Here is a 527912-nt window from a genome sequence, read left to right as displayed (position 1 = left end):
CGTATAAGCATTTCACTACATTTCGTACTGTGTATGTTTGTGTATGTGACAAATAAAATTTGAATTTGAATTTGAATTTGAATATCTCTGTTTATTATCAGCAAAGAGAGCATATTTAAGCTTTTAGTCAGGTTTCTTAAAAGAACCAATCATTAACATGGAAGTCATAGAGAGACATCGAGACAGACAGACGATAAGAAACACATTTGCATTTCCTGGTTAAATAAACACAGTTTTAGCAGACGCAAGCTGTTTCATATTTGTCTTCATATACAGGCTATAGGATGTATTATCACATAAGGAGTCAGGAAGCTCAATAAGTGGTTGTTTTATGGGCATAGAGGCATAGGAAGCTTCACATCATATTATAAAACCTTATGATTAAATTCCTGTCAGATTTTTTTTTTTTTTACTGTTTGCATAGCCATGACACATGCAATGAAAAAAAAACTGTTTTACAATTGGAGGAAATATCTGACGTGGGTCACTTTTGCCTGCTGTGTGAACACAGTCTGTGTAAGTCAGGGTTGTGGTGGGTAGGAATCAGGGGGCCTGGTTATGTGGACACAGACTAAATTCACAGAGAGACCTTGAGATAAAAAGAAACAAACCCAAGAGGTAACCCTGCCTTGTCTTGGAGACATCAAACAGTGGAATAATAAACCATTACTCTTATACAACTGAATACTATGAAGTCAAACACCATTAAACGTGTTCAAAGGATGTTTGGTGTGAGCAGTAGGTGCAAGTCTACGGTATCCAGGTGTATTCAGTATCCACTGTAGCAGGGATGGCTCTTGGGTATAAACTGATCTTATGAAGTAGAGATCTTTAGGGTATCCATGCGGGACCACCCACAGCAGCAGAATGTGAGTCACAACTGCAGAAATCTCCAAACTAAAGTAGAGCATCAGGATGAATCAGGCAGATCCGGAGGGGAAAAGAAGTCACAGCAGTAGAAGTGTATTTTGATCATGCAACAGCATCACAGCACCCACCAGGAGTACATTCGAAGCTTGATTAAAAAAAAAAAAAAATAGAGAACAGAGTATTAGAAATTATATTACTGTAGGTATATACTGTATAGGCTATTTTTTTTTCCCACAAAACCATTGACTTATTTATCACGTACTCTTACCACAAAGACACACACATTGTGGATCACAATGTGCAATCTGCAATCTGCAATTGTTGTTGTCCACGCATGAATCATATTCTGGATACGAGTAGTGACACTGATATGGTACTAGAATGGCAGTGGGACAAGTTTATTCGCACAAGTTTAGGTGTGAACCTACACATTGGTACCATTGCAAAGCCCATCAATTTGCCACTAAAAGTTCATTGGCGCTGTTGGCCTCAGAATAGTACAACATTTTCTTATGTCTTTATCAGCAGTCCAATGATGGTCCTTTTTCAAGAACAATCTGTTCATAGCAACAAATGTTCTACAGGCAGTAATTGTACACATACAAAGTGGAAGGGTTTGGAAATGTACAAATGGTTGATATTTACATGCACATGTTAAACATCAATATTTCTTCTGGAAGTTATCTATTTAGACTTTGACGCTGGTCAATCTCTAACTCTCTCTCTCTCTCTCTCTCTCTCTCTCTCACACACACACACACACACACACACACATACACGCACACACACACACACAACAGGCCAGGGACTGGTGATGCGTGCTGATTTGCAACACTGTCTGTCGTCCAGTTTCTGGTGTAACCCATCACAGAGCTAAAAAGCCTGCACTGTGCTTAATGAGTGCTGCTGAAGCATTGCTATGGAGACTGCAGAGGGCCTTTCATCACCATGGAGACTATGGAGGAGTGTGTGAACACTAGGATTGTCTTATTCAGAAACGAATTGGGAGAGCTGAACTTAAGGCCTGGAGCTCTTCAAGAGACGCATTTCAGAAAGCATGACAGGTCTGACATTGTGTTAGAGTCAACTTCGATTCAAACATTGTAATTTATATTGAAGTGAAATGGGAAAGATGTGATGCAGTGCAAATGATGTCAAATGTAAAAAAAAAAAAAAAAAACAGGAAACCAAAACAAGTGAAGAAAGGAACTGCAGTCTGAACTGCAATGTGAAATTTATCACACAGTTTATGTACTGTATACATTACATACATACATACATACATACATACATACATACATACATGCATATATACACAAGGGCAATCAAGTCAAACCAGGACTTCATGAAATTCTAAAATTGACCCAGAATGAATCCCTGACACACTTCAAGCACAGTACTGTATATTGATGAGCCTCATAGCCCACTGCAGTCGTTCCAGTGAGTGCCTCACCCTTGGTAATTAACAGATTTGTCATTAACATGCAGAAAACATGCATCTGTCTGTGGAAACTGTACACACAATTATTCACAAACACCACTCGCACATTACTCAAGAACTCGGCTAACAAGATAGGACCTAAAGTTCTCGCTCCGGAGCTCCTGGGAGGCCAGAGTTTCAGATATGAAGCAGAGACAGTCCGATCCTGGCTCAAGCATACTGAGAAACCTTTCTACTTTGATAGTGTCCAAGTGCTAGTAAAATGATTGGATAACAACATTAGTGCATTACTGGAACAGCAACTCTCATAATGATACTAGTTTTAGCAACTCTTTCTCATTCTGTGCCTCGTGAGGAGACTCACTCATTCATTCTTCATCTATACTGCTTATCCTGTGTACAGGTGGCAGGTCGCCGGGAACCCATCCCAGGAGACAGAGGCAGAATATACAATCACACAGTCACACATCAGGCAATGTTTGTTCCCAAGTCAGCTAAGTCAAAGTTTTTATGTAAGCCTTATGTAAGAAGCAATGCAAAAGTAATTCATGGTCACAGTAACAATTAAAGATTACAGCAATAATAATAATAATAAAAACATAAAAATTAAGGACATTAACTGTTAATCTTAGTTTAAATGAGTTATTGCTTTTATGATCAGGATCTTGTTCCTATAAACATCACAGTAAACATTATTGCATTGATCTGTTTTACATCACTCTTAATGTACTAAAATGTGATCAACATTAAAATACCCTTGACAGTTATAGAGACGTATTGAGAAAAGAAAGACTTGTTGCAGCATCAGTTCTCAGTGCCAAGCAGAGTCAAATTTCAAACTTAGAAAGTTTGAAATGAAAGTAAAAAAAAAGATTTCTGAAAGCAATATTCGAACAGGTCCATATTAGTCCAAACCAGTAACATTATACTTCTTTTACTTTCAGTTACCGCTTTCTCCTAGTTAGGACATGAACACACCCTGGATGTGATGCTAGTTCTTCCCAGCACACCATGCATCCACAGTGCCAATTTATCTAAGTCAATCCGCCTAATAAGAAAACCAGACTGCTTAGGGGAACTCCACACAGATACAGTGGGAACATGGACAGTAATGTGATCTCAGGATCCCAGGACCCAGGACCCTGGAACTGTGGGGCAGAAATGCACATCATTCACATCAAATCATTGCACAACCACACCACTAGACACCTCTAGTGTTTTTTTTAATTTATAAAAACAAGGATTCTATCTTCGTCTGGAAAAGTGCACAGTAGCAAAACGACTACTTGGCAAACACTAGACATTTTATTTAAATGATTTTATACAAATTTATACTCTTTTAAAACTCATTAGCACTGATATTACTTACATAATAAGGTCTCATTTTTTCTTGAAAATATTCCAGAGTAGTTTTGAATTGTTATGAATAATGCAAGAACAGTATTTAATATGACGTTTATCTCTGTCTTCCATCCACTCTTTGGCCCTTGAACAAGGCACTCAACCCTTTCTGTCCCAGAGGCACCATACCATAGTTGACCTGTACCCTAAACCATACTTCCTAGTTTGGAAACACACACATACTCACTCACTCACTCACTCACTCATTCTTCATCTACTGTATACTGCTTATCCTGTGTACAGGTGGCAGGGGGCTGGGAACCCATCCCAGGAGACAGAGGCGGAATATACAATAACACAGTCACACAACAGGCAACTTGTGAACGGCAGTTAACCTAACCTGCATGTCTTTGGACTGTGGGAGGAAACTGGAGTACCCGGAGGAACCCACCAAGCATGGCTGCAATCAAACCTTAACCCTGGAAAGTACCACTAGTGCTAATCAATAAACCACTGTGGCACCGCAAAGTATACAATTTCCTTGTATTGTAATGTATATGTGACAAATAAAGCTTTATATTAAAATTATTTAATGCTACAATTAAGTGTTAATTTTAATGTTGCATAAAAGTAAAGTTGAATATTTGTGTATAAGGACCATGGTTATGATTTACCATGGTACATGATTTATATTAACATAGCATACTAAAGTTTATCTAATAAATGTTCTATGAATAAGCTAACGGTGGCATAGTGGTTAGCACAGTGGCCTTCCACCTTCAGGATCCAGGCTTTGAGTCCTGCATGTTTGTGTTTGTTGGGTTTCCTCCCATAGTCCAAGGACATGCAGATTAGGCTAACCAGTATTCCTAAATTGCCCTGTAGTGGGTCTATGTGCATATGTGCCTTGCAATGGGTTGGCAACTGCTTGAAATGTTTTTATGCTAAACTTTTTTTTTTAAACGTGAGTTAAAGTAAACATAACGCCAAATCTCTTTATGCAATTCAATTCAGTTCAATTCAATTCAATTCAATTTTATTTATATAGCGCTTTTAACAATAGTCATTGTTTCAAAGCAGCTTCATAAAAAAAGAAAAGAGTGTATATGTAAGAAAAAAATGTGTTTAGATAACAATGAGATTGTGAGATTGTCCCTGATGCGCAAGCCGAGGGCGACGTTGGCAACGGAAAATTCCCTGAGATAGCAATAGGAAGATACCTAGAGAGGAACCAGACTCAACAGGGAAATCATCCTCATTCGGGTTATAACGGATAACAGAAATTATATAACGACATTATGTGTTAGGCTGCTGGAAGTTCAGTATAACAAAAGTTGTCCTAGTTATGATGGAGTCCAGTTCAGCACATGAATGAGTCAGCAGGTGCAGAGGACAGGGGGGGGTGGATGGAGGGGGGGGGTCTGGATCACTGGAAGCTAAGGAGTAGCATGTGTAGATCCAAACCATCATAAGGCAGAGTCCAGCTGGAGGTGGTCCTTCTCTGGATGCCTCAAGACCCTCGCCTCTGCCTACTGGAGGTGGCACAATCTCTACTTGCCTCGGAATGGGTAGAGAAAGGAAAAACAGGTGGAAAAGAAAAGATTTAGCGTAGATGCCGTTCAGGATCTTAGCAGCACTAGATAGTAGTGTGCATTTAGTTCTACTGGAATACAAGGTTATGTGATGAATTAGCTATGTGTATGCTAGGTGTGTCTTGAGGCTACTTTTAAACTGATAGACTGTGTCTGAGCCCCGAACACTGTCTGGGTGGCTATTCCAAAGCTTAGGAGCTAAACATGAAAACTACTCATACATAGCTCAATTATACATGCATATACTTTGTTTTACTAACATTAGCTTAATTTACAGTATATTACCGATAATAAAAGTATTTTTTTTCTTTTGATATTGTTCAAAGCCTGTTTCCACATTATCAAATCTAGTAAAGAGGAATTACAAGAATCAGTATGCCTCATTTTTATCATGCTTCCTCATGCAATATAAAATAAGGTAATGAGCCATAAATATAACTTATAATATACAAGAAAATATGAGGGTGAGTCGAATATTATCCACACTCTAGCTGTAGAATTCATTTTTTACCTTTTAACTTTTAGAAAAGTATTTAGAAAAGAAACATGGGAAAATTCAAGCCCCAAGTCCAATAGAGCAGGATCAGGACTATAGGGAGAATGATTTAACACCTCAAAATGAAGTTTTTGCAGAGTGTCGATAGTGTGGGCAGATGTGTGCAGACGTGCATTGGCATGCAAGATCACAACACACTCTTGAAAAGCAGTCATCGCGTTTAATTCGAAGTTAGGCTTTTTGTTTTTTTTAGCTCTTTAAGAATCAATTTTCCAATTTTTTAATGGTTGACTTTCAACCTTTTTTTGGTCTGCGATTGATGATGTTTCCATTCAATGCTTTGAGATTTGCTCTCAGAAACACTGTCACATCACCAGTAACGATTTTTTAAAAGAACCTTTCACATTTCTTAGAGTATTGTTCCCAATTTTGTTTGCAGATATTCATACTCTTTCTCCATACTGTGCACAAAATAACGGCAGCTCACAAAAAAAATTAATAAATAAATAATTGCATGGTGATCTTCTTTTGCGCACGGGGACTTCCATTTTTGCTCAAACCGCAGTAACAAATGAACTGATGTAATACATTTGCACCTGTACAGCGGTGACTGGGGAGTAGCCTTGAATAAAAGAAAGCCTGATAAGACAGTTTGGCCAACAGAAGTCTTAATATAACCAGCAGATAATTTTCAAGATCACTTATTCTTGTAAGTATACTGTACCACTCCTCACACAATGTAATGATTAAATACACTCATTCATTTATTTATTCATTGCCAGTCCATCATGCGAAACCATACACACAGTACTGAATATAAAGAATCCATCTTAACAAGATGGAAGGTAGAGTATGTCCCATAAGAAACAGGAGAATTTCTGCACAGAGCCATATACTAACACTCACTCACTCAGTCCCATTTACTCTCTGTACAGGGTTACAGGAAAGCCTGGAGCCTGTCCCAGGGGACTCACAGTACTAGACGGGGTACACCCTGGATGGAATGTCAGTCTATCGCAAGGTACAGTACATAGGCACACACTGTCCCAGCAAGTTGGAAACACCAATTAGCTTGTCTTAGGACTGTGTCAGAAGATACCAAATACAAGAAGAACAGGCACACAGACCTGAGGCAGAAATTAAACCCTTAACCCTGGAGGTGTGAGGTCACAGTGCTAGCCACTACACCACAGTGCCACCCAACATACTAACAATAGTACCAAGTTAATATACTTATTTTAAATGTTATAACATTTTAAATCTAAGTATCTTCATACTTATCTATAGTGGTACAGTAAACTATTAGTTGTCTCATAGCCTCAACATTAAAGTATTTTGTAACAAGAACTAAAGACACACAAAATAATATAGATAAGCGTGTCCATAATAAAGTTATTGACAGCCCTGTAGAAGGATGCTGCCGTCACCATGCTTCAGCTTCTTTGGGTAAAACTCTCTTGTTTTTGTACCAAACATATATTTTAGAATTATGCCTATTGTGTTTTTAAGTATTATGCCTAGGAAGGGTAGAATTTATAAAAATGATCCTAGAGGTTATGTGCAGAATTTCTAACTAAAATTGTGTTGCTGACATCATGTTTCATGGCAAAAAAAAAATAATTAACTGAAACAAACGTGAAAATACAAAAATATGAAAGGTTTTGTTTTTGGCCAGAGCTCGCCCTTTCTATGTTTCGTGCATTGGAGAAGCCAAAACCAGTTTCAGAAAATTGTCTGTCTGTCTGTCTGTCGTTCTATCCACTCAGATTACACAAAACTTGCTGGACAGATTTTAATGAAACTTTGGCAGTACTTTGACATTTGCCTGGAGTTTAATTTGCACCATAAATGAAATCTAAATGCTGAATAAAAGCGATGTACCGAACAGTTATGTGCTAGATTTAATAATCTACTTTAAAATAAGCTATTTATAAGTTACTTTCTTAAACACCTGCACCAATAGATATTAATTAGAAAATCAAAACTATAATATTTTTAATTAAAATGTTCACTGCTGGAGTAACAATGCTGACAAAGTGGCATAAGTGAATTTTTAGTCCATGATAAGTCCTTTTAAGAAAAAACAATCCTTATCTGATCTAATTTTTCGATTTCTCATCTGTGATTCACTCTCCGCTTCCTGAACAGAAAGTGTATTTGGCTGACTTCGACAGAAGTACAACTTAACGTAAACAAGGTGTAGGATACTCAATCTTTTTATGTTATTTCTTTTTATTAGTACGTTAGGTAGAGAGTTCTGCCGTACAGTCAATCATACAGGTACACATGTATGTGGACTTCAACTATAATAATAATAATAATGATAATAATAATAATGATAATAATAATAATAATAATAATAATAATAATAATATCACTGATTACATTAAAGCTTATCAGCTTATTTTTAGCTTTAACATTTTAAATATTTCTACAAAAACTCTTTTATCATCAACAACAGGTACTTATGCTAGAATGAAAAAATATTATTTATTTTTATATTGCAAACTTTTTTTGCTAACTAGCTAGATATTAACTTTTATTATTACTATTATCACAGGAAGCAAACTGACACTTTCAGAATTAGCCACATTACAGCGATATTGTCTGAAGAGCCAACATTTAAGGGCAACAGAATTTCAACCATTTTTACATGCAGATGAGATTTACATTGTTATATAAAATGACATCATGGGATACTGTTGAATTAAAAGAAAAAGAGAACAAATGCAGTAGATCTGGGCCAGTGTCAGTTTGGTACATCATGAGATGGTGGGTAAGTTTTTTTTAAAAATAAACACTGGCATGAATGTATGTAAAAAGATAAAACAAACAATAAATGATAACAAGGTACACCAAGACAAACCTGGAATCTGACAAGCAAACTGACACATGGACAGACTGGGACACTGAGATGCATTTTTTGAATCATAGCAGCACCACCTAGTGGCTAATGACTGCCTTAAATGAAGATAATCTCTGGGACCTACTGCTGAACAAGTCCCTTAAATATGGTCCTCATGAGGTCAGTGACAGTCTGTGTTTAATTATTATTATTTTCCAGTGCTGACAATTTATCAAACTTATATCATCTTTATTACTGGGATTTTATGGTTATTAGTCTGATTGGTCAGTTCATATAGTAAATTTAAAACATAATGTGGATAATATTTCAATAGTTTCTCTGGTCCAGTAGTCTAGCCATAATATCTGTCCCTTTTCACACACATACTGTAGACATAGCTACAATATCTCATTATATATTTGTCAGAAAGTGAACCTTTTTTCCTGAAGTTGATGCGTTAGAAGTAAGCTAAAAGAAGCCCCTTATGTTAAGAGGTGCATGATTTTCTCTACTTAAACTTTTGGTTGTGGCTAAAATATTAGCCTTATCTAATAAGCATTGCCTCTGTGTCCTCTGTGTCCTCCATCTTTAGAGCTCTGCTTAGAGGGAGGACACCTGGAAGAACTCATTTAACAGAAACACACAAAGAATTATTCTTCAGTCAAGCTAATAGTTCTTTTCCTCTATGTATTCTATGATGTAGGTATTTTCGGTGGATTTAAAAAAGTCTAAAATAGCAGTTTTTTGTGGTCAGAAAAATAAAATCAAGATAAGTTAAAAAATAAAATCAAAGTAGGACGCAACCCTGTAGAAGGATGCTGCCGTCACCATGCTTCAGCTTCTTTGGGTAAAACTTCTTGTTTTTGAACCAAACATATATTTTAGAATTATGCCTACCCTGTTCTTAAGTATTATGCCTAGGAAGGGTAGAATTTATGTTAGGGAATTGTACCCTCACCCAAAAAGACCATAAAATACTTAGTATGCACGATTTAAGGTGATTAAGGCCAACTTGGATTTTTCCCCTTGTGTCTAGCCATCGTATCCCTTTAGCCATATATGAGAAATACAAGAGATTCCGGTCACATGCCAGGAGTGAGCAATACTTGCCAGACATTACTGCAGCTCCTTCAGTGTTACAGTATGTCTCCTGGCAGTCCCCCTGACACCAGGGACACCCTGTTCTTCACTGTGGTGCCCTATTTTCTCCCCTTGCTGATGATGTTCTAATGTTTAGGAATTTATTTTGTACCCCTCCTTTTGAGTGATAACTTTCAAAATTGAGAACCTGTATGTACCTTGTAAAGGTTTTTCCAGCCTATGACTTCAGCGGTCAGATGAAATCAAGAAGATGTCAAAATCTAGGCAGCTGATCAGAATTACCTCACTGATGACAGATTTATGATGAATACTTTTAAACATGCATTCGAATGGGATTGGTTTATTCTGAGCACAGTCACATCCCCTAGGTACTTGATGTTGTTGTTTCTTTTTCTGCTTAAGTGTTTCTATTTCTTATTCAATCAGATTTGTTGGTTGCTATGTCACATTAAAGGTGAACAAAAAGCTCAGCTTAAGTGTTTTTTTTAAATCACAAAACCTGCAATATTAAGAGGGATGTGGAAACGTTTTAATATCCACTGTATTAAATAGCCATGCTTTAACTGTGGCAAACACCAGTGTACAGACAAACATCGTAGCTGTTTAGATTGCTAATATACTATACTTGCTAAAAAAGCGTTCAAGTCAAACCAGGACTTTTGCTTGTGCAGAATAAAAGAACACAGTTATACCTCTATATAACCCCCTGCTACACTAATGCACTTATCCTAATGCTTTAATACCATCAATATAGAACGTTTTGTCAGTACATTGGAGCCGTGATTGGAGCGCCTGCTTGACAGCTGAAATGCTGACCTTCCAGGCACTGTTGGATGTCTTGGAGCAAGGCACTACCTCCGAGCTGAATTACTGTAATGTGCAAGTGGTGTTAATAAATAATTACGTGAACAGTTCCCACAGACAGATGCGTCTCTCACACAAGTAGGGGAAAAGTTATCTGTCAATTTTTCAGAATCAGCATTATCCATTTTATCAACATTTTACAGTTTAGTTATTAAGTTATTAAGCTAAAGTTATTTTATGGATCTAAAGACAATTCAATCTTATTAGACACTAATTTATATCTACAAACCCATCTTGCATTTTTCTGATATGCATCATTTTGAATTAGGCAAAACATTTATTCTTACCCCTCTGCAGTTGTCATGTTGGAGACTTTAGGTTGAAGACTGCAGTACGAATGCATTACCATAATGTCTATATAGCACTTAAATGGGTTAGTAAGGATGGCTTTTAAATTAATTATATAGTCCATGGTGTGACCTCTAGCATTTCCTTTAGAGAGAGAGAGTTTTATTGTGTGTGTGTGTGTGTGTGTGTGTGTGTGTGTGTGTGTGTGTGTGTGTGTGTGTGTGTGTGTGTTTATGCATGTGTTCATGTTCCTATATATGCATATGTCATTTAAATGTTCACTCATGCAATATCACCTGGCACACATAGATACTGTAAATGAGCTTTTGAGTGAAAAAAAAGGTCCAGTACATTTTACTTTATGAAGTTTTGACAGCAGAACTGTCCATTTAATTTGACGTTTTTCTGAAAAAGAAAAATTAAAAAGCCTGGGTCCTATTTGAATATATGAATTTGGAATACACTGATGCAGTAATTCTGAAATGATGAGTTCTTTATTCCACTAGTACAATTGTGTATATTGTGTTTGCCTCAAATTAGTTTCTCTGTGGGTGTGTTAATAAAGCCTGGCATTTTATCAACCTCCTTATAAACCCCAGTATTTAACTACTTTATATACCTTAACATTTATATAATTCATTTACTTACTCAATGTAAATAGATACTAATAAAAAAATAAAAACTGAAAGGTTCATATTTTTTCACTGCTGAAATAACAGCGCTGAAATGGTGTAAGTAAAGTTTTCACGCGCTGGAGTCATTTTAAGACAAAACTTAATCTGTATCAAATCTACTTTTTCGATTTCTCATCTGTGATTCCTGGACATAGAGGGTATTTGGCTAATGATGAAAGAAGCACAAATTAGTGTAAACAAGGTATAAGATACTCAAAAGTACCAAATGTAATTTTTTTGTATTAAGAAGTTAGGCAGAGAGTCTTGACTGTAGACTCTGACAATGACACGACTACCATGCACATGATTCTGCAGTCATCCACTTTAGTTGTTTTTTGTGAGCTTTAAGGCCTTTTACTGTTTGCTGAACTTTCCAGTTAATTCCATTTAATTTTAAGAATGATCTGAACAGTTGGTTCTTGCTTGGTTGATCTTGAGAGTTCGAATCACCTACTCAGAACCACCTGTTAGCGCTCAAGAGTTTGGGATCACTTTTGGGATCACTTAGAAAGTTTTTCAAGGAAACACACACAATATTAGTCTGAATAGAAAATACAGACATGCTGACCTTGTTAGAGTTAGAAATAATGATTTTGATGGAAATGATGAAAGTGTTCAGCAAACTCTACCTTAACAGAAAAAAAAAACAACAACAAAAACTTTTACAGCAATTACAGCCTGGCAGGCATTCTAGCTGTATTTTTTGAAAAAAATTATCTGATGAGATTTTACCTCATGCTTCTTCGAGCATCTTCCACAAGATGTATTGGCTTGATGGAGTCTTCCTCCATACTGTGTGGTCAAGCTGCTCCCACAACAGCTCAATAGGGTTGAGATACAGAGACTTGTGAAATTGTTTGTGAATTGCAGTAAAATGTGTTTTTCTTTGAAAAACAAAGACATTTGCAAATGATCCCTAACTTTTATATACATACGTATGTCCCAGACATATATATATATATATATATATATATATATATATATATATATATATATATATATAAATAACTTAGGGCTATGTTTTGGACAGATTTTTTCCCGAAATAATAAAGTCATAAATTTAAAAATCACATTTTATATTCACTTGGGTTCTCTACAGCTCTGGAAAAACATAATAGAACACTGCAATTTACTCCAGAAAACCTCTGGAATGTCATCAAGAGCGAGATGAAGGGTCCCAAACCATCAAGCAAAGCTGAGTTGTTTGCTTTTGTGCAAACAAACAGCAATGTAAAAAACTGGCATAGAGCTTGCCAAAACGCATGAAAGCTATAGTTGCAAATTGGAGTTACTGTATTTCACCAATTACAATACTGATTTCTTAATGTTATTTAGCCAAAGCATTACACAATCTCTTTACAAAATATTTGCATTTTGTTTTTTTTTTACTCATTAAAGCTTTGCACATACTGCATAATCTTGGGTTATTTTGATGTGTTGTAGTGGTGTTATTTCCTATAAATATACACTCTAAATTACAGTTATATTTTACATTCATGAGATATATTGTCAGCAGTTTACAAAAAAATGTAAGAAAACTGTTCATCTCACCAATACATGCACCTGTATAAAAACTGTTTTTTTTCTCTGTAATATTAAAATTAGTTTAATGATCCAAATCATTAAAGTGTAACAAATATTAAAAAACATATTATATATACTTCTGGAAGACGCTATATATAAACACTCCTGGAAGAATGGTAGAAAGTTCCCATAAACACACTCATAAACTTTGTAGAAAACCATCCCAGAAGAGTTGAAGCTGTTATAGCTTGGGTGAGCAAACATCATATTAAACACTATAGATTAAGAATTGAATATCCTTCTCTCAGTCAGAGCATTAAAGATGGGTCGTGGCTGGGTCTTCCAACATGACAATGACCCAAAGCACACAGCCAGGAAAACCAAGGAGTGGCTCCATGAGAAGCATATGGACTATTTAAAAGCAAAATAACTGGCCTTTAAGGGTCAGAAATCTGGCTGAAAAGCTGGTGATCAAATACTTATTTGACACAGTAATTCACAAATAAATTGTTTAAAAAATCATACAATGTGATTTCCGGATTTTTCTTTTTAGATTCTGTCTCTCACAGTGGAAATGCACCTATGCTGAAAATTGTAGACCCCTCCATGATTTCCACAGTAAGGAAGAGAACTTGCAAAATCACAGGCTGATCAAATACTTATTGACCTCACTGTATATAAATATATAAATCATGTCCATAGAGGTCTCATGTCTCATGCCATTGGTTATGTGATTTAACATTAGCTGACAGGAAGGTTGGGGGCGCGCTCTCTGGGGTCCTGAGGCCGGGAGCACTCTATGCTACATTACAGCAGAACTGTCCCCTTGTCCTGCTGAGCTAACAATTAGACACATTCCAGTCTGTGGGGGATTTGTGTTTGTATGTGGGTGTGATTGGGATTATATATATTTATAAATTATTATAAATTAATACAAATATTACTTTGAAGTGATGTCACAAAATAATTAATTTCCATTATGTATATTTATCATGGTAAGACTGTCAATATGTAACAGATGCTTTGGGATGGATTGGATGGACGGTCAGAGCTTTCAGGAAAGGTTCTGGATCACAACTCTGATTAGGATAAAGCACTAACCAAAGTGCTTTCTCCTGCTTTATATATAAATAAATAAACAAATTTTAAAATTTGAATGTCTTTACATTTGATTTATGTTACAAACAGTGTATATATAGTGTTATAACCTATTTTAACTGTCCATCTTTGCTCATGTGTTAAAATGTTAATGTGTGTGTACATGTGTAAGTCCTGGGTGAGCTGGGCTGGTAGTTTTGATCTGTTAGTGCTTTTACATTTAACATGAGGCCAGTTTTGATTTATTCATCCAGCTTTGCCACTGGCTAGTGCTAACCTGAGCCGACAGCTGTGCATCTGTTAAAGGTCTCTCTCTCTCTCTCTCTCTCTCTCTCTCTCTCTCTTTCACATCCTCTCTTTATTGACAGTGATAAATTATCCCCATTTTTTTTTTTACCATCCTCCCACATTTGGTTTTTATTTATAATTTATGTGGAAGAGATACTGGTGACCTTTCATAATATAAAAAAGGCTTTTATATGGGGAATTATCTATAAACAATCTATTGTTTCTTGTAATATATCAAGCTATTGTAGTAAATACAGTACAAGGTGAGTTCAAATCAATACTTTTGATTGTGCAGAATAACAAAATACAGTTATGACAGTCAAAACGCCATTCATTTCTCTATATAATTCCCTATTACACTAATGCGCTCATCCCAGTGTTTCACAAATGCTTGGATACCATCTGGATAGAAAGTTTTCTCAGTAGATCAAAGCTGTAATCAGACTGCCTGCTTCACATCTAAAACACTGGCCTCCCAGGAACTCCTTTAATGGCCCAAACATGTGGAAATGGCTTGGAGCATGATCAGGACTATACAGGTATGTGGCAATAGCAGCTGAGTTCCTGTAATGTGCATGTGGTGTTCTTAATTGATTGTGTGTACATTCACATGTGTGTAAAGTTGCATTGTAAACAATTGTCAGGAGAAATGACAGCTATAAAACATTTGAATAAAACATATGAATGGGGCAATTTTTTTAAAGAAGGCAGTACGATTCAGGTATTTTACTGCGGCTAAGAGTTTCATCATTGTACTGTGCTTAAAGTCTTTTGTAAATCAGTTTTACACATTCATTCATAAAACAAAAACAAAACCTATATACATATGTACAAAAATAGTACATATATACATATTTATATATACACTCACCTAAAGGATTATTAGAAACACCATATAATACGGTGTTTGACCCCCTTTCACCTTCAGAACTGCCTTAATTCTACGTGGCATTGATTCAACGAGGTGCTGAAAGCATTCTTTAGAAATGTTGGCCCATATTGATAGGATAGCATCTTGCAGTTGATGGAGATTGGTGGGATGCACATCCAGGGCACGAAGCTCCCGTTCCACCACATCCCAAAGATGCTCTATTGGGTTGAGATCTGGTGACTGTGGGGGCCATTTTAGTACAGTGAACTCATTGTCATGTTCAAGAAACCAATTTGAAATGATTCAAGCTTTGTGACATGCTGCATTATCCTGCTGAAAGTAGCCATCAGAGGATGGGTACAAGGTAGTCATAAAGGGATGGACATGGTCAAAAACAACTCTCAGGTAGCCGGTGGCATTTAAACAATGCCCAATTGGCACTAAGGGGCCTAAAGTGTGCCAAGAAAACATCCCCCACACCATTACACCACCACCACCAGCCTGCACAGTGGTAACAAGACATGATGGATCCATGTTCTCATTCTGTTTACACTAAATTTGGATTCTACCATTTGAATGTCTCAACAGAATCGAGACTCATCAGACCAGGGAACATTTTTCCAGTCTTCAACTGTCCAATTTTGGTGAGCTCGTGCAAATTGTAGCCTCTTTTTCCTATTTGTAGTGGAGAGGAGTGATACCCGGTGGGGTCTTCTGCTGTTGTACCCCATCCGCCTCAAGGTTGTGCGTGTTGTGGCTTCACAAATGCTTTGCTACATACCTCGGTTGTAACGAGTGGTTATTTCAGTCAAAGTTGCTCTTCTATCAGCTTGAATCAGTCGGCCCATTCTCCTCTGACCTCTAGCATCAACAAGGCATTTTCGCCCACAGGACTGCCGCATACTGGGTGTTTTTCCCTTTTCACACCATTCTTTGTAAGCCCTAGAAATGGTTGTGCGTGAAAATCCCAGTAACTGAGCAGATTGTGAAATACCCAGACCGGCCCGTCTGGCACTGACAACAATGCCACGCTCAAAATTGCTTAAATCACCTTTCTTTCCCATTCTGACATTCAGTTTGGAGTTCAGGAGTCTTGACCAGGACCACACCCCTAAATGCATTGAAGCAACTGCAATGTGATTGGTTGATTAGATAATTGCATTAATGAGAAATTGAACCAGTGTTCCTAATAATCGTTTAGGTGAGTGTATTTATTTTTTATATACATATTTCCTTATTTTCCTGTACACTCAGGGGTTCACTCGTGAGACGAAGTTAGTAAAATGTGTGTGTCTTTCAGTATTTTTGAGAAGATCATTGTATGATCACTTGAGAAGACGTCCAATTATCAATAGACATAGAATTAAATCATAAAAAAATAAGGAATGTCTGTAATCAAAACGCTTAAATACTTGGTGAGGTTGCGTTGTAAACAATTGTCAGGACAAATCACAGCTATGTTTAAAAGTGAAAGTAAGAGCATATCTACACATAATAATGTAGCTGATTGAGCTTCAAGGAAGAGGGAGGGTGATGTCTAGCATATGAGCCTAAAACAACATGATGGCTTTCTCCTCCCCCAGCAAGTCCTGACTGACAGCTTCATATCACGCAGCGTCAGTTACTGCTCTATGACCAGCCAGGGGCTATGAAAACACACCAGCGCGAAGGAGAGACAGTAAACTGCAAGCAGACTGGACAGACAGATCTGGAGATGCACTGGGAACCAAAGGGCAGGTGGCTTATGAGACAGCTGTCCACTGTCATGGCTAAGATGCTTGCACCCCAGGGTTAGGGGATTGCTGTGACAAATGGATGAGTGTGAAAGGTAGGAAATGAAAGAGAGGAGGGCTGATGAAGTTTGAGAGATTCCTCAAGGGAAGCTCAGGAAGAGATGGAGAGTGACTCACCTTGGCAGAATTGTAGGTCAACATAGTGAGTTTGGGCCGGGAGCAAGTTCATAAAACAAAAGTAAATCTTTTCCATACTGCAGATGAATGAAAGTAAACTATGGACAAGACTGAGATGAACGGAAGCCGACAGCTGGGAGGGTCGTGAAGAATATTTGGGCGAATAATGAAAGAATGGGGATGAAGTGTTTGACTCTGGGGCAATCACTCAATTCGCTTTAAAGAGGAGGATCATACAACACTGCTCCCTAAAAATTGAGAGACGCCCCACTACGAGCATTAAAAAAAAACTTCCCATCCCTATGAGACGCCACTGAAATGCCTCTGGCTACGTTTTTACAACACAGGAACGCAGCAGCAGCGTGGCAGTAATCTCCCTCCCTCAGGAAAGACAGACGGTGATAAGTGCCGGGGAGCGAGGGGAATTGCCTCCGACAGCTGACATTACACTCTGCTACCAATATTGTAGGGGATCAAAGTTAAGAATTGCTTGCTTGCTTTAGTTGATTATCTCATCCGGATTCTCTTTTATGGCTGAAAAATATCTGAAATATTTTATGTCACCCAGAAAGGGGCGTCTCACCTTCTGGGTTTTGTTCCCCATAGGCTTTCTTTGTTTCTCAAGTTTTCCCTACTGTTATCACATTTTTAATGTTTATTAGGGATGTATCTCAATCTTTATCTATCTCACTTACTGACACACTGTCTATACCGCTTTATCCTGTATTCAGGGTCGCGGGGGATCTGGAGCCTAAGACAGGAGACTTAGGGCGCAAGGCGGGGTACACCCTGGACAGGGTGCCAATCCATTGCAGGGAACACACACATACACACACTCATACACACACTACGGGCAATTTGGAAATGCTAATTATCCTAATCTGCATGTCTTTGGACTGTGGGAGGAAACCGGGGTACCCAGAGGAAATCCACAAAGCACAGGGAGAACATGCAAACTCCATGCACACAGAGACAGGAATCGAGCCTGGCTGGAAAAATCGCAAAAAAAGGCTAAAAAAAGACTAAACGTGCGAGCTCTTCGCCTTGAACACTAAAATCAGGGAACTTTGTCATTTCCAACAAGCGGGGACAGAGGGGCCACAGTGCTATAGGCCACACTGGAGAGAGAAAAAGGTCAGGTCAGATTGCAGTCTCCTCACCTTATTGTGCGATTTCCAGCATTTGAAAGTCGGCGAGACAAAGCCTGTCCCCCGCCCGCCCCCCAAAAAAAGGACACCGGAAGAAAATCGAAAAAGACATTTTGAAAATGTCATAAAGCTTAAGGCGGTTAAGATCAGAGGGGAGAGGAGTGCTGAACCTTTCATGAGCACTCTTGGTGAGTGGGTGTGATAGAGGGAGAGAGACAGGGTGTGAGGGGAAGGTGATGACGCTGAGCATGGTTATAAAATCAAGGTCAAGGTTGCAGCAAATGTTCTGCTCTGTTTTAAGTATCCTTCATTATATACCATCTATTTAGTTTGGCTGAAATGAATGATGAAGACCATATTCATTAAACTGACAGAGTGCCTAAAAACATCATTGTACAGGCGCACTTAAAAATCTGTTGTCATGTTTAAGATAGTGAAGTCAACAGACAGTTTAGAAATAATGCTGGTGGTTACTCTTCCACTCTCACATGCTGTTCTTCCCTGTCAACACCTTGATGCATACAGCTGCTCGGCCTAGCTTTACTCCATTTTCAAAAACATTGTAGTATTCAACAGCAGTACATTATACTAAGGCAAAGACAATATACAGTAAATGATATAATGAGAAAAAGCAATAATGATTTTCATCTAATACACAATGACTTCCTAGTAGTGAATAAGTCAAAAGATCTCATAATACAATTAAGTACAAAGTTACTTCTGCATGAACAAGAATCCCGTATGCTGTCACCTGGACAGATGTCTAGCAATGTGGGCTCCAGGGTGTATCCTGCCTCGTGCCCTAAGTCTCCTGGGATAGTACACAGAATAAGCAGTACAGAAGATGAATGAATGGATGAATGAATGAAGGAGTGTGTTTGTGTGCACGCTCTATAACCCTGTGCTACCATCATCATTCTTTGCTGCGTAGATGGTCTCAGTGCTGGCTCAGTGCAAAAGTTTAAAATTAGTCTCTCCACACTGGATTTCATATGTTTCCATACAGCTTTGTAAAGTGTCTGAGTTATAGTTAAGTGTCTGTGTTGTGGCTCTCTCAATCTTCTTCACAGGGGCTGTTTTAGACCAGAAGTGGTAATATTATTTGTTAGCATTAAATGGATTTACACCATAAGGAATAATGTGTTATTTAAAATGGCAGGCAAAGACATACCTTGCATAGCTGAGTTCATTATGTGCATGTCCATGTGTTATGTCCTCACCCAGTCAGAGCTAAAACATGGATATCCTAACAGCCATCCATATTGCAGATTGTTCTTAGCACGTATGTCACAACATCTGAAGAGTCTATGGACCTCCAGCTCTGTTGTCATGCTTGGAAAGGCCTAAACAGGAATCCAGCCATGAAGCTTACTCGTTCTGTAGGGCTGATGAGAGAGGACATGAGAGAGGGCTGAAGCATGAAGAGCTTCCAGTAATGATAATGGAATGATGCTGCTAAGGACACAGGAATCGAAGTGTAAGTCACGGTTCTGTCACGTTTACTGGATTGTTATCATTATCTCTGGTTGCACAGTCACATCCTAGGATGTAGCACTTTTGTGAGCACTAGAAGTGGGATTGAATCTGGCATCAGAGACCACCACAACAGACATCTTGAACGGTCTACAGCAAGGTTGTCTTAAAGAAAAACAGTACTGTAAAAAAATTAGTTGTTGTCATGCTGTAGATCTGCATTCATGTGTTCTTCATTGGAATATGAGAAAGCTTCGATCTGGGTCAGTGCACAGACTGTAAGCTCACTTTTGTCCAGTGAGTATTTTTTTCTTTGTTGCTTTCTTTGGTTTAGGTCAGATCAGACCCTGAGGGGGGTGGGGGGTGGGGGGGTGTCTTGTTATGTCTGCAGTGTCAATTCTTGCCACCTGTCCTGACACTTTGGTTCACAGGGATCTCTGACAAACAACACTCATCTCACTAGGGAGAATATTTCTCCTATCAACAAATTCACACTCTCACACTTCTTCAAGTGCCTAGACATGGACAAATCTTCTGGGCCCTGTCCACATGTATATGGAGATTTAGATTTTTTTTTTCTCTTAAAATTCTTTTAGTTTCTAATCTACATAAAACTGCTTTTAAGGTCAAGAAAAAAAAACAAGGCATTTTAAAATGCCCTTCAAACTCACTCACTCATCGTCTATACCACTTTATCCTGTATACAGAGTCACAGGGACCTGAAGCCTATCCCAGAAGACTTGGGCTGGAGGCAGGGTAAACCCAGGATGGGGTGCCAATTCATTGCAGGGCACACACAGGCACACACACACACACACGCACTTATTTACAGTATACACTATAGGCACTTTGAGAACGCCTATTAACTTAATCTGCATGTTTTTAAACTCTTAGAGGAAACCGGAGCACCCAGAGGAAACCCACCAAGCACAGGGAGAGCATGCAAACTCCATTTTATCCTGGACGGCATGTTAGGTTGGTGGTTAGCCACTAGGGGTTCAATTCCCGCTTTAGGTCTGTGTGCATGGAATTTGCATGTTCTCACATTGCTTGGTGGTTTTCCTTCGGGTACTTTGATTTCCTCCCACAGTCCAAAGACATGCAGATTAGGCTAATTGGTTTTCCCAAATAGCTGTAGTGTGTGAATAAGTGCGTGGTGTGTGTGTGGCCACTGCAATGAATTGGCACCCTGTCCAGTGCACCATGCCTCATGCGTGAAGTTTCCTGAAATAGAGTCCAGGATTCTTCCAACCCTGTATAGGATAAGCAATGCAGAGAAGATGAATAAATAAATACATTTTATCTAGATTAGAGAAGCCTGGAGGAATATTATGTAAATATGACACTAAATCAGTTGTTAGGAATAGAAATTGCAATTACTGTAAGTTAAAGCTGGGTGACAGAGGAGCAACTTGTCTTTATTTTTATGTCTTAAACGAATATTAAAAATAAAGAGATGGTAAATTCGTTTATTTTCAATGAGATGTTGCTGTGATTGCTCAAGTTGTAATCTGCAGTAATCTGGTCAGTTGGATTTGAACATAAAGCCTTGCAGCAGCTGAATTATTCTTCACATTTCCTTCCAGCAATTTAAAAAATGAACACGGTAACAGTGTATGACATGGTTTTCATTTAGAGCACAAGAAATAAAAACGTCCAGCAAAAACCTTAAGTAGAGAAGTGGATTTAATCAGTAAATAATAGATTAGCTGATAAATAAAATATTGCTAACAAATGCAGCCATGCTGTACAAAAAAAGTCCTGGCGTTTCATTCAGCAAAGAAAAGGTAGGAAAGAATGAGCTTCCGTGCTCAGCTCACCTTCTCTTCTCTCCTTTATAATTTAGTGACCTTGAGATGTTTCCTCCCTTGAGCTCTTGTGGATGAGAAAAAGCACACACTTCCGACAGAGTGCAGATGAGAAGAACACTCCAACAGACAGATTCAATAGTTACTAGCCATTCAGATTTCATAGGATCCTGGATACAGTATGTATGTTGTGTGAAGTTATTTTCATGTGCATTTGGTAGAACAAAAACATTCCTTCAATTGGTGTTATAGGATAATGTCATCTAAAGACTTTTTGTCTTTAATGCAGTTTGGTCGCAATGACATTCTCAGTGGCATTAGGAAAAATAGCCAATGATTTACCACTGATAAGCTAGTGTTTAAATAACAGGTACTAATATTCAAAAAGTATTGTATAGGTTGTCTGGCCAAAAGTATGTGGAGACCTGACTTTTGAATATCCCATCCAGCTCTGGGTTTTAATGTAGAATAGCTTCCCTTAGCTTATAAAAAATAACCTCCTCACTTCTGGGAACCCTTTTACCAAATTTTAAAGTATATATGTGGAGATTTGTGCTTATTCTACCACAAGATGTTGGGCACTGATGATGGGTGAGGAGCAAGGGGCTCCTCTGGTTCTGAAGAATGAGTGGCAGAACATACAGATCCTCGAATGGGTGCTAATCGTTCACGAAGTGAGTCAATCTCTAGAAAGCCCTATGTTAAAATTTACTTTACAATAGGAATAAACATGTTTACAGCATGGTACAAAAAACAGTTTGGGCCGCCATAGCCAGATTTAATGGAGTTTAATCAAATGCAAAGTAACATTAGCATTTGATTTAACATTAGCCACCCTAACAATTTATCAAAGATAAAGCTACGCTAGCTAGCTTGTGGTAACTGAGATAAGTAGCTATTGTTCTGTACAATAGATAAGGCTGTTTGTTCTGTACATTTTCCCATTTATTGATGCCAAAATGTTGATGACCAGTTTCACAGTTTCTTATCATTTTTCAGAAAACCTATGGGTTTATCTAGTTCGTTTACACAGTCCTGGACCAAGGCCAGGAAAATGGTGAAAGACCTCAGCCACCTCAGCTCTGACTCTTCTTTGCGTTGCTGTTAGTAAAGAGCTTCCGCTCCCTGAAGGCCAACACAGAGAGACTTCTTCGTTCCTCCTGCAGGCTGTTCAGTTGCTCAACCAGAACACCACATAGGACTCATAGATTTGACTTGCTTTGTTTCCTTCACACCTGTGTTGGAGAACACCACACTACTAAACACAGTGCACATTTGCACATGACGCATACCGCTGGAAAATCCACATATGGGTGCTTTGTTCAGGTATCCATATACAGCACTTGAGTGTATTTTCCGTAATCGATCAGTGGTAAACATTATAATTAATTGACTAAATTCAATGAATAACTGCATGTAGCAGTGTCTCAGAAGCAGCCGTGTCATTTTGTTTTATTTTAGTTATCTTGGTGCTGACATTGGACTATTTAAGTACAGTATTTCTCACTACAGATAAGTCAATCAGGTGGAGCCAGACCTGGACAATTCAGGCTGGATAGATTTAGTGTTAATTGTGTTGTGTGGAAAATGACTAGAAGTTCAGGTTAAAATGAAGTTTATATGCGGCAATATTGTGGCAATATTGGGAATATCTCGCATATTAAATTTAACATATTGTGCAGGATCAATGATAATGTCTTTATCACCACATACTGTAAACACTAGTCATGAAAATGCTTTTATTTAGTTATGCAATGATTGTCATTACAAATTACTGTGCAGACAACAACTTGATCAAAAATTATAATCTTTAAAATATGCACTCGAGCTGCCATGGACTCCACAAGTTTGTACAAAACCTGATGATCCATTTTAGATCACATCTATCAATTGTCATCTGAACACAGGCATTAATACAGGACATTAGACACGCGCTACCAAGCAAAACAAAAAAGATTTTCCATATGGTCTTAGCCTTTTGGAATCTTATGTATGTAGTTCAGATGCAATTATTAATAAAATTATATTTCTGTAGTATTTTGTTGTTCTATTTTTGTTCATACACGATAATGCTTCTTTAGAAGATTTGGTCTCAGAACAACCTGCTCCGAGTCCAGCAGTCGTGATGGACGAGGGTCTGACAGACAGAGGCAGTCTGGGGCAGCGGGTGACTTGCTCAGTAGGAGCCAGACAAATCTGCCTGGCAGGCAATGCCTGTTCCATGTCGCCTGTCTGCTGGCTGCTGCTGTGCTGTATGCATGTGTTCTTGGTGTCCACTTTGAAAACGAGTGCAGCCTGCAATTGTCAGACATGATGGAGCCCCCTGGCCATAATGCCCGGCAAGAGACTCAGTGACCTGGTGGGCATCAGTCTAGGCCTGGCAACACCCCACCTGCCTGACCTTTTCAGATTTGACCACAGATTGGGCAAATTAGCTTGATGTGTGAACACTGTACACGTCATATGTCTAAATAAGCACGATGCATTTCCAAAAACACCAGAAATTCAAGTAGGCCTACAGTACTTCAATGTCTGACATGGCATATACTGTAGGAATTCCTTTTAGACTGTTATTGTGGAAATTTACAGTTTGGTAAAGATAACATATAAAAAAAAGTTTAGAAAGTATGAGAATCTGAAAATACACTGCATACAAAAATTTTTTTTTTTTATAGCATTGATCAACTGGTAAAAAACGTGAAAAAAGATTGCTGTAGACAAGAAAAAACTTTCACAAAACAAAGTACAGTTTAGTTCTTTATAATTAGGGCCAAATAAACAATGTGATTAAATTTTTTAAGTCAAGAAAAGAAAGAGGATACTGTATAATCAATTCCTGGGATATCCTGAAAAAAAAAAAATAAACAAGGGGTGTTTAAATCAAACTGGGATTTGTAGAGTGTGTAAAGTTTCTCATGAATGAAGGCGTGAAACTGGTTACAAAACATTTACAAAAGATCCCAAGCTAGCACAGCACGATGGTTTGACTCTGTAAAACATCTGAACGGTGCAAATGTTTTTAAAAAGGCTACACATCTGTGAATGATGATCCAGCCAAGGTGGCTTGGAGCTCACTGGAGACATTCCAATGAATGTTAAAAAGGCAAAGAGGGAACTTTATCTGGAATGAGATTTTCAGCAAGAACATATTGTTGTATTAGTCAGGTGGTTATAAAACTTAAGCCATATATTTTCTATATATAATAAAAGTACTATACTATTGACTGGTGTACATACATAATATTTTGAGACCCTATTTAATATAGTAGTGTGTGATTATTATTTTTCCCTTTAGTCCCATGTCATTTCCTCTACACTTAATTGCTGTTAGTTACTAAATATGAAATTGTACAGACACAAAGAATATTTGTAGTATTATACAGTACGAACAATATGGGATATGTACAGTAATACGATTCTAGGATGAGACCTTTATGGGGCTCAGCCCCTTTAGAAAATGTAATGTATAGTGTCCTGCTATTATATCATGTCCTGTGTATTATAATAATAGTAATTATATTTTGTCATAATACTGACACAATACTGTAAGTAATAGATTTTTCTGCCACAATCTTTTAAGAAACCCCAAAACTGAATAGGCTGGGGATCAGACCTATAACGATGTGGTCTTCAAAACATCACACCATAGTTCTTTCAACCGATACTGATGCTGTTTTCCAGCCAAAAAAATAAATATAAATAAAATAAAATGAGTCAGGGTTTGTTCGTTTGTCCATATAGCTATTGTAAATATTGCATAAAGCCTATAAGAATAAGAAACTGATATCCGTATACAGTATTAGACCTGTTAATCGATTAAAAAATTTAATCTAGCTAATCACAGTTAATAATGATTAATCACATTCAGTGGAACCTCAGCATATAAATTCCCTTCCAAATTTTAATTTGGCAAGAAATTTGCGTCGGCCTACAAAGCATTTTCAGCATATGAATTTAACTGAAAAGCAGCTAAGTTGTGTGTATGTCCGGGAGACGTTCAAAACTTCCTTGCAGCAGTGACCTTAAACCCTCCAACATGGCTGAATCAAAACAATTCTGCATAAAAGAGGGGGCCAAAATTTTCCACAGTCATGTGAAAGACTTATTGCTAGTTATTGCAAACGCTTGATTGCAGTTGTTGCCTCCCCAGTGTGATCCTGTGTACAGGATAAAGTGGTATAGACGATGATCTGAATAATTTAAGTTGACAATATACAAAAAAAAAAAAAAAACAGGCACTGTATGTGGGATAGGTAGAACGTTCATTCAAATGTGCTTGCTAAACAAACAAACAAACAAACAAACAACAAATAAATGCGCTTGCAGGGCAAAGCCAAAAAAAAAAGAAAATACATTTTTATTTATTTATTTACTTATTTATTTACAATATGAGAGATATGAAAGTACAAAATTCAGGTATAAAAGACTGAATTCCACAAATAATTATACACAGATAAACAGAAGTTAACAAAACTTAATAAAATATATAAATAAGTAATAACAGGAGACAGAGTAGATCAACAAATAAACAGACAAATAAATTACTAAAAAAGGGGAGAGGGAATTAAGTAAATAGCACAAATAAAAAAAATAATAATAAAGAAAGAAGGAAAAATCTAGAAAGGAAGATTAAAGAACAGTAATGACGTCAGAGACTTGAGAAATTTGAGATTTTTTAAACGTTCCTATTTGCAAATTTTATTTACACCACCAGGGTAAATATATACATAAATAAGCATTAAAGATGTGAAAAAAAAAACGATACACGATTAATAAATCCCAATATCAACGAAACACTCATAATTATTCAAAAAGTAAACGATAAGATAAAAAAAAAAAAACCGTCATTACAGAAGCAGATCTCCCCCCGTGTCTCTGCGTCTAATGGACTCGTCCGGTGCCCTCCGACCTGTCACGTGGTACGGATGTCCTTCTCCCACTCTGTCGCAGGTTAAACATGGCCGCGCTCTTAAGATCTACCCGGCTGCTGAAGCTCTCACCTTCTCCTTTGCTCCGAGTGAAGATAAACAGTCATGGGCCGCAGATTCATCGCTTATACAGCGGCGCGGTCTGCGGGAGAGGAGCTCGAGCATGTGCGCACGAGCTCGCTGTGAGGTCTCTGAGTGTGAGCAGGTGAGTGAGGTTAGCACGCCGGCTAGCCATGCCTGTTAGGGAGCACGCAGTTGTCATTGAGCTTCGGGGACAAAACCGTGTAGGCATGAGTGATGAGGAAATCATAATACATGTCAACGTGGATCGTTTTAAACATCCTGCTCGGTTTAGAATTTAAGGTTTAGGAGTTTAATTTATTGCCAAGATAAATAAAAATGAAAACATGGGATGAGTCTCTCACATGTAGTCATGATGTAAGGGTTAAAAAATATATACCTTTAGTGTATTATTATTGTTGTTATTATTTTTATTATTATTATTGTTATTATTATAAAAGGGAGCATGTGGGGTTAAACTCATGCCACCTGTACATACTCTGTGTGTGAGTAAATGGTGTCTGCCCTGTATGTACTGCATTCACACTGAGAGTTACTGAGATTGTGCCAAGGCCTAACTTCTCAAGCAGAAGCATCTTCAACAACACAGAGTCTAGGAAGGACAAAAGAAACGTCTCTCAATTGTCTGATTATAACTTGACACCACTCATCTGCATCACTTTGCTGAAAATTAGAATTTCAGTGTGTCTGATTAAGGTTTATGTTTTGATTTATTTGATTTGTTTTTTTAAATTGGTCTTGAAGACAAATCAGTTTCTCTCACAGAAATCATAAGTGATGTTTGTTGCTGTGTTTTTACCAGGGCATACGATCAAGGTCATTCATTCATTCATTCATCACATGCACTTCTGTTTAAAGTATTTAACTAAATACCTTACCAGTCCAAAGTTTGGACACACCTTGTTTAATTCCATGTTTTTTGTTCTTTAATATATTTTCTACATTCTAGAACAAGCCTGGATTTTTTTCCAAACTATGAAAGCACATTGAATTATATAATTAAGTAAGAATAACAATAGTTAGTTATTTTAACACATGAAGATCAGCTTTTCAGAAATTCTTGCAAGAACAGTATTGTCGAGTGCATTTGCAAAACCCAACAAGCACCATGATGAACCTGGCTCTCATAAAGACCATCCCAGGAAGACAAGACGGAAACCTACCTCTGCTGCAGAGGAGAGGTTTATTTAGTTACCAGCCTAAAAAAATCACCGATTAACAGCACTTCAGATTAGAGCCGTTATGAAGGTATAAGGGAATAAGGAGTTAGGAGGTGTGTCCAAACTTTTGATTGGCACTGTATATTAAATATTGATTTTAATTTTTAGCGTGATACTAATAGTGCAGCTCTCACTGTCCAATGAAAATGGATTCAGTTTTGATACAGAGCTGACACTAATATATTTTATATACAATATTACATATTCTGTATTGATAATATCCTTTAACAAACAACAATAAATAAAAAAGTCATTTAAAGTATGCAAGTATTACGGCATAAAACACCCCAGTCTTATGAGTAGGACAACATCAAGACTACAGTAGATCCCACTGGGAAGCAAATCCCACTAGATACAGATGCATAAAACGGGTTTTTCCATACTTTAAGGATGTGGCTGTAAGAAACAAAACTTAAATACTCCTCTGATTACTCACTAAATGTACATATTTATTTTTCACTTTGGTAAATAATATTTTGCAATCAAAAAAAGAAATATGTTGATAAATGTTTAGTTGTGCGTTTCTATAAAGCTGCTTATTGACATAGTCCACTGGGCTATACAAATAAAATTGGATTTACTGTATCACATTAAAGTATGCCTTCTTCTTATTTTTCTACTACTACTTCAGGTCTGCTTGGTCCTCTCAGGGTCTGCGGTGCTTCAGTGCAGCTGCTGAGAGGAAAGGTGTGGTGAAAGATGAACCTAGTATTGCATTACGCACCAAGCAGGCCCAGCAGTTCGACTGGGCTCTCGCTAAGCTAGACAGCTCGGTCAGACGCACCGGTCGAGTCACCAAAACATTGATTCAGCGCATCTTTCATGACATCTGCCGAACAGGTACGGAGAGATTGTACACGCCTCTAGTAAGCACCGTAATAGTGCTATATCTTGGGGCTTCCATTATGTGCAATATCACAAATTATTTTACCTTTTTTGTTCAGTTAGATGAGGTCAGGACTAAATGCTATCACTCTTCTTATAGTCTGAGATTTCTTTATTCACTATCAGCTAAATTAGATTTCTGTCTTTAGGATATCCCAGTAGCAATCAGGCCCTGCTGTTGCTGAGGAGCTGTGGTTCACTCTTGCCTGAGATGCCCCTTGAAGAGCGCAATCAGCTGGCACACCGGATCTGGGAGAAGCTGCAGGAGTTGGGTAAGAGGCTCTCTGCTCTGCTTTATTTCCACTTAGTTACTGGCCTGGCCAATAGTATTCATCAAAATACGCTAAGCTGGCATAGAGAAGATTTGTCAGAAAAATTCTTCAATTCTGATGGTTAACTTTTGTTTGTGGAACCGAAATGGAGGAAATCAGGCTGGCTTTTTGAGTTATCTTGCTTTGTGGTATACCAGTCAGGTTCTGAGTATTGGAAAATAAGGCAATAAAAAAAAGAAGTGAACACCTAGGTAGAGCGCCGTTCAAATTAAACTGGGACTGTAAAAAATTGGCACATCTACTTAAGAAAATTTATTTTGTTGTCCTTCTTAAGTTCTATCTTAATTTCATATTTTACGTATTAATTTTATTTTGTGCAAATCATGTGTGTTGCTCTAGAAAATGGTTGCGATGGCCTTAGTCATTGGCTTATTGTCTCTTATAATAAAACATAATCTTCCAGCCTTACTTATTTTTTGTTTTCAAATCCACCTATAGTAGAAAATGTCAACATTGCACTATATGAACTTATTTCCCAACCATCTTAATTCAGATCAGAGGTAAAATCCGATCATTTGAAGAAAAAAGTGTTTCTGGAAAAGTCTGCCCCCTGTCGGTCTGTATGAGTGTAATCTCCTGTTAGTTCCAAAGCTCTTTGTAACTGTATGCGTTTTGTTTTCCAGGTGCCACGTACGATGTAAGCCATTACAATGCGCTGCTTAAAGTCTACCTGCAGAATGAGTTCAAATTCTCGCCCACTGATTTTCTTGCCAAGATGGAAGCGGCCAATGTGCAGCCCAACAGAGTGAGTGAAGTTTCTGCACATTAGATTTGTAAACTTACTGAGGAGTAAAGTCTCAGAAGGATGTAATGTTAATTAAGTAACGGTTCTGCTTTTTCTTTTTAGTAGTGGTTGCAGTAGCGTGTTTTTGGTTTGTAACATCTCAAACTTTGAGTTAAAGTGGCTAAACTAATAAAACGATTCTCTCTTGTCAGGTGACGTATCAGAGACTGATTGCAGCATACTGTCAAAACGGTGACATTGAAGGCGCAAGGTGAGAGGATTTGCATCTCACATTAGATTTTATTTATTAATATTTAATTTTTAAGAAAGCTACAGTGGTGGCCAAAAGTAGTGAGACAAAAGTAATGCCAAAAAAAGGCTTTATTTTTTAATAAGGAAAATATATATATTTGTAAATGACATTGCTATATAGCAGTTGATATTTAATATAAAGCCCTTTATAGGCGACAGGGTGGCATAGTGGTTAGCAACGTGGTCTCGCACCTCCAGGGTTGTGGGTTTGATTCCCACCACTTGTCTATGTGCGTGGAGTTTGCATGTTCTCCCCGTGCTTGGTGGTGCACGCTCCACCTGTGATGAATTGGCAGCCTGTCCATGGTGTACCCTGCCTGGTGCCCAAAGTCTCCTGGGATAGGCTCTAGGCCCCCCTTGACCCTTTACAGGATAAATGGTATAGAAGTCAGAGTTGGAGAACTCTCGAATACCCCGAACAGAACTCTGACCTCAATGCCAATAATCACCTTTGGATTTCTAATCAAGCATAAATGGCAGTGGTGATATGGTGTCCACATACTTTTAGTCATGTAGAATATCAAATAAATAATTTATAGAATAGAAATTGAAGTTGGTAGTCAGCTTGTTGTATCGTTTAAGAATTGTAGTGTTTGCAGTTAGATGTCGGTCATGACCAGAACTCTTTGTCTACAGTAAAATCTTGGGCTTTATGAAGAGCAAAGACTTACCCATCACGGAGGCCGTGTTCAACTCTCTGGTGACGGGGCACAGCCGAGCTGGGTGAGTCTCCTTCGGTGACTATTGGGGTTGTGTCTTTTGTATATTCGCCGCCTGTCTGTAATGTAAACGCTGCTTCCTTCTTCTTTTTTTTTGTCCTGCACAGAGACATGGAGAGTGCGGAAAACATCCTGTCGGTCATGAGAGGGGCGGGTATCGAGCCAGGCCCAGACACTTACCTTGCTTTACTTGTGGCTTATGCCGAAGTGGGGGACATGACCAAAATCAAAGAGGTGAGAAAATAAGCTGGTTCAGTACGGTAATTAAGGAGAGGATTTTAACTTGACACTGGTGTGAACATTTGATTGGTTTTCACAGACTCTGAACACGGTGCAGAGCAAAGAGGTCAACCTTATGGACAGAGACCTGATGCAGGTGGTGTTCAGTCTGGCTAGAGCTGGCCATCAGCAGTATGTCCCTGAAATAGTGGAGAGCATGCGGCATGAGAGAGGCTACGTGCCAGGTACGGCCCAGTTAGCCTGTAATGTTGTACACCTTTCTGATTTCTTTTAATTTTAATCCGAAATTAATAGCAGAACAATATGCTGCTAATACCCTGACATGCATGCATGTATTTACAGCTTGTTGCATAGTTTCTAAGAGTTTTTTTCCCCCCTATATTTTCACCACACAGATGCAATGAACCTGTGCCTGAGTCTTATCACGCAGGGCTTTGAGGACACTGCGTTTACTGTGCTGAAAACCTTCCCCGGTTTACAGACAGAGCTGCAGGACGGGGAAACTCTAAACATGGGCAACTTTTTCCTCCGGCATTGTGTCAACATGAATAAGGTGAGGACATACGTGTCTTAGAATGGCAGAACTTTAAGCCGTATTGAGTCCAAAATAAAATTTAACGTAATTATGATATTTCTTCTTTTTATAGAATTGTATAAAAGTAATGTCAGCAGAGCTTGTTTTGAGGGAGGGGGTGGCATCCTCCTGTTAAAAAAAACAAAAAAAAAGACAACCATTCCCTCTGTACCCCCCCCCCCCCCTTACCATCCGCTTTAGATTAATAATGCTGTGTATTATGTATAATTTGTCATGAAAATGTATAATTATTAAAAGTCTCTACGCAAGATCATCTATGAACTATAAATAACAGCGGTTGTAACGCGGAAAAAAAAATTCAATCAAGTTTGCGTCACTTTTCACGCTGTTCACATTTTCTCAACGGCCAAGAGAACAGCTTAAGCACAGCTTTTTGCATATTTCTAAAAGAAGAGAACTGAATGTATGATGTACATGTGGACAAATCCTCTTTAAATTCTGTTTAATATGGGAGTTTTCGAAATGACCGACAGCTTTAATGACTATAAAGACGTGTACTTTACCCAATGTGTGTAATTTCATTCTCAGTTTAAAGAAGATGCTTTGGGTTTTCATTAGACTTTATGGCTTCACCTGCATGCTTGGGGACAAAAGGGTCAAAATTTTATTTTTAAATGCCCTAATAGTAATTTGATGTGTGTGTGTGTGTACTGTACAGTACTATTAAATATACAATTTTCATTACTAATGTTTATGTAGATTTTTATTCTACTTTTATGATCCTCCCCAGATGAAAGCCATGGAAAGGATCAAATGACACTTTTGACAGTAGCATGTTTAAGTGCATGTGTTTTGTTTTGATGGTTCCAAGTTGATTTAATTAAGCTTATATTTTGTTAATAAAACTGTTCTTAAAACTTGACCACACCACCCACTTAAATCTTTAGTTATTTTTCTTTTACAATTCTACCACTGAACATGAGACGTTTATACTGAATATCAGCACAGCATGCCGTGATCACCTCCCTCACTCAGCATGGTGTGCTCGTTCCTACATCTAAATCGCAGCTGTGCCCACACTCACTGTAATTGTACCAAGAATTAGTTCACAACACAACTGATTTACTGTGAATGACTTCATTTGGGCAGGAGCTTAAAATAAAAATCCCCTTGCTCCCACAGACACATGCTGATCAGTCAGGGTTAACATTAGTGAGTCTCTTCACACCGGTTAAGATGCACATGTAGGATCTAAACTTTTTCCCGCCTACTACCTATATTTGACTATATTACAGATTGATTTGTTCCTTTACAGTTTAATAACCGAGGCCCACTGTGTGATGACTGTGAAGGAAACATGTTGATGTATACCCATGTCTGATGTAGAGCAAATAGCGAACAAACCGTCCTGCTTTCTTCAAATAGCATGACGGCATTTTCACTATATTATCTCAGAAGATATTAGCAGAGGAAAGGAGTTCTCAAATGTCAAGACTAACATCATATTTTTCATGCCACATGTTGAGGCTGTATCTAATAACACAGGACTTTTCATGAAACAGTGGCTTTAGTGAAACTCCAGTCTGACCTGATTAATAAATAGGTTCATATTTTTGTTAATCAAATGCAGAATATATGAAATAATATAATGCACTTCTGTTTTAACAACTCCTTCTGTTTTTAAATAATACATCCATTAAAATGTGTGTAAATATGTTACAGTCTCCTGAAAAGTTGGTCAGTTTCTGCACACAGCTGAAGGATTCCAACCTGCACTCTTCACCACTGCAGTTTACACTGTACTGCGCTCTGGAGTCCAAGAACACAGGTGTGTGTGCGTGTGTGTGTGTGCATGCATGTGAGTGTGTGTGTGTGTGTGCATGCATGTGCCTAGTGTCAACTAATTCCAAAAACAATATTTCTTTTATATACAGCCATGGCAGTAGAGGTGATGAAGAAGATGAAGGAAGAAAGTCTTCCCATCAGGCCTCACTACTTCTGGCCCCTTTTAATCAAGCACCAGAAAGACAAGAACATATCAGGTAAGTCCTGATTGTTAATAATCTGAGCAGAATAACAGACTCAGTGTTTGGATGTTTGCAACTCCGTATAAAAATTATTGATTATTATTTCTGATGGTCTGTTTATTTTTTTTTCTTTAGCAAGAATAAATGCTTGTATAGCAAAACATGGACGGTATGAAAAGTGTTTATATGAAACAGACACTTGCCAGTGCGACAAATACATTGACTGACTGCAGTGTTACATCTTTAGATCATATTTGAAAGTATTAATCATTCATTCGTCATCTATACCACTTATTCTTTGTACAGGGTTTATTTGGGGCATGAGGCGGGGATAAGTTCCCATGCATGAAAACACACGCACACAATGGGGTCAATTTGGGAACGCCAGTTAGCCTAATCTGCATGTCTTTGGACTGTGGGAGGAAATCCCCCAAGAATGGGGAGAACATGCAAACTTCACGCATGCAGACATGATTTGGGAATCGAACCCGGACCCTTGTGGTGCGAGGCGACAGTACTAACCACTACATGACCGTGCAACCTTGAGAGTGTTAATATTTATTTATTTATTTTGGTGAATAGAGATTATTGGGCCACTCAGCAAGGACAAGTTTGTTCACACCCATTTGCTGGTAGTTTACCTCCAGAAAGATGCAGTCTTTGAACACCATTCCATTTTATATATATATATATATATATATATATATAATATATATATATATATATAATTATACACGTGTGTGTGTGTGAGAGAGAGAGAAAGGGTGCCATGGTAAAGCTCATATGATGGAATGCAGACTGACTGAGTCTCATGTAAATGTGAGCGCTCTGAGGGAATTCACTTTGGATTACGCGCACCGCTGTGCACGGCCATGAAATATTAAGCATCACGTCACTTTACGTCCACAGGTGTCACTGCCGGGCAGCCGCCAAACTAAATCATCCCCCAACCCCCCCCCCCCCTCCCCCCCCCGTCCTTCCTCTTTACAAAAACGAAAAGAGGAGGGGAAAAGTTTGCATTTTGATGAGGTGTGGATTTGTCCAGGCGGCTTTGCCAAAGCATATGCTAGCTCCATCTCGCCGGCCGCAAGCAAGCGAGCTTGTCACTGTGGATCAGCGGAGGTGGCACACATGCCCCTGACGCCTGTGTGAGAAGCACACACAGGCCTTTCTCTTCACTTACAGACAGCTTTTAGCTCCGTGTTAGAAACCTTGCGTCGCCTGTCAGGGAGTCACCGGCCATCCTCGTTTTGACTCCTGCCTGTTCTCTCCAACTCTACATTCGTTTCTATGCATAATTTAAATCCTGTCTGGAGTCTGATGAGGAGCGGTCGTAGGCCATCAGCAGTGATTGCAGTGAGGGCACGGTGAAGGACAAAAGAAGCGCATGGTCTGCTTTACTGATCTGTCACACCTTTTGTGTGTTTTAATAGTTAGACCTTTTATAATATGACAGCTGGATGTATTAAATAGTCAACGCACTGCTGCACTATTAATGAATCAAGGGCTCGAAAAATCACCAGAGAGTGGTGTTTAACACTGCCTTTCTCGTAGCATTGCTCAGTGCATTTAGGGTTACTTTATAGATAGGAATATTTACATCCCCACTCTGCTTTTGAGTCAGACCGATTATATTTACTGACTACATCTTATTTTTGCCGGCTAAACACGAGCTCTTTGTGTATTCTCCAGTGGAGGAGCCTCTTTACTATCTTGGTCCCATCCTCCATTTGCAGTTCAGTCATGAAACCTGACGAACAGAAACCTGAGAGTCATCTGAGAATTTACTGAACTCCTAATGCTGTAAAAAGCCCACTTGTATGCTCTCCTGAGATCTGAAGGGGAAAAAAAAAAAAAAAAAGAAAATCTGCTGATTCGGGTAGCTTGGCTACACGCCTGCGTTTCCGTTTTTTTTTTTCAGCTCCATTCAGATGTTCCTGTTCGCTTGGTGGTCTCTGAGCCACGTTTATGGATGAGAAATGGGGTTATGGATTATTAATAAGGAAAGCAGGTGTGCTTTTTTGAGAAACCTGGAATGAATTGATGGCAGGCTCTCAGGTTCCATTGAGGAAGAAATGACTGACTGACTCTTGGCTTTTTCTTGTAAGTGGAGAAGCACCGTGCTGTGAAGGAGCATGAATGGAAGCAGTCGAATGGAGGGATGGATATCCCGAATCATTTATGTTTACCAGATGTGGGGTTTAATGGCAGATAAAAGCACCTCTTATATTTTATTCAGCTGTGCGGCGAGAGGGAGAAAGTGCGAGGCCCGGCCAGGTAAATGCATTTCCCCCAGGGTGTTGAGATACAGCGCAACGAAGCCCAGGTCCGAGAGTGTAAACAACAGGAATTGCTAGTTCATGCACTTATAACCCCTCTCATGGACATATCTGCACACTCGCTTATCTCACACATGCCTGCCCTGCACTCTTCCATATGTATGAGGCGCTGCTTGAGCCTGGAGCAAAAGGCACTGCTGGAGATCCTGGTGAATAACTGCAGAACGCAGAGTATTCTTATTAACATGTGCGTTTAACCAGAGTGTGTGAGCTGCTTTAGGCGAAGTGGACGTAGTAGCAGTCCTCATGCACCGTGTGTAATCTCTTTCCTTTTCCATGAAGCACAATGAATCTCTGAACGGTGTTTCATAGTAACAACTTGCTCTTTGATGAGCGAGATGCTAATGATGTATTTAATTTTTTATGATGTATCTGTCTCAGGTACTCTGGAGGTCCTGAAGGCGATGCAAGAGCTGAACGTTCATCTCGACGTTGACACTTACTCTACATACGTGCTACCTACTTTCAACTCAGTCGACAGCGCCCGCGTTGCTCTTAAGGTAATGGCTTGTGTGTACGTACCTGTTTTAGGTCTCTGAGAATGAAACAGGTTTTGAATACATACACGGTTTTCAACCGTTTGGATCCGACAAAAATCAGCAACATAGAACCCTTAGCATCCTGAGTCACCACTCCCACATCTTATCTTCTAAACTGTAAAGTTGGCGTGTCTGTACATGTGTCTGTAAAAAAAAATAGTTTGGCAGGAGATGTAAGAAGAGAAATGCACAAAATTGTCCCAAAAATATCTTGTGTTCTGTTTGTGCATGCATCACGTAAAAACTATTTTAGTGGGGGTTTCACAGGAGGGGTAAATTTGGCTGAGCTTGAGATAACAAATAGGATTGTTTTATTGCAATCAGCCCACGGGAAGAGAAGACACGATAATCAGAATTTTAAATGGAAAGTGTCCCCGAAAAATCTTTTTTTATTTTTTAATGATAAATCACAGTAACCATAAAAACTTAAGTTAATTTCAAGATTCAACAGATGGCGTTTTTTCAAACATGTTTTTGTTTGAGTGTGCAGTTGAATTCCATGCGAACAAAGTCCTGGACACGTCTATTATTTAATATATTCTTGTAAAAATAGTTCCCTTGAATGTACTTGAGCTCACAACTTTGGTTTTATCCAATACTTCCATCTAGAAGCTTTTTATAGAAGGCCTTATCACACACAGCTGACTAACTGCGCTGCGATTATGGGAAAATTAATCCCATAGTCAAGCGTATAAGATTGAAACCATATGATTAATTTGCATTTATAAAATAGTAATGCGTTTAAATTTCTTGATTAATCACATGCGTTAATATTAACAGCCCTATTAAATAACATTCATAGATTTTCATACGGATACAGATGGTGGCATTGCATTACATCACATACTGTATGTGTGTCTATAAGCTTGTTTTTAGAAGCTTTGCAAATGTTAGTCATTTTTTCAGGTTAAGGAATATCTACATCAGCGTTTGTTCATGCATATGTAATAACATTGGAATAAACCATATGAATGACTGACTACGTCATTTCCAACTTTTAAAAATTGCAACTGCTGATGCTGTTCATTTTAATATTTACTAGACCTGTGAACATTTTTTTTTTTTTCACCACCGTGTCATACCCCAGTCATTAATGGATTTAATACTCTATAAGATTCATCTCCCACAAATTTAATGTGTGTTATTAAAAGTAAACAGATGCGAAGTTTGAATATTTGAGTAACCACATGAGATATGAATGTGTGGGTATAGCAATCTGTAAACAGGGTGTAAACTTTCTTTCTCCCCGTATGTGGCTGTTCTCTGGTGCAGGACGCTGGTTGTGCAGTCGACACTGACGACTTCGTTGCAGCAGAAGTGCGAACTGTGGCAGCGAGTGGAAGACTTTCCGAGCTTTATTCTCTGTGTGAGTATTAAAGGCTTACAGGCTTACTTTCTCTCTTTCTCTCTCTCCGTCTTTTACCAATATAGACACGTTAATGTCTGTGTTCAGTTCTAGTTCTACGGCTTGCCTGAGATGCCCGTCTCTCTGTGCTGCCTGAGCACAGCATGTTCCCACACACATGCCAGGATCTAGCTGACATTTCACCTGCAGGCTAATTGCCCTCATAAGTATGAGACAGACGTCCCCCCAGATACACAATCACGCTCATGGTTTTGTCCCAACCCTCATCGGGCATTCATCAGGCCTTTTAAGTGATTAGTAAATGACTGCCAGTCAGTCTGGATGCTAAAGAGTAGAATGAATGCTGTTTAATTATTTATTTATTTGCTCTTATCACAGATGTGTACTTCTGTTTCTTTTTACTCATCTCTTCATTTTGCTGTGACTTTTATCCTGAGATGTATGTACACTAAGATTTTATTCACTCATCTTTAGCTTTAATTACAGTTTAATGTGTCAAAGTGAAAACTCATAAACAACTTAAGTCTGGGCCATCAGGGGTGAATCAAAAAGTGAATAAAAAAGTAATAACATGGTAATTTGGTACATTCAGGTCAGCAGCTGACTTTATTTTATTGCCTCGTAACCTTGCTGAGTCTAAATCTGACCAACGGAAGCAACCCCAGATCATAACACTGAGTCCAGCGACTTGTACAGTGGACACTATGCATGTTAGGTACATCGCTTTATGCACTTCACTTCTTCTTACCCTGATGCACACATCACCTTGGAGTACGGTCAATCTGGATTCATCAGATCACATGACCCTTTTTCCCATTGCTCCATCTTTATGCTATGTAACAAATTGAAGCCTTTTTTTCTGTTTAGTCTCACCGACAGCTATAGATTTCAGCTATCAATTTTTTACCATGCATCTTTACTAAGCAATTAAGTAATCACCAAAAGAGCAAGAACTTGCTAAGAGCGATTAATAAAGATATACATTTATTTCTAACTACATTTCATCATCAAAGTTCAGCACAGTCCTTACAGGGTTTCATAACATGTTGAAGGTTTCTTTAACCCAGTTCAAGTAATTTAAATCTCCTTAGTTGTTCTCTTTGCTTTTTGCAGCCTAATAATTTGACCCTTCTGAAATGTTCTCTTTTTATTTTATTTATTTTATTTTTTTGGCCAGGCAATATATGAACAGCTCAGATGTAGTTTTATTTCTCTTATACTGCTACTTGGTTGTTGATATACATCTAATACAGAGGGCCCCCCCCCAAAAAAAAAAAAAAACTATACACACTTCAATAGTTTATGGCAGCTCCATTCTCACAGCAGTGTGTAGTATCATATTTTCTCTAAAGATGTAGTCACACGCCATCATGTGACCGTCAGATAAGAGGCATATATTTTTCATGAAGTTATTCATTTGTTTATCAGCACCTTTGTACAATATTATACAGTTGTTAATTTAATTTAATTTATTCCGTTATGCTAAAGTCTCTACACAGAGAACTGTTATCTATTTATTTATTTATTTATTTTTATTAATCCAATTCTACCAGGCTCCTGTCATTTAAATTCTTGTTACCATAGAAACAATAATGTATTAGAACAAGAGTAGTAATATAAATCTGTGATTTGATTTACAACCAGAACTACTACTGAATAAGAGCTGCTGTTCCAGGAAAGTAATCAACAACGTTTGGGCATTCAGAGCTGAGATTTCGACCTCTTTGTAGGTTAGGTGCTAGGTCAGAAGCAGACTTATATGCTCATGGACTGTTTTTGACCACTTTTTCCTTTCCTGTCTCCGCAGTGTCTTCAGCCACCTTTCCAGGCACTTCTCTTAGTTCTTTCAGAGGAAGCCTGATCAGTGGCTTTAGGGGGTAAGTGCAAGAGCATGTGCATTTGTGTTTCAGCCCAAGGCCAGACACACACCAACACTTCCTTTGCTTCATGCATATGTATGATACCTCCGGTCATGCTGTAATGATTTAAACGCCTAAGTGCAGTATTCAAAGAAACGTATTCTCATAACCATAAATTGGATAGAGAGAGATGGAGAGATTGATGGAGTTTACTTTATAAATTCCTTTAGGGATTAATAATAAAGAGCAGCTAGTTAACTAATTATATAAAACAAGATGCAAGCAAACAAGGTCTGCAAAAGTATTGCAGGGCAAATATACTAATAATAATAAATATACTAAGTTTATGTTTTTCATAGCTCTGTGTTAAGGTGCATCAGTGAGACGTATGATAAGTTGGAAAGTTGGAATATTAACAAAGCCCTTTTTATTTATTTATTTATTTATTTTTAAAACCTGTATCTTGATGTTATCTTAAGGCATTAAAGACATTCATATTTGTGCAAAATAAAAATCAGTACTGATTTTTAAGAGTTTCAAAATACAACTGTGCTGTGTGTTGGAGAGAGGGAGAGGGAGCGTGGTGTTCGCCTGGTAATTGTACATGTCAGGAGATTAGAAGGAGAAGTTAAGGCCCTGTCGCGGTGGTGACCGGTTCCTGTCATAGCCAAGTAGGATGGAATAGCGCAGTCGCCATTGAACACTGCATGACACATGCGTTACACATACACACAGAATAATAATTTATTACATTGCTGTGCTGACTGTCTTTTTAAACTGATATTAAATATAAGTATATGTAAAATATCTGTAGTCTTCGGTTGAGGCATTTCATTTGCTAAAAAATTAACACTGGCCATTGATTTAATTATATTTTTAAATATATATATATATTTAAAAATAATATTTTCAATAAACGTGTTTGTACTTTGTACAAGAGGTTAGTTTATATACGCGCGCGCACACAGCATGTATGATAACGCTATTATTCCTAACATCTGTGATCCTCTGCTGCCCCCTGCAGGTCTAAAGATGTGCAGAGCATGGCTAAGGTATGCATTCATCTTATCTAATCTCATTTAATCTAATCTAATGTAATTATTTTTAGTTCTCTGCACTTCTTTACATGCACAGAGTGTTTCCTGATCATGCGTACCTGATGCAGATTATTAGCTTCCTGTAGCAGGTTTATATTCCAAGAAATGTTAGAGCAGAGTTGATGTCATGTTGTTGTCACCAATGCAGGAATGTGCAGCTTTGGGTTGATGCAAGTGTGAATGAGCAGCATTTTGTTCTTGAGAAGTGACCCGATTGATTGATTGATTATTTCTTGTTTTAGATCACAGAGCTGCTTTATAAAGATAGCCGCTTTGGTGAGGCTGAGACAGACCGAGCAGGTACACTAATGTTCTGTTTCTCACACACACACCTGTCGTATGCCTGTCAGATTAAACTAAATGATCTATTTAAAAGTTCAGGATGTTTTCAATATAAGGTTTATTCTCTTTAACCTAAAATATGCAATGTTAAGCTTGCAGACATCAGAGTTAATCTGCTGAAGCACACACTTCTGAAAAGTTTTCGTCGAATCAATTGTTCGACGATTTCCTCAAGAAGCCACACCACTTCTGCAGCAGAAATTAGCCTCTGCTTAATGACCATGAATCTACAAGGCGTCAGATTGTAGCTCGCATATCGAGATTATTTGCTGAATCTGAATCCTATATAATCATATAATGCTTTAAACTCTATTATGGACAAATTTCATGAATCCCACATCAGGAAAACATGTAAATAATAAGAATCCAGTTTATCCAAACAAGTCTAATATGTCACAGTAAACGATGAAGTTTAGGAGCACGTGCTATTGTCCTGTTGCTCATTTGCATTTTCTATATAACTGTAAAGAACTTTGCTTGTGAATATTCCCAAAAGAATAATTTGAATGAATTTTAATTCATACACACACAAGTCGTTTCATCTGTAGAACCAGACTCTTTGATTGATCAAATGTCATCGCGTATGTGTGTGTGTGCGCATGTATGTGCACAATGGAGACAGAGTCTGTATCTCGAGGCTCATTTATGGTTTCTGACAGCCTCAGTTTGTGTTAAGTGTGTGCGCTTGACACAGTCTGCAAGTGTGTGTGAAAGGGCTGTCAGGCTGCTGACTTTATGCTGACTAAACTGTGTGTCTGTCTGGATGGGACTCCAGTACTGGTGTGTGAGCAGGTGGGAGAGATGGAGATGGTCTTTCTGTCTCATTTTGTTCTGCTGTACCGTGTGTGTGTGTAAGGGACAGAGAGACTGTCAGCTGCCTAACACACATCATACGCTTCAGTTGAGACTGTAGCAAAGCTGCCTCTGTTAGCCATACACACTAATACACACATTACCCTTTGCTGCTTCATTTGTTTATTTTTATTTTTTTGAATATAATGTGTTTTTTTTTAATTATTATTTACAATTTGACTGTGTAGAGGAAATCAGAAATCACATTTCACCTTTTCTATCCCAACCCAGAAGACACAGCCTACTTTCTCTTTAACCTTTTTGATGGAATGACTGAGACTGATGTGCAGGCCAAAGAGGAGATGTTGAGAGAATACCTCAATCAGCTCAGCAGTATGGTGTGTCCTCATTCTCTAATAGCAGCGCTGCTCTTTTTCTAAACGTTGTTGACATTGTGATAATTAGTGCATTAATTATGGTGGACAAAAGTGTTTAGTTCTGTCTGCATCTTGTGTTTGCAGAACATTATCATTCACGTTAACATCTACAGAGGAATCAGGAACATCCTAAACTCCTACCATGTGCCAGAGTTAATTAAGGTACAGCTTACTAGGGAAAACTGCAGTCGATGAAGTAATCGCTCTTAGCAAGTTAATAAACCGTGATTTTTTTTTCTGCAGGACGTTCTTGCTCTTGTGGACAAACAAAGCCGGGAAGACACCGAGTCTAAGGTAAGCTCGCACAGTGGTTTGTGTGAAAGCCATTTGCTTATGTGGCTGGAATGTTTCACATGAATGAGACGCAATGTCGTCTTGCAATCTATTCCTAATTAATTTTGATTATGGCTATGGGTTTTGATTGAAGTGTGAATTAGTTATGTTTTATTTCTTTTGGTTTCAGGTTCTTGAAGGGAAGCTAGGCATTCAGGAAAGAAAGCTGGAGGAGCTGAAATCCAAAGGGAAGCCGTTTGGAAGTGTGTTCAGGCAGCTGATCGCTTCTCTGTGTGCTGAGGAGGTGAGCGTGATCGTTTTCACTTAGCCTGTCCACATCTCCTATTTCGGTTTTTGCTTCAAGTTTTGAATCTGTATCTTTTGGCTCATCAGAACCTGTCCCATGCTCTGGAGCTAAAAGCTCAGTATGAGGATGAAATGACTGCCAGTTGCTATGCCCAGCTCATCAACCTGTGCTGTCGGCACGACAACCCGGAGGAAGCACTGAACCTCAAGAGAGAGCTGTGAGTTTAACATGGACCCAAGTACATATAACACTTCCAGGGTGGATGAGATCTTTAACAGAAGCCCACGTGATTCATTTCCACTGGTGTTTGAGAAAGAGAGAGAGAGACCCCAATAAACACTTTAACCAAATTATACAGTTAAACACAATTTTTTTTTAATGGTATAAGTTTTACCTCACATATTTGTACTTTGCTTCTGTCTAGTGCCCGTAAGGATTCCGAGGTCACGCTGGATGCCAACAAATACATGAGCTTGGTCAGGGTGCTCACCAAACATGGCAGGGTTGAAGGTAAGTTTATCACATAGTATACAATCTGCCTCAGTACTACTGTCCTCTGAGCCTCTAATTAACACACACGCATTGTTATAGAAAAAGATCTTGCTTAATATTCATACTTAATTCTTCTAGAATTATTATTTTTTTTAATTATTATTGTTTCTTCATTTTATGGCGGGATAAAAAAAATGGACATGTCCATCACCCTCTCATTGGAGGACAATTGTGAGACTATTGCTAGTTATGTCTTTTTCAAGGGAAAACTTACAGTATATAAATCACCAAATTATATACAAACAGACAAATGACTTATTTACTACATACTTAATATTTTAGTTTCAGTCCATCTGAGTGATCCTGAGCAGTCATCCATGACATCCTGTGTCATCGGTGTAGAGATATAAATGACATTGCAAAAACGCAGCGTTTCCTTACCCTTTTATCAGTTTGGGGAAAATTGGCAAATACACAAATAAAATAAGAAATCAGTCAACAGCTATAAAAAAAAATGTCTACATGCCAAATGAAAATGGTCTGTATTTACTGCTATGCTTCGATGATTAGGAAGATTTAAATAATCTTGCCTGGAAATCGATTGAAGTGCATTTTAGACTAGAAAGGCTTCGCTTTTATTTAATTACAAATAAGTTTAATAGACGCTACTGAATCTGTGACTTTATCTATAAACTGTGTTATTGACAAATGAGGCCATAAGAGAAATCTTTGGCGTTGAGCAACTGAAAGGTTTTGGAATGAAAAGAAGTACGGTTATACAGAGGGTGAAGAGGAAAATCTAATATCTGCTGTTACGTTTCTGCCAAACTCTTTGGGGAAACTTGGAAGGAGGAATGGGTGGCACCATGGATTTAAGTACCCAGAGATTTTAAATGAGAAATCTGCCTGCGTCACCCACGAAGTTACCACTGGGTGGTTGTTGTACCTTTCTTCATGGCATTGATATGGAACATGTCATCACTAAATCAAGCTTTTCACATCTATCTCAGTCCCTTGACCTACGTAAATATAAACACGGGGTGAGCTGAACTGGAACGTCTATATGGGATCAATTAACTCAACGTAGCAAAGGTGCCAATCAACCAAGCACCTGCAAACTAGTGACGCCTGACAATCCTTTGCACCACAGCGTAAACACATCGACCCTTCCAGAGGTGCCCAGTGGTCTTGAACGATCCTGAAATTTTAGAGCTACACGTTGTTCTAAATCATTTGTCTCTGACAAGTATGCCGTCACATTTAGAGCTCCAATTGAAGATCATCTGAGGATAATTGTAACTTTCTTAAGGCTAGAAAAATCGTCACATCTGTCTCTGAAATGATTTCTAGCTCTGTGCTTTCATGTGGAGATGAATTTCTTTTTTTTTTTTCCTCTTTCAGTTCAGGATTCATTAAAAAAGGCACAGATGGATACACTTGACGCTCTACTTAGAGAGGGCAGATATTGCGTGAAAGTTTTACATTACACAATGGTTTTTATTGCTTTACTTAATGAATTGCTTTATTGGCAAAATTCTGTTTCAACCTGTACGCTTTGGTGCAGTTGGCTCTGAAGTCTCTCTCTCTCTCTCTCTCTCTCTCTCTCTCTCTCTGGACGGCCTTGTTAATCAGCCATTATCTGAATTCTATGGTGGATTTCTTCATGCCCATATACAACACAATTACAATAAAAGTGTTTCCACTTTGCGTTTGTGTATGCGGTGATGGGGAAAATATATCCTTGCACTTCCTTTTCACCAAGTGTGTCACTCTGGACCCCCCTTACAGACGACTCCTGTCATAGAGCATAGGAAAATTACAGGACTGGCGCCACTTTAAAGGAATTACAGAAATCCGTCCTGATACTAATGGCGTATCATGCTGGGGGTGGGGTGGGGTGAATGAAGGAATTGAGCATTACACACACATTCGCAAATTTACATGTGAATTCAGGCGGAGGCGGGTAATGAGGGACGCGTGTGCGTGCGCCCACCGGCTAGTGTGTGCATTTGTCAGCGTGAGCAAGCGGCCATTAGCACGCCGCTATACGACTGAAGCTCGTCTTCTGCATAAACACACCTCATTGCTCTGGTCCAACAACCAGCTCTGCTTCTGACTCGTTGCACCAGTTCACAGTGACATCCTTGTCGATTGACAGCTCTGCTGTCTGTGCCTGTCTCTATTCAGCACCACCTTCACCTTTCCCATTCCACTTGTGCCACGATTTGACTCTTAAAGTCGTGGGATTGAACGGAGCAAAGTACTGGTGTGTGCATTGTTGTTTTTTGGGGGTGGGTTTTTGTTCCCCACTCAAAAAGGATATAAATTTGCAACCCAGCTAATTAGCATTTGTGGCTGCGCTCTGGATCGCCAGATGAGTTGATGGTGGTGGGATTTTTGTTGTACCTCATGTCTATTGAATAAAAAAAACAAGAAGTTCAATGTTTGGAGATGCATGGAAATGTTCAATTCTGGAACTACTGACAATGTTGATGATTAACTTAAGTTTATTCCACATCACCACACACATTGTAAAGTGTGTTTTTGCATTCACTTGAAACAGATATTCTTTCATATTCAGGAATTTCATATTAATTCACAGTGATTCGCAAGAATATATGTCTTGCTTCATTTCCACAATCTCTTTTTTTTGCAGCCGCAGCATACGTTATATAAAATCAATGGAGATATTTGCAATTTATAAAATTGCTGGCAACAATGTGACAACTGTTTAAAATCAGTGTTTGTTGGGTAGTGATGCGTTGTCTTAAGCCTCTTTTCTGAACTCCTGAGCGGTTTGAGAGGGGCGCATTGGATTGTCACGAATGAAAGAATTTTTGACAATTCTTCTTCAGGGTAAAGTTAAAAGCCATAATTACAACAAAAAAAAGAAAATGGCTACACATTAGCTATGAAACTGTATGTACTGTATGCGTTATAATGGAATCATTTGCAACTCAGCTTTGATCTTTGCCAAAGACACTGTCTATGAACTGACTTGATTGTCTTCAACTTGCCTACAAAGTACTTACGATTTGCTAAGAACTGCTGAATTTTCAAGAACTGCTATGATTTCTCATCTTCCTTGTTTCAGCTATACGAACCTGCCATGTGTTTTCATACGAAGTGTTGTCCTGTTCAGGATGGTATCAAAGTAAACGCTCAGGATTGTAATTGGCCGTATTAGTTGAATTTTCTCCACCCTTCTGTAGAAATGTTTTTTATGAATGAATGATCCAGTAGTGCAGTCCACATCAACAGTTCACCAAGGACTGTGCCATATTTTGACGTTTTATGATCCATTACGAAGAGACGCAACTACTGTCTCTGTCCACCTTTAGTTAGCCATGTTAAAAAAAAAGAGCCTTCTTCTTGAGGAAAGAATAAGGCACATTGTCATGTCTTTTGTAAATTTTGTATATTTGGTTTGCATTGAATAGATGGTCGCTACTTCATGTTGCTTCAGAGTTCATGATTAGAGTGACGGCCTGATGGGATATCAGTGAGTAGTGTGTGTCTGACGAGCCACTTAAACCTTTATTACATGAATTTATATCCAGTTGTTAACTTACACCGCATCAACCGCTCTGGATCAGACCGGCCGACCACTGGGTTCTTGATACAACACCACTTCTCTCCCGAGATCCATAATTGTAGAGTGGTGTTGAATGAGCGCAATGTAATCCTACTAAAGCACCCTCTTAAACACAGCATGACCCCTCCTGTTACCGCTGTCTCCTGCTACTGGTCCTCTATTTTAGCCCAACCCAATCTTCTTTTGCCCCATCAATTTCCCCTCGACAGCTGAGAGAACGGGGATTTGCATAACAACAGGAGCAAAATTAGGGGTGATGAAGAGACGCACAAGAATGTGTGTGTGTGTGTGCTGGTAGCTCAGAACAGCAACGTTCCATCCAATTTATGTACAGCCCACAATCTAAGCAAAACCTGTTATGAAAATAGATTGTTAAAGTGTAGATTATGCAAAACTCCAGTGAAATTTACTTGCCAGTAGCACTTCGGTTTCAATTCTTGCCGTCACTGGAGGCATGTTCCAGCATTTCATAAGGCTCTTTCACATAACTTGGATTAAATGTTTTTTTTTTAGCCCTCTAGTGCTTTCAGAATATGCCACCTTCTGAACAGAGTCTGTAGAGCAAATAGACAGCAACTGGCAGGTGAAAGCAAGAAAACATTTTGAGTTTTAAAGGGTTTGCATGGAACAGGACGGCACATCTGTTGCTGCCTCTTTTCATGTGCGGTTGCTGCTCAAATCTGATGGCAACACGTGTCCGTTATCGAGCATTTGCAGAAAACGAAAGGCGAACAGCGCATTTCCTTCATCAACACAGTGACAGGATGTTTAAGGTAAAAATCTGGTGAGAGTAGGGACATTTTGCAGACCGTGTGCTTTGAAAGCAGTCTGACAGACTTGGACATAAAAATGGTGTTTTGGAGAAAAAAACAGTTACTTTCAAAAAGCAAAGGCTGCCGTAGAGTCTCTCTTGTCTGCAATCCAGCTTTGGATGATTAGTATCGTCTGTGCAAACAGGCCCTATCGGTATCAACCCATTAGCGAGCCTCTAAACAGTGCGTAAACACATCTTAATTATCTGGCTTGGTGACAAAGCAGATGTTGAGGTGGAAAGAGAGGTTTGTGGAGCTGGTGAGCGGCAGACCCTTGCCCTCTGCCAGATGGGATCGTCTCCCACTAAAAAAAGCCTCCATTACGCCGTGTGATCAGCAGCGGGCCTGTGACCGCGGCCCACCAGGTTCACGCCGGGCACTCGCCGCACACCTATAATTTTCCGGGATGCTTTCACAGAGAGACGCGAATAAAAGCAAGCCACCATTGTGGGGGCCCGGTAATTGGAGTCTCGTTTAGAAATGCAAGTAGCAATTGGCATTATACGCCAGCATTTGCATTCCCGCTGGGTGTAAAATGTTGTTTTAATAGCGGTTTGTTTTCCCCACATGAAATTATCTAAGGGGCCTTTTATCATCTCCTCCCCTCCCTTGTTCTCTCCCTGGCGCTGAAGCATGCATCAGCAGCGGGCTCATCAGGGGACAGCCCAGTTTCCTGTCACAGATGTGAACTTGTTGAGGAAGAGCCGTTTAAGCATCTTGAGCTGGTTGTTACCGACCCTAAGCCTTCAGAAACTATTCATTACTTAATTTGTCTTCCAGACTCCCAGCCCACCTCTTCAGCCAATTAACAAGCCCTCCATAAAGTTTCAGTGATGAAGCAAGGATGATGTTTTAGCGTGTAATGAAGTAAGGACCGGAACAGAAAAATGCTGTTTTTGTGGAATTTAGACATTGAGATTTAGAGTACAGTTATTTGTTGTTTATCTAATTGTGCTAAATTTTGTTTGTCATCTGCAAAAACTACAGCTGCTGGTCGATTTAATCTGCGATTTTTGTGCTTTAACACCCTCGTTTGTTTCTTCCATTTTCAGCCGTTAACGTGAACAAATGCGCACACCAGTCTCCATCGATCAAGTTTACTGTTGTACCCAAGTATTTACTGACGCCAGCGTGTCTGGGTCTCTAGTAGCTCTGTACTTCCTCAAACGTAATACGACGCGTGCAAATTGACAAATTCTAGAACCATAAGCAAAAAATGCACCAGTTCTGAGTACAGTTTAAAATCTCAGACTGTTTTAATCTCATAGGTCCCGATTCTAGAACTGTTTTCAGGACTGTTTTCATTTTCTCATCTGCAACTTGTAAAATTCTTTCTATCATACTGTCAGATCATGGTGGTAGGAAGACTTTAAATTAAATAATTACATAAATGGAATGAATCGCAAGCTTTTATGCCAACAGACCTAGTGAAAACCACATTTATACACGAGGACAACTGGAAACAGTACTGTGTTTTCTGGAGTCTGATGGGGAATTTGTAAAACACTTTTGCAACGTGTTTGCATTTATTGTAAAAGATCTTCTTTTGCAGTATACACTCTCGCATTTTAAAACAAACAATTTTTTTAAATGCACTTGTGTCTTTATGCGATTATCCTATGAGCTATAGCAATGCTGTCCATACACTCGTGCAGATGCAGGTCAAAAGCTTCAGTTAATGTTCACATCAAACACAAGATTGATGGAAAAATGTGATCTTAGTGACTTTTAAGTGTGGCTTGATTGGTTGTACTAGACAGGCTGACTTTTTTTTTTTTTTTTTTTTTTTTTAATATGTTTCAGAAACATCTGATCATTTGGGAATTTCTCTCACAATAGTTCAGTTAGTTGACACGGAATTGTTGTTTGTCTCTCTTTCAGAGGCTGTGGACATCCTGAAAGAGATGAAGGAGAAGAATGTGAGGATGTTGGACACCACGACCACCAGGTTGTTCCACGTTCTCAACGCAGCCGCTCTGAAGGGCGACGTCGCCACCATACGCCGCCTGCAGGACGCGGTGTTCACCTTAGGCCTGGTCAAGCCCACCAGCAACCTCTGCTCACCTCTGGTTTCCGCTTACCTGGAGAGGTGAGTGGAAATAAATCCTGCTTTTTCTTTAGGCAGCTAGAATCTATCACAGCCCCGGTAAGGTTTCAGAGTCACTCAGATCTCTATGTTACCAAAGCGGACAGTTGTTTATCCTCGCATCAACACGACTGCTATCATTTGTCTTGGAGCAAAATTGCAAATTTCACCAAGGGGGGGGAAACCCGCACTACTTCTCCAGGCTGGCCCCTCAGCCCCGCCCCAGTCTCCTTTGAGGTCTATTCATGAGAGCTGCTTTTAAGAAGATCAGCTCATTTGCATGTTAATTATGCGCCCTGTGCTAATTGCTGGATTTGTCGGGGACATGCAGAGCAGCGCGTAAGTGCCTCCCTCCTCCCTACTGGGGAATACATGGGTTTACACGGTGTTAGTAAATAGACGTGCGTGCGTGCGCACACACGCGCACGTGCACAGGCTCACTCGGTTCCCCTTCCAAGACTGTTTGTTTTCCTGTCACTCGAGTGGCGCAAACACACCAGCACGGTGCGAGGTTTAATTGCTGCCTCGTGTACGATAAGCTTTCTAATTTAACTCTGGTTCATTAACGAGAAGAAACACGGGGAAACCGGGCGCCTCTCGGCACGGAAGCAGATAAGCTCGCTTAGGTTTGGGCAGATACACACACACACACACACACACACACACACACATAGCAGTTGGCAACCAGACACTCAGGTACACAAGTCTGGAATGAGTATACACACCTGAACTAAATCTGGCAATGGGGCGATCTATTATGTTGCAGTGGTTAGAGAGGCATACAGTGATTGAGTGTAACATGTAAACGTACTGTATTTTACGATTGTTTTGATATTTAGTTTTACAGAATGGACGATTGTATTTCTATGTCTATTTCCTAAATACAAGCATTTTCAAATCATATCATATACGAGAGATTTTTTTTTTTTGTCTTGGCGTGAAGCGATGATATTGTCTCCTCTTCAGCCCTCCCTCGTCCCCTAAAGTCTCTAACATTTTCCCCACCCCATCTTTGTCCTCTTCTGATTCCCCATCAACCCTCCCTCACTCTATCGCTGTCTTCCCTTCTCTGTCATCCCTCTCTCCTCTCTGTCTTAGAAAGCTATGCGGAGGGGAACAAAGCCGCGCATGTCAGTATGTCAGCTATAATGACTTAATGAACGCTTCTCTATGGGATTAACTCTGACAGCCATCAGCGCGTCGCCACGCCGACCACAAGCGCCGCTCCTGATCCATCCGTCTCTATCTCTCTTTCTCTCCCCCCCCCCCCATACTTTCACTTGAGTCGAACAAAGGGATGTGGCAGGAACTTTTTTTTTTGTACAAGGGGGCTGGGTGGGATGTAGTAACAGTAACAGGAAGGGAGGAGAACAGTGCTGTCAACTGGGCACGAAAAGTCTGGCACTTTTTTTTTTTTTATTTTTTTTTTTATAATTATAAAGAGCTTCTTCCACACATCTGACAAAGGTGTGTGTGTGTGTGCATGTCAAAGGAGTGTTTTTAGGATGTGGCAGTTGGAACATTTGAAGAACAGGGATGCAGGAGGACATGACAATCTTGTCACACAACTAGACAACCATCATGTTGCTTTGTGACTGAAACTTAACTGTGGATCACAAATCTTGGTGTTGGTCCTCTGACAAGCGTGCACGTTCATGCACACACACGCTCATGCAAGCAGAACTGTGTGCGTTTTTAACAATACAAAAAAGGCCTTTTTTATTTTACATTTTTTTTTAGTGGTCTCCTCTTTCAGGATTGTGGAATGGATGATAACATGGGTGCCAGTCTGTGGAACAAAAGAGGAGGTGGGCATGAGCGAGGGATAGAGGAGAGGAGCTGGGAAGAGGAGGAGGAGGAATGAGATGAGCTTTCTTGTCTAATTCTTCAGGTTCTCTGCGCAAAGCACTCACTCATGCTTTTTTCTTTTTTCTTCTCCTGCGACTTAATTGGCTGGAAAGTGCTTGACATGCAAAGTTGGTGACATTAACGGGTACATGTTGCAGTAAAGGCTGAACGCCACTGACAGCTAAATTGTATCCAGGGAAATTATGAAGCCTTCAACATGGTTAAGTCTTGTTTCTCTCTTTCCATCTCTCTCTCTCTCTCTCTCTCTCTCTCTCTCTCTCTCTCTCTCTCTGCGTAGTCAGAAGCAGGGGTGGTTAGAAATGGTAGAGGGGGGTAATTGCAGTTTGGTGGGCTTCATATCTCGTTGATGGCTCTGAAGGTTTCTTGGAAAAGTTGGTTTTTAGCCGTTAGATTGGGGAATGGATGTTCGTTGAGGAACGGAACGAGCGTTGGAAAAAGAGAGGGTTTTTTTAAAGCTCCTTTAAACTACTCTGGTACCTTTTAGCGCCAACTAAAAAGTAACTTCTTCAACTTTTTTTAAAATATTGGCTTAGATTATTGTTATATTGTAATAGGCATCTCTGCGGCACTTTTTCTTTCTCTCACACACTCCCGCTTCTCTCTCCCTCTCTCTCTTTCTCTCTCTCTCTCTCTCTCTCTCTCTCTCTCTCTCTGTCGAGTACGTTGCTCAATCAGCGGCCGTGTGTTTTGAATTGGCTCTTGACTCGCGCTCGATGAATAATATTGCCGCTCTTCATTTCAATTAAGCACGATTGCCTAAAAGGAGTTGTCCTGGGCCAGGCTCAATCACCGCTCTTGTTTTGTCCATCCTCGCCAATCCTCTCCTCTTATTTAGCCCACTAGCAAGGTCACCCCTGTCCGAGACGCGTCCTCGTGCCCTGCTGTATAATCTCAAGGGTCGTGCCCCGTGCAGAAATTATACCTGTTAAAACCCCCGGTGGTTCACTTTCCCATCCCGCGTGCCCCCTCCCTGCCGGTGCCCTCTCTGCTTTGACCTCCACGTGATTGGCATGGTAATTACCCAATCACTCGACGGCTGCCATTGCAGTCACAATAGAGTGATCGGAGTAGTGTTTCCTCCGTCAGTCCTCTGTCAGGAAAGCGCCGAGTTCTTTGTTAGGCACTAGGAGAACGAGGGAGGTGGAGAGAGAGGTAAAGGGAGGGAGAGAAATGTAGCACATGGAGTAGATCTAATTTTATTGCCTTGTCCTGTCAAACAGCCCAGTAGGGGGTGAGGGCTGTAAGAGGAAGGTGGGGTCTGAGAGAGAGAGAGAGAGAGAGAGAGAGCTGGGAAAGGCTGCTGACCTTCGCCTGTGTCCTTACTGAGAAAATCGCTTTTGTTCTCCAGTTTAGCTCACCAATCCTGCAGCATCAGATCTCTGCTCTACAAGACACGTGGCCATGTTTTGGTAGTAAAGACTAAGTTTAACCCGGACTAACAGTGAAAAATCAATGTGTGTGTGTGTGTGTTGCTGCAGTGGGGACGTGACTGGAGCTCTGGAGGCGAGCATGGATTGCCAGAAACAGTACAACCAAATGCCCCGCATTCATGACATCATCTGCTGTCTGGTGGAGAAAGGAGAGACTGAGCCACTACAAAAAGGTTACACACGCACACACACACCTGAAAAACAGTACTGTGAAGAATTATCGTATTTTTTTTCTGTTGGATGAACTTTAACTTATAACACAGTATGCAAAAACACACAAACACACATACACTCACTATCCAATGTTGTCTAGCTCAAATCAGACTACAGCTATTTAAATAAAAAAATAATAATTGAATTGCCTTTCTAGTTCTGTTACCTGGTGTGTGTGACACCCATAGACAGCACTCAGTCCTCGAGTGTGTGTGGTTTGAAAATCCTATACAGTCATGTTTTGAATGATCTGTGCGCTCGTACAGGCCGTGGAGAGGGTTTAATGTTTTTGTTCGGAGCCGAGTGTGTTTGGAGTGTTAAGGACGCGAGACCTCTAGGCAGGGGTGGAGGACCACTTTATCCATCCGCATACCGCTCCCCCGCTCCCCCCCGGTACCCACCTTAACCTTTCCCTGATTTTCCCCAAACACACGCTGACGTGATTTCTCTTAAAGCGAACCGCCCGAAATGTGCACGGTGTGAATAGGGAAATCAATTCGGCTGGAATTAGCTCCTTGCTCTATTCAACCTATTGAGATGCAAAAACCCTGTCAGGCTATGACAGCGTGTGTGTGTGTGTGTGTGAGTGAGTGTTTGAGTGTGGGGTAAGAGTGAAGTGCACCAGTGGATGTGCAGAAGTCCTTAAGTGAATGAGTTGAGAAAGTGGAGACAGGAGAAGACGCTGACTGTGTGTACAGGCGAAAGCACCCACTGACCCGTTCTGGTTGAATGTGATTGCATGCTTAGTCTTAGTCTTGAGTCTAAGCTGCTGGTTAGCACACAGCAACAATATCCATTAAATAAAAGCATTCTCAAAATGTATGTACAGACTCATATTGCATATATATTTATATTTTTTATCCCCCCTTCCCTTTCTCCGTCTCTCTCTCTGGACAGCTATGGACTTTGTGAGCCAGGAGCGCGGCGAGATGATGATGCTCTACGACCTTTACTTCGCGTTCTTGCAGACGGGCCGCTACAAGGAGGCACGCAAAATCCTTGAGGTGAGCTCGCCAGCGTTGTACTCCAAGCACACGGCTATTTAATCTACAGCCACAAAGCCGTTTCCGATTTTTTTAAAGACTCTGGCCGCAAAGCTGAAATTAAGCTATTCTTTGGACGCAGTAAGCAAAGCAGGAGACGAGCGTACATAACAGTACAGGTGTGATTATGAAAAGGGCAGCTTTGATTAGCAGTCTGAGCTCAAGTGCTCTTTACTGAAATTTCCCCCTAAGTGCTCAGGTGTTGAGCCTTTTTTCTTAAGTGGCCATGAATGTGGTTCACTCTTCTTTTCACACACACACACACACACCATACAGGATCCTACCCAGGTTAATGTCTCTAGACTCCAGAGATATGAGCATTGCAAATGGATTTTTCTTGCACATTGTAGTTGTATTTAATTGTCTGCTGAGGATTTCCTCTCTGAATCATTCAGTGCGTCTGCGAGCACCACTGATTTCAAGTCTCCTGACGTGTTTTAAATGGTTTCGGGTCCGTCTTTACACTTCACTTTCCATAAGCTGTAAGGTCTCATGAGACTCCTCTTCCTTTTAAACACAGCCCTGACCAAACTATGATGATACTCACCTCTGTCTATACTCGGCATGCTTGTTACGATGTGGCAAAAATGAGTCTTCACAAATTTAAAGATACACCGATCAGCGAACTATACATGTATCCTGGTGACAGAATCATGTGCATCCTAGCAGGCAAACCCTAGCAGGCAAAAAGTCCAAGCTTCCCAGATTTTAATCCGCTCGAGCACTAGGCGGATGTACCGCACAAACAAGTCTGATCCGTGGAGGCCCCACACCACAACCCAAAGGATCCACTGCCAACATTCTGGTACCAGGCAACACAGCACACCCCCAGAGGTCCCGAGGGGCCAGAGACATCCCGGTGGCACAAGAGAAACTCAAAACCTAGGTAGTTTTTACTGTAAATTGTTTCAATGCTATGGCTGATCAGTGTGTATTGCCATATACAGGAGGTGAGAATTTCAGTGTGGACACTCTGTACAGTACATATGCTGATGCTGAAAGAGATGTGTTAATATGTTGTTATGCAGAAGTTCTTTCATTATCATGCAGAAGTAACAAAATGGCCCAATAGCATGTTCAGAATTAACAGTGGAACGTCAAAATATCAGTCCTGCCTCTAGTCGAACTGCCTTTAACCTCTTATGTGTTTTCACAGTAGTTTTTGGTATCCCCTACCTGGTACTTCCCCACATGTTTTTGTTGTAACTTCTGCATGCTTGATTAAACGTCCTATTTTGTACTATTTATTTATCATATGTTGGGCTTAACTTAACTGGGCTTGTTTAAACTGCAAAAATGAAGAAAAAAAAAGGACAAAAAGCTGAAATGTTTTTTTTTTTTTTGGTTTGTGTCTGCACCCTAGAGACCCACCTGAATGTCTATAAAAAAATTTAATTTGTCTAATAGGTCCCTTTTTTAATGTTGATTTTGCATGATGGTTTGAATTTTGAGATGCACCTGCATTACCTTTTCATTAATTATATATGTAGGGAATTTTTAATGCTTAATGATTTTCTTTCTTCCCCCACACATGCAGACTTTTACACTTAGTTATTATAACTTCGTGACTTTTCTCCCGTCTCCAAAGCTATCAGACAATTCCAGGACCCTTCTAACCTTTCTTTACCATATTATTTAGTGTTAAAGTTTCAAGTGTTCAATCTGCTAAATAGCCTTCATGTATAGAGAGAAGGTAAAAGATTGACCACATGACATATCTTGGTCTTTACCCCCCTTCTTTCTAGGTGTTGACAAGGCAGTGCAGAATGTTTTTTTTTTTAATTTATTTTTAAAAAGGTTCTTACTCCATTTTGTTTCTCCTACTCAAATATTGTCTACTTGATTGTGATGTGGGAGAGTCAGTGAACATCATACCATAGGGAAGATGATAATTCTTAAGGAAGGTGCTGAGGTATTAATGCCTAACATTTACATTAAGGCATTTGGGAGACGCCCTTATCCAGAGCACATTATTATCTGCACATCTGAGCATTTGAGGGTTATGGGCCCAACAGTGGCAGCTCGGTTGTTGTGGGGTTTGAACCTGCGATCTTTCAAATCATAGTCCAATGCCTCAACCAATGAGCTTCCCCTACCTTAAGGTATTAGATTGACGGAAGTATGGAATGTCATCCTGTCAAAAGAGCAAAGCTAAATATTCTCACCGATAGCCGTCATTAGGTCTAATTTGAACGTGTTTTGGAATTCCCTGGAGTAAAAAAATTAAGTAAACATGCAAGCGTAGGCTTTAGCATATTAATGCTTTTTATTCTAATGAAACTACTCCATGTACTGAAAGCTAGTTTTCCCATGGCAGGAGAGTTTCCATTCTTAAGTGTTTAATCAGTCTCTTATAGCCTACTCAAAAATGTATTTGGTAATGGCTCCTCATAGCTAGCCGCAGGGTTAAAAGCCCCTCTTGCTTAACCAGTCTGTGTGATTTAGTACAGGGCCACTCCTCAAGCCTTCACTGAGTAATTAAAAACAACGATATCTGTGTGGCACAGCCAGATACTGGCATCAGTTGTGACCCAGATAGGGGCTGTAAGTGCTGCAATTGAGTGTTCGGCAGGTGATTTTCTTGCCTGTAATTGTGAGATTATTAATAATAGTGTGTAATTATGTGAAATGAATGTAAACGATTTGATGTAATTAAGACGGTTAGGAAGCAGCGCTGAAGAAGCGCTAGGTGTGAGCGCTTGCTAGAGAATGTGACCTGCGTTTTAGAGAGAAGCGTTTGTGTGTAACTATTTTAAAAGGCTGATTACTGAATGTACGCCCGTGTCATTCATGTCTTGCACTTGGAGCAGTCGCTTTACAACTAAAGGCAGCAGATAGAGTTTTGACATTACAACTAATTAGAGGTAATGCCAGTTTATATACAATGTCTGACAACAATTAAAAAGGAATGAGTAAATAAATATTGCCGTGCATGTAGTGTTGTGGTACTGTATGAAGACGCCATATCGACTGTTTAAGATCAAGCATGCATGAGTGTATAAACTAAAGAAGGTAATTCACAAGTTCAAATCTTTAATATTAATATAATGACATTTATAGAGGGATCTCTAAATCCTGTGACAAGTATCTTCAAACACTTTAAAAATTGTAAGAGTAGATGCAGGGCAATTATTTGAAATGTGTTCTGTAGAAATAAAACATAAAAAAAAATAATTGAAAAGATCATTTGTTAAGCTCCGTAGTTAAACTCTCAAAATTAGGATTTCAGAGCTTTTGAGTCTCTTGGTATTGTATACAAAAAATAAGGCATTCAAAAATGTTTATTAAAAATATATAGGTACAGGTCCTTGAGTAATATTCGTTGACCATGTTTTTTCCTGTTACTAAGACGTCACGCATATCAATGAACAGCAATGTTTGGTATAACGCGTTACAAAGTACTAGAGTACTTTGATTACTATTAATCTAACACGTTAGGTTCGCCATTTAAGTACTCGTTTACTTAGTTATGTTTAAAAAAATTTAATCCGTGTTCCAGACAGTTTATGTAATCCGTGAGCAGTGATTCCGATAGTGTGTGTGTGTGAGAGAGAGAGAGAAAGTCGTCCTACAAGCCCCGCCCCAATAACCCGCCCCCTTCTGTTATTCCTGCTGGTAAACCCTTATCTCACATATGCAGTTTGACTCGGTGTTAGGCATTATGAGCCCGCGAGTGACCGCCCGACGTTCCGCGAAGTTCTACAAGATCTGAGAGCTTTCATGATGGAATTGTAATCAAGTGCCAAAACTCGCGGTGATTCATGATGAACCGTACTTACGGCCACCGCGCGAATCCGTGTAGGTGAGATAGGAGTATTAGTAGGCACAGATTATGGGCCAAACGTCGCTGAATAATGACCGTAGAATAATTTTAAAGGTCTTGACTAAAACAACATGCATGAGGAATCACAAAGGAGTTTTAATTTTCTGCAGTGGAAAAGTAGTCTAACTAGTTACTTTTACTTTTCATAAAATAACGCTGTAATGTAACTGATTACTTTTTAATGACCATAATTTTGTAATGTAATTTGTTTATTTAAAAAGTAACGTCCCCCAACACTGATGAACAGTGATGGTGACGAAATCAGCTTGCAATATTGTTGACTAATAAAGACTAAAATGTGTTTAAAAATAATTAAAAACCTATAAAACTTCTGTCTTTATTTTAGTCAACATATAATCATGTTATCCGCTGTGATACGGTGTTCATTCATTATGGCATGAGCAGCAGTATTTCCTGGGTCACGGCGCGCAGCATATCAGGAGTAGTCTGCGCTCAAAGTGACAGGGTGTTACAAGCTCAGTCATCTTCAACTCTTCGTCATCACAACAGTATTACTCGGGCCAAAGAGAACAGTCGATGTTTGAGCCCACTTTCTTTATATTGAACCAAAGAAAAAAAGCCAATTTGTTGTAATATCAGAGGGGAAACAGTGGGGCACACAATTGCTGGGAAAAATACCACAAACCTAAAAAGACTTAAGGCACACCATAAAAATTACCCAGTTTTACAGTATTTAAACTGTAGACTAAATCTGATAAAAACTAACAGGGACATTTATAAAAATAGCTGACAAAATTATGTAATGTGACTTGTTGCGTCAGAAATACAGTGGAGGCCACTGCTTTTAAAACAAGGATGTGTGAGGCGCTTAACTTGCAGGGAAAGGCGCTTACCTGCACTGCGTTTAAGTCACGTCTTCCCACTTCTTCTTTTTTTTTTTTTTTGGCAAACTAACCAATTATAGACGATGTCAAGTTATACAGCAGTACAATATTCCTGTGTGAATGCGGTTTGTAAAAATTTAATCCAACTAAAAATCAAAAGCTACCAAGGAAAGCAATGGCTGTCACATGTTTTTTTTTTTTTTTTTTCTAATAGATGCTAGCTAAACTGCTGTTTAGTGCATCATTATTGTACACAGTTTGCATTATGTGTGCATGGAGTTTTCATATTCTCCCTGTGCTGGTGGGTTCCCTCCAGGTACTCTGGTTTCCTCCGACAGTTCAAAGACATGCAGATTAGGCCAATTGGCGTTTCCAAATTGTGTGAATCTGCATGTGTGTTGGCATCCCATCCAGGATGTACCCGGCCTCGTGCCCTCTGTCTCCTGAGACAGGCCTAGGTCTCCTCATGACCGGATAAAGCGATATAGACAGTGAGCGAGTTAACAAATATACTTAGGTTGTTGCCTGCTATGCGAATGCATGCTATAACAGCAAGTATGTTCTTGCGCTTATTATGCTTTTAAACTATCCCTTGTGCGTCAAAAATGTGTTTTGTGTTAGCTCTCATTTCCGTCAGAAAACAATAAAAAAAATAAAAAATTGCTTGAATTTGCATGCTTAAATGTGTAAGACCACAGTATCACTCAGTATAATATACATTTAACGTGCATGTGTCAAACCTGCTGTGGTCCAGAAATAACTGGTCGACAGCTTGGTGACTGTGCAGTAGTTTGATGACTGTGTTCTAGAATGCTGAGTGTGAGATGTTACAATGCACAAAAGTACAATGATAAAAAGCTGACTGTTTGCTCAGGTTTGCTAAGCCATTACACACGTGTTTGCTGAGCTACTTTACATTAGGAGTGATGTTGAGGCATATCTTGAATATATTAATGTCTGTGTAAAAACTGATCGAGCCCTTCGACTACACTTTTCTTGTCTTCCTGTTTCTAAAGCAAGTACATCAATATACAGCACCAAATCATGGCTCACATACGCCATAATGGGTGCTTTAAGCTGAAAAAAATAGCAATAATTAGTTTCTGTTCTAACGTGTTTATAGAAAATCAAATTTTCCGATGCTGTGTTTGACGTTTTTATTTATTTCTTCCAGACCCCTGGTTTGAGGGCGAGAGCTGGTCGGCTACAGTGGTTTGCTGAGAAGTGCATTGCATCTCAGCAGGTCAGAATCGCACATAAATGTGTGCTGGTACTTGTACGCATCCTTGTTCATGCACAAATCCGTGCATATAATCATACACATACTCATGCTCAAGTACATACTCATACGTGTACCCCTATGTTTTTCGCTTGACTAGATGGAGCCTCTTGAAAACATGGTGGATATGACCGCAAAGCTGTTTGAATGCGACCGAGACGAGATGTACCACTACTTGCTGCGCCTCTGCAGTAAGTTCTGTGCGAACATAAAAAAAAAAAACATATGTTTATGAAGCTGCACAGCTGGTGTGAAGGTCAGTGGATGATTTCGATAGCGCATCGGCAGTACATTTGCTCAGTACGTTGGTCATTTACCCTGGAGAAGCACTGCACATCTGCTCTGTGTGTGTGTCTCTACAACAGAGCTGCAGTCTCAGAGGCCCATAGACACACACTTAGTCTCACAGCACTTGATTGTTCTCACAGCATGGAGCTGAGTGTCGCCAATAGCTTCCAGCAGAGAGAGAAAATGTGTGCGCACTATGCACGTCTGTAAGTGTGTGTGTGTGCGCGCAGATAGAGAAAACCAGATGACTGGTAGTACAATGAGTTATTGTTCTATCTTCATCACACTTCCAAATCTTCAGAAATTGGGAAAAGCCAGAGGAGCTCATGGGCTTATTTGAAGGAAATTTCAGAATTCATTGTCTAGTTAGGAAGCTGATAAAGCTGCGCTTTCACATCTAGTAGGGCTTGCGGTTTGGAGTCTTATCTTTCAGTGCATTCAGTGCTGTCACATTGTGGACAGAAATCACATGAGATTTAATACACAACCCTAAAAAGGGCTTTGATCAATCATGCACAAATAAGCCACTAGGGGAAAAAAAACAAACCAGCATGATCATTTGGAAATTCCAGTTAATGAGTGGACTTCAGCCAACAAGCGAGCTGATTTGCATTGTAAAATCAGGCTAATTAAAACCTATGCAATGCGATCGAATGCTATGAAAGTCTGTAACGCTGTGCAGAAGCATTAAACAGCGGTGTAAAAGCCACAAGGAAATCTGGCTGTTTTCACTGTGCAATTGCAGCATTTTCATAGATTTTATGGCCGTGTGCCGACATGGCAAGTTAAGTTCGTTGACCTGCGTTCTGAATCTCATTGCTTCATAATGAAGCTGAGAAAAATATCGCATAAATCAAAGCCAGTTTGCAGTTAAAAAGCTCCAGTAGTTCCCCTTTACTAGCCAATGCTAGTCCCCTACAATCCTGGGCAGGATTTTGAAGCCGCAATACAAAATACAGACGGCGTTCATGGTTAGATGGTGCACACCTGCGAGTTGTGTTTTGTAATTGATTTGAGTTGTACAGTACATGATGTAAGGTGATTTGTGCATGCACGGTATGGATTTATTTATAAACCTTTGCTCTTGCCATCATTTTGTGTTCGACAGAGGACACCAACGACTGGCAAAAGGCAGAAGCAGTCTGGACTAAAATGCAGGAGGAGAATGTGATTCCCAGAGAAAGAACTCTGCGCCTGCTTGCTGATATCCTCAAGAGCAACGACCAGGAAGTGCCCTTTGACATGCCCGAGGTAAAACTGAAGGAGGCAAAACGAAATCCGTTCGATCAGTTGATGTCAAATTGAACGCTTTTTTTAACGTTAATAATAGGAGTTTAAGGTGATCTTAAAAGTCTTAGAGTTAATTCACATTAGCATCTACAAATGGATAAAGTCCAGTAGCTAACAGATAATGGACCCCTACTGTACCTTCGATGAAATCCTTTCTATAGATGCATGCAGTCTTCATATGCTCACTTGTGATTTCTGTTTATGAAGCCATAAACCCTCCCACCATAACATTAATTCACCCACATGGCAAATTATTCTCCTCCACCAACAGCAGTGCCTTATTGTACAATGTCAGTAGGTTGAACACTTGAATGAATGTAATTTTCTATAAAAGCAGGATGGTTTTGAGGTTGTTGCCCAGAGTCTGAGGCCTACATTTTGTGCTTCATGCACACACGCACACACACACGCGCACACACACACACACACACCTGTTAAAGGACGATGAATGTGGGTGGTGATGAGCATGATGCAACACATGAACTCTTTTTATAGCTTGCAGAATCACTGGATCTCATAAAAAAAAATTGACATTGGGGTCGTAACAGTGTTCAATAGCTAAAAATACTAGTGGATAATATCTGTAGCTACACTATTTTTATGATAATTTGTATTTATTAATATTTGTTTCAAACAAGATGTGGCACCAGGTATGTATCTTTACATTTAATTCTTTACTTGCCGTCAACATTAGAGTCGTGTCTGATTGACTGTACGTTTGAAGTAGAAATTGGTTTAAATTAGATTTTTTTTAATATTAATTTAACGCCCTACAAGTACATACAACGCTGTGAAAAGGTGTTTTATTTTTTACATTTGTCACACATGAATGATTCAAATCAAACTAATTTTAATGTTCCACAAAGATACCCCAAGTAAATATAAAATGGAGTTTTTAAGTTATGATTTCATTTGTTTCAACCTGCCTTGACCCTATATTAAAAAGTAATTGCCCCTAAACCTAGTAACTTGTAGCACCACTCTTGGCGGCCACAACTACAGTTAAGCATTTGCGATAACTGCCAATGAGTCTTTTCATATCTCTGTGGAGGAATTCTGGCCAACTTATCTTCTCAGAATTGTTTTAATTCAGCCACATTGGAGGGTTTTTGAGCATGAACTGCCTGTTTAGAGCATTTTAGATTTAAGTCCGGACTTTGAACTCCTTAAATTAGCATTTTTTTTTTTTTTTTTTTTTTTTTTTTTTACCTGAAGCTCGTGTGCTTGGGTTATGCAGCTGAAGAATAATCTGAAACACAGACATGATTTCCTCCAGGATTTTTTTATATAGCGCAGAATTCATGGTTACATTAATTAAAGAAAGTTGTCATGGTCTTGGGATGGCCAAGCAGCACCAGACCATCACACTACCACAGTTGTTTTTATGAAATGCTGGGTTATTTTCGTATAGGATCAGGCAGGTTTGGACAGCCTTTTTTTTTTTTTTCCTTAATAAATGAAATCATCATTTAAAAGCTGCGTTTTGTATTTGCTCAGGTATGCTTTTACACAGCAATGTCTATTGTCCATATTCTCCTTCTGTCTCTATCTTCCTCTTTTGGCTGATAGAACGAAAATAATTCTTAAAATGTAATTAGATTTTTTTTTTATAGTAATTTAATTTTCATGATGATTGTAAATGCCATATCAGACCTGAGTTTATATTTGTTGTTCAAAAAATTGAAGAACTGATGACGCTGCAAAACTGTGATGGTTTTTGTGTCTGTCACGCACACACACACACACTTGTATTCTCTTAGACAACTCAAATGTATTTATGACTATTTAAATTCTGGTGCATTTGAATGCAGATGTTGTTTTTCCACCCACAGCTGTGGTATGAACAACCTGAAGGCGAGGAACACTCTGAGGACATCCATCAAGAGAGCTTAAAAGTGGAAGAAAGTAATGGCTTCGCAGTGTCCCCTGCAAAAGAGACTAAACCCCATGATTATCACCTAACTGTTATGGCTCTGAGCAAAAAAGGAAAAGTTGAAGGTATGCTTTTATATACCTTAATTTGTAACATTGTGTTTCTTTTATTATTATTTATTATTATGGCCTCTGACTTTTGACAGTTGATGTAGAAACGCTCTATCCCTCTCCTAGTCGCTTAATAAGTAAATTCTCCTTTTGTGATTTTTGCAATAGGTTTGATTTAGCCAGTCATTAATTACTAATACAGTACCTTAAGACCTTCAATTTTTAGATCTTCTCTGTATTTCCTCCTCACACAGAGGCCTTCAAGGTGGTAAAAGAGACCCACAGGAAGGGTGTGGCTCTTGGAGCTGGTTCATATGACATCCTGATCAAGGCCCTGCTGGCCAGAGGAAACCTGAAGGGTGCCATGGAAGTCAAAGACATGTGAGTCTGCTTGTATCGGTCGTCCTTTCGCCCTCAATCTGACTTGTAATTTGCATTACATTATTTTCTCACACAGTTGCAGATGATCTCTGAAAAGCTTGGCTTTTCACGGGGGCGTTCAAATCAAACTGGGACTTTTGATCACGCAACATAACATAGTTATGAGGGTAAAAAAAATATTTCTGTATATCATCCCCTGCTACAGTTATGCACTTATCTTAGTGTTTCACTAGGGCTTGCATATCATCAAGGTAAAAAGTTTTCTCAGTATGCTGGAGCTATGATTAGACTTTATTCTAAAACGCTGCCCAACCAAGTTCCTGTAACGTGCAAGTAATGTTGGTGAATGATTTGTTAAAATTCCCTCAGTCAGGCGCGTCTCTTCTGCAAGTTGAATATCGTTATCTGTAGGTGGAGGGTTTGATTCCCAATATTCACACTAACCTAAAATTATGTATGCATGTTATTTAGGGAAAGCCAGTAAAAGGTAAAATTATTATTTTTATAATCGAACCGCTGATTTTCCGATCAGTAACTCAGTGGCTTAACCCTTTGAGCTACCACTGCCCAGATCTTCTATCTTATGCACATAAAAACAATCAGTAATTTTGTGTAATTTGGAGAAATAAATGCCTGACAAGAGTCAAGGATTTTAAATATATATATATTTTTTGTATAAGTGTTTTACCAGCAATGCAGAATCCTCTCTGAATGTTAAGTTTACTGCTGTGGAGTTTTGCATTGCTTTTATAATATAAAAATAAAATGAGTTCCATTACTTTAGATCCTCAGAGATCTAAACACTATAAAGATGATTTGGTCATGCTAAATCTTTCCATTCCTCTTTCCATGCACTCTCTCCCTGGTTTGGTTCATGTCTACTAGCAACAGTATAGCTACAATGCCTTCAATTCTCCAGTTTTAGAAATGTGTGACAAGCAAGTAGAACACACTTGTACAAAGACAGAACAGCCAGAAGGCCTAATATACAATGCTTGTCTCCCTGTAGCTGAGCATCAAACACTCCTGCCGGTGTACAGAGCCCCTGCTGCTGATAACACAAATGTGCGTGCACACACTCACAAAACGGTTATGTCGATGGCCTTTTAGTCTCGAGTGGAGTCGAGGGCTTAGCAGCCAGATTAAGATTGGTAATAGAGGAGAGCAGAGAGAAATAGATGGCTTGGATTGTGAACTTGGAAGGGAGGAATGAGGGACAGAGGGATTTCTTCCAAACTCGATAAGGAGTGTGACCCCTGAAACAGCGGCAATCTGCTGAGTGGACTGCTCTAGGCACATCGCCACGGCGATAAGGTTCTGCAGCAGCTGCTCAATTGGGCGACAGAGCTAATCTGGGCAGGGAATGTAATAAGAAAAATATTTGATTGAGGTTGTAGGGAGCTAAAGGACAGCGGAGAGGGCATCAGGAACCTGGGATAGTATACAGAGGAGCACGCACGCGCACACACTTTTGCTCCCTCAAATGTTTTCCTTCTTAGTGTTTATTTTTGAAAGAACTTGGATCATAAAAAAAAAAAATTTGCACACAGACCCTGATAATGTCCTCTCTTTCCCACAGCGCTTCCAAACATATCGCAGGATTCAAGCTGAGCGAAATGGCCAACAATCTCCATATAGTCACACTGCTAAAGCAAGGAGACATTAAAGGTTGGTCAATGGAACAATACAGCGCAATTGTCCTCTGTCTAGACAATAATTTAATTATTATTATTATTATTATTATTATTATTATTATGATTGCTCTTTTGCACCATAATTATGTTAAAAAAAATCAACATTAAAGTCTGTTTCACTTGTCTGTCTTTTTGTGTGAAGGGGCGTCGGCTAGTTTTAAGGACATGCTGAAGTCTGAACAGGTGCCTTCACAACTGGCTATTACCCGATTGGTCCAGGGCCTGGGTAGCCAAGGAGACATAGCGGGCATCGACGAAGTGGAAAGCTTGGTTAATACTTTGGGATCCACCATCAACCTGTCCTACATGCTGTTTGTGAACAACAAGGCTATTGCTCATATCAAAAAGTGAGCCGTGCTTCTCTGTCTGACAGTGTGTTTGTATGTGTGTGTGCGCGCAAGTGTGTGTCTTTTCATAAGTTGGTTTCCAGTGCACTGATTTTTCACTCCCTATAGCCCCAAATCCACTACAGCCAGCTGTCCTCGTATGCCTCGGCCTGTTCCCGCCCCAACACCCACCTTTCATTATTCCAGTCCCAGATCAGCTGTGATGGCTGGAGCGACGCAGTCTGAATAATTTACAACGGGCCTCACTAATGCGGTGGCCTGTTTGCGGAACCTTCCGTCTCCCCTCTTAACCAGTCATTTTGGCTCAGCTGTGCTCACCGCACGTGTCACTGTGGTTTAGGCCCCAGGCGGAGGTCAGAGTTCACTCTGACAGCAGTGTCCACTGAGTCGTGAGGAAATGCAGTGCTCTAGCTTTGTCCTCTGCTGTCGATTGCTGACAGCACACGAGCGACATATGCGACTGGGCCAGTGCGGACTGCGAATATTAATGTAGCCGATGAAAGTTTTAGATCCTTATTATTCCGAGTTGCCATCACTTAAGTCCATTCAGGTGTGTACAGTCGCTGTGACATTGTCTCAACCATGAGTGTCTAGTGACGTGCAAATAATCACATTCCCTTACTTGGAAAGCTGTATACTATGTAACGCTAAGTTTTACAAATCTTTAATATTCTCACCCAAAAACCTTTATCTTTTATTTTATTCTCACTTTTATGATTTTTTTTTTCTATTGATGTCCAAGCACTTTCATACCTTACCTGTATGAAGTTGTACCAAAAGTAATTGCATATAGCAGTAGTGTAACTCTTCCTTTATACAAAGGTACTCCTCAACCTAGTCTCCATCACAAGTAATGCATTTGCGCCGTCTTTTAACTCAACTCTTGAAAATCCGCTTTGTTGTAGTTGGAGGTCTCCAACTGTGCGGTTTGTCTTCGCTGCCTGTTTCCCTTTCTTTAATCTTTTTCATCCATCTCTGCACATTGCTCTCATCAATGGTGTCATCTCTGTAAAGATTCTGTAGCGCAGCGGGAGACCGTCAACTACGACAAAGGGGATTTTAAACAGGATTTGAGAGTGGGCTTCAACGATGGCACAAATTGTTATGGAGACTATGTTGAGTAGTACCTTTATATAGAGGAAGAGTTGCTTTACTAGCATGTGCAATTTTAACAGCCTGTGTCAGTTAATAATTAAAAAAAAGTTTTGCCCACTTTTGCTTTACTTTCAGTACAGCATTTACAAAGTTTCTAAATATATTTTAACAAAGTTCCAAAATGTAAAAATATCTTTTCTGTAGCTCAGTTAAAGGACAATTTCCTTTAGTTTATCAATTTATTTATTTTTTGGAGTTGAGGGTTATGGCTTTTTTTTTTTTTTTTTTTTTTTTTGATTTATTGATTTATTTTACATATTACTGTATTCATTTAATTCTGATACTTTCGTGACATTCATTATCTGAACGAGTTATTAAATTCCTGTTTTCTTGATCCATTTTCATATTGCATATTCTTTTCTTGTTTCATTGATCCAGACTCAGCCTTTTAAAACTATATTAATATTCATTATAAATATATAATGTCTCTTAATTTACTCTTTTAAAATTCTTCATAAAAATTAGATTTATTGCTGTTCTGACATCAGTGTATGGTTTTATTCTTTCTCTCTCTCACAGCGGAGACCTTAACAGTGCAGTGGAAGGGCTCGAGACGTTATACACCCAAAACCCAGATGGTCCACAAAAAAGTATTGCCTTTGTCTACCGTAAAGTCCTTGAAGCCTACAACAGGGATGCACTTGATAAATGTAAGAATTGTAACCTTCTCACGTAGAAGCTGTGAGCTTTGAAATTGAAGATCAGTTCAATTAATCAAGCTATGTGCTATTAACTGTGTAGAATGTACATGCCTGAAATATTTATGCTGCTACAAATATTGCTACCTACAGTACTGTGCAGAAGTCTTAAGCTACTTTCATTTCTTCACATTTTTCCTTCCAAAGAGCCAGACGCCCCCCCCCCCCCTTCTTAAAAAAAAAAAAAGTAGTCTCGAGGAATAGTTCTCCAGTCTACCTGAAGGTCTTTTTGTCTCTCATTTTCAATTGGAATGTTTTTTATTTGTTAAGCCACACAGTGACCTATAAATGCATCTAACTTGAGCCAATAACCGGTGAGAAACATGCATGGTGCGGTGATGACGGATGTTCAGACCAGTGATTCAGTGAGATTAGTATACTGGTAAACAGATGAGTGGGCTTGTTACATTAACGACCAGTTTTTAAATGATATCTTTAGGCACTTTGCAGCCTGTAGCAGTAAAATGTTTCTTCCAGTTTTGTATATAATGCAGGCATGATGATAAACATGTATAAGAAATCTGAACTAAAAATATGATGTCTAAGACTTTTGCACAATCTACTGTACATTCAGTCGATTACTATGATGGCAAAAATTATGCCATCAGTTCATAATACAAAAATTATTCTTTGATGCGTTTCACTAACCTTGCCCCTCTCTTTCAGTAAGTGCCATGGCGGAGCGGCTGTGTAATCACTTTGCCATCTACAGACCTGCCACAGACCTCTTTCTGCAGTACATAGACGCAGGCAAAGTAGAGGATGCCAGGTTTCTGTTACAGGTAAATATTTGCTTGTTATTAGATATTCTGCCTTTTTTCCCTTGTTCTTTATGAAGCAGTTCCTCAAGTCCTGTTCAGTTGTCATTTTAGGGCAGTTTATATAGTTATGAAGAACAGTGTGATCTTAGGTTCACCTTAAAATGAAACAAGTTTTCCTGTCCCATGATAAGCGTGCATGAGTGCTTGGCTGGTGTTTCAATTGCTCTGATTTTAGTGAAAGCTTTCCGGGCGATGAGCTCCTTCTGGTTCATGTTAATCGGGTCTCGGGGCTCTTTTATTCGCAGACGGCAAAAGTAGCAGCAGGGCGAAGTGCACATCCGTCATGACTGGCTGGGTGCAGACGTTTTTCAGCATACACATTATCCCTGAAAATACTCAGACATCCGTTATTATAAATATTTTTTATTTATTATTTTTTTAGCTGTCTCAATGGTTAACTGAGAATTGAGCTGTACTTACCACCTACTGCACAGCTTCCCAGTCACACAAAATGCTAAAGTCTGATGCAGCTTGTCAGTATGCTCTCCTCTATGCACTTGTTAAGGAGTCTAGGATCAGAGGATGTACAGTAGATTGGTCCTTTCTAGCCTCATAGGCTTCCTTGATAAGGGTGGAGTCATGGATGATTTTAAAAAGGTCTCCAGTTATGTAGAATTGTTATTTAAACAGGTTGAGCTCCACCTCCTTGATGTAGGTTGTTTTATCATTATTAGTGTTGTCCATGTATTTCATGATGGTGTTAGTGTTATGCCTGGTGAGACAGTTGTGGATGAGCAGGGAATACAGAAGTGAGCTGAGTACACAGCTCACCCTGTGGGACACCAATGCTCAGGATGAATGAGGTGGACCATCCTGACAGCCCAGAGGAAGTCCAGGACCCATTTACATGTCGAGTTTGTTGTCCAGCTACAGTACTGTGCAAACGTCTTAAGCACCATATTATATGCTGTACCAATTTTGTTATACATGCTTATCATGTCCGCATAATTATGTACAAAATCATTCAGTATTTCCATATATAACCTGAAAATAAATAAATAAATAACATTACAGGAGAATATATGCATGGCTGTAAAGACAAAAAATATATAGACAGATCAGTTTTCAGATGGAAACATAAATCCTAATGTACACTTCTAGGATATGCATAAAAATAGAAAGGAGAGAGTGCGACAAAGTTACAAGAAGAACTCATATTCTCCAGCAAGCTTAGTCAAGCAGTTAGTCAGTGACTAACACACTATCATGGGTATTGCAATGATAAGGGTTGTTGTTGTTGTTGTTTTTTTTTGTTTTTTGAGGGGGGGGGGGGGTTCTTTTTTTTTGGTCTAGATACGTTTGTGAAGATGGTCTGCTGTGTCTTTGTTATCTGGGCTGTCTGTGATGTTCATCTCGATGTGTGCCACATAACTCGCCTATCAAAGCACTCTGATGACATATGACTGAGTGGAGTTAGGTGACTGCTAATTTTTCTTCTAGGACAGGATTGATCAGCAAGGATGCGTCAGCAGTTTGTCAGCAGTTTGTTTTGCTGTTCTAATCCATGTTTGTAGATGTTGCATCAATGATCAGTCGAAATAATCTTCGATCCTTGGTCTGTTGTCACTTTTTAAGTTGTTTCTTGCCACTATGAGTTCACTCCTGTTGCCAGTTGTGAATGCAGCACCATGGGTTCAAATAAGGACCAGAACCTTGCTGTTGTTCATTTATGGCTTTTCATGGACTTCAGGTTCTTTAAGGGTTTTTTCCCCCCCTTTCTTTTAACAACACTATTTGCCTGTGGCATATTAATCTAATAACAGAGTGCACAAATTATACACTGGGGTCTGAAAGCCTAACAGGTGTACAGACTCAAATCAAAGCCTTTATATGCCTAAGTGAACGTAATTATACTTCAGATTGGGCTGGAACAGTACGTTTTAATTTCCATTAAGAATAAAGTGGTTATCCTTCTGACTCCCTATTAGCTGTGTAATTAACGTTCAACGGTGGAGCACAGTTTGAGACCCAGAAGAGGACGGAAACTATTCAGCACTTGAAGTACACACACACTGCGCTTATACAAATACCTACATGCCGCTTATTGATTTTCTAGATGCCTCGCACACAAACAGTTCTCCCTGATGGTAATCTTGCAATCAGTCTTAGGGCATGTTGTGCCTGTTTTCTTACAGCGATGTGCAGCAGTGGCTGAGCAGAAGGAAAATATGGTGGCCTACATGACCAACGTTTCTCAGAGTCCAGGGCAGGTAAAGTAACAATCATTAACTGCTGCACTTTATAGTCTCCCTACTTTAAATTCCAGGCAAAAAGAGCAATATCTGTTTCATTCCCTAATTCTTGCCTTACCACTGTGTTAACTTGGTGTACTATGACATCGTCGCTGTCTTTCATTACTCTGAAGTTATTCTTTCTGCTCTCTTTTGTAGATTGCCAAAATAAAGAACCTGCTCGAACTTATCCCAGACATTGACAAAGAAAAAGCCTGCACCTTCCTGTTGAAATGCTATAGTAAGTGCGACTTGTCCACAGCTTTCCATCGGGTCATGCGTTTAAAAGTGAATAGCTTTATCTCATATGTTTTATATATATTTCCAAGTTTGGTCATTTGAGGAGATCATTAGTATTTAGGACACACTGTGCTGCTATACAAATGCACTTTTGAGATAAAACATTTACAGCCATGTTATCTGGACCTGAGAGTGCGTGCACCATTGTTCTTGTCCTCTGTGCTTATGAGTGTGTGGCTCAGCTCATGCATGCGGCTAAGCAGTTATTATCTAGCTAATTAAAAATGCAACAATCCTGGCATGCACGCTGGAAGCAGAGAGCACATTTCGCTAATGCAGACATGTGTTTTCTAATGCGGTCCTGCTTTAGCCAGCCTGCCGTGAGAGCTTTGACATGTTAAAGTACTTACAGAACTCTTCTGTGGCTCTCCATCCTGCAGTAACACATGGCCTGTTTAACAAGTCCAGTGGCAGCTACCCAAGAGCGGAGCAGAATGAACGATGAGATATTAAACACTGCTGTCTCTTTTTGAAAAAGCCTTTAAAACACATTATTCATAAATGCCCTTTCTTTTTTCTTTCCCCCCCACACACACATTTGTCTGCTCCTTCTTTTCATTTTTTCTCTCTTTGTTTCTATTTCTGTCTTTTCGTGTCAGGTGTGGATAAGGACCTGACTTCAGCCAAGGCTCTTTATCAGCAGATGCAAGATGAAGGGCTGCATGTGAACGAGTTGTCTCTGAAGAGACTGGCCATGCTGTACAAGAATGCCGGCGAGGCCGTGCCCTTCGAAGAGCCACCAGTAAATACCACTTACTTCTCCATGATGATTTTTTTTTTTTTAGATTAATAATTGCATACAGTAAAGTATATAGACAAAAGACATTTATACTTATTTTATAAATGCAATCGAGAGTGAGGGGTCCAGTCATCACATTTATGATTTGTTTGATTGTTTAAACAAATTATAAATGTGTTAATATAATTTGTTTGATTGTTTGTTTATTCATTGTTCTTTCTTCAGCTTCATTTCCAAAAATGTTCTCACACATCTCTCAATAGTATGAGTAAATTGTATTTAAAGGAGGCGTGAGGAATTGCAGTCAAGCGTTGATGCATCATTATAATGTGTTGAACATTCAGAGACGTACGGGGGATCGATTCAGTTATGCGTCTTTATTATTTTGTGTGGCAATACATCCCCACGATATATTTTTAAAATAAGATGTAAATTTATGTGCTTGCATTTGTGGTGGTAAAATTGTGCAGTTCTTCTTGTATCCTACTATCCCAGAGGTGTTGCACTCTAAACTATTCATAAATAGGCATGTAATATACCTTCCTGTGGTGTAGAATCAAGTAATATGTCAATGGAATTAGGATAATTATAAAATGACGATACTTGCAGAATCACGGTGTATTTTATCAGGTGGTCCCTGGTGATTCCTCTCTCTTTTACTAACTCACTTTCACCTTTTTTTTTCTTTACCATAAACATTTCTCACAATATCCAATATCAATATTTGTGCGGCATGAAATGCTAGATCGTTTGGATAAGCATCTGGTAAATGTTATTCAGAAACCTGTTTATTCTCTGCCTTTAAGTGCTCTACAGAATCTATGCTTCTCTGCCCCAATCCCCCCACCTCACCCGAGGTGAATGTTCCTGTGTATGAACATCTACACTTCGTCATTACTTTTCAGCCCTACATTACCATCAGCACTACTCTGGGTTAAGTTAGCCCTCCTTTTCTTTTAAATTATTTAGGCACTATTGCTGTGTTTTGGAAATCTCCTAGAGAAAGGCTGTGTCAAACTATTATTTGTACACCTCCCCAGTGCTCTTACTTTGAAGTTTGCACAAAGCAATCTCAGGTAGCACCCTCTCTCTCCCACTTTTCTTTCACTCCATTCCCTCTGTCTCTCCCTTTTCTTTTTTCTCACTTTCCCACAGGACTGGCCTAACCTTTCCTGAGAGCTCCGATAAGGAAAGGATTTGATGTGCTGTTTGCATCTGGTCCTGCTATTGGGCTCCTCATACTTATTGACTTTAATTACAACATTAATAGCGAGAAAGAAACGTCAGAGGCATGGTAATCTTCAGAAAGTACTTACCTTTGACAAAAATAGGCCTGCTTTTTGAAACGGTCGCCGTTTAATTAGACGGATTTGAAGGAGGGCAGGGTGTAAAGATGTTTACACGTTTAATCTGCAAAATGCAGCCACAGAGAGGAGCTGATTTATTCTTATTCCTCTGTATTATTTTGGTTTAAGATTTGGATGGCGAACCGATAGGCCTTTCAGAAATGGGAAATGTGTAACAATTACAAATTTCTTTTTAGAGAGAGTTTGCAGGCTGTTTGTGAAATTGTGGATTTCTCTCCCTCTACTGTATCTGTGCAAAACTTCATATATGTATGTATTTGTAATTTTCTTTCTTCTGCCCACAGGAGACCTTCAAATTCTACGCAGACAAACTGAAGGGCGCACAGACCCAGAGTTCTACAGATAACTAGATTCATTTTGTTCTTCCTTTGTCTCTCTTTTTTTTATATATATGTAAACCCAGATCCTCTACTGCTGTGAAGTCAGTGATGCTTGTTAAACTCTCGCTCATTACAACTGCATTGAAAACAATGTCGTGTACAGAAGTATTTATGCTAATAAATGTGTTACCAATGTTTGTCTGCTTTGAGGTTCAGTTCTTTTTATTTAAATTTTTTCCTCTTGCTAATCAATTCCACACGTTTCAACACCAATTTGGGCATTTTTAAGGAGTTGTGTAGTGATTGCTATTTTGAATTCTTACTGTGCCAAATACAGCACGCCTCTGGCCAAGAGTCCAAGAGAGCATCTGGGTGTAAAGCATGGCATTGGTCTTTGTTCTGTTAATCAGAATGACACAAGAGCATATGGCACTTTGTTCTCTTGAACAAGGCGCACTGAATTAAAACCCTGTGCACCAGCCCTCACGTTTCTACAGTTGAGGTCTGACATTTACATACACTCATCATAGCCATGAATGTCAAAAAAGGTATTGGGCTTTCGATAATTACGATAATTAATTTTCGATAATTCTTTTCGATAACTGGTCTTTTTCCATAGCAGAATTGATTGTTCAACATCCCTTTTTAAAAATGTTGCACAGGTTTTCTTTTAATTTTCTGAAATGAGAGTTATTCACACCTTATATTTGCTTGAATGTCCCTTAGCAAGTTACACCTTTAGCAGATGCTTTTGGTAGCTCTCAACAGTGTCTGGCAAAATTCTGATTGGGCATTATAGACCACAGTTTTTGGCAGAATGCCTAGTTTTCAATTAATTTTGTTGGTTTCTTGGCAAAAACAAACTTTTATATAGTGTTGAGGCTCAAAATGCTTAATGTTAGTCTGCTTTATCCATTCCACAACCAACTTTTGTTACATATTCGTGGTCATTGTCTTGGAATACTCCATGTTACCAAATACCAAATTCTAACCCTTTAGTTGGTTATTTAAAGTTGTTAAATGTATCAGTTCCACTAGCAGCAAAACTGCCCCAAAGTATGCTGCTACCACCACCATTATATTTAGATTTGTGGCATTTGCCAGACATTCCTATCGAGACCAACTTGCATACAGTATATCCTTACACTGGTTCCCTGTGTTACTAATTAGAAATATCATCAAACACTGTTAAAAAGGATTTTTGTTTTATTTAGTGAGGGTGGTGGTGGTGGACAGACGGATGGATAGAGGAACCAAAAACTTAAACAGACTGGTCCTTAGACATTGTTTAAAGATTGCCAGTGACTCGGGGTATACAGAGGAAGTTTATTCCACCACATAGGTGCCAGATAATAGTCTAGAAGCATCTGTTCCTCAGTCCTGGGGAGATGGTTAAAGTTATTGACCAGTTGAGCAGATACTGTATAGGGAGGGAGTGGAGAAGTGGGTTGGTGTGGGAAAATTTAGAGCTGGCTCAGCTGCAAAGGATAAATGGTGCAAAGATGGAATGGAAGGTCCCAGGTTCAAATCACACGACCACCAGGTTGTTGCTGTTGGTCCCTTGAGCAAGGCTCTTAACTGCTCAGATGTATAATGAGATATAAATGTAGGTCCCTTTGGATAATGGCGTCTGCCAAATACCTAAATGTAAATAAGGACAGTTGATTGTCTAGGGTAACCACAAGGTTGCAAGCAGTAACTGGAAGTGTGATCAGAGTGTTTTCCAAGAAGTTAATAAGATCCTGACATTGGGAATGAATCACTTGGGATTAATTGCAGTTGGGTTTTGCTGAGATTAAGTTTCAATTGATGACCTACGGTATCATCTAAAATGAGACTTCACATTTACACCTGTAAACATACAGGGGTTGGACAATAAAACTGAAATGCCTGGTTTTAGACCACAATAATTCATTAGTATGGTGTAGGGCCTCCTTGTGGGGCCAATACAGCACCAATTCGTCTTGGAAATGACAGATACAAGTCCGGCACAGTGGCCAGAGGGATTTTGGGCCATTCATCTTGCAGAATAGTGGCCAGGTCACTATGTGATGCTGGTGGAGGAAAACGCTTCCTGACTCACTTCTCCAAAACACCCCAAAGTGGCTCAATAATATTTAGATCTGGTGACGGTGCAGGCCATAGGAGATGTTCAAGTTTACTTTCATGTGTGTATTGGTGCATTTTTATCCTGATACACGGCCCGCCTTCAGGATACAATATTTGAACCACTGGGTGCACATGGTGCTCCAGAATGATTTGGTAGTCCTTGGCAGTGACGCACCCATCTAGCACAAGTATTGGGCCTAGGGAATGCCATGATATTGCAGCCCAAACCATCACTCTCGTCATGCAACAGTCTAGGTGGTGGGCTTTTTTGGGGTTTCTCCACACCGTAACTCTTCTGGATGTGGGAAAGAAAGTGAAGGTGAACTCATCAGAGGCCAATACATAAAAAGACTTGCTGTCTTGGTCACTGATGTGCCAGTGAGACACGCACCAACAATTTTTTCTCCTTTGAACTCTGATATGTCACCCATAATGTTGTGTGCATTGCAATATTCTAAGCAAAACTGTGCTATTACTCTGATTATTAAATCTTTACACTCTGCTCTTATTGGTGGAATATGCAATCAATGTAGATCGACCACCAGGCTGGTCAAATTTAACCCCATGACCCATGAAACCTCCAACACTAAATTGGCCAGTGTTTCAGTTTCATTGTTCAACCCCTGTACCTTCATACACTTTTCTTTATCCATGTGGTCACCTGCAAACTTTAGTCAAACTGTAAGGTGTCAGCTTTGGAGAAGGGGCACCTTTACTAAAAGGTAGCATTTTCAGTGCATGGAATAAACTCACTTGACTGTAGATGGTGACACTGGTGTTCCACAAGCTTGTTGCTGGTTTCTGAGATGTTCCTGACCATCTGAACCAAGTGGAGGGTGACGCTTTGGTTCTTCTTCCAGACAAAAGTGGCTAAACCTCAAAATAGGTTGTACCTACAGTATGTAGAATAGTTTGACTTGAACTTGGAATGTAGAGATATGATATGGCTGCAGGAGATGTTCCTCTGAGCTCCTTGCACTTTTCTATACTCGTCGGTTGGTCAGTCCAATTAGTGCTGTGAAACTCTTTATGCTAGCACAGAAAAGCTACCAGCTTCATATCATGGACTGGAAGTAAAGTGGCCTTGACCTTTACAAATGAAATGACATTTCAAGCACCACTGAATTAATAATCTTAGTGGATGTGAGTATATTTTTGACCCTGTATGCAGGTATTCTTCTATTAAATGTACAATTTCTTTTTTTTTCCTAGAAAAGTTCTAGATCAGGGAAACCATTAAAAGCCAAATATTGTCATGACATTCATGTTCATGATGAGTGTGTATACGTCTGACTAAAGGGCAATGTATATTGGTCAATTTGTACAATATTGGTGTAAAAAAATTGGTGTATATTGGTAGCTGTCATGTCTAATGGTTTTAGTGGGACTGTTCAGTGGGTGTAAATTGGCTATATAAAAAACTTACACTAACAAGGTTTCGTTTGTGCACACAGATACACCACAGATTTATTCCTTATTGGCAACAGATATCCAAATAATTCTCTATCACCAAATAAACCATATAATCATCAGTTTGAACAGGTATAAAATCTAGTCAAAAAGATGCATAACAAACACGCCACTCTGTATTTTACTGTAGATAATTGGTTGTATATTTCTAAAAGGTTTGCACCAGTGCAAAACTTAGATCAAGATTTTTAAATCCTTTAAATATGCCTTTACATTTCTAACTAATTAAGCTTAAAAATTATAGTATACAAAATAAACATGCATTAAAATATAGGACCAAATGCTATAGATCTGCGTTTGTAAAAAAAAAAAAAAAAAAGAAAGAAAAGCTGAGTGTGCATGGTGCTTTGCTGCCATCCAGTGACAGACAGTTGTAGCCTATTAAACAACTTTAACACTCATAAATATGAATATAATCTGTTTATGGAATTCGGGCCTGTTTTTCAATAACCTCACACCTGTTGTCACCTCTCCCTCTCAGTGTTCCCTTATGCAGGGTCCCAGCTGTTATCCTAATGTCATTGAGTCATCAATTTCTTAGAGGCCAGGGATTTCTTTTCTCGTCCACCACTCTCTTCTTGAAACTCTTGCACCAATCTCTCTTTTTCGGCTTCCTTTCAAATGCAGTTGCTCTCCTAAACAAATGACCTGTAATCAGCCTACACATCATACCCTGATCAGCCATAACATTAACACCACAGCCAGGTGAATTTACGTTTATTACTATATACCAGTAAACTGTTGACAGGGTTATGGGCACCCAAGGCACCAACCTCTTCGATGCTTATGGGGACCAAAGCCCAGCCCATCTGATCTAATCCCACACAAAAGCCAATGCAGGCCATGACAGAAAGGCATCAGAGCACCTGCTGCGCATGGGGCCTGGCAGACAAAGACCCAAAGACCTTCAATTCCCTAGACCCCAATCTGTTCAAACATTTGTGCTATGCACAGGATAAGGAAGTCCTATCTACAGACCTCCATCATGCAGCCCAAAGTCCCCGACACCAACTTCCTGGTGCCAGCACATCTTCAAAGGCCATGTGGAGTCAAAGCTGCCCTGGTGGAATAAGGAGAACCCAAAACCTAGGTGGTTTTAATGTTATTGGTTTTTAGTGTTATGGCTGATCTGTGTATATATTTTATACTACCTTTCATGACATTAATCTTTGCACATGCAGATTTTATATATTACATTTATGTTAATTTCCAGGTCTTGAACTTAATTTAACTTTATTTATTTTATTACTTATTTTTCTTTCTCTCCTTCCTATTTGTCTTTGGAGAAAATACCAAATCACCTTATTTTTCTTGCATATTTGGTTATTAAAAAGTGAAATTTGAGTGAATTCTAATTCTAAAGGTATGACTTGGACATCTCTCCATTCTTTAACTAGGCTAGTCTTTGGTAAGAGCGTAACATGATTGACAAATGAACACTTAATCCAAGCTCCACAGCCATCCACCTTTTTCTTCATAACAGTGTCTTCTGCCACATACATGGTCATATGCTGTTTATGTCAACCTCCAATTGAGAATGTAAAGAGCTTGACCTAGATATTAATGAATCAATAGGACAAACATCAATCTGTCCAGACCTTAAATGATTTGGACAGGTAATAATGCCATTATTTAAAAAGAATGGCCCTTATGTGTCATAAAGCCACTTACGATAAACTTCTAAATACCGCATTTTGATCTTTGCCCTTTGTGTCCATCACAAGCAGTGAATTGTTGGATTGTAAATGTTCATTAATGACCATGCACACAAATTGGGGTTTGTTAGTATATGCAAAACTTTTCTTCAGAGTTTTCCCACATCACCTCAATGTGGACTGAGAAAATGCAGGTGCTGCGATCTTTCTGCAAGGGGCCACTGTAGCTTTTCCTTTACCAATCCTGACTGGACTTCTGCTTTATGAACTTAAGCGACAGATAGTAGAGCAACATAAAGACCAGCACTACAGCTATCAGGACTAAATAACAGGAGAACAGTGGAAACTGGTTCATATGCATCACCTCCACCATCTGCCAGGGGGCAAAAAAACAAAAAATTTAATTAAAGCGCATAAGTATTTAATAATTCCTATTGGCATTTGCGGAAAAAAAAAATAAACCTGTAAATAAAATGTGCATTCTTACTTTAATGCCGTCTACATTGAAGGTCAGGTTTCCCAGGTTGACGGAATATGAGAGGCCACGGAACTGAACCTGCAGCATCCCTTCAAAACCCCACCGCATGAAGGAAATATAGGAGAACCAGGAAGCGACTGAGGGAGGGAGGAATTTGATTAGATGATCAGCAGTGCTGAGTAAATTTCCTATCAATAAGCTGTTTGATGTTTGATGTCAGAGGATAATGTTTTTTGTGACTGAGCATGACATGTTCTTACCCAGCCACATATTGTCTAGGCTGATGACAAAACCACCAGTCAGATAGAAAACAGTAAAAAGGGCATTTCCCATGAAGGATGAAGTCTGGAGGGTGGGTAGGATAGCTGCCGTGAACAAAGCCATGGAGCGGCTGCAGTACACCATCAGCCACGCCAGCATGAAGTTGAGCAGGAAGCGGTCTGGTGAGTCATTCAAGCCGGCTAGCCAATAGATAGGCAGGCTGTATACCAGCGTGAAAACACAGTGCTCTGGTAACTCACCTAGGACCTGAAAGGGAGGTGATGTCACTGCAGGTTTTAGGCCTTAACTCTCAAGAAAATGAAATAACACACACTATGACATTATACATTTCATCCAAGGATGGTGTCACAAGTTTCATGGAGCTTTGCTGCCTCCCTGTGGTTGTTGAGGTTTTCTTGGTGTAGTAATGTACTGTTCATTATACCTTGGCATACGTACCTTGGCGAAAAAATAGGGGGTGACTGAATACATTCCATCCTCCAGTTCATGATACAGCATGGCTCTCTCTGAATGACCTGTAAATGCCACAACAACCTTTATCATCAGTGGCTAGGTACAATAAAGGAATACACTTCTGCTCAAGTTGAAATGAGACTCACACTTGGCAATGACATCCAGTACCACCGCAAATGGCGTGAGCGCTCCTATCATGTAGAGCAAAGCCACAGTGTCCTGAATTGGCAGCTTCTTTTCACCTGCCCCAAAGTACAGGAAGCCCACGAGCAGTGACATTAGCAGGGCCTCTAGGCCATGCACCACCAGTGTAACCAGGTCACGGAAATCATTAAATACCTGCCGCCTGGTGGCACAGACATAATGACAGAGAAATGAAAAACAACATGAGACAAAATATTGTTATAAAGTTCCCATGTCGATAGAATGGCTAATGTACAGCTGAATCTTTAAAGTGTACATATTGATTCGAGAATTAGGAATAAACAACACAGGTAAGTTCTAAGAATTGCGTAAGACAGTACACTAACTCCAAAAATTTTTTAATTTATTAATTTTTTGTTATTTAGAATGTACACAGATCGGCCACAACACTAACCCTAATCACCGCCAGGTGGATTGGATTACATAGCAATTATGTACCAAGAAACTAGGGACAGGATCATGGACACCCAAGGGTCTTCTATGCAAATGCCATTACAAATGGACATTACATTTCACATCATGCATTTTGATATTACATTTAATTTAATTTAATATCCAGTGTTTCAAGCTTTCTCACCTAATGAGAATGGAGAACTGGTGCAGTCGACCTGGTGGATGGTCCTTCCTTCGGGACACTGTGATGCTTGTTTCAGCTATTGGGCTAGCAAAAAAAAAAAGATTACACAGATGTGAGCTTCTACTCAACTACTTCTCTCTATGAAAAGTCATGACCTGCCTTGCCTGTAATCTGCTACTTAATAAAAAAAAAACCTACAGAGTGAGCCAGGAACTGAAAGATCTACCTTTGGATATTATTATTATCTGGAACATTGTGCTCCTCAGACTTCCACATGAAATCATCAGTGTCCTTCACCTTCTCAGCAAACTGGGCTGCCAGGATTCTTGTTCTCTCTAGACACTCGGCTTCTTTTTCCTGGCTACGGCGGTCAATGCTGATCAAGTCCACTGCAGTGAACAAGACCAATTCAAGCATATTGAACACACCCTGGCATTTATTTAGTATTCATTGAGATGTGTTTCAGTCACTCAGGGCTCACTCACCATAGAAATCAGATGGATTGCAGTAGCGTGGACATGGATGCCCCAGAGACGTGAAGTAGGGAACCATGTCTTTGGCAGGGCCACAGTACACGGCTGAACCAGAGGAGAGCAACACCACCAGGTCAAAGAGCTGGAAGATGTCTGAGCGTGGCTGGTGCACTGAGAGCAGGACCAGACGGTTCCCTCGCGCCAGACGAGACAGGGTGATCACCAGGTTGTGAGCAGTGAAGCTGTCTAAACCTGAAGTAGGCTCATCCAGGATGAGAATACCTTAAAACAAATATGTGTTTTTCAGAGACAGGGACATTTCTGGTAGCTTTTATAGATAACAATTACCTAAATTCTACACATTTATTGTTTGGAAAAAATCACGACTCACCTGGGTTCCACAGTAGTTGAACAGCAATGCTGACCCTCCTCCTCTCTCCACCTGATACACCCCGCACATAGTTGTTTCCCACTCGTGTGTTGGCGCACTGTCTCAGCCGCAGCTCAGCAATGACGTCATCCACCTGCACAAACTGCTTCGTCAATCCAAACTACAGTAACTAAACAAGAGTGTACTATTAATATAGTCTAAGCCAATATGTTCTTCAAAATATACCTTGTAATTGGTTTCTACCCTTTCCATTATTATCAAGTGCTGCAATTGAGAATGAAAAGCCACTTAAACCGCAGCATAAATTAATCAGCCATAATATTGTGTGGGTCCCACCATTGTTGCTCAAACAGCTCTAACACACAAAAGCATGGACTCTGAAGGCCTCATGTGTTATTTGCATGACAAGATGTTACCATCAATACTGTAGGTTATGGGGTGGGGCCACCATCGATTGGTCTTCAGGTTTCAGGGATCAGATTGAGATCTGGGAAAGTTGGAGATCAAGTCAACATATTGACCTCCTCATGTTACTCAGTTAATTCCTTTACTGTTTTTTGCAGTGTGGCAGAAGCATTATCCTCCTGAAAGAGGCCACTACCCTTGCCAGAAAAGGGTGTACTTGGGCTGCATCTAGATTTAGGTAGCTTGTACTTGTTAACATAACATTCACATACAGTAAATGCCAGGGCCCAAGGTTTCCCAGCGGAAACGACAAGTAGCCCAGTACATCGGACTGTCTCTGCTGGCTTCCCACAATGCATCCTGTTGTCATTTCTAACTCAGATACAGTAAGTGATGCACATGCACCTGGCTGTCCCAATGATATAAAAAAAAATCATGATTGTGCTGTGTCTTATAGCCAGACGGACCTTTTTCAGCAACTTGTGCTTCAGTAGCTGTTCTGTGTGATCAAACAAGACAGGTTAGCCTTTGCTCTCCATGCAAATGAATGAGTCTTGGGCTCCCATGACCCCGTCGCCAGTTCACCGGTTTTTAACCCTTGGACTACTTTTGATAGATTAAAAAGAACATGCCACAAGACCTTGAAGTTCCTGAGATGCTCTGACCCAGTCAGCTTATCATAAATGTTTCTTCCACTTAACCTTCCACTTGCCATTTTTTCCCTTGCTTTGAGCTTGCTGTTCATTTGCCTGCCTATTATAACCCACAACTTGATAGGTGTCACTGCAAAGAGATAATGTTATTCATTTTACATGTCCGTCCCAAACTTACAGTGAAACAACATGAATGAGGTACCTTGCCACTTGATTTGCTAAAAAAAAAAATTATCACACAAACATTTTTTAGGATGCGCCTGAAGGAAAAAAATTGTTGCATGTTACTTTTTCAAAGTAGAAAAATTACTAGTAAATCACTGGTTTTATTAGCTCCTAATTACTGCGATGTTTTAACCCACTTTTTGCCATCTTCTAGCCTCTGGATTCAGTTTATTACTTTGCACTTAGAGGTATCTCTAGTATCACGTTTGATTGTATATTGTATGATAAATAGTCTTTATGATCGCGTGGCTGTTTTATCAGTGAAATGGACATACATTGGCTTCTGTTTAATTGTTTTTATTGCTATACTGTACATCACATGGATTTTATCCTTGAACAGTGAACTCCAAACTGCTTTAATATTGGTAACTGGATGATAAGCATGACATCTCGCCTCCGTGAACTGCACTGTATCACTATTAGGGGATAACATCATTAGAATGACATCCAGATCACTAAAGTAACCTTGTACAAAGTGAACTGGGGGAAAAAAGGGAAAAAAGCAGATGCCAGTGCAACAGAAACCAATTGATATGAAAGTGATTCATCATTTAGTATATTTATATATATAATATAAGAATAAAAAAAAAGTAGGTTGAAGGTTAGTGCTCAGTTATATCATATACACACTCAGTTATATATATATATATATATATATATATATATATATATATATATACACACACACAGACACACACTGTATACAGGAGCCTATCCCTGGAGACTTAAGGCGGGGTACACCCTGGATGGGGTTCCAATCAATCACACACTCCAGGCAATTTAGCTTTAGTCTCTGGACGGTCGGAGGAAACCCACCAAGCACGGAGAGAGCAAGCAAGCTCCATGCCCACAGACCGTAGGCAGGAATTGAACCCAGACCCAGGCGGTGCAAGGCGACAGTGCCAACCACTACATCACTGTGGCGCTGACCTTCAGTGTTTATTTTACAATAAAATATTAGCTAATCACTTACAGTACATAGTCACTTTTCTTTCTCTGCACTGCAATTTGTTTTGCTTGAAAAATCCTGAGTTTTAAAATAATCACTACATTAACTTTATTGACGCGAATGATTGCTTACCCTTTCCCTCAGGTCATGGACAAAGATTTCAAGGACATTTGGAAGAATTTATGAGTGCTGCATGTCTTACCCTTTGATCTCTCTGTGCCTGTGTAAAATGTGTTGGTAGGCGCAGCTTGGCCACGAAGGTGAGAGTCTCCCGTACCGTCAGATGGGGTAACAATCGGTCATCTTGTCGGACGTGAGCGATGCTTTTCTTCACTAGCGAGGGCATGCAGGGCTTGCCATTGATCAGGATCTCTCCAGATTTCTTGGTGCCTCCTTCATCTCGACAGGTTATGATGTCCAACAGGGAGGTCTTTCCACAGCCTAAAGAAAACAAGTTCACACCAGTCTAATTAAAAAACACTTTTTTTACAGTGTTATTACAGTGCTATTTATATTCGTCTGATTTCTAAACTGCTATTAGTTGACCTTGTTAACAAAGTAATGTATGAGGGGCGTTCAAGTCAAACCAGGACTTGTGATGTTGGCGTAAAACTGTTTGACATTTTCCAAAGCCTTTAAGCATAGTATGATGATGAGACTTTTAGCTGTATTAAAACATGTGAACAATGAACAATGAACAATGAACAAACTCATACACTATCACTTGCACATTAGGTGAACTCAGCTGGAAGTTATTCCCACAACCCCTGTTCAGTACTGACCTCGCTCCAAGCCATTTCCATATGTTTGGGCCACCAAAGGAGTTCCTTAGAGGCCAACATTTTAGAAGTGATATACTAAGAAAACGTTCTACCTTGATGGTTTTCGAGCACTAGTGAAACGCTGGGATAAGTACGTTAGTGTAACAGAAGACTCTAATACCTGATTTCTGTTATTCTGCACAATCAAAAGCTTGACATGAATGTTCCTCATATTTTATTTCCTGGTCTTGAGAATCAATTAAGTGAAACTGTAACTTGGATGCAATTGCAGTTAAAACTATGCCATGTGTTTACTTCTTTTGTTAAACTATATTTCCAGAACACAAAAAAACAAAAGTAAGTAAAAGCTTTAAATGCTAACTTAATTGCTTAGAGACAATTTTCATTCATCCTACATTTATATGTCTGGACTGTTGGATACCCAGAGCCAATCCTTGAAAAATGACAAGAAAGGGGAATAAAACTGGTCTCATCACAGGAGAACATCACATTTAGGCATTTGGCAGACACCCTTATCCAGAGCAACTTTTTTTTTAATCTCGTTATACATTTGGAGGTTAAGGGCCTTGCTCAAGGGCCCAACAGTGGTGGTATGCAGGAAGCCAAGCTCAAAAATCCCCAAAACTGTGAAATGACAACATTACTGTACCATCAGCACCCCCATGTTGTCTGCATAGCAGAAGTGTATTGTATATAACTTTGAAATAATATACAGTAATGATGTAATAATTTTGCCATACTGTACAAAAGTCTAATGTAAAGCTCTTACATGTACATACAGTGTCTATATACGTGCTGTGTAGAAGGAAAATAATGAAATAAAAGCAAGTTGTTGTTTTTTTGCATTAAAGCATGCTACAGTATAAAGAGGAGTAATTAGTAACAAATTAACATATTTTGTATTTGGCAGTGTTTTAGTTATTATCTGTCTTTAAAATGCATTAGTATTTTTGATGATTTAGTGAATCTAAAGTGTTTAATATTCTTATTATTATTATTATTGCATCAATGCCTTAATAAAGATATCACATAAATATTAAGACAAAATGTGTTGTGTGTGTGTGTGTGTGTGATGCCTTTCCCATAGCTTGACCTTTAAGGTCCACACACATGTTGTTATCATTAGCCCTAATTAAGTTGATGGAGCGTTTTCCTGGTTTGTCCGAGACTCATTCCTACCTGAGCTGCCGATAACAGCCAGCATCTGGCCACTGTGCACTCTCAGGTTCAGGTCTTTGATGGCAGTCTGCTTGCTGCCCCGCATCTCCCAGGGCATTTTCAGCTCTGACAGTTTCTCATACCAGGGGATCTGTGCTGCTGTGTCCACCTAAGGTACACACCCAGAGCAAAACTGTGCACTCGTGCTTAAACGTGCCAGAATCAATGATCATTGTGTCTTATTATCTGTTGTTCTTTTTCCTCTCATGTAAGCATGACACAATTCATTCAAGAAAATGCATTACTGTTTTACAATAAATACCTGATAGTGTAGATTTCTAACCTCCAGTTCATTACAACCCCCACTGTAGGTAAAGTAGAGACTGCTATCCTCATCTCCTGAGGAAAACAGCCTGATATCTCTTCCCTGTGTGCAGGAATGAGGAGTTAATATACACCTTTGTTCAAATACCACACATTCAACTTGTGTTAGACATTAATGCATTAAAAAATTCTAAAGCAAAAGCAACAAGAGTCATTGCTTTAATTTCTGCCATAAACGTGTACTTTAAGAGAAATATTTTAGAGTAAATAATAGTTCTACTGTCAGTCTAAACTAAACAGAGACACTTCTGAAAGAATTGAACATCTTATCCTTTCAATCAGATTTGTCCTGTGCCATTGTTGGATATCTGCCTAGTTCAGAGTCCATTTAAATAGAGGCACACATTCTCATTGCATAATGCACGGTTTTAATAATGCTTCCTGCTGCATGAAGTCCAATAATAGATACGGTCACCAATAGACATGAAGATGGACATTAAAAAGGAATCTCCTTGTTGATTTGTCTTTTTACAGAAGGTCTGCTTGATCTTGATCGTCTGCTGTCACTCACCTCACCGTTTGCAGGCAGTGCCGGGATGCTGAAGCTGCTTTCCGAATCGAACACAGTGTCATCAGTCATGGCGCTTAGTTAGAGAGCAGAAGAGGTGCTAAATTGGGGTCAGGGACCCCTTGGTCTGGCCTGAAAACCTGGAGAAGTGGCTGCTTGTGTCTCCACTGGGAGAGTGTGTTGTAGAGAGGAGGCACTCTCAGAGCTCTCTCTATATACAGCACTGAGCAAAGGTCCACTGATAAGCATTGCTTTTTAGGTTGCCAGCTTCTCTGGTGTAATGTACACTGGAATGGCCCAGCTGTGGACTTGAAGCTTCACGCCGTAACAAAAGTGGATCTGGGAAAAAGGAACAGAAAGGCTGATTGTCCATGAAAAATTGCACGAGGTAGCATGAGGAACTCGTACTCCGTGCAGGCCGACGGCCAGAAAAATGTCTCTAGTGAATCTTTCAAGTTTGTTCCGGAGAAGAGGACAGATGTCCAGAGCTTAGCGCCTTCGAACCAAAGAGCGCCGTCCTGCTGTCTCAGTGTGAGCAGCGTGTCCTACACAGTCAGGTGAGAAAGAAACAGGACATAAATATGAACTTTAGAGATTTCTTTACATGTTTTTGTTGTGTAAAATCAATGTAAAATAAGAGCATGTTTACATGTCAGAATCATATACACGTCAAAGACAAAAACTGTCTAGAAAAAACATAAACAAAAAATAATAGCTGTTTTTACAATAACTATACTGTATAGGACTGGCTTAAACTATATGTACTGTAGATCTGCAACATAATTGTAATATTAATGTAAAAATCTAACCAATGAAGGCCAGAGAGAAACAGTTATATTTTTTCCCAATAATAGTCATGATTTTAACCAGATTTTGAAAGAACCACCAAACAGATAATAATTATTACTGTGATTTAATACATTAATAAATTCCTTTATCATGTTAGAAATTCATTTTAATTTTGTCTATGGTGGTACAGTGGTGTAGTGGTTAGCGACCCTGTACAGGTTAAGAGATATAAAAGATGAATGAATTTTATTTATTAACAATAATTATTAAAATTGATATTTTTATAGTACTTTATTTAGCCAGAAATGGAACAAAATGTCTCTCACTGTTTAATAATACATATAATATTCTACTGCATAGGACACATATTCAGTTTATAATTGCTTTAAATATACCACAGTTTATTAATGCCATACATTTAATCAGTATGACATTATGAAAAAAAATCACATTTATTTGTGAAGATTAATTTAAAGTGGTTTGAATTTGGTACACAAAAATAGTTATATCAGCTATACATTTAATTGCATGAAACATTGATTTGAGGAAAGTGTTGTGTTTATCAGTGAGCGCGTAGGGCCCTGGTGGGATCTCCCATCCTGCAGAAAGAAGTGGACGAGGCAGATCCTGAACGATGTGTCGTTTCACATGGATAGTGGTCAGATAATGGGCATCCTGGGGAACTCAGGTAAGGTTTATGTCTTGTGTGTGGTACCTGTATACAAAGCTGTAGATGTTTAGAATAATAAGTCTAATTCATTAAAAGTCTAATGTGACTAATGTTTTTTTTTTTTTTTTACTATGTTTATGGTCAACTAACCAACATTAAAATTAAAGTTATAACCACAACACCATGCATGAACAATCCTGTTGGGATCCTAATTATCAGCATTCGTTTTCAGGCTCTGGGAAGACCACACTTTTAGACACTATTGCCGGTCGTATTGGAAACACTGGCACCCTGATTGGGGAAGTGTTTGTGAACGGAAGGAAAGTGAAACAAGCACAGTTTCAGGACTGTTTCTCCTATGTTCTTCAGGTTAGTTTGTGTGTTTTGAGTCACCATGTATGTGCATGTACAGTGTAATTGTGTAGACTGTAAACTTATCATAGCCTGACCTCTGTATACACAGCAATAAAATTAAGCCGCTGAGGAGTATACTGTAGGTCTGGGTTACTAGAGGTTATGTCTGTAGAGCAGACCTGTACATTTTCTGCACAACAAAGGACCAGGCTGAGTGTGCTTAAGAGCACTTGAATTATCTTCCTTTGACCTATTCATGTGTATCCACTGTGAAATTAAATAATAATGAAGAGCCTGGTGTTATTTAATCGCATGTTATTACAGATAAAATTCTCAAGACTCTTGGGTGCTTTAGGTCAATCATTAATTTAATTCTCTCGCAAGTACACAGCTGGTGATATTAGAGCATGGAGTCATTAAAAACAGAAAGGAAATCAAATGACCTGTCAAACTTATGAACGAATACAAGGGACTGTGTGAATAGGGTCATAGTGACTTTTTGGTGTATATTTATTATTATTATTATTATTATTATTATTATTAATAATAATAATAATAATAATAATAATAATAATAAATAATAATGCAGTGTGCAAATTATATTAATTTATAGCTGCTCAGGATTATAGCATCAATAATTTATATCACAAGAAAGAAAGAAAAAAAGAAAGAAAGAAAGAGAGAAAGAGAGAAAGGAAGAGAGAAAAAACAGAGGATGGAAAAACCTTATAATAATCAGAACTTCAGTATGCACTAATGTAAAAATAATTTTGAAATTTATGATGTATGGTTATTTATCTGGTAGATTATTTATAACACTACATGAATAATGTCCAGACTAGTAAATAAGTGAGTGTTTAAAGCTGAAAGACTTTAAACAATATTTAAACAATTCAGTTGGTTTTCATAGATGTCTATAAATTTAAAAAGTTGACAATAGTCACACATTCCATGTTGCATGCTAAACATTAAAATTATCTACATCTTATTAATGACTCAAGAGCTATTTTCTTCCCAGATTTTACTTCACTTATGCCATCTACATACTACATCTACATCTACATCTACTAAAATTTGTCAAACATTGTTCCTTTTAATACTTTTGCCAGTGCTAAAGATTTAAGATTAAAAATTTTTTTTTTGTCACATACAGTACATGGTTTTACAAGTACAGATGTCTATATAAAAATTTTCTGTTGTCTCCAGATGTCTATAGTGAAATGCGATTGCGACAAACTCCAGACTGTGCAGAGTAAAAACAAAAGAAAAAATGGAAAAGAATGAATTTTGAAATGTACAGTTTAAAAAAACTTTAATAAAAATAAGAATAAAAGAATAAAGATGTACAACAGGATAGGAGATAAGTTATATAGAATAAAAGTTAGGGGCGACACGATGGTTTGTACCTCCAGGGTCTGGGCCAGGTTTGATTCCCGCCTCTGTGCGCATGGAGTTTGCATGCTCTCCCCATGCTTGGTGGGTTTCCTCCAGGTACTGTACCCGACGTTTCCAAAGCGTTTCCGTAGTGTATGTGAATGAGTATGTGAGTGTGTATGTGTGTGCCCCGTGATGGATTCTCACCCTGTCCAGGATGTACCCTGCCTTGTGCCCTAAGTCCCCTGGGATAGCCGATGAGTGAGTGAGTGAGAAGTTATATTATTTGATATAGGTGCAAAGATATGTAATAAAGTGACTGTGTGTCTCTGCAACTGTGTGCAAAATGTTATCAGTTATTGTTAAGATTGTGTTTTTAATGCCATTATAGTCCTAATGCTTATAAAGTCCCTTTGTCCTGGGAGCTGCTGTTCCCATATAAGACGGTAATATTCCCAGAGACTATAGATTGAATGATAGAGGTATAGAAGGTTTTGCAAAGACCCAATATGAACTTCCTCAGCTCTCTGAGCTCAAATATAACATATACAATTTATTTTTTGATTGACTAAAATAACAAGAAACACTACAAACAGTAGATCTTATAGGGGTTAGATACAAAGTGTCTAAAATAACTGTCTATAGGTGCAGGTAAGAGTTAAATCAAATATCATTTTGGGTTGTAATATTTACAACCATTTAACTCAAAACCCTGCTTACTGTTATGTATCATACTGTAACACATGTCAAATAAGAAAAAAAGATTACATGTTTTACATTGCTAGGAGTGTAAATGACAGACATGGAAATGGCTTTCCAAAGCCCTTCACTATGCTGTTAAGTGAATCAGGCTGTTGTGGCGTACTATATTCTCAGGTGTTTGTGTCAAAGCATTTCGCTGCCATTCTTCTCTAATGGCCACTATCCCTTTCTCGCTGCTTCTCAGAGTGACAATCTCCTGAGCTATCTGACAGTAGAGGAGACGCTCACATTCACGGCTCAGCTGGCTCTGAGGCAGCACTCTGCCAGTGCCATCCGCAAAAAGGTGATCCCCTACCTGTCGCCATCGAGACGCTTAATATAGTTACAGACTCAGCAGTGCACGAACCTTAATCTTTCGATCTTTCGAAGGTGGCTGCTGTAATGGCTGAACTAAGTCTGAGCCACGTGGCTAACACTGTGATCGGAGGCCGGGTGTTTCCGGGTATCTCAGGAGGAGAGAGGAGGAGGGTGTCGATCGCTAGCCAGTTGCTCCAAGACCCCAGTGAGTATGCATCCGTTGACCTGCCTACAGTCTTAAATATAGATTTGACTGACTAATCCTTAATACTTGAGACCAGAATACAGGAGGTGGAAAAATACTTAACCTCTGACCCCACATAACTAAGAGTCAGAGAGAGGGAAAGAGAATATTAAAAGAGTGAAACACAGGGTTATCCTACAGCATTTACGGAATTAAGCCATGCTCTTCAAGGGTTTCTCTGGGGTATTTTATCTAGCTCTTCAGACCTGAGTGGTATCCTGGGACTCTGCATCAGGTATTAGCGAACCATGTTTAATTAGAAAGGCTTTCCCTCTGCTGCTTTCTTCAATCAAGCAGGAATTAGATTAATTGTGCAATTAATTAAGCTCCAACTGCAAGCAAATTGGATGGACTAATGAGTTTAGGTGAAACTAAACTTCAAGTTTCTCAACAATGAAACAAAGTGGACTTCTTAAAAGTCTTTTATGAGTTTATTCTGACTCTATGACCCACATTATAGAGGTTATCCTCCTGGATGAACCAACCACAGGCCTGGACAGCATGACAGCCAATCAGATTGTAGTGCTGCTGGCCGAGCTGGCTAGGAGGGACCGTATAGTCATAGTGACCATCCATCAGCCCCGCTCAGAGCTGTTCAGAGTAAGTGCAAAGACCTTTCATTATTAAATGACTCTTGACGTCTCAAGTTTTAAATATAATTTTTTTTACAAAAAGAAGTAATGGTTATTACTAATATGCAAAATCCTTATGTAGAATTATGCAAATTTACAAGGATCATTTATTACAGTAAAATAACCATAATATCACTATGTAAAAGCTACATGAGGACAAACATTTGGACGCAAGGTTATTATCGTATATCTTTTATATCTTTATGTCAGTTTAACATAAATGACAGTCATAAATGTAAATGTGTTATCAGTTTATATGACTCGATAATGAACTCACAAGATTATGATGTGGCAATTAGTAAAACTGTGGTCTCAGTGTATCTCTCTGTCTGCAGGTCTTCAGCAGGATAGCTATCATGAGTTGTGGAGAGTTAGTGTTTTGTGGCGATCCAGGCGAAATGGTGGATTTCTTCAGCAGCTGTGGCTATGAGTGTCCTGAGTATTGCAACCCATTTGACATATATGGTAAAATATTAAAGTCATCACACAATCTTAAATAAAGAAATAAATAAACAAATAAACAATGAATAAAAATAAAAATGAATCAAAAGAACTTTTTTTTGGATGGATAGCAGTTCTACTGTAGGTTGTCCTCTCAACAGGACAAAAACAACCCCGAAAAGGGACAGACTGAAGATATATTTATGATAGATGAAACATTTTTATACAGTTATAGCATATAAATAAAATTCGAGCAACAAGCATTATCAATTACATGAATAGATAACATTAAAGTAAAAGATTGTTTATCTAGGAACTGTATAACAATAACATACTGTATGGCCTCAGTCACATCATGCATAAGGTGAATGAACTCCGGTAGGACTAACTACAGTATGGCAGCAACAGGGAGTGCTAGAAGGAAACACACACATGAGGGCTTCCTAGGAAGGTATAAATTCTTTGACTGTGATAACATTTACAGTTAATTCACAAGTTAATATCATAAGTTAAAAGATGCATCCAGGATACTAATTACCATAATCACATAATACACAATCACAACTGTACCATAATTACAGACACAAAGGAGTGTCTGTAAGTAAGCTGACTGATCTGATAGACAAAATAAAAATCTGAGTAACTGAGTTACTTCTTTCTATATGCCAGTGGATCTGACTTCAGTGGATACACGTTCCAGTGAGAGAGAAGCTGCCACCTACAGACGCATGCATGACATAACCTCAGCATACCGCAAATCAGACATCTATCAGAGAATGATGTGGAAAATTCGTCAGAGCTGTCAGCGTGCTAATAAACCTATGATCCCCTTCAAGAGCAAAGAGTCCCCCAGCGGTATGTCCAAACTGGGTGTCCTCCTTAGGTGAGAATCTTATATCATTGAGAGAAATCATTTGATCGAGAGGATTTCTCCTAGACTAAATTCTCTCTGATAAAATAATTCTACAGGAGGACAGTACGGAATTTGTCTCGGGACAGGATGGGCGTCATCATGCGACTCTCTCAAAATCTCATCTATGGCATGTTTGTTGCCTTCTTCGTCATGAATCTTGATAATGATGTCGTCAAGGGTGCAGTGCAAGACCGGATTGGGATTATCTACCAAGCCATGGGTGCTTCGCCATACACAGGCATGCTGAATGCTGTGGCTCTGTGTGAGTTTATTCCTTTACCCAACAAAGTATTCAAAGTAACTTTGTGTCCTGTGGTTACATGTAGGTCAAAACTAATCAATCACAGAATGATCTGAGCAGCATGAAAAAGCAGATAAAATAATTGGATCTTCAGAACCAAGTGAAGAAAGCATCCTTAGATCATACTCCTCTAGCTTAAACTGTGCTTAAATAGTCAAAACTGATCAAAATACAGAATTGGACAAATACAGCACATTTGCTTCTAGTTCATCCTCTCTTGCAAAGCAAGCATGAGAAGTTGACGTCATGATGCATGGGGCTGCTCATATTCATTGGATAGATTAAAAGCCCAAGCCATCGAGCTAACCTCAAAGCAAGGATATAAAATCCAGTCCAATTCATTTTAATGTATCAAGTATACTGTACTGTGTGCTATTTCCAATGCAGTCCCTGCTGTGAGAGCTGTAGCTGATCAGGAGAGTAAAGATGGATTATACCAGAAGTGGCAGCTATTCCTGGCCTACATCATTCACATCTTCCCCTTCAGTATCATCAGTGTATTTATTTTCACGTCTTTCCTTTACTGGTATGTGTTTCTTTTTCCATGTGTGTATGTACTGTATGCGTCCCGGTGAATATGATCAAGCTTAGGTGGAGTTAAACAGTGGTCTGATAAGTTTTGATAAGGAAAATCAAGGTGAAGAAGGATGACATGAAGAGAAAGCAGGGGTAACTAAAGGACAGGTTACTAAAGGGCATTTGTACAGACCGAGTGAAAAGATTTTTTTTCCCTATTAAAAGGCAAGTTACTTCACACTTTTCCAGGATCTATAAATCTAGTACCTTTCTTTAGTTGGTCCCTAAGGGAACCTTTATGTAGAATCTTTATGAAATGGATTTAAATTCAATCTACTTTCGGAAAATTTGAATATATACCTACAGTATATAAATAATTAATGAATAAGTTTCAATAATAAATTGTGTCTTTGGAGTGTGTGTTGCTGTATAGTTACTGTGATCCTACTCTGACTGTATTGTAGTAAAAAAAAGTAAACCATGCAGAATTATTACATTTTCCTTTGTCAGACAAGATTTAAACAACATCAAAACACACATACATGTATCTGTAATTTCTCCTTAGCAAAGCAATGTTATAAGTACTGTACATCAAGTTTTATGCTAGTCAATGACAGTTAATACTAGTTACTGTACTCTGTTAATACTAGATAATGGTATAATGCTGCCAGTAAGTTATTAAAAATTTACCAGGTGTTTTTTATATTTTTTTTTATGTGCACCCAAGGGTTGTAGGGTTGTACCCAGATCCTTGGCGCTTCCTTTGTTTTACAGCTGTGATCATGGTTCCCCACATCACTGGTGAGCTTCTGACACTGGTACTGCTTGGAGTGGTTCAAGACCCCAACATGGTTAACAGTGGAATGGCGTTGCTCAACATAGCTGGGATCATGGTCGGCTCTGGATTTCTCAGGTAATATCTTTATTAAGATCGTTTTATCTCTGTTCCAGATCAAAGCTAGCTTCAGTTTGAGTTGGTGATCAATGGGCTAGCACTGACCCACTGCATTACGGTTTCTCTGCAGGAGCACTCAGCAGATGCCTTTGGTGTTCCAGTGGCTAAGTTACCTGACCTTCCAGAAATATGGCTGTGAGCTCCTCATCGTCACTGAGTTCTATGGCTTAAACTTCACATGCAGTAAGAAGTATCACCTTCCTCTTAGATCAAATACAATCTATATATAATTGCCACTGTCGCCCTATGAGCAAAGTTCTTGGACCGCAAAGTAACTTTTGTATAGTCATTTTGTGAAAGCGTCAGTAAAATCAAGAATTTTTTTTCGTCTTTTAATACTCATATCGTTTTCCACAGATCCACCTGTGGGTTTTCCAGCAGGATGTATAATAAAAGATGGCAATATAATTATAGACCAACTTTACCCAGGAGCCCTCTCACGTTACACCCTGGACTTTCTTATGCTTTATGCCTTCCTGCCTGCCCTAGTACTGCTCGGGGTCATCAGCTTCAAGATCCGAGATCGCCTTGTGAGACGCTGAGATGCCATGCGTATAAAAGAGATGAATATCCACAGTAATAACCAATTTGTAAATACTGTGTTTTTGTCAGATTAGATATTCTGTAAAACCTGATCTTTATCAATACAACAACAAGACACTGCTTTAATGGTCTGGAGGTTATTCACCTTTTTGTGTTGCATGACAGGTAAACTTTGTTGTTGCTGTTAATAGATAAAATATTAAATGATGATTGCACGTGTAAGTGTTGCTATTGCTATTGTATGTTTATAATAAATGTGCAGGAAAATGTAAATGTGAAATGTTTATGATAATTTTTTTTTATAGAAAACTGAATGTCTAAGAGCCTGTAATGTGTTAAAGCTTCAGTCATAGTCAGTGTAACACTTTCACATGTGGTCTTGTTTAAACTAGCATAAGCATAAACACAGTACAGAGCTATTTGCTAGTTTTTGGATTTGTTTCAATTCCATATATTAGAATTATTGAGAGCACAGTGCTTTTGAGTTCTTGAATCTGATTGCCAGCATATATTTTTTTTATGACAGCAGAGCCAGCTGTAATTTAAATTAAAGGTTTTATATGAATGCAGAGACTTTTTATGGTGGATGATCTACAAAAACATTTTGAATTTTTTTTATTTGTTGATATAGTAATATGGTTTAACGGTATGACTTCTTTAAGGAGATGTAATTTAATGGAATTAGTCTCCAGCATTTTGTAACACTCACGGGTAAACACTAAAAGCTATTTCTTTTACTGCTTTAACACAAGAAAACTTTTGGAATGGAAACCTTTAGAAAACATTAAGAGAGTCATTTACATCAAAAGTAATTCTAATTAGATAAGTATGTATACCGTATCATTTTGTAATAAACATATTGTTATGAGGTGGCACAGTGGCGTAGTGGTCAAGAATTTGATTCTCGCCTTAGACCTGTGTGCGTGGGGTTTGTATGTTCTCCTTGTGCTTGATGGGTTTCCTCACACAGTCCTAACAACACAATTTTTTTCTTTAATTTGCTTGTTGCACTACGACTGTGTTGCTACTAAACAACCGGAATGACAATGACAGTGCAGGATTTTAATCAGAAACTCTAATCACTGTCCTGCAACTACTAGGAAACCCATCAAGCACAGGACTACTATCAATAAATAAATGAATAAATAATAAAAATTGAATAAATTAAAAATCTAATTAATCGACTATTCAAGAATATTTTAATTTAGTTGTATTCAGTATTTGAATATTTACCGGCAACATCCCGTTGATAAGAACATTTGTGCAATTATTTGTTGTTAGGTTAATATGTTTAAATACTAAATGGTTTGCTGAATAGGTTAAAAATCTGTGTCAGCACAATGTGATTTTTTTTTATTAATTTTTTTGGTGCAGCCCCACTTATCAGTTATCATTTAGTTATAATGTTTATCTTATATAATGCTGAACCCACAAAAAAAAAAAAAAAAAAAATATATATATATATATATATATATATATATATATAAAATGCTGAAAGTCGTCGAGTTCAGGTTTTACATTTCTCCCAGTCAGAAAGTGCGATACCACAAGTCCAGGGATCCCACAGGGCGCGTGGAAAACACGTCATCAAACTGCGCTGTTGCCCCTCGCAACAGTCTGCTGAGGAAACGCTGGCTAGCAAACTTGTAAACATCGATTAAATGTAGCGAGAAAAAGAAGCAAGAGGAAATAATGCGCAAAACAAGGTGAGAAGGAGACAATGAGGGAAGAGTCGTGCGTTTTCCCGAGTTTATATTTTTTATCTAAAAGATTATAGTTCTGCTATTGTATTGTTGCTAGGTAGCTGGACAGTGTTAACGAGCTGCCTTTAGCTAAAAGATTTCCATGCATTAATAATTCAGAAATATTATTCAGATTATTCTTAAAATGACTTATAAATCTGAAAATGTATTGTTAATGTGTAAAAGCACCATGAGTAAAAAAAGGGGGGATTCAATTTTACACACACAAAAAAAAATTCCAATGTATTTGTGTAAGATTTAAAGGACTTTTAACATTATTTCCATATTAAAGGCCAGAATTATAGAAAATGACGTTTTTAAACAAAATATAGGAATATTCTTGTCATTCAATGGAGTGTGATTTAAATAAAACATACATAATCTGTTTACAATATGGTAAACCACTGGTGTAGCGCATACATTTATTTTTTCTTTAATTTCGTGATTTTATAAGAAAAAGATTTTAAAGACATGCAGGAGATATTAGCAACAGCAAAGAGAACAGCCAAAGTCTGCAACAAGACGTATAGTGATTTGTAACTTAATAAAAACAGTTGTAAATCAACTGTCTGTAAATACACCAGAAAGAGTTTAATAACAACAAAACAAACAAATCCCCTGCACCTACTGTGATAGAAAGACAAAAGTAGAAGCTGCTAGAGGCTGTTGTGAGCAAAGATGATTTGTCTTGTAGTACCGACACACTGTGGGATCTGGCTGCAGATGAGGTTCAGGCCAGAGAGAGAAGAACTGGACGTGATCAGGACATTGATAATGATGATATTGAAGAAGATAGCCATGCTCCCTGTGAGAGGACTGTTTTCTTTATGGGCAGTAAAACTGGGGTAAAACATGATTACATAAACAATTAATTAATAAATCATTTATAACTATATACCTGTAAGATTGTGGATAACCTATATTTATCTCATTTATGCTTTTTATTATGATTTAGGGTAAAACAACAATACTGTTCAGGTGTATTGACAGGTGAGAGAAAGCGCCTTGAATCATTCTCATTATTTTGCTTTTATTTTTTTTTTATATTTAAAGATACTTAATGCTTATTTGTTTTAAACCTCAATTTAGAGATGAAGTCCCCAAACCAACCCTGGCTTTGGAGTACACATTTGGTAGGCGAGCGAGAGCGCACAACACTGTAAGTATAAATTGCTCTCAAAATAGATAAAAAATCCAGGCAAGTTTTTAAATGCTTAGATTAATTTAGCTTTTTGTTTTCCAAAATGTTTCCTAGCTCAAAGATGTAGCTCATCTGTGGGAATTGGGAGGAGGCACATCTTTATCAGATCTTGTGCAGATACCCATCACTCCTCAGAATCTCAGGTCTATTACAGTTTGTCCACACTTATATTTTTGTGCATGTGGTGTTAGCGAACTGACTAATTAGCCTAGCTGATTGCATGAATATTCGAGCAGCGCTCAAGTGAAACCGGGACTTTTGATGTTGTTTAGAATATCAGAACACAGTTATGAGAGTAAAAACTAGCTTTATTTCTATATATATTCCCCTGCTACACTAATACACTTATCCCAGTGTTTCACTAGTGTTTAAAAATTCTCTCAGTATGAATGAGCCATGATTTGACTGCCTGCTTCATGTCTGAAACACTGGCCTCCCAGAAACACCTTTAATGGCCCAGCATGTGGAAATGTCTTAGAGTGAGTTCAGGACGGTATAGAGGATACGGCAATAACTTCCTGTTACGGGAACAACTGCACTTGGTTCCGAGCGACCTCAGGAATTGTCATTTATGGATGTATGGCCCTATTTAAAACGTGTGCACCATTCTTATCACCGTACTGTAGTAGACTCTACTGCCAGTTTGCCTTAAACGTCCCTTGTGCAAGAAAAATGACGCTGACTCTTGTGTTGATGTAAATGGCTGCATTTTTAGTAATAATAGTCTATTGTTAGTGTTAATTAAGGTTTTGCCAAAAACATTTGAAATATGTCATTTTAAAATAATTGCACATATTCATGCAGCACGTTGTCTGTGGTTTTGGTACTGGACCTGTCTAAGCCCAATGCACTCTGGGCTACCATGGAGAAACTCCTTCAAGCAGCTCTAAACCAAGTGGAAAAGGCATTTGCTATTACCAAAAGGCCAGGGGAGTCCAGACCCAGCAAACAGCTAAGCCAGAGCAAAGCATTGCACATTCTCCCCAAAGACCATCCAGTGAGAAATCAGTTTACATTCATTATTAATGATGATAAGTATTTTATTTTTACGACTCTAACATAAGACGGTGTATTCGCAATAGGACAGAGAGCTCCTCAGCCCCTTTCCGCTGCCTCTTCTTATCATCGGTAGCAAGTTTGACATCTTTCAGGTAGGAATCTCTTTGCATGTTTAATAACATGACATATTTGCTTAAATATTAAATAGGCTTTATTTAATTCATAGTTCAATGTGAACACTTTTAAATCAAAAGCATTTGTAAGGTTGGACATCACCTTTACAAAGGACCTTACTGTCTGTGTCTAGGACTTTGAATCAGAGAAGAGGAAGGTGGTTTGTAAGACCCTGCGCTTTCTGGCTCATTACTATGGTGCATCCCTTCTAGTAAGTTTCATTACATTGTCCTTGTTCTTGTGCATTTTTATGTAAGCACACTCACTTGCAAACAGTCTCACATACACTGTCAGTCACATGCAACAGTCAGAGTTTGCTCATATGACTTACTTTCTATTAGGACTGCAAATGTAGCACATTGTTCTTACCTGACAACTGCCCACTTTAACAATCAACAATAAATTAATTATGGACAGTTAATGAAAACATAACTGTCTTTTTACTCAGTTTAAGCTTTATTTAAAACAGGTCTAGTAGTGGCACACTCCTGACATATTAGTTATGTGAGATGTAATAGGCATCCTGCAACATTTCCTTTTGTTTCCCCATTCTGCACATTGACACTTTCAAAATAAATTTCTTGTCCATCAAAATAATTTTGACAACAGAATGATCAAATCTTTTCTTTAAAACACTTTTATCACTGCTCTTATGATTAAGTACTTGTTTTCCTACTTTTTAAATTTTAATACAAGTGTCTGCTATTTGAGTAAATATCTTAAAAGGAATTTAACTAAAGCAAACATGTTTTCAGTTTTTTATTATTTTTGACAAAATAATCTTTAGAATGTTAAATAAAATAAATATAAAATACCACACGCACATCTTACGTAAGGCTGTTTTACTGTAAAGCACATTTATGCCGGATACCTTTTATTTACTCTTTGGCTCACCGAAACCCACCCAGATCTCAGACAAATATCTATCTTTTCTGGTGGACCGAAATTGAGCCAGGACTGATACAATTTTCTTTTTCAGTCTTTTGGTTGGCCAGACTCCAGCCAGAACTCAGCCTAATGCTGTTTAACACGAGACTGTGAAAAAAGCCATTCCAAAATTAAGCCAGAAGTGCGAATCTAAGCCAGATTCAGCCCAGACTATCTGGGAATGTAGTGAAACTGTTAGGTATAATGACTACAGGCCATATCATTATTACTTTTCCTCAAGGTCATACAAATAAAATAAAGACCTTTTATACCATCAGATTTTTGATCACTAAGGCATTTAAAAATCCCAGTGATGCTGCTACTAAAACACTCACATCATGTTACCATTGAGTATGTTGTTCCTTTTTTATTTATAAAAAGGATAATGAGAGTCTGGCAAACTGGGGATACTATATATGTAGCATATGCACCGCCTCTCAAAAAGTAAAATATAATGGAAAAGTTAAAGGTCAATACACATATCAGCAGCTGCTAACATTCATGGTAGTGGAAATAAACAGTGGTATTTTTGTTAAGGTTAATTGATTTTTCAGTTTCTTCCTTTTTTTTAAAATACTAGTATAGTTACAGTACATTACATTTAAACAAGCCGCAGTGGCTGGTGAAGGAGAAAGTTTTAAACCACACATGTTAGGCAGATAACTGATGCTGATGTCACATGTCATTTTACTTGCCATTATCTGTTAATTTGCTATTTTTGAATGTGTGTTTCATAGTTCACTAGCACTAGATCAGAGACTACGATGTCTAAAGTCAAGAATTTCTTCAATCATGTAGCTTTTGGAACTGAGAAAGGGTGAGTGGCTGAATGTTCCTGAAATGGTTGTTATAAAAAAAGGACTATATATCTATTCAAATTTTTTCACTAGTGATCCATCCTTTTGTGTCAACACCAATAATGTTGGAAACCTAGTAAACCAGTGTTATGATATATTTATTCATGGAAGCTTAGAAACACTTATGTCAGTCTGGATAAAGGTGCCTGTGAAATGCCGTGAATGTAAAATAATATGAACTATTTGCACATTTGTCATCAGGAAGTACTTGTCTACAGACCACAGCAAACCTCTGATAATTCCAGCAGGCATGGACTCTCTCAGTCAGATCGGTAAGTGCTTACAGCACCACCTGCTGTTTACCGAAGCCCGTGATCATTGTATTAATGATATTCCAAGAATCAAAGGTTTAAACTGCAGTACAAACATTCACGTATATTTAAACTGAAGCTTTTGAATATTTAACAGTAACACAGAGGCATATACTGTATGCATAATTATAAGTAATTCGTCTGATTCAGGAACTGTCGATGTTGATCTTGGAACACTGCACGCTAAAACTCCACTGGACCTGTGGAAAAAGGTTTTTGAAAGGTTTTTTCCTCCAGAGGTATCACAGCACACTGATCGCAGATTTAAGCATAAAAGAACTGGCACCTTTTAGACACAAAGTGTTAAAATCTTGTGCTTCTTGCACGTCTTCTCTCAGAGCACAAACGAACGCAAAGAAGTGAAAGATCCTGCCAAAGACCCACAGTACAGTGAACTTCTTATAGATGCCATAAGAGCACAGAAAGACCAGGTACGGGCAATCCACATACACTTATACAGTATTCATGCTTTATAAACATTTAAGGAGTCCAGTTTGATCATGATAGTATTTGTATTAGTATTAGTCTTCCCTAGTCTGTTGTGGCAATTTAATGCTTGCTTGCTTTAATTTAGGTATCCCTCTTTAGGATTGAGTTCGAAGGAATGTCAAACTAAAACTTGTTAAGATGTGCAGAATAACAGAACATGATTGTGAGAGTAAAGCTATCTTATTTATTTCTCTATAAAAGTGGTTCCCAATTCTGGGCCTGGATCAGGAAAAACATAGAAATATGCCCTACAAAAGAAAACATTAAAATATGCTGTAGAGGGGGCCACCAGTATTATTGTTGTGTGCATCACAGCTTGTTGTGTATGTTGTGTGTACGGCCTTCTTTAAAATGTTTGCAGTATTCAGATGTTTTACTTCAGCTTAGAGATTCATCACATTCTCATTCATGAGAAATCTCTGCACAAGTCCCGGTTTGACTTGAACAGCCCTTGTAGATAGGAGTAGGTTAACCCAATGCAGTGCTTTCATTAATAACATACAATAGTTTTCTTATTACCCCTATAGACTCATTGGCCTAAACCTATCATGTTCCTTTATTACAGGATGATGTGGTATCTAAAGATTTTGCTTAGATAATTAGCATGCTTATACAGTATACAGTATCTTTTTATGTTACACTAACTTAATTATGTTCAGTGCTTTTACACTTCATCTTTTGATAAAGCTTATAACTACAGCAGTAGTTCAAGGATAACCAGTGATCAGTTGTCCAAAATGATAGTGATGACTGTGTGACCTTTCAGAATTTACCCCATCACCTGATTTATTTATTTATTTTTTTTCACTGGCTTGTGTAATGGCTGAGTGCCTGGGGTACTGAGTGCAAATAGCAGCCAGATAGGAGCAACGGTTAGTGTGTCAAAGTGCGCAGTGTGTGTATGATTCATGAAATGCCACAATCAGTTTCTATTTATGGTTTTCATTAGTTTATTTGAATCCCTTTCATGAGATTAATGATCAACAAATACGAGGTGGGAAAAGAAGTTCTATAGTGAATTGTGATGCATAGTGAAGAATTTTGGTTGTGTGTATCAAACAAGTCATTTTACGCTCTGTGTTGACTTTAAAGGAGCTGGAGCAGTATAAGCGAGAACAGGCAAAGTCATGGAAAGGCCTGAGCCTGAAGTCCTAGAGCTGCAGGAACTCATCCCAAATCTCTACATGAATGTATGCTGTTTATACACTCCCTATTTTCTGTATCTTATAAACATGTAATGTATAGCTGAAGTTTATCATACCATGTCTTTGTATTATTTTCTGAAAGATGTCATTAATTGTATAAAATGGTTATTCTGAGGTCTTACTATGTAGTAAATGACATATTTTATAAAATCTCCAGTATTTTATAAGTTTGATCAGAATTATAATAAGTTATATAAGTTTACAGAATTATTGGCATTCACACATTCTATTTAAGCCTAAATGTTCTGGGGACAAAATGTCTATTGCAAGGTTGCAGTTACCTGTAGAGTTCATGTGCCAAATCTGACCCTAAGCCTTATTTCCTTTTGGCCCACATGAACTTTAAAAAATGAATGTGTGAAAACGTTGAGCAGCATAGTACACTGCTGCTTAACGTTTTCACACTATCCGCAGAGCCTTATTTAAGTTAATTTAAGTTTATGGCAACCTCTATCATACAGCGCACTTGCACATATACAAGTGCTTAATGAGTATCAACTGCACTGGTGGCTCAGTGGTAGATGTTTCGCCTGCCATGCGGAAGGCCTGGGTTTAATTCCCAGTCAGTGCCTAAACCCCCCAGCCACTGGATGCAGTGCCAGTCCCAAGCCTGGATAAAATGGGAGGGTTGCGTCAGGAAGGGCACACAACGTAAAGCCTGTGCGAAAAGTTGGAAAGTCCACTGTGGCGTCCACCTTGCCGGGAGCAGCCGAAAGAGAACATATTACAGTGGCAGGAAATCAGGGGAAATGGGCGAGCGTAAGGATCTCAGCAGCTTTCACAAAATGGCAGGTCTTGTTTGGTGTCATGGTATGCAGTGGTTAGTACCTACCTAAAGTAGTCCCAAGAAGTACAATTGTTGAATCAGTGACCACTAAAAGTTAACACTGACTTTGATAAAAATGTGTCACAACACACAGTGTATCACAGCTTGTTGTGTATAAGGCTGACTGAACTGAGTGCCCATGCTGAGACCCCCTGGTTAGAATCATGCTTTCTTTTATGTCATGTAGCAGCAGCAGAATGCATAACATCATAAAGATACAGGTCAAGAACTTCAGTTATTGTTTAAATCAACCATGAAAAAAATAAAGAAAACGTGTCAGTGACTTTATTCGTAGCAGGGTGGGTAGAACCAGATGGGTTGGTTTAGGTATTTCAGAAATTGCTGATCTCCTGGGATTCACACACCATTCAATGAATTGTATGGAAAGATAAAAAAAGGGGGTAGACAGTCTGCAGGGCAAAAGAAACAGTTTCCAAAAATTCAGAGCAGTAAAAAAAAGTAGGTTTGCACTTTCTGTATCCACTAACAGAAAACAATGAATAATAAAGGAGGGGGAAAAGTTGACTTTGCAAAAGAAAAAGTTTGGGGAGTTTATGCAATGATCTTTGCCGAATGACCACAACACTCGTATGTTTATATACTTTGGTGGGGTGTTAAAGCGGATGTCAACTGATTATGAAAGTCTTTCCTGTGAAAAATTTTCAGTCATGATTTAGATCAAGCACTTTATTGAAATGCAGGATATACACAGACAACTATTTTTAACTAGGGTCCAGGAATATTTTCGGCTTTATTGAAAACATGGAAAAGGTTTAATAAAAAACAAACAAACAAACAAAAACAAAACAAAACATGAACGAAATTGAAATTCTAACATGTGCTGCAAAGAAAGTCAAGGCATTTAACAAAAATTAAACAAAATAAATAAACACATTTCTCAAAAACAATGAAAAAGAATGAAAAATTTATTTTACAATTTATGTCACTGTAAACTGAAACAAAACAAAAATAAAAACAAAACAAAACTGTACCAAGCTTGTTTTCTGTTCCCCATCATGTAAAACATGTAGAATAATATTACAAATGATACTATTATAAAAAAGAAGAAGATAGGTGTGTTTTAGGGGCAGGACGATCGTCCCATATCCTGTTTTGAGAGCAGTATGATGCACAGATATGATTTTGGTGTTATTTCCTTTTATACCCTGGATAGCCTTTAACACACATAACATTAACTTACAGGAGTCCAGGAACTTTAAAATGTCACTTGTGCACGCTACATTATATTTTTCATTCCTAAAACTGCCCAAGAACTAGATTTGCCACAGTGGGTACTTTACGGAAACATTTATTAATTAGAAAAATAAAATAATAATAACAATAATAATAATAGTAATAAAAACCCTCCTGTACCTATCTTTACTATTGTTTCAGTTCCTAACAACAGTCACACTACCCTCTCTACGACATGTAGATTCACAATGAAAGGCTGGTTAAGCTCATCCCCGACCCGTCCCCATGAACATAAAGTCAGTCAAGCAGCAAGCGGTGACAGGAGAGTAAGACAATACAGTACATACACAATATGCTGGAATACCGTCATGACAATGTGACTAACGAGCTTTTGGAGATTTCTCACAAGGCTGATGAACTGCCCAACTCTCACCACTGCGTATCTAATTCCCTCTAATTGGATCCTCTGATTACAGAGCGTTAGTGTATTGAGATTAAAAATTCGTAACGTGTTTGATTGACCCTAACATATTCCAAATGTGGATACGCCTTGTGTTAAAGGCGGTTTGTTTTAAGGCTCAGGTCACAGTAGCACAAAGCACAAAGATCCTAGCGACTGAGAGATGATCAACACATAACCATGTTGGATTTCACTAATACCTTGTGTTTAATACTGCATATCTTCCAAACACCTCCTTCGAATGTGAGGAAAAATGAAACCAATGTCAGACATTTGCTGATAATTCACTGATATTTAACCTTTACTAAGTTTTACTACCTACACTTTAGTCTAACAGGCTGCAAAAAAAAAAAAATCAGTGCATGAAGACTGAAGTCTTTTTTTTTTTTTTTTTAGTGGAGCCAAAATCACTGAGTTGACCTATGCTCATTTTAATAGCATAAATGCACTTTGTGTAATCACCAGAAAAGAAAAAAAAAACAGATAAAAAAAACCCGGGTGAAGTTTTACACCTGTTGAGTGCACGCATAGAATTTGACTTACTTTGGTAAGCTGGTTCATGTTTCGCTTCGTAATCTTTAACACTTCTTGAAAAAAAGGTTTCCCTTCAACGCTACATTTCCGTCAAGTCTTTTAAACCAACAGCATCTTTGACTCTCACACACTTTTGACACTTTATAAGAAGCTGCTGTTTGCAGAAGAGAATGCTTATACAGGAGAGAAGACAGGCACTCGAGTCATGTTTTTGTTTTCTGTCGAAGTTGAATTGCACAGTCCACTCGCTTCATGCCTGGATGAGAACGTACACACTTGCAGCACACACAAGCAGTTGGTTCTAACATCAGACACACAGCCATGAGCAAGAAGTCCAGCATAACAAGCCTCACATCACCGGCCCTTCACCTCTTCTTCACACAGCTGTGTGTGCTTGAGTAGCTGCACTGTGTAGCACTGTCCAAATCCACAGGTGTGACTTACAACAACTTCACTTGGGGAAAGATGGACATTCCGTTGGAGTGCAGGTAGGACGGGGTACAGACAAGATCAGTTCAGAGAGGTTTAACTATTAGAGGTCCAGTTTGTTCAATTCTAAGGGTTCCTGTCCTTCACTTGTTAGTAATGGCGCTCGCCTCGCCACTGGCTTGGGGACGGCTCAGTCCGGGGCTGGGGAGCTCTCGGTTAGGGGACGCTGTGGACGAGGGTTTGGAGGCTCCGTTGCTGGTCTTGGGTTTAGGTGTGGTAGGACTCACCAGGGCGAGACTGGCAAGAGCGTCGAGGGTTCCATCCGGGTCCACCATGATGTTTATGGCTACAAAACAGAAGGGAAGATTTTTGTCTCAAATATATACCCAGATACATTTTAATGAATATCAATACCATAGTGAAAACTGCGCTGCTGTGAATCTCAGAGCTAATCACGTTGAACATCAAGTCAGAGCTTGCACAGGGGAGAGGGAAGACTGTGTCTCTGTCTCATCTCCAACCACACTCATTATGGACATGTTTTAAGAATGTAAATACTACATATTAATGGTCAAAAAAGAAGGGCTTTGTGTTCAAGCATGATCTTGCAGAACATTACATTGTTAAAGCAATTACAGAGCTTTAAGACGAATGATAAGTTATTTTACTCTGATAAGCTGACGAAAAACAGTCATATGAGACTTATGTTGAAACCACTGACTAGGAATACAAAATGTACACCAATAAGTCATAACATTAAAACCATTAACCTTAAAACCCACATAGGTTTCCTTTGTGCCACCAGAACAGCTCTGTGCCCTCAGGGCATGACTCTACAGAGTGCTATTTGGCATCAAGATGTTAATAGCAGATCACTTAAGTGCTTTAAGTTGCAAGGTGGCGCCTTCATGGATCAGACTTGTTTGTCTGGTACTGTACATCCCATGGACGCTTGGTTGGACTGAGATCTGGGGCCGGAACAACAATCTTTACTGTGTGCTTGCTAAGCCCCATGCATGGCAGACTGTGATGCCCTGCGTGTTCTGATACCTTTCTACCACAGTGGCCATGCCCATGACTCTGTCAGCAGTTTTCTGGTATATAATTGCTAATCAATGTTATACAAGTCACTTGACAGTGGTGTTTGTGTTGTAGCTTATTGGTGCATAGAAGAATAATGGGTGGATAAAAACATGAATGGTCATCAAGCTGGATTAGTCAAACCCTGTACACTTCACCTCCAAACTTTATTTATATTATAGGACACACTATCAAATAATAGTGCAGCCGGTTGTGCTGTCACAACTAAACTATACCTGATCAAAACACCCAACCTCTATGAAAATCATTCATTTATTCATTCATTCATTTATTCATTTATAATAACTAGTTATCAGAGACAGGGTGACAGCTGATCTTGGATCACACGGTAATCTATTTCAGGCCACACACATAATGTACATATTTACAAGCTTATTCACACCTAGGGTCAATGTAGAGTCATCAGTTCACCTACTGGCATGTTCCTATGAGCGGGTTGGATAACCGCATGGACACAAAGAGAACGCACACAAACATCTCAGGATCAAACTGGGGATCCTAAAGCTCTGAATTTATAAAACACGTACCACGACTCTGACATCTTAAATCAATAAAGCACAATTAAACGTTACTTGAAATGACTGAGACTTCATACTCGTTTCTATAGTTTTGGGTGGGGTTGATGCTTGTACTGCAGCCAGCCACTAGAGGGCATCAGAGACACTTGGCACCTCTAACCTTTATGCCATTTCCAGTCATAATAAGACATATTCACTTTAGGCTTAATGTTAAAGTCTCACCAGCGCCAATGTTATCGATGAGCGGACACTGCTTAACTCTCATTTGAGAGAAGAGAAACGTTAAGAGAAAAGAAAGAGAGCTTTGAGAGAAATCAATGAAGTAGATGAAACGTTTCTAATTAGCATTACTTTCACCCTTACCTTGAATCTGCTTTTCCACCCTCTTCAGCTCTGTTAGAATTGTTGAGATGTCCTATGAAAAGTAACAGCACAATTAATACTACTGATATAATAATATTATTAAAACATGTGCCGTGACATGCTTGTAAGATGATTATATTGTGTGATTGCGTTATTGGACGCACCTTGTTAGTGGTTTTGAGAAGTGGTATATCACTCTCCGAGCTCAGTTTGCTCTCGATGTCGTCCCAGTTCCTGTCTTTGTCCTTGAACAGAATCCTGGATGACAGAACACAAGCGTTACCAACATTGTGCTTAGGGGAAAATAATCAAATATATTTCTGCATTGAGTTTGCATTTGGTAATGATGAGTGTGAATACTTGAAATACTGACTTGATTTTGCCTGCGGTTTTGTCCACAGACTGGCGGATTTTGGAGGACAGTTGAGAGACTGATGTCAGCAGCAAGCTGTCTAGCACCGCCTACATGATCACATGACAGGACGGTAAGCATTTCCAACATACAAGCTGAAGAATAATTTAAGGCAGTATGTGTTTGTCCATGCACAAATTACACATTTAAATTGCATTTAAAGAAAAAAAAAAAAACATATTAATTGCATGAATGGGACTAGCATTGTGATGGACTAATATGGTACAGTGCAAAGAAAAAAATGAAAAAAAAGCATTACGAAAGCATTTCACCAGTGCTGATAATAGACGGTAACAGCACTGGGACTACAGTATATGTATCACTCTACGTCATGAGTGTTCTAATACAGTAACTGTTAAATACACTAACTGTTGTTCGGCATCATAGATGAAAGTGGGTCAGTACAGTCCACAGTACTGAGGACACAGCAGCTGCCCGCCAAGTCCCACATTCAAAAAACTACAACAACTCACTGAAGCACGTTATCAAGGGCACTACTTAGCGTGTGGAACAAGGGATTGTACACCCTAGTGCACTAGCTTTACCTCTATTTAGGATTTAAATAGACCCCAGAATGAGGAAGTTAACGGATCTGATATTCTAAAGTGAAATACGTGAAAATATAAGGAGCGAGGTTCCAGGTCTGTAAACGATCTCCTTTGTTTATTGTCTGCTACAGTACATACAGTACAGTAGTACCGCTAAGAATTTAAACCTATGTTCTCTAAAGGCCAGTCGCAGCTCCGCCAGTTGCGGTTAGTTAGTTCTGGTGGAAAGGCTTGGGGGATATGTGTTAGCGGAGCAAAATCTGCAGCAGAATCCTACTTGTTAAAATTTTTTTATAGTTATATAGAAAATGGTTATTAAATAACAAAATATTTTGTATTTCGTATCAATTTTTTTTTTTTTTACTTCATTGGTGTGTCATTTGGCGCAGACTGCACACCACGCCCAATCCAAAACACACATCATGTTTGGTTCACTTCCTGCAGTCGGGTCGATTCAGGATCAGGGTGCTTTATTCGCTGTGACTGAACCATGTTTAGTTGGAACCAGACTTAATACTTCTTCTTTTTTTATTATTTTTTTTTTAGATTTTTTTAAATTAGAGGCCTGAAGACTATCACGTGTTTCCTCTGAACCACGTGACGCCAGCCGACCGCATCTTTTCCATGCTGCTCGCTCATGCACCGTTAGGGGCGGCGTAACACACTCGGAGGACAGAACTATCCGCTCCTTCTGGTTGCGTGAGCTCATAGACGCCCCTGATTGGCTGTAGAGCCATGATTAATGCGGGGGGGGGGGTTGGGGCGTAACCTCTCATCCCTCCCCTCTGAGAGAGCTCGGCCAATCAGCTCTCTCTAAACCTCCGGCTGTGAGAGGTTACAGCATCACCCAGGAATCGAATTCGCGATCTCCGGATGATAAGGGAGCACTTTACCGCTGCGCCACTCATAAGCCCATAGACTTATACTTCTACGCACAGACAGTCATGAACAAGTTGTTTTGATCTAAACCCAAGTGTGATTGATGTGTTTTCACTCCGCCTGTCTGTAAATCAACTGAACAGGACGACTAATTGCTGCATGTGTAAAGCACCTGTTACGGCACTTACGTACAGTATCTCTAAAAGTGATGCAGATTATTATGTTCATACCGGTCTGACCTCATCTCGGTTCCATGTGCGTCTGCGCAGTGCACTCTGGGGATCCAGACTATCCGGGGCTCGAGGCCGCAGCTCCACCGGCCGGCCGTTCATCTCCGGAGTCTTGGTCTGCACCACAGGGGGGATCTTCCGAAAGTTCAAACTTTCATCAAAAACTCGCTCTACCAACTACAAGTAATGAAATGAGAGGGTGAAGTGATGAAGAATGGAGGTCAGTGTTACTCCTGCGCTGCTCTATAAGGTTATAGTGTATAATATCAAACACTCCTGATCGCTATTCTGATCGTGGGTGGGATAGATTGGGAATGAAAGCTAAATGTTTACAGGTTTTTATTAGAGTTATTAACACGTTAGTAAAAAAGCCCATATTTTAGTCAATTAGCTGCTGGTGTTGGTGTAAGATCTCTAGGGAATTAGTCTGTACCTCCTCTCGGGTGTCGATGGCAGAGCCGGGCGTGGTGGCCGCTGTGCTCACCGTGGTGCTTGGTGCTGTGCCGGAGGAGCTGACCGAGTCGATCTCTCCGGCCACGTCGTGGATCTCCCGCGCCAGAATGGCCAGATCTTTGGCCAGGTCCTGACTGATCCTGCGCACACAGGGGAATAACCTGTTAACCATCAGAGGGGTGCTCAAAACTAGGGGAGGTCAGAAACATGCAAAACAAGGCACAAAACTCACACAAGGTGGGCCCTGCACAACATGCACACAAAAACAGTGAAAAACCGAAATACATAAAAATAATGAGATAAATAAACATACATTCAAACAAACATGCATTACAGTTACACATTATTCTTAAACTCTATGCACAGTTTTCTCTAGTAATGGTCATACAGAACTGCTGAAGTGATTTCAAATAAAGTAGGACTAATGAAAATGTATTAGAACCACTTGTTAGTGAGACTAATCAGAAGATTAGGCTTGACTTTGCTAGCGAGTATAAAGATTAGACTTTGGAACATAGATAAAGGGCCATGTGATCTGATGAGGTCAGACTGACCCTATTCCAGAGCGATGTGTGCATCAGGGTAAGGAGGGAAGTGGATAAAGCGTCATGCATAGTGGCCACTGTACGAGACTCTGGAGGCAGTGTTATGATCTGGGGTTGCTTCCGTTGGTCAGGTCTAGACTCAGCAACGTTACGTGGCAATAAAATGAAGTCAGCTGATGACCTGATCAAGTCATCACATCAGTGGGGTATTTGGGGCTAATATGGGAAAACCAATTAACCTAATCTTTGGGGGGAAACCAGAGTATCCGGAGGAAACCCACCAAGCACGGGGAGAACATGCAAACTCCATGCACACCAACCCAAGATGGGAATCGAACCCTTGACTCTGGAGGTGTGAGGTTACAGTGCTAACCACTACGCCACTCTGACGCCTGGACAGGTTACATGTGCTTTTATTAAAGCGATAGGTAGTCTAGATAGTCTTTATCATATTTCTCTTTTGAGAGGTTCAGAAAAGTTACACCGGCTGAACATCTGTGTTTTAGTCTTATCTAAGGCATGATTAGCAGTATGAGATGCTGCAGGCATAAACTTGAGAGAGCAAAAGGATAAGAATAAACTACTCTGTGGTCATATTGTACAGCAAGCCAATGTGTCTCAGTTCTTTTATTCCTTAGTAGGTGGCTAATAAATTGCAAATGTCACATGTGAGTGTTAGTGAGTCTGAGGAACATGGAGTTGATCAGTACCTGGCGATCTCTTCGCTGTGAGCTGTCCAGTCTCTAATGTACTCCTCCTGCTCTCTCATCCTGTGTTTGATGGTGATGGTGCCCGGGTTTGCTGTCACCGTGCCCGTGCTGCTGCTCATTCTACTGGTGCGTAGTGCAGTGCCTGGCCTCAGACGCCCTGCTTTCGGGGAGTTCCTGTTCGAGCCAAACTCGTCCTCGGAGGTGGAGCCGTATTCCGTATTGAGTCGCCGCCACCTGCTGCTGGCTACGGGCACACAGGAACTTGTGGTTATTGTGTGGACCAGGGGCAATACCAGTTGGCCATATTTTAGACTTTTAGATATGCTACAGCATCAGCAAATCATAGTTCATCTACTGCGAGAAGCTGAATGAAATATTACTGTCTGGACATTAGTCTACTAATGCTATATACTGCAAAAAATAAATAGGAGGGGGGAGGGAGAGAGGGGGAATTCAATAATCTCGTCATTATTGAGATTAAAATTCTTGTCAGTATTAGACACAGCAGCAGTGAGACCTGAGTTGTTAGAAGAACAATAAAAGCACAAATGGTTCATATGCATCATCTCCATTCCCGCTGACACAAGGTTTAATCACATGACCACTTGTTTTGCTGATATCAACACATGGACATGTTTTTTTCACCATTTTCATTAATATACTCTTTTTACTACAATGAAATAGATCTCTGCAATAGAAAAAATATATAATAATAATAATAATAATCACTACTAACAACCATCCATCATGATGTTAATAATTGTATTATACAGGGTGGCCCAAAGGTCTGGATACACAGGTTAAAAAAATATATTTAAAAGTAGAAATTACAGCAAATGCTCAAATAGACAGCTTATGATTTTAACACATTCATGTACACGCTGAATACTAAAAGGTTGAACATTGCTTAATCCATCAGGACCAATGTTGGTATAGGCTGAGAGATTTCCTCCTTTAGTGCAATTATTATTCTGGGCCAATTCTGATAAGACCACTCACTTCAGATGACCTTGATTTATTCTATCTTCTATTGTACAGTAAGTTTCAATGCCGTCCTTGGTCTAAAATATATATTTTTAAAAAGGTATAACATTTTTATAAAAGAAAAAAAATCCTGATTCTCAATCCAGACCATAGCCCCACCCTGTATGTGTAAAACCTTGTTTTATTTGGGATTGGAGATTTTTTTTTTTAATCATATTTCAAAAATCAAGTGCACATGAACCTAAAAACAAGCAAAAAAAAATTTAATATCCATATATCCAATGCACTTTAGTATCCCCCAGCAAAAAAAACTAAGTCTAAAAAATAAATAAATGCTTTGACATTGTGCTTGCTCAACAAATGCCTGTGAATTATGAATGCTTGCCATTAGGGGGCGCCTGTCCAACACAAGCTGTATTTAAAGCCTTTTATTCCCATTGCTCAAAGCTTGCATCAGCAAAATCTACACCTAACCTCTACTTTCCAGTTATGAAACATATTTTTATAAATAAAACAAACAAACAAAAAAACATCGAAGGTCAAAAAAAACAACAACACAGTTTCAGGATGACTGAATAGTTGGACTGCAACAAAAAAAGAGACTTGTCCATAGCATTATTAAAACCATGAAAACTAAATCTATATTACTTAGCGAAGTTGCACGCTAAAAAAAATTATAGATAATAAAAATCACAAGTATGTTTAATAGTGAAAGTAAGTATTATTTTCACATCCACAAAAATTCACAAGATTGGGATTAAATAGATGCATGAGCATAAGATAACTACTAGCTAGTGAGATTTACAGTTTGATAGAAAACACAATAAAAAAAAAACTTTACTAAACTAAGTTAATAAATTTTTTTAATTTTCGGCTTGTTTTTCACACAATGTTTGAACTGTTTCCTTGATTGTGTAGACTTTGCATTCTTCTAAATGTACTATTTAAATTTTTTTTTCATTTACATTTTGATGTTATCTATTGAGATCAAAATGCATAATTAAATAAACTGAAATGGAAGAAAAGTCATACTACAAATACATTAATGCCGTTTCACTATAACCACCCAGAGGTGGTCCAGTCATCCAACATGATGATCTTCTCCATGGTCCATCCTCCACAAACATTGGACTGAAAATATGCAGCTTACAGTATGTATGCACATGAATTTAAAATATTTGAATTCGTTGTGGAACTTCTACATCTACGAATTGATAAAAACCACACAGACAGAATGCAAGGCTCTATTCAAGGGCTCGTAAGGAAGCACTGTACTGGTAGGTATTTGCATGTTTTCATTATGCCATTAGATTGATATTTGACCAAGGTCTGACATGCACAGACGCTGGCACAAATACACAAAAGCACACACACACACACACACACACACACACACACACACACACACACACAAAGCACGCACAGCCCAGAGGTGGTACAGTACCCATGGGCTCCTCGTTGACAAGGTCATCCTCCGGCTCTGGTTGAGACGTCTCTGTGTGAATGTGCTCTTATGAATAACAAATGCATGCAAGGACAACAAAAGATGACAGACAACAACAATCAGGCTTAAAGAGAAAGAAATGTCTGTGTCTGTGGGGGGAAAAATTGCCAAATAACATGGGTATGGGGACTCAGCATGGGTACGTCTATTTGAGTAGAACTCACGAACTGTAAATTTTTAGACCTACAGTACGCCCAGGCAATTTTATTATATGTGTGGAGGTAAAATTACTCAATCCAATGGAGTTCAAGTAAGGAAGCGTAGAATTGCCTGACCAGTAAATGACGGTGATTTAATTAAAATAATAATACCCAGAAGCCTGAGAGATGGCTGGAAAGACATCCTTCCCCCTAGTGCAGTTGTAAGGGGAAAGTGAAAAACATGTCTAATCCTTCTAGACATTAGAAGCCTCAATAAAGCTGAATCCTGGGTTAGCTCGATATACTGTACTGTACAGTACATGACTGGTTTAAACCACTCTTGACGTCTTGACACAAAAACCTCGATCTCTTGATATGCTCCAGTGACTCCTGTCGTGGTTGAGTAGCTAAAGTTGTCTGTAAATGTACCCTGTGGCCACTTTGGTGCATTTTTTTATTTTGGTGCAAGAATTAAATGTCAAGGATATTTTAAATCTTGTAGCTTTTTTATAGATAGTGTGGTTATTAATATTTAATTTTTCCTTGTTAAAATATTTAACTCCACGATGCGAGCTTACCTGCTGGAGTACTGGAGATGGATGGTGCTGTCTTGGGTTTGGTCTCTGTCAGCTTGGAGACGCTGTTTGCCCGAAGGCGAGGGTGCAGCTTGCTGTCTGCTGGGTTGGTGGGGCGCAAGCCTAGTCTCAGTGCTGTCTCGGATGATATCCTCGAAGTAGTGCTGCGGGACATTGTGGCTTCCGAGTCGCTGCGTGCTGACATGGACCCAAGCCTGGTGCGCCTGGGCTGCGCCAGCATGTCGATGCGAGAAGGAGCCTTCCGACCTGATGGTGGCCTGGATGTGGAGCTGGTTGTGGACACTTCGGATGCAACTGACACCCGGTCTGCATCTGCCAGGTCTGTATCAGACGTGTCTCCAAGTCTAGCACGTCTCAGAAGAGACGCCCTCGTGGGCCGAGGCTGAGGCAACTGGGGCTTACCCATAGTGGCAGAGCTGGCCTGGGGCATCCTGCTGGATTTACTAGCTCTAGTAACTTTAGTGGAGTCCAGTTTGGACTGCAGCAAGTCATCAGTAAAGGTGAAGGGGTTACGCCCGTTGTCCTGGTCATCTGAGAGTACATCGGAAATGGGCAATGAGGATGTCTGCTCATCATCTGTCAGGTCCATGGAGGGCTGGCGGGCCCGCTGACTCGTATGAGCAGAGCGCCTGGTGTCCAGACGCCCATCTGAGGTCTTGGGCTTGGCTTTCCTCTCCAGTCTCTCCCGCGCATTGGTTGTGCCCTTTCCAGCTGAGCTCATGTTGCTTTTCTCTCTGTGCAGGCTGCTAAGAGAACGGCGCTTCTGCGGCGCTTCAGCGCGCCCCGCTGCTTTAGTTGCATCGGCCTCCAACTCTGGGGAAAAAGAGCGTCCTGAAGGGTAGCCAGGGGGTGGCGACGGGTCCAGCTTTTTCTCATCTCGTAGCTTGGCTTCTAGAAAGGCCATAACAGCCTCAGTATCCTTGAGTAGGGTGGTTGTGTCCATGCTGCCAGCAGAGTCACTGCGTTCTCGGCCCCCAGACTGCCGTTGGTTAATGCGTGGGATAAGCTCGAGTGGAACATTGGTGCTTGGCTTGTCGATGGTGAAGCTGCCCTGCCGCACCAGGGGCTTTCCGCCACGCTCGCCATCACTCCCCTTGCTTCTGTCCTCAGCACGCCTCCTGCGAGACTCCTCACTCTGCTTCTCTACACCTTCCATAGGAGGCACAAGAGGCTTGGGAGAGGCTGTCTGAACTTGGATTGTTTTTCCACTTGTAGCGTCCTTCTTTTTGGTGGTGGAAACACATTCACCATCTCCTTTGTGTTGCTTTTCTTGGAGTTCGGTGTCTTGCTTCTCGCCGATCTCTGAGTGTAGGCCTGTGGTGGTGGTGGAGGACTTTCCCAGCCTGCTCTTCTCGTCGGTGGGGAGTTGAGGCAACGTCCTCCTTTTCCGTTCAGCCTGGCTGGAGGTGGCAGAGCCGGTGCTCCTCAAAGACACACCTGACTCAAATGCATCAGCGTCTGAAAGACAAACATTATGACATGCTTATAGATTTGAAGATAGTAGCGGCACTGCTTTATGTTACATATCACGGTCAGGGAAGTGCCTGTTTAGGTAATACTTTTTCCAAAAGGTCTATATATAGAAACATTTAAATACATATACATTCAATTATTTTCTCCAAATATGTATCATTTTGTGTACTGATACTGGTAGTTGTAAGTTACCAGATGTGTTTTTTTTAACCAATTAAGGGTTAATGCCAGTTATATTTAGTCGTACAAGGCCGAGGACCTTATCTTCTTGAATGGAGAGAAACTGATGATGATGGTTCAAACTAATTTTGAGAGAACCGAATGTACGCTACAATTTTCCAAAACTGCCATAAAGATTCATTTAAAACCAAAAAGTAAATGTCTATTTCAATTAGGAAGAAATTTGACTTTATCTTTTCATGAATGATTTAAAATCCAGGTGTTTTCTTGAACCGACAATTGATTGGCTCTTGATAATGAGCGGAGGGACTTACAGAAATACAGCTGTCAGTGAGCACAAATATCATTTATATTTAAATCAGTAGGCTCTACACAAACTGTCTTTAACACCAATAAGAAAATAAAAAGGCAAAAGTTCAGTTTGTGCTGTATCTCGTATCAAGGAGTCAGAAATCACCATGCTATGGCTAAACCATCAGTGAGACATCAGTGAGTGTATCTTTGAGACAAAGACATATACCTCTCTCTTGATGGACAAAGTGTGTGGGTTCTGCCCCGGAACCTTCGGGATCAGTTCTTGTGTGGTTAGCAGCTAAAGTGGCCCATTGGGAAACCCAGTGTGGACTGCCAACTGCAACGGATTCCTCCAGGAGGCCCTATTAATAAAGTACACATATATTTAATAGGTACACCACTGCTGTTAATTAATCAAAACCCCTTCTTGAGATCTAGAAATACAATTTACTGTTCTGTAAATGATGTGTCCTGTGTACGGCATTGTCCAGTATACTAAAATATTCCAGTGTATACTGGTGTACGGATAGGATTACTATATAATCCACTTACTGTAGCGATGTATTAATCAGCTATAAGTTAATATTTAAAATTAACTAGAGCAAGAGGCTTCTTATATGATCACTGTAACATTAATCAGCCTATTTCCTATATTTACAGTATGCTTTACCCCTTACCTTCAATACATACCAAAACATATCTCTAGTATTGTAAAGTTATTGTTCCATTCCTAAGGAAAATTTCTCCTCCTTGGTAAGAATGCAAGAGTAATTTTGAAGCAGATTAGAAACCCTCCCCAGACCAACTCCACTCCTGCACAGTGTGATGATTTAACTAACAAGTTAATTATGAGTTTTAGAGAAGGGAAATCACAAACTGTGTTGAAGTCTGTCTCTCCGGCACTGGAAATAGGCACTGTGATCTAGTGTCTATTGTCTTTAAATACAAAGCCACTAGGATGGCTGGATATGTTGACTGCATGGCTCCATTATTCTTGGCTGTGTGTATGTGCCTTGAGGGGAAGGGAGCACTGTTCCTGCTTTTTTTTCCTCTTAACTGGGTCAGTGAATGAGTGGCCTACTCTGTTTAACCAAAAAGTGGTCAAATAAGGGGACGTCTGATACAGAAGAAAGCCAGTTGTTTGCCTTCTTCTGCGGCAGTCTGAGAATCTAAAGATTTAACATTAGAGTGCTTCTTCAAGGACAGATTTAAGTCTTCACAGTGTTTTTGTGCTGAATTTCAAATAGGGGTGAGAAATTCTAGATTTCTTTGATCAGCAAATTAAGTATAGAGTAGAAATATACACAGTATATATATATACTAAAAATCCAATAAAATATTGTCCAAATTTCATAAGAAATTGTTTGTAAAATCAGACTGTATGCTGAAATATCTTTTTATTTTATTTTATTACTTTGGGTCAGTCCGGACTCATCAGACCACATGACCTTTTTCCTTTGAAGTCCAATCGTTATTCTCCCCAGCAAACTCAAGCTTTTTTTTCTCTGATTAGTGCCACTAGCAAGTGGTTTTCCTTTAGTCAAACAGCTGTTTATTCCCAATTCTGTAAGCTCTCATCACATTGTGAATGTGGAAACTGGTGTTTTTTTTACCATGCATCTTTACTTTAGCATTAGCATTTAGGTTATCTTCATTTATTCCTTCCATGAAGTTGAAGGTTCATCACAATCCTCACAGGTTTTAATAATGTCTTGGAAAATTCGAAACCCAATTCCAATAATTACAGTCCGATAACTTTCCTTGCTTTTCGCCTTCTAGTAAGAAGACCTGAAGTCATGTCCACTTAGATGCAACCTCCCATGCTATACAAATCGGTGGTAGACCTTCCCGCTTCGCCTCCTGCCTCAATTACAAGCTGGAATATGGGTGCCAACGCGGTTTGTTGATCTACGCAGTGACAAAATATTGCGTGCAAACGATCACGCAAATGTTCTTAGCATTCAGAATTTTTTTTCTTTACTCACCGCACACTCTGTAAATCCACAGTTACTACTACTACTAATAATAATAATACTGTTTACGCTGATTAAATGCAGCCCTAATCTAAATGCCCTTCAACAGCTATAAAAACCAGGCACACTGAGCATGTGGTACAGTACACAACCACACAATAAATAATTGACGTGTCACCCCCAGGACTTCAGAGTTACCTCAGCTTTCGTGCTGCTGGTCTTCTTACTGTCCTTAGTTTTCTGTTGCAGTGAGCTGGGATCCTGAGGCTTCTCCACCCCGAACACCTACACAAGAGACGACATAAGAGCGAAAGGAACAAGGGTTCCTTCATTCAGCACGAATCCATAGCAACTGTGCAAAAAAAAGTCCTGAAACATCTGAGGCAAGTAGAAGAAGGTGTTAATTAGTAAAGCTGCTCAAAGCGCTCACCCTGTAAACTGAACAAAGGCCTGTGGATACTGTAACATTATCAACATTCCTATACAATTTGTTTACTCATTTATTCATCCTGTTGCTTACACTTATTATTTAATCAGCAGAAAAAGCCTTGAAGACACAATTTCTTTTTTTTTTTTTGGGTTTGTACTGTGTTTTTTTTTTCTGTTAAAAAAAAGTAAATGTGCCGCTTTAAGACTAGCATGCTGATTCTGCAAAAAAAAAAAATTGAGAGCTTAATAGCTCCCTCAAGGTAAAAAGAATAATGGAAGAACGCACGGGTTAACTACAGAAGAGCGTAACGATCACATTAGATATAACTTTACGAAATCTCAACATCATAATATAATAAGAGAACTACTAACCCGTCCACCGGGATCGGCCTTTACATCAAGTGTAATATGCTGTAATGATGAACGCCTGTACATGTGCATTTTCACTTTACGTTTGTATAAATATAAATAAACCAAATAGAAGCTTTAACGATTTACCCCAGGGGAGGTTAGATTACCAGTTCAATCTGTGTGAGCAAAACACTGGATTAGTTCACGCGGTTCACCAACATACCAACATTTTCAGATCACCTTATCAATCATGCGGCGGGCCTCCTCCTCCTCAGGGTTGTGGTTCTCCAGCTCGATGGTGTAGGTGCCCTTGTCGCTCTGCTCATCGTCCTGCTTCTGTGTCTCATCTCCTGGGGTCGTCGTCGCCTTGTCCTCTGACCTTTTCTTCTGCAGCAGCCGCGCTGCTGTCGGTGCCACTGTTGCCAGAGCGGACGAAGTGCCCTTAGGATGGGAGGGTGGTGCCGGACACAGTCCCTCTCCTGGTATCCCTCCCAAAAGTGGTGCAGTCTGGGAGAAGGAGTAGGAGCGGCGTTTGCGCGGGTTCTCCTCATCAAAGAACTCAATGGTAAAGGCGGTGCGGCTGGTGGAGCCCGAGCCGTCTGCCCCAGTCACTTTGGCACGTGTGAGGCCAGCTGCCTTCAAGCGCTCCTCCAGAGCGGCGTGGCGTCGGCTACCGAAACGCAGGCCGAGGCCGTTCTCCGAGTCGCTTTGGGTGCCGTCCTCGTGCTTGCTGCCTGTAAAGGAAGAAGAAACCTGTATATTAGCCCAATTTACCTATATTTACTTAGGAAACGTTGAGCAGAACATGAACCAGTGAATTAATTTAGCTGTGCAGCTACGTGACCCCTGTTTATATGATAAATAAGGATGGTACCTGAGGTTCTAGATGGACTACACAGCGAGTGTGATGGAACGTAGAGTGCTGTGATAGTAATAAAAGCAGGGTGGACAAAAACGTGGACGAGGCGGACTATGAAATGCTTCAGGCTATTCTATGCAGTGAGAGTTGACAGGCAGTCAGAGCCACACACACTACACACTGGCCTCTCATGCAGCAGTCGAATGACAGAGAAGAGAATGAGCTCTTCTGTTTCACACAGGCTGCTTTTTGTATCAGCACAGATTACCACACACACTCTAAACAAATCATCTGGACATGATCACACACAGAGACACACATCTCGATCACTCCTAAAATGATTTAAGATCATCGACCTCATCTGAGGCACGCTCTCTACTGTATGTACGCACACCCACCTGAGATCATGAATATTAACGTCCTTGTCTTTCCATTCAGATTTCAATCCTTACAATCCTCTCAGCATCCTGCACAGAGCATGCTCGTCACACACGAGCACATTTCCCACATACTCCAAACGCCCCAAGGATCATATCTAAAGAATCAGCAACGCTCATGCCAGTGCTAATATTCTGAGTGAGAGCACTGTGGCGACTAAAACACATCTGCAAAAGGAAAGAGGTCCACCTCCGGAGATCCTTGAGCCACGCCCTTAAAGAGGATTGACTGCAGAGCGCGGCATGCATAATCAATCACCTGCACACACAGCTCACGTGTCTCTGTTCACATCTGTTTCGTCAGCGCTTCACTAGCCCCAAAAGCACACGGTCATCATAAATTAGCACCCATTTCATTACCGAAAGCCAACAGCGCTAAGATGAGAGGGCGTTGCTTTTACAAAGCACCAGGCTGCAGTGTTTCAGTAGAACGAGAGGGAAAAAAAGCGCTATCCCAGCAGGATATAGCATCTTAAGCTCCTCTCTGTATGGATTCATTCACATCCTGCATGAACTGAACCCTGTTCCCTGCAAAGATGATGATGATTATCTGCATAACCCGAATGCCTGTGGTGAGAAAAAGTATGGAAGCGGAGTGTTAAAATAAGTGTCATCTGCAGTGTTAAGCTCAAAGGGGAAGGAGAAGTCTGTTTAAAGATTGATGGGTAGTTTGTGCTGTGATAATGACCGTATCTTTCCAGGAACAATTGCAGAACACTCAAGCGTACTCATAGTCCCATTACACATCTTTATTACGTATCTCATTCTTATTCAATGATAAACCAATCAATTTGTTTTCATCATTTAATTAAAAATCTATTTGTTATATATTTTTTTGTCTTTGTTAAATAGGATTCCAGAACTAAGCAGTACAACCCCATTTTAGCATTGGACACACATGGTGAGCAGACTGTATGGGCAAGTCTTGAGCCATCCCACATTTCTTTAAATTTAATTTAATTACGTAGGTTAAATGAAAGAAATTAAAAAAAAAAAAAAAACAGTTTTCAAAGTGCCTAAGGATACAATTAAAAAATCAGTTGTTTATGTAAAAACCCCAGCAACAACCTCATTTCCCCTCTTGTCTGTTCCAACCACTCATCATGCTGAACCACTCATCTGCACCTGTTTCTCACTGGTTCAAGTCTTAAGTTTTTTCATGTTAGTTTGTTCTACAATACACCACTGCTAAACCCACCACTAGACCCATCACCCTACTGGGAAATCAACAGAACAGTTCATATATGATAGTGGAGAACACAGGATTATAAAACACATGTAAGGGCTACAGAGCCCCCAACCTTCGCCATGCCACCCGGAGACACACCAATAAAACCTGGGCGAGACAGATAATCTTTACATACCATCCTGCTCAAGTTAGTTACAGTCTAGTGAACAGCTTTTTTTTTTTTTTAATCATGTTGAATGTTTTAATTAGTAAATTATAATAATATATATTTTTAATACATATCCAGGCAATGCTCATTTATGCTGTACCAACAGTGTATCATATCACAACACCATTATACTGTATTGAAGCCTACAACAACATCATACCCATGCTGATATTCAGCACAACAGCACAATGAAAGATTTCATAAATACGGCTTCCACTCATCATCATTCAAGTCCACCTAACATTACAAAACCTCTTTCAAAATCTCCACCTCCAGACTCTCCCTCATCCCATATTAGTGAGGAAACAAAAACTCGCCTAACCTATACTTGGCTGTTCATTTCATTTTTTAACATTATTTTATCATATTAGTGTGTTAGGTGTAGTGCAGGTGGTTATATTACCATTCTTTTACCATATATTACCATTACAATTTTATTTATTGATATAAACTGACAACTTGTGGCATAATGGGTTATTTTTATGTTGTAAAACCGCTTAATTAAAGCAGCTTATGTAGAACATAAAACTAAAGAGTTAAAAAAGACAAGTTAAACCTTGTGGTTAAAAGGGTTATATTTCATATGGTATTAAAAATGTTTAAATGTGTTAATATGCCAAGGAGCTGAAAAATAAATTTAAATGTAACCTAATATCGTTGGGTTATACTATAATTATTTGTTTATTTTATTTCTTTTCGTTAATATAGATCCTACAAAGTATAATATATATATATATATATATATATATATATATATATATATATATATATATAAAGAATTTTTCAGGAACATCAGTATCCAAGTTAAGGTATTGTTACTGGTGCAGGCATAAAAATTGTTTAAATGATACTCAGCCGTGAAAAATTATACCGTCATATCTTTCTATTTATTTTTATTTGCTAATAATCACTATACAGTAAAACCATATGCGCTTTCGCTCTCACTTTAATGTTATAAGATCTTTAGTGTAGATTCCTGACATATACTGTAGTACTAGTACAGTATAATCCACTTCCATATTGCTAAGCCACCCGCTAAAGCACAGTACAGATATTTCCCCCAGAGAAACCGGACATTTTGGGCAGAAGTCCATCATCAGCCGTATAAGCAAAGTACACTGTAGCTACATTTATATATAGTTCAGGAGCAGGATCACTTACTGCTTTACGCCACTCACTGCTTTTCAGTATCATGTTTCAGTATAAAACCAAGGGGCAAAATATTAGACACACATCATGTAATCATACTGGAGTGAATCTAAAATATTCACAAGGTTTCTCGAAAAATTTCTGCACAATAGTTTCATACATAGACAGATTAGTCTCGATCTACTTAAATACAGCAACAAGAACAGCAACCTAAAACTCGGGGAAACCTTTTATACCTCATGCAACTTTGGCCTTTGGACGTGTCCTTTATATGCTTTATGCTGGGAATCAACGTTGACAACGCAACCTAGACCTTCTATGTACAACCAGGACCCAAAAAGTCTTGTCATCTTCATGCTTTTATTGCTTTACATAGCTTTATTTATTAATTTTTTGCTTCATTGCTTATTTATTACATAACTGATTAATATTGGGTAACTATTGATGGGATCAACTACTGATGGCATTTTGTTCTTATTTACATAGACACTGAAACAGTGCGTTTGGCCAAGGAGTGAAATAAAGGGGATCTGAGGTAGGAAAAAAGACCTTATCTGAGGGCTGTTTCACCTGGAGCAGTAACAGACACACTTTAGGGGAGCTCGAAAACCTTTGTGAACTTGTTAAAGAAATAACTAAATATGGGACCTTTAGGTGTTTTAAGGGTTGTTTTTGAATCTGTCGCCTATCTGATGGCTATCCTTATTGGTTAATGCTTAAGGTTTCGGTATTAGTATCAGAAAAAAAAATGCATCATTATAAGTCAATATATTGAAACATTTGGTGCTCCTCACCTTTCAGCCTCTTGAGGTGAACAGGAACATCACTCTTTATGCTTTTGCTGTCTTCCTCTGTAGACTCGCGCCTCACTATGGGAGGATTGTTGTGTGCGAGCCAGTCAGCCACTTTGCTCTCCGAGGCCATGATGGCTGCCTGCAGGCAGCTGAGCTCTTTACTCCCGGGCTGAGATTTTTTAGATCTTGGACGTGACACGTGATCCTTAATGGTCACCTTCCCCGGAGAGGTGTTATCAAATTCGATGGTAAAGGAGGTGTTAGCTTGGGCGGCTTTGGCTGCTGCGCTGCTCTCCGTATCCTTGGTCGGTACCTCGTGAATGGCGTTCTCTGCCATCTGGCCTTCTTTACTTGGGATCTCAAAGTAGCTGGGCTCGGGTCCTGCAGCGCTCAGACCATTCTCCTTAGCTTTCTCTGTTCGTTTGGTGTCCTTGGTGTCTGTGAGGGAGATTAGCATCATGGGTCAGGGGTCATGAGCTTGTGCAGGAGAATCAACAAGGCCAGCTTTAAGCACAGCGCCATTTATCTGGATAAGTGTCTGAAGGTTACACTGAACAAAAACCATTCTGCTGCTGTGAAGTCATGATTCAGTTTAGTGCATCTGACATGAAACAGCTAATGACGGACAATTCAGAAATTATAGTATTAATGATTATGTAACTTCATTTGTTGATTACAGCTGCCATGTGGTAAACTGTAATGTTTTTTACTTCAATATATTAAAAACAGTATTAATTTAGATTAGCACATATTTCAGTGGAACTATATCATAAAGGAAGTTACGATGAATCATCCTGCTGAAGTCCTGATTTATCACATGTAGAGGTGGACGTTTCTACAAAACCGCAGTTTCTGACATCATTGCGAAAAAAATAAACGAAACAAGAAGTAGGACAAGCCCAAAGTTTCCTTCAATACGAGAATATTCCTCTGTATTCTGCATAGAAAGAGACCGTTACAAACAAGAAAAACTCACAAATTCTACACAAACACAATTGGTTTGACTACCCTCCCCAATTTTACACCCAGGCAGAGCAGTGGTGAAACTTCCTGTCTGAAAAAGGGTTCAGTTCCCCACACTCCAGGCTCACGTTTTCGGCTTAAAAACCGAATCGCTGCTCCTCTACACTGATCTAATTTCTAACATTGTATGTTCGCGAACAGCAGTTGTGTTCCGAATGCGCAGCTCCGTTAAAGTGACAGAAAACTTCTAAAAGGTTTAGAAGCGAACGCCCCCAACAACATGACCACACTCACTAGAACACAATCTTTCTGATACCCGACACTACTGTATATACATCACAATTATATATTCATTGTACAACAGATAACTTACGAATGAGGCATGCGAGGTTATAGTGGTGAGAGTCAAAGCGGTGTGGCTTTACAGAGCTGAGTGTGAAAAGCCCTTCGGTGACAATCTCCAGCGAGGGGGGCTGGGCTTGGCTACAAACAAGCCTATTCACAGTTCCTTTGCATGCTGCAGCTCTTCCCCTACTTGCAGTTCTAACTCTACTACCTTTTACCGAGGAAGAACAGCCGTCACCACAGCACAAAAATAGCAGTGGCAGAGTGCACTTTGATGTGGGGCACAGTTACACAGTGTCTTTCTTACTCTCACTCTGCCTAAGGCACAAAAAGAAGATGCTCCGGTTGCTTTCGTAATTGAAAGGCGTAGCTCAACAATGGCATTTGGTATCCCTGAAAAGTGCATTTGCCTGGTTTCTACCTCGGAGAGCACAGCATCATCATCAAATGAGTATAGCGATACAGCTTTCTTCAACAAAGAGGCTGTTGTCTGAGGACGAATTGAATTAAGAAGCACTCAGGGACATGAATGCTGTCAAACCCGCATTCATTCATTTAAGAATACACACACCTTTTGATCGACCTGCAATAGACCGCCATCAACCCACGCACAAAACACACCCGGGTGTCACATGAATCGCAGGGATCTAATTCTCAAGACAAGTGTCATGGGGGATCGGATCACAAGCCCCATCACTTATAACACATTCGGAGGTTGAATGGGATGGTAACGGTGCCATCAGCTTCATGGTGTAAACATGGATTCATTTCAAAGCATCCCAGACTGCAACGAAGGACCACCTGATTGACTGAGTCGCTGCCCAACTCGGAAAATACCTGATCATTATCAGACTGATAGTGGTCGAGATATTCACTTATTCATTTATCATCTCATCGTTCATTCATTTCATCAGTGTTGTTAACAAGTGATGCCATTAAAACTTTTGAAAGATAGAAGATAAAGATTTTTTTTTTTTTATTTCAATTTTGGTTGCAAATAAATGCAGCACATAAATGAGTTAATAATTACTTTGGCATGACATCTGATCACAGATGCTGAAGTTGGAATCGAAATGCCAGGTGTAAGTAGCGTTGCGTCTGGTCTGTCTACTTGTGAATGATGGTTGGTACTGAGGGGAGAGCAGCTACTTGGCAAAATCAGGTGTTCAAACCAAAACCACATTTAAAACCAGTCATGGAAGCACTTTCAGCAAGAAAACACATCTGACAACGTCAACACTACTTACAGTACAAAGCTAATTGGCTTCTAACACAGTGCTGAATCCCAAATCCCTCTCTATCCCCTGATCAAGGGTACTACTTGGTGTGCGGATTAAGGGATTCTAACTTGAACCCTACAGGACATAGTGCACTAACTTTCCATTTTAACGCTATTTGGAATTCAACCACTAGAAACCTTAAACACCTCTATGGTTGACTCTTCTCAACTTTTGGCTACATAGTATCGCCAGTTCAGCCAGTTGTAGAAGGACACTGTATGTGTTCGTGGACCGAAATAATTGGTTACATTTACAAACAAATCATAATCAGTTGATGGAGTTTAAAGAACGGTTGTGTAAAAACAACATCATACTCGAGGTTGTGCTGTTGTGCTAAATATCAGCACGGCTGTCAGAAAGGGTCGATTAATTTCTGTAGCAGCATCTCTGACTTTCTGTGCTTGCTCTCGATTTGACATTTTTCGATTTTATAATGTCAATACATTTCCAGTTACTTGTACGAAGGATAAGCTATTAAATCTAAGCCTAATAATAAACAGATGTGAAAAGCATGTTAACATTTCCATCCATCCATCTAGGAACCCCTGTAGTCCAACTAGAGACCGTGGAGGCAATGGGAACCATGGGAGGCCAATTTCGACCATTGTATTTATTCCTATCTTGTTCGACGTGGTAGGACCTCGGGTCAACATGCACACACTCATTTACACACTACTGGCAATTTGGGAACACCAATTAGCCTAATCAGCATGTCTTTGGACTGTGGGAGAAAACCGGAGAACCCAGAGGAAACCCACCACACGGGACCCGGGACCTGGAGGTGCAAGGTGACAGAAATTAACATTTAACACCTGCTAACTTCATGGTAGTTTTCCTTTTTAAACATTAATAGAGGACCTTTAGTTTTCTTGAGTGTTTAGACATGTAAGATGATTTTTTTTTTTTTACTGTTTCTCTCAACATTACAGTCTTTTCAACTTTAAGAGATAAAAATATTAAAAGGAAGTAATTTCTATCTCAGACGAGTAACTATTAGTGATTAAAAAGCTCAACGTGTGTCGCTAATTAAATAAAATTCCCGGCCAAGTTAATGTGGTATAAAAAGAAATCAAATAAACGCCAGGACGGGCTGTTTCAGGAAAATAATCCACTTTGCCATGTTAACACCACCCCATTAGACATATGATAGAATTCCCTTTTCTCAAGTGTCATGATACAAAATACTGGTGAGATGAATTTTGCTTCTCTGAAGTGTAAGGCAATATGTCTTAACATTTATTACGTCGCTGTACCTTTTTACACACCTAGTATACAGAGCACAACATTTAATGCACCAAAGCAGAAAGTTACGCTAATCAACAGATCGGCACATGTGTCGAGGCCCATAGGCTAAATCCAGTTTGCAGGCTTGTTTCATTTGGCCCGTGTGAACTTGAAAACTGAAACCAGTCTTATGCTACTGGTCAATATTTCCAGACTATCCAGAATTCACAGCAAACTCTGAAGGAAGTTACTGTAAACCACCACATACTGTATACTGTACGTGTACTTTAGATTGTATTGCAGCTGGCTTTGACTGCGGTCGGACATGCAGGATAAATTACCTGTATTCTGTGCTTGAATAAGTTACATTTGGGCCTAAAGCAAGTTAGAAGGACTAAATAAAGTGTTGTACTGGCAGTGGCATAACCGGAAATTAATTCTAGATGCATGATGAAATACACAAAGTAAACTCAGGATTGTTTTTTGATTTTTTTATCTGTTCTATAAATTGTGAACTAGAATTTAACATGCTCGTGCATTTCAGGCGTACAGTATGTCAGACACCACTGATGAATTTGTTATTTAGCATAATCATTTAAAACACAATATAAATAACAGTGTCACATTTTTTTCTTAGGTGATGCATAAAATTCTTAGAATATCTTATTACTTGTGGAAAAAAAATATGTGCATAAGTCACAGCAAGCATTCTATGTCTTAAAGGACCATTATTCTGAAATATCTCAGTAATTTCAACACAATTTAATCCCTATTATTAGACTCATGATTGGTTTCACTTCCATATTTAAGTGTTTATTTCACACGCAGTGGAACATCCTGCTGTGATGAAGCCTTTGCAATTTTTGCAATCTGCAATGTTTTACTCCCGGATGGCGAAAAAAACTAAAAAATAAAAAACAGGATCAGACCCCAAAGCAAAAAACAAATCTAAGCACAAAACAGAAAAGGCTGTTTGGTGTCTGTATTTAATATTTCTGCACCCTTGCTGGATGTAGCTAGCAGCGGTAAAATACTCACTAGTGAAGTATGTACTGTACAAGAACGCTGCACAAAACATGCACTTGAATTTTCACACAAATGACATGGCAAAGGCCAGTGAGGGAGGCAATAACCATGCACTGCAGAGATGGCTATTAAGCAGCTACTTTCCAGACTATTTTGGGGATGATGACTCACAGTTTCTTGTTTACTATGTCTACAGAAACATGTATTCACTTCATATGCAGGTCATAGGGCTGAAAGGCATAATAAAGCAATATAAGTTATTACTTACGTATATAAATTGATAGAGTGGCATATTTGTTAGCACTGTTGCCTATTAACTCTAGGGTTTGGTGTTAGAATCTCTTTTTGTTTGCATGTTCTCCCAGTGCATTGTGGGTTTCCCTCTACGTACTCTGGCTTCCTCCCACAGTCCAAAGACATGTGGTGTAGGCTAACTGGCATTGCCCATACCGTACCGACTATAGACAGGGTGAGCAGTCTAGATAGATGGAAAGATATATTTTTATCCAGGGAAAAAAGTTGCCTTAAGGAACAGTAAAAATCTGTAATCATACTGTATATAGACATTTTATATATAAACATAGTTTGGTTACTGATTGAAAGGTCAAGGGTTCAAGCCCTTAAGCAAGGTCTTTACACCATCTTTTCCAGGGGTGCTGTATCCTGGCTGACCCTGTGCTATGACCCTAGATTCTTAACTGGGATACTAGAATCAATTTTTATTACATATAGTTTATTGCACAAATAGTTCATTTATTTCCATATAACCTTCCATACCAGAGGTAAACAATGATTCGATTTCTAGAATATCAGATTTCTTTTGAACATCCCATTAATTACCTCATTACTGTTATTATAACCTCTAATCTTCTAGGAAGGATTTCAACTAAGTAGAAGAGTATTAGGCAGTGATTTAGAGCCAGGAAGCCTGGGGCACAGCTGGCTTTCCAGTTCTACCACAAACCTGTTCATTAGGGTTGGTGACTTGGTTTTGTGTAGACCATTTAAATGGACACTCTTATATATTCATTGATCTTCTTGTAACGGATTAATCCTGGCCAGGATCCAAAGCCTATACACACCCTGGAAAACCCAGTTCCTGTTTTTGGAGTGTGACAGAAAGCTGGAGACCCCTAGGGAAACCCACATAGACACACACATAACTTCTCACGCTATGCCCAGGATCAAACCAAGGAACCCGGAGCTGTAAGGTGGCATTTCTATTTGCCGTGCCACTGTGCCACCTCGTGTTATAATGTCTGTGTAAAATCAATCATTCTGCAACTTGTATACAGTGGAGTTGCACTACAGCTTCATTTTCTTCTGCAGGACAAACCACTGCTATTCCATTAGCAGTGTAGAAAGAAGAGGCCTCACCTGTCCCATGAGTCTCCTGTTTTTTCCCCGCTGCTTTATTCTCCTGCTTAAATGAGTTCTCATCATCGGCATCGCCATCACCCCACCAGGACGGCTGTCCATACAGAGGCGTTCCCCTGTGCAGTGCTGCAGTATCACCTACAACATGAAAACATCACTTAATTCTCATTCTCAGTCAATACACGTTCCTTTCATCACTTTTCATTAACATCCTATTTAAAACTTAGAAGTGAAACATGATTGGGCTAGTATTTTATACTTGGGAGAAAAGTAGGCCATATATTATAGTGTGATTTTTAATTACATAAACCTCAGCAAGGTTATAAGTGTAAATTGAATGGAGCCTGTAGCAAATTATGAGAAGTTCCACAATTTGTATTAAATTCAATTTGCTGAATTCATGTGCTCTTCCTGTGTTTGACTCTTTAACCTTTTCCATCTCAGTGATTCATGTATGGGAGGAATCTTTGAAAAGGTTTCAGTCTTCGCATTATAGTTGAAGAATGGTGTCAGTCCCACAGTGCAGAAACAGACCAGACCCCTCCTTTTTAAGCACAATTTGTGTATTGAATTAGAATGAGAAATTTGTCCTGCGTTCAGATATCAAATATAAATAAACATATATTTTTAGCATAGTTAAAGTAGTAAAGGAGACTTGTAATGTATATACACAGATCATCTATAACACTCATCTTCTAGACCGCTTTATCCTGCGGGCCTGGAGCCTATCCCAGGAGACTTAGGGCACGAGGCCGGGTTTATAACATTACAGGGCAAAACACTATGCCCAGTATGGCGTAGGTTCCCACTGCATGGCTCTGTCCCCTCAGGGCATGACTCCACAAGACCTCTGGGTGTCTGCCGTGTCAGCCGTCTTGTCGTCAATATTATGTGGATGGTCATAAGGTTATGGCTGATGGGGGTATATAAGCAATAGAATACTACTGACAGACCATACTTTTTGGCGCCGTGCATGTGTGAAGCACCACACTGACAATTATCTGTGAAAAATAACCAGGTGGCAAAAACAGATGGAAAAACGCTACCCGCCTCTTCCCTTTTTTTTCCGAAAAACAAAAAAGCTGTGTCTAATAGTGTGGGTCTGTCCATACCCTACAATTATACTGTGAACACTGAACTTCAGCTTTGTTCCATAATTACCCAGGGTTATATATATAAAATGTTAGTTAATGAAGCTAAACGGGGAGGGCATGACAAACTAAACTTCACTTTTACGAGATAAACAGTTAAACTGTTTCAAAATACTCTGTTTAAATTGAAATTGAAATTTATACGTTGTTTCCATGGAATCAGTCATTTAACTATATTTAATAAAAAATAAGATTTTTTTACATTTCTTTTATAAATTCATGTGCAAACTGATCTAAGGCAGACAACAAACACTTTGAATGGTAAAAAGGAGCTTTTAAAATTTTTTTTATATTGCATGTACAAAAAAATGATGAGCTCTTCAGCTCTTAAGTAAGTGCTCTTAAATAGACCTCTCTGACTGAAAAGACAGGACCGAATGAATGACAAAATAACTAATTTTATCAAATACTAGCTCAATGAATGAGTGAAAAGTGAATCTAGATGGTGATTCACTGATTCCTGGTGTTTGGATCAGATTAGACACACACATCCGCAAATACAACCTACACTATAATCACCAAGTCTGTAATGGATATGTATAGAAATGGTCTAGCTGGACCGAAATAAACCCGAAGCGCTCATTAACCCTATGAGGGCATCTGAACAGAAATGAAGCCTGGCATGAACAACTGAACAACAAGGAACAAACCTTTTTATTATTCTGTAAACAGTAGCATTTTATTGTTACATGGTACAAACAGGCCTCTGCAAATTCATCACATCCTCCCCAGGCATTCTTTTGTACAGGCAAATGCTGAGTTCTTAGGTTTATACTGAAGGTTCAAAATGAATCAATTTGCTTTGACTCCATTGAATCCCCCATAATTCCTGAGAATAACGAGACTTGCGTATTTAAATCTTTAGTTTTGAGTATGTGGTGTAAATCAAGCTTCATTTTTATTAAGAACTTTTCATTTGAAGTAACACCCACAACACCGGCCCTAAAAAGATTCAAATGTCATCGCTATATTTCCTGCTCTGTTCCGGCAAGTTCAAAGCAAGACAGAGAGTCAAGCTACTATATCCAATCCTTTAAATAAAAAAAAGATAATTAAACCACATCCTGTTACACACTTGACATCACAGTACCATCTTCTGGATGATTGTTTGTGTCCAGTAGTGTCTGTAATTTGTGTATCAGTGTTGATGGTAATTCAGTATTCTACTAAGTGTTAGTTGAGCTCTGAATAATGCCTCACACTGGATACTGAATGTATACCACCATTCATAATCAAACCCTCGTCATCTATCTCACTGGCCCTGTTCAAAGTCTACTGAAATGCATTACTCTTTAAAGGACACATATTAGAAACAGAACCATAACAATTACATCACACACATGTATGTAAGAATTCCACCTACTGTATATCTGTCAAGTTTATTTAACCTGGTCATTTTGCTGTACAGTATACACTATACTCTACAGGTATACTGTACAAGTACTTCCACAGTGTTATCCCCAGATTCATTACAAGGGGCGTAAGCACCTGATAAACACTCTAAATCGGAAAATAAAAAATACTCTTACCATCTACTTCAATAGAACAATCTGTCCACCTGCACATTCATACAATTGTTCAAGCATTCAGCCTCTGGTGTGGCAGGAGATCAGTAGTTTTTACGAAATACTCCAAAACAGCCCTTACAGTATATTACCCACAACCAAGCCATGAGTAAGGACACAGTGATCGCACTTCATTCTTCATTCTGATGTTTGAGGTGAACATTAACTGAAGCTCTTGACCTGTATCTGCATGATTCATGCATTGTGCTGCTGCCACATGATTGGCTATTTCTATTAAAGAGACCAGTGTGTGTATATGATAAATGGATCATTATTAAAAAAGACAGACTAATGATGTGGTATAAATACTATTTGTACAGCTTTTAAAGTTAAAAAAAGTATATTTTATATTTTGTTCTTATCTTCTATTTCTTTTTCTTCTACAGCTAAGTTTTTCTATATTTTACTCTTATTTTATTCCAAAATTTATTTCTTATTGGTAATCTTGCTTTTAAGGTCACGGGCAGCCACAGCATATCGTACTGTGTATGACTGTGTAAGTGACAAATACCAATTTGAATTGAATTGTATTACTTTTTACTGATTTAGTGGTATGCCTGTAGGTCGTACTTAAATCAGCCCTTCTCTACATCATCAACATTTACTAGTCATTATACAATAGATTTACATCTCTAGTCCTTAGACTGTATACCTTATACTGTAGGCTGCTAAGGTTTTTACAAAAAAACAAACACATGTTTAAACTGTATCTTTAGGCACTTGTCACAGCCTGTCACAGTAAAACATTTGTTCCAATTTCTTCAGTTTAATTTATGTAATTTTATTTAATTTTATATAAAGGAATGTGGGGTGGCTTAAATCCTTGCTCCAGTGCACATATAGCTAATTTATTTAAAATTGTTTTAAGAGAAAAAAAGAACCACTTTAAACACTGTTTTATATTAACACACAAACACCGTATTTCTATGATTAGAGGTAAAATTTTGTTTAATCCAGTGTTACAGAAAGAGTCTGCTACTAAAACCAGCTACTAAAACCGACCACTTTAACAATCTGAGAAAGAAAAAAAGGAAATAAATATAAGTAAAGCGAACCCGTCTGCTTAAATCACCGCAGGTAGGAGCTAAGCTGAACTAAACTACTACTGATGATTAACCGATATCACAAGAGAGCTGTAGCGTGGCGTAGATACGAGGGTGCAGCCAGAGCGCTAAAGACATCACAGCCGTGCTGATATTCACTACAACAGCATGATATCGCTTTTATACTACGAGTACACAAACATTATTTATGATCAACAAATGATGTTTTGTTTGTTTATATCCAGTGACTTTTCTCCAGCAACACATATCCTTGTGGGACTCGTTAGCCACTGACAGCTTGTGTAATTAACAGGGATGAAAGTAGTTATCGGTACTATATAGTCAAAAGGTGAGGAGGTGAAAATAAACCATGGATGTGTTGGACAGACTTGAGAAACGTACAAGATTTACTTTATATTTCCACTTATTCCGCTTTAAAATATCTGAATAACTTCTGAGTTGCTTGGGGTTGAATCCCAAATAGCATTAAATGGGAAGCTACTGCACTAGCATGTACAATCCCTTGGTCCACACACCAAGTAGTGCCTTTAATCAGAGGTTAGAAAGGGATTTGGGATTATCTCTCTTCAACATAAATAAAACAACATGGAGGCAATTCAAAATAACTTAGAAGCAATTATTAAGAGGACAATGTGTTGTTTAAAATGACATAACATTATCAGATGTGTTTTCTTGCTGAAAGTGAACCCGTGACTGGTTCAGCAGACAGGTGCTCTTTCCTCAGTACTGCAGACCAAATTCAAATTTCAAATTCAAATTCAAATTTTATTTGTCACATACACAAACATACACAGTACGAAATGTAGTGAAATGCATTATACGACTGCCATTGACCCTAAAAGAGAATTAAAGTTTACAAATGAGAAATAAATATAAATAAAAGAATACGATAGAAATTAAATAGAAAAATTAAATGAAACTAGGAAAATATAGAACTAAAAATAAAAATAGAAATGTGCTAGGAAAAATAGAACTAAAAATAAAAATAGAAACATGATGTGCATAAAAATAGAAATATACTGTACATAGAAATATGATGTGCATTTGGGTGTGCAAATATGCAAAGAACAAAGTGTCTTTGTGCAGAGGTTATTAAAGTGACTTTGTGCACTGGTCCAGGATGCCATACTGATAGTCATATACTGTATGCTGGCAACCAACAGTAAGAGTAATTCACAACTGTTAGAACACCTGGGACGTGGAGTGAGACATATAGTTAAACGTCCCGATGCGGTTACCATCTGTTATCAGCAGGTTGTGAAATGCCTATCATCTAATCAGATTGCTTGGTCTGTTGAACTGTTGTAACATTAAACAATGTGATCTAAGATACAATTTCTTCATTGAAAGGTGCAAAAAATGTCATGAAATTGACCTTATTGTAACAAAGTCTAGTTTAGTTACCTAATGATCATGTGAATGCTTTTATAATGTGAACAGATTTATTGTACACATCACTCCCACAGAGAGAGAGAGAGAGAGAGAGAGAGAGAGAGAGAGAGAGACCTGTAGGTGCACAAGTTTCAGTTTCACTAGCACTATTACATTTTCTAAAGTCTAGCGTGGTACAAATAAGTGTGACATGGAGTAAGCAGATATGTATTTAAACGTTGGAAAAAATAATTAATCATCTAAAGAAAGAGATTATACACGTATTAAGTATCAAAAATTAGAGGAAATGCAGAGAGTGCAGAGGAAGTGCCTGGTAATTCTATAGACACTCTTTCTTCAGTACATTATCATAAGCGTGCTCTAGTACTACACAGGTTAAAACACAATGGGGTGAAAATCATAAATGACAGAACGTCGCGATAAAGTTACTGTGTTAAAATGTATTATAATCCGATAACAACATGTTATCAATTACATTCTATCAGTTAAAAACCAGCTTCTCTTTTTTCCCTCTCAAAATGCAACTTGTCATATTACTAAGAGCTACAGCTGTGAATCATACCGTAGGTACAGGAGGCTGTCAATCTGATTTGATGAATTTTTGGGCATTGCGATTTTTTAAATTAGATTCAATTCCAGCAATCATTTCTGTCAGATTTGTCACTAGTCGAATTATTGCTTACAGTTTCCTTTTAGTTTTTCACTAACAGATTGTGTATGTTTCACACCAAGATATTTGTCCTGCCAGTTTTCTTCCACCACACTCCAGCCCACTAGGTGGCGGTATAGCCTCTACTGCTTATGAACTCAGGGTCATAAGACATGTTACCATTCGCAGGTTTATAATATTTTTATTAAAAAAAGAATATTAAATTGCATCGCTTTATCTACAGAGAAACAAAAGCAAAGAACTAAAGTTACAATATAAAAAACTTTCACGTTTAAAAATGTTTTTTTGTTTGTTTTTCCTCTAACACAGGAGGCCTTTTTCAAAAACAGAAAACATAACAAAAAAAGTTTTTGTTGAGCATCCGTCATACAAGACCCTGTGAAATTTCTGTTACTATGGAAATGCTAACATATCAGTACAAGAGCATTACTATAAAACTGGGATTTTTATTACAGCCAGCGTCATTATTATAGTCGATTAAATTAATCAGCTAATTTTAACCAGGCAAAATGGAGGATGGTGTAGCAGTGTTATGATTTTAGGTATGCGTGTGTGTGTGTGTGTTTTATGTTAAAAATGTATGTCTGTACCTGACATCTTTTCATCAGCCTTGCAGGTTTCGGCGGCTTTGGCAGGAGGTTCAGGGACAGGCTCGGCTGCTTTGCTCTCTGCACCTCTGGCTGTAGGAGACTTGGTTGTTTTGGGCGACTCGGTACAGACTGGCTTCTTCCCAAGCTGAAGCTGACTAGTAAATTTCTCATGCTAAAATCAAAAATATTATTGTAAATATCAACAATTATTTGGAGTCCCTACTTGACTTAACTCTCCCAGGATTAAAGAACGGTCAGGATCACTTTGTGATTGTGCAGAATAACAGAACACACTCGTGAGAGTAAAAACACCACTGCACTGCTATACTAATGTACTCATCAGAGTGTTTCACCAGCGCTTGGAAACCACCAAGGTAGAACGGTTTCTCAGTATGCCGCGGAGATTATTGGACTGCCTACTTCATGTCCTAAAGTTTGCCTCCCAGGAACTCCTTTAATGGACCAAACTTGGTCGAAATGGCTTGGAGAGGTCAGGACTGTACGTGGATGTAACAATAACTTCTAACCAAGTTCCTGTAATGTGCCAGTGGTGTTTGTGAAAGATACCTGTGTATACAGTTCTCACAAGAGAAGAGTCTCATCACCATACTGTGCTTTAAGTCTTCTGTACATGTCAACTGCTTTTACGCCTTCATTACCAAGAAATTTCTTCGCAAGTCCCAATTTGACTTGAACGCCCCTTATATACTACAGACAACCTCATAGCATGCTTACATATTTAGCATTATTTACTGTTAAATAAAAGTAAATGTCATTTACGGTACCTTTAAAGCCTCCTCTGGAACATGCAGCTCTCCTCGGACTACCGTGAACAAGTTGGTATGTGCAACAGGTTAAGGAAGAAGAAGACCTTTTTACTGAGTGCTGTAGATACATGGACAAACACACACACACACACACACACACACAAAAGGTCCCGAGACAACAAAAGACACAGAGAAAGAACTGTGACCTACATTAAACTCCTGTTTCAGATGTTCGACAGGGAGTGACAGGGAGCAGCTGTTTTGAAAAGGATATCATATCCAAACCGTAACTTATCATCGATCTTCAGAGTGATGTACATCTGCTCCTGGATTCGAACATCGTTCACAAATGTCTGAAAGGAGACGAAAACGTTAACAAACGGAAAAGTTCATTCTGATCTCTTTTTTCTGCGGTGAGAATCTCGAACTAGCAGCACTAGCAGAAACTCACACTGCACAGAAGTTTTAAAGTAGAACACGATGAAAGTGTCTTTCACTGAGGTCTTATAAAACCAGGCATGTCTAAGAAATGCTGTGGGTTCTGCCATAAAAAAAATAAGCTTTTCCTCTCCTACAGAAGAGGAAATGATTATGCTACTCTTGTTAATTGGATCAAGTAGGATTATGTTGCTTTTTAATCGAAGGTCAGACCAAATCCGCTATTGAACTACAACACAGAAGTAATCCGTAGATGAGATTGAAAATGAAAATTGAAAACGCTAAAGTTTGTTAAAAAATTAACTCCACACTGCAACTCATTGAACGAGACAAACTCAATCTGAAATATCGATTCTCATTAGCTGGACCTTATGAACTCTTTAGCACTTCTGTGTGCCTGCATGTGCCTCTCTGTGTGTGTGTGTGTCTAAATCCTGCTCAGTGTCAAATATCAGATGTTTCCTACAGAGCTTAAGAGGTGACAGAGCTAATTTCACTGACAAAGCACTTCAACACTTTAAGACTTAGAATTCTTCTTATGAAAAAAATAATAATAATAATTTAAAAAAAATCAAGGGATGAAATCATTGTGTGATAATATAATAGATGGCCATTGTGTGGGGGATGTGTGCAGGATCTTGTCCTGCTGATTCATGTCATGACTCTTTCTCCGTCCACAGTTCTTTACTAACCATCAAATGACCCCGAAAAGGAGCAAGAAACATTTAAGAAACAGTCACTTTACATTAATACCCAGGCAGAACCCTTAGGGAGAGAGAGCATGAACCGGTGAGACGGTCTAAAAAAGGTTGTTATGGAGTCATAAATTCATTAGACCAGCAGCGTTTCCTGTCACAAACACTGGACAGGAAGAGGAATTCCAGAACTGAGCAGTGAGTCACACTTCCTGTTTGAGGAACCGGGTAACACCAAAGTGCCTGTGCTGACCTCAGACAGAGGCGTGTCCGCACTTACAATAACACATTACCCATGACATATACCACACGATTACACATGCAGACCTTGATTTATCAAAACTAATAAGCAATCAGAATAAAAATCCTTTTGTGTGATGAGATAAAACATATTGTAATGGAAATTAGTCGGGATTTACTCAGTAGCTTGAATATACAGCATGGCCAAAAAAAAAATATAAAAAAGTCACATCTGGATTTAAAGAAGCGAATACCTAAGAGTCTTAGATGGTATAAATACTGCAGTGATTAAGATGATGAAGCTGGTAGAATATCGATTAACCCTAACTGATCCAGTGAGTAGCTTCTCATTCCATAACCTTTCATGTGTTAGTGTGTTTGAGACGGGTCAGTTTACTGTAATCACTAGAATTGGGTTAAGAACTGTCTAACACATGGTTAAAAGCTGGAGGTCTAGTGCTGAACTGTCAGCTTCAGTGAAGAAATGTGGTCAGAAAAAATGTATGAATGACCATGATCAGAAGTCACTTAAACATTTGGGAAAATTGCATCGTAAAAAAAAAACTGACAGTAGAAATCAGAGTTATGTTTAACAGTGAAAGTAAAGGCATTTTAATTTAATGTGATGAGAACGTACAGGACTGGGACAATCAGCTTTGTGGTCATAAGAAAACCACTTATTAGTGAGACTAATCATAAAAACGTGCTATAATTTGCCTGGGAGTCGGGGCGATAGAAAAAGGTCATGCGGTCTGACGAGTCCAGATTGACCCTGTTCCTGTGATGTTCACCTACATTAGAAACTCTTAAATTCAGACTAAGATGCTCACTTCTTTTCAATGCTGTTTCAAATGCTGTGACAGGCGAATGTGTGCTGTAATCAAAGCTAAAGTCGATCCAGTGAAATTTTAAACTGTGCGACTGTGTAGATTAAATACGTACTCAGTATCACTTATCATTGTTTAGTGGCATCTTACTCACCCCATTAAGGCTCCCCAAATCCTTCACTTTGTGTTCATCACTTGCTGGCTCGTAGTTGATCACAGCGTGCTGCTTGTCTACACTACGAGACTGCAAACATTAAAACACATTAAAAAAAATGTTTTATCTGAAGTTAGGTTTATCTAAAAGCACAAAATTGTTTATGTTTTCTGGGTATGATGATTTATGTAACTAATTATAATAACTTTTGTTTGGAAATTGGCACACAATCAAATTTGGCAGAAAAACAAACACAAAGTCAAGATAAAAGTATTCCTTATTTTGCAAGGAAAGATCATTTACATACTTTATCTGATTAGCATATTCTGAATTAACCACTTGAAGGGAAAAAAGCTCCAGGCAAACATAATTCTGGATTGATTACACAGGTGAGTCAAATATGTGTCTGCACTCCGTTCATATTAAAGCTCCTGAGTACCTGGTGCCCTTATTTTTCGAAGAAGGAGAAAAAGAAGTGTGACGAAACGCGGTGCGTTTGTGGCTTACAGCTCAGCCTAAAACATTTTTAATGAGGAAATACGAAAGCATGTTGACAGATGGACAAAGTGTTTTGAAAAGCAAACAAATTACGTTGGTCAAAAGAATGTATTCGTCTTGTCTAAAAGTTAACTAAAGTTTATTCTACAGCCAGTGTGCGGATAATTTTTGACTCTCCCTCGTGATTCAAAAATGCAAAAATCGCCCATTTTGATTGGACCATGTGACAAGTATATTAAGCATCCTATAAGAATAATCACATGAGTGGGCCATTGAGTTTTTTCACTGAATATCCTCAGGTCATTAAAAGGAGAAAAAAAACATTGCTTATGACCTTCCTAAAAAATTCAGAATGCTAGATTTATGCTAGAAAGGACTCCTAAGATATAGAGTATCAGAGATACCGGAGTACTTCTAGACTGATTATTTCAACCGAATAGAATTCCCCATGTTGCTCTGTGTTAATATCGCTGATTTCGGATGCAGCGCTGCACTGTTTGGTTTATTTCAGCGTCTCCATCAGTGTGCTGTGATGTGTCATCTGCCAGATTGTGAATTTGGATTCCGCTGCATCGTCCACATGACAGCACTGGCACCCGTCTCTGCTGTGTTTGACAGTGTAGCAGTTTATCTGCTTGTATTAGAGGGCGTTGAAAACGATCTAAAAGTATCCCATGAGCTGTTTGTCCCACTTTCTATTAATACAGCTCTGTGACGCCCCACACATGATCTCTGACAGTGTCACGCTGATCCAGTCATGTTACTCAGCAGGAATAACTCTCTTTCCATTCCAACTGTCATATATAAAAAAAATTGTATCAAAATACAACACGGGCCCTGGGTCACATGACCTAGCCGCTGGAATTGATTAATTTAGTCGCAAACGCCTTTGAGTAATAAGACAAAATAACAGTGTTTGATGTTCTTATCAACCAGGAATTGTGAATTACAAATATATATTAAGCAATATGAAAAGGCAGAAGGCATCAACTGACCTGCAGCATGAGCTCGCAGTCATCACGGCCCACAAAAATCATCTCACGGGGCAGCCGGTGGCGTGTGCCCCCGCTGCTCACCAGGAACCACGATGTCAGGCTCATCTCTGCTCTCTGTCTCCAGCCTGAGCCCCTACGTCATCCTGAGAGAGAGAGAGAGATTAGAAAGTGCTGAGATCTGGAGTAGAAAGTCACGAAATTCATATCCAGGAACAATAATTGCTTGTTCCTGGATCCAAAGCATACCCCAGAAACAGAAACAGTAGAAAGTGCATCCTAGATTGATGTCACCAAGTGGCATAGAAACACCATACAAAAAGGAAAAAGAAAAAAACAGTGTAATTGGCAGCGGTGGCTCATTCTATTAAGGCTCTGGGTTACTGATCAGAGGGTCAGGGGGTTCAAGTCCCAGCACCGCCAAAGCTGTCACTGTTAAACCCTTGAGCAAAGGACTGTTAACCCTGTCTGCTCCAGGGCCGCTGGATACTGGCTGCCTCTGCGCTCGGACTCCAGCTTCTAGAGCATAACTGGAATATGTGAAAATATCATTTCACTTCTTTAACTGAATCTTAATCTTAATCATTCTAAGCCCCACACTAAACAGTTCTGTTCTTGCAAAGCATCACACTAGTAACTGCATGTAGAAGCCTGTTAAAAAATCTCATTCTCCATTTGCTTTAAATTCATCTCCAGTGGTTTTGTAGGAAGAGAGTGAATATGATTAAAGCAGCTCTGTATTAACAGCTCATCACTGGTGCGCTGGAGAAGTCTGTTTAAGTTTGAAATTTCAAACAGGCCGAGTGGGCGGGCTGGAGATCGGTTAGATTCATAACATTCCTGGGTTTTCTCTGGCAGCAAAGCCAGAGAGAGAGAGAGAGAGAAAGAGAGAGAAAGTTGAGCACCGTCATTCACCCTCGCTCTGATCACTAGCAGATGCTGCCGGAAGTGATGCACGCTTCTTCTTCGCCCACCCATTTTTTTTTTTTTTTTTTTTTGCTCAAGCTCTGAAAAAGCATTCACAATGAACTGCCCAAGCTGTGCAATGGAAAATATGTACGCACAGATTCTTGACCCACAACCTAAAACGCGTCCAGCTGAATGACCTCATGCAACCTCCTCAACTCCTCCTGCAATTAAACCACTGAACGAAAATCATTACGAAGAGCTGCGATTTCACACAAAACAAACCTGTTTAGGCAAAGATCAGAATGGAAATACAGAAATGTGTGTGTAAACGCCTAAGTACCACTTGCTTGTCGTTGTTCAGAATATTGGATAATTAAGGCCATAACAGTATGAGCAGTATTTCGGCTCAGCTCTGAAACAGTAGCTTTCTCTATATCTCGAATCATGAGAGGCTACAGGGCTTTTAAAAAACAAGCTGTTTATCACAAGGCAGTGTTAATACCAAATACAATCTCTCTGTCCCTCTCTCACACTCTGCTGCTTTAAAACAGCTGGCGGGCTGATTTCATGGGTGACCTCAAGAGGGTTAGAAATCAGCTTTGTGAATAGAAAGTTCGTACTTGCTAATGAAGCATACAGAAGACACAGAGATCTTGCATTATTTTACAGCAAACTTATTAATAGTCGAATGTGAAATAATGCAGCATGTGCTTTAGACACGCCCCCTTGTGATGTTCACCGGAAGGGAGTCGGGTTTGATGCCGAATTCGGTTAATTTTAAACAAATTAGGTGAAACAATTGCCAATGCACATGAAAATGCCTGAATTTTCAGGGTGCAATTTTTTTTCACAGGATTTTCCTGAGACATGGTAACCTTGAACACCTGTGCCCACTTTTTCCCCTGGCATGAGAGACAATTTAGAGAGAGAGAGAGACAAAGCAAAACAGTTTTGCTGTTTTAAAAATGCATCATGTTAATAAAAATTCTACGCAATCAATGTAATGTAATGTAAATGTAGTTGTTAAGTTACACCCCTACACATAATTTAAGGCTTATAAGACTTGGATAGAAGGCTCCTGAAGAAAATGGCACACACAGGATTCCAAGCAATTCCAGTATACCCAGTATCATTCCCCGAGGCTGTCCATGCAGGATCAGAGCTCCTCAGCACCCCCACACCACCCGAACCCCTTTCTACACTGCGGCACAACGAGGCAGCCACGACTGATGAACATTATTTCAAAAGCTTAATAGAGCATTTCTATGACAACATTTGATTCATGTGCCTTAGATCTGCGCCTCTGCAAAACCCGACCTCCAATTATGCTGCTGCTTTAACGATATATATGTGTGAGTGTAATTGTGAGTCACATAATGCAGAGGTGGATAAATCACTAGTGGCCTGGGACGAGCAAATTACATATCCGTTTTTCATTCACAGTTGTCCAGCAGACAGACAGGTTCAGTGGGCTGTTGTAGAACTGTCACCGGGGTTTCCAGACTTAATTAATGTCTTTACACATCGTTTCATACAGTAGCTAAAACTTAGCCAAAGGCTATGTTTTTTTTTTTTGTTTTTTTTTTTGCCATCACAATGTGCTTCACCAGCTGGGACAGGATCATGAGATGATAAAGGCTATGGAGATACATAAAATTGCTCACTCCCAAGAATTCAAATTTTTTTCATGGTCATGTATTAATGCAGAGTCATGGGTCAGTAAATCATCACAATGTTGAGTTAAACTATGTTTTTTAACCAAGGACGCATAGTATCGGTTTGGGAAATTGAATATAAATTTCCACTTCAGTTAAGAAACTCATACATCTGTAAAGCTAAGTGGCCTTTCAGGGTGTTTTTGTTGTTATTTATGTACTATATCTGGTTACCCTTGATGCCTGGAAACCCTGAAGTGAAAAGTATGGGTGGAGCTTGATCGTCACACGCAATCATGACAGAATTGTTACACACTACACCGGTCAACCATAAAATTCTGATCATTAACAAGTGACGTGAGTCACGTGACCAACATTGATCACCAACTATTAACCAGTAAACTGGTGACAGGATCATGGGCACCCAAGGCTCACCCATTCCTGCCAAAGAAACCAAGACAAAACTTCCCACATGCTAATCCAAATGAGCACCCATGGGGAGGAACTGGACAAACAAGTCTGAAGTGAAGGCAAACGGAAAGGGTCGCTCCTTATTGAACACCAAATACTGGTTGGCCATAGCGCACAAAACAAGCATGTGATGTTCAGTAGGGACCCACGTTCCCCATTTTTTGTTAACGTCATTGTGATTTCACTTTTGCTGTGGTGTTTTTCATTTTTGTTGTTGTTAAATCGTTTTGCACCTTATCGCCAGGTCACAAGCTAGCTACCTACTTAAGTACCATATTGCAGCGTTTGAAAAAAAGTTTCTTGCCAGAATTCCAGTTCATACTGTAATCAATCACTCACTCTTTAACTCCTTGACCTTAAAAGAATGTGCTCTGCATGTCCAAAAGACCAGAAATCTGATGCCTGAGCATATGAGGACTAGGAGTTTGGCAGGTCGATATCCCTCGCCGTATATATTTCAAAAAGAGCCAGCAAGTAAGAGCCGGATAATGATGACTGGGTCTCGAGCCCAAGCTTCAGCTGCCGAACCGCAGGGAAGTCATTAGAGGCGGCAAACGCCTGCAGGAGTCTGGGAACAAACGCAACGTGGCAGAGGACTCATGGTGCTGTACCACACCAACGAACGCCTTAAACACACATGAAAGAGCTTCAGGCACAGCGACTGTTGGAATGAACTACCTCTGCTGTAGAACACATGCATTTCTAACACATTTCAAACAGCAGATCATTTGCTTTTATTATTCCTGGCAGGCTTATCAGGAGGGCTGGTTTCGAAGGTTTAGGAGAAAACTTGATAGTTTTACATGTTATATTCAGAGGCACATCATGAAAGAGATGTTTGACTGGATTTTTTTTGTTGTTGTTGCCAATGCTTTCCATCTTCTTGCCAGCGAAACAACATGCTTTGTCCGTGAGTGAAAGGGTGATTCGTCCATGCTGGCTCAGAGTGCATCCTCCCCCTCTCCCGGCCTGAACAGTCGGATTGTTTTAGACCGCCTGCATTCTGTGGAGGAACAGGAAGTGTGGCTAAGGCTTCCTTCCATCTGCTCTGACTCCTCTGTTGGCCTCTATTGACTTTTCAAAGACAACGAAACACTGACTCACCTGTCCTGCGGAATGATATGACCGGACGCTGTGAGATTAATGGACTGGAATCACTTTTATAGACGGCAGAATAGACTATATGCGTAACTTTTTTCAAAAGTTGCCAACATGGAAACCTTAAAAAATTCCCACATAAATGAAATCACTTTAGATGCTGTAAGAGTCGTCAGATTGTCCACATCACTATTACATCATACCGTGATGCATGCGTACAGGAACTATCCAGCTCTGCAAAGCTCAGCTAACATCCCATCATTACCAGCATGTCTCAACCCTCAAAGGCTCAGCCATCCCTAGGGGAGACATTCTGCACATTACAATAAATACATTGTTATGTTACATAATATACTGCATATTACATGAATACATGCAGCCGGATAAAACCTTCAAAAGCATTTGAAGAATAAGATGTACTTAGATTTTAGAATATGATTCTACTAGAAAGACACTTTCTTTTCTGTAACTGAAAATATCCCTAAAATTCTGCCCTAGATTTGCAAGAAGAGATCAATATCACACAGACTAAGGTTTAGCATATTACAGCAAGCGTTCTTAGATGAAACCAAAAGCTCAAAGGTGAAGACTGGAGCGATGACAAAAATACAGAAAACAACTTATACCAACAATTTTCTTTAATGTTTTTTTTAAATGGGTCTCCAGTGTGCATGTACAAACAAAACATTTGAAGGAAAAAGAAAGAAAAATACTTTCTGTCCATTTCACATTTCTGTATTGGCCAGAGCTTAAACAAGCCAGCTGGATTTTCCCCCTATTGTGACCTCATATAAGAATTCCCTGGCGTGCTCCTCAGCTCTGCTGTCCTCCGGAAGGGTGTGACTCACAAATGAGCAGTATCTCATTTAGAGACTGAAACAGCACATTTGAAACATGGGTGAAACAGATGTTTTTGAAATAGATTTTTTGTTTTTCTTGGGCTTTGTCTCTTTCATTTTCTATTATACACTGGTTGCCATTGTGTCCCATTTTCTAACTGGGTTTGGGACTGAAACAGAATGAATGCATGGGGCGCTGGGTTGAGGGTCTTGCCAAGGACCCAACAGGGGGTGACCCAGTGGTCTGAGCCACTTCTGTCCCAGTATGAATAAATGCATCTAAGGGGTATGTCAGCTTTAGCATTAACACACACATTGGAGAGCTCTGAGACCTGTCTGTTCTAAAGAAATTGTAAAATACGAGACCTTTCGATGAATCAAAATAACCACACAAACCCTCATAACCTAAAGCTGCACCAGGACTTTTTCTTCAAACATTTGTTGGAAGCTGAACTCTGACTTTTCAGGCAAGAGTGAGGCCAGACAGTGGTGCTGTGGTGTTAAAAGGTGTTTAAGCAGAGACAAAGTAACAGAAGCACTAAAGACCATCTGCCTATCTGACTGTAAATGAAGATTTTTTTATTTGAACTAGCTACTTTAAAATAAAAAGAAGTAAATAATTTGTATTTCAAATGTGCAAAGACAGCCTCGACACTATTGTTCGAAACCCCTTCTAAATGTCATGAGATGGCATAATGTGTTGAAAAACATTATTGGCTCTGTGGTCACATCTGCATTTGTAAGTTGAGGACCACATGCAGGATACAGCCTGCATGTGGGCATAGATGTACAATAGACACCCCCACCCCAAACCACCTTCTGCTAAATGAGAGGCTCTGGCCTCAGGACCTCCTGCCTCATTGTGTCTCCAGGTTTTATGGCTGTTCAGTAATCTGTTCTTGTCTCGAATGTCTCAAATTCCCCTCGCTGTGCAAGTCTCAGTCTGTTTGTTGGGCCATGCGCCTTTATTTTGGTTCTGAGATCAGCTGATTAACTGGTTATTTATGCTCGGTTGTTTATGTTCATATTACGAAGTCTTCTCAACTGTCATCGGGGTACTTCCAAACCTTGCGTTCCCCCAAAGTATTTTCCGGTGTTGTTCAAGTATTCATGCTTAATATGGATTATTCTTGTGTCTTGGCCTTGTGTTTAGACATCAACCTGCTTCATGCTTACTGATTTATCCTTTGTCTAGATTATGCTTGTTTGATCAACCTGATCAGCCTTGCATTTCTGAATGTTTGCTCATTTCTTTGGTTTGCTTCCTATATTCGTTTTTATTTAAATAATATTAATAATATGAAAACGAAATCAGTCAGCACTATCACCTTGCACCTCCAGGTTCTGGGTTCCATTCTCGCCTCGGGGTCTGTGTACATGGAGTTTGTGTGTTCTCTCCGTGCTTAGGGGGTTTCCTTCGGATACTGTGATTTCTTCCCACAGTCCAAAGACACACTGTTTAAGTTAAATGCCGTTTTCAAATTGCCCGTAGTGTGTGCCCTGCGAAGGATAGGGTCCATCCCCTAACCCTCGACTCAGGCATCCCCTGGGAGAGAGTCCAGGCCACCCGCAACCCTGTATGGAGGTTAACCTTATACACTTTTTATTTGAATTAAATAATTCATTAATTTTTTGGAGATTGCCTAATTTTTGTTCCAAAAGTAAATAACTAACTGATCTTCAAAGAAAAGCAAACACAATTTCTTTATTTTTATGCTGGCTTTTGTGCTTACAGTCTCCTCCGGGATATTGTTGTGTTACTAGTTAACAATGGCCGACCTGTTCAAGGACTTCTGTCTTTGACCCTATGCAAAGGACCAGAAAATTCATTAAAACATCACACATCTTGAAACAACACAGATTTCTCCAGCGAAAACTCTTTAATATACACATATTAATGTTACCTTAATAAAAGTATAATTGTAATGGACCTTTTACAGAGCTGACCTTTTTTCAAACATTATTTTTTGTATTTCCTATCCAAACGTGTTACGAAACCACACACCATTTGAAGGTTTCTCAAATCGAAATGATCCACTGCAGCTCGGAAAAAATAAATAAATAAATGGAGCTGATGCAGAAACACAACATGGCCCTAAAAACAGCACAGCACATCCACCGGCATGCCAGGTCTCCGACGATAGATGTATAGCAGCACTACTTCTGCAAGGTTTAAAACAAATAAAAATAAGTGAATCTGGCATATTTCAGCAAGAACTGTAACATTAAATACTATCTACTAAGTAATCGTAATACTGAATTGACCAGTTAAAATTGCTAGACAACCAGAAAATTATCCAATCAGGAAACTACCAAAGAAAGTTCCAATGCATAGACTACACTACATGTACACAAGGCAAGCTCAATGAAGACATGGCTTGTCGAGGGTTAGAGTGGTCTGCACACTGAACGTCTTTGAGATGAACAAGAATGCTGACTCTGTACCAGGCGCCCTCACCTAACATCATTGTCTAACTTCACTGATGCTCTCATAGCTGAATGAACTTGAATCCTCACAGCAACACTCCAACATCTAGTCTTCCCAGAAGGGGAGGGGTTACGATAACATCAGAAGGACTACTAAATGTGGATTGGATTGTTCAACAAGCACATATGGAGAGATGACATTAAACTTTGTACTCTCCATGCTAGTTTTCTACTCATTTGTATACCGGTAGCTTTGTTTTTCTCTGTGTACTTAATTTCTATGTAAAACTCACCACTAGAAATGCGGAAGAAATGTACAAATTTAGCAGGAGACAAAACGTTCACTCCTCTTCCAAACAAACCATTTCATTGTCTATGCAAATGAGATTGGGGGAGGGGCTCTTCATATATGAGGTCACAATAATGAAAAAGTCTTCTTCTTCTTTGTTGCTTAACACTGGCTGGCATCCAGTAGGTTTTTACCACCAACGTTACCATGCATTACCACCAACTGTGGGTCTTATTCCGCCTCATCTTCTCAACCCTTTTAAACCGATTTCCCGTCCATCTGCTTTCATCCAGCACTTCCACATCTCATCTATACGTTCCATTCCCTCTTAATACTGCGCCTTTGGTTGGAGTCCGGTAAGCTGCATCACCCCCCTATAGAGCTGTCTTTTACATTCATACAGACTTTCGGGTCCAGTCTTTCTCAAAAAAACATTAAATATTATCTTCCCTAATTGGTGAATCCCCATTCCAAAGAACTTTTAACATTGCTTTCTGTTCTCAATAGTTCTTGGAGCGATGCCAACATATCTAGCCTCTTCTGCATATATTTCCTTCACGACAGCAGTACACACTGGACAGTCTGACTTTCATGGCATCACAGAGTCCCGTCGGGAGCTTATCCGCTATAAGTAGAGTGCTATTAATATTAGTTTGTGGAAAAAATCTAATAGATATGTTTAAACACCCCGGCCAATACAGGAATTTCAGAAAGACAAAAAACTGATTTCTTTTCGATTTTTTTTTGCAAATGGACACTGGAGACCTAAATGTCTACAAATTATTTAAAATTTTAATTTTGCATAATAGGACCCCTTTTCATTTTGTGTCGTGGGAGTCAATCTGTCAGTTAGACTAGGCTTACACCTCTCACTTTTGTTGCTATAAACTTTCTTCATTAGCCAAATTGTAAAGTACTTTTAGCTTAAAATACAGCCTTAATGATAATAAGCTGGACGTCTTCTTTTATAACAGGAAATGCACAGAGACACATCTCATCAAACTACAGAGGAAGTGATGCAACTCCAGAATTATGAATCACATAGCGGTCAGTGGACAGTGAGGATATCTGCTGCTTTATAAAAAGCAGACGGCTGAGCAGGACACTGAGAGTAAAATGGAAAAAAAAAAGCCGATCTGAATACAGGATGGCTTTTTCAAAATCCATGTTAGTACAATCAAACTGGAATATAACAGTAAGTAGTATAGTAGTATAGTATATAGTAGTAAACACTAACAATTTGGGAACTGTGTGACTCATTAGGCTTTTTTAAAAGTGTTTCAGTTATTTCGTTTAGTGATAAAATCTTTATAAGCAAAGCTTTGTAAAACAAAGTGTGATGGAATAATCCACTGGAGCAAACATTCAGACTAATAGCTGCAACACCCAGACCAGACGGGATGGGACAAAAATTGGACGCACCCATGGTCTATTATTTTTACATTATCCAGGCCGTGTCACTTTTTAACAGCTGGTCTCTTCTTGGCCTGAAGCTTAAACCAACGAAACATCATCTTCATTTGATTACTATATAGGAGATAATTCAATAAAATTGATTTGATTTTATCCTGAATTGAATGTATGGAGCAAATGGGATGGGCCTGTATCAACAGCATCTTTGTCTTTATATTGTATGATAATAGGATCACAAGTGACTTATATGATACGTACAACATAGTTAAAGTTAGATAGGGGAGTTTTATGTATTTATTTATTTTTAATCAAAGCGTTTAGCCCTAGAATACTACAGTACACACAGGTAACACAGGAAACCCTGATTGTGCTAACATGCTAAATGCTAACATTTGTGCCACAAGTTGATGGCATGTCAGGGTGTTTTTGCGTGCCCTTGTCTATTTTCAACAACACACACAAAAAAAATTATTTAAAATAACATTCTTTATAATGCCGCTCTTTATCTGTCCTTTAAATGTAATGTTAATTATTAAGTAATGCATCTAATGCAGCTCGTGCTTCTAGAATTCAATGTGTTTAGAGTGGTCGAAGAGACATGGATTGTGTTTAATAATACAGAACACACACCCACAACTGTCTGACTACCACCAGGCTGCCTTTTAACCAACAAACCACTTCCCGAATTATTCCGATTTTCACTTTCCACTTCGCCCTGTGTCTTCAAAAGGCCTATTTGAGTGGACTTTGTTTCACTTCCTGACATTCGTGATTAACATGAATTAAAATAGGATGTTTTAGAGTCCACAAACCTGGATTTTATTAATTAATTGATTGATTGATTGATTGATTGATTGATTAACTGATTGAACTTCACATTTCATTATAATCCCATTACCAATTCACAGACCAATTTACTATGCATCCATTACTTTCTATTTTAACATTGAAATCATCTGCAAAAGCTGAATACTGTATTATGTTTGTGAGAGATTCATATATTTTCCAACTAAAAAAAGCAATGTTTGCTTGTAAATTCTCAAACTAGTTACAAACTAGTAAATTCGAGTCTAGTTAAAAAGGGCAAGTTATCATACAGTCATTAGGACTGATTAAGAAAATACTAAATTTACTAAATATGAGTGGCAAACTTATGCGATTCAGTGAACTTCAAAACCTAAAATGTGTAAAATTATTCACATTTTTATTAGTTATAAAATCTCTGTATTCAGACCTCTCATGTGTGTATACAGGTTCATAAAACCAATTTAGATAATAAAAACAAAACGTGAAAACTTCATCCTATGTCCTATGACAGTGCTGGTCTCAAATCTGACTGGCCAGACAGGTGTTTCTGACCAGACAACACTTCCCATTGTAACTCCAATCACAAGTTTATATGAATTCACTCATTACTGTTTTTACATGAATGGCTTACTCACAGGAAGTCGCCTGGCAGACATGCCACTTAGTCTGATAAAAACAGGCTAATGATAAATAGGGGATATACAGTAAGACTGGATGGAAATGGAATATATGCATAAAGCTTGCATATTCTCCCCGTGCTTGGTGGGTTTCCTCCAGGTTCTTCAGTTTCCTCCCACAGTCCAAATACATACAGGTTAGGCTAAATCATGTTCCCAGATTGCTTATAGGGTGTGAATGCATGTGAGAATGAACCAGAGGTCCTACCACGGTCTTAAAAAATGGGATTAACTCCAATGGTAATCACCATTGGCCTCCACGGTCCATAGATGGACTACAAAGGTTGCTAGATTGATGGATTGAATATTATGTGATACAGAATCTCACTTCATTTCATGGACATTTGCATTACAGCATTTGGCAGACGCCTTTATCTAGAGCGTTATTATACATCTGAGCAGTTGAGCGGTAAGGGACTTGCTCACTGGCCCAATAGTGGCAACTTGGTGGTGCTGGGATGCAATGCCTTAATCACTAAGCTACCCCCTGCCTTTTCATTGCAATGCAAGTATAACAATAAATAGGCTATCTTATTGTATTAAATATAATACATTGTTAAAAGGTATGGTAAAATAAATTGTAATTGTTAGAGGAGATTCTGTAGTATAAGGGGAATAAAACACTTAAAGGAAAATAATCAGCTTCCAGTGGTTGTATATATAGATTTACCTGGAATTCCCAGAAATTCCAGGTAGCCTTGTGGGAGTAAAAAAAAATAATGTAGAGGAAAAAAGTCATAGCCTGTTTGTCAGCAGAGGTGAGTGTAAATAAGAGGTAATAACACTTCATGGCATGTGAATGTAGCGTTAATAAGCAGTGCGAGGTGTAACTACCAGATGTGAACAGTGAATCAAAACAAAGAGACAGACTCGCTACTGTATCACTGAGTCCAGATACAGAGAGATGCAGAGATTTCTCTACACATATCAAAGCTTAATCCAGAAATAAAGCAGCATCGATGTTATTAATGAATACAGGACATGATCCAGCTGCATGGAGTCACTGAGCCGCTCGGGCTGCTCACGAGCGTCCTTCTGCAACAGAAATAACGGAAATCCACTGCACTGGCCGGGGAGATGATACAGGCCTGAATGTGGACAGATCCCTCAGTGATCGCTCAGACCTGGGGGTTCTAATAGACAACATCGTCCACGCAGCAAACAAAAACGACGGATCATGATGTTAGAGAACGATATTGATGCTCTTAAAAAAAACAAAAAAAAAACCCCACACACATCATGGTTCGCCGAGTGCACGCGCACCCACGCACACGCGCGCGCGCTGGGATGCTACGCCGGTGGAAACGTGTTTTTTTTTAACGACCGTCAGCTCTCTCAAGAAGCACAATTCCAGCCTGCAGCTTCGCCAGATCGTGATCTCATTCCAGGGAAAAGATCATATAGCGGCGCTGGCTCGGTCACGGGGGAAACGGCCACGGGAAAACATTTAGATGCCAACAATAAGCTAGGCTCGCTTTCTGCAAATATCTTCTAGATACTAATAGATGCATCGCTCAGTGTTATCCCAAAAAAATATCACGGTGTATATATATTTGGATCATAAACGTTATGACTTACCCCTTTTCTATTCTGCACTGGGTTTTTTTCTCCTATGTAGCAGCTAAACGGGTCTTCAGAGCCCTGCCCAATGCGTGGCTCCTGCGGATCTGCTTGCTCAGGAATAACGTTATTCCTAACAAACAGCAGCGACACTCGGCGGGCTGAGCGAGTGAGAGAGAGAATGAGAGAGAGGGAGTGAGAGGAGGCGGACATCATCCAGAGCGCCAGCGTCTGCACTGCCAGCGCAACCAGGGGCGGAGCTTAAGAACTCCCGGAAGTACACTCGCACACTAGAATAACGTCCCATTACATTACTACAGTCATAAATAATACCTTCAATATGTTAGAAATTCTATGGTGTTTCATCTCTAAGACGATTTTTAGTTTAGATTCATCACATTCTTGTTAAAGATGTATTCAAGAATATATGTTGGATATTGGAAGTGAAGAGTATTTTAGAATCTCTAGAGGAATAAATTTGTTATTAAATATACATATTATATATGGAAGCTGGTGTTGATTTATCCTTAATAATTTAATTATTACAAAGTTCATAGAAATTAATTTGTAATTATTTTACACATTTTTAATTGGAATAAATCACAGTTTCTTCAATACATTGCAGGTCATGTGACCCTTTTGCCCCAAACTACTCACTCACTCATCATCCGTAGCATTTTATCCTGCATTCAGGGTCGCAGAGGGCCTGGAGCCTATTCCAGAAGACTTAGGGCATGAGGCGGGGTACACCCTGGCACCAAGGTGTACCCCTGTATCCATCATAGGGCACACGCATATGCACTCACATTCACGCACTACAGGAAATTTGGGAACACCAATCAACCTAATACACATCTTTGGGCTGTGAGAGGGAACCGGAGCACACAGACGAAATACGCTAAGCACGGGGAGAACATGCACACAGACCTGAGGCAAAAATCAAACCACGACCCTGGAGATGCAAGGTGAAAGTGCTAACCACGTATAAATACCTAAATGTTTATCTGAACAGCAAACTGGACTGGACAGTCAACACAGACTCTATCCATAAAAAAGGACAGAACAGACTCTTTCTGTTAAGGAGACTAAGGTCTTTTGGAGTTCAGGGAGCACTACTGAAGACATTTTTTGACTCAGTGGTTCTATGGTTCTATGGAGTAGTCTGTAGGTGGGAGAAGGAAGGATGGTAGCTAAGCTATCATCATTACTGGAGAATAAGTCTCACCCCCTGTATGAAACAGTTACATCTCTGAGCAGCTCCTTCAGTGACAGACTGTTACATCCCAAGTGTCTGAACCAGCGAAATCGAAGGTGAATCAGTCTTCATATTCCACACAGTTGTATACCGCTATATAATGTTACAATATCTAAAAAATTTTTTTTACAATAATTACAATATCTTAAATGTGACATTACAATACTATCTTACAATATGTTACCTTATCTTAGATTTAGGTGCAATAGCAACTGTGCAATAACACCATTTGAAACTGCAACATTATCCTAGTGCTATTCATTGCAACAGAACTGTGCAATAACATTTTAAACTGTCCAGAATTTGCAATAATCACTTATTAAACTGTGCAAGATTATGCCTGTGCAATTTTTTTTTCAATAGTAGAATTTTTTTGTTTAAAAGTGCAATTATTGTTTTGTCTTGTACTGTCCCTATTTTTTATTTGCACAATCTTTTATTCGCTGCTGTAACAAAGAAATTTCCCCGCTGTGGGACGAATAAAGAGATATCTCATCTTATGATTATAAATATAATATATAATTTACCATATCATATAACTATCATAAATGGGCAGTGGGCTACTGGGTTAATAATCAGAAGGTTGTGGGTTCAAGCCCCAGCACCACCAAGTTGCCACTGTTAAACTCTTGAGCAAGCCCTTAACCCTATCTGCTCCAGGGGAGTTGTATCCTGGCTGACCCTGTGTGTTGGCTGCAGCATTCTAACTCAGTTATGTAAAAAAAATATTTCACAATGCTAAGGTACATGTGACAAATAATTGAATATATAATTTTTTTTGTAGTAAAAACTTACATAAAAATCAGCAAATGTTGTAAAGTCTTAATATTTAATCTATGACAATAATATTTAATATTTAATAATTTAGTTTAAAGAATTTGAATTAAAAAAATAAATCCCTTTAAAGTAAAGGCGCTAAAGTAAAAAAAAACTTTTCAAGTTTTTTTTTCAATATGCAAATTTTCGACCGTTTCTAACCGGCGGACTTTAGTCACGTGATCAGGGATCGTTATATTTGTGGCGGAATCATGACAAAGAGTTGAATAGAAAGAGACAAAAGCAAACAACATATTGTGCAAAGGGACACATGAAGTGGCACAAAGCATTCATATTCATGACTCCAGTTTGTGATGGAGATCACGTGATTTTTGTAATATAAATAAACCCTCTTCGCAACACTTCCGGGTTTTTGCGCTGCTGCTGCAAGTCATGCGCATTTTCGAAACACATTTCTTTCACCCATATTTACAGAATGGAACGTATTTGTATTATATTACCTATGCTCGAACATCTTTGAAAAATAAAGTGAAAAATAACCAAGTGAAAACGTCTTTTAATATTCGCCAAGTTGTAGGTTGTAGTTCTTTAGCCTGTCCACCGTCGTTCAGTGAACGCGAGGACGCCGTCTCGGAAGGACTACATATCCCAGTGGCCTTCACTACGTTTACGGAAGTCAGTCCTTCAGTTCGACCGTTACCGGTTGCCCAGTTTAACAACATAACATCGAGGGGGAAACTGTAAGGGCTACCAGGGAGGTAACGAGTAAACCGGGTTGGTTCTTTATTGGCGCTTGACATAAATGTCAAAATGAAACCTTCACTGGACTCGGACTCGGACGAAGAGATCGGAACATATCAGAAGAAGTTAAGAGGTGAGGAATAATTTGTTAGCTAGCCAAGATCACTGCAGCATCTCTGCGTCAGTGTTATGAGGTTTTAACACTAAGTTTTAGCTGCATAGATTTTCCTCCAAAACAACAACACAAGCTTAGTGAAATCAACATAAAAACTAGTCCCAGCTTATTCATTACTCAGGCAGATCCAGGTTAGTTTGCTAGCATGATCAGCTTCCATAGAGAATATGAGAATGTTTCATAAACCATTGAAATGGGTCATTTTGGAAAAGTAATTATTAGTAATGTGGGTGATATGGCAAAAAAAAAAAAAAAAAAAAAGCATTATTCCACTGAGGCTGCACCGCAATAAGAACCACTTACTCACTCACCTATACTGCTTTACCCCATATACAGGGTCGGAGACTCAGGGCTCTAGGCGGGGTACACACTGGACAGGGTGCCAGTCTATCTCAGAGCACACACAGACACACACTTATTCACACATTATGGGCAATTTAGAAACGCCAATTAGCCTAATCTGCAGGTTTTTGGACTGTGAGAGGAAACTGGAGTACCCAGAGGAAACCCACCAAGCACAGGGAGAACATGCAAACTCCATGCACACAGAGACGGGAATCGAACCTGGACCGTGGAGGTGCAAGGCGACAGTGTTAACCACAACACTCCCATGCCACCCTATAAATAGGATTTATTTTTTTCCTTATAGCATTATTCATTCATTCATCTTCTATACTGCTCTATCTTGTATACAGGGTTGTGGGGGCTTGGAGCTTATCCCAGGAGACTTAGGGCACGAGGCGGGGTACACCCTGAACAGGGTGCTAATCTATCGCAAGGCGCACATGCATATTTATATTCAAAGACTCATTCACTCTTTGGAAACACCAGTTAACCTTACCTGCATGTCTTTGGGCCAGAGTACCTGTAGGAAAGACACCAAGCACAAGGAGAACATACATCACACACTACTGTATATTAACTATATTTACATATATCATATCTTCATATATTGACCAGCAAATAAACATTACTTAACTTAACATTACTAGATTTTATAAGAAAAATAATCCAATACTTTTTTAAATATCGGTCCACCAAGGTGGATAAGATAAGTAGAAGACATTCATTTAAGTGGAACTAGTGGAACTGTGGGCGGCAGTATGCTGGCGTAGTGGTTAGCACTGTGGCCTTATGGCTTCAGGATTGAAGGGTTGATCCCCACCTCAGGTCTGTGTGCATGGAGTTTGCACAGTGGGATAGGCTTCAGGCTTCCCATAACCCTGTACGGTGAGTGAGGTTCACCTGTCAATTGCACACATCAGTTTTTTCAATTTCAATTCAATTCAATTCAATTTTATTTATATAGTGCTTTTAACAATGGTCATTGTCTCAAAGCAGCTTCACAAAAAAAATTAAAGAATTATTTTTTTTTTTTTCTAGAAAAGAAAAGAAAATTTTACATTTTTACATTTTTCAATGTATGTTCCCCTGAAATCGCTTTAGAGAGGGCTAACAGGAGTATTCAGCAGCTGAGCAACATGCTGGTGACGCAAAACTCTGATGCTGAGGCGCTGGAGCAATCGAGCAGTCGGCACAGTTCGCCGGAGAGCTCGAGACAACCAACACAGCAAAGTGAAGCAGGTACAGTATAAATCCGCCCACTTTTGTCCATATGGAGTTATCATAAAAAGGAAGGCGGTTATGCTCATCATTTGTGTTTTTATGTTTCAGTAAGTCAGCTCCGATCATTGCTTCAAAAGCAGCCTAAAGAAATCAGCTCTCCTTCACCTTCAAAAAGGAAACCCATTCTGAAGGTGAGGTGTTTGAATGTGTGGGTTGTGAATAAACATTAGATAAGATCAAGCCCAGTCAACAAAAAACAAAGACAGGTAGATGAGATGTGGTTTGGTCTAAAGCAACAGGAATTATTCAGTGCTTAATAAAAAAAAGGTATTCATACCCCTTAAACATTTCCACATTTTTTCACGTTGCAACCACAAACAAATGTATTTTTCAACCAAACATGAAATGTATTTTGGGGGGATTTTATATAGACCAACACAAGGTGGCACAAGGTGGAAGGAAAATGAAAAATGGTCAATACTTTATAGTAAAACCACCTTTTGCTGCAATTACAGCTGCAAGTCTTTTGGGGTCTCTACCAGCTTTGAACATCTAGAGAGGGAAAGGTCTGCTCATTCTTCTTTGCAAAATTGTTAAATCGCAGTCTGATTGGATGGAGAGTGTCAACAGCTACTTTCAGGTCTTGCCACAGATTCTCAATTAGATTTAGGATTTATTATCCATCTTCACCTCAATTCTGACCAGCTGTCTTACCCTTACACTGGTCTTATCTGACCAGAGCACCTTCCTCCATACATTTCTTGTGTCCCCCAAATGGCTTGTTTCAAACTGCAAAAAGGACGTCTTATTACTTTCTTTTAACTTCCTTTTTCATAAAGGGCAGATTTGTGGAATGCATAGTTGTTTTGTGGACTGATATTCCCACCTGACCTGTGGATCTCTTCTATTTGTCCACTAATGTTCTCATATAAACCTCTGAGGTTCTCGTAGAACAGCCGTATCTATACTGAGATTACATTACACACAGATGGACAAATTAGGTAACTTCTGAAGGCAATTGGTTCCACTGTGTGAAGGCAATTGGTTCCACTGTATATTAGAGTGATATGGGGATATCAGAGTAAAGGGGGCTGAATTCAAATGCACGTGACACTTTTCAGATATTTGGAAAACCGTTTATCATTTTCCTTCCGCTTCACAACTATGTGCCACTTTGTCTTGGTCTATCACGTAAAATCCCAATAAAATTCATTTACGTTTGTGGTGGTAACTTTAAGGGGTATGAATAATTTTGCAAGGCACTGTAGAACGGTCTAATAATACATTATCATGGCTCACTTTGTACTATTGTGACTTTTAGATGTCTTACATTTGTGTGTAGAGTTAGCAGAAGTATTCTGCACAGCTACTGTGAAATTGCGTTTATTAAATAAAAACAAAACTTTGCATTAGCGTTCAAGATATCAAAAAAGTTAAAAACTCAGGAGGAATATCTAAAAATATTGATTGAGCTGATGCTTATGGTTTTGTAAATTCTAGACAGTTTTGCTGATGTGACATACGCGAGCCATCTTGTCTCTAGATGTGCCACTGCATTTTGATAGTTTTCTAATTATTCCTAAATAGTTTTCTAACATTTCAATGGCTTATATGAACTATTTCTATGAATAGTTTAGAAGTGTATCCAGAGTGTATGCTTTTAGTTATGAGTTCCATAAAAGTGGAACATTTATTATTGGTATGGTTTTGATTTTGCCATGTACCAGGAATTACATGGAGTTCAAATAAGGGTCATTATTGAGATTATTGGGGCAGTGGTGACTCAGGCAGTTGTGTCTCTGTGTTGCTAATCGGAGGGTTGGTGGTTCGAGTCACCCAATTTTTGAGCCCGTGGTAAAACACTTAACCCAATGTCCATGTAAGCTTCGAATGGTTGCACCGCTAGGTCCTTGGTTCAATTCCTGTAGGCTTTTGAGCTTCAGTCATCCGCTGCTTTTTGATGACTAAAGCACATGCCACAGAAGGATGTGCACCCACACATGTGGACATCCAGCATATCCCACAGACACTCAGTTTGTGGCAAAACAAGTTTTGCTGTCTGGTGCTTTTCTATGTACTATGTACTTTTCTCACTCCGTGTATGCAATGTACACTCAGCTGGTCTTTTTGAATTTCCTAATAAGTTTGGCAGAAGACTCCTGCTTGATACGCTTGCCATGTTGCCTGGTAAAATCTATGGCAACCTTGCAATAGCTTCCTGATCAGGATTTGACTTGTATGATTTTCCCAATCTTGTACGATTTCAATACCTTTGTCAAATGTATTTTTATTCTGTTTGAAATTTTTTTATAATAATTTTATTAATTTAATAAAGTATACATACAAAAAATACAAAAAAGACATTTGGGACACACTGTATATATTAATTTTTTTTTTTCCCTAGTCTTGTTTGATCCCAAACAGAAATGTGATGCACGGACATATACAGAAATCAGCCATAACATTACGACCACCTGCCTAATATTGACCAGGTCCAACTTTTGCCACAAACAGCACTTAGCCATTTAGGCATAGACTCCACTAGCACTCTGAAGGTCTTTAAGAACAGATCCTTTAAGTCCTACAAGTAACATCGGACATGTATTTCCAGCACAGCGCACTGCACGTGTCAAATTTGTGTGTGTTGCGTACAACATTTTTAACTGCTTTCAGGAAATATTATTTTTATTGGTCAGCTACAATGTTAACACAGGTGTAACGTGTCAAAGCAACATCCACATGAATGACAGGAACCAATGTTTCCCACCAGTCTATCACATCTGCCTCCTTCAGCTCACCTTCTTTCCCTAGTACATTCTGGTGCCATCTCTTCCCCTGGTAAGGGATGCACAGGGACCCAGCCAACCACATGATGTAAAAGAAAAGGTGATTTATCAGACCAGGCCACCTCCGTGGTACAGTTCTAATAAACTGCAATACCAGTGGCTTCTATCTGAACCAGAATTTAACTTTTTTAGCTATTTGAGAAGGAAATTAGAAATTTCTAAATTTAAACAAATTATATCAGTTATGCCCAGCTTTGCATTACATTTGTTATAGGGCTCGTACATACATGCCAATAAATCACATTTTTTTCTATTGTGATTTATAGTGTGCTGTTTGTGAGTTAAGGTGCCATTTTGAATTGATAAGTTTTCACAAGTGTGAAAGCTGCATGCATAAATTATTGACTCTGACTCTGCCTTCTGATTGTTATCAATGTGCTTTTCTGGATTTTTTTTTTTCTTATTTTGTCTCTTATAGTTAAGGTATACCTATGATGAAAATTACAGGCCTCTCTCATCTTTTTATGAGGGAGAACATGCACAACTGGTCGCTGACTAAATACTTTTTTGCCCCACTGTAGGTTTGGTTAATTGATGTTCCCAAATTGCCCGTAGTGTGTGAATAAGTGTGAGTATGTGTGTGTGCCCTGCGATGGATTGGCACCCTGTCCAGGGTGTACCCCACCTTGTGCACTAAGTCTCCTGGGATAGGCTCCAGGCCCCCGACGACCCTGTACACAGGATAAAGCGGTATAGAAGATGAGTGAGTGAGTGAGTAATTCACTTTAATCTGTTTTGTCTTTCAGCGACAGGTAGATGAAGATGGTGGAAGTTTAACTCCAGTCCAGGACCTGGTTCCCATCATTCACAACCAGTCTGAGTACATCCAACACCTTGAGGCTGAGGTCAAGTTCTGCAAGGTCAGTTGTTTTACCCGATGAATTCTGTTTTTCCTTTACAGGATATGTTCTTGTTAAAATGCCAGTGTAAATATTATTGCTATATGTACAATGGAGAAACATATGGAATGTTTTGTGAAATAAATATGTAATTTTACTTGCATTATTAATGAAATATTACTTAGTTTATGTGCATTATTTAGATTTTGTTTTTCCTTTTAAAGGAAGAGCTGCTCACGATAAAGCAGCGAATTAGAGTAGTGGTTGTAGAGAATGAAAAACTGCATGAAGAGCTTAAGGCAAAGATGGTCGAAGACACTCTGAGGGAATATACGCTCATGGATGGCACGGTATTTTTCTTTTTGAGAATGGTTTTAAATTCCTGACCAGAACTAATAAATAATAATAAAGTACACAAGCATTTTAAATATTAACTTAATTTTTCCATGTGATTATTTTCAGGTAAATGCTGAAACATCAGTAGATAAAATGACCTCAACACCAGCAGCAAAACCAAGACGGGATTTAATTCAAAAAACAGAAGACAGGAAATGGGAAAAAGAGCTGGTATGTTGCTGATGCTTAAGAAAATTAATATAACACTGATAGTAAACATACTATATTTTAAGAATAGAACATCTAAAGACCCCATATTTCTCTAAATATTTGCATTAATCCATATTGCGTTACTCTTACTGTTTCAGGAGCAGCTAAAATGTTTGTACCAAGCACAGACTGAGACGCTAGAAGCTCAGGTAGTTTCACTGAAGTAAGTGCTTTAATGCTCGAGTCAGTCATGATCCTGTCCACTACAAAATCCAAATGGTATTATTCTGCTATAAAGCAGCTCTGACTTGTGTGTTTAGGAAGGAGCTGGTGGGTTCCCAGACAGAATGTGAGGACCTGAAGGGCCGTCTGAGGCATAAGGAAGCAATGGCAAGTGTATCGGGGGCTGGTCAGCGCGTCGGAGGTTTGTGTCTAAAATGCGCTCAGCATGAAGCTGTACTAGCAGAAACACACTCCAACATTCACGTCCAGGCCATCGAACGACTTACCAAGTGAGTGGGATGCTTTCCTTGTACAGAGTATTCTACTGTCCTTAATCTCAAATTAAACATGCTCCCAAAATTCTAAATGAAAAATTTGTCTGCAGATAAAAAAAAAATTATTAAAAGCTGAAAATTTCTGCTCCTTCAGATGACTAATGGCTTTGCATGCTGTTTGCGAGACAATTCCATCCATTCTTCCTTGCAGACTTGCTCCAGGTTCTTCAGATAGGTTGGATTTAGGGATGGGAATCTCCAGGGACCAGCTGATATGATATTGTCACAATACATACAGGGGTTGGACAATAAAACTGAAATGCCTGGTTTTAGACCACAATAATTCATTAGTATGGTGTAGGGCCTCCTTTTGCAGCCAATACAACATCAATTCATCTTAGAAATGACAGATACAACTCCGGGACAGTGGCCAGAAGGATTTTGAGCCATTCTTCTTGCAGAATGGTGGCCAGGTCACTACGTTATGCTGGTGGAGAAATACGTTCCCTCACTCACCCCTCCAAAGCACCCCAAAGTGGCTTAATAATATTTAGATTTGGTGACTGCGCCGGCCATGAGAGTTGTTCAACTTTACTTTCAAGTTTATCAAACCAGTCTTGCTGTGTGTATTGGTGCATTATCATCCTAATACACGGCACCGCCTTCAGGATACAATGTTTGAACCATTGGGTGCACATGGTCCTCCAGAATGGTTCGATAGTCCTTGGCAGTGACGCACCCATCTAGCTCCATACAAGTATTGGGCCTAGGGAATGCCATGATATTGCAGCCCAAACCATCATTGATCCACCCCCATGCTTCACTCTGGGCATGCAGCAGTTTCTTTGGGGTTTCTCCACACCGTAACTCTCCTGGATGTGGGAAAGACAGTGAAGGTGGACTCATCAAAGAACAATACATGTTTCCCATTGTCCACAGCCCAAAATTTTTGCTGCTGGCGCCATTAAACACGAGTGACCAAAGGTTTGGCTATAGCAGCCCCGCCATGTACTGTACATTGACCCATTAGAGCTTCCGACGAACAGTTTTGGTGGAAGCAGGAGAGTTGAGGTGCACATTTAATCCTGCTGGTCAAATTTAACCATGAGACCTCCAACACTAAATAGGCCAGTGTTTCAGTTTTATTGTCCAACCCCTCTAGGTGCCGATTCGATTTGTATTGTGATTTTGTAAATATCACGTTTTTACAAACATCCCGATTCGATATTCATTTTTTTTCCAGATTTTTTTACAATTCTAAACAAACTTCAGTATATACTGTCCTGCCTGCGAATGTGTGAATAGTTTAGAGTGCACCACCTGGAGGATAAGTGAATGGCACCGTTTTGCCACTTCAAATGCAAACATAAGTCAATAAAAAATGTATATATATTAAAAAAATCGATTCTGGCATCACTATGGAGATATAGACCTAATAATTCTCATGCTTTTAAAACAGCTCTTCATGGGCTGTGGTTTCTTTCTAGTCATTCTCAGTTATGCAGAGCTATTAAAATGGTTGTCTGGTGCACTTTCACTCCAAGCTCACACACTGCAGTCTGTTGGTCTCACTGTGGCTCGTTCCACAAGGTTCCATCTTGTATTTGAGGGACTTGTCTGGGTAGTGCTTTGGTGGTGTCATGATCCTTCCTCTTTTTTTTTTTTTACTATCAATCTACAGTAGTAATGCTTACTGTGTTGTCCAGCTACTTGAATATTACATAAAACTCTATATGCAAGTTATATAATCTTACAATTTATGAAATGTGTTATCTTTAACTCTTTTAAAATGCTCTTTAGTCTTTATTTTATCACTTTGACCATCTCGCCAATGGAAATATACTGTAGTGTTGTTTGTTTGGAGAATGTAAGCTGATTTAATATTTAACAGGTGAAGGTCTTTGGAATTATATTGTGCCCATGTTAAGACGCAGATGCTGCAAGCAGCATTTTTTCTTACTGACCAATAATTGAGTATGACTTTCACAATGTACTGTAAAAGAACATGAGCTTGCAATAAAAATACTGGCAGAAGAATTATACGTTTATAAAAGGGGTGTTCATATCAAACCCAGACTTCTGGTTGTGCAGAATAATAGAAAACTATTGTGAGTGTAAAACCGTTCCTTTATTCCTCTGTATAATCCATTGCTCCACTCCAGCATTTCACTAGTGCATGAATACCATTAAGATAGAAAGTTTTCTCATTATGCCAGAGCCATGATTAGACTGCATGCTTCATGTTAAAAATCCTGGCCTCCCAGGAATTCCTTTAATGGTCCAAACGTGTGGAAATGGCTTGGAGCGCGATGTCAGGACTGTGTGGAGAATGTGGCAATAACTCCCAACTGAGTTCCTGTAATGTGTCAGTGGTGTCCGTGAATGATTGTGTGTACAGTTCCCACAGACAGATGCATCTTTCCTATGAGTTATCTGTTGATTTTTAAGGATCATGCTTTCCACTCACAGAATGTTTACGACTGCAGTGGGCTCTGAGCCACCCCGGCCGGGATCATTCATCATTCACGGATGCACGGCCTTCTTTAAAATGTTTGCACCATCCAAATTTTTTACTCATCCCACCGTACTGTGCTTAAAATCTTTTGCGAATTTCAGTCGGGTTTACACCTTCTTTCACAAGGAATTCCATCAGTCCAACCAGTACTGGTTTGACTTGGACACCCCTAGAAATGAGTTATTCCGATAAATCTGATAAAGCAAATCCAAGAGGCTTTAATACTTTTGCTAACCACAGTAGATCAGTGCAAGTTCACATAGGAATAATTACTATAGCAATGCCCTGTAGATTTAATGACTGCCAGCTGCTCTGAAGTTAATAGAAAGTGCATTAACAGCAGTATCATATGGTTGATTATCTATTGCTTGTTTTGGTTCTTCCTAATCAATTATTTAAGCTCACAGTAGGGTTAAAGAAAGGGCTGATATTGATTTTCTTTATGCAGTAGATGAGTTGATCTATTGATTATATGACACAGTAGAGCCGTCTGTCTCTAAATGGACATTATAAATACCGGAGTCAAACTAAGAACGCTTAGCAGTTTTCTGTTTAGTGAACAAACAGATTGCCCTTATTTAGTCTGAATGAAAATGACTGCTAACCCAGATGTTCTTTATTTAACATACTTGAAAATTCTCCTTTGTTGGGTCTGTGTGTTTATGCACGCTCGTGGATAGAGAGCGAGACGAGCTGATGATGGCACTGTGCTCTCTGAGGACCAGTCAGAGCGAGGCGCAGCAGAGGGAGTGGGCTGCCTATCATCAGGTCAAACAGGCTGTGGAGATGGCAGAGGAGGCTAACCTGGAGAAGACCAAGGTGAGAACACACCTTCACCTAATATCATGTGTAAAATGTATTGGGAGATTAAAACATGATAGTGTGGTCGTCTATACCGCTTTATCCTGCATACAGGCTCATGGGGGGCCTGGAGTCTATCCCAGGAGACTTAGGGCACGAGCCGTGGTACACCCTGGATGGAATGCCAATCCATTGCAGGACACATACAGTATGCACACACTCATTCACACACTACAGGCAATTTGGGAATGGCAGTCAGCCTAAATGGCAGGTCTTTGGACTGTAATAGGAAACCGGAGTACCCGGAGGAAACCCACCAAGCGCAGGGAGAACATGCAAACTCCATGAATCGAACCCAGACTCTGGAGGTGCAAGGTGACAGTGCTAACCACTAAGTCACAGTGCCACCTACTGTACATGATAGTGTGTTTTATAAAAATCTGAAATGATCTCTATAATATCCACTACTGAAGGGGCACGGTGGCTCAGCAGTCAGCACTCTTGCCTTGTACCTGCAGAGTCGGAGGTCCAATGTTCAATGTTCAAGTTTGCTTGGTGGGTTTCCCCAGGGTTCTCCCACAGTTCAGAGCTATGTGCTGTAGGCTGATATCTAGATATCTAGAATACCCAAAACTTAACATTGCACAACACCCAACATTATACCCCTAAACTTTAACTTCTGGTGTTCTAAATGTTAAATGCGTATAATATTTCTTTAAATATCTCCTTTTTTTCCCCCCCGTGTTTCCTCAGGCACTAGTACAGTGCGAGCATGTCCTGGCTGAGCTTGCTAGGCAGAGGGAAAGACTGGAGAAGGAACTTGCTTCAGAGCAGGAGAAGATCTCTCAGGCACGGAATGCAGCCCGCTCCGAGAGCAAAAAGGAGAAAGAGGAACTCGCTCAGATGGTCAGTACTCACAGCACAGTGGATCATTCTTGCAAATGTAGTCCTGGGTTTTTTCACACACACCTCCATCAAAACTTTACCCCTCCTGAATATGCCAAGAGTTTTTTTATTTTCCCCCAACAATGAAAATGATAGACATGATTATGTTCTGTTGTTGGCCTTTCGGCTGCTCCCAGCAAGGGGTCGCCACAGCAGACCATCTGGTCCGCACATACAAGCTTGGTACAGGTTTTATGCTGAATGCTCTTCCTGATGCAACACCCCCATTTTATCCGGGCTTGGGACTGGCACTGCATCTTCTGGCTGGGCACTGGGTGGAAATCGAACCCGGGTCTTCTGCATGGCAGGTGAAACACCTACCACAGAGCCACCAGTGCCTTAGTTATCTTTGTTAGTAATGCCTTGACTGAACTAAAGTTTCCTGCTTTCCCGAAATTATTGTTAAGGTTGGTTAAAAAAGGTTTTTTTATTTATTTATTTTCCGATAATTCCAATTTATTGGGGATGCCTTTGTAAATTTCCTAAAAATGATAAAAAAAGATTAAACAAGTCCACAGGCTAAATCTAACACTTCAAAGATTATTTAAAGAGTCATTAGAATTACAAAGTAATTAAAACACTTTACTTTACATCTATATTTTCTATATTTGTACAGCAAAATGTTTAGATTTGTACAACAAGTTTTTTTGGTTATATTTTGTTCTTATCTTCTCTTGCTATATTTTCTATAGCTAAAGTTTTCTATATTTTATTTCTTATTTTATTCCATAATAATATTTAAGGTCACAGGCAGTTATATAAGCATTTCACTGCATATCGTACTGTTTATGTATGCGACGTGCTTTGTATGTGACAAAAAAATTCTAATTAGAATTTGCATTGAAAACATTGTTCTACATGGGACTACAATGAGACTACATGGGTTTAATTATTCACTATCCCTGTTTGGAGTTGAATTGTTCTGGAATTTGTTTTGTATGCATACATATAAACAATGTTAATCTCTAAATGTTAGAACCATAGAAACTATTTATTTTAACATAAGGATACATAAAAACAGGTAAATGGAAATTATGTTTTGAAGAGAACAAAAAGCTATATTTGGTGCCCTCTAGTGGCTAGAAAAATATGCATAATAATGCATAAGAAATCAGAATAAAATGTCTAGTAAATTGTTCTGTTAAAAAAATGCTTTTTTCTTTTTTCATTTTTACGTTATTATTTATTTTGGCAAAATATCTGGAGTTCTATGAATTTGGTATTTCTCCCCCCTCCTTCCTTTTCTCAGCAGTACTGGTAAAGCATTTTTTCTGTTCTAGGTGACCTCCTTGACATGCAGAGTGGCCGAGCTAGAGGGACTTCTGGATCGAGGAGACCGAGAAAGGAACTCTCTCAACACTCATCTAGAGGAGGCTTTTAAGAAACTCACCGCCCAGGAGACTGACAACAGCAGGGTACAGAAAGCATTCAAAATTGCTGTTTTTTTCCTGCTGTACCACATCTGTTCTAGTTTATACAGAATGTTGTAATTCTTAAATGATCGTAAACGGAACAGTCAAATTAAATTATATATATAATTTTTTTCATATTTTTTTTAATTGCAGGTGAAAATGTACTGTAATAGAAATAAATGCCCACCAGATGGCAGTAGAGCTATGTAAATGGCAAAATTTCTTTTCTACACTTATTGAGTGGGATTGTGTAGAGCAGTGAGAGTGTCCTCTTACTCATTTGATATTTGGACTTGATCTTATGAATTTAACCCTGGAGATCTGACAACTTTACCGGAATAAGAATGTTGCAGGTCTGACAGCATGGGTGTAACAGTGCTGTCATAAAGCTTGTGGCACTCTGTGATAGGTGTGTGGGGAGCTGCGCTACCAGGTGAGCCAGGCCCAGCTTAAGAGAGAAGAGGCTGAGAGGGAATTACGGGACTCCTGCTCTAAACTGGGCCGGCAGCTCGAGTTAGCACAACAGGTAAGAGATTGCCTGGGTTCAGAGTTTACCTTAAATGTGAATACGAATCTGGGAATTTGTGCTATTATTTTGGCACATTTATAACACGGGACAGGCTTACTAAAAACAAACAATCCGTGTTGAATAAAATGATAGAGTAGTAACAAATACATAAATGTATTAATATCTACTTGTTACCCATTCCCCCCTCTCTCTCTCTCTCTCTGTTTCTCTCTCTCTCTCGGGTTTCAGGAAGTGCAGAAGCTGGGTGCAGAGCTGAGTGGCAGCCAGCAGCGTTTGGAGGAGGCCCAGAGGGCAGAGGGCCGAGCTCGGACGGAGGCAGCCGGCCTGGCAGAGGGGCTGAACCGCGCCCAGCGCCAACTGCACCTCACCAGGTAACCCCCTTAATCCTATTACATGCCACAACACTGCGCCCGTCCGCACGCTGTGCTCAGTGCAGTGCCAGCGGCCCAGCTGGAAGGCACCCGCACTTTATTAAAACGCCACAGTACACCGTGTGCCAGGGGAACAGGTCTGGAGAGAGCGGGCACACGCTGACCCTCCCTATAACGTCACCCCGCAGTGCTGCGCTCCGCGTTAGTCGGTTTTAAAAGTCATCAGCAACGATCAAGAGACTTTGAGGGTTGTTTCCGAATCAGGCTTAGCGCTGATCCTCAAAACTCTTTAGAGGAGCCGTAAGGATTTGAGCGCAGCGTTCCAGTAACGGCTGTGTTTGGAGAAAGGCTGTTTATTAGAGAAATCTGTTTCACTATTTACTCCGAAATGATCCCGATATGGTTTCCCTTTAGGGAAAAAAAAGGAAGTATTAACTCATGTTAAAGAAGTTTGATTTTACACCACCGCTTTCGCACCCCACAATTCACAACAGCTAGTGTAAGCAAAGCATCAATTTACACATTTACTAAATTACATTAACATTAATGGGTGTGCCAAGCTCATAAGGGCATGTTCTATCACCAGACATGGTACTTTTTTTTTTTTCCTTTAAACATGTGGCATGACGGTAAGTGTTCCTGCAATTTTTGCCAAGCTGTGTTGGTAGTTTTTACCTGATGAACCTGTGCATCACTTTGCCCTCTGAGGGATGAATCTGTAATACAGATAGGTATGAGTGATACTTCTCCTTGACACTGTCACTTATGTCTCTCTCTCTCTGGTTATAAAGGTCATGAGTTTGGAGCAATTTAGTGCAGACATTCGCCTGTTAAATCCCACGCGTGTTGTGCTACTGATGGATCGAGCATTTGTGTGAAACCTGTCTGTAGGTTCCCTCACCCACCACCTTGATTATTGTATCGGCCAACAGTGACGCAAGGCAGCAAAGCATCCTCAGTGGGAGTGGATAAATTTCCAACCTCTGTTTCTCCAGAGGTAGAATGTGAGACAGCTGCACAGCTGCAGAGGAGGGTCGGCATCTGTTCAGCAGAGGAATGACCAAGTATTACGACGCGCTCGTATATTGTTTATGAGGTACTGTAGGAAAACATGCTGTGCAGGGAAGGTTATAATTTGCACCATTTGTTTACATTTGGTGAGGTCGACTTGGGAGACAACGTGATTCATCTTGTACTGTACATCGATTAGCTATAACATTAAAACCATTAACAATATAATGACTTACTGTAGGTTTTGAGTTCTCCTAGTGCCACCGGGGTTGCCCTGACCACTTAGGTCCATGGTGTCTGACACCGAGTGTTTGGTAGCGCGTCCTTTGGGTGCTCCGGGTTGTGAGGTGGGGCCTTTGTGGATTGGACTTGTTTGTCTGGTTCATCCCAATCAGAATGTGTGCTCAATCAGAATGGGATTTGGCGAGTTTGGCGGCCAGGTCGGCAACCTCTGGCTTTTTGCCTGATGGATCCCATGCGCAGCAGGCTTTGGTGCTGTGGGTGTTCTGGTGCCTTTGTATCATGGCCAGCATTGACTTTTTATTTTCAAAGCTGCATTGGCTTTTCTGTGGGATCGGACCAGATGGGCTGGCCTTTGGTCCCCGCAGGTATGCATGAACCTGGGGTGCCCATGGTCCTATCACCAGTTTACTGGTGATCAGAGTTGATCAGTTGTCCTGATGGTGGTCATAAGATAAAATAAAATAAAATAAGATAAAACCTTTAAAAAGTAATAATCAGTCAACGTAAAAAAAAATATATCTATGACCATACATGTATAAATTTTTTTTGTATTCTTTATTATTACAGATAAAAACATATATACTCACTTATTTCTGTACATTTCTGAGACATTGCCAGATCCAAATCTTCAACAGAGAAGTTATCAGTGCAAAATATTTCTAGTTTCAACAACTTCTTGCATTCAATTTATTCCAATTTTTATGTTTAGATCCAAAGTATATCATCTGCTTTCTATTAGTGTTATTAGTAATATTATCTGATAACTAATGTTGCTATTACAGAAGGCTGAAATATGCAAATGACTCCTTTAACACGTCACTAAATCTTCAATTTTTTTAGATGAGTATTTTGAACCTGGGGAGAATCAGACCATCACATAGAATTCGTTTAACATAATTCAGGCCACATTAATGGCACAGTTCTCTTAATACATCCAAATCCTAACTTAAACAATTCAGTCAAATGGTATTTAAATAATAATAATAGTGATACTGATAATAATAATAATAATAAAAATACATTTTCACTGCTGCAATATAATTCAAACAGTGTACGTTGTTCAAATCGTGGAATCATTTCATTGTTAAACAAATTTAGGAAATACACCAGTTTTGTCTTATAAACTTGTTGGTTTTTACCCAGCGCAGTGCTCGGTTTGAATTATTTATCAGTGCTAAACTGAGGCTTGTTCGCCCAGTGGGTAGCCTGTGCAGGAGCAGGAGTGAAGCAGGCGACTCTGTCCTTTAAATGCTCTTTACTTGCTCTCACACCGGTGACAAAATGGCCTGTTGAAGATCACAGAGGTTAAGCCGCTGACCATCCTGGCTGTTGGCAGAACAGAGGTTTTTTAGCTTTTGCGTGTGTGTGTGTGTGTGTGTGTGTGTGTGTGTGTGTGTGGATGTGCACTGCTGGAGCAGGTTCTCTGGACCTGCCACAGTGCACAGATGCATCAGACATCTGTCCATTCTTTTTGTCTTCCTCGGGGCTAAGACTTGTCTTTCACGGCTCTGTCTCGCTTTGTACCAACTCCACACAGACGGATCAGCTGTAGCCCCTGTGAGGGAGCGGGCACGTCAGGCGCCCCGCTGGGCGGCCGTGTGAACGAGGCCTCTGAAGCTGCCCTTTGATTCTCCTCTTTTCTTGTTCTCATCTCAGCCTGAGTGATCACAGCTCCCACCAAACGGACGCAAATGAAGCAGTTGTCTTTTGTTTGTTTTCTCTCTCTCTCTCTCTCTCTCTCTCTCTCATTTTCTCTCTCTCATTTTCTTGATGCATTTTTAGGGCCCTCTCCCGGGCTTCCCAGCCCCCCGGCACATGTCTGCTAGACAGACAGGGCCGGCGGCTCCAGCATCGGATCATCAGCCAGCTGTGCGGTGTGCAGCAGAGGATCTGTCCTAATCCCCCCGCTCTGTTCTCTGCCTTCTGACGGCTTTGAGCCCAGACTTTATTCCATTTGTTTGTTTGTTTCTTGTTTGCTTATGCCTTTTTGTCCCCCCCACCCCCCAACTTTTCACCACCACACCCCCTCATTACTTACACACACCCCCAATTCTCACAATGTTCAGGAGTTAAAGAGATTCTACATATCAAACTAATCAGAAACCTGTGCATAAGAAAATGCTGTAGTGGAAAGGACACTAATTGGTCCTGGACTCTTCTTTTTCTGTCGGAAAGTGTCTAACATCACACAGGGACACGTCATGCATCTTTATTAACTTTGCACAGCATAGCTCAACCTTTCCACAAGATCTCAAGCTTAGTTTGAACATGACCACACTGGAACGTGCTTCTGTCTGAATTCCAGATTATCTATTAAGTCAAAGCTTTTGTGCCTGCTTTGGACAAGATTTCAAAGAGAAATTTTTTTTTTTTTTTTATTCCTTTCATTTGTTTGTGCTAAAGCTTTGTAAAACATTTATTTTTAGCAAATCTCTCATTTCAAAGGTCTAATTGAAATTATGCTTGCAGCGCGAGATGACACATGGCCTTAGAAGTGAATGTGTTTGTGGTTCATCACACTTCAGAAATAGACATGATGGCATGAAAGTGTTTAAAGCCTTTAGAATTAATTGGGAGTGTTTGGTGTGTAGTATGTGCAGAACTGTCGCACAGAGGTCTGGAGAGGGGGCAGTACACAAGTTCTTTACGGCCTTTTGAGAAACTGTATTTCGCTAACTCTCATACTGATGATCACGTGGCCTCTTGCGCTTTGCTGACAGTGTCATTGACTTGTCCTCTGAAAAAGTTCTTGTTCTAAAGCCCATAAAGCATCGAAGACCCACTGCAGCGTTGGCGTTAAGCACTTTCTCATCCCACCCCAGAATTCCATTAAACTTTACACGCCTCTCTGCCTTCCTTCAACCTCTCACGAGTGTGTGTGTGTGTCTGTGTGTGTGTGGGAGGGCAGAGCACAATCCCCCGAATAGGCGAGAATGGGAAAATGAATAAAAGAGCGAGCAGATGCAGCTCCATGCCAGAGGGAGGCTGCCACTGTGCGTGAAGTCTGCCGCTCCACCAAACTGCTGCAAGACCAAGTCAGTGGGAGGTGCGTGTACCATCCGACAGGCAACAAAAGAACGAAGCCTGTGCCCTTCGTCTAAAGTAGTAAGGGAAAAAGGAAAAGAGGCTGCCGCCAGCCGCGAGAAGCCATGTTCGCGCTTTGGGGCGAGGGCGGGCGCGGGCACTGGCAGGTAGGAGGGCGGTGTGCGAGGTGCTGGGCGGCAGCCATCTTGTTGGGGGGAGCAGATGGCAGCAGGGCTGTGAGAGGAGGGGCTGCTTAGCAGAACTAATCAGACAGTAACGGATGGGGCAGCTGGGACCGCTGCCGGCCAGGCGGGAGAGCTCCATGATGTTGACAGTGGTGTGCCCGTTGGCCTGGCATGAGACCCTGCCACGTCTTCACGCCTCGCCTACAGGGCTGCAGGCCCCTTGCTCCTCCTCTTCGTGTGGCACAGGGCAGGACCACAGCTTTTGTCTCCTGTCATTCTCGACCTCTCGGAACATGACATCTCGTGGTCTTTTGTTTAAACGAGATAAAGTTTGTCACAAAGTCTGGCAAGCATAGAGATGTAGTGTTTTGTGAATGGGCATGCTGCACAATCTAATGAAATGTTTGTACAGTATGTTCTTGTAGGCTAGAAGTCATCCAGGTTGTTACATCTTAGTAGAAAGAAAGTCAAGGTTATGGTGATTGCCCTTGGAATTTTATTAGTTATAGAATTAATTCCAACATTTAGTCAAAAAGTATGATGCTGTGCCAACTGTACAATAATCTGGCATGTCTGTGATGCTGATGTCATCACACCAGGTAGAAACAAAAACATTCTGTGGTTTTTAGCTCTCAGGACTGGCCAATATGACTATATCGTAATATAATATAATACCATATACAGTATAATATAATAATGTAATACAATAAAATTGTAATAGGTTATGAAGTATTACAGGTGTTATTGGGTGTCATTAATAAAGCCATAGTTGTCAGTGATATTGAATTGACCCTTTAAACTACCATAACTTACTGAGCATGCCATAGCAGAATATACTGTACTTATACCTACAATAAGATTAACATAAAAATAATACTCTGCAGATTCTGTATTTACATCTGTAATTTACAGAGTGTTTTTAAGACATTGTGTGGCTCCACTGTGTTGTTGCTTTGTCAACACAACAAAATATCAGGTCATGAGCTTTGATTTAAACATTAGTCTCAGAAACAGTGGTCATGACTCCTACCTCGTATCCCTCCATCCTTCAGAAAGCACAGATATTCACTTAGAAATGAATAGTATATACTGCAATGTGAGCATAGTGTATAAATGTTTTATGGTACACAGCTGTACTGATCCAGCGGTGGTGGTTTCTCTTACCTGACTTGAGACATACTGATTATTTATCTGCTGCACAGCCATCTATGGTAAAAACAACACCATCATTTGTGTGTGTGTGTGTGTTTTGTTTTTTCTGGATCCCTACTGTGTGAGTTTAATGTTGTTGTGCATTTATTCAATTTAGTTTTATTTAACAAAGGACATTGTTGCAAAGCCGCTTTACAGAATAAAAATATATATAGAAATGAGTTTTTAAAGTGTAAGGAAATTATCCGATTGTTCCTTAAGAGCAAACAGAGGGCGACGGTGCCAAGGAAAAACTCCCTAAGATGGCAAAAAGAAGAAACCTTGAGAGGAACCATACTTAACACGGGACCCATCCTCACTTGTGTTAAATGTCACAAGTATGAAATTTACATAGAAATGGTGGTGACTTTACTCTATGACTATTACGAACTTCAAAAGGTTGCTTTTTGGCAAAGATGTGTTCGTATGAAAAATAAGTCATTAGTGTTACTTTTTTCAATTCACACAATATACATAAGACCGTTTACACAATTAATATTGACGAAGATGTAGAAACACAAAAAACGTTGACATCAGAATTTTAGCGTTATCCTAAAATCACAGAAACGTATACTTGATTTGTCAGTCAGATGTCTCACTTTGTGATGCTGCCATGTACCACTGGTAATTTCCTTTTTTTCTATCTTCCATTCAGCATGCTTCTGCCCTGGCCTGTAAGACCAGATGCCATGCCAGAGGCTATGTCCCTCAATTGAGCAAGACCTCAACTCGTTTGCCAGTCGTTTACTCCATTATTTAATGCCCTAACCAAGTTCAAGGCAGTTACATGTGTGCCATTCATTTGCAACTCTGTACTGGGAGCCTGTCTATACCCCGGAGAGCATGGTCTCTGAACCTGATTATCCTCACACAGGGCCAGAGCTTCCCTCATCTGTCAACAGCAGAATGCATCCCGTTATAGTAGCTGTAGGGCAGATATGTAGTCATAACCGCAATGTGCTTGTGGTTAACAGTGTGCTAATACTACTAATTATTGTTAATAAATGTTTCATTGCTTATATTGTTTTTACTTCATAAAAGGTAAAGAAATAACAAGTGAGGTCTGTTATTACAGGGTAAAAAAAAAGGTGACTATTTTCCAGTAACATCAAGTGTTATTCCTCTTACACTATAGCAATTTAAGAACTTTTATAACTTTTTCAGTTCATTTAGGAATGACTGGAAAACTTACCAACTCTTACAAAGCACCAACAATCATGACTCCATCCAAACGTCTCCTAACAGAAAACTTCACCAGTGATATCAAATCCATTCATCATGAGGATCATTAATAGATCAGGCATACTGTACACACCACTTAAAAAGACTTATTTGTTTCGAAATGGTCTTGTATTAGAAAGAGTGCAGAAGTATAAATCTGTGATCTAAATTAAAGTACTGGTCAAAAATTTGCACACACTAGTCAAATATTTGGAGCTTCCATACAGTATGTATGCATGTATCTATGTAAGTATCCATCCATCCATCCATCCATCCATCCATCCATCCATCTTATTACGTTCTATAACACCAGCCCTGTCGGTGGTTCCAAAGGTTTAGACACACCTTCTAATTCCATAACCTTTCCTAAATTTTTATTTCTCTCTATATTCTAAAACAATGCCAAAGGCATCCACAATTTACAATAATCTACTTAAACAGTTGTAAAGCCTTCATCCATACTTACTGTACATACTTTCTTGCTTGCTTACTTACTTACTTTATTGATCACAAAGGAAATTCCAGTAATTGATTACTCCAAATCAATTCAGCATTCCTGTGGTATAAAACTTTTTTTTTTTTTTTTTTTAATAATTGCATAGAACTTTTTTTTTTATCTAGGATTATTTCCATAGACAAACCTTACCAAACCTGAGCAGTATTTGGTTTATATATAATATTAAGCTAAGTGATTGATTGATATGTTTAATTGATCGCGTGTTCATTGCGAACAGTTGTTACCAAGGCGTGTATTTGTTCTATGTAATCATAGCAATTAATAAGTATCTGGATTGAAAATTAATTGATTTGATTTAACTCTAGTTTATGTCAATTGTATACATTTTTCATTCACTTGATTCTTTAGTTATACTTCTACCCTGTCCTGTTGCATCTTTAGGTTTCTATTTAACTTCAAACACAGTGAAATACTTTAATTTCAAGTGCTGTTGTTGGGTTAAACAGTCCTAGTAATGACTTTGAGAGGAAGGAAAGCCATGGAGCAGTGTTGGAGTGCCGTGGCCTAGCTCTCAATCAGGCACGCTGGCGTAGGACAGAATGTTATGAGTCCCCCAGGCAAAGTGAAGGCAAATCTGTTGGGTGCAACTGTTCTCACTTGGGCCAGCTCTGCCCAGAGAAAGTGCCCTACTTACTGTTTCTGGAAGATGGCTTGATTTTCTTCCTGCTCTTTGTCCATGACACCCTTTTCTTTGGGATATAAGTTTTGCTTCTATACAGTATTTATGTGTATGAGTGTTTCGGAACACTGATACAGTCAGAAGAGGGCGAGGTACATTAAAGGAATTTGGATTTGTTGTATTTGTCAGATTAAAAAAAATATATATATTATTATTAGTGGATATCGCAATCACTTCAGCACAGCCCAAATTGCACAGCAAAAAATCTTTCCTTGCAGCATGATGGGGCTGCAGGTAGCCTTGCCTCCTTATATCTCCCCGATCCTCGGTTTGAAGTTTTATACATTCCCCTCATGGACACATGGGTTTCCTTTGGATTCTCCAGTTTTCTGACCCTAACCAAAAATATGCATGTATGCAGATTGGCTTGTCTAAATTGCCCCTAGGTGTGAATGATTGTGTGCATGATGCCCTGTGATGGACTGGCATCACATCTGAGGTAATTCTCCCCCTTGCACGCGGTGTTCCTGGGGTAGGCTCCAATCCAACACAACCGACCAGGATAAAGCAATTACTGCAGACAAATAAGGCAATTAAAGCATTGCTATACATTTCCAGTTTCACATGTGAAGCAAGTTTCACATGCATTCTCCTCACACTTACTCACACACACACACACACACACACACATGCAGTACTTTAAATGATTCTCATTATGGAGTATGGTTGTACTTCTGGTCCTCTCCATCTGGCAGATAAAGTTCATCACAAAGCTCATGAGGGAGAGTAGCGGAAGGGCTGGATGCTGACTACAGACCCACCCATTCCTATACTCTTTTAGCTTAAAAGCAAGCGTTTGTTTGTTTTTTTGCTTAGTTTTGATTTCTTACCACAAACACATGGGCTTTTGGAAGGCAAATTTGGTTAGAGGTGGTACAGGTGGGGAGTCTGGCATGGACACCCTGCAGGTCGGCCCTGAGCTCCGGCCATGTGTCCCCTGCTTAGAGCATGGGCATTGACACCATCACTGGCACACGTCGTTTTATCCAGGGAAACACTCTGTCCTTAATTTTCTCACTCACTCATCCTCCTTCTCGCACATTCAGTCCTGTGCTCGCTACCAGCTCTGCTTCTGTTTCAAAGGTTTTGGACAAACACCATTCAGATTAAAAAAAAAAAAAAAAAAGGACTTCTTACAAAGTTTTTTCCTGCCAGCTTTTGCGGCTACTTGCATTAGAGCAAATGTTATTGATGCACTTATTTGAACATCTTATGTTCTGTAAGTGATAACTGATATGACTTTCTGAAAGAGACATATTGGTAAAAAAAAAAAAACAGGAAGTTAGTTACAGCAGGTTTGCTGCTCCAGAATGTGTCGGTTTGCTGCCGGAGGGAGTGCGAGCGAGAGGGTTGTTTGTAAATCGGTGGCAACTGCAATTCATTTTGCCGCTGACCTTGAGGGGGCTTCGCATTTCTTGAAGAAGAAAGCAGAAGCTGGTGGTAAACAAAGTTCACTTCTGACAGATGGATTGAATGACAGAGAGGTTGCGGGTGCCAGAATAGCCCTGGCAGCGGAGAAAATGTTCAATGCGGTCCAACAGGAGAGGAGGTGTGAACAGGTGCGGGGCTGCTGAAGGAAAGGGGACCAGATGGAGGAAGCCAGAGCCAGTTTAGTTAAAGGAAAAAGGGTGGGAGGGAGCAGCAAACAGGGGGGAGAGCATGCAGAGAGAGAGAGAGAGAGAGGATAGATGAAGGAGGGGGATGGAGAGATAGAGGGGGTAGTGGGGATGATAGGAGCGGCATTAGGAGCAGTTAGGATGGAGAGTAAATAGTTGTGTGTGGGAAGCAGATGTGACTTGGGGTGGCAGGTTGGAATCTTTCTTCTCTGTGGTTTTTCAGAGGGTTGGTGTGTGTGTGTGTGTGTGTCAGTGTCAGTGTGATAACCATGGCTCAATAAAGGCAGCAAAACACCTGAGATTTGATGTGTGTGTGTGTTGTAGCGTTTTTTCACATATTACTTTATGCTCCATAAGACACATAGAACGACTACAGAAAATACACACCAAAAAAAAAAAAATAATAATAATAAACACGTACTTGGCTCTGGGACGATGTGCTAAATTAGATATGAACTACGTATGAAATTAATTAACAGATTCCATTTATCAGTGCTTTGCGTTTGCCCATCTGTTCTATGGTAGACTAATTTAAGTCCATTTGCTATCACTAGTTAAAAATAATATGTGCTCCTGTTTACCATGCAGTCGACGGTTGTGTATGGATTGGCGGCATAACGATCGGAGTATCTCTCTTAATTGTATTCCGTTCAGTGAGAATATAAGCAATAATTGAAATATTTTGTGTAATTCCACATCTGCTTCATACCTTTTACCTCATTATCCATATAATACGCTGTAACCAATTTTCTTTTTTAATTTCGAAAAAAAAAAAACATAAAGGTAAAATCACCAGAGTATAATGCAAATAAGGCAAGGTAACTTGGAGCTTACACTTTAAGCAGTCAACCCTTACACTGTGCTAAAAGCATTGTTGTAGCACAAACTCATTAGTTTAGAAACCTCCTTCACCACTTCTACTTCTTGATTGTTCGGTTTCACTGTTTATCTTGCACTGAAGGATAATCAACACTTGATTATGTTAAATCATGCAGCATTATAATCAGATTGAGATTGTTTTTCTGTCATTTTAACATTTGCCCGGTGCAGGTGTCTCCGGCTAAGTTTTCCTCCTGTCGTGCAGTACGAGTGTACTTTGTAAAGTTTCCCCTTGCACATGTGTTACCATACAAATGGTGGCAAAGTCTCTTCATGTACTGTCGAGCGGTGATGAAGCCAACCGGCTGCCTCCAATTTGCGCACATTTTAGGAACGGTAGCATTTGGTCATTCCTGGCGTAGGATCACGGTGCACCGCGGGGTGCTGCAAACTCTGCGCACGAGCAGTCTGTGGTATTCCAAATCAAATGGGCAACAGCTTGAATAGTGCCCACTTAGGCAGCTCGCAGCCCTCTCCCCTCACCAGCACCCAGCCACCGAGCCTCCTACCACCCAGAGCCGCCTCGCGGCCGCAAGACATTAGGCCTCGCTCACATTATTACCGCCAGTGAGCAAACACACTCCGCAAACACACCCTGACCTGGCAGGGGAGACACGGCTTCTGACTGCCCCCAGCAGACCACAGAACTGCACCTCCCGTAGCGGGGCAGCTATTGTGCCGACATAGCAGAAAGCCCTAGTGTGTCCACTTTACTTTTATTTAGACTGTTTCTCTTTTTGTGCGAGTTTAAAACACAACAATAAGAGTATAGAAGATTTGCATTTACCAAATCACATGTAGTTTTGCAAAACGCTGTTAAATTTTGTTACATTATACGCTACAACATATGTGTTTGTGCCATGAAAGAATCCCTCGTTCTGATCGATGAAAGGAAATACATTTAAAATGAGAGGTATATTTAAAAAAATATTCATAATAATATTCATAATAATAATTTTATATCACCTTAATTCTATAATTTAATAGATATAAAATTACATTAGTGAGCGTCCACCCATTCTGGACGTACAGTAGAAAGGTGTCACCATTCTATCATATATGTATATTAATATATCTGACCTACCCATATATTTATACCGGACCTTTGCGAAATCAGACAAACATATATATATATATATAAAAGAGACTGAATTCATATGTATTTCACATATGATATCATTTATAATTGTATTTATTTTAGGATGATTGCCAACATAACCAGAGGTGCAAGGTGGTCGGTCTACATACTGACAGATTGTTGTCACTGGTATTTAGCATGCACCCACAGCTTAATTAAAAATTCTATGATGATAAGATAAGATGGCTATGATTAGTAGGGGTTTAAAAACTTTTTGAAACCAGGGACTTCTATATTTATTAAATATATTCCATGAACCGTCATAGGGAAAATGAGCTTATGCATAATAAAAGTGTATTGAGTATTCATGAACACTTCATTGACGGAGCATATCAGGTTCAGGTTGACATTCTTTATCGGTCTTGTGTGAGATATTTATGTTCCTGATTCAAGTCTGGGTTGTAATTCCCCCCACTGTAACTGCTTTTAAAACTCATTCCCCACCGGTTATGCCTCACTGCCCCTTGGGTGTCTCCGGACCACTCTTATAGAACCACTGTCTTAGAATACACTGACAGACGATTCTTACAATAAATAGCCGGCATGGGATCTATAAATCTTTGAATACCATGCAGGAAGGTCACTTCAGGTAGTCGTTATATTCTATCATGCATAACCTCTAAATCACATGCTCCATCTCACCTGCTTAGTCAAGCACTCAGAGCCATTAGCAGAACAATGGTGTACCTCTCCCTCTTGCCGGTGTCCAGACACTCGACTGTAAGCCAACTTTTCTCGTTGGAACTTTCTGGCGGTCTGTCTCATGCTAATTGGTCGACAAACACCACCCCTTGCCGGCCGCCCCCGCACCCACGCCTGCCTGGGCCCCCTGGAAAGGCGTGCTAACAAATGGCTGGCTGCGAGGCCTTTGCGAGCCCCCTGCTGAGCGCTGGTGTGGATGGTGTTTTAGGCCGCTGTTCAAGCCCAGCGGGGGTTTGCCGTTCTCTCTCTCTCTCACAGCTCTCGCGGGCGGAGCGCCTTCACACTCCAGACGACAGCAGGCCTGCAGAGATGGTCACTTCTCCAGCTACGTTCCAAACCCAGTGTGTGAGAAAAGTTTTGGGCTTTGCTGTTAATTAATGCACTTTGACTTTGTGCAGTTTCTTTCTGTTTTTTTTTTTTTTTTTTTTTTTTCAGTCTGGCTCTTTTTGGCCACAGTTATGTTTTAAAGAGAGAAACTGTTTTTGGTAACAGGATTTGGTGACAGTTCAACAGTTCATGGTGGAATTTGTTTTGATTTTGTCTTAGTTTTAAAATTGGCTTCGTTTTAACACTTAAGTGTAAATGAAGTAACTCGAGCACAAATTAGCTGATGTGTGTTTGGTGTTATTGTAGCTTATTTATGTTGAGTACCTTTAAGAACCTGCTACAGTCCCGTGTCTCTGTCTCGCTCTGTATCTCTGCAGGAAGGAGAAGGAGGCGCTGGAGCGCCGTTGTGCGGAGGACACAGCTGCTCTGACCTTCCAGGCTCAACGGCGCGAGTATGAGCTGACACAGACGCTCCAGCAAATGGAAGCGCAGCACGAGAGGAATGGTGGGTGTCCACTGGTGTGCTTTCCCTTGCCAAAACAACCTCCTCCCGTCATCCCTCTCTCCTCCCTCTTCTACTCCGCATCAGGAACACCTGTAACCTTTGGCTGGCCGAAGGGAGCAGATGCTCGGCTCCGCAGAGCCGCGGCGCTACATATTAGTTAGCGTTTAAAAATGGAGGGGAAGCGGGCAGCACTGCCCACTGTCTGTTGATTTCAGAGTGCTGCTCTCACATCTGTTGCACCATCTGGATCGACGAGTTTATTTACCTGTGTTTCGAGAAATTTGAGGCATGCTGATCGCGAGAACAAAGCACAAGAAAAACAAAGGGTTTCTTTTTGGCGCGGCTGCACGGCACACATGTTGTCTAAAGAGAAATGGCATCAGAGAATCAGCAGGAAACTCTGTGGGCTTATAGATTTATCCTTTAATACCACAGACCACTTCCCTCTCTAAGCATATAATGGCCACTCACACAAGCTAATTATTTTTCCCTTCCCGTGTGCTCTCTCCCATATTCCACTTTCAAAAATGATTGACTCTTAGTAGTTGGTTGAGACAGAATAAACAGGGCGGCCTGGATAAGAACAGGCTTTTTGTCTTAATGACAGGCAGTCCATTGTGCACATGTGTCTCCACTTATGTTGCTTAGTCGTCTGCATGTATAGTCGCATGATCGTGTTTGTACACTATAGTGGAAGTATACGGGTGCTACCATCATTCTTCTCAAAGATTAACAATATACATTAACGGCAGTGGCTAGTCACATACTGTATTGTTGTCGGGCGAGTATAAGGGAAATTAATTTGATTGACAGTTGCAAATGAAATGAAATGTACTTGATGAGAGTAAATAAGTGATGTGTGACAGAAAAATTGTGCACACCACTTCCCCCTACACATCACACCTGCTCCATGCATTCACATCTAATGTGTGAAAGAGAAAAGGTCAACTTCTTATATGGTCACTGTTCAGTTCTCTCTCTCTCTCTCTCTCTCTCTCTCTCTCTTATTAAATTTGCTATACTTTTTTTCCTTTTCTCACTCTCACTTTATTTTCTTCCTTAGTTACATTCTATCGGTCTGTCTATTTGTCTCTGTAAATCTTTTTGTACATGCTACTAGATCTACAACACAAAATGTAAATTCAAGAGCAAAAACCGCTTGGAGACATTTACATGCATTCTGTATGTTCTGTCTATTCTGTAATTCCATCACGCTTCTTATTAGTTATGATTTATTAACAAGGCTTTCAACAGCATTTGATGATGTGAAAAGTGAAGGAAGTGGCCCGGGGGATCCAAATATAATTCATGTAAATATCCAGAAGATGCTGCTGTGTATTACATGTACTAAATAATCTAGTAACTGAAAAAGTCCTTGGCAATAATTAATTGACATACATTTACAGTAGGTGCTTAGATAATCTGCTTAGGTATTCTGATATATCGTATTTAGTAACTAAACCGAAATTAACTAAAACATTTTTTTTATTGTAGTTTTGCCATACGTTTCATTTATTTATATATGTAACTGCATTTCAACTTTTTATATTCCCCCAACTGTAGGTAGGCAAACAATTTTATTTTGGCAAAGTATTGGAGAAACATTCATTAACTTAAAAAATTGACAATTTATTTTTGGTTGATAATGTTGGACTTAATGCTAATGCTTTATTCTATTTACACTAGTCCTGACATTGACATTATTAAACGGACAGTATGTATTAAGATAAAAGCGGAGGTGTCTGTACTAAGCCACTAAGACACCAGCTGTGTACATGGGCAACTCAAGTCAGGAAATGATAACACTATTCATTGTGTGAATATAAATGCATGCATGGTAATTGTCTCTTTAAATGTATTTGAAGATATAGGTTACTGTAAGAAATAACGCTTAATGTACAGTATATATTATAGTCAAACTATTAACACAAAAACACCCACAAATCCAGTTCTGTTCGCTCGATTTATTTATTTATTTATTTATTTCCACAATATATATTTTTAATTACAGTAAAAGATTAATCACACATAGTTATGGTTAGTTCATGTAGCCAGCTTAGTAAGATCAGTGCACAAATGTGAGATTGAATATCAGTTACTTCTTTTAAAAGCCAGAAATAAAACTGTATGCTTGCAGACCACAATCTTAACTCTCTAATTGCTATCTTAAAACTATATAACTAATGTTTTTTTTTAAAGGTAAATATGCTGAATTTTCCTGTATCATTTTTCTTTCATTCTAAACTTAATTCTTGTTATTGAATTACGATTTATTCTTTGCCTTTTCTTATGCTGTTATGTTGCTAAGTCAGACGGCTTATGCAAAAGTCTGCTAAAGCGTGCATGACTGACACCTTACGTTTGCAAACAAATAAGAAGCATTGCGGGAAGAGTAACACATGACATTTACTCTTGTGATGCCATTACATACCCAAAGTTGATTTTCCCTAGAAAAGCGCATTGTGTAGTATTTTATTTAATGCTGCATAAATAATTGTACAAAAATGACTGAAAACCTGATATGGACCTGTGCAATTATTTACCCACAGAAGACTGCAGTTTATTACAGGTACAATCAATAGATATTTGTAAATAGAATAGAATTTTTTTTTATTTAGAAATTTATGTAGAGTTTGGTAATATTTAAGTATTTGTTTATTTTTGAAAATAATTATAAGCTGAAAAATAAATATTGGCAAACATCCTCTTTATTACAATAATTTCTGTTAGCCTAGAGATAATTGGTTTAAATACACGTAGTACATTTAATAGTTAAATATCACAGTGTAAATCGCAATCACAATATAATTTATTTATTTATTTATTATTATTAGTTTTTTTAATCAAATCATGCAGCCCAAATTTTTATACCTCTTGTAATCATCGTGATCTAGCAGCATTACAGTTTTAATGTATTAATTAACAACATCCTACTTTTACCAGTGTATAGTTGTATTTAATGTTGTGCAGTGTCGGTGAAGCAAGTTATTACCTTATATCACATATACTGTACACAGTTTTATTTTAGCAGTTTCTCTGTTTGTCCTCCTTTCTTAAAGTTAATAAGACATAAAAATGCAGCTTGTCATGCTACTCAAGAAACCCTGGAACTGCCATCGTACACCATACAGCTCATGCTGTGATGAGCTGTTACGATGGAAAGCTATAGTATTAGAGTGAATTCATAATATCAAACTGTAAAATTTTTAAATTACAGCTGGAACAATAATCAGTGCTGTTCCGTCATAGAAAATGAAGCAGCACCTTTTGGCCTATAAGATTTGAGAAGTCAACATTAACGTGGTGTCATTGATGTGGTCTGATCTTTTTGGGATTTATAACACGTACAGAGTGTGTGTTGTTCTGTTTGTGACCTTTTATGAACCTGCCAAATAACAGAAATGCTTCATGATTTGCACAGGGATAAAACCACAGACTATCATTCAGCTATAACAGTTATAGCATTCAAGGTTTAAAAGCCTTATCATGGACGTAAATGCATGAATAAGTAATTCTAAATAAATGACATAAAGTTCTGATTTGTCATTATACACAATATTCATTTGCTCTGTCGTTGTGTCACAGTTGCAGACATGGATGCCTTGTTGAGCTTGCAGAATGGCCTCATAGGGAAGCTGAAGGAGAAGTGTCACACACTTTGTTCAAAAATGGAAGAGCTAACCCACTCTAACAGGCAAGTAGTCCTTAAAGCTAAATGCACAGATTTATGACGCACATGCTTAAGGCAGTATCCTTTCCTTTCACGAGGGTGTTTATGTTCTCGAAGACCTATTGAGCTGAAGGTCTGAGTTAAAATATTGTAGAACATGCGGCTCTGTCCCTGTTAGGGATGCTCTGATATTCTGGGCTAAGTTTCAAGGTTTATTTATCACATGTAAACAGTGCATGTGGAAATCATCCAGAGCCTGGGTTAATGAAATACTCCGTCATAACTAAATATATATATATATAGAAAAGAAATACCAGAATATCCCTTCTATCCAATCAGACTGACACCAGTGTGGTTGCTTTAAGCTCATATCAATCATTCACAAATGCTAAATGAAATCTACCACTCATCGTTTGCCAGAGAAGTGACTTCCTATCCTGTTTACAATTGTGCCCTGGCTTCATACGACGTGACATGGTTTGAGGGTGATATATAGCGCGGAGCCGTGTGCGCTGTTATCCAGAGCGTCGCATCCTGTCCATGCTCATGCCCCAGTCAGGGATCTGTTGCTGTACTCTGGCACATGACAGTCTGTCCTGGGTCCTGGCTCTGTTCTGCGCCTATCACATGCGCCTCTCACCTCAGGCCTCTGGGGTAGTCAGCTGTTAAAACAGCGTAAAGCGCATTACTCACATTGCAGCCTGCAATCTGCCACGGTCAGCCATCCCAGCTTGGGAAGGTACACACAGCTTCTGCCCTGTTTTCTCTCCTCCCATCCCCCTCTTCTACTGAAAAATGAAGGAGATAAACAGATTTGTGCTGTTTTGTTGCACAGTGTTATGATGTCGTATGTGCAAACAGCACCAATTCTGCCAAGCGAACTTTATAGTAGACAAGATAATATACTTTACGGGAGGTGGGTTATGGTGAACAAAGAAAGACCTGAAATCATCTCAAGTAACTTTAACTTTATATATATATATATATATATATATATATATATATATATTTATATATATATATATATATATATATATATATATGTATATATGCACACCTTCAGCAACAGAAAAACATGTATAAATGTTTTAATACTCAATTTATTGCTATGTGTTATCTATTGATATACATGTACTGTATATGATAATATTATGATAATAATATGGTAATACTATTAATACTAATAATACAGTGTGTGTATATAATTTTTTTGGCTGACTCTGTAATGTATTGTTCAGCGACTCCATTTATTTTTTACCATCACTGCTTTTTTATCAATTATTAGTTATTTGTTTTATAAAAATCTAATACTCCACATATCTGCAAAATATGCTTATTCTTTAGTTGAATAATTTGTAGAACAAATGTCTCATATAGTGCTATTCAAAAGTGATCAAATGAAGCACCACTGTGAAACACAACTTTAAAATGAATAACTACTTTAAAATGTATTTATTTATTTCTTCATTTATTTATTAGTGTCATGGTCTACAGTAGTTATTAATACCATTAAAAGGTAATAATAATTTTATTGCTGCTGTGACTACACAAATTTTAGGTAAAACATCCCTAAGGTAGCATAGAAGTAACCTCCATCGCTAAACCCGTCATCACACAAATATATACAGTAGGCGATGTGATCTACTCTGTTCATGCACATGCTAGTATCGGTCTATTGACATGTTTGTTTTTCCTCAGTTTAGCCTGGCTGTAGAAATTCCCCCAAAAAGATTGAAATGTTTTTAAATGATTTATGGAACTTGGTTTAATGTCTATAGCGTAGTGGTTCATTCTGTGACCTGGCCCCTCCAGAGCGTTCGAGTCCCACCTTCGGGTCTATATGTGTGGAGTTTGCATGTTCTCCCTGTGCTTGGTGGATTTTCTCCCACAGTTTAAAAACACGCAGATTAGGCTAATTGGCGTTTCCAAATTGACCGTTGTGTGTGTGTGTGTGTGTGTGCGCTTGCATTAAAGCACATAAGTCATTTGGCAATGGAAACGTATTAATGACCGCTAACCTATAAGCAAAGTCCACCAAATTTACTAGTTAGTATGTTTACATGTGCGACCTGTTATAATTATTACATGAAATGTGATTTGCACTGACCTGATCAATGTGTGTACAAGCACTTCAGTGATCTTCTTTATGAGAATTTTTTCTAACGTTCCTGTGGGTATTGGTAGAATAGGCAGAAATAAAACACTCAATAAACCTATTCATGTCAACATCATTTTTTACAGCTTAAAAATAATAACTCATAGCCATCAAAATGATGGTTTATAAATCCTGTCTGGAAAAACTAGTAGTGTGTTATTTTGTTATGTTTAAAAAAAAATGAAACAGATAAGGATTAGTATAAATTAGTCCCAAAACTCATTGTAATTAAACACAAGTATTAAATCCTGCATCTATCATTCTATTAAATAATATTTTGTATTAAGTTTGATCTGGGTTAATATATGTATTAACATTATTTCTTAGAGGCAAGAGGTGTCCAGGTAGTTTAATTACTAAAATGCTAAATATTTAAACTTCCAAATACTAGATAAAAAAAAATAAGCAGCAGTGTGAGTATGTTCATAAACTTTTGAACATCTTTTTTCTTAACACAAAACATCGCAATGTTTTAGGATTTTAATGTAGTAATTATTCTGTAATCTTACCCAGAAATCATGTTTATTGTATATGCTGTTTTTATTCATTTATACTATTCTGTACCATTTTAACATTGTTACAGTTTTTTCCAAAATGTCTCTCTATTTATTATACATGCATACAAATGTTATAACGGAATACAAATCTTTAACATCTGTAGTGCAACCACAGGAATAGCAAACATACACTTACCAATAGGTATTTAGCTATGAAACTGAAGAACATCTGATTAACCATATACATGCAGTGAATAACCCAGTTATCTGTCACAATTATAATGTATAAAGACATAATGTAATAAAATATATTGGCATGTACTGCTTATATGTCTATTTGGATAAGCTGTTACTGCCCAAATCTGATAATGTTTGGACTACGTTATTGTGATGCAGTGATGCAGAATCTATCTGCACACAGGTTGATAAATGATGATGCGAGCAGTTATAAACCAGGACCTTATAATGTTGTCAGTTTTATTGTTCTGTACACTGGGACAGTAAACCATGCATGAAGAGTTTTCTACTCTGCTGTAATGTTAAAATGACAGGCAACATATATCTAAGTTATTGTACTTATTACTATATTACTATGTCCTTATTCCTTCCAGCCTATTTAACCGCTAACATAAATTAAATCTGTTTCATTTCAATTTTTTAACAAATCAGGAGTGTTCAAGTCAAACCGGGACTTGTGATGACCTTTATTGTTAATGAAGGCGTAAAAGCGATTGACATTTACAGAAGACTGTAAGCACAGTACAGCGATGAGAATCATAGCTGCAGTAAAACATTTGAATGGTGCAAACGTTTTAAAGACCATACGTCCGTGAGTGAAGATCCTGGCCGAGGAGCCCACTGCCTCTGTCTGTGGAGACTGTACACACGTTCAATCAATCACCAACTCCACTTGCACATTACAGGAACTCGGATGGGCGCCATATCCCTTATACAGTCCTGATATTGTTCCAAGCCATCTCTGCATGTTTGTGCGTTTTAAAATGTGAAGCAGGCAGTCCGATCATGGCTCTGAGAAAACTTTCTACCCTGAGGATATCCCAAGCACTTGTGCATTAGTGTAGAGACATAAAGGTCGTTTTTACTCTCATATTGATGTTCTGTTATTCTGCACTATGCTAAGTTCCGGTTTGACTTGAATGTCTCTCAGATATTTATAAAATTAGAGAAACCCTGATGAGATGTACATGACTGGACACGGCATGAGGTCATTGTGTAACCTGCAGGACACTGCTCGCTTAAAGTCTCATGTTCAGGCTGCCCACTTGTGTCGTTTCTGATTCCTACTGTTAAGTCTGGCCGAAAAACCACATCATATAAGACTGACTGTACAGAATAGACCAACATTTCCCAAAGCTCTTGGACAGAGCAGTTGAAACATAGCTTATCACCAATTATCTCTTAGCATCCATTGGCATTCATCAGCCTTTACCCAATGCTGAAATCATGCTGTGAATCTTTCGTCTTTCAGTATGCTTGGCAGTTATTCTTCATTGTATCTCTTTTTGCACATTAATGGTTTTCAACCCAAATGTAAAATTAAACCGATCTCTCCCTGCCAAATACAATATACTGTCTAACTGCCCAAGATCTCCAAACAGCAATTCAGTTTGCTGTAACTCTCAATTTGCTGGTCACATAATTCAATTTAAACGAAGGCAACATAAAAGTGACCTCGGCACTCTCATGCACTGCTCGTACAAGAGGTAATGTTGTGTGTGTTTGTGTGTGTGTCGGATGTGGGTGTACAGGGCTGAGGTGGAACAGCTTTCTTTAGAGAAGGAGCACCTGCAGGAGAGCGTGGAGAAGCTACGAGGTCGCTGTCATGAGATGGAGGAACAGTGTGTACAGCATGGGAGAATGCATCAGCGCATGAAACACAGGTATCTATGTATGCACACACAAACACAAAGAAGCATCGCACTCACCTCGTTTTTAAAGCTCGGGGCTTGTGCTTATTTTTATCTTAGAAAGAAAACAAGTCAGTCCTAGAATGATCACGTTCAGTCCATTCTAAATATAGTATGTGCAATATTCCTGGATATGACTATAAATATTTTGGGCCTTAGAAGCAGCAAAAAGGCATAAAATGGACATAAACTGTACACCTGGATTTCTCTGTGCATGACAACGGGTCTCACATACTGTACTGTATATGTAACCTTTAGGTATACCACGTAAAAATAAAATTTTGTGCATAGAGGTAGAAAGTCCTGAAATTGAAAGCAAAAATCTTTCTCTAAAAAAAAAAATCTCTTTTCACTGTGAGTTCAGACATTTTCAAAGTAGATAAGAGAACTGCTGTAACACATCACTCCTACATCATCTAACACTCTCTATACCATGAAGGCTTCGTCGTAGCCTTACTGACCAGTGGACCGTGTGTGAAGTGCCATCTGAGAGAGTGGCGTGTCTATGACAGCAGAGTACAGCAATGTGTGTGTGTGTGTGTAAGTGTGTGTGGATGTGTGTGTGTCAGGCCCGTGTGTTGAGCCACACGTGGCCGCTCGATGCAGGCCTTTAGGGGCGTCTGGCACGCGGCCCAAGTCCGTGCGTGGGCGAGAGAACGAGTGTGGGTGTATCTGCAGCAACTCCAGCCCGAGCCGAGCTTCTGCTGGGAGCACAACATCCGTCTGCTCACGGCACAACCCTCCATATTGTTCAACACCCACTGCCTTAACCCAGCAGCCAGCCAAACAGGAACAAATAAACAGATAGAGCAAGGAGAGAGCTGGGAAAACAAGTTTATAGATACTCACACCTGTTTCACATAAATATTCGAGGTTATATTATAAATAAATTGCATTGGCGGTACTCATCCAGCTTTGAAGGAAGACTCGAATAATGCTGCGTCGAGCCATAAGGAAAACACCCGCACAGGAAATTTCCCCTCCAGGACATGATATCATGTTGACATTTAACTACAGCTTTTACATTGAAATGAACAGCTTTGTATTTTCTTAATTGCTTGCCTTTATATATAGCGAACAGATTGCTGTGCATTTAACCCACACTTTTTTCCCTTTAAGGGGTTTTAGAGGGGAAAGGAATATTAAGTGAGTATGGAAAAAGAATATGCTATAAAAGGCGATAAATTGCTATAAAGTATTTAATAATAATAATAATAATAATAATAAAGAAGCACATTTTCAGTATTTAGGATTTAGTTCATCATTTAGGATGTGCATTAGTGTAAATGATGGTGCTCCGAATGTCACCACCAGAGGGCAGGGTCAATATTTACAGCTTCTACTTGTAGATAGAGATTTTTATTTCTATTTTTTTAGGATTTTTTGGATCGCCCATGTATTCTTTATATACACCACATGTCAGTTATATTAATGAACAAGAATCATTTTTGTGTCTCTCGTTGTACAGGAAACAGAACATGCTCAATTAATGAGAGAAATGTACAGGCTGTAACTCGATTAAAAGAGGATAAAAACACGATGCTATGTAAATGATAAAATGATAAATATTTTATAGAACTTATATAAATGATGATACATGCTTTACATCAGTGTGTATTGCCACAAATATCATCCATATTTTATATGAGGTGGGATAAAAGTTGTGATTGGATGCGTTATTATTTACTATAGTAGAGGATTTTTGTAAACAGTATACAATTAGCATGTATTAAATTATAATCATCACACATTAACATGATCAGCTCAAAAAAAATAAAAAACATGAATTAACCAAGCTAATCAGGACGCCTTTTGTCATATGTTAAATATACTATGATTGTGGAATAAAATCATTTCTAAAATCTGTAGCTAAGATTTTCTCGATCAGCCTGCTCATCACGGAGCAGTAACGAAAGCCTCTCGCACTGATGCCGTAGTAGGAAATGTCATTCCATGTGTAGAAGTGAAACCGCGGGCCTTGTGAATGAGAGGTCTGGTGCTACATGCGTGCTTGCCGCAACGGGTGTCTCCTCCCCGTAGGAGACTTCTTCCTGCTGCCCGTGGGTTAAGGTGTTCGTGTTAATAAGCTGGTGCAAATGGCATCGGCATACATGCAAATAGCCAGGGCCCCACCTCAGATATTCTTGATCGGGCTCGCAATCTGTGCTGCGAAGAGCCGCAACAGCGTGGCACGCATGCAGCATTTGGAAAATCAGCTTGATTTATTTTTACCATTCGAGAGCCAACGCCAAGCAACACAGGGGTTTTCAGCACACAATGTTTCACTCCTGCACATAATTTATTTATTTTTTCTCGCGGTATTAACATATTTTTTTTGCCCGGAGATTGGGGTGAGATATCATAGAAACCCAGCCAGTGAAATATGAATGGATTGGTGTGTTGGCTAGAATTTTTCCTTTTTTTTTGCTTTTCTTTTTTTTTTCCCCTTCTCTGTAATAGCAGTGTTTTTAGGCACATATGCATTTTAATGCTATTTATTTCCTAAATGCTTCCGGAGCACGAGTTCACTGTCCTGTCTGATGGTTGGCGATTACTGAGTAGAAAGTCGTCTTCGCCATCTGAATCAAAACACAGCAGCCAGGACGGAACCATCACTGTCATTATATTATAATAATTATCACCATTTTTTTCAGTTTATTAGTGACTTGTAGGAAAAAATTCTGTTTTATAGAATATTTACATAATACAACACAACAGCAACAATACCGACAGATGGTTATGGTGCTTGTACAGTAAGAGTGCAGTTGTGTAATGATTGTAGTAATTGTTTTTAGGTCTTTTTGAACAGCAGTGAGGACTTATTGCTAAGGAGACATTTCTTTTTATTCGAGATCATAATGCATGTTTTATAATGCCGGAATAAAGTTTTCTCACGTTCTAAGCTCTGTTCGTATGAGTGTTATTTTCATATTTAGCAATTTCCATACAAGCTACATTTCAACAAGTCTTTTTAAATCATCCTCTTTGCTTTAAGAATGATTTGCTTGGATTATTTTTTTTTTTACGCCTAAGCTTAAAGCATCTCTGCATAGTTGCGAAGCAGTAAATGAGAGTTTGGATGGATGAAAACGATCAGGTTTTTGGCAGTTTACCATTTCACATATCTCGCCCGTGTAGATTTCAATCCCAGTGCACATAAGAGTCACAATCTACCATCACTCACTCTCTCACACACACACACACACACACACGCGTGCGCGCATGCGAAGACACACACCACATCTGCTAGCGTGCCCCTCCACCAATTATCACCCTGCCTCATCAACATACCATATACACACGCATACAAACACACACTCATAGATGCAAACACACTTGTGCTTTAAAGCAGTGCGGTAATGTATACGCAGATGTGTGGCTAAATCTACAGGCTTCTGCCAGCCAAATGGTGACATAAAGAAAGATGGTTGTGGCGTCTGGACGTGCATCGAGTGTAGCTAGGATCGGGGGCCGTGTGTGTGTGTGTCTGTGTGTGTGTGTGTGTGTGTGTGTGCATGTGCGTGTGGCTTTAGCACTCCTCACTAGACTGAGGGAGACGGTGTAAGGGAACAAATGGGCGCGTGCAGCAGGGCCGGGAACAGCCGTGCTGCTGCCGGGGAGATGACTGAGCCCCGGGCGAGAGCTGCTTCATCTGGTTCCCTGCCACCCCCCTTTTACCCTCTTATTGCAAATGTGTGCGTGTGTGTCTACGAGAGAGACACAGGACGCACACACATAACCGCTCTCCTAACATTCCGCCAAGAGCAAGGAGCCTCAGTAAACTTTTCACTTGCAAATGAAGTTGGCAAGGAGAGGATAAGCTGCAGCATGTGTGATGCGGCTTACACTCGTCAGTGATTATTTAGCATCCTTCTGTATGATGTTTGTGGTCTTAACTATGTAAAATCTTTTTATGCTAATGATTGCGTTTTTGGCCGAAGATCGCTCCAGAATAACATGCATTACAAAAGGTACCTTCTTGTAACTAAATTACTTATAAGGCGTATAAAGCTGTCATTAATTTGCAGCTCTTTTAGGTGTAGGTTTTTTAGTGTCGGATACAAATTTTTTATGTTTCTGCTTGTGTTGCTCATACGGACTGGTTTAATTAATAATTCATTTCTTATGCTTTATCAGGCTTTGTTGTATTAATATATGTGTATGTAATGTATATTAAAGGGATAGTTTTTTTTTTTCCTCCCTAAAGTCTGACTTGAGGTGCAATAAGTTCGATGAAGTCGGTCACCCGGAAAGCGAGGACTATGTAAGTAATCGGGGCCAGGTTCCACAACCCTAGTAGGTCTGTGCAGAAATGATGGAGTTGGTATCTTTCAAAGTTTCAGTGTATTTAGTACAGATTTAACTCTTTTATTTTACCCGACATAGACATGCAGCTATTTCCGGTGAAAAAAAAAAAAGTAACATTTTATACTAAATACAGCATAACTTTGAAATATACCGACATGATTTAGCTCAGTGGGACTGCAAAAACTTTGTATGCATGGAACGAGAGCTGTGGAATTTGACCACCATGACTTACACTGTAATCTCGTTCCGGCTGACAGACTTCACAGAGCAGGAAAACTAATAACGACTAATGTGCTTATGTTCACCTCAAATCAGACTTCAGAAAATCGATACTATCCCTTTAAAATAATTAAAGACGTTTATGTTAAATATTAAAGTACTCAGAAAAAACATTTATTTATTGAAAGAAACATGAATAAAATGTAGTGGACTTAATCTTAATGATTCTTGCTGTGTTGATATCCTGCGTTAAATGTTACAGTTACATCTAAGGCTCATCCTTTTCTGTCTAATAGAATGAGTAGCTCCAAACTTTTCCTTGTTTAAACAAAAAGTTTTACTAAACTCCCTCATTCTGTGGCCCAACATATGCCACCTTACGCCTGCCTGTTATCCCCTCACCCTCACTCTGCACTTGACTTCACAGATTCTATTTTCAGAGATCAAGAATGACAGGTGGTGTAAAACATCAACCTACTTTGGTGTGGCATCGAAACTGCACAGTTGCAGTGCTCCATACTGAAACTAGGGGGCAGCAGTGTGCCTCTCCACCCTCCTCCCACACTTGAGCCCCTCCATGACCAGCTGTCCCATGATGCCCGCGGCTCGGTGGCCTGCTGGAGGAGAGGTGTGGCGTTCTGGCTCCGCTCGTGTACCGAGCGCATCCCAAGGCAAGCTGTAAAATGTTCCACAGTGCATCCATGCGCTTCTTGTCTAGCACAAGGGTCTTGTTTATGACACCAAAAAGTGCTCACTGTGCTCCTTTAAAAGGCCCTCGGTGCAAGCTTTCAGGAAAATAACAGCTGACAGTGGTTAAATGGTCTAACTCGGCCCGAGGTGCAGGTGTTGGTGAACGTACAGATGCACGCATGCACACAGAGCGCTGCTGCTAAATGGAAATGAGGTTTTTAGTTGCAGGATGTGTTAAGAGCCGCACACATGATGGTGCATCCTGCAAGGAAGCGTTTGCTTGTTTAGATCTTAGCAGAACAGAAGTTTAGAAGAAGCATTAAGTTTGTGGAAAATTAATATAGATAAAAAAAAAAAGACAAAATAAAACAACAGTTTATTAAAAAAAAAAAAAAAAAAAAAAGGTTAACTGATACCTGACTCTTCTCCTAAAGGTGCGAATAGGTGAGCCTGGTGTGTTAAGCAGACCTGCTATTTAAAAATTCTTTTTTTTTGTCTTAGACATTCCAACAACAAACATGAGGGGGAAAAAAACATTCTGTATGTTTTTTAATAATAATAAAATAAACTGCTAGAATTTTCCCTGATGTGACCTCATATCAGGAGGTACCTCCCCCCCAGTTTGTTGCTTTGCTCTGGTGGGTAATGTCTCAGCAATTACATGGACACCTTGGACATAGACAGTCCGTTCAGAGGAGGAGTTAAATAAAGAGGTCTAAAAATATTCTTGTCTCAGGTATATTTCAGCTGGAGCACAGAACTTTTTAAAGAAATTGCGAAATATGGGACCTTTAAATAAGAAATTAAAGCTGATTTTTAAAAACAAACTCTTATAAAAAAGTTTCAGGAAAGTACATTTCCTCAGGTATAAAGGATATTCTGTGATTAGACGATAACATTTTGCTACATATATTTTTTGATTAGGTAATCATTTGTTATACTTTTGTTTGTAAGCATTTACTAGATGCAGAGTTTTGATAGGTCTCCTTACTATTAAACTTACTGTCAGTGTTTTACCCCAGTATATCTGAATAAGTAAATATGTGAAGATCAGCCCAGGATTTATAGATCAATATAGCCAGACTGTTGCAGCTTCTATTGTTTCGGGTCACCCTCTGGCTTCGGACAGGTGGGCTTCACGACATTCCCTACGACTCATAAGGAGGAAACTGGCTGCCATTTCGGGTCAAATCATCTGGTTCTAGCGCCTCCGGATTCCTTTTTTTCCATCCTGGTGAGCTTCTGTTTGAGCTGCCTCTGGATTCCAGTTTTCCTCCAATCTCGAACCGCTCTCGCCCACTCTGAGCGGAGGAGAAGCCAATTCTCATAAATACAGATGGAGCGGTAAACACTAAGGATATCTTTAGACTTATGTAAATTCAGTGTTCTGGAGCATTAGCCTAGTGTTAAATTGTGAAATTCAAAAAGCACGAGCTTCAGTTAGAGGACTGAGGTGCTTAGTACCATCACGAAGCACTTTATATTCATACAGACACAAGAGAATTGAAACTTTTTTCGCTATTTTTTTGTGTCTGGTCACGAAACCTACTTTTCTGATCTGTCTACTGCTGTAATGAAATGAAAATTAAAAAAACGAATCACCAACATCCAACCAATCGGGGCGAGAAAGCACCTGTCCCTGTCACGTTGCATGCCTAGACCCGCACTAGCAGACTAAGTTGAGACTGCATGCCTATATATTTTGGTGTCACTGCGCTGTGGGGACGCTGAAGGCTGTGGCTGGATTTGTTTGGATTTTTTTTTCTTTAATTCGTGCAAATGAAAACAACAATGCTGTTTATCAGTAGAATTAAAGAGTTTTTAGTAAACTTATGATGTTTCCCCCTCCCACTCTGTGACTCCTTGGTATCAGAAACCCCTTCTTGTGTGTGCATGTGATCTGGGCATCATTAAATGTGGATACTTATGTTAGCCGAGAGGAAGCCATGCTTTATTCTCGTTCCTATCTGCATGCTAGCGCTCGAGTAGGCACGTCGCCAGCCCCTTTTTTTATCACATTAATTTTTTTCTGAATTCCTGGGAACTCTGATCGCAGTAGAACGGCCTCATGGGAGAAGGAGGAAAGCGGAGGCAGCAGTAGCAGCAGTTCAGCGCGGGTTACAGAGGCACGCCGTGTGTGTGTGTTTGAGAACTAGAGAGAGAGAGCTGTGCTGGCTTCAGTTAGTCTGGGAGCCAGCAGATGGTGTCCTTTCACCAGGGCCAGCAGGGAAGCAGAGAATGGGGGGACAGTCTGCCCCCTGTCCACCCTCACACTCTCTGTCTTTCTCTCTCTTTCACATGCAGGCCCAGCAGTGGGCAGAGGCAGCAGTGGCCAGGCTGCTCCAGCTCAGGCCAGCCCCATGCGCTAAGCTGTATTAAAACCTAATTAAGTTGCGTGCCAGTAAATAGGGGGAGGTTATTGGATTTGCTGCCTTAGCTGCTGGATGGCCTTCTAATTTAATCAGACCCCTGTCGCTCGTCCAGCTTCAACCAGAGCTGAGGAGTTCGCCCTCTTTTTTCACCCTGTCTTTCTTTTGATTTGGACGAGTCAAGCACACACTAATGCACTAATCCTGGGCTGTGTGTGTGTGTATGTGTGTGTTTGAGAAGCAAGAGGTCAACCCCCTCAATGGATCAGACACTCACATGTGAGAGTGTGCAGGGTTTGTTGGTGCAGCTTCAGAGCACTGGGATTGTGTAATAGGTTAATTCGCTGCATATGCCTGCAGTGGTGAAGAGGTAAAGGTGATGCGGATTGTGTTTGGGTATACGAGGGAATTAACTACCTAATTACACAACATTCTTAACTGCTTTAACACACTTGACCCTGGGTTGTGCCTTTGGCTGCTGTTCCTGACTGCATTTGTACAAAAAAAAAAAAAAAGGACTTGATAATGGCCAGAATGATCTTAATGAATGATTTTATTCAGCATCGAAATCACAATTATTTCAGCAAATCGCAATTCTTCAGCTGATTTAGGGATATTTTTTCCCATTGCACTTTATTTTAATGAATTGTGGGCATTGTGCATTTAATGCCTGTAATTGTTTTAAAATGAATAAATATTAAATTAATTTAAATATTCAAAATAAGATACTGAATGTAAAACACCTACAATTATTCAGTGCAATGGATTCAGTATAATTATTCAATATAACTTGACATATAAAAAAATATTAACTTTGTTTAAAAGTGTAATATTAAATTCCTTGAATTTTTAGTTAATTTTGCAGCAAGAAAAAAATTACCTTTTTAACCTGGTAATCCGTATATGTTTATAAAATATGTGTAGCAGTTATGGAATATATTGCTTACACACCCAGTGACTGTACATCACCTGTGTCAATCCTTCTGCTCGGTACTCTACATGAATAGAAAAGGTACCAGAATTATTTGAGAATAATCCCAGCTTGAATCAGTGCGAGTGAGTCAGGTATAGCTGTTACGGGAAAAATAATAAAAGCAGAGTGGTATAATAATAACAGCACATCTGGAAGGGTTTTATTGCTTTTTTTCCATGACAGACTTCCAGCAATTTTGTATTTTTATGAAACTTAATGAAGAACATTTTACAGATATTTATTGTTTGGAATCTTTAATATTGAAGAAATTCCAAGTTTCTGTTATCTATTTAGTTATGACAATTCAAGCCTCCATTGTAGCATCTCAAACCTCTCTTCTTTACTCTTTCATAAATTTGATGGAAAAAAAGGCAAAAAAAAACCTGCTCTATTCTAAAGACTGAAGTCCATCCATAAATAATATAAGCATCTACTTACGAAACTCTTCACCTTATGCGCTGTTATAGGTAAGAATATTTATTTATTTTAATTCATAAAATGATTTTAATTAAATGAAGATTATCATGATAATTGGTTAATCAACAAAAACCTGTGATTTGCCCTGAAGCCAGCACTTCTGCCAGACCTGTGCTAATATATACTCATGTAAGTCCGCACCTTCTGACCAATCAGATTAGAGAATTTAACAGGTGTTTAGTACAACTTTAAATAATTGTAACTGCATTGCCATTAATATAATCATAATAAGTTAATGAACAATTAGAAAAGGATGAAACGGTATTTTTATATGTTTAAGATACGTTTCCACAGACTTTACAACTTGAGAATCTTTTGGGGATGCTAGCTGTGTTCCCTGTGTATATTGGGCGTATTTATCAAACCGTGGGTGTCGTATCTGTCAACAATTGACACCACATGCATTGCGCATCTTCTTTGGCCATTTTGATTCACCACCCTCTTTAACTAAAACAGATACTGTACTCTACATGAGTCTGTAGACAGAGATGGGGACAATAGCAGGGAGTTGAGTGAGAGCCAGGCTCTGGAGGTGGGCAGCAGCAGTGGCGCCAGTCTCCCACAAAGCAGGGCCTTAGCCTGGCACAAACTGCCCTCCATCCAGTCAGTGAGGGGATGATGGGAAAAGAAAGAAGATCAGAAGAAGAAACGGAGGCCTGTGCATCAGACTCGCTGCCCATTGAAGCTCAGACTAAGCAGCTTCTTCCAGCTCTAGCGCACAGTGAAAAATAAGAGAGGGGGGCAAAAAGAAAGAGCAAAGAATGACATTGAAAGACAGATTATTGTTAAGCGTGAGGGACCAAATCTAGGAGCATTTGCCCACCACAGCCTAAGCAGCCTGCTCCAGTTCCCACAGGAGGGAGCAAGGGATAAGTGGGGGTGTAGGGGTAGAGAGAGAGAGAGAGAAAGAGAGAGACAGAGAAGAGGGCCTGCACAGACGGCAGTAGCCCCAGCCAGCAGGAGCAGGGCATCTGTCTTCCCCCTAAGCAACGGCTAGAGGCCTTCCCTCTCCTCGCTCTGTCCTCCGGAGCTGGAGAAGCAGCTCTGTGTGTGTCTCTCTCTTGGCTCTGACATGCTGCTACGCAGAGAGAGAGATCTGGGACATGCTCACAGTGGAACCAAAGAGCAGGCTGCAGGGAAAAACGAGGATTTCCCAACCACATCTACATATTTACTTAAAACAGCCCTCTAGCTCCACTGCACCAGACTTGATTTCTTTATTCAGGTGTATAGGGAACTGGATCGAACAAACGTGAAACACTGATGGAACGTTTTCACACTTGCTCTAGTTCCCTAATTTGAGCCTGTATGCGTGGAGAGGAACGGATCTCATGTCCATGTGAGACACTAGTCTAGTCTCGCTTTGCGTGACCTCAGGTGCAGACTGTACTATGAATGAAAACAAATTATGTAAATTTGGTCAAACTTGTCACATGCATGCCCCATAATGGTCCACCGAGAAGACCAAATGTCTTAACACCACACCTTGAATTCCGTACTCATTTGTGTGTATTATTAGTGAATCTTCACTTTTCAGAGCTGCAGTTAATTTTATTTATCTTTATTATCAGCCTTAAAATAAAAAGGTTTTTTTTGCATTTATAGTCACATATTATGTGGTGGGATGTCCACAGGACATTTAACCTATACTGTAGCTACTTGATCAATGGTAGCCAGGCCTGGTTACAATTCATGTGAAGTCTTGATCAGATTGTTTCTCTCATGTTGGAATAAATATATTATCTCTGCATGTTTTCCCCATGTAAGGGTGACATTAGGTGGCATGACAAGTTTTAAGAAAGAAAAATTTTGTTCCCGTTCCCAATCGGTAAACTCCATAAGAACACCTCTCTCAACTCTCTGATTACTTTGGATTTTTATCCACTCTGCTTTTGGCTGAGTAAAAAGCACGGGTTGGTTCACTACTTCACATCTAACCAATCATTGATGAGGCTGAAATCATAGGCAAGGATTACTGAGAAGTTGTGAAGTCTAACCTAACCTAAAATAATACAAATACTACTTTCACTTCTTCTGTTATAGTTCTGCCAGATTAAATGCTTTACAGCCAGCAGAACCACTTTGCACATGTGAAAAAAAGTTCTATTCTAATGAAATGTTTTGTGCATGTAAACACATCTTATCAGATCAAGTCCATACGGTTAAGTTCAAATCTCTAACTGTAATGCTTTCATTCGGTCCATGTAAAAGTATTTTTTTTTTCAAGATTCAAGATTTTTATTGTCATATATACCTAGGTACAATGAAATTCTTATTTTGTCTTAGCCTCTTAAGAACAAAGAGGTAGAAGGGCAGTGAAGAATAAAATTACAGTAAGAGATGAATATAAATAAGAAGCAACAACAAAAAAAGTAGAATAGAATTTTAAATTTACAGTGTAAAGATCCCATAATACAGTATGGTTTAACAACCATTTCCTAGTACACTGTGGTACAAGTAAACAAATAAAATGACAAAGTGGAGGTAAAGTGACGAGTGGAGGCAACGTGATTCAATGTATAATACTGTATGTAAACTGTCGCAGTTTCCTAATCCAGATAACATGGAGTTGTGCAAGATAGTCCACTGGAAAGTTCAGGGTACATTTGAGCATGAGTACCCTAAACTTTACATTTTATTTGAGTCCTGCAATGTGCCCATGGCATCAGGAAAGAAAAAAATCCTTTGGTGGGATAACCTGGTCATTCAGTACATTCAGGTAGTTAGCTGACTATGCATCACTATGCTGATGGCAGTCTGCTTTATGTGGACTGTCTCTTTTAGGGATGCCTTTTAGATATTAATCCCTGGATGTCACAAAACCTTTGACACATTCAATTCAGTTCAATTTAATTTTATTTGTATAGGGCTCTTAACAATTGTCATTGTCGCAAAGGAGCTATACACAATCAAAAGAAATCACGGAAGTTTGTTTGAAATGTAAATGTGTATGAATCAAAATGATCGGATTGTCCCTGATGAGCAAGTCGAGGGCGGCAGTGGCAAGGAAAAACTCCCTGAGGAAGAACCCTTGGAATGAATCAGACTCAACAGGGAACCCAGCCTCATTTGGGTGATAATGGATAGCATGGATTGATCTGCATTCATACAGTGTGTTAGGTGGCTGGCAAGTCCTCAGAGAACACATAAACAGGATAAAATCGAGATCACATTCTGGGGTCAACGGCCTAAAGAGAAATACTGGTCCTAAAATTAAATTCTTTAGGACTTATCCCAAGTCAACATGTCAATGCCAGAAGCTTAGACTCAGATTTAAATTTTAAGCTTCATGTAGGGTTTGGTACCAAATCAACGATCATCTCAAAAATAACACTAAAGTGCACTCAAGACACAGAGGGTCAGCCTATTGTAATGCTCTTCTAACCGGTCTAATAAAAATGTTACACACATACTGTACAAACGTGTTATATATACATACATGTATAACTTTTTTAACTTTTCTGGCACTGGTTTGATTGAAAAGAACGATGTAAAAAACGACCATGTATTCCACAAAGTACAAATAATATTTCTTAAAAAACTTGATAAGGGTATGTTTGATTAGTGCATCTCCCTGCAGCTTTAAATGTGTTTTTAAATTCTGCAAATCTTTTGTAATGACTATGAACCTTTGAGTCCTTGTGCAGATTTCTCTAGCCTTGATTCAGTCTGTGAGGAAACACTGTGTGAATGCAGCATAGAGTTAGTTTATTTGGCTTATTTTTGGTTGTGGGTCTGTATACATTAATTAGCCACACCACCATGGCAAGGTGAATTGAGTAACATTAATAATTATATACAGTACCAGTAAAGTGGTGACAGGATCATTTGCACTCAAGGCTCATTTATGTCTGTGAAGACCAGTCAGGTCAAGTCAGGTTAATTACACTAGTCCATTAGGTCCAATCCCACAAAAAAAAGTCAACATATCACAAACTGCTGAAAAAGTCAATGCTCGTTATGATAGAATGCCACCAGACCACCCAGTGCACCACAGCCCACCATGCACAAGGCCCAGCAGGCAAAGGGCCAAATCTGGCCTCTAAATTCCAATCCAGTTGAGCACCTATGGGATGCTCAGGACAAACGAGTCCAGTCCATGGAGGGGCCAGACACTACAGCACATCCCTACTGGTCGTGTGGAGGCATGCCCCAAGAGCCCAGAGCCACCCAGGCAGCACAAGGGGAACCTACACAATATTGAGCTTAATGTTTTGCTTTGGAGTGTTATGGCTGATCGGCATTGTATTTGTTCTTTAAGGCATAATTTGGCAACAATTTTTGCAACTAGAGTAAGGAAACCACTTGATATAAGCTGAGACCAAATGCTACATTTTGTAAAGATACATCTAATTCCCATTCCTGGTGTTTTTGCGTCAGGGCGAAAGAGTTGATGTTTTTTTTACCAAAAAATAAATAAATATATATATATATATATATATATATATATATATATATATATATATATATATATTTTATTATATATATATATATATATATATATATATATATTTTATTATATATATATATATATATATATATATATTTTTTTTTTACAGATTTTTAAAATTTTTTAGTCGTGGGCAATTCCTTCCCGTCACTAGGGGGCTCCCACATTAGGGCTACTACTACGGGAGGCCTCAAAGATTATCACGTGTTTCCTCCGAACCGTGTGATGCCATCCTACCGCATCTTTTCGAACTGCTTGCTCACGCACCGTTAGGGGCGGAGTAACACACTCGGAGGAAAGCGCTAGCCGCTCATTCCGCGTACGTGAGCTCACAGATGCCCTGATTGCCTGTAGAGCCGTGATTAATGTGGGAGCACAAAGTACCTCTCATCCCTCCCCTCTGAGAGAGCTCGGCCAATCAGCTCTCTCTAGACCTTCTGCTGTGAGAGGTAACGGCATCACCCGGGAATCGAACAAGTGATCTCCGGATGATAGGGCGAGCACTTTACCACTGCGCCACTCGGAGGCCTGAAAGAGTTGATGTTTTAAATAGTAAATTAAACTTAGCTTTTAATTTGGCTTTTGATTAGAACTGTCATATTATTTTGTGTTATTCCTTCTCATACATTCCATGAGTGCTGATAGAGTACAGCAGCACTGGGACATTTAGCTACATGTGTCACTCTACGTCACAGGTGTTCTAATAATCATCAATTACACTGCAGTTGACCAGCTTAACGCTAGTTCTGCCAGTTGCGAAAGCATATGTGATGGCAGAGCCAAATAGCTGGGTAAATAAAGAAACAAATCATAATCTGTTAATGATAAATGTTGTTTGTCAGACCTGTTGTATAAAAGCAACATTGAGGGTTGCTGTTGTGCTGGATATCAGCACGGCTGTAATATTTTCAGCAGTCAGGCTAAAAGATGAATAATGAATAATATTTATTGTCTCACAATTTACTAGCAGATGTGAATATATTTTCACCATTGATCTGCTGCTTGGAAGGGTAGATTTTTTTTTTTTTGTGAAACAAACATTGTAATGAAACCATTTAGAAGGTAAAACTAAGTGTGTGCTGGAGTGTTTGGGCCAAGTGATAAAAAGCCCTGAGGAATTGGGTTAGCAGGTGGAGCTGGTGAAAACTCGTGTCCCTTTACATCGACCCATTCTGGGTATGAAGTTGTGTTTACGCTGTCTCTTGTGCAAGACTTGTTATACTGTAATTAGGGTTGCACTGAATGTTTTCACCCCAAATAGCAAAAATAGCACATTCACTGTTTGGCTGAATGAGGAAGGATGCTAATGAGGGAATGATGCAGAATATTTGGTCTGATTACGCCTCGCTCTTCAGTTACAACAACACTACAGACAAGTAAGTAAACACAATGAACATACGTAGAAAGTTCATTGCTTCATAACACTTTTGTTGTTATTGTTGCAAAAGGTTTTGCTTAAAAAAGCTGTGCAATTTATTAGACAATTTAATTGCTCTTTTATTGGTTGATTATAGTAATTAATTTAATTCATTGATTTTTTGATTTAGAATCTTTTAAAAAAATTATTTAGGTAAGCTGAATATTTGTCTGAATATCTAAATTTGATGACTTCTTTTAAAAATATACTACAGCTTTTGCATAAAACTGCTTCCAATTTATGTGTATTGCTTCTTCTTTTCTTGACTTTATGGGCGGTTGGTGCAATACTGACCTTTACTGGAGTGGAGTGTGGGGCAGAAGATTAGCAGGGGAAAAGATACAGCTTTGTATGTACAGTATCCAGTCCATTTCGTAGCTGTTCAGTGGGGTTGTGCTCAGAGCTCTGTGAGGACGTCAAGTGGTGTTTTTGACCAGCCTTAATTGGCAAAGCATGCCTTGATGAAGCTGGCTTTGTGCACAGAAACATTGTTACGCTGGAACAGTTTCAGGCCACTTGGTTAAATGAAGGGAAATTGTAATTCTACAGCATTCAGAAACATCCTGTGTAATTGTTTACTTTGATCCCTGAGGCACTATTTCGAGGAAGACCCACCATATATGTACTGTAGAGTGAAGTTCAAATCCCGATAGTTACAAATTTAACGGAAAGCTTTACAATGTAAACTATTACTTTACAATGTAAAGTCTTTATTTTTTTTTTTTTATTAATGGAAAAAAAACTAAATAATTGACATGAGCAAGACTGTCAGTTTTATAAATGTTTAAGTAATTGTTCATCCCTAATTTAAACTATTCAAATTTACAGATTCTGCACAATGTCTAAATCACTAAGTGTGTGATATTGATCGTGTGAACTGCTTTGTGTAAAAGCGCTACCTGTCCTGGCCTACTGTTCAGATGACCCTCTCATGGATTTGATCTCAAATACATCAAAAGGTTTTGTCATTAAATCTAAAAACGGAACAAATCCTGAGAAACCTTGAAATGCATGTGAATGTTTCATGGAATCCATTTTTTCACTCATGTTGTTGCTGATGTGATCATTTGTACTAAAACATTTGGGTTAAATTGAAAAAGAGTGCCAGACATCTGGGCCCCGCCGCAGTGTAACATGATGAGGATCGTGTATCAGCAACATGCTATAAATCATTTGTGTAGCTTTCATCTCTAATTACAGTACGCAGAGGATGGAATTGATGTTAACTGATAAACGTTAATCAAAGCATCAGTGCGATTATTAATTAATGACGAGCCCTTAGTTACTAGCGCATGGTTACCTAATAGATTTATTCCTTTGGGAGACTAAATATTAGTGCTTGTAATAAAAAAAAAAAAGAATCCATTCTTAATTGATCTGTTCCTGTAAAAATTAAAACCTTGGAGAGCAGCCAAGTGGTGAGAATGATAAAGAAACACTGGTTTGTTTTCAGTTTTAATGTTACTCCAGTGGACTTTATGGACGCATCCATACAGCGAATCAAACTGTGTAAGGTTGTGTGTGTAGCAGGTTTGTGCTGTGCATGATGAGCGCTAATGCCAGTTGTTGTTGTTGTTGTTGTTGTTGTGCGCAGATTGCAGCAGCTGGACCAGCACTGTCAGTCCAGCGCTCAGCAGGTGATGGAGCTGCTCAACAGACAGGACCAGCTCGTGCACGAGAGGCAGCGTCTCATGGAAGAGATGCACAACCTGCGCGTACAGGTGAGGCCTCAACACACTGCCACTCAGAAACCAGGCAGTCCCGCCGCGGTCTGTAGCACAAACAAGGGTTGCCAGTATCGCATGAGTAATGAAATCAGAGTAACTGTTTGTTACTCGAACCTGCGTTTCCTGCTCTATATCCTCACAGTGCGTTTTCTTGCTCTGGATTTTAGCGAGTGCGAGAGCGGAAATGATGAAAGTTACCCGCAAGTTTGCGATCACAAATGGCATCGCTTAAATTCCAACTGCGCTGATAGCACATTTAGTCTACTTCTATGTCAGCTGAAAGAGAGAGAGAAAGAGCGAGCGAGCACAAGTAGCACAGCAGCTGGTAGCCATGGCTGCACATCACGCAAGACTAGGCGTCCACAGATGCTCATCCAGATTGCTGCTAGAGGCGCGTCAGCAACAGACAGTGACTATCCGCGTGCTGACATCTGTAGGAGATTATGGCAAACAGAGCGCCACTCTGCAAAGCGCCGTCGCTCGCAGCTCTGTTAATACTGCCATGCTGTTGTTTTGTTAGGAGAGAGGTGAGAGTTAACAGCTCGCTCTCTCCCTCAGAGAAACCGAATCAACACGCGGCTCTGCGCGGCCTCGCGCGAAAACTTCACAGCATTTTAGCAGAACAACCAGCACAAGTTTAGAGCCGGTGCTTAAGACACGACCGGAGCAGGTGCTGGAGTTCAGTGATTAACATTTGCTTATTTCCCCTCAGCTTCATCACTTTTCTTCTATTCATTCAAATCAGTTTCTTTCTTTCTTTCTCCTTTCTACATCCTTCACCTCCATTATTTTCCTTCTTTCTGCATTTTCCCCTTAACTTTTCCTTTTCCTCCTTCTTTTTTGTTTCTTTGTTTTATCTATCCTTTCTTTTACATATTGTCACCTGCCTTTTCCTTCCATCCTCATTTTCCTTTCCCCTCCTTTATTCTCTCCTTTTCCTTCCTTTATCCACTTTTTCCAATTTCCAACTTAATTTTTGTTCTATTTTCCTCCTTCTGTCGGTCAGCTATCCTTTATTTTTCCATTTTCTTCCTTTTCACTTCCTTTATTCATTACCTCCCAATATCCTTTAGTTTTTCTTTTCTTTCTTTTCCGCTCATCTTCTTTTCCGTATGTCATTCTTTTCATTAATACATTTATCTGTTCTTTCTCTTCAGCATTTTTTTCCTTCCTTCCTTTGACTTCTCTTTTTATTCTCCCTCTATCCATTTAACCATCATGCATTTTACTTCCCTTTCTTCTCACTTTTTTTTCCATACTTCCTTTCCTACATTCTGTCCCCTTATTCTTTCTTTTCTACAGTCCTTTGTTTTTTTTTTTTGTTTTTTTTTTTACACTTTCTTGCTGCAAATCCTTATTTATATCTCCTCCACTGAGTGATGGAGTGATTAATAATGATTAAATGAGTAATTATGAGTGATTAATAATGAGTACGAGTGAGTGATGATGTAATCACGTGTGTGATTAGGTTTGCAGGTGAGTTATGGTTAGTGAGATGTCCCAGGAACATGCGTTCGAGTGTGTGTAGAATTTTTATGGTGCCGTCATTAGAACCAGCAGATGAACTGATCAGAATTTAGAGGGAAACACAGTAAGGTCAGATGTCTCAAACAGCAGCTTCTTCATTCGTGTCACTGCTAGTTTTTCCACACGTTAATCCAAATGTTTTCCCCTTTGCTTATCCTCACACTTTCTTTTTTCTTTACTTTTTTTTACTATTATCTGTTCATCACCTCCCTCCAGATGTGATTATTCTAACTTCAGCAGTGACGAAGCTGGAACAGTCCTAATGCACGACTATTATATGAAGTTATATAAAGGCTCCTCTTCTGTGATCAGTAACACCCTGAACCAAGACGCCTTGTAACTCAGAGAAACATGAATATGTTTGGATGGACGGATACGACGATGGGTCGTGATAATAGGAATAAAGGACACACACAGTTGTGTAATCAGAATTCGACAAGTTTGTGTTTATCAGATGATAAGATCCTCAAACTTTGATACAACCAGTAATTCTTTACTGAACTGCAGTTCTAACAGTTACCTTTACCTGCCTTTTTTTTTTTAAAGGCTCTCTATTCAAGTGCTTTGTGTAGCAGACGTAGGAATGACGCTAGAAGTAACTGCGTTTTTCTTGTGTTTCCTCCCTCAGTTACCAGCAGAGAGGAGAGAAACCATCAGAACAGCGTGAGGACGCCTATTTCCTTCGCTCTCGACGGAGTTAATCCGATCACACCAACAGAGCGGCATCGCCGTGGCTTTACTCAGAAACCATGAGGGATTTTGCTACAAGTAAGAAGTGGGTGAGTGGGTGCGAGTTTGTGCGTGTGATGGCTGCAGGGGGTCGTGTGACATCACAGTCCATACTGCACACACAGCAGCAGTGCTGGCTCTCAGGCACTAACACTCTCTCTCTCTCACTTACACACACACACACACCGTCTCCTTCTCTTGCTCTCTCTCTCTCACTCACACACACACAAACACACCCTGTATACACATGGATTTGGTAAAGTATGTTCATGATCACTGCTCAGGACTTCTTAGTGCATTAAATGTATTTTAAACATAGATTTTTCTTCTCCTTTTTAAATTTTTTTATTTCAAGATGGAAACAACTAATTTATTTGCCGTTTTTACACTTTTTGATGTGTTTGTACATGTCTGGATCTTTGTTTTGTAAACAAGCTTTGTTAATAAATGATGAAATCTGACTCAAGTGGAATATGAATTATACATCCGAACACAAGAATCTCCCAGGTCCACGCCCGAGTCGAGAGGAAAGGAAGCTGGGAAGGAAGCAAGAGAGGCATACTGAGCGCAGATTGACAGTGTTTTATTTAAGCAGTCTGTAAGAAGGAAAATAATGTGCATCCCTATCATATACATTTACATGTAAAAATACTAAGGATGTTCATCGTACAAAAAAGGTTTTCTCGTAGATCGGCGTTTTCACATCCTTATGGGCCATTTAGTCATGAAATAAGCATTCTCTTTTAGTTCATTAAATATCACAACCAGTAATACAGTTGTTCTTTCGTTTGCATTGTTTCTTTTTTCTGTTGTTGTTTTTTTTTTATCAAGTCCCTTTTGCGTAAAAAAACAACAAACTAAACAAAAAATCCTAACCATGTGTCCAGATCTTCACATGGATCTAATGACAGAGCTAGCAAGGGCAAGAAGTGTCACAAACTCTAAAGCTACATGGCCGTAAAATCAATTACAACTCGTTTTATTTAATCATTTATTTATTTATTTGCTCTTTTTTTTTCAGTTTTTCTCTTTTCTGTTTTTAAATAAATACTTTACAATTCATGCTTGTTCATAGTACACTACCAGGAGCAAGAGAACAAGAAATTATGTTGTAGACGATACAAACAGTAGCAGCAAAGTGTGTACGTTGAGGTGTAAAAGATTTCTTCGAGACCCTGCAGTAAGTAAGGATGGAACCCATCAGCTCATACGGCCAGCACTGTGCGGATTCGTCCCTCGCGCTAACCTCACTCTCCTCCTCCGTTTCTCCTTCTCCCGCGAGAGAGGGAGCAGGCCGCTGTACCTGCACTGGAGGTTCGTTCTGGCACAGACAGCGTGCGAATCGAAGACCATGAGACGTTTTTTTACCGGGTTTCTGTGTTTAAGCACGGCTCCTTGCATTTCTGATCATCGCCAAGTTGAGCGTCGACAGTAATTCTTGAGGCGGTGTCACCGGTCAGGTCCGACTTTTCCCAGAAAAGCTCCAGGAGACGCTCAGGAGTGGGGAGGACGAGGGACAACCGGAAAAGTCAGCCTGTCTAAATGTCACCAAAGCAAAACTCCTGGCAGTGTCTTACCACATTCACAGCGTAATGCTTTACAAAGCAAAAGTACATTTACTCTTTAAAAAAAAAAAAAAAATTGTATGAAGGGAATGTGTGCTTTCAAGTCCTTTTTTTTCTTCTTCTTCTTCAAGCAGGGACCTTTATTTCATTTTTATCTGAACTATAGAAAAAGAGGAATGGACATGAAAGTGCCGTCATACATAATTTAAAGCCAAGTTTTGCGACTATGGATTATTAAAAAGTGTATGGTGTTTTTGACCTGCAGTGCCAAAGGCCCTTTTTCAATAGAGTGCAGTTTTAACTGGATCAACACTTAGGTCTCTTACATGCAACGTACCAACACACACAGCGTCACACCTCTTTCTCTCTCTCACTATACAGAAATAGTATCTTCACACGTGCACATTCTTAAAGACAACACAAGCCATCCAATTCAACATTGAAAAACAGCTACATCATACAAATAATAATAATTATAATAATAAAAAAGAAAAAAAGAAAGCTTAATTTAGATTATTTCAAAATTGAAAACGTACCTAACAAGGAAACAAAACCAAAAAAGGCAAAAAAACAAAAAAAAAACACTGACATGAGCCAAAAAAACGTTGAACAGTTTTCAAGTTGATAAATTAAATGTGTACAACAGCATGAGCCTACCGTTCGCCTCGCACTAGGTAGTTTCATCGGTGAACAGAAAGGATAACTAAACAGAATGTTGGAAGACAGAAGCTCTTGTGATTTGCAGTAGCACAGTCCTGTCAGCTTCTCATCGATGCGAGTTTATCATCACAGTAACCCGAGAGCCGGAAGGCTTCCTCAACATTAACTGCAACCGGGAAGAAACAAGGCAACTCTAGAGTTCGTGTTCGTTATCAGTGCAGCCGGGTCGTTTATTTGCATTTTTCATTTCTATGGACTTTCTTTATCCTTCAAAGTACCGTGACATCTCTAAACCCAGTCCGTCAAACCTCTGAGACACACACAGTGCAGTGTAAACCTGCATCGACCTGCATGTCCTAGTCCTCTAATACAGTAGAGCGACAGTCAAGGCCATCACAGCGACTTCCTCTTAATCGTAACGAACACCTTCCATCCCTTACACCACTTTCATCATCATCAGAACCAAATTCACTTCTCTCTAAACCTACAACACTGCTGGGCTTCTTTATCTTTCTGGTCAGCGTTGCATCTGTGGTCATACACACACATTTACACAGAGGGTTAATTTAGAGTTTATGATACACACGCTCAGAGGGACCCCAGGAGATTGTGATGGAGATTAACCCTGGACTCTGGAGCTGTGACTGCTGCACTTCAAGTTACATACAGTATATATCACCTGATCCATCTGTTAAAGTTTCAAAACTGAAACATCATGCACGTGTCAGGGGTGCAAGCTAAACGTAAAAACCAATACCACTCCCAAATTCTTTTGAAATATAAAGACAGACAGACAGACGAACACTATTAAGGATCCAGGAATGTACCGTACGTTTTAAAGACAAAACATTCATTAAAGACAAAACACTTAGATTTGGTCTGACCAACTCAGGTTCTTCCTTACGCCTGTCCGGCGTCCATCATTGGCAATGCATTTCATCTGCAGCATTACTCATCTGAACCGCTCACACATCACACCGCGCTGTACATAAAGCTCATAACTGCTGCTCAGAACTCCTGATGCTCGTGCTAAGTCCGTCACGCTCAATGCCAACACTGCAGTAGGAATGTGAGCATGAACTAGCTATAAGATTCGATCTATACGTGGCTTAGCATGAAGCACTAACGCTCTAATAAGATTCCTGGTACAGTATACGCTTGCTTATTTAAAAAAAAAAAAAAAAAAAAAAGAAATAAATAACAAAAACAAAAACAAAAAATCAATGACTGATGGGCGCTAAGAGCTAGAATGAGAAGTGTACTGGCCACGGGTGCGAGGTAAGCAGACGGCTAAGTGGCACAAGCTAGGAAGCCTACATGTCGCGTTATTTATAATCTGAAGCACTTTTGCGGTCACCGGTGAGAGAATCTGGTTATGAAGCAGTTCACCCCAAAACATCTGTAGATATGAATAGGCTCCTGCATGCCGTCCTCATATAGTAATTTGTAACCAAAAAAAGGAAACCAAACCTGTGCGTTGCTTGATTTACATTCCAAAGCCATTTTAGTCCTGTATAAAAGCGGACAATGCTTGGTAGGACGAATCAGAATAAAATAAATACAGAAATACAAGCGCTTTCTTTATCTACTGTACATTCCCTAATGTGATCCAAGACTAGTCAGGTGATGTGAGCTTCACTGAGTCACTCTACAGCGACTGCACTAATCTCAATAGATTTAGTGGAAGAGAACTCCCGTGGTCAAGCTACCATAAATTACAGTTCACTCAATCAGTCACGTGACCATCAGACAGAAATGGGAACGGCCTGTATAGAGGAAAAAAATGAAGAAAAAAAAAAAAAACGGGGGAAAAAATAAATATATGTAAGCAATTGACACCATACAGACTGGATCAGATTGTTCTGACAACTTGAGGCTTTTCTGACCCAAATAGATAAGCGTACCGAAAGTTTTAGGAGGTACAGTGCTGTATGGCTCAGATTCACAGGACTATTCAGCTCATAACATCCAAAACGTAAAGGACGCTGACCCCACCAACCCCCCCCCCCCCCAACATCCTGTTTCTTCTCTCAACCCGTTTGCTAAGTAGGTAAAGGAAAGAAAAGTACTGCAGTGCCACAGTGAGACAGAACGGCTAGCTGAGGAACACCACGGAACCTGACACACATTCCTGCCATACCCACAGACAGGGTGTGTGTGTGTGTGTGTGTGTGTGTGTGTGTGTGTGTTTTGCAGTGCTGTTTGCGCACTAGTGATGCGAGTGGCCTTGTGTGGATAAGTGAGGAATATTAGTGAAGTGTGTTGACTGAACTCAGCACCTATGCAGCCTGAGTATACCGTTATGGCAGTTTTGGACACCAAAAAAAAAAAAAAAAAAAAGGAGGCATTCGGTTGTACTTCATATCAGACATCACACAACACTTAAACGTTGTTAATGCTCATGTCAATCTCGAGCCACACAGGAATGGACCAAGACAGAAAGGTGCTCTGCAGCTTCAGTGCGTTTTTGCGCCCAGTGAAGGAGTCATGTGAAGATATTTAAGCATCTCAATGCAGAAAAAAAAATTTAAATATCACACACACACACACGCGCGCGCACACACAAAAAACAGAAACTAAACACACAAAAGTAAACAAAACAACACAGTTCTTCTCCCCAGCAGCCTGGGGCGTTTAGGCGGACTGGACTTCAGCTCAGCCCGACGTGCAAAATTCCCATTACCATTAAAAGCCAAGCGTGTCCTGGAGCTCTTGGCCTGCGTACAGCATGATGAAGAGAGTCCCAGTGGAGAAGGGGAGCTTCGTTTGGGCTAAGTCTGACTGGGTAAAAGCTGAAGGACTAGTCTGTTCCAGTGGTAAGCGTGATGATGATGAGGCAGTGCTGGCTGTGTGGGACTCACTCTCTCCCACTGGCCGAGTAGGAGAACTGAGGGAAATGCGGCCGCCGCTCGTTATCCATGCAGTCCATCCCGTCTTCATCAACTGCAAGCACACACACACACACGCACACACACGAGACATGGCAGAGCTGATAATGAGTCTGTAGTGCAATAAACATTGTATATAGCCATATGCTCTCTTTCTTGTAATCCGTATATAACTTTCTCCAACATGCCGTCACTTTTCTCGTCAACAGACACCTTAACAGAATCAAGTGCTAATAAATGTGACAGCCACATATTTATAAGGGATTGTTTAAACGTAAACGCCGCACAGAACAGGTAAACAGTCTGAGTCTCGCCGACAGGGAGGCAGCCAATATTCTCCTTGGCAGAGAACTTGAGCAAAACTGTCAATGTTGGGCGCTGAACCTTTCTCGCGTTTAAGTCACTACCTTAACTGTTCAATGAAAATCTTTTACCAAAAAAAATTTAAATAAAAATAAATAAATAATAATAAAAAAAAAAAATATATATATATATATATATATATATATATATATATATATATATATATATATATATTATTTTTTGGTAAAAGACTTTCATTTTATATACCTTGTGGAAAAAGAATTGTATGTATTTTTTAAGATTTTTTAACCGTACAAACTTTCTATTTTTAGGTTTCTTAACAGTTTTAAAGGCCAGTAAGTGGTGTTATGAAAAGCTAAAACATTAGTATTACATAAGCATGCAGAAAATAAGGGAATAAAAAAAAAACAACAGATTTAGAACTTAGTCTCCTGGCACTTACAGAATATCAATACTCTAATAACAGTTTCCAGACTCACATAAAAGACTTATACACATGACACTCTCATGCCTGGACACACACAAAAAGCCTGAAATTACTGACACGGGTATAAGAACCATCCAATACATTATTATAACCGGTGCTAAGCCATCAACTGCATAGAATAAATGTATTTAGGAATAATTAATGGAGATCACTTGAACACTTGATGTTGCCTTGTTAAAAATAATATGGACCATATTATTATCAAAGATAAAAAGTTTTTCTTTCAACAACCACATTCATACGGTACTGTGCTAAAGTCTCGAGACACCGTTCATTTCTTTATATTTTAACTCCATAGAGCCAGACTTTCTTGTATTTAAATGTAGTCTTGGGGAATATATTGTTCCAGGCGTCCTGAAGGACTTTTCGTCTCTCATGTTCAGTCCAGTCCCTGTACCTGCAGTTTCTGAGGAATGTTTTTTGTCCGTTAAGCCACACAGTAACCTATGAATCATTCAAGCATAAAAAACATCTAATCAACCAGGTGATGATGATCAGTCGGTTGATTAGCATACGGGTAGCGATAAATGCTGAGTGGTTGGAACAGACGAGAGGTTAAACGAGGTTACATTTTTAAATTGTATCTTTATGCATTTTGCAGCCTGTCAGTATTTTAATGTAATTTTTCTTATTTAATTTTAAATAGCTTAAGACTTTTGCGCAGTACTGTATGTCCCCAAAACAATGCGATTTTTTGTTTGTTTGTTTACTTTCCAATTTTTCCTAGAATCGCTACAATTATTGTTTTGAGCGGTTTAACAGATATTAAGTTTTTTTTTTAATTACCTTTTGTGCACAGCAGATAAGTTGGTCAACATTCCATCATAAGTACTTACATTTAAACAGGGAACTAAGAATACAGCAGAATGAATCACTCACTCAGTCATTGTCTATATCGCCTTATCCTGTGTTCAGGGTCGTAGGGCACGAGGCGATCGGGAACACCAATTAACTTAATTCGCATATCTTTGGAATGTGGGAGAAAACCAGAGTACCTGAAGCAAACCCATTAAGCACGGGGAGGACATGCAAACTCCATGCACACTAAGACGGGAATCGAACCCGACCCTGGAGCTGCAAGGCGACAGTGCTAACCACTACACCACCGTGCCACCTACAGCAGAATCTCAAATATTAAACAATAAAAACATTTACTTTTTTCCCCCAGATTTTTTATTTGGACTCCACTGTATATGACGAGTGCAGTATATAGCATCCATATCTTGCATCCCTTTGGCGTCACGTGAAAGTTCAGTGTGGGCAAAAACAGCCATGCTGGGGTGTGTGTTCATGTGCTAGAGAAGGATAACAATAGACACGGCAGCACACTTACATTTTTCAGGGGGAGTTATTGTAATCGTCTGTGCCGTGAACTCCTCATCAAAATATCTGGTATCCGTCTCTGATGACACCTGAGGCTTAAAGGGAGGTATCAGCTGAGGAAGGAAGTGTGAGAAAAAGTGGTGAAAAAAAAACAAAACACAAAACACAATAAACACACACCGAGCACCTGTTTGTGCAGGTGTAACACTGCGTGGTGTGCGGTAGCTGCAGGGCCCAATCTTACACCTCAGAGTTTTACACAGCACCTCCTCTACACTCGCCGTATTCGCTCTGGCTTCGGGGGATATTTCTGGCTCTGAACAGACAGCGTATCTGACTAATCTAGCAATATTAACTATTAATAAACAATTCTTGTAGTAATCATATAAATGGTAAACAGGATACGTTCATAATGAAGTTCAGTGAAACATCAGCTGACTTTTACCTTTTTATCATAAACATCTTGCCAGTCGACTGCAGCAAAAAAACTGTGTCGCATTATTTCTTTAGCATCGTCTGGACCTCCGCCGAGTCTGAGGATGAAAAGTGAAAAACTGAAATTATAAAGGCATACCTATTCATCAAAAAGCTAAATACATGTATGTACTACTAATATAAAAGTAATAAAAAACCTTCCTGTTTCAAACACCACCATGTTTCTTTTGCAACACAAGGTTAGTGATACAAACTTAGAAGTTAAAAATCTCTCCACTGTGGGATAAATAAAGCTGTATCTTATCTTAAACATGATTATGAAATGATACGGGCATTCTGACATTTTAAAACAATGAAACCAGGCTTTGATGAAAAAAAAAATTGGATTTAACTTTGTGGAAACAAGCAGAGAAATATTGTGTTTAATGTAAAATATTATAAAAAAAAGTATTGAATCATTAAAACGTGAATGTGACATTTGGACTCTTTGGTAAAAAAAAGAACTTTTGATGTCCTAAAAAAATATACAGCAGTCTATCAGTTATGTGATATTAAACAAAGTTTTACAATCTTTTTTTTTACAAACTCTGTAATTTTTTAAGACAGCTGCAGAAAGCAATACACTTGTACCATGATTGAATAAACAAAAAATAATTATATATGTATACACACACACACACACATTTATATATAATATAAGTGTTGATGCATGTGACATTTTTACTGTATGCGATCTGTCTGAATCAGCCCTCTACTAACTATATAAAGAACATCTCTGAATATAAAATAGTGAATACAAAAAAAATTAAAACAGTTATTTTAAATTATTAAACCAGCTATTATTTCTAATAATATTATTGTCTGTTCCACTCTCTTTTTCTTTGTAGTTTTCATCATTTTTCTGCTTCTTTTGCCTTTTGACACTCAGCACTGGACTTTTCTGTTTTTACTAAAAAAAATCAGTACAAGATAGGAACCCTATGTATTACACTTACTTTTTCTCCCCAGGGTATGGCTGAATTTTGCATGGAATTGTATGTATTTATGTTACTGTATTTATCGTCAGATGTTTTTATTTTATGGGCTAATGCATATATTATATTTAGTATATTTTGTAGTTATTATTTGCAAGTCATAACTTTCTTATTAACCACAGAACATTGCACTTTTGTCACATTATATAAAACAGCAATGACTTTTAAATAAGATAAACAAGCATAAACTGGGGAGACGTTATTCAGGTGATTCCAAGAGTAAAAACCAGCTGACTTCACATATGGATTTTCATGAGACATCTATTATATAAATGTAACAGAGACATTCCTGTAAACATTTGTTAAGCAGAACACCTGACCTTTGAAAATTGACGGATAATTGGTCACAAAGAGATGCATCTGTCTGTGGGAACTCTACACACAATCATTCACCAACACCACGTGCACATTACAGGGAGCAATAGTTTTTTTTATTGTACAGTCCTGACCAGGGTTTCAGACGTGAATCATGGCTCTGGCATACTGAGAAAACTTTCTACCTTGATGGTATCTAAGCACTACTGAAAGTCAGGGATAAGTGTAATACTGTGTTTTGCCATTCTGTACAATCAAAAGTCCTGGTTTGACTTGAACACACTTTGTGCAAAACAATTTTAAAGCACCAACCCAGTCGCACAAAATAAAAGAATAAATAAACTTATTTGATCTGTTTTTCTATATGATAATTTTTGCTGTCATGTCACAAGAATATTTTACATAGTGTAGTAAAATGTAGATGCTCTGTACACCATATTCTGCACCAATGGAACACAACCAAGCACATCTACACCACTTTCCTATTTGATTATTACTATGTATAAAATAAGGGATAGTAATATATATTACACATCAATTAGCCTCGGTCATAGAGAGTTATAAATATTTTTTTTTTTGTTTCATGGAGGCTTTAGTTAAGGTTTTTTATATTCACATGAACATTTTCCTGATATAAACACTGAATAAATCCATACAGCTGGATAAACAAGACCTATACTGTACTGTAGACCACAGACCACTTCATACACAATTTCATACACCACTTCATACAAATTTTTAAAGATTTCTGTGTTTTTGTACCACATGAGCATGTAACAGGGAATCCTGATTGTGTGTGGAATAAAGAGAAGTTAGGCACATTTCAGAAACCCGGGTGAGTGAAATCATATTTACACAAAAAGCGGACAGAGCGTGAAAGTCAAAGTCTAATACCCTGATATGCATTTTTGTGACAGAATGCTGATATTCATCCTATAGAAAGTGCATTGTTCATAGTTTTAATTCCTATAAAGGTTCCACTATGCAAAAATTATTAAGTGTAAGAAAAGCTATTCAGTGTAAGGAAAATGATCTACATGTAATTTTAAATTGAGTCAGTACCTCTTGTTAGGGTCTTTGATGAGCAGGCCTGACAGCAGAGACTTGGCATCGGCCGACAGCGTCCTGGGGAACTTGATGTCCTCCATAAGGATGAGCTCAAAAAGCTTCTCATGGTCCTGATTGTAAAAGGGCAGCCTGCCACACATCATTTCATACATCACCACACCCAAACCCCACCAGTCTACTGCCCGGCCATAGTCATTATCCTCCAGCACCTGATGAGACACAGACACACACACACTTTATACTGTTTTGCTTTTTTCAGAAATGAGATACACAACATTCCTGGCTTCAGCAATTTTTTTAAATTATGGATTCCTGTCTGATTTTCCATGCATGGGATGCGTGACACTGGTCACTTCTACATTACTGTTCCTCACACCCTTGTGCATTAATTAATTGCAAACAAAAAAAACAAATTCAAAACAAAACAACTGAGCAATCCTCACCCAGTGTAAGAAAATCCCAGGAAAGTGGGAAATACTGTAGTTTTTCTTTAACACAGTTAAGCCAACACTCGGTCATGAAGATTTATTATTAAATCTCAGTCAGTCTCAGTGTTGGTCTAAAAAAAAAAATGTACATACCATTTACAGATATTTTTTATATAAGATTGTTGGTCGTCAGTCCCACGTCAGCAGGTCATATGTTTGAGCATTCATGTCTGTCTGCTAATGCAACTGCATCCAGATCAGACTTGTGCCGGGTGATCCATAAGCGTTACTACAGTAGGTCCGACCTAGTAAGATTGCAGTCATGACTTTTATGGATCAGGGTGTTCATTAAGACATAAAGCAAAGACTTTCAAAATTTGTTTAATTAATAGAAAGGAGTGCATGCCTGAAAAGGCTAATAACACTAATGAAACTCCAGAAGCTGGGACATACATGCATATGGCATCCCAAGGAGTAGAACTGTTCTATAGCACAGTCAGACAAGCTTCAGTAAGCTGCTGATTAGCATCATTCTGTCTTATTCACCAACCAGAGAAAGAAAAACCTTCAGTTCCTCCTGACCATCGATTATTAGCCGAGTCGCATCTGGCTGTGAATACAATTTATTTTACTAGACATATTAATCAGCAATCACAGGTGACGGATGATTCTTAGTGGGAAAACACTAAGGAAACTAAGCAATGGATGAATTGGTGGACAGACAGACAGACGTTCTGTGTAAAGGCATCAAATACTGTAACACCCCTTACTTTTTACTAACAGTAAAACAAAACACAGCAGTCTCTTCTGTGGGAATTCATGTGCACTTTTGTTTTAATTTATTAAACTAGTCTGCAGTTTGCCATCACATTATATTACTTCACACTTATTAGCCTAGTCAATTAGTTTCTTGGCAACAAAAAAACAACAACATACAAGTAGGCGACATACTGGAGCTTTTCCTTGTCTCATGTGCTCACTGACGAGTTTAAACTGCAGGTTCTCAACTCAATTCGATTAATATGGGCCTTAGACAATGGTCATTGTTGCAAAGCAGCTATACACAATTAAAATGGAAATGTGTAAGAAACACAAAAAACATGCACCAATCAAAATGATCAGATTGTCTCTGATAAGTAAGCTAAGGGCAACAGTGGCAAGAAAAAACTCCCTGGCAGTAGGAAGAAACCTTGAGAGGAAATCGATTCAACAGGGAGCCCATCCCCATGTGGGTGATATCAGATAGCAGGGATTGTAGTGCAGACATACTGTGTGTTAAGCAGCTGGTAGTTTGATATAACAAATGATGTGTGAAGTTAATATGGAGTCCAGTTTGTTATTGCAGGTTCATGTAGAATGTAGGAAACTGGATTACACCGGATTACAGCAATGTCATGTACAAGGGCTGTCCAAGTCATACTAGGACTTTTAGTAGGACTAGGAAGTCGCAGTAAAACATCTGAATGATGCAAAGCTTTTTAACAAGCCCGTACGTCCGTGAATGACCAAGCGGCTCGGAGTGCACTCCAGTCATTCCTGTGAACAGTTAGCAAGTGGAACACCTGATTTTTAAAAATCAATGGATAACTTGTCACTCACATGGGGATGAGGCGTGCACTGTACATACAATCACTCTTAAACACCACTTGAACTTGGCTGGGAGTTAATACAGTACTACATCCCCCAGGCGGTCCTGCCCTCGCTTCAAGCAATTTCAACATGTTTAGGCTATTAAAGGAGTTCCTGGGAGGCCAGTGGTTCAAATGTGATGCAGGCAGTCCAATGCTATACAAGGACTAGTGAAATTCCGATAAGAGCATTAGTATAGCAGGGGATTATATGGAAAAATAAATGCATTTTATACTCTCATAACTGTGAAAAAAGTCCTGATTTGACACTAAATGTCACTCATAGTTCGATAAGTTTATTTATTTAAAAATATATATTTCTCCTTTCAAGTCAACCATGCTGCAACACACAGTGCAAGACTACTGTACATACAGTAAACTGCTAATATACAGTACAAGAGTGTGGTGGAACAATGTGGGACGGTGGCGGCATTACACCTTATATTAAATTACACTTTATATACACATTATATTATTATTATTATACATTATGTTCAACCTGGGTAAGATTTTACAACACAGATATAGATGAATTATAGTTACCCATTAAACAGTCACGATCTAGTACTAAAACTAAAGTGGGTATACTGTATGTGTATATAGATAAGATCTAGTCCCTTATCAACCTGTCAAACACAAACACACCCAATCTATGACCTACACCAAACTCACAGAGCAAAGAGAGGACATGCAAACTCCACACACACACACACACACACACACACACACACACACAGTAGACGAGACTCAAGCCCCCAGCCGCTAACCACTAAGCCATGCCATCTTTACTAATCCCAAGGGGAACTGCGAGTGTTCCAGCAGCATACATAATAGACAAGGTACAAAATACACAAGTAAGGAGACAGCTCTCCAGAGGAAGTTTCCTACATAATGAATGTGTATTTATAAAAAGTAATCCATCTGTAACGGTGCACACTTCCTCCGTGGTTACAGTATGTTATACTTGTGTGTATACTGTAGTTTACGTGTAATTAATTAAGTGGCACCAAAAAGGCTGTTATGTTGTAAAAAGCCATAATCAAGATTTGTATTTCTGCAAAGGCCATCATTTGGCTGTCAGAACAAACCTATTCAATGCACACACAGCTCAATAATTACCCATAATGACTAGAGAGTGGCAAGGCTTCAGAGAATCACACTGAAACACAAAGTGTTCGCATGGACAAGCTCACTTCCTACAATTTAAAAATCACCCATTGGTTGGATGAACAAACAAACAAATAAATAAAATGGCACTGCAGCCTGCGTGTGAACCAGAGGTCACTCCACCCGAACCACCCGACTGCTTGGAACTCCGTCACGGGATCAAAGCTTGGCGATGGGCTCGGCAGTAGTCACTTTCTCACTAACACACCTGACACACACCTCGCTCGTGGGGGTGGGGTTGGGTGAAGGGGGGTGCAGTAGCTGGAGGAGTACGAGTGAGAGGCAGCTCTTCAGAGGGAGCGTCCTGATTAATATGTCTGACTAATGACAAGGCTGGCTGGCCGCGAGCCAGTTAAGCATATGCTGGGAGTCGAGTGATAACGATGTCTCCTCTCTGATCTTTAAGAGCAGGTAGAGCTGTGCGAGTTCGCACTGAGGCCCGGCGCTGGCTGCCTGATTAAGCGAGGATGACAAGCTCACGTGCAGAAGAGGAACAGGCTTTCTAACAAAAACAGACTTTAATATTCAGACCGCATCAAAATCAGACGCTTCGCCTCGGTGAAAGCAAGATTCGTAATCGAGTTGAAATGTATACAACCAGATATGAGTACAAATACTGTACATGTTTCAATAATTACATTTAACACAATACCATTACTGTATTAATATACATAAATAAATAGAGCACGAACACAAGTAGCCTCCATCTGGTTTCTACATTTGATGCTTTCGGAAATGCTGTTGGGTTTCGCATGTGTCCAACATGTAACATGATAAAAATAGAAACGGCAAAAGCGGCACAGACTGCACAGAGCTACTGTAGTGCCCGTTATTAATGCCATCACTTCCTTACTCATTATTACCTCCAGATATACTTTAAACAAAAATCAAGCAAGCGCTCATAGACATGCTGTGTGTGTGTATGTGTGTGTGTGTGTGTGTGTGTGTGGCTTTAAATAGTCACACTTCACAGCTCTGGCATATTTTGTGAAAGATGGGCAAGTTGTTACTTTCCTTGTCCACAAGAAAAGTGCACTTGTCTCTGGGCATGTGTGAATAGAAGCTGTAAAACAGGGTCCTCAAACTCCTTAACACATTTATTTTAAGTCAATAATTCAACTACGCATATACAGTATTAGGCTTATTTTTATTATTCCAATAAGCAGTGTACAGTAGTATTTTATTAGCACCATAGAGCACTGCATGGCTGGACTTTTATCAATGGAAGACGTTTTTTATATATTTTTTATTTTAAAAGTTGTTTTTCGGATTAATCTCCATTAATTCAGGTGAAAATGACTGGAACTGAATAAATAAATAAATTGAAACCTCATAAAGGCAGGTTATGATTTTCATTACTGTAAAATAATTTTTTAAAACTACAGTCACTTTTACTAAACTTCACCCCACTTTGAGAACCACGCAAAGAATACGAACGCTATTCTGCGTGTGCGTGTGTGTGTGGAGAAAGCGAGAGAGAGAGAGAGCAGGCTGTTTGTCCTGTGATCGGGTGTGAGCAGCTCGGCTGCAGGCAGGGATGCGATTAACACACACGGGGCCGGTTGGGGTCCCCCTGTTCCAGAACAGGCCCCTGCTCCCACTGCCATGTGGCACTGCTGCTGCTCCCATCACTCGCCCATGGGCAAGGCTGGCAGAGGAGCGAGTGGCACAGAGAGCCTGCCGCTCCACCAGCAGGGCAGTGGAACAAGCAGCCTCCATCAGCTTAGCCCATCTTGGCTGGGGAACATGGATGATCTCTCTCACATACAGACACACACACACGTTTATATACACACAGGGAGTTTAGGAAAGGACCAGAGGATCTACCTGTGTATATATATATATATATATATATATATATATATGTATATGAGTATGAATATGCTCCAGGCACTAATCATACGCTCAGAAAGCGTGAGCTGGTCCTTATTGTAATTGTCGAACCACTCACTTATACATGTATTGCACGATCATCTATTATGGAAATAATTGATCTAATTTTCATGCAGTAGATTGGCACCGGTTCTATACCTTGAGAAAGCGATCATTAATATCATATTGATTATGCATATATGTGATTTGCGTTCATATATATTTTTAAAAAATTGTAAAAAAAAAAAAAAAAAAAAGCTTTTTAAAACTATTCGGGTTTCATGCTCATATCAAGAAAAAAAAAAAAAAAAAAGGAAATCATCTTCCACCCATCCTCCAATCTCTCTCTTTCTCTCTTTAATCCCCCTCTACTTTGCATCTCTGGAACTTGGCTCACTGGCTCAGGCTGTGCTCTGTTATTTTTACACCAGTACGGCAGTATAGATTTCCAGGTTTCCCAGCCACCTTCTTCCAACCTCCCCCATCTGCCACCATCTGCCTCTGTTTAGCATCTACTTTTTTGTGCAATCACATACTCTTGTGAAAAATAACCAACACTCAAATCATCTCCTGGCACAGTGGCCAGGCTGAGCAAAACAAAATGCTGCGCCAAATTGTCTTCTGTACTTTCTTTTTTTTTTTTTTCCTGAGCAGAATCTATACTTCAACCCCCTTCCTCACCCGCTGCCGCCTCCGCCCCAAGCCCGCTCTCCCTCTCCTCTTCGTCAATGTGGACTTAGCCACTGCACTCTGGGCAAACCTGAGCACGCCTGGATGAGGAGAATGAGGAGGATGACCTGCAAGCTCAGAGTACGGCTTCATGACGGAGTAGCAACAGATCACATTTACTGCTGCAGCCACAGTGTGAGAACTGAACCGAGGATGGTCCGTTTATACGATTCTTTCATAAACTCTCGTAGCCCAGCGTGCGCATGTAGGGGGGGACAAAAATGATATCCATTACCCATAAATAAAGACTAATGACTGACTATAATTCAGCATTGTGGATAATTTGGAAACATTAAGAATGCCTGATCGTTAGAGTACAACTAGAGTCCATATGGCTGTTGGGCGTGTGTGTGTTCGTGCGTGTGTGTGTTCGTGTGTGTGTGTGTGTGTTCATTCGAATGGACTCTTGAGGTGTGAACGGACAGGCGTGGACCACATACGTACACTGACTCACAACACTGTCATGAAGGAGACGCTTTGTTGTGAGAGCGTAGCATCGTTGTTGTCAAATTGCACACCTCCGGATTTTACCATGAAAGCAAACAGCCAGAGCAGCCATTCTTTACCGTGTTATCTACAATACCTTTAATTCACCACTAACCAGTGAAGAAAAGGCGCAATGACTGTGAGGCCGCTTCAGAAACCCATTTAACTGTGTTCTGATCTGGTCCACGGACCCCAGCGGGATATTTCAATTCATTCCTTCCCATCAACAGCACCAGCTATCATTTTTGCCTCAGCACTCTGATGAATGTGACTTTAATATAAAAGCAGAAGGTCAGTTTATTGAGCAGGCTCATGCTTCCTGTCGAATCCGAACAACACTGACACTCCTACGTTCCAGGGTGATAACTGGAGGAGGCGCAGGGCCAGATCTGTCTTCTGCGACTTCTTCAACAAGCATGATGGAACACTGGGATCCAAAGCACAAGAGTTGAGTTCTTCGGAACAGCTGGCAAAACAGCCATTCAGTCGGACGTCTTTTTGAACTGTGCAGCCGGGCCACACCACTGAACTCACCTGACACTAATGGCATCCTTGCCAGAACATAAGTATTAATTATTTATGAAGATACAAAAAAAAATGTACGTTTGTGGATATTGATCATTTGGGTTAATATTTGAACTCTAAAACAGATTGTCTGTTCCAGAATCTAAAGTCCCCGGGGCTGTTTTACAGTATATACAGTGTACAGCACTCTGGGCACGGCCCTTTCGAATAAATCCAGGACTAAGCATAGAAACTGCAACAAAAAAAAAAACAATATATTACAAAAATATAACATATCAGCATGATGCATACTGTCCGGGCTCACAGACTAGTTAATACTGTACAATCAAAGCAAACCGTTATGATGTCACCTGAATAAAATGGAAAAAAATTCTGCAATGTGCTATTACGGTTGTAATGGTTCGCTGGAGGCTACAGACATTATCGCGTGTGAAATTATATATACTTGTTACATAAGCTAGTAACAAAATAAATAAAGGATATTAAACATAATTAAAAACATACTCACCTATTTCGTTACATGTATAATGTTATGCTTATTGAAAAAAATAAATAAATAAAAAACAATGTAGCTGCTGCATACCTTTATCTTATGACAGTTTCTCCTTTTCTGTTTTTGGTTTCTAAACTGGGCTTTACCTTTTCTAACCCTTTTTTTATTTATTTAGTGAGCACCAGTACGTTACCCATCTCAGACTAAATCTGTTCCCCTTGGGGTTCTGCAGTCTGGTTTTATATTATTAATTCTGATTTTACATAAACCAGAAGAAAAATGAAATAAAAATGCAACATGTCTATGGAATTATCTATGACATGACCATGCCTGGCCAAAATATAAATATCATGCACTCGAATATTTCTTTGGACCACATTTAGTTTTGATGACAGCATACGTACATCTGCCATAGTATTTATTTAACAACCTTATGCAACATCATAACATCTATTTCAGTCCCCAGCTAAATTCTTTTCTCGTTTTAGGCGAGAGAGTTGAACCACTCCATGAAGTCTTCTCCAGCACATTCCAAAAGACTTTCAGCAGGGTTAAGGTCTGGACTCTGTTGTGGCCAGGTCATGTGTGACAGTGACACCTCGTACTCCCAGAACCATTCTTCCGTAACGTGAGCCAGATTAATCTGTTCCAGCCTTAAATATGATCAAGCCATCGGAGAAGAATTCACCCAAAAATCCTCTGATGGGATAGGCTGCTCTTAGCTGTGATTTCTACTAGTGAGTTTTTAATAGTGCAACTACACCAGGCGTTTCAGTGATCTCTGATCGAGGTCATTCATGATTCCGTTTATGGTTCAGCACTATACTGTATGTCCAGGTTTTAAAAATATGTTGGACACTGAGTTCCACTCATTTCAGCAGTCACCTTAGTTGTTTTCTTTGCTTGATCCAGGTCAATATTCTGAGCCTTCTGAATAACAGTAGCATCTTTTCGAGGACTATGAGATACAATTTGTTGACATGAAAGTCTAAGAAATAAGAAGCTCCTCACTGGATCAATTAGGGTTAAAAGAATTGTTGCCACCTGAAACTTCTTAAAAACCGCAGTCAAAGACTATTACGTACTTGCTTCTTTAAATCCAAGTGGTGTTTTTTTGTTTTTTCGTTTTTTTCGGCTGGCTGGTGTATTACTGCATATATGCATAAAATGATGCATGAACTGTGGCATTCTGTATCATGATTGATTTTACTGATTGCATTGTTGTAAAACAGTCAGGCTCTCTGTGGTGAGATATGTGTGCATGTAACAGGTTTACATACTTTTAACAACTGTAACTGACCACTGTTAGACTTTATGAAAAGTTTTTATCATGTTAAGAATATTACATGGCAATAAGTCTCTACTACTAATAACTCTACTACTGGCAACTTTAAGGTGGACCATTATCTTGCATTTTACTCAGTGCATGAGTTGCATAAAGACTTGCACAGCCCACAAAGTCACCATCGTTCATTTTTTAAGAAATGGGGCTGTCTATGTCACCCATACCTAAATCTAAAAGAAATAAAGCACCTTTATATTGTAATCATGATCTTGGAACAGCCACCATATGTTGTGACCTCAAGGGTATTTACCGGGTTAAACGTGATACGGTAAAAAGGTTGCCAGACCATTAAGAGCTTTAAAAATATATAAATTGTGCTGTTACTATTAAACAGTTAGTAAATGACATGCAACTCATTTTTGTCTTCACAGAGGACAGGGGTAGGGGGCAGGGAAGCTCAGTGGTTAAGCCATTGGACTACTGATCAGAAGGTCCCAGGTTCTGTCCCCACCGCCAAGTTGGGCCCTTGACCAAGGCTCTTAACCCTTAACTGCTCAGATGTATAATGAGATAAAAAACTGTAAAGTCGCTCCGGTTAAGGGCGTCTGCCAAATGCCATGCCATAAATGTAAATATCATCAGACATTACTGAACAGCACACCCTCCCCATGTCCACCGTAACTGGTGGCGGAGTGAAGAAAGACCATTCTTACAGATTCTTCATTAACTCGCCATGACATTACAGCATGGAGTGATAGCAGCTACGCTGTGCCTGCAGTAATTAGCTCTGGAGCAGTGTGATGCTTCTTACCTCTGGTGCCAGGTACTCTGGTGTTCCACAGAACGTCTTCATAGTAGCAGCATCTGTGATTCCTTCTTTACAGAGGCCGAAGTCTGTGATTTTAATGTGTCCGTCTTTATCAAGCATAAGGTTCTCCAACTAAGGAAAAGAACAAAAGTCATAAGCACTTATTCCCTTTTTCACAGTACAGGACACTCCTTTGTTCAGCTCAAACTGGCTGTTTAAATGCATCACAGAACATGTCGATGTTTTGTATGAATAAACCATTCACTCCATCTACATTTTATACACCATGGAAGGGAAAAGATACTTCCAGCTATTCAGTCTTTTTTTCTTTTTAGATTTCTTGGCATCACCGATACTGGCGCAGCCCAAGGCTGCTAGCAAAACACCGTGTCATTTTCCACAGGCGCCAGAGTTTGATATCAATCCTCTCCAAAAAAATAAAAAAGCAAAAAAAAAAAGGGAACCCAGCTTCAAACTCCACAGCTTTTAATTACATTTTCCATGTCCCGTGCCACACGCCAAAATAAAAGCAGTACACAGGAACTCAACAGGCGTTCCAAAATCTGTGATTGCTTCCCTCCCTGTTTTTTTTAATTTATTAATTCATTTTTGTTTACCTTGAGATCCCGGTACACTATCTTGGTGGAGTGCAGGTAGTCGAGGGCAGAGACAATCTCGGCACCGTAGAAGCGCGTGCGGTCCTCTGAGAACACCCGTTCTCTCGACAAATGGAAAAACAGCTGCAAGATAAACAGCAGGGACAGGATTGCAATAATTACTGATTTATTGAAGGAAATTAACACAACACAAACTGCCTCCCATCGCCATATTGAGATGATAGATGGCAGGGCCCTCGGAGGACGCCTGGCGAACCCAGACAGCAGCTGGCGCATCATCCCTGGCTTTCCAGAGAGAGGCCGGCGAGGCCTGTTAAATCAGCATTTTAATCAATACACCAATCTTGTTAAAGGCAGCGCAAGTGCGCTCGCGGGCTAACGTCCCATCAAAGTGGCAGGAGCACCCCTTCCCCCGCAATCATCGCCCTCATTTTTTTTATACGGAGTATTCCCGACTCATCTGTCTCTCCCAGTCAGATGTCAAGGGTTTCTTTCAAACTGCCTGCCCTCCTCTACGCTCGAGCTCATCTTCTACAAATTACCCAGGAGCCCGGCAGGGAGGCTCTACCGTTTAATTGCTATGGGAGGGAGTTGAACGCGGCTGTCCGGGGAGCGACTAACGGGTTTGCCGATCAGTCTGAGAACCAAAGTACGCGAGGGCAGGTGTGCTTTCATCAATATACTGGCAGCTGTGAATGCGGCACGGCTGAAAGGGGCAGCAGCGCCTGCAGAGGGCCGGCCGAGTGTGCGGAGGTGAGCGGGGCTGGCTGGACCGGGCCTCGGGGAGCAGGTGACACAACAGGCTGAAGGACAATGAGAGCAAGATTGTTGCCTCCGTGATTAAACAGCACCATTGGTGGTGGAATTTCATTTATCAAAACCGGAGGCCTCGAAGTAATAAAGTCACGCGCTGGAAACTTTCTGGAAGGGCTGCAGGCTTTGTAAGAAGACAGATTCCACATAAATTAATTCACCTTAAAACAGAGATGATATAATAATGTCGATCATATGGTGGGAAAAGAAAGTGTTTTGGTGTTTATGTAGGCTACGATAGAGCTTTATATGTCATCATTTGTAGCACGCCTGGGATGAAAATCAGTTTGAACAATAGCGCAGTCGACATAGCAGGACTCTCAGGAGCAGTGAAGCCACTCCAACTTATTCACACATGGCCAAATAAGCTCTTTCGCTATAGAAACAGGCATGTACTCCAAGCACAAGCTACATACATACATACATACATACATACATACCTCTCCTCCATTGACGTACTCCATCACGAAGCAGAGGCGGTCTTTTGTCTGGAATGAGTACTTCAAAGACTAAAACAGCAGGCAGATACACACCATTAAAAAGAAGAAGAAAAAACTCGCCAAAAAAAAAAAGCCAACAACTTAGCATATGTCTTTGCAAACACAAACGTATGTTGAGAAGCATCTTTTCAAAACATATGCTGATAAACTTCTCCCGAATGCAAATTAAAAGGGACAGCGCTTGAGAGTAAAGGCTCTGCAGCTTCACTCTGGCCTTGATGCTAACTTTAAAATCAGGCGAAGGTGAAGAGGCCCGGCCTCTTGAGTTGGTGCCAGGTAAATTGTTTTCTTATTAATGGTTCGTTTTTTTTGTTTCGTTTGCCTGAAACCTGCTGTGTATCAAACGTGGCATACAACAGCATCTGGAGTGTCAGTGAAATGATCTCTCGCTGGCGACTTCTCAGCAGATGTACAGCTACATTTGTGCTGCTAATTTATAACAGTTTATTCTCTGCATTATAATTAGACCCTGGGGAGAGCGCTATCATATACGTAGTAGACGGGCATTGTGAAGCTTTACGCTTGTAGACATCTTCTGTACACGTGGCTGCGGTACAGTAAGTCATTAAGGAGGTGTGTGTGTACTCACAGTTAAGAAGGGGTGTCGGGTGTTTTTCAGCACTCGGCTCTCGGTGAGCGTGTGAGCCACTTCGTCCTGCGGCGGAGGAAAGAGGAGCGAGTGAACAATCTTGTCTTATGACTGATAAACAAAAACGACTCAATAAATTGTGCAAAGTGCTTTTGGAACAGCAGTGATGTCAGGATTATCAGCACTAGATTATTGCAATCAATTCAGCACTTGAATCTGGTCTTTGAAAGAGTTAGGTGTGGCTTCCGTTTGGCTGGAGCTAAAATGAAACAAACCTCTGATGTTCTTTAATATCGTCATCTTGGTATTGTGTGAATTCGACAATTTATTATGCAAAAAAAAATATATACAATTGTTTTAACAAAGAGACACAGGCACGGAACAGTATTACAGAATAAAAAACAGCGAGGTCAACTTGAGATGAATTTCATCTGAACCAAAATTTTAAAGAGAACCTTAAAGAGTGTTCTCCTGAGTGACAGCAGAAAATGGGATTATTATTATTATTATTATAAAGTCAAACATGACTTGTTTTAAATATAAACATGTTGTTAATATAACTACGAGTTAAATATTTATGATTACAGCAGCAGTTTTTACACACAAGTCTACCATTATCCAGGTGAGATTATCCTGTAAACTGTTTCTTACATTTCATGTAAGCTATGATAGATGTGTTCTCAGTGGTTAAGTCAGATACTCAGCCAAAGTAAAGCAGCATACCTTTGCAATAATAACTTCTTTCTTCAAAATCTTCATTGCGTAATACTTCCCACTGGCCTTCTCCCTTACGAGAATGACTTTTCCAAAAGTGCCTTTTCCCAGAAGCTTTAAATAGTCAAAGTCATTCATTGTCTGCAGAAAAAAAAGCAATAACATCCATATGCAAAGAAATAAAATGCATTAAGTTTTTCTACAAATGTCATTGACAAAAATAACTCGCATTATTCACTACATTAATTAAGACACGACAATATACAGTACTGTGCAAAAAAAGCCACCCATCATTTCCTCATATTTTGCTTCCAAAGAGCCAGACGTGGAAGTGTTTAATTTCAGAAGTGTGTGGATGTTCTTCCCATGTCCTAATGGGTTTCTTCAGGGTTCTCCAGTTTCCTCAGACATCCCCAAAACAAGCCAGCGACTTAGGTCACTCAAACAGCCCCAAGGTGTAAATGTTTGTGTGTGTTTGTGTGTATGCATGGTGCATGATATGGGCCCACCATAACCCTGATCACAATACAGCAGGTACTAAAGACAACTAGATGATGTAATGCGACACGTGCAAATCATTTATCCTAATTCAGAATTTCAAAAGATAATCAAGCAACCTCAGAGGGTTACAGGGTTACTCATTTTACTCTTTAAATGTTATGGATGTTAAATGATAAATGCAGCTGTTTATTAGTTGTAATAAAATTGTTCCATTAATAAGATAAAATATACCTTCATTCGCAACACAGTGAGGAAATTTCCAATCCTGAGATTTATGATAAATAATGATATATTTAGCCCCGTCCAAGGCACATTTGTGTTTGGTCACAGAGTGTGAGCAGATGGTGTGGTGGTACCTTGCGTTTGTGGTGGCTGATCGAGATGTCCATCTCCTCCTCTCCGATGTTGTCTATCTGTGAGGTGGGACTACACTGGATCCGCTCCTCTTCCTGTCTTTGGAGTTTATCAGCCACCATCTGGATCGCTTCTGTCCACTCATCCCTTAGATAAAAACATGCACACATGCTTACAGAAACCTAAAACATACAAGATGTGCCTAATACCTTGTGCGAAAACTACAGTCTGGGGATTTCTTATTCATTTAGTTTATCATTTCTCTCTAACTAATTTCCAAGCCTAAAAAGAAAATCTCTTCTCGTGGATGCCTGAGCAGGTGACCTGGATATGTTGAGAATCAACAGCACGCACAGCGGACGAACAGAAATCTGATCATTTAACAATCACAGAGAAGTCACCGAGATGTCTTTGCAAACATTTTGGCTCCACTGAGTTTTCATTTGTTGTGCAATACAACATCTGTTGTGTAGAATCAGTCATGCATTCATGTTTCTGAGCATGTGTGTGTTTAATAATGATGAATTCATCTCAGGGAGGCATGCTGTATGTCATTGTTTCAACAGACGGTTGCGTCATTTTACATCGGATTCAGGATATTTAGGAATACTAACCGGGGCTTGTCTGAAAACTTTTAGGTTTTAACGTTTAAATCTAAACAAAAAAAGGTTATGCTGGCATTATGGCACCCGCGGTCTGTGTTTATTAACTACAACCTTAGAAACAGACTGAATTATTACATTTGTGGGTAGAAACAAGTGTGTCATCCTCATCCAGTTTTTCCCTGTCACCCAGCTCGAAATAAGCCCACAGAATCAAACCAACAAGGGACGATTGGTCTAGTCTAGTCTAGTTTAGTCTAGCAATAAATACAAGAAAGGCAAGCAATGACATAAGCAGAGAAATGAATGTATTTCCTCACATCATCAACTTGATTTTAACACAGATGGATGGATGGATGGATGAATTTATTAATCCCAAAAGAAATTTTAAACATCCAGATTTAGTAAAAAAACAACAACACATATCTTAAAAATTATAAAGTGTCAATTGTGTAGAGTCTGGGGGAAAAATAATCAAAAAGGACACATGTGGAAGATGATCCATGCTTCCACGGAAATGTTTAAAGAAAGAAATTAAAATTAATATATACAATTAATGTATAATAAAAAAAAAAGAAAGCGGAAAAAAAAGTGATTTACGTATGCGGTACATATACACTTACCTAAAGGATTATTAGGAACACCATACTAATACGGTGTTTGACCCCCTTTAACCTTCAGAACTGCCTTAATTCTATGTGGCATTGATTCAACAAGGTGCTGAAAGCATTCTTTAGAAATGTTGGCCCATATTGATAGGATAGCATCTTGCAGTTGATGGAGATTTGTGGGATGCACATCCAGGGCATGAAGCTCCCGTTCCACCACATCCCAAAGATGCTCTATTGGGTTGAGATCTGGTGACTGTGGGGGCCATTTTAGTACAGTGAACTCATCGTCATGTTCAAGAAACCAATTTGAAATGATTCGAGCTTTGTGAAATGGTGCATTATCCTGCTGGAAGTAGCCATCAGAGGATGGACATAAACACATAAATCACATGGTGGTCATAAAGGGATGCACATGGTCAGAAACAATGCTCAGGTAGCCTGTGGCATTTAAACGATGCCCAATTGGCACTAAGGGGCCTAAAGTGTGCCAAGAAAACATCCTCCACACCATTACACCACCACCACCAGCCTGCACAGTGGTAACAAGGCATGATGGATCCATGTTCTCATTCTGTTTACACTAAATTCTGACTCTACCATTTGAATGTCTCAGCAGAATCGAGACTCATCAGACCAGGGAACATTTTTCCAGCCTTCAACTGTCCAATTTTGGTGAGCTCGTGCAAATTGTAGCCTCTTTTTCCTATTTGTAGTGAAGATGAGTAATACCCGGTGGGGTCTTCTGCTGTTGTACCCCATCCGCCTCAAGGTTGTGCGTGTTGTGGCTTCACAAATGCTTTGCTGCATACCTCGCTTGTAACGAGTGGTTATTTCAGTCAAAGTTGCTCTTCTATCAGCTTGAATCAGTCGGCCCGTTCTCCTCTGACCTCTAGCATCAACAAGGAATTTTCGCCCACAGGACTGCCGCATACTGGGTGTTTTTCCCTTTTCACACCATTCTTTGTAAACCCTAGAAATGGTTGTGCGTGAAAATCCCAGTAACTGAGCAGATTGTGAAATACTCAGACCGCCCGTCTGGCACCAACAACAATGACACGCTGAAAATTGCTTACATCACCTTTCTTTCCCATTCTGACATTCAGTTTGGAGTTCAGGAGTCTTGACCAGGACCACACCCCTAAATGCACTGAAGCAACTGCCATGTGATTGGTTGATTAGATAATTGCATTAATGAGAAATTGAACAGGTGTTCCTAATAATCCTTAAGGTGAGTGTACAGTATGTTATATATATATATACATATATGTACCACATTCATAAATAACTATTCATTTAAAACAGAACTGGAGAAATGAGAACTTCTCTTGCTAAAAAAAAACACTTAAATAATTCTTGATGATGATGATGATGATTGATGTCTACTCCGATAGATGTTCAACTGGCCTGAGATCTGGTCACTTCCAAAACCACAACATAAAATTACACCCCTCTCTATACTAATACTCATCAAAAGTATTCACGCTGCGCCGTCATGCCATGTCGTGCAAGAACTCCCGTCAGGACGAAAATGTTACACCAAATGATGAAGATCAGTCGGAATAGTTTTGCACTGCTTTTGCCCTCTGAGGGGACGACTGAACCCGATGAAAAGCCTACAGGGCAAATTATATTCATATAATGTGTTGCTTATATATAGAGATAATGACTCTGATTGGGCAGCTATCACTTCTCTCCATCATCATCATCATCATCATCATCATCATTTTCTAGCTTGCCTTCCACCAAGGAACAGGGACTCAACACTTGCTACCAAGTGTGTATAAAACCATGTGTTTATGTGTGTCAGCTAGTCAATGTCCTGATTGAAGAAAGTCCTGGACATGTACACAGTAATCTCGCTCCTTCAGTGTTATGTTACCTGCATTACAATTTTATTTACAACCCCCCCGAAACACAAATCTCGTTTTCTTTCCATACTGTAGTTACTTTCATTCTGCTAAAGCCGGTGTTTCTTAGAAAACGTCAAGAAATCGTATTCCGAGTGAGACAATTACTGCAGTGATTCGTTTTTCACAGTGAATGACCAACACTCAGCGTGCGTCTCTCCTTCTCTCAGCCAGCGAGCATACAGTGCTTTTCTCTTTGTGTTTGTATTTCTAAACACTCGTCCTTCCTGCTGAGAAACTAACAGCTGGAGGATACAGGCCAGTGCTTTTTTAACAGCTCACTTTTTAAGTGATGATGGAATAATTATGCTACTTTTTTTTTTTTTTTTTTAATATAAACGTCTTCTTTGTGCCAAAGAAGCTGGCATGCTATGCGGATCAGAACTATTTTTCTCTACTAGAAACAGGACTCACCTTTCCTCTGGAGTGTCCACGTGGAAAGTCCTTTCAATGACTGTGGTCCACTGGAGACATCTGATGATAAACGTGTTGGGCTTTGGCCGTTCGGTTTTCATCAGCTGGCATTCTATAACGGAGGGAATCGAGAAGAGGAGTGAGAAAAGAGGTGTGATTTGACGCTTAAATCCTATACACAGGAGGTTACCGGAGAAAGAAAAAAAAAAATCTAATTAAGGAAAATCTGACCTACAACCAAGAGCATATTTGGTGTATGTAGTGAGGTCAGGCTGGCCAGCTGCTGGGAGCTGTTAGTGTTTGATAAACAGGCCAGTGCAGGTTGAAACAAATGGTTGTTAGCAGAGGAAAGGCTAAGAGAGCAGGAGAAGGCAACACGACACCACGGCGAGAAAAATGAGAAAGAGAGAGACGAACTGAACAGGGACAGCTTTCCTATAAACAGCACGCAGGTCGGAGACACCAGATGTTTCTCTATATGAAAAGGGACTTGACTATTTTTGACCGTGTCTCTGCTCGTAGGGAGTGGAGGTGATCTCTGAGCCTGGCTCATTGTCACAGCGGACATCGGAGGAAAATATCTGGACGACAGGTGAAACGCTCAGCCTTCGGCTCATCACGAGGGTTCTCAGCCGGCCAGTTCCAGCCGCCAGCTAACAGCACCGCGGCCTACATTTGGTCCCGAAGGTTAATGGCAACGGCGCAGATGTCATGGGGTGCGCGCTCTACCTGGGCAGTAGATGAAAATTAGAGGCGCCCGCTGTGAGCAGAAAAACAAGGTCACAGCAGCCGGAATGTGACACCTCAGGAGGAGCAGAAGCTGAGCCGACAGCATTGTTTGCTTTGCCACGTAGGATCACAGATGACGAGCTTTGCTTGAAGCAAGAGCTGCTAAGCAGAGCGATCATGCCAATTAAACAACCCAGAAGCTGCAAATTCCGCCGCTCGTGCCGTGCTTTAGCTTTCTCGGGTCCAAAATAAGGTTGAGGGGGTGCCAAGCGCGGAAAACATCAGGAGACAAACATGGCGATTGCTTCACTGCAAATTAGGAATGAGAAGCATCAAAAGATTTGGAAGGAACATACTTGCATGTGAGCATTCTAAATATTGCATTTGTACTATGAAGAAATAAAATGAAAATAAAATTAAACACATTAGCCAAGGGGTAAAAAAAATTAAAATAAAAACATTTCGAAGGGAAAAACACAAACACGGCAGTAGGCATGACATTACTTCTGATTAAATTATTATAGTGGAATAATACATGTAATAATAACAAAAACAAATAAGTTACAAAATTGTAACATATTGATGGGATTCGTCATATGTTGCAATCATTGTTAGAACGGACTAATTGGGAATATTGATTGCACTGCCTGGTGGGCAGATGTAGATCTGGTCAGAATGTGCGTGCGTGTGAGTGTGAGTGTGTGAGTACGTGTGTCCGAACGGTCCGGAGGCGGATGGGCAGGGTGTGGAGAGACAGCGCATTAGACTATGAGCCTCCCACAACCACCTGGCCTCCCAGCTTTCTGCAACAGATGTGGCAATCGGCTCCCCTGCCAAGCAGCCTGGGCCGCATGTATGGCCACTCCTCTCTCTTCCAGGCTTTAGATTAAAACCTGGCCGCGCCTCTTGACGGATGGGAGGATGAGGGACAGAGGATCACTCGATGTGTCCTGGAGCCAGTTCTCTGGGCCCATTACCCAGCATGCCATGGAAGATCATGTGCACGTTTGCTGTGCGCGATTCTAGAGGTTACCGATGAGTTTACTTCACCAGATGCTCACTATTGCACCATGAAAGCAACCGAAAACTGAAACTAATAAATATTAATCATTATGCATATTTATCTTTTTTAACGGAAAAAGATTTGACACACAACTGTTATCGCTACGAATTAAATTAATATGTATACACTGCAGTAAGTTACATCATTTTTTTGCACAGGTGTGTGGAGTGCAATATCACAGTAAACGATTCACATTAGCAGACTAACATGATGGAAGCAGGCCTGCTGTACGGATGACTGAATCTCCAGATTCAACATACTACTGTGTTTGTTTTAGCCATGGGTGAGGGAAGCTAGAACACACAACACACCTGATCACATGCTAAGGCAAGTGCAACACCACATGATGTTTACTCACTAGCAACAGAGAAGTTATTGAGCGGGTAGGGGAGATCTGCGTCCTGCGGCTTCTCCTTGTACCCAATGAAGGATCCATCAGTTTTGAGCAGAAAGTAGCGTGGTCTCCAATTCTTGATATATTCACCTGTGTAGAGATGAGAAATAAAACAGAAAGAAAATTTGGGGATTTTTTTTTATTTTAGTATAGAAAGTGCTGAAAGAAGAACAGCGAAACTGTGGCTGATGCATAAAAGCACTTTCCTAATGCACCATATAAGGGGCGTTCAAGTCAAACCAGGATTTGTGCTGAAATTTCTCATGAATAAAGGTGTAAAATAGATTGACATTTACAATCAGACTTCAAGCCCACTATGGAGATGAGACTTTCAGGTACTCTGCAGTTTAACTTCTGAATGGTGTAGACGTTTAAAAAAAAATTCCAGAGAACATTCACGGAGCAGATCGTCTGATGGATAACTTGTCACCAGCATGCAGAAGAGACACATCGTCTGTGGGAACTGGACACACAATCATTCATCCTCATCCTCAATCATCCTCACTCCAAGCCATTCCTACATATTTGAGCCCTTAAAGGAGTTCCTGGGAGGCCAGAGATCCAGACATGGAGCAAGCAGTTTGATCAAGTTTCTGGCATACTGAGAAAACTTTCTACCATGATAGTATACAAGCAGTAACAAAATACTCGGATAAATGCATTAGTGTAGAAGAGGACAAGATACTAATGGTTTTACTTTCATGAGATTCCAAAGTCCTGGTTTCACTTGAATGCCCCATGTTATTTAAAAAAATGTTTCGACTTTATCAACTACAGTACAATACCTGAGCAGCACACATTAAAAATAAACAAGGTAAGCTAGATGAGATGAGAGGCTGCTTTCAACTCACTGGCCTGACACTGGGATTATATCATTAACACGGCTGAATTCAGGGGCAGATGTTAGAGTGGACCACGTCCACACTGGAGTGACACAGGGTATATGTAGGGTGGGGAATGTCGGGCAGGGGGGGGGCCTGTAAGATCAGCTCGTTGCCACAGAGGGTGATTGTAAAACCTTTAACCCCTCTAGGTTAAAGCGCAAAACACAACATCTGCTGAGCAGCTGCTCTCATTGTATTATCGTATAAAACTTCTGGTGCAACAGCCTGCACTATCTAATAATCAGCAGCAGGATTACAAGAGTGTCAACATCAGCATGTAGGGAGGCAGGCCTATTGAATGTGCACACACACACACACACACACACACACACACACACACATTTTCCCAGGCACTGACACTTTAACACACATTAAATAGATCTGTTATGAGGCATGTGGCATTTAGAATAATGTGTTAGGGCTAATTTATCCGAAGCATCTCTTACGTTAACACCTTATCAGACTACGAGTTGCCTCACAAGTTCAGGTTAAGATTTAAAGCCAGAACAGATGTTACATAACTATAACTCAAATAAAAATATCTAGAACATTTGACTACAGCACATCATGGTTGAGGTTTGTGGAATAAACTCTAGTAAGAATACCTGAGGTGTTGTGTAATACACAAAGACCTGGTCAGTCAGCAAACGGTTAATTAGGGAGTGATTCATGGTTCCATCCTGCGTGTAGGAGTGAAGGCTGGACATCACCATTACATGTATTCCACATTCTCAGCCGGGTTATTACAACAGGTCATGTTGGGACAAAGAGCAAGGCAGTCTTTCTCCCCATGTGACAAAACCAGCCAATAAGGCATCTGGTAACAAGGCAGGGTCACATAACAGAGTCAAACTGAGCCATTTTAAACGTGGTGCATCAGATAAGGGTTTGCGATGGCGTTCTCTTACTTCCCTGTCAATCATAGCAACACTAGGCGATCAGGGGCATGTGTGAACTCAGATAAGCATCTCCTCTGTATTACATTGCCTTGTGACACAGTCTGAGCAGCAGATCGAAAAAACATAGTGGCTAGCTTCACCTGTCTCTGAGGAGACACGTGATGATGTCTTCTCCCCTCCTGGTTGGTAGCTACCGTATAAAAAAAACGTTCCGAGTCAAACCAGGCCTTGTGATTTGGAGAAGACTTTGGAGGAGACTCTTACCCAACATACAAGTACACACCATACGCTACAATCAAAAGTCCCAGTTTGATTTGAACACCCTGTGTTTGATAGAAGAGCGGTGGGTGGGTGGACTGTGGGGAATTCAAGGTGCTGAACTAATGATCCGTTGGAAACAGATTTTCTTTGTCTCAAGTTGAACCTGGCTAGACTAACCAAAGACTACCTAGACTATAAACTACACCTAAGCTAATAATCACTTACATTAGCAGATCCTTGGGTAGATTATTGTGTACTACATTCTTTGAACTATAAAATACAATAGTACAGAGTACCTTTATCAGAGACAGGGTGCAAATTGTTTTTTAAGCTGCGCTCTTTATTCTTTTTTTCAGCTATGAACTGTGGGGTTTGCTTGTCATGTCTAAAAGACACTATTCTATAAAGATTGGCCAGCAGCCATTAAAGCTCATTAGGAGGAATAGGGGAAAAAAAATACGTCCATGTGCCTGGTTCATACAAGATTTAGAAAAATAGCGGTGAGCGCTGTCTAAAATTGTCTTTTAAAAAAACAAAACCAAAAAAAAAATGATAGAAAAACACAAAACCTACTGTTACGTCAGATATGCAGAAATGATTCGTTTTAATCACGTAAAATTATATGAAGAAAAAAATGGATTAATTAAGTGATAGCCTTCATCATCCTGAAGGGAAATGTGCAAGTATAGATGAAGGGAAAAAAAACACAAGGCATGCATCTTATCATAGCAGGATACTGCTGCTGTCCTGGCGAAAGGCCCGCTGCATTCTCAAGTAATTCTGACTCACGACGACCTGCAAAGCTCCAGCAATAATATACAGATAAAGTGTCTGTTACTTATGTAATATAATTACATGTAGTCACTGCACAGTATCCTAACTCCGGCTACACACGGCAGACGTTGTGCAATATACAGTATTTGGCCGTCCTTTCCCCATCACCACACCTCCAAAAGAAATGCGAGTTTCCTGTTTTAATGTTAAACTAATCTAAAGTCAAAAATCCATTAAATCTGCAGAATCTAACCTCGAAACTGCACCGGAGGAGTTTTATGGCCTCGAATCTTATCTATTAAGACAGACAATCTGGAAGCCACGTGAGCGCAGGAGCCGGAGAATCCCCAGACGTGTGCTTTCTGATTCTAAACTCCTGGTAATTAGGCGCTATCTCCAGCAAGTGACACACAGGCCTCTGTGACAGCTCTGATCACTTTTTTTTCCATCAGAAGAGGAAATAAACAACATGTTCTATTTGTAACATCCACTTAAAGCATAATGACACCAGCTTCTCTTAATTAACACATCAGAGAAAAACACCTGCTCATGTTAATTTGAGGAGACGGAGGTCTTCGCCGCTATGCCTCCATCAGGCGGTGGAGTCGATGGGTAGGAGGGAGCAGCTGAACAGAGGCAGCCGCCTTTCCACGAAAAAAAAAAGAGAAGGAATGAGGGGGGAAAGAGAGAGAGACAGAGAGAGAGAGAGACAGACGGACAGAGAGAGGTAGAACTGTGTAGATGGTAGAACAAAATGTCTCTGTCTAGCAGCTTGTCACACAAACCTTCTCTAAAATAACAGAAATAAGTTAATCGGCAAAAGAAAATCGATGTACAGTAGGATGATTGAGAATGTATACTGCGATGTGTAGCAAGTACAGCTTCTTCACGTTTGCAAAATTAATTTATATGAATTTATGTCTTCAAACACTTGCTTTTTGCAGGGAGAATTAAAAAAGCAACAAAAAAAAGCTTTTTGCAAAAGCTACACCTACAAAGTTGTAACTTTATTATTATTATTTTTTTTATTATATTTAAATTCTATGTATTATCATTTAGACAAATTAAGACTTTTTTCAAGTATAATGCGTAACTCTGTACATGATATCTACTAACAGCTAATATAGAGACGATATCTATAATAGCTAGATTTAATATATTTCGTGACATATTTAATGTATTTATATTTAATAACTATAAAGTAAATATACTGTAAGGTAGTACGATAACTACTGTGATGTATTACAGGGAATATACACATAGCTAGAAATTCATGTAAAGTTTGTGAAGTCAACAACTTAAATAATTGTTTATTTTTATATATTTTATATCATTTTTATACTTTCGAGGAGATAAATAATATCCAAAAGTGATTATTTGTTCCATTATTTGATAATAAAAAAAAAAGGTTTATCGCAGTTTAAATCGCAATCACAATACGAGTCAAAACAATCTAAATGTGAATTTTTGATCAAATCTGGCAGCCTAAATTTTGTCCCCCTTGTGCCATGGACCACAGAAGTCCTCTGTAGGTATGCTGTGGTATCTGTGCCACATTTTTTAGGTCTTTCTTCCATGCCTCGATGGGTCGGAGCTGTTTTAGTGGCACAATGGGGATCTACAATTAGTTGTGTAAGCTGTGGGGTGAGACCTCCATGTATCAGACTTGTTTGTCAAGACCCACGATCCTGTCCCCGGTTCGCCGGTTGTCCTTCCTCTGGCCACATATGTGTGTACTACAACCACTGCACACCAGAGACGCACCACACGCCTTGATGTTTGGAGATGCTCTGACCCAGTCGTCTCATCATCATAATTCAGCCTTTACCTGCTTCAATCCTTACTCTTTAAAAGTAACCGCACCCTTAGAAATGATTGTTCACTTGCCGCGGAATATATCCGACCCATAACAGTGCCACTGTTATTGGTGACTACGGGCACATAAAATTACCCAGGGATAGGGTTAACGCCTTAAATACCTATATGGCGAACCTTGTATAAACATTACATTATTATGCATTCTGAATAACCTATCTGTACCTGGAGACAGGAAACAGCATGAGTGTCTTGAGGTGTTGGCTCATCAAAGCATCGACCATGTTAACGGGTTTAGTTGGAAATCACTGAGGTACTGAAGTGGATAAAGAGGCAACAGAAGGGCGCACAAAGTGTAGACTGAGCTCTACCCAGTTACTCACGCTGACTCGTACAGCCTGGTGTCCTTCAAATCCAAATCAGTAGAAGAGTTAGTCTGGCACGCAGCAGAGCGGCTCGCATGCACAAGGTTTTCAGACACCTGCACAAATTGACCGGCTAGATTTTCTTGTTACCGAAGGCGCCTGGAAGATTCGAGTTGAGAAGCTCTCTCAATACGAGGAGCACCAATGATTTGCGATCTGTAAATATGCAGTGAAAAATTCTCATTTCCTGCCACCATTCTCCCATTAAGTTCTGCGATCTAGACAGCTCCAACTGCACAATTAAAATATCATACTGGGCGCCATTCAATTACAAGCCTAGATTAATTGTTCATTTGTCTGTGGTCTGTGACAGCCGGACGCCTGTGGGACAGGGAGTTGGACGGGCCGCTTCCAGACAGACGCGTTCTTGAGCAAACTCCCCCCCCCCACCACACAACATCGCCACCCGTTCGGCAAACTTGCGCGAAACTCTGAAAACTCGCTCGTTACTTCCATGATGTTTTCTGCACGACGGCGTATCAGGCAGGCGGGAGGAAAAGAATGAGCGCGCGAGTGAGCGGAGGGGGCGCGGTGGAAAGCGGGGGGGGACAAAAGAGAGAAAAAGCACGAACACAAAAAACAAGGCCATTTGTTAATCAGTCCAAACAAGGATTTAATTTAATGCTTTGGCTGGGAGCGCTCTGCTTTGCAGATGGCTTAAAGATGAGCATGTGATGGGTGCTGTGGGAGTGGTGCCTGCCGCGTTCCAGCACACGCTGGGCACTCCAAGCGGCAGCAGCTCGCCTGGGCATGAGCGTCCACAGCCGCTCCAGCGTAGCCCAGGCTCAGGCACGCGCCCGCAGACGTGGGCAGCATTATAGCAGAGCTGTTCCTGTGCTAGGTGCGTTCAGTTCAGCACAGCCTTGCTGAAGAACATTTTTGGAGCTGTTTTAGCAAGATGGCAACACTAACAGGCAACACGGGCCCACTCTTTCTATTTCTCCCTCCCTCTCATTCCCTCTCTCCCTCTTTCTCTGACTCATCTGCACACAAACGGAGTTAGAATGTTTTATATATATATATATATATATACACATACATACATATATACACACACAGACACGCACACAAATGATGTCTTTCTAAGCATGGGTGAGATTTCTGCAGAATATATAAAAAAAAAAATTATAAAAAAAAAAAATGTTTCTGGCTCCAGCTGCCGAAAAAATGCTTTCTAAACAACGCTCAGTTTATTTGCTCTGAGCAAATGTTCCCTCGTTATTACATCAAAGAGCATGATACTCTGGTTCATGATGCTGGACATCTGTCTTTGGCAGGTACTAAGACTTATTTCCATTTCGCAAATCAGGATACCAGGAAATTTATTTATAGCTATACAGGGATATGCAAAAAAAAAAAACAATGTGATGAATCATATCAGGAAGCTGATCAGTCAGTCCCAGTAAACGAGAACTTTCGAAAGCACCAGCTTTACTTTTTAACAAAGAATCGGACAGATGTAGGCTGTACAGCGGGAACGTTTTCATGCTACGCTTCCAGATTTTCCTGAAAATGAGTTCAGTGATGGCTTTGCATAAAATTCATTTTTAAAAAAAAATGCACTTTATCATTAGGGATGAAGGAAAGACTTCTGCACTGCAGGTCTATCTTTAAACATTCGGCACTGCTGCACCATCATCTGAACCTTTTATAAAAAACACACCAGTCGTACCAAATATTATAATAAAAATACACAATTTTGGAAATACATTACAGCTAATGTTAATTACATCACGGATGAAAATGGTACTTTGAACAGAAGCACAAAAAAAATGACATCAAATGCACCTAGAACCATTTCTTTAACAATGGAAGCTAAACTCAGTCGTGAGATTTCCTCTCTAATCATTTTTCCCTAAGACAACTTCTTTATTCACTACTGAACAGGACCACCACCAGGACAGACAGACACAGAGTCGCTACTTAGCGCCACTGGAAGGAGGCTACAGCTGAGAAGTTGTCAAGTGCAATTTCAAGGCTCCGCTAAGACGAGGAGGTCAAACTGGCGATGCTTACTGGTAGGGATTTGCAGTATTTTCTTTTCCCTGATTTGTCCAAGAAGTCTAAGGCAAGTGATCTCCTCATACAGGCGAAGGTCATGTTAACAGTTTAGACAGGCAGACACAAAGACCTCTTGGTTCAATTAGTGCACAGGGTCCCATGGAGGCTCTATAGAGACTTAGTGAGTAGAAAAGGGTGTAGGAATGTCTGGCAGGATGTCTGATGGAAGCAAGAGGCAACAGGCCGGCTTAAACAATAAGGCCAGAAACGCTCTCTTGATAAATAACAAAGCACTCGGCTGTTTGAGTGGGATTACATTCATTAAGATCAATGGCGCAAACAAGTGGGCTTAAGAACGGAGTACACAGGGACCTAGACACATATTCTGTGTGAACTTTGTATGTGGATCGTCTCTGTCTCGATGAAGTCGGGGCTTTGAGAAAAAAAGGTTCTCAGACAACTTATGTGCAGAGCAGATTCAAGCCAATCCACTTAGCCTGTATTAGTGTCATTAGCATACTGCAACAACAGGCCTGCATGTGCGTGCGTGCGTACGTACGTGTGTGTGTGTGTACGTGTGTGTGGTGAAGCTGGATACTGCACATCAGGCATATTGCCTTGGGACTTACTGCATCCGATCAACACGAGGCCTGTGCAACAGTGCATAATGCATTTAAAAAAAAATTAATAAACACACTCTTTTACAAACACACACCCACACCTGAAATCCATGATTCATATCAATTTAATGTAATGTGACAATGCAAGAGAAAGTGTCATTTTTGTTTTTAATTAGATATAAAAATAATATATCATGTTATACATAAACATATATGGTGTTCAAGTCAAACCGAGACTTTTTCTGTGAAAATTTCTTGTAAACGAAGGCATAAAACCAACTGGCATTAAGACTTGGACTAATGTTGCAAATACTTTGAAGAAGGCCATGTGCCTGTGAATGATGTCCCCAGTCGAGGTGGCTCGAAGCCCACTGCAGTTGTTCCCAGAGAGTAGAACCCCTGATCCTTGAAAATCGATGGAGAACATTTTGTTAACTTGAGCAAGAGAGGCATCTGTCAGGGGGAATCCTACACACAATCAACGCTCTGCACAACTTGCACATTACAGGAACAGCTGGAAGTTATGGCCACATCCCTTGTACAGTCCTGACCTCGCTCCAAGCCATTTCCACATGTTTGTGCCATTAAAGGAGTTCCTGGGAGGCCAGCATTTTTAGATATGAAGCAGTCAGACTGACCGTGGCTCTGGCAAACTGAGAAAACGTTCTCCCTTGATGGTATCCATGCACTAGTGAAACACTGGGATAAGTCCATTAGTGTAGCAGAAGACTACACAAGATAAAGATATTCTATAATTGATGTGATCTGATGTGAAGTTGTTTTCGTTTCCTCCTGTAATATTACTAATAAAACCAATTGCTTTTCACAAATTAGCCAATTGATCCAAGTTTCTTTCCTACACTGAAATCAATCGAAGCTGAGGCCCAAAGAACAGTTTGTCACATGTAGTAAAGCTTTGTTCCCCCTTGAGGCCGGATGATCCGCGTCATGGAATCATCTGTTACCCGAGTGCAGATGCCCGCTGCAGAGCCGGGCACAGGGACGGTGAAGGCAGAGACAATGGGTGGCTGCCTGGGGACGTGGGGCTTCTCCCAGGGGGCCTGCATGCACATCACACTGCCAGATGCACACAGCTTGGCCTCCTGGTGCTCCTCCAGACCCCCTGCTGGTGCAGGGAACTGGCACACTGGGCCCAACAGCACACACACACAAATCTGTGTGTTCATGAACAGAATGTGTAGAACTCTCACACTGCAGAATGAGTGTAACTGAGCTTGAGGATGTCACTGCGTGTTCTTGTAACAGAAGGTACCGCTTGAGTGACACACTGAAAGTGTGCAGTTATCTTTAACTCGCACAAGTACGGTAAATAAAAACAGGCCTCATTTTCATGATATTTTTAAAAGTATTAAAATGATTCTGTTGTGCAGTATATAGTAATACAAATGTGTGTGTGTGGGGGGGGGGGGCACAGAGGAGCGTGGAAGAACTTAAAGGATCGTGTAATCATTCATGCATCCTTTCTTCCATCCACAAACACACACACACATGTTTGCATTTGGCCACTAGATGGCACTGGCCTACAGTTACAGTCAGCATCGACCTGTGTAGAAGAGCTTCTGTGTATGTTAGTGTGTGTATGAGAGAGGAAGAGTCAAAAGGTGGGGAACAATCAAGTAAGAGGCACAAACAATATTCAAGAACATTTGCCTACAGTTCAGCCAAAACAATTAAAAAACAAGATGCAGACCAAAGCACATCCTTGCCACACCTCTCTCTCTCTCTCTCTCTCTCTCTCGTCACAGACACACATAGGTTGCATTACCACTGACCATACAGGGGTGCGAGCAGCCTGACCCAAAGCTTCTGAACGTTTCTGTTACCACCTGAAAGCTGATGCTTCTCCTGTAACTGAATCCCTTAGTGTTTTATTCCTCTGATAGCACAGCAAAGAGAACACATGGGAATTTAGTTGCTCATAGTCAAATTTGAGAGATAGGTTAGTTTCTAATATCAGTTGGTAGAGCTGCAATAACCAGTCCTTCAACCAGAAGCCTGTTTTTTTTTTTTTACCTCGTTTGAAATTAATTAAAAAAAATAAAAAATAAAAAATAAATAAATTTCTTATGTTTTCAAGAAACTGGAAAATTTCTCATTTCAAAGCAGTAACATTAGAGACTCTGGGATATAATTCATTTATTATAAGCTTTAGATCATGTGCAGTGTCTGCCATAGACATCCTTGTTAATATGCCGGTACTACAAAAAATTCTAACTTGGATGAATGAGTGCATTAATATTAACATGTGATGTGATATAAACCCGGAACTACTGTGTGAGCTGCTGTTATAAAAAATGAATCAAAAAGTTTACGAACAAACACTTTAAAGAATTCAACAGCACCAGGGTACAAGGTTGTTTAATATTCACACACACACACACACACACACACACACACACACACAGACACACACACAGACACACACACAGACACACACACACACACACACAGACACACAGACACACACAGACACACACACAGACACACACACACACACACAGACACACACAGACACACACACACACACAGACACACACACACACAGACACACACACAGACACACACACAGACACACACACACACACACACAGACACACACACAGACACACACACACACACACACACACACACACACAGACACACACACACACACACACACACACAGACACACACACACACACAGACACACACACACACACACACACAGACACACACACACAGACACAAACACACACACACACACAGACACAAACACACACACACACACACACACAAACACACAGACACACACACACACACACACACACACACAGACACACACACACACACACACACACAGACACACACACAGACACACACACACACACACACACAGACACACACACACACAGACACACACACACACAGACACACACACACACAGACACACACACACACAGACACACACACACACACAGACACACACACACAGACACACACACACACACAGACACACACACACAGACACACACACACACAGACACACACACACACAGACACACACACACACACACACACACACACAGACACACACACACACACACACACACACACACACACACACACACAGACACACAGACACACACTAAGTATGAGGATACTTACATTATGTGGGAAAAGCTCACTGAAATAAATGGAATTAAAGAGAGAGAGATTTTTTTAAGATTGCCCCATGAATAATTTTATACCCTCACATTGATTTTTCAGATACTGTACATGGATTACGATATTTGCCGAAAAGTTCCTAACAAACGCGATCATTACCAGAAGATCCGGCCGCTCAGACGGTGGTGAGGGGTTACCTTGGTGTAATTTGCACATAGAGAGACGCGAGCACTGCTAAAGCATGGCGAGACGGCCAATAACACAGGGTCAGCTGTTTAATCAGGGAGAGGACACACTAACAAAAGGCATAAATAATAGAAAATGTGCAGAACATGTATCTGTCAGGGCATTTCACATCAAGTCTGCATACACACCTCACACAGTGTGTGAAACCTGAAATGCATGATTTCATCCTCGGATAGACATTGTCTCACACTCACACCTGGGGTGAGCAGCTGAGTCTGGTGAGAGGTAGAAGACGCAATACCAACTGTTACACACGGGAGAGTGTGAGAAACCCCTAAACGAGCCGGCACGAGAGAGAGAGAGAGAGAGAGAGAGAGAGCGAGAGAGAGAGGATGTGTTTTGAAGTATTCAAGAACAATTCACTATGACAATGTTCCTGTCTTTCTTTTTGTCATTCTCTCTTTTTTTTGACTCAGCTTCCAAGGTTATTTCACCCATTAATGGTCATGAGACACCTCAGAAACACGGTGTCCTAAAATACACACCTGAGTCCAGGTCTGCTATCTGCTGGGATTGTCATCGCAGTCATCATTAATTCATGACATTTGGACAGTCTCACAAGGTGACTTACACATGTTACTGTACTCTGTCCCATGTATAATGCAGGCAGGCAGGAGACACGGACTCCAGCTGTCTCAACGTAACGTGTAAAAAAAAAAAAATTCTAAAAATGTATTCCAGTGAGCTCACTGCATACAGCGAGGCGGAGTGAAGCACAGCCAACGGAACAAAGCAAAGCAGACCTGACAGGCATAAACACTTTTATTCTATGATTTCATGTCGGGTTACAGTAATTGTCTTAATACCTGACATTTATTGCTTCATCTAATTACATCACACATTTTTCTTGCCGCTTCACCGCAAACCTCAGTTTTTTTTGGGTTTTTTTCCCAGTACAATGGTAAACATCAATACTCTAGAAACAACCACAAGGGATTTTTTTCTTTCTATAATTTTTTGCTCAAGATTAAATTCATTGAGCAAGACCAAAACGTAGCTCTGCTGCAGAGAAGTAGTTCACTTAGAGTTACCAACCCCAAAAAACATCACCTTAGATTAGACCGGTTCTAAACTTATCTATAAATCCTATGATCTTGGAGTATTAACTTACAAGTTCAAGGTTTATATTTTGGCACGAGTTCGTTTAATTCGTATAGAAGCGTGACTACAACTAACCTATGATGGTAAGGCTAATCATTTTTTCATTTTGTACTGCGTGTTGTCATCAAGTGTCACGGCGGTGTATCGGGTTTTCGAGCTCAACGGACCAGCGGTACATTCCGCGTTCACAAACTGAACGTACTGTTTCTCTGAACGATGTTGCACTTATGAAGTTGTCACATGACTCACCAGTGCATGACTGTTACTTAACAGATATTTAAAACCCATTCTGACCCAGGCTGAATCATTCATCCGGTGTGTGTAAACGTGTGTGTCCACCGTCAGACCTGGGAGACGCCAGAATTAGCCAGAATTCCACTGGGGAGGGACTAGACAGTAGACAGTAGGGGTCACTCTCTGTCCTCTGTCTCAGTCCAAATGTGCATGGGTGTGCGATAAATTCAAGTGATCAGTGTTCTCCTCCAAGCGCACTGAAGCTCATGACTAAATGTCTTCAGGACACTGTGTGTTTGGACACCATTGATGGATAAAATAACCTTGGAAGATGAGTCAAAAAAAAAAGAGAGAATGACAAAAAAAGACAGGAACATTGTCATAGTGTATTGTTTTTGAATACTTCACCAGTTCTATGCCATTGACAAATATTAATTTGAATACAAATCGAAACAAGCTGTGTTTTAGCTTTGGCATATATTTTTTTTTTATCCAAAAGCTTGACATTAACGTAAAGGAAGGAAGGTTAAAACCTGATGAAATTTACTGCAAGAACAAAGTCTGCGTTTAGAGTAAACGCCTTATGCTGTAGTTTCTCAAGCAGCAGCAGGAGGGGACGAGAGCTTGCTGTGACTGGGGCTAAATATATCCAGGGCCAACTGCGGTGGAGTTCATTAAAAGGGGAGCCTTACAGGGACAATGGGCCCCAAACACTGAGGCTCAGGAAGGCGGGTCTGGAACAACAGGCAGGCCATGAAGAGAGCTGGAGCTGCACCATCAGGCCAGTGGTGAACAGGTGCAGAACTCCCTGAACACGCTTTCACAGACCTCGACTGCTCTCAATGGCCATTATAGGAGAGGGGTAGGGGCCGGCGGTATTATTTATTCAGTAGTGCATCCACCGGGGCAGGCTGCTGCGCTGGGAGGCAGCTGGCGTCGGGGGAGATGGAGAAGCCCCTCAGCTCTATTGTCCGACCTGCCCCCTCACCACACACCCAATTCCAGAGTGCCCTTTGTGCACTAACAGAGGCTCCAATATTACTATAGTAGCCAATCGCTCCTGACAGATACACACACACATTAAAGTAAACAAATGTGTAGCCTTGTAATATTTACCCCTCCACCTTCTCTCTCTCTCACACACACACACACACAAACAGACATCACAGGTTAAAGCTATAACAGCCACCAGACTGGGTCAGCTTCATTCAAGCAGGTCTATTCATTCAGATCAATAGGGCCTGGACAGGAATGGCACTTGAACTCACAAACTGCTGTCTTCCGCCGAGCTGCTGTTTTTGACGTAGTGGCTCTGACTTCCCTCAAGCTGGTACCATCTGGACATTCCGCACTGGACTAATGTCTAAAACTAAAATTGTACCGATGTCCCAGGCGTGTCACCTGAAATCATCAGGGCGACGCCATGTTTATGAGAACTACCCGTAACAGCAGGAATACTCTCTCCCTGTTCCTGATGTCATTAACCTGCTCTACAAAAGGCAGAAAGTACAACTGGAACAGAATGGTCGATGCAGAGATGTTCTTCGTTTTTCTTTTAATTACTGTTGGCAGACTCTTCACAAAAAAAAAAAAAAAGAAGAAGAAGAAGAGCTTTATCCCCTTGACAGCATACACAATGCCGCTTTAATTCATAAACACATAGAATATATTACGACTGGAAAACAAGAGAAGTCATTCGGCATGTCGACAAATAATGAAAAATACGCTGGAGTTAGAAAATGTGCAGAATTTTGCTTATGTTAGCTGGACTGTGCATTAAGCAGGAAATAGACCTGGCCGATGAACGCAATAAAGAGGAAAAAATGGGGGGGAGGGGGGGTACGGGGAAGGGGGCGATGCCTGAGTCATCAGTTACCATCATTGTGATGATGTTTATCGGTGTTGATTAATAAGTTATTACAGCGTGCCCAGTGATGCTCCTTCAGGGACGTGACAAACGTGGATAAAAAAATAAAAAAATAAAAAGAATGACTCTGCTGCGCTGATGCCACAGTTGCTGCTGTGTTTCACTAGAGCGGTCCGTCATCTCGTCTCGACTCTATGGAGCACGAGCGGCGGTTCGGTGCTAACTCCTGCTGAAATTGGCATGGTCTGAAAGGTAGAGTCGGGTGTGCGCATCCTTCACATTTACTCAAACTCTGACGCATATACACATACACACATACACACACAAACAGGGCACACACACCGCCTTAGAAGTAATGAGAGCAGAAGCAACAGCAGCCTGGCACTGAGTCTCAAGTTCCAGTCATTATGCTGTGTGACATCTGCACATGTTCATCTCTCTCTCCCTGTCTTTCTCTCACTCCTTCCCTCCCTCCCACCTCTTCTAGCCACCTCAAAAGCACTTTAATACACAGCTATAGCTGCACCGCACACACATACTCTTTTCTTCACGGCAGATGGCAAGTCAACAATCGTCTCCAACACTAGTGATGCCTCGCCACCCAATCAGTAGCCTCCTACACACACACACACACACACACACACACACACACTGTCTGTCCCAGTGTCGGCCCCCACAGCACCATCTCTTCGGCGACATGATAATAACCTCTTTGTTCGTCCACTACAATACAGCTGCGTAAGCCATGCGAGTGCGAGGGCCCCACTGCTAAATCACATGTGCGCTGTACACACACTCGCACACCCCTCCCATGCAGAGCTGACACGACGAGTGTGCGGTGCAGAGGGGGAAGTGGCTGTTGCACAGCTGTGCAGCCAGTGACTATATGCATCTCTCTCTCTTTGAAAAAAAAAAAAATGAGCGTCCAGAACTGGAAAGTTTGCCTTGGTACTCAGTCAGTCTGCTCATCGAGTGAATAATCCTGTAAAAAGTACACTGTGTAGCGGCGTGTTCCCTACAGCTCTGACCCCAGCACTACAAAACAACAAGCGCAGCATGAGGACTCATCATTCATCATTTCACATACAGTACACTACGCCAACTTGCACACATTCCTAAACTGAATGTCACACACACTCAAATGACTTTTTCTCCACATGCAGCACCTCTCCCTCTCTCTCTCCCTCTTGCTCTCTCCTCTCCATCACGCTGCGGTGGTAAGTCGTGGCAAGCTCCCAGCGTGCCGTGGTGCTGCCGTGCTGAGGCGTTGATGGATGTGGCGGCAGGGTGAGGAGAAGAGAAGAAGAGGTTCGTGCGTGCAAGTCTCAGCTCTGCACACACGCACGCACGCACGCACGCACACACACACACACAACCCGGCCACATCCCAAACGTCTCCCTGCTAAAGAAGTGCCCCGTGTGCCACGCTGCTGCTCGGAGCGTAAATCAAATGCAAACACAATGCCAAAGAGGCTCTATTAAGCTGTTGGACTTTTCAAAACCTACTACAGGACATGTTAGGTTCTTAGTTAAGATCTGAACTGTAAGTTGAGGGGATTAAAAAAAAAGTACTGTGCAAGTGTTATGTCATCGTTTCAACTTTATATTGCTGCATTTTAGACTTGTGCAACACTAGTTTTCTCTCTGTGTAACCATTTAAGGAAAGTGCAATAAACAGTTCAAGTGGAACCAGAACCAACAAGATAAAAAAAGATAAGCTTTTTACCCTATCAGGTTTAAGGAGAGTACACAGAAGGGGGTAATAATGTTAGCAGCTGTGTCGTCTTGGCCGGCAGCAGCAACTGTAAAAACTCAGCTGGATTCTGGAGGAACGTGCATTTAACAGGTAAAAACATAACAGTAAAATTTCCATATAACGCTTTTGCGAGTCAGCTGTTTAATGTCCACACAGTCAACATTTTTCACTGTTGAGCTGCTGCTCGAACTGTCTGAGTGTGTCTGAGTGCTGATCAGCCCCGCAGAGGGGGGGGGGGAAACTGCGTATTTAATCACTGTCTAATTATCACCACCATTAAGATTACTTAAGTCTTAAGGCAGACACTTTGCTGTAGGCCTGTTTAATCATTTCTTTTTCCTCTCTTGACCATTTCCATCTCTGTTAAATATAGTTAATAGACACACCTGCTTCTAAGATTAGTTGCGTCAATCATAAACTAAAGGCACCCATGCACGTAGCTGAGAGCCTGTGAGACAATTTATTCATTTCTCCAACCTCTTAGTCTGGGGTCTATGCCAGGGAGGTCTGGGTACAGGATAGAGGACTCCCTAGATGGGGTGCCAACCATTGACGGTGCACAGGCACACGTACACTTACACACAATTACACACCAGACAAGATCCGAACCACCATCCTTGGAGGTTCAAGGCAACAATGCTAACAAATGAGTCACTATAGTTTCCACACAGTTACACTTAACTGCAACGTTAACAATGGAAAAGCCAGAGGAGTGAGTGGCAACGGAATACACTCACACAGTATGTTTACATGACATTGTGTTAGGCAGACTAAAACTGGACAGTCAAACTTCTCAAAGAAGGACTAGTCTGACCCTGATATGTGATTGGGGGTCGAGCTACTCCAGCGCATATAACAGAGACAGAAAATGTTGTAGTTGCTTTGCGCATGCTTCACACATTTATATTTACGGCATCTGGCAGAAACCTTTATTAAAAGCAACTTATATTTTTATCTTATTACAGATCTGAGCAGATAAGGGTTAAGGGTCTTGCTTAAGGGCCAGTGGCAACTTGGTGGTGGTAGGGTTTAAACCCAAGACCTTCCGATCAGGAGTCCTTAAGCACTGATGTACCCAGTAACCTGATGGCTTGGACCTGGAACTCAAACAAAATGCCAAACAGGAACAAAGCCGCCAAAGATACAGTACCTGAAGGCAGACAAACCCTGCCATAACACCTTAACCACGACAATCTCATTCGTACAAAAAGGAAAGTTGTCCATGTTTTCACTGCCTGACATGCTAGCGGTTTGATGCTAGCTAATTTGTCAAGTGTTTGGTCAGGGACGTACTAGGTCACCCGGGAATACAATATTAGCAAGGTCAAAGGGGTAAATCGCAAGCAATTGATCCATTCCCCTGCCATGCCTGTATAATGGGACAAGGACAGTAGTCGAGCTATAATCACAGTACTAACTGAGACAACAGCCTTCAGAAAAGCCAGAGTCAAATACCTGTAAAGCAGTGGGGAATTCATTATGAGATGTCACATGCTGATTAGCTCATCTGCTTTTTTTTTTCCGCATACTCTATCTTTATTCTGATGAAACTAGTACTAGCATACGTCCTGTGCCAAGTTGGCAGTCTGGTAATATAATCAAGGAAAACGTCACTTGATATAGTGGCAGTGTAATACAGCTTAGAGAACATTAAATCAATATTTTACATAAGACTAATGAACCCCTCCAAATGTTTAAATATCGAGTCAATAATTTATTAGTATTTATTTGGGGTTTAATACACACTAGTCAAAACAGGAATTAATGATGGAGGATTTCCTGCATTATTTCAGTTAATCTGAATTAATGCAACAAGCCGCACATCATTGAGGACTTACCTTGTAGAAAAAGAGTTAAATATCTATTCAGAAATATGGAAAACGAACAGGCTTTAAAATTCAAAAAAACAAGTTTATTTAAGGTATATTTCTGTGTTACATCCTAAGCACTAGTTATAAAATCAGAATTACATCATGTTCGACCTCGCAGTACTGTAGATGAAGTGGGAAACTGAGTGATGTATATTTTCTTCCTCTAACAGTGAACTGTATTGACTCCATATGTCCATGTTGATTAAAGCTAATACTTTAATCACAGTGTACAGTATATATACAGTACAGTATAACTCCTTTAACAACAAGAAGTTTTACTCGGTCCTGATGATGTGCACAGCCATGTTGCTATGGCGTCACCATTTTTGATGTCACTTTCTTGGAACAAAATATCCCAAGTTGTTTATTATATTTTTAGGATATTATGGCCAGTTTGCCATTGTTTACAAGTTTGTAGAAGATTATGTTTTCCAGTTTAAGGCATACTAAATTAAAAACAAAAATGTACCGAACATGAGACTTTAAAACTGACGTCCATTCAGGACTTTTGTGTACCTTTAATACCTTTACTATTTATTCTTTTTATTATCATCATCAATTAAGTACTACAATTATATACCAACTTACAATTTATCAATAAGTGTAATTAAATAAATAATTATTTTGTATGTTGATTTTCATATTAGGTTAATAAGCCAGATGTTGCTTTGGTGAGATTCAGGTTACAAATATGTAACATCTAATTCAATTAAATACACTAATTTATATTTAAATTGAACGACTGCTGTGACCATTGCAACAATAAAAAAAATTTACGTGAAAATTATGAGATCATAACAGAATACAATGAGTTATTAAGTACAGGCAACGGAAACATATCGTAACATTATAACATTATTATAACGCTAGTACAGTACATACAGTAGTAATATATTAATGCTACAAAAAGAGCAAACAGGATGCGCTCTAAAAGCCTCTTAACCCATATTTAGTTATCTCACCCAAGTCAACATAAAGCCACATAACAGCATTGTTTTAAAACCTTGAAATCCATGTTCCATGGATAATCTGATGTAATCTGCATGTTCAGAGCTCCATATGGAGGGATTTACAGTGTGATGTCTATGTTCAGGTCATAGCCCTTGCACCAGACCTGTGATTAAAAATACTGCTGTAATGTTTCACAAGTAATTACCTGGCCAAAAATCAGATATGTGACTCGATCCCATTGGATTTATTCCATCCAGTTGTTAATCTACGCTGTTTAAAACACCACACAGACTTCTCCTCCTTGGTATCTTTATACACATATTCGGATTGTATCCTCCAACGCTGATGCTTGAGAGGCGAGAAAACATTAAAAACACCAGTATTTGCTTTAAGCCCCATTTTTTGCATCATTTTATCATTAAACGCTCATGTACAGCTTATGGGATGTGCAGCTGAATGAAATCAGGCCGTATACGCAGCCAAGCAGGCAAGCAGGTGGAAAGTAAGCCGACACCCAACTTCTCCGTTTCAGACAAGGCTCGGCAGTGTGTTTCCACTGTAACGAGCCAGAAAACCACTGCTCCGTTTTAGTCGGAACATCAGCGTGCCTCTTTTAAAGCTGTTGTAGCTGCTTCTGTAAAAGAAGCTGGCGGGATCGGGTGCTGCCAGCCTCACACTTGGTGAAGTGCGTAGCAGCGTGAGGTAGAGCCAGGCCGGGCCAGCTTATCTGGTAATTTACGGCTGTCTCAGGGAGCAGACCAGTCATTACACGTACAAGCGGCTGCCTCCACCTTAGCCACGCGCTGGATGCCCCACACCTCCCCGCCTACTCCCCCTCACCATTACCAACAGCAGTAATGAGGGGGATGAGAGCCGCTAATTTGAAAACTTGGACATGGCCAGTCGACCATATGGCAAGCATTTATCCCGTCTGAAAGCCATGCTAACTGTCACTTACATGATTAGGACAAGATTCTACAGTAGTGAATCCCCCCTCCAATGTTAATTTTTTTTTAGAGCCATAATAAGAAACTGTAACAGAATTGAGGGAGGAGCGTGCAGTAAACAATAACAATAGTTATTAATTGCCCACCTTTTAAAGTATTTCTCAAAATCTAACCCTATTAAGCTAATATAATTTATAATTAGGAAAAAAACAATAATTAGAAATTATTTGGTTCTTATACAGTATCTTCTTAGCTTTATATCTTCACACGCGCACACACGCACACACACACACACACACGCACGTCTACCTTGGCAGCGCCAGGCTGTGAATAGATCACATGCTTTACACTATACAAAAGAACAGGAGTGAGAGCTGGACTTCAAACAGGAAGACGCCTGGTGTCATCTGCGAGGGCCAGGGTCGCAAAGCATGCATGCCAGCTGAGAAAGCAGACATGTGCTCTTTAATGTATATCATTTACAAGAGAGGCAAACAGCTGCATACTGCACACCAACTGCATTCTGTTCTCTCAATGCAAACGCATTACGGTTGCACAAAAATAGCGTTCTCAGTTTTCACACGTAAACCAATGGCAAACCCCTCAGTCCCTTTTACCAGCTCAGTATAAAATCAAAAGGAGTTTAAAACACAACCAAATAGCAAAAAAAAAATCCACTAGCAAAAACATGTTTTTTTTTTTATTAAACAAAAACAATCATTAAAACTTAAACGAAAATTAGAATCTTAAATATATAGACAGATGTATTTACACAAATTTAAGAATCTAAAAATCTAAGAATTTCTTAGAATTTGACATTTCCAACGGAAAATCCCTCCGAATGTCATCAGAAAACAAATATACTGTATGTTTATTATAAATTTTTTCTGTTTTTATTTTTTTTTTTTATAAAGTAATTCTGATCTGGTCAATGTCACAAATATGCTTCGATTTAATATATATAAATTATTAATAAATATGTGCCGATTCGATTTTTCTTAGAATTCTGTATCACGATTATATAAATATCCCGATACAATATTACGTTTTTATTTTTATTTTTTTAACTACAATTTTTTTTTAAACTTAGCAATTAAAATCTGCTGCCTTCTAATGAGTGAATAGTTTAGAGCTCACCACCTGTATGAGATACAGTAGATGAATAGCAACATTACTGTACATCACATCCAATGCAAACTCATAAATTTAAAAAGAACAGGAAAAAAAAAAAGATTTTGGAGTCGGTGTGGCGATACATAAACTGGTACACAAAAGAATTGTCATTCATAACTGAAATGTTCGCTTATCTCTGATTATTAATATTAAATATTAAAGATATTAAACACTTCCTTTTGAAAATGTTTCATTAAACAGTAAGTCCTGATACTCAACTATGATAATTACACAATCAATTATATCTCATTCTTAACCCAAGAAGTGACAAAAGTGGAGGGAAAAAAAAGTGTGTACTGAAGCTTTATCATCAGAACAGCTTTAATGTATCTGCGACTGGACTGGCTGAGTAAACACCATCCTTCTTAAAGACATTACAGCAGACAGTTCTGTGCTTTGACGATGGTTGTGGCGGGCGCTTGTGCAACATCTCCGTCTAAATCCTGCCATGGGTGTTCAACTGGGTTGAGATCTGACGACTGTGAAGGGCTTGACATATAATTTATTAAATCATTTACACACTTGTTAAACCGTTCACTGAGCGCTTGTGTCCTGTGACGGCGGGATACGCCAACCTCCCATGAGGACAGGAATGTTTCTTTTTGGAATAAAGCTGATCAGTCAGTATAATGTATTGATTTGCAGTAAATCTGACCAAAACTATGCCAGCAAAGTACCTTTCATATGACAACAGCGCCAACGAATTCGATTCGTCATGCATCAGTAGATCTGCGAGCATATTTTTTCATTGCTCTATCAACTTTTAACTCTATTTAAATTAATTTATTTCCCTGATTTCCTCCCTAATTTAGTGGTAGCCGATTCCCACCCATCTGTCTGATGTGGCACTCTCCCATTAAGGCGACACGCATGCTTTGCATGCTTGAAGACTGCACATGCTTCCTCTGAGACACGTGACGACAGACGACTGCGTGGTTTTCAGACTGCTGCTTGTGCGAATAACACACATGGAGGAGCGCTCTATCCGTCTATCCGCTTGTATAAGCACAGGTACTGTACGCTGGTGCTGCCATAACTGATGTGAGACTGCAGGTATACCAGCCTTCTCCCTGAGAGATTTCAGACAATCATCTCTCTGAGCTCCGAGTCAAGGAGCGCTGCAACATCACCCGGGAATCAAACTCGCGTTCTCTGAATGATGGGGCAAACGCATTTCACGTACGACACTCGCGAGTCGAACCAGGGAATTTAGAATAAATCGCTGCAATTTAGAAAGAGATAAAACTAAAAAGTCACAATGACCCAAGACAGGAAAGAGACAGATGAATTGTTGAGCGAGGTCAGAGTGACCATACAGCTCTCTCAGGTCTGATGGAATTACTGCAAATGTGTGTGTGTGTGTGTGTGTGTGTGTGTGTGTGTGTGTGTGTCAAATGGAGGAACTAAAAGGCTTTCTTCTTTCATTTCTGTGAAGCTGCTGCTGAAACGCTGCGTGCTGTACATTAATACGATGCCACACACCATTGCCAGGCTTCCAGTGTATACGGCTGATGTATACACTGAGGTTTACCTACATGCCCTCCCCTTTGAGCCACTTCTCCCCCTCTCTGAGATGCATGCCAGGGGTTTGGCACTACTCATCCTCCAATCAAATTCACAAGCAAACGCTCTTAGACTGTGGGACAAGAGTAAATGATGGTATTTACTGTGCTATGGATCACACCGACTATAAGCAGCACTAACCTACTGTACCAAGTCATTAATGTAACACACTGGAGCTCAGCCACACGTCTGCACTACAAAACAGAAGCAAACTCTACGAGCTAGTGAATTAATAATGCTTGCAATGACGACAGAAACAGGAAGACCGTCTGACATCAACCGATGACGAATTTCCATTAGTACACACACACACACACACACACCAAGATAACCTGTCAGTGATAACATGGCCACATTACCACTGGATGTGAAACTGGGATTTTAGTTTGCACAATCAGTTTCATTGCAGAGAGAGAAATTAAGACATGTTATCCATCTATTAAGATTGTTGTAATAAAAAGCATTAAAAAAAAAAACGCAGAAAGCACAGAATGTAAAAGAGATTTACAGGAACATTAACGCTTGGAGTGCGTGCGGCGAATAATCGCACATATTGAGGCAGAATGATAAATCAGACATTTAAACAAAGCTGTAATTATGTGCTTAAAAACCTTGGTGTCCACATTAATCATAATCACATAAGCACTGAAAAGAATCAGCTGAGCAGCCGTTTCCCTGACTTCACCCAAGAAAGTGGGCAGCTTGCCAGAAACGCATCAAATCCCCAAACAATTGTTCACAATTGAAAAATTCATTTTGTCCTGCAGCCATGTGTTTAAACTCATGCGCTTCTCCTAAATCTGCTAGTGCCTTGAAATATCCGAACGCGAGATATTGGCTTAATCGATATGATGATAAACGGAAAACATCCTGCCAACATCACTGATCAGCTCTCAGTCGTCCATCGCTTATTTATCAATTCAGTACAATTCAGCCTAGTAGAGACGAGGTGGAAAGAGATCGATTCAGTTATGTATCACGATTCTTCTGCGTGGTGATTCACGTATCGTCTCCAAACACAGATGCAGCGTACGCCCAGAAACTAAAATCGGCTGGTTTTTCGGTTTGATTGGCCATGACAGGAGAACTGATTCTTTACCGAGCTCGCAAACGTCTGAGTGGTGCAACAGAAACGCATTTTTATGGTGTAACATTAGCAAAAAAAGTGCGTTAAAACTCTTAAATTTGGCTCAAAATCCTCTCACTGTACACGCTTACACCAGTCTCAAAAAACGATGAGTATCATCATATAATCAGATAAACATTGTGCTTGTATCCGCTCAAACTGCACACTCATTCCCAAGTGGAGTTTCAAGATTTTGGTAAAACATTCGTTTCCTTATAATCCTACAGGTGGCGCTCTTAACAATTCACATATTTCTATCCCGTGTGGTAGGAGTTAGAATATTTGCTAAAATTGTTTAAAAATAATAATTATGGCGGATGATGGATAAATGATGTTAAATAAAAGTGTACAAGTTATTCTGTATAGTTTAAATGCTGACCTTAGTTTTTAAGCAAGAAAACTAATGTTATAAGGAGTGGGCTACATTGCGCCTAAGGTCTAAAACTTTTGAGTTCAGGGTCTTAAAATATTACCAAAATCTGGAAAAAATTTATATCCACTTAGGATATTTATATATGATGATAATTACAGAATTGCATTTCAATCGAATCGCCACGTAGGTATTGCGATATCGTATCTGGTGGTCACTGGTGATTTCCGTCTTTATCTCCTAGTTTAACAACTTTGTTAGTTCCCAGTAAGGCCGAGAGCTCGGTCTCTGTCCCTGCTGAAATGAGCCCGCTCCTAACTCAGCCTGGATTAGCCCACTCTTTGTGCTCTTTGGACAGGCTACTTTACTGAAGGCTAAAAACAGATTCCACTCTCCTAATCTAAACCCACCCAAACTGCACCCGTTTTAATCCCCGGGATTAGTCTAGCATTTCCTCTACACCCGTGCCGATACTCTGCACAGTGAGCAGCCAGAGCGCAGACACACGAGTCAGTCAGACTCCTTACAGCTTACTCCTAATCTCAGCTGTTATGAAGCAAATGACAAAGATAAACACACATTGGCTGGGACAATTCATCACAAGGACACTTCAGGTAAATTCATTTGTCTACACTAATCCACTAATAATCCAAGACATGATATTCGGTCTTAAATGTTTTAAATAGAACAGATTTCCCACGAATGCATTATATAAAAAAAATCCAAAAAAAAAAAACGAGTGAGCACAGATGAATAAAGTTCACAGAGCTATGAGCTGCTGTCGGTTTTGAACGGAAGAACAGAAACAGACGGCCAGCCCTCACTTAAACGGTCTTTAGTCTGCAGCTGTTTCCTAATCATCTCCCCGAGGAGGGAGTGCAAGACAAGCCAACGCCCAGAGCCACAGCAAGAGGGCAGCATGAGTCTCTCCGTTCTCCCGCTTCAGCTGTCTGTTCATCTAACTTACTGAAAATAACTGGCTCTGATGTACTACTCTTAAAAGAAGCGAACACGGCTTGTATCAGACACGAACTGCATATCCATTTTGCTTTTTCGTACTGTGTATACACGGCGAGGCAAAATGAGCAGGTCAAAGTCCTAGGCATTTGAAGGCCATCAACTCATTAATCTCCATTTTTGATTAGACGACAGAGAAAGAGGAGAGCATGAGGGAGGAGGTGTCACCCGACAACAAAAGCTGGGAACCGTGCAGACTTTCTGGTGTGAGCCAGATGACCAGATCTTTCTTTGCTCCAGTCAGGCCGCGAGACAGATCAGCGGGAAGTCTGGGTGAGAACAGCGAAGCGCTGGAAGCCTCATCCCCTACACACTCCTCCCTATGCGCAGGCTTTGACTAGAGCAGTCATCTAGAAAGCCCACAACAAACAGGTGTTCCGTTTCACACACGCGCGAACACACCCACACACACCCACTCCACTACCACCCCCCACCCACAGAGTAAACTGTTGGGGAGGCCGCTCTGTAGGCAGCTGCAGCTATAATTATCCAGAGGGCTGTGGCGGCAAGTGCGGCATTGGCTTTGTGTAAAAAAAGTTTGGCTAAAGGAGGCAATGAGGAGAGGAGGATGTGAATTATTTATGGGAGGCCATCATGTGGGAGGGAAACGATACCCACAAAGAACTGCATGGCCAGCAGATGCAGACACACACACACACACACACACTAACACAAAAGGTGAAAAAGTTTGCTCATTCACCCAGACCCACACCCACTCACACAAATATACACATGCGCCGAAAATACTCGTTACATATGATTTTGTGGTTTCGTGAATACCGGATAACAACCAGCCACACGAAAAGTGTGAAGCAACACTAGAAAACATATAGTTCGTGAACACCTGACCATTACACCAAATTCAGTAAGCACCTATGGGTGTGAGCGGTTTGCTGTCCGCATAACTTTTGGTGATGTAATGCACCCATGTCCTTATCAACCCTGTGCTGTGTGCAAGTTATGCACGAATACTTTAAGACACATACAGCATATTTCTCCATATTGCGCTTTGCCAACGTGAAGCCTTTCCCCCTTGCACTTCAGTGTCTTGACTAATGAGCCTGCTGTGACGTGCCACCCTAAAATGCACTTTTTTTTTTTTGCTTATCGCCAAACAGTTCTAAGTGGGGCAACCTGTCATGACATTGACTCAGGGTAATCGAAATGATTCTCAAAACCCCTGCAGCTCTCCTCATTTGTAAGCAGCTCTGTTCTGGTGACGAGAAGGTTCCAGGGAACGACGAGAAGATTCCAGGGAACGACGAGAAGATTCCAGGGAACGACAAGAAGATTCCAGGGAACGACGAGAAGGTTTACAGGGAACGACGAGAAGGTTTACAGGGAACGACGAGAAGGTTTACAGGGAACGACAAGAAGGTTCCAGGAAACGATTGCAACTAACAACAGTATTTTATGTCGAATGCTAAATCATCCAGCACGATCATACAACCATCCAGTTGCTCTTTATGACTTTGTTGAAGGTATTCTTACCCAAATGCATAAGAAGGTATCTGGATTTACATTTAAATCAAACTCTGGTTACAGCCAGAGGTACAGTATGACTGACTCTGCTACGGTAGGTGGCGATATAGCCCCTTTCACCTTGTTAATATTGTATTCCCGGTTGACCACTTGCATTACACACTAAACAATTAAGCATGTCGAGCGGTGAAAACTTAGCAGTTGTGTACATTTGGTATATGCATATTTGGTATAACACCGTTGTATTGTTCCCTCTTCCCTCCATTCAGCATTTTGTTCCGACTTCCAGGTCAAAGCCCAGTGAGGAGCATGTGCACAGCTCCAAGGCTGATTTCTGAGTCCTATTCAGTTATACGGAACCCACAGCCACATTATCTGGTACCGCTAGTCTGACTTTAGGAAGATCAGTTTAGAACAAGATCAGTCACGTTTAGAAGTCAGACTAACACAATATCATGTAAATGTGCCGATTCCACCTTGGTTTGTGCCTGTAACTTCCCTGTAGGCGACCCCCACACAAAAACACTCTCCAGTCGTGAGGTGAAACATAGTGCCTTGTTTTTACACACGGTGTTTTAACAACTGTTAGGACCAAATCGTCACAGCTGTGTCGGGAACCTGGCTTTCCCCTTCCACTCGGGGTCAGTACAGTGCAGAAAGGGCTCCACATTCCGTGTGCTAACTGATGCATCTGCTACACAATCAGGGCCACAATGCTATTATTTTAATCCTATTCTCACACACACACACAACACTTTAAAGTGTTTATTATGCAAAAGTCAGTTCTTGTCACTGATTAGTCAAGAGGTAATAATTGTACCTGCGGTGACACGATTCACTTATAAACAGGACATGAGACAGTAGGTTACTGATCAAAGCCCATATTTATACTTATTCTAAAATCAGATGCTCTGCAACTACAGGCTAAACATCTATGGCATGACTGTAAATTATTATGATTTCAAATACAACATTCTGTGTTCGTGAACTCTAATGAAAGGCGATATGATTTGAAACACTGATGAAAAAGATCACAGAGTGAATTAGGTTGTTTTTTTTGTTTTTCCATCTCTTGAGGGATATAAGAAGCAGCTTGAGGCATTACTAGTGATGATTTCATATTCAGAAATATGAAGAGGAAATATTTTACCACTCTATTAAACTGCTGTCAGATTGTTCTTTCATGTGTGTTACTATTGAGGAAGGGAATTTTGTAATCATTTGCTGAAGTAAAAAATGAGTAATGTGACTTACCTGGTTGTTGTGGATCACAGCGGGGGTGGGGAGGGGGATGGGGGGAGAAAGAAAAAGAAAAATATTTATTAGGATAAAGCATTATAAGCTTATTACGGCGGATCATGCTTATGTTGTGGCAAACATTTAGATGGACGATTAGACACATTGGATATTATGTTAACATTTATATACAGTAGTCACAGGTACAGTATCACTCTGTACCTCACTTCACACTGAAGACGACACACACAACACTACAGCAAGGTTCACGGTCACTATACTGTACATAAACAGCAGGAATTCTAGCAGGTAGTGTCAACTGTTACATCTATTAAATAATTCAAAGAAATAGGATATAAATGTGTGTGTGCATGTGCAAAGTATCGGGTTTAGATCTGATTCTTACACTTCTACTGTATAAATGAGTAAAATATGGAAATGTTTTACTTTATAGTCACTTTATTGATGTGGACAGTAGTTCAGCCCTGACCTGGTCTGTCGCAGTTCTGCTTCCTGAGCTGAAGGTGGTGCTGTGGAACACCTGCTCCAGCGAGTCACAATATACTGAGTCACCATTAGCAACCAGGCCTGCTGATTTAATGGCAGTTTTACACAGCTGTGGTGACGAGGAGCGACGAGGAACTCTCTCAGACCACTTCACTTCCTCCTGTGAGCTCTCCACGGTGTCACGCAGCCGGCCAAAACACAACACGCTGCCTATCTGCACAAGCACTTGTGGTTCGGTGGTTGTAAGATTGTGCATTTCTACAACTATCCGTGGCACTCTGCCAATAGCCGTGGATCCATGTGGGGTTTTTTTTTTGTGTTTTTTTAAAGACTCCTATGTTCAGAACGCTATAAATCATTAATCCAGACTTTTCTGACATAAGAAACAGAGAGAAGAGAGGATTATCCTGACTTTCTAAAGAGACGCTAAAAGTTCTACGGAGCAGGCTGAATTAAGACACATCAACACCGAAACAGCGGTTGCATTGTTAGCAATTGTTTATTGCTGGCTTTGGGACTGTAGTACATTGTCACTGGTTAATAGTGGAGTTGTCTCATTGAAGACAGGAAGTCACGATAAAGGCGCATATAAAAGAAACGTTTGTTTAGTCGGCATAGCGGCACCACAGACTTCCTCGTTTTCCGTGCCATTAAAAAAAAAAAAAAATAAAATCTTTGCTTCAAACACAAAGAAAGTTGTCTTTTTTTTCCCCCTCAAACAAGACGGTGGGGAGATATTGGAATTGGGAAGTGGCGTAGCTGTGCAAGGAAGACCTCTGCTTTTGAGTGCAACAATCTAAGTCTTTGTTTAATCCCAAAGAGATGCTAAGCCTTGTGCTGTGCCTGTTTCGAATAGCAATTAGTGAAAACTTGCCTCATTCCCCTGGACATGTCTGGCAACTGGAGAGTGACTGGCTCGTTCTCTGAAGCGAAGAGCCAAGAATCATATTATATATCTATATATATATATATATATACACACACAGTATACAGTACGTTTATCCTTCCTCAAAACCCTGACTTTTAGCCGTACAAATACCTACGCCTAAATACCTGCTGCTTCCGCAGCGAAATGTCAGCTTCCTCTCAGCTGGTTGTCCGGTTCTGTTATCGGTCTCGAGAGAACTTCTCTGTGCTCCAGTGGTCCCCAAAGACATAGCAGGCGCACACACCGGCCATGAAGCAGCGAGCGTCAGATACGCACTGCTGCAATGTAGCAATACAGCTTCATTTTCCTTAAACAGCACTTTCTCATCATACGTACTGCCTTAGCAGCGGCCCAGGGCAGATCTGAAATTGAACACTTAATCGGTCGCATAATGAATTGCTCCTTAATCAAGAGCTATGCGAATACGTTTGGACAGCAAAAGCACCGTGACCACCTTACTGGGTTTTTTTTTTTTGCCAGGTGCACACTACGTATGTATACACGACTCTTTTATGGCAAAGCAGTGATCACACACCATAAGGACAGCATGCGACGTCTACACATTCCTTCACCTGAACTGGGACAACGTACCACCGTGCTGAACTATCAAGTTGAAACTGCTTTTCTTTATTAACAACAGTATTACTGTTACTCTCATTTATGGCTTTTACTTCCTCCAATAAACACCTAAAAGTCCCCCGGCAGTTACACTTCCCGCGTTCCTAAGGTCAACCCTGTGATGTTTTCGTCTTTGTCCAGGTAGCATTGTTAATCTGATTCACTGACGAGAAAAAAGAAAAGGGGGGCAAAGCGGTGTCCTGAGATTTTATTTCCTCAGACGCTGAAGAAAAACAGAGCACTATTTAGGGTGCAGTCATTTTGTAGTGTCCTAATTTTTAACAAACAATGTACAGTACCTTCCCAGGATAGTTCATTATATCTTTATTCGTTGCTCACTGTGTGCAACTCATGCACATTATTTCCACATTAAAATGCCCAGGGACTTCTTTTCATTTCAAATCGACTTGTCAGGTCGGAAACCACAACTTCGTATTTAAAAATTGTTTATTTACTAAAAATAAATGAACGCTCAGTTCTAATTGGTCGATTTCTGTTTAGTTCCAAGATTCATGAGCGTATCCAAATCTTTATATTCTTTCTTCCTATTTAAAAGCTTGATGACTGACTGCTCAATGACAATAAAGGCATTCACATTCATAATCGCTTCCATAGTAACACCTTACACAGAGACTTGCTGGAAACATTAACAATGGGAACAATACCAATCAGCTTCCTCTTCTTGTTTTAAGGTCCCATATTTTTATAGTTCTTTAACATGTTCGCATAAGTCCCGGAGCTCCCCCAAAGTGTGTGTGTGTTAATGCATCAGCTGAATGCCCCTCAGATAATGCAAATTTTTATACCCATACATAAATCTTCACCCTTTATCTCGCTCCTCCACCAGATGATCCATGGGCCCCCTCCAAACCAAAATTAAGCAACAAGCCAAAAGAGGGTTTCTTCATATGAGGTCACAATAGGGGAAAAATCGAATGGGCTTCTTTTAACCCTGAACATTACAATAATATAAAAATGACAAAAAGAAGAAATGTTTTTATTTAGTTTGTTTGTTTGTAAACATGCACTGGAGACCTGTTTGAAATTCTAAAAGGCTACCCGTACATTCACCAAATGTGACTGATCAGATTTTTTAAGACTGTCTAAATCCACAAATCTGATGTTTTTTATAAGAAAACTTTTAATTTACTTAATGACAGTCATAGTCTGTAATTAAGCATGATTATCACCATCCAGGTTCGAGCTCTGCCGTTGGTGGGTTGCCACACCCCGCACTACCCGACCACTGCATGCGGTGCCGGCCCCAAGCCCGGATAAAATGGGAGGGTTTCATCAGGAAAGGCAGACAGGGTGTGGTCACCCAGCAACATGTGGGCTCGAACACAGATGCTGAGATCTGAAAAACAATAACCTAGCGCCTTAGCCGCCTGAGCAACCACTCTCACATCTTACATTTAATTTATTCTTGTAAGTATAGTTCCCCTTGTACGTAGCTCGAGCACACAACTTTTGGTTTTATCCCAACTTCCATTAAGAAGTGTTTTATAATGCAACTTGCTGTTCATTACACACCCAGCTGGGTAACCATGGTGCATTATAAAGAAGCGATTAGGGTTAAACTTGGTCATATGATTAATTTACGTAAAAAAAACAAACTGTAATGCATTAAACTTTCTAAATTAATCGCATGCTTTATTGTGTTAATATCGACAGCCCTAGTTTTAACCCAGATGACACAAGCAAAGACGTATTGATGTACGCATGTGTGCCGTTTCAGCAGACAAACCGTCCATATTTAGATTAGATAAAAATCACTTGTAACTATGAATGTAAACCATCATGACATGAAAAACCTATCTGACCAAAAAAATCACAATTGAACAATGTGGCTTATAATGTGAACGTCGCCAAAATTACTATAAAGTGAATTTGCATAACAGGACCCGTTTAATGAGCACAAACATGTGTGATTGCTGTTAGAAACTGTTTAGTTTTAATTTACGAGTTTCCTGTTATATGCACAGTAAAACAGGGAATTACATTCAACAACACAACTCTGATTCATACTTTTTGATAAACAATCGACACTGGCGTTATGGTTGGACGTGAGTTGATCAGGTGGAATGTGATCTATTATGTGGGATAAAATAAAACATGATACAAGTATTAGTATGAGGGGGTGAACTATAGAGCAAAAGCAGGACAATGGCAGCAAAATTTAAAAACAATCGAAAAGGCATGTGGTGTCCGATTGACTGTGTATGACCATAAGTATAGTGCCATTATAGACTAGTGATACAAGATGTTTTGTCCTTCTGCTAACGAGTGACACAATACTGAGTGAGAGAGCGATTTCTCATGCAGAAAGGAAAATCATTTTCATTTTTAAATAATTGCCTAAAATTCTATTACCAACTCAATTGGCACTATTTTGAATAAAACCATTATCGAAATATGAGTTACTGCTGTAAAATGATTTCTTGGGGCCGATGTCTGACGGCTCTGATACTGTAAGAAGCCAGGACCTGAAAATCTAATTTTCAAGTGCAAAAAAAAAACCAGAACTAAATTAACTGAATGAGGAATAGCTCAGATCTGGAGACTTATCTGGAATCTTATTTACACCAGCAATTAAGTCTAGAATTCCTCGGCAACCGTTGAAACCGACTCGACAAAAGAGGAAACACCAAATAAATGTTTACATCACACAAGTCTCGAGTGTTTATGTTGAAAGTGCGGACACTTGAGGAGCACAATGCAGCCTGAGCTCACTTAGCGAGCAGGCATCTCCTTGGCAACATCAGGCAAGTACATAATGCAGCAGAATTCCAGGCCCTTAATGCACACACTTGGCACATGAGCAGGACGGGAGCAGATGCACAGTGGAGCGCTCATACAGGGGTTATCCCTGTCCCACACGCACTGTACAGAAGCGGAGGAGGCCCAAGTGCGCCTAATCTGTACCGAGGCCCAGCTTTTTGTCTGCTATCCATTATTATTGATATGGCCTCATCGCTCAGTGCCATCTGTAGGCTTTTATGCACCCAGCTGCCCGCTTTGTTTCAGGAGGGGCGCACATACAAAGACAGCGTGGCCCCTTCGGCACTAAGGGAAGCTGTCCTTGACCCGCACCCCCCTGCCCCCCCCCTGCCAAATCCACCCACTATTCTCAAGCTCTCTCAGCTCTGGGACACCACAGTCCAACAGCTGCCACACTCCAAAAGCCAGACTTGAGACGAGGGGCTGTTATGGGGGCCCCAGAGCCCCTCTGTCACACAGCTGGGCCTGCCACAGAGGACATGGGGACCTGCAGTGGACCCCAAATGCCACAATGGTGCGCAATCTTTGTGTTTATCCATGCGACATGATTTTGAGGAGTCGGAAGCGTTTACGATTCGAGCAGACATGTTGAACATTATAAACACAACCCGTATTATTAATCTACATTTAAAGAAACATTTTAAAGCAAGAAGAAACAAGCACTCTTTAAATATCCAAAAATCCCCTAGGGATCCTAGCCTCCAAACAAAGCTTTTTTTTTTTTTTTTTTTTTTTTACCTTGACTTGAACACAATTAGCATCAGTGAGCATGTTTGTGCAGTTTCTGCCAGCCGCACAGGAGTGTGTATCACAGCTCTGGCAGTTCTTTGCCTCATTTTATGGCAGCAGTAATCCTTTAATACTGCTTGCAAATCTTTAATACTGCTCTAGTGCGACGGTTCGTCGTGTTCTCGTACCTAAAACTCCAACTTTTAGACACGAGAGCCGTTTAGAGTGGGCTGCTCTGCTTTCGCTCCCTTCAATCTTCCAGCGCTGCAGTGGCCAGGCCAAGACCGTGGAGCGCATAGTAATAATAATTCCGGCTAAAAATAACCACCCCCCCTCTGACAGCTCCTCATATCGGAGAGCTGGAGCTCTGCACTTGATGAAAGCGCATGGCAGAAACCCCTCACCAGACCGCGGTGTTTTTCTAACTTACTTCAGCAGCACAGCTGTGTTCACTGTGTGCCCATCAACCGGAGAGAGAGGGGGGAAAAACAAAAACAAAAAAAACAAAAAAATCACAATTTGGTTGGGAATACGGGACTGCATGTAGTGCAGAGTCCTTTGGCAGAGACTGACACCACTGATGAGCTGGGTGTAAGGCATGACAGGTCACATCCCTCTGATCCTCACAGAGGAGCTCTCACACCGGGGCGTTTCCTCAGAGTGACGGCTCACTCGCATAAGCTCGACGTCCTCTGGTGAGGGATAGGGTTGTTACGGTGTCACCAAAATTTGTTTTTTCAAAAAATACCAATTAAAATGCAAGTCTGTGTATTCCTATCGACACCATCAAGGTTCGTACTCCAGGGGTTCTCTGTATATCTGTATATCTGTAATGTCCTCTCCCTCTGACCTGCTAAATTATACAGGCCACGTTTGTAACTTTCATATACAATGGCTGTCAAATGCATCGAAGAACACGACACCGCTCACCAGAACTAAACTTAAACTAATCTTCTCGACACACCATGCCGCCATGCTAGATCAATTTTGTTTCTCGCTCTCTCTTTCAGAATATTACCGCAACACGATAACTAGAGCGCTTTTTAAAGGTTAATCAATAGAGTGATGTGCTGATTTTCCTACCGTGAGCAGAAACATAAAACAAGGAAGATAAAATATCGAAATATTACATGTATACCACCAGGAAACAACAGAGAGAACTGAAATAGCTGCTGTCAGGCGAGACATGCTGAAACTTGTACCCGGGCACCTTGGGTTCCTTGAAGAGCAGCAACGCCTGGTTTTTCGTTAAAGTTTCATGAGTGTTCCTCCATAGGTTACACGAAGACCAAGACAACTGAGGTCAAGGTTCCAATGTATTTCAGGTTCAAATGTACATACTTCTAAGGGAATGCGAAAGTGCCAGGGTAACTATAATCGCTCTGTCCAGTATTGATATCAGCGATCCTGTTCCCTTCTGCCCTCTGGACCACATGATCCATCCAGATGGCCTATTTCTGTTCGCAGCTCTCATCACATGGAGACAACTCACTGCTGCTGAGGATGGACCTGTTTGGTCTGCTTAAAGGTACAAATGATTACTGAGTTAAATGGTTTTGCATTGCATTTGATAGGAACAAAATGGCTTGTTCAACCACCCTTTTAAAGCAGTTTTGTACCAAAGTCTCCATCAGTGAACGGTAACCTCAAAAAAGTGTTGCCTAAAAATGAATTTCCTGTTTGGAACTTGCACTTCGACACAGTGGCGTAGTGGTTAGCATTGGGGTCTGACTTTTGATTCACACTTCGAGTGGGTATGTGTGCAGAATTTGTATTCTTCCTAAGCATGGTGGGTTTCCTCCAGGTTCTCGGGTTTCCTCCAACACTTCAAGGACCTGTAGAGTAGGCTAACTGCCGTTACCCAAACTGCCTGTACTGTGTAAATGTGTGGGTGTGTGACTCTGGGCAGGGTGTACCACATCTTGTGCTCAAAGTCTCCTGTGATAGGCCGCATCCTTCCGGCGCCCCCTGGACAGATTAAACGCTATAGAAAATGAATGAATGAATGAATGAACGATTTTAAGCATGGAGCACACGATCATAAAATCATATCATAAAATGCACGATAATAAAATGGATTTAGTTATGGTTTAAGCTATTACTGTAGATATCATCCAAATAAGGATCAGTTCCCTTTTGGGACCGGTTCCTCTCGAGATACCATCATGTCGCCTCTGGGAGTTTGTTCTCTCACAGCTGTATTTTTTTTATTTTATATCAGAATTTTTTACTGTTTGTTTTTTTTTTCTGTAAAGTTGCTTTGTGGAAAATTCCATACTTCGTTAAAAAAAAACACTATACAAATAATATTCACTTGAATAGAACTAATAATATTTTTTTTAAAGGTGCTCTACTGAAGGTAATAATGAAGCTCAGCAGTTTTTACAGAAGCTTGTGAACTGTATTAATATGCATTTAATGGCAAAAGATTTCATTTAAAGTAAATCATTTTAATTTCACGATAGTTCAAGTAAAGTCCGGTAACGCTCCAGAAATCACTTGAATCCAGGGATGAATGCAAGGGCAGCAGAGGGTACATAAGCATTTCTCTTACCACGCAGCCTCATCAGTGTCTGAGGAGATGTATGATTATTAGCATGGGCGCACGGAGAGCGATTATTAAGCTTACAACATGGACATAAACCAGCCAGACAGGGTCCTACTGGTTGCAGCGGCTAAAAATAAAGCCTACCCTCGAGCCCTATGGACCCTCGAATGCAGTGGACGACAGTGTCCGATGAAATATCATATGAAAGCCACGGCAGCAAGGGTGGCGGAACACAGGCACATCTGGTGATTAACCTTCAGCACAAAGAGACGTGTGACAGAAAGTGACAGACCATGCTGTGACCGCGAGCTGCAGTGACCTGTCAGTGTGCAAGGCCTGCTGAGAGCAACCTTTTGCAGGGTTAAGTGACCTGAAAGTGCCCTGTTGCTAGCACCTCTTGCTATTATCCTGATGGAGACAGGGCAAGCTGTGCTGATGTTTTACTGACCAACGTCCTTCATATGTCACGGGGCAAACACAACAACCCTCTATTTAGGCCAAAACAGAACCCCTTGTTTAGATGCAGTTTTGGTTCATACAGTAGATGGATAACAGTTTTCTTTTCTGAGACACACACTTTCAAGTACTGTCTACATACAGGGAAAAACAAACCCATTAAAATAAAAAACATGCACACCATGGAGATCATCAAACATTGCTTAAAAGCATCTGTTTCATCTCCGGCAAGAGGAATAAAACAGCATCCTGATGGCTTTCAAGAGTGCATCATGCCCCCCCCCCTCCCCACTCTGATAGTGTGTCCCTCTCACTCTCCTTGTCTCTCTCTGCGTTTCTATCACACGCCCCCGCCCCCCCTTCTCTATCCGGTCCTGCAAATTAGATCGGTTAAGAGGAGGAGGTGTGGCTCCCCGGGGCATGGCCCCACGGGATTGTGGGCTTGGCATGCCGATTTTCACAGCTTAATGGACTCGCTGCCTTCTGCCTCACCCCAGATGACTTCACGTTTCTGGAAAAAAAGGGATTTCCCCAGAAAGCTTTTCAGGACAGATGCGGTAGCCAAGTAACAGCCAGAGCATTACCACAGACAAGCGAGGAGGGTGCAAGGGGTCGTCAAAATGGCACGAGCTACCACAGCACGCCTTGCTCGGAGATGTTTACCCAGATCCAGATGAGCACATTTACAACATGAGGTCACACCGCAGCGCCTGGATCATGGAGTCCTAACCTAGCTATGTCAGTAGAGCTCGGCTATGACAATATATTATTAATACCCAACTTTTCTTAGATGCTGCATCATTGCCAATACTGTAAACTGTAAACTTATTGGAAGCTAAAACCTTCCACTAAATCTTTAACATTGTAAAATGGTCTGTTTTCCCCCCCATGGTCCATGTACTTTTTGTTACACATGTAATTATTCATCGAGATACGTATCGTTACCCGGATGTATGAGGATTTTTAGTGTTACTTTTGCCACCCATCACCAGCATTATTTTGGCAGGTAACAGTTACTAACTTTGGCCTGCAGCAAGTAAGGTGAGCCATAAATAAATCTTTGTAGCACTACAGTAGATAATCTAAGCAAATAGTAGATTCTAGGAAACAGGCATGTACACCAGGGGCACAATGCATTCTGCTATGCTCTTTTAAGCAATAAGCCGGTAGCATTCACCAGAGATATTCATTTCCTCCTAGCTGATATTAAGTTCCCTCTAGCTGATATAAAACTCCGACAGTAAATATGCTCTCAGATGAGCTAGCAAATGAGAAACGCAGTGTCTTTTTTAGCTATGCAAAATGTTACACTATATAGGAACACATTGATAGCGAGCAGATTACTGGTTTTGGGCACTGGTCCGATCCAGTATTATGCTCATTTCTTCATACCCATAAAATACCAATGTGATATAGTAACAAAAAATGCATTTGCTCTTCAAGGTTGCTACTGTACACAAACCAAGGAAACAAACGTGTAAAAAAAATATTTTCTAAAATCACAGGAAAAAAAGTACTGATGTATCCACATTTTCCTATTTCCTAACCATTTCCAAACTCTAAACCACCGATCAAGACGTTTTTATTGTTCATACACAGCCACGATCAGATCAAGTTAGTAAGCAGCTCACGCAGCAGAATACATCTCATTTAAGACGCCTCTCTCGCTGTCCCCTGCCTGCAATGCAAACCTAAGGTCAATCAGAAAGAGGATCAGCAACTTCCTGTCTCCTTATTATAGCCATCCTAATCCCATCTGCCCCTCTTATTGGTCAGAGCGCTCTACTCATTTTTAGCCATTTGGAATCGGTATTACGAGATCACGGCGCCAGTGAACGGGCAACCTGCTTCTGCAAAGATGTCTAAAGCCGGCTTTACACCGGTGCCGAGTTCGGCAGTCTTGTCTGATTCTTACTTGTCTCACTGCGACGCACGAACCCAAAAAGAACTTTATAACAGGCTATGCTATAACATGCTCTTCATGTCAGATTAATGATAAAAATAGCTACTACATTCTGCCATACTGGACACTCAGAGACTGTAGTTCTTCTCATTATCACAATAGGTAATGAACTCTAAGAACGAGAGATGCACCTGCTGGAACTTTTCATCTCGGATTTTGTCTAAAATTGATTTTGGCCAAATAAATTTTTTTTTGTCCGGTCAGCTGTTCTGGAATACTTCTTGCAAGAACAGTATTGTTGAGAACATCTGCAAAACCCATCAAGCACCATGATAAAACTGGCTGTCATGAAGACTAGCCTAAAAAAAAACAAATCATCAATTTACAGCACCTCAGATTAGGAGCATTATAAAGTCTTTACAGAGCACAAGTAGCAGATGCACCTCAATATCAACTGCTTGAAGAAAAAAATATTGCATATTTTGGATTGTTTTACAATGTAGAGAGAAATACTAATCAGGAAAACGATGAAATTAGAAGAAGCGTATAAATTCACCAACCACTTCATTAATACATCTTGTGAATACTGGGTTTGCTATCAGAACTGCCTTAATTCTTTATAACAAAGATTCCAAAAACCTGCTGAAATCATTCCTTAGAGATTTATGTCCATGCTGACATGATCAGTGCATTATGCTGATACTGCACTGTTTGTGTTCAGCTGCACATCCATGATGTGAATCTAGTGGATTGAGATCTAGTAAAACTGTAGAAGCCATTCGAGTACAGTGAACTCACTGCAATGTTTAAGAAAGCAGTTGAGATGATTTTATCTTTGTGACATTATCCTGGGGTCAGAAATGGATGGTCAGCAACAATACTCGAGTACGCTGTGGCGTTTAAACAAAGGCCCTAAACTGTGCCAAGAAAATATTTCCCACACCATTACAGCACCACCAGCCTAAAACTTTGATACAGAGCAAGATGGATTCATTCTTTTATATTTTTTACTCCAAATTCCAACCCTACCATCTAAATATCTCAGCAGATCAGGCAACATTTTCTTTATCATTTATTGTCTAAGTTTGGTGAGCCTATGCAAACTGCCACCTCAGTTTCCTGTTCTTAGCTGACAGAGTGGCACCTTGTGTGGTCTTCCACTGCTGTAGCCCATCTGCTTCAAGGATCATGTTGTGTGTTTAGGTACAGTATGATCTTCGTCATACCTCGGTTGTAACAACATAATCCTGTCTTTCTATCAGATCAAACCAGTTTGGCCTTTTCCCTCTGACCTCTGGCATCAAAAAGGCATTTTCACCCAGAAAACTGCAGCTCACTGGATATTTTTTCTTTCTCAGACCATTGACTAGAAAGCCAAAGGGATGGCTGTGTTTGAGAAACCCCAATAGCGCAGCGGTTTAGATATATTCAGAGCATCCCTTATGGGAGTGTGTCTAAATGCACTGAGCTGATGCCAATTTTTAATTGACCAGTTTTCTCCAAACCGCTACAAAGTTACAAAACTTTTACAGGACCAGGTTACTGTTAATTGGTACCAGTTAATTACTGTTGTTTGGTACCAACAAAAATGGGTAAAGGTTATCATATGCCTCCTCCCAAGTTTCTTGAGTTGCTGCACATGCATCATTAGAGGCGGGAATAAAGCGCGGACGCACATGAGTGGCTAGTGCGGCTAAGCAAGACATCATGAAGACCCCTGCCCCACTAGAGCTCCTGGCTAAAGATGGCTGCAATTCTTTTAGATTTTAGTCAAGTGTCAAAGCAGAGATCACGCAGCAATTGAAAAATTTTTTTCTAAAAAGGCCAGAACTCTGTCGCCGGCCATCTTTCGATCCTAAATCAAAATGTCACAATATGGATTCCATGACCGCCGTTTCCTAAATTCTGATCAATGATTATTTTAATTATGCACAATTGCGCCTGTGATGGCAAAACAGGCCGAATATCAGTGCAAGTCGTAACCCGAGTATAAGACAGCTGAGCTAGACAGAGAGCAGTACTCGATAAGGGCATGATGGAGACAAATACCCAAACACAACGAATTCAGTGCCGTAGCTCCCGAGAGCTGTGCTTTTATTTTGACTGCAAGATAAAGATGCGTGTCTGGGAGTGTTGTAGTGACTCAGGCAGCGCAGGAGTGCAGTGTTTCTGTGAGGCAGACGCTAAAGCACTCCTCTGCTCATCAAAACGAGACAGCACAGCTGGAGGCTAGCCTTCGTCTCCGCGTGGTGCTGAATAATATAGCCCACCTACAGACCTTTAGGTGACGTGAGTGAGTGTTTGGACCAGCTATAAAATGGTCCCGAAGTTCCTAGGATTTAAGAGGAGATCTAATACTGGGAAAACCACATGGGGCTAATGCTACTGACAACTATCCGCATAAACCTAACCTAGCCAAAAGTATCAAATGTAAATGACACTTTCTCCCCATTTATATATAAAAAGATGAGGAACAAAACATGAATTAATGTTACACACACACACACAAAAAAACATGTAAAAAGATGTCTGGAACAAAATATTAAGCCTTCCCCCACGAGTGTGTGTGGATGTGCAGTTGAGTCATTCCACTTTTAAACTTACTGTAATTTTGTGACATCTCAGAAATGCCATAAGTTGCGTGAACTAATTAATTTAACTGTCTCCTGCCACACCACACACAACTGCACAAATACGCAATGATTTCATACCAATGAAGCCACTGTTTTGAGAGAGAGAGAGAGAGAGAGAGAGAGAGAGAGAGAGCAAGCAGTCCTAGTTTTAAGTTTCTACCTGGCTGCTGTAATTAATGTTCTATCAAATTCAAATTTGACCTTTTTTTGTCGACTACCTTTTAATCCTCATCTACTGAGACAAAATACTGTAAAGGAAAGGGCAAGACATAACTCCATTTATATTGGCAGGGAAGAATTATCATAACTTTGGGCACAATAATATGACAGTATTGTGTTAACAGTGTAACAGATATGTTTATTCCTGATGAAATTAGTGCAATGGTATTGTGTCTAAAAATTTGATACAGAAAAAGAAATTACCATGTAAAAAGCTACAGTGGGGCAAAAAAGTATTTAGTCAGCCACCCATTCTGCTCCCACTTAAAAAGATGAGAGAGCCGTGTAATTTTCATCATAGGTATACCTCAAGTACGTATGAGAGACAAAATAAGAAAAAAAAATCCAGAAAATCACATTGTAGGATTTTTATTGCATGTAGGATTTATTTGCAAATTATGGTGGAAAATAAGTATTTGGTCACCTACAAACAAGCAAGATTTCTGGCTCTCACAGACCTGTAACAACTTTCAGTTATCAGTATAAAAGACACCTGTCCACAACCTCAAACAGTCAAACTCCACTAAGGCCAAGACCAAAGAGCTGTCAAAGGACACCAGAAACCAAATTGTAGACCTGCACCAGGCTGGGAAGACTGAATCTGCAATAAGTAAGCAGCTTGGTGTGAAGAAATCAACCGTGGGAGCAATTATTAGAAAATGGAAGATATACAAAACCACTGATAATCTCCCTCGATCTGGGGCTACATGCAAGATCTCACGCCGTGGGGTCAAAATGATTACAAGAACTGTGAGCAAAAATCCCAGAACCACCCGGGGGACATAGTGAATGACCTGCAGAGAGCTGGGACCAAAGTAACAAAAGCTACCATCAGTAACAGTGTGCCGCCAGGGACTCAAATCCTGCAGTGCCAGACGTGTCCCTCTGCTTAAGCCAGTACATGTCCAAGCCCGTCTGAAGTTTGCTTGAGAGCATTCGGATGATCCAGAAGAGGATTGGGGGAATGTCATATGGTCAGATGAAACCAAAGTAGAACTTTGTGTTTGGAGGAGAAAGAATGCTGAGTTGCATCCAAAGAACACTATACCTACTGTGAAGCATGGGGGTGGAAACATCATGCTTTGGGGCTGTTTTTCTGCAAAGGGACCAGGACGACTGATTTGGGAAAAGGAAAGGGCCATGTATTATGAGATTTTGAGTAAAAAACTTTCTTTCATCAGAAAGGGCATTGAAGATGAAACGTGACTGGGTCTTTCAGCATGACAATGATCCCAAATATACCGCCCGGGCATCGAAGGAGTGGCTCTGGATTTTTTTTTTTTCTTATTTTGTCTCTCATAGTTGAGGTATACCTATGATGAAAATTACAGGCCTCTCTCATCTTTTATGCGAGAGAACTTGCACAATTGGTGGCTGACTAAATACTTTTTTTATATGAATTTTATATGTTGTGCTTAAAATAAATAAAAAAAAAAAAATCCTGCAGGCAGTTATACACCTGCTGACAGACTGTCTGTTTCCGTATATCCGGACTACTCTATGCTCTTTTGATCACTATTACAATACTGAGTATATTTTGTGTTCTAGGTACTGTATGACCTCCTGGGTTTTATTAAACCCTCTGGTGGTTGCAATATTAATTTTCAAAAGCACAGGTTTAAGGTATGACTCTAGGGGACATATCCCTTTACAATGTTTTGAAAGTCGCAACCAATTATGGATGCTCAGCACATGGTGATTCCACTATTAAATAGAGCTAAAGGCTACTTTTGGATGTTACTTTGGACATTATTATTGTCTTTTTGTCCTACACATTAAATTATATTACATTATATTATATATGTCTTAAACATTTTAACAAACCTTCTTATTCAATGTTTAAGTTGTATATTAATAGAGAACACATTAAAATTATGAAAAAACTAATATGAAATTAGGCGGCACGGTGATGTAGTGGTTAGCAATGTCGATTTGCACCTCCAGGGTCCAGGTTAGAATTCTGGCCTGGCTCGATTTCTGTCTCCTGTGTGCATGAAGTTTGCATGCTCTCCCCGTGCTTGGTGGGTTTTCTCCGGGTACTCCGGTTTCCTCTTACAGTCCAAAGACATGTAGGTTAGGTTAATTGGTGTTTTTAATTTGCCTGTATTGTGTGAATGAGTGTGTGTCTGTGTGCCCTGCGATGGATTGGCGCCCTGTCCAGGGTGTACCCCGCCTCATGCCCTAAGTCTTCTGGGATAGGCTATAGGACCCCGCGACCCTGAATACAGGATAAAGCGGTAAATTCAAATTTAAATGATATATATGGTATAGATGATGAGTAAGTGAGTGAGTGAGTGACTAATATGAAATTAGTTGGGCAACAAAAAATGTGTTAAATAACCCAGAATATGTGTTATGTGGAACCTTGGATTACAAGCATAATTCGTTCCCGGAAGTGGGCTCATAAATCAAAGCAAATTTTTCCATAAGACATAATGGAAAGTCTAATTATTCGTACCATAGCCCCCCCAAAAAATACATAAACATTATTGATACAAAATATGAAGTAAAACTAAAACAAATTAACCTACACTTTACCTTTAAAAAAGTAAAAATAAATCCCGACAGTATGGCAGGCGCATACTGTATTTTTGATTCTTCAAAGTTTTGCCTTGATGATAGCTCTGCGCAATCCTGGCATTCTCTCAGTCAACTTAATGTGGTACACACTTGGAACATTTTTTTTTCAACAATCATGAAAGAGTTCCAGAGTTGTTAAGTGCATGTCTGTTAAAAGTCTTAGTCATCAAGGTGAGTTTATCTGGAAGTTAAGTCATGTCAACTGGACTTCTTTGCTTGTTAGGTTAAGTACTTGCTGGTTGCTTGTCCCTCACTCTCCTGTCGTAATCATCCCAAACTCTCTTAGTTTATTTAGATTTGGGTGATTGTAGAGGCCAGGTCACTATTACTCTCATTTTTGGACAAATAGCTCTTACATAAACTACAGGTATGTTTGGGGTCACTGTCCTGTGAAAAAAAAAAAAAAGGTCGCACCAAGTGAATACCAGATGTAATGGGATGTCAATGCAAATTTATGTATAGCCATGCTGGTTAAGTGTGCTCTCAAATTTGTGTAAAGTCACCAACAAAGCACCCCAACACCATAAGACCTCCTCCATGCTTTTCAGTGGGCACCACTCATTCAGAAAGAGTCACCCTCTCTAGGCAAGAAGGCAAGAAATGTCAAGTTAACTCCGAAAAAAAGCACACCTGTGAATTGAACACCACTGAATCTGACGAGAGAATGTCACAAGTGTGCCAAGCTGTTATGAAAGCTACATGTAATTACTTTGGACAATATAAAATATATTCTGGGTTGTTTATTCATTTTTGGCTTACTACATTACTACAAAGTCAGCCAAGTAGCTACTGCAAACTCTTGGGTCGGTGTAGTTTAAAAAAAGAATTATGTATGCCTTTGCCTAATAGATTGTGTTTAAGAATTCATGACACTAGTTACTGTAGGTCTATAGTTTTATGATCCGTGCCATTAAAAGCTGCCATAAACCACTTTGAACCCCATATACCTCCTTCTCTGCTCACATGCTGAGACCCTAGTCACAAAGTAGACATTTGACTCAGCGTTTGAAAATAAATACTGATGCCATCCTTCCATCCTTCTCCTACTGTTTTATTTTTGTCTGAAGTGATTGTTAGCAGCAGCATGGTGGCTTAGTGCTTAGCACTGTCGCCTTGCACCTCAAGGGTCTGGGTTCGATTCCCGCCTCTGTGTACATGGAGTTTGCATGCTTTCCCAGTGCTTGATGGGTGTCTTTAAGCTACTCTGGTTTCCTCCTAAAGTCCAAATACATGCACGTTAGGCTAATTGGAGGTAGAGTGTGAGTGTTTGTGATGGATTGGCCTCATTTATAATTTACACAATTATTATTTTAGCAATATCCTATAGCCCTGCATAAACCAGTATAAAAAGCATACTGATCAGGAACATGAGAACTCCACTTGGCAAATACCCTTCTCAATGACACTGAGATCATAAACCAGTTACCAAAAAAACCCCTAAAGACTACAAGGTGTCATACATTCTGACAGGTTCCTAAATCTATACAGAACATGAGTGAGTGTCTCCTCCCCGCCTCCAATGGAGCTGCCAGGTTATGATGTGCATCGGTCCACAGGGTCGTTCTGGACAACTGCAGAGCTTAAAGTCTGTGAGCAGGAAATGTCCTTGTGCCTCTACACATCAGTCCAGCCACAGCACAAACAAGCAGAAAGCCATGGCTAGTTGGTCTTGCTTTTTGAATCCTCCCTCTCGGCTGATGGCAGCAGCAACGTAAATCGATACACCTCATGCTGTCTGCATGCTGATAGAGGTTTGCTCTGCCCCTCCATCGCCCTTTACAGCCCAGTTCATTTACCCAGCACTAAACTTTTAAAGCCTGGCCATTGCGATTTAAAGCCTGTTTTGAAAAGTGGAAGTGTGTGGCACTGGGATCCATCTCAGCTTTTACACCCAGCATCTGCAGCATGTCTATTAAGCTACATTAGCAGGACAATATGGGGACATAAATAGCGAAGATGGGATTGTTATTCGGATTTATGTGGGTTTGGATAATTATTCAGAGAGCTTGACTAAGTATGAACTGGAAATATTAAAAAGAAAATGAACGATATAAAAATTTTCCACTTTAAAATAATGAGAACTGTTATGATACCATGAAAACACATAAAAAAATGATAGATCCTAAATCTATAGTAATGGCCTTAAAAGCTGGCAAACCACCTTGTCTGAATTATACCAGCGACACTAATTGGGACAGGCTTTGGTTGAGCTCTTGGAGGGAATGTCATCTGGTTACTACTGATCTCTTAATCCAATTAGCCTTGCGCTCTCTGAGACCTTTGCAGTACTAACAAGGTAATACGGGATTCCTCTTCTTCATGGCCACACACACACACACAATACCTGCTGTACCGTTTGGCCTTCTCAGCCTCCAATCGTTTGTAAGGTTTTAACTCCAATCTTAATGAGGGACAACGGGTCTGCGAAAGTGAACCCAGCATGGTGTAGGAAAAAAAAAAAAAACACAGCTATAAGTTTTAGAGGTCTCACCTCTGTGTGTACATACTGCACCTGCCCTGGAGATAGCCATGCTAAACCCAATTTTTATTCTGAAAATTTACTGTGATCATTTCAGGTAATTACTTGGTGTAACGTATGACACATTTCCCCCCCCCCCCCCAAAAAAAAAATAAAATAAAAAATTCCATGATTTTTACCCTTTTTACATATGTGTATTGGCCAGAGCTTAAACAGTGCAATTACATTTAGTAGCCCCTCTCTTAATTCTATGTGTTTTTGTGTAGAAAACAAATAAAAATCATCTACTCAATCATAGCAGGTCTTAGTATTAGGAAAATACAACCTCAGTCGAGCAACAACATAAGCATACCATTTCATCACCGTGTCATTATTTACACTAGGATCAGATAATTTTTATTAGGTTCTTACATAAAAAACACATAACATTTAAAATAGGGATACTAACTTTTATACATGATTGTAGACTTTCTTCCTTATTGTGACCTCATAAGTGTGGCTTAGCACTAGCTCATTTACATACTGACAATGAAATAAAGTAAAATAAAGGTTTCAGAGCTTGAGGTAAATTTATCTAATGGGTATTTCAGCATCTCAATCATTACCACACAAACACATGCTTTAAGAGATGTTTGAGATCTGAGACCTGTAAAGATCTTAAATATGGGACCTTTAAGGGTAAGTCATTAGGCCATGTGATCCAGGCTTGTTAATACACAGAAAGCCCTTACGACAAGTGAGCGTGAGGTTTGAAAAAATTTTTATAGCATCATCGTGTTTCGTTTAGATTCATCATCAACGTCAATATCATATTTGTACCCGTCCCATGAGAAGCACATCATCCTGTTGTGTTGGCTTTTAGACAATCATGAAATGATGGATGCTGCCTGGGCATTGACCACAACAACACTAAAATAGGCCGGCAGTGAGAATACCACAATAAACCTTTCCAATACGGGGCCTCTGAGTGGCGCAGTGGTAAAGTGCTCGCCCTATCATCGCGAGTTCGATCCCCGGGTGATGCTGTTACCTCTCACAGCAGAAGGTCTAGAGAGAGCTGATTGGTCGAGCGCTCTCAGGGGGGGAGTGATGAGAGGTACTTGCGCTCCCACATTAATCACGGCTCTACAGCCAATCAGGGGCGTCTGAGAGCTCACGCAAGCAGAAGGAGCGGCTAGCGCTTTACTCCGAGTGTGTTACGCTGCCCCCAATGGTGCGTAAGCAAGCAGTTCGGAAAAAAGATGCGGTCGGTGACGTCACGTGGGTCGGAGGAAACACGTGATAGTCTGTGGCACACCCGACGGAGTGGTAGTAGAAGCTTAATGTGGGAGCCCCCTAGTGACGGGGAGGAATTGGATACGACTAAATTCAGGGGAAAAATAAAAAATAAAAAAACCTTTTTAATACAACTCGCGTCCTATTAATTCTGTGCATTATTTTTGCCAGTATCAGCCATGTTCATAGAAAGCGGTGGCCTTGAGACAACATGGAGTTGCTGATCACTGTATTACTTTATAATCAGACTCTGAATTGGGGATTGCAACTAAAAAAGAAGGTATTCACACAGCATTGATTTTTGCCACTGTTGAAATGATTCAGCCAACAACAATAGTTCAGTTTCTAAAACCCTGCAATGAAACAGCAATGCTGTGTGGATGGGTGTGTGTGTGTGTGTGTGTGTGTGTGTGTGTGTGCTAATCACCTCAAAACTGTTAGTGTCTGCCTCCTTGGTGCAGGCACCGTGAGCATCATGTGTAGCGAGTTCACATCTCGGTTTACTTTCAAACAGTGGAGCCAGAGTCTATGTAAGGACAAGCATGCATAAAATAGTAAGAAAAGAGAGAACGGATAAAGGTGTTTTTCTGGTGCTGCATAAAAAGGAACTAGAGAAGCATAAAAAGCAAAAGATTGGAGGCAGGGGGTGTGGCAAAGGGTGCAACAAAGACAGCGGTGGGGTGATTGATATCGGGGGTGTTTTGGCACAGACACCCGATCGGCGCCAGCTCGAGCAGGAATGAACCCACTGAACCCAGCAGAGCCTCGCTCGGTTTAGCTCAGCTCAGCCTGTACTGTCGCCCTGCTGCATTCTCCAGCACGCTGTCTCAACACACCCACACCATCACACTGCATAGCTCACGCACGGGAAGAACATGCAACATGCGACTTGCTCGGCCTGAACCACATCGCCTGCTGATTAAGAGCCATGTGTGAATATTCAGTTCTAAATATGGCCGAAGCCTGATAACAACAAATGCAAAGAAAATATTTCCCCTCGAAAAAATCATCATCAAACATATGACAATTCCACAAAGTGCCGACAACAAGTCCACATTAGAGGCAGCCTACTGTATGCAAACAACTTTTTGCATATCCCCTTTCAGGCCCTGTTACAGGATGAGATCTTTTTGATAATGCTCATAATGAGGGGGAAAAACGTGATATCTGAGATTACAAAGGCCATCCTGTCGGAAAAGAAATTCAGAGGAATGACTTATCTCTGCGACCTGGCAGTAGAGACATCATTCATACCGCCGGACTGAACTCTTCAGCTTCATTGCATGTTTAAAACCAGTGTGAACCCGGCACGTTACAGCACTGCATTAGTCTCTCGGCTAGAGATTATGAATGAATGATTGCTGTGCTCCAACAATGCACTTCCTATGAGGCTCTAGTATGACAACCCCCATTCAGTCTGCTCTGCCACACACACACACACACACACACACACACACACACTTTAGGCTTTCAATAGGCACAGAGGATGTGAGTAGTCCTTGATTAGTAACTTCTCTCTTTATTTAACGCAGGTATTCATGCAGAAACAGAAAGCACAGAATGTCGTGAAAACAATTTGAGTTAGTAAGGAACAGGAGCATCATCCAGTAAACAATCCAACAGAACAGCTTTGGTTTGTCTTGGCATAGGTTTTCTAGAATAACATGAAAGTCATTCTTCTAAAAGATGAGTTGGCTTTCAGGTGCTGGTGATGAAGAGCGCTGCCCACACCATGAGCACAAGAAGAAATCAGAAAAAAAGACAAGGTGGTGTTTATTTTATCCAGTTTGGGCGAGTCTGCGCCCATGACCATGCACTTCCAGATTCAATGTTTTGTGAATTTTGAGATGCTTTTCTGCTCATCACAATTATAAAGAGTGATTGAGTTACTATATAAAGCAATTTGGCTTTTCACTCTGACCTCACCAACGAATTATTGGTGAGGTCAGAGTGATGATGATGATGATGATTAATCCATAATTTGTTATTCTATAACATTGAAAATAATCCAGAATCTGTTATTCTATAACATTGAAAATAATCCAGTATTGTTATAGAATCTACTTTCTTTCAGGTGCCCCCATCAAGAGGTCGCCACAGCGAACCATCCGATCCATGAACATACTGTAAAATGCAGAAAATAAATCCAAACTTGTGTCCAAACTTTTGACTGGTGCGTTACGTCAAAACAAAATCCCAGGAGATGAGCATTTTCTGAAATACAAGCCCAGCTGGTACTGGCAACTGTTAAATCACAGAAAATCACCCCAGTTTTCAAATTCTGCATTCCTGTAACCGCATTGTGCTGCTGCGAGCATTTATAGACCCATTTTAAGAGCACTAAGGCTAGTGATGGCTAGATGAAGTAAAAGGAGGAGGGGCTGATGTGAGTAGGTGGGAGCCATAAGTCGAGGCAGCATGCAAATGCCAGAACTGATATTACTACAAGTTATCTCATAATGCCCCGCGAAGCCAATGGATATTTAGAGCCAACCATAACACACATACAGAGATCAGCCGTAACATAACATTTACAGTATCGCCAGATTAATCGCCAATGCTGAAAAAAAAGGCACCGTTGGCCACGTCAGAAGGACATCAGGACACCCAGTGCATCACATTCGATCAAGTATACATGGGATGTGATGGACAAACAAACCCTGATCCACAGAGGTTCTGTGCGTCCACAGGCGTTGCTATGACAACCGGGCCAAACCAACCCCCCCAAACGCCCCCCTCCCCCCGACACACCCTGATACACACACGCACACATGTACACCCAGAAGAGGATGATGAAGGCCACATCTCAGGTACCTTGTAGCTGTACTTTTACTCTAATTGATCCATTAGTCAGATTATTAACTCAGGTTTTACTATATTATATTTTGCAACACATATATATTTTCATAACCCTGTGTCTTTCCATGTCTCTGTCCTTCTCATACATTCCTTTCTTTATCCTATATGATCCTGTCTGCCTGTCTCTCTCATACATCACTTTCTCTGTCTCACCCAGAACACTGTCTCTTTCTCTCACTCGTCTGTCCCTCTGCGAGTCTCTCTCTCTCTCTCTCTCTCTCTCTCTCTCATCCCGTGGCTCTGTCTGTCCCTCATCAGCTGCTGAGATGGAGAACAGCAGCCAGAGGAAGCTGCGGAGGCAAAGCTATTTTCTTCCACAAAGACCAAATTTCACACAGGAAGTCTAAGTTGGGAAAGATGTCAGACATGTTCTCCCCTTTTTTTTTTGTTGCTTTTTTTCCAAACAACATCCGCCAAGTGACTGATTCACATAGTCGGAGTTTGGCAAACACTTTGATTATCCCTGATGTGAAACAAATTGCTTTCTGTGTACTTTAGCATGTGAGTTTGATCAGAAATGATGTGGTAAAACAGTGTACACTCCATGAGCAGAAAATACACTTCACCATGCCGTGAGGGGGAAATTTTGGCCCAGGGGGAATAACGATGCGCAATAGAAGCCCAGTGACAGACCACTTGTGGTATTTCACATGAAAGATTGATGAAACACTTAAAAAAATAATAATAATAGGGAGGGGAAGGATGTTGTACAGCTGAAAGCAGGTGCGTGTCAGCAGCAGGCCGGCTGGCTGGCTGCATATTCGTTGCAGGGGGGTAAGATGATAGTCCGTGCTCAGCGGGTGCACTGTGTGGGAGAGCTTGGCTGGCATCGGCAAACACCAGCTCTGTCGTGCATTCCCAATTTACCTAATGGCTCATCATGAAGTTGTGATAAGGGCTACCCCTGCATTACTGACTGACGAGTTAAACTGAGCAAAAAAAGAAAAAAAAAATCCAAACCAGGCATCCAAATAAACAGAGCGAAAACCTCACAACAGTTAAACTTTATAAGCCTCACTATCAGCAGGGATCTGGCTGCCTTTGACCTTTTCTAAAGGTACTTTCGGCCTCCGGAACAGTTTCAGAAAGTTCATTTCGATCGTATCCCCTCTATCAAAGAGCTGCAAGGCAGTGGATTTCCCTGGTGGCCATGCTGTGGTATTCTGCACCGTCCTGACATTAGGCCAGCGACACCTGAGACACCAGACATAGCAGGTAGAGCCGTGTGACAAGAAGCAAACAAAAGAAACCGTCATTGTATTTCATGCATCCGTTAAAGAGCAGTGATGCATGCATGCTGGTAAGCCACTGACGATGTTTCGAGCTTCCTGTTCAGAGATACACAGCGGGGCATGCTCGACTTCTCAAAGGCTTGCACACACTCACCCAACCAGCGCATCATTATCTCATCCCTAAAACATGCACGGACGCGAGGCAGACAGATAGATCGCCGAGAGGTGAGGAAATGCGTCATCAGCCTCGGCCCTCTCCTCCTGGGGACATGGAGTGTACAATTTTATCTATTCTCCTCGCCCTCCCTCTCTCCGTCTCCAACTCTAAATCCTGGAAGGCTTGCATCAAAAGCAGAAACTGAGTAGCATGTCCTGGAAATCTCGGTGTCCCCGCTTGGACTTGTTCTCATCCTGTCTGCTTTTGGATGTGACGCCACGGTTACACAATGGGTACCATAACCACTTTCATATACACTCTCTTCTCTCTCTCCATCTCTCGACAGTTCAGAATGACTAACACTGCAGTCGGTTAGGCTGAAGTGTGCAGTGAGTCAGCCTTGACCTGCAGACAACTGCTCTGTCGTCTGACCCCTGCTGCCTGCATCACCCCCATGCACGTTTTCTCACACACACAAAAACATTCAGAGTCGTGACTGACAGAGCTGTTGCATTCTTATGTACCAGTGCTGGTTTAATATAACACGCACATGCATAAACACACACTAGCTGGCAGGCAGAAAAACATGCAGCACTAAGTGTGTGAGGGTGCACGAAACTCTGTGCACGTGTACGACCATAAAAGGAAGTGGCAGGCACATTTGTGTGTAGCATGCCACAATGAATCTTCACTCACTGTTTCTTCAAAAAAAAAAAAAAAAAAAAACATGGTGAGTATCAGATGCAAGAGTTAAATGAATAAGACGAGCAGAGGAATAGTGGAATAATACAGATGTTCTGGTACATTAGACGCTCTTGATAAATGCTATAAATGTAAATTAGATATAACTGACATGCTCATATCCCCACATCTCATATCCTGCATAATGTATTGTTACAAACTGCAATAAATCTTATGACCAATTAATACTTGTCACGGCATGCGCCCAAATCAATATCGCTCCTTGCTTACTTCGAAGCTCACTAGATAGGCGGCCTCCCCTATCTGCAGCTGTGCGAAGGAGCGGGGCCGCGGAATTAGGCACGGCTGGTGAGGCATCGCCGCTAATGGTCCTGGTCTTCTCCTCACGCTATAAAAAAATACAGCAGGGAGTGTAGCTCGGGGTCTGTTGGGAGACCGGACTCTTGTAAGCGGTGCGAGTACGACGCGACCACTACAACGAGGAAGAGCAGCATGCAAGAGGACTCCCGTCTGAGGCCGCGGCTACAGAGAGAGCTGGGAGGCGCCGGTCCAGCCATCCGCGGAGAGCCCCCCACTGCCACTCTGCCCGCTGTCCACCGCTCACCAGTGGGGCACTGCCCACCAGACATGCACGTGCACAACCTTCCTTCCCTATCTTTCTATCCTCCCTCCTTTAACCCTTTTCTTCCCAATTTAGCTAAATAAATTACCCTTTTCCCCATAAGACCTCGTCTCGTGTCCGTGCTTTATGGTGCCGCCCGTGCAACATGGGACAAACCAGTTACATACTAAAGAATCTGTAAGTTGACATGGTTATTGTATCAATTTGACCCCAAAAAACTTAGCTGGATATGCCTAGCTAACCAAAACAAGGTGGTTTGTTACAGTGCATATTGCAGCGCATTATAGTACTAAGCCAGTTGGAGTTGTAAGTTTACATGCACTGATCATGAACATTTAATAGAAAAAAATCTCAAGAATTTGAAATACAAGCTGTATGCTTTGTTGTGCGTTTGTTCTCATTGTCCTGTTGGGAGTTAATTTTGCCTAAGCTCATCTACCAGGTGGATTATTTCAAGTTAGGGCGTAAAATTCTGAGGTAGTCCTCCTTCTTCATTATTCCAGCTACATTCTGCAATGCATCAGTTCTGATAACTGACGACAGAACAGACCCAAGCATGATGCCACCACCACCATGCTTAACAGCTGGTACAGTGTTCTTGGGGTTAAATGCCTCATTGTTAGCTTCCATGAAGGCTTCTGGGTTGCTCCTGATCATCTGAACCAATTTTGTTTCAACTGAGTGTTAAAGTTCGGGGCTTCTTCCAGACCATGCAAATTACCCAAAATATACCACAATAACTTGTACCCATGTAAAAAAAATTTTCAACTGACTCTCAGATCTGCACGGTTTGGAAAATTAAAAGAAAATTTTTTAACTTTCAGCACCACTGAATTAATAATCTAAGTGGGTGTGTCTATGAAAATGCAAAAATAAAGGAAACCTTGTGAATCAAATCATTTTAGTTTTCTTTCATTAAAGACCTTGTATTATCACTTTGTCTCAGAGAAAGATCAGTACAAAGAAATGATTGAAAACCCAATATTGCCATGACATTTATGCTCATGATGGGCGTACATAAAGTTCCGACTGCACCTTTATTCGGTTGTAGTAATAAAAGAAAAAATAATGTATTATGCAATATTCTGTTTTGAGTAAAACCTCCAAGTCTATAGATGGGTGAAGGCCCAAATTAAAAACAGCAAATCTGCATTCATTTAACCAAACAGTGTGCTTTAAGGACATTACCCTTTATTGAAATTTAGTCTAATCTGCTTCCCTCCTTCCAGATTCATTAAACTGCTAATTCAATCCCAGCTGCCCTTTGGAGAATGTCTGGTGAACTCTTACATTCATATTATACAGGCTGTACAAACGATTGTATTTTTAATAAGGATCATCATTTTATGTTTTCTTGAATTTAAAAATCCAATTCATGTGTTATAAGTCAACTGGCATCATGGCAACATATTTTTACACTCTAATTTTAGACTAGATTTATAGATTTGAAAGTGCGTAGGCATGTACAATATGATGTGAATGAAAAACTAATTTTCTCCCAGTTTACTTTTTCTTTGGGGGGGGGGGGGTGGCATTGACTTTCACAAATGATCTGGCAGTACGTAGAAGGGTTTTTACTAGGTAGATTCATTTGTTTGCATGGATGACAGACGATCATTGAGTATCCCAGAATACTCTGTAGAAACACAAAATAAGCAGTCACGTAATTCTCCTATTCTCAAACATATCAGGAGACTCAAATAATATCAGTTACATGGGTAGAAGAAAAAGAATGTTCACCAGCAACGTAGTAAAGCAGAAAAGGATAATAATTATAATCTTATGTGCTTGCCTTAGTCTGTATTAATGCATGTGACTGACTAGCTCTCCATACATAATCACATTATGTTCATTACCACTTTTTAGCCTAGTCAGTTAGGTTACTAGGCAACCAAAACATGAGACTGGGCAACACATTGAAGCTCAATAGTGTGTCCACTACTCATCTGACTTATTATTAAAACGCTGTTCTGTTTAAAGCCCATCTTCCCAATCATAGCATGTTAACCGTGGTTCACGTTTCATCCGACCAGCATCCACCTGCCTTCATGATCCGCCCAAATCACCCATGATGTCTTTTTCGGCAGCAGTTTCGCATCCCATCAGTAAGGGCGTGATTACATCAGACTACTGTCAGACTTAGATCGAGTAAGTAATGCTGGACTGTGAAAAAGAACAAACTGGGCACACCATGTAGACGCTACAGCCCCGATGGCACATTCAGAGCCGCGCCAAAGCACTCAACATGACTTATAGTTCAGAACAGAGAAAGAAGCACATAAACTTTGAAATGGGACCGCACACAATGTCCTCGCTTGGCCCTAAGATAGAGAGAGAGAGAGAGAGAGAGAGAGAGAGAGAGAGAGAGAGAGAGAGAGGGAGGCAGAGGAGGACATGGATTACAAGAAGGAGATGACTGCATTGAATGTTTGTGAGCTTTATACTAAAAGACGTGAAAGAAATGAGACAAATGATATGGTGCAGCATGTAACAAGAGCTGCAAGGTCAGTGTGTGTATGAGAGAGAGAGAGAGAGAGAGAGAGAGAGAGAGAGAGAGAGAGTGTATATAAGCTCTGACTGAAAGCATATAAATTTCTCGAGGGACATCATAAATGTGACAATAATGTGATCAGAGTTTGTGAAGGCATGGATGTGACGTAGGAAAGAAAGGTTGCACATATATGTACTGAATGTCCAAAAGACTCAGACACACATGCAGACAGACAGAGAGAGAGAGAGGGAGAGATTCATTCATATCACTGCATCCTCCTCTCAGTACAGAGTGTTCCTAGTCCTGCGGGAGAGAGCATGGCAACCATGTGACTCCCAGCACTAAGCTCTACGGTCTCGCCTCTGATCCACAGACACACACACACATTATTAATGCCACTTTACATTCACAACATGACATCAAATTACTCAAAAAGCCTCTTTGGTATAAGATGCACAATGCAATTCATCTTAAAAAAAAATACATCAAATGTAAAGTACAATTCAATGTGTTAAGAGCGTATGCAGTATGACATAAAAATACAATTAATATTGTATCTCATTGCCTTAGTGCAAGAGAGCATCTGAGGTCAAACAGCACCAGCGTAAAAAAAAAAAAAAAAGCATGAATTAGAGAGCCGGGAGGAAGTTTTTGGTGAGAGTCGAATAGGTCTCTGTTTGTGGTGGGAGCTCCTAGTGTCCCATTCATAGTGGTGTAGTAAACAGGAAATTATGTCATCCGTTCGGTCATCCTCCACTCATTCTCTCATTCTCTTGCTCTCTGTCCGTTTCCACATTACACAATCCTACTTTTTTAAAAGAGATCTGAATAAATGGCCAGGCGAGGGACGCTGCCAAAAACTTCTGCCGGTGCAAATACTCGTTCGTCTAGCACCACAGAGGTGAGGAGAAAGCACAAAGATAAAAAAAAGGGGGTTAAGAGTAAAGAAAAAGCGGGGTGATGAAACACAGAGAGACAGCAATAAAACGGGAAATTAAAGGTAGGAGCAGAGTCCGAGAAGGCAGAGTGAAAGCAATAATGGAAACAGAGAGAGAGAGAGGAGAGGAGACAAAGCGGGAAAAGAAAGGAAAAGGAGAGAGGGTTGATCAGGGTCATCCTGGCCGACAGCCAAGCCCAACACAACAAGCTCTGTTTCCCAGCACTGTCCATGAACACACACACACACACACACACACACACACACCAACTTTTTCTTTATTCTACATCTTCAGGCCAAACCCAGGCGTGGTCTTAGTTGCTAATGTACATATAAACAATATCACACACACACACATATACACACATATACACACACAGGTCAATTCAATCAGCCCGCTAACATCGTACATGCCTTTAATGGGCAAAGTGGCATATAGTAGTTAGCACTGAGCCTCGCACCTCCAGGGCCGACGTTCAAGTCAGTCTTGCCTACGTGCTTGGACTTTGCATGTTCTCTCTGTGCTCGGTGGGTTTCCTCCGGATGCTTCCTCAGGGTTCATCCAACAGTCCAAAGACATTGCCCACAGTCTTTGTGAGTGAGTGAGTGTGTGCGCGCTTGTGCCCTGCAATAGTTTGCCACCACATCTAGGGTGTCACCTGCCTTGTGTCCTGAGTCCCCTGGGTTAGGCTAAGGGTCTCCTGTGATCTTGTACAGGATCAGCAGTATAGAGAATGGGTGAGAGAGAGAGAGAGAGAGAGAGAGAGAGAGAGAGTGTTGCTGGTATCATGCTTCCATCAGGGTGTTTGCTGTCAGTGTTATGGTTTGCATGCAGTTTCATACGTTTGTGCCATGTCCACGTGGGTTTCCTCTGCGTCCGCTAGTTTTCTACTCTAAGACTGTGTTCACACCTTTGGCCTGAATCACTTGAGCTCGTAAACTTTCCCTTTGATTCAGCTTCTTTTCACGCGGAGAAAAATGTAACCTCAAACCACGTGAGAACGTAATCTCCGCCTATTGGTCGGACAGTACGTGTCTGCCTAAATACAAAAAGAAGATCCTGTGTGGTTGATTACGACATGTTTCCAGAGTTCGGCAGATGACCTGGATCGAGTCTATCTCTTCTCGTAGTTCCCAGTGTGGTTGTTTTGGTCCACATTGGAGTGTGTGTTCACACCAGGTGAAACAAACCACACCAAGTAAGAAAACAAACTAGAGATTGATTTAAAAGAAACCAAAATGGGCGTTTTTACATTAGGGCTTCGTGATCGTTTCCAAGAACAGTTGACCTCAAAGTCTGGTTTATTTTGATGGACCAACCGTTCCTGGCTCGGGAATCACGAGCCGAGTCCGCTTGAAGAGGTGGTCTAGGGCACAGTACAGCTTACTTGGACATAGATCGAATTACATATGAAAGGCAATCGTACCTGAGCAAAGTAGTAGATCACTGTTTAGACCCAACATCAAGTGCCGTCGGCCTCCTCCAAAACATCCGTGCAAATCTCTGACCTACACAGACGTAGCTGATGAAGGCCGAAGGCAGACGAGATCGTTGCTTTTGACATTTTTCCTAAAATATTGATAATATTGGGTATAGTGCGCTGAGGTTAACCTCCTTCCTTCTTCTTCTCATGCTTAAGGTTGGATCACAAACCAAGTAGGTGCATACTACCACCTGCTCTAACAGAGAGTGTAAACACGCAAGATACAAAGCAAAAACACTGGCGTCAACACCCCAAATAGTCTCATGGTTCAAATCCAGTGTTTCTGGGACAGGCCCTGAATCCATGACAGCCTTGATCGAAATAAGTCAGTCACTTAAGAACTAATTAATGAATTAATTACTGACTGATTGGTTGATTGATTGGTGGATTAATGGATTGATTGATCGATTAATTGATTTCTGTAGTCCACATTATGACTTTTTTTCATTGTATGTCTATTTGCTGCTAATAAAACCCCAATAAAAAGAAGACAGTTCCAAACAGTTTTAAAGAAAAATAACAATAAAAAACACACACATTACTCCACTTAAGCCTGACTGTCATGATTTCTACAGCAGTGCAGGATCTTTTCAAGTATAAATCTAAAATGTGAACTCTGAAAATGATCCTCTCATACTTAAAGTTGATAAAGTGGTGGAAATGCGATGCATCGAACAGGCAGCCTGTGAAACAAAGCAGTTAGGAGACTCGAGAACTCTTTCCACCTCTGCAGTTTTACGATGCAGGCTATATGTTGGGGCTCGAGAGTGTGAAAAAGTGATTCTGACTCATCACCTTTACCTCATAAGAACTGCTCTCTCCTACAGTAACACCGTCACCAATCACGTGCCACAAGGAATCAAATGTAAGGATGAAACATAATACTCCGGTTTGATTAATGACTGATGTTTTAGACAATGTTCGCCACAACAATCATCAAAAATCAGCTGAGGGAATATCTTTGGAAAAAGTGATCTTCGTTCCTGAGGTTTGTTCCTGGTGGCTCAACACCTTACTAAGTCTCTGTTAGTATTTCTTTAATACCTTTAGTACATGTGCATAGTACTAGTACCATTTACGGTAGTGCTGAGGTATACAGCAGCCCGCTTCGTTTCAGATCAATAGAGACGGAGGGGGCGGACTTGAAAGTAAAGCAAGGGCAAAGACATCACAGGCTCTTACACACCCAAACAGCCGGACAGAGAAAAAGAGTGTGCAGGCCGGCCCTGATGGACACGTTTGCATTCACGTCCAACACAAACTGCTGGCATTTACGCAGTACAGTGAGCATGGATGCTGTGTTTACATACCACGACCTGCGAAATACCTGCCACAGGAATACAGATGTCAGACCATGTTCCTTTATAAGCCTAAAGGACTCTGAGACAGCACTGTTACAAACAAGCATTAAAATCAAACAGGCCATGTTACAGCCTGTGACTGACTGCTTGTGTATGTGTGTATGTGTGCGTGTCTGTGTGTGTGTATGTGAGTTCAGAAATCCCCATTGAAAGGGCAGCTATAACCACTACACAGGATGCTCTACATCTATGTAGTATGAAAGTATACTTAGTTACATACATGTGCAAAGACATACACACACTCTCTCACACACTCACAAGCACAGAGAGGCACGCCCACATCCTCAAGCTGGCATCTACAAGCGTAAATGTGACTGAAGCCATGCTGTGGCATACTACAGCAGTAGAGCCCACCCATGATAGAGGACTCCATCCCTGGAGACAGTACACTCTCGCATTCACGCGCAAGCCGAGCCGGTTAGTTAAGTGAGAGCGGCGAGACACTTACCCCTCTTTTGCACCCAGCCTTCTTTGACGATGGTGACATCGCTCATGATGCCTCCGTCACGGTGTGCTCTCCACTCCAACACGCCAGCTCCAGAATGAGTGAGGAGGGAGGGGGGGGGACGAAAGAAGGAGAGGAGAGGAAGAGGGGAGAGGAGGGGTCAGCGTCTCGCTCCCTCCCTGCCTGGTGCTCTCCCTCTCTCTCTCTGTCGCTTTGCTTGTCGTGTCTCTCTCTTGCGCGCTCTCTCTCTCTCCTGTGGAAGCTGTTATAGAGCAGGCTATCCCCCTCCTTTTGCCTCTTCTCTCTCACACTCTTCAGACCTTCCCACTCCTCAGCAGTGACTCAGCCTAGAACAAACACACACACACAAAAAAAAAAAATGGAATGCAAGGATTTTTCGCTCCTCTGTCTCGACCCCTCCTTCCCACCCAAATTCTTAGCCAAACGATAAGCAACCATGGAAAACAAGCCCTCCATGTTCATTCCTCCTGCTCCATCACTGCCTCCCTCTCAAAAAGTAGCCAGCTGTGGATGCCAACCTGTATCGCTAACTTATACAACATGACTTTCACTAGGGTCAAAATTGTATAATGCACAAATTTAGGCAGCTTTGTCTTTTTTTGCTGTCATGTCGCGTAGGACGTATTCCCGAGTGCTTGTGACACGCTACCATGCAATGCAATATATTCTGTATAAGTCAGAGGTGTGTGTACAAGTCCTACACAGTATGATTATAATTTATCGTAGGGAATATAAGAATAACTGTAGTAACTACTGCTTAAGAAATGTTGCAAATGTTAGCACGTGTGTGAAATCTCTCCTGGCACAAAAAGCATCACGTGCTACATTACTGCTGGAACATATCAAAACGTATACGGCATGGAGAACAAAAAAAATATATTGAATACTAAAAAATCTTGAGCCAGCCCAAATTTCTTTTTAAGATTTTGCTTTCAAAGAGTAAGATCTTTTATTTTTGTTATGTAGTTGTGAGGAATAGTTCTCCAGGCTTCCTGAAGGACATTTTTTGCCTCAGTCCCTGTACCTGACCAGTTTTAAAGAAATAATTGTTAAGCAGTTTGTTAAGCACAATGACATCACAATTCAAGCACTGTAAAACATCTAACTTAAGGCAGGTACAGATGATGACAGAAGTTCAGGCTGGTGATTACTATACTGGTGATGCTGAAGGCTGAGCGGTTGGAACAGACGAGAGAGGAAACGAGCCTGTCACAGGAAAATTATTTTTTTCATATCATTAATTTAATAGTTTAATATTAAGAAATGCGGGATGGTTCAAGACGTTTGCACAATACTGTATATTGTCTCCTGCATTGCATAACACACTTTTATGATGTACTGCACAAGTAAATACTGATGTTCAGTCAGTATGCGCTTTTTTTTTTTTTTAATAATAGCTTTCCTCTTTGTAGGCAAAAACGATTGATTTTAGACGTGCTGCAAGAATCAAATGGCTAGAACTTAACAAAATCCACTGGATCAGCACTCAAAAGGTGTTTTGAAGCACATAATACCTTCAAGAGACAAAATAGTAAGCAGACCACTTGAGGATTACAGAGCACTAAATCACATGACACCTCCATGTTCTATAAACTCAACCACAGGTAAACTAAACACTGGTTACGCCTTAAAGTAAATCTAAAGATTTCATTTCAAATCGACAAATCCACAACTGGTAGAATTTTTCATTAAAAAAAAAAAAAAAAAAAAAAAAAGATATCTCTTGGCTCAGCATCAATCCATCTAAGTCTGTTTTATCCCCTGAGGTTAAATTCACTCACAGCATTTAAACACGAGCCCCATCCTGGTCTCATCACTCAACACACTGCTTACCCGGATATCAGAGGGGAAATGATCGTGGATTAAATCAGTCACTTCTGTTGACTAAATTTCATCTCATTTCTTCTCATCAACGTCTTTTTATCGGGTTATTTACACATTTTCAACTAAATCACTGAAGAGTGTGTAAGAGCTCTTCACTCTTTGACAATGCATCATCTGCCTGTTTTTTAGTATTTACTCCCAGCAACATTTGTTTATGGAAAAGGACCACCACTGAACCGTCGACGACCATATACGGTCCCAAAAGTATTGGAACACCCAGGCCTACAACAAAGGCATGTTATCAAGATCAAAAGATGAGTATGAGAGGATAGATCAGATCAGAATTTCAGCTTTCATATCTCGTGTGTGTTGGTGGACGAGGTACAGTGTTTCACCCCTCAATCTCCTCTTCAGGATGTGAAATGCATATTGAATAAGGTTAAGCCTGGTGAAGTCCTTTGTTCTTTGTTGGCAGTGTGTTCTGGGTGGTTGTCTTGCTGCATGATGAAGTTTTTCCCGGTAAGATTGCTGTATTTCCCTGTGAATTGGCAGACAGAACAGTTTCTGTAGACTTCTGAAGACATTCTGCTGCTCCCACCATGAGTTACATCATCAATAAAGATTAGTGAGCCTGTTCCAGGAGCAGCCATGCCAGCCCAAGCCATGACACTACCTCCACAATGCATGACCAGCGAGATTGTATTCTTTGGATCATGAACAGATCCTTTCTCCCTCCACACTTTCTATTACTTAGAAGTAAAAGTTAATCTCGGTCCCAGAACTTTCGTGGCTCTTCCGCATCCAGTCTGGTCTTTGGCTAGTAACCGGTAATGCCTTCATCTCCAGCTGTCTCAGTTGTTAGTGAGGTCACTAACTGTTGTTTTTTTTCACACCGCTTACAATGTTTCTGTCATTAACTGCTGTTGTTTTTCCTTTTCCGAGTTGTTTCTTTCATTTTCAGGACCGTGCAATGGCTATGGCTAACTCATCAGAGATTTTCTTTATTTACTCAGCTTTTCGCCCATAGACATCTCTCTGGTCTTCACTCTGTTTTATCCTTTTCAACAACAAATCTTGACAAGTTTAACCTCAGGCACAAACTAAGAGTAGACGTTCAAAGATATTACTTTTTTCTTAACAAGTGGTCTAACAGGGCACACCTGGGAAACAAGAAACGCCTGTCTGCCATTTATTCCAATTTCATATTCCATTTTTTTTTTTTTGCCTTAAAAATAAATAAATAAAAATAAAGGGGGGGGGGGGGGGAATTTAACACATCTAGATGTTAACATCAGAAAATGAACGCTGAAATTCTGATCTGCCGTCTCGATTCACTTTCTGATATCAAACAGAAATGTCTTCAATGAATAGCAAAAAAATATTGAACTGGCCTTGGTTTTGAATATGTGCCAGTATTCAATTTGGAAGAAAAAAAAAATCCACATACCAAAAACATCCAGTTATCAGTAGTAATGAAAAAAAGAAACAGACCACTGATTAACTACTTGAGCAGTGTTTCTCAAAGCAGCAAGAACACACAGAAACATGTAAATCTGCTTTGTTTTGGGCTTGTTAAATAATTTTAAATGTAAATAACTAGCAATGACATCATGGCGTAATGGTTAGCATTGTGGCCTCGCACCTCCAGGGTCGAGGGTTCGATTCTCACCTTGGGTCTGTGTGCATGAGTGGCTTTGCTCCGGTTTCCTCCTACATGTCACAACAATCGCCAGTTGATTTATTTTTTTAATCAAATCATGCAGGTCTAGTCCTAGAAAAGCTTCAGAATGCCTGGACTAAAGGTTGTTATGGAGAAGGCATGCATGGACCAACTAAAGGCAGGAGGAGTTTCTTGTAGGAAGTTACACAGTTTTTAAAATCACACCAACACTCCTGTGCCTAATACACTCACACCAGCAGAGCATACACTCCCCAGTCAGGGTCACATATGTATTTATTGGTCATAGAAATGTATCTGTCAAAGTTTTACATAGTCAATGTAAAGCAATTCACGTTATTCAGAGCAAAGAAAACAACTTGCTGAACAAACGCAGTCCTTTCAGACAGCAAAATCCAAAAATCTTTAGTGATTCTTTGCATTGCAAATTCCACGCAAGCAAATCCAATTTGTCTGTTCAGACTGTAGTCACTGTTGATTGTGTATACAAGCTTGTCGTCTTGGTAATGGCGCAGATGTGTGTAGTGTGTGGAAAGGGAAAGTTCAAAAGTTGAACATTGGATCTTAAAGGTTTGAATATGAAAATACAAATCAGATCACCTGTCAATCTCATTTCACGAAGAAGCAAGTCTAAAGAGAGCTCTGCGTTCTCATCACAGGCCCAACAAGATTCTCGCTAATGGTTGAATATACAGTATATATCCTGACTACCACTTAAGCAGGTTTTCTTACCCTGAGAAATATGTCCGTGATATGTCGATTAATCTGCCGATTATTTTCCAATTAATCGATGAATCGGATAAAACCACACAAAAAAAAAACAAGAAAAGCATTCATTTCCAACCTTAAATTCAAAAACAGAACTAAAATCTTTGAAAGTGCACAAACATGTTTCTCCTTGAGCTGTTATAATAATAATAAAATGAAAATGGACTAACACAAAAAACAGACACATGTATGCTTTACCACTGCCAAATATATACAGTGGAACCTTGGATTACGAGCATAATTTGTCCTGGAAGCGGGCTCGTACTTCTAAACACTCAAAAAAATAAATGCATAAAAATAATTAACACAAAATATAAGGTAAATATGAAACAAATTAACCTGCAGTTTACCTTTTTAAAAAAAAAAGTTAAAAAAAATCCCGAGAGATGTGAATCAAAAGTAAGCTACCCTCTCGCCCTTCTCGTCTTACTCAATTACCCTTCCTCCACTCTTCACACACACGCACACAACGGAAATACTTTTATCGGAAAAATAAACAAGAAATCTCTCTAATGACACTCGAATGAGCAAGAATAAAACTAATTAACCTGCACTTTACCTTTGAAAAGAATCGTGACAGAGCAGTGTTTGTGTAGAGCAGAGAGACAAAGTGTGTGTGTCTGTGAAGGTGAAAGTAGGAGTGGTCTGTGTGTGTGGCATGGTGTACAATGACATGTGGCATGGTGTACAAAATAAAAAATGTTTTACGCACACACACACGTGGTCGCAGTGTTATAGTAAACAGTACACACATGCACGGATTTTGATTATAACAGTAAGAGACGAGCGCGCACTAAGACCCAGGAGGGGAGACGATTACCCGATTATGGATTTCTGAGCTCCGCCATGTATCTTTCCTCTACCTCCGCACGTTTTTTTTCATCCTGTCTATGAGGCGCCGAACTCTGCTAGCATCAATGTGCAAGTGTGTGTTCACTTCGCTCCACGCTCAAATAAAGTTTTTTTAAATAATTAAATGTCTCCATGCCGCACAACACAACGAATCGATTATTAGAGGTTATGCTTTCAATTATAAACAAACAGGTCAAATATTTTAGTAGGCAAACATGTAAAGCGCACTTGGAATGATCTTTTAAAAAGAGGTAACTAAGAAGTCTAATAAATCAGTAGGTTAAAAAGACGGGAACTCCAAAAATCTTCAACATTTAGAGCGCAACATTCAGGAAATAGTTAATTCATTAAACAGCTAATTCAGTTAACTTCAGTTAATTCATACAACAGTCCAATTGTACGGTTTGTCTCTTTCGAGAAGCAGAGTTCGATTAGCACAGGATTTCTATAGTGTGTTTATACTTTTGTGCGTTTTTACACAAACAGTCTTTTCAAAAGTCATATTTTTCATATACATCATGACTGCGTTTGTTTTATTTTTAAATTGAAGGTTAAATGTGTGCGAGAGGCTTTAGTTGCATTAAAGCATTATATCTGTTATGATGTCTTGTTACAGATAGATTTTTAATTATATTTGCTCATTAAAGGAGTCGTTACTAAGGTGAGCGTTCTGAATTCAGCTGGAGTTCTGCAAGCTAAACCTGAGCAAGGACACCACCTGGAGAACTCTGACTGTTGTGAGAAGCTCGGTGGAAAGCTTCTCGAGTGATGCCGGAGCAGTTTGAGCTGCATAGAGCTCCAACCCTAAACTGCTAGTAATGTGATATAGACTCGGCGTGAGGGACGGATCAGGATTAATGTCCTCCGTGTTCTCTGATTTGTAGCAGGAAGTATGCACGAGGTCAGTTTAAACTCTAGGAATTGTCAGGCCTGCTGTCAGGACCTGACTAGAATGTAAACGATGACTTCAACAACTGTAATTTCGCAGTCTAACAAAAATTGAATGGTGGAATAAAGCTGTATTAGGTTCTGTCGCACACCATCAAAAAGAGCATAGTTATTTCTTAAAATACAGGTTTGACTCTTTTCCACAACCCTGTGTAGCTTTAATCTAAAATGTTTGACCCCAATACAGATAGCATATTAAAGGGACACTCCAGTGTGCCTCAACCTAATCTCTACTTAATGCATCTTTAACACTCGTGCCAACACTTCAAACAGTCATTTTGACATTTCCCCATTTCCCTATAATGGTCGGTTCTGTGGAGGTGTTAAGGCTGACAGCAAACAGTATGTAAAAAAAACAAGATACTTTCAAAGTGCTTTCATGCCTTCAGAAGAGTTTGGGCTACTGATCAGAAGACTGTGTGTTCAAGCCCTAGTATCACCACCATGTCATTGTTTGGTCTTTGAGGCCTGTACCCTCTCTGACCCATAGGCACTGCGTTGTTTGTTTTGTATGTTTGTTGTGCCCTGAACCAGCTGAGATACAGTAAAGGTTCCATCCACATGCCATTAAACACATCAGGCAACAAATATTCATCTCCCTGGAGAGACAATTTCAGTGGCAGTTGAAACTTACAGGATCAGGTTGCCAGCTTAATGCTTGATCGTATCTGATCCGTAGAGGGTAAAGGACCTCACTCAATGGCCCAACATTGGCAGATCAAACCAGGAACCTTCTAATGAGCAGGCAAACTCCTTGCTACCCTGACCCCACACGCTAAGATATGCAAAGACATTTCTCTTAACTAACTTCTCTTAAATTTGTCATTTAAAGGACTTAGTTAGGTATTGCCGAAAACATTCATTAATTTGTTCATCTTGTATATAATATATCCTGGGGGGGCCTGAAGCCTATCATGTAAGACTTAGGACACGAGGTATACCTTGGACAGGATGCCAAACCATCGCAGGGTACACATGCACACACACACTAGGTTAATTGGAGTTTCCGAAATTGTCCATAATCTGCACGTCTTTTGACTGGAGGAAACCGAAGTACCCGGAGAAAACCCACCATGCACCAGGAGAATATGCAAACACCATGCACACAGACCTGAGGCGGGAATCGAACCCTTGACCCCAGGCCACTAACCACTACACCATCGTGCCACCTGCCAGTATACATTATTTGATTACATGTATGTAGACACCTGACACATTCAGCAAACTGCTGCGGCTAAGTTCAAAGAACACAACTGTCTAGGATGCCCATGCTGTTGCACTGAAATTTCCCTTCACTAGAATTAAGTTATCTAAACCTGTCCCAGCATGACAATGCCTCATGTCATGATGTGAATTCCATAAAAGCATAGCTAAGTTTGGAGTGGAAGATCTCAAGGGTGCGGCCCAGAACTCTGACCTTTACCCCACTGAGCACCTTCAGGATAAACTGGAACGCAGTTTGCTCATCAGGAGCCCTCTCCCAAACATCAGTGTTCGAACTCACTAATACTCTTGTGGCTGAAAGTGCAAACCCCACAATCTAGTGGAAACCCCTCCAGACGAGTGGAAGTTATTATTATCCAGAGGCTGGGAATTGATCTGGAGTTGGATGTTTAAAACATATATGGTTGTGACTGGCAGGTGTTCACAAACGTTCGACCAAATTTTGTACATAAAAGAGATCAATGGGCTCTGTTAAATACACACAAAAAAAAGGTGTCACCACTAAACTTTGTACAACATGTAAACTTTAAAAGAGGAAACTGATAATGCTAAGTAATTCCAAACACATCTGCGCTATTACATCATCAATGAATGAACAAACAATAATATTAAAGAATAAAACATTTTATACCAAAGAGATATAAATGTCTTAACATACAACAAATTTATATTTATTATTTTATAGTAGCAGTCTAAATGAAATAAAATATGGTAAATAATAGATAGTCATATTAACAGTTCAAAACATTTGCAAGTTGAAGATATGAGCTCAGACTCCCTGAAAACTCTTTCACAGTAAAGGTTATCGGCTGTATATATTTAACGTTCACCTTAAACAACAGAGTTGACGTAACTGGTACCTCTTATAGCGTGAGACAGCTGTGACTCACTCTGACGCATTACCCTCCTCTGTATGGCAAAGTGGTGGAAGATATATGCCGTACTATTCCACTCCACGTCCTCCTCCTCAACACCCGCGTCTCTCCCTCTCATGGCTGCAACCCAAGGCATTCAGCCATGTCTCCTGCACCCTCTGAATGCCAGCGAGCTCACGTCCACCGCCATTGTGCCGATGTAAACTTGGACCATGCAGCTTCTCAGTACCTTGTTTTTTTTTTTTTAATAGAGAATGTGTGGCTGTACGTTCCTCTGCAGAGCTACAGCGATCAGCATCTAATGCAAAACAGGCACTGTGCAGACTATTAACTATGGAGGAGATGATTGAGGAGATGAGCTTGCATGTTCTTATCTAGTAAAGTGGACACCTGTCCAAATATGACATGATAGCAAGTACTGAACGTTTCTAGTAGTATTCAGATATAGGCTAGATAACCACAGGGTTCATACACTTTTTCATCAACAAATTTCCATGACGTTTTCATGACTTCAGACCAAATTATTAAAACTTGATTAAAGAAAGGTACATGCTTTGTGTAAAGGAACCTGATGATATTTTCTTGCAGTCAGTGTGGATATGGATGAATCTTCCTTTTGATTTCATTTTACAGATATTAATGTTGATTCTCTATTGTTCAGACATAGAAATTTGAAAAGTTGCATGGCTTATTGCCATTTTTTCTATATAATACTAAGCTGGACAACCTATTAGCTCAGGGGTAGCTCAGTGGTTAAGGCATTGGACTACGGTTCGGAAGGTCCCAGGTTCAAACCCCACAACCACCAAGTTGCCACTGTTGGGCCCTTGAGCAAGGCCCTTAACCTTCAACTGCTCAGATGTGTAATAAGATAAAAAAAAAAAAAATGTAAGTCGCTCTGGATAAGAGTGTCTGCCAAATGCCTAAATGTAAATGTAACAAGCAGGCAGCCCTACACAAGCTAATCAGTTTACTTGGTGGGGTTGGAGTGGTATGCCGTTATTTTCTTGTCAAAAACTTAAGCGTAAAATATTTTCGCTCACTTAAATGCCCACTCGCACACGCTCGAATTGTCTTTCCATACACTAAATTATATTTTCCAATCAGAGGCTAGAAAGAGAGAATACCAGCCAATCAGACGCTGTGATTAGGATATCAGCGTTAAGCAAAAGTTAAATGACTCGCACATCACTAAAAACAGAAATGTATATATTAATTTAATTTAACTTAACTTTAATACATCAGTTAATTAAATCTGATGTGTTGATTCTAGCTGTTAAACCGAGATTCTAAGAACAGAGCAAAAGCTACACTAGAATTACATTCAGATGTCAATTCACTTTCAAATATTAAAAATAAGAAAAAGCAACAGTTGTTTGTTTTTTGTTTTTTTGTTACAAGAGAGTTAAAAGTCCTGTCTAGACATTGTTTACAGCGTTTTATTTCTTTTACTTGAGTGGTATAAATGTTTTGGTTGTTAAATAAGGAATCATGCGCGAGAATCACGATCACTGCTCCCATGGACAAAAATCCCATGTTAGCAAGAATCGTGCAGCCCCGGTATTACCCACTAAATTATCTGTTCTGTCCATCATCTTATTCCTAACTTTAAAGAGCGACTACGTTAAAAGTCTACAGTAATTTTTTGAGAATTATTGGGAATGTAAAGAAAGTCACTGCGAGTTTGATTATTCACCAATTCAAAATGTCTGTTTGATAGAGCAATTACATTACAATTCTACAGTAAAACTAAAAACCTTTATTGTAGGGTAGGTCAGTGTGAACTAATACAAGTGTGTTCGAGATGCTACATGTCTATTTGTCAAAATCTTTTTAAACAATGAGATAAACATCCATCTAAGCTTGATAAAATTTTGATTATGAACTTGTCAGTTTTTAAATGCAAAGGGTTTTATAAAACCATTAAGTCTATAAAAGCCAAATTTAGTGTTATTTATTTCAGATTATCGTTTTGTACAAAGCAAACATGCCACACTTGTGTACGAGCCTGCCGGTGCTCACTCTCTATTGTAGTGTTGTTACCAGCACGTCTTTAAAAGTCACGCCCCCAAAAACCTCCGTGATTAACCTGCTCTCAGGCAAAGCGGCTGTGTAAACTCACTGAGGAGGGTCGCGCACTGCTTTTCTTTAAGCATCCATGTTAATATTTTCTCACTTACTGAGCGCACAAAGACACCAAAACATTCAACTCTACAACATCCCCCTGACACAGAGACCTCTAACAGAACAGTTTGCACCGCACCGTTAGACAGAAGTTTAACTCTTATATCAGAACCACATTTGGCAACTGTGTCAGTGGCAGTATCAGTACCTCAATAAAAAAAAAAACATGTTTGTAGAAAATGAGTGCAGTACGTTTGCACATTTGTAATGTTTAAATAAATGTATTCATTTAAAATATTAAAACGTTTGCATAAGACTTAATCTAAGCATGGATTATGGTTTTGAACTAGGCTTATTTTAACATTCACTCGGTCATCTGGAATTGATTTTTTTTATGTTCTTACTAAAATAATGCCACTATACATTTACAGTTTGTGACCTAATATAACGATTTCAGTAATAAAATTGAGCCTTCCTGTATCACTGAAAAACAAAAGAGACTACACCCTTTTCAGTCAAAAAAAGGGTCAAAATCCTAACACATGGTAACCTCTGCTGTTTTGTTTTTTTTGCACAAAACATTTGCTGCTAAATCATTAAAAATTACTGCACTTTATCGGTCTGCTCCGTGTCTGCCAAGCAGCATGTCATGTTTACACTCATCTCATTTATTATTAATGCACTGCAATATCTTGTTTTTTTTTTTTGCACTTTTAGTCACAATAGAGCTTAGTACTGGTTGACTTTGCATTGTCCTTTACTGTGCGGATTGTTTTGCACTTGTGCGCATACTTTAAGGACAATAAGTAATTTTTTTTGTTTGTATAGTCTTGTGTAATCTTTGTTGTTTTATGTAGCATCATAGTCTTGTGACCATTTATATAAATGTAGGCAACATTTTTTGACATTTCCATACACATGTAAACGTACAGACAAGGGGTGTTCAAGCCATACAGGGACTTTTAAATAATAACAATTACAGGGAATTACAGTACAATTACAGACTATTCAGTTTCTATTCAGTAAACTAGTGTGTGTGAGCGTGTGTGTGTGAGAGTGTGTGAAAGTCGTCCTACACAGCAGCCACCATCCTCCCCTTGTCTGCAAGCTAGTGTCTGTTTATGTGTGTACGCGCGTCTCACTGGTTAAACTTTGGGTGTGTGTGTGTGCGCGTGTATACGCGGTGTGTTTTTTTTTTTTTTTACTTTTTGCATTTTGCATTAATAATTTTTATATGAATATTTTTGGTTGTGGAACGAATCATCTGAATTTCTATTATTTCTTATGGGGGAAATTCGCTTTGATAAACGAGTGTTTTGTTATACAAGCATGCTTCCGGAACAAATTATGCTCACAATACAAGGTTCCACTGTTCTGCATAATAAAAGAACATAGTTATGAGAGTAAATACTCCCTTTATTTCTTTATATAATCCTCTGCTACACAATAATGCATTTATCCCATAGTTTCACAAGTGCTTGGAAACCATCAAGGTAAAAAGTTTCCTATGTAGGAAGCTAGTAGCTATGATTGGACTGCTTCACGCCTGAAACACTGGCCTACAAGGAACTCCTTAAATGGTCCAAAAATGTGGAAATGGTTTGGAGCGAGGTCAGGATCGTACAGGGGATATGGCAATAACTCCAAGCCTGTAATGAGCAAGTGGTGTTCTTGAATGATTATTTTTAAAGTTTTCACAGACAGGTATGTTTCTTTCACAAGTTAGCTCCAAGTTTTCCATCCAATTTGCTAAATGTTCACGGGAACGACCACAGAGCCTCCTCAGTCGGGATCATCATTCATCCATGTGCTACTGCAGTTAGGATTCCGTACTAGGCATAAAGCCTTGTGTAAATGTCAATTTGTTCACGAGAAACATCATAACAAATCCCAGCTTGACTTGAACGGTCCTCGTATACCTCACAGGAGTCAGGGACCAGTAGAAGCTTTAGTTCGGAAACACAAACTGGGTTTGGAATAACTGTGAGGCACTTAGCCACAACAGAGACACTGCTCGAAAGCAGGTTCAGCAGAAACCTGAGCACAGAACACCAAGCAAACCTCCTGAAGCAGGTTAGGGTTTCAGCAATGGGGTAAACATACTGCATATGCAGATAGAAATACATCATTAAGTGAGTTTCCGTGAGAATAATAATTTTGAGATATTGACTTTTAACCAGCAAATTAAAAAAAATTATTATATATATAACTATATAGAGAATGAAAAAAACCCCACTATTATTTCACATCGGTTATTATTATACTCCAACACTATGATGAGCAACCTGCAATATGCAACCTTCAAGTGTCGCATATACACTGTTTGGGAGGGATGTACATTAATCTGTATTTTATTTAAAAGGTGCTTGTCTAAAAGAAAATGTGATGCTTTAGATTTGGGCTTATATGGAGAATACAGATATGCATTTTTTTAATGCATTTAAACTGCTATAAAGATCCAAATATTAAACAGCTACAACTGATCAACTTTTGCAGAAGCCTGTCCGGATATCAAAGCTCTGAGTATACCAATCCGACTGCAGCATCCTTGCGGTAATACAGCTGACTTTCAGCGTCTGTGGCAAAATTGTGGCATGCTTTAAAGCTACTTACATCATACAGAGAAACGGTTACCACCAAACATGTGACCGCGTGTGACCTTTAGTAAGTCATGTCACTGATGATGGGTTATTTATTTATTTGTCCTTTAACTGAACTGGGTGGACACTCGGAGGTTTCCGTTACTCTTCTCCCATCAAACCAGCATCAGATTACCAAGCAAAAGTTCTCCTGAAACTGCCATCCCATCATGTTTTTTAAAATCACATCCATCTGAGGAGGTACTGGTATGACTGGAAATAAAGCTCCAGTAATACGAGTAATATAATGCCTAGAAAATCAGATTGTACCCACATATCCGCCGCGCATCGGAACAGCAAATCATCACATCTAACCAGATCTCTTCATTTCCGCCATGAACAATCTGCACGGGCGGTTCAAGAATTCACAAAAACAACTAAAGATGAAAAGAAGAACCGATCTGAGGCACGGTTTGCAATGTGGCATCCATGAAATGTAGCCTGAGGGTCCCTGATTTATTTGCTTTGTTACAGAAATGAAAATCACATTCCACTACTGTCAAAGTTATTATTTATTACCATTATCTTTTACAAGTCAAGTGACGTGAACGGGTTAATCTGGAAGTCAATAACTCCAGAACAATTAGCTTATAAATCAAAAGTAAACCAAATGAAACTTTATATAAAAAAAAATGAGCTCTGTAAATAGAAAGTACAGATTTTTTTGTTTTAAAAACACATTTATGACTAATAATAATTTGGCAATAAAAGCAGTGCTGCATTTAAAAAAACTGTTTATAATACTATAAAATTACTGGATTAAAAAAAAATCAATAAATAAACAATTTATATTTTATTAAATTTAAAACAGAATAAAATAATAATAATAAAATTAAATAATCATATACCAATCGAATAACACCACAGTGCTTTTGTCAAGAGGCTTCCCAATTCTGCATAGATTTGCAAAAGATCATTGTAATAAATTATTAAAAGCATCTAAAACTAGTAGTAACTAACCTGCTGATAGATGCATCACACATCCACATTGTTTTTATGCTCTCTTATTCCATAGTGCGCACACACACACACACACACACACACACACACACACAGTGTTACTGCTGTAATCTAATTATTAGCCAAATGTTTTTTTTTTATATGAACATATTGAAATATTATGCTCCTCATTTAAAGATGTACAAACATATTTCACCTATGGAGTTTTTTTTATTGCTCAACACATCAGTTCCAAGTGGACATTATTCCTAGTGGCTACTTAATTAGATTTTTTTTTTTTTTTTTTTTTGTAAAGGTTTTTATTAAACCATTCAACTTAACTGAGAGGTTAAGCTACAAGAACACAATAATAACTAACATTTTATATATAAAACCATATAATTACTGGGTTTTCACAGTTGGTAATCGTTTCCCCCCCAAAACCCATGCATTAGCCTATTCTGGAGACAAATTATGCAAAATGAATTTTTAGACTATCATTCAAATATTGATATATTTTGGACAGTAATATGTGTCTCTATTGTGTGTACATGCAAAAAAATGAGGGAAAAAAAAAAAACCACACATCCCCTCCATTTTCTTCTTCTTTAAATGTCTACAGTTTCCTCTTTTTAAAAATGCTTTTGTACTACAGAGTGTTTAAAGAGAGAAAACAGGTTCGCTAGGCTGTGAATCGCTCAGTACAAAACTCTTCTCCCAAAAGCAAAATAAACAACTTGAGACGTTTTCATATGCTAATTTGAAATTGCTGTTTAGCAATGTAAAAGTTAAAATGAGTCATTAAATCTAGCAACCCATCATTTTTAAGTGCTTATGGAGGGTGGGCTAGTCGTTAGCCATAAACGACTAACCCACTCTCCCTAAGCTCCTAAAACTGATGGGAGGGTTAGCCGTTAGCATCATTAACAACAAACCTTGCTTCTTTTGTACAGATATGTATAGATTCATACGCGGGGACATCATCAATTTTATTCTGTTTAGTCATATTTTAGTTAAATGGTGACTGTATACACACACATTTAATGGGCTGTTTGTATTGTTACTATGGTAAGAAAAGCAGCACTGGGAGAATAAATACAAACGTCACATCCGCTTCAAGTGTAGCGAGGAGCTGTTTGGCAGTAGCGCGGCCTGGCTCAGCGGTAACGAGGTCTGGTTCATTTACACAGACGCTGATCTTTGCTCTTTCTGACGAGCAGCAAAACAGAGGAATACGAGTTCCAAAAAACGTTGAAATATTTTGTGAGGTAGGGACGGGAACCACCAGGGACCCTCCGATACAATATCACCATACCTAGATGCTGATTCGATTTGTATTGCAATTTGGTAAGTAGCATGATTTTGCATAATTATTTATTTTTAGATTTTGTTATAATTCTAAACAAACTTAGCAAATGATTTTGTCCCACAGGATGCTGTGCTTGTGAACAGCTTAAACCGCACCACCAGTAGGATTATAGACGAACAACATTATTTCCCCACTTCAAAGGCAAACATACACTACCACTTAAAGGTTTCAACACATCTTCTAATTCCATGAAATTTCCTGATTTTTCTTTTTCTACATTGTACATATGCAATAATCTCCTTTGAACAGTTGATTGAGATGTCTCTGCTACTTATAATCTGTAAAGCCTTCAACAGCTCTAATCTGAGGTGCTTTTTGAGGCTTGTAACTCTAAATGAACTTCTCCTTTGCAACAGAGGTAGGTTTTGCTCTTGCTTTCCTGGGATGGTCTTCATGAGAGCCAGGTTCATCATGCTGCTTGATGGGTTTTGCAAATGCACTTGGCAATACTGCTCTTGCAAGAACTATTGCAGAACATCTGATCTTCTAAAAATAAAAACTGACTGTTGTTATTTAATTACAAAAAATACAGAAAAGAAATCCAAACTTGTGTCCAAACTTTTGACTTGTACTGTATATAGATATAAAATGTTTGAAGACACCAATCAAAGGTTTGGACACAAGTTTAGATTTATTTATTAACAAGTAAAATATGGGAGATTTTTTTTTAATCAGTCGGCTTTAGCAAACATCAGGAAATTAAAGAAAAAAAAATACAACTTTGATTATTTTTTAGCAAATTAATACATGATATTTTGTCCACACTAGGCCAGTGTGTCAGGTTTGTTGTTAATCCAGTATGTTAAAAAGCTGACATGTAGAAGTGACTGCTAGCAATCATCACAGGAAGTGAGAAACTCATAGCGGTCAACCAATTTTAAGGCCAAGCAGGAACTCTATGTCTATCACACGCTGAACAGATAAACAAGCTACAATGAGTGGAGTTGCATGGACATGTAAAAAGCAGAGAATGCTGCATATTAAACAATTATTTGAATCTCACTGCATGCACTAACATTATGAAAAGTGAAAGATACCACATAAACAGTGTATTCTTCAATCTAGCTCTAGCAAACCACAATAATGCTTATCCATTATTAATGTCCATATGAAGTGTTTGTTTTTTATATTATTTGATTAATGCTTAAAAAAAATGTGCGTCTTTTAATTTATACGTTGCTTAAACACTATGCATGTTTACATTCTTATTTAGATTTTAAATCAAGTCCAATTTCCAATTTCTCATGCCATCAATGTACTTCAGTGGTCTCTGGATCATCGCAACATTACATGTTGAGTTACACTAAAATAGGAAGCAGGGGCTATGTACGAGCCAAAAGCTCCTTCTCTGTTAAACAATATTCATTTCCCTTCTTTTGCTTGCACTAAAATTTTATACATGCTGTTCATTCATGTGGAGTCATTCACCGTGCCCCGTGTAGTTGAAGACAGTCATAACAATGTGACGAAATTCACTCTGGCTTCAATCGCGTCAAGCGTCCGTCTCGTCTCGCTACGGTAAAGCACAAAATCTGCAGCTCACTTACCAAACTGGAGATGAATGAACGACGAGCGACTCAGAAACCAAGCTTGCAAACCAGAATGGAGGAAATGAAAAAGTTCTGAATGAACACTGCAGGATGTGGACGTCTGAGGTCTCTGAGGAGTTCCGCTCATCCGCCGCAGCTATATTTCAAACACAGACGCCTCTCGTGCTCTTATGCTCGTCTCTCTTTCTACTTAACTGAAATAAAAGCAGAACTGTATGTCTGTTTCGAAAAGATTTTTAACGCGTTTGCATTGTCACGTTTAGATTGACATTTATCCAAAAGATAATTCAGTAACAAGCCAACTACTTGACTGATAAAATTTCTCATAAATAAAGGTGTAAAACCTATTGTTATTTACATAAATCTTCAAGCACAGTACGATCATAAGACTAAACTGCAGCAAAAAATTTGAATAGTGCAAATGTTTAAAGAAAGCCTTACTTCCGTGAATAACGATTCATAAACACCTCTTGCACATTAAAGGAACTTGGCTGGGAGTTATTGCCACATCCCCCGTACAGCCCTGACCTTGCTTTAAGCCATTTCCACATGTTTGGACCATTAAAGGAGTTCCTGGGAGGGCAGCGTCTCAGACGTGAAGCAGGCAGTCTGATCCAAGCTCTGGCGTACTGAGAAAACTTTCTAACTTGACGGTATCCATGCAGTAGTAAAACATTGGGATAAGTGCATTAGTGTAGCACGGGATTATATGGAGAAGAAAAAGGTAGTTTTTACTCTCTTATCTGTTATTCTGCACAATTACAAGTCCTGGTTTGACTTGAATACCCATCATAAACCAGGCCTTGTTTGAAAAAACATCCCTGCAAAAAGTAAAGATTTATAATGAAACATATGCACCAAAAGGTTTAATATTTTCAAGCAAAGCAAGGTTTACTTATTAATACACAATTATTGCTTGGCTTTAAGAGCAGCAACTTATCTAGACATAAAAAGAGAGAGTTCTCAACAGATCTCCAAACAGCAAGAAGACATTTTACTCATTTCTCAAAACTAAACTAATATCCTGTTAACAGTGAAAAGTGGAATTTTAAGATTCCTAGCCATTTGTCTCCAAGACGGGCCACTTCAACAATCCAGGCCTCTTTTCGTAATTTAAATCATAAGCATTGCAAATTACTGATATTATTTTGCAAAAGACCTGGTCCACCAAAGTGTTTACAGTATATCTGGAGCAGGACAGATCAATACTAAATGCCCCGACATAAATTAATGGTGACAATGAACCTACATGTCCATGAAGAAAAAAAGGTTTGGGAAGCAGTTTTGCTTGGTTGCATCACAAAAAACTATGCAAATATAGATAAATTCCCGATATTAGCAGTTAAACAAAAATGAAGTCAAAATGATGTAATCTGTATTTACATTTACAGCATTCAGCAGACGCCTTTATCCAGAGAGAGTTGCATTTTATCTCATTATACATCTGAGCAGTTGAGAGATAAGGGCCTTGCTCAGGGGCCCAACGGTGGCAACATGGCATTGCTGGGGGTTGAACCTGGGACCTTGCAATCAGTAGTCCAACACCTTAAACACTGAGCTACCCCTTACCCCACCCCCATCTACTGAGAAAAGTCTAACTAAAATTTTTCCTTTTTATTTCAAAACCCTTCCTTTTCTTGGCATTATATTTTCTGTACTCTGTCTAAGCTAGTCGTGGAATCAGTGGCTTGCTGGCCTGCACATAAGCCATAGCTATGCCTGAAAAGATGTTGCCAGATCTAACTGACAAAATAACACTTTGGCATTGCTCAAAAGCATAAGAATTCTCTCCATATACATATACTATGTGTGTGGGTATATGTGTGTGTGTGTATACATACATACATACACAGAGAGTTTAAAGGGCAGTGGTGGCTCAAGCAGGTAAGGTAACGCACAGGGACGCTGTACCCTGGCTGACACTACGCTGGGATATACAAAAAAATACATACACACACTATATATATCATTTTACTGTGGGTAAAAAAAAAGTAAAGTACATGTGACAAATAAATTAATCTTAATCCTAATATACATTTTATCATATAATTAACTAATGCATTATAAAAGGACTAACAATGTGAGATATCCAGGAAAATGTTTATCAACATAACTTTATCTGGAGCTAAAACCTTTTCAATGTGCCAGGGTCAAAAGAGTTACAGCTACCAAACACACAGCACTGTTTTGCCAGTTTTGTTTGTTTTTCTCAACATCCCTGTTAAAGCTGTAGCAACATTTTAAAATATATTGCCATGTTTACAGTATTAAGTTCCAGCCAGTGCTCAGGGTGACAGGTGCCGCACGAGGCTATACAAACACACACACACACACACACACACAACCATAAAGCATGAGGAGTACCCATACCGCCTTGCTGTGTTGTGCTGCTGTAGTGCTTTTGTAGCAAAAACAGTGCAGTGCCACAAAACAGACAAAAGGCGTGTTCACTCCGTGCTCGTGTTGATGTGTAACCAGGCTGCGACTCGACGCGCGAGCGAGCGCGGATATAAACAATGTTATGAATGAGCGAGCGCGCGCGCACGCACGCACGCACGCACGCGCACACACCAAAACAGCTGTAGCACAGCTAGCCTAGCTTCTCCGCTCTCCTGCACACACTCTCACCGCTTTATTTCAGAATTAAAAAGGTGCCGGAACTAAAATTTAAAAAATGCTCACAGTATATCTTCTTGGCCAAAAAAACGAGGTGAGAATGGTGTCGGTTAAAATGGAGGCTCTCGGTGCGCTGTCCTCTATCCGAGCCCAGAGCGCATGCTAATTGTTATTGTTGTCTCGGCGAAGGTGTACCAGCAAACACACACAACAGGATGAATGCAGCTGCTTTAGAGAATGGAGGGTTTGTATTTGGCACCGAAAAAAAACACACATACGCTAGGCCAAGAAGCAGACGAATGCACCTCGTGATCCTGTTTCCCAACTCGCAGCATCACAGTGCAGCATCAGAGCCCTCCTCCTCCTCCATCCTCACTGTGTGTAAGTGTGTGTCAGTGGTGAAGGAGAGGCTGCTCTTTCAACATAACACACTGTAACCCTAAGCGTTATCTTTATCATCAGCACCCAAGCATCCGGATCTGCTTGTCTCCTCCTACTGTACACGCAGCGGCTGTTTTAACCTACCTGCCCTACACACCCCCTGGTTTATTTTGTTTTCTGCAGCTCACAATGCAGCATGAACTAAAACTGACAAACGAAACAAAGCTTGAGGAGCAGCCGAACCCAAACAATGGTGTAGCTACTGACCCAAAGCACAGCGCGATGCAGCCTCACCCCCTGCCAAGCGCCGCCGAGCCTCCTCTCCTCTCACACCGCCGATAGAGTTGTTGACTTTCAGGAAGACTGGTGACGTCACGGCCAGCCTGTTTCTCTGGCCCCTCTCATCCCGTCCACGCTCGGTCCAGCTCGCCCCGCCCCCTCATGCCTCCTCCACCGAAGTCTCGCGAGATTCTGCTCGCTGATAAGAGACGTGTCTATGGCACCTCTGCTTGACGTTATCATTAATAACACCTGCTGTTTTCCCTTCCCCTTATAGGATTTGAAAAAATTTTTTTTTAAATTATTCTTTCCTTTATTAGGCTGTGGCTTGTCACATTTGCAACTTTATTTCCCTGTATCAGAGCTTATTTGCATGTTTAGACAGGTATTAGCATGTTATCTTTTTCTGTGGTCGCATCTCATCCTGTCATATTTAAATAAAAAATACCTGTTGTCTGTCTGCAAGCTCTTTATGTGCTTTCATTATGTTTGTGAGATTTCCTATTCTCTTCCAGTTTGAGCTTTCAGTTATTTTCACTCACTCACACATCTTCTATACCGCCTTATCCTGTATTCAGGGTCGTGGGGACCTGGAGCCTATGCCCGGAGACTTAGGGCACAAGGCAGGGTACACCCTGGACAGGGTGCCAATCCATTGCAGGGCACACACATATACACACACTCACACATTACAGGCCATTTGGGAACGCCAATTAGCCTAACCTGCATATCTTTGGAATGTGGGAGGAAACCAAAGTACCCGGAGAAAATCCACCAAGCACAGAGAGAACTGCGTGCACACAGAGACAGGAATCGAGCCTGGCCGGGAATTAAACCAGGACCCTGAAGGTGCAAGGTGACAGTGCTATCCACTACACCACCGTGCCACCCAGTTATTTTCATTTATTTAAGCTTTCTGTACTTTCTATGTTGTATATAATTTAATATCTTTCATCCGCTTAAAAAAATCACACACAAACACGCACCCATGCATACACAAAAGCGTTCCAGTGTTCTAGATCACTCTGCAGTTTGCAAAGCAAAAATCTTCCAGCTTATGGTGTGCTTGTGCGTGTGCCCACTAAAAATTGGTTCCTTAGTCCTTTTTGAGGTTGTTTGTAAGCTGCCTGCCCCAAGCTTATGCCACAGCTCATCCCCAACTGCACCAGATGGCAAGGGGAGGTGCAGTGGAGGTGAGGAGAAGGCCAGGCACTGTGACCCAGGTGGAGATCCACATCCACAGGACAGCAGCCGTGCCAGGCACATGCCCTTTCACCTTTCTATCATCTGTCCAAATGTTAAGAGGCAGAGCATACCTGCCCTAGGGGCTATGTCTATATCTACCAATATCCACTGAAATCTATCTATCTATCTATCAATCAATCAATCAATCAATCAATCTATCTATCTATCTATCTATCTATCTATCTATCTATCTATCTATCTATCTATCTATCTATCTATCTATCCAGGGTCAAGCAGTGACCTTACATTATGAAGTGCCACTGAAAAAATTCCACTCAATAACTGAAAACTTCAATACAGCTAAACTTTTGTAGGAGGATTTAGCAGATAATTTATGGGTCACCATAACCCCCGCCAACAACAAAATTGTTTCATTGCCCTCTGTCACTGTGGGGCAGCATTATCCAGTTGAATGCAGCTAGGTGAGCCAGAATGGACAGCTAAGGCCTTATGTTTTCCCATCTGAAAAGTGAAGCTGTCCTGCACACCTTTGACAGGGGCTGCAGCTGCTCCATGTCCTCTCACATGGCCGCTTCGCTTACAGCTGTCCCTATTCCACACCGGAGTCCTGTCTCTATCCAGGACCACATACCAAGGAGCCACGATGCCCACTCACTCAGACACACATAAAGGTTTCCTGGTCTCTTGTGTTATTTGAGAATATTTCTGGAGGTCAGTGAGGGGCCAGATGTAGCCATCAAGGTAACTTTGTGGCTAGGGGTTTGCCATTACGAATATGGGAGCGGTGGTATATAGGGCCTGCTGTCCCACAGGGCACAGAATATGTGTATTTTTCAACTTTTCCTTCTATGTGGCATGTGTGTGTGTCTGTGTGTGTATGTGTGTGTGTGTTTGTGTGTGTGTGTGTGTGTGTGTGTGTGTGTGTGTGTGTGGACGGGGGGGAAGGGTCATACTTCTTAATTAAATTTTTATTCTATTTAATATTTTTATTTTTAATCACATTCCTAGTTACTGCGGAAATGAAATACAACTCAGGGCACTGTTCATTAAAAGTGTACTAAAACATGCATATGTTTATAACATACAACTTAACTTCAGATTAAATACAATACAATGCATGTTGTTGGTTTAAACAATTTACACTATTATATTTAATTAATGTCTATTAATGTTTCTAGGAATTAAAAAAGGAAATAATGTTAGAGTTAATTGTTTTTACAATGGTAAATCATACAGCACATCAATCATAAAGCCACTCACTCACTCATCATCTATACGGCTTTATCCTGTGTACAGCGCCTATCCCAGGAGACTAAGGGCACAAGGTGGGGTATACCCTGGAAAGAGTCCCAATGCATCGCAGGGCACACACACATATACTGTACGCACACTCATATGCTCATACAGGCAATTTTGGAATGATTAGCCTTTTGAACAATTAGCCTAATCCGCATGTTTCTGGACTGTGGGTGGAAACTGAAGTACCCGGAGGAAACCCAGCATGCACAGGGAAACCAGGCAACAGTTCTAACCACTAAGCAATCGTGCCGCCTATCATAAAGCCAATATGTTTTGTTTTTAATTATAAATGAGTTCAGTTCATTACAGCTGTAATTTGTCTTCGTCTACTAATAAGGCATCATGTACACGTTGTCTAACAGGCCCGTCATACTGATTTATGAATTGCGTTTTTTTGCTGAGTTGCTGCCAGCCATTTCACATCCTCAGAGATTCCCTGAATATTTGCGCAGAACTATAATTAGAACTATACAAAAGAATACAATATAAGTACGTCTTCACTGTTTTATTAGTTTACATGTTTTCATCCAAGCTTAGTTTAGAGTACAGTTTAGTGAATGAGATAGAAAAGGTCACTGTGTCATAACAGGATTATGGGCCCAGGTGTGAGCATATTTTTTTAACCCCATGTCAAGCTGCAAGTGTATGTGTGTGTGTGTGTGTGTGAGAGAGAGAGAGAGAGAGAGAGAGAGAGAGAGAGAGAGAGAGAAAGAGAGAGAGAGAGAGATGGGTCATATCTTTGGGGAATATTTAGAGGGACATAAGGTTTTGCCTCTTTCCCAATTAAAGGAAAAAAAATGATGATGATAAAGCCATTACCCTGAGCATGTGCAGATATTTGTATAATTATAGCAGGAAGATTTGCAGATGAAATTCAGTCTACATGCTCCTGCAAATGGTTGTATCCTTGGCCTCCGGGCATGATGATGTAAACAATGCACCTTCGATTCACTTTACTACTAGAGAAGAGATTTACATGTTCTCTTAATGACATTTTCCTTTTACATATGCACGGCAACATGGCCTGAATATTCCACCAACTTGGCATACGTTAACAGTTATTTTATCAACATTCTGAAAAAGTAAGTCTGCAAAGCAGAAGACATGCATTGGTAAGCTTTTTTTTTTTTGAGAGAGAGAGAGAGAGAGAGAGAGAGAGAGAGAGAGCACCTTAATAAACCATATGGTCCAGATAATTAATTAATAGGAAATAACATTGCAACATATATTTGCAAGTGAGAAAGAGAGAGAGAGAGAGAGAGAGAGAGAGAGAGAGAGAGAGATTAGAATATGCATGGGTGCTCCTAAAAATAACAGTCTACATTTATATAACTGAAAAAATATGATTTTAAGTGTTTTGCTCTTAACATTAGAATATAATGTATTGGTATGCTGTATGATATCTGCATGTTAACATATGATAAAAGCGTATCTCCTATCCAGGCAGGGTCGCAGGGAGCCTGGAGCCTCTCTCCAGGAGACTTAGGCTATGAGACGGGGTACACATTGGACTGGGGAGTAAATAAATTCCTAATTTTCCTTAAAATGTCGAACATAGAATTGATTGAATATTGAGTATTAAAATACTATAACACAATAGTTTAAAACTGTATAGAGATTACATGCTTAAACTGTACTATAACATATTGTAAAGGTTTTTAGGATACATTGCAAGTTGATTATTCTTTGACAGATTTAATTTAATTCAATTCAATTCAATTTAATTTAATGCATCTTCCTTCTCGGGGAATCAGTGCTTGGAATTTCACCTCTGGTCTTGTGGCATGCAGTTTGCATAATCTCCCTTTGCTTTGTGGGCTTCCTCCTTGTGTGGTGTAGGCTGATTAATGTTCTCAAGTCACCGTAGTGTAAGATCGTGCCCTGTGATGGGTTGGCACCCCATTCCGGGTGTTCTGCACCTGTTACCCTGAACTTTTTGGGATAAACTCCTGGAACCCAGACAGACTGAGCAGTATGTGAAAAGAATGAGAGAATGAATTATTTTTCAGGATAAAGACCAGGACACTACTGTTGTGTATATTGCATTTTCTCCTTAATGATTCTCTGTATTAGAACTTTATAACTATCAACTTAATTAATGTCTTCAAAGAGAAGGAAGTCTTCCTGACAGTCCTCATATTGTAGTAAGTAGACAATTTGATGTCCTCGTATAAGGACAGTTGGGTCAGGTTAAGAGTCGTAACATAAAACATGATTCAAGTCTAATCATTAACTCTTTTCATTTTAACATTTGTGCCAACAAGACCAGGAAAACAAACGAAATACTACAAGTTAGGGAGCTTTAAACAGGTTCACTGAAAGCTGTGCTAAGCGACGACAGTTTTGCTCACAGTTTGCTCTCTCTGCTGTGTTTCTTGTGTGACACGGTGGCCTCTGGCAGGTTCTCTGGATGAGGAAGGCAGTCTTTCACTGCCTTGAGCCAATGCAGCTGTTCCTAGGGTATGACATCTGGGCCTGACAGATCGCCATGGCGCCAGCGGTGCTCCACACACAGCATTCACGACACACCTCTCTCACATCCTCCTCTTCCAGATGCATACTGAGGTGCCACGGGGTGCCATCCAATCTCATCACGGTCAGGCCTCACAGCCAACACTCTGCGTCTGGGAGCCAAACCATATGTCAAGGTCATAGCTGGGTAAAAGAGGGCTGCGGTGTAGCATGTTGGAGTTGTAGAAGAAGCTTGAAGTGTGAGATCTGGTCGGAGGTGTTGGTCTTTAGTATTTATAAAAATGAATCAATGAATGAAGAATGCATATAGGTAATAAGATTTATAAAGAATAGGAACAGTAGTTACATATAACACCATACCTTGAAGCAATTAGCAATTAACAATTATTTTTAATGGTTTAAATTTTAATTTTAATTAATAACATGTTACACATTTTATCAGTTTTTTGGGGTGCTAACTATTTGCAGAGCACAAAGCACACACACTTACACACTTAGTCACACACTATGGGCAATTTGGAAATGTCAATGAGTCTAACCTGCATGTCTTTGGACTGTTGGAGAAAACCTATTCAAGGACAGGAAAAACTACACACACACACACACACACACACACACACACACACACACACACACACACTTGAACCCCCAACCATGGAGGCAACAAACCTTAACCATTACCGATTAATATAAACTAAATATAGTTATAAATCTACTGTCTGCTATGTTTTTTAATCATTCCTTTTTTTTCATATTACATTCCTCTCTGAGGTTCCAAAACAGCTGGAGTGAACAGCATTTGGTGAAGCTGACTTTGATTTCCCTGTGGGGCTAGCACATTGGACCCTTCATATTGGACCACAAGACTGAGAAAGAAGCATCTGGATGCTACAGACTGTGTTTGGATTACCACAACTGGATGAGTTCTTTCTGTTTATAAGGATGTTTGTTTTGGCTCATCCTGACGGAGCAGAGACAGTGGCTTAAAGCACTCTGCGGGGAGTTGAGAATCATCTCTAGTTAATCTTATTGAGTGACTTTACTTCTTGTGCTCGACTCGATCTCCTGACAGGGATTCGGTCACAATTCTTTTTGCTCAGTCACCGTGACTAAATGTAATGCTTTCTTGTCCAGAAGATAGATGAGCATAAACACACACTAAAGGCTCTTTAATAGCTTCAAACCTTTCTTCACTTTCAGACACTCCACTTGTTTGCTTTAGCCTCTTGCTGCTATGTTCTGCATCTCGATAGCTACAAAGCACAGATTTAAAAGTTATTCATACGGACTATGTATGATTCGATAATATATGATAATAATTTCAGATATTATTTACCTTCAAAATTGACACGTCTAATGGTTCAAGATGTCGTCAGGACTGACTCCGATCTCTTTTTCTTTGGTTTTTCGTCTTTTAAACTAACTTTCAGTAACTTTAAAATGGTAAAGCATTCACCACTGAGTACATTAGGTATGATAGAGGTAGAGGTATCTACTTTATACTTTATTTTATTTTATTGTAACAAATTATTATATATTGTAGACTTTATATTTTACACTCTTTTCTATTGGCATTTTGACTCTCTTATTATCTTTTATTTTTAGGTCACAAACAGTCATGTAAGAATGTCACTGCGTATGGTTGTGTACTGTATGTGATGAATAAAAATCTGAATTTGAATTTGGTTTGGGATTATTACGCTTGAAACTGGGTAGCAATTACATATCTAACTTTTATACTATTCAGATTTGAGGAATATACACCAATTGTTTTTGTACACTTTTGTACACGAATATGAAACTGTGCTTTAAGTGTGTTTTACCTTGTGGATCCCCCATGTGGTAGTTTCCTAATCAGGTGCACAGACTTCAAGCCTCTCCCAGATTATCAATTTATTAATTGGGAACTTTATTCCTGACACCTTTACCCATGACCTTTTTCTACAGATAGTTTGTGACTGATAGATGTACTGTGTATGTAAAAGAAAATTGGACACACCTTCGCCTTCAGTGTTTTCTTTTATTATTTTCAAAAATGTACATTAATTCTGAAAATATCCTAATAACTATGAAAGAAGACCTATGGAATTATGTAATAAAAAAAACTGTTAAACAACCTAGACTATTTTTTTTATATTTTAGATTGTCCAAAGTAGCTATATGTCGTGCCCTGTGATGCATTAGCACCCTGTTCAGGGTGTACCCCGCCTCGTGCCCTAGGTTTCCTGGGATAGGCTCCAGACCTCCTGTGACCCTCTATAGGACAAAGCATATACAGTAGACAGTAAGTGAGTGAGAGCTACATGTAGTATGTCTGTGAAGATTCTCAACTTCCAGATAGCTACATGTATCTTTGATGATATGTACAAAGCAGTCAACTGGAATGGTTTTCCATAATGTGTGGCTTATCAGGATTTCATTTGTGACATTCCATACCTTCTGAATGTGCTTAAGTAGAGGAGTCTGGTGTAGAGGGAGAATGGGTACAAGAGTACAGGGTACAAAGTCAATAGTCCTATTAGTGCTACTACCACTACTGTGCAAATCCGACAGTAACATGGGCGGGCAACGCTCATTCATGCACGTAAGAAGTAAACTCCCTGTGTAGTCCAATCCAATGGAAGAGCTACTGTAACTCAAATCACTGAAAAGGGATAGATAGATAGATAGATAGATAGATAGATAGATAGATAGATAGATAGATAGATAGTGTGTATGTGCGTGTGTGTGTGTGTGTGTGTGTGTGTGTGTGTGTGAGTGTGTGTGAGTGTGTGTGAAGATGCCTCACTTATAAAGTACACTTTATAACAAAGTGTTTTTTTTCAAGCATGTGTTCCTCGGGGATCCGGCTTTAGCCTGCTTCTATTTTTAATTTATATGCTTCCCTTAGGTCAAATCATTGACGTAATGGACTAAATATTTACTGGTACACCTGATATGAAGTTTATGAACAAATGTTGTATAAAAGATTACATAAAGCATGTGATTAAGGCTATGAAAAATTCAATTTTCTGAAGTTGGCCTGTTGACCCTAAAACAATGCAGTGGTTATGCATAGATATATTAAATCTGTGGCCTTTGGACCCATAGTATATTAGCAGTTCGACCTAAACAAGATGGCAAAAATCTCGTTATTATATATATATGAATGGCATAAGTATTCGTATATGTACGTGTATGTGTCACAGCATTGTATTTGGAAGGACGCTGGATAACACCACATGTATGCAATATAAAATCATGTGTACATGTGTGTAGTTTGTTCCATATTATGCATATTATGTCGCACCTGAGATAAACACTATTTACGTAGTGATTTTCAGCTTGTCCTTGTCCTGTGTCACGTCACCTGTGTTATTGCTAGATCAAGTTCATAGCTCCTTTTTAGAATGCTGATTTAGTTTTGTTTTTGCTTTTGACTTCACTATGTCTGTTAAAGCATATTTGCACTTGCACTTGCCAGCGTCTTTCTTCTGGGACAGAATATAAGACCATAAAGAGGATGCAGAAGAACATCTTTGGATCTTTAGAAAAAAATAAAAACACCAACTCATTTTTTTTCCACCAGAGAAGGGTGGGGTTGTGATTTGGGATATAGCTGGTATGTCAGCCAAAGTGATGCAGTCAACCAACAACAGTGGCATGCCAGCAACATACTGGCCAGAGGACGAGAAAAAGGCTTCCTGTTTCCAGCCTGTCGCCGTCCCTGACTCTAGTGAGCAGGTTGCCTCCCACTCACTCTGCCTTGCTGAGGATGCCATTGTGGCTCGCAGCTTCCTCATGGGCTTCACACCAGCTTTCTGCTCTCGCTGCCATCCAGAGAACACAACTCTGCCTTCTTGCCTGGCTCAGGACATTACTCCACCTCTTCATTCCGTATGGGGGCACCACTTCTCACCCCTTGGTGCACAGAGACCTTCGCTCCTCATCTATTATCTATTGAGGGACATTAGTCTCCTCTGTGGCTTTGCGGGAGCTGGTGCCTTGCTTTATAATGACACGTCCAGAACACTTCCGGGAGGTTTTGCATGTCAGGAGTTACATAGTGAAAAGGCGGGTACACCCATCAGCCCCTGTCAGTCATTAGTATGCAATCATGTATACTCAGCAAAAAAAGAAACCTTTTTCAGGACTGTGTATTTCAACAATAATGTTGTAAAAATCCAAATAACTTTACAGATCTTCATTGTAAAGGGTTTAATTAAGTGTGAATGGTTGTTAAGACCTTAACAGTTTACAGAAAGTAGGCATTTAAGGTCACAGTCCTAAAAACGCAGGACACTAAAGAGACTTGTCTACCGACTGTGAAAAACACCCAAAGAAAGATGCCCAGGGTCGCTGCTCATCTGCGTGAACGTGCATTAGGCATGCTGCAGGGACGCATGAGGACTGCTGATGTGGCTAGGGCGATAAATCGCCATGTCCGACCTGTGAGACGCCTAAGACAGCGCTACAGGGAGACAGGAAGGACAGCTGATCATCCTCGCAGTGGAAGACCACGTGTAACAACACCTGCACAGGATCGGTACATCCGAATATCACACCTGCGTGACAGGTACAGGATGGCCAGAACAACTGCCCGAGTCACACCAGGAACACACAATCCCTCCATCAGTGCTCAGACTGTCCGCAATAGGCAGTCCATGAGGAGGAGATGCACTGCAGTACTTCAAGCAGCTGGTGGCCACACCAGATACTGACTGGTACTTTTGATTTTGAGCCTCCCTTCATTCGGGGACACATTGTGAAACATTTTTAGTTTATGTCTTATGGTGTTGACTCTTTTAGTGTTCATACAAATATTTACACATTAAGTTTACTGAAAGTAAAAACAGTTAAAAGTCAGAGGACGTTTCTTTTTTTGCTGAGTTTATTAATCATATAGAGGGTGAAATCATGGAGTGCCTAAATCAGACAGACAGACCTAACCTTCCTGGGGCCCTCCTACCTGTTCTATGAACCATTTCCTACTGACACACAGTAACACCTGGCAACCCAGTGCTCCCACTATAATCCTCCCTCCTATTAAACAGCTTGCTTCATCCATCAGTGATTAAATAGGCCAATACAGAGCAGAATAAACAATATTTATTGAAATAGCGAATCAAATTCAAATTCAAATTTTATTTGTCACATACACAGTCATACACAGTACGATATGCAGTGAAATGCTTAGACAACTGCTCGTGACCTAAAAATAGAAGACTATGAATAGTAATAGGAAATAAATATAAAAAAATTAAAATAAAGGGTAAATAAAACTAGGAAAGAATAAAATAAAATATAAAAATTAAAGTAAAAAAAAAAAAAAAATATATATATATATATATATATATATATATAATGTTTATATTTTAATATATAAAAAAACAATATGTTTTCAACTTCATCAGGCCAATCAAAAATGGTTCCCCCTTTAATAGTCTATATTCTTAAATGTAAAATATTGTTTATGCCATGGCTTGGCGCAATAGCATTGTAATGATTATTATTTATTGAGAGATATTCTGTCTATCAATATTGCCCAGAATGCAGTTAGATATTTAAAATTCAATATTTTAAATTCACTGTTTAATTAAAAATTAATGTCAATCAGATACTTTCCATTTGGCATTAGGCCATGTGCAACAGTGATCTCTTTTTATGAAGCATTAACAGGATTTATTATTATTATTATTATTATTATTATTATTATTTTAAAATACTGTGTCTGCTTACTCTCACAGGCTTAAAAAACTTTGTCACCTAGTGATAAAATGATGCGAGAAACACTGGGACTTTATTGTAATACTGTGTGGTACCATGCTCTATCTGAAGAAACTTCAGTCATCGACTTTTTAAGCTGCACTAGGCCACATAACTAAACCTTGAATAAGAGACAGACTAGATAGACTAATCATTGTCTTGTCTTGAAATTATGCACCGCTATGAAGCGTGCCAGCACATCCATTTTGTCTGCACTGATTCTAACCGAGGCTGCTGCTGGAAAGCACATTTCGGTGAAGATGATAATGAACACATAGTCACATGGCACAATGCTGTTATCTTTCTCGAGCTGCAATCTAAACGCTGTTGCCCATTGCCGTTTATCAAACATAATAAATAGTTGTTCTTCGTCCTAACTTTTTGTCAAGGACGATGTCTGGGTTAGGCTGACAATCTATCTCCAGTAGCAAGACACAAACAGACCAAGACGCAACTACACAGCTAGGTCATCAACTGAGAAAGATGACCATTGCGACTTAACATGTGTCATTGCTGATATTGAACCGGGGAAAAAAACTGTTAACCAGACTGCTGTTCATACGGTTGTCTCACTGGAAGTTTATTTTTTCATGTCCCGACCTGAAAGATAATAATGCTTTAACCTGGCAAAATTTGTCCACTGACAGTCACTTTGATACAAGTGGGAGGGGCTTGTTTATTTTGTGTCTTAGGCGATGTTGGTAGTGAGAGTATAAGGTCTGGGTATGCAAAAGTGGTTTGGTCAGCTTTCATTAATCTTTCAGTAATTTGTTGCATGAAGGCAAGCGTATGCATGGATTAAACCAAGAAAATGATATAGTCTATTCAGATTGACCTCAAAAAGAAAGGCACTCTGCTCCCCAGTGGCTCTGGGGAATATTTTGTTGGCATGGATTGGGTTCAAAACCTTATTATAGTTTATTTATTTATTTATTTATTCATTAAATTTGTCACCCATTTGTATCTCCATGTTCTTATTTGTCACCATTTCTTTAGCTATAGTAGACCTTGTTTTCGCTGGCCACGAAATGGCTAGTAGGGTTGCAATGTAAGCTGTGAGAGGATACACAGCCTGCACTATCCTGTCACCATCTGGATTAACAAGGCCAGTGTGCTCAGGCCACAGTAAATGATTCCCTGGGGAAAACTAGAGCAAAACAACCCTAAGTCAAGGCCCTCTGTTATTATGGCCATGGTTTTCCAACTAACACACTACAATCTGATGCCTCAGGTTAGCAAAGGAGTGAGGCCAATAGAAGTTCAAGTGTCAGAATTTCCAATCGTCGATACATCTTGGGAATAAATGCAGTAATAAAAGTGAATCCAGGATTTTTAATACATTACCAAAATACACCCAAATAAATACCGCAGATATTAAAGTCAGTATCTGTGCACAGACAGAATTTAGCATCTGTAGGATATGATTTTAAAAAGGATTTCAGTTCATTAGAAGAGAATAGGTTTTCCCTCAACAAGAAACCCAGCTTTCAAGAGTTTCCCCTCACTTTCTGCCAAAAGAGTTAAAAGACACATCTGCAAAGCCCTCCTTAGACATCCCCACCACTGCAGCTCCTCAAGTCTCTCCCGCTGATGGATGGTTTGTTGAGGAGGGAGCTGGAGAAGGGAAAAAAATGGGCACTTGCAATTCATCAGGGCTGGAATAATGAGTGGAGAGCTACACTGATTTAGCCTGGGGCTTACAGCTCGAACATCTGGCCCAGTTGGCAGGCAGCACCATGCTCGGCGCTATTGGAAAGCTTTCTTTAGCACGTCCAGATGCAGAGAGTGGAGGACGGGTACAAATGCCACAGATGGAAACGTTGGAACACATGATGCAGTGGGCAGCAGCCGCCACCGTTGGCACAGGTAGCTTGTCTCCAACAGCTGGCGCAGGTTAGCCCTTTTTGGGAATTGCAGCCTCGAATGTTCACACGTTCAGCGTAGAGGTTGTGCTTGTGGGACATGCACATGCTGTCAGAACAGCTATCATCAATCAGCAAAAGTATGCAAAGGAAAGTAGAAAGCAGGTGTGCAATGTCTAATGCATGCATAAGGTATGGACCATTTATATTGCACAACTAAATGGATTAATACCTAGATATTCCAACCAGTTTAGAAAGAGCAAAATGCTTAGATTTCGATTGAATATGTGACACGTTACCACATACACAACGTTTTACAGGCCAGAAAAATCACAGCTAAAAAAATGGCTTCGGAAAAGAAGCGGAAAAAAACCCACACAAACCAGAAATAGCAGATTGAGTGTGGGAGACATTTTGGCCAGATGTATAGAGGCTGGACAGCCCGGATTGGCATGAAGCTGGCCACTGCTCGCTGATGGACATCTGGAAGGCAAATTGGTTAATGGTGCTTCCAAGCCAAAAGGTAGTCAGCCATCTCTTCCTCCAGCAATATGAGGGCTGCTGCTGCATCTGTGCTCCGCCTACCCCATAAAAACATTCCCCGCAGGCCGCTGAATAGCTAGGGAATGAGATGGGTGGAAGGACTGCGTGATCCCTGGCCATGTCTCTGGTGAAAAACGTGGCAGAATGTAAGATTTAATATCAGTAAATGTGGAGCGAAGATAACAGGAACACAAGCTGCTCCTGTTCTATGGCTCTGATGATGATTGAGAGAAGGCAAATGAGTGGACAGAAGTCTGCTGTCTGATCTGTCTGACTCACTGATGAACAACAGCATGATAGTCTCACAACAGTCCTGTATTGTCTCATTAGGAGTGTAATATTACGTTTGTTTTCGGCGATGAACTCTGCTGGATATTTAACGTGCAATCTGGAGCTGTTTGAAAAGTAGTTGTACATGATAGATTTCTTTATTTAGACGTCTGAAAGCACTAACAGCTTGACTTAATTTTTTCCCGGTGACTGCCAGACATAAATAAGCAACTGTTATCATTTGGAAGAATAAGCGTCTTTGCACAATGCACGACGTTAAAGCTTCAAAACAACTCGTTCGGGTTTGCGCTGTTACATAAGAAACGCGGTTCAACGGCAAGACCAGCACGACCTGGACGGGTGGAAATTCTCTATAAGCATCATAATGACGGGATCTGCTTGATTGGCAGATGCACACGGCAGTGCGAATTGAAAACAAAGCTGCTGTTTTCCGATTTTATGAGCCTGATCCTCGCCATCTGTAGATAAACAAGTTAAAGACACAGCGGTTTCCCCTGATGCTTCCACCCTGGAGAACAGGCTTCCCCTCCTCCCAGCCAGATGCTGTACTCTTGAGGCATGTCACTATGAAGTGAGCCTGAACAGCTGTTCTTCGGGCCGTCAGAAGGGACGAACGTGAGACGGACAGTTTATGAATTATTTACAGAAAGTGCTATTGTTGTCGCCGCTGTTCACCTAGTCCCGAGCTCTTCCAGGACAGCGGAGACGCACGAGGAACAATTGTTTCCGACCACACGAGTACTTGTTAACAGAACTATTATATTTATTCAACTTCCTCCACAAATGAAATGACTGCCTTCCCTGCTGCGTGTCAGAAATGGGTTAATACATCTTAGGCAATGCTTTCAGTACTGAAGGAAGGGAAAGAAAAAAGAAAAAAAAAACGCTGAAGCAATGTGCCAGCACACAGGCTGGGTTTATGAGAGCTATTTCCTCCTTTTGTGTGTCTCCATCCATCATCCTAGAATCGAGGCTGGCAGGAGTATCCATCTTATTCAAACAAGTCATCACATAATCCCCCAATACACAGTAAAAGGCTTTTGTGAACTTCTATTTCTTTGTAGTGATGAATGTGATCAAACTCTGCCTTATCATCTGCAGAAAAGACTAATAATGGGAAAAAAGATAAACCTACATAAGGGAAATATGACTTTTTAATGCAGGTTTTATGCTATATAAACCACCTGTGGTGGGCACGGGCGACTCGCTGAACACCCGATATACTGTATTTTCTATTCCACCTAAATTATCACACACACAGAGCATGACAGAGTCACATTCTTCCAGCTGTGTTGTTCACCATAAAGCATTACCCTTAACTCATGAGCATGTTTTTAGCAGCACAGAGTGAATACCTCCATATGGTTGGGTTCTTAATTAAATGCTAATTGTTATGAGCTGTAATAACTCTGGGACTGTGATGTGCAGCGAGCTCAGAACTGCTGCCGTTGCTGCCGCTGCTGCCGCTGCTGCCTCCCCTGAGAGGACAAGAGAGGCTAGGCTCCAGAGAAACAACCCCTCAGCTCCGCTCTTCTCCAGAGAGTGCATGCTCGGTTGGAAGATGAGAGGCCTTCCTCTGCTTTGTTCCCCTGGGTGCTCACGCCTTACTGCCGTTACCTCACGGCGTTCAGTGTGGAGGTTTGTGGAGTGTGTCATTACTCACCCAAGTATTCCTCACTGCTGCAGTTTTGCTTATGGTTGATGTAATTAGTTTATGTAATTACAGGCAATTAACTGGAAAATCATTTCAAGTTTGATGTTGGCGATGGGATTCGTTGCGTCATCATAGTTACCGCTGTTTGTACAGCGTTAGCAGTTTAGGTTTTGTTCCAATAAGCAAATATGTTGTGAGTTCAAATCTCAGGACTGGGATAAAGCCATTGTTTGACCCTTAACCCTTAATCGCTGAGTTCTGTGCTTTAAAGATATTTTGAACAAAAAGTGTCTACTACAGTATATACAGATCAGCCATAACATTATGACCACCACCAGTTGAACTAGACAACATTAACCACCAAGTATTCACCAGCAAACAGGTCACATGATCATGGGCACTCAATGCTCATTCATGCACCAGTTTCATGCAAACTTTGCAACAACAACAACAAAAAAGTTTTACAATTTTAAATTTTTTTAAATTTAAATTCTGACAGAAAGGCACCAGAACACCCAGTGCCACACACAGAAACCAGCGTCAAAAAGCCCAATGCTGCCAACCGGTCCCGTTAATTCCCCAGATCCCAATCAGATCCTATCCAAGTCCTAATCAGATCCCAATCAGATCCTAACCAAGTCCTATCCACTGAGGCCCCACCCTGCAACCCACAGCACAAACTGGATCCACTGCTAAACTCCTGGATGGTTTTAATGTTATAGCTGCATGTAAATGTATTCTTTTCTGCATAGGTTTAATAATGTTGTTGCAACTAAACAGCATTAATGAAGAAAGCATTGTTATAATTAAGCAAGTGCTTCATTAATTCATTCAGCAACAGCTTTTTATTTAGAAAATACACCCTAAATAGGACGCCACTCATTTCCTCCTGTTGCCGTTAAGCACACCACCGCAAGACTTCCCTATTTTCACATTCTGATCAGTTGTATATCACTGTGCATCTATTAGCACTTTCTTTTATTGTAATGATAAATCTAATGGCATAATCTCGACATGACAGCCAAATCATTAGTGTTAAATTAACACCTACGATAGACATTGGTGACTGGTGTAACTCCACAGTGTACATCAGAGACCACTTTAGCACAGCTGGCGATAATTTAGCAGTGTTTTTTTTTTTTTTGTGAACTAATTTTTTTCTTTTTTTGACGAATACAGTAGGTTTCTAACTGCACTAACAAACCAACACCCTTGAACATGTAGAGCAAAGAATATTTAAAAAATAAAACCACTATTTGCTGTGTGAAGTGTAAGCATTCAGAAATACAGCAAGCCGTCACTGTGCATTATATGTACTTTAGAGACTGGATGCTTACTAAATTAGAGACATAAACTCCTGTGTATAACACCTGTTACAGAAAATGTCTGTTATGATCAAAGTACGGTATAAACAGGGCTATAGGAAGAACAGCTTTGTTTACAGCTTACAAACCAGACATGAGACTGAGGTAGAGAGAAAGGGAAGTGCTTGACTTACCACATGCATCTCACCACATGCATCAGAAGCGCTTGGCTTCAGGGCCCGGCAAAGAGCTAGGACACATGAGTGGCTCGATAGCAACCTCCTAATACTTTTCCTCCTTTGTGGACATTCAGTGTTATCCTGCAGCAAATTTGGTAGGAATGAACTAATTTAACTACGTACATTAGACTAAATTGCTCCAGTTCAGATGTGGGATTTATTGTACTAGCAAATATTACACACATATTTGCTGCTCTGTAAATGTTTTTATTTCTGGATGGGAGGAGGGACTGCTGTCTTTATAGATCTTCTTTTCATGAATTGAAAATAATGAATGAAAATCAGTAGAAATAAAGAATATTTAGTAATGCAGTAATGAATAACATCATTATACCGATACAGTCGCTGCACATTCAGCGGTTAGACCCAACAATCATTGCTTGCAGCTGTACATTACTGTTACTCTTGAACGGCCTTTGTGTTGCTCATCATTTAGAACTTTTCTGTTAGACCTGTTTAGGAAAGAGGGTTCAGTAATCAGAGTAAAACTTAATTTTTACTATAAATAGGGCATCTTTAAGTCTGTGGGATCTAAATGTAAAAAAAATATCTATAATGATAATGATGATGATTAGGAGGAAGAGGAGGAGGAGAGGGAGGAGGGCAGTGATAAGTACATTTGAGAAAAATGTTTCTCATCAGCATGATGATGATTTTGATGACAAAAGTGCTGGTGAAAGAAAATAAGCTATATAACCCAAAGAGAAGTTTTCCCCCAATAAGGACAGCTTAGTTTGTCCCCTCAGAGGATGTCCTCATGATTACTCTACAGGTGTGAAGGACAAAGGACCAGGGATGGACCAGACCACCTCTCTGGTCTGTCTTTTTTGTTAATTTATGCTGTTAATTTATGTTGGTGTGGAATCCCTGTTTCACACACCAAGTGGTGCTCTTGTGTAATGGTTTGGAGAGGGATTTGGGATTCAGTCTTGGGTTAGAAGCTAGTTAGCTTTGTATCTCGTGTTAGCCATGATCAGAGCAGTAATGAAAAACAGAAGTTCAGAAGAAACAACTTAGAAGCAGTTAATAAGGAGACAAAGTGTTGTTTAAGATAACAGAATGTTAGCAGATGTGTTTTCTTGCTAAACGTGCTACTGTGCAGGATTTGCATGATGCCTGATTTTACTGGTGGCCTTCACCCATGACCATACTCCATCAGAATGAAAACACGTCTGATTCCCTGATAACATACACATGGTTTCTGAAACAAACAGACATTGTGCTATTCTTGGTGGATTGACCCCCTATATAGCTGCTTGCACTTGATTTTATTCGTATTATGTTTTATTATATGTCTTAGCTACTGTATAATATGTTTTGGTATCAGAATCAATAGCATTGTCATTGCTCTATCCGTCACTTATACAGGTTCATCACACACATACACTAATTTTACATGGAAGCAATTGGAAATATCCAACATGTTTTTAGGCGGTGTATTGGATTACTTGATGAGGAACATGCAGATCACCATGCCAAATAACCTTGGCCCTGAAGATATAAAGCACCAACACTGCTGCCCTTGGGTCTACCTCAATTACTTATTATAATATTCCTTAATATTCACACAGCGTGTTTCAGCAACACAAATATACCTTAGTAGTTTATCATGACTCCAAGGTGAACTCATTAGGTCAAGGCATCATGAGGAGATCACAGTGACAAGATGCATCTTTATTCTGCAGATCAAAAATGAAGCTGTTAGAGCTGTTTTATTTAAATTTGTGTATTGTCTTACTAACCCAGTTGTTTAAAGTTCTTAAAGGTTCTAATGCAGCTGTGCTACTGGACATCTCTCTTTTAGCCCCTCTGCCTCTCTCTCTCTTTCTTTTTTCTGTCTTTGGCCGTGTGCTCTGGAGCATGATTAATCCCATCAAAAAGCCAGTGTATCAACATCTGCCTAATCCTGTCTAATGGCAGGCACCCTGTGAAAATTGTACCTCCAAGCAACATGTATTTGCATAATTAGAAGGAGAATCCCAGCAATCAGGAGAAATGCTTAAACATGCTGGCCAGCAAACTGGTTTTCTCCCCTGGCATGTTTGCTCTTTGCGTGTGTGTGTGTGTGTGCGTGTGTGCATTCACTACAGGCTAAAAGTAAGAAAGCTAGTGATTTTTTTACAGTTAAAAAAATAATAATTAAAGCATGTTTTCTAACACATTGATTAAGCAAATATCCTCCAAATACTCTGCTAACTGGAAGTGATCTAGTTGGCTACTCAGATAAGCTTTCAATTAATTTACAAACTTATTACAGATACACCAAAAAAAAACATTCAGATGCACAGAAATTTCATATAAATATCACAAATCATATGCTGCCATTATGTACTGGTTAGCACTGTGGCCTCGCACCTCTAGGGTTTAGGGTTCAAAATCGCATCTCGGGTTTGTGTGTGAAATTTGAATGTTCTCCCCGTACTTGGTGGGTTTCCTCCATGTACACTGGTTTCCTCCCACAGTCAAAAGACATGGAGAGTAGGTTAACTGGCGTTCCCAAATTGCCCATATTATGTGAATGAGCATGTGAGTATGTGTATGAGTGCCCTGTGATGAATTGGCACCCAGTTCAGGGTGTACCCCGCCTCGTGGACAAAGTCTCCTGGGATAGGTTCCAGGCTTCCCGCGACCCTGTATACAGGATACAACGGTATAGATGATGAATGAATGAGTGAATGTATATGCAGACATTAAATTAATGAATAACACTGCAGTGACTGCACTAGTAAGTGTTCACTAGTTCTACAGACATTAAGCCAAGACCATATTTTCTATATTCTTAGTTCTTGAAAAATTATAATTTATGCTTTATTTGCAAAGTTACTGATGATTTTGGTCTCTAGTTTGTGCATTTCTATATTTTTCCCTCATACTGGGAGCACATGTGTATATCAGTTTTTATAACATCAGTGTTCGTAAGAATGATGTTTGGTGTATTTATAGCCTGCCTATGCTCCCCATTATAAATGTGGCATACACCAACACGGATTGCACAGTGACCTCTAGAGGATGGAACTCTTAAAATACTACAACCTTTGTAAAGGCAGCCAAATCTAAAATAAAAAATAAAGAGCACTGTCTGTGGTTTTATAAGATTACTTTACATTATAGAATCTGTGTGATAATGACTTGTCTTTTATTGCATTTAATCTTTCAAGGTTCCAAACACAATACCACAGTAAAACTTCCAACAGTCCCTCCCAACACTAAAAAAAAAACCTACTTCTCAGTGGCAGATGAGGCAGAATTCACATCTTTCCTTTCAATTATGACAGATGGGGGATCCTGTACAAAAACAAAAATTCAAACATTTCTGGCACAACTACATCCAAGAGTGCAACCTGCATAAAGCATGTGGGATCAGGAAAGCTTGTTAGTTACAGCACAGGGGCATGGAATAAAAGAACAGTTATGTTAATTACTGACAATCTCTCTCTCATACACAAGATAGGACTTTGAACTTTGCAACATTTTTTTAACATAAAAGGCTTTTTCTTTCTAAATGTTTCCTCAGGCCATGAAACATTGGCAGTGGCTCACTTTCTAAACCACAAGGGAACGGGTTTAAGCATCTTAATCAATAAAATGAAATATTTTGGGTTGTAATATGTTCACCCCAACAGCGTGCTGAACCGCATAATGTGGCCGGTGTCCAAGCTGGAATAAAAAGGGAATATTCCAAGTTTGGATTTAGAAACACAGTAGCTTTATGTTTTTTTATGCTATTTATGCACTCTAGGACTTCTGTAACAAGCTACTTGACAAACAAAATGGTAAATAATTGGCACCCGAAGCTTTTTGTTACAAATATAGAAAACTTATCACTGATTAAATAAACCCAAAACATTTTTCTGCATGCAACATTTTTAAGAAATCATTTTAAAGTTCGAATGATGGCATGCAAATATGAATATGTGTAAAGAGCAGGATCGATCCATTCTCACACATGCAGTTCTATTGTGAATGCTGCTGAATGATAATAAGTCACAACACTCCTTGACCAAACAAGGAGCAGATTGTTGGGTGGCACTGCAACAACAATAGAAGGAATGCAGAGAGCTTTAAAGCGTCCCCCCACATGTAAAAGCTCACGCAATGAAACCGTCGCCACATCAGCTTAATGAGGAGGCCGCTCTCAGCATTAAATAATAATGGTGTTAGGTCAAGATTCCAGACCTGGGAGGACAGTGGTTTGTTTTGAAATGTATTAGTAACGCCAATTAATTTACTGGGGCGAAAGCGGCACATTGAGTGTGGGACCATGACGGCGGAGGGCGGGCTGGGTTTTCACAGCCAGCTCTCAGAAACAAGTGAGTGTATTCATCAGGCCCCGAGTGAGCTTGGCTTCACACATCTGTGGGGCCTCTGCACTCACCTGATTATGCACTCCCTACAGCGCACCACACTGACTCTACAGCCTCAGCACCACAGGAAACACTCAACTCTAGACAAGTCAATTGCCATGCTATGATATGTACTGGCGCATGTGTCTGGACTGAATTTTTCAATTTAGTTGTGCTGTAATGTTATTTAGTTCAGCATTCACCATGGCCACGACTAGATAGAACATGGGAGGAAAGGTCCTTTTGTACTTAATTTAATAATAGTTATTTACCATGGTTTATTCATTATATTGATCAGTTAGCACTGCAGCCTCACATCTCTAAGATTTTTCATCTAAGAATCTCATCTCCGGGCTTTGTGCACGAAAATAGTCATTCCGGATTCCCATACAGGCCAAAGACGTGTGTTAAAAGGCTGATTGCCATTTCCAAATTGTGGTGTGAGAGTGGGTATGTGAATCTGTGTGTTTGTGGGCTGCAGAAGGTTGGAGTCCTCAGCAACTTTTCTTCACAGCAATCACCACTGGTGTGAAGTCATAGGTCAATGACATGAACCATCATTTGCAAAAATGGGTAAAACAAATAAATTTGTTACATTGGTAACACTCATTTGAGTAATTTCACATAGAGTAATTTTGTAATTAAATGAAATTAGTGACTTAATCATTACATTGATGCATCTGATGTAATGAACCATTATATTTTCCACGGTTGTACTGAACAATTAATTTACACAGTCAAGCAAAAAATTAAGCAAGCAATAAAAAAGGGGAAAAAACTAAAGAAAGAAAGAATTTAGTATATAGATGGTATATGCTATATAGAAAATACAGGAAACAAGCAATAATAATAAGAAGAATTATAAGAATAAAGAGTGTTTTACAGATATCATTACTTTCCAGTCATCTTACTTTTCATTGTTGTATTTAATTCTCCAAAATCATTTACATTTTCTTCAAAAACAAAATGTTTATTAAATGGAATATTCTTATAATTGTAATGTTTATGCATATTAATAAATTAGCAATTGAGTAAATGAATTAACCAATTAATTATTCAATAAGGACAGTCTACATTTGTATTTATTTTTATTAGTTTCTTGATCCAAAAATGTTAATTAATCCATAAATGAATCAGTCAATACAGGTAGTGAGATTACAGTACACTTTATTTATTTATATTAGTGACTTAACTAATATAACAGTAAATTAATCAATCAGTTAATTAATCAAATAACATTTGATTACATTATCACGTGCCTTAACCACTCTGCCTTTATCTACTTTTTTTTAGAATTTATTATCAGATGAAAATTATATTATTAAAGCACTAACAATGCCCCCAAGCTACTCCAAAACACTGATATATATTAGGCTTAGTGACAATATATTTATAATGTTCTTTGGACAGACGTGTGAACGCACGTTTTGCTCGTCCATGATTGCAAACAAGATTATATTTCTTCCTATTTTCTCGATATTCCATATTCTACAGTGTACAGTATGAACTAGTCTAAGTAAACGCGGTCTCTCTCTCTCACACACACACACACACACAGACTAAGCCCCTGGCTACTGCTGTCTCCTCGCTGCTGTGCTGTTTCAGGAGATGTTCAGGAGATGTTGGTCATGTGACCTGTGTGTGTATGGGGGGAGCGGGGGGCGGAAACCGGATAACGCACCTGTTCTTTGTGGCCGTTGCGCGCGTGACTGACTACATTACCCGCGAGCCCTTGCGCGCGCGCTCCCTCTCTGCGCCACTCTCTTCTAGGAAACCAGTCCGCTTGGTCTTTTTTTCTGCTTTCTCACTGTTACCCGGTGTCAACCTACGCCGAGGAGACGAACACATCCCTCCCTCTTTCCCAGTCGGCGGCTGCTTCCAATTCGCCTCGGCGTTTCTCCTCGCCTCCTCTATTGGCCTCGGACGCCGCCAGTCACGAGCGCTTCCCCGTTTTCCTTTTTCCCGGAGTAGTTGAGTAGCAACAGCTCGGAAACATCTGGCCGCCGCAGCTCCCGTGTCTCTGCGCTGCGCTCCGCGTTTCCTGCAGCGCGGCGGATATGGAAAGCCGCTGAAACTCAATTCACTACTTGCTTTTTTTTCTTTTTCTTTTTTTTCCTCCGCCGACGAGGATCTGGACAGAGGAAGTGGGAAGTCGTCGGAGCTCGCTTGTCTGTAAGTACCTTTTATTATTATTGTTATTTTTTTAATACCAGGCAGCTAAGAAGCGGGCTGAAGCTGCGAGGGCTTTGGATTTGTTATGCAAAAAAAGTAGCGAGCTTGTTTTTGTTCCCGCACCGTTGTTGTGTTCAGGCGGAAAAAAATAAAACAGTTAGTGGAGCGCGAGGTGCCTGAGCGCGAGCGCCTGCTCAATCCGGGCCTGCTGTGGAAATGTTACAGTGCAGGTAGAGCTGCCTTACTTTTTCTGTGTTAGCTCTGAGCTAGCTTTCCCTCAGTTCACGGTTGCGCACACACACACACACACACACAGCCTAACAACACCGCCGAGTAACTGTGTGTGTGTGTGTGTGTGCTCTACACCTCTGTGTAGCCTAAAGAAACAAGGGATTCACGTTATATCCCATGAAGTAAACATTACACCGAGTGCGCTACTGTAACACTATCCAAAGGTTTAAACATTAATCATTTTTCCTCAGTTATTTGAGTTTACACCAGAACTTAGCTCGACTGTCCTGCGCATTTTTTTCTCATGTTATGGACACAAGTTTTACTCTGTCAGACCCCGCACAGCTGTGTAGGCTCCTTCGTTTTAAGCTCTTTAAATAGCTCAAACAGCGCTGCATTATTAACACCCCACCACCGCGCGCACGCACACACACACACACACACACACACACGTGTGTTGGTTATTAAATTTCGATATTTTGTTAGTGCGTGTGAGTTATGGCTGATACGATATATAAATAATCGATTATTTGTACCTTTGGATTTCTCCACGTTGTGAGTTGAGACAGGGATCAGGGCAGGTGCAGTAAGCAGTGCAGTTGATTTCCATCTTCTTACTGAGTGCTTGATTTTATAAAAAATAAGTGAATAAAATTTCTTAATAGTAGATGTTCCTGGTAATTATTTAGGGACCACTAACAAACTCCAAAAGTATAGCCCAACTACGGCCCTCACTCCAAAAATGTTTTAGTGATCTAAATAAGAAAACACTTATTTGCAAACTCTTTCCTGGCTTGTAACTGAGCCCTGTAGTTGGTTTATTTGTTTATTTATTTATTTATTTATTTATTTATTTGAGCTAAACTGTAAATAAACTGTTTAGTAAACTTTTAAGGTGATACTGTGATTTTTTTTTTCCTTACTCTTGCTTTTTTTTTCTCCTACTATTCAAAGTTCATAAAGGAAGACAAAAGTGATTAAGGGTAAAAACATGGAGTTAAACTAAGCCTTAAGTAGTTCCGCTAAAGAAGCTTTTCGTTAACGCTCTGCTCACGAGATCTATAGGATCGCTCCCTTTGTTCATTATTTCATTTTCCCCTCCTCAGCGAGTCGTCCAGAGGGTGAGGAGAATGAATGACAGTAATGGTGCGGCCGGTGAACCATGAAGAAGTCGAAAACAATATCAGCTGCGTGGATCTGTCATTTGCAAATGCACTGTGCCGGCCTTTGTTTATGGTTACTGGAAGGAGAGCAGTGAGAAAGAGAATGTGTGAGAGAGAGAGAGGGAGAGAGAGAAAAGAAAAAAAACTTGAGGGTATTTAAATTCTCTGTGCAGGAAACTAGGTTAGAAAAAAAAGTGTCGGCTTTCATGCAGACCTATTTTCTAAAGTTCGCCTTTGCCGGGAGATTACAAGTGAAGGGGGGGAGTTGGCCGGTTTTCCACAGAATCACCTCTCAACAGTTCCTTTCCCCCCCCACACACCCCTCCTTTGCCTTTTTAAAGGGAGAGAAAGAGAAACAAAGTTGTATAAAGGAGAGGCTGGTGGCAAGAGTGTAGAGGAGTAGCATATGGCACTAAAAGGAGCACAGCTGGAGGTAGCATTTCCATCTGAACATGATGTCAGAGCAGCTGACAGGCTGCCATCCCCCAGTCTTTTCTTCTGCCGCACAGACTGCGAGTTAGTGTGTGTGCGGATCTGTGTGCAGGAGGAGGCATCGCGTTCCCCTCCAACATCTCCTCCACTTTGCATCTGTCCCTCGCAGTTTGATTTTTTTCCCTGCACTCTCTCTCTCCCTCTCTCTCTCTCTATCTCTCTCTCTCTCTGTGTCTTCCTCTCCTCCTCCTCCTACTAGCCTTTCATTGATTTTGAGAAGGGAGCTACAGCAGGCGCTACCACAACAGTGGACTTAATCAAGTTGATGCGAACCGCAGGTACTGTACCAGGGGGTCTGTGGCTTCTGAATAGAGAGCTTGCTCTCCTTTCCTTAACTCATTTCTCTCTCTGTTTCTTCTTCTTCTTTTTTTTTTGTCTTTTTTATGTGTTACCAGTCAGATGAGTGTAAGCTGGGTGAAATGGGAAGTGAAGGATTTTGCAGCACTGTAGCGTAACCAAGCAGGGGACGAGTGACGCTCCTTGTTGTCGGGACAATGTTACAGAGCAAGCTTTTCATTGAGCTGCTTGTTTTGTCCGCTGGCTTTAGTTTCACTTGCTTTGCAGTGAATAGGGAACAGTAGATTAGTTGTAACAGTTGTGTGATCGGTGGTCGAGGTTTGTGTGAAGTTTGAAGAAATTAAGAAAGTTTTGTGAAATGTAGATTTGTCAATTTAATACAATATATTTTTTTGTTTTAGAAATACAGTAATATCAATTTAAATTCAATATTGTTCAATTTAACCTATTTCAATTTATTTTCTTTTTTCTTTAATTTCGGTAACTTTTCCACCTAAAATGAGAGTTGAATTTCTAAGGCAACAAAATATTGAAATGTTAATTCCATAAAACATTTGAGCAATATGAAATTGCTCTGTGTTTATTTTTTTTTCCTTTTTTTCTTCACTACACATTGTTTATTAAAAACTCAGAAATGACTCTTACGGCTAGTCTACAGCATTATTTCTGTCGGTAGTGACTAATTTAGAACTTGCAGATTTGAGCTGCCTGAATTGGCTAGACAGCTGTAATCGCACTCCTCCTAGTCTTAATCTCTTTATCTGGGCAGCAGCTGCCATATGGCCTCAGTCAGCTGGATCAGATGTTTATAAGCCTCCTTCTCTGTCCCTCTCTGTCCTCGGAGCCTTCTAATTTGATCGCGGCTACCTTGCGAGCTGTCCTACAATCTTTATTTTTAGCCATCTTAAGGATTAGGATTGATGTGGACTACAGGGCACTTAAAGTGATTGTATTGTAAATCTGCTGCGCGCTTCTTCGTTGGGGAGGATGTTCCGTTTCTCCAAAGATTTGGGGAGGAGATAGAAAAGGAGGAGGGGTTGGCTTGGGGTTGGCTGTCCCAAGTCCTCCCCACCAAAGCCCCTCATTAACGAAGGTCTGAGCGTTGTTTAAGGGGGGGTTTGGCTTGGGATCCCAATCAGATTTAAATGAAGATTCAAATGAGTTTATTTATGCTCGCTGGTTGAACATGGTGCCCATGATGCATTTTTTGAGAAGGGAGCAGTCTCCACGGGTAACAGGTGTGAATTATTTTTTTTCATTATATTTCGGGTCTATTGGTATTTTTAAACAATTTTCTGTGTGCTCATTTAGTTTAATTTTTCTTCTTTTTTTCCTTTGATTTCGTGTCAGTGGCTGCCAGTTTGTGTTTTAATGAAAGTTGCCCTGATGTTCTGAGACTTCACTAAGCGAAGCCTTAACGATCATACTTAGCATTCTTGCTGCAGTGTGACTGCATCGTTGAGCTGTTTGTGTACCTGCAAGCCAGTTATCTAAATGCACCATCCTGGCCAAAGTGGGTTATTAAAAATAACTTCTCCAGAAGAAGCACAAAAGGTGAAATTACTCGTATCAGGACTTCGCTTTAAAACCAAGAGAGTCTCACAGTTTGCTATAATTGCGTTTTTATTTTAATTTGGTAAATTTTTCTTTATTTTATTTTTCTATTACATTCATTCATTTTTTAAATACATTCCGGACTTTCTATTTGTAGTTATACTTGGGAGTGTAATTTAAATGACAGTTTGCCAGAATAGATATAAAGCTTTAGAGATGTTATAAAAATGTCAAAATAAATTAATGTGCAGCCTTTTTTCCAGCCTTTACATTTATTACTGATATACAATGCAGTTATTTTATAGATGGATGGATAAAATACACATTATCAGATGATAGAAATAGGTTTAAAAAGAAAAACAAGAATAACAGATATTGTGGTTTTTTTCCTTTAAAAATTTTGAATCTTTGTAATCCTTTTATATCAGCTCTGCGGTGAACATTTTTCTAGTGTTCCCACAGGGATGGATGGATGGAGGGAGGGAGGGAGGGAGGGAGGGAGAGAGAAAGAATTAGTGTGTTTGAGAGCCAGTGAGTATGTGCATGGGTAGAGAGAGAGAGAGAGTGAGTGAGTAAGTGAGTGAATGAGAGAGGGATGGAGCGGATGGGAAAAAAAGTTCCACATAGGGCTAGAAACAAAACAACTGTTGTTCTGCCAGGGCCTCAGTAACATGTGCGGTCTGTTTCAGGTTATGAAGACAGCATGGAGTTTCCGGACCACAGCAGACATTTACTGCAGTGTCTGAGCGAGCAGAGGCATCAAGGCTTCCTGTGCGACTCCACCGTCCTGGTGGGCGATGCCCAGTTCCGCGCCCACCGCGCCGTACTGGCCTCGTGCAGCATGTACTTCCATCTCTTCTACAAGGACCAGCTGGACAAGCGGGACGTGGTGCATCTAAATAGTGACATTGTAACGGCACCAGCGTTCGCACTGCTCCTCGAGTTTATGTATGAGGGCAAGCTGCAATTTAAATCCCTTCCTGTGGAGGACGTGCTGGCAGCCGCCAGCTATCTGCATATGTATGACATTGTCAAGGTATGCAAAAAGAAGCTGAAACACAAGGCCACGGCTGAAGCAGACAGCACCCGGCGCGAAGAGGACGCCTCCAGCTGCTCGGACAGAGCCGAGAGCCTCTCGGAGGGCGGCAGCGCCAACCTACTGGCCAGCGATGACGATGAGGACGAGAGCAAGCGGGAGAGCCAGTGCCCGCAGGAGCCAGCCAGGATTTGGGCTCGCCTGGCGTCGGAGCGCACGGCCAGCCCCGGAGAGGCCGAAGCGCATGGCAAATCGCCTGCTGTCGCCGCTGCAAGTCCCAGCAGCTCAACAGGTTCGCTCTGTCCAACTGGTGACTGTGCACTCGACCTGTCGGTAAAATCAAACATGAGCGCCACTCCGGGTGAAACCAGGAACCCGTATTTGTGTGGCTCAGCCACCCCAGACAGTCTACACAGCGCCCTGGTGCAAGTCAAGGTGGAGAAGGACACGGGCTCAGACGATGACGAGCTGCCCAGCACTGAGTACGAGATGGAACACAGCGGCCTGAAGGAGGAGACGCCGAATGCGAATGGCATACATATTGGGCACAACGGGCACAGCGTCCAGCGGCTAGGCCTGGGCCTAGAGGCGCACCTGACAGCACTGCGAGAGGCCTCTCTGGAGCGTGACAGCAAGGACGAGGGAGATGGCGAGGTGCTAGGCGGTGAGACAGAGCGGGCGCAGGAGAGCCCGCTGCTTCCCTACGTGTCGGGCATGTTGAGTGCGGCGCACGCGCAAATCTTCATGTGCCCCCTGTGCAACAAGGTGTTCCCGAGTCCACACGTGCTGCAGATCCACTTAAGCACGCACTTCCGCGAGCAGGAAGGCGCACGCACTAAACCGACTACCGGCGACGTCAACGTGCCCACATGCTCCATCTGTGGCAAGACGTTCTCATGCATGTACACACTAAAGCGGCATGAGCGGACACACTCGGGCGAGAAGCCCTACACGTGCACCACATGCGGCAAGAGCTTCCAATACTCGCACAACCTGAGCCGGCATGCCGTGGTGCACACGCGCGAGAAGCCACACGCCTGCAAGTGGTGCGAGCGGCGCTTCACGCAGTCCGGAGACCTGTACCGTCACATCCGCAAGTTCCACTGCGAACTTGTCAACTCGCTCTCAGTGAAGAGTGAAGCGCTCAGCCTTCCCACTCTCCGAGACTGGCCGCTCGAGGATAGCTCGCAAGAACTGTGGAAATGAAAGCAAAGAATACACAAATGAAACTGCTTTTTAAGTTAAGACAGAGCGAGCAAGAGAGGCAGAGAGGTAAGGAAGTAGGGAGGCAGGAAGATGGTTGAAAGGTCTGAATCAGTCATGTTTCTTATATATACATTGCTTATCTCGTTCAATTGCACTTTACTAGCACATGAAAATGTTACTACTGATTTTCATTTTCTGGTCAATTTAGTTGTGGCTTTTTTTTTGTTGGTTTGTTTTTCTTTTACTTAACGTAGGTGATGGCTACAGCGTACACCTTTGTCATAAAATGTGCAAATCTAGATCTGACAGTGTACACACGTACACACGTACACTGCTTGATTTTATTTAACATCCATGCCATGAGAACGCATTATGAAGATTTCAGGTAATACACTGAGGAAGTTCAAAACTGATAAGCATTACACTAAACGGGTACTACGATCCTATATTGACCTGTACACATAATTGGCTCGATTATGAGTCTGTGTATATATATATCGTGCACTACTACTACTACTATACGATTATTTTGCAAATCTCATACTAGTGTGTGTGTGTGAGAGTGTCTGTGTGCGGGTGTGTGGGTCCTCATGCACGCAAACGCAGTATGTTATCAAGTAAGTCCTTTAAATCCTGCGAGGTTGTTTGCTCAATAAAGCTCCAAGCTTTTGTTATTTAGGCTCTTGTATAAATTTTCTTTTTTTCTGAATTGTGATAGGAAACCTGACTGATAGAAGACAAAAAGGCACTCATGCAATGTACAGCCTCCTTTTTCATATCAACAGACTCGATTTTATATAATTTAATGACCGGACTGATGAGTTGATGTCTTTATTTTCTTTTAGTTGCAGACCCTCAACACTTATTTTCCGCTGGGAAGGTGTTTTCATTTGCTCCGTTTATAGAGATTTCTGTAGTGTTTTAAGAAATGATTTGGTTTCATTTAAAAAAAAAAAAGGAAAAAAAACTGGGATCTGTTGTTGCATGATGTCCAATTTGTATATTTAAGAAGATGTGAATTGCTGTATTGCTGTACACTGTAATAGACACAGTCTTTACAGTCAGGGCACCCGTCTGTTTAAATAAAAAAAATATATATATCTATATATATTATATATTTACCTTAATATTACAGCTGTAGAAATTGCATGAATTTTATTTAACTATTATTTCTGTTGTTGTTTTGCATTGAAAAGTGTATTTTTTAATTAACTCATTTGCTTCCTAAGTAGTCTTTTTTTCTTTCTTTTTTTTCTTCTTCTCCTTCTTTATTTTTTTCTGTAAACTCTCACTAGAGAGTGACTCCTGTTAAGATGTTCTACTGGGCTGTGAAGATTGTGTTAATGCACTGATGTTAGGCTGCAGTATGTCTCTGGCCGACTGATCTTGAGTGTGTAGCATGGAGCTGGGTGTCAGCAGAGGCTTCATCTCTCTGAACATCTTTTCCAAAGCTAGTGCCGCTCCTGCTTAGCACCTCCTCACACACTGCTGTTCTCCACTGCTGGTCTCCAACTGCTGTCTCCGTGTCATGTTTACTCGCTGTTAGCATTTAAAAAGTGTCGCCTTTTTTGTTTTGTTTTAATTTATTTATTTATCTGTTCGATTGGCACTTGCAGCAAATTCTGTGGCCACGAAGATTCAGTTGCCATTAAAACCCATATGAGAGTGTGTCAGTTTTGTAAAGATGGGCTCAGCAGATTTGCTGTGTATGGTGAACACTGAAGAATCAGCAAGCAGCATAAAGCTCTGAGAGTGTGTGTGCGTGTGTGTTTGTATAGTTTCTATTTAACAGAAAAAAATGTTTGTCATGCTTGGTTGCACCTTTAAAAAAAAAATAAGAAAAAAAAGAAATTAGATGCTAAAAAGATGCCTTTAAGATTTTAACTCTTGATCAAATTGACATTATTACATAAATACCAGAGCTATAAAAGCTAGATTATTGAAGACTAAAAGTAGTTACACTGCTGTAGATGGATTTTTTTCAACGTTGTGTATGCGTTTAAATTTATTTTTTTGTTTTTAGATCTTTTTTTCCATTTTGTTTTGTATAAATTAAAATCATCTGTCATTTTCTTACTGAATGTGGAAAAATTGAACAAAAGCTCAAGATATTATTTGTTAGTTAAAAAAAAAAAAAAAAAAAAAAAGCTAAATTCGGAAGAGTGCTGTTGGAGCCTCGGACACTAACACTTGAGCAAGAGTGAAGTTTAAGTGAGAGAAGAAGAGAGGGCGAGAGTGGAGAGCTCGCGTGCCTCTATGGCCTCAAGGGCCCTGAGCTTCCCAGTATACAATAGGTTGTTGCAACAGCTAGTGGAAAAGGGTTGAGATTTGCCAACAGCATTCGCTCCTCGTGCCGTTTTTGCACGGTGGTACCTTTTACCTTTTGCACTCAAAATGTGAAAGAAGAAAAAATTATTTGTGGGGAGGGGGTATTTTTCTGAGCATTTTTTTTCCCTTGCTTTTGTTTTATGCTGGCTTTTACTATATCGTACTTGACCGCCTTAAACTACTGTTAACAGCCTACTGATGCTCAGAGCGGGAGAACTGGAACTGGCAAGTTACTGGATGTATTTTTATTTCACTTCTGTTCACTGGCAATGAAGCTGTGAAATGGAGTATGAAGCATGTCCACAAAACAGATGAACCTTTAGTTTACTTGAAAACTGGAAACAGCCAGTGTGAAGAAGAACAACAAAATTTAAAGCGAGTGTGTAGGAGGTGGTAGAGAATAAAAATAAAGTTATGTCAAAAAAAAAAAAAAAGGACAATCGCATTCTGAAAAAGAGGCAGATTGACTTCACATGTATTTGCTTCCCTTTTGAGATTTTGGTATGTTCACATTGTTCTTTTTATGGAGTTAGACAGTTAGCTTTGACAATCATAGTATGTTTCATTTTCTCAAGGGAAGTAAATTATGAGGCTGTTTAGTTTTGTACTTTTTGGTGTGCTGTTGGTGAAATTTTTAAATTGTGTGCAAACTGCAATAAATTATAAGTACCTTCATTCATTTGTGTTGTTTCTTGCCTTCGGAGCTGCCAGAAGCAATCATGATTTATACACTGTCAAGGCAGTGTTTTTGCCTTCAGTTGAATAATCGTATTTACTGTAGATGTTGAGTGGGTGGAAACATGTTTTCCAGTGCGTGAGGTCTCTGAATTGGGTACTGTCCGGATGTGTGTGTGCGCGCTTATGTATTTGCTGCTTTAATATCTGGCTGGTGCTCCAGCAAAGCCGTGGGCTGGACCAGGGAAAATGTGCAGCAGCTTGATGAAAAGCAGCCCCTCCTCCTGTCCCCTCAGACACACACACACGGTCGTAACCTGCTGCCAAAACTCCTCAAGTACAGTTTTCCAGCAAAACAAATCAGAATGATCTATTGTCTTTCTGCTCGGCAAACCTGGCCTTATAAATACTCTAAATATTGACCACATTTAAGGCATAGAGCGTTACTCAACAGGCTTCTGCCACAGATGGCCTTGAGCTCTATGCTCCCCCTCCCTATACACACAAACACACACACACGCACCATCTTCTCAACCAGATGAATGGTTTTAAATGGTATACATTCAGTTCTCCTTCCAACTGAAAGGATTTGTATAATTTCTATTGTTTTTCTCCCGATTCGTTTCCTTAACTGTACGTACAATAAAGATTTTCGACATCTTTAAATAACAATGTAAATAATTAATTTAATGAGCTGTATATGATTTCAATCACAGATTTTGTGCTAAAATAATATTTTAAAGGCATTTTAATTAATAAAGGCATGCATAAGAGTAGGACGACCATGCCTCAGGGTTCCATGCCTTAGTAGGTCTAACAGTAATATAATAGTTACTTAGTCTAATAGTTCGTTAGAGAATAGTTATAAAAATTAGTTTTAATAGTCTAGTGTTAATTTTTTTTTATAAAATAACAGCAAAATTAGTTTATATACTTCTTATTATTCCTACTTCTATTACTATTAACAATAATAATTATAGTAACAATAATAATAATAGTAGTAGTGATGATAATCATTTTAGAGTGATGCAAAACAGGTCGTTGTAGATTACCATTGTTCCTTTTTTTTATTTTTTCCCCCACATTAGTCCACACTGTTCTACTGAGTGCTGCTTAGGAGTTTGATTAACTGCTATTTAACAAATATTGCATCAAACGTCTATACTTACGTATAGCAGCAACCTGTACTACAAGGATTCTTCATGAAGTTGGTACAATCTTTAAAAATAAAAATGCATAATACTTTACTATATCTGACTATGGCAAAAGATTAAGATACAAATTTGTCTGTCTGGGTCATACTGACTCACTCTATGAATTTAGGTCATTAATTTGTATCTGTCCTTTGTTTACTCAAGGAGCAGGGACAAAAGGGCAGCTGCAGAAACATTTGGCCATGCCGAAGGGTAGTGAGCTCAACATGTTAAGTGTGGGAGCAGCCTGGGCCTGTGTCTGGAGCTGCGGAGCTGAAGTTTGGATGTGCGGCATGCCAGGTCACCATGGCCTGTTACCCTGAGGTGCGATGGACTCCTCCGACGCTCAGGACATGTGAAGACTGCAGCCATCCCTGTCTCGGCAAAACTTACCATCATCTTACACTACCATCATCTCCATTAGAGAGCGAGAGGAAATAAACACAACGCGTGCGCGGTTGTTAATGTATATGACAGCAAGTGACATACAGGCAACGTTCAATTAATGCAAGGTTAGGTTCCACTCTCTGCTGCACTCAATAAAAACTAAGAAGAGCAAGGCAGCAGTTCAACTCAGAATTTAAGGACTTTGTGAGGAGTGAGCGAAAGAGTCAAGGAAATGAAAATGTGTGAGAATAAAAAGCAAGAACAAGCAAGTGATGGAGAAAAGGTGAGAAAAGCAGACAGCTAAGAGGACGTCTTTCAATCGAGAGTCTGTGCAGCCATTGTGGAGCGAGTGCGTGCACAGCCAGAAGGCGAGCAACAAGCGGCCTGTCTCTGCTGTTACACAATGCAGTGGGTTTTTTTTTTTTTTTTTGGATGGGGGTTTAATACCAAAGAGAGGGGTAATCCCATTCACCCTGCGTCTCTGAACAAAAGAAGACGCAATCTTCAACTTAAAATGTCTGCCTATGGGGGGTTGGGGAGGACTGAGAGACCAAGGTCCCCCTCAATCGTTCACACTCATGCACACACACACACACACATAAATATTCTTTAAAAGTCTGTGCGACACTCATCGGTGTAGATAAACCTGAATAAGTGTCACTGGGTTCCAGACAGAGGAGGGGATGTGACGGATGAGTGTCACAACTTAGACATACATGAGAAATACACAATGGATTTATTAACACAAACAGCACTGTCGATATTATAGTAGATTAGGAGAAGTTAGATACTGATCAGACAGTGTTAGAACAGGAAGTATATAGCGTGCTGGGGAGGTTACATGGATCCAATGGATGCTCGGTCAGATTGAGATCTGGGGACTTTGGAGACGGGTCAACAACCTTGAACTCTTTGCTTGCTAACCCCTCTGCACGCCAGGCTGTGGTGCAATAGATGTTTTGTTATCTTTCTATGGTGTCCAGAAACTCGTGCTTTGTCTTTTCTGTGGGATTGGACCGGATAGGCTGGCGTTTGGTCCCAGCGAGCATTGGTTGCCCCTGATCCCGTCACCAGATTATAGTATTGAATAGCATAAATGTCACCAGTATATAACTGATAATCACTTTACCTGGCAGTGGTTATTAATGTTATGGCTGATTGGTGTATGAGTAAGTACATAAATATATATATATTTTTTTTTCTTTTTCCCCCTTCCTTCTTACATATTATACATGTTATAGACTTAGATGTTCTCCATATGACTCTTGTTTCCAACCACCTCCCAAAAACCCCAGGACCATGCAGGTGGGTGGACTGTCTATAGATGCCTTGTGATAGACTGGTGTCTCATCCAGGGTGTTTTCCTATCTCACACCTAGTGTTCCTGGGACAGGCTTCCATGGTTCCTAAATATGAATAAATTAAACGAATGATTATTAAACTGTGTGTGTTAGAACACCCTCAAATTATAGTTTACGCCATTTTTTAAACAAAGCTGACCTGGACATTAAGACACCACATAGTGACGATCAAAGTAGCACATAGTACCGTTCTCACATATGACTATGAAATAGAGATCCTGTGAAGCAGAACTCTAATCGCAGGGTATTTATAATGCCATAATCTGGCCTTGTGTTCAGTGTACAGGATGGAGCCGCGTCTCACCAGCCTTCTAGATGACACACTGAGGCCAGAGCACACCGCTGTGGAACATGTTCACCAGGCCTCTCTCTCTGCACCAGCTGTTCTTGGCTCTTCTGTGTGTCGCAGATAAGTGGGCGTCAGGGTGTGGGATGTTGATAATAGCGGGGGTCTTGGCAGCATGCAAGCAGCACTGACTCTGCACTTTTTCCTACTACACCGCTGCTATGCTGACCTGAGCAAGTTCAGCCTGGGACACCTCGTGCATGTACAGTACAATGGCTCTGAGTGAAGAATTCATGTGATAAAACGTTCGGCAGCCCAACACTGATTTACGGAGAGACTAAAACTGCACGCTACATACTGTATCAGTTACTTTTACTTATGTAACAGGTAATCAGTTTATTTACAGTATCTGCTACATGATGTAACGTGCCATGGATTTTATTTTGTTTAAAGCCATTGATGTCATTGATTAGCAGCCTGCATTCTCACACTGTTTACAGTTTAGGAACTAGAGCAGAGCAGATTACAGAAGCGGTGCGTGTTGATACGCTCGCTTTATTAGCCTGTAATAACAAAGTCCTGCCAGATGTGAAGGCAGACAAAGGGTGCTAGTCATTGATCTCCGAACAGCTGTATGCTCCTTTCTTTGCACAGCTGGCCAGAGCCAAGGACACTATTATACACATCCCTTCTAGTTAAATTTTGCTTATTTTTTTACGGATTTTTTTTTAAAGATGCAAACATACCCCCCCACATGACTGAAGTGGTTCAAGAGCAAGAGTACTTTTTAAAGGAGCTGCCGTGTGAAGGAAGCCACCTCCATATGACCCTGATTTTATTGTCCTCCTGTGATTACACTGCTGTTTCATCAGTGTTTATTAGGTGGGGAAGGGGAAGGGGAGACTTAAAACTTTACCTGGAGTTTAGAAAAAACAAAATTCGAATGCGATCAAATTTGTTTTCCTATAAGCATCTGAATGCAAATTTTCTTAGATATAAACCAAAAAAAAGTTGCACATATTTCCATTTCACTGTGGACACACAACATGTCTGTCCCATTCGCGATGAGCTTGTTTTAAAACAACTGGTGTTATGCACAAAACTCCACTTTCATCACAACCGATACAGCCATGGGAATTAAACTAAGAAAAAAGACATTTTGCAACCTGTTTATTTTGTCTGTGTAAGGAGACTTTTAGGACACTCGGTCTAACGGGTTGTCCACTCAAATACAGTGATATCCTAACAAGTGGAAACATCTGGAATGTAGTAAATTTTATCCAAAATGTCATAATATACATTACAACAATCCAAATATATGATTATTACGCCTCTTTCTGGACAATTCTTTTAAATATAAATTTTTCGTTCTATTGGCAGACAATTTTGCTTCTTGCAAGAAATAAATGTTTAAAAGTAATAAAAATTGTCTGCCAATCAAATAAGAAAATTTGCATTAAAAAAATTATGCAGTAAATATCAACCTTTTACGGCTTCGCTTTGGAAAAAAAGACAGACAGCCAAAGTCACACCACCAACACCAACATGTATAAGAAAATTCAGGGACTTTTGGATTTATTATAGATAGCTACACATTCAGTTTCTAAAACATATTCCCACATCTCTTCATAAATTTTACTGCCTTAAGAAGCGAGAGAAAATTTCTGCTTTTGTCCACAGTTTGTGCAGCTGGACAAATTCACATAACATGCTCAATATTACCGCCCTTGACATTTTCCTATCTATCAAGTTGTAGTTGTGAACTGGTAAAACATAGCAAGGTGCATGCATGTATAAAAATAAATTGATCAATTATTGTGTTTTATAGAAGTCAAAGTTTATGTCCAATTTTTCTGAGAAATTTTCTTAGAATATTTTTTCTAAGAATAATGGTGTGTTTATGTGATGCTTGACGATCTTCTTATTGATCGTTATATAGTCGAGAAATAATTTTTACTTACTGGGTTAGTTAAAACTGATTCGTAATAATCAAATCTATTATATTATAATCTACATTAATAATTAGAAGGAATTTCGTGCCCCGTTGTGTTAATTGTTAAAATGTCAATTTCAGGTGTATTCCCTTGTTCATGTCATAACAAAGCAACGGAGTGTGAATAATAATAATAATTATTATTATTATAATAAGTTTTTGATTTTCCATCATGACTTTTAAAAGAAAAAAATAAACCCTAAATATATCTGTAATTCAATGAATCGTATTCAACCTTTAGAAACACACTTGTGCGAAAGAAATTTTGTACAAAATCATCTTTCTTTAACTATCCACATTTGTTATACTGTATAGTAATATATGTGTTCTATCTACAGATCGTTTTGCAAAGTATTTGAACTGAGATTGCTTAGAATGAAGACTTAACGAAAAGGTTAAAAGAATGCTGCAGAATGAATTTGGAGGCTCAGGATGGATCTATAAGTGAGCAATAGCAGTTGATTTTTTTTTTTTTTTGGGGGGGGGGGGGGGGTTATTATTAATTTTCCATGAATTACTCTGCAAAGCTCAAATGTGGCCCGCTGAGCTGAATTGCTCTTCATCTAAGATGTCTAGCTGGCTCGAGTGCTCTTCAGCTTCATCCAATAAATCTTCTGATTCTCTTCACTCATTCTCCAGAGCCTGACACACTCACACACACACACACGCGCTCTGCTGTGTGTTTCCGAGGGCAACCCCAGTGCTGCTGCTTGTGAGTGTGTGTGGCTGTGTAAGTGTGTGTGGCTGTGTGAGTGTAGGTGCGTGAAAGACTGAACAATTATTGAGAGAAAGGTGAGGCCTTGTTCTTTTGGGTGATCTGTGGCACACTGTCTGCTAAATCCATCTCCAAGGAGACTCCACACCTGCCTACCTCAAACGTGTGACTCAGCAGGACCCACACGCTCCTTACACACACACGCACACACTCGCACAGGCACACTGCTGGAGCAGGAGCGTAAAACCTCAGTTCTCAGTTCAGAGCAGATGTACACCAGAGCCGTGCCAAGCCAGAGCTCACAGATACAAATTTACAGGAATATTGCTCAGTGTAACGGTAACATGGGACTTGTACATGCTTTATGATTTTGGAATTTAAACACATTTTTCTTTATCACACTTGCTTTTTAAACATGACACCAAAAAAACAAGAAAAAAAAAAAAAAAGTTCAAATGTACCAGTACTTTTCAGTTGTCGTAAATGTAGCTGATAAGCCAAAGTGTGTGCTGTCCAACTTTTTATTATTATTATTTTTTAATAACTTAGCTAACAAGACTTTGACCATCAATTAGCCTCGTGCAAACTGCATGCCAGAGTCATCTCACACTTGCCCCAATTTGCTTCAAGTTGTTAAGTGACCTAAAAAAATAAAAATCGACAAAAATGTGAAACTATTTCATGAGAAAACACATTTCTGACCCACTGGCATCAATAATATTTAACAAAAGCACCTCGAAGCAAATTTTATGAAATCTCGACTCTATAAATGAGAGTCAGTTTGAGATTACTTAACGGATTCCAAAAAGTTCGAAGAAAGTAGTTCCAGATTTGGTAAGCCCATTTTATTTCCCTTTAGTTTTCTGCCCACTTTTGACACCTGATCATGATTTAAGGTGACTGGAAAATTTCAACCAATATTTCGCCTTTTGTATAGATAGTGTTAGAACAGACCCACAGGTTTGACGAAACCACTTCTCAGGACTTCTCCTTACTCCTTTCCTTTCCATGTCTTCTCCCGTTTACGCCAGACCTTGTTGCAATATTAAGGCCTGCTCTCGGTGGCAGGCGAATGTCACAGTGAGTGTGAGTAGGAGCATGGCCATGTTGGGATGCCAACCTCTCTGCTCCCTGCAAGCCACGGCAGCGTGGGCCCCATCTGTCGCCTCCACCAACCTGCAGCAGTTCAGGAGTGGCCCGAGGCCGACTCACAGGATTAATGCGCACAACCTGAACTGGGTTAGCGTGCGCGCGACAGCGAGAGGGAGAAAAATGTGGGCTCAGCCTGTGGGACCTGGCAGGGCCAACTCGCCACATTCCCTCTCACAATGTGGCATTATCCACGGCCACACTGAACCCACAGCGGAGGACAGAAGAGGATCCCTGAGGCTCTGAGACGGAGGATGAATGCGATAGCAGCACTTATAACTTTGATCTGTCCTCTAAACAAACCAAGGCAGCATGGCGTGATGAAACTGACTTGCTCACTGAATCTTAGCTGTCACTGCTGTGGTGATTGCTGCCATGAACCATCTAGTTTGGTGACGCTTACCAGATTCAACTAATCAGCTAAATAACAAGGTGTTCAGATGGGGAATTTAGTGGGTTTTTTTTTGTGTTTGTTTTTTTGCATTTGGTTGTGATTACTAATTCGAAACATAAGTGAGTGCAGCTCTGCTTATGGAGGTATGTGGCAACTGAGTGGCAACTCTGTGATACACAGCGGGTAGACAGAGTGCGCACTTCTCTTTTCCCCATCCTCCTGGTGTGACCTCAGATAGCGAGGCCGGTGTGAGCGAGCAGGGCCGCTCGACTCCCTCGAGTGTCTAACGAGCATCTGAATCCAGCACACATCTGCACACAGCATTATCATTAGCGCTCCCGCATTGGCCAGGACCGCTGACAAAGTGAACAATACCAACAATCACTCCCCTCAGCTGCTACCATATGGGCGCCATACTTAGATTGCAGAGGGAGCGGGAGAAAGGAAAGGCAATTCTACTGGCATCTGTTTGGCAGTCCTTAGAAGCAGGGTTTCAAGACAAATTTGCTGTGCAAGGAAAGTTTCTCTCGTTTTCCTACTCCTCTCCCCCCTCTTCTCTCTCTCTCTCCAGTCTCCTCTCCCTCTTTTTGGACAGTAAGAAAGTATTGCAGGTTGCACTCCTGTCGGCTGCCTCTCGCAATTAGCTGCACCTTAATGTGGCACCTTAATGGGATGGGAGCATGTGCGCCCAGATGGTGGAACAAGGTGCTTTTCATGGTACTCTGTCCAAATCCAGCTGGACTAGTTTCCTTTCCATCAGTACCTTTGGAATTTATTTCTCCTCCACTTCAATCAGTTCTATCAAACAGATGAAAAATAGCGTTGAAAATGCATGCGGGTTCTCATCGGCATTACTTCTAAATGATGAGAGGAAGAAACTGGAAAGCACATGCCACAGTAGATCTGAGACAGTAGATATGTTGTGAATATCTGGCGTACTTGGCACAGATATGTGGTACACCAGTAAGGCACATGTGATTTTCAGAAATTACTTTTGCTTGGTATGGCGGCTGTCACACTGAGACGAAGACCGTGAAGTTCCAACAGCTTCCTAAAAATATTGAGGAAAGCAATAGGAACTGGGCAAAATGGGAAAATGCACATTTATCAAATTACATATTACTTCCTAGTATGGAAGAAATACTACTGCTACTTAGTTACATTCTATTCTCTGTCAGGTTCTTAATTTGTCACTTATCTCCAATCAAGCACATGATTATGTGCTCACCAAGTCCAATTAGATCCAACCTATGTCCAACCCCTCACTAGTTACTTATTACTCACTTACTATATTGTCAGTGCATCCAATGGGTCGTTATAAATACAGCGACGTGCACAATGCTTTTCATCACAAAATGATGGTTTTTACTAAATTCTCTAAACATGACATAATTGCTCTGATAACCTGCTAAAGGCTGTAAGCACCAAAAGAATGTAATATGAATTTAATGCCGGCTTACTGCATGGCATGGAGGTACCATAGTCATAGCACAAGCCTAAAGGTGCTTTACCTTTTCATTGATGCAGCAACAAGAATCAATGCAATCTTTGCCATTCATGCCATGGTTTGTAGGACATCAATGATGTTCCTAAGATGTGATCACTATGGCCTTATTAAATACCGTTGTTTTTTTTTTTTTAAAGGCCCAAAAAAGTGTAGCAGATTCATGTCAAAGGAGATCCTTACTGGTTTCTATGCCGTTCCTGCCAAGTTGTACTGCACTCACTTAATCATTTTTATTTCCAGATGTAGTGGAACAGTGTGATGAGGGTAGGGGCTACAAAGGATCAGCAATCAAGCTGTATGAATTTGGAGTCAACTAGGAAATCAAATTAATACAAGGTCAGGATTAGTTCAGTGGTTAAGGCATTGGACTATACTTTTGAAGGTCCCAGGTTTAAATCCCACAACCACCAAGTTGTCCCTGTTGGGCCCCTGAGCAAAGCCCTTAACTCTAAAACTGCTCGGATGTTTAATAAGATATAAAAATGTAAGTTGCTCTGGATAAGGGCGTCTGATAAATGTTAAATTTATCAGAAGATAAATGATAAATGTAAATACATAGATGGTACACATAATGCAGACATGATTCACAATAAGAATGTCAACTGATTCAGGATGCATCGTCAAATTCAGCTTGTTTACCTAATGACATTTATATAAAGTCTATAATCATCTTAACAAGCGGGGATTAAGTCTTTATTATAGCTGAATACGCTCAGCAGACATTCATTAGCAGTTCGGTACAACTTCATGTCGTCACACCTGCGAAGCTTCAGGTCTGCATTTCAGTTCATATGTCTGAAGGTTGGCCACTCCGGGTTTGTGGATTTTCCTGCAGCTACGCCCAACCATGCAGCTCGTCCAGCCATGGCCAAACACGGCGAGTCCCTCCTGGGCAAATATTTAAAGTCAAAACAACCAGGGCTCCATAAAGCTAGCTGGGTGGTGTGACTACATCTGTCAGCCGGGGGAGTTGTGCTGCTAAGTGTGTGCGTTAGAAAGCACGCAGCAGCTGCTGAAACGAGTCTGGACACTGCTGACGCCAACACCTGTCCATTCTGGAGACATGGAGGAGCAAATGTCCAGGCAGAGCTCCCACTGCTGCTGGGCCATGAGGTGGATGGCTGACTCACTGGACGCCACAGTGGGATGAATCACACTGTGCGTGTGTGTGTGCACTTCAGTGCCTGGAGTTCCACCCATGATGGCCATATTGTAAATCTTTATGTACAGTCATTATTGCTTTGCCGGATTAGGCATTATGGAGCGCTTTGCGTGAATCTGGGAACTATTATCAGAAAATATGTCGTAAAAATATGCAAGACATGCATCCCAAATTCTCTAGAATGAGACAATTGATCTGATGCAAATATTTGTTTTTGTGTCTACAAATAAGCTTCATTGAGTGTTATTTTGTGATAATTAACAACATATATTGCATGGCTATGGCGACTTTCAAAAGCAAACACAAAAGTGTTAGAATGAGTATGCCAACTGCCCAACACCCCCCAACACACACCCAAACCACTCAACAAACCACTTGTGCCTAATGTTTTTCTGAGCCATGTGTTGCTGCCATAACCCCCTCCACTTCAGGCCTAACCCCAGCCCCCCTCCTCTCCCACACATACAAAACTCCACCAGTTATCACCCCAAAAAGCAACAGCCAGCGCACCAAACTCATAAACAGCTCTTCGCCTCGCTCCGGCCCAACCCCCATTGCTCCGCTGACCCCCATCTGGCAGGGCTTGGGCTTTTTCAGAGGTAGAGGTTGGGGTCAGGGATCAGACGCTGGCCCTTTGCTCAGCAGCTGCCTGTCTTCTCAGGCCAGAGGAAGGAAGCAGCAGCCATCACAGCAGCAGCACATCTGCTCTAATGAGGCTTTCTTGCGTACACACACACACACACACACACACACACAGAGCTGGCTCTGTCCTGACCCATTCCTCAGGCTCTGACCAGATTGCCGCACCAGACAGGCACCCTTTGTGAATGTGTGCGTGTGTGTTGGGTTATGATTTCTCATTAAAAAAAATTATTAAATTAAATTAAATGCAGAAAAGCCTATACATTAAATGCTGAAATAAATTAATCTCTAGTAATCACTTTGTTCGCAGTGGAACACTGGATGCGAGATGGGAACACAGCCTGGAAAAGCTGCAGGGAACCATGCACACACACACACACACACACACACACTCATTCACATCTAAAATCAATTAGAGTAGCCAATATACTTATTAGCATGTTTTGGCGTGGTGAAACCCACAATGAGAAAATATGCAGATACAGTAGAACCAAAGACCTAAGAATACTGCAAATGCAAAACTGTGTTATAAAATATATAAACACTGGAAAAAAAGTATAGTTAATGAGTTTACTTACATGTATGGCAAGACATCTCTATCAACATGTGATCTTCATTTTCTTAATATAATGTCAATTTATTTAAACTTGAAGTTACAAAAATGAAAATGTTTTAATTTAGTTGAACAGGTATTTCACATTATATACGTGCATCAATTAGGGCAACTCAAAGGTGTGTGGATTAAGTAAATTAAAATCATGGATCTTAAATTAATCGGGTGAAGAACCTCATTTGGTAATTGTGTCAGTGCCTCAGAAAACAAACAAACAAACAAACAAACAAATAAATATTTTTTTAAAAGTAGAAAATAAGTATTTTTAAACATATAAAATGTACCTTTAAATATTTTTTTACTTTTGTTATTTCTTTTTCAAATTGTTTAATTGTTGTCATTTGCAACATAAAAATAACAACCATTAAACAATTTGAAAAAGAAATCACAAAAGTAAAAAAAGTATTTCCATGAGGTTAAGCAAAATTAACAAAGTACACAATCAACAATATTCCATAAAATAACTATTATTTTAGAATACTTTGGTTCTATTGTAGTATGCTTTTCTAATACTTTACCCACAGTTATTAATTTGCCTTATAACTTTTTTACTTTATATATATATATATATATATATATATAATGTAATCCAGCCATTTACATTTATGGATGTATCTGCAGTATTTGCAGTAAAATACTGATTTTTCCCTTTTGTCCCTATATGCACCATTCTCAGGAAATACAAAGAATAAAAAATAAAATAATTATGCACACAATATATATATATATACACACACACACACACACACACAAACTTAGTCCTTCAACACACTTTAACTCAATGGCAGTTAATCATATACAAAGAAAAATCTGTACAGTTACATATATTAACATTTAAATAATAATAAAAAAAACTTCCACCATCATGGCATGATATAAATCAGCACCATTTGATAAATATCCACAGTTCCATATTCCCTTAATAATTAAGTAGAATTCCATCAACATTTTTGGTACAAATCTTATCTTCAAGTGTTATGAATTTTTAATGACTGAATGAGCAATCGACACCTTCAGTCTACACTGTCTACGGTATCAGGAAGAAAAGCCGCCTTTTCATCATTCTCACCATATTCCTCACCTCCTACCTCATCTCACATACAGTATGCGTACATTTATATCCGTCTTCTTAGCCAAGTCACTCAACAATTTATTGCTGGATTTAACTGCCTTGAAAATCTCTTTACATTCACTATATTTTAGTTAAGAAAACTGTTATACTTTTTGAATCTTTGTTTATTAGACATTAGAGATATTGGGCGATTTATCAAAGCATTTTGGACACAGCAGAGAGATGGTCTGAAAATATAGTTTTCGATCTTCTAATGCACTTTTCTGCATATTTGTTTTACCCGCAAATAATTTTTATTCACTAGTAAACTAAATTTTGCACTTAGGTGTTTTCTTTCTTTTTGTTGGCTCAGTTCTTGAATAATAAAAAAAAAAAATCACCACTAACTGTTCATTTTAACTCTCCACTAGTACAACAGGACAGACAGTATACTTAGAAATCAGTCTACTGAATCACATTATGGAGGGAAAATTTCATATTTTTCATGAAAATGTAGGAAGGAATGGAAACAGCCATAGAGCAATTACAGTAATGCCACTGAAGTTTGTCAAACAGAGATTAATAGCCTTACAGACTGCAGGAACCTGGTGCAACTTAAGGTTTATTTTCAAGTAAATAGCTCCCCCTTGTGGTAATAAGAAATTTACAAAAACTTAAAAGTCAAACATCATGTTATTCAGTGATTTGACCACTCTGAGACCACTAGAGAAAATACTTTCACTTTTATGATATTAACATACAGTATATCTCCTGTCCTGGCTTGGTGTAAGGTTGCAAAATTGATTCTTTTTTTTTTTTTAAAGATTTACATAATTTAGCCCTTTAGAACCTTACTGGCTTAATGCAGATACGCTCCTCTGCTCGTTCTCTTAGGTCCTCTAATGCACTTTAGATACTGATCCAATGACTCAGTTTCTATTACTACATTGCATGTATTGTAGTACATATTAAGTGTTAATAAGCTATAAAAAGAAAATTTTATTACATTTTTCATTTTGAATGTAGCAATTTGCACTCTTTTCCAGAATTTCCCATTAAGGTCCAGTTTATCATAATGATAGAAAGGCCATGTATCATATTTGCTTTGCTTTTTTTGGTGCTCAAAAACTTCTACTGATTTTGTTCTTAATCACAAAACATTTAAAAAAATTGTAACTACATTAATTAGCAATTATTTAACCTTGCTCAGCATTCAATAGATCAGATTAATCCAATGTAAGCATCACAGTGGCTTAGTGGTTAGCGCTGTCTCCTTGCATCTCTAGGGCCCGGACTTAATTCAAATCCTATGCAAGATTAGGCTAATTGTTGTTCCCAAATTGCCTGTAGTGTGTGAACGTGTATGCATGTGATGAACTTGCACCCCATGGGTGTACCCCGCCTCGTGCCCCAATTCTCCTGGGATATGTTCCAGGCCACCGCGACCCTGTACACAGAATAAAGCGGTATGGATAGTGAGTGAGTAAGAGTGAGTAATATTATGTAATGGAAAATCGTAATCAGCGTTCCATCTTAGTTCAGCAGCCTTTGCAGCCTTTCAGATCACTATGCACTACCATCACTACACTTTTGTGTATGCACAATAATGACTAATAAAGTAAGAAGGAAAAAGAAAGTTTAGCATCATAAGAGAACGAGGAATGCTGACTGACTGAAGTAAACAGAATGATTTGGCAACCTTAGGAAAATCTTCGCCCAAAGAAAGCGCCCTGAATGCTGACCTTAGTACTCCAGCATTGTATGCTTAAAAGTGAATGTGGAATCTACAGTACTGTTCAGACCAGACTGCAGCAATTCAATCATTAAATATATTGTCTTAAATTGACAAATATTTGGCAGTATTACCCATGTTACTAGCACATGGCCTCTCAGAAGTTCATAGTAGGTTCAGGACTGTGGGCCAGCTGTTCCAGATGCCCCCGATAAATAAGTCTGGTATGGGCTCAGTTAGGATCCAGTAGGAAGTATTCAGATTGGATTGAGTTGATCCAATTAGATGAACTGATCATCTGCCATGCAAGGCAGAGGCTGGTCAACTGGGTGGTGGACACTGTACCTGCACCTACAGTCCACGTGGACCGGACGATTGACTCTGTATTTGCATTTCAGACATAGTGAACCAGAAAATCTACACTGCCCCTATAGTTTTGTGTCCATAACTATGAAAAGCAAAAAACTTTTGATGCATGTATGACAAGACAATGGTATGAATATCATATAGTATATCATCTGGTCACATTGAGAACATAACCTTGCTGAAGGTGTCAGCACCAGAATGTACCACTTGCACAAACGCCCCAGGTGAATCTCAATTCCTTCGGTAGTCATCATGTGAGTGTCGATTCAACATGTAACCTGAATTATGAATAATTTCCTGCTGAACCTATATCAGAGCTACAGATGAACAAAAATCTTTAAAAGCCTTTGGCTCCTAAACCTAAAATACTTAAAATTAACTTAAAAAATGCAGCACTTGTCATAATGTTAACAAGTGGACTCATGCAGCCAAACTGGTTCTAACTGGAGCTGTGGATACAAGAAACACAACTGTGCTTTGCTAACATTATCAGATAATGATGACTGAATACTGACTGTATAATTTTATATTTAATCAATGTTTCTTGACAAACATTAGCTAACTTTGGCTAGCTTGCCACCTAAACTACTCAGTTAGTGTGGCACTAGGCGAGTTTCAAAAGCTGCTGAGAATAATAAAAAATAAATAAAAAGAAAGGAATTATCTTATCATTAAAATAAATTTAACACAGATCAGAAAATAACAATTAAGCAAAAAAAAAAAAAAAAACTCTTTTCCACATACCATTCTAGTTATAATATAAACCAATAAGAGCATGGCTCTAAGATCATTTGTATATTGCATACTATATTTTTATATTACTTTATATTCAAATACATTCTATGGCTAAAGGTTTGTGGACATCTGACCAGCCCACCCATATGTGCTTTTGAACATCCCATTCCTTGAATGTTTTCCTACAATACTGCTTCAAAACTCTATTCTTCTGGAAAGGCTTTCCACTAGATTTGGGATTTTGACATGCTTTCCACATTCAGCCACAAAGGCATTATTAAAGTTGAGCACTGATGTAGGGTGAAGAGGCCGGGCACAGTCTCAGTGATCCAGTTGTTCCACTCTGTGGAGCCGAGGTCAGGGTTCTGAGCAAGTAACTATAGTTCTTCCACTTCAAATCTGGGAACCATCTCTTCATGGACCTTGATTTGTGAGCAGGCTCTTAGTTCCAGTGAAGGAAAAATTTAATGTTACAAAGCACTCAGCATAATAAGACATTCTGGACACGTGTATACTTTCTTTGTGGGAACATTTTGAAAAATGTCCACATACAAATATGATCAGATGTTCACAAACATTTTGTGGTATGGTGTATATAGTATCACATTAGTTTTATTATGTATTGTTGATGCTCAAATACTCATACTTTCTTACATATTTATTGACTGTTATATTTTTTGTAATTTTTTGATATGTTGAATATTGACTTGACTAAAAATCTGGGATCTATATTGCACAAACCACACCAGAAACACATGCAACCCTGCTGGTAATCGGCATCTTCTACAGCTACAGCATACGACACCACCCTTCACAGACAATAACACCAACATACTAACATATGGCTCTGCATTCAGTATAAATATTAAAGAATCAACAAAACAGCCAGTAGCAATACACAAGAAAATTCAAAAGACATCATCTAAAAACAGAGGTTAGTATATGGTTGTGCAAACATGTAGTCATTGGCACAAAAAGAGTGTAAGCACTTTAAAGCTTAGCAATTCAAAAATGGACATCCAATTTAAAAAAAAAGGGATTAAAAAAAAGCACACAATGCACATATTTGGCGAGTCGTTAAATAATTAGTTGACTATTAACGCCCTTGGCAATAAAATTTTTTGTTTTTAAAGGATATGAAAACTTCACAAGCACCCAAAGAATTCTAAGGATTTTTTTAAGATTATACATAAAATGTGCAAGAGTATATATTAAAATATTTTATTGGTCAATGTATTTGATTTACTAGATTTCAATTTATAACCATTTACATATTTTTTTATAACTGGTTCTGACTTAAAGGAACTTCTAGTCAAGGCACACTTTCTTCACCAATGAAGGCAGTGTGAAGGCTAAGCTCTGATACCCGAGCAAATAAATAGACACTACAAAGAGAAAGAGAAAGCTACAACAGGAGCTATTATTTGGAGAGTCAAAATTTGGGAAAAATGTGCATCTATAGAATAACTGACAGTGAATGAAAGTTCATTTAAAGGGATAATCAATCAATCGATCAGTGAGCACCTATAATCTTACAAGGATGAGCAGCAAAAATGATGAAATTTCATGATTATGTCCAAATGCAGGCCAATAGACAGTACAGTATGATGTCAAGGACTAAACAAAAACAACAAAACATGAGACAAAATAAGCGACAATTTAGTAACACTTCCTAAGAGCTTGCATACATAACACACTGCAAATTTATTTAAATAAGTTTGTTCACCCACCCCATTAGCAGTTAATATACAGTGCATTCCAAAAATATATTGAAAAATAAGTTTTTGGTAATTTTTTTTTTTACTGAAACTCAAATATTCTAGATACATGTAGTGTAAAATACATTTTCATGATTATCACTTGCAGCTCATGAAAATCAAAAGGCCAGTATTTAAAAATTTCTAGTATCCAACCAGTAATGAACCACAGACAATTTCAGAAGCATCTAACCTTGGAGAAGAGAACTGGACCATTGCTTAGTGGTTCAAAATGCCACAGTAGACCATCCAATCCACAAGCAACTGGCCACAGGTTTTATGCCGGATTTTCTCCCTGACGCAACCCTCCCTTTTCATCCAGACTTAGCACCGGCACTGCACCCAGTGATGCAGGCCTTCTGCATGGCACTGTTCAGACAAAGTGGGTAAATTTTCCAGTGTGAAGTTCCAAACAGGTGATGGTTTTGGGTGCAATGTTATCTGTGTGTTGGACCACTGTGTTTTAAGTCTACCATAACATTTTAGAGCACTTTTTGTCTTCATCTGCAGACAAGCTTTACAGAAATCAGAGATGCTAATTTCCTTTTCCAATGTGACATAGCACCTGCCCACAGTGCCCGAACTACCATTAGCTTGTTTGCTTTATTATGATATTACTGTGCTTGTTTGGCAAGCCTACTCTTCTGACCAGAACCCCATAGACAATCCATGAAATACTGTCAAAGGGAAGATGAGAAACGCCAGAGCCAACAATACAGATGAGCTGAAGGCTGCTATTAAAGCTTCCGGGACTTATAACAGTGCCATAGGCTGATCGCCTCTATGCCATGCAGTACTAATGCGCTCATTAATGCTAAAGAACCTCAACCACGAATTGAGAGGGGCTTGAATAAACATTTTTGCATTGTAAATCTTTATTGAGCAATCATAGAAAATATTCTATTTAGTAAACTGTAAAAAAGGCAATGTAAGACACAGATAGATATATGGATAATTAAACAAAGAAGGTAAAACTATCAAAATATTTTTTTTTACACAACATCTTTTTTTTTTTTTTGGAATGCACTGTATATGCTGCACGTTTAAATCCTTTGTGAAGGTGTGATGTCTTATCCCAGACATCTTAAATTCTGGTAAATAAAACCTCTAAGAAGGCAGTTAATGTATTGCAAAAACAAGCTACATAAGAATTGTGTAAATTATATATGTAAAAACAATTTTGTGTAAATGGTGTCCAAACAAGACTGTGTAAAACCAAAATAATTTTTCTGGCAAACAGAGAAACACTACATGATGTCTGAACAAGTACTCATTACAACTACTTCCTTTTTTTCAAAAGCTTTTTTACTCCTAGTGCTCAAAATGCTGGGGCTAAATGAACATGTAAAAAAACATGGGCTGATTTATGCTTTACAGTATCGCTACATTTTGGGGGGAAAATGGTTTGTAGATTGAAGAATAATGGCACAATTTGTTAAATATTTACTTACACACCCAAAAAAGAGACAAGAGACAAACCATTCAACAAACGACAGATCAGAATTAAAATATACAGTTATGACCACCATAAAATCCTGAGAGTTGAACTAAGTGTGTCTCAGTATTAAAAATACATTCAAGTCATGAGTGAAGTCGGCCTGACAAGTGCCAACAAACTGACAAACCTGTCTGCTGTGGTAAAAATGTGCAACACTACAAGTTTAAAGTTAGAAATGAGTAAGTAGGTTTTACGTTTCCATGCTTACACTCTGCACAAACGGGTTTATGTTGGCATAACACCATAGAAAGATAGATAGATAGATAGATAGATAGATAGATAGATAGATAGATAGATAGATAGATAGATAGATAGATAGATACAGATGGAGTGAGTAGCTTCAAATTAAATACATGAGCAGTAAGTACACATCAGTGCAAAGACAATTAGGACATACACTCCGTCAACCATATGTGAATAATGACAAATTTGTTTCACCAAGAAAATGTGTCATTTACACTGCAGTTTGAATGGGAATCATGAAAATAGGCAAAGACAAGCCGCCAACAGGGATTTAAAAGTGAGGCCAGACTGAAATGCTGCTAACTGTCCAGTGGCACAATAGAATGATTTTTAAATTACTCAGCATTTGATTGAGAAAATGTTCAAATCTCTGTTAAAAACAATCAAAGTTAGTCTCTTTGAGACATTTAATCCAGAAATAAATTAAGTATGCTAGTATAAATCAGGGCCTACAGTTAGCATCTGAATCTATATTATCTCTATTAATCACAAACACTGCATATAGGCTCGTTCGAAAAATGTGAATGTTCATTAAAAGCTAACTAAACATGAACAAAAGACAGAGGGGGACCCAGAAGGACAGATAAAGGTTCATTTCAGAAATCCTACTTGAAAATGAGAGAGATTAGAGAGTTTGTTCCCTAAAGCCCGAAAGACTTTTCACTGTGGTGTCCTACAGTGACCTCCAAAGAAACGTATGAAAATGATGAAGGTTCTTGATTCCATGTTGTTATTTGTTTTTGAGAAACTGCAGTGAATAGAGAGGTGAGAGGCTGGGTGCTTTCACTGACACCCCAAGTCCACTGACAGGCCCAGAGCACTTTGCTGAGTCAGCGGGCTTGGATAGCAGCACACAGCCAAACTGTACCTTAAAAAAGCTGGATCATTGACTCTCTTGACTTGCCGACACCGATCCATTTCACTGGCCCAGACAAGAAAACAGGCAGTAAATGTGTTTGTTATGCCTAGTGCTAAAACTTTGACACTATGCAATTAGGGACAAATAATAACCATTATAACAAACTATTAATAACCAAATCTCTTACCAGGCACCTTAAGGTACTCCTCAATGAAGCGAACGTATTTCTGCGCATTTTCAGGAAGCTCCTCAAAGGTCCTAGCACCAGAGGTGTTGCTGTTCCAACCAGGCAAAGTCTCATACTGTACCTCAACCTTATGTAACACCTCCTGATTTGCTGCCAAAAGTAAAAAGTAAGTTTTTAGGCATCTTTATGTTTTGTTATGACATTTTGACTACAAACCAAAACCACAAGCAAACCATCAAATACACTATAATAGTGACATCAAATACACTATTTGCTTGATACATCATATTGTGAAAAAAAAACAAAAAAAACACTGTTTTTAGAATGGAAATGTTTACAAAAATAAAATGACCACCATAATTATTATAACTACTGGTAAGAATCACCAGGAATTATTATAACACTTCCGGAGTGGTACAAGAGAAATGCATTCATCCTATTGATGGGAGATAGTGAATTCAGATTTCATAAAATACTGGTAAAAAGACTCTGGTATTATCATACTTTTCAAGGCATGATCTCCATTTACTGGTATGTTTAAACTTGGGGTGCCAATACTTCTAGAAGTCCTTAATTGTGCTTCATCACCTTTCAGTCAGGTTTTATGTGGTCACATTAATTGTGTTTGCTTGCTCACCTGGGAAATATGGTATGACTTCGTTGTCCACCGTATAACCCACACTAACTTTGATTTCGGGAAAGACGTCCAAGATATCTAATTTGGTTAGAGCCAAGCTAAGGAGGATGCATGGTTGAACAGTTACACAGTGTAGAAAACATACTGAATAAAATAATATTTATAAGACGTTGTTTAAACTGTTATAGCATATACAGTAACTAAAAGTTAAAATTAAGATGACGAGATGAAAACTCACGCAGTGAAGCCATTTATCATGTGGGCATATTTGATAAGCACTAGATCTAACCAACCGCATCTCCTCTTACGGCCTGTGGTCACGCCCACCTCCTTCCCTCTTGTCTGAAGCAGCTCCCCGATTTCCTTTAATAAAAAAGAACAACAACAAATAATAATAATAATAATATTAATAGTAACAACAACAATAAATCTAATACACCACATTTAGCAAATTTATTCAAACAGATTAAAGTCAGGATTTGTACAAATCAATCTATAAGTTAAAAAGATGCATATTAGGGGGTGCAAGAAAATTTTTTCCCAAAAGTTGTAATCTCCACTAGATGGTGCTGACTGTACATAAAAAAACAGACTGGAAAATGTAAGAACTTGGGGTTAATTACTGTGGAACATTAAGGAATTAAAGCAAGAAGAACTGTGTACAAGTTGTTTTGCAATGCAAGAAATATTTATCTCTTAAATCCTTGGATTACACAGTAGTAATGCTCAAGCTTAAAAAACAAAAAAACAAACAAACAAAAAAGGAACCGCCATAGAGTACACAAGAGCATGTGTTTACACACGGCATGCTTTTGTTTCCAGTTGCTATGCACCACAGTCACCTTCTAGAGAAATTAAAAGAAGTCTGTTGTTGATGTTTGACCGCTTATTTTACAGGTGAGGAGTACTCAGAGAATTACCTTAACCAAACGTCAAACAGCATTCCAATTCAAGTTTTGAGAAAAAAGGTCACACTTACATTATTCTGTTCGGATGGGAAGGCACCGATTCCCACTCGGGTCGTGTAGGCCTTGACAACGCCATAGACCTCCCCTACATTCTGAGGTGGCATGCCCAGACCCGTACACACCCCACCCACAGTACAGTTGGATGAGGTTACAAAAGGGTATGTTCCTAAAAAAGACAGAATTACATCATTACAAAAATACTGTGGGGAATACCGAGTCAATTTCGTGTTACTATTTATTTTTTTATTTAATTTTTATAACACACACTAACAGTCTACATATGCTGTATCTACATCACACTATACAGAACTGCAGAAAAGGCATTGTTCATTTAGAATAATTTATAATCACACTCCCTAATCTCACCCAAATAAGGACTGGGTTCCCCTATGAGTATGGTTCCTCTCAAGGCTTCTTCCTCATACCATCTAAATGAATTTTTTTTCCCTGCCACAGTCACCTCAGGCTTGCTCACAAGGGCTGATTTGGTCTAACATCTAGGGCTTTTAACACTGTTTTTCGTTTCTTTTGTTCTATAAAGATGCTTAGGGACAACGTTCATTGTTACGAGCTCTATACAAATAAAATTCAATTAAATTTCAAACATTAAAACATGTCACAGATACTTTACACTTTAATAGCATGTCAAGGACAAAACTAAAGAGCATCAGGTAGGCCCTGAACAAAGCAGGAACCTGCATTTAATCCATCTTTTCATAACAGCACAGGAAATCCAGTGAAGCTGTTCTATATATCGACTTTTACCAAAAGAGCAAGTATTTAAAATTTTACCTTTGAATAGAAGCTTTATCATTCATGTAACCTTAGCAATAACAAAACAATGTTAAAAGCCTTAAACCAACCTGGTGAACTGGATTCCATTCACCATGGTTAAACAAGCATTTCAACAAACCAATAAACATACTGTGAAAAGTGAGCAGTTTTCAAATGGAAAATTAGGAGTGGCATGTATGTGCCAGGACTCCAGGAACATTAGCCATAGCCCTTGATCTTAAAAAAAACGCACCAGGTAATGTGAAGTGATTGATGTTGCAGAAAGTTTTCAAAAGGAAACTGTTATTTCTGGCTGGTTGGTATGAAACATGGTCTTTTACTGATGTAGTCGAGAATAGTAAAAAGGAAAAGCTCTATTTGTCCTTTCCAAATTCCTGCGGACTTGACTTGTCGTTTCAGCCCTGGCGACTTACCGAAGTCAATGTCCAGTAAAGCAGCGTTGGCACCTTCCACCAGTATCTTTTTAGGTGCACCGTGCAGAGCCTCGTACATGAAGAACACTCCGTCTCTTACCATGGGTTTTATTCGTTCCACATATGCCTGACAGACAAAAATTAATAAATGTAAAAATGGTAGATGAAACAGGCTTGCTGGTATAAGACCTCATGCACTGATTTTAATAACAGTAACTGTGCCATATGATCAAAAGTGGATGATATCTGCCGCACTATTTTTGACTTTTTAGTGTTTCGTGCTAATATTAGAAATTCCCAAAGCAGACCAAACCTACAGTATATCACATGGCTAAGGCTATGGCCAGAGGCCAACATTGGTCAGACAGCAGCCTTACTACACTCTGGCACTCAAGGCTGACTAGTAATTAGGATCTGAGAATTGGCAGTTCACCTTGAGTTTTTCCAGCTCACCATCAATATCTATTTCCAATGATGGGTACATGGACTTGTACTGTGAGGCCAAGTTTTTATACCTATAAATGACAACAAGCAAGGCATTAAATATGAAATAATACACCAATTTAAAACTTTACATTTCTTCAAAACTGTCTTTTTTTGCCATTTTGGAAGGCCAGATGACTAAACAAATTACACATTTAAATTGTACACAGAATTTGTACATTTATCCATGTTAAAATAAGCTATGGATCAGGATCGGTAGCTATGACTGATGTAAGTTTTCAACACAAATTTCATGACCAAATAAAAGAAATAAAGTCTAAGATACTTTTTAGAAGTCTTTAAAATGTAATGGTAGCTTTTGTTTTTCATTTTAAGAATGGAACAATCTCAGACAACAATGGAGTGTATTATATATTACAACGGTTGCTAAAAACACTCAACTGTCATTAACCAGTTTGTAAAATGGATTAAAAGCATTATATAAGGATGATAAATATGATATGTGAATAGAGGCAATTAGGGAGTGTTCTTACTTCTCTGAGAATTGCTCGAAGTCAGACAAAAGGTCACATATTCTGAGGCCACTCCTGGCAGCCTTCGCCGAGTACACAGGGCCGATTCCCTTCTTTGTCGTTCCTAAGCTGGAAAGATAGAATAAGACAGGCTTCAGACTATCGAGTGCTTTGGAACAACTAATTAATTTCCAGACAAAAAAAGCATGGTTTATCTTGGAGCTAATTCACCCAACACAGTGTGCTTGAAGCAAACTGGGAGATAAGAAACGAAAGATTGCGTTTAGTTTTTGCATGTGCAGCAGAAACAGTGCTTACTTTTTGCCAGCTTGCTGCTGCCTCTCCTGTTCTTGAACTCCATCCACAGCTTGATGGAAATCAAACACTGTGGACAGAGAGTGTGTAGTTGTAGACTACTCCTACTACATTATCTGCGTTAGAAATTTGAGCAAATCTGTTTATTTCACTGTGTGATTAATTACCACTAACCTGCCTTGGAAATGTAAAATTATGTGTGCGGATGCAATACGTTTAAAATGGACAGGACAGAATTTCACATTCCAAGTTCATTCATATTGTACACATATTAAATCTACTCTAATATCTACATTATTACAAGTTTTGTCAGGCTTTTTTTTGGGTGTTACATGAACACAGGTGCGAACAGGTTGCAGTTTTAGTGCAAACTTCTATGATGGTTCCTGAGAGACTGAAGCTGCACGTACCGATATGGGCGCGGTCGGAAATTATGAGCCGCTTCTCCCAACCCTCCAGACCTGGGATCACAAAGATTTCGGTTAACGGATTCAGACACACGCAGAGACATGCCTATGACTAACAATATGTTTGTGTTTAAGGAATACTTAAACATACTGTACCTTTACCCTTGCGTGCATTTTTCTCAGCTTCCTCAAAGAGCCCAGGAAGGTGAATGACTACGCCATTACCTGTGGTAAGACATGAATGATGCGTTACCCTTACTGACGAGTACACACCCATATCAATTTGAGGCGAGTCAAGGGCACTAATTAGTGCGTGAAACAAGTATACCCTAAACAGTGCACAAACACTTTTGGTATTTAACCCCGGAACACAGAATTTATTATAGCTGATATTCTTAATCGAAATACTTGGAAATATAAAGAGAAACGCATGAGTTTTACAGGACTGTCCACCACCTCCATGTTCTATTCTCTTCAGCTTTTGGCTACACAGGGAATAACATTAAATTAACAATAATAAATTAGTTAGTAACACCAGTCACAGAAGGAAATATGTTGAGGGAGAAAAATAGCTAGCTAAATAAAGTCATGATAATCTAGCGATATTAAATAGCGCTTGTGAAACCGTTGTATAAAAGAAATATCAAACTTGAGGTTGTGCTTGATATCATCATGGCTTTGATACCTATAACTGCTGATAACCAGGACAATAGCACTCCCTCTTGTGTAATATTGCTTAACCATACTTCAGGAGGACATGTTAATAAAGTACTCTTGCATGCGCTAATTACCATCTGGCTAAATGCTATCTGAAAACAGAACACTCTTTCCATGAATCATCATGATGCAATACACTGCTGTTTAAAAAGTAAAACGGTTCGCTATGCATAATATCATTCATTCTTCTTGGACACATGAAGGAGTTGCTGACACACTATTCAGAGAGCCATTATCCAAATAGGCTTAATGCAGATAAACCTGGAGCTGCATGATTTGGTCCACGATATGGCACGAGTACAATTCTACCTTTGTAGTAAAATAATAAAAAAAAAGTACTTACCAATAAACGCTGTGACATTAGGGTTGATAATGCCACTAGGTAAAAGGTGAAAGTCATACTCCACAGAGTCCACCACAACAGTGTGTCCTGCATTGTTCCCTCCCTACAGAGACAGGATGGTATAAAAATGAATTAATTAACAGAGAAGCCCTTATGTGGGAAACCTTCGAGTAATTAAAGTGAGTCAGTGAATGAAATGTGTGTGCGTGTGTGTCTAAGGCCTTGTTCACACGGGCGTTAAGTTTTTGGATAAACGAACGTGCTCTGAACGTCCTAGACGTTTATGTTGCGTTTTGTAGTGGCGCTTGATTGACTTCTACACCGGCGTTCGTTTGTCTCTGTCTAACGTCAGCCTGCAGCCCATATTGTAGTTTGTGTGTTAACCTGTGGGGGGCAGTGTCGGGAACTGGATATGAAAGCCCGCCGCTACCGGGTTCACTCTCTGACTGCACAACGTTTTTTTTTTTGTGGTTTATGAAGGAATGCAAAAATTTTCGTGTAAGTTTTTCAACAATTATTTTCCGCACTTCCCTATGTATAGCATGTAGGATCATGGGATATATCCGGTCCTCCGAAGCATAAAATGAACGTGAGGAAAGCGCACTAGAAGCGGTTTCCTTGCGTTCGTTGGGTTTTGAACGCCAAGAAAAAGCTGTATGCAACGTTTTTTTGATGCCGTATAAACGCGCAGCCGGACAAACGCACGTCACCAAAGCCTGTGTGAACACTCTCATTGACTCCTACGTGTAGAAAACACTCGCCGCTTGTTCCGCGCTCACCGGACGCTACGAAAAACGCGAAGATTTTAACGCCCGTGTGAACAAGGCCTAAGAGCACTGCTGCTTGGGCAGAGCATTAAAAAAATTTATATATATATGTTTGTCTTGAATAACAATGTTGTTCGGTTGCTTCAAAGAAAAGCACAGACCATATTTTAATTCTCTCTGGGTAAATTTTAAATGTGTTGTGCTGCTTTTTTTTCTGTACAGTGGCCAATAGGTCATTTTTATGCAAATCTACATTAAATACAGTGTATTGGAGGTGGGCTACTTTTCCGAGCATACAGTAGGCTGCCAATCCATCACAGGCCACACACACTCATTCACATAGTAGGGGTAATTCGGGAATGCCAACTAGCCTATTCTACACGTCTTTGGACTGTGGGAGGAAACTCTTTAAGCATGGGGAGAAAATGCAAACTCCATGCACACAGACCCGAGGCAGAATTTGAGGTTCACAGTGCTGACCACTACGCCACCGTGCCAAAAGTTGGCTTAAAGATATCAAATTGGTTAATCAAAAAAAAAAAAAAACAAGCTGTACCATTTAGTACAGGGCATTTGGTTCAGTCTGCACTGTATTCTGATTAAGGCTGGGTGATTTTCTACATTAATTTAAATATAAGTTCATTAATGAATGATGTAATAATTTAAATCAATAAAAAAAAAAGCTTTCTTAACCTGATAAATGCCACCGAAAGCATGTGCTGCTCATAAATATTGCATGTTTAGATTAAACAAAAAACTGGTCGACATTACTCCACTTCTGACCTCGTATACAAATTTTTTTCTCACATTTTTTAACAAATACATGTTTATGTAAATTGATACTAGTATATACAGTACAAGTCTTAACAGTAAACATTTTTTCTTTCTTTATCTTCAAAGCTGTGCGCTGTTGTGTTTATTTGACCTCACTTTGTAAACAGGGAAATAACTCGGAGTCGAGAATACCCCAAGTTGACTTCTAAAATGTAGTGGCATTTCATGTCCTGAAAGACAAATGTTATTTTAAAAATATCATTTTTAATGAAAAATCCCTTAATTTAAAATAACTATTGTTTGCAATATGGCGTACCTAGCTACATACTGTACATAGACCTTGTTCTTTTTTTTTTTTCTTTTTTTAAGGAAAGGTGTTTGCCTTAACAGGCATTTCTCATATGTTCAGCAAATTATGGTCAGTTTTCACATTGTGTACTAGTTTATATTGTTATACAGTATTTTTAAATGAAAAGAAAGTTAATGTTTTTACTTCACTGTGTCAAAAATTCCTTTAATTACAAACACATATATATATATTTGATATCCTGCACTAAGAACAACTGCCTAATGAGGGGAAATTAGCCTCGAATTTTTGATAAACATGCAAGTTACATCTCTGTATGAGAAACAGGAAGGAAGCTAAAGAAGGGAAACTATTTCAAACATTTGACTTTGAGAGCCTGACCCTACTTGGATCAATTTCAAAACCTAACAATTCATCTGCTGGCTACAGTAGAAGTACACTGTCCACACGGTTCACGATTTCACTCAACCACCAGTGGCTTTGATTGATTTGAACGTGATGGCCAGTTTATGTGTGAAAATGATTCCATGTGTTCCCAAAACCACTCTTTCACAATTTGAGTCCTGAAACATGACCGTGTCATCAGAATCAAAAAACTCCTAAATGAGTTAATCTCGTCATCCAGTACATTCAGGTCATCAGCTGACTTTATTTTATTGCCACATAACATTACTGAGTCAAGACCTGACCAACTGAAGCAACCCAAGATCATAACACTGCATCCAGAGGCAGGTACAGTCCTCAAAATGCATGATGGCCAACGCTTTTCGTGTTTCCATTCTTACTTACCCTGATGCACCAATCGCTCTGAAATAGGCTCAATCTGAACTCATCAGACCACCCTTGCCCATATGACAGGAGCTACAACTACAATACTGACATGTCAGTAGGCATTTGGCAGACGCTGTTATTTGAAGTGACTTACAAAAGTGCTTTGAAGTTTCCATTATGGGATAGATCCTTACACTAGGTTACTAGATTACTAGCTATAAGTACCATCAGTCAACAATGTTGGGAAGTTTGTTTGTTTTTTAATGTACTTTTGGTGGTGGTGTTGGGACGGTTCAGGGCAGTTAACCGAAACAGAAATAGATAATAAATTAGGTTATATTAGATGAAGATCTGATCTGTCGCATGTAAAAAGAGAGCTAAAAATAATGCAGAATTTTTAACTAACATTTTTGACTGTAATATTAAAAAATTTAAATCTTTCTAAGGAAACATTTTTAATGTGATGTTAGACTTTCAAATCACCGCAGACCTGTCAATTCTAACCTAAAATGTCATCAAGATTTTTCATATTTATTGACTTACTACTGAAAAAAAAAAAAAACTACTTTGGAAGTTGGATAAATATTTATCCAGGAATCATCATGATCTTTCCCAGCATATACAGACAACTCATAAAGGACAGACAGAGTAGAAAGCGACTACATTTTAACTACATATTGTATGTACAAGTGTTCAAAGTTGATAGACTGCCTAATAAATTGGGCGATGAACTTAAAACTCATCAGAAATACTATTAAAATCTATTCTTTTCATATATTTTTTATTTTTTTACTCTGTAAAGCTGCTTTGTGACAATGACCATTGTTAAAAGTGCTATATAACTAAAATTCAATTTAACCTTGGATAGTAGCAGGTTAGGTCAATGATTTGGGAAGCATGGCAAATCATTGACCTAACCTGCTACTATCAAAATAAACCTGCTTCTGATATCATGTATATACACAGTATGTTTCTAAAAGTGGGATCAACAGATTATTTGCATGCATTTAATTAACCTTTGTGTAAAAAAAAAAAAAAGTCACCATACACAGATATCAAGTGTCCTTGTGCGTCAGGGCTTCGGGTCTAACCTCTCAAAAGGTCTGGGGCTGTTCTCATTAAGCATACCCAATAAATCTGCCTACGTTTATGTTTTTCTCACGTAATGAGCAGACGAGCCAAGCTATTCCTGGTTGACTCCTGTGAGATGCCGCTCCTTTTTAGTTGTAGTTGTGCTATATGTCCATATCTACAGCAGCCACAAGGGCCATATGGCATTTAGAATTAACAATGCAGTGTAGCGTTACAGTATTCCCCTAGACAGGTCTCAGCATGTGGTCCAGCGTAAATTACCGCTATACTCTTTCAATCCTATACCGTCTCAGTTATGTCTACAGTCTCCATGCCTACACGAGGCTTTCTTCCACTGTAATTTTTGCTGTGTAAGTGGAGGAAACAATATCAGATTACCCATCAACCACAGAATACCATGTCACAAACAGCGAGGTATAGCTGAGGTTAAGAACAGTTTAAAATCTAGTCCGGTTTATCAGACAAGGACAGATCCAATGCCTGTAGGTTCACAAGTTCACAAGTGGGTTAACAAGCAACAAAGTAAAGGCTGTCCATTTAATTTTCATGAACATTAATGACAGAAGCGGCCCAGCAACCCAGCAACAGCATACCAAGTCAATTTTGATCATCTCAGTTTTATGCAAATTAGTCAATACATGTATTTCATTACTATACTTTAACATTCTTTGCCATCTTTATATTTTACCTGAGTATTATTTAAAATGGAAACATTTTCAAGCATTTTATTTAGACCTCAAACACTTATTACACATCACAAACGTCTCTTCTTCTCTCATCCAGTCAAACTGTAAGCAATAAATCAAAGGCCGATTAATTGGCCGAGCTCTCTCAGTGGGGGTGGGATGGGAGGCACTTAGTGCTGTGTAGAGCCGTGATTGATTTTCACATCAATCACGGCTCTACAGCCAATCAGGGGCGTCTGTGAGCTCAAAAAAACTCTGTCCTCAGAGTGTGTTACGCCGCTCCCAACGGTGCATGAGTAAGCAGTCTGAAAAGATGCGGGCGGCTGGCGTCACATGCATCGGAGGAAACACGTGACGCCAGCCGACCGCATCCTTTCGAACTGCTCACTCACGCACGCATGTTCAGTGCTTCGGTAGCCTTCTGTCTTCCCTGACTGGTAGAAGTAACCTTGATGTGAGTGGAATTGGATACGACTAAATTATGGAGAAAAAAAAAAAAAAAAGATAATTTCTTTCACCATAAATAGCTAGTCAGCAGAAATAGCTAGTCCTGATTAGCCATAACATAGTTTGAGTTTCTTTAGACAAATTCTACTTAAAACTGTTGTAAAATAATGCATATAATAAAAATCACTACAGAGACTTAATTTTAAGATCTGTTTCTGTACTCGTAAAGTTTGCTCTGCATGAAGATAATGATGTTCTAATAACAGTTTATCAAAAGCATAAACAAGAACAGGAACCGACAAAAATGATACCAAGGTCAAAGACATAAACAACTTCTAAGTTTAACAAATTACTGATCAAGAATGAGATTTTAGTGTTTATTTGACTACAGGTCAATAATCTTTTTTCTAAAGAAATTATAATGCACGATCATCTAAAATAAGCAGCCTTATTCAAGATTTCCAGCAATCACTTGTGATGTATTTACAGATTCTTTATCCTTATTGCGCACGTGACTGTCACTGAAATGGGACATCAGGCTGTGCTGGCTGACTTCCATATTCCAAACCCGACAGGCTATAAGTAGCTAGCTGTGACTGATAAGCATGGTTCTAGAGGGGAAAAAGACAATGCTGTAGTGGAATAAGTAACAGGCTTGCCAACTTATCACCCACAGTGACAGAGCCACACAACTCAGGTCCCTGTAATAACCTGTCACAAGCCACTGGCACAGCACGCTGATGTGCACCCACAGTGTGTTTTACGCTTAGAGGGGATATGAAGATGATAATTTTCCTAAATCTACCTATAGTACAACAACAGGTGATTTTTTTTTAGAGGTAATTAGGATCCTCCTTTTCAGTACAGTGACATGCAGTTTGTTATTACCAGGATACTTTGCCTACACTATGATGCGACAGAGCTTGTGTTTGAGTTTAGTATTGAGGTACTGCATAGAATCCTCTGTATGTCGGCAGTACTTTTCTAATCCTTTATGCTTGCAAGAATTAGAAATTGAATTAAGATATTTAAGCTGAGATTTTTTTCCAACAACTTGAAAGCTAACATCTGGTTATAAGGAGTATTTGTCTGGTGTTTGCAAGTTGGGTCTGGTGACACCAGGGAAAAAATGAAGAAAAAACAAATACACTTTAGGCACCAAACATTAACCACCAGGTTACAACGGCATTATTCAACCAAGGGTTCTAGCGTTATAAAATATATACTCTAATATCTAAAATATATTTCAGTTCTACCTTATACAGATGGAAAAGTTAAAGGGAGAGGGAGTGGATACTCATGCCTCTTGCAAGGCATGAATATGTAACAAGATTTCATTTATACTATGCTTAAATATTACATTAGTGAACTATTACAGTGATTAAAGACTGTTAACAAGTAGGTTTAATTCGGTATCTAATATTGTCAAACATTATCATAGTGATTGCCATTTACAGTGTTAACTACTATCATATTAGAATAGCCATATCCAAGACAGGATGTAAATATGTTCCTTATGTAGCTTGGTGTTAGATGGTTAGTGATTATTAAATAGATGTACTGTATATCTATTTTTATGTATGGATTATAGAACAGCAACACAGTTACAAGTATTTATTTTTCCATAGTTCATTTTAAATCTACTTTAGTACAAAGCACAATGCAAAGTCAGCCATGTTGAACTACAGTCACTAAAGCCTATGACGACAGAGAAGGAGGAAAGGAGAGCTTTACAGCTAAACATTGCCAGATATGTAAAGCATTTAAAGCTATGTACAGTGCGATGAAAAAGTATTTGACACACAGATCATTAAACAAATTTTAATATTATTAAACAAAGACAACTAAAGAAAATACAGTAATGTGGTTTTAAATCATGATTTCATTTATTAAGGGAAAGAAAGATGTCCAAACCTACCTGGTCCTATGTGAAAAAGTAATTACGAAATTAGGGAAAAGAAGAAAAACAAAGTAATTGACATGCATTAGGTAGTAAAGGGTTACAAAGCCATTTGTAAGTCTTTAGGACCCCAGGGAAACACAAGAAACAGTGGTAAACCTTGAAACAGGAGAAAACTTGAAACAGTGGTGAACCTTCCTAGGAGTAAGATCCCTAAATAGGCTCATGCTCAATATTCATGCTGGAAAACCCTCCAATGTGTATAAATGAGCACAATTGTGATTGAACAGTGGGCCAAAATTCCTTCACAGTGATGTTAAGGACTCATTGCCAGTGACTGCAAATGCTTGGTTCCACTTGCTGCTGCCAAGGGTGGCACAACCAAGGTTTAAGGACCAATTACTCTTGCACATAGGGCCAGGCAGGTCTGGAAGCACCCCCCCCCCCCCCCCCCCTTTACAAATAAAATAATCATTTAAAAACTGCATTTTGCATTTAGTCAGGTTATCTTTGATTGTTTAATGGTCTAAATCATTTAAGTATGACAAATGTGTGGCAAAAATTAAGCAATTAATAAAATTTATCAGGAAGGGGCGAGTGCTTTTTCAAGGCGATATAAGATTAAATCCTTATAGGCAGCTTCAAATTAGACGGCTTAGCTAAAACCTAGGCTGGGCTTTTGGTAACCTGACTCCTCTCTATTAGAACTCTGTTAAGGAAACTAAACAGTTCATCTGCCGCTGTGTATATTAGTACACTAGGAGTATGTTAAATATATACTCCCGGGCATGTTATGAATCTTGTTCGATGGGAAGAAGAATGTGCTACGCCCTCAGGGCAACAGGTGGCCTTTCATCATTTTTAATGCAGTTAAAGGACGAAACGTAATACGGTTTAAGCAGCACTGCCTGACTAGATGCATTCAACATGCAGATCATACTGAGAATCTCAGACTTCCCCTGCTAGTCTGTCTGCGGTAATGCCACATATTAATCATGAGTGCTATTTTGTTGCTATTTGCATAGTCTGATTATGATTCAGATATTCCTTGCTACATTAACAACCAGAAGATAAGTACTTCATGTGACCTGTAACCTACCGACGCATACATTTTTACATTTCTATTAGCCGATAGTATAAAGACAACTAACTCGTTTGTGTATTGGTGCCTTCGGCTATGTGAATTCTGCACAGACAGCATCAATATTAAAATATCAATATACTCTATGATCGACACATCATTTAGTTTGATTTCATGCTATTGTTTTTACTTTATCTGCTCATGCTTAGCGGTGTAACGATCACTTTGAGCACTGCAGCACGGTGAGTGGCATTCAGAAATAGAACCAAGAAAACTGCTGGGGCAAGCGGTGTTATAAAAAGCAAAACAGTCCATGCTCTCTCTTACATGCGGTAACTGTACACCGTACCAATAAGCATCATTGATAAATTTTGTTTTCAGTTCACCAGGTTAGCATACCAGAGCGCTTTATAAACCAAACTATAAAGCCAATTCATCTCTGGATTTATTAAGATTGTTTAATAGTTTAATTAAAACTCATCACATTCAAGTTTAAAACCAAATATACAGTATAGGGGTTGTGCAAGAAAATCATACCATGAGCACCAAATCGTCCCATACAATAAACAGAGTGTCAAATATCATTTTCAGACGACCTCTGTAAAAGTGCAGTTAGGAATCAACACTAATCAGGCCATTAAAAACGTGTTTCTGGTCATTGTGCACTGACTCACAAAGTGAGAAGTACTGCGGGGGTTTTGATTAGTTTCTTCTGAGATGTGTTTGTGAGTTTTGATACTTGACAGTAGTGCACTGTGGTCATGAATTGAGCTGTGCTATGGACATTTTCACATGGATGTCCTAAAGGTTTACACCACCCCATACAGCCTTTCATCAGCAAATAATCCTCTCACATTGCTGTCTATTTGTACCTGGGAATCAACACCTGTAATCTCACTGTACTAGAAGACTTTATAGTACACAGCTATAGAAGAGGAATGATTTACAGAGTTTACGGAAGTTTACAGAAATTCTACAAAACTCTTCAAACAGCAGAATAACCCCAGAACACATATCAAAGCTGGCTGCAGAACGGAAAAAGCAGACTAACCTAAAGGATCATCAACTATGTTTAACATTTGTTAATACTTTTCAGGACAACTACATCCATACATTCATTTAATCGAACATCACTAAGTGGAGACCAAAACTTCTGGCAATCTATACAGAGACTCATAATACAGATCATTTTTAATACATTTTAATAATTTCTCTACATCACGAGGACTTTTTTTATTACAAATGTATTATGTTCAAGTCAACCTGGGACCTTTAATTGTGCAGAATAACAGAACACAGTTATGACAGTTAAAACACTATTTATTCCTTAATATAATCCCCTGTTACGCACACTGGAATGGCTTCACGGAAGAATTGCAGTGTAACACAACATCAAACTATATAGATATAAATGGTATTCCCTCACCGTACAGTACATCTGATGTACATGATTGATACATCAATATGGCTTTAAAAGTCAATATAGAGGAGCACCCAGCCCTATTTGAAAGGTGAGCAAATTAGTAGAACATGGGCTCATGTCTGTCAAAGAGCTACCTTTTTAGTTTTCATTCAAAGGCAGTAATTATGTCAAAGAGTTACCTTTTTTAGTTTTCATTCAAAGGCAGCAATTAGGATTTCAACAGAAATTAAAATATATGAAATAATGAATTAAGACATTTGTTGAAGGCAGCACTGCTCCCTCACACCTTCAGGGTTAGGGGCTCCAATCTCGCTAATGATCTGTGTGAGTGGAGTGAGCATCTTCTTGTCCTACAAACTGAAGACGTGCTAATCGGTGATTAAAAACTGCCTGTGGTGTACAAGTGGGTGTAGGAGTACGTGTTGCTTTGCCCTGCAATGGGTTGGCACCCCATCCAGATAATACCCCGTCTTGTATCTTAAGCTTACAGGCACAGGCTCCAGCCCCCTGAGCGCCTACACAGGAGTGATTTGAAAAATAAAAGAATAAACACCTAAATTACACCAAATGTACACTTTATTAGGAACGTCTGTCTACCTACTTATTCAGGTTATTATCAAAGCCTCCGATCACATGGCAATTGTCACAAAGAGCTAACAGCTTCCGTTAATGTTCATATAACCATCAGTAGGTGAGGAAATGTTTTGAGTCTCTGTAAACACAGAGTGTCTCACAAGATTAATAGGACTGGTGCAGTATAGAGAAACATCCAGTGATTGACAGTTCTGCAGACAAAAACTCACTGTTGATGAGAGAAGACAGAATGGCTACAATAAGTCAGACAACCACTGCATATAACTGTGGTAAGCAGAAACACATCTCAGAATGCACAATACATTAAATCTTGAGGGTAAATCTGCTACAACATCTTCAGGTTACACTTCTGTCAGCCAAGAACAAAAAGATGAGGCTGCAGTGAGCATTGGGTATTACAGTAACCCAAACTAGACAGTTAATAACTAAGTAAATAATAATAGTAATAATAATCTTGAATTCCGATAAGGCAATCGGGATTTGGCACCAACGGCATAAAGCCGTGAACCCCACCTGCGTCTTGTAATCAGTCCTGGTGGAAGTGGCGTGATAGTGTGGGGAATGTTTTCTCAATACAATTTTGCATGTGAATACCAGTCAGTCATTGCAATTATTTAAGTATCATGATTTTATAATATATCCAAATTCAATATTAAGTTTAGACACACATATAACTTTGAAAAAATTAAATTGATTCTGGAGTCAATGTCACACGAAAGAATCGCAATATGTAAGTAAACAGATCCCCTAATTCCAGCATGATAAGGCACCACATCACAAAGGAGAAGACATGACAATGATTTCAGTACTCTTCAGCAGGCTTCCCAGTCACTGGATTTAAACCCAGGAGAACGCCACGGGGATGTGAGAGAACGGAGGACTCACAGCAGGAAAGCCGACCTGATAAATCCGCAGGATGTCAACAAGAACCATAACTTCAAAGTAATGTTTCAAGCATCTTGTGGAATCCATGCCATGAATTATTTAGAGAAGAAAATTTCTCAAACTGCTCCCTGTTTTGAGAACAAAGCTGTTCCCCACCCAGTACAGTCATGCACTATTTAGCGTACACTCAGTGAAATAAGATGGTACAGAATTTAAACAATGTGTGAACACCATATTAGAGTACAGTATCTACTTTGCAAAGCTTTAAGCCAAACTGTAGTGCACCTTTTTTTTCTGTCTAAACAGCCAAGAAACTGTACACATAGCATATAGTGCACAGCATTTAAGCTAATCTATCTGGCAAGAACATTCATGGATTAGGTAGATTACTACTGTACAATGCTGTATAGATAACTGTAGAACTCTGATGTGTAAGGGTGTAGGGAGCCCTTGACAAAACAGCATAACAAGAAGAAACGTGTTTCGTCATGGACTTGCTCACTCCTGCATTGTACAGCAAAAGCATTCGTCCGTGCAAAGATTTAGGTGCGATAAAAAAAATTAAATTAAAAAAAAAAAAAAAAGACTATGATTTTCAGACAAAACGTATCTACAAAGTAGATTTTTGCAGAACAGCTTTTTGGAACTTTTCTACGGGTTTATGTGCTTCGTCAGAACACCTGCAACCACAGATGTATAGGCAGTAAGATGTTGTCATGATTTAGCACATGACAGTACTAGCACAAGTGTTCCTTAAAATAACTACTTACTGTAAGTGTGTGCCCCTATGGATGAGTTGCCACTAACTAAATTAAAGTAAACTACATGTGAGAGTATCTTTCAACTTTACATCTCTTACTGCTTAAAAAAAAAAAAAACCCAGAGAAACAAGCCTGGGGATGTCACATGCCTACAATTTACAATTTTCCTTTGGGATAAATAACGTACTTTATCTATCTAAATTATGTAACCAAAATACTTCCATGAAAAGAAGTCTGATAAACAGAACTGCTATGTTATTGCTAATCCCCAGTTCTCATCACAAAGTAGATATGTTTCTTTAGAATGTTAGGTTTTAAACAAGGCGTTTGCTTTAAAGATTAATTTCACAGAAATAAATAGGAAACTAAACGTTTTCTTTAAAATACATTAAAAAAGATACCATAAATAAATATTTGATTCAATCTTACAATAAAAACCTGCTAAACATTAAAATCCTTAAGATCCACTTCTCAACTAAAAATAAACTACACAATGTATGAATAGCTTTTGTTTTGCAATCCTACAGAACATCTATCAACTTTCCACCCAACACTGTTCTCAAGCAACCTGGATGAAAAGATCAGAAAATACAACAACGAAATAATTTTATGCCACGCCACAGCTTTTTATTTTCCTCCTGATATGCTGAAATATCCAGAGCTTTGCGACTGAATCGATTACGCAAATGAATTAATCATCTGTTGGTCAAATCGTCAAATTAATTGAATCGTTAGGTTACTTTTCGATTCAGAGTCAATTCACACAAAGAGAGGATGGCGAACGAGGGAGGGAACGAGTGTTGATGGCTCCTACAAGTTTCTATACATCTGAATTTGTATCTTTCACAGACATTTCACGACTTTAAATATCTCTATAAAATACAATACATATTCTGTTGCATTTTATTTCTTACTTAATGACAATCTATGGCAATGTTGTTAGAAGATTTGTCTATGTCTATCTTACTATTTCAGCATCAACTTTTTTTTATTTGAAAAACTGGATGACACTATCCTATCATCGATCGTGCATCGCAGTACTGAGTGAATATCTGGTACTGGGTGTTAATTAAGGAATGGCTTAAAATGCAGTTTCGTAGTGAGAATATAACAGAACACTTTTTAAATCATCACTTCTTTTACATGTTTCAGTTAACTTGGCAGTGCAAATAAAAGTCATCACGTTTACTACAAGGCTGCCAGTATCGGGTCAGTATCAGTTCATCTCTGACATTGGAATTTTATTTTAAGCAAGTTAAAACTTAATACAAACAGCACTAACAAGTCTTTTGTATTAACAAGTCGTTAATAATTTGTTTGCCAGAACCATTACTTAATTGTAATTCAAAGGTAGCTGTTAAAGAAATTTTTTTTAGACATTTGACCGCACTGTGACCGTGATTTGTTTGGATCTATTCCTAAATATTTAACGTAACAAACCAGCTGTTACTGCCAGTTTAAAAAAATAAAAATAATTTTAAAAACTTGGGTTAAGCAAAATATGACAAAAGGATTAAACTAAGGTGGCCAACAGAAATGCTTGTGCTCCTATTACTCACAGTCTATACCGCTTAATCTTGTACACAGGCTCGCAGGGGGCCTGGAGCCCATCCCAGGAGACTTTTTTTGTCACAAGGAGGTGGATTGAACGAACAATGTTAGGTGGATTCTCTCGTAACTCTCGAAGCGCCTGAATGGATATGTGTACCGTGACACCATTGCTTCATTACTTAACTGTCTGTCGAGTAACAATAAGAATGTGTTAGCATTTCCATCATTACTGTGTCAGCTCAGGTTTATGCCTTATTTAACCATCTAGATAAACACTAATTAAAGATGCCATACAAGACAGATATGGCTAAAGGGTAATTGATGGTGTACTGTACGTATCTTCAGACAATCATCTATAAGACTTAAAAATACAAATATTTACCATATGGGTGGTAATTTCACAGAAACAACTGTCAATTTTTGGTGCAAAACAGTATAGACCTGTCTAGTGTAGACACTTGGTTTCTTAATCAGGTAGGTGTGTGAATTCCTGGCTATTCCACAGCAAGTCATCCTGCCATGAAGTGTTATTTATGTGTCGGCCCCAAATCCAATCCCACTGTTACTGTTAACTTTTTCTAGTAATGCTAACAATTCGGCCAAGTGAATGAATGTACATATTCAGGAAAACAGTAATGTAATTTGTAATTATAATGAATTTTTTCTTCATGTGCTGTTAAAATGCAAGCCAACAAAACATGCTAGCCAGCGTTAGTCAGCGTGTTCAGAGAATACCTTTACTTCCACCGAGGCTCCGCCCACCAACACTTTAAGTGTAGGAGAGATGCACACAGTTTTATAATAAAATGTACACACCAAAATTTGCTGCCATTATTATGATGACTATTTGTTTGTTTCCTTCTTTTCATATCGAAACATACCCAAAAGTCTCTAAAGGAGTCCTTTCTAATGTTAAAAGAATTATAGAACAATTTAAGGAAAGGATAAACTTTCAGCAGGTCATGACCTGGCCAACCTATGGATTCTGAAGGACATCTTCAGCTGTTCATGGATTTTGTGAGAACAGCGCTCTCATTCCGTGTCTAGGCGAGTTATTGCTCCTTCACCTTAATTGAATTTTATTTGATAGCCCTTTTAACAATTTTCACTGTCGCAAAGCAGCTTTACACAATCAAAAGAAAATAAAGCCTAGCCTCTGAGTGGCTCAGTGGTAAAGCGCTCGCCCTATCATCCGGAGATCGCTGGTTCGAACCCCGGGTGATGCTGTTTTCCTCTCACAGCCGGAGGCACAGAGAGAGCTGATTGGCCGAGCCAATTGGGCTCCCACATTAATCACGGCTCTACAGCCAATCAGGGCATCTGTGAGCTTGCGCACGCGGAAGGAGCGGCTAGCGCTTTCCTCCGAGTGCGTTTTACTCCGCCCCTAACGGTGCGTGATCGAGCAGTTCGAAAAGATGCGGTTGGCTGACTTCACGCGGTTCGGAGGAAACACGTGATAGTCTTCGCCCTCCCGGCTGAATAGTAGTAGTAGCCTTAATGTGGGAGGCCCCTAGTGACGGGGAGGAATTGGCCACGACTAAATTAGGAAAATTGGAAAAAAAAAAAACAAAAAAAAATATATATAAAATATAAAAGAAAATAAAGCCATGAAATAAAAAGTTAACAAAGCTCTAATAATGTATTAATAGCCAAACCTTGTTTGCTCAAAAACGTTTTGTGCACATGTTTAAATCTATAGGTATCTATTTAGTTCTTGCATGTCTATGTAGGACAAACAGTTATAAAAGCAAAGCTACGTCAGATGTTTGACCTTGGTGTGACTTGGCGTGATTCTTCCCTCCTGTTTTAGATTTTGGTGCAATTCCAAAATCTGATCCATTCATCAGCAGGTTGTAATGAAATTTCCACATAAAAATGCTACAAACATTCAACCACTCACTCTTGAAATATAGTCCAGGCTCTGTGTTTCTGAACATGACTACGCAAAATAACAGCTTTCTATGACAAACAGGAAGAAAGCTATAGAAATGAAACTATTCCACACATTTAAAACTGCTGTGAGTGCTAGACTAAGTCTAAAATCTTGTAACATCATCTGCTGGTTATGATGATTTTTTTCATATAAATGCAAAGATTTATCTACTCCTACTTATGAACTCACAAAAATGCTACATGGATGGACTAATAAACAATATTTTTTTAAGGCTCCTCTTCAGGGTGACTTCAGGGTAGACTAACAGGGCTAAGGTTAAAAGACATAAATTTAAGATTTTTTTTTTAGCAATTAACACAAGCTTATGCATCACTTTCAAATGTGTTATGGCTGATTTTTTCCTTTTTTTTTTTTAAATATATAACAGCACCATCAGTGGTTGTACACAGAATGGTATACAGAAGTGCCGCTGGGACTAATTTATGTCTAACTCAAACTATAGGTTTACGCAGAATTAAACAGTGATTGAGGGTGGATGTTAAAGTATATTATACTCCTTTATACTCTAAACACCTTTGGGAATTTTTTTTGTTTGAAAATCACATTTTTTCCGAACAGATTATAAAAGATGGTGAAAATGAAAAAGAACAGTTACAACTTTTCTGTTAAGCATGTTAAATATTAGGAAGGCCAATATGCAATGAACGCAATATCTGATTAGCAGCGTGCAAACTTCCCGGCAACAAGGACGGCATTTTGCAGTCGGGCCTTGACCGGTTGCCCTTGATGCCCTATTAATTTCAGAAACCACAGAGGCAGTAATTTACCGTGCCCTTTTCTTGTGGCGCCTTGGTGCCCTTTTTATAAATGTCAAAGAAATTACCAAATTATATTTATATATCGGCAAGAGAAAAAAAGAAAAAAAAAATCACCAACCATTTCTTTTCGCTTCCTTTCGCAGTACACACTCAGCTAGTCACAACATGCCACAGGTACTTTATACATACTGTACACACGCTCAGGGCCTGTCACTTACATGTCACTTCACCCCACATGTGTTCATTACATGTAAGTAGTTGTAGGCAGGGCGAAAGCAAATTCTTACAGATATTATTTTTCCAAAAGGTGAGGAGACGAAACCATGAAGGTGGTGGAAAATCCTGTAAATCTCACAAATTTTTCTTTATTCCTCCACTTATTCCGCTTTAACCTTAGCTAACTATTTAGTGGGACTGAATCCCAAATAGCAAATAGAAAGTTAGTGCACTATATATGGTGTACAATCCCTTGTTCCATGCATTAAGTAGTGCCCTTATTCAGGGGTTAGAGAGAGGTTTGGGATTCAGCCTGAAGACAACTTAAAAGCCATCCATCTTCTAAGAAGACAAAGTATTGTTTAAGTTGACAGTGTCACAGACATGGTTTCTTGCTGAAAATGTAACCGTGACTGGTTTTAAATGTGGGTTTTGGCAGGCAGTTGCTTTTCACTCTTTCCAGTACTACCACTGAATCTTTCAGTGTGGCTGTGAAATTTACACAATGCTGACTAGGCAAAGAAATGAAAAACTGAATTTTTTAATTCTGCAGCCAAGTGCAAGAAGCTTTCTAGCTTTTTCAGGTGAGAAATTTAGAAATACCCAGATACAAGAATATTTTTAATATTTGATTAACAAAAATGCCAAACTGTTGCACCTGCATGTTGCAGCTTACCCACATGCATAATGCATAATAACTGTTTAGGTAAATATACCAGTAGGCCTAAAAATCCAATACTAATATTGTTTGCTAATGTTTTATTGCACAAGATGCAGAAAAAAGTTGATTTGCCCTGCTTTAGTAGGCCTATTTCATTTTTACTTCACAAAATAAAATGTGTTCTCAATAAAGTACTATGTTCAAAACTACTTGTTTCAGTCATTTACAATCATTGTGTCTTTACAATAAATTACACATCTTCCATAATTAAGATGATGACAAGCAAGGTCAAAAATTCATTGCATATCTTGAGTTTTTCTTAATTTTTAAGAATGCAAATTTCACGTTCTTCTTGTCATGTTGTGTATAATGCAATAAAAATGCTGTCTAAGTTGCCTTAGTGCCCATTGTAGAACTTTAAAAATGCCTTGGTGCCCCTGCTATTTGAAAGACATTCAATGCATTGACTGGGTTATAAAATTCATAGAAAGTATTACAAATCTTGACTCTATCTGCTGTCTAAGTGCGAGTCTGTGTGTAAGAGTTTGCCCGTCATTCATAACATCATCGTCTTAAAGCCTATATGACATAATATAGTGATCAAACCTCATAATTCAATTCAATTTTATTTGTATGACACAATGAAAAATCATTTAATTATTAGATATAATAGGTTTTAGCTCATCCTTCTAATATCAGCAGCTTCCCTTCGAAATAGGAGCTGTGTGTCTGGAACTGGTAATAACCAGGAAAACAACATGTGTGTAAAAAACAGTCACTTTGATTTATTAAAGTAATCCACTCTTAACTGTACCTCTGGTTGTCAAAGGAACATCAAGGGAAACTAACTCTTCTGTACCTTTAATATGTATCTCTGCACCTTTAAAAATTGTAGCCTGTTTCTTTGAGTAAGAGCTTTAAAGGTACACTACACACCTTGCCATTACAATGAAACCCAAGGAAAAGTACAGTTCAGTCTTTCAGCTTTATATACTGAAAGTGTAACCTCATAGCAGACGAGCTCACACTGTGTTGAAGAATCAAATCAAGGTGACTAGACGATGACTGCTGAGACTGAATGAGATGCGACCGAAGATCCGCATCAGCAAGGATTAGCCTCAATGCTAACGAGCAGTCTTATGAATCATGCACATCTCTAGCATGCTAACGGAAAGTGTGTGTTTGCTTTCCCCCCGAGCTAGCGTTACACTATAGTGGTCTACAGCACAGACGGTACAGCTGGTTAACACACACACACACACACACACACGCACGCGCGCGCGTTACCTGACATCTGCAGACCATGTCGGCGTCCTGGGCCAGCAGGTCCACCACTTTGCCCTTGCCTTCGTCGCCCCACTGAGCTCCCAGCACAACGGTCACTCTGTTGCCGAGACTCGGAGCGGTCGGCGCCTCCGTGCTCCCGTTATCTGACATGACCAGGTGTCCCTGTGCGCCCTAGCCGCTCGCTTCTTCACTTCCCGACGCGTCTCCGCTGAAGCCGCCTGACTCTGTACACTGAAATTCACCACACAACCGAGTATTACACCCCCTGACACGCCCCCCACGGCTGCGTCACAAACCGCACTGATTACTAATCTGATATCCTCTTTATTGCGTCAGTGTGTGTGTATATGTGTGTGTGTGTGTGTGGGACGCAGCCCCCAGTGGTGCATACAGGGTCCATAAACTGGTCGCATGTCTGTACCAGTCTGCGCAGGGTTGCTGTATGTGGGCTTCACGAGCCCTGTTTATTATTAATAACAACGACAGTAACAATTAGAATGAAAAGGGAAATAGGAACAAACGAAGTATTAGATTGATACTTTATAATATAATGTATAGTATTTTTAATATAATTTGTACTTAATTTCTGATATCCAGCAGCAGTAGAGACAGTAACATAAAGACAGGTTGCAGATGTGATTGCACACTGTATATCTTACTTATAGTCAGTAGACACAGGGTAATGTGATAACTGATCAAAAGTTACTAGTGCAATGCTAAGAACAAAAAAAAGAAACTACAAAATATATAAAATGCACATAAATAAACTACTGTTTATAAACTAATAGATGTATATATACTGGATATATATATACAGTATATGGCAGATGCTCTTATCCATCAGATTAATAATATGTTTAAATGTGAATGCATATACATTTGGCCAATCATAAAAGTTGATCAATTATAGACAAACCATAACTTCATGGACTTTGCTTTGTGTATAGGAGCACTTTCATGGTGGAAATCACACATGGGTGTGTGGTCAGGTGTCCACAAACTTATTTTACATTTTTACAATATTTATACTGTTTATAGTATCTTTTATATTATTGATAACAAAAAAAAAGATAGTTGAAGCTAAATGTAATATGCTCCATTTTTTTGGCGAACAGGAAGTCATGTGGATTACATGCATGCCCAGAGGCCCAAAACATGTTCTGAATATGGTGCATCAATATAGGCAAAAGAAAGCCAGCTAAAGGTAATCTAATATGTTAGTATGCAGTTTGGGATGTAACCACAAGCTTAATTGTGCCCTAAGGAAAACAGAGTGCACTAGACAGAATGGTAAAGGCATGATGTCATACCTCATATAGTGCACTTATATGGTGAGTTGGAAGCCATTTAGGACCAACATTAAGAGGGGAGACAGCTGAAAAAAGCATGTTAATGTAAATGTATAAAGAACTGTCTGTCTCAGGTGTGACTGTTAGGTGTGTAAATATATTGTTTATTACAGAACTAAAAACAAGCTGTCATCTTTTGTTGAAGCTCATATTTGCTTTGTGCTTTCATCAAACCTGATTAATGTGATTTTTAATTTTATATGAGTATAAGACCCAGTTTTGGCCTAAATATAATAGCTTTATCACTTAATTACAGAAATATCTATTTTAGAATGAACAGTGTTTTTTCTCTCCCAACAGGAAGAAATTTCTAACCATTTTATGAACGTGCTCCTGGTACGGTACTTGTAGTTCTCAATTTTTACCACGAGGTGGAAGTAAAAACATACTGTAGAGTTTAGGGTAACGGTGTATTTTTCATGTTGTTTAGACTATGTACAGTATACTGTATATGAAGTCTATTACACGTGCCTATAAACAGTGCCATATATTTCCTATTTTTATTTAACTAAACATATAAAAATTATGAATATTGTACTTTGATAAAACAAATAGAAATTATTTAGGGAAAATAGACAAACAAAAAGATGATGATGATGATGATGATTATTATTATTATTATTTTAAAAAAGTGATAGTTTTGCTAAAGAGATTGACAAAATATATATAGCTGTTGTGCCTAAATCAGCATATGATTGTAAAGCAATGCTAAAATCTCTTAAAAAAACAACTAACTGTTGTTGTTACATAATTAACTAATTCCATATGTCTTATTTCATAGTTTGAAATCTCCAGTATTGTTGTAGAATGTAGAAAATAAATCACAAATAATAAAACACACCTTTCACTTTTTTATGTCCTCTCTCACTACATCCTAAATTTCCTCTTTGGTCTTTCTCTAGACCTCCTGTCTGGCAGTTCCAACCTCAGCATCCTTCTCCTGATCTCTCCTCTGAACATGTCCAAACCACCTCAATCTGGCTTCTCTCACTTTAGCTCAAAAACATCTAACATGAGTTATCCCTCTAAAGGACTCATTCTTGATCCTATCCATCCTTGTCATTCCCAAAGAAAACCTCAGCATCTTCATCTCTGCTATGTATCTTCAGCTGTCTTTTCTTCAGTGCCTTTTATCACACAACACACCTGACACTTTTCTCCGTTAGTTTCAACTTGCCTGCACACACCTTTTCACATCCTTTCCACATTTTCTGTTACTCTGGACTGTAAATACATATACTTTATATATATACAGGGTGGATAAAAAATAATTAAGCAATAATTTATGGCTATAGAACTTGTAGTATCACTGGCGCAACACTCCATGGTGCATCACCGGATGATGTGGACCTCATAAATAGTCTCCAAAAAGTCCAGACTTATAAATAAATACACTTTTAAAATGTATTCTCCAGAAAAGAGTTGGAAAGCAATTTTCAAAGCAAGTACTGGTAATTTCCTAAATGTGATAGCAATTGTTTTTAATAATAAAAATTTTGAGCTATTAGGAAATGGTGAAACTAAACAACCAGCAATTTTTGCCAAAACATTCATATATTTACTCTAAACAATAAATGAGTATGTTTGGCACTAAAACAAGAGAACTAAATACCTGAAATGAACCATGGTGAAGCATGGTGACCTTGGATCTTGCCAGGATAGCTGATATAATGAAAAAATTCAAATACCTCTGATGAAATTGATTTCACCTTCTAGTACATTAATGATGCAAACCATGAACCTGAGTTAACAAAAAAATTCTCCCCAAAATGAAGAACAAAAAGGTTTTGGAATGGCCCAGTCAGAGCTCAAATCTGAGGCCTATCAAAAATCCTGTGAGCTGGAGATACCTTAGTAACTTGATAAATCTGCATAGTGGGAAATAAAATGCCAAATCAAGATGTGCTAACATTACAAACTCTTATGCAAAGAGACTGAGTGCTGTATTATTAGCTAAAGGCTCTTTAACAAAGTATTACTTATGAGTTATAGTTCTTATAAGTTATCCATAGTTATGCAACCAGACTATTTTGCCTAAACCTCAATGCAAACACAACTAATTTACAAATGCTTCATTTCTAATCACTCAGTATATGTTTTTATTCCGTTTTCAAACTGGTAACAATCACACTGCAATTAACAAATCGTGAGAGTCAAAATGTCAGACAAACGTAACACGACAACCGGTCTGAACACCTAGACAAATTATTAGGGTAACAAGGGAAGAGAGAGGGAGAGAGAGGGAGAGAGAATGGAAATCATTCTCTCACTAATCTCAAATCACACGCTAGCTAGCGTGATAATACATATGGTACAACTACAATCTAGATAAATGATAGCAATATCTATAATCTGGATTGTTAGGAATTGTAGATCCACTCTTTGAAGTTTTTGATGTTTGATGTTAAAATTACTTCATGGCATTACAAATATAAAAAATAAAAACAAAGAAAGAAAGAAAGAAATAACTCAGCAAGAGATGTAATGATTAAAAATCAAGAACATACAGATACTTTAAAACAGACTTATGTACAGTAATTAATTTAAAGAGGGCAGAACATATCAGGGCTAGAAGCAGAAGGTGGGTGTTTCTTCCACCTTTTACCCTATAATTTACATATTGGTTATTTGGCATATCTGAACATTTACATTTGTGGACTAGAGAGGGCAGGGCTCACTTGACATTCACCTTTTCATTATTCACATTATTATTATTATTATTATTATTATTGAAAATAAATATAGATTTAAAAATCTTATTTTTAATTTTATTTTTCAGTTGATAATGCCATAATACCATAATTCCATAATATAAAAAATTATGTGCTTTTTTTCCTAATGATTTTTTTAGTACACTTTTTTTTTGTCTAATCAAGGTGTCTTCAGTATGATCTGAACACAAATTTAGCAAGATGAAAGTCTATGTTCTAATGACATATTCTTTGATGATTATTACAGACCATTAACTTCTATAAGAAGCATCAGTGTGACTCTGAGTTGCTAAAGGCCATGTTGTAAAAATTAGAAGAGTGTATACTTTACATGGCAAGGTATTTTATGTATAATTTACATGGTAAGGTATTGTACAGTATGTGTACTTTGAATGGTAAGACACATACTGTAATAAAAAGGGAAAACGCAAGCCGAAACAAGGACAAACTACTGTAGGTAGTAAGACAATATTACTGTTTGTGTGTGTGTGCGTGCGTGCGTGTGTCGGTGTGTGTGTGTTGAATATACATTAAAGTACACCCACATTAAAGTACACCCATAATAAAATATTAAAGATTAGGCTAATGATTTTATTGATGATTTAGAGTGCAAATAAGCACAAGCTTTGTGCATTGTGAAAGTTGAATTCCAGTTGAAAAGTAAGTTTGTACTGTAAATTCTTCAGTTTTTTCTGTTTTTTACATTTTACACATCTGATGCAACAGATGGAACTGTTTCTGTTGGTAAAATGTGCTTGTGTTTCTAGGAACCAAATCACTAAAGAAGAGATAGATAAGAGGTGATTTTAAAAAAAGCTGCTATCAAGTGAAAGATCCTGTACCATTTTAGCACCATACAAAAAGGTCTAAATATGGAGAACAGCTGATGATAATGAAAAACATAACTATGGCATACTTTTATGGAGAAAAAGGATCCTCATGCTATTACTAATTATTTAGTAAGGTGTTTAAATGAGATAATTAAGTCATTGCCACAACACAAAGTGATGTTAATAAGGCATGACCTTTAATTTAACAAGGGCCACCCAGAGGATAAGTTTTTCTGCAAAAATAAGGGAGCTGGCTGAATTCGTTTTTATTTTCATCTCGATGAAATTATAAAAATAAAAAAAATTATATATACTGTATATATTGCTAATATATTTTAGCCAATAAGCCTTAGGTTACTAAGATATCACTCCAATTAAATTATCTCATTCCCATGGCTATGCATTGGAATCATGTGATTATTAGCGTCAGTGATTATAATCATTGAGGAGGCTCGTTTCTGCAGTACTTGTGTCAGTAATTACAGGCAGTAGGAAGGCTGGGTTATGCAGGGCTCATGTCAGTGATTACATGATCAGTGAGGAGGCTGGGTTATACAGAGCTGGTGTCAGTAATTATAAACAGTGAGGAGACTGGGTTTTGCAGAGCTGGTGTCAGTGATTATAGGCAGTGAAGAGGCTGGGTTATGAAAAGCTGGTGTCGTGATTATAATCAGTGAGGAGGCTTGGTTATGCAGAGCTGGTGTCTGTGATCATAGGCAGTGAGGTGGCTGGGTTATGCAGAGCTGGTGTCTGTGATTATAATCATTGAGGTGGCTGGGTTATGCAGAGCTGGTGTCGGTGATTATAGGCAGTGAGGAAGCTGGGTTATGCAGAGCTGGTGTCGGTGATTATAGGTGGTGAGGAGGCTGAGTAATGCAGCATTCGTGTCAGTGATTATAGACAGTGAGCAGGCTGGGGCATGCAGAGCTGGTGTCTGTAATTAGAACCAGTGAGGAAGCTGGGTTTTGCAGAGCTGGTGTCGGTGATTATAGCCAGTGAGGAGGCTGGGTTATGCAGAGCTGGTGTCGGTGATTATAGGCAGTGAGCAGGTTGGGTTATGCAGAGCTGGTGTCGGTGATTATAGACAGTGAGTAGGCTGGGTTATGCAGAGCTGGTGCCGGTGATTATAGGCAGTGAGGAGGCTGGGTTATGCAGAGCTGGTGTCGGTGATTATAGGCAGTGAGTAGGCTGGGTTATGCAGAGCTGGTGTCTGTGATCATAGGCAGTGAGGTGGCTGGGTTATGCAGAGCTGGTGTCTGTGATTATAATCATTGAGGTGGCTGGGTTATGCAGAGCTGGTGTCGGTGATTATAGCCAGTGAGTAGGCTGGGTTATGCAGAGCTGGTGTCGGTGATTATAGGCAGTGAGCAGGTTGGGTTATGCAGAGCTGGTGTCGGTGATTATAGACAGTGAGTAGGCTGGGTTATGCAGAGCTGGTGTCGGTGATTATAGGCAGTGAGGAGGCTGGGTTATGCAGAGCTGGTGTCGGTGATTATAGGCAGTGAGTAGGCTGGGTTATGCAGAGCTGGTGTCGGTGATTATAGGCGGTGAGGAGGCTGGGTTATGCAGAGCTGGTGTCGGTGATTATAGGCAGTGAGGAGGCTGGGTTATGCAGAACTGGTGTCGGTGATTATAGGCAGTGTGGAGGCTGGGTTATGCAGAGCTGGTGTCTGTGATTATAGGCAGTGAGGAGGCTGGGTTATGCAGAACTGGTGTCGGTGATTATAGGCAGTGTGGAGGCTGGGTTATGCAGAACTGGTGTCGGTGATTATAGGCAGTGTGGAGGCTGGGTTATGCAGAGCTGGTGTCGGTGATTATAGGCAGTGAGGAGGCTGGGTTATGCAGAGCTGGTGTCGGTGATTATAGGCAGTGTGGAGGCTGGGTTATGCAGAGCTGGTGTCGGTGATTATAGGCAGTGAGGAGGCTGGGTTATGCAGAACTGGTGTCGGTGATTATAGGCAGTGTGGAGGCTGGGTTATGCAGAGCTGGTGTCTGTAATTATAGGCAGTGAGGAGGCTGGGTTATGCAGAACTGGTGTCGGTGATTATAGGCAGTGTGGAGGCTGGGTTATGCAGAACTGGTGTCGGTGATTATAGGCAGTGTGGAGGCTGGGTTATGCAGAGCTGGTGTCGGTGATTATAGGCAGTGAGGAGGCTGGGTTATGCAGAGCTGGTGTCTGTGATTATAATCATTGAGGTGGCTGGGTTATGCAGAGCTGGTGTCGGTGATTATAGCCAGTGAGTAGGCTGGGTTATGCAGAGCTGGTGTCGGTGATTATAGGCAGTGAGCAGGTTGGGTTATGCAGAGCTGGTGTCGGTGATTATAGACAGTGAGTAGGCTGGGTTATGCAGAGCTGGTGTCGGTGATTATAGGCAGTGAGGAGGCTGGGTTATGCAGAGCTGGTGTCGGTGATTATAGGCAGTGAGTAGGCTGGGTTATGCAGAGCTGGTGTCGGTGATTATAGGCGGTGAGGAGGCTGGGTTATGCAGAGCTGGTGTCGGTGATTATAGGCAGTGAGGAGGCTGGGTTATGCAGAACTGGTGTCGGTGATTATAGGCAGTGTGGAGGCTGGGTTATGCAGAGCTGGTGTCTGTGATTATAGGCAGTGAGGAGGCTGGGTTATGCAGAACTGGTGTCGGTGATTATAGGCAGTGTGGAGGCTGGGTTATGCAGAACTGGTGTCGGTGATTATAGGCAGTGTGGAGGCTGGGTTATGCAGAGCTGGTGTCGGTGATTATAGGCAGTGAGGAGGCTGGGTTATGCAGAGCTGGTGTCGGTGATTATAGGCAGTGTGGAGGCTGGGTTATGCAGAGCTGGTGTCGGTGATTATAGGCAGTGTGGAGGCTGGGTTATGCAGAGCTGGTGTCGGTGATTATAGGCAGTGAGGAGGCTGGGTTATGCAGAACTGGTGTCGGTGATTATAGGCAGTGAGTAGGCTGGGTTATGCAGAGCTGGTGTCTGTAATTATAGGCAGTGAGGAGGCTGGGTTATGCAGAACTGGTGTCGGTGATTATAGGCAGTGTGGAGGCTGGGTTATGCAGAACTGGTGTCGGTGATTATAGGCAGTGTGGAGGCTGGGTTATGCAGAGCTGGTGTCGGTGATTATAGGCAGTGAGGAGGCTGGGTTATGCAGTGCTGGTGTCAGTGATTATAGGCAGTGAGGAGGCTGGGTTATGCAGAGCCGGTGTCAGTGATTATAGGCAGTGAGGAGGCTGGGTTATGCAGAGCCGGTGTCGGTGATTATAGGCAGTGAGGAGGCTGGGTTATGCAGAGCTGGTGTCGGTGATTATAGGCAGTGAGTAGGCTGGGTTATGCAGAGCCGGTGTCGGTGATTATAGGCAGTGAGGAGGCTGGGTTATGCAGAGCCGGTGTCGGTGATCCGCCCCCACTGTTTCAGCGGCAGAGATCTGATGCTGTATGAACTCACTGCTCAAACTGGGTGCTAAGATGTTATCGCATTTCACCTTATATTAGGTTTCCGTTCAGTTACTTCCTTGTTCGATAGCTGAAGTTTTACGACTATCCTAGCTTTTTACTTTGTTTCTGCTCTTCACCGAGGATGAGGCTAACAGGCTAGCAGCAGTAGGTGATGATATTGTTGGCGTTGCGGTTAGCTCACTAGCTTCATTTCTTTATCCGTGGCTAATGGTGAGGAAGAGTAGCGCGGTGTAACCTTAACTGGTTTAGATCTACTTTCCTACACTTTTGTTTAATATTCCTGAAGGGGACAAAATAGTTAAAAACAACGGGCTGCTCTTGTGGAAGACTTTTAATACGAAGAAAAATAAACCCGAGCTGAAGCAGCAGCAGCTAGCCGGCTAGCTGCCTTTGCTGAAAGGAGGAGACGGGTTCTTAAGAGAAAGGAAAGCCTGTAATGGCCAACGAGCCGGTTATTCTGAATGTGTATGACATGGTGAGTGGTTTTAAACAGTTTCATTTTTCATTTCTGTTGCTTAAGCCGAAAACAACATGGCACTTTTGATAACGAGGAGACAGTTGAAGTTAGTTTGACTACCGCGCGTGTGAAGCTGAGTTATCTCGCCGCTTATCTAACCTTATCTGCTGGTTTTGTTATGGATATGATGTGCCTGTGTGTTTCTTCTTTGGCTTCTATGTAGCTTGAATACAGAATAAAAAATAATATATATATAGAACTGTTTCTAGCAAAGATATTAAGAAAGCATTAAAATAAGTTTGTTTTTGATAGATTAATGTTACTGTTTGCTATCTGTTTAAGCAAACTCTTTGACACTAGTGTAAGTTATAATTTCACTGTGAATATGGAGGACCTAAAATGAACGAGCTGTAAATAACATTGCAACTATTGTGCCTTTATCTTTTAAACCCTTTGCCTGAGCCTCGTGTTTTTGCTCAGAGCACAATAACCACAATATGTTTGTGTTTCCTGCTCTCAGTACTGAAGTGTGGGTGTCAGTGATCCGTGCAAAATGAAGTGATAGGAATGTCTCTTTGTTTTAACTTTGTCTTCTTGAAAGATCTTGCCAGTCATGGTGATATTGGCAGTTATATGCCGGATGAAGTAAAAATATCAACATTTTAACTGTTGTCATTCATATGCACTTTATCCATGGCCGAAAACGAACATGTGCAAATGTTCACTCACATATAATTCCTTTCTCACCACTGTCCAGATTAACAACTGTCATGACTGACTAGGCAGAGCCTTCATTTACCTTTTAAATGTTTAAACATTCATGACTAGTTGATGGTTTTACATAAAATAAGACAGTTTGAAGTGGTCGTGCTTCACATGATCACATTTGATTAGTGCCACAGATTTTGAACAACTTCTACATCTTTTTCACCATACTTTGGTGTCTATTCTGTTTCTGTTGGCAACCTTTCTTCAGACAGGAATTTTCCTAATCTTACCTAATGTCCTTTAGTCCTGTAACTAGTCTCCATGCAGATGAGTACTACCTGTTGCTCAATATAATTTACATAATTCCATATGAATCACATACCACAAAGGATCCAGGTGTTTCCTGAGGTTTATTGCGTTCAGACCACAGCTGATCCCTGTTTTAGAGCAAAAGACTAGTTACAGACTGTCTTATTTTCAGGTGCGAAACGTAAAAAATAAATTAAAAGGGATTTAGAAAGTGAAGGAGTTTAAGAAGAATGTCCTTTATGTTGAAGTGTTCTGTAAGGAGACTTTTAAGTTCTACACCATTAGAGTAAAATCATAAGATAGGCAATTTTCATAAAAAAAAGGTATTATTGTATTGTGTATAAATAGTTTTGGGGTAAGAGGAATAAAATGTCCTGGTATAGATATAGGCAAATTAAATTCATGACACCACCTTGTTGTTTTACGTACTATAACAACATCCTGTTTTATTCCTTTCATTTCTTGAACTGATAATCTGTCTGAAAAAAGTGCTGTCTTAATGTTTTTCAAAGAAGTGTCATGTTGTATAAGCACAATTGTTGTTAGACCACTGAATAATGAGGCCGGAGCAGTGCAAACTGCCAGTAAACAAAGTAATTTGATCCCCAGAACACTATATGTATTTGAATCAATAAACAAGTAGCCGCTAGGAAAGTAAATGTAATTGAACATAATGTATGCGGCATGTCTAATTTTAAACTGCATCAAATACATCCTGGACTCTATGCGCCATTAAGATCAGCTCTTGCCTTTAGCTGAAGTAATAAAGGATTTTATATGCAAGATTTGGTTTTGCTGGATCACGACTCAAGCTGTCTGTGTTTTCCTGCCGAGAGTTGAGCTCACTCATTAAGATTTTACAATGTCTGCGAGCATGTGAAAGGATTGGGCTTGTCTCAGTTACCAGGGCCAGTACAGGACTAAAGGTTCAACAAGATAAAACTACATCAGAAAGGTTTTCATGTGTTTTACTTTGGTGTAGTGGTATATCTAGCAAAAGAAGGGAAGATAAAGTTGCTTAAAGCGTAAAATTGTAGCGGTTGATCCAGTATTCTGACATTTATTTTAAAAATACGAAAAAGAGTAGGTTAACGAGGCCACCATAAGAACAGTTTTTATTTCAGTATAAATAAAAAGCAAATCCAAAACTGATTAATTGATCTTTTGAAAGAAGATATTAATTTACTGAGACTTTTTTTTTTTTTTTTTTTTTTAGATCCAGCTTGTATATGATATGATCATTTTGCATTTTATGTATTCATTTATTGTTATTATAAATTATTTTTTGATGCTAAATATTTAATTGCATTGGTACTATCTGTCATCTGATCTTGGCTCAATTATTGCAGTCAGTTATGGATCGTGTGTAACCTTTCTGCATTATTGAAGAGTGGTCTAATTCTCCCAGAGTAGTATTATTTGCCAAAATTGTATCTTTTTTAAATAAACCCGTTTGTGCTGTTCTTGTACCTGCCCTTGCAGTGCCATTACCTCTACCCCCTGGCCATGTCCATTTTTTAGTTCTCTGCAGAGTGTTGCACCCACAGACTATTTTTAGGTACACTTTTGACATGCTGGACATATGTATCATAGAGCCTAAAGCTCTTGGACATTCCCAGCTGGCTTTTTTTTTTTTTTTTAATATACCATACCTAAGGAAAATCCCTTTTTTCCAATGCATGACTCATTCACTTAATCATCTTATCAACTGGGAAGTTGCTTCCAAACCAAGAGGATCAGCAACACATTACAGCAAGCACTGCCAACTGAACCTCGATTGCGTTATTCTTATTCAGCTCATTAACATCATCATCAGACTGAAGCATCTTAACTGAATATGACTCAGCTTGGTGTGTATCCTAAAACACAAAGCTTGTAGTGTGAAGGTCAGAATAGTGTGACATATGATACAATAAAGCCAATGACTCATAAAGATGTGGCCATGTGAAAGCAAGGTGTGCAACAATGTAAAAATAGTTATAATACTACATTTTATAGTACACAAAAGCATTTACATGAATTACATCTTTTTTTCTTACTTTTAAATCCAAAATACATTCACATGCTCCTTTCATAATAGGTTATTTTCATCTAAGGTGTGTTTTGTGGTAGTTGTATGACTCTATCTTAGGGCATGTTCTGCAAGTAAGGAAGTGTTAAATAAGCTTTGAGGTAAGTGAGGTATAATTATATCATATCACTATAACTAGTTAACTACCTAAAATGTAAATATATATATATATATATATATATATATATATATATATATATATATAAAATTGAGATCAAAATTACATAAAAAAAAAAAAAATCACACCTGTGTGTACTTTATGTGCTTTGGTATTAATTGACAAAAAAACAAAATAAAAACAAAAAAATAAAACCGCTGTTATGATTATTAAATAATGTAGGTGTGCTTATAGGTTTCTCAAACTATTAAGTATCACAATATACAACCCAAAGGAGAGATGGCATTTATTTTCTCTCTCTCTCTCTTTTTAATTCAAGTACAATGTAATGTACTTGAATTATTTAACTAATTGCATACATAAATCAGATTCACAAATCACCTGAATTTGTGATGCTTTAATGAATTGGGTTATCTGGCATTACTAAAAAATGAACAGTATGTTATTTTTTTTTTCTGCATAGGCATTTACCAAGACCAAAAACCTATTTCAGTAATAATGACATTTATTGCTTGAAAAAAAAGTGAGAGAGGACATGAAGTTAGTTGGTGTGAGAGAAGAGGATGCAGAGGATAGGGTTAGATGGAGGCAGATGATTCGCTGTGGCGACCCCTGAAAGGGAACAGCCGAAAGACAAAGAAGAATTGCTTGAAAAAAAATAATAATATGTAATGGACTCTCTCCTGTCAATCAGTTAACTAAAGCAGCACTTGCAATGTGTACAGGGAAGTGGAAGGATAGCACTTTCTTGTGTTGCATCATCCTGTGATGATGCAACACGCTACATGCGCAGCAGTTTAAAAAGATCCAGTTGGCTGGCTCCATTTATCTTGGGTAGAGCTGGTTGGTGGTTTCCAGTAGCAGAAAACCACACAATAATTGCTGATTAAGGCGCAACTGTTTGAGAGCCAGTCATATCATCGTTCTGGTCATACGATCTTACAACAGTACAATGTAATGTGTGAAATATAATTTAAAAGACATTATGAAGAGCTTCCATTCTTAGCCGATTACTCTGTTTATTTACTCCGTAACGACATAAACACTCTGCAGCAGATATTTGTATCTTTTTTGAGTTTAAGTGAAAGCCTTCAGACAGATCAGCCAAACTTTCACTTCTCCTCTCACTGTCTGATCTCTCCCAATTGTCTGATCTCTCCCAATTTTTTGGGAGATTTTCTAGAAAATTTGGCTAACCAAGTCATATTTGCTCCCCCAAATATGTTTTATGGTTTGTGTTTACTTGCACATTTTGTGGCAGCATGCTGCACGAGGTTGCGCTCTCTGTACTGTCATGTGATGTTCATTTAGCATTCAAATGACTTTGATGAATTAAAAGAATCTTCCTACAAAAACTCTCCTCACAGTCCATTACAAAAAAATAATAGTATACAGTGGGGCAAATACATACTTTTGTATTCCCTGCGATGTGGTTTTTGTTCATGGAAGAAGATGGCTATTTTAGGTTGACTGTTGCTAGTCTTGGCTTCCTTTTCTCCTTTATGGTCATTCACCTTAAAACCTAATTCAAATGAATGAAAAATATTAGTTTGACTTTACTTCTTGTTTCAGTATTATCATCAGGCCACCCAAACGTGTATTTTAGGACCCATGGGACAGTAGCCATTTATACTATTGCTACTAAAACCACAGTGTTCATATGTTACAATGAACAGGCTTAATATAACTTCTAAAAAGTTCTTCAGTATCACACACTGAAGTCTTGAAAAGGTTGTGGAATTGAAATCCTGCAGGGGATGTTGTGTGTTCTAGTTTTTTATTTTTTATTTTTTATTTTTAATGCTCTATGACTTGCGTTTCTTTTGACGCTACTTGGAAAAAAGATGTGTCTGAACACAGAGTACTGACTGAGTCAGAAGGTGCGTTTTTGCTCGTGGAACATGTTAGTGTGTTGCCATTTGAATGTGGCAATGTCTTAGCTGTCCTGTATTACGACAGACTGATGTTCTGCAATGTAGCTGATTCATTAGTAGGATGTGTCCCAGTGTGATGAATGACTCGCAGTCATGCTGTAATTTATGCTTTAATTTCGGTTCAGTTTTTATTGTTTTTAAACATGGTTGGCAGTGTGGTTCATGTACACACAAATGCATTATTTTGTAAATATAATGAACACTGATCAGTTTGTCTTGCATGAGTGCTGTCTCGGTGTATAAAACTTAGTGCAGTGTATAACATTAATTTTAAGGTAAATCATGAAATTAGACAGGATGGCAAATAACAGGATAATATAAAGCAGGAGTGTGAAATGAACCCCTGGAATTATGTGTTCCACTTCACATGCTGAGTTCTGTAAAATGGCATTATTCTTTATTTGCTGTAAGTGCTCTTAGGATAAGCAGTAGTGCACAGCACAACTGCTGTATGAAAGAAGACAACGATGCTTGAAACAGACCTTTAAAAGGGCCTTGTGGTGAAAATCCATCATCAAATATCACAATTTCCATATTACTTGTTTTAAAGCTAGTTATTACTACAAGTATTACTAGTTTCAACCCACCATCCCACCTACCATGAAAAATATGCCTTGTATTAAAAAGTATTATATACAGAATTGTGCTCAAGGTTGGTTGCTTTAACATCGATGAACAGGCAGATATTCTTCTGGATGGTTATCTAGAGGAACAGAACTTGGAGGTCAGGTCTTAAATCTCACCCTTATGTGACTCAATCCTTATGGCGCCGCAATAAATTGTGAAACGCTGCAATGAAATAGGTCAGCTGTCTGTAGTCGTATATCCGGCAGGCTGCTTATTAAGGTCACATATACATACACCCACAGTGAAAAGGGCTTGTAAAGCAGTACAGTTGTCAGTATAGCTGGTCAACTATATCTTTATAAAATACAAGCTGGTTAGCACTGTCGCCTTGCACCTCCAGGGTCCGGGTGCGATTCCCGACCAGGCCCGATTCCCGTCTCTGTGTGGAGTTTGCATGTTCTCCTCGTGCTTGGTGGGTTTCCTCCGAGTACTCCAGTTTCCTCCCACATTCCAAAGACATGTAGGTAAGGTTAATAGATGTTCCCAAATTGCCCGTAGTGTGTGAGTTTGTGTATGTGTGTGTGCCCTGCGATGGATTGGCACACTGTCCAGGGTAAGCCCTGGCTCATGCCCTAAGCCTCCTGGGATAGGCTCCAGGTCCCCGCGACACTGAATACAGGATAAAGCAGTATAGACGATGATTAAGAGTCAGTGATGACACCAAGTGCGCAAACTGATGATCTTTGTGTCACTTCTTATGAAGGCTAAACATTTCTTAATAAATTGGACCTGATGTTACTGATTCATTATTTTGTAATTAATTTGTATTTTGTACAGATGATTTTATAAGGAAAAATTCCTAAGGATCCAACCATTTGGGCCATCCTGTATATAGTATCCAAAATCAAGCATAACTTAATTATGTTATCTGTGTTCTCTATTGTCTAGTTTACAACTGTATGGTAAAAGTGTTTTCATATTGGTCATTAGAAAGCTGTCTAAAAAAAACAATCACAATGTATTTTTTTAAGGAATGCCACTGTTTAAGTTTATGGTTTAATGTTTTCATATGTTCACATAAATGTGTATCATAGTCCCCTTACCCCGAGGCTCACATCTGTGTTTAATGGGTTTTGCATATTCAGTGTACTGCTGTATATAACCTTCTTTTGTTCTCTTTAGTACTGGATTAATGAGTTCACTACCTCTCTGGGTATCGGGGTCTTTCATTCAGGGATCGAGATTTACGGCAGAGGTGGGTTCCCTCTGCTGTTCTATTTGAAAACAATGATTGGACTTCAGTACTATAAATAAGTGGCAAACTATTTCTACACACACTGTTTTTTTTTTTTTCTCTTTTGTTACAGAATTCGCCTATGGAGGGCATCCATATCCATTTTCCGGCGTATTTGAGATAACGCCCGGTGATGCCACAGAGCTTGGGGAAACCTTTAAATTCAAGTAAGTTTTGTAACAGACTTGTTGTTTTCCTAGTGTACATCCTTATTAAAAGGACTACCACCAAATGTTCTCCCGCATTCTCTCTCCATTTGTTTTAAATCAGAGAGGCTATCGTTCTTGGGAGTACAGATTTCACAGAGGAGGACATAGAGCGTATTATGGAGGAGCTAGGAAAAGAGTACAAGGGAAATGCGTATCACCTCATGCACAAGAACTGCAATCACTTTTCCTCAGCACTGTCAGAGGTAAGGCTGCTTCTAGCACAGAACAGGGGAACAACCAGTTGATGTACATATGGATGACAAGATCAGTGGGAGGGGTGACATTTGATTCTGTAAATTGTAATTGCTGTATTTTGGATTTCACTCCTGTTTGAACAGGGTGAGACTGAGTGCAAAACTGAATACATTTTTAAAGCTGGCCTGAAATTATGTTCTTACATTTAAATTTTTCCCTCCGCCTATGTTACAGTGTATATCCACTTTTAAAAAGTGTTCAAAATGTAAGCCTAGTATATTGTAGATAAATAATAAAAATATATCTTTGAAATTAGTCAAAACAGTCCAGTCTGAGCCATTGTACAGTACATGTTTTGTCGGCAAATTAAAAAGTGTATTCATGACATGATGAGTATGAGGCTGTGTTTCTGACTGTGTGGCAGCTTTTAGATGAAAAGCCCTGCTAACAAGCATTTTTTGCTTAAAATATTATTTTAACCACCTCGTTGCTCTCGTTCCAGGCAAAGTAGGCAATAAAACAAAATGGAAACAAACAGCTATGAAGTAAAATTCCTACAGAGTTAGTCTAAAATGTTTTCTTGGTTCCACTATAATCATAAGGATTTGTTTTGTTTCACCTCTTTGAAGTTACGAACAATGCACACGATAAGATAAAAATAAAATGTGATTTACTATGAAATTCTATCAATTGTATGATTATTGTTAATGTAATGTATGTTAGCTTTAGCATAAGGTTGAAAATTGCTTACAGCTGCAAGGAAATTTGATTTATGTTCAGTTTTCTCAATATTGGTGATATAATTGCTATCTACCAATTTAGACATGCTGTTTTACACAAAAGTTAGAGCTGCTTATCCTCCTATTCTTTTAGATACATTGACACCGTTCCAGCTCTGCTGTATGTGTTGATATCTCACAAAGTGCTCTTTTACACACTGTTTTTGATCCATTGTGCAGTTTCCTAATATTGGAAATCAACTTTTTCAAGTTTAAACAAGTTCTAAAAAGTCGTTACCCCGAGGCTCACATCTGTAACAGTACTCTTTACAATGCCTTTAGGAAAATAATTAGTTTTGAGGTTTATGACTGTTAAGTTCCACACAAATCTAGAACTTGACCCTCTGTGTACAATCCAAACACTAATTGGTGCTTTGGAGATATAACTGTATAGAACCAGGCAAGAAAAACATCTCAAAGCTTAATGTCAAACCCTGAATATGTTGTTATGCATGTTTTACCCCTAGTAGACATTTATAGTATGTTAGATTGTCAATAAAGAGAGAGTTTAGATGTAGAATTTACAATAGTAAACACCTGGTGTGGCGTTACTGCACATGGGACTCTTGCTCACTAGGGTTCACTTAATCACAGTCAAAAATTTGGGCTGATGGGAATTTCTTGGCAGCTGGAAATTCTGTACAACTTCTGCAGTTCTGTAGCTGTGTATTTTGTATGTACAACGATTGGCAATAAAAAAAAAAAATTATCGTTCCACCTTTAATTTGCCAAGAGGTGTGTTTGTTTCGCATTTTCCATTACAAACAACACTGCTGTCATAAAACTCTAAATATGCACAGCGTCTGCTTTATTAGGAACCATTTTGCATCTGCACATCCGTCCAGCTGCCCAGTTTCAGTATACCAAGCCCACTATAGCCAAGCCAGATATTTGCAGAGGGTGAAGTAGGGAACACTCTAATGTATGAGAGACAGAAATAAACCTTATGATAAGCTGACATGAAGTTTATAAGCCCTTTGACATCATATTTATCAGGTGCATTATATTACACTAAGTTGAGAGGTGGTAGCAGTCAAAATAAGCATTACGCTGGAAAACAAACAAAAGAAGACACTATTTTTATTGGGGAATATTTGTGTAAAGTCTAAGAAGGAAGCTAGTGTGAACTGATGACATACAGTCATAGATAGAAAAGACGTCCAGTGAGTTTCGAGGTTCGCTTTGTGAGAAAAGTGTGAAACGCTAGCATAACAAGATGTGCTGTCTGTTCTGTTGACTAAAAAACATTTGTTACAGTCTTTGTGTATTTATTGTAGAGGTGTGACAAAAATAGTTAGGAGAGCTTGACTAACTTTGTTCTTGATATGTTTATGCATAAATTCAAGTATGCATGAATGTGTCCTATTTATCCATATCCATATCTCTACACTCAAAACATGATCCTAAATATTTTTTTCCCTTAGTTATTGCTTGCCTGGAATTCAGGCAGATCTCAGCAGCTATGAGTAAGACACTAGGAAAATGAAAGCGGCCAGAGGGAAAGACCCATTTTTTTTTTTTTTTTTTTTTTTAACAGCCTAAAAGATGAGTGATTTACGCTGATAGATGGTCAGTGTTTTTCAGGGTGAAATAAGAATCAAAACAATGGCAAAGAAGGAAAAGACAGCTCTCTTTGTAGAGATGAACTGTCTAGTACATTTTTACATGTTAATCAGGTCGTATGTAAGATTCTGTACAAACTGCACACATTTCAGGAGAATCAGGATATACTGTAGCAGGGACAGCGTAGATGAGACTGAGGTGAGTAAGTTAGAAACTGTCTCTGTCCTCAACCTCAAAGAAATAAAAAATGCATTTAATCTTTTGATGTATTCTTTCCTGGCAAATGCGTTCCCCTTTTTTGGCGTTGCATGTTGTATTTTTCTTTCTTTCTTTTTAAAACTTCAACCTGACCTCATGGTCACATAATCTCTCTTGGCATTGTCTGTGTGCTGTGTCTGTGGCAGATCCTGTGTGGTCGTGAGATTCCACGCTGGGTGAACAGACTGGCCTACTTCAGCTCATGTGTGCCGTTCCTACAGAGCTGCCTGCCTAAAGAGTGGCTGACTCCAGCAGCACTGCAGTCCAGCGTGAGTCAGGAGCTGCAGGGTGAGCTGGAGGAAGCCGAGGATGCTGCCGCCTCCGCCTCTGCCTCCACGCCTCGTCCCAGCCGACACCAGCCACGCCGATAGGCTCTAGTGCCATGACTGACAGGCCTCAGAGAGTGCCTCAAAGCTCCTGCTGCCAACAGAGCCCAGTGACAGACCTGCAATCCACCAGCAGTGTAGATAAATCCCGTCCAATCAGCGACTGGCTCTGACAGAACCGTTGAGGGCCCTGCACTATTGGTTTTATTGCCTTTTTTTTCTTTTTTCCGGTCAAGGACCCTAAGGATTTTCTGTCTGATTTACTGAAAAACACTCAAAGTTGGTTTTATCAGTGTTTTTAAACATAATATTTTTTACCTCTAATGTTTTGTTTGGGGGAAACTCAGGACAGAAAGACATTTTCCATAGAAATTTTACTAACTCACCTGGAAGATTTTGTTTATGATATTAATTTAATGCTTTTTGCAAAGCTGGATTTTTCCTTACTCACTGTTCTTTCCTCTATCACCCATCACCATCACCTCAGTCTATCTTTTTTGTTTCTTTTTGTTTTTATTTAAAGGGAGCTTTTGGTTACGAAAAAGTAGTGTTTATGTCCATGTATTTATAGGTTCTTCTTCCAGAGAAGCTGACACCTGGGCCAAATTACCCTACCTTTTTACTGACACATATTTCATGTCTAACTCACATTGGTAATTGTGCCTAAATATTTTTACTGTTACTTGCTCAGAGAGAGCTCTGCACTCTTTCTCTACAGTTTACGCTGAGTAGCAGACTCCTTCGTACCCTGCAAACCTACTTCAGATGTTTTACACCTTTAGGTTTTTAGAGTCTATTATGTATTGAAGATGCTGTTTGTATTCCATTTTATGATTATTAAAGAGAACAACGATTTTTTTTGGTTCGAAAACAACTGACTTGTTCTGATGCGTAGCTAAAACTCTTTTTTAGTAAAGAGAAGGGCTTACATTGAAGAACGGCTTACGTTCCGATTTAGATGAATGTTACGAAAAACCAAAGAAAAATAGTTCAACTGCAAACCTCTAGGCTGCTTAGAGCAGTATTTTTGGATTAATTTACTTGAGCTTTGACACACACAAACATATTAACATGAATGCTGAAAAGTACCACACCTGATTAAGGACCCAAAATAAATAAAGGTGTTTATAACCTGGAGGGTTTAAAATGCTCTGAAGGAAGAAATGTTCTATGTTTGCCACAATCCCATTACAGAGTGCCTTTCCACTCTCAGCATGAGAAAGTGTCAGTAATAACTTTTTGATTTGTTATTTAAGCAATGAAATGTGTGCACAAGGGAACAAAATGTATGAAAAATTTTTTAACAGCATGAAATGCCATGAGCAGCGTTCAATATAGAAGAACAGCAGGAAAGGGGATGGGTGGAGAATATGATGGAAAACCGTGCAGGGACAGCAGAGTGGTAGCTATTATTACTGTCTGCACAGCCTTTGGAGTCATGCCTGAATGTTTAACCTTCGGTAAGTGACACGCTGTTAGCAAACTGCCAGGAACCCTGTGCCACACACACTGTACTGTACATGCAGGGAGACAGCAACTTCCATAGCTGCGTCACTAGGCTCATCTAGGCATCCAAAAGTCCTGAAAATGTCTTTACTTTTGTTGACAAAGGTGACCGGTGCTGTCTTGTTCCAGAGAAATCGGAAAACAGCATTTGTTGGGGCATCAAGACAAGTAGTGCATCTTGTTGTGGCATTTATAATAGCTTAAAAGGCCAAGGGTCACTTCTGAGCTCAGGTTATTGTCTGTGTGTAATTTGTATGTTTTCTCCACGAGCAAGTGGGTTTCCTCTTTGATGACATGCTAATTGTGCATTATCTACTCTGAACTGAAGTGAATGAACATGGGTATAGATGTGTTCTGTGATGAGCTAAAGATCCATCATGACTATAATTGTTAGGTGTAATTTTGTTGTTCTTTTAAACTGTTACAGAAATCTGGATAAAGATTGTGATTTGTTTGGTGACCAGGAATAACCTTCCTGAGACAACGTTAGGGAGGAACCAGACACACACAAGGGAACCCATTCTCTTCTGGGTGACACCGGATAGTAGAGTTATGAGTCATTGCTCTTCCAAAACTGTATACTGTAAGGGTTGGATATACAGTGTAATATTTAGCTGGGGTAAGTAAAACTAGTCACAGCAATCTTTAGGGCATCTGCGAGACGTACTGTATCTAGTTCTGTTAAACACAATATTGAAAGTGCAAAGGCTTAGCATTAAAACCATAAACAGTGATTAAAGTGATGTGAAAACATTGTAGGTGGCATAAAAAAGGTTTCGCTTTAGTGTCCTCTTTCATTTTCTCTTCTGCTTTTACTTTCTTGAACCAGCAGCTTTTCTGCTTCTGCCCAGGAAATGAGAGACTTTTGATCAAAATATGATCTAATATTATTCTTATTGGAGGTTATTAGTTAAAGGCGTCCCATTCACTGCATTTTCTTACTGTTTAATGCAAAATATTTTGTTGTTTTACAACATATGAAATGCACCAATTCATTTTTTTAGCATGTGCTTTATTCAGACGTTTCACACATTCTTCACGACGATGTCAGAGTAAGCAACATTAGGCATTTTACATAATAAATAGGTTAATAACTTAAGACAACATTGACTAGGTAAGACCACTTGAATATTGACATTTAAGCAAATACTGTGCAAATTGTCCTCTGCCAACCACCCCTCCTCCTCCTCCACCTGAAATAATGAATGACTGCCATACTTTATAATGAGTGCGAATCTCTGGGATGTTAAAGCTCAGACTTTCTCTACAATGAACTTCCTGTTCACAGAAAAGTGTAGCACATTTCAACAGCTTTGGTTTACATATTAGGAATTAGTCTTAATCTTAAATTGTCTTAATACCACGCCTGTTCTTCATGGACAGCATCAAATGTTTAGCCTCTTATTTAAACCAACCATACGTGACGTATTTAAAACTTCTGCGATGGTTTACATATACTAATTAAATTGCTTTTACAGTACATGTTTTAAAAGCTGAAATGAATTTCCTATAATACAGTACATGCTTTTCTGCTGTCTGCCTTATTTAATGCCAGTGGATGGTGGTACCCTAAAACCATTTTCCCCTGTCGCCTGATCCCTTCATCTCCATAGCTCATGATAGACTTATGCAGTGGGCCACTTCAAAAATCAGGCACAGTTAAATTAATTCTTCTGAACAAAAGTAATTTTTTAGCACATCATTATGACTGCTTGTATTAGTCTTATATCAGAGCATCAGAATTTTAAAACGTTCTAAAATGAGATGTTTATTGTTTTGGAGAACCTATCGTCTAAAATATTTAAATACACCTAGAAGCTTAAGTATTAACAATCAGATCAATTTAAAAATCAAACACATTCAGCAAGTAAATGATGTCATCCTATTAAGGTAAAAGGCAGCATCTATGAATTTTGTCCAAATGAATCGAATCTATATTAAATTATGTCACTATTATATATTTTCATAGACATCAAGTAAATTAATAGAGTTTTGTATAACTGTAGCAGTTAATACCTTCCACCTCAGTAGGAGCATGTGTGTCATAGGCTGTGAAAATGGCAAGGCAAAGAAACATTTCCCAATCGGGTCACTGCGTTTCATGATTTGGCCAGATTCCCAAATGTCATGCAGATCCTTTTTGATGGTACAGGTGACCGGCATCTAGGTTTTTCAGGAAAGCGGCGGCAGGGCTTGTTCTTGCTGATAGTTATGTTTAAGTCTGAAGAAGACGATGCACTCTCTGCAGCTGGTGCTGAGAGAGAACAAGCCGGTGAATCTGCTCCTGACCCCGAGCACAAGGCACCATCACACGACCAACCAACACTTTGTCTCTCATCTTCTCCTCCTTAGCCTGGGAGAGACAAAGACATGTGGAGATTCAGACAGGCTTGTTTCTTCAGTAGTAAAAGATATTTTCTGACTTTTGATTAAAAATCAGTTAAAAAAGGACAATTCATTAATGAGGGTTGTTTTATTCTGTTGTCTACTTCCACTGATCACCTAATCATCACTCAGGATGCAAATGTTCATCATGGAACAACATAGACTGTCTCAGGATCATTGATTATGCACAATGTTTTTTGGCTTCAAAATATCTTGGCTCTATACCGAAACACCACCTTACAATAGGAAGGTCATGACCTGTGTAGTGTTTTACCTTTACAAATGAGGTGCATGGGAAAGTAGCGAAGTCAGACGAAGCCTGAGCTCCAGGTCTCTGAGAAACCACATGCTCCGCCACTTCATCCTGAAGGACAGTGAATGACTGGGTTCAGTCTGAGCAGAACACTTTTTACTGTAATTATTTATATTTGGGCTCTGCCCCTGCTCTTACCTTGAGCCTATCAAGAGTCTCACTGAGAGACTGCAGCCTTGCTGTCTGCTCGAGAAGCTGCGCACTGGGACTCACTGGACGCACGGATATGAATATAAACGCTCTGTATTAATATGGATGCATTTAACTGTGTAAGGTGTGAGCATTCGGAGCAGGTCATAATCTCTAACCTGGAGATTTTCCAGTGATGTCTACGACTTTGACATTGGCACTCATCTGCAGCAGGGTTTCCAGGAGTTGGTCTGTTTTGCGATAGAGAGCGCTGGATAGGACCTCTGGTCTACAGCCCTCACGCCAGCTCAACTTAGACACATTTAGTGGAGGGAGCGAGGCTAACTGAGCACGCATCTTTTCGGCCTAAATACACAAACATTTACACAGAGACAGAATAAGGCTATAAATATGTCCATTTACTCTAAAATGCTATTCAGCATTTATGACAAGTGGAAGAAATGCCTGTTTAACTTTGACTCTGAAACAATATGCACAATTCAAATGAACATTTTAGTTTTCACTAGAATCAATGTGAATTTGGAATCAGTGTGGATTCAGTGTAAATAATTTTTTTTTTTTAACTTAATGTACATATGTTTGCATTATCTCCTTCAGTTTCTCTATAACCTTACAGGTGGTGCATACTCAATTATTCACACAGCACAGAATCCTGTCTGGTCTAAGTCTGTTTTGAATTGTAACAAAAATTTTATATTGAATCAGGAGCATGGTGGCGTAGTGGTTAGCACTTCAAAGTTTGAGAGTTTTGGTCCTCTCTTTGGGATGTTTGTGCATGGAGCCTGCATGTTCTTCACGTGCTTGTTGAGTGATTAACTTGTGCAAAATATACTGTATTATTAATATAGTAGATATTATATTTTATTAATTAGCTGACATCTCAAGGCTGCTTCTTTTTTCCCCTTAATGCTCATCCACCAGCCAGCTATTTGCTATAAAACAGCCACTAACTGGGGAGAGTGAAGGCTAGCCTAGGCATCCTGTGGCACATGTAATGCCAGCCACTACATTTTTTTTTAACCACAGTGTAACACACTACGTATAAGGAAAGCACTATTTTCCCTATTTCACACACATGAGCTTACAGACAGCACTGATTGGCTTGTGTTGCTGTGACTGACAGGAGACAGAGTAACACCATCCTTGCCTCCCAGAGTGCATGTCATCATTTTGCCCCTGACAACAAACTGAAAAGTTTGCACTGCACTATTAAGGAACCTCACAGACCACTTCCAAACTAAAATGTCATATGAAATGACCAAGAAACTATCATTAGACCAGTGGGAATTATAATGTGTCTAAGATCAGCCTACAGTTTGTAATGTCAGTGTGGAGTGAAGGGCAGGTTTGTGTTTCCAGAAGACCTTTAGGATGTTGTTTTCATTCTTCAGGCGCTTTATGCCGAGTCTCTGAGCTTCAATCTGTTGCGTCAACAGCGGCGAATCTATCACCTGCACCCCTCCTGCAGCACACACTCCTACAGCACCTACACACACAGGCGTGGAACAGATTACTGGGTGGCCTATGGGTTTTTAATCAAATGCAAATGGCAGTTTTCTGTTGAGTGCGTATTGTTTTCAGTGGATGTGTTCAGATAAAGTTATGTCAGTTCCATGCACTGTGAAGAACATACTCAAAAGAGTCATGCAGACAGGCAGAGGTTTGAGGAAGGAAAGAAGTGAAGAGAATTCAGTGTCAATCTATTATGCAAAACATTTATACAGAACCGGTTAAACGTTTAGACACAACTTCTAATTCCATGTCTAGAACAAAAATTTGACTATGAAATAACATGTCAGTTATTTTAAGACACAAAGGTGAGCTCTTCTGAAGTAGTTATTGCAAAAACACAGTATTGTTGAATGTACACCAAGCATCAGAATGAAACTGGCTCGCATGAAGACCTTTCCAGGAAAGAGCCATTATGAAGGCTTTACAAATCTCAATATAATCTGTTCAAAGGAGATTATTGCATATTTTGGTTTCATTTAGCATTTCTTTTATAATGTGGAATAAAAAAAAATCAAAAAAGAACATGGAAATAAAGGCGTGTCCAAACTTTTGACAGGTAGTGTACCACTACCTTATATTTTGAATAATAATGAGTACATACTATTACATTGCATTTGCAATTCTACATGACTTCGTTTAAATTCCATTGAAAAATAGGATGTTTGATCATTTTAGCTTAATACTGTCAAACTGAAGGTCTTATTTCTGCACCTGCTGCTTGTGTTTCAATGATGATGAGTCTGAGTACTTTGTCTACCTTAGATAAACCATCTCTGCACAAGCTGTGGTCTAAGATTCCTCCATAGACTGTCATGTAAATTCTGCTTCTTTATATAGGAGGAAAAAGTAAAGAGAAGCTCATGTTTTACTTAGGAGTATTGCAATATAGCTTTGGTCAGTTCTATAATCTGATGAAACGGACATGATTATTCATGCATTTGTCTCTTCTTGTTTTTGATTACTGCAAATCTTATTCAAAAGTTTATACACATCTATGCATTGCTTGCAGGGAGTCAAAATACTGCAGTAAAAATTACTGACAAGATATACAAAAATGGCTTTTGCAACAGTTAGAAATCACTTATAGTCTGGAACTGATTTTCAGAGCTCTGAGAGGCCAGGCTCCTGCTTATGTATCTGAGCTTTTCACCCCTAGGCATTAACGCCATAAATTTGATGCTCCATATATTTAAATCAAGTGAGAATGCCTTTCATTATGTTAGATGCCCCTTTTAGTACAAAGATGGCAACAGCATTTAAACTACAGTCCATACAATGGACTGTGTCATGAGAGAACTTTAAGTAACCCTTTTTGCATAATAGTGTGACACATCCTGTATATCAGAGTAGCAAGGACTGTCTGTATACCTTTCTGATCCTCTGCAGTGGGGAAAAAGAGAGATAAGAAAACAGATTAGATTCAGCAAAGCAAAGAGTGCATGACAGGGAATAATGGGAAAATCTGTGGTAGTCTGGGAAACCTCACAAATCACTAATATTGGAACACCAGTATGTTATATTTATATGTAATAATATTGCGGTTTACATTTGTGTATAACCAGAACTTCTGTTTGAGACGCATGGAAAAAGTTTCAAATATCAGTTAAAGTGAGCCTAAAAAATCCAGCACATGTTTAACCATGTAGCCTTTACAGAGCCATTTATAAAAAAAATTACTCATTTTCTATACTCACATCTAAACTATTTGGCCAAACCTGCAATGACATTGTATCTAAATACATATACCTCAATATGGTCCCTGTTTTGCAGCCATAACAGCTACCACTTTTCTTAACAGGCTGTCTATACGATTTTGGAGTGTTTCAGTCGGAATTCATGGCCATTATGATATCAGGCACTTATGTTGAACGAGAAGGCCTGGCTCGCAATCTCCGTTCCAGTTCATTCCAAAGGTGCTCGTTGGGGTTGGGGTCAGGGCTCTGTGCGTGCCAGTCAAGTCCCACCCACCCCCCCCACCCCCCCACACACCAGGCCCCAGGAGATAAAGGCCTGATTTGAACACCTGAATTCAACAATTAACAGGTTTGGCCAAATTTTTTTAGTCCATATAGTGTATGTCAAAACATTTTGACAATTTAATTTCCATCATTCCTACCAGTTGTGACACCAGTCACAATGGATGCAATGCCAGATGCAGGACTTCCTCTGAGTCCCTCGATGGTCATCTTTGATTGGCTATTTATCCGTTGTCTCAGCTCCGTCTTTTCTGCCTCAAGTTGATCTATGTCAGCCTGCAGAGCATCCATGGTCTCTTCAAATTCCCTATAAACAGGCACAGAGAGAGACTTGTGACAGACAGTACATTTGATCAATGCATAATTATTAATTGAAAGGAGAAAATACATCATTGTGTTATTCTAGTCTTACTTCTCCTTCTTCTTTAGGAGTGACTGCGTCTCATCCAGTACGGTCTGGATTTTCTCAACTTGTTCATCTGCATCCTTTGATGCATTGTCCAGCTTCTTCTCTAGAAGACTCAGACGCACGTTGGCCTCACTCAGCTCCTCACCCTGCACTCAGCACAGTTTCCTGAACAGTTAACCATTTTACTAGTAACATACTATATGTGTTCACATTATAGCTATGTGAATGTACTGTACTGTACTCCCCCTTTAAAATCTGCCCACCTTTATTTTAAGGGATTTCTTGAGCTCCTTGATGACCGTCTCTCTGTCTTCCAATTTTAAACCAAGTCCTTCGGCATCAGTGATCTCTGCCCTCAGTGCAGCTGCTCGCACCTCCACTGGTGCCAACTACAACAAACACACATACACGCTTACACTGTAAATCTCCAAAATTTACATGGGAAAAGTTAGATAGATCCTGAAATAGGTTTAATAATGAATCAGTATGCGGAAATCATGCTGTCGTTGTGAACTCACCCCAGTCTGGGGTTTCTCAGAGTCGTACTCTCCCTCCTGCATAGCAGTGGCCATTTTATTCATGGTTGCGATGACGACGTTACAGGACTGGCGCAGACACTCATAGGGATTTATACCCTGTGAGCCGTAGATCTAAGCATGAAAAACAAAACACAAAAACACACAGGATGAACATTTTATATGAAACAAAACTGAAATTAAACTGACACAAAGTGACCTTTGAAAAGGCTTCCTTTGAGTAAAGAGTTCTAAAGCTCGTGTGCAAATATGGACAAAAATTATTGAGATAAACATATAATGTAAATTTTAATATTACACAAAGATAACCTGAGTAAATACAAAATGCAGTTCTTAAATGATGATTTCATTTATTTATGGAAAAAAGCTGTCCAAACCTCCCTGGCCCTCCCTTAAAAAGTAATTGCACTCTAAACCTAATAACTGGTTGGCGGCAACAACTGCAATCAAGCGTTCGTGGTAACTGGCAATGAGTCTTTGCCATCGCTGTGGAGGAATTTTGGCCCACACTTGCACAATTGTTTTAATTCAGCCATATAGGGGGTATTATTAACTGGGTAATTAAACTATTACTTGTTTAAGCTCATGCCAAAGCATCTACATCAGATTTAGGTCTGGACTTTGACTAGGCAATTCCAAAACCATGTATATATATTTTTTTTTTATCTATTCAGACTTGGACTTGCTGGTGTGAGCTTGAGCTTGAGGTCACAAACTGAAGTCTGGACAATCCACTTCAGTATAGTGCAGAATTCATGGTTCCATCTATTATGGCAAGTCGTCCAGGTCCTTAAGCTACAAAGCAGCACCAGACCATTGCACACTTGTCTCATTAGTCCACAGAATATTTTCCCAAAGGCTTGGGGATAATGAAAATTATTATAATTTTTTTTTTTTTTGCCAAATGTGAGACAAACAATTTGTGTTCTTCTTGCCTCTAGCTTCTCCCATGAATGTTTGCCCAGTCTCCTTCCTACTGGTGAATCATAAACACTGACTTTCACTGAGGCAAGTGAGCTTGATTGCCCTTATTAGCTGCTGAAGGAGTGATCATTGTGCTTTTTAAATAATTTTGGTAGGTCAGCCATGCCTGGGAAGGTTCATCACTGAAGTTTTCTCCATTTGTGGCATAATGGCCCTCACCATGGTTCACTCTAGTCCCAAGGCCTCAAAAATGGCTTTGTGATCCTTTCCAGGCTGATGTCAATTACTTTCTTTCTTTGTTCTAAATTTACTTTCTAGATCATGTTGCTTTTTAAGATTTTTAGCGTGCTTCACTTTGTCAGACAAGGTCTATTTAAGTGATCTCTGGATTCAGCAGGTCTGGCAATAATCAGGACTGAATGTAGCAAATAAAGTTTACCCCAGCTTTCCAAAAATCACAGTTAGTTCATGATCTAGCAAGAGGTAATTTACTTTTTCACATATAGCCAGGTACGTTTGGACGTTTTTTTTCCCTTAATAAATGCTAAAATCCCCTAAAAGTTGCATATTGTATTTACTCTGGTTATCTTTGTGTAATATTCAAATTTGTTAGATGATCTGAATAATTTTTAAGTCATTTGTCAAAATCATTTGACAAATATACAAAAAAATGTTTTGTAATATTTAGGCAAATACTTTTTCACAGCACTGTATAATTAATGCTTTTTCTCTCTCTCCTGCATGCTGCACTTAGACAGACACAGATACACACAGATACACACACAGACCTGTTCAGCTGCTTTGAAGGCCATGTCCTCCAGTTTAAGTGTTGGCAGACCCTCATGTTCACTAAGTGGTGCAATGAGCTGAGCTCCTGCTGCAGCCACCTCCTGCAGCACAGCATTCACCCAGGCCAGCTGCCTTCTGCTTTCTGCCAGGGTCTCACTCACCTGCTCACACACACACACACACACACACACTAATCAGCCATGTCTGTCCACTTTAGTCTTGAGTTATAAATATGAATTAAAGATGTGTACTGTCTTTAGGTTCACATATATGAAGGATGAAATGGACACTGTTCCAAGACTGAGTGTGTGTATCTACCTGAGGACCAAAGTTTAGAGCTGCAGGGATGCCTGGTGCATCAGTGCCTGGCATGCGACGGCGGATCTTTTTGCAAAACTGGCGAATGTCGCTACAAGAAGTGTCCAGGTCTTTAAGCAGCACAGAAAATAGTGTTTCTTCCTCTCCTGCCTGCAGGAAGGCACGCAGACGACCCACCTCCACCGCCATGCAGTCCAGAGCACTCTGGGTAAACTGCAGAGACGCAGAGACATGTACAGTTAGTCATGCATTTTTAGAGCTTTGCAGAACAGTGACAGGATAAAATTATAATTTGCCAACACCAAAATGATTACACACTACAGGCCATGCCAGTTAGCCTGCTTTGCATGTGTGACTGTGGAAGAAAACCAGAGTGCCCTGAGGAAACCCACCAAGCATGGGGAGAACCAGCAAACTCCACACACAGTGGGAAATTAACATTCGACCCTAGAGATGCTAGGCTACAGTGCTAACCCCTACGCCACTGTGCTGCCTGTTTCTTTCTTGTTGGAATAAATATTTTCTTTCTGCACATTTTAGTCCCATTACGTGATGTAAATTTTAATAACTCTTTCTCACATCTGTCTTTACTGTCGTCCACTGGCTGAGGAAAGGACACTGACTGGCTTGCATTTTCATATGTAGTAAACAAAGGTGGGTAGAGTAGGCAAAAAATATACTCAAGTAAGAGTAGCTGTATTTCAAAATAATATTAATCAAGTAGAAGAAAAAAGTAGTCATCCAAAATATTACTTAAGTAAGATTAAAAAAGTATCCAGTTAAAGGACTACTCAATACTGAGTAACTGTTTCAATCGCAATGTTTGATTTATTTAATTTTTTTTTATATGAGTGTATATATATATATATATATATACAGTATATATATATATATATATATATATATATATATATAAAGTGTATATATATATATATATATATATATATATATATAAAGTGTTTGTCCACCAATCCACCAATCAGGCCTATATGGTAGAGTGGCCAGAGTGTCTCATCAGACCTGAGAATTTTGTTTCTCATGGTCTGTGAGTCCTTCAGGTGCCTTTTGGCAAACTCCAGACAGGCTGCCATGTGCCTTTTCCTAAGGAGTGGCTTCCATCTGGCCACTCTACCATATAGACCTGACTGGTGGATTGCTGCAGAGATGGTTGTCCTTCTGGAAGGTTCTCCTCTCCCCACAGAGGACCTCTGGAGCTCTGACAGAGTGACCATCGGGTTCGCTCAGTTTAGATGGCCGGCCAGCTCTAGGAAGAGTCCTGTGGTTTTGAACTTCCTCCACTTATGGATGATGGAGGCAACTGTGCTCATTGGGAAATTCTTGGGAATTTTCTGTAACATTCCCCAGATTTGTGCCTCGAGACAATCCCGTCTCGGAGGTCTACAGACAATTCCTTCGACTTCATGCTTGGTTTGTGCTCTGACATAAACTGTCAACTGTGGGACCTTATATAGACAGGTGTGTGCCTTTCCAAATCATGTCCAATCAACTGAATTTACCACAGGTGGACTCCAATTAAGCTGCAGAAATCTTAAGGATAATCGGGGGAAACAGGATGGGCCCGAGCTCAATTTTGAGCTTCATGGCAAAGGCTGTGAATACTTATGTACATGTGCTTTCTTGATTTCTTTCTTTCTTTTTTTTTTATAAATTTGCAAAAATCTCAAGTAAACTTTTTTTATGTTGTCATTATGGGGTGTTGTGTGTAGAATTCTAAGGAAAAAATTATTTAATCCATTTTAGAATAAGGCTGTGACATAATAAAATGTGTAAAAAGAGATGCGCTGTGAATAATTTCCGGATGCACTGTATAATCACACAAACATGAAAAAAGCATTCTATACTCACCGCAAGATTGTACACTAGTATACTAGTATACTATCCCACTAGAAGCAGCATGGATTTTTTGCAAAATTAGAGAAAGATGCAAAAACTTTTGTTTGTGCATGCGCAAGTGAGCATATGTAGGACGGATTCACAGGTAGGATGACTTTATATCACACCGGCTGAAGGTTTTTTTTTTCTCTATGGCGCTATTATTGTTGCTGCCTTTGATTGGTGTAACATTCATGCTGTAGATCTGCCGGCTGCATGTTTACAATAAATGGTAAGAAAAATAACAAGTCGAGTGTAGCCGAATGTAGCGGAGTAAGAGTAGTGTTTCTTCTTCACAAATCTACTTTAGTAAAAGTAAAAAGTATGGTGTAGTAAAACTACTTACAGAAATATATATTTTTTCCAAAAAGTTACTTATGTAAAAGTAACGGAGTAAATGTAACTTGTTACTACCCACCTCTGATAGTAAAGCGTCTAATCAATCATAGATAAGACTGAATTTTTCTAACCAATCATAATGCAGAAGCTGACCTCTTGGGGGTGCCAATATGGTAAAATATGATCTGACATCATAAACATTACAGTTCAAATTTATTACATTCTCTGTGGATACACTAGTATGACTTTATAGTGTTTTTTTTACACCAGACATTGTGGTACAGTTTAGCTCAATGATCTTTCTCCACTAGGCAACCTGTAGCCATATTGAAGCAAAACAGCCTTAAGCGTTTGGTTACGCATCTTGTAGTCCATAAACTGGTCAAACACAGTAATACAAACATCCCGATAAATGTCTCTGCCTGGAATTGTTTCCACCTTGTGATAACCTGACAGGTAGAACTGCTCAATGGGAAAGTGACATACACACCCTCCAGGAAAGTCTAAATTTTTTGCTGAGGCTTTTTAAGCCGCACTGCGCAATGTATTCGCTCAAATTGCCATTACTCTAAATTGGCTATTCTGTGTATCTTACCTTTATATGGTCAGCTAGCTGCATGGTGCAGTTCTCTGTCTGTTCAGCTAGATGGATGCTATAAAGGTGCTGCAGAAACAGAACAGAACATTGGTTGTTTCGTTAGTTCATTTTTGTGCCATTTTTTACAGTGGCTGATAAGTGCAAAACAAAATAACAAACCAAGAACAAAATAACAAAACCAAATACATTATAACAAATCAGAAAGAATCAACAAGCCAAAAAAGGTAGGTGTGGTTTGCGAATTACATTCTTACCGCTGATTGGACAAGACATCTGCCACTAAAGATCAGCGATAAGAATTTAATTCGCAAACTATACCTACCTTTTCCAGTTTGACTAAATTGTCGTTGTGTTTTCTCATTTGGTATTTTGTTTTTGGTTATGTTGTTTTGTTCTTGGTGTTGTTATTTAGTTTTGAATTTGTTAGTTAGTTTTTGAATTTGGCTTTTTTTTTCTGTTTTGTTATTTTGTTTTGCACTTCCCGGCCACCGTAATATTTCCTACCTCTAAAACACTAAGTGTAGTATCGCTGTGTCAAAGCGAGAAATACCTGATAATATTTAATGGCCTTAGTAAGTGGCTCCACATTCACAGTTTCGTCTAGTTGATCCCTGTGCAGCAAATCAATGAGGAAGTCCAATGAGCGCTCATGCACAGACATTTCCGAGTAAAGGGAACCCACACGCTTATAGACCTCCACATTACACTGATTAAGGGCACTGCAGAGACAAAACAAGCATATTTAGTACAAACACAAATGAATGCCATGATATCACTTTTTAAAACATAGTTAAATTGTGTGTGTGTGTGTGTGTGTGTGTGTGTGTGTGTGTGTGTGTGTGTGTGTGTGTGTGTGTGAGTGTGTGTGAGTGTGTGTGTGTGTGAGAGAGAGAGAGAGAGAGAGAGAGAGAGAGTGCGTGTACATACTATTCATATTTATGTAGGGTTGCCTGAAGCAGACTCAGAGAGTAAATAAGTCCGGCAGCAAAGCTGAGCTGCTCCCCCACTGCCCCTCTCATGCCCGGTCTCTGAGAGCAGCTCTCGGTCAGATCAAACTTCTCCTGCGCCTGCTTACTGATCAGCTCCGCCTGCAACACACACAGACACACACACACACAGAGCTCACTGTATATGTTGTATATGTTACTGTATATGTATAACACATAACAGAGCTTTTCATGAACGATACTAAACCATCACAAACCAAAACTAGATGCGTTAGATTTTAGATTTTAAACTTTTCATATCATGTAAACACCATCTTCTAGCTTTATTGAAACTGCTGTTAGGTTAGAGACAACAACCTGTTTGTCCTGTTAAACTGAATTTACTACTAAAGGAATCTGTTTAATTAAAGAGACATATAAATAAATAAATAAATAATTTTAAGCATAACGAATCGACACAAACACACACACATTCACCAGGTCATTCATAGAGTACCTTGCAGATTAGTCTGGGAATGAGCAGCAAGACAAGGATGCCGTCATGGTCCCCTCCGTGTCTCAGGAAGGAGTCGGGCATGAAGGTGGTGAGAAGAGCCACCTGTCTGTTTGCCTGAGCCACTTCCATCTTACGCAGCTCCATCTCAATGGCCTGGGGATAAAACACATACATGCACAGACAAATAATGTTACAGGGGTTCCCAAAGTTGAGGATGTTGTGTGTGGAGTACAGTATGTTTAGAACCTTTGCATATGCTTTGGTTTCTGCAAACTTGATCTTGAAGTCGAAGATCTCGGCAGGCTGCTGCGGCTCAGCGGTGGCCTCCTGCTGATTCATTAGCTCTCTGTTCACTTCCTACACACACAAATAAACACGTCATGATCCTTTATATTTATCCTTCTAGTTCTAGTGTTGTTCCTGCTGTTAGTTCAGATGAAGATGTGTGTTGATGCTGTAGTGTGAGTGTGATGCAGCACCTGCAGGTGGGCGGTCAGCTCTCTGTATTTCAGAATGGTGTGTTGGTAATCTGCCACAGTCTCCTGCGCAGCTTCTACGCGTTTCTCAGCCTCTCGCACACTGGCGGCACTCAGGTCCAGCTGCTCCCTCAGCTCTAACTCCGTCTCTCTGGCGTTCTCCTGCAGCTCGTCATTCATCTCATTAATGGCCTCCTACAATGAAGGTACACAGACGGAACCCATGCACATTTAGAAACAAAGCTGAGACCAGAGACATATACACACACTGGGTTAGCCAGTATTTTTTTTATAAAGATACATATTTGTAATATAAAATAATAGTGTGTTGTTTATATTACCGTTTGCATACAAAAGTCTAAACATCATCAAGGGTAAAAATGGAGAAGAAGCAATATGTTTGTAACTGACTGGTTTCTGAAACATGACAAGTTAGACAGTTTGTTAGCTAACAAGCTGCATGCCATGATGACTATATTATGCTTTTTTTTTTTTATATTACCGTTAGACATTCTTCAGAATCTTAACGCAGAATTTACCAATTATGGACTCCTGGACAAAATCTACATCGGCCCCACCCAATAAGACCATGTGTCCTCACCAGGTCGGTGACGGCCTCTCTGAGCTCCCGCACTTTCTCTTCCAGGTCCAGATTGCGCTCTGTTAGAGTCTCCACCATCTCTTCTGCTCCAAGAGCTGCGTCCACCTAAAATACACACACACACACACACACAAATCCTACTGATTTCAAAGCAGATTGTAAATTTTTAGCATTTCAATTTGATGTTTCGATCAGTTCCATTAAATCAACTACTTCACATAATTTGAAGAAGATTCATTAGTACTGTTTAAAATGCCCAGTGGTTTCCATGAAGTTCTACACAAGCTTCACAAGAAATCAGAAAACCTGTTCTTTAAGCTCATCTATGGTCTTCTCCGCCATCTTCATTTCCTCTTGAATTTTCTCTTTCTGCATCCTCACTGTCTCCAGCTCAAAGTTCTTCTTTTCCATTTGCTTCTGCAGCTTTGAGTGCTCCTGTTTCTCAGTGGCTGACAGGTCACGCATCCTGACACACACACACACACACACACACACACAGCATAAGTAGATAAATATCTTGACGTAAACAACTGGCAAAGCAAGCTGTGCTACAGACCCTGCAAGTTGCACTGACACGCACCTCACTAAGGCCTCCTTCAGACGGCCATTTTGTTCTTCTAGTTGTTTTACATGATAACTAGATGCTGCACCATCAGAGCCTGCGAATCAGGAGCCAACGTAAGTGAACTAGTTTCAACCAGTGGTTTGTTTGTGGTCTTCTGTTGAAAAGTTAAGGAGTCAAGCACTTGTAGGTAGGCTTACCTTTTTCCTCTATCTCATGTTTGAGGATCTCCAGGTCCATGGTCAGTTCGTCCACCTTCTCTTTGAGTGCATCGACCTCCTGCTGCAGAGACTCCGCCCTCTCCTCAGCCATCTCTTTATCTAAAGTGGCCATCTCAATAGCATCAGCAGTGTCTGCCATCTCCTCCATATAATGTTCCTTCGCTTCTAAAGCCTCTCTTGCTTCCTGTCATAAAGACAGTACTACTGTAGTATCAGAGCATATGTCACAAACTGTATGTGTGACAAATCAGAACATGTTTATGTGTGTGTGATAATGTCAATTATTAAGAACTATTCAATCACAATTTACCAATTATGGCTTTTTTACTACATGTTTTACTAATCATTTAGTAGATAAAGGGAAATAAATCTTACCACACAACTTATGCAGCAAATGATTTGACTTTGTGTGTGTGTGTGTATGTGTGTGTTTTGTCTTTATGTTTGTGTGTGTACCTTTTTGGCCTCTTTGAGTTGTTTCTGCAAATCGTTTTGCTGCTCCTGCATCTTGCTCTTCCATTCCTGTAGCTGCTCCAGCTGGATCTTGTGCTTCTCCAGCTCCTTCAGCTTGACCTTATCCTCAGCCCGTTTCATCCGCAGTGTCTCTAGCTTCTCTTCCAGGTCTTTCACCTGAGCCCGTAGAGCCTCCTCCTCCTGGTGGCACACACACGCACATACTCAAACAATACTGTGCAAAAGTCTATAATTTCTTTATATATAAATAAATTAAATGAGATAGAGTAAATTAAATAAATAGGCAATTTTTTTTTTACTGCAACAGGTTGCAAAGAGCGTAAATATACAATACAGTTATTTAACAACCTCGGTAGCAACCTTATTTCCACTCTGTTATGTTCCAAGCACCCAGCATTCTGCATGTCCATTATACAATTAACCGACCTAATCATCTGTCATCATGTGCACCTACATGTTTCTTACAGGTTCATGCCTTAAGTTAGATCTGTTTTTGAAAGCTTGAATGATTTATAGTTCACTGTCTGGCAACAAACAAACAAAAAAAACTGGGAAAAAAATGGTCAGGTACCTGGACTGGGCTAAAAATAAGATAAAAACTTGCCAAAAAAAGAGCCAAAACAGTTCTTCAGGAATCCTAGAAATCTATTCTAGACTATTCTAAAAATACAAGAAAGTTTGGCTCTTTGGAAGAAAAATATGAAGAAAGAAGGAGTATATATAAACCAACAGCCATCAATGTGAGCAAATGAAAGCAAACATAATGCTAATAAACTTAAATACTGGTTATAATCACATAATGCTACAGTTAAGCTAGACTAAACTTCCTTGCTAGGTCATTTATTTTTGATAGCACAGGTTAGTTCGACAAGGTATAAGCCACCATAAAGTTAACAAGCTTACTAACAAACTTGGATAAAACGTTTCATAAGAAAATATTACAGCTGAGCTAATGTTCGCTAGGGCTGTATATAATTAGCACATTCGTCTCCTATTATGTGGCTTATCAGTGAACCTACATGTAACTAGCTCAATAAGTAACAAACACAATACACTAACATTAGCAAATCAGTTGGCCTCTGTAGTGCTGCCACTTTATTTTATATAGTCAGTGTTATATGTACAGGATATTAGTAAAACACTGACCCTTGTTCTATACACACAGCTTATAATGACAGCTAACACACACAGATTATAATGAAACACTGACAATAACCAGTGTGACATAAATTTTAATATTATAAACATTTTATTGCCTTAACACTAAATTGTAAAGAAAAAAACCTGAGAACTGACATAAATATAGACATTCCCAGTGTAGTAATGTGAATAATCACGAGCACTCAATGAATAATGAAAGACTTTTGATGTCTCTTAAACTTTCTGAATGATATTTGACGTTATTATGTGCATAAAGAACGTCAATATTAATGTTTAGTTTTATGAATAACATAAAAATAATAGAATGAAAGGGTAAGACTGGTGTATCCCACCTTGCTCGGCACTGGGATGGGTGGCGCTACAGGGGACGTCCCAACAGGGGAGGGGATAACGGGAGCTGCTAGTGGGGTTTGAGCAGGTGTGCTGGGTTCGCTGCTGCTCATCTCTGCTGCCGAAGCCGAGCCAGAACCCACCTTTACTCCAACACCTGCCCGCGCCTGACACACACACAGAAATCATACCCATACTAAATCAGAACCACAAATTAATATTTAAAAAAATGTCATTTATGTGAACAATTTTGCTGTTATGTAAAAAAAAGATGTTCAAATTCTCGTAATCCAGATGTACATCTATTTTTAAATATTTAAACCAACTAAGCACTGAACCTTAATGTACCTAGATTAATAAAGACTGAAAACAGTTCTAACTTCGAATATATAACAAGTTTCTCACCTTTAATTCAAACTAACAAATCTGAGTTAAAATCACACACGACATACAAAGTAGTCAGTACTCAACGCCTCACTCATCACACGAGACCAATTACAGGTGACAAAAGTCACACTTTCACGCTCTATCAGAACGTGTTAAACTCACACAACTGGGTTAGTTTAAATCTTGTTGCAAATTAAAACTCACCTTCGGCCTCCTGACCGTAGTCTGAGGAGCAAGTGCGCACAAAACACACACACAAACACAAGAAAACACATACATCATGATTGGACAGTTAGAAAGAGAATGAAAGTTAGGATAAACGTGTCAGAATTAGAGAAAAGGAAAAGACGCAGGTTGTATGTGTGTATAATTTCTTGAACTCACACATTTGTCAAGAACAATTTTGAATCTTAAGTACAGTTTTTTTTTTTTTCTATTAGAACAGTCGACTGGCACCACCAAGGTCATAAACATCACACGCCCGCGCGCGCACACACACACACACGGACCAGCCTTTTCACTACAGCACTGTTAAACTGAGGATACCACAGTTTCCGAACAAACAAAACTCCTCTGTACCAAACTCCTCTGTACACACAAACACACACACACACACACACTCGCTCACACACAATGTTAAAGTTAACAATATAATCAAATCATATTTAGCACATCTAACATAAATAATGCTATTAAGAAATATTATTAATATTAGAAATATTAGTACTTATTTTTAATATTGGTCCTTTAATTGAAATATTCATAATAATCATAATAATTACTAGTCTTATAATAATCATAATTATGTGACAGATCCTAATTCCAATGGCATTTAAGTGAAACCTTGTACTTGTATCCCTGGAATAACCGACTTGATCTGCACTTAATCATTCATTTACACCTCCAACCCCTAGAACTGTACATGCACACACAAACACACACACACAAACACACACATTCTACGACTACCTTTATGCTTATGTTTATTCAATCACAAGCTTACAGCTTAAATACAGAAAAACACAGGAGTATTATAATAAAGCAGATCAGATGCTGTGTACCTTACGAGGCGCAGGAGTCTGTCTCATCATTTTGGCGATTGAAGAGGACAAACACACAAACACACAATGTGCACACAAACAGACACACAGGCGCAAAAGAGAGTAGAAAGACAGAAAAAGGGATTCAGTCACATTAATAGAGAGACACAGTGAGGAAAGCAGGCCAAACCTGTAGCAAAGCCACAAACACACAGTAGCAGGCAAGCTGGGTCCACACACACACACACACACACAAACACACAGAGAGACACAGCACAAAAATGGTACTGCAGGTAGTCAAGAGCTGCTAAATCCTTTTCTCTGTCCGTTTGCTGCAATAACCGATTGCTTGCTTTTTCACCAGCAGTCAGAGCCTCATCTCCAACACTCGACTCATCTATGTGATTACAGCACTGTCATCTTTCTGCAGAGCAGCCATCGCTCTCTCGCTTAGCATCCATCTCTCTTTCTTCCTCGCCGCTCCCTTAGTCTCCTCCTCTCTCCCTACCTCCCTCTGTTGCTCTTTTGTGCCTGTAGCTGCCTCACCATCACATTACATCACAAGCCTCCCTCCTTCCTGAGGGTTAGCCAGAGACAGGAACAAGAGAGAGAGAGAGAGAGAGAGAGAGAGAGAGAGAGAGAGAGAGAGAGAGAGAGAAAGGGTGGGGAAGGGGAAAAGGGGAACTGATGGAAGTCTGCCCTGTATCCTAGCAACATTTCACCGGCACTCTCCATGCCTTAATTACATTAGACTTTCAACAAAAAAAAAAAGAAAAAAAAAAAGGGGGTAAGCTGATACACATGCAGAGAGACCACATTTTTGGAATTTGGTCCATACTAATGTTCAAGGATCCTGGTGCATTAGAGAATTATATGTTTTAAATATATTAGTGCACTTAGTGTTAACAGATGCAGCATCATCTGAAATATCGATTGTAGAAAGAGTAAAAGAAGGGAAGAGCACCGCACTTTAGAGACAGATTGATAGATCAGATTACAGCTCTGCAGAGTGCACAACGATGGTCTAAGGATTAGATTTCTTTTATCTCACCTCTGAGGAGGTGAGATAATAGAAAGTGATGAGAGAATGGGAAATGTAAATGCTGTCCAATGTTACTTTGTTAAGCAAGTAAAAAATATTTTTTTTTTTACAGTTTGTGTGTCTGTTAACTTTATTCTGAAATCAGACATTCACAGTCCTGTACTTCAGCACAGTGAGTTTGAAAGTAAAATGGTGGTTATGCACTAATGGTCAACTTTATATATCGTATAGCCATGTATAGTCTAGCCATGTAAAGTGAAACCCTTTTTGGTTTAATTTTGAGCTCATACCTTTAACTTTACAGCACATGAAAATAAAAAAAATTTATTTCTTACAATATTAAAATATGTCCTAAGATCAATCAAAAAAGGACTTATAATACAGAAATTGAAAACCTTTTAATTCATGCACTTAACAGTTGGTTGGGGCTCCTTAAAATACTTTTTTAAAATTACTGCATCAATGCCATATAACATACTGTAGAGGCAAACTGCCTGTGGCATTACTGAGATGTTATTGAAGACCAGGTTGCTTTGATAGCAGCCCAAAGACTTTCAGCTTTAATTCAAGAGGCCTGAAAAAAGTGTGGCATTAAAAATTCAGGAATTACATTTTCATACATGCCCTGATTTCTGAGTGCTCGTTAATAATGGAACAAACTAATACAATTACAAACATTAGGATTGCCTTAAATACTTGGATAAAAATCATTTGCAATCAATCACTGCCTGAAGTCTGGAAAACATGGAAATGATTATATGCTAAGATTCCTCTCTTTGCCAGGCCTTTACTGCAGCTGCCTTCAGGTGCTGTTTGTTCGTGATTCTTTTTGCCTTCATTCTTGTCTCCAGTAAGTGAAAAGCATGCTCTATTTGGTTGAAAGTAGGTGACTGACTTGTCCAGTAGAGAATAACCCATTCCTTTGCATTAAGAAACTATTTGATAGCTTTCAGTGTATTTTTTGAGTCACATTAAGCCATATTGGGTCTATCAGCAGTAAGAAAAGGCATTTGCAGTTCTTAAGCGTTACCAGTGGTTTACTCCTTGTTGTGAAGCATCTGTATTTACTTCACAAAGACTTTTGTAGACGTTGACAATGAAATGCCTTCAAGGGTGTTCTTGGCTTGGCTAGATGTTGTAAAAGGATTCTTCTTCATTCTAGACAGAATTCTGCAGTAATTCACTCTAGTTCTTTCCAGGCCTTTTGCCTTTGCTGAGCTTGCCTTTTTAAGAATGTGCCAAACTGTTGTATTTGGCACTCCCAACGTTTTTACTATCTCTCTAAAGGGTTTATAAATGTTTTTCTTTTAGCCCTAATTGTGGCCACCTACTCTTGCACAGACACCTGATCAGCTGCAAAATGCAAATGTAACACTCAGAACCACTTACAGGGATTTTATCTGCTTGATAAGTCATGGACTAGCGAGGAAATAGGGCCATACCTGGCCATCCAACTGCTTGTCAGCCTTTTGTTCCATTATTTATGAGCCTCTCAAAATGGGTATGTGTATGAAAATGGCTGTAATGCCAGAATGGTTAATGCCACAATTTTGTCAATGTGCTTGAATTAAACCTGAAAGTTTTGACTTTGCTCCCATCGTTAGTGTTTCATTGCAAATTCAGTGTGGTGGTGTTCAGAAATCTCAGCCATTTCAGCTATTTTCAGTTCCTACTTGTTACAGAAACTCAGATAGTCAATAGAGTTCAGGCCAGATGACTGTCTCAGCCAGACAAAAACTTTCCACTCTTTGCACTTAAGAAATAATATAGTATTAAACTATACTGTATGCTACTTGTGTGATGGAAAGTGTTATTCCCTACCTTTTTCTGTAAAAGTCCTTCTAGAACCACATAATTTGTTGGATAATAAGCCAAGTGCAAAAACCAGATCCACAATCAACTCTATATCTTGCTTGTTAAGTTGCACTACTGATGCAACAAGACAAGCCACATGCCATCTGCCAAATGTCCAAGAAGCTTTGGCTTTCCTAAAATATGACTATAAATAAACAAATTCAATCTTGCATTCAAAAATTTACTTACATAATAAACATTCATGTTCCGAATTCAATACAAGAGAGTATAAAGACAAACGAAAATGTTCTGACACTATGTACATACAAACTAACCTGTAATATCCAGTTATATACAGTAATATACAATTTATCCAGGTTTGGTGGTCATATCAGATGTCAACACATCAACCTGGCTTTACGACGCAGAAGATTTAGATATCTCAATAAAATAGTAAATGTACTAGCTTTGTTATAACGTCCATGAATGTATTATTCATTACTGTACGTATATGGGGATTACATCAATGAAAAATTAATGATGGAATTTACAACATTGCAAATAGAAAAACTCTCCATAAAATGTAAAACAAATATAGACACCTAGGTACTGTTATAACTTGTATTTTTAAAACAGTAATCAAATACCAGGCACTCATTAAGCAATATGAACAAATGCTCAAGGCCTCCTTAAGTGGGTGGCTCTGGTATCAGTACAAGAACGTGCCTGCTCATCCATTACTGTTTGAATAAAACTGTGAGTTTTATACAGAGTATATATACTGTACATACACTGTATAAAACGGTTATATTTTCTAAATATAATGATTTTTGTTGATTACTGTAGCTGATAAATCCTAATTCAAGAGAGATTATCTTCCCTCTGTTATATGTCCATTTCTAACACATGCTTAATTGTCTAGGACTACACTCAAGCAGCCTCAGGTCTAAAATGCCAACTGAATGTTGATGTTAATATAAAGAGGCTTTGCAGATGTAATTTCGAGAGCTCGATATTTCAGCAATGACCCCTGGCAGTTTGCAGCAGAGTAAAGACTGAGCACTGTCGTAAATTGCTTCAGAGAGCAGGAGCACTCAGACGACACATGCTCAGTTAGAAAAGGCCAGATGTGGGCTGAGACTGTTATTATGGATCTTATCTGTGTTTTATACTTTTTAACGACATTCAAAGTTGACTGACCTTTCAGTGAGGAACACAAGTATAATAAAAATTCATTAAAGGCTCACACCTAATTGGTGATACAAAAATGCTAATCAGGATGGTGTAATGATGACTCTAAACCAACAGACCATACATGGTATCTACTGCCAATTTAATATAAAGTTATAAAATTCACATAAACTCAGATAGTATTATATGTAATTTGTGGAGTCTGCCTCTCTACATACAGAACATTTATATGCACATGCTGAATGCATTTACACCTACGCAGCTTATCACAAACTCATCCAAACAAAATGCACAGGACCAGCAAACAAAAACAGACTGACACTGAGTAAAAACAAACACAATTACACTAGGTGTATTCATTTTCAACAGGGGTTGACCGCATGCATCGGTTTTGGGCGGACAATGGTATATGTAGGGTGGTCTACATTAATTGGGGTTACAGAAACATGCAACACCTTTTTGGGTTTGGCTCCTCGCTGCACACTCAGAGGAAGAAGGAAGAGTTGAGAGGTCAAAGGTCAGTCAATCGGAGTGTTGTCAGAGGAAGTGGAATGCACACACATATACATACCACACTGACCCTCTCTGTTTTGTTTTTGGGAAAGAGCTAAGGAGAGCCCAATAGAAAGTACATGAATGTGTGTACTGGTGGAATTTAAGATGCATTATACTGTAGTCAGCTCTCTAAATATTGACACCCTTCATGAAAATATTGAAATAATGAATATAAAAACAACAGAAATCACTGAGCTTAAAGACAAAGTGACAGAACATGATTTAATTGTCCCTGTTTGTATTGAATAAAGCAGATATTGAAGGTGAGCAAATTAATTTCCAATGTGCAGTTCAATGCCTTGAGAGCTTTGTATCTGATCACTATTCTTGTCCTCATTGATACATTTTAATCAGCTTTATTTTTTTACTTTGTGAAACTCCTGAAGTGGTCTAGCCGGGGTCTGGACATGAACCCAGTGGAGCCTCTCTGGACAAAAAAATGTGCGCTTATAACATCATTCACAAGCAGACTTCAGCTTATTATTGCTTCCAAAGGCGCTTTAACAAATGATTTACTTTATGTTAATGAGTTTGATCATGCGGCCTTCCCTCTTGGGTTTATTATATTGTTATAAAATATTTAATGTTTCCGCAGTCATGTTGTTTTGTATAGATAATGCCAACTGAATATTTTCTGACCTTTTCAAGTTTCCTACATTTTGTATTCATTTAGTTTCATACTCATCTTAAAATGGATTTAAATCCTTTTATCATTTTACACACAATACTCCACAATGACAATAGGAGGTGTTTGGAGTGTTTTGTTAATTTATAAATAGGCCTACTGAAATATCCCATTAACATAAAGTAAATCATTTGTTAAAGCGCCTTTGGAAGCAATAATAAGCTGAAGTCTGCTTGTGAATGATGTTATAAGCGCACATTTTTTTGTCCAGAGAGGCTCCACTGGGTTCATGTCCAGACCCCGGCTAGACCACTTCAGGACTTTCACAAAGTTGTTCTCAAGCCATCCTTGTGTTTTCTTTGTGTAGGTCGTAGTCTTGTTAAATGGGCCGTTCTTTATTTTTTTTCTGAATCAATTCTCCCTCTATATTTACTAGTCTCACAGTTGCAGAAAAAACTTTCCCACAGCATGATGCTGCCACCACTATGTTTGATAGTAGAACTGGTTCTAATAAGGTGATGCCTGGTTTCCAAATAGTTCAATCTTTGTGTCATCACATGTCATCAGAACAAAGGATTTAGTTTCCTGTGGTCTAAGAGTCCATCAGGAGCATTTTGGCAAACTTCCATCAAACTGTGATGAGCCTTTTAGTGTGGAATGTCGGCAATTCTACCATAGAGGTGATGACTGTTCTACCATGATGGCTGTCCTTCTGTAAGTCTCTGCAATCTCCACAAGGGAATTCAGGTTCTCATTTCTAGTGACCCTTAGGTTCTTAGTTACCTCCCTGACGAAGGGACCATTACTCAGTTTGTCTGGGTAGTCAGGTCTGTGTAGATTGTTGGTTGTTCCAAATCTCTTCCATTTAAGAATGATAAGGGCTTCTGTGCTTTTGGGCACTTTCAATGCTGCAGATATTTTATTGTCTCCATCCCCAGATCTGTGTCTTGACAAAATCTTGTCTTACAGGTCTACAAAAAATTCTCTCTTAGTGGCTTTGTTTTCACTGACATCCACCATCTACAGTACTGTGAGACCTTTACAAAGACATATACTGTAGGTGCCTTCAATTATGCAAAGGTAGACTTCAGTCAAGCTGTAGACTTGAAAAAGGATTTAAATCAATTTAGTGTGAAACCAAAAAATTTAGAAAAATTAAAAAAGTCAAAAAACTTTCCGTCATAACTGTTTTGGGGTTGTTGTTGTTGTTGTTGTTTTTTTTAAAGAAACAGGTGCTGTCAAGTATAAAACCAATGTGTTTTTCACTATTTGAAAGAAAGAATTTGTTTATTTGTTTGTTTTTCTTTACAAAAAAATCCTGTTTCTGTAATTGCTTTTGCACATTCTCTTGAAGGGTTACAATATTATTAAATGCATGTGAGAGGTAAATGTTTAAACAACTTTCATACGTTCCAGTTTTTCTCAATTGCTTACACATTTTTCAGAAACAGTGACAAAGCTCCCAAATTCTCTATCGTAATCATTTCAAAACTTTGCACATTTTGCAACCCCTAATACTGTATATTGTAAAGTTCATCTTAAAAAATATTTACAGTACAAATTCAGCCACACTTACCATGTGAATTTCACACACAAAAGAACACTGCACTGATCACTTGAGAAGATAGCTGTTACAGTGTGTGAGCTGATGGCATTGTTGTAGAAAATTATTTACTGATTTATTTAATATTTAATATTAGAGTGGTAAAAAGTAAATAAGTGTATGAATGAACAGAAACATTTGGGATAACAATGGTCACACTATAAAGAAAACAACACCGGACCCGTCCTTTAATGTCCTATTGGCCAGAGCATGTAGTGTTACAATGCACATAACAGCACATATCCTTTTACCTCTAGATCAATCCCTAGACTATTTTTCTCCTCATTCTCTGCTTCTGCTGACTTTTTCCAGTATACAATGGTATACAAAATACTCATTCACTCACTCACTCATCTTCTATACCGCTTTATCCTGTATTTAGGGTCGCGGGGACCTGGAGCCTATCCCAGGAGGCTTAGGGCACGAGGCAGGGTACACCCTGGACAGGTTGCCAATCCATCGCAGGGCACACACACATACACACACTCACACACCCATTCACACACTACGGACAATTTGGGAACGCCAATTAGCCTAACCTGCATATCTTTGGACTGTGGGAAGAAACAGGAGTACCCGGAGGAAACCCACCAAGCACGGGGAGAACATGCAAACTCCATGCACACAGAGACAGGAATCGAGCCTGGTCGGGAATCGAGCTCGGACCCTGAAGGTGCAAGGCGACAGTGTTAACCACTACACCACCGTGCCACCTATACAGAATACTAGTTTAAAAAAAGAGATTTTATTATAAAATCTGTTAAAGTTTGAGCAGTTAAATAAAAATTTTGCAAAATAAATGCGACCCTGTCTGTAAAAACTCTCCTAAAGGCTGTTTTTGTGAATTATTGTTTTCTACATAAAATCATTTGTAGAATCACAAAACCATTAATTTAGTAGGGTTTTTACAGACAGGGTCACAAATAGTGTGTGATGAGAGTCATTTAGAGTAAAAATATGGTCAGAGTTTTGTGGTACTGGCTAAGCTAAAAAAAATCCTAAACATCAATCTTAGCAATCTTTAATAGCAATTTAAAAAATTTTAATGTGTAAGCATTTTTCATGAAAAACAGCAGTAATGCTTATACTAATAAGGTGTGTAATAGTATAAAAAAAAAAGAAACAAACTTGTACAATGATACTTAAATGTCAGCTGTCAGTGAGTGATGAGCAATATTGGACCTGTAACAATAACCCCCTCTGGTGGATAAAACAGGTAACAAAATCCACTTTCTTTGTATGCCATAGACACTCGAACCCATTCAATCAAGAAAGAATGATCAGGTTCCATTAAGCAGCAGCACACACAGTCTTGTTCAAAAGTATTAGAATGGCAAGGCCAGTTCATTTAAGCGACTTCAGTAAGGGTTTTAAAGTGACATCAGAATATACACTTACCTAAAGGATTATTAGGAACACCATACTAATACGGTGTTTGACCCACTTTCACCTTCAGAACTGCCTTTATTCTATGTGCCATTGATTCAACAAGGTGCTGAAAGCATTCTTTAGAAATGTTGGCCCATATTGATAGGATAGCATCTTGCAGTTGATGGAGATTTGTGGGATGCACATCCAGGGCATGAAGCTCCCGTTTAACCACATCCCAAAGATGGTCTATTGGGTTGAGATCTGGTGACTGTGGGGGCCATTTTAGTACAGTGAACTCATTGTCATGTTCAAGAAACCAATTCGAAATGATTCGAGCTTTGTGAAATAGTGCATTATCCTGCTGGAAGTAGCCATCAGAGAATGGGTACAAGGTAGTCATAAAGGGATGGACATGGTCAAAAAAACTCTCAGGTAGCCGGTGGCATTTAAACAATGCCCAATTGGCACTAAGGGGCCTAAAGTGTGCCAAGAAAACACCCTCCACACCATTACACCACCACCAGCCTGCACAGTGGTAACAAGGCACGATGGATCCATGTTCTCATTCTGTTTACACTAAATTCTGACTCTACCATTTGAATGTCTCAACAGAAATCGAGACTCATCAGACCAGGGAACATTTTTGCAGCCTTCAACTGTCCAATTTTGGTGAGCTCGTGCAAATTGTAGCCTCTTTTTCCTATTTGTAGTGAAGATGAGTAATACCCGGTGGGGTCTTCTGCTGTTGTACCCCATCCGCCTCAAGGTTGTGCGTGTTGTGGCTTCACAAATGCTTTGCTACATACCTCGGTTGTAACGAGTGGTTATTTCAGTCAAAGTTGCTCTTCTATCAGCTTGAATCAGTCGGCCCATTCTCCTCTGACCTCTAGCATCAACAAGGCATTTTCGCCCACAGGACTGCCGCATACTGGGTGTTTTTCCCTTTTCACACCATTCTTTGTAAACCCTAAAAATGGTTGTGCGTGAAAATCCCAGTAACTGAGCACATTGTGAAATACTCAGACCGCCCGTCTGGCACCAACAACAATGACACGCTGAAAATTGCTTACATCACCTTTCTTTCCCATTCTGACATTCAGTTTGGAGTTCAGGAGTCTTGACCAGGACCACACCCCTAAATGCACTGAAGCAACTGCCATGTGATTGGTTGATTAGATAATTGCATTAATGAGAAATTGAACAGGTGTTCCTAATAATCCTTTAGTTGAGTGTAGAATACACAAAAGAAATGGCCTTGCCGTTTGAATATTTTTAGAGGGCGCTGTGTATGTATAATGCATATGCAAAAACAAAGACATATGTGGGTTTTTATTTTAAATTTTCGTAAGACCTGGCACTCACCACTTTATTGGACTTGGGAGCCTCCAGAATTTCTGTGAAGAAATGCAAGGTACAAAGACTAAAAAAAACTGTAAAGCTCATATGCATTAAATCTGAAACACAATCTGCATAACTACAAACCTACAAATCTGCATAACTACAAATACCTGCAAAAAGAAACTCACCCCTCTTTAGAACTTTAGATGTGGCAGCTTCAGGAGTGTCAGGTGATGTTGTGTCTGCGCCATCATCCACCAACTGGATCTACATTAAAATAGCAGAAAAAGGTTCATAGCTTCCAACTTATTTTACAATACATGTTGTCTTAGAATGTCAGTAGTGTCAGCAATTTGTTTACCTGTGACTGCCGCACAAATATCCCATGGTTCTCAGTGCACGTGAAGTAGCGCTTGCCTTGCACAGTACCATCGTTCTTGCCTCTGGCCTCCTCTAGGATGACTCCCACCCATTTCCCAGATGCAAAGAGTGTATTGCCAATGTAGGCCACAGTGCCACGATGACCTTTTCCAATCACCTCCACCACAGAGCCCACCTTCACTGGCCGTCCTCCTCCATCAGAACTCATCCTGCTGCTGCCACTGCTAGTGGTCTGAGAGATGGGCAGGAAGAGAGAAAAAGATACAAACAGCGGCATTTGAGAACAAGCAAGGAAAAGGTGTCTGTAATTAAACTAAATTGCATTTTTCATTTATAAATACTGTATAATCTATATAATAAGTGCAGAAATTATCAAATCATGTTCTCAATTTCAATTTCAGTTCAAAGTCTGAATGGGACTGTACAAATCCAGCTCATTTAGACACATCTCAAAGAAAGTGGTCCAAATACCTGCTTTCATCTCATAGCACACGGATACACAACTAGAAAAGATGGCATTCTTCAGAGACGTGCTCCATATTCATTTTCTGCTTAGATACACCTTTTTTGTTGTTGTGCCAAGAGCAAGAGCAAAGGGACATTCAAAAATAATGTTAATTCTTTAGGAAAGCTACAATACCCCAACATATGCATGTTTTATAATTTCATTATTTTATAACTTATAAGCAAATGAATATGATATCTATGTAACATTACTAACAGATACAGCTGAAGTTGGAAGTTTACATACATGTTTAAGTCATTAAAACTGATTTTTTTTTTTTTACCAAAAAAATTTCATGTTAATAAACTATAGTTTTGGCAATTCATTTAAAACATCTACTTTCTGTTAATACATAAGCAATTCATCCAACAATTTTTTACAGACTGATTACTTACTTCCTTTATTATTAAATTCCAGGAAGTCAGAGGTTTACATACACTCAGTTGACTGTGCCTTTAAACAGCATGGAAAATTCCAGAAAATGATGTGATGGTTTTCGATAGATTAATTAACATCATTTAAGTCAGTGTACCTACAGTATAGATGCATTTTCAAACTCAGTGCCTCTTTGTTTGGGCACTGGAGAAATTAGCCAAAATATTGTGTACCCTCTAGGTCTAGGTCTTCTTAGTGATGACATCACTAAGTGCAAATATCAAATGCCTTAAGATACCACTTCCGCCTGTACATATAATACAACGTATTACAAATTACTTGGAAATATTACTTACAAAGTGTCATACAACTAAGGAAAGAAACCTGTTTTGTCTCCTAGAGACATTAGTAGGAAAAGTACAAATCAATTCCAGAACATTGATTTGTCCTTTAGTCAGAACATTGATTCATCCAGTTTGAAGACAGTGGATGAATGAGGTACAAATGTTTCTGTATTCACAGTAAAACAACGTAACCTGAAGGGCTGCTTAGCAATGATGATGACACTGCTCCAAAAGTGCCAAAAAAGACAGATTCTGATTTGCAGCTGCACATGGAGACAAACATAATGTCCACTGGTCTGAAGAAAGAAAAATTTAACCGTTTGACCATTATTGTCTATAGGAAAAAGGGGGAAGCTTGCAAGCCAAAGAACACTATCGCAACCATGAGGCAACAGCATGTTGTAGGAGGTGCTCCATGTGGAACTGGTGCACTTCACAAAATAGATGGCATCATGAGGAAGAAAGATTATATGAAAATAATGCAGCAACATCTAAAGGTTATCAGCCAGGAAGTTAAAGCTTGATAGTGAATGGCTTTTCCAAATGGACCATGACCCCAATCATTATTCCAAAAGTGTGGCAAAATGACTAAAGTACAATAAACCAATTCTTAACCAATACAATACAAAACATGTGGACTGAACTGAAAAAGCATGAGCAAGTGAGGTGGCCTACAAACCTGACTCAGTTACACCAGTTCTGTCTGGGAATGGTCTAAAATTCCAGCAACTTATTGTTCACAGTATTCACAGTATGCTGACATTTCATATTCTTAAAATAAAGTTAGAAAAAAGAAAAAAGAAAAAAAAAGAAATTAACCTAACTAAACTAAGACAGGGTATGTTTACTAGGATTAAATGTCAGGTGTATGTAAACTTGTGACCTCAACTGTATACAGTATGAGTAACTGACTGTAAAACATGAGTGCAGGAATCAGGTTAATTACCATTTGATCGTGAATTCATATATGAATATGCAAAGGTGACAGAATCTAACTTGAGAATACAAATTACTAGACAAAAAGAAAGACAGGATTTTTTTTTAACTTCTTCAGGAAAAGAGCAAATGAGTTATGACAGTGACTCAGCAAATACTGGAGGTGAATAAAAGGAAAGAGAAAGTGTCGACTGTTTTATGACTAAGCAAAAAATAGTGCTTTCACAGAACCAACTAAATAATTGAATGCATTAAACACAGGTGTGCTATGTCATACATGTTTCTTATCTGTTTCGTTTAACAGTTTATTGTATGTACTGGGGGGCAACTATTTGCTGTTTGTTTTTTAAACAAACAACCCTGGCTTATGCTTTCTTTTTTTTACCGTTATGCTGTATGGGTAAATTTTGCATGTATGTGTGTGTGTGTGTGTGTGTGTGTGTGCGCGCGCGCATGCTGGTCTTTCTTTAAGGCTATGTGATCAACAGACACATTAAGATTCATTGAGTTCATGAAGCGCGTATTAACACAGAGACACAGACACACACAAAAGAAAGTCCATACCTTTAGGATACCTAACTAATTCTACTTCACTGTAATGATATAAAAGCTCATTATACCATCCACATGCAAGTTTCGGAAGCTACTACACAATTTTTTTTTTTAACTGGCTAAAAATATAAGCATGGAGATGGCCTTAGCAGAACAATACAGGCTGACAATAATTTGTATAAAGGTTTAGACACTAGGCTTGTAAAACACAGATAACCGTAACCATTTTCAACGACGTTAAAATAAAAATAATTTTTTATGAGATTTAAAAGAAGCAAATGACTGTTACACACACACCTCTTAACTGAATGCTGAATTCAATAACAGATTATTTAACTCTGGATCCAAGAAATGATATCATTTGGTGACATCATCATGTGTCATTTGTACAAGTACACTTCCGGTCATGCTATGCAACCTAAGAGAACATAATAGCAGTCTGATGTTACTCTTCTCCCAAACACAAATCCACTCAGAGACAAGGAATACTCACTATCCATTATTATCTGATATCACATAGAGACACGTCTTTCCTTTATCGTGCACAACAGAAATAACAGACGCTAGGTATTCATTGTATTCGTGTAATTGTTTACCTATTTGTCACTCACCCTGCTGTATGTGTTCCTCTTCATTTGAGACATGCCGCTTCAGTGTTGCTGATGACTCCCTGCACTTCTCTAGACACGAATATTGTCTCTAACCCTCTGTCTCCCTCTGACACACTCCCTACCTCCCCTGTCTTCCATCACACATCCCCCTATCTCTTCTCTCCATCCCTGTGATGGCTGGATGACACTTGCTGTCTGCTCTTGGTCCAGCAGAAAGGAGCCTGATCCAGGAGAAGGCCAGCACTGCTGCTTGATGCTCACTGATGAGCAGAGAATCACCGCATACAGCCCCGAAAGCTAAATATGGGTGTGAATAGGAGCTGTCTAGGAGGTCTTGTATATTAGGGTGAGCAGTGCATATGGATGTATAGTGTGTATCCAGTGCTGGTGGGGGAGTGTGTGTGTGTGTGGAGAGACCTGCTACTGCGCTAGTGTCTATGCTTTCTGTGCGAGAGCCAGTGCTGGGTCCTAAAGCCCTCCATTACTCAGAAGCTTGCACTTCTTAATAAAAGGATACTGTACATGTGTAGATCTGTAGGAGCACAAATCTTTGGAAATATGTATTCATGCAGATGAGGACCGAAACACAGATATCCCTGTAACAGAGCAATAGAATATTTATATGAGCACTTTGTCAGAACTGCACTTTAGAGCTAAACACTGAGTTTTCTTATCTGTCTATTAAAAACAGCCACTTGACAACTTAACTTGTCATCCAGCCATCATGGACATAGCTAGGCATGCCTACTGTCTGTAAATGCAGAAATAACTAAATTATAGCATAGTGATAAAACATGTATAACAGTACATTCTTCTTATTACCACAACTCTTCTACCTGCCTCTCAAAAGCCCTACAAATAGGCCTTAAAACCCCTGCCCTGACATGTTTATCCATTTCTTTTTATGCGGCAGCATTATGATGTAAATCTTCAAATGAATGTTTAATAAATTGCTGCTAATAGTGCATTCTGTTTGTACTGTTCTATACTAAGTGTTAATCTTTGCTTTTCCTTCCATGTGATTATTTTTTTTGAGATACAGCATTAGAACACATAATAGTCCTATAACCTAATCTAAACACGTAACCATGCTCTTTTATCGTGCTGAGATCATTTCACCCTGCCAAAGAAATCACATGGAGGTAAGGTCTTACGTCATTCTTTTTCTCATGCTGTTAACGTGAATGACAGTGAATGTGATCAATAGGAAAGGTCACTTTAAGGCAGTGAGCTAGAGGAAGGTGGCCTCCCTATTCAGCCTTTCTCTTCTGCTGCAGGCCCGCTTCAATGTGACGCAGCTCTTAACAAAAAGCCAAAGAGACAGAGCAGTGTGCAACCTCAGCTGACGAAAGTTCCACACTCACACACACACAAAGGATTAGCATACTTTATGAGCTAAAACTGCAATGCAGGATGTACAGCATTGAATTTTATGCAAAGGAAACTAGGAAGAGGTAATACACAATCACTTATCAAAGTATAATTCAGAATCTGATGGGACCCTCAACTGCCTTCTGTTTTATAACATATGCAGTAACCAGAAATATTGCACCATTATTACCACTGCTGTAATGTACGCATGTTACTAATGCACCCTCTTATTCCCTGGACAAATCTTCAGCTAAGTGGATGGTCTTCCATCTAGACAGACATCTTAATGACAGGAACTAAAACCCATTTTAAGTACTGCAGGAAGAGGAGGACTGATCAGACCAGCTGGGCATTGGACATTGGACATGAGGGAGTAATCAATAGAGATAGCAGGAAAAGGGATTAAAGTGGAGATGAAGATCAAAACAGCAAAAACAGAGTGAGAACAGATCATTCCATAAAAAAGCTCCTTTCTTCACACCTATTCATATGAGCATATGCATGCTGAAGCCCGACTTCATGGAAGCCAGATTATTATTACAAAATAATAATATAATAATAATAATAATAATAATAAGAGCTACAGTATTATTTATCAAGGATTTATCAAGGATTTATCAAGGATCAAGGATTTATTTTCTGTCACATGCACAATCATACAAGTACAATATGCAGCGAAAATATTTTGCGACCACAGAGTCGCGACGTCAGCCACTAGGGCGCCATCATAGAAAATAAGGAATAAGATACATTAGGATAACGAGGGTAAAAAATCCCCTCCCAGACTGTCCTTCGAAAAGGGCAGTGTGAGATCAGGGGTACAAAAAATACCTCAGCAAAGCACAAAAATTATGCCTTAATCTGTTTTACTAGGCTAAGTAGACAACAAATTGTAAAACTGCAATTCTTCTTCTTTGTGACAGTTCTTAAGAAATTGTTGATTTGTTTCTAAATTTGCTGTATTGCTTTTGGCTTACAGGTCACCAATCAAATGTTCCTTTTGGATGCAAGAATAATCAATTATCCAATTAACGTTTTTTTTCTTGGGCTTTTTTTTTGGGCATCGGATTACTCAACACTTAAGATCAGCAATCCAGAGTCTCAACTGACTAAGCCACCAATGTCCCATCCAATAAACCATTAAAGAACCCTTTAAATTAGATACCCTCCCCCAACAGTATAATTATTAGGTAACTGGGAAAAAACGAATAATGTATATGTAGCCACATTTATCCAGAACTACTTAAATTTACATATATACATGGCTTTGCTTACCATCAGCCCTGGTGACTCTCTGGAGATCCTGAAATGTTACACGTTACTTCTGTATGAAACTGTTTTCACTTGGGAAAGTGATAGAAGATGCCTCTACAACTCCTACAAATATGTTTTCCAAACTTCTGTGTTAGTTTTCACCAGGGAAAGTCATAGGGAGTACCTTTACTCACTACATCTTTTAAACAAGTAAGACCAGAGCTACAATCCTCTACAGTACTGTATATGCATAGTTATAAAAGTGTTTGCTATAAAATATAATATTTAAGGGTTAAAATATTCTAGGGGTAAAAAGTACACTGTAGATCTCTATTGATCTGTGGCACCCTCTGTATGTTTGAGGGGAATTTACACTGCAAGTAGGGTGGGGAAAATAAGTTATCCATGTTTGAATTGTGTGAACGTGTGTCTAAATGATGCCCTGTGTCTCACTCAGGGTGTGTCCCTGGCTTGAGTGAGGAATAGGGTTCGGCTTTACAGCAACCCTGATCAGGATAAAACACTTACTGGATATGAATGAATGAACAAATAGACTAGTTTCCTAGTTGATTTCTGCCCTTTTTTTTAACCACCACTCCCCTCCTCCTCCACCCAAAAAACAGAGATATGTTGTGTTTCTCTGCCCTCTACAGGCTGTTAAGGGAACTGTATGAAGAGAATTCTTTATTTTCTTGTTTTTCCACAAATGTAAACATTTTACGTTCGAATATTAAAATAATTAACCTCGACCCTAAAAATAAAAGTCACTCAATTTGACATCATCGTTTTTAATACGTCATGGGTTTTAAAAAAAATAATGAATATGTTGCTTGTGGATAAAAGACCCTGAGAATGCACCTGTCTCCTGATTCACTATTCTGTGGAAAAGGAAATTATGTCACTGTCCGTAATCCAAGACAGAGAAAATAAAGCTTTAGCTCAAAACAAACCTATGTGACAGACAGCATTTCCGTCAGCCAGCGCCTATCTGTGTACTGGACCGAACTGGACCGAACTGGACTGTGAGCTCTCTCTGTGAGACAGCACACATTGTTCATGCTATTTATTCCAACTTACCCCGCTGCTTTAGACCAGGTTATATATGGAGGTATAGCGCTGTGTTTACACACACACACACACACACACACACACACTGAAGATGTGACAGCTCGTCTGGCTACTTCCGGTACCGCTCTGCGTCAGAGACCCGCACTGAGTGAACACGTCCACAACACACCAGGAGTCTCCCGAACAGCACTGAATATTAAGTCTGGGCGGAGTTTGGAGTGTCAACGATACATAGTTACGTTGATGCAATATGCTGCGCTCTGATTGGCAGAAAAACTCACCCGATAAAAGTGCATCTTAAAAAAAAACGGAATTTCATGGACAAAAAAAACTTTATTTAAAAAGTGAAATAGTAAAACATTTTAAGCCTTTTTGTTTCAATTTTGATGCTTACTGTTTAAGCACTGTTGTCTCGCACCTCCAGGGTCAGGGTTCTATTCCCACCTTGGGGTCTGTATTCACGGAGTTTGTATGTTCTCCCCGTGTTTGGTGGGTTTCCTTCAGGTACTCCGGTTTCCTCCCACAGTCTAAAGACATGCAGATTAGTATACAGGATAAAGCAGAATAGGCGATGAATGAGTGAGTGAGTGATTATAGCTTTAAGCTTATGAGAAAACAATATCTCAAAATAGAATTGATTTATTTTTATTTTATTTTGTATTTTTCCCCCGATTTTCACACTAATTTAGTCGTGTCCTTCACTCGGGGGCTTCCACATAGCTACTAATACCACTCAGACGACTATCACGTGTCTAAATAACTTTTTTTTACAACATAAAAATGTCCAACTTCTGAAAAATGTGTCTATTGAGGCACTCAGTACTTGGTCAGGGTTCCTTTAGCATGAAGTACTTCATCAATATCGCATGGCATATAGAGGCAAGGGTGTTATTTTCAGTTGGTTCATAATATAATCAAGAAGCTATTGAAATTAATATTTAAAATGTTTTTGCAAATCTAATTGTTGTAATTAGTAGCAATAATAGACTGGTTTATAGTACAATTGGTATTACATATGTAGCTCAAACAATCAGTAGGCTAATTGATTTTTAATCATATATAATTTTATAAATAAATATCTAAAAATGTAACAAACAATTTTTTTTTCAAAATGTGTTTGATAATCAGAAACATTTTGTGTGACAAACATGCAAAAGAATAAGAAATCAGGAAGGGGCAAATAGTTTTTCACACCACTGTATGTGTGTATGTGGGGGTGGGGTAAGGATGTGGGCAAAGAAAACGGCTGTAATTACTGAATAGTTAAGGCCACATTTATGACAAATACTTTACTTGATGTTAAACATTTTAATTCACATTGTCACGTTCATTGTGGTGGTATAAAGAGACCAAAAAAAAAAACAAAAAAAAAACACATAGCTTTGTTCCAAAATGTATGTGCCTGAATTTATACACCAACCAGCCATAACTTTAAAGTCATTAACAATAAAAAGCTCCTAGGTTTTGGGTTTATGTTGTCCCTCTAGGGTGGCTTTGGCCCCCCCAGGGTGTGGCTCCATCATGACCTCTGGTGGTGTGCTGTGGAGTCTGGCACTAGGACATGTCTATATATTTAACATCAGTGGTCAGGACATTAAAAAAAAAACAGTGTTATACTGTATTTAAGTAATATTTTGATTTACACAGATGTGCAAGAAGTACATATTAAGCTATTAATACAGTACATTATAATTAAATGACTTTCCTTTAGTGTCTTTAAGAACAACAGCTCACCAAGGCATTTCAAGAATCCTAGCTATCTGTCTCCAGAGAGGTCCAGTTGTTCAGTGACCAACAATCCATCCTTTTTGAAACTTTTTAGCAGATTTTCTCTTCTATGCATTATTAAAGATTGACATCTTCCAAGGAAATAGTGAAAGTCACTATAACTATATAGGAAAAAAAAATATATAGGACTATATATGAAAAATATACGTAAGAAATACTTAGATATATGTATTTTTAGATATTTAATGATAAAAAATAACTAGTAGACTTATAATGGTCTAAAAAAAAATAAAACTATTAATCATGCTTTACTGAGTCATCATAATCAATATGATTAAACCAGCAAAAAACACTTTACTGTATCTTGTATGTTCTAACTTTACACAAAAAAAAGTGTTCACAGAATTCAATTTTACCTCAATCATTACTTTGAAATGACTTCTTTTACACTTTTACCTGTTCATTTTTAGCCTTACAATATTTATAATAATCAGACTTAACATTGTATGCATATTTAAACACAAGGAAGTTAATGAGCTTGGCACAAAGTGATGGCCAAAAAAACTCCTCCTCCTTATGAAATCCCAGGCTGTGGTAGAGTCTATGAGCATCGGACTGCACCAGAGAGGTGAACAACACCACCCTCTCTACTTTGTTTCTGGCGGCAAACTCCAGCGTGGTCAGACAAAGAGCTTTGGCGAGGCCTCGCTGCCGAAAACCCTTTCGTACTGAAATGCGTTTCAGCTCCCATGCTCCAGGCTCTGTCACACACGGTAATATTCCCACTGTTCCCAGTAAGGAACCCTTAGACTCTGCTACCCAAAAGCAACTGATTTGACCTGGGTGCATGTAGGATGCTCGAATGTCTTGCAGGTCTTCTCTGAGCCCGAGTTGTACCCCTTGTTCAAAAAGACAGAACACAGCAAACCTGCCAGCCAGCAGAACTCCGCTCAGACATAGTACGGTTGCCAGGAGGGAGCCAGACAGGAAGAGGAAAAGTATTGAGAATCCGAGCAGTGCAATCTGAACCCAGCGCTGTTTGAGAGTTAGGACACACACAGCTCCTTCATGTTCTCGAAAGCTTGTAGAATACAACTCCCGCACAGAAGAGTAGTCCGAATCCTGATACTCCCGGATCTGATACCACATCTGAGGAAGAATGGATAGACATAGCTGCATTCACATATAATATCAGGCATGCAAATTATCTTCAGATAGTACTGAACGGTGCTAAACAAACTGTATGGAGCGCTTTGAAAACAGAGGAGCAGTATTACCTGAGTAACCTGTATTCATTTTTGTGGAATGGTCCATACAAGCCCTGAGCGACAATTATACTTTGAATAATCTAAATGCTGTACAGTATGGGTAAAAAAATCTTACCCTTACACAGTTTCTTCAGTTGAACAGTAAGGTTGAACGCAATCTTTGAACACAATTTTTAAACAATAACTGAGAAACAAATCTTGTGCATCAGCTGAAAAATGTCCTGCACAGCTGCTGTGTGGGTAAAAAACTGAAAACTTCCTGGATTTTATCACATGATCCTTTTTTTTCTATATCAAGCAAATACTGCTACTTTACTGTGGGACCTGGATTCTTCTGCAACCAAAGGCCTTATTAAATGAAACAGCTACTTCAAGGCCATATCTACAATAACACATTCACAAACAAAGGGTTTTTTTTCTGAAAAAAGCTTTTAATTACAAGCAACATGTTTGACTGCATGCTTTGAGTCAGTGCAATAATTACATGAAGATTAAGACAGAACTAGCAATACTGTTTTTAAAACTGTTTTTTACTGATTTTTAAAATCACATACTATGAATGGATAAAATGTTTTCTTGCTGTATGCACCGAAGCCAGCTAGTTTACCTAACAGAATAACAGACTGTGTCTGGTGGCAAGCCCCTCGTCTGAATTGCAGTAAGGCTACAAAACAATCAGGAATTACTTAGAAATGTGTTTGAATAGAATGAATATGCAATATGAGGTAAAACAGTGCAATATGAGGTAAAACACTGGCTGTTGTACATGAATATCTTTGAGATATGCATCTCAGGATATTTTGCATCAAATTTTAAATATTTTGATTTTATAATTAATTGTTGGACACTGATTTATTAGAGCGCAGAAGTTAAATCAATTAATCAATTTAATCAATCATTTTATATCAGAAATGCATTTTCGAAAAGAAAAAAAAATCTTCCACAACCCGTCCAAATTCAAACATTTACAGAAGTCACTAGTGTAACTGAAATACATGAACAGAATAAGTGAGCCAGTAAAAAAAAAAAAAAAAAAGGAAATCATTAACAGAATTATATACTCATTTAGTTTCCAGGCTCCTGCAGGTCAATCCTGTATTCTAATAAAGTAAAGTTGGTGATCTTGGCAACAAACTCTGGGATAGCAAACTCTCTGACCTTCTCATAACCCACATTTTCATATAGCTTTTGAGCATCTGTCTGAACCACTGAAGTATACAGCACCACAGCTGGAAAGCCCCGCAGCCGGGCGAATTCGGCCACAGTGTCGCACAGAGCTTTGGCGATGCCCAGCCTGCGGTGAGACTGCCTCACTGACATGCGCTTAAGCTCCAGGCATCCGGCATTCCGCTCGGCAGGAAGGCACGCCACCGTGCCCACCACACGACCCTTCCACTCGGCCACCCAAAAGCAGGAGTTGGCCCCCTCCATATACGTTTTGCGGATATGGTTGAGGTCTTTGTGCATGGAGTCCTCGATGTAGCTGGAGAACATGTGACTGATTCCCTGGCGCCCTGCAGCCAGCAGAAGCGCGACCGCCAGGACGGGCAGCAGGATGGACTTGGAGCTGGCCAGCAGAGCGCAGAACACACACGCAAGCAGCATCTGGATGTGAGGCTGTTTCAGCACGTGCGTGCACGAGGACGGCAAGTGCTCGGACATTCCAAGTGTAAAGATCTCCTTCACTTCTTCCTCATCGCTGTCCTCATAGCGACGAATCTGCAATTCTGCCATGGCCTTCAAACCAAATACACACTAATTACACTCTGAAATCCAAAGTAGGAAGCCACAGAGCCGTAAACAGGAAACTGGTAACCGACAGGATTAGTGTATTCACAACAAACTGCACTGGTGTTTATGGAGGTCACGGGTTCGTATTAACGGCCGACTGAGGACACGAAGGGGAAGAAAAAGGTCACAAAGGCACTATTTATTGATTTAATAGTTTCAACCGCGAACATGAAATCAGGGGCTTTACGAAAAATAAATAAAGTTTACATGAGGGTGATTTTAAATTTCATTTTCATCCGACTAGCCAGGATAATGCTTCTTAAAAATCGCCTATCCTGGGTTTGTGTCCTCAGTAGGATTAGTTAGACATGGTTTACAGTGGCATTAAGTGTACACAGTCAGCTGACTGACCCTCCTCAAATATCTGAATGCATGTTGCTTTGGGTTGCACTAACCTCTCACTAGCGCGATCCAGCTCTTCCTCTTCTTCTCCAAACTAATAATCCGAGCTTTAGTGCTCTCCAACACACTGAGAATGCCTGTCAAATTAAAGGTCTTCTTTTCACCAAAAAGGTTTATTAAAAGAAAATATTAATATTAATAATAAAGAGCTAGTTAGACCTAATAAAATGCATGTGCATAATAATAATAATAATAATAATAATAATAATAAATGTGTCACCAAATAAAAATACATACTATCAGTCAAAAGTTCTGGACACATTTTCTCTTCTCTTCGGGTAAAAAGAAACTTATCGTTCATTTTATATCATGTAAATTTTACCACTACCAGAATATGTAAAATTTCGCAAAAAATCTAGAACTCTCAAAATGAGCATATTAATTTTATTATTATTTTCATTTTTTTGGTCATAGAAAAAAACAGAAAGCAGTCCTGCAGATTTCAGGCACATAATGACATCCATAGCCTGAAAACACACATAAAAGTCACTTCATACGTACACCATGCTAGTACTTAGCTGGACCCCTTTTTGCCTTCAGAACTGCCTTAATTATTTGTGGCATAGATTCAACAAGTTGCCAAAAATCTTTCTTAGAGAATATGACATGATGTGAGTCTCCCATTTCTCCTCATCCCAAAGGTGCTCTATTGGATTGAGATCTGGTAACTTTTTAATACATAAATTATGCTTAAATGGTAAGGAGGAGCACAAAGTCCCCATAATTACATACAAGGCATGATGGCTCTATGTTTTCATGTTATTTATGCCAGATTATGACCTTACCACTTGACGTTTTGCATCGGAAATCAAAACTCATCGGACCAGGCACCAATTTTGGAGATACCATACTAATTATAGTCTCAGTTTCCTCTTCTTAGCTGATGGGAATGGCACCAGACGTGGCCTTCTGCTTCTGTAGCCCATCTGCCTCATGGTTAGATGTGTTCAGAGATGATGTTCGCCATGCCTCAGTTGTAACAAGATCAGCTTGAACCAGTCTGGCAATTCTCCTCTAACCTCAGACATCAACAAGACCTTTTTGTCCAGAGAACTGCTATAATTTTTTTTTAAACCCTAGGATGATTCTGCATGAAAATCCCAATAGATCAGCAGTTTGGGAAATTCTCAGACCAGCTCAAAATCATCTAAATCATCCTTCTATTCCATCTTCTATCCATCCATCCATCCTATTCAAACGCTCAGTTTAAACTTCAGCAAATTGTCTTGATCATGCTAAATGTACTAAGCAGCTGCCATGTTATTGGATGATTAGTATGTGTGTATATATATATACTGTATAGTCTCTCTATATTTACACCTTTGTTATTATCAAGTATTTTCAAATCCATGTTCGAAATGTTATCTTGTATATTTCATCATTTCATTGAGCTGCTTCACCTTTAGAAAACAGGAGAAAGGGGCCTAGTCAAAGTCCACTCTGAAGCCATCTTGGCACTACTCCAAGTACACGAAAAATACTCCAATGTACATGAAAGGGGGCAAAATCCCCATGTTCCATAAACAGATTTTGAATCTGTGTTTGAAAGTTTTATCTCAGGGTAGTTTGGAAAAGCTATAGTAAATAATGCATGCACTTCAGGTTGCTCTAGCTTATGTGCATGCATATTCTGTATAAAGAAGCAAAGTGCCCTGTGAGCTGCGAAAAAGTAGCTACTTCTATTTTTGCTTTCTAACAAAATTAGTATAAGACAAATACAAACTAGATAACCACAAAACACAATTTTTAAACAATCATTTATTAATAGAAACAATAAATGACCCTGCATGTAACAACAAAAATCAATTCCCCTGTTAATTACTCAACTATTTGACAATATTTTAATAAATATGCTGAAATAAAATTAGACAAATTCAATCTTGATTACTGCCAGTTTTTGCATCTAAGCATCATTTAAATAGAACCTTTTCAGTAATGTGAAGTTGACTAAGGTCTCAGCGAGCAGCATGCAAACAGCAAGACAACAATCCAAAGCACAAAAGCAGGTTCACTTTTGAGCAATTCAAACAAAACAAGATTTTCAAAGTGACTTGGTCAGTGTACTGATTTCAGCCCCGAGATCCTGTGGTTCATGAAAGCCCAACCATGGGACAGAATTAAAGCAATTCAGCAAAGAAGAGTGGATCAATATTTCTCCAAAATGAAGACAGACTGGTCTCCTATTATTAGGAGCTTTTGGTTGCATGTGATTGCACCGGTAATATAGTTGTTGCACAAATATATTTAAGTTTAAAGATTTCATGTGAGAAACATTTGGGGAAGAAAAAAAAAAAAGAAAAAATGTGCCAAAGAGTTTTTTTTTTTTTACAGCATTCCCCTTTGTAGACATGTGTGAGTGTAAAAATTCCATTGCCCAAACATTTTTTGCTTAGCATCTTTAACCAACCAACAAGGATTGAATACAGTTGCCATGTTGAGATTTACACAGTAGCCCATTCATATTAAAACAGTGGCCTGTCTCTGCTCTCTGTCACTGGAAAGAACTCCCTGGAAGAGTTGCCAAAGTAGTTTATATTGTTTAGGTACCCACAAGCCAAGTCTGTAGACCTAGTGACAGTGAAGAAAACTTTTCAAAGGGGTGGCAACAAACAGGAGAATCTTTGTGTTGATGGCCCTGTGCTGAGATGAATTACACTAAAATAATCTATAATTTCCTTTTTTTCCTAGTAGTACAATGTTACCAGAGATATATTATTGTGTTAAACAAAGAATATATTCATTGTTCTCCTTAGCCCTTCGCATTCTTCAAATTCCGTTTATCCCAGATTGATGTCTCCGGCAAACATGGTGATGAGGAGGATAATGGAAAAGCCGGTTAGCAGGCCACCATTTTGAAACAGAAAGAATACGATCTTCTCTCTGCGGCCTCTGGAATGTGTACTCATTATTTCATTCATCTCTGGAAACTAAAATCAGCCACAAGGTAAAAGAAAAACACAACAACATAGTATTATAGGAACCTGTTACCCATTATTCGGTTTATTTTAAGATGTGATGGTGTATTTGCCTTACCATGTCTGCCAGGGCAATGTAAAGAAACATTCCACCAGCAATGGCAAAAATGGGATTTGGAGCAAAGTTGCTGCCCAGCAAGATGCCCAGAACCAAGCCCAAATAACAGCACATAGCAGAGAGAAGGTTAAAAAACACAGCCTGAGGGACGCTCATACCAGAGTTCAAGAGAATCACAAAGTCACCTAGAGACAGACAACAAGAGTGTAGAGAGAGAGAAATAGAGAAAGACAGGGTAACTACGCCAGTTGGACACAATATTTATCATTTGCTAAACTTAACCCACCCAAATTAATGATACTTTTTACTATCTGAAGACTTCCATCTTACCTAGTTCATGAGGAAACTCCTCACAGACAATGGCTATAGAGGTACTGAAGCCAGTTAGAAGGGAGACAGTGAAGGAGGCTCCAATGGCCAGTCCATCTATAAAATTATGCAATCCATCACTCAGAGTGATCATCCAAGCCACTGTTTTTATATTTGAAACTGTTTGCCCTCTCAGCCAGCGACATCCCACTAGATTGCCTGACTCCTAAACACACATAATTGTAAAATGATATACTGTAGAACAAAACTAACTTTAAGGTATTAATAACATTGATTTCTACAGGAAATAATACCATGGGAAAACATACAAGCATACTTCTTAACATTAGTAAAATTTCAAAAACAATCTACAATTTTTTTACATTTGTATAGCTATAATAGCTATAGCTTAACAATTGTTATTTTCGCAAAGCAGCTCTACACAGTCGAAACAAATTATGGAAGTTTGTATGAAATGTGAATGTGTATAAATCAAAAAGATTCAAAATCCTAAACCGACCAATGATTATTTGACTAATACGCCTTGTATAATTATTAATTTGAATCAAATTGGTCATTCATTAATATACAAGTAAAAATAATGATATACAAGGGTCTTTCAAGTGAACCTGGGACTTTTGATTGTACAGAATAACAGAACACAGTTATGAGAGTAAAAACTTACCTTTATTTCCCTACATAATCCCCTGCTGTACTAATACACTTATCCCAGCCTTTTACTATTGCTTGGGTGCCATCAGAGTAGAAATGTTTCTCAGTATGCCGGAGCCATGAACGGACTTTCTTTTTCACGTCTGAAACACTGGCCTCACAGGAACTCTTAAATGGCCCAAACATGTGGAAATGGCTTGGAGAGGGGGCAGGACTGTACAGGGGATGTATAATGTACCCATGCAATAACTCCCAATAGAGTGTTAAAAGTGTATGTTCATATACAAAGTGCTGTATTTCTACATAGTTAATACTGGACAAATACATTGTAGTAGATGGCTAAGAAAAAATCCTTTATAAAATACTTTGTCAAATACTTATGGACCCGACTATAACTATATTCCATTTATAGAGAAATACTTTAAAAAGTCTAGTACTCCTTACAGCTCAGTGACTTTTAAATAAAAATGATTTGGATTTGGACCATTCTGTTGCCATATTTTCAAATCATAAGGTATGGTTTAACTGACAGTAGTTATAGCTGTAACATAAACCATAGTTTTATATTAATATCTATATTCTAAAGGTTATTGTTTTTAAAGTACATACAGATTTGTATGATGAATAATCCATATAATCTAAGCAGAATACTAAATGATCAGGCATTTCACTGCATATCATATTGTGTATAGTTGTGTACATGGCAAATAAAATTTGAATTCAGTCTTCAATCATTTCAACAGAGCTGTGGTGAGAATCAAACCCTTGATCATGCAGGTGCGAGGGTACAGTGCTAACCACTATGCCATAATTATCATGTTATGTGGGGAAAGAAAACTTATACAGTACTTGTTGCTATTGTGAAGTTTGCCTAGCTTTGGTTACAGGGCCATTATCATGCTGGAACAGATTTGGGCCTCTTATCTCTAAATGGAAACTAATGCTACATGAAACAAAGACATTCTATACAACTTGGCTGCAACAGTTCAGGTAAGAATCACATATGGGCATGATGGTCCAATTCCCACGAACGTATGGCTGTATACTGTACATAACAGATTATCAAAATGCTGTCTTTCAATTAAATAGATATATCTATATAGATCAGCATGACTCAGATAAGAATGATATTAATTCAGGTATGTCACAGCGCTCTGTACTTTGACCAGTTTTTTTTCTTTTCATGTTGACATTGTTATACTGTAGATTATTAAAATGTTTGAAATCAATTTCCATTGCTGAGAACATAATAAACATCTACAGATATCAGTAATTCCAGATGTCAATATGTTCGATAAGATGATAACATGTCTTGCAACCTGTTGGGTGGATAAATTGCATTTTTAATAGTAAAAGAAGTCAAGATGGAATTGAATGGAATTGCCAATGAAGGAAGATACAAAGATATACTAAACACATACTACATCAATGGTACAGAAAAATGCTGAGGTTAGAAATCTTAGTGGTGATTTTGGAGCTTTTAAACCTGCACATTATTGTAACCTTTAAAAACTGCAATATAGCACAGATAAGACTCTATCTGCAGCTATAAGATACATACAATGCAGCAGGAAGAATATTAATTAAACCAAGTATACTTTTACTTCACTGCCTGTTTGCTTTAGAGCTGACTAGTATAACATAGTATAGTTTTTTTTAGTGCATAAAAACTAAAGCTGCTTCAGCACTCCTTTTAACTTACAAATTTCAATAATCTCAAGGTGCAATCTGGAACATAATTTATCATATTTTCAGGGATACTCCAAATTCTTGAAATTATTTGATGCTAGCCGCCTCCACATTCCACATATGAAACTTGAAAGTGGTGAAGCAGCCTTTTTATTGACCAACTATCTAGAACAAAATGATAATAATAAACTATGTATATAACAAAATAACTCTGTCTATGTCTGCTTTTTAAAATCTACTTAAATATTTCCTTATAGCATTTAACTAGTCTTATTTTTATTTTGCCTAAAGATATAAAATATCTTTTCACTAGCTATTCTTTATTACTGTTTTTTCTGTTTTCACAGTAAGATACTTTAAGATCAATTTTATATGTATGAAAGACTTTTTTAAAGACTTTAAAAAAGTTTTTATGGTTTGTAATATTTACCATAGGGTTATGACACAAGAAATGACGCAAAGCAAAATATAAAATTATTATAACATTATTCACTGATCCATTATTTTGATAACACCAAACTGATGTATCAATACACCACAGACCAGCTTTGTAGACCATAAGATAAAGTACGTGGAGGAAAAAAACAAACAAACATATATTGTTTGCTAGAATCAAAAACTCAGTGTAGTATATTCTGAGCCATGAGTGCTTATGAGGAAATGAGGAGCTTGTCAAAAATCAAATACTTGTTAAGAGTAAAGTTAAGCATGCGTATAAGCTAACAGTGGTACCTGTTCATTGGGTGCGTTCATGGTTGGCTGGCTTGGTTTCTCACTGGGGCTGTTTGGTCGGACCTCATGGTTGGCCACATTATTTGTGATGATGTCACTTGTCATGTTTGTTATGACAATGTCATTGCTGAAGTTTGTGATGGTTACATCATTAGCCTGCAGTGACGGGAAATGGTTGTGGCAGTGCTGCATAAAGGTAGAAACAGAAGGTGCTGGTGATAATGTACTTTTTCTTCAATAATCAGGTTTTGAACTCAAATGTAGTTGAAATCTCACCTCATGATCTGCTTTCAGTGCTAATTTTAAAATTCTTTCAGTAAAGTACAGGAGGTAGAAACCTCCAAAAATCCCTATCGCATTTGATATGTAGTTATCAACTTTCGGGTCAAATCCAAGAGCCTGTTTATTTAAAAAAAAAAAAAAAAAGGTAGGAATGTTCAGGTTATCAAATAAAGCATGACGGTTTGGATTGATTTTTATTAACTCAATTCTTTTTCTTTAGTTGACACACTCTCTGTCTGGGCTGTTTTATTGTAACTGATCGTTTACCCTCTGATTAATCTTTGATTATCATTTTACTATTTCCTGCTTCCTTCTTACCTCAGGGATAAGTTGCAATACAGCATTGGAGAATAATGTTCCTATTGCCACCCCGATGAAGTACGTGAGCACTTTTGGGAAGTAGGATTTCTTAGTCAAGGGAACTAAGAGCAATCCCAGTAGAGAAGCCAAGTTAATTAGTGTAACAGCCAAAAAACTATAGCCCCAAACTGAAAAACACAGACAGATACAGATTAGAGACATGATCTAAAAAGAGAGATTGGAATCATAACTTGGGACTTCACTGAAGTCTGGTGAAGAATAAAGTAACATTAAATGACCATGTTGGCAGTAAAGCAACGCTTCAGTCTACACTCTCCTTAACAAAAATTGGCTAGAGATTTGGAAATCTCCATATGAATTGGTAACAGGTTACAGGTCAGAGAGGGTTTCTCTATTTAGTGAGCGCTGAGAAGGTGATGGAAATTTCACCGTCCGGTTGATATCGCGTGTGAAAAATGTGATAGACACTGCTTTAATGTAATATACACCAACATTTCGATCTGAGCATAATCGATCTGAAATCATTCAAATTATTTAAAAACGGGATAAAATTTCTTATTTGTTAGCTTATGAGAGACAGGAATAATGCATAAGGAAGTATTCGAAAAAGAATTATTAAAGACATCTAGGATTAAACTACTAAAAATAAAGGGGGGGTGGGGGGGATGCTCGAAGTGACCAGATTTACCCATGTAATAATGCTCAGGTGGTGGCCAAAGAGAAGTAAAGGACATAGGGACATCTATACTGTATGTTGGTTAAAAAAAAATTAAGTTAAATTAAAAAGTGTCTCCTGGGAAACATGAAATAAGAGCTGGTTTTGTATGCGCTCACCTTGAGGGTCGATGGTTATAGTCGATGCGGGCATGTAAGGGCAGGAAGGGAGCAGAACCTGGGTAAGAACAGCAGGGCATATGAGCTGAAGTTGATCCACAGTCAGCTTAGATGCATTAGAGAGCACAAAAGCATCCAGAAGATCTGAGGCAGACAAACACTGCACAAGTTTGTACAATCAGTCAAACAGTTTCTTCTTTTTAAAAAAAGTGATTAAAGTTGTATATTGAAAAAAATAAAAAGAAAGCATAAAGTAATGAGCAGCTTTACTGTACCTCAGCATGCCTGAAGGGATTCTCCGCGCTGTCTACTGATGCTGGCGCTCGGCGGGAGGTCAGGAGGGTTAGAAAGTTTTCAAAGTTTGTAGTCGACAGTGAACTGTTATCACCGTAGAAAGTCAAAACATCCAAAAGAAATCGTTCGCCCATGTTCCTGGTTTATCTGGTATCCGTTTGTATAGTGTCGCAACCCCTCAGCTGTAGTTAAGTTAAAAAATATATATAAATAATAACCTAAATCCAGCAGTTCTGCGTGTAAATAAGACCAGGCAGTCTGGTATCATTCCATGAACTCAAGCAGTGTTTTTATCTCTCAGGTAGTCTGAACAAAGTCGATAAAATGATGTTTCCACCTCCTGCGCTTCCCGCATGAAGAGCCGTTCAAAGATCAGCACCTCGTGGCCGCGCGACTCTCCTCCTGTACGCCGGTAAATCTGCATAGCGGTTGCTAGATTTCGGCTCAGCTATGTCAAAGGACTCTTTGTTACACTGTAGCATAGACATACCTCTCTCTCATGTAACATGCTCCGTGCTGACAGAGTGAATGAGTCAACTCTACTGGACTCGCAGGGTTTGCAGGTCTTCCCCGGGCTTCGAAATACTTTACAGATCTATTCTTCAACTATTATTTAAAATAATAATGAACTTTAAATGTTTTAACAATGACTGAAGTATTTATTTAATGGAAACAAATGGTGTAACATGACAATCATGTTTATGCCACCACGATAAAAGCAACACACACACATCTCAATGAATTAGCATATCATCGAAAAAGTTAACTCATTTGAGTAATTCAATTTACAACGTGAAACTCATATATTATATAGATTTATTACACACAGACTGATATATTTCAAGTGTTTATTGCTTTTAATGTTTAATGCTAATGACTTACAGATACAGCATCTCAGAAAATTAGAATATATATATATATATATATATATATATATACTGTATATACACAGTATATATTCATCCCAAAGTGCATACTTCTTGAATCGTTATAAAAATTAAAAAAGAAACATGCCTGCTAGGAAGTTTTTCCAAAATTGGCACCAAACACTTTTTAATCAAAGTAGAGTTAGGCAGCAGTTTCTAAAAGATGACGATTGCCTGATTGTTTACGCACTTCACACAATTCTGTATGAATTAACAATTTTTTTTTAAATGCATATTTTAAACCCAAAAATTAAATTTAACTAAAACAACTGTACTGCCAAAAAATGTCACCTTTTCTAAGGATTTAAACTAGGTTTCATCTTATTAAGTAACAGAAACAACTAAAGAGATTTTAAAATATTTAAATTGGTTGAAGAACTCTCCTTCCAAGAACCGTCAATTTCATAGGAAAAATGTGGTCAGGAAAAAAAAAATCATGAATGGGTATCGCTTGGTAAAGTTGCATGGTAAAAAATATCAGCAGTAGAAATCACTGCTATGTTTAGTAATGAAGGTAAGAACATTTTCATACTTGCAGTGTAATGAGAACTGATCATAAGAAAAACACTTGTTAGTGAGGAAAAAACAGGTTTCAGTTACTTAGAAGGTAAAGGTCATGTGGTCTGATCAGTCCAGATTGACCCTATTGCAGAGTAACTGGTGCATCATAATAAGATTTTCACATCATGCATAGTGGCCACTGTACAAGCCTCAATGCTATGATCTGGGGTTGTTTAAGTTGGTTAGGTCTGGACAACAAAATTAAGTCAGCTGATGACCTGAATGTACTAAATGACCAGGTTAATTAATGGATGTTTCATTCTGATGGCTTTTGTGTGTGCATCATATTTATTTCTGACATGTAAAGTCACAAATCTTTGAAATAAAATATTTGATAAGAAATAAACAATTATTACAGCCCTTTAAAAACTATTTTTTAAAGCCATCTTATGTGCTTTGATATTTTTATTGAAAACTAAGCATAACAAAACAGATAATCAAAAAACACAAAAAATTCAAGTATCAAACCCTTGTCCCTAGAGGTACAAGGTCATAGTGCCAACCATCACACCTCCATACCCTCTGTTATAGAACAATTTTATCGAAAAGTTTTTATTTTATAGTGCAATATTTTTAGAAAGAGGGAAATCCACAGTATTCTCAGGACAGAATCAATGCAATCAAAATAAACAGTGGTAATTTAATACTGCATATGTGTCTACCCCCTGTTCAGGGTGTACCCCGCCTCGCTCCCCAAGTCTCCTGGGATAGGTTCCAAGCCCCCCGCGACCCTGAATACAGGATAAAGCAGTTATAATACAGTAGACGATAAGTGAGTGAGTGATATGTGTGTGGTCACTCACACCAACACAACACAACACAACACAACAAACACTCAGTAGATGTCTCGAAGTGAAGTAATGTGCAGCTTGGTGGTGAATTCCTGAATAGTAGTGGTGCCCCATTTTGTAAAGTAAACAGTGTATTTTTTAGATATCATTAAGAAACCATTATCATCAAAGAAGCCAGGAATGTCTTCCACATCCAGCCACACAAACAGTGCAGGTGATGAGCAATAGAGATTCACCATGATTTTTCTCCCTGTATCCTCCACGGTGAACTGTACACACAGATAATGCATGAATAAAGATGTGTAAATAATCTAACTCCAAACGAGTATCATTTTGACAATGAGTGTGACTAGAACAATGTGACTCTCACCGTGATGTTGGGTTTCTGGAGGCCCTCAGCATCTTTTGGTGAGCTGAGGAACAGATGGTTGGAAGGACTCGTTACACCTTCTGGGCCACTGAGGACAAAGGTGACAACACATGATTTCCTGGTGCAATTTCCACAACGCTTTAGCACCGTGGAGACTGGAGACTGAAACACCTTTGTGACCCCACCCCCTTTTACTATTGTCTGATCAGACTCCAGAGAACACTGTGGAGTTAAACTGCTCCACTGGTATAATTTCACCTTCAGGCAGCCAACACGGACACACCGAGATTCAAGAGAGAAAAGATAAAAATATATATATAGTGTTAAAAATTTGGTTAATTATTTGCAATTTACATTTGGTTTGTAACCAAAGATAAAAAAAAAAGAAAAAAAGAGTGCTCTTACAGTAACTCGTAGCACACTATCTGTGTTCCTATCAGAAACTGCATAGATCAGCAAGTCCTCATCTTCTTCAACCCCCACTGATATCAGAGGACTGAAAAAATGGACAGCCAAATAGTGCAGTATTTTCCATTTTCCACCAAACTCTAAAAAGCATGCACACACACACACACACACACACACAATTCTGTAACATATAAACATGCATACAAAAATACTGTGCTATTATCTTATAAATATGTACAGTATTTGTAATTGTTATACTTATAATCTATATAACTCTGCTGGCTGTGGTGCATGTTGCCACACTGACCTATAGATGACCAGGAGGGCGCCTGCCAAATGTCATTTAGCTGCCAGTAGAGGCTACCCATGGTGTGACCTTCACCCATAACAATGTCACTCCGACTGCGGCGGTAAAATTCTGTCTCCACTTTTACACACTGTGCCTGCATGACCTGCACAGACCAAACATAATGTTTGTGTATATTGTTTTGCTTCTGTAGTTTGTCGCTGATACTGAAATAGATGCAATATTTTGGCTTGTATTGTCACCTGGGAAATATATATAGTGTCTCGGTATCTTTGGCTGAGGTCTGTGTTGTTGGGAAGAACATAATGCAGTGATGCTTGCTGAAGAATCTGCACATTTCCAGATTCATGGTGCTGTCGATGTCGTGAAAACTCGCTGTTGAAATCCCAGTCTGTATTTACTGACACCTGTTATAACATATACATTAACAGAGTAGATGCATGCATAAGCATTTAGTGTAGGCACATGTGTATCCAGAAGCTCTACCTTACTGATGGTGGACATCGAGGGCCAGGACTGAAAGCCGTACTCGGAGGCGAAGCGTGTGCGGGGAAACGTCTTCCAGTCCCAACAGTCAGTATTATAGCTGTAGAAGTGAACGTCTCCATAATGAGTGTCGTAGGGGTCCTGGGCCACCCAGCCTTCTTTCTCAGACTCCACACCATTGGTTGGGCTAGACACCAGGAACGGTCTTGTGCTGTCCTCCTAAAATGAAAAGACACAGCACTTACTAAGGAATTCTCCAGTGAATCCAATACAAAACAGTGAAAGAGGAATCAATTCCCAGTCTATTGACTATAGTGGTGCAGTAAGAGAACAAAAAAAGCGTTCACGAGATCGCAAGTTTAATTCCTGATGATGCTACAGCTAGTCATGGCTGGTAGTAAATGCGAGCAAAATTGGCCATACTATTAGGGAGGGAGGAGTTACATACATTTAGTCATTTGGCAGACGCTCTTATCCAGAGCGACTTACATTTTTATCTCATTACACATCTGAGCAGTTGAGGGTTAAGGGCCTGGGATCTTCCGAACCGTAGTCCAATGCCTTAACCACTGAGCTACCCCTGACCCCACATACTCTCTCTCCCCTGTCAATCACAGCGATATTAGCCAACCATGGGCATCTGTGAGATCATGCATGTAAAAGTGGGTGGATAGAGATTTCCTCCAAGTGCGTTAAGCCACCTCATGATGGTGCATGAGCAGCAGTTCAAAAAAGATAACTTGCTACCCATTATGTGATCGGGAGAGATGCCTGATGGATAAACTAACCCTGAAAAAATGAAAGAAAAAAAAAGAAAAACTAGGCAGCCATACCAGCAAACTGGTAACAGGATCACACACACACAGATTCAAACCCACAACCCAGGAGGTGTGAGAAACATTTCTAACCACTAAGTCTGACAATGTTTATATCGAGTATAATGCTTTCTATAAGCCCCAGAGAAAAACAATGGAGGTGTCCTCATAGGTCACTTGATAAAAGAAGTAGGAAAATACCTAGAAAATTGCATTTTATTAATTAAACATGCTACCTATCGTTATTTGTTGTTCTTGACACAAGATCATCTGTTTCTATGATTATCAATAATCACTGACAAAATAAAATGTTATTTTAATATTACTTAGTATTATAATTATAGTATATTACTGGTTTTCTGAATTTTTTTTTCTTCATTTTCTTACTAATTTAGCCAGCTTTCCCATATCGTACAACAGACACCAACTGGAAAGTGTAAAACCCATGAAGCAACTACGTCTTTTCAAACTGCTTATCATGCAGAAAAGTGCTATTTCTGCATTCATAATACACTCACATAGAGCTTATAGTCTGTGTACAACTCTTAGGCCCCTTGCACACACATACAAAAAAATCATTTTTCATTCTTCTCAAAATTATACTTTTATTTTTGTGGGCTTTCATATTAAGAAAACTGGTTTAGAATAAATAAATTAAGAATCATTCATACTTTAGTTAGTTCCTCTCACCTGCAGTACAATCTCTTTGATATTCTTTACATATAGTTGAATGTAGTCCTTTACATAGCGTGGCTTCTCGTCAGGAGGAATAAAAAACCAATTGGCTGCTATGGCCGCCTCGTTCTCGTTGTTTCCACTCCAGATGATCACGGATGGGTGCGATTTCAGCCGTCTTACCTGAGCAACACCATGTGAGCTCATTAATTGTTCAAATTTGAAGGTTTAAGGACCGGTGCATTTATTTTATGAGTGTGCCTCTACCTGCTGAATGACCTCCTCTCGCAGCGACTCAATAAAATCTTGGTCTGTAGGATATAACGCGCATGCAAACATGAAGTCTTGCCAAACCTGAAACAAGATACAGAAACAAATCTGAAATAAGGAGGAAGAAGTGTGTAGAGTCGATTTATACCCTAATACAAGAATGAGTACCAAGATGCCTAGCTGATCGCATAGAATATAGAAGAGATCTTGTTCATAGATTCCACCTCCCCAAACTCTCAAAACATTCATGTGTGCCATCTGTGCAGACACGAGCAGTTGAGTCAAACTAACAAACAAGGAAATGAACAAACAGAAGGTTAGAATGTGTACCTTAGCCAGGAATATATCTGCTAAGAAGATCATCATAGGGAAAGAAAAGTGTATTCTTGAGGAAAACTGATTATAAAAGTAAAAAAAAAAAAATATATATCTCACTTGACCGCAGTAATCTGGTCCTGGAAGGCATGAGCTGGGATCCAGTTTGAGCCCTTCAGGAAAATGGGTTGCCCATTGATACGGAAGTAGAAGCTAAGGCCAGGAGAATCAGGAATAGTTTCCTGTACCAACTCCACAGTACGAAAACCAACCTGTACCCAAAAACCAAAATGAGTGAAAGAAATTAAATTGGGAAAAAAATACAGTTTATGACCTTTTTACCAGTCTCTCTGCATGAATCGTCTCTCCACCCTCCATGTTGATATCTATTAAAAGATTCTTCAGCGGTTGTCGTCCATATCCGTAGGGCCACCACAAATCAACTGTGACACTCTTCAGACAGATTTGCATGACATTTTAGTGACATAATTAAAATTTACACAATATGATCTGATGTTGCATCTGACATGAGTTTAATTAAAATAAAGTTTCTGTATACCTGGTTGATCTGAAAAAGTACAGATGTGTTGCTTTGTTCATGTGCGAGAGAAAGAAAAAATTTCGCCTCAGACTTTAATTGTGGCATGGACACATGGACAACACCTACTGAGGTTGCAGTAACATCAAAGAACAACTCTATTTCCACAGTCCAGCATGACAAGATAGAGTCTGGAGAGAGAAAGAGGGATAAGAGGGATGTTGCAATAACATAACTGCCAAAAGGGTCAATAAAATTACATTTTCCCCATAGCCATATTTTAATTTAGTTAACATATTAACTGAAGAGCTTGACCTTTATGTGCATGATGTAATACATTAGATAAGATTAATTTGGAAAAGTAGATGAACAAGTAGGCCAGTGAATGCAAGTTCTAAATGAACAGAGAAGGCAGTATTTGTTAATCAAAAATCTAAAAGTTTTTGGCTTGACAACCTTAAAAAGCAAGTTTGCCAAACAAAATCTGTCTGTCACACACTCTCCCTCTCTGCACATGCCTCTTTGTTTGCCCTGAACTGGCCATCCAACCTTCCATGTGTCCATACAAGCTTCTCATATTATGGCACAATATCTCAAGGACGAGTTGTTGAATTATATGGCATGATAATTCATGACCAACAGATGAATTCCTTAATTTTGGAATTTATCCAAAAAGGCTACCAGTTAAAGCAAGGTCAGTGCTTTCTTGAATAAAATCCATCCTGTTTGCCATTCATACTGTATATGATAAATGCTACTAACATGGTCATGCTCATGGTCATGCTCATTCCAGCCCTGAAGTAGATCCCTCTAATGATGTTTAGTGAAAGATTGGTTTGTCTATTTAGGCCCTTGTGTTTCATTGTCTCAAGGAAAAGTCTCATTTATTAATGTTTCTCTGAACCATGTTTCTGTGTGATTTCTGGTTCCCTATTTTGTACTGCTAGAATGACTTCCTAGTTTTGTGCCTGTGCTAATAATGTTTATGGACATTGAAATATTAACCCCGTCAGCTTGTAATGTCTCAGATTTAGAACAAACAACACTTTGATTAAACATGCTTGTGTCCAATCTACACATCATACTAATAATTTCAAGGTCCCTATTTCTCAATTTGCAGTGTAGTACAGATAAAAAAAATAATAATAATCAAAGTCAAAGCTAAAACAATTTTTGTAAACCCTACCATATTTTGAATTTGTGGTAAAGCTTAATAGTCTAAGGGTATTAAATGACTGTAGACGAACACCCTTCCAGATGCCAAGAGTGGGGAAAGATGGTCCCCAATCCCAGCTAAATGAACTCTGTGCCTGAAACACACACAAAATTATTACAGTTACGTCACTGTTTGTTATATGAATTAGCAAAAGCCAACCAACCTTAAACAACACCTTTTACAATACCTTTCGAATAAAGTTTACATGACACTCTCCTTTCTGCACAGCAGGAGGACATTCTGGGGGGACTTTGTATGAACTGTGGGCTCGACTTCGCTCTGCTGCATAGGTCACGGCTGATTTGAGCCACACTTGCAGAACATTCATGTCTTTAAGCAGTCCTGCAACCTCAAAGTCCTGAGAACAAATGTTGTACTGTTTAGTCATTTGTTTGGTATACAAGTATTCAAAAATATCTCATCAGAAGAGTTTAAATGAAAACAAGTGTTTGGGGAGAATCATGTGAGTCTAAGTTGTTTACATACATATCTCCGGAACATGTTATCCGTCTTTCCGATGATGACTCCATTTAAAGATACAGTGGAGATTGTGTCCACACCTTCAAATATGAGAACAGCTCTCCTGCTCCCTCTTTTAAAGCACACAGTAAAAAAAACAAAATCTTATTCATATGATCAACAGCAAACGGACTTTAACAAATTTGTAGTTTTGTATTCAACTAATCCTGATAGCTGGGTAATGATATACAGTGGGGCAAAAAAGTATTTAGTCAGCCACCAATTATGCAAGTTTCTCCTACTTAAAAAGATGAGAAAGGGCTGTAATTATTATCATAAGTATACCTCAACTATGAGAAAGAAAATAAGGAAATAAAATCCATAAAATCACATTGTAGGATTTTTAATGAATTAATTGGTAAATTCCTTGGTAAAATAAGTATTTGGTCACCTACAAACAAGCAAGATTTCTGGATCTCACAGACCTGTAACTTCTTCTTTAAGAGGCTCCTCTGTCCTCCACTCGTTACCTGTATTAATGGCATCTATTTGAACTCGTTATCAGTATAAAAGACACCTGTCCACAACCTCAAACAACCACACCCCAAACTCCACTAAGGCCAAGACCAAAGAGCTGTCAAAGGACACCAGAAACAAAATTGTAGACCTGCACCAGGCTGGAAAGACCGAATCTGCAATAAGTAAGCAGCTTGGTGTGAAGAAAACTGTGGGAGCAATTATTAAAAAATGGAAGACAATCAAGACCACTGATAACCTTCTTTGATCTGGGGCTCCACACAAGATCTCACGCCGTGAGGTCAAAAAGATCACAAGAACTGTGAGCAAAAATCCCAGAACCACACGGGGGACATAGTGAATGACCTGCAGAGAGCTGAAACCAGTTCCAGACGTGTCCCCCTGCTTAAGCCAGTACATGTCCAGGCCTGTCTGAAGTTTGCTAGAGAGAATTGGATAATCCAGAAAATGATTTTTGGGAGAATGTCATATGGTCAGATAAAACCAAATAGAACTTTTTGGTAAAAACTCAACTTGGAGGAAAATAATGCTGAGGTTGCATCCAAAGAACACCATACCTACTGTGAAGCATGGGGGTGGAAACATCATCCGTTGGGGCTGTTTTCCAGCAACAGGACTAGGACGACTGACCCGTGTAAAGGATATAATGAATGAGGCCATGTATTGTGAGATTTTGGGTGAAAACCTCCTTGCATCAGCAAGGGCATTGAAGATAAAACATGGCAAACACCACCCAGGCAACAAAGGAGTGGCTTCGTAAGAAGCATTTTAAGGTCCTGGGGTGGCCTAGCCAGTCTCCAGATCTCAACCCCAAAATCTTTGGAGGAAGATGAAAGTTTGTGTTGCCCAGCGACAGCCCCAAAACATGACTGCTCTAGAGGAGATCTGCATGGAGGAATGGGCCAATATACCAGCAATAGTGCGTGAAAACCTTGTAAAGACTTACAGAAAATGTTTGACCTCTGTCATTGCCCACAAAGGGTATATAACAAAGTATTAAGATGAAATTTTGTTATTGACCAAATACTTATTTTTTCCACCATAATTTGCAAATAACTTCTTTAAAAAACCTATAATGTTATTTTCTGTTGTTGTTTTTTCTTATTATTTTGTTTCTCATAGTTGAGGTATACCTATGGTGAAATTACAGGCCTCTCTCATCTTTTTAAGTGGGAGTATTGGTGGCTGACTAATTACTTTTTTGCTCAACTGTAGTAGGATAACATACTTGACATGGTCAGGCACAGAGAATGAAGTGGTGTATTTCCAGTTATCCAGCGAGATCCATCTGTAGACCAGGTCATTAAAACGATAGTAGGGATCCTACAGGGCATTTAAAGTAACATATTTCTTAAGCATCACACTAGACAAAGAAAAAACAGTCTGTATAGAACCAACTATATTTATGGGACAGTAGGTTTTACAACAATAATGTACATTAAAAAAGACTCTCTTAGCATTCCTGAATAAAGGCATTTGACACGACACACTTATTGTGTATATAATAAACAGCACTGAATTTTTTTTTTTATATATTTTTCATAACCATTTGCATTAGCAAAAGACAAATACTAATTATCACTTAGATTATGCTTAAATGAGGACATGTTAATGGTTACAAAGCAGCTGGTGTCTGACATGGAGCTGTAGTGAAGTGTGAGGCCTAGATGCATGAATTTGGCATTAAAAAAAAGGAGTCATTTCCTTTGACCTACTTTCATGAACATAATTACTGCACAATTTAAAGAGGCAATTTTTTTTTTACCTAGTATTTACATAGAAGTCTACTGTTTCCAAATTCCCATAGTTTGCATGTGTGTGAGTGCGCCCTGCGCTGGATTGACAGTCTGACCCTTGCGGTCTAGTAGGATAAGCGGTATAAAAGATAAATGAATGAATGAATAAAGGTACATTTGTCAGTGTAGGCTACTTTACTTTCCGGTTGAGATTATCTGTGCCCATCTTGGTAAATGATTTTTGTCTTGGGTTTTATGCTTGGTTTCTAAATTTACAAATAATCTTTCTACGTACTTCTATGCTTTCTAGCATAGAAGACTGGAATGTTTGGACAGAAGTCTGACAATCACTGCACATTACTAAATTAGACCAAGGCTAGAAATCAGTACATTCTGCTTGCATTTGAGCAGTATTTTATCATATATCTCTCGACTTTGCTTTACATACAATTTGAGCTACAGTAGCTCTTCTATTGGATCAGACTACACGGGCGAGCCATCATTCCCCATGTGTATCAGTGAGTTCAGGCCACACTGGTGACCCTGTCACCAGTTCACCGGTTTTCCTCCCTTGGATTATCTTTTAGTCTGTCCTGACCACTGCAGAACAGGAACACCTTATAAGATCTGCAGTTTTGGAGATGCTCTGACCCAGTCTTCTTGAAATCATAATTTGGCTCTCAAATCATTATGCTTGCCCATTTTTTCTCCTTCCAACATATCAACTTCAGAAATAAAGGTTTACTTGCTGTCTAACATATCCCATTCACTTCCAGCCATTGTAACGAGATATTGGAAACGTAGCTACTGTGAGAAGGACAGAATTCTAATTTGATCCAATATATAAGTGATCCAAGGAAGGAAAACCGTTGAACCGGCGAAATGGACATGGTTGGCCAAGGTTCTGATGAACATGGAGAGCTATGATCCAATAGAAGAGCTAGTGTAGCACAAATTCATGAAAATTTTAATTCTGGTTCCTATAGAAAGCTGTCAAAACAAACAGTTCATTACAGTTTTGGTGGCAAAAGGGGGGGGGGGGGACCCAACTCAATATTAGACAGGTGATCACAATGTTTCAAGCTACTTTAAACTACCTATGAGCATTTAAACAAAATCTAAACGTGTGTATATACTGTAAATGTAGGCTTATTGGTGTATCCCTACCTCAATGAGCTGCTGTTGCTGCAGTGTTGTATGCACACATCCGGGTACTTGTGCCTTGAGTGACACAGAACCGTTGGAGTTCTGAAGGTGCCATGTCCCGTCCAGAACCAACTCATACACTCCTGAACTGTGCGACTCCGAGTTGCTTAGAAACACAGCGGGAAAGGTTATAAAAACGCAGAAGAGCAAAAAAGTACGTCCAGACTTGTTCCACATCGTTCATGACTGATGCTAAAGTGCTAACCACGGATACTTATGTTTATTATTGTAAATGCAGGATTGTTTTTTTTTTTATTTGTCGTCACTTTAAACACCCGGAAGTTCGCGGTTAAACTTAAAATCACATGCGCAGTCAGCTGACAGACAGGTGAATGACTGCGCATATTTAAAAAAATAAATAAAGTTTTTATCTGTTTAAACTGTTCTTTAAAAAAAATAAAATAAATGGAGGCAAAATCGCAGCCTATCAGGGTGACGGTGCAAAAAAATTTATAAGCGTTTAAAAGCGCGAGTGTGGTAACGTTGATGTTGATTACCAAATTCTGATCCGCGTGCTAGTTGTCTGGGAGCCTTTTGAAGGTAGTGGATGCGCTGAAATAACGCAGAATAGGGAACTGGATTTAAAATAGGGCAAATACAAATAAAAGTAGGCAAAACTTAAATAGTTTGTTTTCTTTTATTGTTATTTTCAGTTTTGCCATACATTTATTGTCCAAACAATTTAATGAAATTTAATTAAATATCCAAATCCTGTGTGTTCTGACACCTTACTATGAAGACTACAGTAGCTCATATTGGATCAGAGTATATGGACCAGCCTTCGCTCCCCATGTGCATCAGTAAGCTTTGGCTGCCTATGACCCTGCCAGTTCCCGGTTGTAAATCCTTGCACTACTTTTGATCGTTTCTTACCACTGCAGACCTGGAAGATCCCACAAGAGCTGCAGTTTTGGAGTTGCTCTGGGACCTCACAATTTAGCCCTTGTCAAAGTCACCTAAATCCTTATGCTTGCCAATTTATTTCTGCTTCCAATACATCAAATTCAAGGTTGACTTGCTGCCTAAAATATCTGACCTACTTCTAGGTGAGAATAGCACAATACATTGTATCTGTAGGCACATAGGGATGAGCCAAATTGTGACGGCTAGAGGACTGGGGGATGTTCCTGGCCTCCAGCAGTCAGGACATACCAAAAGTGATCCGATGAATGAAAACCTGTGAAGTGGTGACAGTGTCACGGTGGCCATGCCACATTAATGCACATGGGGAGCAACACCTAGCCCGTGTAGTCTGATCCAATACAAGAGCTTCTGTAGCTCAAATAGCTAAAAAGGAGAATGCTGGTTTCCTTAAAAACATGTCAGACCTATTTAGCAGGTGGTCATTAAGTTACTTTGGTAAATGTTTTGTCTAAGAATTACACACTTTAGTAAAATCCAATCCTCAGGTATTCTGTGTGCATCCATTCATGAAAACATTATCTAGGTTATTAATAACAATAACCAAAAGTATTTTTTTTTCCGACTACTGCCACTGAAAGATAATGTTCACAGAAACCCCTTTATTAAAAAGGTTAGATATAGGATTTAAGGCAGTGTTAAAGAATAAATCAATAATCAATTCTATCAACTGGTAATTATAAACTACCTATTCTGTACTACATGGTATCAGTTGTTAATGTGGATAGCTTTTTAAGATGTTATGTATATTTTAGAAGTACAGTGCTGATAAATTTTAAAGCCCAAAATCAACAAAATGGGGAAAAAAATTAAAAGCAGAAACAAAACTTGTCTATTATCTGAGAAAAACTACTGCTGATATAAAACATCTGTAAAGGACAGCTATTTCAATCATTAAACAAAAGGTACAGATTTAATCTGATTGTATTTTATTGTATAAATATAAATATTTATAACTACAAACTGACATTTTATGTTGCCATGTTCAATGGTTCAATGTACAAACATGAAAGAGAAACGGAACAAGTTATGTGACTTTATTTAAGGGAAAAATTAAAAGCAGGACATTTAATTGAGTTGACTGAAGTGCAATTCACTGATACAGATAATAAAGCATGGGCCAAGTAAGGATTTCAGATTTGCAGAATGAGCAAAACAATAGAAGGCATCTGATAATCCCAGTGCTGTGCCACAACTGAACTTCATCCTGTGATGACATGCATTTCAGCACGGAAGATGCAGTAGCACAGCCTACAGTCCTCTGCCTGAGCAGGCCAGCACTATGCTCTTACAAAGATTGCATGACGCAAGAGGTCAGAGTAAACAACTGACGTATGGACCCCAAGGCAAAGAAGCAGGAAACTGTGAAAAGACTCCACTTCATCAATGAGGTCCACATAATACTTGAAAATGGCAAATCCTGCAGGTCTTGGTGTAGTCTTGTTAAAGCAGACATCTGCAGACTGTTTCTCCATCAGAGACATACGTATTGAAACAAGACAGTGACTAAACACAAGAGCATAAACAACAGTTCAAAAATGTGTCCTTTTAACATCACATGGCATATTTCTGTGTCCATTCCCGTGCTATTCTGTTATATCTGCAATAAAAAAAAAAGAATAAACATTATAAATCCTGTGTGACAATGTACATGCAAGGAATACTTCATCATTTTTAAAAGGTGAACTATATGAATCATCATTCATGGACATACAGCCTTCTTTAAAACAACTGACATTCAATTGTGATAATGTGGCTAAAAGACTCATCATCCTGTGCTTAAAGTCTTCTGCAAACATCACTGTTTTATGGCTTGATTCACAATAAATGTAATTACAAGTCCCAGTTTGACTTGAACGCATCACGTATATAGTATAGTGTTAAGTAGTATTTGCAACATGGATATAATTATCTGCTTACATTTCCTCATTATTAAAGACACATTATGAAAAAAAATGTCATAATGCACATCAGTAGTTTTGAATCAAGTAAAAAAACAAGTCCTCTTGACTATCCCTGCTGTAATGTCACAGCATGCTGCAGTTTGTTTGGGTCAACAGACGAAAGCATAAGTTAACATAATCTCTAAAATTGTTCTCTAAAAATATTTTTGTCAGACTTTTAGTAACATGAAAGACAACCGGTCACAATGCATTCCTAAAAACAGATTTTACAAGATCAGTAATATGCCACTGCCAGTTAAGAACCAAGTAATTTTTATTTATAATACTATAAAGACATGCTATTCATATCCAGTTCAAGTATACAAACAATTATGAATATGGGCTCAAATGATCACTGGAGCTGGAGGTCTGAGCATAAGACAATCCTTACAGGCTTGCTTATAGTCATTCTACATATATAATAATAGGAGCTATTATGGGAAAGTGACCAAGCATAGTAGTCTTGGGACTTTGTCTCAGAACAAATCATCTGCATTAAAGTGCATATTAGCAGTGGTCATACATTCATGCAGTGCCACACAGGAAGCAGATATGATGCAGCACACCACTCTTTTATTTTTTTTAGATGCCAGCTCACAATGCACAGGCTCTTACCCCCTCACCTACAACATGGCATATTTCTCTGTCCATTCTCTTGCCATTTTATTGTACCTGCCAAAGCAGTGTTTATATAAGGAAAAAATGTACAAACGTGACCACAAAATACAAAGCATTATACTACTTATTACATCACTACACTCCATCTAATCACTTATTCATTGAAACAGAATCCCCAATAAGAAAGATGACATTTCAGTCAGAAATTATTTAACATACTCAATGTGTAATACTTGACTGTTTAGATATTTTAATTTAATTAAAATGTACTTAACAGGCTCTGCCAGTACAACTTAAACATAATTGCTGCATATGCATCTGTCTCTGGCATGACGTAAGGGATAAAGCACAGCTTCAGGGCCAAGCATTTAAACCAAGTGATCCGTGATTATGTAATGACAGAAATAACAAAATGCGGAAACCCTCAATACACCAATCAGACTTGAGTATTTTCCAGAGTTGTGTAAAAAATATAACAGGCACAAGGAAATCCTTCAAAAAGGACTGCATGGGTTACTTTTTAAGTAAGTCTGAAAGTGAACAAAAGTGTACATACTTTTCTGTGTCTGTTTTGTAGATTCGTGCAATCTCTGGTACGAGAGGATCATCTGGGTTTGGGTCACATAAGAGTGAGCAGATGGACAGGAGAACTATTTAAAAAAAAAAAAAAAGACCATAAAAAGGTTTAAATCACAAAAGCACATGAGAAATCATTCTGCTCTGATGTAGCCATACTCAAAAGTTAGTGCCTTTTTTAAATTCTTTTAGGCAAATACAACCCTGGGCAAACAACAACAAAACTTTTATCGTGCCAGTATTTAAATAAGAAAAATGAAGCTAAAAAAAAAAAATAATAATATTTCAGCCATTCTGATGTAGATTTACTCATGTGCTTTAGCTATCAGACAGCATATCTGCACATCATTATACACAACATATATTTCAAGTGTTCATTATATTTAATATTGATGACAATGGATTACAGCTCATGAAAATTGGAATATTACTTAAAAGTAGGGATGCACCGAAATGAAAATTCTGGGCCGAAAACGAAACCGAAATTTTTGGATGCACTTGGCCGAAAACCGATACCGAAACCGAAAATGGCTTCATTAAAAAACATGTTTAAAATATTTTCTTTTTGTTTGTATTAAAAAAACTAAAAATTAATTAAGCAATCAAACTTTTATTGATAATAAATAACAGTAATAAGGCTGTTTAACAATAACAAAACTTGCTTCCAAGTGCTTCCAAACCGCCGACATACTCCGTGTTTGATGCGTAATGACAGCGCGAACGAGACGGGAGGATGGGAGAGGCGTGGCGACAATTTCGGCTTTTATTTTCGGCGCTTTCTTACGCTTCGGCCGAAACCGATAATGCTATTTCGGCCAAAAATTTTCGGCGGCCGAAATTTCGGTGCATCCCTACTTAAAAGCATTTAAAAAAAGATTTTTAACACAAAAATGTTCAACTATTGAAAAGTATGAACATGTACAGCTCTCAATGTACATGGTCAGGGTTCCTTCTTCTAAATGAATTACTGCAGCATGGCGTGGAGGCAATCAGTCTGTGGCATTGCTAAGGTGTTATGAAAGCCCAGGTTTCTCTAAAAGCAGCTTTTAGCTCTTCTGCATTGTTGGGTCAGGTGTCCCGCATCTTCCTCTTCACAAGACAATCTAGGCTTTAGGTCATGCAAGTTTGCTGATCAATCAAGCACAGGGATACCATGGTCCTTAAACCAGGTATTAGTATATTTGGCAGTGTGGGCAGGTGCCAAGTCTTGCTGGAAAATTTAATCAGCATCTCCATAAAGCTGGTAAGCAAAGAGAAGCATAAAGTGCTCTAAAACTTTCTGGGAGACGGCTGCGCTGACCTTGAACCTGATAAAACACGGTGGACCAACACCAGCAGATGACATGCCTCCCCAAATACACCAATGACTGCAAACTTGACCTCAAACAAATCTGATTCCATGCCTTTCCTTTCTTTGTCCAGACTCTGGGACCTTGATTTCCAAATGAAATGCAAATTAAAAAAAAATTTTGATAAGAGGACTTTAGCCCACTAAGCAACAATACAGTCTTTTTTGTCCTTGGGCCAGGTTAGACACCTCTGACATTGTCTCTGGTTCAAAAGTGGCTTGACATAAGGAATGTGACAGTTGTAGCTCATGCCCTGAATACAGTATTTCTGTGCCTGGTGGCTCTTAAAGCATTGACTTCAGCTGCACTCTCTCCCAAATTCTTGAACAGGCTTTGTTTCACAGTCCTCTTAAGGCTGCAGTTATTCCTGTTGCTTGTGCACTTTTTTCTATCACATTTTTTCCTTCCATTTAACTTACCATTAATGTGCTTGGATACAGCACTCTGTAAACAGCCAGACTACTGAACCAGACTAAGAGGCAATTTAAAGGATCAGGAAACCTTTGAAGGTGTTTTGAGTTAATTCAAAAATTAACACCATGTGTGACACCATGTATCTCAAATATTAAAAAAATATTCTAATTTTCTGACACTAAATTTTGGGTTTCCATTTGCTGTAAGCCATAATTAGCTAAAATTAAAAGAAATAAACACTTGAAATATATCAGTCTGTGCGTAATAAATCTATACAACATACGAGGTTCACTTTGTGAATTAATTTACTGAAATAAGTCAACATTTTGGTGATATTCTAATTTACTGAGATGCACCTGTATATAACCGGTAATAAATTACAGCCTAAATAATTGCAGATTCATACTGCTATTTTGATTTGTATTTAATTAATTTTGCAGCAATAATTTATATGTAACTCATATTTATATCTTTATATTTGTACCTTTAGAAATTGTAAGTGCAGGAGACCACTGGGACCTAAGAATATCCAGACAGATGCTGCCATTACTGTTAATATTTGGGTGGTAGATTCTTGTAGTGAATGCAACCTAAGAAAAAGACAATCGGGTAAGACATAAATGTAAACACGACACCAATACACACAAAGACCAAAACAACCAGAATTTAAGAATTTTACCTTTGGAGGTTTGAAGGGATAATCTGTGGGGAAGTGTATAGTCAGGAAGAACACACCACCCTGATATGGACTCTCGTTCTACATGCAAACAGGTCAGATTATTCATATTAATTACTAAAACAAAGTTCTAATGCATCTCTATCAGGTTACACACATGATACAGTATTAAATAACTTTTTTGTTGGTTGGTATTTAGAATAATCAAAAACTAAATGATCCTCTGACAGAGAGATCACAGCGTGTGAGGGTAAATGGTGCTTTTCACTACATTTCGTACTGTGTATGACTGTGTATGTGACAAATAAAAAATTTGAATTTGAATTTAATCAGATGTTCTTTTCTCTTCCACTGGATCTCACCAGGGTTATGTCCTTTCTCCTTTGGTATTTGCCAAAATGCCAAAGTCGTCATGACGGGCACCACATTATTACATTTGCAGACGATACAGTAATTGTGTCCTTTCTCATAAGAGGAGAAGTGGCCTTTTGAATTCGTTTTCAATTCTTTTTCTTTTGTCACCTTGTACGGGTTACTTTCTGTCAAACAGAAGAATCCTTTGCGGGGTATTGTGAAGGTTTGCGCCAAAATTGCTGGTAAACCCTTTGAATGTTCTTCAGAATTTGTGTAGGGTCAGGTCCTTGAAGAAAGCTTAATCAACACTGAGTGAGACTTGTAGTGCATCTTGTAGTGTGAATTTAGGTTGCTACCGTGAGGGTGTAGATATAATTTGCCACAAAGCAGAACTAACAGATTTAAATGGTTATTTATTCTTACTGCTGTGATCGGGTTGGTAAGTTGTGATTATAAATTGTGTTGATATTTATTTGTCTTGTATTTTGTCTTTGTTTTCTATGTTGCAGCTGGATATGAACCAAACTGCCCCTCTGGGGATAATAAAGTTACCCTTGAACCCTGATGTAATTAAAAATAGTTGCTTTTAACCTAAGAAAGAATATTGAAAGCTTTACAGGATAAGATGTAGTCATACTCACAGGACCCATGATTGTCGCCTGCCAATGGAATACTGAAACAAACAAAAAAAAATCATCATCTAAAAAACCTGATAAAGCCACTTTTAAATATGGACTTGTTTGGGGCTTGGAAACTCACCATCATCCCCAACTGGACCTGCTGAACACTGTGCTGGAGGATCACGGGCCAAATCAGTCAGTTCCTACGAAGGAGCAAGTGATCCTTAGTGAATAACACATATGTATGTGGATGAGAAAGAGAAAGACAAATGCACTGTGGCAGTTTGGGGGAATTCTAATAATGCCTTGTTAAGATCTAGTAAGATGACTCAAGACACATGCTGTCATCAAGATAATTGTAGTATGATTATAGCAATATGAGCTCTGCGGGGTGTGTATGTGTGTGTTAGCATTAGTGTATATTTAGCTACTGAGGGGTCACATGGGTTAGAGGTGGGTAGGATGGAGCCCATGCAAGTCCACAAACATGTCTGTCTCCAGTGGCGAGGGAGTAGCACGTCGTTTATTTTAGCTTGTGGGGTGGGAAGACACCTGAAGTACAAGGGATTGGAGCGAGAGGTCACAGAGTTAGATGGGTGATATCAGTGTTGCCAGGTCCATGATTTCCCAGTGTAGTTTAGATTCTTTTGAATCTTGTGTTAACATTTTGCCCAAAATTGTTTATTTCTGCCAATAATATACTCCAACTTTATTTAGGCTACTTTAAATATGGTGGTGCTTCTAGTGGCTAAGGCTTTAAGTTACTTTTATCAAAAGGTTGTGGGGGATCAAGCCCCAGTACCACCAAGCTGTCTCTGTGAAGCCCTTGAGCAAGGCTCTTAACCCAATCTGCTCCAGGAGCATCCTGGCTCACCCTGTGCTCTGTCCCCAGCTTCCTATCTAGGATATGTGAAAAAAATATTTCACTGTGCTGCAAGATACATGTGATGGGTGTTACATTTGCACATGCCATACTGAAATGTATACAGGCTGCATCTATTCAGTTTATGACCAGATACTGACTTCATGATGCATCTGCACCCTGAGAAAAGCACTTACACACTGACCGGTCATTACTTCCCTACTGATGTTGGAGTATATATACTTTTTTTTTGTTGTACAGATTAAATGTTGCTTATTAGAGCTGCACCTGTACGTTTGCTGTTTTAACCAACAAAAATAAACCATATTTAAATGTCACAAATTACTTTAACCCCCAGTAAAATTACACAGAGCGATGTGGATGGTTATGGTCATAATTGTCGTTCTAAACAGTATATTTTTTACCATAAGTAAATACAGCAATAAATGTAGAGATAGGAGAGGTATGTTACAATTTCCATTTAAAATTTCCCTTTGGGATTAATAAAGTACTCTAACTATCTATAAGGTTTCTCACTTTTCATTTATGGAGGTAACCAAAAGAAACATTTTGTAATCACTTGTGATCAAGGTCAAAAATAAGCTGAATACACTTTTAATGACGTACAATAAATGTATAATCATTTAAATAGCTAAATGTTTAAATGACACTTTAAATATTTATTTACATAAAGCAGTTTGTATATATGACAAGGACGCACGCAAACAGTAACAGATTCCACAAAGAGACATGAAGTGGCACCGAACTATTTTTAATTGAAGCAGTGTTTAATTAAGGAACCAGTTTGAAAGATAGTGGTTTTTATTTACTGCGCATAAATTTGCATCAATAACTCTATGGCAAAATGACCATTGCCTTTTGTCCAATGCTAAAATTCATCCACAATTCGAGTCAAGAATTTTACTTTTCTTTATGTCTGCATGGTACTTATTGCATACTTTTACAGTGCCTTTTATAGTATCATGAATAAGCAAAAACAAGCAAACAAACAAATAAAGAAATTAATTCTTATATTTTCTTGAATATATACTTGAAAATCTCAGAGGTGCAAAAAAAAAATGTATCTGATAAGCTGAATAAATCATTAGCATATGTCCAGAAATGCCTTAATTTTTACAATTACATACAGTAGAAAATAAAATTACCGGCACCAGAAGCCATACAAGAGGTCTCCTCTCATATAGTGCCTGATTTAATTTATTAACTTCTGTAACATTACTCTATGAATGGCTCATGATTTGTGTTTGTGAACTGGATTACTGGTAGTTTCTTCCTACTGCCAGTTTTTTGTTGTTGTTTTTTTTGCCCCGTTGCCCTCAGCTTGCTCCTCAGGAACAATCTGATATAGGATTTGTAAATGTTTTCTCACACATTCCATAATTATTTCCCAGATTTTCTTTTTGATTCTGTAAAGGTGCTTTGTGACAATGACCACTGTTATATTTAAATATAATTGACTTGAATAGATCAGTAAGTAAATCAGTAAAATAACACCATGCAATAGATTTATTGCAAAATAAAACCATTTTAACAGGAAACTCCGTCTCTCTCTAAAACAAACAAACAAAAAAAAAATATATATATATATATATATATATGTACACACACACACACACACACACACACTGTAATGCAGTGCAAAAATACTGGATATGCTTTGGAAGCAAAACGTTTTAATTTTTATATTTTGTCATATCTGGCAACCCTGGCTGACATCCAGGACTTTTCAGCTCTACACATTTGAGCATTGCGAAACCGCACTCGCGTTCTTGGACTAAAAACAACTCCGCCACATGTTCTCAGTGTGAGATTCAGGTTCAGCAAAATGTCCCCCAAGTCTCAAAATGTTGATCAGGTTGAAAACCCTAACTGGAACTGGTGGGGTTTAAGAGCAACACGCTAACAGAGCACTGGGAGTACTGGGAACACTGGCTGAATGAGGAAAGATGATCTCCTTACTATTTTAATCAGAGCTCGAGCTAAAGAGAAAACTATTTTGAACACTAAAATTCCATGAGCCTGTGTGTGTGTGTGTGTGTGAGAGAGAGAGAGAGAGAGAGAGAAAACGGAAAAAGGTGTATCTTACACACTGCTGAGCTTCTGCTCAGCCTTTCCCAGGCATGTGGTTAAGACTGCAGTGTGTTCAGTCTCAGTGACAGACAGAAATAACACACAGCTCTGGCTCAGAGGCCTGGGAGACTCCACATGCTTTATAGAAACGTGTCAATCTTCCGCACATTTACTTCGGACAAGTCTCTGTCTCTTACGTAGGCAGATATATGTGTGTGTGTGTCTATTCTTCTACAGCCAGGCTGTAAATCACTAAATCACTGCCACCACTTGTTACCACGCTACATGAGTCAAAAATACTTAGTGTTAAAAATAACCTTCAGTAACATCTTTCATACTTACCTTTTGGATTCGTTTAAGCGCCATGTTCCCGCTGCCCAGTAGTGCTGTAGCGGAGCTCCACTCCAAACCCGCGGCGCCGGAGAGCTGCTAGCGCGCTCAACTTTTCGAGGACTGTTGCTATGCTCACCGAGTCCTCTTGCGCTCCTCGCCGCACCCGTATTCCGACAAATCGCACTTGATTGGTCTGTTCCGTCTCCCCTGGCCCTGCTATTGGTTAACAGGTCACAATCAAAGGCGATACACCAATTAAATACGTCACGAATCAGACTGACTAGCGAACCAGAGCTTTAGGTGGGATTTGTCAAAATACAGGTAGGAAAGATATTAACGGTCTCGGTATGCTGAAAGCTAATCTGAAATATAGCGAGCGAACTATCAAGCTTCCGTCTCTTTAATTCAAGAACTGAAAAACAGCGAATTTAAACAAAAGGCGCTGTAAACTGCAACCTGAAAGAACATTTATTACACCAAATAATCCGTTTTCTGTCAATCAAAGTATTTTATTTTACAAGTGATGAGATAAGATGTCCTCTAGAGTGACCACTCTTCCGCTTTTAATGACGCATAAAAGGACGATGTTAATCTTCTGCTGCCACCTAGCGCACAGGACATGAACAGTACAGCATTTTTCTCAGACTGTATACAGTTGCTCAACAAATTAAGGGTGTAGTCCTTAATCCCGGTTTGTCTTGAACCATACGCATGTACATATATGAACCATATACATGCACATACGAATGGCGTTCAAGTCAACCCGGGACTGAGGACAACTCATTTTTTTATTAAGTCCCCACGAGATGGGGTACGCTCTGGACAGCATGCGCACACACACACACACACACACACACACATACATATACCTCAGGTAATTTGGAAACACAATTAGCCTAATCTGCATGTCATTTGACTGTGGGAGAAAACCTGAGCACCCGGAGGAAGCCTACCAAGCAAAGCGAGAACATGCAAACTCATAAAACCGCAACCCTGTGGGTGCAAGGCGGTAAGGTGGCTTAGTGGTTAGCACTGCCGCCTTGCACCTCCACGGTTGAGGGTTCTATTCCCGCCTTGTGGGAGTCATTACCAGCGCTAACCACTAAGCCATCCTGCTGCCGCAACTGGAAACAGTAAGTAAATAATATACACGCCAGTATTCTGTGCTGAATTCCAATACGATCTGTGTGGGTTTTTGAATTATTATCCACAAGCAAGTTAAAACTAGTTGTTAAAAACCTTTTATCCAATCAGGTCATTTGTTCCAAAAGATCTGGCACAGGCTTTTACACCAATTTTCTAACTGGGCTTGGGCCCGACACTACATGCTTGAAGAATAAGGATCTTGCCCAAGGACATAACAGTGTCAGGGACTCGACCATCTCGCAATTGCCTTAGCCACCACTGCTCATTTTAAGACAGAATTAAAACTGCAAAATATGGATTTGATTTCTTCTATAAATAAGACCTGAGATTTGTAAAAAGCATCACAAAGTCAAAGGTTGTCATTATAGTTAATCATACTAATACTGTGCCAAATCACAAATGTACTATGTTGCAGATTCTTGTAAATAAACTGTACATGAATATGGTTCTAATTGACCATCCTAGAAAGCTTTTAGAGAACCACTTGGACACTGGATTGTGTGTACACACAGGCCAAGACATTTTAACATATCGATGTAGTAATGTTTGCTGCAGTATTTTATTGCCCATATGTGACTGGTCCAAGTAGTTCTAATGGTAAAGCCTTCAGTGCAAATGCTAGGCCTTCAACCCTGAAAAAGCCAGCATTTTTCAATTGTTCCAATAGAAATTGTGCCTTTACTGTACAAATTTCAATATGTTGTCACTGGAACTATTGACATCACTTTGACTGAAGCTCTAGGAATTTCCTTGTAAACCATATTAAATGGTAATTTCCAACCAAAAAGATTAATTCTGCTGGTCAGCGTTTGGTAAAATAATTATCTTACTACACAAGTACAATGGTAACTTGGACCAGTTGAATATGGACATAAACTGTGAGCTCTGTTGTGCCTTTTGGGGTTGCGTTAGCTTTCTCTAGTTAGCATTGCTAGTCTTATGACTGATAACTTACCATGATTTTTGCTACACCTTATACCATGTGTCAATCACATGGCTAAATTCAGCCTCCAGACCCATGTGAAATTGGAAAATAATACTAACAATAACACTGAAATGACCCATAGTATATAGCTCCATAGTCATGTTCGCACTATCCAGTATCAACAGCAGATCTGTAGCGTAATGATTAACATTTGGCACAGGCTCACATCTGAAATTCATCCAAAACCGTTGTGCTGGCTTTGGAGGACCCAGGTTTTAATTTATATGAAATAAGAAAAAAACAATATCTAAAAATTAAAATCACAATCTTTAATATATCTACAATCAAAGTGATCAAAGGGAGGTTGAGCTTGTGCATTTTAAGTAAATGATGGACAACAACTGGAGTGGTGGTAACTGGTAATTAGCTATTTTATCATTTAAGACAAAATCTTCTGTTTCTCCTTATTAATAATGTTGCCATACAATAACATAACAGTTATAGGAGGTACACTGAACATGGATAAAAAAAACAAACACTTTTTTATAATAGGCAGGTATCGATATGAAATTACTTATTTTAATAATTTAAAATGACACCTTATAAGTCCTTACTCATTCATTCATTCATTTAGATATCTCTGTGCACCATAATGCACTATGAGAAGAAGCCAAGCCTACAAAATTAGTGTGATGCTGCGTGCAATGTTATTCTAAGGATCATTGGGTCCTTGCATTCATGTCCTTGTTACTTTCACTTATTTCACCTAACTAAACATTATTGCAGATAAAGTACACCCCTTTATGGCAACAGTATTCCCTAATGACAGTATCCTCTTTCAGCAGTATAATGCACCCTGACACACTGAAAGCATTGTTTAGTGATGGTTGGAGAAATATGACAGAGTTCAGGGTGTTCACTTGGCATTAAAATCCCCCAGATCTCAATCCAATCATGCATATGTGGACAATCAAGGACAATCAAGACCAATCCATGAAGGCCAGTCTTAAAACTTACAGGACTTAAAGGATTGGCTGGTATAGACACTGTGCCATCTAACACAGCCTCTTTAAAGGCGGTTGAATGTCCTTGTTACACAGGGTCAGACTTGTTTTGGTGGCACAAGGGGGATCTACACAATATTAGACAGGTGGTTTTAATTGTATAGCTGATAGATATGTTATGGCCTGGGCAGAAATAGAGTTAGACACACCTGTCTCATACTGTTAAATGTTTTCCCTCTACCTCTACCTAAGTGGTACTTTCCTTTTATTCTCCCCAAAGACTGGGTTTTCCCTCAGCCATGCCTCCACTGACCCTTACTCTAAAATGGTTGAGTGGTTTTTCCCTCACTGTACCACAACCTGCTGAGTCTGCTAAGTTGGCAGTACTTCCACTAACGCACAGATTTGCCACTGGAGTCAGCTTTCCCTTTACATAATAGACCCCTAATTCCATGTATTCGAGTCGGAATTTCCCTCATTTCATGTTTTTCACTATAGACCTCCATCAGTGATGTGACAGTCATGGCTCCTGGTTGCAAAAACATATGAGACATATGAGGTTGCAAAATCATATATTTTATGATGCAGCGGCATGGTGGTTTAGTGGTTAGCATCGCCTTGCTCCTCCAGGGTTGGGGTTTGATTCTCGTCTAAGTCAATGAAGTTTGCATATTCTTCCCGTTTTGGTGGGGCTTTCATGCTTATATAAAGGATCAAACGGTATAGACGATGAGTGAATAAGGTTTATAATACTTTTGGGTGACAGAATTAGAAGTAGTCATAATTTACAATTGCTTTTGTCTTCAGAGGCATCAGAATACTGCACTCATTAAAGAGCAGCCCACCTTCCTCATACACATTGCGGTCAGGTCAAGTAACTATATTTGTACAGCATATTTAAAACAGTAGCAGTTGACTCCAAGTGCTTTTCAATAGAATATCTATACATACAAACCACTGTACGTAGTCTCAACATCCCCATATATACAGAATAAAACTAAATAAGATAAAAAACAATACACAACAGGATGGACAGCACTGAACATCAGCAGTGCAAAGCTGAGGCTGCAATTAGACCAGGCTATGTCTTCAACTGTCCAGTTTTGGTGAGACCTTACTGACTGCAGCCTCAGCATTGCACTGCTGTTATATAATAGGCTGATTAGATAATAGCAATAATGAGTAAAAGTACAGTACACAGATGGTTGAGACAAAACTGGGTATGAGACATATGAGGTTGCAAAAGAACATGAATCCATGGACCCAACCTGCCTTGTGTCAACAGTCCAAGCTGGTGGAGGTGGTGTAATGGGGTGAATGTTTCCTTGGCACACTTTTGGCACCTGTCAATTCCTACCAATTATTACTTCAATGCAACACACAATTTAAGACCTGCATGTGCATGCCTTCATTTAACCATCTTTTAATATGGTTTCATAAACATTACAATGAGTTTACCACAATTGCAATGTGGTGGAATAAGAGATTCTAAGTATTAAAATGCACATGAAAAATCTGTAGGAACTACATGAAGCAATCAGGCTCATATGGGTCAGAAACTCGATGGAATCTTTCTAACATCTTCCAACATCTCAGCACTGAAGCTGTTTTGAAAACAAAAGGTGGCCCTATTAGCCTAGTGATCCTAATTTAGAAGGTTTAAAAGTTCAGTCAAAATGTCTGAGGCCATCTGTCGGCAAGCTGGAGTACAATTTTAACCCAGCCTGTTTCCAAGTAAGTAAATAGAAAGTCGTACTTAAACTCCTCTTCATGAGGCACACCTGTTTAACTGCTCACTAATGCAAATATCTACTCAAGCAATCACATGACAGAAACTCAATACTTTTAGGCATGTAGACATGGTAAAGCTGATCAGCTCAAGTTCAAACTGAGCATCAGAGTAGGGAAATAAGGTGCAGAGAATAACCAGACTGGTTTAAGCTGATAGAAAGGCAATAGTAACTCAAATAACATCTTGCAACAACATCGGTATGCCAAAGATCATCTCTGAACACGCAACACATCGATCCTTGAAGCAGATGCGCTACAAAAGCAAAAAGCCATCCTTAGTGCCACTCCTGCCAGCTAAGAACACGAATTTGGCCTTACAATTCGCATGGGTTAACAATATTGGACAATAAAAGATTGTAGAAATGTTGTCTGGACTGATGAGTCTCAATTTCTGCTTTGACATTTGGAATGACGAGGTCAAAATTTAAAAGAGAAGGAAAAGGAAAGCACAGATCCATGCTGCCCTGTATCATTGGTTTAGGCAGGTGGTCATAATGGTGTGACACTTTCTTGGTATAATTTGATCACTTTAATACCACTGAATGCGAAAGCAATGTGTGTCCCTTCATGGCCACTATTTACCCATCTTCTGCCACTGAGCATCATTTAAATACCACCGGCTACCTGAGTAATATTGCTTAATATGTCGATCCCATTATGTCCCCAGAATAATGTACCATGTCACAAAGCTAAAACCATCGCAAACTATTTTCTTTAACATGACCATGAGATCACAGTACTCAAATATCCCCCAGTCACCAGATATCAATCCAATAGAGCATTTTGGGACTTTGGGATTTCGGGTAACTGGAGATTTGTATGATGGATGTGCAGGCACCAAATCTGCAGCAACTGCGTGATGCTATCATGTCATAATCTTTAATAAATGTTTCCAGCACCTTGTTGGAAATAGTTTTCTGTAATTTTTCTGTAGGTTCACATTGATAACTAAACATTTACAATATTTATTCTTAGTGTGTTTATGGGATGTATAGGGATTTTCTTTGTAACCAGCAGATGTACTGATTAGATTTCAGAATTCATCCAAAGAAGTTAAACATTTAAGCAACTTTAAATGACATTCAATAGCCTTCTTCTTGTTTGAAGTATTTTTTTCAGGTTAAGGAAAACTAGACCATCCCCAGAAACGGCATCCCCATTAATACTGAAGGCATTAACGGCAACTTGTCTCTTCAGATTTAAATTTAAAGGACTCCCAAAAAGGCCAATAATTTAATTATTACTATAATTGTTTATTTGTAGATTAATTTAGACAAGTTAAATGCTTCAGAATCATTTTTGGTGCAAGACTTTACTAGCTAACTTTTGCTCCAAAACACTTTGCGCTCTTTTATTCAGCATTCCAATGGTAACACATCTAACTTTCCTTTGTTTTTAGCTTTGGTACTTGCATTTTTTTCCCCATTTCCTGTAAAATCTGGTTTTTCTACATGTGCCCTGGTGTATATGCTCACATTACATGTGACTAAGAAGACAGACACGTATGAGCGCATGAGTGCAAGACACATTGGCATGCTGGCAGATGCTGGTGCAGGAGTACAGTGTAGACCTAAGAAAATGATAGGTGCAGGAAATTACACGGACATAATCTATTGGCATTTAGGTAAAAAGAATATTTTTAAAATATCTTGAAACAAATTTGCAAAAGTAAAGATTTTGCAACTATTTCATCAACAGAAAAATATATTTAATTTGGACAAAGTGCAATGGTGAAAATTATGGCTGAGTGAAACAACTGTGATGAGGCACTGTCAGATACACAAGAGCTCTTTGCCGAGCTTATCTCTTCACATGATTATCAGAATGCGACATGTGCAATTTATGACTTGTTTTAAAATGGAAATTAAGGAATTTCTTTAAAGCAAGTAAAGATAAATGCTTCACTTATACATTGCTTTAAAAAAAGCAAATAATCTCACTTTCACCTTTCAGGACCTCCTCACAACAGCATAAGCATTTTAAACATTTCAACAGAAACGTAGCCATAGCAAACATTACACATTTTGTATTGCTTGACGAAGTGCTGTGATGAGAGGACACCAGCACATGTTTAAGAGAATTAGAGGAAGCTTCATTCCACCAGAAAACTGAGGTATAGTCTTCATTGATCAGATTGCAGAGAGGCAGTGTGCTACTGGCTCCCTGTTGTCTTCCAACAATCCACTTTTCCTTCTTTTTTATTGGCTCCTTATCCACCACTGTAAACAGAAACAAGTGGCACAGTCATGGTTCTCTATCTTAGTCCTTAGCTTAATTTCCTTCTCTGAGTTGGTTAGTCCTCTGCTCAGATTCCCCGTCTCTCTCATTGCAGGAATGTCTTTCTAATGAGCAGTCAGGGCCTGCAGTGTCTCCATCTGCCCCACAGTTAAAATTTTGTAGACCATTTCTTCCTAATGGTGCTTCAGACTCTGACTTCTTATCTGATAAATGAACTCCATCTTCCACTGGAACTTGCTCCACTTGTTGAACATTAATGTGTTCAGCAGCAGGCTCTTGCTGTGGTGGGTAGGGTTGGGTCTGTACTGGGCTTGGTTGGGCATCACCAGCAGCAGGTTTTGGGATGGATGTGGACGGTTTGATTGCAGTATGACACATGGGGCAGGTTTCCTGAACATATAACCACTTTCGAAGACAGTTTCCATGGAAAAAATGACCACAGTAGGTTATAACAGCAGATGTCATATCCTGCAGGACAGAGAGACAATAACGACAAAAGAATATTTGAACTGATGTTTAAGAAACTGTTGATAAAAGTGACAAAACATTGCACTTTTGTATGTTTTTAGTAAAGGCGTATTATCATGGTTGCATAAAAACATAAAATCCACTGTCCAAAAATAGACCAAATTTGACAACAACCAACAAATGTAAGCTCAATGTTACCTAATGCAGTGATTTAAAAAAGCCTATAGAACAGAGCTTACATGTCGCAGCATTGCTTACATCTATTCCTTTTAGTTCCAATTTACAATAACAACATGTAATGACGATATACACTATAGGGGCATGTATGTGGACACCTGAGCATTACCTATGTGGACACCTGAGCATTAAGTATGTGGACACCTTATCAATAGGTATGAGAACCATACAATTTGTGGACCATCCTCAAACTGCTGCCAGAAAACTGGAAGCACAGAATTGTCTAGAATGTCTTTACTTTATATTTAAGATTTCTCTTCACTGGTCCAAACATATTCCAGTTATACTACATTACAGCAGAGTCAGACAGAAATGACACAAGGCCCAATTCCTCTCTCACTAAGTGGGTGTTTAAGTTGACAGTTCTGATAAGATGATGAAGTGGAAGTATCCAGGCACGGAAAAAATTGAAACCTCAAAAGAGTGAATTGCATGAACAGCAATCATAATGTACGTGTGCACATGCTTAACCAGTTCAACATTAACTGGATATTAGGCAACAATACATCGCTGTATATTTTAGACAGTTAAACATGCACATTATGTTTTGTATGGCGGCACGTTAGCTTAAAAGTCTTGCATTTCCAGGGTCTGGGTTCGATTACAGCATTGTTCTCCCTGTGCTTGGTGGGTCCTACCACAGTCATAAAATAGAAATATATACAATGGTGACCATTGGTTTCCACAGTCCCTAGTTGGACTACAGAGGTTACTGGATGGAAAGATGGACGGGAAATATTTGTATAGTTATGTTGTAACTATTTTACCACTTGTTATAAAAGTTATTTCAGTATATGGCCAGGGATTTCTAAAAATGTTTATGGAACAGTAGTTCAGCTTCTCATTATTCTACATTCTACAATCCATACACAAAACTTTACTCAAAATTTACAATCCAAACATGATGCTAACCTGAAAACAGATGGCACAGACATCACCGTGGTCATGCAGCTGTTCAGCACTTGCCCGTGGGAGTGAGTTGATCTTGCGCGCAGCTTCCTGCCGAAGCAAGAAGCTCTTCCATCCAGCCTGGGCACGTAGCCACACATTGCAGTAGGAGTGGATGATGATAACGGATGCCCCAATCCAACTCCACTCACCCCACAGTGACTCCCATACCCCATAGGCTACAACACACAGAGCCACAGCAAACTCCAGGGCCCGACACACAGCATTCACGTAATACACCACCTCGTCGAGGCTCGGGAGGGCTGCACCACGCCACACCTCCACCATGAACAGGCAGTAGATTAAAAGTGTTCCTGTCACCTGAAGCACATACCAAATGACAATTTAGGTTTATTAATGTCTTCACTCTCATAATGAGCATGCAAAGAAGTTTGTATTGTTTGCCTTTCCATGTGTCTGTGACGTGTCCAATCATACCTGCAGTGATGTAAGCATGCAGCTGGAAACCAGGATGAGAAGCCAGAAGTCCATGTGGAAAAATTGGGATATCTTATAGGCCATGAAGCCAGGAAAAAGCAGCAGAAACACACACATGCTGAGCCCCCGCACGTGTTTCCAGACAGACCTGTGGATACACCAGTTTTTTTAAAGTTAATATTTTAATGGACTGATTTTTTACCATCATAACCACAACACAACTCAGGACAGTGGAACTGTGGGCTCGTAAACACTGTGTTAAACCTTTTACAAATGCAACTTAAGGCTTAAGGAAGCCAGAAATCAATGCTGTCCAGAGGTGTCAGACTTTACAGGACTCGGTCTCATCTGAAATGAAACGTGTTGGGTGGTCCAAGAAGTCAACATTTTAAAAGGTTTTTGGAAACAACAGCTGTAACAATCTCTGGGTCAAAGGGGAAAAGGACCATTCAAGCTGTTATCAGAACCAGGTCCAAAAGTCAACAACATGTATTGGGTTGTGCCAGCGCCTGTGGCATGGGTAAATGGCATATCTGCAAGTACGCCTTTAATGCAGAAAAATATGTCCTTTTGGAGCCACATATGCTGCCATTCAAATGTATTTTCCAGCAGAACAAGGCCAAACTGCATTCTGCTTGGATTACACATGCAAGGCTGCTAAACATAGATTAGGGGTTCTAGACTGGCCTGCCTGCTTCAAGTGAGAATGTGTGGAGCATTACGAAATGCAAAATTTGACAATGAAGACCCTGTAAAGTTGCACAGATGAAGACCTGCATAATGGAGAAATTTGCTCTAGCTAAACTTGATCAACTATTGCCCGAAATTAATAATACAAATTTTATTTTAATTTCAATTTCAATAAATATGACTTACACTCACTCACTCAATCATCTTCTATACTGCTTTATCCTTTATTCAGGGTCGTGGAATATGACTTACAGCTCATGAAAATTAAAAATCCAGTAATGCTAATTTTTCAAAATGCAGTTCTAATTTCTTAAAAAATAAAAGCAGCTTTAACAGTTTACATCCTAAGCATTAATAACACTTTATATATACTTAGATACATACAGTGGGGCAAAAACGTATTTAGTCAGCCACCAATTGTGCAAGTTCTACCATTTAAAAAGATGAGAGGGGCTTGTAATTTTTTATCATAGGTGTACCTCAACTATGAGAGTAAGAAATAAATTATTTTATAGAAATAGAAAAATATCCAGAAAATCACATTGTAGATTTTTTAAAGAATTTATGATAGAAAATTAGTATTTGGTCAATAACAAAATTTCATCACAATACTTTGTTATATACCCTTTGTTGGCAATGCCAGAGGTCAAACATTTTCTGTAAGTCCTAACAAGGTTTTCACACACTGTTGCTGGTATATCGGCCCATTCCTCCATGCAGATCTCCTCTAGAGCAGTCATGTTTTGGGGCTGTCGCTGGGCAACACAGACTTTCAACTCCCTCCAAAGATGGTGTTCTTTGGATGCAACTCAGCATTCTTTCTCCTCCAAGCACCAAGTTCTATTTTGGTTTCATCTGACCATATGACATTCTTCAAATTCTCTTCTGGATCATCCAAATGCTCTCTAGCAAACTTCACAGTTCTTGTAAACTTTTTGACCCCACTGGGTGGGATCTTGCGTGGAGCCCCAGATCGAGGGAGATTATCAGTGGTTTTGTATGTCTTCCATTTTCTAATAATTGCTTCCACAGTTGATTTCTTCACAGTACGCAACTTACTTGTTGCAGATTCAGTCTTCCCAACTTGGTTCAGGTCTACAATTTGGTTTCTGGTGTCCTTTGACAGCTCTTTGGTCTTGGCCATAGTGGAGTTTGGAGTGTGACTGTTTGAGTTTGTGGACAGGTGTCTTTTATACTAATAACAGATGCCATTAATACAGGTAACGAGTGGAGGACAGAGGCGTTTCTTAAAGAAGAAGTTACAGGTCTGTGAGAGCCAGAAATCTTGCTTGTTTGTAGTTGACCAAATACTTATTTTCCACCATAATTTGCAAATAAATTCTATAAAAAGCCTACTAAAAGATTTTATTTTCTAGATTTACTTTTTCTTATTTTGTATCTCATACTTGATGTATACCTATAATAATAATTACAGGCCTCTCTCATCTTTTTAAGTGGGAGAACTTGCACAATTGGTGGCTGACTAAATATTAGTCAAAAACCAGGATCACTACCAAAGCATTTTGCAGTAACTTCCCATCCGGTTTACATTTAGTGGGACCATCAGTTAGTTTTCCAACAGACACAGACCCCAAACACACCTCTAGGATATGTAAGAGCTTTGCCCATGGAGAGTGATGGAATGCTGCATGACCTGGCCCCCACAATTACCTGATACAAATCCAATTGAGGTGGTTTGGGATGAATTAAAGAAAAGTCAGCCAACAAGTACTCCAATGGGAACTCCTTCAACATTATTGGAAAACCATTCCAGGTCCCTACCTTATAAGGCTGAGTAAGAGCATGCCAAGAGTGTGCAAAGCTGTCATCAAAGCAAAATGTGGCTACCTTGAAGTGTTTATTTATTTAGGTATTAACTGTTATTAACGCTTAGGATGGAAGCTGTTGAAGCTGCTCATGTTTTTGTCAATGACACCAAAAAGTGGTAAAGTTCTACCTGTTTCTGCTGGCTCCAAGTCCTAACACAATGGGCTCAGTTATCTCACTCATGCTCTGCAGTGTGGAAGTGAGAACGATAAAGAGGATAATGAAGAGGAGGAAGCAGCGTTGCAGGGCTGGCAAGTCCAACAAACCGGTCTGCAGGGCCAACAACAACAGAGTCACACCCTCTGTCACACCCCTGCAACATACAGTACACATAGCCACACAAACAACATATTGGAGTAGTAAAATAGTTTACTAATATTTACTACATTTGCACAGCCATATATATATATATATACTGTGTGTGTGTACCAACATACTATACTGTGTAAAAAAAAAAAAAAAAAAATTATATATATATATATATATATATATATATACACACACACACATATATTATATATATACTCAGCAAAAAAAGAAACATCCTCTGACTTTTAACTGTTTTTACTTTCAGTAAACTTAATGTGTAAATATTTGTATGAACACTAAAAGAGTCAACACCATAAGACATAAACTAAAAATGTTTCACAATGTGTCCCCGAATGAAGGGAGGCTCAAAATCAAAAGTACCAGTCAGTATCTGGTGCGGCCACCAGCTGCTTGAAGTACTACAGTGCATCTCCTCCTCATGGACTGCCTATTGCAGACAGTCTGAGCACTGATGGAGGGATTGTGTGTTCCTGGTGTGACTCGGGCAGTTGTTGTGGCCATCCTGTACCTGTCACGAAGGTGTGATATTCGGATGTACCGATCCTGTGCAGGTGTTGTTACACGTGGTCTTCCACTGCGAGGATGATCAGCTGTCCTTCCTGTCTCCCTGTAGCGCTGTCTTAGGCGTCTCACAGTGCGGACATGGCAATTTATCGCCCTAGCCACATCAGCAGTCCTCATGCGTCCCTGCAGCATGCCTAATGCACGTTCACGCAGATGAGCAGGGACAGTGGGCATCTTTCTTTGGGTGTTTTTCACAGTTGGTAGACAAGTCTCTTTAGTGTCCTGCGTTTTTAGAACTGAGACCTTAAATGCCTACTTTCTGTAAGCTGTTAAGGTCTTAACAACCATTCCACAGGTGCATGTTAATTAATTGATTATGGTTAATTGAACATGCATGAAAAACATTGTTTAAACCCTTTACAATGAAGATCTGTAAAGTTATTTGGATTTTTACAACATTATTGTTGAAATACACAGTCCTGAAAAAGGGACGTTTCTTTTTTTGCTGAGTATATATATACACATACATACATATACATGCAGTATATATATACACATACATACATATACATACATACATACATACATACATACTGTACTGTGTGTGTGTATATAATTATTTTAGATGTATATTTGTATATTTATTTATTTACACACATACCTGTGCATGACATTGTGATTTTGCAGTGCTGTGTATCCTCCCAAGCAGAACTTGCAGAGATTCAGTAGGCCCAGTGCCAAATAAGAAACCACAAATGTCAAACCCAGTAGAGAGCAAGGACTAGCACAGCACTCAGACACACTTGCGAACACACACACACACACAAAGAAGAAAAGCCACACAAATGTAATAAGCAATTAATCATAAAAATGTGCAAACTTTCTGAATTTGGTTTCATGTTCAAAGTAGTTTCAAGAGCTCATCAGAATAGTTCTATTAATCTCTAAATTTACTTCAGTGCAAAATTTTGCATCTGTTACAGGACATGAGCCACTGAATATTAACTTTGCTTTGGTGCATGCAAATATCAGAGGCTACAGCACTAGATTTGTGACTGATTGTGACAGTGACTGTTTACCTGGTGATAAAGTAGAGTAGCAGCCCCTCTTGGGTGGCAGTGGAGCTGCCAACATTGGAGACAAGATGAACTCCAAACAATACAAACCAAAAAGCACTGAATAATACGGGCACAGCAAAATGATGCCAGAGAGACATGCCTACTGCCAACAACCGGTACAAATCAGTCACCTAAAGACAGAAGAAGACAGTTTATAAATACAAACTAGGAATTTGAGAGTCCAGTGAGTGCATATGTGTGTGTGTTTTACATTATACTGGTTTGATGTAGCGAACACTTAAACACAGTTTTAAACATGCAGGTTTACCTCTGTTTGTGCTATTTGCTGATATGTGGCTCTGGCTAGTCTATATGGGACAAAGAGATTCATGAGGAGGAAGATGGCAACCTCTGCTGCAGTTATCCCCATGGAAATAGTAGTGAGGGTCATGACGTTATCTTGAGAAAATAAACACATCCGTCCAACCAGTGGGAGCAAGTGTGCAGAGAACAACCATACACGACGAGTGCGCATAAGGAATGCACACAGAGTGGCAACAATTATTTGACCTGTTACAACACAAACAACAAATTAAATGCATGCATGTATGCAGGTACAGTCAGTATACAGTACCAAACAAAAGTTTGTTCACAGGTTTGTATTTTTTTACATTCTAGAACAATACTGGATTTTTTCCAAACAATGAAATAACAACAGTAATCAGCTGTTATTTTAAGACACGAAGGTCAGCTGTTCTGCAATAGCTTTTGCAAGAACAGTATTGTTAAGTGCATTTGCAAAACCCATCAAGCAGCATAATGAAACTGTCTTAGAAGACTATCACAGGAAAGCAGGACCAAAACTTACCTCTACTGCAGAGGAGAAGTTCATTTAGAGTTACCAGCCTTAAAAATATCCAATTAACTGCATGCATGCATGCATGCATACATACGGCATTCTGTCTCCCTCAGAAAATGTCTTTAGTTTATTCACTAATTAATTTAATATATTCAGTTAATTGCAGCACTGCGCTTCAATGCTATCCAGAAAACAGAATAAAATCATTGTGTTTTGAGGAGGAGCAAAAATGACTGGAAAAGGTTAAAATAATTTTGGTCTTCAACCGGTCTTAATTAGTCCTTTCCACAGAAGACCCAGTGTAACCTATGAGCTTGAGCAACAGAAAAATAACATTTGTGACCTTTTCTCATGATTACAGTCACCATGTCGATTACATTCTAGTCATTCATTTTGAATTTCTTGAGAAAAACAATCTCTGGAAGACAGCTATCTAAAAACCTTTAGCAAATTATGGTTATGCTTTTTATGTACATTCATGTCAGAGATGAAAAAAAACAGGAAACTGTCACTCAACTGAAGGCCTTATGCTCAACTTTGTGTAAGGAAACTAGGTAGGTTTTAAAATAGCAAGCTAAGCAAATTCACTACTAGTGAGATACACAATAAGTCATAGTTATTTTATACAGTATATATAAAAAAAATATTTTATTAAAAGACTTCATAGAAGTGAATTAGATTAAATACTAATGAACAACGTATACATTGTGAAAAACTCCCTTTTCTTAGCATCATAACCAAAGTACAATATGATTATCTTAATTATCTTGAGTGTCTTAATGCAAGATTTTTTTAAACTACTGCTTCCTGGTCATGATGTAGTCTTAGATGGGGAGTTTGTACCTACTTGTAAGTGCCCTCACAAAACGGTTCAGCGCTGGTGGATGCAGAAAGAGTGTTCCGTCATACCCATATTGACTCTCTCCGACAACATAATCCCTGTTAATGCGGAAAAAAATACAAATAATAAATAAACGTCTCGTTTGTAAAGCTGAATGACCCTAAATAACCCCTACGAAGGTCATTTAATGGCTAGTAGCACATCATTTAGGAATGCTGCCAAGTTATAAACATATAGCACATGCACCTGTGTAGACTAAAAAACAGGTTTTCGATGAACACAAAATCCATTTCGCGACTTTGCACATATCTTGTCGAACATCTTTTGAACACATAGGTTGTGCCTATTCTGTTTATAATCAGTTAAGGATTGAAGATCAGGGTACAGGTGAATGTCAGATGCCCTGACCTGCTAGCTGCATGTCAACAGAGCAAACGTCATTTGAGTGAACAGGCTTGGCAGCAAGTGGTTAAAAAAAAAAAAAAAGGTTAATGATAACAGGATTGAACTGCAAGATGATGAGTGGGTTGGTGACTTAGTAGCTTTAGAACTTTCGTCTTGCACCTATAGGGTTTTTGTTCCCAAATTGTCCGTAGTGTGTGAATAAACCTGCGTGTATGTATGTGTATGTGCCCTGCAATGGATTGGTACCCCGTCCATGGTCCGCCTTGTGCCCTAAGTCTCTTTGGAATCTCCCTGTACACAGGATAAAGTGGTATAGACGATGAGTGAGCGGGTGTTAGATGCTGATGATCTCGGATGCTGATATGTATTCAGGTACATATAGAGTGGATGTAAATGGGAAGGTAGGTGGTACACTTTACTGAGCATTGCTTGCTGACGCGGAAGAAAGGAGGAGTGCTCACCTGGACATCTGATGGCCCATGTAGAGCAGAAGAGCAGTCAGGACATGCAGGTAAAGTTGGACAATGTGACCGAGAGGCAATAACAGCACTATTGTGCTAACTAAGTGACCTGTGGACACATGAACATGTTTGTCTTCTGGGGAAATCTTATAAGCATTCAAAGAGAGGAAGAGATGAGACTGTACCTAAGTAGTAAATGTTCCAGAGCACGTATTTGTATTTGAAGAGCATGTCTTCGCTGCTCGCCCTGAGATGGTGGGTGAAGCTCTCGATGTCGCATTTGTAGAGCAGGTCCAGGACTAAGAGACTGGGAACCCTGAGCACCACGTTAGCCACGTCTTCTAGTCGCAGCATGCTCCCGGGTTAAGTGGACGCAGGACTCTGGGTCACCTCGTGCACTGAACACAGCCCCGTCTCTGCTTCATCCAGTCAGTTGACCAGTGTGTGTGTGTGTGTGTGTGTGTGTGTTCGTACCACCCCGTGAATTCAACCTGCTCAGTGCTTTTCTAAATATTAGTTCACACTAACGATGACACATTGAGAGACAAGCCGAAACTCTAATGCTCTCACAAGTTTCCTTCGTATTTTATTTCAAGCAGCTAGCTAGCTAGCTAGCCAGACTTCGACTTACTCACTACTTTTATTTGGGAAAACACCACCAGTCCTCCAACTTGTGTATACATCCACAGCAGCTCTGACACGTTAACGCGTCTTCTTCCTGTGAAAAAAGGAAGTGAGTCACGTCCGATTCAGGCACGAAGACGACTCGATCACTTCTTGGAGTCACCTGGAACACCCTAAAACACGCATAGTTTTAATTCCCAGTAGTGCACAGCTCAGAAAGCGCCTGATTAAATAATGCTTTAAAAAAAAAAAGTCGATCTGTGTGTTGGTTACGGCAAGTCTAAGCAAAATGGAGTCGAGAAAGTGCTCGTTTGAAGCCAAGCCTGAGTTTGTAACGTTGTTGCCACCTTTTGGAAGTCAGAGAAACACATAGAGTATTTATCTGGTCTGAATTGTAATGATTTGGTCACGAAACAAATAGGACGTTTTCTAAAATGAGTGCGTTTTGTTCAGATATGTAAACAAAATACAGCAGATTAACTATAATTCACACAAACAGCAATAAGAGTCCATATCGTTGACATTTATTTTTAAAGTGTTTGTTTTCAGCGTTTACCTGCCACCGCTTCCTTTTTTTTTAACCCTCTAGGCATTAATCCACTCTTCTCGTCCTACAACCTGTTCGACTCCTTTCACTCATTATAGCCACAAAAACTCACCCAAAAAAACTAACAGGAGAAACTTTTTTATTATTATTTTAAACGAAAAGCGAAACGAATGCAGTGTTGATGGAATGTACGATGCCATGTGCTGACACGGGCCGCCCCACACTTACTGACAGACATGGAAGAAAACTTGCGACCACAGTTTACACTGAGAAATAAATATTTTTTCCAACAATTTAAACCAAAACAACAACAACAGACACTTGGTTGTGGGTTCGCCTCTCACCACCTGTGTGTGTGTGTGTGTGTGGAGTTTGCAGGTTCTCCTTGTGCTTGGTGGGTTTCCTCAGGGTTCCCCAAACTTTCCAAAGACATGCTGTGGGCTGATTGTCATTTACAAACTGCCTGTAATGTGTGTGCTTGGGGTTGCATAAGAAGAAGAAAAAAATATGTTAAAATGTGAAACCTCTTTCAGGAGGTAGACTATGAGCCGGGAAAGGATATTTCATGGTGGGGGGAAAAAATCTTTCTGTTCTGTAGTGGTCAGTTTTGTGCTAGTAGTGTTTTTCTAAGCTGGAATTATGGAAATTTGTGTGTGCGACATAAAGACCAACGACTTTTGAACATGTCAACATTTCCATCCTGGAAGTAAGAAGAATTATGATAAAGAAAGAAAAGAAACAATGAGGCAAACCTCGTACTCTTTTATTTGAAGGGAAATTAGATTCAGTTTGAATTTGTATTGACGGCCTTGAATCATATCCTTTGATGAGGTAACTGTACTTTTTTTTTTAAAGTACAGATAAAAGTGTGATATAGGCCTACAGTGTATATATATATATATATATATATATATATATATATATATATATATATATATATACAAACAATGCATCAACCAATATGTACATAATCCTTATTATGTAAATAGGCCAGGAATGACACTATAACAATGATGTAGAACAATGATGAAAGTGATGACAACTTTACTAATACATATATATATATACTATAATGTAAATATAGACTATAACTTAATTATACATACACTCTAATTGATTTAACATAAAAGCATGAACCTACTGTGACTGGTTTCAAAAGAGGGAAATTTTTTACTGCTAAGTCATCCTGGTCAAAGCAAAATCAAAGTTTTGGGAAAGAGACCGATACCAAACAGAGGTCAGCACCACAAAAAGGGAAGGAAATCCTCTCCACACTCTTGGGTAATCCACACCGTTCCAAACATATGGAGCATTTGAATATGGTTACTATTGGTTAAAGTGCAAGCAAAAAAAGAGCAGGTGCTATAAAGGTCTATCTCAGTGAGCATAGGGGAAAGGAAATGGGCTCGGTGACCTTTGCAGCCAATTTCCCCCATGTTCAAACAGCAGCATGAAAGCCGTGTCTGTTTCTGAAGTCCTGTTCAAAATGTCAGTTGCAACTTATCCTACCAGCAGAAGGATTTTCTGTGAAAGTAGATTCCCTTATTGTTGCCCTGGGCTTTTAAGTCACTGCACATGGATAGCTTGACCCCCAGCCTCTTCTAACATCATGCTCTTTCTAAGAACAGGGAAGAGGTTTCAGCTTCAACAAGCAAAAGCCAAATTATGTAGAAAAGGCATATGATGAAATTGTCTAGAGTTATTGGCATGGCAAAACTTGCATGTCTTCCAGGATGACCAAGTGGATATTGAGAAATATCATTTTACATGACATATAGTTTACTTCTGGCTGGAAATGACAGTAAATTACTTACATCACTAGTGGATCTTCTAAAGAGAAGTGTCATGTTTTAATGATGGCGTCAGCAATACAGAAGGCTGTACCATTGTGTATATATATATGACTTAAAACAATAAGAAACATGCTGTGATGGAGTATGAAGAGCTTCAGTTCAGACTCACTTTTAACTGATTTATTTGGGACATCAAATGCTCTGAGACTATTGTTTTTATAACATATCCCTTTTTTTTCTGAATGCACATTCAACCTTAAATAGCATGCATGAGATCCATTCTTAGTGTAAGAAAAGATGACATACAACTGAAAATTCATCATATTCCATGTTGCAATATTGGGTTAATTTCGAAAACGCAGGAGTGTAGACTAGTCATCTCGCAACTGCAATTTGAATGTCTAACCGGTTATACATCACAATTTTGTTGGTTGAATTTGCAAATACTCCATGACTTCAGCTTACAGTAAGTGTTAACATGGAAGTAGAGTGGGAAGGTGGAAGAACTGTATTCACGCTTGAAACACCACACCTCAGTATGATGCAACATACATGTATTAATCAGCAGAAACTTCCATATGAGGAAACTTGAACTGATCATTCTTTTTTTTCGGAGCACTAACAGTAAACATGATTCTAAAAATGAGTGTTCAACATGTAGGATTTCCATTTCCTTTTTGGAAATACAAAAACATACTTTCAGACAGTTAGTTTCTCTTTGCCTGTGCTGTGTCACCTATTCTCGCCTGAAACCACATTTTTGCAGTAGGGGAATTCCTGGTTCCTACAGAGACGAGTAGTTTTTTTTTTCCCTCCCTCTCCCCTTTTCCCTTTTTTTGTTTTATGGGAACTGAGGGCTGAACCAGTGAGATATTTTTCCTCAGAAGCGCTGTGTATTGATTCACTACGAGGGGGCGGGAGACTCCCTCCCACTGTTTCCTTCTTACTGGGAAGTGACTGCCAGGCTTACCGTACTCACAGAGCATGAGTGAGTGAGTGTGTCCCTGAGTAAGGCAGAAACACGGACGTGCATGACTATTTAAGCTGAAGAATTTACAGTTTATATATAAGTCTTCACAGCTCGATTGGAGAGGATGGATGTGTGTTGGCTTTGGAAAGTCATCAGCTGTGAGAAGTTGGTGAATACTGAAGTAGGAACTTTTCCCAGGAGGGACACAATTTAAGAGTGGTATGTCAAATTGGGATAATTTTTCCCTCTATTATAGGTGAGTATCAGGTACAGAGAATTTCTATTTGAAAACAGGTAACCCGAAATAAAACGTTAAGAGGTTCTGAGTATTTAAGAACTAAAGGGTATTGGAATTACCAAAGTTGAAAAATTATCTTAAAGTCAATTTTGAGCTTTTTTTGCTGTACCTTCTTTTAACTGTAATTCCTTTAATTGTACATTTTCAATTTATTTCCTAATGTTGGGATTTTTTTAAATATATTTCACAAATAGCATTTTATTAAAATAAAATGCAATGTGGTGTACTCTATAACAAACTTACCGATATAACAAATATAACAAACATAATGCATCATGTCTGAAGGTTTATTTGGATTTTAAGTGTACATTCATTAATGCCGTTCAACTGGTTTTAGTCTGATTTAACGGAAAGTAAATTTCCTGAAACTCTTCAGGTGTGGCCAGAGTTCTGAGGACATGCAGTGCAATATGCCTGTCTCAGGAATTCAGTAATGATCAAACATTAAACAAATATGTGAATGAGATAACATTGAGAAAATAAACGTAGTAGTCCTTTCAGTTGTTTTGGCACTTAGACTTTTCGTAGGATGACGCAGGAATTATTAACAGGTTGACAATGCTTTACCTAGTATTGATGAACCCTTAGGCGTTAAAACTGTTGAAGTGTATTTGCCTGAACTCTTGTAATATCTGATTTCAGCTAATAAGATTTCACTAATGGCTCCATAAAGCTGTGTCTTGGCAAAGCAGCTTCAATCTCATGGGCCATGTAAGCAGCCTCAGCATCCAGTTTCTTACACAATAAGAAAGGTATATGACTCTTCTGAACACTTGGCCCTGAGAACTGAATTCCATAGATGGTGGACATGTGGCGCTCATCTATGGATTCAGTTCTTTTGGCAATGTGCTCTTTATCTTCATAACAAGCCTAATATTTTATAGACTTATTTGTTATGAATTGAAACTCAAATGTGTTGTATAAGCCGAGAATAAACCATGCATGCAGTGTCTCTTCTTCTCTTTTTTAGGCTTATATACACTGCATGTAAGATATACTCTTTTGGTTTATTTAGCAGAATGAGTGCATTTGCTAATCAAATGGCTTTAGAAACATTTCCCCCTTGACTTGTATTACACTTTTTTATTCAGTTATTTAGGGTTCTTATTTAAGTAGAAGAAACGTCAGGGTTTATGTGTAGTATGTGCAGAAAATTGTTCATACTAACTACTTTTAATGATAGACTGTACAATGTAGAAGACAGTTTTACCGATGTATTATTGCCTTGTATGTACAGGCTATGTATGTCTTGTATTTACAATTTATATAGCATTGTACAATAAGCTAAGATTTACAGTGATGATATGCGAGTTAAAGTATGAAAATGTGGGTCCACCCACACACTGACCACAAATATGCCTTATCTCCTGCTCCTGGTAAATGACTCAGGATCATTCCATGGAAACTGAAAGTCATGGACACCCTACCGAGGAGAATTACCAAGCAAACCCACAGCTGATATCCATTACATTCTAATGAAAGTTGTATGAAATAAAATACGTTGCAAACAAAATAATCATATATATGAAAATACTACATTATTTTAGGTTTTAATTTTACTAACTGAAAATGTTAATGATAACTCTAGTCTGTAAAACTTGAAAGATTAATGTTATATGAATTACTGAAGTGTACCAGCTGAGACTCCAAAATGTAAATCACCAAATAAAATTTAACAATCCTACTCCACATTCAATTGTTACATTCCTGTCTTCGTTTTTTTTTTTTTTTTCTTTTCATTTTCTGGTTTGGCTACTTTGTGACAACCCATAGTTTGTCGAACAAGCCCCTTCTCTACCCGATACTCCTGCTCCCCAACCCGTGGTTCTCCACGCACCACAAATTCATCTCTGTGACAAGTGATGTTCACAGCAGTGCTTGGGTGGGTGCCATACACAGTCGTCACAGACTGTCTGATCTGGAAGTTTCTGGCTTGCTCCACACACCCACTCAAGCTTTCCTCAGCATAGCTCACCTCGGAGGGTAAACCCTTCAGTCCATGATCCACTACTTGGTTTAGGATGGCTATATGAAGGGTTTAACAGAAGACCTAGAAGGGGATGTATGTATAAATCATGGTAATACCAGTCCAAAGATTTGGGAGAGCTGGTGGAGAGCTTGTATATTGTAGTGGACAATAGATGGGATGTTGGATGTGGTTAACCTGGCTGAATTAAAAGTCAGAAACAGTACAGAACATAGATCAGTTAAGAGCCGTGAATGTAAACATGCATATGTGAAAAATATGTAAAGTTGGGCATACACAGCAACAGAAATGTACATTGTGTGACTATAATATTTCATAAATCTCAAAAGGCAGCATAAAAGAGATTGACCATCAATGGTGTGATTACAACAGGCCAAGCTAAACTGCTTCAAATCACTCAACAGACCGTTGTGTTTCAATACATCACCATTAAACTCATAAGGGAGTGAGTAAAATATATGAAATAAATAAATAATGAATGAACAAAATTCCTGTGTAGTTACCCACTTCCCAGTCACATGAAAAGTTTCAGAATAAGTTAAGTTTCATCCGTCGTCAGTCAGAAAGTTCATAAATGGCTCATATATCCAAGTGCCCAGTAAACAAACCTGTTGGTTTAATATAAATCAGTTGCACTTTCTGGTTATGTCACAGACTAATGTATTAAACATTTTGTTCACTGATTATGCAGGCATAGGCGACATAGGCCTACGATGATAAACCACAGTTTCCCAGTCCTCATGTCCTGTACATGTGAGTTTTGGGTAGACCCAGATTAGGTTGGAAACTTTTGATTTAAAAACCTTTTCGCTATGAGTTATTGGATAAAGTCATTCTGTCGTTAATACTCTGCCAGGTATTTCTTCTTAAATTATTCTGGATTTGTTTAATAAAAAGAAACGTAACCAAGTAATAACTACACTCTGTAACCAAACAGTAGGTGGCGCCTGTTTGTGATAAAGATAAACAGCTATTAAATCAAACACAAGCAGGCAAACACAAGTATTAAAAGTGGTGTGTTTAAACAGGTTTGAATTTAGTCACTCATTATGAGATCTACAAATGAGCAAAGTCTAAATAATACATTATATATATCATTGCTGGAGACCAGTCCGGCCATCCCACGTTTATACGCTACCCAATCACGGTGCGTTTCTTTGGCAAACAACGCCTGTTCTGATTGGACAGAACGAGTGTCAGTCAAAGGAAGAGGCCCCGCCTCCCGCTGACCCCGCAAACCCTGGGGGAGACGAGTGTACAGGGTTTATTTGTATATTGCTGGAAAAACTACATATATTTACGCTAGGATAATCACTTGAAAGAGTTTTTGTTACTTTTGTGAAGGCAGCATCAGGATTTCGGTATTTTTGGAGGACTTTAAATTCTTTTCGGCTGCCGTGGTGAAGGATGGATGAAATGCGGCCTAGCGGCGGAGCGGCTGGCCACCTCGGGCTCGCCTCGCTCTTTCCGCCGGGTCTGCAGGCCATCTACGCGGAGTGTCGGCGCTTGTATCCCGAGCAGCCAAACCCGCTACAAGTCACTGCCATAGTTAAGTACTGGTAAGCATCTCTGACGTGCAGATTTTACACTTTGCCAAAACATGTTCATGAAAATAATGTGTGATAAATAAACATGCTGTATATGTAGAAATATTTTGAGTTTTGTTTAATAGAGCTAGCCAGGGCTAGCAGGCTATGTTACATCCGAAAAGTTGGCTTTAAACTTAAATGTTTAAACTTAAAGTCTCTCGACTTGTTTATCTACTTGTACACTAGTGTAAGAAAGGGTATGTGTTGTTCAGGGCACTTCAGATGGCTGCACACGTTTGTTTGGTTAGCCTTGTTTTACCCTTTCATTATGTAAACACAGGTTAGGGGGGCCGGATCCCCTGGACTACATCAGCATGTACAGGAACGTGGGATGTCCTGCTCTGGATGTACAGGAACACTGGCACTATGTGAGTCTCGGCCTCAGTGATCTGTACGGAGACAACAGAGTCCACGAGTGAGTGTTATAACCTCATCTACTTTGCTAAGCATGTAGATAAGTGACAGCAGACTGGTTAAAATGGTCAAATAACAAAAAGTTTCATAACCATGAGTCAGGTTGAGCGTACATAAATGCATTTAGTTATATTTCGTTACAACTTTGCATTCAGTGTGCCGGTTTAAAAATGCAAGACATTTCTTTTCCTAGATTCACTGGTCATGAAGGTCCAAGTGGATTTGGTTTTGAGCTTACATTTCGACTAAAGAGGGAACCCGGGGAGACGGCACCGCCCACCTGGCCAGCTGAGCTTATGCAAGGTTTGGCTCGATACGTCTTTCAGTCAGGTAAGACACAGTTTTAATCCCGTATGGCTTTGCACTGCCTGCAATCATTTTTTCATTTTCCTTGTAACCATACTGTGACCAGCACCAAACCTGAGTGAAGAAGGGGTAACATCTAGTGTCTTCTGTAACGCATATAGACAATCAACATTGAAAGATATCTTAAGGAGGACTTTCTATGACTCTTACAAAAGCTCTGCAGTGTTTGCTTGTTGAGAAGCAAACAGTTGTTTGATTTTCTTTTTTTTTTCTAAATTAAAAAATGCACCATATGACAATCTTTTAAATAGATGGCTGAGGAATTACATTTTCTTTACCTTTAGAGCCTTTAGAAGCTATGTAGGTTTGATCTTAAAGAAACAGAAATGTCAGTTTTAATGGAAATTAACCAGATGTATTTCAGATTCACGTGAACCCGAATCGATTTGCATCTGTTTAAGTTACAGATCGTTTCCTGTTATTATGACTGGCCTCGTTATTACCTGTTCATTAATATTAAAAAGCAATTTGGTCAGCTTCAAATGCCCTGTCATAGCCAGTAAGAGTAATGTTTAAACCTTCTTTACAAGATTTATCTCATCACTTGTTCTGTTCTTGTATATTGGGGAGGCTTTTGTTTGAGGATGGAGTCATGCTTATACTTGAGTGGTCTGTAGGAAATATATTTCTAAATCGGTGCCCCCAAACAGAAGATGTTTTTTTTTTTTTTTTTTTTTTTAATACTTTTATTTTTTTAATAATCTCACTTCTCGGTGTCATAGTGAAATTTAGTTTTTTTTAGATTCTAACGGAACAAACTAACCATACTTTGGTTCCTTGATGAACACACATCAGTTTACATTTATTGGTTAAATATAACATTTTTACATTGCTTGTAAAGGGCACTTTGTATTTGAAAATAGGATGGTTTAACTTTTCTTTTTTTAATTCCTTTATTTTTCAGAAATTTGGCATTTTTAATTCAGGCATTTTTTCAACATAAAAATAAACATGTTTACCACAACTCAAAGTTGTTTATTAACAGTTCACATGTCACAAGAGCTAGCTCAAAGTTCACATACATTAAAATAATTGAGTTAACCTTCGTAGCTGATGATTTTTCAAGTAAATATACAGTCCCTAAAATGATCTAATTCACATTTTATCTCTTAGGGTTTTTCCCCTGAGTCACCCTGAGCAGTACACTGTGTGTCATTCTGATCCTCTTTGGTTTTTCTTCTCTGACTAGTCTTGACGAGTGAGAGCGAGAGCGAGAAGCCAGAATTGAATTGGAAACCTTCATATTACCAGCAGGCTGCTGTATTGAGTCTCTAATTGACTACAGTTCAGCTTTCGATTTTGCCAAGTTAGCTCTCTCTGGTCATCAGCTAAAGCAACATTAAAAAAAATATCTAAAGTTACTTGAGGATTCCAGTTGAAGTCATTGGCAGCACACCTGATCTAGTAGCAGTATATTTAGTAAATAACCATGTACATGTTGGCCAAGTTGGTAACCATTTGTTTGCTAAACATTACCTGCTGAAATTCCAGTCATAGTGCTTTCCTTAGTAATATAGGAGGGAAATCCAGTGGTGGAAAATTTGAAGGATGTTTTATTACGTTATGCAAACTTACATGCTGAGAGGAAGAAGGCTGTGGTTTGTTCCTCATGCAGTCAAACATGGAGCAGCTTTGTTGTTGAACCTGTCCTTTTTGTATATATTGCATTGCTTGTGCACAGATAATAAAAGTATTAAAGATTAGTACCGAGACGTATTGATAATCAAGTACAAGTTGCTGAAATCTTCAGATTATGAGTAGATAATGTGCAATGCAAAGAGATTTCCTTTAACAGTACTTACACCCAGTACACTTGATCAACCTTTATAGTGCATGTAATTAGTGCTTAGTAATAAATTACCTTTATGAAAAAAACCTTGTGCATATTACCCGTTTTATTATTTTTGGTTGAAATGTCTTGTGGATAAATGTTTGAACGTGATCCAAACCATTTAAACATGTTGTCTTTTTTTTTTTTTTTTGTGCAGAAAACACATTCTGTAGTGGTGACCACATTTCATGGCATAGCCCACTAGACAACAGCGAATCCCGAATCCAGCACATGCTGCTCACAGAGGACCCCCAGATGCAGCCTGTACAAACCCCCTTTGGGGTGGTTAGCTTCCTTCAAGTAAGACACAACAGATCTCATTTGACCTCTCATTGTTCTCGCATACTATTGCTATTGCATTATGTTCATAAGAGTTCAGTGTAAGAATATGCTGCAAAAATTATTTTAGTATTCTAAAAGACGATAACTCTTACACAGCCCTTCCCCCAAATGTATTGTCAAAAATGTGGTGATAAATCTTTCTCTCTCTCTTGCTCTCTCTCTTTTTTATGTGGGAGAGGGTCAAAAATTATCTGCACTACATTTATATTACAGGTTCTGCTGGCTGCCTTGTCTTTTCAGCGCTTTCTGTTCTAAGCTATTGTTTCCCTAGTCACTGCTGTGTGTAGGTGTGAACATTTTATGTTTTTGTGGTCTGAGGTTGTACCTGGTGCCCAAACAACTCATGGAAAAAAATAAATACATTTATCAATACTCCAGGGAGAAAATCGTTACTGGTGACGAGACGTGGATTCATCACTGCAAATCTGAAAGTGAACTGTAAAGTATAGAATAAAAACATCCTCAAGTTAACCATCACCTGGAAAATTGATGCTTACAGTTTTCTGGGACTTTTAAAAGCCAGGATTAGAACATTATTAGGACAAAGGTTCAACAGTCATCAGGGCATTGTGATCTTGCACGACAATGCACGTATGTACACTTCTGCCCACACTGTCGACACGCTGCAGAAACTTTGTCTTGAGGTGTTTAAGCATTCTCTCCATAGTCCTGATCTCTTTTCATTAAATGTTTGCCCCCCTGAAAGCAGGACGAAGATTCACTTCTGATGAAGAAGTGAGGACAGCATTGCATATATGGCTTGCAGCCCAGCCTAAGATATTTTTTAATGAGCGAAGCTTGTTGACAGATGCACAAAGTGTATTAAAAGCAAGGAGGTTATGCTGATAAATGATGCATTTGTTTTTTCTAAAAGTTAAAAATTAAAAATTAATTCTACAGCCAGAGTGCAGATAATTTTTGACAAAGCCTATTTTTGGCTTGGTTGATTATTTATAAGGGATTAATAAAGGTGTTAAACTTGCTTTAAGAGAGGCAGCTTTTTTTTTTATAATCCAACCACTTTATTACTGCAGGATATTTCTCATGTAACACAATTTATTTATTTATTTATTACCAGTAACTGTTCTGTTCACTATGGAAAATCCAGAGGCAGGAACTGCATATACAAAGTGATGATGTACCCTGCAATGGAGACCAGTCCATGTACTATTACATTTTATCTAAATATTTTGATGTAGGTGTATTAATTGTGGGTTTTTTTGGTCTTTGAAGATAGTGGGGGTGTGCACAGAAGAGCTCCAGGCAGCACAACAGTGGAATGGTCAGGGCATTTTGGACCTGCTGCGTGGCGTGCGTGTGTGAGTATTACTTAACAACCTGATTTACTGTAACGTAAGGACACCTTGTTTTTAATGGGTACTGGATTGCCTTGTTCCTTGTTTTACGTTGTGGATAAATGTTGTAAATATTGTTTTTCTGGTTAGTTTTTAGACATCATCTTTCTGTTTACAATGTTTTTTCTTTCCTTTGGTTATTTGCGTCACTGACCCTGACATGCTTTGTTTTACCTTCCTTTTTCATTAACCGTGTGTAAATGTGCTTCTCCTGCTGTATTTGCAGTGCTGGAGGTCCATGGTTAATAACTGACATGAGGAGAGGGGAGACTATATTTGACATTGATCCTCACATACAAGTAAGGCTTTATTTTGTTAATCAGCACATTTTAATTTTTACAATTCTTTCTGTTTTTTATTTTTTACAGTTGATATTTGATTAGATTTTCAAAATATTCTACTGAAAAAAGAACACTTTACTGGCAATATATTATGACATGATTGATTTGCCAGGCCTATGAGCTTTTCCATGCTGATTAATAACTAAAATAAGTTTCTTTTTAATTAAAGGCATAAATAAAAGTTAGTTTTTTTGCTCTGTGTGCAGTTTGAACTTCCTTACTAACTTGTATTACTTAAATAGTTTAGGTGGTAAATAAGAGATGTTTTCAGTTGAATCGTGGTGGTGATTACTGTCCCATTCTTGCTGCCTCTGACCACGTGTCACTGGAACATCTAGGTTTCAGGAACTTTGTTCTCATGAGAGATGAAAGAGTATGTGTGTGTGTGTGTGTGTGTGTGTGTGTGTGTGTGTGTGTGTGTGTGTGTGTGTGTGTAAGAATTATTAAAAAATATTATTAAAGAAAATTATTTTACTTTGGTTGAACATAAACATTTAAATGCTTCTACCAGTGAAAAAAGCATGACTATGCCCATAAGAGACAAAATGTAATTATTTATGGCAAAAAAAAAAAAAAGTGCTTCTTAGATGCTTCTTAGACCTCATTTGAAGCTTGTCAGTTCATAGGGGTGTGTAGAATTTGGTTATTGCTAGGGATTGTTGCACATTAGCACTGCCAGCAAGCATGACTTAAACAGTGCTGTTAGTGTCTTTTGGTATTTTGGCATTTGAGTTCTGGTTGGAGTTGGAAGTACTTTCTGCATTAGGGGTATCATCTCTATACACTGCCTGGTCAAAAAAGTTACACAATCTATTATTTCTTTGGAACACCTTTGGCTTTAATTAGGGCACACATTTGCTGTGGAATTGTTACGATAAGCACATGCAATGTCATAACATTTATGTCCATCCAGAGTCTCCTTAATTTCTCTCCAAGAGCTTGTATTGACTTGTGCGTAAAGTCTTCTCTAGCACATCTGAAGGATTTTCAATGGGGTTAAGGTCTGAACTCTGTGGTGGCCAATCCAGGTGTGAAAAGATGTCTCATGCTTCCTGAGACACTTTTTCACAATTTGAGTCTGAATTGCATCTTAGACCTTTCCTGTGCCTCAGGGGAGAGGAAAACCTTTTCATTCAGTATATTCAGGTCATATATTCAGGTCATCAATAAACTTATATAAAATTTTGGGGGTTCATGACATTGCTAAACCTATACCTGACCAACAAAAGCAACCCCAGACACGAATAACATTGCCTCCACAGGGCTTGTACACTGGGCACTTTGTATGATCATACTTTGTATGACCTGCTCGCCTCATCCCACCATCTCTCAGGGATCGAGGGCGGCATTCATCCAGGCTCTTTTCTGTTCTGGCACCTAGATGGTGGAATGAACTTCCTCTAGATGTCCGTACATCAGAGACTTTGACTATCTTTAAACGACGACTCAAGACGCATCTGTTTCTCCAGTACTTGGACTAACCCCCCCCCCCCCCGAAAAAAAAAAAAAAAAAAAACCCCTTAGTTGTGTTGGACTAATGGTACTTAGTTATTAACCTAGTTAACCCAGTGTAAGTATGTATCCAATGTTGTAAACATTAAAGCACTTTTTGTAAGTCGCTCTGGATAAGAGCGTCTGCCAAATGCCTAAATGTAAATGTAAATGTATGATGGCTTTATGCACTCTCCTTTGTAGCCAAAGTACAATATTTATGATTCGTACCAAATAGATTCATTTATTTCTAATTGGCCTCCCTGAGTGTTTTTCTTATGACCACACAGCTGTTTAGTCCTAATCATTCTCACATTGTGTCTTTTAAAATGTTCTGACTTGTAAGTATTTTCTGTGTGTGTATAATCTCATTAACTAATACTTGCATTGGTATCTTAATCAGGCATAATTAAAAATAACAAGTCAATAACCACAATAGAATATTGCTGCCATTTGTCAGATATTCTGCACATTTACATTTAGGCATTTAGCAGACGCTCTTATCCAGAGCGACTTACATTTTTATCTCATTACACATCTGAGCAGTTGAGGGTTAAGGGCCTTGCTCAAGGGCCCAACAGTGGCAATTTGGTGGTTGTGAGGTTTGAACCTGGGATCTTCCGAACCGTAGTCCAATGCCTTAACCACTGAGCTACCCCTTAACCACTGCACAATTTCACACAACTATGTTATTACCTGCTTGCCATAATTTTTTTTGAAGACCTAGACTACATTTTAAACCCTGATTATTTTATTTCCAACTAATCAGTTTTAAAGTGAAGAACCCACAGTCTGTTTCTCTGTCTGCAACATGCTGAATTCATTTTCATTGTTGGACCTTCTCATTTTTCACATGATTAAACATAGTGGACAGGTATGTATTGTTTAGTGTGCCCTTTCAGAGTGATTGTTTAAACAGTTAATAGATCTGAACGTCTAGATTTGGTTTGAATTTGGTTTTACCTGTGAAGACAGCATTTGTTGTTGTAAAGAATAAAACCAACATGAGAAAGTACTGTGTGTCTGGGAGAGAAGCAAGCCATTTTGAGGCTGACTAAAGAGGGGAATTCAATCAGTCATTGCACAATAATATGGCAAAACCCAGAAAATAAGCAGACACTGTGGTCAGCCAAGCAAAACAAGAGCAATTGATGACATGGTGAGAACTGTAAAGGAAAGCATTAGTCAGTGACTTCACCAACAACCTTCACAGGGCAGAGGTGACGTTACCATAATTCACCATTCTGAGAACAGAAATATAGAGGTCAGACTACAAGATGCAAATCATACATCAGCAGCAAGAAAGGATGACCAGATTAAACTTTAGTTAGGAAATACAGTAATGAACCACAAAACCAAGATTAACCTCTGTCAAAGTGATGGAAAGGCCAAAGTGTTGAGAAAGAAAGAATCTGCTAATTATTTAGTGTCTTGATTTTGGCTGGCATGGCTGCTTCCACAATTTGCTCACAAGTTGGCTCACAAATCTGTATTGAAATCTTGGCTGATTAACAAAGGAATGCATCCCAATTTTTTCAGTTTTAGCCAATCAAGCTAGTCATGTTGTAAAAAAGATACGGGACATGGTCACCACTATTGAAACAGACGGGCTCACAGTATAAGTGCTGTTGCAAGGAGTTTATCAATCAGAAGATTTTAATTTAACATTTGTTAAATGTTTACGTTTGGGACATTCTAAAACTGCACTATCCATTTTCTCTAACCTATTTGCCCTGCTTAGAACTTACTCTTTCCATAATATCTTTGTTTCGTGCATTGGAGTACCCGAAACCAGTCTTAAAAAATGTCTTGTCTGTATAAAATGTGTGCAGTTATGTGCCAGATTATAAACCACATATTTTGACTACGTATTGCCTGTGCATCACACTGTGGGCGCATCTTAAATTAACCGCTAGTTTCTAGATATTTTCTTAGATATTTACCTAAAGTTTAACCTGCACCATAAGTAAAATCACAATGTTAATTTAATTTGATGTAATGAATGTCTACTTTAAAATAAGCTACTAATAAGCTACTTGCTCAATGGAAACACCTGGGATTAGCTAATATGTTCACCATTGAAATAACAGCACTGAAGTGGTATAAGTTAATTTTTATGCGATAGAGTTGTTTTAAGTTGTTTTATCATCTTTTTCGATTTCTCATCTGTGATTCCCTTTCCGATTCCCGAACAGGGAGTGTATTTGTTTGACAACAAGAGAAGTACAACTTAGTATAAACAAGGCTTAAGACACTGACACTTATAAAATGTTATTTCTTTGTATTAATAAAGTAAGGCAGAGAGTTCTGCTGTACAGAAAGACAAGCAGACATGTATGTGGGCTTTAACTTGAAATAATATCACTGATTAAATTAAAGCTGATCTGATTACTTTTAGCTGATTAATTTTAATTTACTTTTGCTTCTGTGATCAAACATTCTTTTTGTCCACCCATCTCTTTTTGACCTGTTGTGCTATGTCCATGTGATTCTTTTTAAATCCAAGCAGGAGAGGGTGGATAAAGGCATTGAAACGGACGGCTCTAACCTGAGTGGGGTCAGTGCCAAGTGTGCATGGGATGACCTGAGCCGACCTCCCGAGGATGAGGACGACACCCGGAGCATCTGCATTGGATCTCAGCCACGCAGGCTGTCTGAGAAAGGTGAGCGATTTCATATATGGCAGTCTAACATGATCTATAAAATTATTACTAATCTGTAAATGTAATACAGTCATGTAATACTCATAATGCAAAACACATTGTTTTGTATTTGACTAAATGACGATACACTTTCAGAATGGGTAACGGGTTTGTTTTTGGATTTCATTTGCAGACACCGAACAGATAAGAGAAGCCCTGAGGAAAGGACTGGAGATAAACAGCAAGGCAGTCTTGCCCCCTATTCACGGTCAGAGACACCATCAAGACCGGCCATTGTAAGTAATTTTAAACACTGAATTTTGAGAAACTGGTTGATACTTTGAGAAACTATAGTTGATGATTAGTGTAGGTGTGGAGTTGTGGCTGGTTGTTCTTCCAGTTAATATATCAGACTGATGGTAAGGAAAAAGGGTAGTCTTGGTGGATCCAGAACCTTATTTCCGATTTCCACTTTTTCATTTATGTCCAGTGAAAGCATCAGGGGACTTTGCCTAAAGGTCATGTTCTAAAAAAAAAAAAAAAAAAAAAAAATCGCCCTAAATATTAGTGAATATGATCATCCTAGAAGCAAAATGTATATTATGACTTAATTTTAATATTTAACTAGTATCAAAATAAGCAAAAAAAACTATTTTAGCCATTTGCTGTTATCTTAAAGTGGCTAATGATCACAATACTCAAGTTAATTAAAATCCTGATAAAATTAATTTATGGGTTACTTGATAACTTGGCTGCTGGCAGTTGTATGTTGATTTCAGCTAACTAGTTTGACACAAGTTTTAGCCTGTGTTTCCCACATATTCCAAGATATGACTGCTTCCACTGAAATTCCTTGTTGATTTACAGCAGTGTTGTTAGTCAGCTGTCATCATATGCTGTTAAGCCCAAAGATTCACTCATTTGATTTATTAGAGAAGCTGCAAGGATGCCTTGGGTGGTTTTATGGCATTTCTCAAAAAAGGTGCTTTCTTGTGCTACATTTATTTTATTATCCAGTGCTTGCAAGTTTAGCCTTCTTTTGTGTGTGATTTACTAGCCATGGTGCATTACTAATTATATCTAAGCTTGTAAATAAATAAAACTATGATATTTTTATGATGTTTTATTATCATATCATAATATTCTTTTTCCTCTTCTTATTATTATTATCATGGTGTTTAATCTGTTACTCATAATAATAATGTAGGTTAACCAGTTTCCAAAATTAGAGATGGCACTAGCCAATAACACTTAACTACACTTATATTTGTCATAAAAAAAAGAATCATAATTTGGATTTAAATAAAAAGTACTTAAGATCTTCTCATTTAAATACCTGTCATTTTTTCATTTCTGCCTCATTTCTGATATGGTATATCTATGTAGTAAAGCAGTATGATAGCCTGTAGTATAATAGTATCAGCGTATTTCTATATTAACTATTGACATACCGTGGATAAAGATACAGATCATAAGTATTTTCCACAATGATGTCAGGTGAGAAGTTTGGTGTAGTGCTACCAGAGAAACATGGCTTGTCTGATAAGCATTCACCTTGCTTTTAATACAAAGCCTTTGCTGAATAGTTCTTTAAACCTATCCTAACTGTTTCTTCTTTGTGTTGATGCTACTTGTGGGTAGCTGAGGTGTTTGACAGTCTATTTTCATCTCATTGATCTCAATGCAGTCATGCACAGTTCAACACTTTACCCAATAGGGGGTTGGGGTGATCTCAGCCTCCTATTGTGTTCCGCCCATCTTGTCCTGCTCACCTTGCCTCCTGGCCAAAAGTAGAGGTTCTGCGGTGTCTTTCTTTAGCCATGCCAAGCATTCACGCACTGCAGCAGTCTGTGTGATGCTTTGCATTTAAAGGATTTTTTTTCAGTTCTTGTTGTTGTTGCATTGTTTTAAACACAGTTGGAGTTGCCTAACACATCTCAATGTCAACTGTTCAAAGAAGATTATTGCATATTTTGGATGTCTTCAGTTACAATGTAGAAAGAAATTAAATTCAGGACATACTTTTTTTATTGTTTTCAACATTGTATATTAATATTTAAGACATTTTATTCATATTCATAACAAATATGAAATTATTTAGTTAATAAAGACATGTTAAATAACCCAGATTATGTTTTGTATTTTTGATGTGGTAGTCACCTGAAAAGGTTTTTCCATTCTTGCCATCCCTTTAATGTAAATAAATACATGTATTTACAGCTAAACATATGGTTCATACATTTTGGATTATATTGAAGCATTTTCTGCTGTTTGCATGAATGATTTTAACATTGTAGATATTTATCTGGAGTACTGTTTACAAAGCTGCTTAATGAAATCCTCTAGTGGTCTATCGTAGTTGCCAGTTCTACTCAGGAGCGCTCAGTGCATGATGGCAAAAAGCAACTTTCAGTGAGAGAAGCTTTACAAGCGTCAAAGACTGTAGGTACAGTAGGTTCCTTGTAGCATTCATGCAGAAAGCTTCCCCCACCTCTTCTTTTTTTTTTTTTTCTTTTTTTTTTTTTAATGAAGCTTACTAATGAGATGTGACATGAACAGTCAGACCTTAAATATCGTAATGCTTTGTGAGGTGCTGAAAGCATTTCTTCCCCTGAAAAAAAAAATGTGGTAATGGTTGTCTCTGTTCTTAGTGCCTTGTTTTTAAAAAATGGAAATTGATTTTTCCTCTCGACAGTAATGGTAACTGCATTAATTTCTCTTCGCTGTGGTACGAATTCACCCCTAATTTCTCTTTAGACAATCAGTCGGACATTTGCAGAGCAAGCAGAACTCAAGGTAAGAGCCAACCAATAGAAAAAGTAAAAAAACAAAAACAAAAACATGCTGACTCCTGAACAAAATGTTCCCTATTGAAGTTTTTTTTTTTTTTAATATATATATATATGTGCTTCAGTATTCACAGGTTATGTTTTGTTCCAAATCCATAGGTGTACACACCATGTAGTAATTTGTGAGGCACAGTGTGTGTGTGTGTGTGTGTGTGTATATATATATATATATATATATATATATATATATATATATATATATACACACATATACATACATACACACACAAATAAGTGGGTTGGTACGGCAGTGCTAGTTTTCCCTCACCATGACATCTGAGGTGCTTTGTAGAGGTTACCTTGGGTAACTGATGTCTGATAACAATAAGATCATAAAATGATGTCCGGGCAGTGGAAACAAATTAACTTTTAAAATGTTAAGTGCTCTATATGCGGTGGATTAATGTTTCTTGTTTAGTGATTTATAGTTTGCTTTATAGCCAATGTATCACTAGGATCATATACAATACCAGTCAAAAGTTTGAACATGCCATCTAATTTAATGGAACAATGCTGAAGGCATCCAAAATATGCAATCATCTCCTTTTGAGCAGGTGATATTGGGTGTGTCTGCTACTTATGCTCTTTAAAGCCTTTGTAACAGCTTTAATCTGATGTACACTTAATTGGTTATTTTTGAACTCCTAAATGAACTTCTCCTCTGCAGCAGAGAAATGTTTTGGTTTTGCTTTCCTGAGATGGTCCAGTTTCATCGTGGTGCCTGGGTTTTGCAAATAGATTTGAGAATACTGTTCTTGTTTCAGGACAGCTAAATGTCAAGTCTTTAAAAGAGCACTCGAATGTTTTTTACTTAATTACCTAATAGCATCATGGCGGTTAAATGATTAGCACTGCTGCCTTGCACCTCCAGGGTTCTCCCCATACTTGGTGCATTTCCTCTGGCTTCACCGGTTTCCTCCCACCGTCAAAAGATATGTCGATTAGGCTAATTGGTGTTTCCAAAAATGGCTGTATTGTAGTGTGTGAATGTGTGTGAACGTTGAACAGTCACAACAGTGGAACTCACCTCATTGGCCTCCACAGTCACTAGTTGGACTAAAAGGCTCCTAGATGAATGAATGGAATTATCTATTGCCATGTCATTTTATAGTTTTGACATCTTCAGAATTGTTCTAGAATGTAGAAAAATAAATCACTAAACAGAAACATTGAATTAGAAGGTGTGTCCAGGCTTTTAACTGATACTGTATATAATATCCTACTTAATCTTATTCATAGTTCGATTCATTAGTTTGTCACTGGTAAAATAACCTTTATAATAAAATTAAAGCTGTTTCTGAGCTAGGCTGCTTCTAATGTGGTTCAGAGTATACATATGTGTAGTTTCACACTGGCAGTTGATTGACTTGCTTCTGGGCCAATGTGTGAGTACTAATCAGTTTGTCTTATGGGTAAGAAAAAGGGACTGTTGCTTTATGCCTAGAGATCTTTTGAGCAGTCTATCTTTGTGACAGCAGAAAACAGGAGCAAATTAAATATGCAAAATTATTCATTTCTTCTCCCTTCATCTGTCTTTCTCTCTCTGTTTTGCCCCTGCTCTCGCCCCTCCTTCCACCCTCATCAGAAGCCGTAAGGACAGTCTGGAAAGTGAGAGCTCATCTGCTATTGTTCCTCATGAGCTGGTGAGGACTCGACAGCTGGAGAGTGTGCACCTCAAGTTCAATCAGGAGTCTGGAACTCTGCTCCCACTGTGCCTTAGGTAATCTACAGACTTTCTGGTCTTGCAGGCATGCTTTCTTTCCCATCTTATAGACTTATGCACAATAGTCCTGCAGTACAGTCAGTACGTTTGGGGCCCTTCCTCGTCCACATGGGAATATCTGTGTTGTAGGGAAGTGCACTTACTATTCACTACTTTATTTAGCATCCTGTTATTTTAAGATTTCCTTGATCCCTACAGTATTATTCTAAAAATAGCCTAGTTTTTAACAAGTTGCTGTTGTCCTTAGCCAGCAGATCTTTTAGACCAGTTCCAGTAGGCCCAATTGTTGGCCTTGAAATGTTTTACTGTAATATGCGGGTGTAATCTTATTTCGTTTAGATGAAATCAGGGGTCCATGCTTTTGTTAAAGCTTGAGGGCGATCTATAAGGATTTAATCTCTGTAGCAACCAAACCACCGTCATTACTAAATGAGCTTTTTGCCTCTTCTCGGTCTTTCACAGAGGTCGTCTGCTTCATGGGAGGCACTTCACATATAAAAGTATCAACGGAGACACGGCAATCACTTTTGTATCCACTGGAGTGGAGGGTGCATTTGCAACAGAAGAGCACCCCTATGCTGCTCATGGGCCTTGGCTCCAGGTAATGAATATACGGTACGGTGTTACATAGCTGAATGGCATGCTCATTGAACAGGTATAACAATGTATCCTTTTCTTATTTAGATCCTTTTAACCGAAGAGTTTGTAGAGCGCATGCTAGTCGACCTTCAGGATCTGAGTATTCGTGATGAGGTAGATATTCACTGCGCATAATGACCTGTTTTTAAAAGGAATTTATCAACCATTGTTCTTAAACATGTCCCGTTTTTCAGTCCAAGCTACCAAAGGAATACAGCTGGCCTGATAAGAAGCTGAAGATTTCTATCCTGCCAGATACAGTGTTTGACAGCCCGCTTCAATAAGACTGAGAAGCTGTGTCTTCCCCCACGTCTCTAGAGGAGGGCTGAGCTGCAGGGGCTCCACAGAGACTCATGCTTATACACAGTTGGAGGAAATGGACACGTAGACACTTGACTCCCTCTCAGACATCTGTTGGCACAAGCCACTGAATATGCGTTTTATCACCAAGTATTAACTCCATCATCGCATTTACTCTTCAGATGTTAATGTTGAATGCATTTTGGCCAAATACCCTCATGCCATTTATTTTTAAAAGTCTACCTGTGTGCCTGTAACTTGTATATAGAGAAGGTTTTTAAATAAGTTTTTGATTATCTGAGATGGTTGTACTGTTCAGTGTAGCTGTCTGGGGGGTGTATTAACCCAGACTGATATTTGCATCACGTTGAAGCATGACTTGCCTAAATTTTAACAAAAATACCTATTGACCTTATGGGAATGCAAACGGGCAAGAACTAACGGTTTGATTTTTACTTCTCCCTTTTTTTTCTTTTTTTTTTTAAATGAGGGCTGATAAAGGGCTGAATAAAAGCATGTTTACGCATTTTAATTGTTGGGCATAGCAAATTCATGGCCCTGCCAGATGTTCCCCAACCTTTTTTGTGCCACAAGAAAGCACTGATGTAAATCTGCATAGCAGTTTCTTTGAAAAGGGATACATTACTTTAAATGTTCTTGCAAAAGGTTTGATTATGCCAAAGGTCTGTTTTCTTAAAAATATAGTATTTCTAATGCTAGAAAGATATACTGCCAGTCTAAACGTTGCTGAATTTATTTTGTGAATTATTAGTAGTATTTCACTGCATTATTCAAAAACATGCATTAATCATTCACTAGGAAATGTTTGCTGTTAAAGCAAATATTTTACCAACAAAACTTTTAACAAACTGCTCATCATGAAATCAAGCTGTAATGACTCTACCTTTTATATCACAAGTTACTGGAGTGTTGAAATTGCTTTAAAATTAAATACACTAGTGCCTGTTTGAAAACTCTGATTAACACTATTTTGATGCAAGTTGCTACTCTATACCAAAGCCAGTATTTAATTTGCATCCTCATGTATTGGGAGATAAAGAGCCCTTTTTTTTTTTCTTTTCTTTTTTTTAAACTGTTTTTTTGTTTTTCTGTCCCCTGTTAAATTCTTTAACCATTTAAAGTGCAATGGTTAATGTTCCATGTTATGTTATGGATGTCAGCGTAAAGGTGTTTGTGGGGATGAGTAGGTTTAAAAACTGCAACCTTTTTTCTTTTTTTTTTAAACAGAATTTATTTTACACCATGAGGTTTTTTGTTGTTGTTTGTTTGTTTGATTTATGTAGTTTTGTCTTTTTTATATATATATTATTTCCAATCACTAAACTGCCTGTTTTTCTTACCATTGAATTACATTAAACTTTATTTACATGAATATTGTATATTCATTTTGGCATTCTAAGTTGTATTAAAAAAGAAAGAACCTTAAACCTAAACCTTTTTCTATGAAAAAAATTGAAGAGAATGTGCTACTTATTAAGAGCCATTTCCTTATTGTCTAGGAGGCTCAAACTCACATTTTGTGAATGTGACCAATGTCTGTGTCAGCACACAAGTGATGGTTTGAAGATGAATGCAGATTTTTACTAGCAGTAATATATATATATATATATATATATATATATATATATATATATATATATATATATAAATGTAGTGCCTGCCCTCCCTTAT

At 39.3% G+C, this 527912-nt stretch overlaps 18 protein-coding genes across 44 annotated transcripts; 7 read left to right on the top strand and 11 right to left on the bottom strand.

The window, feature by feature from the left end:
- The first annotated feature begins 26571 nt into the window (after positions 1–26571).
- Positions 26572–74284, top strand: lrpprc (leucine-rich pentatricopeptide repeat containing). The gene is made up of 38 exons (XM_053502626.1): positions 26572–26765; positions 28493–28701; positions 28896–29018; positions 29702–29823; positions 30015–30073; positions 30751–30837; positions 30941–31067; positions 31153–31297; positions 31469–31626; positions 33331–33436; positions 33543–33650; positions 36356–36474; positions 37786–37879; positions 39687–39756; positions 40763–40790; positions 41078–41135; positions 42261–42367; positions 42491–42568; positions 42650–42700; positions 42870–42983; positions 43073–43203; positions 43411–43496; positions 49767–49974; positions 53319–53443; positions 54381–54487; positions 60369–60437; positions 60574–60664; positions 61870–62012; positions 63884–64049; positions 64289–64415; positions 65995–66083; positions 66252–66456; positions 68131–68261; positions 68976–69091; positions 71266–71340; positions 71521–71602; positions 72261–72403; positions 74052–74284. The coding sequence occupies exons 1-38, from the start codon at positions 26590–26592 to the stop codon at positions 74115–74117; spliced, it is 4299 nt and encodes a 1432-aa protein (XP_053358601.1). The 5' UTR covers positions 26572–26589; the 3' UTR covers positions 74118–74284.
- Positions 74285–77646: 3362 nt separating this feature from the next.
- On the bottom strand, positions 77647–87422 carry abcg8 (ATP-binding cassette, sub-family G (WHITE), member 8). The gene is made up of 13 exons (XM_053501238.1): positions 87247–87422; positions 86674–86778; positions 86373–86520; positions 84614–84852; positions 82180–82312; positions 81801–82070; positions 81542–81704; positions 81316–81399; positions 80681–80880; positions 80520–80596; positions 80060–80327; positions 79809–79936; positions 77647–79694 (listed from the first exon to the last, which is right to left on the bottom strand). The coding sequence occupies exons 1-13, from the start codon at positions 87313–87315 to the stop codon at positions 79557–79559; spliced, it is 2022 nt and encodes a 673-aa protein (XP_053357213.1). The 5' UTR covers positions 87316–87422; the 3' UTR covers positions 77647–79556.
- A 111-nt stretch (positions 87423–87533) lies between these two features.
- Positions 87534–96790, top strand: abcg5 (ATP-binding cassette, sub-family G (WHITE), member 5). Its single transcript, XM_053501239.1, has 13 exons — positions 87534–87800; positions 88599–88720; positions 88935–89071; positions 91377–91475; positions 91562–91694; positions 92194–92333; positions 92701–92830; positions 93476–93689; positions 93776–93981; positions 94408–94546; positions 95264–95449; positions 95562–95674; positions 95849–96790. The coding sequence occupies exons 1-13, from the start codon at positions 87637–87639 to the stop codon at positions 96031–96033; spliced, it is 1968 nt and encodes a 655-aa protein (XP_053357214.1). The 5' UTR covers positions 87534–87636; the 3' UTR covers positions 96034–96790.
- An 839-nt stretch (positions 96791–97629) lies between these two features.
- On the top strand, positions 97630–105349 carry dync2li1 (dynein, cytoplasmic 2, light intermediate chain 1). Of its 2 annotated transcripts, XM_053501754.1 has the most exons (14): positions 97630–97740; positions 98471–98621; positions 98732–98766; positions 98866–98935; positions 99032–99120; positions 99782–99974; positions 100060–100128; positions 100284–100361; positions 101815–101894; positions 102136–102206; positions 102396–102484; positions 102584–102676; positions 103827–103924; positions 104401–105349. In XM_053501754.1, the coding sequence occupies exons 1-13, from the start codon at positions 97727–97729 to the stop codon at positions 103887–103889; spliced, it is 1095 nt and encodes a 364-aa protein (XP_053357729.1). In that variant the 5' UTR covers positions 97630–97726; the 3' UTR covers positions 103890–103924; positions 104401–105349. The 2 variants fall into 2 exon arrangements, with proteins under 2 accessions (XP_053357729.1, XP_053357728.1); XM_053501753.1 differs by lacking the exon at positions 104401–105349 and having other exon boundaries at positions 103827–104073.
- Positions 105350–105437: 88 nt separating this feature from the next.
- On the bottom strand, positions 105438–155264 carry cep170aa (centrosomal protein 170Aa). 13 transcript variants are annotated; one of them, XM_053501739.1, is made up of 20 exons: positions 155123–155264; positions 142963–143105; positions 141470–141559; positions 139390–139468; positions 139134–139192; positions 138349–138520; positions 131917–132054; positions 125702–126139; positions 121306–121799; positions 120484–120570; positions 118539–118674; positions 116348–117823; positions 115570–115620; positions 113142–113385; positions 111867–112047; positions 111434–111610; positions 109738–109826; positions 109529–109622; positions 109365–109416; positions 105438–107728 (listed from the first exon to the last, which is right to left on the bottom strand). In XM_053501739.1, the coding sequence occupies exons 2-20, from the start codon at positions 143065–143067 to the stop codon at positions 107526–107528; spliced, it is 4365 nt and encodes a 1454-aa protein (XP_053357714.1). In that variant the 5' UTR covers positions 143068–143105; positions 155123–155264; the 3' UTR covers positions 105438–107525. The 13 variants fall into 13 exon arrangements, with proteins under 13 accessions (XP_053357714.1, XP_053357715.1, XP_053357718.1 ...); XM_053501740.1 differs by having other exon boundaries at positions 111443–111610; XM_053501743.1 differs by having other exon boundaries at positions 111434–111568.
- A 2529-nt stretch (positions 155265–157793) lies between these two features.
- On the top strand, positions 157794–212452 carry sdccag8 (SHH signaling and ciliogenesis regulator sdccag8). Its single transcript, XM_053501715.1, has 18 exons — positions 157794–158010; positions 159499–159636; positions 159727–159809; positions 163211–163324; positions 163528–163653; positions 163766–163870; positions 164008–164072; positions 164170–164361; positions 167542–167680; positions 168416–168568; positions 169888–170022; positions 170429–170545; positions 170777–170919; positions 184030–184157; positions 187743–187851; positions 192249–192380; positions 208905–209031; positions 211193–212452. Exons 1-18 carry the CDS (start codon positions 157947–157949, stop codon positions 211229–211231), a joined length of 2109 nt encoding a protein of 702 aa, XP_053357690.1. The 5' UTR covers positions 157794–157946; the 3' UTR covers positions 211232–212452.
- A 3392-nt stretch (positions 212453–215844) lies between these two features.
- Positions 215845–320474, bottom strand: akt3a (v-akt murine thymoma viral oncogene homolog 3a). Its single transcript, XM_053501716.1, has 14 exons — positions 320427–320474; positions 300355–300698; positions 240586–240711; positions 238436–238547; positions 234904–235048; positions 234056–234187; positions 233333–233398; positions 232684–232752; positions 231431–231553; positions 230817–230945; positions 221387–221601; positions 218986–219073; positions 218551–218653; positions 215845–216461 (listed from the first exon to the last, which is right to left on the bottom strand). Exons 2-14 carry the CDS (start codon positions 300398–300400, stop codon positions 216376–216378), a joined length of 1440 nt encoding a protein of 479 aa, XP_053357691.1. The 5' UTR covers positions 300401–300698; positions 320427–320474; the 3' UTR covers positions 215845–216375.
- Positions 320475–343179: 22705 nt separating this feature from the next.
- On the top strand, positions 343180–352552 carry zbtb18 (zinc finger and BTB domain containing 18). 3 transcript variants are annotated; one of them, XM_053502384.1, is made up of 2 exons: positions 343180–343568; positions 347995–352552. In XM_053502384.1, exon 2 carries the CDS (start codon positions 348009–348011, stop codon positions 349545–349547), a length of 1539 nt encoding a protein of 512 aa, XP_053358359.1. In that variant the 5' UTR covers positions 343180–343568; positions 347995–348008; the 3' UTR covers positions 349548–352552. The 3 variants fall into 3 exon arrangements, with proteins under 3 accessions (XP_053358359.1, XP_053358358.1, XP_053358357.1); XM_053502383.1 differs by lacking the exon at positions 343180–343568 and adding an exon at positions 345183–345732; XM_053502382.1 differs by lacking the exon at positions 343180–343568 and adding an exon at positions 346919–346989.
- An 18468-nt stretch (positions 352553–371020) lies between these two features.
- Positions 371021–396082, bottom strand: adss2 (adenylosuccinate synthase 2). The gene is made up of 13 exons (XM_053502849.1): positions 395847–396082; positions 377932–378034; positions 377028–377096; positions 376875–376925; positions 376468–376534; positions 376171–376278; positions 375627–375708; positions 375194–375320; positions 373997–374151; positions 373256–373380; positions 373018–373115; positions 372381–372530; positions 371021–372256 (listed from the first exon to the last, which is right to left on the bottom strand). Exons 1-13 carry the CDS (start codon positions 395994–395996, stop codon positions 372204–372206), a joined length of 1338 nt encoding a protein of 445 aa, XP_053358824.1. The 5' UTR covers positions 395997–396082; the 3' UTR covers positions 371021–372203.
- Positions 396083–404284: 8202 nt separating this feature from the next.
- desi2 (desumoylating isopeptidase 2) lies at positions 404285–417387 on the top strand. Its single transcript, XM_053501646.1, has 5 exons — positions 404285–404649; positions 411521–411593; positions 411706–411799; positions 411903–412044; positions 414783–417387. The coding sequence occupies exons 1-5, from the start codon at positions 404611–404613 to the stop codon at positions 415005–415007; spliced, it is 573 nt and encodes a 190-aa protein (XP_053357621.1). The 5' UTR covers positions 404285–404610; the 3' UTR covers positions 415008–417387.
- Positions 417388–417481: 94 nt separating this feature from the next.
- On the bottom strand, positions 417482–452307 carry dctn1b (dynactin 1b). 6 transcript variants are annotated; one of them, XM_053501644.1, is made up of 31 exons: positions 452231–452307; positions 445186–445437; positions 445013–445091; positions 444849–444880; positions 439788–439808; positions 435327–435344; positions 434470–434490; positions 433881–434045; positions 432370–432567; positions 431893–432097; positions 431711–431789; positions 431437–431596; positions 431131–431235; positions 430533–430724; positions 430300–430410; positions 430054–430206; positions 429538–429698; positions 429161–429329; positions 428608–428676; positions 425781–425993; positions 425462–425623; positions 423732–423863; positions 423477–423602; positions 423217–423359; positions 422945–423111; positions 422197–422208; positions 420681–420802; positions 419475–419661; positions 419305–419378; positions 419128–419217; positions 417482–418821 (listed from the first exon to the last, which is right to left on the bottom strand). In XM_053501644.1, the coding sequence occupies exons 2-31, from the start codon at positions 445411–445413 to the stop codon at positions 418684–418686; spliced, it is 3732 nt and encodes a 1243-aa protein (XP_053357619.1). In that variant the 5' UTR covers positions 445414–445437; positions 452231–452307; the 3' UTR covers positions 417482–418683. The 6 variants fall into 6 exon arrangements, with proteins under 6 accessions (XP_053357619.1, XP_053357615.1, XP_053357616.1 ...); XM_053501640.1 differs by lacking the exon at positions 452231–452307 and adding an exon at positions 448529–449059; XM_053501641.1 differs by lacking the exons at positions 422197–422208; positions 452231–452307 and adding an exon at positions 448529–449058.
- Positions 452308–453421: 1114 nt separating this feature from the next.
- Positions 453422–455597, bottom strand: LOC128528880 (probable N-acetyltransferase camello). The gene is made up of 3 exons (XM_053502043.1): positions 455587–455597; positions 455333–455345; positions 453422–455098 (listed from the first exon to the last, which is right to left on the bottom strand). Exons 1-3 carry the CDS (start codon positions 455595–455597, stop codon positions 454394–454396), a joined length of 729 nt encoding a protein of 242 aa, XP_053358018.1. The 3' UTR covers positions 453422–454393.
- A 142-nt stretch (positions 455598–455739) lies between these two features.
- nat8 (N-acetyltransferase 8) lies at positions 455740–457469 on the bottom strand. Its single transcript, XM_053501338.1, has 2 exons — positions 457404–457469; positions 455740–456954 (listed from the first exon to the last, which is right to left on the bottom strand). The coding sequence occupies exon 2, from the start codon at positions 456949–456951 to the stop codon at positions 456283–456285; it is 669 nt and encodes a 222-aa protein (XP_053357313.1). The 5' UTR covers positions 456952–456954; positions 457404–457469; the 3' UTR covers positions 455740–456282.
- A 2232-nt stretch (positions 457470–459701) lies between these two features.
- On the bottom strand, positions 459702–466032 carry slc39a8 (solute carrier family 39 member 8). Of its 2 annotated transcripts, none has more exons than XM_053502300.1 (8): positions 465558–466032; positions 465283–465340; positions 464446–464615; positions 464122–464244; positions 463846–464031; positions 460774–460978; positions 460444–460628; positions 459702–460337 (listed from the first exon to the last, which is right to left on the bottom strand). In XM_053502300.1, the coding sequence occupies exons 1-8, from the start codon at positions 465708–465710 to the stop codon at positions 460188–460190; spliced, it is 1230 nt and encodes a 409-aa protein (XP_053358275.1). In that variant the 5' UTR covers positions 465711–466032; the 3' UTR covers positions 459702–460187. The 2 variants fall into 2 exon arrangements, with proteins under 2 accessions (XP_053358275.1, XP_053358274.1); XM_053502299.1 differs by having other exon boundaries at positions 465283–465442; positions 465558–466029.
- A 457-nt stretch (positions 466033–466489) lies between these two features.
- On the bottom strand, positions 466490–477700 carry manba (mannosidase, beta A, lysosomal). Its single transcript, XM_053501711.1, has 17 exons — positions 477154–477700; positions 475479–475573; positions 473741–473846; positions 473442–473612; positions 473225–473348; positions 472060–472229; positions 471843–471953; positions 471621–471772; positions 471354–471471; positions 471183–471269; positions 470931–471098; positions 469426–469644; positions 469182–469346; positions 468940–469084; positions 468630–468772; positions 468225–468482; positions 466490–468123 (listed from the first exon to the last, which is right to left on the bottom strand). The coding sequence occupies exons 1-17, from the start codon at positions 477367–477369 to the stop codon at positions 467899–467901; spliced, it is 2673 nt and encodes an 890-aa protein (XP_053357686.1). The 5' UTR covers positions 477370–477700; the 3' UTR covers positions 466490–467898.
- A 1435-nt stretch (positions 477701–479135) lies between these two features.
- Positions 479136–488488, bottom strand: ube2d3 (ubiquitin-conjugating enzyme E2D 3). 3 transcript variants are annotated; one of them, XM_053501713.1, is made up of 8 exons: positions 487959–488488; positions 484803–484866; positions 484685–484716; positions 483693–483770; positions 483498–483603; positions 481231–481324; positions 480672–480728; positions 479136–479713 (listed from the first exon to the last, which is right to left on the bottom strand). In XM_053501713.1, the coding sequence occupies exons 1-7, from the start codon at positions 487980–487982 to the stop codon at positions 480680–480682; spliced, it is 447 nt and encodes a 148-aa protein (XP_053357688.1). In that variant the 5' UTR covers positions 487983–488488; the 3' UTR covers positions 479136–479713; positions 480672–480679. The 3 variants fall into 3 exon arrangements, with proteins under 3 accessions (XP_053357688.1, XP_053357687.1, XP_053357689.1); XM_053501712.1 differs by having other exon boundaries at positions 480680–480728; positions 487959–488487; XM_053501714.1 differs by lacking the exon at positions 480672–480728 and having other exon boundaries at positions 487959–488484.
- Positions 488489–494501: 6013 nt separating this feature from the next.
- zmp:0000000662 (RING finger protein 145) lies at positions 494502–505412 on the bottom strand. Its single transcript, XM_053502708.1, has 11 exons — positions 505300–505412; positions 504305–504837; positions 504120–504228; positions 503260–503351; positions 501882–502123; positions 501575–501744; positions 501157–501297; positions 499792–499974; positions 497145–497292; positions 496671–497027; positions 494502–495521 (listed from the first exon to the last, which is right to left on the bottom strand). The coding sequence occupies exons 2-11, from the start codon at positions 504471–504473 to the stop codon at positions 495087–495089; spliced, it is 2046 nt and encodes a 681-aa protein (XP_053358683.1). The 5' UTR covers positions 504474–504837; positions 505300–505412; the 3' UTR covers positions 494502–495086.
- A 6123-nt stretch (positions 505413–511535) lies between these two features.
- sufu (suppressor of fused homolog (Drosophila)) lies at positions 511536–527613 on the top strand. Of its 4 annotated transcripts, none has more exons than XM_053502134.1 (13): positions 511536–511897; positions 512208–512342; positions 512535–512671; positions 514696–514838; positions 516114–516199; positions 516462–516534; positions 520577–520730; positions 520903–521005; positions 523467–523505; positions 525144–525278; positions 525744–525882; positions 525966–526034; positions 526115–527613. In XM_053502134.1, the coding sequence occupies exons 1-13, from the start codon at positions 511746–511748 to the stop codon at positions 526202–526204; spliced, it is 1455 nt and encodes a 484-aa protein (XP_053358109.1). In that variant the 5' UTR covers positions 511536–511745; the 3' UTR covers positions 526205–527613. The 4 variants fall into 4 exon arrangements, with proteins under 4 accessions (XP_053358109.1, XP_053358108.1, XP_053358111.1 ...); XM_053502133.1 differs by having other exon boundaries at positions 520574–520730; XM_053502136.1 differs by lacking the exon at positions 523467–523505.
- Positions 527614–527912: the final 299 nt, after the last annotated feature.

This window comes from Clarias gariepinus, chromosome 8 (assembly GCF_024256425.1).
Source record: "Clarias gariepinus isolate MV-2021 ecotype Netherlands chromosome 8, CGAR_prim_01v2, whole genome shotgun sequence".
In the NCBI taxonomy this organism is placed as follows: Eukaryota; Metazoa; Chordata; class Actinopteri; order Siluriformes; family Clariidae; genus Clarias; species Clarias gariepinus.
The sequence above is the reverse complement of the archived record's forward strand: the minus strand, read 5'-3'. Positions and strand labels throughout refer to the sequence as shown.

Excerpts from the sequence above, each read along its gene's own strand:
- lrpprc (XM_053502626.1), top strand. The coding sequence starts at position 26,590 with ATGGCCGCGCTCTTAAGATCTACCCGGCTGCTGAAGCTCTCACCTTCT. Across the intron at positions 64,050-64,288 it reads CAAAAAAGGAAAAGTTGAAG|AGGCCTTCAAGGTGGTAAAA; the intron begins GTATGCTTTTAT and ends CTCCTCACACAG. Across the intron at positions 69,092-71,265 it reads ATGCCAGGTTTCTGTTACAG|CGATGTGCAGCAGTGGCTGA; the intron begins GTAAATATTTGC and ends GTTTTCTTACAG.
- abcg8 (XM_053501238.1), bottom strand. The coding sequence starts at position 87,315 with ATGACTGATGACACTGTGTTCGATTCGGAAAGCAGCTTCAGCATCCCG. Across the intron at positions 86,521-86,673 it reads TTAGAAATCTACACTATCAG|GTGGACACAGCAGCACAGAT; the intron begins GTATTTATTGTA and ends TGTGTACCTTAG. Across the intron at positions 84,853-86,372 it reads GGCTGTTATCGGCAGCTCAG|GCTGTGGAAAGACCTCCCTG; the intron begins GTAGGAATGAGT and ends TGTTTTCTTTAG.
- abcg5 (XM_053501239.1), top strand. The coding sequence starts at position 87,637 with ATGAGGAACTCGTACTCCGTGCAGGCCGACGGCCAGAAAAATGTCTCT. Across the intron at positions 92,831-93,475 it reads CAACCCATTTGACATATATG|TGGATCTGACTTCAGTGGAT; the intron begins GTAAAATATTAA and ends TCTATATGCCAG. Across the intron at positions 93,690-93,775 it reads AAACTGGGTGTCCTCCTTAG|GAGGACAGTACGGAATTTGT; the intron begins GTGAGAATCTTA and ends ATAATTCTACAG.
- dync2li1 (XM_053501754.1), top strand. Across the intron at positions 98,767-98,865 it reads CTGTTCAGGTGTATTGACAG|AGATGAAGTCCCCAAACCAA; the intron begins GTGAGAGAAAGC and ends ACCTCAATTTAG. Across the intron at positions 100,362-101,814 it reads ACTATGGTGCATCCCTTCTA|TTCACTAGCACTAGATCAGA; the intron begins GTAAGTTTCATT and ends TGTGTTTCATAG.
- cep170aa (XM_053501739.1), bottom strand. The coding sequence starts at position 143,067 with ATGAGCCTGACATCGTGGTTCCTGGTGAGCAGCGGGGGCACACGCCAC. Across the intron at positions 120,571-121,305 it reads CCCGCCGCATGATTGATAAG|GTGTTCGGGGTGGAGAAGCC; the intron begins GTGATCTGAAAA and ends TCTCTTGTGTAG. Across the intron at positions 113,386-115,569 it reads TGTCAACGAGGAGCCCATGG|CCAGCAGCAGGTGGCGGCGA; the intron begins GTACTGTACCAC and ends GTGTGCCCGTAG.
- sdccag8 (XM_053501715.1), top strand. The coding sequence starts at position 157,947 with ATGAAACCTTCACTGGACTCGGACTCGGACGAAGAGATCGGAACATAT. Across the intron at positions 163,654-163,765 it reads ATACGCTCATGGATGGCACG|GTAAATGCTGAAACATCAGT; the intron begins GTATTTTTCTTT and ends GATTATTTTCAG. Across the intron at positions 170,023-170,428 it reads AGGAGACTGACAACAGCAGG|GTGTGTGGGGAGCTGCGCTA; the intron begins GTACAGAAAGCA and ends ACTCTGTGATAG.
- akt3a (XM_053501716.1), bottom strand. The coding sequence starts at position 300,400 with ATGAGCGATGTCACCATCGTCAAAGAAGGCTGGGTGCAAAAGAGGG. Across the intron at positions 238,548-240,585 it reads CAATAACTTCTCTGTTGCTA|AATGCCAGCTGATGAAAACC; the intron begins GTGAGTAAACAT and ends CCTCCGTTATAG. Across the intron at positions 218,654-218,985 it reads AAGATGTTTATGATAAAAAG|CTGATACCTCCCTTTAAGCC; the intron begins GTAAAAGTCAGC and ends TTCCTTCCTCAG.
- zbtb18 (XM_053502382.1), top strand. The coding sequence starts at position 346,938 with ATGGTGCCCATGATGCATTTTTTGAGAAGGGAGCAGTCTCCACGGGTA. Across the intron at positions 346,990-347,994 it reads GCAGTCTCCACGGGTAACAG|GTTATGAAGACAGCATGGAG; the intron begins GTGTGAATTATT and ends GGTCTGTTTCAG.
- adss2 (XM_053502849.1), bottom strand. The coding sequence starts at position 395,996 with ATGTCAGATAACGGGAGCACGGAGGCGCCGACCGCTCCGAGTCTCGGC. Across the intron at positions 378,035-395,846 it reads ACATGGTCTGCAGATGTCAG|GGAGGGAACAATGCAGGACA; the intron begins GTAACGCGCGCG and ends CTGTCTCTGTAG. Across the intron at positions 373,381-373,996 it reads TCCCATCCGAACAGAATAAT|GAAATCGGGGAGCTGCTTCA; the intron begins GTAAGTGTGACC and ends TTTTTATTAAAG.
- desi2 (XM_053501646.1), top strand. The coding sequence starts at position 404,611 with ATGGCCAACGAGCCGGTTATTCTGAATGTGTATGACATG. Across the intron at positions 411,800-411,902 it reads GGGGAAACCTTTAAATTCAA|AGAGGCTATCGTTCTTGGGA; the intron begins GTAAGTTTTGTA and ends GTTTTAAATCAG. Across the intron at positions 412,045-414,782 it reads TTTCCTCAGCACTGTCAGAG|ATCCTGTGTGGTCGTGAGAT; the intron begins GTAAGGCTGCTT and ends TGTCTGTGGCAG.
- dctn1b (XM_053501640.1), bottom strand. The coding sequence starts at position 448,561 with ATGTCTCAAATGAAGAGGAACACATACAGCAGG. Across the intron at positions 432,568-433,880 it reads CCATCCCAGTGCCGAGCAAG|GAGGAGGAGGCTCTACGGGC; the intron begins GTGGGATACACC and ends GTGTGCCACCAG. Across the intron at positions 423,864-425,461 it reads CCTTCAAAGCAGCTGAACAG|ATCTACGGCTCACAGGGTAT; the intron begins GTCTGTGTGTGT and ends TTTCATGCTTAG.
- nat8 (XM_053501338.1), bottom strand. The coding sequence starts at position 456,951 with ATGGCAGAATTGCAGATTCGTCGCTATGAGGACAGCGATGAGGAAGAA.
- slc39a8 (XM_053502299.1), bottom strand. The coding sequence starts at position 465,710 with ATGGGCGAACGATTTCTTTTGGATGTTTTGACTTTCTACGGTGATAAC. Across the intron at positions 464,616-465,282 it reads TATAACCATCGACCCTCAAG|TTTGGGGCTATAGTTTTTTG; the intron begins GTGAGCGCATAC and ends TGTGTTTTTCAG. Across the intron at positions 460,338-460,443 it reads ACATTGCCCTGGCAGACATG|TTTCCAGAGATGAATGAAAT; the intron begins GTAAGGCAAATA and ends GGCTGATTTTAG.
- manba (XM_053501711.1), bottom strand. The coding sequence starts at position 477,369 with ATGTGGAACAAGTCTGGACGTACTTTTTTGCTCTTCTGCGTTTTTATA. Across the intron at positions 469,085-469,181 it reads ACACTATATATATTTCCCAG|GTCATGCAGGCACAGTGTGT; the intron begins GTGACAATACAA and ends TGGTCTGTGCAG. Across the intron at positions 468,483-468,629 it reads ATAGTGTGCTACGAGTTACT|GTGAAATTATACCAGTGGAG; the intron begins GTAAGAGCACTC and ends GGCTGCCTGAAG.
- ube2d3 (XM_053501713.1), bottom strand. The coding sequence starts at position 487,982 with ATGGCGCTTAAACGAATCCAAAAG. Across the intron at positions 484,717-484,802 it reads AGGTCCAGTTGGGGATGATG|TATTCCATTGGCAGGCGACA; the intron begins GTGAGTTTCCAA and ends TGTTTGTTTCAG. Across the intron at positions 481,325-483,497 it reads TGCACTTACAATTTCTAAAG|TTCTCCTGTCCATCTGCTCA; the intron begins GTACAAATATAA and ends TTTTTTAAATAG.
- zmp:0000000662 (XM_053502708.1), bottom strand. The coding sequence starts at position 504,473 with ATGCTGCGACTAGAAGACGTGGCTAACGTGGTGCTCAGGGTTCCCAGT. Across the intron at positions 501,745-501,881 it reads AGCAAATAGCACAAACAGAG|GTGACTGATTTGTACCGGTT; the intron begins GTAAACCTGCAT and ends TTCTGTCTTTAG. Across the intron at positions 495,522-496,670 it reads TCTGTGCCATCTGTTTTCAG|GATATGACATCTGCTGTTAT; the intron begins GTTAGCATCATG and ends TCTGTCCTGCAG.
- sufu (XM_053502133.1), top strand. The coding sequence starts at position 511,746 with ATGGATGAAATGCGGCCTAGCGGCGGAGCGGCTGGCCACCTCGGGCTC. Across the intron at positions 512,672-514,695 it reads TCGATACGTCTTTCAGTCAG|AAAACACATTCTGTAGTGGT; the intron begins GTAAGACACAGT and ends TTTTTTGTGCAG. Across the intron at positions 516,535-520,573 it reads ACATTGATCCTCACATACAA|CAGGAGAGGGTGGATAAAGG; the intron begins GTAAGGCTTTAT and ends TTTAAATCCAAG.